This window comes from Phocoena phocoena, chromosome 18, assembly GCF_963924675.1.
Source record: "Phocoena phocoena chromosome 18, mPhoPho1.1, whole genome shotgun sequence".
NCBI lineage: Eukaryota > Metazoa > Chordata > Mammalia > Artiodactyla > Phocoenidae > Phocoena > Phocoena phocoena.
Window position 1 is genome coordinate 51,810,564 of NC_089236.1, and position 576,716 is coordinate 52,387,279.

The 576,716-nt window shown below is 38.1% G+C and overlaps 5 protein-coding genes, 2 non-coding genes and 2 pseudogenes across 8 annotated transcripts; 5 read left to right on the plus strand and 4 right to left on the minus strand.

Moving 5' to 3' along the window:
- Positions 1 to 22,697: 22,697 nt before the first annotated feature.
- On the minus strand, positions 22,698 to 23,678 carry KCTD12 (potassium channel tetramerization domain containing 12). The gene has a single exon (XM_065896256.1). It carries the CDS (start codon positions 23,676 to 23,678, stop codon positions 22,698 to 22,700), a length of 981 nt encoding a protein of 326 aa, XP_065752328.1.
- Positions 23,679 to 35,228: 11,550 nt separating this feature from the next.
- On the plus strand, positions 35,229 to 35,333 carry LOC136137902 (U6 spliceosomal RNA). Its single transcript, XR_010656762.1, has one exon. It is a non-coding gene; the product is annotated as a U6 spliceosomal RNA (small nuclear RNA).
- Positions 35,334 to 65,251: 29,918 nt separating this feature from the next.
- On the plus strand, positions 65,252 to 79,608 carry ACOD1 (aconitate decarboxylase 1). Its single transcript, XM_065895936.1, has 7 exons — positions 65,252 to 65,305; positions 66,490 to 66,637; positions 74,035 to 74,105; positions 75,096 to 75,257; positions 76,031 to 76,120; positions 77,547 to 77,752; positions 78,663 to 79,608. The coding sequence occupies exons 1-7, from the start codon at positions 65,252 to 65,254 to the stop codon at positions 79,606 to 79,608; spliced, it is 1,677 nt and encodes a 558-aa protein (XP_065752008.1).
- Positions 79,609 to 108,705: 29,097 nt separating this feature from the next.
- CLN5 (CLN5 intracellular trafficking protein) lies at positions 108,706 to 115,794 on the plus strand. Its single transcript, XM_065896176.1, has 4 exons — positions 108,706 to 108,878; positions 112,087 to 112,252; positions 112,799 to 113,024; positions 115,283 to 115,794. The coding sequence occupies exons 1-4, from the start codon at positions 108,706 to 108,708 to the stop codon at positions 115,792 to 115,794; spliced, it is 1,077 nt and encodes a 358-aa protein (XP_065752248.1).
- A 4,624-nt stretch (positions 115,795 to 120,418) lies between these two features.
- Positions 120,419 to 138,687, minus strand: FBXL3 (F-box and leucine rich repeat protein 3). Of its 2 annotated transcripts, XM_065896011.1 has the most exons (5): positions 138,668 to 138,687; positions 133,944 to 134,295; positions 130,948 to 131,070; positions 127,575 to 127,746; positions 120,419 to 121,062 (listed from the first exon to the last, which is right to left on the minus strand). In XM_065896011.1, the coding sequence occupies exons 2-5, from the start codon at positions 134,292 to 134,294 to the stop codon at positions 120,419 to 120,421; spliced, it is 1,290 nt and encodes a 429-aa protein (XP_065752083.1). In that variant the 5' UTR covers position 134,295; positions 138,668 to 138,687. The 2 variants fall into 2 exon arrangements, with proteins under 2 accessions (XP_065752083.1, XP_065752082.1); XM_065896010.1 differs by lacking the exon at positions 138,668 to 138,687 and having other exon boundaries at positions 134,088 to 134,294.
- An 11,826-nt stretch (positions 138,688 to 150,513) lies between these two features.
- MYCBP2 (MYC binding protein 2) lies at positions 150,514 to 422,969 on the minus strand. Its single transcript, XM_065896124.1, has 83 exons — positions 422,407 to 422,969; positions 389,095 to 389,170; positions 380,560 to 380,775; positions 373,074 to 373,227; positions 370,225 to 370,421; positions 364,070 to 364,312; positions 363,767 to 363,838; positions 362,260 to 362,356; positions 358,395 to 358,468; positions 358,117 to 358,255; positions 356,745 to 356,821; positions 355,673 to 355,877; positions 353,989 to 354,153; positions 351,522 to 351,680; positions 346,191 to 346,395; positions 334,952 to 335,097; positions 334,582 to 334,683; positions 323,309 to 323,416; positions 316,732 to 316,851; positions 315,081 to 315,162; positions 307,176 to 307,293; positions 301,380 to 301,584; positions 300,573 to 300,726; positions 296,356 to 296,528; positions 295,337 to 295,462; positions 295,122 to 295,249; positions 291,988 to 292,079; positions 289,858 to 289,992; positions 288,174 to 288,257; positions 286,665 to 286,761; positions 283,208 to 283,400; positions 282,404 to 282,678; positions 280,824 to 281,045; positions 276,968 to 277,159; positions 274,650 to 274,856; positions 273,647 to 273,778; positions 271,831 to 272,009; positions 269,018 to 269,160; positions 267,472 to 267,572; positions 266,558 to 266,776; positions 260,804 to 261,029; positions 259,726 to 259,844; positions 258,998 to 259,085; positions 256,607 to 256,656; positions 249,171 to 249,343; positions 247,560 to 247,704; positions 243,083 to 243,298; positions 237,982 to 238,037; positions 234,599 to 234,714; positions 232,461 to 232,558; positions 231,371 to 231,487; positions 230,495 to 230,635; positions 218,835 to 219,059; positions 217,848 to 217,980; positions 215,383 to 215,505; positions 195,993 to 197,636; positions 194,850 to 195,019; positions 193,843 to 194,087; positions 191,707 to 191,874; positions 189,503 to 189,660; positions 188,115 to 188,314; positions 187,130 to 187,279; positions 185,684 to 185,844; positions 184,465 to 184,621; positions 184,071 to 184,295; positions 181,938 to 182,003; positions 180,596 to 180,835; positions 180,179 to 180,277; positions 170,945 to 171,025; positions 169,623 to 169,889; positions 168,631 to 168,914; positions 166,318 to 166,414; positions 164,885 to 165,004; positions 163,143 to 163,244; positions 161,731 to 161,859; positions 161,234 to 161,366; positions 159,849 to 159,952; positions 158,871 to 159,059; positions 157,945 to 158,052; positions 156,619 to 156,828; positions 153,950 to 154,057; positions 152,892 to 153,057; positions 150,514 to 150,990 (listed from the first exon to the last, which is right to left on the minus strand). The coding sequence occupies exons 1-83, from the start codon at positions 422,706 to 422,708 to the stop codon at positions 150,875 to 150,877; spliced, it is 14,037 nt and encodes a 4,678-aa protein (XP_065752196.1). The 5' UTR covers positions 422,709 to 422,969; the 3' UTR covers positions 150,514 to 150,874.
- Positions 232,118 to 232,190, minus strand: TRNAG-GCC (transfer RNA glycine (anticodon GCC)). Its single transcript has one exon. It is a non-coding gene; the product is annotated as a tRNA-Gly (tRNA).
- Positions 326,230 to 326,594, plus strand: LOC136137771 (chromosome transmission fidelity protein 8 homolog pseudogene; annotated as a pseudogene).
- LOC136137855 (decreased expression in renal and prostate cancer protein pseudogene) lies at positions 326,602 to 328,235 on the plus strand (annotated as a pseudogene).
- Positions 422,970 to 576,716: the final 153,747 nt, after the last annotated feature.

The following is a 576,716-nucleotide window of genomic DNA, read 5'->3' on the forward strand; positions in this document are numbered from 1 at the left end:
AGGGGCAGGAGAGGATAAAGATGCAGAGGTAGAGAATGGACTTGAGGACACGGGAAGGGGGAATGGTAAGCTGAGACAAAGTGAGAGAGTGGCATGGATATATATACACTACCAATTGCAAAATAGATAGCTTGTGGGAAGCAGCTGCATAGCACAGGGAGATCAGCTTGGTACTCTGTGTACACCTAGAGGGATGGGATAGGGAGGGTGGGAGAGAGACGCAAGAGGGAGGAGATATGGGGATATATGTATATATATAGCTGATTCACTTTTTTATACAGCAGAAACTAGCACACCATTGTAAGGCAATTATACTCCAATAAAGATGTTAATTAAAAAAAAAAAGGAGTTCACCCATTTCCAACAGGAAGGTCCTTGGGAAAATAGAATCATTTATGTTTAACTGAGAATTTACTTAACAATTTTGTCATAATATTAAGTCTTCAAAGAAATGCTTGCTTACTGATATCTTCTGGTAAACACATAGGCACACATAGCATGATTAAAATTCTTTGCAAAACAAAGCCATTTCAGTTTTTCCAACCCTATTATAAAGTTTTGACTGTTCCCTTTAAGAAGTGCTTATTGTCACACAAGGGGGTCAATGATTAAAAAAGAATTATGTCTTTCTGGTTTTTTAATAGGAGAATTCATGAAGTGCTTTTACAAAGAACATTTTAAAAATCTCCAGCAGTTTGTTTCATTCATAGCTCCAGGACCTTTGGCTAAAACCAAAAACCCATTAGCTTTTCTGAAACATTTCACTGTGCATCACATCTTATGTATGAATAGGCTCCCCTAAGGGCCCACATTATCCTCAGTGACACCTGTATTACAGTGTCCCATAATTCATAAGCCGGCCCCAGTGCATCATGGTCATATCGCAGCAGAGGAAGCAAAGTCTGACAGTACTCTGCTATTGACTAAACAGGACAAGGACATCCTGGTTCTATTTTCTCCACTTCAGTCCAGAATCATAACAATCTGTAACTCATACCAATAACCATTCCATAGAGTATAATTCCAGTTCTAAGGTAGAACACTACTTTATACTGATAAAATACAGTGGGTCTATCCATCTTCATGGAAACTGGAAAGGAAAGTAAAATGCTGAAATGATAAACATTTAATATATAGCAGAGAATACTCTCTCTCTTTCCTGGAATAACAAATCTTCTGGGTTACTTGTTCACAAATGTTTTGCCCCATGTTTGGGGATTTCTTTAGCAGATCAACTAATCCTACAGCTCCTCTACCCTACTTGTCTCTGCTTGCCCAAATAGAAAGGACTCAGTAGAATGAATGGATCCTAAATAAGATACCAAATGAAAAATATCAAGAAAATTAACAATTTCTAGAAAAAATACACTGACATTGACATAGTAGAAAAAATAAGCTACCTGTCCAAAACCATGGGAGAGACTCTTATAGACTATATTAGTTTCCTATGACTGCTGTAACAAATTACCACAAATGTGGTGGTTTAAAACAACAGAAATTTATTCTCTCACAGTCCAGAGGCCAGGTGTCCAAAATCAGGTTCACTGGGCTGAAATTACAGTGTTGGCAGCTCCATACTCCCTACAGAGGCTCTGGAGGAGAATCCTTTCCTTGCCTCTTCCAGCTTCTGGTGGCTGCAGCATTCCTTGGCTTATGGCCCCATCACTCCAACCTCTGCCTCCACAGTCTCATGACCTCTTCCTCTTCTGTCTGTGTTCCAATCTCCCTCTGCCTCTCTAATAAACACACTTGTGATGGCATTGAAGAACCACCCATATAACCAAAAGTCCTGATCTCAAAAATCCTTAACTCTATCAACATCTGCAAAGACACTTTTTTCACAATTACAGGTTCCAGGAATTAGGAAGGAGATATCTCTTGTTTTCGGGGTGGTGGTGGTATTTTTCAGTCTATCACACAGACCAAGACCACAGTTCAAAAATTTAAACAAAATTTAGACAAAGAAAATGGTAAAACAAAACAAAACCCTGAGTTGTCCATAAGCCTCACACCATGTCCTTATGTCATGACTGTGTGATGTCAGGTGTTCAGAGTCATGTTCAGGCCTCAGTCACAATGATGTTTGTGGATTAATGGATTATCTGTCTTTAGGCAGCCACTGACCAATTAAGAAACCAATTTCTCTAACATTTGTCTAATAACAGAGATCATTGTAATGGGAGAAGGCAATATCCTTACCCGATACTAAAGTAGGACCAAACCTGTTCTCTGATTATCCTTTAAGGTTTTTGATCAAAGTGTTTTAGCTTAAAAGTTATCTGGAGACCAACAGGTTTTTTTAAACTGTTCACAGGATATTGTCACTGACACCGATAGTTTACAAATAGGGAGGAAGAGTTTATTTCAAAAACTGTCAGGTGAGGCTCTGGGAAAATATCAGGCCAGCTTCTGGGTCACTGGTGCTTAGCTTTCAGCTGCTAATGTATGTAAATAAGTCCATCCAGGGGCCCAGCTGTTGTATGTTGAAATGTACTGATGAAACTAAATTGGGATTTTAGAGAACACAAATCAAATTGCAAGCAAAATGACTGAAATACACCAGCCCTCCTTTGAACCCAAGAAAAATGACTAATGGGTAATAATACACAGTCCTGACAGGAATCATAAGCTAGGAAGGAAGTCGCATGTAAAATAATAATAAAGAATATTAAATTGCCACCAGGCCCTGCCAGAGACAAATGAAAATGGAACAGACTTCTCACCACCAGTCACTTATTCAATCCCTTTAAAAATGTCCCCAGAATCTACAGATAGAGAATGCTTTCACTCATATTCCGTTTCTACTAGAAATGAATGTTTTCTCAGATCTGGAAAAGGCAGATCAGGGATAACCTTCTGAAAAGGAGGCCCTTAGAGGTAACCTCCGGCCAGTTCATCATCCTTCCTTGGGCAACGAGGTAAGAAAACAGGCTGCCTTTATCAGCTACTGGTAGGGAAAATTATGAACTTTCTCCAAGATATCCATAGTTTGATGGCTTTTCATTTCTTCTCTTATAACATCATTCTTTTTTTTTTAAGTCTACATCTTTACTTTTTATAACATCATTCTTATATGTAGAATATGAAGTAATTTTTAATTGTCCACGTAACTTACATAATATTATTACTTTATTTATTTATTTTTGCGGTACGCGGGCCTCTCACCGTTGTGGCCTCTCCCGTTGCAGAGCACAGGCTCCGGACGCACAGGCTCCACGGCATGCAGGATCTTCCCAGACCGGGGCACGAACCCGCGCCCCCTGCATCGGCAGGCAGACTCTCAACCACTGCGCCACCAGGGAAGCCCCATAATATTATTTTTACTTTAAGTGATTTCTTTCCTTCACAAGGTAATTAGGGGACTCTGCAAGTTTAAACCCAAAGCTCAGTCACTAGTCACTGCTGCCTGCTCGCTCCTTATATCAAATTATAAGCAAAACCCAGCCTGAAGCTCCTGGCCCACGCACCTCAGCGACAGCCCACACAGACCCCTGCAAAGGACAGGTAGCAAAACACTGCAACACAGGACAAGCAGCCCCTAATCTTAGATGGCAGCTTATTTCAGAGTATTGTTCTAGTCAGTCGCCCTGTTTGCTCCTCCTTGACTTTACTGACCTGTTAGGACAGCAGTTCTCAGCCCTAGCTGCTCATTAGAAATATCTGGGAAATGTCTGTCAACATACCTGAAGTCCAGAACCCACCCTGGTCTGAGATGGGGCCAAGGCACCAGCATTTTTCTTAATTCTCTAGGTGACTCTAATGTGTAAAAGGTTTGAGAACCGTTGTTCCACCTCGCTAGCTTCTGTTCCTTTTTACCTTCCACTTCTTCCCAGACTTTCTTCCACACTTACCTACCCAGACCCACTATATTTACCCACTCCGTTTCATCTTTCTAGGGCCTCTTGACATTCCTTTTTGCTGTCTGTTGCTCTCCTCCAGACTCGATACACAGCCTGGCATGACTTTCCGATCAATTCTTTTCCAGGTCCTGGCTTCTCCTGGCTTTTCCCAATGGAACACCCACCAAGGTTACAAAAATACCTTAGCAAGGGTCTAACTACACACCCACCACTTCCCTCCTTCACTTAAGCCCAGCTCAAATCTGACAATCCACATAACCTTTTCTTCTTGGAACCCAGCAACATTCAACACCTTACTCTACATTTGGACAAAACGTCTTACCCTGGGCAGTCCCTTGTCCACCTAGCCATTCTCCTTTCTATCACAGGGCTTCTCAACTTCAGAACTATCACATGTAAGGGCAAATCATTCTTTGTTGTGGGAGGCTGCCCTGTATACTAACAGAATGTTTAGCAGCATCCCTGCTCTCTGCTCACTAGATGCCAGTAGCACTCTTCCCCCAACCTGTAAAACAAAAATGTCTCAAGACATTACCAAATGATCCCTGGTGAGGGGGAAGAACTGCCCCCCCATCCCAAATCCTATTGAGAACCACTGCTCTGTCTGTATGTCTAATCCCCCAAACTACTTCAGTAGAGTTGGTTCCTCTGCCATCTGGTATGTATTTCCTTCCCAGTTTCAATTTCACCCAAGTTTACAATCCATTACTCTGAAGCATCTACTTCCACATGAGTTGACAACCTTCAGCTTTGATTCAGCTTCCCAAATGATGCCAACTCCAAAGCAGCTAAAACAGATTCTCACATCTGTTACTCATCCTTAACCCTCCTGTTGCAGAGGAACAACTGTGACTTCTCCATTACATACCTTTGTTCCATAAAGACTGGCCTTATGCTATAAGCCCCTATAAACACTAATTTATATAACAATGAGAATATTAATAGACAGAACATAGACCAAACCCTTTCTTAACGTTAGAAATGCTAAGTTGGTTCCTGACTCTGAACACACTTACCTTCATTCCTCCCTTTGACTTGTGGAACAGGAATTATAATGTTCTTGCAAAGCCCTTTGAAATTCCAGATTGGGTGGAATTTCATTTCAATTCATTTTGAGTAAGAAATCTTAATTATTTGAGCTAATGGAGAGGAATGAAGCACCAAAAATAGAAAATCCATGAAATACAAATTTAAGCAATACTGACACAAACACATATTCTCAAATTTTCAGAAATTAAAAGGTTACTAAAAGTTATTAGACTGGTTTTATTGTGTGACTCATAAATCATCCAAATGGAGAATTGCTAATATGTTTGAGAATTACATTACTGGCATAACACAGCCAGAGAAGTGACCTTCCATAGTTCTTCATCACAATTGGACGTGATTTTAATGTCAACTTTTTTGGTAGGGTTAAATAAAAATTTTTACTTGCTTTATAGTTTTCTATATTTTATATTCTCTTTATGAAACCCATATTATTTTTACTGTGATAAACTATACATAAAATTAACCATTTTAAGTGTACAATTCTGTGGCATTACATGCATTCATTGTTGTGCAGCCATAACCACCATCCACCTCCAGAACTTTTTCATCTTCTCTGACAACAGTTTTCTTTTTTGTTTTTTTTTTTAACATCTTTATTGGAGTATAATTGCATTACGATGGTGTGTTAGTTTCTGCTCTATAACAAAGTGAATCAGTTATACATATACATATATCCCCATATCTCTTCCCTCTTGCATCTCCCTCCCACCCTCCCCATCCCACCGCTCTAGGTGGTCACAAAGCACTGAGCTTATCTCCCTGTGCTATGCCGCTGCTTCCCACTAGCTATGTATACTGACAACAGTTTTTAAGAGATACTCCCTCCCTTCTGTCTACTAATAATCTGCTAAATGTCATTTTAAGTTAATTTCCTGTAGCTCTTATTGAAATAAATGTAAAGTCTACCAAAACAGTAGTTCAAAAAGTTGTTTTGAAGGACAGCATTTATATAGGTTTGTAAATTCAACTTTCTTATACAAAAAGAGAATTCTTGTCTTTCATAATCACGCTTCAAACATTCTCACTACTCAGTGTCTGACTAATCCTGTCCATCCTCCATCTTCCTGTCAACAGCCTACACAGACTTAACATGTGCAAGCCCCAAAGGTTCTTTTCACCTGTTAGATCCAGAAACTAAAATAAGAGTAGTGATTTTCCTCACTTATCCCCAAATTGATGCAAACCTAGAATGAAACTACATGATGATAAAAACATGAAGCTTTTTTGAGAATTCTTTGAAGACTCTGGGTAGAAGAAGACTATGCATTACAGGGGAGAAATATAACAACAATATAAGGAAGTTTCACTGTTGTGAAACTTTGTCATAGTCAGTTTGGGCTGCTGTAACAAAAATACCATAGACTGGCTAGCTTAAACAACAGACATTTGCTTCTCACAGTTCTGGAGGCTGAGAAGTCCAAGATCAAGGAGCTGGCAGATTTGTTGTCTGATGAGGGGCTGCTTTCTGGTTCTAGACACCTGTCTTCTCATGTATCTTCACATGGTGGGAGAAATGAGGGGGTCTCTCTGGGGTCTCTTTTTTTTAACTTTTTATTTTATATTGGAGTATAGTTGATTAACAATGCTGTGTTAGTTTCAGGTGTACAGCAAAGCAATTCAGTTATACATATACATGTATCTATTCTTTTCCAAATTCTTTTTTCCGGGGTCTCTTTTATAAGGACAGTAACCTCATTCATAACGGCTCCATCCTCATGACCTAATCACATCCCAAAATCCCCACCATCAAACACCATCACATTGGGGGTTGGGATTTCAACATATGAATTTTGGGAGGACATAAACATTCAGTCCTTAGCACTGTTGTTTTTTCTTGCTCACGTTTTAAAAGAAACCCTCTCAGATCCCGTGGATAAAACTTTGACCTTACAGCTGTGTTTCTGACATAAACTCAGGGAGAGAATTTATACTTTGAATACACATGGTTCTGAGCAGAGAAAAAAAAAACATATCTGCTATTTTAAGGTCAGAGCATCATTGTACAGGTCATTTATTTTTTAAAAGTCCTTGAAACTGTCATTTAAAAAACCCACAACTCTCACCAGCTGAACATTTGGAACCGTATACTCTAGCATTTCAGGGAAGTCAAATTTCTTTCCTACAACTCTTAAGAGGCACCTCTTGAAACTTTCCAGTTAAGATTTTCAAAACTGTGTGACAAATAACAGCCCTAGGGGAAGGCCCATAATATGGCTGTCAGTGAACTTAACTTCCATCATAAAATGGAAATGTTGTCAAGTATTTTGGGCTTTGGAGCAGCTGCCACCTAATAACTATTCAGAAACAAATGCCCAAATCAGTTCAGGTCTCATCATAAACTCTGACTTTCAATTCAAAGAGAAGGACAGTCATTTTTATGTATTTATTTATGAAAACTACAGTTAGAAATTTCTCAAAAAAACACATATATAGGTATACAGAGGGATAATTGATTCTTGGTAGTGTTACCAAAAAAGTAAAGGGCAATTTTAAGTTAGTTCTTTTACTCCTTAATACCTAAATTAACATAAACATTCATTCATTTATTCAACAAATTTTTACTGAAGATCTATTATGTGCTAGGCAGCATGGAGCCCTGAAACAAAAATAAAGAAATAAATGCTTTTTTTCCCCTCCTACGAATGGGCAGATAGAGGTCAAAGGTAAGTGAATATTAAGACCACGCCATAAAGTAGAAGCAAGCAACCCAAGTCACCAGGAAATCTAAAATCCTAGTTTCATTTCCCTTACATTTCTCTCACTCTAACCTGTGACTTTTATTCAATGCTTTCCAAAGAAGAAAGATAAAGGCTAAATAAGAAAATACTTCTACTCCCCTTTCCTTTTTTATACAGAAATGAGGGCTTGCTCTTACCTTGGATTCTTTCTCACCCACTCAGAAAGTAACAGAATGAATTAATGAGGAATAATTTGTAAATAATTTGGGAAATTGATGTCAGCTACTATAACAAAAGAGAAGCCCAAAATTTTAGAATCTGCCATTACTGTGCTTTTCCACTTTGAAAAACCAGGTGGGTGGGAAGAGGGGGGCAACACGCACAGGTTATCATTCTTAGTAGCTATTAAATGTATCAATATTTTTTAAATTGTAGGGGGGAAGTGCAAACATGCAAAGTGTGTAAGGCCTAACATGGCTAAGTTTTCTGTGATTTTTGGTAGTTCCAGAGGTAAAGGCCCTTTAACTGACCTGTTCACCATTTTGCTCTCTGTTGTTGAAGGTAAGGAAAACACACCTGAAAGGATATGCCTGTGTCTCAAATATATTAGGGGCTCAATTAATGATTGCTGAAAGCTGAACAGATGAGTTGCTATTTCAGCATTCTTTTTTTTTTTTTTTTTTTTTTTAATTTTTATTTATTTATTTTTGTGGTACGCGGGCCTTTCACTGTTGTGGCCTCTCCCGTTGCGGAGCACAGGCTCCGGACGCACAGGCTCAGCGGCCATGGCTCACGGGCCCAGCCGCTCCGCGGCATGCGGGATCCTCCCGGACCGGAGCACGAACCCGCGTCCCCCGCATCGGCAGGCGGACTCTCAACCACTGCACCACCAGGGAAGCCCCTATTTCAGCATTCTTGATGCATTACAGCAGGTGCTTGATAAACTACCTACTAAATAAATAATTTATTATGTCTCTCTCAACACTCCCTAATATGTCTCTTGATGATGAGATCTAGGGATGAGCAGAAAAAAAGAGCTTCTCATTCCAACACGGTGTTCCCAATATTATTGCAACCGAATCTCATGTAAAATTGCATGACCTGAGAGGTTTGAAGGGAGAAGAAAGGTGAACAAAACCTTAGCCCACCCCTGCAGCCAGGTGCTCTGCATGTGACTTAATGTACATAAACCTTACCCCATAAACAGCTACCTAAGCAGTTTCTAATTTGCTATGCCCACCAAACACATCCCCCACAGAGCCTCAAGTGGTCTTCGCAAAAAGGAATCCTCTGATTATTCCACACTTGCTTAAAACTCTTCATCCCTAATAACTAATGTCCAAATCCTTCAACATGGTATGTGAGGCTCTCATTGCCTCTTCAGCTGTTTTTTGTTTGGTTGGTGGGCTTTTTCAGTTTTTTTTTGGCTGTGGGTTTTTTGGGGGGGGGTGGGGAGCTTTTTTTCCCATGAGTTTCTGGTTCTTACTATCTCCAGGTCTTTCCTCATTAAGTTGGCCTCTGCTTAGAAGGCACCTCCACTTCCTCTTCTTTACCTTTAAGCCTCAGTTCTGGCATCTCCTCCTCTAGCAAGTCTATGGCAGGAGTTAGATATCCCCCTTTCTCACTCCTATAACTACTCAGACTATCCCAGCACTGCACTTCCTACTTATTTTGTCATTATTCATTCAGCCCCCTTACTAATTCTCAGTGCTTACTCATTTGTGTATCTATATCAGACTGGCACAGTCCCGCACATAGTAGGTACTCAAGAGATTTTGAATGAATGAGTGACTGAGTGGTTGTACATGGAGAAATGTTGCAGGAGCCAAGTTAAGAGCTAATGGCTTAAAGTGGCCCTTGAAACCTCTTTTTTACTCAGCCCCATAGGCCACTCTTATCTGTGAGTAGAAGGAGAGGTGATTTCTGGCTCCAAAGAAGCATTGGCCTTGAAACTTATTTTGTGAAGAGAGTAAAGCAGAGAACTTGAGAGACTAATATTTCCCTAAACTATCCATCAACTACAAGCCCAGCAGATACCAGCAGTTTTCAACCCCATCACCACCACCCCCATCACCAAGTTCTTTTTTTTTTTACGTGTTGTTGTTTTTTATTTACTTTCTCATATAATTTTTTTTTTTCACATCTCCACTGGAGTATAACTGCTCTACCATGGCGTGCTAGCCCCTTGCCTACAACAAAGCGAATGAGTTATACACATACACGTGCTCCCACATCTCTGCCCTCCCGCGTCCCCCTCCCTCCCACCCCCCCACCCCACCCCACCCCACCCCTCCACCACCAAGTTCTTAACCACAAAGGAAGGTGAACTCCTCCCTGGAATTCTACAAGTTCAGTATCTCTTTAATGTTTAGGACTTTTGTCTTTTAAATTCATGTAAATTTCCAGTGAAACGACTTAATTCCCCAACTCATACATCCACACCTCAATTAGCTAAACTGATGTTCCAGGAAGGTGTCCCATATTCACTTTATAGCTTCCCATCCTTTTCCAACTCCCCCAAGAAGTGCCTCGTTAAGAAATATGGGATACGTTGTAGTTCCTCTTCCGCACTACATTCTTACAAACCAAGCATCAGCCATAATTAACGAAAAAAAAACTAGAATAAAAACAGAGTGGGGGGGCTTCCCTGGTGGCGCAGTGGTTGAGAGTCCGCCTGCCAATGCAGGGGACACAGGTTCGTGCCCCGGTCCAGGAAGATCCCACATGCCACGGAGCGGCTGGGCCCATGAGCCATGGCCGCTGAGCCTGCGCATCCGGAGCCTGTGCTCTGCAAACAGAGAGGCCACAACAGTGAGAGGCCCACGTACAAAAAAACAAAAAAACAAAAAACAGAGAGGGGAGGACCTTCAGAAATAGAAAAAAGGGGGAGACTGGTTCAAGACGGCGGAGTAGAAGGACGTGTGCTCACTCCCTCTTGTGAGAGCACCGGAATCACAACTAACCGCTGAAATATCATTGATAGGAAGACACTGGAGCTCACCAAAAAAGATACCCCACATCCAAAGACAAAGGAGAAGCCACAATGAGATGGTAGGAGGGGCACAATCACAGTAAAATCAAATCCCATAACTGCTGGGTGGGTGACTCACAGACTGGAGGAAACTTATACCACAGAAGTCCACCCACTGGAGTGAAGGTTCTGAGCCCCATGTCAGGCTTCCCAACCTGGGGGTCCGGCAAGGCAAGGAGGAATTCCTAGAGAATCAGACTTTGAAGGCAGGCGGGATTTGATTACAGGACTTCCCACAGGACTGGGGTAAAGAGAGACTCCACTCCTGGAGGGCACACACAAAATAATGTGCACATCAGGACCCAGAGGAAGGAGCAGTGACCCCACAGGAGACTGAACCAGACCTACCTGCTAGTGTTGGAGGGTCTGCTGCAGAGGCGGGGGGAAGCTGGGGCTCACTGTGAGGACAAGGACACTGGCAGCAGAAGTTCTGGGAAGTTCTCCTTGGAGAGAGCACGCCCAGACTCTGCCATTAGACCAGACTACCAAAGAGCCCGGGTAGGCTCCAATGTTGGCTCGCCTCAGGCCAAACAACAAACAGGGAGGGAACCCAGCCCCACCCATCAGCAAACAAGCAGATTAAAGCTTTACTGAGCTCAGCACACCAGAGCAACAGCCAGCTCTACCCACCACTAGACCCTCCCATCAGGAAACTTGCACAAGCCTCTTAGATAGCCTCATCCACCAGAGGGCAGCCAGCAGAAGCAAGAAGAACTACAGTCCTGCAGCCTGAGAAACAAAAACCACATTCACAGAAAGACAGACAAGATGAAAAGGCAGAGGGCTATGTACCAGATAAAGGAACAAGATAAAACCCCAGAAAAACAACTAAATGAAGTGGAGATAGGCAACCTTCCAGAAAAAGAATTCAGAATAATGATAGTGAAGATGATCCAGGACCTCAGAAAAAGAATGGAGGCAAAGATAAAGAAGATACAAGAAATGTTTAACAAAGACCAAGGAGAATTAAAGAACAAACAAACGGAGAGAACAATACAATAACTGAAATGAAAAATACACTAAAAGGAATCAATAGCAGAATAACTGAGGCAGAAGAACAGATAAGTGACCTGGAAGACAGAATGGCAGAATTCACTGCTGTGGAACAGAACAAAGAAAAAAGAATGAAAAGAAATGAAGACAGCCTAAGAGACCTCTGGGACAACATTAAACACAACAACATTCGCATTATAGATATTCCAGAAGAAGAAGAAGAGAGAGAAGGGACCCGAGAATATATTTGAAGAGATTATAGTCAAAAACTTTGCCAACATGGGAAAGGAAATAGCCACCCAAGTCTAGGAAGCACAGAGAGTCCTATACAGGATAAATACAAGTAGAAACATGATGAGACACATAGTAAGCAAACTGGCAAAAATTAAAGACAAAGAAAAATTATTGAAAGCAGCAAGGAAAAAATGAAAAATAACATACAAAGGAATTCCCATAAGGTTAACAGCTGATTTCTCAGCAGAAACTCTACAAGCCAGAAGGGAATGGCATGACATATTAAAAGTGATGAAAGGGAAGAACCTACAACCAAGATTACTCTACCCCGCAAGATTTTCATTCAAATTTGATGGAGAAATCAAAAGCTTTACAGACAAGCAAAAGGTAAGAGAATTCAGCACCACCAAACCAGCTCTACAACATATGCTAAAGGAATTTCTCTAAGTGGGAAACACAAGGGAAGAAAAGGACCTACAAAAACAAACCCAAAACAATGAAGAAAATGGTAATAGGAACATACTTATCGATAATTACCTTAAATATGAATGGATTAAATGCTCCAACCAAAAGACACAGGCTCACTGAATGGACACCAAAACAAGATCCATATATATGCTGTCTACAGGAGACCCACTTCAGACCTAGGGACACATACAGACTGAAAGTGAGGAGGTGGAAAAAGATATTCCATGCAAATGGAAATCAAAAGAAAGCTGGAGTAGCAATACTCATATCAGATAAAATAGACTTGAAAATAAAGAATGTTACAAGAGACAAGGAAGGACACTACGTAACGATCAAGGGATCAATCCAAGAAGAAGATATAGCGATTATAAATATATATGCACCCAACATAGGAGCACCTCAATACATAAGGCAACTGCTAACAGCTATAAAAGAGGAAATCGACAGTAACACAATAACGGTAGGGGACTTTAACACCTCACTTACACCAATGGACAGATCATCCAAACAGAAAATTAATAATGAAACACAAGCTTTAAATGACATAATAGAGCAGATAGATTTAACTGATATTTATAGGACATTCCATCCCAAAACAGCAGACTACACTTTCTTCTCAAGTGCGCACAGAACATTCTCCAGGATAGATAATATCTTGGGTCACAAATCAAGCCTCAGTAAACTTAAGAAAACTGAAATCATATCAAGCATCTTTTCTGACCACAACACTATGAGATTAGAAATCAATTACAGGGAAAAAAACACAAACACATGGAGGCTAAACAATATGTTAATAAATAACCAAGAGATCACTGACGAAATCAAAGAGGAAATCAAAAAATACCTAGAGACAAATGAGAATGAAACATGACGATCCAAAACCTATGAGATGCAGCAAAAGCAGCTGTAATAAGGAAGTTTAGAACAATACAATCCTACCTCAAGAAACCACAAACATCTCAAATAAACAACCTAACCTTACACCTAAAGGAACTAGAGAAGGAAGAACAAACAAAACCCAAAGTTAGTAGAAGGAAAGAAATCATAAAGATCAGAGCAGAAATAATGAAACAGAAACAAAGTAGATAATAGCATCGATCAATAAAACTAAAAGCTGGTTCTTTGAGAAGGTAAACAAAATTGATAAACCATTAGCCAGACTCATCAGGAGGGAGAGGACTTAGATCAATAAAATTAGAAATGAAAAAAAAAAATACAACACCACAGACATAAAAAACATCCTAAGAGACTACTACAAGCAACTCTATGACAGTACAATGGACAACCTGGAAGAAACAGACAAATTCTTAGAAAGGTATAACCTTCCAAGACTGAACTAGGAAGAAATAGAAAGTATGAAGAGACCAATCACAAGTAATGAAATTGAAACTGTGATTAAAAATCTTCCAACAAACAAAAGTCCAGGACCAGATGGCTTCACAGGTGAATTCTATCAAACATTTAGAGAAGACCTAACACCCATCCTTCTCAAACTCTTCCAAAAAATTGCAGAGGAAAGAACACTCCCAAACTCATTCTATGAGGCCACCATAACCTGATACCAAAACCAGACAAAGATACCACAAAAAAGAGAAAATTACAGACCAATATCACTGATGAATACAGATGCAAAAATTCTCAAAAATATACTACCAAACAGAATCCAACAACACATTAAAAGGATCATACACCATGATCAAGTGGGATTTATCACAGGCATGCAGGGATTCTGCAACATACGCAAATCAAACAATGTGTTACACCGTATTAACAAACTGAAGAAGAAAAACCATATGATCATCTCAATAGATGCAGAAAAAGCTTTTGAAAAAATTCAACACCCATTTATGATAAAAACTCTCTAGAAAGTGGGCATACAGGGAACCTACCTCAACATAATAAAGGCCATATATGACAAAGCCACAGCAAACATCATTCTCAATGGTGAAAAACTGAAAGCATTTCCTTTAAGATCAGGAACAAGACAAGGATGTCCTCTCTCACCACTATTATTCAACATGGTTTTGGAAGTCCTAGCCATGGCAATCAGAGAAGAAAAAGAAAAAAAAGGAATACACACTGGAAAAGAAGAAGTAAAACTGTCAGTGTTTGCCGATGACATGATCTATACATAGAAAATCCTAAAGATGCTACCAGAAAACTACTAGAACTGATCAATGAATTTGGTAACGTTGCAGAATACAAAATTAATGCACAGATGTCTCTGGCATTCCTACACACCAACAATGAAAAATCAGAAAACGAAATGAAGGAAACCCTCCCATTTACCATTGCAACAAAAAGAATAAAATACCTAGGAATAAACATACCTAGGGAGCCAAAAGACCTGTATGCAGAAAACTATAAGACATTGCTGAAAGAAATTAAAGATGATACAAACAGAGGGAGAGATACACCATGTTCTCACATTGGAAGAATCAATATTGTGAAAATAACTATAGTACCCAAAGCAATCTACAGATTCAATGCAATCCCTATCAAATTACCAATGGCATTTTTTTACAGAAGTAGAACAAAGTATCTTAAATTTTGTATGGAGACACAAAAGACCCAGAATAGCCAAAGCCATCTTGAGGGAATAAAACGGAGCTGGAGCAATCAGACCCCCTGACTTCAGACTATACTACAAAGCTACAGTAATCAAGACAATATGGTATTGGCACAAAAACAGAAATATAGATCAATGGAACAGGATAGAAAGGCCAGAGATAAACCCACACACCTATGGTCAACTAATCTATGACAAAGGAGGCAAGGCTATACAATGGAGAAAAGACAGCCTCTTCAATAAGTGGTGCTGAGAAAACTGGACAGCTACATGTAAAAGAATGAAATTAGAACACTCCCTAACACCATACACAAAAATAAACTCAAAATGGAGTAGACACCTAATGTAAGACTGGACAATATAAAACTCTTAGAGGAAAACATAGGAAGAACATTCTTTGACATAAATCATGGCAAGATCTTTTTTGATCCACCTCCTAGAGTAATGGAAATAAAAACAAAAATAAACAAATGGGACCTAATGAAACTTACAAGCTTTTGCACAGCAAAGGAAACTATAAACAAGACAAGAAGACAACCCTCAGAATGGCAGAAAATATTTGCAAATGAATCAATGGGTGAGGATTAATCTCCCAAATATATAAACAGCTCATTCAGCTCAATATTAAAAAAACAAACAACCCAATTAAAAAATGGGCAGAAGACCTAAATAGACATTTCTCCAAAGAAGACATACAGATGGCCAAGAAGCACATGAAAAGCTGCTCAACAGCACTAATTATTAGAGAAATGCAAATCAAAAGTACAGTGAGGTACCACCTCATGCCGGTTAGAATGGGCATCACTAGAAAATCTACAAACAACAAATGCTGGAGAGGGTGTGGAGAAAAGGGAACCCTCTTGCCCTGTTGGTGGGAATGTAAATCAATACAGCCACTATGGAGAACAGTATGGAGGTTCCTTAAAAAACTAAAAATAGAATTACCATATGACCCAGCAATCCTACTACTGGGCATATATGCAGAGAAAACCATAATTCAAAAAGACACATGCACCCCAATGTTCATTGCAGCACTATTTACAATAGCCAGATCATGGAAGCAACCTAAATGCCCATTGACAAATGAATGGATAAAGAAGATGTGGTACATATATACAATGGAATATTACTCAGCCATAAAAAGGAAGGAAAGTGGTCATTTGCAGAGACGTGAATGGACCTAGGGACTGTCATACAGAGCAAAGTCAGTCAGAAAGAGAAAAAGAAATATCATATATTAACGCATGTATGTGGAATCTAGAAAAATGGTACAGATGAACCAGTTTGCAAGGCAGAAATTGAGACACAGATGAAAAGAACAAATGTATGGACACCAAGGCAGGAAAGCAGTTGGTGGGGGGATGAATTGGGAGATTGGGATTGACATATATACACTAACATGTATAAAATAGATAAGTAATAAGAACCTGCTATATAAAAATATATATTTTAAAAAAGAAATTTAAAAAAAGTGTGTGTGTTTTTAGTGTGTGTGTGTGAGGGGGGCTTGTCCTTAATATGAAAGCTATGCAGAACTTCACACTTGTATACCTAATGATTCTAGAGTTATTTCACACCACCATCATCCACATTCCCTTGAGAGCTTCCAATGAATCCTATTATTTCCATAGTTCTTAAAGAAGAAAAAAGTACCTCCAGGTGCTCTCTCTCTTGGCATCACTTCATCCAAAAAAGACTCAGATATATTTGCATTTATGTAAAAAGATATTCAATACAGCACTCTTTGAAGTAGAATTTTTTTTAAAAGCCTGGAAATTTAAACGCCCATCAAAAAAAGACTGGTAAAATAAATGACAGCACATCTAGACAATGGCATTTCATGCACAGTATCATGTAGCCATCAAATAAGATGAGGTAGATAGATCATTGTTACGTGTACGAGCATGTGTTGCAGGAGCTCCAGGATAAGTGGTTAAGAGAAGAAAGCAAGACAAGGAATAGGCATAAATTCTACTGAATACAAAAAAGAGGGGAATTAGTTATGTATTCATTCATTCATATATTCATTCATTTATATGTAATGTCTCTGTAAATGCACTAGTGATTATCCCTGGGAAAAACTAGGGGTTACTGGAGGGTGGAGATCTACTTTTTACGATACACACTCTTATATTGCTTAAATTTTTCACCATAAACTTTTCAAAAACTAAAACAAAAGCTATCTGGAGGAAGTAAAGGCAAAAGCAAAGAGGAAGGGCAAAGCCTGCCTCATTGCCCACCTGACTCACTGCTTCCTGGGCCACAGTCCAGCAGCCCGGGGCTGGTGTGATGGGCTCCAGCTTCTGTGATTTCTTAACGTCGGAGGCACTATGCTTTCTCTCGAGACAGGGGACATCAGTGACTGAGGATGGTTCAGGAAAGAGCCCCTATATCCGAAATGCAGAGCCTCTCCCCATATTCTTTAGAATTTTATCTTCATGCATTATACTTTTGATTAAGGCCCATCTCACAGCATCTATTTCCTTTTCCCCACAAACTTTAAGAGGTCATCTCTACCTACATCCCCCATGTTCAAAGTAATTCACATGTGTTGCCAAGACTGTGGTCAAAGAAAATGTTTGTGAAGGACTTTTACTCCACATTGAGGACCAAACCACCTTGACAACAGGGGTTTTTGACAATAAACTCTGGGGAAAGGGCCCATTCATTCCTGGCCCTCCTGGCCAATTACCCAGTGAGGAGTCCTTCTGATGCCATTAGCCCTACAACAATTTAGGAAGCATTCCCAGTGTTCAGAGAACCCCTGAAATGAAATTAGACCAGTGTCTGAGCCATACCAAAGAGCCAAGACGAATAATTAAAGGGTGAATGTTTTATTCTTTAGTGTTTAATAGAATACATCACAAGTCACATAATCAATGATTCATTACTTCACACACAGGGAGGAAAGCAATATTGAGGATTTCTGTTATACAACTGGTTGTGAACACAGAGAGAGAACCAAAATCTCTAGAGCATTTAGATGGCTGAAGAAATTCTCGCTTAAAGTTTGGGCATGTCTGAAAAAACTTCCTCAGTTTTTAAAATATAAAAGGATTTTTCTTTTTCTTGGCTTTCTGTTTCATTAGAAAGCCTGATAATTGTATAATGATTTTTTCCCTTTCTCCTTCAATTTTGAGAAAATGGCTCAGTGATATGTATCACTGAGCATATAATATTTTCAACAATTTCATAATCCCAGATAACTCTGAGGGAATCTTACATTGTTTCTCAGGTAAGAGTTTTTTAGATGGCCAGAAAAATTTAAATAATGCGTAATTTGCATCTTCAAAATTAACATCCACAATGGATGTTTTAACCTTTGTCATTAAATGTCACAAATGCTGTTTGAGTGGTCATAAATGAATTGTCATCATTTGTATTCAATATTAATAGCAAAATTCACCAGCCTATAAAGTCAGAAAGACAGTTGTATAATAGTTTACATTACAATTAATGTTCACGTACCTCAAAACACATTTAGAATTAAAAAAAGAAAAAAACCTTGGAAAAAAATCACAAAATGTATAAGGTGACAAGAATTCTTGGTCAACTAGTTCAGCTTCCTACCACACGAGCTTATACTCTAATGTAAATATACTGGTTGAATTTCTTCCATCTTAGTTTCAAGGGCCCCAGTAGAGAATAGAAATCTTCAAACATTAATACTTTTAGATGTTTATCATCCAAAACTGTGACAAAGAAAAGTTAACTTCAACATAGCATGTTTCTGGCTCTAGGAAAGCCTATTTTAGGTACTATAGCCACTGGAAACACAAGACTATTTTATTTATTTCTCAAGAGATAGATTTAGGTCATCTAAGAAAACTAATTCAGCTTTTAAATGAGTTATAATAAGGAAAAACAGAAAAAAATTCCAAAGGATTTACTCTGGTAGGTTTACAATAAAAATATTCAGTTTACAATTTTAGAAATTTAAGTCAACTGAGTAAAGTATTTATGATTTAGATTATAAAAGAAATTCTTAAGGAATTCAATGCCTCCAGTCAATACTGTTCTAAATGCCTGCACTATCATCTATCACTTTTCATGTGGAGTACAAAAATGTTTTTGAACATTAGATTAGAATTTACCATAATTTAAAAAGTAAAAAATTATCAAAGCCTCACCTTACATGGCTTTAATGTAATAATAACATTCCACGGAAAATTCCAATAAAAATTGGAATATGTTATGAGCATGCCAGTTGCCTATTTTGTCTGAGAACTCACAGATTATGCATTTCCCCAGAAAAGCAACAGGCTCCATATATATATGGATCTGGTTTGAAAGAGAAGACAATTTTGTCTAGTATTATAAATTATCACTTTGCTATCAATGCAAAAACCAAATAGAACACAAGAATAAAAATCATACTGAAAGGGAAAATATTTAAGTCCCACACATTCAAGGAATATTTTCCACAACACGTAATTTGAAAAACTAAAATGAACACGGTTCATAGTCTACATGTTTTAAAAAACAGACAATATGTCAAACACTTGGTGCAAAAGCACTGAACATGGTACCTGTTTTTTAACCACCACTGTCAACCATTCTTTTTTAAAAAGGTAAATTTGTTATTAAAATCTAATGTCACTCAGTTGTATTTATGAACCAAATGGTAATTAGAGCCATTACATATGTAAATGCATGCTACACTGAGTCAGAGTAATGCAGTCATAATTTCTGAATAATTTATGACACCCTCCCAGGTTACTGAATGTCTTTGGAGAGCTTACTCAAATGGACGCTCAATATCTCATCCAAGCTCACAGATGACAACCAACACTCCAGCCCACTTTGTAGACCACTAAGGGTCCTTCTGTGGCTCAGAACACACGGTGAATAAGGGACCCAAAAGTGTAGAGGCCAAGTCATCTTATCTCAGTTATAGTATCCACCCAATGTAAAAATGAGTTTCCTACCCAGCCTGTACTTTGGGCTAAGGTAGAATTTGTCATGTATCAACTTCCAACTTTAGAGGGGATAGTCATCATAGAAGAAAGGTTGGTTTACCATCTCTAACCATCCAATTCCCAGTCCTTCAGATAATGAAAGGGGTTAGGGAGTACTGCGGGGCAGCAAGGATGTGTGGAGGAGTGAGACGTGCGTGCACAAAGCTGTGAAACAGTTCAACTCAAAGTCTTACAAGATAAAACTTTTAAGACATGGGTGGCAGAGACAAAACTTGAGCAATTTCCCGTGACTCCTGGAGCTGAGCAGATTTAACAAGGCAAATCAGAAATCTCTGAGTCTTGCCATACGTCAGTGGCTTTGATCTGTCCCAAGATGTTCTCAATTATGTGCTTTTTGTTGTACAATCTAACAGAATACCACATAGGGTGCAGAAATCTCTGTGACACTTACTTTTGGCCAGTGAGTGACATTCCCAAATCATTTCAGGCTTGAAACAGGGGTAAGTTCTGATGTGTTACCTAGCCCGAGAATACACCCAACACATAAGCAAATGTGACTTCCTGAATGTTTCTGCTTCCCTTACAATTACGGTCTTTGTAATTGTAACGCTAACTTTACTTTTCTAAACAGGCACCTCCAACAAAAGACCTCAAATCTTTCTCTTCCCCAATTAAAAAAAAAAAAAAAAAAGAATTGGTGGATTAAAAATACAGGTACCGTGGTTTATGTAGACAGTTAATCGACATATTAGTATACAACTAATATCCAAGCAAAACGTATGGAGCAAACTCAGCTTTAAGTATTTTTTTCCTAACCCAATTTCCCCATAGACAAGGATATAAGAAACTCATTGAAACATGTTGCTTTAGTATATACACCATCTGAAGCAAGTTACTGGGGGTAAAGACAGGAACGCTTATAGCATTAGTAAATTAATTAAAAAACTAAGTGATTCATGTAAAATGTTTATATATGGTATATACAGATTGGATCACGTGAGTCTAAGAATAAAACTGTTCCAATTCTTAACATCTGTTATGGACATATAGTAAGATACAGTACAAGATTCATTTTTAAAAAGAAGAAAAAATAGCGCTAAACACTGAAAACGACTCTTACAAAATCTTTTAAAAACCTACTTCAAGAGAATGATGCTGAAACAAATGAAAAAGGACAGGCTTCTCCATCATCACAGAATATCCAAAGGAGCCTCACAGCATGAAAGACAAAGATTCATTTCCCTTCACTTACAGTGTAGATACGATATACAGTGGGGATTTATTCCATGTTAGTGTAAAGGTATAAGTATAAGGCAACCAGGTCTCCTTCTGTTTCAGTTGCATTTACGTGGAACACAATTTTATTGCTCAGCTCACTTTTAAGTACTTATTTGCCTTCATTTAAAAATATTCCACTTTACAGCTGTCTACAGATGGCAGCCCTTGGCGATTCTATTCTCTGCAGCTCTGTCATTCGAAAAGATTCCATCTTAACTTCAAACAACCTGCATCAAAGTGGCATTTTTCAGGTTTGCCCAGAAGTCAACATTGGCTGGGCTTGCAGACAGTTAGGATTTTTAATAAGAGAACTTAAGTCTAAGTAACCTAAATCAACATATTTTGTTCAAGGAAATAGATTTTAAAATCAGGACTTATAATCAACAAGAAAATAAAGTTCAAAAACTAAAACCCTACTGGGTAACTCTTTGGTTAGGTTATATAAGTATCAGCAAAACAGTTAGTTCAATAAACTGCCAGGTGAGAGGAGATCTGTGATTCACCTTTACAAAATGCTTTGCATGTTTTCGTGTGCTATTTTGTTAATGTGCATGTACTCAGACGGACGGTACAAACTTCCAACTTTCAAATAATAAATGAGTATATCCGCTCCTCCCTTCCCACCCCTCCTACCCTCCTTCCTCCCTACCCACCCCACCCCCCAAGGCTTAAGAGCTAAGGTCCTACTGACAGTCACTGCAATAATACAGGTTTTCTTAATACCCACGACGTGCATTACTACCCAGCTCCGTTTACAGTCACAGCCAGGTGACCTCCCGCAATGCTCGGCGACCTGAGCTGTCATTCTCTCTTTCCCCCTCTTGCCAGTAACGGGTGCCATGTCAAGCAGTCGAACCAAGGGCTTCTGGCGGTGAGCCCAGGAGAAAGGGTGCCTCTTCAGGCAGGAGCGGAACTTTCTACAAGTTTAAACCACAGGCGAAGACCTTTAAATCTGCACAGAAACCAAACGCTCCTTCATTATGCCATCACCATATTCTTCTCCTACTTCTACCTGTAACTTTTCAAAACTTTATTCATTTATAGTCCCCGAACGGCCTCCGCGGGATCCTAATTCCAGCTCTGGAGTCTTCCAATCAGCCTTCTAAAACTTCACCTTTAAAGAGGGTCAAAAGACTACGCAATAAATGACCTTTCAAAACTATTCCCACACACTGCTACCGATTCTCTCTCTTAAACCGCGAATGAGTCATCAGGGCTTGAGAAGATTTCAAGGAATCTTCTATACACTGGACAGGGTCCAGTTAGGTTCGGAACAATTCAGTCATTCCCAGGTACTAGGTGACTTTGTAGCCACACTGCCCCACTACATCCAGACTGAAGGACAATCCGGGGGAGGGGTGGTTTGAGGCCGGGGGGCAGAGGAAGCATGGGGTGGAGAGGTACGTCTGGGCGCTCTCTTTTAGTGGGGTCCAGAGAAGACGAAGAAGCCGAGAGGATCTGTGGCTGCAGGTACTAAAGTGAGGGGTCAGTGGGTCTACCGCAGGTGGGGAACAGGGGAATGGGAGAACGTGGGGTGGGAGGGGAAATCTATAGCCCTCTCCCCGGCAAGAAGCAGAGGGAATGGGCGCGCTGGAGTCGCAAGAGGGTGTGGGGAGTTCACTCCCTGCAGAAGACGTACTCGGTGTAGCTGGTCCAGATCTTGTCCTCGTTCTGATCGGTGCTGCTGGCGAAGGCGCAAGTGCCCGTGGAACTGCACGCCACCATGTGGAAGCCCGACTCGGACAGCTTGTCGAAGGCCTGCTCCAGGAAGTTGAACTTGAGGTAATAGCGCGAGGTGTAGCGCTCCGGAGGCCGGTCGGGGTCCCGGCTCTCGTTCAGGGTGTCCCCGAACACCTCCTTGGCCAGCGATGTCTTGCCGCACACGGTGATGCGCGCCACTCGCCGGAACTTGGCGTCCGCCTGCGCGTCCCGCCCGATGGTGTAGGAGCCGCGGTAGCCGATGGTGATGTAGCCCGAACGTCGGCTGCCGTCCAACGACTGGGACGGCGTGAGCAGCGGGCCGGCCGCGCCCCCCGACGGGCTGCGGCTAGCCACCTCCAGGGTGGGCGACGGCGCCCCAGCCGAGGCGCCCTCCTGCTGCTCAGGCTCCGCGTAGCCGAGCGGCAGCAGCTCGTCGCCCAGCGAGCCCTCCTTCTGCACCCCGCGCCGCGAGTGCGGCGGCGGCGGCCCGGGGCCGGGCTGCTGGGGCTCCCCGAGGCGGCGCACGAGCTCCGGCAGCTCGAAGTACTCGGCCTCGCGCTGCAGCCGGCTGCGCTCGGGGAAGTAGTCAGGCAGCACGAGCTGCAAGTCCCGCAGGTAATCCAAGATGTAGCGGAAGAGGAAGCCGTCTCGGTCTAGAAAGAAGCGGCCTTTGCTGTCCCGGGCCAGCTCCTGCGGCTGCTGCTGCGTGAACATGCGCCAGAGCAACGAGTCGGGAACCGACACCACCGTGCAGCGCCGGGTCACATACACCTGGCCCCCCACGTTCAGCTCCACGATGTCGGGAAAGAGCGGCGGCTCAGCCGAGGACGACGAGGAGCCGCTGCCGCCGCCACCACCCCCGTTGGGTAGTCCACGAGTGCTGTCCGCCAGAGCCATGGCCAAGAGGTGGCCGGGCTAGGGCAGTGGCCGAGAGCCGGGCCGCGCGCCGGATCAGCCGCCGCCGCCTTTCTCGGACGCTCGTTCAGCCCTGCGCCCCGGCCCGCCGCTGCTACCGAGAGCCGCGCGGAGCCGAGCGCACGATGCGAGCGCGCCTCTGTGCGCCCCCGCGAGCCCCGCTGCACTCCTCCCGCCTCGCCCGCGCGCTTCAGGGGAGTGCCGGGTGGCGACCAGCGCGCTGCTTAAGTAGAGCCCGGCGCCGCGGCGCGCAGAAGGCGGGGGCGGCTGCGGAGCGGCGGAGCCTCGCTCCCAGGGCGGGAGGGGGTGGTGGGGCGGGGAATCGATTTGCATCTGAAACGCTGACGCCGCGGCCCGCTGCTGGCTCCACCCCGGCTCGCGCGCCGCCGGGACACCCCGACTTCCCTACCGCCTCCTCGCCCGGCGCTCTAGCCCCTTCCCGCTCCTGCCCAACTTTCTTCCTCTTCCAAAGCGGACAGAACCTGGGCTCGGCCGCTTCGGAAGACGAACCTTCTTTGGAGGGGCAGTCACTGCGCCTCCTCTCCTCCTAACTGCAGCCGGAGACTGTGGAAGGAGCACGTGAACTTTCCGGCTCCCCCCACCCGGGGAGTGGAAGGGCCTGGCTGCCCCCGAAGACCAGCCGCTTTAAACACGCGGCTCGTCTCGTTGCTGAAAGTTCTAGAGAGAGCCCAAAAAATCTGGAGAGGCGGTGGGGCCGCCCCGGCCTGGAGGCAGCTAGATTTTGTTCGCGCGTACGAGTAGCCTCGTAAAGACCCTAGAAACAAAAAGCTAACCTCGGTATCCTGCTGTAGAACGCTCTCCCATAGTTTATTTTCTGGGTAAAATGGCAAACTCATTAGTTGGGAGACCTCAAAATAGGAGGAAATGGCAAAAGGGGAACTTGGGTGAGTTCAAGGAGTGACTTCGGGGCGTGTTCCCCTCCCGGTGGCGGACGCGACCTTCCCCCACCCCCGCTTTTTGGCCAAGCTGAAGGGGCATGTACTGTGAGGCCTAAGGGAAAAAGCTACGTGTCCGCGGCCCTATCAGCCCCGGGTGAATCGCGCTGTGGAACTCGGAGGGTTTGAAGATCAAATATAATTTAGAAAACCTACCTTTCAAACCCTGCGTCTTTATCCTCCCAAAGGTCCAGGCGCACCCGCTCTCCCGCGGGCCTGGGTCACTCTGTTCAGCCCTTTCCGAGTACCCTCTAGCCTCAGGGTCTTTGTACACTTGAAGGCCCGCTCTAGATCCCTTCCGGTCCTCTTCCTTCGCACTCGTATTCGCCCTTCACAATGCAGCACCCAGGTCTCCGCCGCCGCGAAAGCTTCCCTGACTTCCCAGGTGGGTGGGGCTTCGGACGGCCCCTTCCACGTGCCCTAACGCCCAACACATTCTGACATTACGCGTCTGTGAGTGATTATCTAATCTCTGACTTTGGTAAATAGCTTCCTGATGGATACGTTGAAGAGAGGGTAGTGAAGAATGTTTAGCAATCATCAAGTCAATGGTTATTTGTTGTGCACCAGCTATTCATTCGGCCGCGCCGGGTAGAAAAACAATGTAAGACGGAATAGGCTCCACAGAGCTTTCCGTGTAGCCCGGTAGGCAAGGGTCAGAAGTCTGAGCAGTTATCAGATCGGTTTGAAGTACAGACTGTCAATCAGTATAAATCAGGCGAGATCTTTGTTCTTGATAATAATGTTTCACCTTTTGTGTAACTACCCCATGAGCTTTACAGTCTCCTCGTGGATGTGTGTCATTGGTACTTTGAAATGTTTATGTCTGCTGAACAGTCATCCATGTCAGTGTACTGAAATAAGATCTAGTGAGACCAGCTCACTTAACTGCAAGTACAGACTGTGATACTGAATATATTTGACCACTCTTTTTTTGTTTGTTCTTTGGTATAAACAATAGCTGACACAAAAGTTCCAAGTTCCAAAGCTGAATTTCTAGGCAGCTGGGCTACTACTTGTAATATCGGTGTCAAAGCCCTAAAGAAACCAGTCTCTTTTTCTGTAAATCCAAGAAAAGCCTTTTTCATATCAATTCCATACATATTTTTGTATCATTACTTTGTTCATCATATCAGCAAATCCTGTCAGTTCTGCCTTCAGAATTCTTCCAGGCTATTAACATGTTTCACCACCTCCCTGCCATCACCCGGGACCAAGCCACCCATCACCTCTTGCATTGGCCTCCTAACTGCTTCCACCTTTGCCTCCTAGTCTTTTATCACCAGAACGAAAAGAGAGATCCTATTATAACCTAAGTCAGATCATGTCACTGTGACCAAAGCCCCTCACTGGCTTCCCATCTCACCAAAAGTAAAAACCAAAGTACTTTCATTGCTTACAATACTCTACAAGATTGGAGCTGTCCCACCGGAACCTCTCAGACCCGTCCCCTGCCACTCTCCCAGGAGCTCCATGCTTTAACCACATTACCCCCACTCCCTACTGTTTGCTCAGGGCCTTTGCACTCCCTGCTCCCTGTGCTGAAAGACTCACTTCCCCTCCCCCTCTTATCTTCCTCATCTTGTTCAGGTGTCTCCCTTCTCACCTTCTTCAGGCCTCTGCAGCAAGACCTTCCCTTGATCACCCTATTTAATATAGCACAGCTCCGCCCAAGCAGCATCCATTTCCCTGCTTTAATTGTTTACTGTTTGTTTCCCTGCATTAGAATATAAAGTCCAAGAGAGCATAGATTTGGGTTTGCTTGATTCATCACCACATCCCCAGTGCCTAGAACAGAACTGTCATATAATAGACATTGGATAAATATCTGTTTCCCACTTGTTTATTCCACCAATATTTATTAAAGGTCTACTACTATATGTTCTAGGCAACATGTTAAAAAAAAATAATCTCTGCTTTCTTGGAGCTTCCAGGCTTGTGAGGGAGACAGATAATAAATATATAGATGAGTAAATCTACTTCAGGTAGAGATAAATGCCATGAAGAAAATAAAATTATGAAATGAGACAGAGGGACTGAGTACAGGGATACTAGTTTATATAGACTGGCTGGGAGCCTCTCCACGAAAGTGGCATTTGAGCTGAATAATAAGCAAGAAAGCCATGAGACGTTCTGGAGGAAGAACATTCCAGGCAGAGGGCAAAGCAAGTGAAAGGAGTCTGGGTTAGGAATGATTTTGGTACATCTCACAGTAGAAGTTTGTCTATTGTATCATCTGCTTGTATCTCCAGAGTGCCCTTGAAGAGATCAGCACAAGCTCAAATGTGAGCCATACTGCAGGCCTAGACACTACCTTCATTCTCCATCACTTAACATATTCACCCTCCATAGGCTGGTCTACTGCAGGAAGCCATCAGGATTTCCTTACAGAAGTCTCAGTTGTGCGTGAGAGGAATAATAATGAATGAAACAGGTGATGTAAGACTGAAGGAATAATTTTCTGCTTAATTTTGTATGTTCTATTTCCTGCCTACTGGATAGTGTCATGAAATTCAAGAGGAAATAAAATAGGGAACTTTAATGCTGGGACTTAAAGGCCTGAGTGTTTATAGAGGAAGGGAGGGGCCATAACTCTCTAGCTTCTTCAATAGGTTAAATATGCTTCATTGTCAGAGGATAAGGGAGGATTTGGGAAGCCACTAGCTCTGTGTCTCATCTCAATCCAGCTTCTAGTGATGGATACGTTGATGGTCATTGTTTCTTTTCAAGTGACTGTGTATGTACTTTCCTACATAACAGACAGCTGTCCTTTTATCCTAAAGCGTAGGGTATTGGAAACATCTCTGGACCTACATTCTCATCTGATTTGTGTCTCTTCCCCCACCTATTGCCTTCCAATCAGCTTCCCACCCTACCTCCACTGCACGTAGTAAGTATTCTGAACACCAAAGATTTAAGAAAGAAATGAGGAAGATTACGAGAAATATAAAGTTAAAAGGGGGGGAAGAACTGGGGTGAAATGAAGTGAGTGCCTCTGAGGATTGAATAAATTTAATATATGTGAAAACGGTCTGTAAGCTGTAAAACACCATTCAAGTGTCAGAATCAGTATTTTCTACTGTCTATCATGCTTGACAAGTCTCCTCAGTAAATACTGAATGAATAAATGAATGGCAGAAACATTAAAATGAATGCTGTGAGGAAAGGGGAGAAGAGACAGAATCAGAAATTGTCCCAAACAAGTGTTTAGCTCATTCATCATCCTCGCAATATGTGTGCATCTTATCTGTATGCAGGCTTTAAAAATCATTGACTTTTTGCATTCAGGGGGAGAAAAGAATTAGATACAGAGAGATTAAATAACATTAAGCTTAAATGAACCAGGGGATAAAATGATCTTAATGAAGATCTGGTAAAAGATATGCCAATAACTAATCTTTAAAAAAGAGTGAAAATGTTATGTGAGGGACATTGCCAAAATACTAGGTCTAGAAAGTAAATTCCAACATCACTATTATATGATTTTTATACCTAAGAGAACCAGAGAAACAAAAATTAATAATGTTGGAAATTTTTATTTCCATATCCTTATAAACAGTATCTGAAGCTTTTCCAGGAAACAGGTAATAATATGATAGCAAGCGTTTATATAGCACTTACTATGTGCCAGCCCAGTTAATAGAACTATACGAGTATTAGCACGTTTAATCTTCACGATAACTCCATGGGGTTGGTACTGTTATTACCTGATTTTTAGAAGAGCAAATGAGTGGTGGAGCTGGGATTTGAACCCAGGCGGTCTAACTTTAAAATTTGTGCTTTTAAATACTGTGTGTGTGTGTGTGTAACTATGTATATAAAAACACTTCTATGAATGCTTTATATGTAGGAAAGAAATAGGTTCTATGATTTCCCCCACTTTACAGATGATGAGCCCAAGGCAAAGAGAGGTTAGGTAATGGGACCAAGATAATGCAGCCATTTAGCCCTGCTAAGCACAAGAATGGTGTTCTAACGTCCATGGACTTATGATCTACAGGACTGGCAACCAGAAACTCAAAGTAGCTACTGTGAAAGAATTAGGATTAGGAAGGAGTTAAATCCTTGGCTCTCATTTCTCCTTCTATCGATGGCACAATCCTGCCTCCTTAGAATCTCCAAGGACATACTAAGCCCACAGACAGAATGGACACATTGTTGTCCTACTCTTCACCCGAGTCCTACACACAATAAATATATGATTTTACTTCTGGCTCTCTAAAATACCATGATGGTTTACAAAGCACCAGGTTTGTGGTATGTTTACTCAGTTTTATTCTGATCTCATTTACTGTGGACTAGGATAAAGTGAGTCCATGGAAACTGTTGAGACCTAGGTTCTAGTATTCAAAAGCAAGTAGTATCTACTGGTCTTCTGGAGCTTGTAAAATTGAACAAATGTATTCTACTCTGGCCTTAGATGTCACACTGAGCACAAAAATAACTGGCCCTCATGCACATGGGTGATTCTGGAATTTCTGACAGAGGCTAATTATTAACATCACTGATGTTTCATGTGAATCTGAGGGTTTTGGTTTCAAATTGTGATATTAAACCTAGAGGTTAATTATAAATGAGTTATCACATTGTATTCTAGTGCTTCACTGTTTCGAGGGCTTTCACATTGTCAGGTTCACTTGATGATCACAACTTTGGAGGATGTTATTCAACAGTGTCACAAATGAAGAAAGAATCTCAGAAAGGTTAGTGACTGACATTGCCTCTCAGGTAGCACCAGAATGCAAATGGTGCCTTTCAGGTAGCTGGGATGCAGTGCTGGGATGCAAATGGATGCTTCCTGACTCCTCATTCAGTGCTCTTCAAACTCCTTAGCAGCCCTATCAAATCTGCTCCATTAATGCCCCCAATGAGGGCTGGCACTCAGAATAATCACCTTGGGGACTCTAGGCTTATTTGAGAGATGTCAGAATCACCCACCACTTTTGGCATATCTGTTCAGGAATTTTCTTCAGGGCTAGTTTACACAAGAATATTATTTCATTAATTTACACCTATGCCAAATTTTGGGTTGATCGCTTTTTACAAGGCTGTAATACAGGGCACCACACTGCAGGACACACCCACATGCCTGAGAATAATTAGGACAAAGCCAGTTTTCATGAGTGTGAAACTAAAGTAATGATTGTCAGACAATCAGTAAAGACTAGACTATCACCTTTTGACATTGGGTTTTATTTAAAGATCTCATCCCTGGAATTCCCTAATCAGCTGAATGGCATTGAGTTTAGGTTACTCAGAAAGAAGAAAGGCTGATTCAACTTCAAAGATTTTAATATGTGGTTCCAGAAAGTCTGCATATTTCACTGTGTGTACATATGTAACTATGTATATAAACATTTTCACATAATGGGCAACTACTTATGTAATTGTAAGATCATTTGTTTGATATAATTAAGGGGGGGGAAAACACCTTTCCCCAGTTTGCTTTCCAGAAATATGCATAATATTTCACAGTAGGGAAATGGCCTCAAACTGTGCTAAACTTTAAATTTATATTACGTAATAGGATTTGTTTTTAGAAAATAGGTTTCTTTTCTTACAGTAAAGTATAGATGAGTAAATCATACACATTGGAGTTGGATGAACCTACGTTCTTCTTCTGGCCTTGTTACTTAAAATCTGAGATACTGGGTGAAGTTATTTAAATATTCTGAACTTTAGATCTTTATCTTATAATGGAGCAAAAACACCTGTTTCACCAGACTCCTGTGAAGTTAAATGAGATGATATAAAGCATTTCATTTCACACTGTCCAGCACATAACGGACACATCATAAACATAAGTTTCTGCCTCTACCCTCCCACTCCCCCGTTTCCATTGACTTCTGTAACCCAAACAGTTTCTTGTTGAGTGTGCTTTCCTTGCTCTCCTCCAAGCTTTATTTCTTTTTCTTGGATGACATCTCTTCAGTAGTATCTTTAGTGGACCAGGGTCAATAGCATTTCATCTGCAGTTCCTCACTCTTCCCAGGAGTCAGTCATTTCTCACAAATTTGCTCTTTGGTTGGAAGATGTAATCAAAATCTAGATAGCTTGGGACTCTCCATTTCAGAGCTTATTTCTCATCCTAGTCTTTGCATCTCAAGTGACAGTTACTAACATAGCTTAGTTTTATCTCTAACTAAAAACTCAGCCTGCCATTGGCAACACCTGGGAGAGAAAGTCTAGGTAGAAATGGGCAGAGGTCCTTGTAAGGAGGGGCCTAAGAAACTCCAGATGTCCTCAGAATCCTAAGAGAGTGACTTCCTTCAGGAACTGATGAAGATCCAAGACTAAAGAGGGCAGAGCAGCAAGAATGCCATCCCCAAGGGCAACTGTGGTGGTTCCCCATATCTCCCAGGCTGTGAGGAGGCACAGGAGGAAGACACAAATGCAGACTGCATCACTGTGGCAGATATTACTGGAAGAAATATCAACAGCGCAGGGGACGTTTAGTTCCTCCTTATGTTGTATTCAACATCCCTTCAAGTATTTATGAAGTGGCTGCTATGTGCCTGATCTTCCTGGAAGTCATGGATGGTCCATGATTTATGAGAAAGTATGAAATATCAAAGTGAGTGGCCAGTAATGGTAGGAGCCATCAGGAGTTCCACATGTCACATATGCAGATCATAGGGAGGGAAGTTACCTTCCTTGTCACTCAGTATTCTCTAAAGAAGCAGAACCGGGCTTCCCTGGTGGTGCAGTGGTTGGGAGTCCGCCTGCCGATGCAGGGGACGCGGGTTCGTGCCCCAGTCCGGGAGGATCCCACATGCCGCAGAGCGGCTGGGCCTGTGAGCCATGGCCGCTGAGCCTGTGCATCCGGAGCCTGTGCTCCACAATGGGAGAGGCCACAACAATGAGAGGCCCGCGTACCGCAAAAAAAAAAAAATAATAATAATAATAAAAAAAGAAACAGAACAAATAGGATAGATGTCTGTATATATAGTTGTATCTATATCTATGAAATGATAGATATACAGAGAGAGAGGTTGATTGATTTTAAAGAATTGTCTCACATAATTGTGGAGGCTGGTAAGTCTGATGTCTGTAGGGCAAACCAGTTGGCTGCAAATTCAGGCAAGAGTTGAAGTTGCAGTCTTAAGTCTAAAATCTGTAGGGCAGGCAGGGAAGATGGAAACTCAGGCAGGATCTCTACGCTACGTTGACGTGGAATTCCTTCTTCTCTGAGAAACATCAGTTTTTTGTTCTTATGGCCTTCAGTTGACTGGATGAGGCCCACCTGCATTATCAAGGATAATCCACTTAAAGCTAACTAATTTGTAAGTGTTAATCGTGTCTTCAAAATACCATTGCAGCAACATCTAGACTAGTGTTTGACCAGACAGCTGGGCACCATAATCTAGCTAAGCTGACACATAACATTAACCATCATAATTTCCAAGCAGTGTTTTATTGGAAGTGAAACTGAGCTTCTTTTGAGGAAAGATGCCTGTTCATCAGCAAGAAGCCACAGCTTCATAAGCTATAAAAAACTGATACTATACTCATGTTTAGTGTAAGAGCATCTGTGGTTTAGTCTTCTTAGTCCCCCTGTACTTAGGATTAAGTTTCAGACAGACTTGTGGAGTCCAAGCTGTTTTTAACAGAGGAACTATAGTAGTTCCACTCTCAGCTTTATTAGTTTGGGAGTGGAGGAGACCCTCTACTGTATTTATAGTACCATGAGTAGAGATAAACTAGGTTTTTTGGATACACTGCATAAGGTACATAAATGCTCAATCATTGATGAAGATATTCTCTATTATTTATTAATCTATTATGTATCATTTATTATGCCTCTATTCAAAAAGCATGAAGCGATCACAGAGGAAGGAAGCATTTTGTAACTAAACTGACAATGCCCAAATTCCCTCAGAAAATCACTTTTCCCACCCCCTACAGATCTTTCTATGTCTTCCATCTATATGAACAGCATGTCAAAGGGTTGACCTTTCCTACTCATGAATGAGACAATCAAATGTTCTGCTTTCCAAGAAGAGAGAAAAGATGGTTCCCAGAAAATAGAGACAAGAAAACTTAACATTCCTCCCCATAAAAATTCCATAATGGATGATTAAATAGACTGTTTTTGACCTTTTGAGAGAGGGGGGGGGAGAGAGAGAGGGAGAGAAAGAGAGAGCGAGCGAGAATTGCCTTCTGGAGACAATATGAGCTCACCCTGAGTAAGTCAGGTCAAACAAAATACTTTCCCTTCTCGGACAGCATTATTAATCTCATGAACTGTAGTAATACTGTGGACACAGTATATTATATTTTTGCAAGGATTTCCCAGCTCATTCATGATATCTTTTTGGACAATGAGAAATGTAAGCTAGATAATAGTTTCAATTAGATGGACACATTGTTGATAAGACAGGTCTATTCAAAGATTGTTGATGAATGGAACAATGGCAAACTGAAGAGAAAAGCTAGAAATAAGATTTTGTTTTAGCACTTTTCTACTGAACTTTTAATTTATCAACAACTAAGTTAATCAAAGCTAAATGAATCGGGCTTCCCTGGTGGCGCAGTGGTTGAGAGTCTGCCTGCCGATGCAGGGGACGTGGGTTCGTGCCCCGGTCCGGGAAGATCCCACATGCCGCGGACCGGCTGGGCCCGTGGGCCATGGCCGCTGAGCCTGTGCGTCCGGAGCCTGTGCTCCGCAATGGGAGAGGCCACAACAGTGAGAGGCCCGCGTACCTCAAAACACAAACAAACAAACAAAAACTAAATGAATCAAAATAAAAAGTTAAGTGCGTATGTGGGAATCATGCTAAAAAGTATTTATAGATGACATGGATCTTGGTGGGCTAACCAATCCAACAAATAGGGAACTGACAATCATTCACGTGGGTTTCAGTAACAAAGAGAAACAAACAAGAGAGGATATAATAAGGATAAATGTAAAGTTATGCAGCTGATTAAGATATAGCTTAGCAGAACTTCATGTGAAAAATTATCTGGGACTCTGCATCAGCTGCAAGTTCAAGAAGCCAATAAGATGGCATGGCTGTAACACACACATGCACACACACCCAAATACAATAGCTTTTAAAAGTTGGAAAGGACCTTAGAAATTATTCAAGTCAAATCTCCCATGTTTCAGAGAAAAGCTGAGCATGCAATAATAAAAACACATTTACTGATAGTAAAACCACATCTGGTATTTATGTATGTTTTATTGTAGACATCGTACTCTTTAAAGTTACTTTATTGTGTTCTTGATTTGCATGTCTCTAATGATTAGTGATGTTGAGCACCTTTTCATATATTTCTTGTCCATCTGGATGTCTTCTTTGTAGAAATATCTATTCAATTCCTTTGCCCATTTTTTAGTTGGGTTACTTGTTTTTCTGCTCTTGAGGTAAAGGAGTTCCTCATATATTTTGGATATTAACCTCTTATCAGATATATGGTTTGCAAATATGTTCTCCATTTCTGTTGGTTGCCTTTTCATTTTGTTGACTCTTTCCTTTGCTGTGCAATAGTTTTTTACTTTGATGTAGTCCCATTTGTCTATTTTTGCTTTTATTGCCTAAATAAATTGCCTAAATCTATTCATCGACAGATAAATAGATTAAGAAAAGGTGGTATATATACATACAATGGAATATTATTCGGCCTTAAAAAAAGAAGGAAATCATGCCATTTGGGGGACAACATGGATGAGTCTGGAGGACACTAGGCTAAGCGAAATAAGCCAGACACAGAAGGACAAATACTACAGAATATCACTTATATAAGGAATCTAAAATAGTCAAACTCAAGGAAGCAGAGAGCAGAATATGGTCGCCAGGGGCTGGGAGAAGAGAGGAACAGGGAGGTATTAGTCAAATGACACAATATTTCAGTTGACAGAATGATGAAATGATGAATATGTCCCAGAGAACTACAGCACGTCATAGTGCCTATAGTTCACAACACTGTACTGTATACTTAAAATTTTGCTACAACGGTAGGTCTTATGTTAAGTGTTCTTATCACAAATGATAATAACAATAAGTAAAGAAAAAGAGTTACTTTAATAGCCATGAATGTATTTTCATAGAGTGTAAGCAAGGTTGTGAGGAACCTGAAAACCACCATATAACAAATATAAAATGTCAAGAGGTTTTTTTGTGTGTTTTTTTTTTAGCCTAGAATATAGTAGAATACCATAGAAGGGAGTACTATTAGAGGCAGCATGGCAGCTGTATTCTTTACAAAGTGAAAGGGCGAAACTAGAGCCTACAGATAGAAGTTCTTAAAAGGAAAAGTTCAGGTTTAGCTTAAGGAAAGCTTTTTGAACAACTAGTGCCACCCATTGATGGGAAAGGCCACTTCAACAAGAGCTGGTTTCCCATTCCTACCATAGATCTAAGCTATAGACCCACCAAAGACAGGCAACAGAGAAGGGATTCATGATTTGAGTTAAGAAGCTGTACTAAGTGATCTCTATTCCTTTCTATTTCTAAGATTCTACAATTTCAGAGCACAACAGGTGCTGTTTCTAACTTTGTCTCCCATTTTCAGGGACCTATACTTTCTATTCAATTTTTCTTTACACTTAAAATTTTCTAAGAAATAAATTCTAGGGCTCACTTCGGCAGCACATATACTAAAAATTAGAATACAGAGAAGATTAGCATGGCCCCTGAACAAAGATGACACGCAAATTCGTGAAGCATTCCATGTCTGAGGGGGATTAGCAGATACAGATTACTACATATAAAACAGATAAACAACAAGGTCCTGTTGTATAACACAGGGAACTATATTCAATATCCTGTAATGAACCATAATGGAAAAGAATATATGTGTGTGTGTGTATCTGAATCACTTTGCTGTCCACCAGAAACTAACACAACATTGTAAATCAACTACACTTCAATTTAAAAAAACGCATTCCCTTTACCCCAGCAATTTCACTTCTAGAAACCCAGCTTGAAGAAATATTGGCCCATGTGCAAAAGATATACATACAATGATAGTTGTTGTAGCTTGGCTTGTAATAGCAAAACCACAAGGAGTTGGGGAATTCATAAATGTACATCAATAGGAGAACGGCTAAATAAATTATGGAACAACAGAAAAAAAAGAAATAAAGTCTATTAATTTTTTTAGATGAAGCAGTCAAAAGTTCATCAGCCCTCTGATTATTTACCCTTGGTCTATGCCCCAAAAGGGTCTACCACCCTGCATTCATAATTGTTTACAAATATCTCATCCATAGAGATACTAAAAATAGAAACAGCTTTCATTTATCTCAGGAATAGTTCCAATGAGTGACACTGTCATAATCTGGAATTTTAACTTAACCTTACCCAATTTAATACAAAACCAGGTGTCCTTAATATATATCCCAAGGACAGTGGGATAGTTTTTCCACGGTTAAGAATTTTATACATATTTGGATTATCTGATCCCTTTTCCTGAAACAGTCTTCATCACCCTTCTGACTCTTCTAGCCATCTAACTAGAAGTTACACTGACCCATCCTATGCCACCTAAGTATTCAGGGATGCTGTTTGGGGCAGTGGAAGTAGCTGTTGAGTGCCTATCACACATAAAGCACTGTGTTGAGTTCTGGGTCTACAGCTCTGTCTAAGGCAGGCAGAATTCCTATCCTCAACAGAGAATTCAGACAGAGAACAAACTAATTTTACAATAAATAAAAAACTCAATGTTTATTACATTCATAACGTGCACTCAATAAATATTGGTTGAATGAATGAATGAACTCAACTGATGAAGAAAATAACTTGGACTTAATTAAAATTTTCCTTTATACCACCTAGAGTTTACTAAGAAAAAAAGAAATCAAATAATGTATGCATATTCAACCTCCTTAAAACTGAACATCTTTTAAAAACATTGGAATAACCACTTACTTGATAAGTTTCAAATAAGCTGTATTTTTTATTTAATATTTTTCCTGAGTTATACAGCAATTTTAACCAACCAAATGATTATCCCTGAATGCTTTGTCAGAGCACTTTAGGAAAGCTAAATATATACTAATATGTGTTAGGTATTTAAATATTCTGATCAAACCTTCAGATACTCAATCCGAGAAGTAGTGAGTAACTCTTTTTTTTTTTTTCTGCCCTACCAGCAGGTTAAGGCAATAACAATGCACCCTGTACAGCACCATCAAAAGGCATATGTTTTCTTCCTCCAGCTACTCAGGTGAAGCTAAGAGTTGGATTTACCCAGGGAGAGAGTTGAAGGTGTAGTCAAGGGAGTGATTAAAATGATGGAATGAATCCAACCTGTGCAAGGAGGAAAATGAGGTCACGAGTAGGGCCTGCTAAAAATAGCACTAAAAGACATGGGATTACTCTTCAATATTCTTTTCTCCTCAAAAGAGGAGTTCAGGGAGCCACCAGAGCATATAATGGGGTTTCCAACCAAGAGGGGATAAAGGGAAGATGGTTCCCCACCTCTCGCCTTTGCAGTCTCTCATTATCTCTTTAGCCTCCTTTTTACACATCACGTGTCTGAAGCCCGCAGCTCGAGTCCGTGAGAGCAGAGCCTTTCCAGCTTCTCCTGGATTCATCAATATTTCCTTCACTTAAATTCTCTTTCGACCTTCAAATTTAACCTTTGTTGGTGACTTGCACTCTTGCTTGTATGAAAGAGGTTGAATTGCTAGATTTGATCACTATGTTGTTTCTCTTTACTTGTCTGGCTGAAAACTTGATCCCATTACAGTCAATGGGAGGAGATCTCACCACTCCTGACCTTGGCACGTGCTGGTGGTGGCGGAGAGGAAGGCAGACAACACCTGGCAGCTCAGCTGTCCCAGAGGTGCCGTCCAACACTTTCACATCAATCTCTTTGGCCAAAACTTAGTCATATGGCCTCATCCAGGGCAGTGACATAACAGGGGTGGGCAGGTGGGAGCACCTGAAGGACTGTCAGGCGATGGGACAGCAGGCCACCAGCAGGGCCAGCAACACATCTGTCCAGTCAGTGAAACATTTTCATCCACTTAGTCTCAAGATGTGTTAGAGTCACCAAAAGGCCCTTATATTCATATTTTGTTGTTATGCCCAAATAAAAGATGATCTCGTGAGCTGTCACTGTGCCACTTTTCTGTTTACAAATCTGACTCCTTCTCCTCCTTACCAGCCCCACTTCACCCTAATCTTTAAGCCTCCACAAAATAGAGGCCATTTTACTTCATTTTTGTACCTGAAATATATGAGCTCGCCCACTAAAAGTTTGTTCAATGAATAAATGAATGAATGAGACAGTGAATGAACAACTAAACGGGATGGGTGAATCGGAGGGAAGAAGAGAATAAATATGTTCCAAGCATCGAATTGGCCGGGTTGGCTCGTTCTAATTTTTAGATCACAGTGTATTTAGCTTCTAATTATTTCCTGCCTCGTACTTTTTTATCCATTGGGGAGAGAAATTTTTAAAATTTCAATATTTAGAATTGGTGTATTTAAAATCAGATGCCTTGATAAAATGTATGACCCTTTTCTCGAAAGGGCCTAGTAGACATAAATATGAGGGTGGTTTATGTCCTCTTTATCTTCAAAAATGTTCACTGTGCATTCACAGGCAGAGGGTGGGAGAGATGCTTCCAAGAAAGTTAAACAAAAAGTTATCTTCTAGCTCAAAATATTTAGCAGGACACTATAAACAGATGCTATACATTTCCCTCTTTCATGGATGTACAGTATATCAATAATAATACCTTTGGTTGATTAATAATACATAATTCATAGCTCAGAATTTTCTATTTTTAATCATCTCACATGTAAAAGTGTTTAGATACTACAATATATCACCTTTTCAGGGAGAAGTCATGGGTAAGTCAACTATCTTTTTAAACCCTGTAGCTTCCTTCCATTAAGAAGAATTAACAGCAACTAGAGGTATTGATCGTCTTTAGTTTTCTGACACCTGGTGTGGGATGATACTACAGAAAGCAGAAATAAACTTCACTGTCTACGGTGCTGAGTGCTCAAATGGTTATGACGATAAGTAAGTATTCGAGGTAAAGCTGTATCTTGGGTTCAAACAGTAGCCAGGAGATAGAGAAGTTTGTTGCTTTTGCATGCACAACATTCTTTTGAGACTAGATTCATATGTGATGGAGGAAGAGTAGCACCTAGTGGTAAAAAGTATCAGCTGCACCCACCGGGGAGCTGACTGCAAGTCTTCCAGGAAGTATTTCAGCCACATTTTAAAAAAACACATTTCAGGCATCTTAAATGCTGGTATCTTTAATTCCCAAGATGGTGTTCGTCATGTATGTCAGTTACAGATTTGAGTCAACTTAATGTGTTTGAATATTTTCAAATAAACTGTATAGATGATCAATATATCCAAGAATTTAGAAAAAGACCCTAAACTTTTCACAGATACCCAAAGCATATATAGTAAAATGTACAGGTTAAAATAGTATATTTCTTAGATGATCTGAAAGTTTATTTAATTATTACTTATGTAAGTCTACTAACATATTTGAGCGAAAGAGTGCTGCTTCCTTAAGCAAGAAGTTGTATTTCAGTGCGATTATTTCGAGAACTTGGAGGTACCTGTAAATAGCTACTCTGAAATTCTCTTTTCTTCCAGGGATGGATATTGTAAACATAATACAGTATTTCACACACTTTGGACACACAATAAATTAATAATTGAACACTTAAAAACTTATATAGTGGAAACTAGTTTTAATTATATAGCTTATAGTTTGGTTGATGATGATAGTGGTAAGGAGAAATAATTGGAAAAACTATGAATAAGCATTTGTGCATACTTCAATTCCTAAATTAAATGGAAACTCAACTAAAATTTTATTCCCTTGGTGGGAGTGTAATCATATGAATGTGTCATCTGTCCTTGAGACCCTGACATAAAAACAAAGAATTGAGAAATTCAAATCACACCTATGTTTTTTTTAAGATGCTCACTCTGTATCTTTTCTTTTTTAAATTAATTAATTAATTTTTATTTTTGGCCGTGTTGGGTCTTCCTTGCTCCCACGGACTTTCTCTAGCTGCGGCGAAGAGGGGCTACTCTTTGCTGCAGTGTGTGGGCGTCTCATTGCGGTGGCTTCTCTTGTTGTGGAGCACGCGGGCTTCAGTAGTTGCAGCACACAGGCTCAGTAGTTGTGGCACATGGGCTTAGCTGCTCCGCAGCACATGGGATCTTGCTGGACCAGGGCTCGAACCCGTGTCCCCTGCACTGGCAGGCAGATTCTTAACCACTGTGCCACTAGGGAAGTCCCACCTATTTTGTTTTTATTCCCCAAACTACTTTTTCTAGTAGCAGACATCACACAGGCGTGCACACACACACAGGCCAGGCCAATCATCATACCCCACCCCTTGGCCTTTGGGAGTTATTCCAAGATTGTCCAATCAAAGTGCAGCTTCCAGAAGTGATGTCTTGAACCACAGCAGGCAGAGAAGTCCACTCCTTCCCTTTTAATGGGCAGCTGTAAGAGGTGATGCTCCAGCCATAAGAAACTTAGCAAAGCAGAGAATGAAGTCAAATAGAGAGGAGAGGAGAGGAGAAAGACCCCTTAGGACAGGAGTCTCTTGTTGTGGTTGCTGATGTCCGTGGCTCCTCTTTCCTGTTCCTGCTTCTCTCCCCCAGTTTCCCTTCCCATAAATCTCTTTGAGACAAAATTTACTTTGAGATAAGTTTCTGCAACATAAAGAGAACTGACTTATACTGCATTTTAAAAATAAGGCACAGGGCTTCCCTGGTGGCGCAGTGGTTGAGAGTCTGCCTGCTGATGCAGGGGACGCGGGTTGGTGCCCCAGTCCGGGAGGATCCCACATGCCGTGGAGTGGCTGGGCCCGTGAGCCATAGCCACTGAGCCTGCGCGTCCGGAGCCTGTGCTCCGCAACGGGAGAGAACACAGCAGTGAGAGGCCTGCGTACCGCAAAAATAAATAAAATAAGGCATAACTATGGAAAAGAGTATAGAGGTTCCTATAAAAACTAAAAATAGAGGGGCTTCCCTGGTGGCGCAGTGGTTGAGAGTCCGCCTGCCGATGCAGGGGACGTGGGTTCGTGCCCCGGTCCGGGAGGATCCCACGTGCTGCGGAGCGGCTGGGCCCGTGAGCCATGGCCACTGAGCCTGCGCGTCCGGAGCCTGTGCTCTGCAACGGGAGAGGCCACGGCAGAAAGAGGCCTGCGTACCACACACACACACACACACACACACCCACACACACACACAAAACTAAAAATAGAGCTACCATATGGTCCAGCAATCCCTCTCCTGGGCATTTATCCAGAAAATACTAAAACTCTAATTCAAAACGATACATGCACCCCAGTGATCATTGTAGCACTATTTACAATAGCCAGAACACAGAAGCAAAATAAACAATATCTCAAATAAACAACCTAACCTTACACCTAAAGCAATTAGAGAAAGAAGAAAGAAAAAAACCCCAAACTTAGCAGAAGGAAAGAAAACATAAAGACCAGATCAGAAATAAATGAAAAAGAAAGGAAGGAAATGATAGCAAGGATCAATAAAACTAAAAGCTGGTTCTTCGAGAAGATAAACAAAATTGATAAACCATTAGCAAGATTCATCAAGAAAAAGAGGGAGAGGACTCAAATCAATAAAATTAGAAATGAAAAAGGAGATGTTACAATGGACACCACAGAAATACAAAGCATCATAAGAGACTACTACAAGCAACTCTATTCCAATAAAATGGACAACCTGGAAGAAATGGACACATTCTTAGAAAAGCACAACCTTCTGAGACTGAACCAGGAAGAAATAGAAAATATGAACAGACCAATCACCAGTAATGAAATTGCAACTGTGGTTAAAATCTTCCAACAAAGAAAAGTCCGGGGCCAGATGGCTTCAGAGGTGAATTCTATCAAACAGTTAGAGAAGAGCTAACACCTATACTTCTCAAACTCTTCCAAAAAATTGCAGAAGAAGGAACACTCCCAAATTCATTCTACAAGGCCACCCTCACCCTGATACTAAAACCAAACAAAGATACTACAAAAAAAGAAAATTACAGATCAATATCACTGATGAATATAGATGCAAAAATCCTCAACAAAATACTAGCAAACAGAATCCAGCAGCACATTAAAAGGATCATACACCATGATCAAGTGGGGTTTATCCCAGGAATGCAAGGATTCTTCAGTATACACAAATCAATCAATGTGATTCACCATATTAACAAACTGAAGGATAAAAACCATATGATCATCTCAATAGATGCAGAAAAAGCTTTCAACAAAACGGAACACCCATTTATGATAAAAAATTTATGAGTGTAGGCATAGAGGGAACTTACCTTAACATAAGAAAGGCCATATATGACAAACCCACAGCCAACATCGTTCTCAATGGTGAAAAACTGAAACCATTTCCACTAAGATTAGGAACAAGACAAGGTTGCCCACTCTCACCATTATTATTCAACATAGTTTTGGAAGTTTTAGCCACAGCAGTCAGAGAAGAAAAAGAAATAAAAGGAATCCAAATCAGAAAAGATGAAGTAAAATTGTCACTATTTGCAGATGACATGATACTATACATAGAGAATCCTAAAGATGTTACCAGAAAACTGCTAGAGCTAATCAATGAATTTGGTAAAGTAGCAGGATAAAAAAATTAATGCACAAAAAGCTCTTGCATTCCTATACACTAATGATGAAAAATCTGAAAGAGAAATTAAGGAAACACTCTCATTTACCATTGCAACAAAAAGAATAAAATACCTGGGAATAAATCTACCTAAGGAGACAAAAGACCTGTATGCAGAAAACTATAAGACACTGATGAAAGAAATTAAAGGTGATGCAAACAGATGGAGAGATATGTACCATGTTCTTGGACAGGAAGAATCAACATTGTGAAAAGCACTGTACTACAGAAAGCAATCTACTGATTCAATGCAATCCCTATCAAATTACCAATAGCATTTTTCACAGAACTAGAATAAAAAATTTCACAATTTGTATGGAAACACAAAAGACCCCGAATAGACAAAGCAATCTTGAGAAAGAAAAGCAGAGCTGGAGGAATCAGGCTCCCTGACTTCAGACTATACTACAAAGCTACAGTAATCAAGACAGTATGGTATTGGCACAAAAACAGGAATATAGATCAATGGAACAGTATAGAAATCCCAGAGATAAACCCACACACATATGGTCACCTTATCTTTGATAAAGGGGGCAAGAATATACAATGGAGAAAAGACAGCCTCTTCAATAAGTGGTGCAGGGAATACTGGACAGCTATATGTAAAAGAATGAAATTAAAACACTCCCTAACACCATACACAGAAATTTACTCAAAATGGACTAAAGACCTAAATGTAAGGCCAGACAGTATCAAACTCTTAGAGGAAAACATAGGCAGAACACTCCATGACATAAATCACATCAAGATCCTTTTTGACCCACCTCCTAGAGAAATGGAAATAAAAACAAAAATAAACAAATGGGACCTAATGAAACGTAAAAGCTTTTACACAGCAAAGGAAACCATAAACAAGACGAAAAGACATGCCTCAGAATGAGAGAAAAATATTTGCAAACGAAGCAACTGACAAAGGATTAATCTCCAAAATACACAAGCAGTGCATGCAGCTCAGTATCAAAAAAACAAACAATGCAATCCAAAAGTGGGCAGAAGACCTAAATAGACATTTCTCCAGAGAAGATATACAGATTGCTAACAAACACATGAAAGGATGCTCAACATCACTAATCATTAGAGAAATGCAAATCAAAACTACAATGAGGTATCACCTCACACCACTCAGAATGGCCATCATCAGAAAATCTACAAACAATAAATGCTGGAGAGGGTGTGGAGAAAAGGGACGCCTCTGGCACTGTTGGTGGGAATGTAAATTGATATAGCCACTATGGAGAACAGTATGGAGGTTCCTTAAAAACTAAAAATAGAACTATCATACGACCCAGCAGTCCCACTATTGGGCATATACCCTGAGAAAACCATAATTCAAAAAGAGTCATGTACCACAATGTCCATTGCAGCACTATTTACAATAGTCAGGACATGGAAGCAACCTAAGTGTCCATCAACAGATGAATGGATAAAGAAGATGTGGCACATATATACCATGGAATATTACTCAACCATGAAAAGAAACAAAATTGATTTATTTGTAGTGAGGTGGATGAACCTAGAGTCTGTCATACAGAGTGAAGTAAGTCAGAAAGAGAAAAACAAATACCGTATGCTAACACATATATATGGAATCTAAAAAAAAAAGGTTCTGAAGAACCTAGGGGCAGGACAGGAATAAAGACACAGACGTAGAGAATGGACTTGAGGACAAGGGGAGGGGGAAGGGTAAGCTGGGACAAAGTGAGAGAGTGGCATTGACATATATACACTACCAAATGTAAAATAGATAGCTAGTGGGAAGCAGCCACATACCACAAGGAGATCTGCTCGGTGCTCTGTGACCACCTAGAAGGGTGGGATAAGGAGGATGGGAGGGAGACGCAAGAGGGAGGGGATATGGGGATATATGTATATGTATAGCTGATTCACTCTGTTATACAGCAGAAACTAACACAACAATGTAAAGCAATTATACTCCAATAAAGATGTTAAAAAAAAAAGAAGAGAACTGACTCATACTGCATTGTAAAAATAAGGCATAACTGTGTAGAACAGTATGGAGGTTCCTTTAAAAACAAAATATAGAGCTACCATATGATCCAGCAATCTCACTCCTGGGCATATATCCAGAAAGGACTAAAACTCTAATTCAAAAAGATATATGTAGCCCAATGTTCATTGTAGCACTATTTACAATAGCCAGGACATGGAAGCAACATAAATGTTCATCAACAGAGGAATGGATAAAGAAGATGTGGTAAATATATACAATGGAATATTACTCAGCCATAAAAAAGAACAAAATTATGCCATTTGTAGCAACATGGATGGACCTAGAGATTATCATACTAAGTGAAGTAAGTCAGACAAAGACAGACAAATATCATATGATATCACTCATATGTGGAATCTAATTTTTAAAAATGATACAAAGGATCTTATTAACAAAACAGAAACAGACTCACAGATTTCAGAAACAAAGTTCTGGTTACCAAAGGGGAAACATGGGTGGGAAGGATAAATTAGGAGCTTAGGATTAACATACATACACTGCTATATATAAAATAGATAACCAACACAAGGACCTACTGTATAGCATAGGGAACTCTATTCAATATTCTATAATAACGTGTATGGGTAAAGAATCTGAAAAAGGATGAATATATGTATACGTATAACTGAATCACTTTGCTATACACCTGAAACTAACACAACATTGTAAATCAACTATACTCCAATAAAATTTTTAAATTAATTAATTAATTGAAAAACAGTTGAATGGATAAAGAAGATATTATATATGTACATACACATATATACATACACATACATAGAGTGGAATATTACTCAGCTCCCATGTTCATATTACACTGTATGGCATATTGCTCAGCCATAAAAGAGAATGAAATAATGCCATTTGAAGCAACATGGATAGGCCTAGAGATTATCATACTAAGTGAAGTAAAGTCAGACAGAGAAAGATAAATATCCTATGATATCACTTATATGTAGAATCTAAAAAAAGAGATGCAAATGAACTTATTTACAAAACAGAAACAGAGTCACAGACATAGAAAATAAACTTACAGCTACCAAAGGGGAAAGGGCAGGAGGTGGAAAAATTTGGAGTTAGATACACACTACTATATATAAAATAAACAACAAGGATTTACTGTATAGTGCAGGGAACTATATTCACTATCTTGTAATAATCTATAACGGAAGAGAATCTGAAAAAGAATATACGTACATATTTGTATAACTGAGTCACTCTGCTGTACAACTGAAACTAACACAATGTTGTAAATAAACATACTTCTATTTTTAAAATAATAAACAAATAATAAATAACGAAATGAAAATAAGTCATAGCTCTGATCATGTTACTACCTTGGTCAGAAAGTCTCCATGTTCTCCAGTGCTTGAAAAATAATCCCCAAGCCCATTTGGATTTGTGACTTGGCTCTAATCTACCTTCCTATCCTCACCCCACTCAATCTAGTGAAACTGAATTATTCTTTTTTCTTCAAAATACCTACTACTCTACTTTATTCATTCTGTCCCATGAAAATGATTTTCTACGTCCAGCCACCCAGTTTCCACCTTCTAAAACTGTATTCATTTTTCAAGGTCAACCACAAATGATTGATCTTCCATAAGTCCTTCCTCATTGCTCAATGAATCAGTTAAATTTAGGTTAAGATGCCTAATGAAAATCTAAAATCACAATGGCTTAAAGAAGGAAGAAATTTAATTCTTGCTCATGTAAAAGAAACCTGGAGGTAGGCATCCCTGGGCTGTTACAGTAACAACATGGACATCAATGTATTAGTGTTCTATGCTGCATAAGAAATTAGCCCAAACTTAAAAGCTTTAAACAACACACATTGATTATCTCACAATTTCCATGGGTCAGGAGTCTGGTTATATCTTAGCTGGGGCTGTTCTCACAAGACTGAAATCAAGGTGTTGGCTTGGCTGCATTCTCTTCTGAAAACAAGGGGAAAATCCCTTTGGTTTTTGGCAGAATTTATTGCCTTGTAGCTGTAAAATTCCTGGAGCATTACTTCTACAAGGCCAGCAACAAAGGAAAAGTCTCTCTGCTGGTTGTGGTCTCTGAATGCAGGGAAGGCATAGGCCTTCTTTTAAAGGGCTCACATGATTAGGTCAGGCCTACCTGGAATAATCTCCCTTTTGACAAATTAAAAGACAACCGATGAGGGACCTTAATTACATGTGCAAAATTCCTTCACCCTTGCCATACAATGTAATATAAACATGGGAGCAATATCCCATCTCCCTTGCCATATTCGACTGATTAGAAGAAGCAAATCCTGGGTTTCATCCTAACTCAATGAAAGGGCATTACACTTTCATTGAGGGTGTGACTCATTGGTGGTCACCTTAGTGTGTGTCCACACAATCAAGGACCCAGGTCCTCTATTTTTCCTGGTCTACCCTATCACTAGCTTCCATCCTCAAATTCCCCTCATGGTTCAAAAAGCATGCTAGATCTCTAATCACCACATTCACCTAACGCACTTTAGAGAGGAGGAAAGAAATAGAACAAGGAGTATTCCTTCCTGCAGTCAGCTTGACTCCGGCAGAGAACAGGCCAGTTGCGCAAAAGTAGAGGAGGTGGAGCCTGGTGGCTCTGCCTCAAAACTCCTGTTCCTTCCAGGATTTCTCAAAATGGTCTTCTGTGGCTCATAAGAGATTTGCCCTTCCAGACACCACCTAAAGCCTAAGTCAGTAAATGATTCTGGCACAGATGCTCCCAAGATTACAATTTGAGAAACTCTGACCTTTTAAACAAACTGAGCTTGAGATTGTTTTAATACTACAGAGTAAAACAATGCTTTAATGGTAGGATTTAGGTTATTGAATATATAAGACCAATGTTTTTTAACTTAACACAGAAATTAGTGGGAAAGGCAAGAAGAAAAAGCATCAGAGACAAACCAGTGAGGTTGGGTGGGGCTGTTTGTGGGCTCCAGCGAAGTGCAGCCCTGAAAGGAAATACACGAGGTACAAAGTAATGAGAATCTGAAGCCCCGAAATGCAGATTAAAAAGGCTTACTTCATGAGAAAAAGAATGCCCTGAGGTGGAAAAACCAATCTTGGAAAATTGTGAATAAGGCCTCATAAAACCAAATGCAAAGGAGACTCAAAGAATAAATTACAGCAAAAAAAGTTTTTTTAAGCACACAGAATTTTTTAATGTATTATTCAGCACCCCCCCCCCCCCCCACACACACACAAGGTTTTCTACTTTGCAATAGTAACCTTCAGTGTCAGCAGAGATCTTTCTAAGCAGATGTTCTTTCTCCTTTAGTGGCCAAATTGTAAAACTGACATCCAACAGTTTGCCCTGGGCTGGGATGCTGAGTCTGCACCCCGTCCAGCTACTACCCTCCCAGCTTTTCTTCCTCGTTCCATCTTTCTCTTGCTGCCCCAGCTGGTGATCCCCTGCCCTTGTGCCCCATTTGCTATTCTCTGTTTTCTGTAATCTCCGACGTTCCTTCTCTACTGACTTCTTGTCTGGCCATAAATATATACCCTGTCTCCTTTCATAAAAGATACCCTCAAGTGCCCCTGTATCCCCCTCTATTTCGCTTCACAGTGGAGCCCCACCAAACAATCATATGCAAACTGTCATCTCCACTCTTCCACTCCCACTCTCTTCACCACTGTACACTGTTCCTGCCCCCATTAATGAGCTGAAAATGACAAAGATCCCCAGAGGCCTCCTCATTGCCAAATCTAATTTCTTTTCAATCCTCAGCTTCCCGCAAACTCTCTGTGACACGTGACTCTGTTGATCACTCCGTGTCTTTGAAACTTTCTCCTCCTTTGGGTTCTGAGAAAACACTCTTAATTCGCTGCCTTCCTTATATTCCTGCTCAGATTCTTCTGCTGGTTAAATGCTGGTATTACCCAGGGCTCTGCACTCACGCTCGTCCAAACTGCGGTGTCCAGACCAGCAGCCAGAGTCCCTGCTAGAAATGCAAATCTAGTTGCCAGATAGAATACAGGACACCCAGTCGAACTGGAATTTCAGATAAGCAATGAATAAATTTTATGATAAAAAAATTCAGGATAAGTAAGTTCCATGCAATCTTTGGGATATACTTATCCTTTAAAATTTTGTTATTTACCTGAAATTCAAATTTAGTCGGGATATTGTATTTTTATTTGCTAAATCCTGCCATCCTGAATGCAAAATACTGGCCCCTCTTGCAGTCCTATTGAAATTCTAGGTTGGGGGTCCATAATCCATGTTTTTTTCTTTTGCGGTACGCGGGCCTCTCACTGTTGTGGCCTCTGCCGTTTCAGAGCACAGGCTCTGGACGCGCAGGCTCAGCGGCCATGGCTCACGGGCCCAGCCGCTCTGCTTTGCGGCATGTGGGATCTTCCCGGACCGGGGCACGAACCCGTGTCCCCTGCATCGGCAGGCAGACCCTCAACCACTGCGCCACCAGGGAAGCCCCATAATCCATGTTTTAACAAGCCCTCCAGGTGATTCTTTTTTTTTTAACATCTTTATTGGAGTATAATTGCTTTACAATGGTGTGTTAGTTTCTGCTGTATAACAAAGTGAATCAGCTATACATATATATACATCCCCATATCCCCTCCCTCTTGTGTCTCCCTCCCACCCTCCCTATCCCACCCCTCTAGGTGGTCACAAAGCACCGAGCTGATCTCCCTGTGCCATGCAGCTGCTCTTTAAAGTTAGAGGGGCCAGGCTCTACATCACACCCTCAAGTGACCTCATCTGCTCCCATGACGCTTATCATAAGTATGGGATGTTCTCAAACTGCTAGCTGACGTGGGTTCTCCTGAATTGGATTTAACCGCTTGACCCACCCTTATACGGAGAACCAGGAGGAATGCAAGAAAAAATTTATCACATTCTTGACTTTAGAGCAATTTTGACCTGCATGGTGCGAGACAGAAAGATTTGGGGGCAGACATAATGAGGGAGCATTTGTTTTTTCTGCTACTACCTGCATAGAGTTACGAAAAAATATTTTTAAAAAAAGAAAAAATATTTAGTCATTGGAAGCAGGTTTCCTGCACCCACTCCCACCTCCTCAGTCAAGGGAAGACGACAGAGGGCTCCATGTGAGTTTGGGGATCTGAGAGTAGAGAAGCCATTGCCCTGCGATCTACCTGTGGTTCCTCTAAGCCACCACGGAGAGGGAGAGGAGAGATGGAAGTGTGGGAAACGATGGGAGATGGGCTTGGGCAGCGCCACAGTCCTCGTGAGCCCAGAAGGAAAGGGAGGTAGATGGGACCTTGAGAGCTGGTGGTCTCCAAAGGGTCCCATAGACATGACAAGGGCACTTAGCCCCAGACGGCAGCGTGGCCTATGCCACAGAGGCCAGGTGGATTAGGGACACCCCAGCAGGTGCAGTCTGAAGGGGTGGCCATTCCCAAGAGCAGCTGAGTCTGCACATCAACGCATGTCAGCACAAGACGGCCACAGACAAGATCCTGCTCTCACCACACTGCGGCTCTCGGCAGCTTCAGCTGCTAAAGGCAGTGTGTATGAGAAATCACTGACACGACTGAGTTGACCTGGAAAAGACTAGATTAAGTGCCCATTAGGCATTTAATATACATTAATATACATTGTGAAATGATTACCACAATCACGTTAATAACACATCTGTCACCTCACATAGTTATTTGTGTGTGTGTATGGTAAGAACACTTAAGATCTACTCTTAGCAAATTTCACGTATACAGTATGGTGTTGTTAACGACAGTCACCTTGACGTACATTAGAACTCCAGAAATTATTCATCTTGGAACTGCAGGTTTGTATCATTTGACCAGCATCTCCCCATTTCTTCCACCCAATCCCCCACCCTTGGCAACCACCATTCTACTCTCTGCTTCTATAAGTAGTTTATAATATACAATGGGGTATGATTCAGTCATTAAAATAAGATGGAAATCCTGGTATTTGTGACAACATGGATGAATTTGGAGGACATTGTGCTAAGTGAATAAGCCAGACAGAGAAATACCATATGATCTCACTTAAGAAGTCTAACTCTTAGAACCAACTCATTTTAACAAATGAATGCAAGTAGAAAAGAAGGGATGCCCTCAGGAACCTCTGATCTGCAGAAAGACTCAGACAGTGAATTGGGCTTCACAGTTGCCTGTCTTTCCCTCCAGAATAGGCTTTAAGGACTTTAAGGACCTCTGAAATTTTGGAGGAAAAAGTAGCCTTACATACAAATAGCACCGTGCAAACACTGGTAGATCGCAAGATCAAATTGACTGAAAGCAATGCTTTCCTGCTACTCACTGCAGCTTATCAAGCACCCCACGAGGTGCATAGAACTGTGTCAGATACAATCCAGCTTGTAACCATTTTAACTCTGGGCGTTACTGATGAAACAAGGAATACTGAAAGAGCTGGATTCCAATTAACCTTACCAATAATTGTGGTATCATTCTTGGCGTGTCACTATTTTATGGAAATAAAAATCTCAACAGTGAAAGAAGGTTACTAAAAGTAGGAGCAGTGATTATAAGCCTCCAATACTTACGTAACTTTAGAATGAAAACATCAAGAAAGGGAAAGGGAAAATCATGCAAGCAAATGAGATACGTTCCATAGAATAATGAAAGACAGGGACTTTTTAAAATGCTGAATGCAAGAAAATGTCACAAGCAAGAGAATGCTTATCATCACGCGGTAAATGTGTTCTATACTTCATGCACATGGCTTTTCTGAGTCTACGAGAGGTTTTAACTTAAGCTTGCGCTGTGCTGACCAGAAAATGAGTGACTTAACTAGCTGCTGCCCAGGCACAGGGCTAGGAAAGCAATTTGCCACAATAGGGGGCACCGCCTCCCCGGGTTTCTCAGTCAGCGTCACCTGGCTGCCCCAGAGCTCTCCCCAGGGGGCCTTGTGATCCGTGGTCCTGCTGCAAGCTTCCTCCCGCTCACCCGCTGCCACTCCCCTTGGGCCACCCTGGGCCCAGCCGTGCCAAAGTGCCCACCTCGCCGTGAAAGTCCCCTCTGCCAGCAATCCCCTTTTCCCTTTTGCTCTACTAGCAAGTGTCTCCTCATCCTTTTCCCTAAGGCCTTAATGAATTATCACCTTGCCTGTGACAGTCTCTTGGGTCTTCCGAGCCGAATCTGTAATCCCTACTTCAGTGGTTCCTCAGCGCTCTATCCATGCCCTCTGTTTTACTGCACTAACACTCTATATTCATCCACTTATTTCTTCAACAAATATTTATTGAGCATCTGACGTGGATCAGACATTGTTATCTATCCCTGGAGATGGAGAGATGAATGGTCCCCTGTCAAGAAGCTGGCAAACTAGACAGGGGACAGGAGCATACTTACAGGATGGTACACGGAGGCTGGACCAGGATTTGCAGCAGTGGGAGAGGTGGTGTTAGGGAAACACAGAGGGGGCACAGTTATTGAGCCTGCGGTGGCGTGCTTGGGGAAGTCAAGAGACTTCACAAGAGGAAAGGGTACCTGAGATGGGCAGTGGAGGAGCAATCAACAGCTTGAAGGGAGGAAAAGGCATCCTGGGCACAGGGGACACTGGGAAGTCCAGTGAGTGAGTTGTGTGTGCATGGAGTTGGGTAGAACACATAAACTGCTGGGTATTTGGGGAAACTCTGAGAGACTGATAAGAGAGAAGGTTGGAGAGAGGAATAGAGATCAGAACATTCACATCCTTTTAGGGTGCTTAGATTTTATCCAGGTGGCAAATTAGGAATCACCCTGGTAGCATCATGAAAGTACACATCCATACGCTGCAGCCCCAGAGGTGATGACATAGCAGGTCCGGGCAAGGGCCAGAAATCTTCCATTTTAACAAACTCTCGCGTGGCTCTGATACATCTTACCCAAGAACCACATTTTTAAGAAACACTTCTGTAAATGATGGGAAGCCTTTGAGGGATTTCCACAAACAAATAACAAAGAGTTGTATTTTAGAGAGAACACTCTTTGGGTTTAAAGGAGGATACATTGAAGAGGACGATACTGGAAGCAGAGAGACCACTTAGGAGGCCTTCTCCGCTGTCAAAGTAAGAACCGATAAGGGCTCCAACCAGAGCAACTGTCAAGGGGAAAATGAAAGTCCCCAAACTTGGTGATTATATAGACTGGAGGACGAGGGGGAAACCCCAGGTGACTCCTACTTCTCCAACGTGGATGGGCCCAGTGAGATCTGGAGCACACAGGAGAAGTCACTGAGGTACAGTTGACACACAAAAACCTGCACATATTTTATGTATGTAATTTGATGAGTTTGGACATATGCATACACACATGAAACTATCACCCCGATCAAGGTAACAGAAATATTCAGCACCTCCAAAAGTCTCCTTGTACCCTTTCGTGTGTGTGCGTGAAGAACATCTGACATGACATCTTCGCTCAACCAATTTTTAAGTGCACGCTACAGTTTTGTTAACTAGAGGCACATCGCTAGGCTCAGGTGGGCCAGAGACCACAGGCCAGAAGGAGCAGGGGTGTCTCCACTGAAGCCAGTTTAGACAGATGATGACAACGCCGCCCTGACAGCTGACACCTGGTGTCTCCTACCCAATCCCTTGAGACAGCGCCACCCCACCTCCCCACACGGTACAGGAAGATGAGGGAGGGGGACATCCTGGCACCCACTGAGATTTAACTTCTGACATGCAGCAGAATAAAGATTCAGTGAGAAAAGATATTCAGTTATAGAAATTTTACAGAAGATACGCTCCTTAAACACCTGTGTTTATGGATGGAGATGCATGCCTGCCCCAGAAATCATGAGAAACTCCGACAAACGTCCTGCTGAAATCACAGAGTACTGTGCTAGTGTCTATGGTGTCACCTGGCCCACACAGGGTGACAGTTTTCCATGAAGGAAGTGATAGGACTATGTGGCAGGCCTTCTCCCAAACCCAGCGCTGATCTACACCAAATGCCCACCACCCTTCCATTTAATGAGCCAGGAATGGCCTGTCAGGTCCTTATTTGGCTGAAGCAGTCCATAATCAAAGGCCCTTAAAATGTTCAGACACAAATAATCTTTTACAGGATATGTTTTACGGTGCTAAATGCTGGTCTCTTAAATAGCTAATGAAGTATTTAAGGAAATTTAATGTTCCTTTTTGAAGAAAATATCGATCCTTCCCACAGTCCCATGGGACTGACGGATGACAGAGGACAGAAATCAGGCTCTTGAACTTCTACAACACGTTGGCATTTCTGCCTCCTTATGGCCTCTAAATTGAATGGATAGATGGATTCTTCTTGCCAACAACACAGAACATAATTTAAGGTTAGGTTTGGGTTGAAAAATCCCAAACACCCACCACTTCGAAAACAACCCCTTCCATAGGCTCATGTGAGGCCGCTGATATATATTAGAGTTCCAAGGGTCGTCTAACGACATACGCTTCCTTGTCCCTCTTCCAGCAGTGCCGTTCCCTCCCCCACCCACCCTGCCATGGGTTAGACAGCACAAAGCAATCAATCTGGCTTATATTACCTAACTCCCTGCAGAAATGCCTTCCCTTAATTAAGATTTTTGTTTTCAGTTTTTGTAGATAGTTTATACCAGGAATCTCCATTTAAACAATGTTCCCGTGACTTCTGCAAGGCCAAATTTAGAGTTATTGCCTATTAAGTTGTGAAATGCCTCTCATATGAAGACCCAGTTGATAAATTGCTTCTCTTTTTTTTTTTTTTTTTTTTTTTTACTGGTACGCGGGCCTCTCACTGCTGTGGCCTCTCCCGTTGCGGAGCACAGGCTCCGGAGGCGCAGGCTCAGCGGCCACGGCTCACGAGCCCAGCCGCTCCGCAGCATGTGGGATCTTCCCGGACCGGGGCACGAACCCGTGTCCCCTGCATCGGCAGGCGGACTCTCAACTACTGTGCCACCAGGGAAGTCCGATAAATTGCTTCTTGATTCAGGGCAGGAAAAAGTTCATTTCCTCAAAGATCTAGCCTGCATCCTGCTGTCAAACAATAAGAACTGTATTACCCAACTATCTCCCTTTTTGCCTTAGCTCCAGAAAGTAGAAATAATTATTGTGCCCTACTGCGGCAACTGGTTTATCTCACGGCCCTATGACATTGATTCCTCTGCTATATTAATGTGTCTCTTGTCTAAGTTCTACATTGTGTTTGATTTTGCAAACAGCTTCAGGCTTTTCTGGAAATAGGTGGGGTATCATTTTAAAGAAATGCATGTTAATTTTACCAAGAATTGGTTTCCTTCAAAACTTTTACTTTTACGTTTTCTGTTTGATTAATTTTTGTCACTTCTCTTAGAACCTAAGTTCCCTGAGGGGAAAGACCACACCGAATAAGCTCACTGTTGCATCTTCAGTGCCTGGCTTCGTGCCTGAGGACCGATGGTATCTGTGTCAGTCAAGATAGACCAAGTTGTGCTGCAGTAACAAACAGCCTGAAAACCCCAGTGGCTTAAAAGAACAAAGGGCTTTTTCTTGCTCACGCTATATATCCATCATAGAGGTTGGCTATATATAGCCCAGTCTACCTCGTATCTGCTAGAAGATTGCCATGGCAGAGAGAAAAGAGATATGACAAACCACAAATCACTTCCTAGCACTTCTGCTTCCCTAGCCAAACCCCAGTCACATGGCCTGGAAGGGGGTGTGCACCCCTCCCAGGGAGGGGCACTACAAGGAGGGAACCGAATACTTGGTGACCCGTAATACCATCTGTTTATAACACTACCCTAGGAGCTGAGTCACCTGGACTTACAAATTACATGCTCTTAAATTAGTTAGGTGCTCTTTTAATTACTTCTTCCCATGTATCTTTAACCCTTGGTACATTTGAAATTGTTTGTGTTATAATAACCTGACTTGGTTATACTTTGGTCAAATATAATTTATCATGCATAACATCTCCCTCCTATTAATAGCTCAGAAAGCCTGGAGACTTTTAACTTTTAACAGCATGTTAACTTTCCCAACACCAATATAATATCAGAGAACTTAGTTGACTGTTTCAGAACCTATGTCCTAATTTCCATCTTCTGTGATAGGGCAGACCAGATAACCTGAAACCCTTTCACTTCAAAACATCTGAAAATCCTGGACAAAACGTAACAAACATTCTCTTCAAGGCGTGCCTGGACTTGGAAGAAAATAAGACAACTCCAAGGGGCCGAAACTGAAACTGAAAACTGCAGCAGGAATCCAGAGAACCAAGAGTGCAGCCGTCAAGTGGGTTGACTCAACCCAGGGCTGAAGTTTCCAAGGCTTCATGGAAGCAGGAGACCCACCCCCATCACGTTGGGGAGTTACCACTGAGACCCCGTATAAAGCTAGACTTCCCAAAGGACCTCAGCCTCATAAAAGGTACACCCAGGGCTGCCAGATTTAGCAAGAAAATACAAGACATCCAGTTAAACTGGTGTTGTAGATGAACAACAACTAAACATTTAAAACAAGCATGTCCTGTGCAGTAATTGTGATACACTTCTACTAGAAAAGTATTTGTTGTTTACCTGAAATTCAGATTTAACTGGGAGCTCTATGTTTCACCTGGTCACCCTAGGTACACGAGAAAAATTACTCAGCAGTATAGGAAGTCAACGAGAATACATGTGCATCTCCATATGGGCTCTCAGTTGGGGGCAGTGGGGAGAGTATCCTCCCAAGAATTAAGTCATAGGCCTGCCCTTAACGTGGATTTATGATTCAACATTTTTTTTTTTTTTTTTTTTTGCGGTATGCAGGTCTCTCACTGTTGTGGCCTCTCCTGTTGCGGAGCACAGGCTCCGGACGCGCAGGCTCAGTGGCCATGGCTCACGGGCCCAGCCGCTCTGCGGCATGTGGGATCTTCGCGGACCGGGGCACGAACCTGTGTCCCCTGCATCGGCAGGTGGACTCTCAACCACTGCACCACCAGGGAAGCCCATGATTCAACTTTTTATCCTACCTTCATGACCCTCACCTACCAGGCCAGAAATTAGTATAAGAAATGTTCAGACCATGATACCCCAGGATTCCCAATACAAGCAAATACAAACCCACTCTGGGTGGGGAGGGGTCACACCCTCAACTCAGGCCACTGTGGAAGTTCACAGACTAAGCCTCACTAAAGATAAGCTCACAACCCCAAATTACAAAACACAGGTGGGAGTGGGAGTGCTTGTGTAGCAAGCAAGGTAGGCTTTTTCACTTGCCAGCTAGAAAAGTCCAGGGCACAAAGTCTTGGAGACATATCCAGAGTGAGGGTCCTTCAAAGCTGAGTTCTTCCCTGTGTTCCCTTAGGTCGGGCAAATCACAGTATCTATGACTTCAGAATATGATTCTCATCTGGCCATCCATCACTACTGCTGAGAATAACAAAGCAAAACCAAAAAAAGCCAGTTCTAGTGACAAGCAGGTTCAGTATTCTTTAATCCATTCAGCATAGACCTTCAGTGCTTTTAGTTCGCTTTTATCATAAGAACTGCTTGTTAACTAAAACTCGAGAAAAGTTCAAGCAATCTGCTTTTATAGGCTTGGCTCCAATGCTTCACTTCCCTGAAATCCCAATAGGCTGATCAACTGTCCCAATTTGCCTGAGACTTTCTGGTTTTAGCACTGGAAAAAAAAAACAAGACAGCTGGTCACAGGAAGCATTCTTCATCCTAATTAAAGGCAAATTAAGTAAATCTGTGAAGGTATTCCTCTTTATCCTCCTACCAGCAACATTCAGGCAACATAAGCTAATAATTATTTCTTCTGGAGGTAGGTTATGCAGAGTGTAACTGCAGTGTACATGTATTAACATGCATACAAACATACTCACTCTTAAGCCTCCTTGAGCTTCGGTTTTCTCATCTGTAAAATACAAATCACTGTAGAACCCAAAGGTTTTGGCAAGGATTAATGAGATCATGTAGAACATATAGATAAAGCACTTAGCTTAATTCCTGGCACACAGTAAGCACCCAAGAAAGACAGCTACTTTGAGTATTAAGTTTCAGATTGTTGTAGCACTTAGATTTTATACTTCAGAAACATTTTAAATGCTTCCATTTCCCGCACTTTTTGGTTTGAAGTAGTAGCTTTGCTGATATTGCTTGATTGTTCTCACCCAGCTTGTCAGAATCTATTGACAGATGCAAGTTATTTTCTCTTACTGTGTTGGAGACTTATCTGATTGTTCATCCTTTGACTTCCAAAATCCAAAAATCTTTATCAAGACAGGGAAAATAACAGTAATCTCAGTAACTATTTTCTTCATGTTTTAAAGAACTTGGACTTCCCTGGTGGTGCAGTGGTTAACAATCCGCCTGCCAATGCAGGAGACACGGGTTTGAGCCCTGGTCCGGGAAGATCCCACATGCCGCAGAGCAACTAAGCTGGTGCACCACAACTACTGAGCCTGAGCTCTAGAGCCCGCGAGCCACAACTACTGAGCCCTCATGCCACAACTACTGAAGCCCTCGAGCCTAAAGCCCATGCTCCGCAACAAGAGAGACCACTGCAATGAGAAGCCCATGCACTGCAACGAAGAGTAGCCCCCGCTCGCCACAGCTAGAGAAAGCCTGCGTGCAGCAATGTAGACCCAACGCAGCCAAAAATAATTAAATAAATTTATTTTTTAAAAAAAAGAGCTCGATGTTTATCTTGTCTGCCTGTCTTTTTTTCCAAAATATAAAAGAAACAGTGAAAATAGCTTTCCCTTTTCCCCACCTCTTAACCTCAGTGACCCAAAATTAGCAGTTTTCACTTCTGACTGACTGATTTTCAAAGTATTCGAACTCTAAATAACCTTTAAGTGGAGTGTATATTTTATGCCATTGTTTTACTGATAGAAAAGGAGCTAAAAATCTCTTTCCCCCACCCCCCAGCATGAGGCTGCATTGAGCATGCGCATATTAACAGTCTTTTAAATTGCTGTCACTTTGAACACATCATCCTGCCTCTGGTAGAAAGACATGACGCTGAGCCATTTGGAGCTTGGAACGACTTGTGATAGATTAGTCCCAAATCACCCATATAATCTTATTTGGTCTTTTTTGTGGCCAGAATATAGTTTAATGTGGTAACTCTTTTGGATATTGCTGTCAAATAAGGTTTATCTTTGTTTGACATTAAAAGTCCCAGAAGGAATCAAGACAGGTGACCTAAACCAGTGCCTCGTTCAGACTGTAATGTGCGTACATAGCACATTTTGAGAAACTTGTTAAACACAGATTCTGAGTCTAGAGGTTTGAGCTATGGCCTGCAATTCTACGTTTCTAGTAAGCTCCCAGGTGATGCCGATCTGTGGCCCACACAGCAGCAGCCCAGGTCTAAGGCAGTGGCTCTCAGAGTGTGGTCATGGGACCAGCAGCATGGGCATCGCCTGGGAACTTGTCAGAAATGCCAATTCTCTGGTCCCATCCTAGACTAGAAAAAGTCTGGGTTTGAGAAAGCCCTCCAGGTGACTCTGACAAACAGAAAGTTTGAAAACCACTGCTCTAAACAAGTAATCTCCTTGCCTAAAGGGACCAGGTATTGCATTGTTTCCCATAAGGAAGGGAACCGAGGCTGTCTAGGGGCTGAGACAACCAGGACAGACAAGCCAGTGCTCAGTTAGCTGCAGGAAAGGAGTTTGTAACGGATCTGCCTACGTTGGCGAGTGGGCTTTGGGGAGACAGGCCCTGCCAGGGACTGGCTGAAGCCTCATCAAGTGGGTGCATTCTCTGCATGCAAATATCCGGGGTTGCTGGGGGGCACTGCTGCAAGCTTTCAACATCAGGGAAGCCTGACACGGGTTAACCGAGCAGCGGTGGATCATCTGACAGTAGGAATAGGCATGTGCTTAAGGTATCTGCTAAGCAGGGACACCAAAAGGATGAGAAAAAATTTTTTGAAAGAATTTGACATTTCCAAAAAAAGAGCATCAAAGTAGACCCAATGGGAAAATCACATTATTCGCCTCCTTGAAACTCATTTTACTGTTTGGCGTGGCTTAGTGTAGTCTCTGGAGCCAGACTATCTGTCTCAAAGTCCTGGCTGTACCATGTACCAGCTGTGTTGTCCTGGGCTGGTTACTTGTCTCTCGCTGCCTCAGTTGCCTCATCTATAAAATGGGGATAATGATGTTTTGTGGAAATTAAACATTACTTTAATACAGCATATGTAAAACTTTTAGAATAGTGCATGATATACAGTAAGTGCTTCATCAATATTAAATTTTTATTATAAGTTGGGGAAAGAGCAGAAGGGCCCTACATTGTTTTTTTCAATGCTTGGGGTCTTCAAAGAATTCATTTGTTCCCCAGTGGAGCCTGACGCAGCTTGTAAGAAATCAGACAAAAGTCAGAAATGCAAGGAGACAGAGACAGCATCTGGAGGGTTCTGTGGGTCCTGGGGAAAGACCCAGCAAAAGCAGGGTAGAATCAGAGGAACAGTGGGGCTCTGCACAAAGTCAGGCGTGTTTCAGGAACAGAACAAGCCTGAAATCCTGGAGTATAAGCCAGGACATCTGTGAGTGCTGACCACCCATGAGGGGGTAACAGCAGCAGTAAGCCCCAGAACTTTAGGCTGGACCACTACTGGCTCACACCTTGGCTGCAAACAGAATCACCTGGGAGCCTTAAAAATTACTGATGCGTGGGGCTCCCCCCAGGAGTCTGGTTCATTGGTCTGGGCATCAGATTTCTGAAATCTCCCTAAGTGAGTTTATTAAATAGCCAGGGTTGAGCATCTTACACTCCTTTACACTTGTCAGCATTGATCCTGGAAGTTGCGATGGGCCCAAACATAGGTAAATGAGAAACAAAATGGCTAGAAACACACAATCCCTGTGTATTTATCTCCTCCTTCTCTCCTTCATAGTTATGCTCTGGGCTTACCTCCTTCCCCAGCCGCTGCTAGTCTATATAGTGCCTTTTGTGATTCAGAAAAATGTTTCCCTTCTTTAAGACACTGTGTTAATAATTGAGAAGGGTCTGAGGTGTCAGACCTACATGCAAGCTAACATGTTAGCCAGCCAGTTTCATGTATGGTGGCAGAAGACCATCCATGAAACTCCTGGGCCAGAGACAAAGGACTTTATTACTCACAGAAATAGCTGTAGCCAGAGTATCTGCTTTTTCTTGCACCAATTCCCCAAGCTCCTTTTCTCACAACAATGCACAGAGGGCCAGGTGACATCTGCACATGCGTGGGTTTTGTTACAGGAGAAGACCCCTGAACTTAGGGAACCTAAATCTTTTATAATGACCAGTAAGCCTGCCTACCCTTTACTCCAGAGAGGTAATATTTCTACTTTCCATGGCTGTTTGCTCCATACATCCTTGAAAAGACAATCCGGAATAAACAGTCTGTGCCTCTGCTAGCAAAATGTGAAGATACATGTGAGACCCATGAGGAACTATCTCCCAGCACACTTTCACTGTCAGAAAAATTGTTATAATATACTGATTTTATTAGAATTAAAAAATGTTATGTCCTCTCTTCTGCAATTATCGTAATAAATATGCAAAACTACAAATGCCTATGGTGTGAATGGAGCCCTCTTATGTATGGCATCATTGAACAGTTCACAACCTGCACAACTGTACCCTGGGGCATTGTATCTCAGCTCTTATTTTTTTAATCTCACTCTCCTACTCTATCCTTAGTGGTCCTTATGCAACCTTGCATTTAGACTTATTTTTTCAGTCATCTCATTCCTAATCATTTTCTTTCTTCCACCCCAACTTTCCACTAATTATTTACCTTAAGACTTTGAGATTTTCAGACATGATTAGTCTCATACACTCATGGGTCTAATCCTTATTATTAGCACATTGGAGCAACATAAAGTGCCCCCCCCAGACTGGGACTGATTCTACAGATTACCACTCGAAGTTACACTAGCAAAATCCGCATATAATGACTGAGTTCTACACAAATGACCTGTGCTAAGGAAGGGAGGAAAGGAGAGATTTCTAAGAGTTATGACAGGAACTCAGGATACGAGGATACTTCAGGGACACATGATACTCCAAAGTAAGCTGCCAATTTCGCAGTTACGAGAACTCAGTTTTAACTTCTTATTAGAACTACACGGTGGCTAAACAATGTGCCGTCACGTATCTGTGTGTTGCAGCAACAGGAAGATGATCAATATGGGATTTCAAAAGAGGAACAAAGTAAAAAAAGCAAACAGAGGCAAGATCTTACATTTGATGAAGACCAAAGAGAAGTATCCATCGTGTGGAACAGGGATGTCTAGCTTTTCCAAAGTCTTGGTAAATGTCCCTCAAATTTCTGCCACTGCTTACTCCAGTTTCACACTCAGCAAGCAACATCCCATTACTCATCTGACGTCCCAGCCACAGTGCCATAGGGAAGGACCCTACACAGTGAATACATCCAGCCTTGCAATGTAAAGGAACATCCAAAGTGTAAAATGATACACTGGCCTACTGGTCCATGCCTCAGCCTCCCGTGAGGGGTGAGATCCCTCACCAGAGGAGCTCAGCACTCAGGGCTGGATCCAGCTCACTCACCCACGTAACCCCATGGAGATATTTTTCCCAGAGGGACCTGCTGGAGTGGCCAGCTTGCCTCTCTAAACTCTCCCTCTTTACTCCCTGATGGTAACCGGTCCCACTGTCAGCTTTCATCCTTCCCCCAGGTGAGTTCCCGAACTGAAACTGGTCCCTGACATTCCAGAAGTCCATGGATGCAGAGCAATTCCAGAGCCTTTCAGGAAAGCCCCACTGTCCATTGTGGGATATACAGGTGGAATGTCACTCCCAACACTAAAATGCGATTTCTCAGCTGGTCAAAAAACAGAACAAGGTAGGGACTTGGAACCACCATACTCACCTAGGGTCCAGATGTATGCACTCCCTCACACATTCATTCACATAGCACCCAGAATGGCGCAGAGACTGCTGATAGGTACTGGAGCCTAACTTTGGTGGGTGCCTTGCTCCAAATTGCAAAGCTACTTCCTTTCATGAAGAGATGAGAAGTGTGTTTTTCCTCTGGATAAAGTCAATTAGCCAACAGTCACCTCAATTACCAGGTAAATTTAGAATGAAGTATGTATGACAAAAGGTGCTATCAAGTCCTCTGACTTGAGGACTAGTTATTGTTTATCTCGAGAACATGTATGCAATGCATAGTGTCTGCTTGGCTATAGAAGGGGGTGAGATTCTTTTCTGTCTTTGCAGTCTCTTTGGGGATTGCCTGTGATGGGCATCACATTCTGGTTTAATGCTTATTCAATAATTAAAGTGTTTTCTTTCTCTGTTACCTCTGTGGAGCAGATTTCAGGGTTGAGAGAAGATTTTGATTTTAATTACATCTTCCCACCATCTTATTATTCTGTTGCAGGAAAATAGGATGAGAGAGGATGGTCATGTCCCAGGTCTCGGGTGAGTCCCTGGGATGGGGCCACCAAGTGAGGGTACTTGGCTTTGTGCCATAGTAAAGGGAAAGCAAGTTTCTTCAGGTAGATACACACTACATAGACAGAGTTTGGTCCATCTCAGAAGGAGAGAGGCAGCCCCAAAATATGGGGTGGTTAGTTTTTATGGGCTGGGTAATTTCATAGGCTAACGAGTAGGTGGATTATTCCAGCTATTTTGGGAAAGGGGTGGTGATTTCCAGGAATTGGGCCACTGCTCACTTTTTGGCCTTTTATGGTCAGCCTTGGTACTGTCGTGGCACCTGTGGGTGTGTTGTTTAGCACATGCTAATGTATCACAACGAGTGTATAATGAGGCTCAAGGTCTGCTGGAAGTCAAATCTTGGGCCATCTTGGGCCAAATCGGTTCTGACCAGTTTTTGTTTTATCCTCAGCAGTAATGGTTGTGCCCAGCCCCCTTCCCTCCTGTCTCACTTCCACATCCACAGTCCTTAGCGCAGTGTTCTCCCACATACAGAAGATTCTTGTTGATTTTGACCATTCCTTTTCCCATTTTTCACACATCTGAGACCAAGATAGATTTTTTTTTTTTTTACTTGCTGGAAAAAAGAATAACACTGATTCAAGGAATGAAACCAGTCAGAAATCTTAAAAATCTTTGCAAACTAGATTCTGTTATGTTTGTTAAACTGCAGAAAAAGAAGAATGTTCTCTGTGAATTATAGAGGGAGGAAGGAAAGGAGCAGGGCTAAGTAGAAATTTCAGAAGGCAGAACCCAAGTAGTCATATGGAAAATACCAAGTCTCAGAAAAATCAGAAGACGCCACATTAATTTTAAGTGTTTTTCTAAAATTTTGAGGAAATACTAAGATGTTGAAATGCATGGCTAATTCTGTATACTTTGAATGAATCATGACAGACATTTCAACTGACAGGAATTTTTCTCTTATTGAAACATGACAACAGTGAGTTTTACCTATTAGTTTTCATGCTGTTGCTACCCAGAGACTGTGTTTCATTGTGTAGTAAATGAAGAGGGTATAGAGCTCACCCAGCATGTCAACAGACAAGGCTGATGTGTTTGGGGCGTAAAATGAAAAACCCAGGAATGTCTGATTGCATTGTGCTGTAAGTTAGTACCATGTCTTCACAGATCAAAGACTAAAAGGCTAACAACATAAAGGTAATTTATGGAGAGCAAAGTAAGAATCTGGCTAAATGTATCTAGCAGAGAATCTGCTGGACGCATGTGTCTGGGCACCAGGGAGGTGGGAGATTTCATGGGGCAAGGACAGCAGTTCTTCCACGGCCTGGACAGGCAGCTCTTAGCGCCCGCTCCTCTGCTACTGACCAAGTGAACATTGCTAACTTAACTTCTTGGGGACCCTGATACAGAAAAGGGCTTAAATGGAAGACCCTATGGAATTCCAACTGGCATTCTGATTAACTCTCTGCTCTCAAATACTTTGGGTTAGTGTGAGTGAGCCCCCAAGACTCAAGTCAGTCATGGGTGCACTGATAAAAAAAAGACCTGCAAAACTGATAACCAGTCCTGTGAATGTGCTCACGTACCAAGGTGGGTCCATAGCTGATGTCTCCATGGGGCCCAGCCCCAGCTGTCACTTGATGTCTCTTTGTTCTCTCTCTTTCTCTCTGTCTCTCCCCCTGCTCTAATTTCATGAAGCAAGTTTTAGAACTCTATCAACCATAAGGAAAATATGCAAATGGAGGACAAGGGGATAAAATCACTGAGACATCAGCAAAATATCCTGCTTAATGGCCTATGCTGAACTGAATGGGGGCAGTCAAAGCCACATGTAAGACAAGAAAAGAATATGAAAAGTAGACAATGACAATTATTGGAAGAAGATCATCACACCTGAGAAGACAAGCCAAATGTACGGCACACCCATGGTCCCCCTCTGATGACTAAGTGACCACACAGGTCCCACAAGACCCCAGCACCCCTGCCATGACTGACTGGCCAAGCAGCAGACACTGACCTAAGGAGAGAAATCTAGAGACTACCAGTGGTCTGGTGGTGGTTTGATCCAAAATTTCTACCAAAGTCAGATGGCATTGAGTAAACGTGAAGTTCTCTCTGTAGGTTCTGTGGTCTGCAGATTTTTTTTTCTTTTTGTGAGTTAAAACTGTAATATGCAAGCATGGCTGACCATGTTAGCCCTCATATATATATATATATTTTTTGCGATACGTGGGCCTTTCACTGTTGCGGCCTCTCCCGTTGCGGAGCACAGGCTCCGGACGCGCAGGCTCAGCAGCCATGGCTCATGGGCCCAGCCACTCCGCGGCATGTGGGATCTTCCCGGACCGGGGCACGAACCCGTGTCCCCTGCATCAGCAGGTGGACTCTCAACCACTGCGCCACCAGGGAAGCCCAGCCCTCATATTTTTGTATCCTGACCAGTACCCCTCACCTTAGCTAAGTTTGAGAACTACCTTAAGATCTGGCCAGGGAGGCCCCATGGTCTCCAAGCCCAGGAGTCATCATTCTAGATCAGGGGACTGAAGGGATGGAAGAGCATCCACCATAGACAGAGTGATGCTGCAGTCAAGAGACATGTCCCAACACTGGTGAGCTGTCTGACTCATGTGGGACTCATCATGAATAAACAGGAGGAAAACCAGCAGCCTGAAAGACAGGTACCAGATGAAGAAGTATTGTGAGTGACCCCAGAAGAAACAGGAAAAAAAGATTATTTTTTTAAATTTTAAAGTAATTTTCTCGAGAAGATTAACTTACAGTAGCCATAAAATAAGAAAATGATGCTATGTAAAATGTTAATCAGAGAACAATAAGAGTTCTTATAAAATAAAATTTAAAAAAAATTATTGCCAAACTAAGAAACTCATTAAAAGAGCTGAATAGCAGAAGGGCACAAATGAAGACTAAATTAGTGATTGGAAGACCAGGCCATGCAGTCCTATCAGAACATTAGACAGAAGTGTAAAAATATGGAAATTACAAGAATCAAGTGGAGATATGTAGGATAAAGGCAAGAGAAACAATATCTACCTAATACATGTTCAGAAGGAGAACAGACAGGGAACTGGGTCAAGAAAACAACAGAAGAAAATTTCCTGGAGCTGAAGAAAGACTTGATCATCTGACAAAGAGTCTCCGGTGGTAAATGGGAATATCAAAAGGAAATAACTAGACTTTTGCTGCTGAAATGCTTAACCACATTTCTTTTGAGGTCCACAACAATTCTAGCTTCAAAAGTGGAGGAAGTACTTAGAATCTATTCTGCCTGGTAAATGTGCATACACAATTTCCGAAGGAATAGTTTTTAAATGTCTGCCAGATTTCTTCAGATAAGGCATCCATCCATTTTATTCTTCTTTTTGCCAACATCTGATGCAGAGCAATACAGCCTGTGGATAATCATTCAGCATTTACGAGTTAACTAAGAAATATTAACAAGCTATTTTGTGCTTATGAGAAAAGCTACAAACAATACTTTTCTTTGAGGTAGAGTGCTTTAGAGGATAAATTATAACCACCCTCAGCTTCCACAAATGGAAAAATGTTTTCACAAAAAATTATGCTGAGTCAATTATATTGAAGCGATGATTTTACAGCCACACATTCCTTTGCTATTTTAAAGTCCTCACTTCATAGGAACCTAATTCCTTCCTGAGCACTTTCAAAATTCGATCCAAAATTTAATAAGTTGGTAAAAAGTTCACATACACACACAGAGAGAGAACATATAAAGAACATATACACAAGGTAACCATTGACTCTGTGAGACATTCTCTTAAATATTGCTTTAGAACATTCTCTCTTGATGTCTTACTGAAGTTTTCACGTTAAAATTTGGTTTTATCTTATTGTCTAGGGCCTGGGGAAAATGGAACCAGAACAATGGCAGATAGATAATGGCGTAAGGCTTGGAGATTTTGATGGCTGTTATCACTGTGGTGCTGTTTTAAGGAAATTAAATACACTTTACCCCAAAGTTTTCTCCTTTACAAAACGTTCTTATGGTAAGTATGTTTCAATATCCCAAAGGAACTAACAAAGAACTAATCAGGGGAAGGGACCCTGGTTGCTACCACTGTGCTTTCTGATAAAACATAAGCGTTCCCCAGAAATGAAACTTAGTAATTACAATCTGGAGATTGACTCATCAGACTACACAGGAAGGGCAAGGCAGAAAAAGGAAAACCGAAATTCAAATATGAGAAATCAGCTATTCTGGGCAAAGTTGACTGTATTAAATGGTTTTTCCTTTTTAGAAATAGTCTAAATTCATTTGTTGTTTCAAATATTCCTGATTTACTCTGATAGCTCATGTTCACAAGCCATCCCGAATAGATGGACCTGCTGTTGTCAAGAGAAACAGAAAGATCTGTTCATTGTATTCTACTTGCTGGCAGACCAGCACTCCACAGTAGTATAAAACCACAGACATTATAAAGAATACCTTCCTGACACATTTCCACTGGGAATAAAGAAGGATTAAATTTCATTCATGTGTTAGTATGATTGACTTATAGAAAGCATTGGGTTTCCATTAATTCATTCAACAAAAATTTATTGAGCACCTATTATGTGTGAGACTCTGGATGTAGTGATCAATGGGGTATATCAGTTCCCTTCCTAAACAGAACTTCCCTATCTAATAAGGAATATAAAGAGGGAAACTTTGTGCCCTATAGGTACATGCAGGTGAGCGTGCTGACCTAAACTTGGCATGTTTTGGAGGCCTCCTAGATGTAACCTCTACACTTAGGTAGGGGTTTCTCAACTTCGATACCATCAACATTTTGGACCAATTAATTTGTTGTTGTAGGGGGCTGTTCTCCACATCATAGGATGTTTAGCAGCATCCTTGGGCCCTACCCACTAGATGCCACAACTTGGTGAATGTCTCCAGACATTGCCAAATGTCCCTTGGGGAACAACTCATCTCTGGCTAAGAACCACTGACTTAGATGGAAGATGAGGAGAAGAAAGTTGTGGGGTGAGGGGAGAAGAAAGGAATATGATGTGGGGAGAAGACACAAGAAGTGGGAGGGAACCACTGGTACAAAGGTCCCTAAGGCATGAAGATCTTGGCCCCTTGGGTGCCCCAATGTGAGAATGAAGAGAGAACTCAGGTCTGATCCTAAGGTCCCGTGCAAGGCATATTAACAGGTTGGAGTTTGTATTGTCTATTACTGTGTAACAAATTACCCTCAAGACGTTTCCTCTTAAAAGAACAAACCTTTATCATCTTAACAGTTTCCGAGGGTCAGGATTCCTGGAGCAGCTTAGCTGGGAGGCATAGCTTTGGGTCTCTCAGGAGGTTGCAGTTAAGTTGCCAGCCAGGCTCTGAAGACTGGGCTTGCTATGGAAAGATGCTCACCCAAACCCACCATTAGCAGGAGGCTTCAGTTCCGCCCCACGTGGGCCTTCATGGGGCTGCTCTCTACACTGCTTCCCCTCCAGACAGTGATGGAAGATCAAATTTGCTTTTAAAAATAATCTGGCTTCTACTTAGAGCTAGGAGCAAGGAGGCAAACTGGAAGCCATCAATTGTTTTTGATTAGAGAGGTGCCGGTCAATCTACAATTTATCATTTAAGCCCCTAGATAGTTAGAAAGTGATTCTAATTACAGAGGGCTTTTAGTCTTTAAATTGGTCACAGTTCCATAAAAGCACAAAGTAATTAAGCAAGCAAATAATTGAACTAAAGCGTCTTCGAATTCAATATTGACAAAAAGTGAGAGCCCAGAGACGCTACATGACAGCACTTCCATCAAAGCTCATCAGAGTTGATGAAGCTCATCATCACTTTATAAAGTTTTTCCATGGTGAGACGGTTGAAGCCAGCATAGCCCATTCTTCACTTTCATGTAGAAGTGGTCTTAGGAGTCTCTAAATATCTAAGTAAGCTGAAAACTCTAGAACTCCCAACTGAGATAATTCTTAGAGAGTTCTATTTTGAGTGTTTTTCAAACTAGATGTCTGTTTCCTTTCAACTCAATGAGATTACTCTTAACACCAATTTATGTAAACTATCTAGCAATAAATCACAAAATCTTATAGTACGATTGTTCTTACTTGCTGGAGTCTATCCAAATGGCCTCAAATACCCAACTTGCTCCCTATTCCCAAATATTCATTTTACTTTTGGATACAGAAATTCACCCGTCCACTGGAACCTGGGTTTGGAGTCCACTGATCTAAAACAGATTGTCTGAAATGGTACCCTGTTGCCCACAACCAATGTCGGTGCCAATACTGAGCCTGGCTCTGGGTTTCCCCAATCTGGACCATGGTTGGGAAGCCCGCCTCAGGCCACAGTTGGCTTAAGAAGAGAATCCAAACATCCCCCAGTGTCATCCTTTCAAGTCCCTCTTTCTTGTATCATTCAACTGGGTACAATCAGACCCCCTTCTTTTGACTTTTCTATTACTTAGGATAACCAAAAAGTACCTCCACCCCCAGTCTGCTGCCGGTCACTTCTCCCTCTGACTGGTACCCCCAGCCTTCTTTATGCACAAACAACTGCCCTGCCTTCACTCCCCAAAGCATGGCTGACACTAGGTTGTAGTATGTAACAAACTTTCCTGAGGATGACAAACAATTATTATATTGTAAAGAAAAAGTTCAAAGTAGATATCTGATTCCACTGCTCCTGATTCTGTCTGCCTAAGTCCTTCCACATGGGGGTCCCCACTGACCACCTCCCCACCTCCAGCCTCACCCCTCACCTGTGTGTAGTTCTGACTTATAACCAGGGTATCACCCCCAACAATCCACGGGGATTCCCACTGACCCTACCCTTGACCCTGTCTCCAGAGCCCCAGACTCTTTCTTCACAGGCTCCAACCAAGAGAAGCAAACCACCTAACCTCTTCTCCTAGAGGTACTGTCTGACCACAAGAAAGACAGCCTTTTGCATTTTTATGCAGGGCCATTTAGTTTCTTTTTGTCTCAAACTCTCCCTTCTGTAACAGGATGGGGGTAGAGCCACAAGGCTCCTGGAGACTTCCTCTAAAATTAAAATACAATCCCCCCTCAAAGAAGAATTCCGCCACTACACCTGGAACAAGCTCAAATTTTAAATAACCTGATTGTTGGTACCCACTGTAAGTACAAACCAGTTGGCCAGGACTAGACAGCCCAAGGGCAATCACAATTCCCTAGAGGACCAGAGCTGCATTCAGACTAGCCAACCCACAGTGACTGATTATAAACAAAAAGGCTTGGACAAGCTGTGTTGAAGCCCACTTGGGCAACAGCAGGGCAGCAGGCAATAGATCCCAGAAGCCCGGCAGAGGACCAGCAATCACAGATCTGCATATACTGAAAAAATGCAGTTCAGGAACAAATCAAGGAACTCCTGAGAAGAAGTGTGATTAATGCCCAATGCCCTTCTAAGTTCTTAATCGTAAGCTACCAGGAACTTCTGGTACTTTTGTCCCTTGACAATGGTGACTAGCAGATGTGAAATGGAAGGGAAAAATGAGAGTGTACCTTAAAAACCGTACATGCCGTATTTTACTTAACCAAGCCACTATTGGGGGGGCATTTGATTTTTTCCAATTTTTAATATTGTAAGTAAGTCTATGAATTTTATTTTATTTCATTTGCTAATTTTTCCCCATAAATCCATGTCTATATCCTTAGGATAAATTTTTAGAAGTAGAATACCTAGATAAAAGAGTGTGAATATTTTTCTGATTTTCACATATGGCGTCTAGGCACAAGATGCAAGCCTAGTTTTTTTGTTTTTGTTTTTTTAATTTATTTATTTTATTTACTTTATTTTTGGCTGTGTTGGGTCTTTGTTGCTGCACGCCGGCTTTCTCTAGCTGCGGTAAGCGGGGGCTACTCTTCGTTGCGGTGTGCAGGCTTCTCATCGGGGTGGCTTCTCTTGTTGTGGAGCACAGGCTCTAGGTGCACAGGCTTCAGTAGTTGTGGCTCGCGGGTTCTAGAGCACAGGCTCAGTAGTTGTGGCGCTCGAGCTTAGCTGCTCCGCGTCATGTGGGAATCTTCCTGGACCAGGGCTTAGAACCTATGTCCCCTGCATTGGCAGGCGGATTCTTAACCACTGCACCACCAGGGAAGCCCACAAGATGCAAGCCTAGTTTTTCCATCAATGTACTTTTCTTATATCTGTGAGGAATCATATGATCATCGCTCCTGTGCTTCTTAGGTTTATTTACTTAGTTTACTGGTAAGTTAAACAACTCATGGCAGAGGAAGTTGAAGTAAGTTTAGCTGGGAGGTGTTGAAATGGTGGAAATTTTCAAGTTAGAAGAAAGTGAAAGAGAGTGAGCTTGAGAGAAGAGAGGAGTATAAAGACAGACAGCAACGAAATTTCTCCCCAATTCACTCCTGAGACAGACCTCCTCTTTAGAACAACACGATGCTCAAGGTATCGTTTCCTTTTATGTGGCTTATTTAAATGGGTTTTTCTAGCTTTCCTTTTCTTCTCGATTTCCTCAGTTGCCCTCTCCTTTAAAGAGCTACCTGCTTCTACTTTAAAAATGTGATCTTAATATTTCTCATAGCCTCTGGGTGGTCTAACTAACTGCATCTTGTTTTTTATCAATGTTTTACCAAGAATAGACACAATTCTCCGGTATAAAATCAGGAAGAAAATGAATCATTATAAGTTCATAGGATTTCAACCTTCTCGTTTGGCATGTATCCATTATGGCATTGTCAGATTGCCTTTCTAATTATCTGTCTACTGTCCTTCGTGCCCTGGGGAAGAGCAGCCTTTCGTGGCGGGAGCCATAGCATCTCGGTTTGGTATTCTAGAGTACTTAGCACAGGGCAGACACATACCAGGAACTCCTGAAATATTTATTAAATAACTGCATAGTTCACCTTAATTTATACATTCATCATAGTATTTTACTAAGAACAGATGTAAATGCCAGGAGAAAATCAAGAAGACCAAAAAGATATTTTAGAAATAGATGGGCACAAGGCTAAAGACAACTGAGCAGCTGCCTGCTTATTTCCTACTGTTCCCTTCCTCAGGGGCCAGAAGGAGGCCGTTTGCTCCTTGGCACATGGGGTGGTGTTCAGGACTTTTCAGGGGGTCCATTGAGGCCCTACTTTCAGAAGTCACTAGCACCGTGGGATCGTGTGGATGGATGCCCCAATCACCTCTCGCGCTCCATGGTGGCGCCCTGCAAATACATGCTCCCCAGGCATACACGTTGCCCCAGAAGGCACTCCCAGGTCAGATCTAACCCTGAAGAGATGAACAGTCCATCATTAATTGCCTCCACTGTGGGAACTGTGGGGATGGAAAGAGAGGTCAAAAACAGGTAGCTTTGTTTGTAAGAAAGGATCCAACCAGTGCTTGAATCTCTGTTTTAGTTGGCAAATCATCAAGCCAGTTCTTTTCCCTCCTTCCCTTCTCTGTCCCTAAAATGTTTACCCAGATTTCTAGCCACATGAAAATCCAAGTTACGGTTATTCTCCACCCTAACCTGAAACTTGAATCCCACACCCCTTTCTCTGTTCCAGCCACCTCCTCTCCTGCTTCCTCCCACGTCAGCCTCCTCTCATTGTTCTAGCAAAGCTTCACAGACATAAAAAGCAACCCATTGGGGGCTTCCCTGGTGGCGCAGTGGTTGGGAGTCCGCCTGCCGATGCAGGGGGCGTGGGTTCGTGCCCCGGTCCGGGAGGATCCCACGTGCCGCGGAGCAGCTGGGCCCGTGAGCCGTGGCCGCTGGGCCTGTGCGTCCAGAGCCTGTGCTCCGCAGCGGGAGAGGCCACAGCGGTGAGAGGCCCGCGTACCGCAAAAAAAAAAAAAAAAAAAAGCAACCCATTGTTTCACAAATGGCAAGGTTTCCCTGGCTTGACAGCCTAGGGGTTGAAAATACAGGACAAGTCGAGAAGTCGGTGGCCAGGTTGAAGGACTTTCAGCTGGGAACTGGTTCTATCTTTGCACCTCTGCTCTTGCACTGAGCTTAGCGTCAGAGAGCCCCAGACACCCCAGATCCTCTATCCAACAAGCCCCCACCCCCATCCTATAGCTCACGTTTTAAAATGAGTTATCTGATGTTCACAGAGACAAAGAAGTTGTATAATGACGCAGTAATCAGAGCAGGGAAGGGAAGCGACCTAACATTTACTAAGTGGTACCAAGTGCTAGGCATATAGTGAAACTGAAAGGATGTTTTTAACTATGTAACAGACATGCTCTTTATCTGGTTTGTGGGTAGAAACATAAGGTCTTCTCGACTAGGATGCCCACACGCACTTCACATTCAACAAGTTCACCATGAGCCCAGCATCGTTGCCCAGAAGTCTGCTCCTCTTCCTGTGTTCCCTCTCACGGCAAATGGCACTGCCGCTTCCCCATCCAGAACCTGTGGCGTCGGTCTCTTACCTGCCCTGTCTACCCCTCCCCATCCATTCTCTACATGAGTACCTACAGAGATCTTTGCAAAACACAGTTCTGATCACGCCTCTTCCTCTCTTAAGACAGCACTACTATGGCTCCCTGATGATGTCACAGTCTTTAGCATAATATCACTTTCACCATTCGGCCCTGGCCTGCAAATCCATTCTCCCTGTCATCTCTGCCCCTTGCGGGCAGCCCTGCGGCTGGAGTTTGCCCAGTTCACGGCACCGCCCCGCACCAACACCCCCAAGCCCCAGCCCATGCTGCTACCTCTGCCTTTAACCTCCATCTTCATTCTCAGCACCTTCACCTGGCTGACTCCCAGAAGTTTTCATAAGCAGCTCAGGTATCTACTGCTCCAGCAAGTCTCCACCAACAGAAAGAGCAGGCAGTGCTTCTCGAGTGTAATTTTAAAGTTTCCAGTAGCCATATTGTAAAAAAGTAAGAAGAAACTGATGGGGCTTCCCTGGGGCTTCCCTGGTGGTGCAGTGGTTTAGAGTCTGCCTGCTGATGCAGGGGACACGGGTTCGTGCCCCGGTCCGGGAAGATCCCACATGCCGCGGAGTGGCTGGGCCCGTGAGCCATGGCCGCTGAGCCTGCGTGTCCGGAGCCTGTGCTCCACAGCGGGAGAGGCTGCAACAGTGAGAGGCCCGCGTACCGCAAAAAAAAAAAAGAAGAAACTGATGAAATGAATTTTAATCATATATTTTATTTAACCAATGTACCCCAAATATTATCAATTTCAGCATGTAATTAATATTTTAAAATTATTAATGAAATGCTTTATATTCCTTTGTTTTCCTACTAAGTCTTCAAAACCCAGTGTTTATTCTCCTCTGATGACACGTCTCAGTTTGGACTAGTCACATGTAGCGCTCCATCACCAGATGTGGAGAGTAGCTACCACATTGGACATGACAGCACTACAGCTATCTTAGGAATCACTTAGGAATCACCTAGAGAGCTTAATGGAAACCTAGAACCCTGTACTAAGCTTCCAAATGTTCTGGTTCTGAGAAGGGTCTAATTCTGGAGGTGTGGGATGGAGAACCAGAAATGTTCATTCTCAGCAAGAAATCCAGGTTTCTGATGTATGTGTTCCTCAGGAAATGGGGGCTTAAGAGCTAGATGCATCGATTTTGGAGTTAGACCTACAGGGGTTTGTGTCCAGACTAACTAAGTTACAGCTGTGTGACTTGGGGACTTCACCTTTCTGGGTCTTGGTCTCCTCACCTGCAGAAAGAAACTCACGATACATACCTAGAGACCAGTGAGTATTAAGTAGACACTGCATTAAAAACATTCAGCTCAACACCTGGCACGTGTCTACCAGCGCCAGCTCCTACCTGTCTGAATGCACCCCACGCCCAGGTGTGCCCACATGGTGGGCGAGACATCCCTCCCCTGCTCCCCCTCTGAGCCTCTGCGTGCCTCCACCAGAGCCCACCACCCAAGCACACATTATCTGCTTGCTACTCTGTGTCCTCCACTGGACTGAGGACAGAAACTGGCTATCGCTCATTTCCACATCCCTCTGCCTCACACATGTGTTCAGTACACATCATTTTTTTTTTTTTTTAAGTTTTGGGACGGATTTGTGACTTATTTGTTGCATGACCTTGGTCAGTTAATTTTAATTAATTTATTTTTTTATCTTTGCTGTGTTGCGTCTTCATTTCTGTTCGAGGGCTTTCTCTAGTTGTGGCAAGCGGGGGCCACTCTTCATCGCGGTGCGCAGGCCTCTCACTATGGCGGCCTCTCTTGTTGCAGAGCACAGGCTCCAGACGTGCAGGCTCAGTAGTTGTGGCTCACAGGACTAGTTGCTCCGTGGCATGTGGGATCCTCCCAGACCAGGGCTCGAGCCCGTGTCCCCTGCATTAGCAGGCAGATTCTCAACTACTGCACCACCAGGGAAGCCCAGGACACATCATTTTTTAGGAACTAAACTTAATTTAATCAACTGCGTTTCCTATAGTGGAGTATAAAGTCTTTGCGTAAAAGTACCTCCAGTTCTCACGTAGAAAGGAAGTGTGTGAATACAGAGTGAGTGAAGCATTGTTCTAACACTCTTCCCTTTAAAGTCTGTCACAGAAAGCTTTGCCAAAGTGATCCACGGCTTGAAAGTGGGACACCTGACAGATCGTGTTATCCAGAGGAGCAAGAGGATGATTCTGGATACCCTGGGTGTTGGGTTCCTGGGAACCAGTACAGAAGTGTTCCAAAAAGCCAGGGAATACAGTAAAGTAAGAAGCTCAATGTCTACTTTGGAGCTAAAGCCAAGTGTGCACATGCGCCTTTTTGTGAGATGTACCCCGAAGCGCGCCCAGGGACGTGCGTTTGTTTTCTACTGCCCTACTCTTCATTTTAGAGATAGTGCTTGGTGTATATAGCATTGTTGTATATAGTTTTATGCTTTTCTATGCTTTATTACCTGAGTCTTAATATTCACCCACATCCTTTACTAAGTCACTATCTTAAGACCAGTCTTAATCTTAAGGCTAGCAAAATCTCAAAGTTGATTACTAGTCTGACTGAAAGCACATTTTTACCTGAGAGTCTTAGCAGCCATAGCCCCAGCCCATTTGTTCATGCAAAGACTTCAAGATTCTCTGGAGAAAAGCCTGGGCCAGCACCCTGAGCAGAGAGTAGGTGATTACATGAGAGAGGTAGCATCCACTCTCCAAAGAACATGCTTGGTCTATAGACGATGAGTCCACCTTTCCTAGTATTTATCCTCAGGGAGTAAATAAGAGTAAATTCAGACTTCATTCCTTGGTGCACTATGGATCACAGTCTGGGACTGAGCAACAGCTTCTCCTCTCCCTTCCACAGAAAAAGTTATATATTCTTCTACAAGGAAGAAAGAAATCCAATGACTAGGGCTTCAGTCTAGCACAAAGGGCTCAATAAGAAGTATTAAAGTAACACCTCCAAACATGAAGAACAACTCTTGAAATGGTGACTTGGCATGTTGGGTTCACACTCTGTATCACTGATTGATACTCTTTTGTTTCAGATCTATAGTTCCAATGTATCCAGCACTGTTTGGGGCCAGCCAGACTTCAGGCTACCACCGACATATGCTGCTTTCGTTAACGGTGTGGCTGTAAGGAGATTTCCATGTCTTTGTAACTGTTCAACAATCAGAACAACTTCAGGGCCAGAAAACATCTCAGAAATTGCCCAGTTTCCATATCTTACTGATGAGATCACTGAAGTTCAGAGAGGTGAAGTGGCCTGCCCTCTCTCCTTGTAGTAATTTCAGTTTTCACGTTTTTACAGTGAATTGATGCTTTTCAAACAAATTGTGAAGTAGAGGAAATAAGAAGGAAGTATTCAGATAAAAATGCCCCTAAGGTATCTCAACTCTAAACTAAATATCCAGACTCAGTTCCTTGTCAGTTCTTTCTGTGGTGGGCAGTATCAGCTTCTATCCAGTAACCAGCCTTTCATTCATTCATTCATTCAACAGATACTTATTGAGAAAGGAACAATGGCCATAAGGTGTCTACATTTTCTGAAGCGAAAATCAGCACTTCTCATCTGACAATTTTTATGCTTTTTCTGTGTGTCACGGGCAGTCTAAAAGATATAATTCAGACATGAATCTGTTGGGATTTCTGAGATATTTTTATGGTTTATGGGACAGTAGATCAGAATATTGAAAGTCAAACCTAATGGTGCATCCCGAAGTAAGCATCCAGTAAGTAAGCAGTGGGAAAGGCACCAGCCACAACTAGCAGACAAAAACCTATCTTTAAATGAACTTCTGGTTATTACTATTTCGTATAAGGAAAAACCAAATGATTTTAAAATATAGCTTAATAGTTAAACTGGGTTCAAGAGTTCTTGCAACTTCTCCATAAGTTTGAAATTATTTATAATAAAAGCGTTCAAAAAATATGGTCTGATGTGGAATAAATGACATTAAACTTTTCATGTGACTTGTTTGAAAGGTGGAAGAGGGAGGGAGGGAGGAACAGCCACCTAATTCTACAGTTTTGTTTGTAAGGTAGATAAAGATCTTTCCAAGGGCTGTGGCACCTGAGTAAGAGCCAAGCTCCCTGCGGTTCACTAGCTGCTCCCCAAGGTTGCACCTGATCTGGACAGAGGACAGCCTGTCTAGTGCCAAGTCATGTGATTAAGAATCGCAGCCAGGGCTTCCCTGGTGGCGCAGTGGTTGAGAGTCCGCCTGCCGATGCAGGGGACACGGGTTCGTGCCCCGGTCCGGGTGGGTCCCACATGCCGCGGAGCGGCTGGGCCCATGAGCCATGGCCGCTGAGCCTGTGCGTCCGGAGCCTGTGCTCCGCAGCGGGAGAGGCCACAACAGTGAGAGGCCCGCGTACCGCAAAAAAAAAAAAAAAAAAAAAGAATCGCAGCCAGTTCATAGGTTTAATTTTCAGAGAATCAGATCTAAAAATCTCACATCAAACAAGGTTATTATTGAACTAAACCCTGACTGGTCCAAAAGTCATTGCATTCGTGGAAATACATTTAGGTTTTGGTTGTTGTTTATGTGTCTGTTCATATAGGTTCACTCAGTGGATTTTGATGACACGTGGTACCCTGCCACCCACCCTTCTGGAGCTGTCCTTCCTGTCCTCATGGCTTTGTCAGAAGCCCTGCCTCCAAGTCCAAAGTGTTCTGGCCTTGACCTGCTGCTGGCTTTCAACGTTGGTATTGAAGTGCAAGGCCGATTAATGCATTTCTCCAAGGAAGCCAAGGACATACCAAAGAGGTATGGAGAAACTGTGGCTCATCGTGAGGCGGCCACATTCCCCTTCATCTGTTAGTCGTTATCTCTGTAGATCTTTCTGGCATAGAGGTTGGCTCAGTTGAAGATGTTGATGTTAGTGCTGGCAGATAAGTCAACCCAACCAGTCACATATCAAACTGTACATCCATATACAAAGGTGTGACCTCAGAAGTATGAGTGAAAAGTCTCCTCTGGGTTTAGAGAGCCTATCAAGCAACGAGAACCATGCACTAAATTGGAGCCTCTCACCCCAGGATGATCATGTCATTCTGGCCTCTGTGGGTCCTGAATATCCCTCATCTCATCTCAAAGCAGAGTCTACTTTGGTATTTGCTAGGGTCCTTCAGACTAATGGGAACATTCAGAATATCCTAAACCCGACTGCTCAATCCACAGATCAAAACTGGTCAAACGCTGACTGTATCATATGGTTCAATCGAATATTTATTTTGCCCCTTGGTCCAGCCTGCTGGGGGAGGAATAAATCGGAATACTGAGTGAACTTTCACAGTTTCTACAAGGCCCTCAATTGCTACAGTTATTTACATAGGCTTTCGGCACTCAACAACTTTTGCCTTTTGGCCATAATTGCAAAAGTACCATTTATAAATAATTTACTGCCGGGCACTGTTGTAATCATGCGAATTCGTTCAAAACTCACAAAACCCTATGAAGTAGATACTATTATTATGACCGTTTTATATAAGAGAAAACAGATACAGAGAAGTCGAATAACTTTTCCAAAACTCACACAGCTAATAAGGGGAAGAGCTGAGATTTGAACCTAGGCATTAGGGCTGCTCCATTAGCTAAGCTCCTGACCACTGTGCTATACTGCCCCCTGGGGGCTGAGGTTTGTAAGTCTCCAACTCTTGTGTTTTTTGTTTTCCAGATTCCATCCCCCCTCAGTGGTGGGAACTTTGGGTAGTGCTGCTGCGGCATCTATGTTTTTGGGGCTCAGCATGACAGAGTGCCAAGAGGCCCTGGCTATTGCTGTTTCTCATGCTGGGGCACCCATGGCGAATGCCGCCACTCAGACCAAGCCTCTTCACGTCGGCAATGCCGCCAGGCATGGGCTAGAAGCTGCTTTTCTGGCAATGCTGGGTCTCCAGGGAAACAAACAGGTCTTGGACATGGAGTCAGGGTTTGGGGCCTTCTATGCCAACTATGCCCCCCAAATCCTTCCAGACGTAGATTCACACACTTGGCTGCTGGACCAGCAGGATGTGGCCTTCAAGCTTTTCCCTGCCCATTTGGCCACACACTGGGTGGCAGACGCAGCTGCATCTGTGAGAAAACAGCTTGTAAGAGACAGAGCCCTGCTTCCCACTGACCACATGGAGAGAATTGTGCTTAGAATTCCAGATGTCCAGTATGTGAACAGGCCCTTCCCAGACTCAGAGCATGAGGCCCGACACTCCTTCCAGTATGTGGCCTGCGCCATGCTGCTGGATGGTGCCATCACTGTCTCATCATTCCACAAACACCAGGTCAACAGGCCTCGGGTAAGAGAGTTGCTTGGTAAGGTAGAGCTGGAGCACCCTCAGGACAACCTACCAAATTTCAACACCCTCTACTGCGAGATAAGTGTTGCCCTCAAGGATGGAGCCATCTTCACAGGGCGCTCTGATACCTTCTACGGTCACTGGAGGAAGCCTCTGAGCCAGAAAGACCTACAGGAAAAGTTCAGAGCCAATGCCTGCAGGATGCTGTCCTGCCACACTGTAGAAAGGCTTATAGAGATAGTAGAAAACCTAGAAGACCTGGAAGACTGCTCTGTGTTAACCACACTTCTGAAAGAACCCTCTCCACCAGAAATAGTTTCAAAATCTCTCTAGCATTTAACAGTTCCATCATGCAATCTCTCCTGAGGCTTAACAACATCTAAATGACTTTATATTGGGGAAAATTCAATGCTTTGCTTTACAGAGCAAGGGTCTGTTCTTGGTCTGCCTAGGAATAAATGCAGCATGCTGAAGAGAGTCCAGACACAGAACTGGATATACATGGAAGAAGTCTTGTCCTGTAAATTTTGCAAGACAGTTCTAGTTACCTATAGCAAGATAATGGTGCAAGAAACACAGAGAAATTTATTTTATAAGCATTCATAAGGCTGAAATTCAGGTCACCTGTGATTTGCTTAATCTTTTCAGAGGAGTTATTTATGAACTTCAAGAGCCTCAAGGCTTGAGAGGGATTTGAACTTCTGCATACAACTTGCTGACAGAAGAAGGGCTCTGGTCTGTTGTGCCACCAATGGACTTCTTACACTATGGCTTATCAGAAGCCCTTCACAATGGAGGGGATGCCACTGGGTTTAAAATAAGGTCTTCATGGGTTCAAATCCTACCTCTGCCATTGACTAGATGTGACCCTGGCCATGGTTCTGGATAACCCTCTACTTAAGTTTCTCTATCTTTAAAGCATAAATTAAAAATAGTCTAAAAAATAAAGCAGTTTGGCTCTAGAAGTCATGCTCTTAATCACTATAATATATAACCTTTAATTACAAAAAAATTTTTGAGACAAATATCATGGATGTAGAGTCTGAGATGTAATAAAGAATGACAGGGCTTCCCTGGTGGCGCAGTGGTTGGGAGTCCGCCTGCCGATGCAGGGGACACGGGTTCGTGCCCCGGTGTGGGAGGGTCCCACGTGCCGCGGAGCGGCTGGGCCCGTGGGCCATGGCCGCTGGGCCTGCGCGTCCGGAGCCTGTTGCTCCGCGACGGGAGAGGCCACAGCGGTGAGAGGCCCGCGTACCGCAAAAAAAAAAAAAAAAAAAGAATGACAGCCAAAACATAGTATATATGTGGGTAGTCAGATATATATTAAACTGTATAAAGTAATAAAAATGTCTTGTGGGGTTAAAAACTGCAACATTAGTATCAAATACATATTATATATATATATATATATATATATATATATATGCAGGGAGTTATTATAGTTAATGTATTCTAAATTCCTCATGTTGTTTAAGAAAAGGGCAACACTATTAACTCTAGACTTTGATTTGTAAGTATGTATGTTGACATTTCTAGGGTGACTATTATAAAACAGCAGTGGAACGTATCACTTCAGGTTAATAGAGAGAGAAATATGGAATTAGGAAAAAAAATAATCCAAAGAAAGGTAAGAAAGGAGGGGGAAAAGAAATATAGAAAAGGCAGGACAGAAAGCACAATATAAAATGATAGGAGGGACTTCCCTGGTTGCTCAGTGGTTAAGAATCCACCTGCCAATGCACGGGACATGGGTTCGACCCCTGGTCCGGAAATATCCCACATGCCGCAGAACAACTAAGCCCATGCACCGCGGCTGCTGAGCCTGTGCTCTAGAGCCTGCGAGCCACGACTACTGAGCCTATGTGTCACAACTACTGAGGCCCACGCGCCTAGAGCCCGTGCTCCACAAGAGAATCCACTGCAATGAGAAGCCTGCACACTGCAATGAAGAGTGGGCCCCACTTGCCACAACTAGAGGGAGCCCGCGCGCAGCAACAAAGACCGAACACAGCCAAAAAATAATAAATTAATTAAATAAATAAATTTATTTAAAAATAAATAAATTTTAAAAATGATAGGAAAAATCCAAATATATGTATAATTATGAAGTGAGTAAATGAACTAAATGCTCCAGTTAAAAAATACAAAGACTATGAACACATTTTAAAATGTTTGTTTTATTAACACCTACTGTACGTATCACTAATTCATCCATTTTACATTTTATGAGTTTTAGTAAATGTATAGAGTTGTGCAAATATCACTGAAATCCAGTTTTAGAATACTTCTATCACTTCCAAACATTCCTCAGGCCTGTCTGCAATCAATTCCCAATCTCCAGCCCTCAGCAGCCAATGATCTGCTTTCTATCTCTATAGTTTTGTCTTTTCCAACATTTCATATAAATGGAATCATACAATATATCGTCTTATGTGTCTGGCTCTTTCACTTAGCATAATAGTTTTAAGATTTTTCCACATATGTATCAGTACTTTATTCCCTTTCATTGCCAAGTAGCATTCCATTGTATGGATATATCACATTTGTTTATCCATTAATTAGTTAAAGAGCGGCTGGATTGTTTCCAGTTTGGGGCTATTATGAATAATGCTTCTATGAACACACACAAACATGTCTTTCCATGGACGTATCTTTCCATTTCTCTCGGGTTGATTCCTAGGAATGGGAATGCTGAGTCATTTGGTAAGTACATGTTTAACTTTAGTAAAACCTGTTTTCTATAAAGTAGTTCTATCATGTTACATTTCCACCAGCAATGTACAATGGTTCCAGTTTCTCCTTATCCTCACCAACCTTTGGAATTATCAGTCTTTATAATTTTAGCCAGTCAAGTGTGTGTATAATGGTATCTCATTGTGGTTTTAATTTGCATTTCCCTAATGACTAACTCTTGCCCATTTTTGCCTATTATTATAATTAGGTTGTCTTCTTATTGAGTTGTATGAGTTCATTTTATATTCTGGCCATAAGTTCTTGAACAGATATCTCTTTTGCAAATATTTTCTCCTAGTCTGTGGCTTGTCTTACTGTGATTTAATGGTCTCTCTCTCTCTTTTTTTTTTTTTTTTTTTTGCAGTACGCGGGCCTCTCACCGTCGTGGCCTCTCCCGTTGCGGAGCACAGGCTCCGGACGCGCAGGGTCAGCGGCCATGGCTCACGGGCCCAGCTGCTCTGCGGCATGTGGGATCTTCCCGGACCGGGGCACAAACCTGTGTCCCCTGCCTCGGCAGGTGGACTCTCAACCACTGCACCACCAGGGAAGCCCTAATGGTCTCTTTTGAAGAACAGAAGTTTTAAATTTTGTTCAAGTCCATTTTGCTATTTTTTAAAAAAAATTTTTGTTCCTACTTCTGGTGTTATTAGAAGGCTTTTTTTTTTTTTTTTTGGTCGTGCCATGTAGCATGTGGGATATTAGCCTCCCAACCAGGGATTGAACCCACACCTGCTGTATTGGAAGATTGGAGATTTAACCACTGGACAGCCAGGGAAGTCCCTAGAAGGCATTTTTAAAATCCAGTTATACACTTTATTCAAGACACACAAGGATGTAGAAAGGTTGAAAGTAAAAAATATAGGGGAAATGTGGATGGAATATTAACAAAAGAAAGCTAGAATAAATTAATATTAAGCAAAAAAGAATTATTAGAAAAGAGATAATAATGATAAATTCAAGTCACCAGGTAACTAAAATAATTCTAAACTTCATACATCTAAATACTATTAAACTGCAAGGAGAAACAGATAAATCCAACACTATACTGAGAGAATTTTAACATTTCTCTCTTAGTAATTTATATTTCAAGGAAACCAAAAATAAATAGACTATATAAGATTTAAACACAATCAACATGTCTTATCTAATGGACATATAGAGGACTCTGTACTCAAAAACTACAGAATTCACAATATTTAAAAAATCTCACAGAACATTTACAAAAATTGACCATATACTTAGGCATAAAGCAAGTCTCAGCTTTTCAAAGCACTGGATCATCCAGATCATTTTCTCTAATCACAGTGTAATCAAGTTAAAAATCAAAATTAAAAAGACAATTAGAAAAGCCTGAAGTGTTTAGTAATAAACATTCCTCTAAATAACTCTTGGGTCACAAAAGAAATTACAGAGAAAATTATAAAACATTTAGAACTAACCAATAACAAAAATACCACATATCAAAATATATAGAATGTAGCAGAAGCACTACTTAGAAATGGGTAGAATTTTTTACTGCTGGCTCTGTATTACATGGATTATATTGTTCCATAGGACACATCATGGTAACACTTATAAATTTGAACAAGGTTGATAAAAGAGGAGATAGAAGAGTTGGTTTCTACCATGACCTTGAGATTAAATTTAATTATCCTATCTTGATACATTTCAGAAGTTTCTAGGGTCAAGATCTGAGGGCCATTAATAATATCCTCAGATAACCCCTGTTATAAACAAGACAACAAACCCCAAATGGAGTTATGCTAAGCCCATATCCACCAAATCGAGACTAACTGAATTACACTTTTGGCTCTTCCAAAAATGGAATCTTGAACCAGCAAATCAGGAATCTCTGATCAGCACTAGTTAGGTAATCTGCCTGATAGACCCCTGCCATCCCCTAAGGAAAGGAACCTTGCAATAACCAATTTGTTGTTTGTTTCTTTGTTTTGCCTAGTGTAACTTCCTTGTTTCCACTCCCTTCTGCCTATAAAAGTCTTTCATTTTGCACAGCTCTTTAGATCCCCTTTCTACCTGCTAGATTGGGTACTGCATGATTCAAATCGATTTGTGCTCAACTAAACTCTTAAAAAAAAATCTTAATAAGACTCAGTTTAACTTGTAACACCCCCAAAGCTTGCTTCGGACCAACAGCAGGTATTGGGGAAGACAGTCTCTCCTGAGGGGGACAACAGCACTCAAGGTGACCTTGATATTGGCTATTATGCCCACTGAGTTAACTGAAGGCAGGAGAAAATATGGGGGGCTATGGGTCTGTAGAGAGAGCTCAAGGGTCCTCTTCACTGACAACCCTGCACACCATCCACCCCCATCTTACCACATACAAATGATAGAGGAGAGAGAGAAAGAGAGAGATTGGCTCCCCACATTCTTTTCTAGATGATTCCTTTCAAAAAGCTAGGGCTACAGTGCTGGTGGAGACTTTGGATGGAATGAGAGAGTTAAAGCTGAGCTAGCGTCTCTTCCTTCCACGAGGCTGGGGAGCAAGGACAGCTTGTAAGCTATTCTATCCTGAGAAAGCCCAAGATGGGACTCCGGGAGCTCTGATCTGATGTCTAGGCATTGTGGCAAATGCTTGTTTCTTCCCTTCCTTTCCCTTGGGTACAGCAATGAAGGATGCAGCTCAGCCCACTGTTAGTGTGATAGGCCCTGTGTGTAGGCAAATGAGTCCTCCACATGGATCAGGCCAGACAGCCAGGGAGAAAATCCACCATGAGACTGAGACAAAGGCTCTAGCTCATAGAGAGAGGTTTATTCCAGCTCCCTCTCTGTATTTCTGCATCCTCAGCACATACTCATGACCTTGAGCCAAAGTGCCTCAGTCCCCAGGCATACCTTTGCCCACTCTGGGGACCCCTGGTGCTCTAGCATATATCTGGGGGATCCCCAAGACCAGGCACATATTCGGGTGCATGCCAAAAGAACTCATGGGGCTCTGCATATAGCTGTGCTCATGGTTAAGATTTACTATAGTGAAAGGATACAGGATCCACAAGAGAATAAGATACAGGCAGAGTCTGGAGAAACCCCTGCATAGGCTTTCAACGCTCCCTCCCTCCAGGTTGAGGAGGGAGGTGAATGTGTTCCTTTCTCCAGGAGAGAAAAGTTCAGTAAAATGTGTTCAATGCAAACACATGAGAGAATGCTCAACATCATAAATCATTAGAGAAATGCAAATCAAAACTACGATGAGATATCATCTCACACTAGTGAGAATGGCCATCAACAAAAAATCTAGAAACAATACATGCTGGAGAGGGTGTGGAGAAAAGGGAACCCTCTTGCACTGCTGATAGGAATGTGAATTGATACAGCCACTATGGAGAACAGTATGGAGATTCCTTAAAAAACTGCAAATAGAACTACCATATGACCCAGCAATCCCACTACTGGGCATATACCCTGAGAAAACCATAATTCAAAAAGAGTCATGTACCAAAATGTTCATCGCAGCTCTATTTACAATAGCCAGGAGATGGAAACCACCTAAGTGTCCATCATCGGATGAATTGATAAAGAAGATGTGGCACATATATACAATGGAATATTACTCAGCCATAAAAAGAAACGAAATTGAGTTATTTGTAGTGAGGTGGATGGACCTAGAGTCTGTCATACAGAGTGAAGTAAGTCAGAAAGAGAAAAAGAAATACCGTATGCTAACACATATATATGGAATTTAAGTAAAAAAGAAAAAATGTCATGAAGAACCTAGGGGTAAGACAGGAATAAAGACACAGACCTACTAGAGGATGGACTTGAGGATATGGGGAGGGGGAAGGGTAAGCTGTGACAAAGTGAGAGAGTGGCATGGACATATATACACTACCAAACGTAAAATAGATAGCTAGTGGGAAGCAGCCGCATAGCACAGGGAGATCAGCTCGGTGCTTTGTGACCACCTAAAGGGGTAGGATAGGGAGGGTGGGAGGGAGGGAGACACAAGAGGGAAGAGACATGGGAACATATGTATATGTATAACTGATTCACTTTGTTATAAAGCAGAAACTAACACACCATTGTAAAGCAATTATACTCAAATGAAGATGTAAAAAAAAAAAAAATGTGTTCAATGTTCCTGCCCTGGGAAGAGACTTACCACCCAAGGTTTTTATAAGCAGCTGGTCAGGAAGGCACCCTCTGCCCAGCAACAATGATAATTCCAAACTCCAAGAAGGAAAGCAGGCGTTCAGCATAGTTCATATTGTCTGCACCGTCTAGGCAAAGTGGATCATTTTTATCAGTTAGGGAGTGGGTCAAGTGCCAAGTTCCCAGATGCCAGCCAAGTACCAACCCTGTAAAGAGGTCCTAATTAAGATAGTAGCCTCCAGCCTGCTATGTTCTCTCTTTTCTGCACATTTTGTCCCATCCTGAAATGCCTTCCATTCCTGAACCCTGTGGCTTTGTAGGGTAGAATAATGATACAGAAAAACTGGACATTGCCTCCACTTGAAGAACTGTCTCTGCCCTGTAGCACTTGAGGTCTATAAACGGTGTGTTTTATCATTGCATTAACTAAAACTGATATCTCCAGTAGGCTTAGAGCTGCCACAGACCAAAGAGCTGTAATCATTTTAACCCAGGCATTTAAAATGAGAATGTGAGTTTAAAGGGAATTTTTATATGTTATAACAAATTTACTTTGAAGTCCTATCTAAAAACTATCTCAGACAGACAGATAAGTCCCGTACGAAAACTGGGACCGCCTTAAGGTCTGTGATAGTTTATGTAGGGGAACCTCTTTGGGGATGTGAAGTAAATGGTGGGTGTCCATTCAATTCAACAAATGTGTACTGAACGCTTAATATGTGCCAGAGGATGTTCTTGGCGCAGGTGATTAGAGCAGTGAACAAAATAGCAGTGAACAAAAACCCCTTACAACCATGAGCTTACAACCTAGAGTGAGTACAGAGACAAGCAACAGGACAAAGAAAGTGCTCTGTATCTCTTCTGGGCCAGCTGTGCTTCCTTCATTCCTCCCCTGGTGGGAATGTGAGTTTCTGGAGCCTGAGCTGGGTTCAGGGACCAGGGAGCCCAATGCATGTGAGTGAATAGCCCCAGTTCTTCCTGGGAGAATATAGTCTGTGACAACAAAGGAACTGTAGGGGTGTATCTTCCTTGTCAATTCTGGCAGGACTGCCCTGCATGGAGCAAAGCTACAGGGAACTGAAGGAAGGAGGAAACATCACGACCAGACGCACTGTTTTCCTTCCAGGAGAGCTGCACACGTGTGTGCGGGCACCCACCATGGTGTGGGGTCTCTTCCCACCACTGAAATCTATCTGCAGCACTGCAGTTTTTATTATGCACTAGTGAAATTGCCCTATTATTCCTCTCTTCTCCTACCCTACGTTTTACAAAGTAGCTTAGTGATAGTTCACAGAAAGTGACCATTCAAAAGGCATCCAAAGCAGGTGTTTCAGAAGCCACTACTCTGGCTCCTGATGAAACCCTGCCCAGCAGCTGACAGCTGCACAGCACATTAAAAGAATGTATGATGCTTCAAGTGTCATGGCTTTATCTGAATCAGACAGAACAGAATAAATACCTTCAGAGAAATAATGAAAATTTGTCTAGTCGCCAAGTTCAGTTGCTAATGCAGATATCTACACTCAGATATCGTTGTCTCACTTAAAAAATTCTCCCTGCTCTTTGTAGGAGTTAATTCTAAAATCAAGTCAACCCACTCCAGTTACGGCTGGTGCCCACATAGAAGCCAACCTGGTGGTTCAGTAAAAAGCCTTTGCAATGGCCCAATGACCAACTGTTTAAAACACGGCATAAAAGTATTGCTTCCGACTTTAACAAATGAAAAATAAAAATGACAAGGTGCTTGTCTAGAAACCACGGATATCTGGATAATTCAATGACAGTTATTTCATCGTTGAGTCACGATCCCATTGAAAGCACCTATCAAGTGGTAAAATGTATAATTCAATTGGTTGGAGCTCAACTATTTTTACTTGAACAATTTCTTCCAAAGACTGTGAAGTATCACTTTTCAAATACATTATAAAGCGCTCCCCACATCATCTTCCCCATTCCATCACGATTTTCACGCGAGGGGCCATGCCACGAAGGCACATGTCTGCACCATCTCACTGGTAGTATCCTGGCAGGATTCCCTCACATCCCCATAGCTGTGTTTGCATCTAGGCTTCTGGGTGGCAGTGGCTGGGTCTGCATCAGCAAACCTATCAGAAGAGGAGCTCTAACTGAGGGGGAGAAAATGTTTCTTAGGCACCTGACAGCATGACTGTGAAGAGAGTTAAAATTATCAGCTCACACCAGCCTCTCAAACACTACAATATTTGGAACAAAAGCTCACAAGCACTGTGCACATAAGAAATCTGTTCCAACATGAGGCTTCATTGAAATACCCAGTTAGTAAGAGAAAGGAAGGCTATATGGACTAGGGTCAAGAGGAAATAATTCAAGTAAGCACAATTGGATCCATGTAGCTGAATGACATCATACAAGAGAACTGCTACATTGAAACTGTTTCCTTACAGACTAAGCCAGAGTATTTTGTAAGAATACATCTTCTCAATGGTTCAATGCCACCTGGTCTTATCACTTTAAACCACAGCCCCTTGCCATGGCCGCCCCGACCTCAAGGCCAATCGCCAAATCCTGTAGCCCCATCATGAAAGATACTTTGTTAAGCTACTAGAAAAGCAGTCACACATATTCATCTGGAAGAAGGGAAACAGGAGAGTGCTTACGTGATGGGAAGCTTTTCATCCTTTTCTTCTCCATCCACAATATTATCCTGACCCACTGTGACTTCACAAGCAGGAAGGTTTCAGCTGCCAGCACAGGGAAAGGCAGCACCAGCTCGTGGGCTTCTTAGTGCAGCGGAAGGGTTGAAATGTCCTTTACAGAACTGTTGACAATGCAGCTCTGGGTCACCCCCAAACCACCTGCAAAGACAGGGGGCCTGGGATTATTTGAGGCAGAACCTATGATCAATTAATTTTTAAGCAAAGAATTAAGGCATATAAGAGCAATAACACGTGAATCAAATGGCAGAAGAGCATTTCTTTAAAGTCTTCTGGAGTTGGTAATGACTTTGATTAATTCATTAACTTAGTTTTTAAAAAAATATTTATTTATGTATTTATTTGGCTGCACCGGGTCTCAGTTGCGGCATGCAGGATCTTCGTTGCAGCATGCAAACTCTTAGTTGTGGCATGTGGGATCTAGTTCCCTGACCAGGGATCGAAGCCGGGCCGCCTGCATTGGGAGCCCAGAGTCTTAGCCACTGGACCACGAGGGAGGTCCCTCATTAACTTGGTTTTAAAGTCAGGATAGCAATCTATATTTGTCAAAGTGGCTCAGAGATGTTTTTGTAAAAGTTGGTGCAAAATGCTAGAACACAGACCTAATCATTAGGGCTTCAGTGTAGCCCTTGTAGCAGGTGGACTTTATAGACAGACATAAAGGGTTTATATTAACCTAATAATAATAAAAATAATAAACATTTTGCATCAACAGTAGGAAATTCTGAATCGCAAGCCGGAATACCCATCATGATGCTAATTTTTGCTAAATATTTCAAGTTTGGTACAAAGTAGAACTATATATATTTTTAAAGCATTTGAGATAATTTCATTTCTCCTAAAAACAAAAACCTCTTTTTATGTGCTAGAATAAAAGAGTTTTTTAAAAACAGCAGTAATTTTTTTATTGATTTACAAGTAATACTGTCTTAGATGTGAACACACTAATTTTAGCATCAGACCTGCCAGGCAGTAATCTTTATAAAGTTGTCTTAGGGCAAACCTATTTGCAATGGAAGAAAAGAATAAATTGTCAAAACACCAGCAGCTCAAATACGATAATTTCCCTCACCCTCCCTGGGGTTTTGTAAATAGATATTTAAATTTGTTTATACATAATAAACTTGGTGTACACATAATGTGTAGCAAGTCTCCAAAGATGGCGTCCCAGTATCCATGCCTCCCAATGTTCATGCCCTTTTATAGTCTCCCCTCCTTGAATCTGGTCTCACTTTTAATCAATAGAATGTAGCAGAAATGATGCTGAGGAACTCCTGTGGTTTGATAGTAAGAGGAAAGCCTGGTTCTCTTGGAATGTTTGTTCTGAGCGATGCCAGCTCTCACATGAGCAACTTAAGCACCTGAGGTCTATGGGTTATAAGGAAGCCCAAGACTCCCACGTGGCCACACGCCAGCCAATCCCAGCTCAGGCACCAGACATGGGAGTGAAGACACCATTGTGGTGTTTTGCAGCCTCAGCTACTACCCGACTGCACCTGCGTGAGAGATCTTAAGCAAACCCAGCTAAGCCCAGTCAACCTACAGAAACAGGAAAGATGATAAATTACTGTTTAATCCACTAACTTTTGGTGCTGTTTTTTACACAGCAATAGATATCTGGAATACTGTAAAGGAGCAGTAAGCAACCAATTTAGATAGATAAGTATACAAATATTAGGGTTAGGAGCAACACACTCCTAATCTAAAACAATGACCCCCAGTTCTCACTGTGGGACATCTCCAAATTGCCTCCCAAAATATCAAGAATATTGTGAAGGTTTAAAATAATCTTAGGGGCTTCCCTGGTGGCGCAGTGGTTGAGTCCGCCTGCCGATGCAGGGCACGCAGGTTCATGCCCCGGTCCAAGAAGATCCCACATGCTGCGGAGCAGCTGGGCCCGTGAGCCATGGCCGCTGAGCCTGCGCGTCCGGAGCCTGTGCTCTGCAACGGGAGTGGCCACAACAGTGAGAGGCCCACGTACCGCAAAAGAATAAAAAAATAAAATAAAATAATCTTAAAACTGATTTTAGCTGTTGAGTTTGAAAAAGAAATATATAACAGATAGCTCCTTATGAAGGGGACTCAATTAAAAGAAATCAAAAATATCTAAGACAGTTATAGTTGTAAATCAATCTTTTATTTTAAAAGATGGAGTCACCTATTTATAATGATTCCTGCACAGAAAAGGTCCAGAAACAGACAGTCCTCCACTGTGATTCCCAGAGCCCAAATGTGGGCCGCACTCCACGTGCCACCTGTCACCTAGGAGCTGAATCAGGATTGCAGTGTACCAAGATCTCCAGGTGATTCATATACTCATTAGGTATAGATTTGGTGGCTCCCAAACTTGCTTGCATATAAAAATCATCCGGGAATCTTAATTCCAAAATCCAGGCCCTAAGGCCACAGGCCTTGATGGTTTTGAAGCCCACCAGGTAAGTTCAGGTGCAGCCATGCCTGAGAACCACTGGCCACTCTAGGTAGAGCACTGGTTCTCAAACTCAGCCACATAGTAGAATCACCTGGGGAGCAGCAAAAACCACTAATGTCTGTTTCTACCCTCAGAGTCCTATGTAACTGGTCTCAGGTGTTACCTGGGCATTGGGAGGTTTTAAAAATTCTCCAAGTGTTTCTCATGTGCTGCAGACCCAGAGCCTGGAACAGAGGTTCAAAATGGTAGCTGAGCCTGCACCACTCTTTCAGGAAGACAGTTTGGAAGTCAGGGAGCATTAATAAAAATGAACAGTTGGCCTCACAGTTTTCAGCTCACTCACCAGGTATCCTGACTGCATCAAGCTTGCTGAAGTTCAGGTCTGCCAAGTCTTGTGCATCCCCATGGGCCCTCCTGGCACTTTCCTCCGGCATATTTCTCTTTCTCTTCTGTTGGGCTCTCTTCCAAGTGATTAATAACATGCATCTGCTCAACATTAGGAGCAAATATCTTCACCTTCAAAAACAGAAATAAAAACAAATGATGTCATTACCTCGATGAAAACAAGCAAGCAAATCAATCTCAGATCCTAAACCAGAAAGGAAAGTCAGAAAACTACTAAGTAATTCTGTGTGTCTTCACGGCCAACACCAACTGCAAATATTACAGGTCAACTGCAAGGGAGAAATTGCAGGGGATTTCTAGAGGAAAAAAAAAATAGAGCTATAAATCAGCTTCCAGAAAGGAAGCCGAACAGAAAGAGGTTGGTTGCCTGTATTGTGTGTGAGTGTGTGTGTGTAGTTAAAGCATATATATATGCTTTTTTTTTAATTAATTAACTTATTTTTGGCTGTGTTGGGTCTTCGTTTCTGTGCAAGGGCTTTCTCCAGTTGCGGCGAGCAGAGGCCACTCTTCATCACGGTGCACGGGTCTCTCACTGTCACGGCCTCTCCCTTTGTGGAGCACAGGCTCCGGACGCGCAGGCTCAGTAGTTGTGGCTCACGGGCTTAGTTGCTCCGCGGCATGTGGGATCTTCCCAGACCAGGGCTTGAACCCGTGTCCCCTGCATTGGCAGGCAGACTCTCAACCACTGCGCCACCAGGGAAGCCCTACGCTTTTTAAACAGATGGATGAAAATATCCAATTTGACAGACAGGAACACATAGGGCTGCAAAACATGGGAGAATTGATTAAATCAGCCCTTGAAATATTTCCAAAGCAGTGATTCTAAACCCTGGCTGCATATTAGAATCCCCTGGGGTGTTTGAGGCCAAATAGACCACTTACATGGGAATCTTTGGGAGTAAAGCACTAACCTGGGCAATGGTATGTCTTAAACCTCCCCAGGTGATTCCATCATTTGCCAGGTTGGCAATCCAGGATCTAAAGCAAGTAAGATATAAAACTCACAACCTCAGGGCTCTGAGTTAAAATCCCAGGGCTTTTAATACCAAGAGCCCAAAGCAGATTTGGAAGCTCTCACTTGCCCCACTTCTATGCATCTAGCCTCACCGAACTCTGGATTAACACCCACCCTGGCCTGCCATCAGAAACGCTTGGATGGGGAGGGAATCACTGCAGTTCCCTTGCCCCCAGCCCTTAAATCCTGCAGGGGCACTGATGTGGGGAGACATGAGAATTTGGAGGTTCAGGGCAGGCACCTGTATACTGGGGGACAGCCTTTGAGTCATACCTTCTTCATGGCCTTCTTCTCTACTCTCAGGCTTGAGGTCCAGTTCTTCTGGAGGTGGACAGGTCTGGTCTGAGTCAAATGTCCCCTGACTCTGAGAAGGCATCACTAGGGCTAGAAAGCATAAGGTCATGAGTCTCAGCCTTCCGTTACTAAACTTTGTATTTGATTAAAATTTATATTAATATTCTAAACATGCTCTCTGCTCCATAGTTTTGTTTTTACAAAATTGAGTAATATCTCCTATCTTTGATATATGTGAGAGAGATTCTAAACACATATATATCCCATTATTTGTGAAAAGACTTAGAACATTCTGAAGGGAAAGACAGATGCAAACAAACATGAACTGTTTTTTTTGTGTGTGTGTGTGTGTGTGTGTGTGTGTGTGTGTGTGTGTGTGTGTGGTACACGGGCCTCTCACTGTTGTGGCCTCTCCCGTTGCGGAGCACAGGCTCCGGACACGCAGGCTCAGCGGCCATGGCTCACGGGCCCAGCCGCTCTGCGGCATGTGGGACCTTCCCGGACCGGGGCACGAACCCGCGTCCCCTGCATCGGCAGGCAGACTCTCAACCACTGCACCACCAGGGAAGCCCTGAACTGGTTTTTAAACCAATAATTCTGGAAACAGATTGGTCTGCAGTTGCTTCATAGAATTAATTGGATCCCCCAGCCCAAGGTGGAGGTGAAGGTCAAACATACTTTCACCACTAGGGTGTCCCTTGGACCCTTTAACAAAGTGTTGCATTGTAATCAAGAGTAAACAAGTCCTCGGGCTTCCCTGGTGGCGCAGTGGTTGAGAGTCCGCCTGCTGATGCAGGGGACATGGGTTCGTGCCCCAGTCTGGGAAGATCCCACATGCCACGGAGCGGCTAGGCCCGTGAGCCATGGCCGCTGAGCCTGCGCGTCCAGAGCCTGTGCTCCGCAACAGGAGAGGCCACAACAGTGAGAGGCCCACGTACCGCAAAAAAAATAAAAATAAAAGAAAAACAGTAAACAAGTCCCCAAAACCAAACAACCCAATCCAAAAATGGGAAGAAGACCTAAGTAGACATTTCTCCAAAGCAGACATGCAGATGGCCAAATGGCACATGGAAAGATGTTTGACATCACTAATTATTAGAGAAATGCAAATCAAAACTACAATGGGGTATCACCTCCCACCAGTCAGAATGGCCATCATTTAAAAGTCTACAGAGAAAACTTCAAAATAGAGGAGTAAGACGTGGAGACCACCTTCCTCCCCACAGCTACATCAAAAATACATCTAAATGTGGAACAGCTCCTACAGAACACCTACTGAACGCTGGCAGAAGACCTCAGACCTCCCAAAAGGCAAGAAACTCCCTCACGTACCTGCATAGGGCAAAAGAAAAAAGGAAAAACAGAGACAAAAGAATAGGGACGGGGCCTGCACCAGTGGGAGGGAGCTGTGAAGGAGAAAAGGTTTCCACACACTAGGAAGCCCCTTCGCAGGCGGAGACTGCAGGTGGCGGAGCGGGAAGCTTCGGAGCCACGGAGGACAGCACAACAACAGGGGTGTAGAGGGCAAAGCACAGAGATTCCCGCACAGAAGATCGGTGCCGACCAGCACTCACCAGCCCGAGAGGCTTGTTTGCTCACCCGCGGGGCCGGGCTGGTGGGGGGCGGTGCTGGGAGCTGAGGCTCGGGCTTCGGAGGTCAGATCCCAGGGAGAGGACTGGCGGCGTGAACACAGCCTGAAGGGGGCTAGTACGCCACAGCTAGCCGGGAGGGAGTCCAGGAAAAAGTCTGGAACTGCCTAAGAGGCAAGAGACCATTGTTTTGGAGTGCGCAAGGAGAGGGGATTCAGAGCACTGCCGCGAGCCATGGCTATCAGCGCAGACAACAGAGACGGGCATGAGACGCTAAGGCTGCTGCTGCAGCCACCAAGAAGCCTGTGTGAAACACAGGTCACTATCCACACTTCCCCTTCCGGGAGCCTGTGCAGCCCGCCACTGCCAGGGTCCCATGATCCAGGAACAACTTCCCGGGAGAACACACGGCGCGCCTTAGGCTGGTGCGACGTCATGCCGACCTCTGCAGCTACAGGCTCGCCCCGCATTCCGTACCCCTCCCTCCCCCTGGCCTGAGTGAGCCAGAGCCCCCGAAGCAGCTGCTCCTTTAACCCCGTCCTGTCTGCTTGAAAAACAGACGCCCTCAGGCGACCTACAAACAGACGCAGGGTCAAATACAAAGCTGAACCCCAGGAGCTGTGAGAACAAAGAAGAGAAAGGGAAATCTCTCCCAGCAGCGTCAGAAGCAGCGGATTAAAGCTCCACAATCAACTTGATGTACCTGCATCTGTGGAATACCTGAGTAGACAACGAATCATCCCAAAATTGAAGCAGTGGACTTTGGGAGCAACTGTAGACTTGGGGTTTGCTTTCTGCCTCTAATGTTTTCCTGGTTTTATGTTTATCTTAGTATAGTAGTTAGAGCTTATTCACATTGGTAGATTTGTTTATTGATCTGGTTGCTCTCTTCCTTTTTTTTTATATACATATATATATTTTTCTTTTTCTCCCTTTGTGCGTGTGTATGTGTATGCTTCCTTGTGTGATTTTGTCTGTACAGCTTTGCTTTTACCATTTGTCCTGGGGTTCTGTCTGTCCGTGTTTCTTGTTTGTTTTTAGTATAATTCTTAGCACTTTTTATCATTGGTGGATTTGTTTTGGTTTGGTTGCTGTCTTTCTTTTATTTCTTATTACTTTCTTATTGTTAATTATTTTCTTATTTTTTAATGTAATTATTTTATTTTTTTCTTTCTTTCTTTCTTTTTCCTCCCTTTTCTTCTGAGCCATGTGGCTGACACAGCCTTGGTGCTCCAGCTGGGTGTCAGGCCTGAGCCTCTGAGGTGGGAGAGCCGGGTTCAGGACATTGGTCCACCAGAAACCTCCCAGCTCCACATAAAATCAAATGGCGAAAGCTCTCCCAGAGATCTCCATATCAACACTAAGACCCAGCTCCACTCAACAACCAGCAAGCTACAGTGCTGGACACCCTATGGCAAACAACTAGCAAGACAGGACAACAACCCCACCCATTAGCAGAGACGCTGCCTAAGACAATAATAAGTTCACAGACACCCAAAAACACAGCACTAGACACGGTACTGCCCACCAAAAAGACAAGATTCAGCCTCATCCAGCAGAACACAGGCACCAGTCCCCTCCATCAGGAAGCCTACACAACGCACTGAACCAACCTTACCCACTGGGGGCAGATACCAAAAACAACGGCAACTATGAACCTGCAACCTGCAGAAAGGAGACTCCAAACACAGTAAGTTTAACAAAATGAGAAGACAGAGAAGTACACAGCAGACGAAGGAGCATGGTAAAAACCCACCAGACCAAATAAATGAAGAGGAAACAGTGGGTCTACCTGAAAAAGAATTCAGAGTAATGATAGTAAAGATGATCCAACATCTTGGAAATAGAATAGAGAAAATACAAGAAATGTTTAACAAGGAACTAGAAGAACTAAAGAGCAAACAAACAATGATGAACAACACAATAAATGAAATTAAAAATTCTCTAGGGCTTCCCTGGTGGCGCAGTGGTTGAGAGTCCGCCTGCCAATGCAGGGGACATGGGTTCATGACCCGGTCCGGGAGGATCCCACATGCTGTGGAGCAGCTAGGCCCGTGAGCCATGGCCGCTGAGCCTGTGCGTCCAGAGCCTGTGCTCCACAACGGGAGAGGCCATAACAGTGAGAGGCCCGCATACCATAAAAAAAAAAAAAATTCTCTAGAAGGAATCAATAGCAGAATAACTGAGGCAGAGGAACGGATAAGTGACTTGGAAAATAAAATAGTGGAAATGACTACTACAGAGCAGAATAAAGAAAAAAGAATGAAAAGAATTGACGACAGTCTAAGAGCCCTCTGGGACAACATTAAATGCACCAACATTCGAATTATAGGGGTCCCAGAAGAAGAAGAGAAAAAGAAAGGGTCTGAGAAAATATATGAAGAGATTATAGTTGAAAACTTCCCTAATATGGGAAAGGAAATTGTCAATCAAGTCCAGGAAGCACAGAGAGTCCCATACAGGATAAATCCAAGGAAAAACACACCAAAACACATATTAATCAAACTATCAAAAATTAAATACAGAGAAAAAAAATTAAAAGCAGCAAGGGAAAAGCAACAAATAACATACAAGGGAATCTCCATAAGGTTAACAGCTGATATTTCAGCAGAAACTCTGCAAGCCAGAAGGGAGTGGCAGGACATATTTAAAGTGATGAGAAAGAAAAACCTACAACCAAGATTACTCTAACCAGTAAGAATCTCATTCATATTCGATGGAGAACTTAAAACCTTTACAGACAAGCAAAACCTAAGAGAATTCAGCACCACCAAACCAGCTTTACAACAAATACTAAAGGAACATCTCTAGGCAGGAAACACAGGAGAAAGAAAAGACCTACAATAACAAACGCAAAACTAAGAAATTAAGAAAATGGTAATAGGAACACACATATCGATAACCACCTTATATGTAAATGGATTAAATGCTCTAACCAAAAGGCACAGACTGGCTGAATGGATACAAAAGGAAGACCCATATATATGCTGTCTACAAGAGACCCACTTCAGATTTATGGACACATATAGACTGAAAGTGAGGGGATGGAAAAAGATATTCCATGCAAATGGAAATCAAAAGAAAGCTGGAGTAGCAATTTTCATATCAGACAAAATAGACTTTAAAATAAAGACTATTACAAGACACAAAGAAGGACACTACATAATGATCAAGGGATCAATCCAAGAAGAAGATATAACAATTGCAAATATTTACACACCCAACATAGAAGCACCTCAGTACTTAAGGCAAATGCTAACAGCCATAAAAGGGGAAATCGACAGTAACACAATCGTAGTAGGGGACTTTAACACCCCACTTTCACCAATGGAAAGATCATCCAAAATGAAAATAAATAAGGAAACACAAGCTTTAAATGATACATTAAACAGATGGACTTAATTGATATTTATAGGACATACAATCCAAAAACAACAGAATACACTTTGTTGTCAAGTGCTCATGGAACATTCTCCAGGATAGATCATATCTTGGGTCACAAATCAAGCCTTGGTAAATTTAAGAACATTGAAATTGTATCAAGTATCTTTTCCGACCACAACACTATGAGACTAGGTATCAATTATAGGAAAAAATCTGTAAAAAACACAAACACATGGAGGCTAAACAATACACTACTAAATAACCAAGAGATCACTGAGGAAATCAAGAAATACCTAGAAACAAATAATGAAAACAGGGTGACCCAAAACCTATGGGATGCAGCAAAAGCAGTTTAAGAGGGAAGTTTATAGCAATACAATCCTACCTCAAGAAACAAGAAACATCTCAAATAAACAACCTAACCTTACACCTAAAGCAATTAGAGAAAGAACAAAAACCCCCCAAAATTAGCAGAAGGAGAGAAATCATAAAGATCAGATCAGAAATAAACGAAAAGGAAATGAAGGAAACAATAGCAAAGATCAATAAAACTGAAAGCTGGTTCTTTGAGAAGATAACCAAAACTGATAAACCATTAGCCAGACTCATCAAGAAAAAAAGGGAGAAAACTCAAATCAATAGAATTAGATATGAAAAAGTAGAAGTAACAATTGACACTGCAGAAATACAAAAGATCATGAGAGATTACCATATGATAATCTCAATAGATGCAGAAAAAGCTTTTGACAAAATTCAACACCCATTTATGATAAAAACTCTCCAGAAAGTAGGCATAGAGGGAACTTACCTCAACATAATAAAGGCCATATATGACAAACCCACAGCCAACATCATTCTCAATGGTGAAAAACTGAAACCATTTCCTCTAAGATCAGGAACAAGACAAGGTTGCCCACTCTCACCACTATTATTCAACAGAGTTTTGGAAGTTTTAGCCACAGCAGTCAGAGAAGAAAAAGAAATAAAAGGAATCCAAATCAGAAAAGAAGAAGTAAAACTGTCACTGTTTCCAGATGACATGATACTATACATAGAGAATTCCAAAGACGCTACCAGGAAACTACTAGAGCTATGAATTTGGTAAAGTAGCAGGATACAAAGTTAATGCACACCAATCTCTTGCATTCCTATACACTAATGATGAAAAATCTGAAAGAGAAATTAAGGAAACACCCCCATTTACCTCTGCAACAACAACAAAAAAATACCTAGGATTGAACCTATCAAAGGAGACAAAAGACCTGTATGCAGAAAACTATAAGACACTGATGAAAGAAATTAAACATGATACAAACAGATGGAGAGATATACCATGTTCTTGGATTGGAAGAATCAACATTGTGAAAATGACTCTACTACCCAAAGCAATCCACAGATTCAATGCAATCCCTATCAAACTACCAATGGCATTTTCACAGAACTAGAACAAAAATTTCACAATGTGTATGGAAACACAAAAGAACCCAAATAGCCAAAGCAATTGTGAGAAAAAAAACCGGAGCTGGCGGAATCAGGCTCCCTGACTTCAGACTCTACTACAAAGCTACAGTAATCAAGACAGTATGGTACTGGACAAAAACAGAAATATACATCAATGGAACAGGATAGAAAGCCCAAAGATAAACCCACACACATATGGTCACCGTATTTTTGATACAGGGGGCAAGAATATACAATGGAGAAAAGACAGTCTCTTCAATAAGTGGTGCTGGGAAAACTGGAGAGCTACATGTAAAAGAATGAAATTAGAACACTCCCTAACTCCATACACAAAAATAAACTCGAAATGGATTAAAGACCTAAATGTAAGACCAGACACTATAAAACTCTTAGAGGAAAATATAGGCAGAACACTCTATGACATAAATCACAGCAAGATCCTTTTTGACCCACCTCCTAGAGAAATAGAAATAAAACCATAAAGCAACAAATGGGACCTAATGCAACTTAGAAGCTTTTGCACAGCAAAGGAAACCGTAAACAAGATGAAGAAACAACCCTCAGGATGGGAGAAAATATTTGCAAACGAAGCAAGTGACAAAGGATTAATCTCCAATATATACAAGCAGCGCATGCAGCTCAACATCAAAAAAACAAACAGCCCAATCCAAAAATGGGCAGAAGTCCTAAATAGACATTTCTCCAAAGAAGATATACAGATTGCCAACAAACACATGAAAGGATGCTCAACATCACTAATTACTAGATAAATGCAAATCAAAACTACAATGAGGTATCACCTCACACCAGTCAGAATGGCCATCATCTAAAAATCTACAAACAATAAATTCTGGAGATGGTGTAGAGAAGAGGGAACCCTCTTGCACTGTTGGTGGGAATGTAAATTAATACAGCCACTATGGAGAACAGTATGGAGGTTCCTTAAAAAACTAAAAATAGAGCTGCCATATGACCCAGCAATCCCACTACTGGGCGTATACCCTGAGAAAACCATAATTCAAAAAGAGTCATGTACCAAAATGTTCATTGCAGCTCTATTTACAATAGCCAGGACATGGAAGCAACCTAAGTGTCCATTGACAGATGAATGATAAAGAAGATGTGGCACATGTATACAATGGAATATACTCAGCCATAAAAAGAAATGAAGCTGAATTATTTGTATTGAGGTGGATGGAACTAGAGACTGTCATACAGCGTGAAGTAAGTCAGAAAGAGAAAAACAAATACCGTGTACTAACACATATATATGGAATCTAAAAAAAAAAAAAAGGTTCTGAAGAACATAGGGGCAGGACAGGAATAAAGACGCAGACGTAGAAAATGGACTTGAGACATGGGGAAGGGGAAGAGGAAGCTGGGATGAAGTGAGAGAATGGCATGGACATACATACACTACCAAATATAAAAAAGACAGCTACTGGGAAGCAGCCACATAGCACAGGGAGATCAACTCTGTGCTCTGTGTCCACCTAGAGAGGTGGGATAAGGAGGGTGTAGGGTGGGAGGGAGACACAAAAGGGAGGGGATATGGGGATATATGTATACACATAGCTGATTCACTTTGTTATACAGCAGAAACTAACACACCATTGTAAAGCAATTATACTGCAATAAAGATGTTAAAAAAAAAAAAGCCTGCAAACAACATGCTAGAGAGGGTGTAGAGAAAAGGAACCCTCCTACACTGGTGGTGAGAATGTAAGTTGGTACAGCTACTGTGGAAAACAGTATGAAGCTTCCTCAGAAAACTAAAAATAGAATTACCATATGATCCAGCAACCCACTCCTGTTCATATATCTGCACAAAACTATAATTCAAAAAGGTATATGCACCCCTGTGTTTATAGCAGCACTTTTCACAATAGCCAAACCATGGAAACAACCTAAATGTCCATCAATAGTTGAATGGATAAAGAAGATGTGGTACACACATGCAATGGAATACTACTCAGCTACAAAAAAAGAACAAAATAATGCCATTTGTGGCAACATGGGTGCAACTAGAGATTATCATACTAAGTGAAGTCATAAAGAAAAAGACAAATTCCATATGATATCACTTATATGTGGAATCTAAAATGACACAAATGAACCTGTCTATGAAGCAGAAACAGAATCATGGACATAGAAAACAGACTGGTGGTTGCCAAGGGGGGAGGTTTGGGGAAGGGATGGAGTGGGAGTTTGGGGTTAGCAGATGTGAGCTTTTATATATAGGATGGATAAACAACAAGGTTCTACTGTATAGCACAGAGAACTATATGAAATATCCTATGATAAACCATAATGGAAAAGAATATTTTTTAAGAAGAATGTATATATATGTATAACAGAATCACTTTGCTATACAGTAATAATTGACACAACACTGTAAATCAACTATACTTCAGTAAAAAACAAGTAAACAAGTCCCTCTACTTCTGAGGAACTTCACCTCAAGGACAGACACCTGGGTTCATTAAACAACAGCAACAACCCAGAGCTGGTAGGATGTTGCCCTACACCCTCTAGGAAGTCAATAACACCCTGTTGAACAAATGAATGAGTAACAGCCACATGAATTTTAATACCCTTCAAGGTAAATAGGTGCTAGGTTTAAATGGTTTCTTTTCCTAAGTTTTAGAAGCAAGAGACCTGTTTTCTAAAAGGAGGAGCTTTGTCACTACCTAGTAATGACTTTAAGCAAGTCATTTTTCCTCCTGGGGAAACTCAGTGAGTTCCTCATGAATAGACATGTTCTCTGACTTCAAACTTCAAGTCTTGCAGTCAAAAAAATGAATGGGTAGCATATCTTAAGCTATTATTTAAAAGAATGGTGTAGCCACTGTGGAAATCAGTATGGTGGGTCCTCAAAAAGTTAAACATAGGATTACCATATGATCCAATGGTTCCACATATAGGTATGTACCCCAAAGAATTAAAAGAAGGTACTCAGCAGGTACTTGTACACCAATGTCCATAGCAGCATTATTCACTATAGCCAAAAGATAAAAACAACCCAAATGTCTTGGATAGGTGAACAGATCAATAAATGTGATATACGCATACAGTGGAATATTATTCATCATTAAAAAGGAATGAAATTCTGATACACACTACAACCTGGATGAGCCTTGAAGACATTATGCTAAGTGAAATAAGCCAGCCACAAAAGGACAAATATTGTATGATTCCATTTACATGAGGTACCTAGAGTAGTCCAATCCATGGAGACAGAAAGTAGAGTAGAGGTTAGCAGAGGCTGGGAGAGGGGGTAATGGGGAATGATTGTTCAATGGTAAGATTCCGCACCCAACTCCAGCCTGTCCAGGTTTTCTCCACCTGAACCGACAAGCAATTCTCATAACACCTGCTGGGTGTCCTACAATTCAACTCAATTCTGACACCATCTACCTGGAGATAGCGTCAGATCCCACAGGGTAAGGACTCACCCTACAACACTGCCCCAACTTCAGACACTAGTCTCAAGTCCAGGTTGTCACCTGTGCTTCTGACCAACAAGCTATAGATCAGAGACTCCAATGACCGCCCCCGCCCCCGCTTGGATTTGATTAATGTGCTAGAGCAGCTCACAGAACTCGGAGAAACATTTTACTTCCTAGATGACCAGTTTATTATAAAAAGATATAACTCAGGAACAGCCAGACAGAAGAGAAGCGTAGGGCAAGGTATGGGAAAGCCCTCTCTGAACCTTCCAATCTTCCCAAATTGCCACGTGTTCACCAACCCAGAAGCTCTCCCAACCCTGTCCTTCTGGGTATTTAAGGAGGTGTCATTTATAGGCATGATTGATTAAATCACTGGTCATTGACAATTGAGTCAACTTCCAGCCCTTCTCCTCTAACGTGGACATCAGGGGATGTGGGACAGGAAGTTCCAATCCTCTAATCATCTGATTCGTTCCCCTGGCAACCAGCCCCCTTAGGTGCATCCAAAAGTCACCTTATAAACCTAACAAAAGACAACTTTAAAGTTCACTTCCCTTAGGAAATTCCTTGGGTTTTAGGTGCTTTGAGCCAGAAACCGGAGGATGACCATATGTATATTTATAAAAAACCACAGTATCAAAAACGGGTACAGAGTTTCAGTTTGCCATGATGAAAATGTTCTGGAAATGGACAGTGGTATGGTGGCACAGAATTGTGGATGTACTTAATGGCACTGAATTGCACACTTAAAAATGCTTAAGATGGGGCTTCCCTGGTGGCGCAGAGGTTGAGAGTCTGCCTGCCGATACAGGGGACACGGGTTCGTGCCCCGATCCGGGAAGATCCCACATGCCGCGGAGCGGCTGGGCCCGTGAGCCATGGCCGCTGAGCCTGCGCGTCCGGAGCCTGTGCTCCGCAACGGGAGAGGCCAGAACAGTGAGAGGCCCGCGTACTGCAAAAAAAAAAAAAAAAAAAAAATTACAAAGAAAAAGAAAAAAACAAAAAACCTTAATAATCATGTATTTCTGCTCACTGAATGGTAGGCACTGCTTCCTTTTGCTTGATATACATGAAAGCAAAGAGATGTTTTTGTTCTGAAGCTGGCTTTCTTGACAATATTAGCAAACTGTTCACAACAGAAGTAAAAATATATGCAATAAATAACTAGAAGATTGTAAAGATTGTTTAAAAGATTTAATGTAACAAGTAAAAGAGTATAAATCCAGAATTTCTTGACTTAGGATTAGGGTAGAGGGTTAACAATAGCTCCACAGTTGTTTTAAAATATCACATATTAAGTATGTGACACTAATTCCTTCAAGTGGATATAATGTGTAACTTTATTAAATTCACACTAAATTATACTGTTATCTTTGACCTAAAATAAGTTATGCTGTAGGTAAGTGAAATGCCAATAAAAATCTGAAAATAGGGCCTATATATTGCTATATAGTTGATTGTATTTGTTTAAGCCAGTTAAGCACCTGTAAAACACGCACGTGTACCCAAGTTTCATAGCTTTTGGGGGAGGGGGGGCTGTTAATGATTTGATTAACATCAAGATACTATTAACCTCTTGCATTAAAATTAGTACAGGAAATTAGTGTGCCTAGGGCAAGGGCTCTTAACCTTCCTTCATGTTCCATGGATCTCTTTGGCAGCCTGGTTAAACCCCTTCTCAGACTAATGTTTTTTAGTAAGTAAAATAATATTAACACTGGATTTACAATATTGACAGTGCATTATAAGTGTCAATGAAGAAACTAATCAACAGTCTAAGAAAGAAATGGAAAATCTCATTCAAGTCAAACTGAGGATTATAACCCAGGAGACAGTTTCTCAGAGAGCTCTGAGAACGGTTCCAAAGAGTGAAGAGGGGAGGTCAGTGTATATGTGATTCTGGGGAGGCCGGTATGTGCAATCAAGCACACACTTGGCAGAAGTTTGTTGCTAGTCACGAGGAACAGATATCTTAGTTAATGGGGTTTTTTTTAAATGTTTTTCTAAGTATGGGAAGATGTAAGAATCCAGGTTCATAAAATTTTTTCTTCTGAACATATCTGACTCTTTGAAGGCCAGTTCTGTCAGTTTTCCCAGAGCACAGAGTGCCTTATCCTGTCTTCACCCTTAATTCCTTTTAGAGTGTATTGTAGGTCAGGGACTGCTGTGGCTAACAAAATGATTCTTGTAGAACTGGATGGTGGGCAACATTCTTTGTTTTCCAATCCCTTCCCTTACAGTCTTTATTTCAGCCAAGGTCTGGGAGGCATTTCGTGACCAGTTTGTCCCAAGGTGCTAGGAATGCTCACCCTCAGGTTAGGCGAGGATTTCCTTGGTAGGCCACTCGGTGTGTTCTTACTAAACTAGGCCCTGTTAACCATAGGTGAAAACTTCTGTACCACCTGTTCTATTAGTCTGTTATGGTCCAGGACATGGTCCCCTCTTGTTGCTTCTTCCCATATCTACAGTTACATTATTACAATCATTGATCTTACGGAACTGTATATTTGGCCAATCATTTCAAGTCGCATAATCATCATTAACTTTATCTGAGGCTCATCACACATTTGGTAATGCAAGAAACAATAATCTTGTAAAAGAGGCAGAATATTTACTAACATAGCCAGTAACATTAATAGGTCTTACGTAAGTATTTAAGCTAAGAACTTCCATTAGGTGCGGCCCAGGATCTCCCCAGGTCCTCTGACCAGTCTGTTCCGCACCAATCCCTATCTTTAAGGGAAATGATATATTGGCATTGTACATAAAGTTCATTAAAGATGTCTGCCCATACAAGGCCAGTGGTGAGTCATCGTGACCTCTTACAGGACTGAGAAAGGAATGATATCTTCTAAGGAGTTACAACATGGCTGGTGCCAGAAGCAGAAAAATTGATCCTTATGTTGAGCAGGTATTTCTGCCACCGGAGAGGTCTCGTTAACACATAATGCAGATGTACAGTGCACACCAGAGGGGAGCGAGGAAGCCCAGATGGAGAGAGAAAATATTTACGTTTAAATTTTTCTTGTCTTGCCTTAAAATATGAATTTTTATTTCATCATAAGTGAGAAAGTAAAATTAGCTCGGACTGTAAAAATCTGCCCTGCCATCCAGGAGCCTGGAATAAAAGGCTGATAAAATCAGTTGCAAAATTAACATAAAACAATATTTCTCCCCAAACAGAGCTGTAAAGTGTCATAACCACCTCCTTGCTTTCTGACTCACTGAGAAAATTTGTTCTCTAAAGTTAAAGACTTAGAGAGTTTTTGCTGTTGGAAATTACATCAGTAAGAATGAAATATCTCACCTTTACCTGGAGATTCTCAGCCCCTTGACACAGATAAGCAGCTTCAATTTACAACCTTGACAACCCAGGTGCAAAGCTCGCAATAAGGGGTTTCTAGACACAAAACTTCCATCTCTATTTAAACTTCATAGTATCCAAGGAAATAGGACCCCAGGTCCACTTTGTCATCTAAGCTACGCATTGACTCTGTGTGTTGGCACACAGCCTCGCTTTGAGCCTACCAAAATACTGCTCACTGAAATTTCACTTAAACTCCACCCTACCTCAGAATCCTATAACTCCGTATTTTCCTTTGCTTGGGGAGATGCCACGCAGTTCCTCTGTGCGCAACCTCCCACGATGCAATGGTTAATAAACCTGATTTTACTAGACTACAGTATTGTTCCACTATTGTGGTCTTAGGCTAATTGGAAAAGCCTGCAAAATAAACCAATTGGATTAAAATTCAGTCTATTTGTTGGGTCCTCAAAGTTTAAAAACGTCGGACTAGAGAGAAGTAGCAAGTATGATGAGGGATCAGGCAACAATAGTCTGGAAGCATTCTTAGCCTGGGGTGCTAGGGTCATAGCCAAGAAGAACAGAAGGCAGACCAGAGCAGAGCAGATGGGAGCTACCGAGAGACTGAGTCAGGGCTAATATGAGGAAACGCTTTGCTAACCATTAGAGCTCCTTGCACACAGAGTGAAGAGACTGCACACCCAAGAGGGGAGATCCCCACCACTAACCAAGGTAGATCTGAAGCTTGGTTTTGTAGCTCTGGGAAATCCTGAGGATAGAAAGTTCCACTGTGGCCCTCTAGCGTCTGGTCTCCTTATTTGTAAAATCTATAATGTTTCTTCCGAGAGCTGCTCCTTTTAGCTTTAAGCCATGCTCAAGTGCGGGCCCACTCAGAATCCTACAGATGCCCTTCAGATCAAGCAGTACCCGTCTGCTGTCACCGCTAGGATGAGTTTCCTGTCATCTTGGGTGGGTCTTTGGAGAAGCCAGCTTAGGTTTGGTGATTTTGAACTGGGTGGTGGTAGACGGAGGAGGGCTAGGGTTGGAGCCATCTAAATGCTTAGGTAAGCGAGGGTTAAAATGAAGCCCTGCCTGAACCTCCCCAGAATCCCCAACCTGCTGTAGCAAGTGGGCAAAGGCGTGTGTGCGTAGAGGGGAACAATTCCCATCGACCCTCAGAAGGCCTGGCAGGCGTGGGGAAGCCAATGACGCTCCCACCTCTCACCGTGCCCTCACCGCCGACCCCCCGCCCACCGGGTCACAACAGTCCCCTCTGGCCACTGCAGTCACCCTGCTCATTCCAACATACTTACAAATACTATGCTGGTTCACTCATGTTGTGGGTGACGTGAAAGCGTTGGAAAGCCCTGGTCTGAGTCCTGCAGGCCGCCCTCTTGTGAAACGAGTGACTGTAAGTGACCATAAGTGACTATAAATGATTATGTGTCTTTAATACACTATTTATTTATTTATTTTTGGCCGCATTGGGTCTTCGTTGCTGTGTGCGGGCTCTGTCTAGTTGCTGTGAGTGGGGGCTTACTTTTCCTTGCAGCGCTCGGTCTTCTCATTGCGGTGGCTTCTCTTGTTGTGGAGCACGGGCTCTAGGCGCGCGGGCTTCAGTAGTTGTGACACGCGGGCTCAGTAGTTGTGGCTCGCGGGTTCTAGAGTGCAGGCTCAGTAGTTGTGGCCCACGGGCTTAGCTGCTCTGCAGCATGTGGGATCTTCCCGGACCCGGGCTCGAACCCTTGTTCCCTGCATTGGCAGGCGGATTCTTAACCGCTGCGCCACCAGGGAAGTCCATAATGCACTATTTATAGACATACGTCAACCTCTGTCTATGAGAGCAGGGCAGGCCATGAGTGCCTCATCAGAAACAGGGCAGCTAATCCCATTGTTTTCTTCAGGTGGTTGAAGGGTCAAAGAAGACAGAGTAATGCAGACTCTCCTTCGCAACTGAAGCGGTAGATCCAACAAGGATGAACATTGACGGGGGGAGGTGGGTGGATGTGAGCTACTTGTTAGTGTGGCCACTGTCATCACCGGCTTAGTCAGGTGAGGGCCAGTCACTCCCCCATTATTGTCTTCCTCAGTGCACTCACCTCCCCCATATATTCTCCTTCACTCAAATGTCTGTCGTCTCCTAGTCTGGGCCCTGAGGGATGAGGTAAGAGTTCGGTGCTAGAGAATCCAAAAGAGACCAAAGCTGGACTTTCTGTTTGCTTGCTTGTGGTGACTGTAGTTGGGGGGACGTCAGCAGAAGCTCCAAAGAAGCGGTGACCTTTAAACTGAGACGTGAGGCCGAAAGAACTCGGCATTAAGAGTCAGAGAAAAAGAAGGCCCACGGCCTGTTTGGGCTGCTCGGGGGAACTGGACCAAAGCGCCTTCCGGGTCGGCCAAGTCCAGAAGCCGCCCGCGCTCTGGACGGGCGCGCCAGGCGCGCCGGACGCGCCGGACAGGAGGCGGAGCCGCCGTCGAGGGCGTGGCTCTGCGCATGCTCTGCTCGCCGGCCCTCCGCCGTCGCGGGGCGCGGGAGGCGCCGCAAGCAGCGGGAACCGCTTCATGGCGCAGGCGGGGAGAGCTGGTCCGGGGGCCTGGGGGCGGCGGTGCGCGGGCGGGGATGTGGCTCCGGTCTGCGCGCCTTGGCGCTGGGCCTCCGCGCTGCTCTGGCTGGCGGCGGCGGCAGCGGCGGCGGCGAGCGGCCCCTCCCGGCGCCAGTGGCCGGTGCCTTACAAGTGAGTGCGCTGGCGCGGCGGGGAGGGCCCTCGCGCGCGCGTCCGAAGTTCGCGGGTCAAAGGCGGGGGGGCGGGGAGGGGATTGTGTCCCGGTCGCGCAGTTGTGCGGGGGCGGCGCTCGGTGACCCTGAGGGCGCGGCGTTGAATGAAGTAAGAGAGCTGTTGAGTCGCGGCTGTTTGCTGCGCGCCGCCCTGGGGTCACCTCCTCCCGGGACCCTTGAGCCAGTTACGAGGTGACCTAGACTCAGGGCTGCCCCGAATCGTGGATGAAAAGGGAGTAATGTTATTTCGTCGCGTGACTGTCGGATACAAGTCGCTGACACTTTGAATGGTTTGGGGAGACCTTTAATATCGCATTTATTACCGTGCCATGCCCTGTCATTTAGTTATCTTGAGTGCATAACATTTGCACGTCAAGTGTCCAGTTTACCCAGCTTGCCTGGGTTTGCCTGGGACTTCCCGTTTTTAGCACTAGAAGTCCGGCGACCCAGGAATCCGCTCGGCCCCTTGGTTGGCGACCTCGTTTGTCCACTGTCTTCAGCCTGGAGGTAGGACGCTGGGCATAAGCTGAGGACACGGAGACTGCAGATATGCGAAGCATATTTGAGCCTTTGAGCTAGAAGAGTATTTACATGGCCTAATTGTCAGAGATGGCTAAGCAGAGAGAAAGAAAGAAACCATGGTGTCAACATCAGGCAGGGGAAGGGCCAGCAACTTTTGAAAATGCACAACTATTCTGGATGACGAAATAGTGAGTTGGGAGACAGGATAACCTAGGGGTCGCGAGTGAGTTCTGGGCTCCCACCACTGCGGATCAAGTCAGGCTCCACCATCACTAGCTGTGTGATCTTGGGAAAGTTGCTCAGTATCTCAGTGTCCACATGTCCTGAGTCAAAAATTAGGAACAGTAGTTACTTCAGGTTTGTTGGGGGGATTAAATCTAGTAAATGCTAGCCAGCTATTTTCAAACCTGAATACAGTATTGGTGTATTCTGCTCACTAAATGGCTCGCAGTACTTCCTTGTTTTGCTTGATATACATGAAAAGAGAAATTTGAGTTTGAAGCTGGTTTTCTTGAAAGTGTTAATAAAATGTTCAAAAGAAGTAAAAATTTAATATTTAATAAAACGAGGAAGAGATTGGAAATCCAAAACTACTTGATTTAAGGACAAGATATTGACCATGACTTCTTATGTTTCTTTAAAAGTTTGAAGTGTTAAGTACATGCCTTCATCTAATCCCCATCATAAAATTTTAACTTTATTAAGTTCACACTTAAATCATACTTTTGAAATTACCTTTGACCTAAAATAGATTTTGCTGTGGGTAAGTGAAACCTATATGTAGTTGCCCATTTGCTTAAACCAGGTAAGCACCTATAAAACAGTTAAGTATATCCAAGACTCATAAGCTTTTAGGAGGGGTTGTCAATATTTTTGTCTAAATAAAGATTTTTTTTTTGGCTGTACCGCAGGGCTTGCGGGAACTTAGTTCCCTGACCAGGGATTGAACCCAGGCCAAGGCAGTGCAAGCACCGAATCCTAACCACTAGACCACCAGGGAACTCCCTAAATCAAGATTTTAACTCTTTAAATTAGAATAGACATTTTTGTTGATGTGTTAGGATTGTAAAACAATAGATTGGGCTAGAACCTGAGGGAATCTAGGATTTTTAGAGGATAGATAGAGGCAGCTACTTTCATCTTTCTCTCCAGTGAAAGGTGTGTAGTGAGTGTCTGCTGATCTGAAATCACCACAGTCCCTCCTCCCCAGTCCTACTGCCGTGGCCTTCTCAGGCTGCTTCCTTGCTTGTTGTATTATTGCTGTGACCTCCTCACTGCCCTCTCAGCCTTAATTTGGCCTTTCTCCCCACCCTTTTCTAATTCATAAAGTGAGGCTTATTTAGAGCAAATTCAGTTATATCACATCTGCTACTTCAGATCCTTTAACTGATCTCCCTCCCGGGCTCAGCCCTCCCCAGCTGTGGCACTCTAGAGGGTGCCCTTCACATTGTCCAGACATACCTCTCGTTTTATTGCACTACTCAGATACTGCATTTTTTACCAACTGAAGATTTGTGGCAACCTTGTGTGGTCAGATGGTAGTTAGCATTTTTTAGCAGTAAAGTATTTTTTAATTGAGGTACATACAATATGTTGGGGGTTTTAAGACATAATACCATTGCACGCTGAATAGACCACGTATGATGTAAACATAACTTTTATATGCACTGGGAAACTAAAAAGCTCGGATGACTCCCTTCCCTTTACAGCGTCATCCGACGTATTGTGGTGGTCTGGAAGCGACCCACGCTGTCTCCGAGGTGCACCTGAATTAGGGCGAAGTGACAGTCCCTGCCTCCCTCTCCTCTCCTCTCACCGCTGCTGCCTTGAAGCCTGAACTCCAGTCTTCCTTACCCACTTGAGACTCTTCCAGCGTGTCATGCTTGTCTTAGAGTATTTAGTGTTTTGTTTCCTTTTCCGTACTGACTTCCTAAAGTATTTTAAAAACCTAGGCTAGGCCTTCATCTCTTCCTTTGCCTCCTTACCCCCAGGCATCCCGCAGCAGGTAAAAATGATTTCTCCCTCTTTTGCACCCTCAGGCCTTTGTGTATTTCTTTGTAAGCATTCACCATGCTGCGCTTCATCACTTGTTTAATGTCTTACCAGCCCTCACCCAGAGCTCCTTGAGGGAGGAACAGCATTTTAACTTTTGTTTCCCTCCTTTCTAGTATAGTCGTAGATCCTCAATAATATTGGTTGAAGGGGATGTCGGCTAATCCTCAAGAAAATAGAAAATGTATTCTATTTAATTATGATTATCTTTGAATAATCTTAACATACGGATTGTTTGGGAAGTTCAATATCATTTGAAAGCTATTCCTTTATTCAGTAAATATCTGTCTACTGAATAAGGTGTGGAGCTATAAACATTTTCACGTGTGGTCCCTGTCTTCAGAATTCTCACAATGGGAGCGGGGAACCAGGAAGCATGCAATTATCAGTGCTTTCAATGTATCATTTGCTATTAAAGACATCATTGGAGTTTGTTCACAGGATAACATATAAAATGTGTATTTATACACTATGGCTGAGCTTTGGGTGTTTTTTCTAAAAATGTGATTGACAGTGAAATTAAAATCTGGATTCTACGATGTGCGAGAACCAAATTCCTATTAGAATCTAAGTTGATGATTTTTTTTTGTTAGACGCTTTTCCTTCCGTCCAGAACCAGATCCTTACTGTCAAGCTAAATACACTTTCTGTCCCACTGGCTCCCCTGTCCCAGTGATGAAGGATGATGATGTCATTGAAGTCTTTCGTTTACAAGCCCCAGTGTGGGAATTTAAATATGGAGACCTCCTGGGACACTTGGTAAGGCTGCATCTTGATCTTGTAGCTGGTTAATTAAGTGATTTGATTAAGTGGATTTGATGGAATAATCTCTATTCAGTCACTAGTTTTAGATTACGTTTATTTGTGTTCCTCTTAGCGAATTTTAAATAAGTAGTCCAAAAAAATAATCAAGTTTTATGATCCTGACAATAATCAATGCAATTGCTTTAATCCATTTTAATATTATGGATCCAAATGCAATTCCTGTACCCAGATCCTGGAAAGAAAGAAAGGAGGCCCCGAGCAAGGGGCAAGGCAGGTGGGAATCACTTCTTCACATCCAATTCCTACTGTGCACACTTTTCCTAGGTTAGCTCACCATTTGAGCCTCTCATCACCTGAGAGGTACACAGACTTCCTTCCTGTCTCTGGGGCATGGAGGCTGCTCAACGTGAGAATAGCAACAGGGAAGGGGAATAACTGGTCTGCTCTATATGCAGCTGTGGTATCGCACTTTCTCCCATCTGGCTCCTGAACCAGCGGTTACGTCACAGATGCTTTGATACATGTATGATCTTTACACAGAAAATTATGCACGACGCCATTGGATTCAGGAGTACTTTAACTGAAAAGAACTACACAATGGAATGGTATGAACTTTTCCAGCTTGGAAACTGCACATTTCCCCATCTCCGACCTGAAATGAATGCCCCTTTCTGGTGTAATCAAGGAGCTGCCTGCTTTTTTGAAGGAATTGATGATATTCACTGGAAGGAAAACGGGACGTTAGTTCTGGTAGCAACCATATCAGGTAAGTTTCAAAACTATGGCAGCATTTGATGATTGCATCAATATCCAAAAATGACAGAAATTACTTTCGTTGAGGCCTCTCAGTAACGGTCTGCTCTTCAGAGGTCAACTTATAAAATACACTTCTGGAATCAGTAACCTTTGATCCAAACTATTACTCATGCAAAACTTCACCTTATTTACAGATTATCTTTTCTATTTTCACAATAAAAATAAATGATATAAAGCTGTACAATTAAATTGGACTTTCTAAATAAAATAATAGAGGTAAATCTCTATTTTAGAGGTGACCACCAGTTTGTTCTCTGTATCCGTGGGTCTGTTTCTGTTTTGTTTGTTCATTTGTTTTATTTTTCAGATTCTACATACCATATGAAATCATATGGTAATTTGCCTTTCTCTGTCTGACTTACTAAACATAATATCCTCTAGGTCCATCCATGTTGTCACAAATGGCAAGATTTCATTCTTTTTTATGGCTGAATAATATTCCATTGTATGTACATGCCACATTTTCCTTATTCCTTCATCCCTCGATGGAAACTTGGGTCATTTCCATGTCTTGGCTATTGTAAATAATGCTGCAGGAAACTTAGGGGTGCTTATATCTTTTCAAGTTAGTGTTTTTTCTTCCTTTGGATAAATGCCCAGGAGTGGAATTGCTGGATCATATGGTAGTTCTATGTTTAATTTTTTGAGGAACCTCCATACTGTTCTCCATAGTGGCTGCACCAATTTACATTCCCATCAGTAGTGCACGAGGGTTCCCTTTTCTCCACACCCTCACCAACACTTGTTATTTGGTGTCTTTTTGATGATGGCCCTTCTGACAGGTGTGAGGTAATATCTCATTGTGGTTTTGATTTGCAGAATTGGTGTCTTTTAAAGGTAATCTGGGAATCTTTTAACTATTTATCATGCTGTTTTCTGTATTTCTTCCTATTTTCTAGTTGATGTGCCCCAAACCATCCAACAATATAAAAGTCCATTCTCTTTTAGCAATGCTCATTGTGGTAAATAGCTATCCTTCTTTCATTCCAGGCCAGTTCACATCTCTCCTTTGTCCATTTCCACCTACCTCATTATCTACAAAACCTTCCTTCTGACATCAAAGTATGATCATATGAACAAGTGATCACTATTTTCTGTAGAAGAGTTGCAATATGTTGGTACTTAAATCTTTTAAGTTATCCATCTGCCTTGTGATTAATCCTGTTCTTTGACCTTTTTTCACATTACAGAATAGGGTTTTGAAGCATTCTTATCTCTTCATTACAAGCAGTGGCTTTTCAAAGTTGAAGAACACTATGAACAGTATCCCCAGCTCTAAGAAAACAGGATTTATATTATTTCACCATTTTAATACCATAAAATTGATAAAAGCAGCTACTCTGTTCATTCTGTAGGGCTTTAAATATTGATTTTATGCACTCAAGCTGGAGTAACCTAAGAAAGATTCACACACAGTGACAAAGTGAAATGTTGGGGCCATGCTGTTTTAGGCCCAGGTGTGGTTGCAACCATGCAGAGTATTTTGTTAACATTTGGAGAGAGCCCTCTGGTCTGGTACAGGGTGGTAAGAGAGAGTGTTAGCCATCCTGGAGTCTGTATAATCCATGAACTTGGTCAAAAACGTTTCCAGTTTAGTTGATTCACTGGGAGAATTTGTGTAGTGGGTAGAAAGGTTGTAAGCAGTAGCCACAAGTACAGGGAGCAAAGGGAGATACCAGATATTCAGGGTGAATGGGGCACGGTGCTTCCTTCTCAAGTAGCTGTTCCTCAGGCAGCCATCCATACCTTGCTTTGCACAGAAAAGCTTCGTGTTTCACCTTCCTCAGTTCTTCTTACACTATCTTTGCCTCATTCACTTTTTCCTCTTCCACAATTTTTCCCTTGCTTCTTTTTTCTCTTTTGCCTCTGAATCCAAGATTTGTTGAGTGGAGTAGAGAAAGAGGGCTTTCCCACATGTACAATTTAGCTTTTGACTGTAGCTTAAATGATTATAGAATTTGTATGTAAGACTCCTCTTTATACACCTATTATATCTAATGTTTAGTTCAGAAATACCTTGTGCCTTGAAAAATGGAACAGTAATTGGCTGAGCTTGGATTCCTTTTGTGAGATGCAGGTTTGGAAATTCAAAAACTGTTGTTTAATCATGTAGTCATGGCCTTGATCTGGTTAGAGCATTTTACTTAAAACTAACATGATTAGCTTTGATGTTCACAGTGTTGTTTTTTTTTGTTTGTTTTTAACTAGGAGACATATTTAACAAAATGGCAAAGTGGGTAAAACAGGACAATGAAACAGGGATTTATTATGAGACATGGACTGTCCAAGCCAGCCCAGAAAAAGGGGCAGAGACATGGTTTGAATCCTACGACTGTTCCAAATTTGTGTTAAGGACATATAAGAAGTTGGCTGAACTTGGAGCAGACTTCAAGAAGATAGAAACCAACTATACAAGAATATTTCTTTACAGTGGAGAACCTACTTACTTGGGAAATGAAACATCTGTTTTTGGGCCAACAGGAGACAAGACTCTTGCTTTAGCCATAAAAAGATTTTATTGTCCTTTCAAACCACATTTGTCAACTAAAGAGTTTCTTTTGAGTCTCTTGCAAATTTTTGATGCTGTGATTATACACAGACAGTTCTATTTGTTTTATAATTTTGAATATTGGTTTTTACCTATGAAATTCCCTTTTATTAAAATAACATATGAAGAAATCCCTTTACCTAACAGAAACAGAACACTCTCTGGTTTATAAAACCTTAATTCTACTGCTTTTTTTTTCTACTAGCACATCAGTTTTTCAGGGAGTGGTTTTACATGTGTGGATTTCTTAGGCCTTTCTTCCTTGGGACAGAAAGGTAAAATACACATGGGCAGAATTGCTGCATAATAATATCTCGGGAATTTTTTTGGAAAGAAGCTGAAAACTCTTATTGTGTTGGCCAAAGTGAACCCATTAGGTGATCTTGATTTCAATCTCCAAGTCTTTGTTAATATGGAGAATTATATCATATCATCAGATATACAGGATCTTTGGACTCAGAATGTGAAATTGTGGATATGGTGTGCCAAAACTAAAAATACTGTCAGTGACATTGTCATGGTGGGAGCTACTTTTTGCAGATATAGTAATTACACTTTCTCATTTAGGTACTCTCTGGTAGTTCTGACTTTACAGCCTTTGTAACTTCTAGAGCCAGTCCTAGTAGTTTGATTTTGTTCTATTCACTTAACCTTATAGAGTAATTTGGACACCACAGCTGGAGTGGTCATGCTTCCAGATGTGGTAAAATCAGTGATAAAGAGCACAAGTTTCTGGCTAGCATTTTAGAACTAGCCAGTGACTGGTATTTTGTGATTTAAGCAACTTATCATTTCCAAACCTTAGTTTCCTTATCGCGAAAATGATTCATCTGTCATGATTGTTGTAAAGACTGAAGCCATGTATAGTTTGGCCTAGTAAGGTCACAGTAACTGGTAACTATGACGATTAATCAGAGAACAAACTGCCATCATTGATCTTGCCTAATGTGGTTTGCATGCCAGCCTTTCCTGGCTTTGTAATAATCACCCAGACTCTCAGCGGGCAGCGTAGTGCTTCTGCGGTTCTTCACACATATGGAACATGGAAGTATCTGACTGCAGGTACATCTGGGTGAACGGGCACCCTTTAACTAACTCCTTCACTGCTTCACACAGTCCCTCCGCCGCCCACTAGAGCTGCCAGCAGTGGAAGAAGGTACACTTCCCAGAGAGAGGGCACGTTTTGTCAAGGATCGCCAAGTAGCCGTGCTTCCATTAGGGCCATCAAACAAGGTCTCAACGTCCTTTAAGTGTCTGATAACTGAACACCTTGTTTCTATTCATGGAAAAAATACCTACCAGTCAGGAAAATGATGAGGCAGAGATCAGAGAAAACAGTCTGTATTTAATATGTAAATGTACCAATTCTATTCAGTTTCTGCCCACATTTGAGTGCTTCCTAAGAGGTTAGTACACTGAGTTCTCATAAAAAGCCTAAGCGTAGGTACTCTTTACGTGACTCAAATGAGGAAACTGAGACTTAGAAAGGTTATGTGACCTTTCCACAGCTACCCACCTAGTGGTAATGGAGCCTCATTTTGAACCAGGTTCTGCTGACTGACTGGGATGCACCATCAAGCAGGTTTTTCAGCGCTGCTCAAAGTGTGGTCCTCAGACCAGTGCCTGGACCATAAGTTACTAACACCGTATGTTCTGGTCTGTGAGGAGGAACTCTTAAAGCAACTTGTTTGACTAATTTTGTTTCTGTTGAATCCAATAAAAACAAAAAACAAAAAAACGGGGGCTTGTACTTTGCTTTTATTTTGTCTAGGAATTTATCATTGTCTTCAAAACCATAGGCACTAAAACGCAGTCTAAAAATAAAAACCCAGCCCTTCAGCACAGATAGCATAAGCAGCACTGCATCATTATGACACCTGTGCACAGAGGATGTCTCACCCTCGAGCACAGGGAGAAGTGGCTTTCACTGCCTACAGTTTTGCCTTGTCTACTCATGCTAATAGCGCCAAACATTCCTGATTACTTTAACCTCTTTAACCTGCTAGTTGTCTTCAGAATATGTCACAAGAAAACTTGGATCTTTGCACTGGCACCATCTAGCGGCTAAAATCAGGCAATGTCAGCCTCTATGGATTCAGGAAAATTGCTCTGGAAAAAGTGCTTTGGATTTCCAGAACTACATTGGGGTAACAAGCAGAAACTCCTATGCCAAGTTTGTATTAACTGTAAATCACAGAACTTGGTTCCATGGCAACAACAAATGAGGACATCCGTACATGGGACTTGAATATTAAAGCAAGAATCTACTAGTTACATTAAAAAGCGTTCATGATTTTCCACTGTTGCTAATGATGTGAAGAAATTCTGAGAATTTGACATATAGACTCAGGATACTATAACAGCGTGTAGCATTCATGTAAGTAAGTACTTCTTAAGAATTTATCAAACCTATCTATACTTACAAGTTGAAGTAGGGCTTTGAAGCAGGGATGATTCAGGAAAAAGCTTTTAAAATGGTAGCTGGAAAAACCAAAACACAAGCCAGGCAGGAATCTGCCAATTAAATTTTGTTAATAAAATAGCCCAGTTTAAGATTACCAAGGTAAACTGAAGTTATTTTATGGAAACCGGAGATGAAAATAATTTCAATAGTTTAAAAACTATTCTTGATTGTATGGGTTTATATAAAGGTCTTTCTCTCTAAAAATGCTAGCTGGTTTCAAGGATCCTGACTAAGAATTCTATTCCTAAACAATCTTGTTTTTTAAATTCTTATTCTAAATGCCTAATCTTGTACCTCAAAAAAGCCACTCTACCATAAATATTTAATATTAAACATTACATCCATCAGATATGGATTTGAAACTAAAACTATAAATCTGTAAGTTTAACTTGCTTTAAAATCAAATAAGTACATTTGTTAGGGTAGTTTTAAAAAATAATACAACAGCATTAATAACTATCTTTATTCTAAAATTGATAAAAGCATTTAACATATACTTTAAAGTATAAACAAGTGCTATGCATTTTGCTTAAGAAGTGACTTAAAGTTTTTCAAGCATTATATAATTCTATTTGTACAGAAAGTAAATTTCCAAATAAAGCTTTGGTTAGTAGAACTGATGACATACTGTGAAATCCATTTTCCAAAGCTGCTCAAAGAAAAAAGCTTCATCCACTAACACAGGTATTTCTTGTACAAAGTTTTTCACTGTTTAGTAAGAGGGAGGAATATTACAATAATTGCTTTTGATTTCCATGTCTGGACCAGCCTTTTTTCTTCTCATTTATATGCGCTCAGAATACCATCACTTTTGAAAGCATAAATTATGCAGAAAATCACCTTTTTACTTGATTCTTAGGAAGGTAATCTATTTTAAAAATAGATCCGTAAGACTGTTAGCTTCCATATCTACCAAGATGCTTTCTAAGTTTCAAGCACTAATACATCCCACTGGGGGTAAATCACTTCTAATTTCCCTTAGGAGGGTAATATCTACTAGCACTAGTGCTCAGAATCAAGTTTATAATAATATCTAAAAAAAACTAAATATAGCCCCAAACAATATTTTTACAGTTTCTACAATGTATGGATTACTTTTATTCATATGAAAGTAATAAAAATGCTGCCTAACTTAAATAATATAAAATATCAGTTTAACCAAATTAACTATCACAAAACTGCAGACATTTTTCTATTAAAATTTTCCAGTCCACTGAGCAATATTTACTCAAAAATATGATTATGAACTTAAATATATGCTCTTTTAAATTTACTATTTATGCTGAACTGTACATTGGTGCTTTTATGATTTTTGAAAATTCTACTTACATAACTATATAATTCCAAAATGTAAAAATAAGCCATCACTAAAATTCACTGGAGATGAATATTCTTTCATGGAAACAATTTATAAACATTTTAAAGTTCTACCTTTAATTATTTCAATTTGGCTTTTTAAAATAGATAAACTTCTCATTTCAATTATTGTGTAATACTTCAAAACTAAGTTTAAACAAAGATAAACCCAAGAAGAACTAGTAAAAGCATTCCTTACTTTACATATGATGCCCCAAGTGCCACATACATAGTAATGTATCACAGAAAAGAATTTATATAGTTTAGTAGATTACAGAGCAATCCTAAAAGTTTATACAAAGCTAAACACTGCCTCCCTTTTATTCCACTCATTTTCTTTTAATTTGATCTTGGCTCTATTTATTATTATCTTTCTACAATAACCACTGTGTGACATTTATCAGTTTTTCTAAGTGTTCCAATTAATTGTATATACTTCTTTCAACAGCTTTGTAACATTTTAGAACATTCAACCAAACTTTTTCATTAGATACAATATATCCTACATTTTTCTCACAAAATGCTCACTTTCCTGAGCTATATTAAACACCTTATAACAGGTGTATGTATAACTGAAGACCCTAAAATGTCAAGTTTACATTTTTAAAAAATGCATAGAGAACATAACATTTTGGAAAACCTATTAGTACCCACTTATTAGATATTACAATATATATGTTTTGTTTCCTTCAGACTGTAAAATGTTTAATCTTGACTACTTTCAGATCTGAATCACTTTTCTAATTTTTTGAGATTTAACTGCTATTAGGCTAAAGAAATAGATGAAGTTTTCTGACCAAAACTGGTCCATGAGTCTTCCAAAAAACAATCCTAATATACTCAATGAAAGATATCAAATTTCTGTGCCACAAAATAGTAGAATTATATCAGACCTACAGGAAATAAACTTTTATTATAATACAATATGCTTAAAATTAAGGTGCTATTATTCATCATGCCCTATGTCATCTGGTCTTTACCAAGTGGGCATCATGTCTGGAAACCACACTCTACCAAGATGCTTAGACACTTCCCAGTGAATCTGCTCCAAACTATACTTTTGGTCAGGAATTAATACTTCTTCCATAATGGATAACTGAGACAGGCGGCCACCACACATCTTCACAAACTCAACAAAGGCACTGCATGAGACTTCGCATTCCCCTAGTCCAATAGCCGACAGATTTTTGCAACGTTCTGCAATGCGAATTAACTCTTCATCAAGTGGCCGTAATCCATTAGCACACACTACTAGCTCAACTAGTCTAGGACATGTCATTCCCACACGGCCAAGCACATCTTTGCTTACTGATCTCCCAAAGTAAAGATGGGTGGCAGGTATTTCATACCGAAAGAACGGATCAAATTCCTCTTCATATAAAAAAAAATACATTACTAAGTTCACTTTGGGTGAATGTCTGATGAAAGCATCCCAGCTGCTCTTCTGAATAGCATGGAAGTGTGTCTGTCCAGGATTCTCACTGACCACGTCAATGCGCAAATGTTCTAATCGAACGTGTTTTTCAGAAGATAGAGCAAGCAGCAACTCATCGCTTAGCAAGTGGTAATTCAGGGCCAGTTCACGTAAGCCATGACACCGATCTGCCACACAAAGGACACCTTGGAAGAAAGAAGACCCAATTACTTATAAAGTTTTCTACGAGTCCACCATCTCCAAGAATTTGATCAAGTACATGGCCTACAATAAAGTTTTACCACATTTCATTACCACAGAGCTATACAATTTAAAATCTAGTTGTACTGACTGAACCAGCAGGAAGTCACACACATTTAAAAATCTATTACCAATTCTGTCCGTAAGAAAATGAGACCAATTCTAAATCTGATACCTTAAAAGAAATGAAGCTCACTTACCAACTCAGAAAAATCTTAAATTATTCACTATCATTTAAAAATATACCATGACTAAATAAGACTTATCCCAGTAATGCACAGTGTCATATTTTTTTTAAAAACTGATGACTAACACTAAGTTTATAGGTTAAGCAAGAAAAATCACATGATCATTGTGACAGGCTAAAAGACATTTTTTTGAAATTCAAAATCTTAATGAAAAAAATACGGTAAAACCAGATAAAATGAGATTTATGAAACTAAATTAGACATTTGAAAAATTTTTTAAAAAGACTTCCATCAAATGAACAAAAAGTTTAACTTAACTGCTAATAATAATGTAACAAGCCTGTCAAATTTCTAAGAAGAAAATACCGAGATATCAACTAGATAGATGAATCAAAAGATAACTGCTCAATTCACATTAATGGAAATATACATTATGACTTTTAAAGCTCTAACATTCTCAGAAAGCAATTCCTTATATGGTTCCTTATACTTCGGGCACTATGCTTCAAAAACTGCCCAAAACCCCTAGCACAGGAGCAGGTTTTACCAAAGGTCAGTATCTGATCTCTGAAGTGGTCTAGTGTAAGAACTCTGCCGCAAAGAGACACACCCTGATACTACTTGATAAATGACCCACTCAAACCATTTCTTTCCTGTGTTTAGAAACAAGGATAGGAACAACAAAACAGACAACATATTATCTACTATTTATTGTACAAGTATGATATGTTAGGTTCTAGATATGTTATCCCACAAATACTCAAAAAAAATCTAGAAAAATAAGTGTCTTTTTTAGTTTGAAGTTGAGTCAGCTATCTAAAGATAGCAAAGCTGGAATTCAAACACAGACTGAGCGACTCTTAAGTGCATGTGTTCACCTCCTGCCTAAGAAGTAACAAGACGGAGGTCACCAATAAGCCAAAGCTTTATACAGCTGTGGGAGGAGAATACAGGCAACAGAGTCAACGACGTGATAAACTGAATCACCAGTATAAGAGAGTCACCAGAAGAGGGAGTAAAAGACATCTGTGCTTCACTATTCAGCCACTGCAAAACTTCTGTCCTCCACAAGGTATGGATATACCTTGAAATAAACCCTGATCATCCAAGGTAACCTGGACACATCTCTGTTCTTCGCAATCTCATAAAGCCTGATATAAAAAGAAAATAAACACATGGGAAATGGTAACCAAAGACGCAAATAAAAGAAACTTTGAGGTATCATTTAATGACTACTAAAACAGTTGTGGCAGGCATAATTCTAACAGCTGTCCTCAAGATTCCATGCCCTAACCTCCAGAACCTGTGAATGTGATAAGATGATCACTCCCGTGATTTTTGTTATGCTATAGGACAGCACAGTTAGCTTTAAAGTAAGATTAGCCAGGCGATCCTAATCTAATCACATGAGCCCTATAAACACAGTTTTCTCTGGCTGGTTGCAGAAGAGGAAGTCAGATTCAGAGCTTCTCTAGCTAAACAGAGAAGCCTGCTGAGCCATGCCTCTAGCTCTGACCTACAGAACTGGGATGCTAACAAATGGGTGATGCTTAAAGCTGCTCAATTTGTAGCTGTTGGTTATGCAGCAATAGAAAACACACAGTTACAAGTGCTTAAATACTTAACACGAAATAGTGACAAAGATAAAACTGGTCAACTAGTACAACTCAATAATACAAAGACAAGTAACCTAATTGAAACATAGGCAAAGGATCTGAATAGACATCTCTCCAAGGAAGATATACACGTGATCAATAAGCACATGAAAAGACATCTGAGTCATCAAGAAAATACAAATCAAAACCACAAGATACCAGTTTACATTCACTAGGATGGCTACAATCAAAAAGAGAAATAAGTGTTGATGAGGATGTGAAAAAGTCGGGAGCCCTCGTACACTGCTAGTGGAAATGTAAAATGATGCAGCTGCTTTGGAAAACAGTCTAGCAGTTCCTCAAATGGTTAAACAGAGTTACTATATGATTCAGCAATTCTAATTCTTGTTATACACCCAAGAGAAATTAAAGTGTCCACACAAAAACTTGCATATACATTTTCATAGCATTATTCATAATAGTCAAAAGGTAGAAACCACCCAAATATCCATCAACTGATCAACAGAAAAATGTGGTATTATCCATAAATGCAATATTATTTGGCAATAAGAAGAAAAGAAATACTGATACATGCTACAACATGGATGAACCTTGAAAACATCATACTAAGTGAAAGAAGCCAGTCACAAAGGACCACATATGGTTCCATTTACATGAAATGTCCAAAATAGGTACATCTATAGAGACAGAAAGTAGATTAGTGATTGCGTAGGGCTGGTTGGAATGAGGGTTTTGGGGAGTGACAGCTAAGAGGTACTTTTGGGGATAGTAGAAGTTTTTTAAAATTCACTGTAGTGATGGATGCACTACTCTGTCAATACACTAAAAGTCAATACATTGTAAACTGTATGATATATGAATTACATCTCAATAAAGCTGTTATAAAACTGGTACAGAAATCCATTGGTGGTTGTGTATACTTATACAACTCATGTTGGAAAAAAACACAGCAAGAAGCATTAAAAAAATCTAAACCCTTTGACCTAGCTCTTCCACTTCTAAATAATTTGTCCAAAAGAAGAAATTAACAGAAGCAAACTATATGCTAAAATAGTTCATTTTTTAAATCACAGCAAATAGTAGAAACAAGTTAAGTGATCAACTGTAAAAGAACTATGAGGCAAATGTTGGCCTATCAACAAGACAGAAAACTAAGTAGCTAAATGTTCATTAGTTCAGCTGATAATTAACGAGTGTCTTATATGTTAACAACTGGTGCTAGGATGGTAAAGAGTCAACAGAAACAAGACATCCTTATCCTAACAGAAGCCAGCAGATAATTAAACAAGAATGCTCTGGGAGTCACAGCAAGGAAATCAGGGAAGAATTTCCAGAACTAACACAGACCTACAGAATTTAGAAGGATCAAGCTAGGGCAAAAGGCGAGTAAAGAAGGAAAGAGAATAGCATTTCTGTGCGAATACTCAGACATGGACGAAAACACAAGCACTGTAAGAAATGAAGGGAGCTCAACATACAGTATGTAAGTAAGAGAATATCTTAAAGGCCGAAATCCAATAGACAGGCAAGGACCAGATCATATGGGACCTTGTTAGCCTCAGTAAGGAGTTTGGATCTTACCTAAAGTATAGTGAGAAGTTTTGAAGGAAACTGGAGGGAAAAAAATCAGATGTATATGTTAGAAAGATTACTCTGGCTATACCATGGAAATCAAATTTACAAAGAGCAAGGCTGCAAGTTAGGAAATCAGTTAAGAGGGTACTCACAAAGCCTACAGGGCTAGATTAGAGTGGACATGAAGAAAGGTAGAGTGTATTAGTTCCAGCTGCTTAACAGAATACCACAGACTGGGTGGCTTAAACAATAAACATTTATTTCTCACAGTTCTGGAGGCTGGAAGTCCAAGATCAGGTGCCAGCAAGGTTGGGTTCTGGTGAGGGCCAGAACTCTTTCTGGCTTCTTGCTGTGTCTTCACATGGCAGAAAGAGAGATCAGATCATCTTTCCTATCCCTTCTTAGAAGGGCACTAATCCCATTTATGAGGATTTCTTCCTTATGACCTAAATACCTCCCAACCCTCTTTCAAACACTGGGGAGTAGGGCTTCAACATGTGAACTGGGGCAGTGGGTGAGGGGTGGAGGAGAACAACACAAACATTCAGTAAATAGCACAGAGATTCAAAGCATGTATCAGTGATGGAATCACTAGACCTCAGTGACTAAAGGGATGTAGAAAGTAAGGGGGTAGAAGAAATCAAGGGTATCTGTTCGGTCCCTGACAACCAAACGAGCAGTACCATTCACTGAGACAGTAAAAAGGGAGAAGCAAAGAGATTTCAATAGGGGGAAAAGGAAGTTCATTAATCTGACGTACCAGTGAGACATTCTAGAGGCGCTAGGCCATCAGCAGCTCAACACATAGCTCTGGAGTTCCAGAAACACTAAAAGTAGGAGGTGTTAACATATAGAACATAACTGAAGCCACTGATGAAGCTGACACAGCCCAGAGTTTACAGAATAAAATAAAGGGCCCAGTACGGAACACAGTGAAACACCAAAATTTAAGGAATGAAAAGAGAAACTAGCAAAGGAAACACAGTAGGAACTATCAGAGAGGAAGGAGGAAAATCAAGTCACTAGTGTCAAATGGTGCTTAGAGGTCCAGTAATAGACAATTATAAGGACTATATGAAATGGGAAACATTTTTTGATGAAAATTGAACTGAAAAACTGTTCAGTGAAGAAAAAGGCATAGAAAATTGCCCTTAATTACAACTTAGAGAAAGAAACTATCTAAATATACAAAATATGGATAGAAAAAAATACACAAGTGTTAAATTTTAAATTAAATCCTGTGTTTATACTCTTAAATTAAAAAGTATTACAAAAAACACGCACACACAAAAAAAAACACACACACACACACAAAAAAAAAAGTATTACAGGTGCTCTTTCTCTCTCCTTCCCAACAACTAATCCAAATGCCATTAAAGCTCAGTAAGACCAAGCAAGCTTATACTATATTATGAGCATTGATCTGTATATTTAATAAAAATAAATGAGCATGAGATGTACCAGGATAAAGAGAATAAAGAGCTCAGTTTCACAGAGAAACCAGAGACCCAAAGGTTCTCGTACAGTGTGGTAAGTGCTACAAGCTATGCTGAGAGTGCTATGGAAACAGCAAGTGGGGCTTCTAAACCAGACGGGAGGAGGAAGAAACTGGAACAGCTGAACTAAGTTTTTTTTTTTTTTGCGGTACGTGGGCCTTTCACTGTTGTGGCCTCTCCCGTTGCGGAGCACAGGCTCCGGACGCACAGGCCCAGCGGCCATGGCTCACGGACCCAGCCGCTCTGCAGCATGTGCGATCTTCCCGGACCGGGGCACGAACCCGTGTCCCCTGCAATGGCAGGCGGACTCTCAACCACTGCGCCACCAGGGAAGCCCTGAACTAAATTTTGAAGGCTGGACTGGAGTTAGCCAGGTGAAGAAGTAAAAAAACATTTTTTTATAGAGGCATTCTCCAAGGTACAGTGTACTGGCCACACACACATACAAAGAACTGTTGTTACATAGGGCTCAAATAAAAGCTACACATGAGTAAAAAGCAAACAAGATTAAAGAGAGAGGTGGGGGTCAGGATACAAAGATCTTTGTACACTATGAAGTATGGACTGTACTCTCACAGGAACCTATATACGGTAGACAGTAAAATGTGACCACGGTCACATAAGGAGCTGCCAATGCCCGATCGTCTTAACTTCTATTTTATTTAGATTATCACCTTCAATGATAATCTAGAAGCGGCAGAAAAAGATAGGAAAACACTGCAACAGACCTCACCATTCCCATCACTAGACCCTCCGTGTGGGAGACATGGGAGGATAGAAAGTAATCTCCATCCAAGAGGGAATCATTTTCTAGGGGGAAGGCCAGGCTTTAGTTATGGCAAAAAGGTGGGAGGTGTTCTGTAAAGAGATCAAAACAGGTTTCCCAAAGTAACACAGCAAAATGGTTGGGAGAGATGTCAACAGTTGGAGGGCAAGTCAGGAATGAAGCATCAGACTAACACAAAGTGTAGGTTTGTAACTGCTTTATAATACAAACCATTTGGAATTTAAATGCTCTCAAAGTGAATAATCTAGTAATGCTTAGTCTATACAAGAAAAGCTGGGAAGAGCATTAATAATGCTGCTCCTCCATTTGATGCACTCGGCTCTAAAACTCAACTTAGGAAAAGGACTATTTTGCAAAATGTAAGGCGATAACTTCAGCACAACCCCTCTCCCTCCACATAGCGAGACAAAAAGCAACTGTGAGATTTCCATGATTCAAAACCTACCCTGTTAGCTCAACCACAATTAGAGAAAATTCTACTTTACCTAAAGGGCCATCTCAGGCTGACCTCGCAGTGTCCTTTCCTTTTATTTTTTTAATTTATCCATTTTCTAGCACAGGTTGGACACAAATTGCCAAATATAAAGATTAGAAAATAAGTTGAAAGTAAGTGTCTACACTAGGAATGCTACAGAATTTATGCTACTGTATTATAACAATAAAAATATTTTTATTCAATAGAGAGGAAATAATCATATGAACTCACCTTCAAGGTTAATGATCATAATTCTCCTTAATCTGATAAACACATCAATACATTTTACTAAAATATTATCTGGCAAAAGCCACACATACCTGCTGGAGAGACGTGAGGACAGCTGCTCATTTTTAGCAACTTGAGCGTATCACTGTTGTTGGCCACTAGTACTTTGAGGGATGGATCATCTACTGGGGTGTCATCTATCTTAAGGGAGGACAAGGACTTGGAGTTTACAAACACAACCGTCAGTGCAGAGATAAAGTGAGACTGAAAAACAAAAAAATTAAAACACTGTTTCAATTTTTACAAATGAGAACTGAGGGGTTTTCATATAATACACACATAGTTCATCTGAACCCTAATATATTTCACAACTGTTTTGGGGTAGCAGCCCCTCACTCTGTTGTGGGAATATGGTAAAAAAGAGAGGTGACTTCCCACCATCTTTGAGAACGACCTTTTTACGTGGGGGAAAAAAGATTTCAAACCTCAGGATGGGTGTCTCTGAATCATAACAGTCACTGGTAAGTAAAAAGAGGAACTCTGGAACCCAGAATGAGAATACCTCTCAGACACTTCACCTTATCTGGAAATCCTACTCCAGTGTATTATAACACTGAACTGCATTCTTTTTTGGTGATAGTAATGACCACTAAAATAGTTAATAACTATTAGCAAAATCATCAAAAATTAAAACAACAGTCAATCAACTTAGAAGCTATGAAAGACTTATTTGGAATATGGAAGCTCATACAAAATTTGATTCTAAAATAATAAAAATCATAACTAAAAAAAATTCCAAACTTAAAACTCCTTTAGGGACTTCCCTGGTGCTCCAGTGGCTAAGACTATGTGCTCCCAATGCAGGGGGCCCAGGTTTGATCCCGGGTCAGGGAACTAGATCCCACATGCCACAACTAAGAGTTTGCATGTTGCAAATGAAGATCCTGTGTGCCGCAGCTAAGGGCTGGAGCAGCCAAATAAATAAATATTAAAAAAAAAAACTCCTTTAAATTTGCTAAATTATCTACAATTATCTACATATATAATATTCTGTTGGACACAGAATCTGACCTAAAGACCACTGTAGGAAACCATTTCCTAACCATTGTAGGAAACAGGAATTAAAGCACAAAGTATGGGTCTCTGGATCAGAGCTAATAAGCCATAACCAATGGACTCACTACAGCAGTGAAAGGGAGGGATGAGGGCAGGCTAGTAGCCAAGAAAGTACAACGAAACATTATCTTCTTGGTCACATTCCCTAAATTACTTTTTTCCTACTGTGATTAAATACTTAAATTTTGATTAAGTATCTGTTTAACAACTTAAATGTTAACATCTTTCTCCTAGTATTTCCATATTAAATTCAACTATATCTGTATTAGTATATGCATGACTCTATCACTGACTTCTTTTTCCCATTTCCCTCAGAGTTAGCTCTGGTCAAATACAGTTGTTTCACGTTCTCTTCAGTTCTCCCAGGATTTCCAAGATATAGCAATATAGGCTTTCAATATTCTACGAAAGCCATAATAAGAAAAGAAAGAAAAACAGCATAAACATCCTAGGCCCATTTAATAAGGAAGGAAGAGTCCCAGATGCACCCATAGTTCCCAAAACCAAAATGACTGCATGTAAGTATAATACTAGTACTAGCTATGCATAGTGATCATCCTGAGTAATAAAAAAAGAAGGAAGTTATGTTCAACATACCTTTTACTATGGTATCTTTTACATACTGTATGTGTACTTGTATTTTAACTACAATATGTACACAGAAAAATCAATTCAAAATAATTCATTTCCCATATGAAGCTGGAACAAGGCACTACTATAGCACATAACTCAGTGCTTCTTAGAGGGCCATGAACCATCTTAATCAGAACCACCTGGACTGCTCTTAGGAAAAGGAAATTTGGAAGGATACCCAAAACTTAGAAGTTCCTCAGATGAGTCTCATGCATATTAAGTTTGAGAACCACAGTGACTGAACTCCTATACTTAGAACCTTAAAATGTTGACATGAACAGACTCTTGCTGACTTCCCTCATGTTACACATGAGGAGAACAATTTATCTCAAATGTACATATTTAATGAACCTTTTAAAAAATTAAGACTTTGGAATCAACTGGTGATACATTTGTTACCGATATTCCATTGAACAGCCTGGGTTATAATATAAATTCAATTTATTAATACAGACGTACCTCAGAGATAGTGCAGGAATTGGTTCCAGACTACCACAATAAAGCGACTGTTACAATAAAGCTAGTCACACAAGTTTTCTAGTTTCCCAGTTCATATAAAAGTAATGTTTACACTACACTGTAGTCTATTAAGTATGCAATAGCATTATATTTAAAAACACAATGTATATACATTAAAAAATACTTTATTGCTAAAATATGCTAATCATCACCTGAGGCTTCAGCAAGCTGTCGTCTTTTTGCAATAGTAACGTCAAAGATCACTGATCACAGATCACCATAACAAGTAAAACAATAATGAAAAAGTCTGAAATACTGCAAGAATTACCAAAATGTGACATAGAGACATGAAGTGAGCAAATGCTGTTGGAAAAATGGTGCCAAGTGACTTGCCTGACACCCCACAAACCTTCAATTTGTAAAAAATGCATTATTTGTGAAGTGCTGCAATAAAGTGAAGTGCAATAAAAGGAGGTACATTTCTTTCTGAATCATCCTAGTAAATTAAACGATTAGGTGTTTAAAGGGGTGTCTATATTTTAGTTTGTGGCGTATTCTGATAAAATCTTACAGATTACTGCTGGATACTAACCTAACTGAACATGAGCTAACATACACAGGGATTTTATCAGCTGCCTTTCTAAAAATGCACACTTCTTATTTTTCTATTTTAAGAGAATAGTTATTAGAGAAAGAGACTATCTTGAATTACATGCAGGATCATGTCAGAACATATATATGAATATAAAATTTATATAAATATAAATTTCACCAAAAAAAAAGTTTTCTTTAAGTAAAGTCTGTAAATTAATCTAAGCTGTACTTATACTAACTCTGCTCAAGAACAAATCTTTACACACTTACCAGAAGACTTTCTAAGCGAGCTCTACCTGCTCTTAATACTGGCACTGTCTACTTTTCTTTGATTATAATCTCACCAATCTGCTCTGAAAGTCCAAAATGGAGCATCTGTATGTCTCTTTTTTTCTAATACGCTTATTTCTCAGTTTTACTTAGTCTCTTTCAGTGCTTCCTATAGAATACTCTGCAAATTCACTCACTCTTTAACATTACCCATAAAGAAACACAAAGTTTTTAAAAAAGGAAAAGTGCTCTAAAAAAAAATCTTAATACTTAACATTCTAAATAGTAACTGGTTTTCCACTTTACATACCACTTTTCTTACATTCTCATTATCAGTACAAGAAATGGGTAGGATTTCTCAGTAAAAGCTAATAAAACAAAACCAGCAGATACCTTTGGTAAATCCATAAAGCTTGGCCGAGCAGTTGAAATAAGTCCAAGTGTTTTTAAAGAGCAATTCACAAGTTGTGATAATATATCACAAGCTGCTTCAGCTGATTCTTTGCTGCTGTCCACCTGGGAAAAGAAAACATCCTTTACACATGAATATGGTCGCATTTCTCCGTGCATATTTTAACTTTACAAAAGCAAGAAATAGTTATTAGTTTACTGCACTATAATTTAAAGAATTAATATTTATCCTTTCAATCATCTACCCTCACATACAATGTCAAGCTTCTCTGAATCTCCCTGAAAAATTGTAAGGGCAACTGTCAAGACTTAACTTTCACTATGATAAAATATCTATTTAATGTTAAAAAGACATGGCTTTTAAGTTGACTTACTGCAAACAGACTATATAACCTAATGGAAATATGAACTTACAATCTTTGAAAAATAATTATATATTTGGCAGTGGATCAGATCATACATGTAAATACAGTGGCTATGATACAAATGCTTCAAAACCAACTGAATGAGTATTTACTCAGAAGGTTCCAGTGAATCACAACCTGGGATTTACCATTAATGTTATTAATTGAAAGATGAATGTGAAGTGCAATGAGGGTGTCCAACTAGTCAAGCATGAAAATCTGAACCAAACGAGAAGTGGCTGCTCCCATGCACTCTTTTGCATAGACATTTCCTGGGGGAAGGGAAATATGGCCCAAAAACTCCTTAAGGATATAAGAAGGAGCTCTTCTATCAAAAAGGAAGCTGTTCCCTGGGCTAAAAAGCATCTTAGAGTAGTTAAAAGTAATATTCCTTTAAAAGTAATATTCCTTTAATTTCCAGATTGACGTAAATTACCGTAACCCAAAAATGTCCTGAAGAGCTCATTGTAAAACTGATATACCAGTTTACATTACACAGTTTCAGAACTATTTTCAATCCCACCCTTTGGCTACGTTTCTGTACACCAGCGGTTCTTTTGAGAACTGCTCTGGTTCTGGACCAGCAGCATCAGCTGGGAACTTGCTAGAAATGCACATTCTCACGCCCAATCCAGACTATCCGAATCAGTAACGGAGTGCTGGAACCCAGCAATCTTTGTCTTAGTGAGCACTCCAGGCATTTCTGATGCACATAAAATCTGAGAACCATTGTTCTACATTAATAACTCTGACTATAAGACTCTGGCCTATGGTCAGTGAAGAATTAAACACAAATAGTATCAGGAGAGCTCAGAAGAATCCTGGGATGTGGCTCTTTCTACAAATCAGAAATTTCCTCAGAAAAATAAACAATCCCTAATAAAAATGTTTAAGCTTATAGGACAAATGATTTTGTGAAGGTTACACATGTTGGATACAGCTGAATTGTGTCACAGGTTAACACTGACCCAGCCAATCCACTGGATGGAACTGGTCTTTAGACCTAGGAGATTAATGTATTATACTCATCTTTTTATAGGATTTACCATTATAACACTTTTAGACAACTCAAAGATGACTGAAACCGAGGGGAAGGCTCTTCAGGTTTCCTCATGGGCAGGCGGAGAGGGACAACACATAAGGAGTTCCTGGATTTTTGTTTGTTCTATCCTCCCACTATTCCCCGACCCTTGTCCTCAGTTAGGTTGCAACATAACATCCAGGACATCCAATTAAATAAGTATTAAGTATGTCCCAAATAATGCCAGGGATACTTACACTAAAAATTATCCACTGATTTTCTGAAATTCAAATTTAACTAGGCATCCCCTATTTTTATTTGCTAAATCTAGCAATCCTACACTTGGTGGCCTAAGTGCCTTTGTGCATTTTTCTGGAAAGACAGCCGTAATACACCCAACCATTCCCAACACCAGGTCTCTCTCCTCTTGTGACACATATGGGAGAATAAACAGGTAATCCCCATTTTAAAAGGAATGACAGGGCTTCACTGGTGGCGCAGTGGTTGAGAGTCCACCTGCCATTGCAGGGGACATGGGTTCGTGCCCCGGTCCGGGAAGATCGCACATGCTGCAGAGCGGCTGGGTCCGTGAGCCATGGCCGCTGGGCCTGCGCGTCCGGAGCCTGTGCTCCGCAACGGGAGAGGCCACAGCAGTGAGAGGCCCGCGTACCGCAGAAAAAAAAAAAAAAAAAAAAAAAAGGAATGACAGTCTTGGAAGCAGACAAGACTTTAGTTTTGGCAAGGGATCTCTGGGTTAAGAACCATTGCTATATATGGGCTAAAGTGACCTGTTTAACAACAGCTGCATATGGCAAATCAGGTATTCATGTGTTACTTTTCAACAATAATTATCAGGTGTATTAAGGATTTAGTGAACATACCCACATTTCATTATTCAACCCCAAAACAAAACACTACAAGCCTCTGTATTCATACAAACCACTGTGATTCCTTAAACTATTCTGGACATCTCAAAAAGCCACCCCTCTTCATTTATCTCATCACTACCTAATTTCCAGTATGTCCCTGCTGGCAATGAAAAGAAACAAACAGTTCTCTCTGGCATTCTTCCATGTACCTTTTTCTATTTCTCTCTAAAATATACTCATCCAAACCTTTTACACAGAGTTTCTGTATCTCTTTTTTCTTTAAAAACTCCATATCACAAAGCCATCAATAAGCAAAACTCAGTCCTATTAAATAAAAATAACAATTAAGTTTTAGTGAAAATTTCCACATCTTTTATTTATTTTACTGTATTATTTCTTTGGTTCAAATCTGTTCACAATAATTCAATGTGACAGCTTTGGTATATGATTATGTTTATTTAATGGTTGCTCCCACTCTTTTAAGAAATTAGTAACATTTATAATAAAATGGAATAATTTAGCTCAATATAGTTATTTATGATAGCCTCTAAGGTACACGATTACTCTAAATCTTTCAGCACTTTCCCTAAAAAGGCAATAGTTTAAAGACATGAGAAGATGTATTGGTTTAGGACACAAAAGCCACTAAATATGCTTTACTTTTAAAAGGATTTAAAGTATTACCTTGAAGCTGACATATTGTAGATGGTTTGAATGTCTTTTAATAATCTGTTTGATCAGCTCTGGGTGTGTTGCTTTCAAATAAGATGTAGCTGGCTGATTCAGTTCAAATTCAAAACATCTCCACAAGTCAGGCAGGTGAAATACCTGGTTCCAGTTGCGGCAAACTTGTGAAGCATGAGCCCGGTCAAGAAGAGGCAGATACTTAAACACTTGGAGAATAATGTCCTGAAGGAGATTACCCCAATCGCAAGTCTGAGAACGCTCATTTGTAGTCCTCAGTTTCTTGGATTTCTCTGCAGTACCTTCTTCTGATGAATTATGGTCACTATCTCTTCCTCCTCCTCGTTTCATCCTATTCAGAAAAAATGCATCTTTTTTTTATACTTTTCAATAGAAATAAATCCAAAATTCATTCTTCCGTCACTGAGATGTGTACACATGTGCTTACAAATACCAACAGAAACATGCAGGAAGAACTGGATCAGGAATTCAAGGAGAAGAATGTCAAAACAAAATATAATGAAAAACGCCAGCAGAGACCAACTGTCGTTTTACAAACTTATGTCTTTGGTAGGTGCTTTTAAACATTTGTACTGTACTACCTGGGGGGAGAAGTTGATCATAATTTTGAAGCTAAACCAAGAATTTATATTTCAAAAGTTGCAGTCAACTAGAAGGAATATAAAGAGAACCTACAGTGACACTTTCTCAAGATTTCTTAAAAGTCATCTAAGGGTACCTACTATATTTGAATTCCTGAGTCCCAGGAACCTCCAGAGAAGACCTGAATTAAGTAATCAACAGATCTCTCCACACTGGGTAGCCCGTGATATGTGTTACTGCCAGACCCAATCTCTGCTTAAAATGAGCAAACTCATCCCCACTGTGCGTATTTGGTCTGGAATGTGGCTGCTTCTTCCAAAACATCACTTGCTGTTGCAATGTTTTATCCAAGTTGTATTTTCGAATGAGAGTTAAGTGTTTATTCTACCTGTTTGTACGACCTTCATTCCATTTGATTTTTTGAAAGTAGTTTTGTTGTTGTTGTGTAAAATAGTACGGTTAAAGAGAATGGGTTCTGGAATCAAGCTCCCTGGTTTAATTCCTGGCTCTGCCTCTCACTGGTTATGTGGCCTTGAACAAATTACTTGACTTGCCTGTGCTTCAGTTTGTGAAATGGGAATAACAGAAATACACAGGGTTCTTGTTAGGAATTAAACAGTTATTAGGGCTTTTGAAAGGAGATATCGATGATTGCTGAACTCAGGTATAGGAAAGCAGTCTAGTTATTAAAGACATTAAAGTGCAACACAAGAAGAAACGGAGGTTACCAACCAGAGGGCAAAGAATGATCCTAGATTTGTTTTAAAATGAAGTGTGTATGAGAGAGAATGAGAACGCAAGCTTATGTATGAGAAACATACACTGGAAGTAGATTACCACATTAATATAGTAACTATAATAGTGAGATTATATAATAATAGTGGGACAATAATAGTGGTGGGATTACAGGTGATTTTTTTTTTTTGCCAGTATGCTTCCCTGTATTTTACACGTTTCTTTTAATGTCAGTGAATTAAACTGTAATCAGATAAAAGGTCTCGTTTTATTTGGAAAAATAAATATTGCAGGCTCTAACTAAATGGGGGTAACTGCAGACCACTCACTGGTATCCCTATTTAGTTTAGAGCCTGCAATACTTTTGTCTCTAGAGAGCAGTTCTGGCAGGGTATGGTTTGGATTTAGAGTCACAACTTTTTCACAAAGGATGGCTTGTAGCTCTAGCTCCCTTCTTCTGGCGCATCAGTATGTAAGAATTCTGACTCCTGTGTGGGACAAATGTACACAAGCGTGGCTCTTAACCAAATATGTCTCTGCAGACTCTCTCTCTAGTAGCTAGCTAAAATTGTGAAGGAGGATTAGGGGCTGGAGGAAAATGGCAGAGGACCCTGGCTTTCATGCCATTAAAATCAGCCCAGGAGGTCTTAGTACATGTGCAGTAAACCACCTATTCCTCATTACTCCTACTTCCAACTCTAAGTAAATTAAATTATGTATATAATATTGTGCAGGGGGAGAGGAAGGGAGAAAACGGAATGACAGAGGTGATAGCAAGAGGGTAGTTTTATAGAAGACTAAAACTTACATCTGAATCTAAGAATACATTTTTAAAATGTGTTTAGAGACAAGGCAGTATAATCTACAATGTCATATTTAATATTAAAAAAAAAGTCTCTCCTAGGAATAATTCTCACTAGAGGTTGAGATAACAGTGTCATTATGACCCATTTTTCTGCTTTAACTTATCCTGAAGGCTTACTTTAGTTTTAGCATATAAAATCTGGGTCAAAGAACAAAGAGTTTGCTACTCAGGGCTTACAATTTCTCTTCTGACTACCTAAAACTACTCAGAATTTTGAGAAACAGATTAAAAACATAATGAAGTTATCTTTATAATTTCTACTCCTTATTAAAGAATGCTGATCTATTTCTGGAGAAAAGTCTTCTAAAACCAGAACTATTCAACTTAAAGACAGAATGATTCGGGCTTCACTGGTGGCGCAGTGGTTGAGAGTCCGCCTGCCGATGCATGGACACGGGTTTGTGCCCAGGTCCGGGAGGATCCCACATGCCGCAGAGCGGCTGGGCCCTTGAGCCATGGCCGCTGAGTCTGCGCATCCGGAGCCTGTGCTCCGCAATGGGAGAGGCCACAACAGTGAGAGGCCCGTGTACCGCAAAAATAAAAAGAAGACAGAATGATTCATTTTATTTTAAAGTATATGGCCATATAAACAAAAATGACAGCCTTTTTTACACAATTATCTTTGCTGATCCTAACAAATACCTTCTTTTGTCTGTTGCAGTCTTGTTTTAAATAAAGTATATTTCAATACCTTTCCAAATTGAGGGGAGAAAAAAGTTGACATATTAAAAAGAAGTATGCAACATTGAGGAAAAGTATCTCTTGGTCTAGATATATAACACTATATGATCACCAAAGTATATTTTAAGCACTTACTAGTCTATGACTAGCTGAACTAGTCTGTAAATTGTCATATATGACTGTAATATGTCAGAATTACAGTATTAAGCAACAGAAAAATAGTAAGACCAAATGCCAATATAAATGTCTCTGTATTATCCTCATGTATGCATAAAAATGTGAGCTCATAGTGGGCACCTAAGAAAAAATTTTAATGTCTAATTTTTTTCCACGATGATCTCATTTATTCATGCAAAAATTTACACTGCTTTCAAAAGTATTTTATTAAATCTATTTACACATGAAGCTCTGTTATACAGAAAGTTAAACAATTCTGAGCATCCACCAGTCTGCAAAGAATTTACTTCAATGGATTATCTTATCTCCTACTTTTAGTCAAAGTGAAAATACCTCTCACACTTGAACCAGGGGTGCAGAGGAGAAGCTGGATGATCAACATCTCTTAGATTTTGTAGAGCACCCGAACTAGGCCTCTTCATGCCTCCGGCAGTTCAGTTCAAACTGTAACTTTTCCAGGCCCCAAATAATCGATGCAACTTAGGCCCCTAAAAGCATCTGGTGAGGGACTTATACTGCTACTGAGCATCAAAAAGCAAACTAATGAGGAAAGACTCCAGCCTCGTTGAGCAGCACAGGGAATTATGCAATTTACTCTTCACATTTCCATACACTCTGAAAGCAGCAGTCCACTTGAACATCAGTTGAAGAGCAGCAGAAGAAAATACTTAGCCGCGTGCCCCTCGTTGTATTTTTAGTACATTGCACTGGTAGTAATTTTAAAAGCCCAGTTGTAGTTAGCTCTAAAAAGCCTGTTTTGGGCAACACATTTCCTTTCCATTTATGTTCTTCTTTGACTAATATCACAATTAATATGCATTCTTTGGCTGGAACACAAGACTAAAACAGCGCAAAGAGCTTAACTCAGGACTAGATGGTATCAGAGAGTGTGGTGGTGCGATCATTTGTAGATACTAGAAGTTGATGGCGTGCTTATAAAGATTTCAGGAGTAGAAGGAAGACGACTCTAATTAAAAGATCTGGGCCGTTCCATTGGACATGATCAGCAACAAAATAGCTCATCTCTTAGCCTGGAGATACAGGCCAATCATTTAACAGGCTGTGTTCCCGACCCCTGCACGCAACCCCATCTGAAAGGGGTGCTCTTGCTCAAAGCAGGCGCGAAGCTGCTCATCACAAGTTGACCAACTTTTCCACGTGGCTACGAGCGGCCCGGGCGTCCCCTCCTCCCGCGCCACCTCCACGGATTGGCTTTCCCTGACATTTCTGCTGCGCCCTACCCCGGGCAGTCTGTTTTGACATCTTAATGCCCCTCATTTCTCAAGCTACAAGCACGGCCTTAGCCGACACCGGGAAGAGCCGGACAGAGTGCAAGCTCAACGGTGTCGGTCACCAGCCCCCGCCGAGGGTTAACAAAGCCGGGCGACAGGCTCGGAGGTGTCGCGGGGAGACTGCTGCAGGCCGCCGCCGCGCACGCACCACGCCTTGTTGACTTGTTTTGAAGCAGGCTCTGCGGGGAAATGCCCCGGGGCAGGATCCGCTGTCCGGCCGCCGCGCCGCGCCGCGCCCCGCCCCGCGCTCCCGAGGAGCGGCGCGAGCGCACCCGGGGCCCCGCGCCCCCCGGCCCGCCCAGCCGCCCGCCCACGTCGGCGACCCTCCCTGGCCCCGCCTACGCCCCGGGGCTCGGGCCCTCGGCAGTTACCTGCTGCCGGGGGCGGCTTCCCCCACACTCCACCCCGGGCTCCGCGGGCGGCCTGGCTCGCGGCTCTCACATGAGGCCCCGCGCCTTGCGCTCCCGCCGCCGCGGCGCCCCGCGCTCCACCCGCATCCGAAGCGCTGGTCCCGGGGCGGGCGCCAACGCGGCTCCGCCTTTGCGGCTCTGGCTGCCCAGGGAGAAGCCGCCCTTCTCAGTCCCGCGCCGTCCGCGTCCTTCTCCCAGGTCTCTCGTCGCCGCGCGAGAGACGCCTTCAGCGAGCCGCAGCCACCGTGTAGGTCCTCTACGCCGCGGGCCAGACACTGAGTCCAAAATGGCGCCCGCGCTGGCGGCCGCCCGCTTCCCCCGGCGCGTCTCCGCTGGGGGAGGCGGGCGCGTCTCCGCCGGGGGGGGGCGGGCGCGTCTCCGCCGCGGCGCGTCCGCGGAGGGCGAGGCTGGGGGCGGGAGGAGGCCGCGCCCATGCGGGAGCGCGCGCCGCCCCGCGCGGCTGCGGACCTCAGTCACCTGGTTCAGGCTGGAGTGTCTGCCGGTTTCCTCCCGGATACGTGACTGCGGCTTTTCGGGGTTTTTCGTCTTGAAACCGAAGGTGGGAGGGCTGGAGCCAGCTAGATGCCTAACAGACTCTCTGCTGTGGAAACTGGAAGTTTAGGGAGGTGGAGCAGCGAGAAGAAAGAAGGGCGAGTCTCTGGAGCCGGCTGTAACCCAGCAACTGGCTCGGGCCGAAGGATAAACAGTAGCTGCTGCAGCGGACACACCTCCGCGCGCGAGGCGGGAACTCCGATGGCCACACCTGCGCCGCGTAACCCGAGGGGGTAAAATACAGCTTGTAATAATACACACCATATAGACCATGACAGGTATAGCATAATAATATTCATCATGTATGCATAAGGTGTCTTTTAAAACTGCGGGGAATTAAAGCCGAATGGTGACAGTGTTAACTCTGGGATTACAGGTGATTTTTTAAAAATCGCCTTTATGAAGTAGACTCCTGAAATTTGTAAGTTGCTTTCTGAAACACAATGAGGAAAGTGTAAGGGAGTAGATGGCTATTTAAAAGAAAACTCTGGTGAAGCCTTTTGTAAGTGGAGGCATCTTTTTAACTGCTACCTGGTTAGCTTGTTTTAAAAGTTTGGATTTTGGGGATGCTGGGTTTTCTTAAAGTTAGAACTGTCCTTAGGTGCAAAATCATAACTTGAATCATGCACCTTCCCTCCCTCAAAAATAAAAAGAAAGTAATTTTTCATCCAAACATAGATGTCTTTTCAAGGATCTGACCCATGTGTAAGAGACTAGAAGGCAGTGAAGCCCAGGCAGCCCTCCACAAAACTGAGCTAGGAAGCCATGTGTAAGATGACAGCAAGATTCAGCGCGGGAAGATGCCACTGTTCTTTGTTAGGGCCTGGCTCTCAGATCATCAGGTCACAAGGAACAAAGTCTCTAGCAACATAATAATGTGTACCTGCACTGCAACATTTTTTAGGTTCCTCCGCGACTGGCTGCTGAAGGACAATAGGAAGACAGGCTGTGATAATTATAAGAGGAAGAAAAAACAAGTCAAATACAAGCCCATTTATTGAAAGCTAGGTTAACAGAATAAATGATCAGCAAAACACATTAAACCAAATCAGCAAACATAACTAGTATATATTACATCACATTAAAATTTTCACACTCTAATTGTAGTCCCCTTTTAATTCCTCATTACAGTCTATCCTCTCCCTAAAGAAGGCAAGCATGGGATCTTAGCACACCTTGCCTATCTAACGCTTCCTTTTCTTTCCTGTTTTTGTTATTGAAAGATTTTATTTTACATTTTTGAAAAAAGCATCATGTGCTTATTTTAAAATCATTCTATACCTATTTAAGTCTACCACTTGTGTTAGTCAATATCAGTCTGGAGGGAAGGGAGAGGGTGGCGGTGGAGTAGTGTGGTCCAATAGCGAAGAATATTTTGTTACCAACCCTGTTGGACGGGGTTGCCAGAATTGCCAGTGCAGAGATTAAGAAAATTTTTCTTGTATGATAGTGAAAATACCATATATATCAGTATTTGTGAAAAACATCTATGCTAACTCTTAGAGTGAAATTCATAATTTTAAATAGTTACTCAGAAACAAGTACAATTCAACAAAAGCCAAACATTTAGCTCAATAAATCACGAAAAAGCAACAGAAAAAATCCAAAGCATCAAGGATAGTATAATGTTGTTTACAAGATGGCTACCACCTATTCTTCCCTTGTGTGTGGTCAAATGCTGCTTCTCACATTAAGAGATGAAGTCCAGGGAATTCCCTGTCTGTCCGGTGGTTAGGACTCTGTGTTTACACTGCAGAGGGTGTGGGTTCGATCCCTGGTTGGGGAACTAAGATCCTGCAAGCCACATGGCACGGCCAAAAAAAAAAAAGGAGAGATGAAGTCCAGTTCCCTTGCCCTTGAACCTGGGCTTGCCCTGGTGATTTGTTTCACCAGTAGCATGAGGCAGAAGTGACATTTTAAAACTTCTGAGGCTAGGTCTTAAGAAACCTTACAGCTTTGATTTGGGTCTCTTGGGATGCTTACTCTTCAGACAGTGTGCCAGAAGAACCAGTCACCATACCAGAAGAAAACAAAGCATCACAGTGCAATGCTCAGTGAACTCCAAGAGACAATAATAAATACCCGTTTCAGTCCAGTAAAGCGTTAAGTGGTTTGTCATGCAGTAGTAGATGACTGGAAGAGAATTAAATAATAAAGACAAGGACAGGAATCAACAAAATAGGGAAAAAAAAAAGAGAAGATTATCAAAAACAAAAGCTGGTTCAAATAAAAGTGAATAAAGTAGATACAACTCTAGTCAGATTGATTAGGAAAAAGAGTTGCAAATTAACAAAATACAAAAATTTTTTGAAGGGGGAACAAATATAGCCACCGTAGGTATTTAAAACAATAAAAGTATGTTGTAAATAATTATTAGCTAATAAAATTGAAAGCCTAGATAAAACAAGTAAAGTCCTAGAAAAATACAAAATGCCAAAATTGGCAGGAAGAAGTAGAGAATTTGAATAGATCAATAAACATTGATGTAATTGGCAAAGCCCTTTCCTCCCAAATAACCCTAGACCCGGAGGGAGTTATAACTGAGCCCTACCAGACTCCCAAGTAAGTTAATCCTTTCTTCTACAAGTTGTTTGAGAAAAAGGTTGAAGAAGAAAAGCTGCCCAGGTCATTTTATGAAGCTAGTATAATCATCGCTCCCAAACCAAATATGGAAAAGAAAGGAAAACCGAAGCCCCATTTCTCTTCTGAAAATAGGTGCAAAAATTCAAAAAGAAATATTAGGTAATCAAATTCAACAATGTACTACCAAACCCAAAAAATAAACAAAACCGGGACAAAACAGTGACAATAACACTCTGGAGCCCCCTTGACCTCTTTTTCCTTTATCACAGCACGTTATCACCTCCTAGCATATTACATATTGTATGTCTGTTATGTAATGTCCCAACTCGGATATAATAAGCACCATGAAAACATGAGTCTTAGTTGGGTTTGTTTGCAGATCCTAGGCTCCCGGAACAGTTCCTGGCTCGGTAAGTGTTTCTCTGAAGCGTGAAAGAACATGACAGGATGGGGCTTCTGTTTGTATTACATGGTGTGGTGTCCCGGATTTGAGCCATGTTGCAACTAAAATAAATCCGTCGTGGGGAGTAGATGGGCAGATAGATGTTGCAGGAGAGGGAGAATCCTAAAAGGTAAATGGGGATAAGCGAGTTTGATTATGGACCAGAGGCTCCAAATCGTACAAGGAACCCTGTGCTTTTGTGATTCACCAGTGTCACAAGTCACACAAGGAACGGGGAGCCCCCTCACAGAAAACAGGAAATCTGTTAATAGAACAGGAGAAAGGAACTCTATTGTGGTCCTCCTTTCTCCTCCACTGTCTACAAGGTGCTTGGTGTAACAGAGGAGGAAAGGGACAAGGTCTGTGTCCTTCTATAGCTGTCTAAAGGGATAACATCCACCAATGAAACAGAAAACACTTGTACAGCAATGTGTTAATAAGTTCCTAATCAGGTAGTATACAAGAGTGCTGAGGGCACGAGATGCAGAGTAGAATAGGGATAGATGGGCGGAGCTCATTCATTGATCAAGGTCAGTTTTGAATCAAATCTCGAAGAAAATAATGGAATTAAAGAGAAGAGAGGCAGGCAGTCTATCCAACTGGCAAGGGAAGCACAAGGCCAGGATTTGGTAAGATGATAGAATCATAATTAGAAGGTCATTGTGTTCAACTACTGCCCAAGACTGAAATCTGTAGTGAACACTTAGTTGTCGCCTAGTAGCTCTTTTGGGGAGAAGCCCCTCCCCATCTGCTTGGTTTTAGTAGTGGTTTCCTGTAGCACGTGAACCTAGGCCCCATCCATAGTTGATTGGTCCAGAAATGGACACGTCATTCAAGTTAAGACAGTCCTTCCCGCTGGGAATTTGGAATTAATACGGAAGGAAAGAGAGTATTCCCTTCCTTGGGTGTTTGGACTGGGAACATACAGACACAAGGGTTATAGGTGGTCACTTTCTACCACATGGTCTGGAAAGCAGAGAGGCGTGGTCTGCAGTGAGAAGGAAGGAGAGCAAGATGGATGCAGAGAGAAGACCTAGAGGAGAGACGAAACCACAGCCCGAGCGCTGGTCCTACCCTGTTCTCAAGACCCGGCGGTATCCCAGCGATTGCCTTTTTTCTGGCTTGCTGAAGTTACTCTGCATTTGCTTTCTTTTGCTTGCAACCAAAACTCCTTACCAGTGCGAATTTGACCTGGAAAGGCTCCTCCTTAGTTCTTCAATGTTTCCTTTTAACTGAAGGGCGATCATGGAATTTGTTCCCTCTGTGTCCTGTGTCTGGGAGTGGGGCTAGGGGTGGCATCTCTCCATAGCTGCTGTTAACCAAGCATGAGTCTGCCGAGTAACACAGGGGTGGTGGCTGAGGGTACGCTTCTCTCGGATGGAGTTCTAGGAAGATGAGTGGGCCTGATGACTGCCTCTTTTTGCAGGATTTCCTGCCTTCCATGTGGGCAGCTCAGCCACAGATCTTATATGAGAAAGATGCATGGAGTTCTCTTCTGAGGTCAGGTAGCTCTCCGAGGAGCAGTTGAGTTGGGGAGGGACAGAACCTTTAGCATTAACGTAGTCATCCCTTTGAATCACACAAGGGAAGGGCCTTGTAGATGTATGGTTTTATAAGGAGGATGCTCACAGGTTCTTTCCCACTCTTTGACCTCTTTTTCTCCTTGCCCAATTCCTCTCCTTTCTCTGAAGCTCTTTCCTTTCAGGTCCCCCAGTTTGGCGTTTCCCCACAAGAGGAGGAACTCGCATCTCCTCAGGCCTTTCTGGGGTCCTGCAAACTTGAGAGCTGTAAGTCTCCACTGCTCAGTCGAAGCTGCTCCAGAGTGGGATGGAGAAGGTCTGGCACCTGGGTCGGGGGCTTAGGTTTTGATCCTTGTTCTGCCTTTAGTGGATATGCAAGCATGGACAAGTTACTGCATTTCTTTGTGCTTCAGTTTCCTCATCTGTAAAATGGAATAATAATAATGTTATTATTTTATATCTACCACAGAGTTGCCATTAGAATTGAATGAGTTAATGGGACGTGAAGCACGTACGTCAGTCGCAGGCACATAGTCAACGCCCAGTGAGTGTTAGCTACGTTGCTCTTATTATCACCACTCCAACTCCGCATATGAGGACACTCACGCCTCTGTGGCGTCTTACCTCAGCAACCCCACTTCTCTCCTCTGAGTTACGCCAGCATACCTCTCCCTCTCAGGCATATTAGCCCAATGAAACTACTTCATTTTAGGCTGTCTCTTGGAATTTTAACTCTATCTAGGGCTAGACTGTAGACTCCTCAAAGGAAAGAAGTCTGTTTTAAGAACCTGTGACAAGAACCTTTATCAACTCTTCCTGAGACTTCTCCAAGGGCAGTGTCTTTCAGACCACCTAACCTGCTTCTTGTGTTACCTTCCTAAAGCCCCTGTCTCTTTCTCAAAAAAATCCAAAGATGCGTGATAAAATCCAAACAGTTGAGAAGGAGATTCTAGGCCAGGATAGTTCATTTAGAAATATATGCAATCCATATACATATAACTTAAAATTTCTAGACTCCACATTTTAAAAAAGCTAAAAAGGAATAGGTGAAATTAATTTTAATATTAAATATTTTATTTAACTCAGTATATCCAAAATATCACCAGTTCAATATGTAAGCAATTTAAAAAATTATTGAGATATCTTAAATACTTTGTCTTTTGATACCAAGTCTTTACAAAGCCTTGGGCTAGTTATTTAACCTCTGTGAGACTGGAATTGCCCCATCTGCAAAGGGAAAATAAGAGTTAATAGGTTTGTGGGAAGATGAAAATGTCATAATGCATGTGAAGCCCATTGTGTTTGTTTCTTATTACCTCAGACTTAGTGGCTTGAAATAACACAACTTTATTATTGCACAGTTCAGGGGGTCAGAAGTCCAAATGGGCTCCAATCAAGGTGATGGCAGAGCTGCGTTCCTTCTGGAGGCTCTGCGTGAAAATGTTTCCTTGTCTTTTCCAGCTTCTAGAGGCTGCCTGCATTCCCTGGTTCCTGGCCCCTTCCTCCGTCTTCAAAGCCAACAGTGTAGGGTCTTCAAGTCTCTATCTCTGAGCTCTGCTTCTGTCACCACATCTCCTTCCGTGACTTTGACCTTCTTGCCTCCTGTTTCCCATGTTAGGACTCTTGTGATCCCATCGAGCCCACCAGGTTAATCCAGGAAAATCTCCCCATCTCAAAGTCTGTACCCTTAATTACATCTGCAAAGTCCCTTTCACCATATAAGGTGACATAATTACACCCGCTGGGGATTAGGATGTGGCCATATTTGGGGGGCTGTTATTCTGCCTACCATACCCAGGCATTACACAGAGATTGGCCACTGGAAGCCCTCAACAAATGCTCTCTCTTGTTTTTAGAAAACTTTGATTATAGTTCTTAATAACATTGTGTTACTTACATGGTTCCGTATTTGTGTTCTGTGGCCGTCTCATCCCTAGCACCTGGCCCAGTGCTGCATGTATTTACTAACTTGTACAGTTCACTTATCAGGCAGCTTCTTTGTGTAACTCATGCTTACTAAGCAAGTGGGAACACAGTTCCCATCCTTGTGAGCATGTACTGTCAAGTGGAAATACAACAGGTGCTCAACTATTTATTAAATGAATTGATGAAGCAAAACAGCTTACTTCCACTTTGGAGGAACACACCAACACCTTAGTTTTCACCACACTCTCTTCCTGGAATACCTTTTTCACTTGTGCCTCTCAAAACTTATCCGTCCTGCAAGACTGGGCTGAAATACCAGCTTTGTTCTTTTTGAGGAAATGGACCTTGTAAGTCCTAACCGAACATGTTTCTTGTCCTGCTTTGTTAACTAAGTTGATGGCCTTCTCTCTAGAGACTATGTAAGACTATGTAACCATAGTTTATACAGTCACTTACTGGACACTCTCCTCTAACCTCGGCTTTGATTTTGTTTCATAATTTTTCTTCACTGTAACTCCCTCCAGTACTTCTTTTATAGCCTATGCATTTTTTTTCTTAGCTCCCTTATGTCGCTTGTGAAATGAAGCAGCCGTTAAGTCAGTCATTTAAAACGTATTATCCTGTTTCACTCAGCCAAGTCCTCTATGCCAAGATAAAGTTAGAAGTGCAAGAAATCTGTTGGGAGTGGTGCCTCTGAAAGATCCAGGTGTGAGGGGGCAGGAGTGGGCGAGGGAGCGTTCAGACTGCCACGCAGGTTTGGCATCTACCCCAGGACAGGGGGAAGGAGTGCCGGGCAGGAAAAGGCTCTGACTGCAGCACAGCTCCAAGGAACCTCTCTTGGCTGGGCTAGCCTGAGTCCTGGTGTACAGATGGCCCACAAAGGAGCGCTTCTTTGGGCAGACACGGCCAGGCCCTGGTACCCTGTCATGCTCTGTCACTGGCCAGGGCTGCAGGGGAAGAGTGTGGCTTTGGATCAAATGCCGTGGCAGATCCCCTAGGTGGGGCAGGTGCAGGCTGGCAGCTGACCCCTTGCCCACACCCGCCATGAAGGAGGTGGGCGCCGGGTCCCTCTGGATCTACCCTGCACAGTCCTTGAGGCAAAGTCTGTCTTGTTCCCTTGGCAATCTTGCCCATATTACCGGTGTCCAGTTTCTGTTTCATGAGTTACTTCTTTTCATAGGACCAGTTGGCAATGTAATAGTAATAGCATGATGGGGTAGGAAGAACTTGGGTTTGAGACACAGAAAGACCTGGATTCACATCGCAGGTTTTTTCCAGCCAAATCTGTATTAGATCAGCTGGCATCTAATGCAAGTTCTTTAACTTCTTTAAGCAGCTGAAATGAGATTAAAGTCATCTGCTGAAATGAGATTAATAACTGTTTTACCTACTCAGTTGTCTGCCTAGCAGCTCTTTTGGGGGAAGCAACAGAGTTGCTAGGAGGATTAAATAAAATGCTTATAATTCAGTGGCAGCTGTTGAGGAGGCGTTGAATAAATGTTCTTCTCTTCTTTACTCTTCACTTTCAAATAATGCTTTACGTGGGATAAAGCACTTTTGTAAATGCTTTCTCAACTGATTTAGATTAGGTATTATTACTTCCAAGAAGTTGTGACCGAAAGGAATTAGTGGCTGACTCAAGGTCACACAGCCAAAACCGAGGCAGAATCAGGGCTTGAACCCAAGTCCCCAGGCTTCTGTTTCAGCACCGTTTATGTACTGTTGGCAGTTTTCAGGAAAACAAGAGGCGGTGTTCCATCTGTCAGAAACACGTGTGGCTAGGTGCTGGTGGAATTCAGTGACAAAGTGGCCAGGGAGAAATGCTGGGCTGAAAAATCTGAAAAAGAAGGTGAATAAGTAATCGTTGTATATGAGAAGTTAATAGTGAACTGTGTATATTTTTCAAATATGCTTACTGATGGAGGTTTTAGACCTAAACACACTGGCCAGAAAACTGCCTAAGAAAAATGGCTTTTTCCAGGCCCGAAAATATAACAGGAAAAGTTTGTTTCCAGATTCCCCAGCACCTGCTCTCATGATCCTGCTTTCTGTTTCCTGCCTGGTATCCTGCACAGCATTTGAAACCTTTGTGCACAGTATGCGTGAGCCCAACGTATGCCAAAGCCATCTGCCTTCTGTGCTTTGTCAGAACGTATTTATTCATAAAATGCTCTTCTGGTTTTGAGATGCTTGGAATACGACTAAAAATAGCTTCCTCATAAACGAAGATAAGCTGGAGTCATTGTGAGAATATTTTAGGACTTTGTTTTTATCCCTATTACCAGCGTATTAATTTGAGACGGCTCATGACTGTCAAGCAATCTCCATAGTTTCCCTTTCTTTTTCCTTCCCATTTACACGCTGCAGCCTACATTTCTCAAGTGCCCATGATGCCTCCTATCTGCATGGCATTCTCAAGGTTAGTTTCATTACTGTGGCCGATGAATTTAAGTCAGATATGTTCACAACGGCCTCATCACATCTGGTTTTCTGGGGTAAACCTATGAACTGCTTCTGTCTCTGACCTACTTTGTGTTTTTGGGAAACACTGAAAGCCAATCCTGAACCTGTGCCCTCAGTGTTCTCCCACAGGCTTGGGCATGAAATGAGATTACTGTGAAAGGCAGAGCTTTGCGAGCAGGTGCTGAGAGGTAGAAGCTGGGGCTGAGGAGTTGTCTGGGAGCAGTGTCACCATCCCTTCCTGATGCCTGTTGCCCAACATCCTCATGGTAGAATGATCGTTTTGAAGAAAACAACTGCGTTGCCCTGAAGGTTCTGGAACCTCTTTTGAACGTGGGTAGAGAATCCCAGCTAGCCCTTTGTCAGAAAATGTGTGTGTGTTCGGTGGGTGGTAGGCAGGATATAAACAAGCGGGTGCCTTTAGGACCCTTTTCTGTTTCTTCCTGAATCATAAATCCAAAGTATTCTGGAGATTGAAATTGAACTAGCCCTGCCTGCAACCCTTTCAGCTTGACTTGGGACCACCCAGAAGTGCCCTCAGTAACAACAAATCACTCTCCTCGCTTTTGAATCCATTGGGCAGTTAAAAATTGCTTGTAATTCTGGGGCATTGTCATAATAAGGAAGGAAGTTTGCATAATGTCCTTCTCTTGAGAGATTTTAAGAGAAAGTGTTATCATTACTTTTTCAGTGACGGTTCAGATGTGTCTTATTTAGATGGAGAGGGATCTCTGTACTGTTTCCAAGTCCTTTCTTGCTCAGGAAGGCCCTGTGCCTGTACATACAGTGGATCCACAAATTATATCGTGAAGAGATCAGTCTTTGTGATCTTCAGATTTTTTTGTGTTTTTGCAGTAAGCTCACCAACACAAGGAAAGTTGGACTATTCACACTGTTCTATCATATTCTAGAATTTTCTACACACATACCTTTTTCCTCCTGCCTTTCTCTACATCTCCACGCTTGAAATGCTACTTATTTTTCAAGGGGAAGCTTAAGGGGCCTCTTAGCTAACCGCCCCCCCTCCCAACAACAATAACAAAAACAAAAAACCACTAATAACCATCTTTCCTAAACCCTGAAGCATTTGGTGTAGACATTTTTATGCAATTTATTAGAAGATTCTCTAAATAGTTATCTGTGCTCAGGCTAGATCTTTTCTTTATATTTTAAGTTCCTTCAAGGCAAAGATTATTTTAAATTTCTCACAAATGCTTAGCAAAGTCATTAAAATAATGGTTACTGGGGCTTCCCTGGTGGCGCAGTGGTTGAGAGTCCACCTGCCAATGCAGGGGACACGGGTTCATGCCCCGGTCCGGGAAGATCCCACATGCCGCGTAGCGGCTGGGCCTGTGAGCCATGGCCGCTGAGCCTGCGCGTCCGGAACCTGTGCTCCGCAACGGGAGAGGCCACAACAGTGAGAGGCCCGCGTACCGAAAAAAAAAAAAAATAATAATGGTTATTGACAAATGATCTATTTTCAATAGTGGGAATTTAGAACAAAACTGATCAGAACTTTTGATCAGTCTGCCTCATGAAATAAATATAATCTGATTTATGACTCATCATAAGTCAACAGTGCGTCAATTTCATGAGTTAACTGTAAAAAACATCTACTAAAACACACAGTCTATAATAGATAAAGAAAAGACTAGTGATTCTGTTGATTGTTATACACGTTGAAAAAGGTGCTGGTTAATAAGGTGGAGGTTGTTGAATTTCCTAAATATTTTCTTTTACCTTTCGCATATGTCTGTTTATGAATATCTATCTATCCATCTCTCCAGTGTTAAGATTCCAACGTTGTGCTTCATTACTACTCTTATTTTCCCTAACAAACAGTTTTGAAGGTTATGATTGTGCTATGTTAGTAAATTTCTTTCCAAGGAAAATTGGACGGAGTTTTAGACCTTAGGTATTTAAATTTTGTTTCTCAAGCCAACACCTTACACACTTGTTAGACTTTATCACTGTATAAAAATGTACAGTGGTTTATTGACATGTACATTCCAATATGTTTACAGCTGCAAGATAATGAGGCACACTCAGTATTGCACTTCATTAAAATTTCAGGCTCAAACTTAACCTAGAAGTTTAAATGAAACTGCATTTGTAATTTAGTAATTCTTATACAGGACAAACATTGATATCTTTATATACAGTGTGATACTTATTACATTTATATGCCGTCCTAACACATTTTTTTTTTTTTAAATAACAGTCTAGGAAATAAACCAGAATATTCCTCTTTTTATCCCCACCCGTGATGCAATTGTACAGGATTACAAAAAGGCAGTATACAATAAACAATGATAATTTTTCTCTTTTGCTTGAAAGCCAGCATCATTCTTAGTCCATGGGCATGGCAATTCTTTGATATCAATTATCTATAAATGTCCAATGCTTCACAGGCCAATGACGATAATGGCCACATGCAAACACCTCACAAGTTTCATGTCTTGGTTCAAAAGAAGATAAACTGAAATAATAGGGAAACTTTCCATAGCAAGAATTATGTACATGGTATTTGGCATCCTTCTTGCACTGTGAATGGTTCATTTTCATGGATGTAAAAATGGTCCCGTCTTTATCCTGAGCAGAGTTTAAACTTCACCACATCCGCCTGGGTCCGCCTGGGGGGATGAAGGTAACTTTTCTCTCTGTAGACAAAGGAATCTGAGTGTTCTAAAAAGTGTGAGCATTTCTGCACACTCCACAACCCAGGGCAAACTCTTCTCCAGTGGGTGGATGCACAACATGGAGAGGACATTCAGTTCCTTCTAATTGTTTGCCTTTGGGACCTGTATAAATTTTGAAGGAGGCAAAAAAATATAATTAAAACACACACACCCATACAAACCTAATGTAAATATTAATCACCTGTAAGTTACTTAGAGAAATAATGTGACTGTAGTTATGCAAATATAAAATTAAAAAATTATTTTCTTCTAACCACAAAAACAAAAACATTCACTATAAAAAATTCAACGTACCACATACATGCAGCAGGAAGGGACAGGGTCCCTATCCCAGGCCAGAAGGATTATCTCCTTCAACTTCTTAATCTGGACTCTTGTCCTCATCCATATAACACCGCCCCCTTTTTGCTCCCTTCCTTCGCTGGCCTCCGGCTCACCACCCTCCTCCTGCTCGTCCTGGCTCACGCCTCTATTCTGGCCATTTTCCTAAACACTCTAGCCTCATGTTATTCTCATCATGCTTCTTTAAAGCTTCTTGAAAAGTCCTAAAGTACTTCTACTGTAAAGGAAGTGGAGGAAGAATAGTACAACAAATTTTACTTGAGATGAGCAAATAGAAAAGAGTAGCCGTACTTAAAAAAAAAAAAAACCTATGTATCTTAGTATCCTTTTGAATAGATAATATACATTACACAGTTTAAAAATCAAAATGTTAAAAAAAATTACATACAAAAAGAAGTCACCTTCCCCCCATTTTTATCCCATTTTTCCCTGTTTTCCCCAATAGTTAATCAGTTTTATTAGTTTCTTGTCAATCTCCCCAGTGGTTTTTTTAAATGCATATGAGTATATATTCTTATTTCCCCCTTTCTTACAAAAGGTGGCATACTACACACACTGTTCAGTAACTTGAGTTTTCATTTAACAGCATCTGCTATAGACCTTTCCATATTAGTACACAGAAACTCCATCCTCAGTCACCTTCCTTTTTAATAGTGTGTAGTACTGAGTGTTTAACCAACCTCTTACTGGATACTTGCATTGTTTACAAACTTGTATTATTATAAACAATGATGCAATGAATAACCTTCATATCTGCTCTTTTTTATTTTTCTCACATATGTGGGTATATCCCCGGAAGTGGGATTGTTGAAGGGTAGGTATATTGGCAATTTTGAGAGGCACCACAGGGTTCTGCCATTTGCACCCTGGTAAGCAATGGATGAGACTGTGTGTTTCCCAGCTTAACAACGTTGTACACTGTGGTGTACGTGCTCTTGCATGTATTTCCACTCGTTTCAGATCTGTCTCTTCTGTGGTCACATTCACCTCTCCTTCCACTCTTCTCACTTCTGTTAAGCCTGGTGTGCCACCCCACTGTGACCACCAGCCTCCTGACCTCTTCCAATTTTGTCTCTTTTTGGTTCCATATTCGCTTTTTCTCAGCCTGACCTCCATAGACAATCGTCTCTCCTGTATTCTCAGTGGCTTCTTTAATTCCCTCGGCTTTCTGATGCTCACTATGCTGCCCATTCCCAGCCATTCTAGATCAAATCACTTGTCCATTTTATGGTGCTGGTTCCAGGCTTCTTAAAAAATATCATAGCTGCTCACAATAAAGGCAGATGTGTGACCAAAAAAAAAAAAAAAAAAAAAAATCACGAAATCCTTTTAAATGGTTTTATTATCAATTTATAATTTCAAACTTCTCAGGGCCCTTTAGTGCTGAGCAGCTATCCTTCTACTAATCCTTAGGTGACTCCCTTCTCAGTCCCCACACAATTGCTTCTTACAGCTTTGAGCCCCTCGTTCATGATGGTCATCTTACTTTTTACTCCACTCGGAAAGTCAGACGCTTACAAGGGCCGAGGAATTCCCTTTGTTTCTTTAGGATAGTTTGAACTGGGTTTCTGCCACTTGAAACAAAGTGTTCTCATGTGATCATTAAACAAAACGAGATACCATATACATTATAACCATATTTATGAATATTAAAAGCATACCTGCAGGACAGTGTGGTAGTTCTTCCTTAGGAATGCTGGTCATTCTCTGAAAATCGTCATGACAAGCATTACAGAAATGTGTTGTTCCAAAGCAGAAGAAGACTGCCACTGAGCAGCAGTAGCGGCACTTATATTCCAAAAAGTCCGTGCCATGTTTCGGACACATCTACAGCAAAAGAAAATAAACACAAGATTAGGCCAAGTCTATTTCAACGACACCTAAGAAAACCATACACTTAACTCAGTGATTCATATTTTGAGAGTACACACAGCTCTCAAAACTGACTGAAAAACTGATGATACACACATTAAAATATTGAATAAATGTGTGGCTTGGCCCAAAAGGTTTGGGCGAAGCCCCAAATTTAAATCCCAGCTCCATAATAACCAATATTATTTAATAAGCTAGCCATTTAATTTCCTTGTGAATGTTTCTTGGTCAGCCAAATTGAAAAATTAATAATATTTCTTCTATCTCTCAATCTCATAGATGTATTATTAAGATTTCACTGAAGACGGGAAACCCTAAAAGTGTGACTGCAGGTTTAAGAAAATGAAGTAAGTAAATTTATTACTTGTTGAAATATGGTGATTATCTTATGGGAGACAAAATTATAAAATGCAAATACCATCCAAAAGAAATAATATATACAAAATGATCTGGAAAATTATACACTGCCCTACAAACATCAGAAAGCACTGGGGAAAAAAAAATGTACTATACTATCCCCATCATATTCGTTATATTATTATTATTATTATTATTATTTTTTTTTTTTTTTTTTTTTTTTGCGGTACGCGGGCCTCTCACTGCTGTGGCCTCTCCCGCTGCGGAGCACAGACTCCGGACGCACAGGCTCAGCGGCCATGGCTCACGGGCCCAGCCGCTCCGCGGCACGCGGGATCCTCCCGGACCGGGGCACGAACCCGCATCCCCTGCATCGGCAGGCAGACTCTCAACCACTGCGCCACCAGGGAAGCCCCTATATATTATTATTTTAAAAACATAGAAGCTTAACATTTCTAAACTGTCCTTTCTAATAAAATGTTCTGCCCACCTGAGCCCTGGACACATCAGAACAGGCACCGCAAATGAGCTCTCTGGGATCATAATCATCTCCCTGTCCAGCCTCAGCATCGCAACGAGCTTCACCACCGAAATATGCCTAAGGAGGGAATGCATTCAGATCACAGCAGGAAACAGAAAACTCTGCCATAGGAGGTTCAGTGTGGGTGCAACGGAAGTGAGATCGAGAGGTCTCAGGAAATACTATTGTCTATTGACATTCCCTTGTAATGCCAAGTGGATACCCATATTGCTGCCTGTAAGAAATAGATCAGGGTATGAAATAAAGCTACTTCAGTTCTGGAATGCATTCATACTTACAGTAGAAAGTTCAGACATTGTACTGTCAAAGCAAAATAACAAAAGAATGTATAATATTCCAAATAAATTATCAAGAATAGGATATTAAGTAGTAAAGAGAAGCTATGATTTTCCAGGGCCAAGTTTGAATAGCTTTTCTCTTTTTGAAATATGAAATAACATATTCCCTTCTACTATTCTAAATAAATGCCTAAAATAAATATTAGTATAAAATTATAATCCTAAAAAAAAATTATAATCCTGAGGCTAATGGGAAAGAAAAAAAAATCAATTTTGATCATATAAAAATGTTTAAAAAGGAAAGGCAAATTTGGATATTCTGTTCAGGACATTGCTCATACTTACAGAGCTGCACTACATGGAGGGACTCAACAGTATCTAATACAGATACTTGAATATATGAAGTTATCATCATGGGTAATTCCTCTCTATTTGCTCTGGGCACAAAATAAATTAGACCAATCATAACTGGGGCATTCTGCATATATAACATGTCTCATAGACAAAAAAACTATATCCATAATTGGGTATAAATAAGATGAGTCAATAGAAACCTATTATTTGTACTGGAAAAACAAGATGAAAGACAGGCTTCATTGATAAAGAGGCTATAAATGGTCATCCACCAGCTAAATCAGGCCTCAGAAGTATTTCATTTGTCCTGGGAGCCTATTCCAGCTGTTTTACTTTTCTAGATTCCCTGCGTGGCTTCCTGGACATCTGACTGTCATCTGTGTGGTAGCGCAGTATTCATTTATGAGGTTCAGTACATTAAACACACAGAAGAAATAGTATTTTATTATTTGTAACAATTCAAGTTTCACAAATGTACACCATTGGTCTTTCCTTGGGTGTGTGTATTTGTCTGCCTTTCTGGCTACCATCTATCTACTTAGCCTTCCATTCATTATCTGTATTTTCTTTCTGTTACTTCGGGAGACTATGCATCTTTCATATATTGATTCCTTCATTTATTCATTCTCCAATTAACTTAGTGTCTAATAAGTGCCAAGTACTAGAGATAGAGAACTTAAGAAACATAGTCTTTGTCCTCATGGAACTTATCAAGGGGGACAGAGACACGTGAACCAGTCACCGTTAATGCAGAATAATGAGCGCTTAGACGGACGTATGCGAGATGTCAAAATGGCGTGGCGGTGGTGGGGAGGTCGGGGCACGCTGCAGAGGAAGCGAAACCGGAGCCGAATCCGGAAGTGTGATTGCACAGATCTGGCCGTGCCTATGAGTGTGTGCGTGTGCGTGGGTGGCAAGCGAGAGTAAGATGCAGAGTAGGAGGCAGAGAAGAGCATTCCATGGACAGAAGAGCCCGGGCGACGGCGTGGAGGTGTGGGTGAGTGAGCCAACACGGCCCAGTTTGGGGCACTGCAAGTTCCGTGTTCCGTTGCACGGGGCACAAGTGGTGGCATGCTGGGAGATGAGACTAGAGAGGTGGAGGGGCCACAGGATTAGAAGCTGAACAGTGACACGATCAGATCTGGGATCTAGAAATGTTCATCTGCTAGTGGAATTGTAAGTGTAAAGCATGGAATTGGAGAGGTGAGGGGCTCCACACAAGAAGCCCAGTAAGAAGGCTACTAATAATTACCAAAGAAAATGATTAGGGTTGCTAAAGATATAATAATAGAAAGAAAAAATAACTCAAGAGAGATCTGGAGGTAGAACTGACTTTGTTCATTTGTTAATACAGACTGGAGATTGAGAGAGTCAGAAGTATCTGTGAGAAATCTAAATGTCTGGTAGACAGTTGGGTATTTGTATCCAAATCTCAAAAATTTTGGAGGGTCGGAACAATACAGGTGGTAGGCAAAGGCATGGGTATACAGGTCACCAGAGGTGAGGAGTTATGATCAGGCAAGAATGGAGGGCTGGGGAACAGATATGTAAGGAGTAGATGCATAAAAAGGAGCTCTGTGAGGGGGGTAAGGACAAGTGACCAGAAAGGAAGGAAGATACCAAAGAGAGTCTTGTCCTGGGAGCCAAGGAGGTAAGAATTTTAAGAAGGGAATGGTCAAAAGAGTTAAGTAAAAGAAGTTTATTCCAGAGCCAACTGGGTTTGGAAAACAAGAGGGGATTGCTGATGGGAAACAGCTTGTGTAGTGAAACACCTCATGTTTGTTTTGGAAATAGTCTGTATATGTTAAAAAAAAAAAAGTGCCCCAAAACAAATTAAGGAAATAAATTCTACCTGAAGCACAGCACCACACTTTCTCATTTTTAACTTTAGACTTAAAACGTAAGAATAATTAGACATCACTATACTATTCAACTTCTTAATCACACAGGTAATCTTAATAATTCGTAATATGATTAACAGCATACCTTTCTGCATTTGTAGCAGACATAATATGCATATCTATTCATGGCATAGCCAGCGGGGTCATTATAAAATCTCACACCAGGGGTTGTGATAGCTTCGCTCTTATGCAGACCTTCATATTCCAATCTCATTAGGGCTTTTCTTCTGACATCCTCATAGAGCTCTTTTATAGGATCAAGCAGGTCTTTTAACACAATATGATTTATTTTGTTCTGCAATTTTGAAAAATGAACATTCTTTAACAGAATCATTTATTTATTAATTCAACAAACACTTAGTATTCACCTAAGTGCCAAGCACCGTGCTAGGACAGGAGATAACCAAACATTTCCTAAATAAAATGCCATTTAAAAATAATCCTGTAAAGTCCTCACAAGCCTATAGTTTCCCAAGAGCAGGGAAAGTGGCGGCAAGTGGGACACAGGACACGAAAATTCCATTTGATTAGCTTCATGTTCCTGAGTATGAAATATATCTCCTGCTGCCTTAGCTGTTCTGGGAATAAAGGGTTACCCTGCTGCCACAAATATCCCTCTGTGTGTGTTTTTGGTTCCTTGGGGGTGGGGCAGAACGTTAGATAATAGAAATGAACAAGTAGTATTTTCTATATCGCTCTCATCTATCATTTCCTGAATGTGACTTTTCTTTGTGGCAACAAATGAGAAGGGGGAGAAAATCCTATCATCTTTTTGAATATTGCTCAGTCTAAGCAATGACTGTGCTAAGTCCATGTTATACCCTAAACACCAGTCTGGCAGTACATTCTTAAACAAAAGTTTTTTGTTAAAACATCATTAGCTTGCCAAAATAACCTGCTGCTTTGGTTCCTATCTTTGCAGGGACGTGTCAAAATGTCAAGAATTTTCTCCTTATTTTACCTGAGCTCTAAAGAATCTGTCCTAATGGCACTTTAAAAAGTTCAGGTTTCACTCTTTCACGGCAGGTATCAGTACCTACAAGCACCACAGGCTCATTCTTCTTTTTGGTAGTCACCCACTGACAAGTCACATGGACTGAACTCTCAGCGGGTCTGAAAGCAATGATGCGTGCCCTTCAATGCATGATGATATCTAAATGAATTTTCTGATGCGATAGTTTAATTTAATCAGCTTTTAATGGACAATTAATGTCTTGAAATGTAGTATAATAGAAAGATCTTATTCTCAGGTACTACCTGGGTGAAGAGAGCAGAAACTGATGGGGGCTGGTGGTTAAACGTAGACTAAGAAGGACACTGAGAGATGCTGCCATGTTTATTTTGAAAGATGAAAGATGAAGACAAAGATGAAAATTAATAGAAAGCAGATAATTTCCGATTCTTTCCATACCTTGCAAATGGGACAAGATATAAATCCAAATGTTATCCTTGGACCAAGCCATCTGTTTTCCAAAACTCGTCGACAGCACTGTAAGTGGAATATGTGACTACAATCCAGCTTAAATAAAGAAAAGAGAAGGATATAAGCAAACGTAATAACAATGAACACGAGTAACTGGCAGATTAGTCAATGTAAGGTGCTACTTAGGGCAGGTAAGAGAAAAATCTAGAAATTCAGTACACTGAAACTTCGGCACTTCTCTATTATTCATGTGACATTATGAATGAGATCTTCAGCTTCTCCCAATTTTTACCATTCATGTATTAATGCCACCTTATAGAGAGTAAGCTGGGCTAGGGAGAAATGTGAAATTATTCAATTTTGTGTCTCACAGGAAGAAAAGGAAACTACTGATTTAAAGATTTAAAATTTATTTTTGAGAATACTTATTGTCTTGGAATCACAAGAACTGGAAATATAAACAAACAACCAGTAAATGTTAAAAAAAACTTATTTAGCAAATTGTAACTTCTATAATATTACTAACATTATAGATATATGTATATATATTATATATAGAGGTATGTATCATGCATAGATCAATTACATAATGCTACAAAAGGCCATGCTGGATTCTGGAAATTAAGAAGAGAGAAGCTACTGGGTAATCTAATTATTTTTTTTCTCCCTTATGAACATTTTATACTTTCAATTATTATATAGGCTTACACAAATCACAGATTAAAGCTCACTGCACAAAATGGAGACAGAACATAAAGAGACAGCATTTGCTCTGTAATAAACTGGGGGATATTAGTGGGATATTTTCTCCCAATGGTGTAAGAAAGATTCAGTCGTTTGTTTATTTGACATGTATATTTATATTTCCTATTGAAAAATCTAGGCACACTTAACACGTTAAAAGCGGAGACAACCTGAATGGCCGGTGCTGCGGAGAGCGCTTCTGTGAAACAGATCATGCACATGTCGTCAGCGTCCTGCTTCAGGGTTACGGCATTTTTATCACAGCCGTGTAGACAGGGCAGACAGCGCTCTTCGTTTTTAACACCTCCGCATGGATGGCCACAAGGATGTGTCTTGCTACAGGCTATCTTAGCATATTCCTGTTAAAGATGAATTACAACGGCACAGAAAATATCAAAAAAGGCACACATCCTGGTAATTACATCCATTATATTAATTTTCCAAGGTACTTTTCCCCGGGAAATAGATATAAGGCTAAGTAACCACAAAGTAGTTATTTTTATTCTTTGTTTGCATATAACTTAGTATTATTAACAAAGTCTAATGTGATTTAAAAAAATTTCACTCCACATTAAAGGGAATGCTGATTAAAAAGTGAGCTGCGATTTTAATCTATTTGTTATCATGCATAGCCATGAAGCAAAAGAAATTCCTGACATATAATCATCCAATCACCACCTACCTCTCACCAAACTGGGTATTAAAAAAAAATACAGGTATCCTTCACTATCAGGACACTATCCAATTTCTTGTTAACTAAATTGAGGAATCAAAAATATTTGGATAGCATGGAATGTGTACAGATGTTCATGCATAAACAACTTTTAAGGAAACAAGTGAATAAAATGTGTAACAAGCAAAGGAAAGGCAGCCCACAGATTTTTATCTGCTTCTAGCACAGAAGTAAATGTTAAATATATATGATGGTGGTAGCTGGGAAATACACACAAGAGACTGATTTGGGTTTGAGAGCTTTAACTGATCCATTCTCCAGCTTTGATAAAGCATTTAACTCTTGACATGGGTAATACACTAATTTAGAAAACAAAAGTGATGCTGAGCTCAGAGTCCTATTTATATGAAGTGAAGGTGTCATGAGGGAACATGTGCTACTCCTTACATGATGGCCTAACTAACTATACACGCACCTGGCAATCTGCATCAGAACAAACACTGCCAACAGCAGACAACTCTGTTCCACTCCTGGAACCACAGAAACGGCATGCTTCCGAGCTACTTGTGGTGGGTTTACCTAGGTTCAAGCAGAAAAGGAAAGTCCTCCTTAAGTGTATGTTTTCTACATATTTTAATATAACTAACTGAAAAAAACAAATCAAGCAAGCAGGGATATGTATCAGCTGCTATCACTGAGAAATCAGCCCGGCAGTTTTGCAGCTGAAGGGTTGTAAGCTGCCCTAATTATAAAGTAAATAATCACACACAAAAAAGGATAAGAGACTAAAGAGCTACCTGAAGCCAAATAAATTATTAACTGATTTATTTAGACTTCTTCAGTACACAGAAACCGACTAGGCTTCTAGTCAAGACAGCAGGTCGAGCAGCTATGGTAAGCCCCCTCATTACAAAAGCACAATGTCAGACAAAATATAACAACAAAAATTAAATAAAGGTACATAGAAGAAAGGGAAATCATTAGGTACCTTTCCCAATGACAACATTACAAGGTATAGGAGAAAACCTATCAGCAGAGAATATGAAACGTGAATAACAGAAGAATTCCCACCCAGGGAACTAAAGATAATAGAAACATTTGAGAAGGAATTTAAATATGTTTGAAATAGTTAAAGGAGGAATGGAATCAATAAAACAAAGAACAAAAGGAAAAAGAACAAGATTTGAAAAACACAGACCAAGCTCATTTTAAAACACAGGTACAAAATTCTAAATATGATAAGTGAACTTAGCAATATTTACAGAAAATGTTTTTTAAAAAGGATAGTTCAGGTCATAAATACAATGATGGTTCAAACACTAGAACATTCATTAATGTAATATGGTATGGAGGGAAAATAGGAGAAAAAAAAATCAGCTGTGAGAAAAGAAAAGACCATGCTCTTGCAGCATGAAAAGTTATTCGTATTTAAATTTGTCAGATTTACATCTAACACCAAAATCAGAAATTTGTGTCAGATAAACGGCAGACTACAGAGGTGCTGAAAATCGAGAATCTGTAAGATTCAATGTACCTTTAAGCTGGGAATACACCAGACTTTAGAAAAAAAATCAAAATGAAAAATGCATATTTTGGAGATAAAACGACTTGCCCAAGGTCACACAGCTAGTTCATGGCAAACCAACTTTCCCGACTTTTAATCTAATGTTCTACAATAGAACACTGAACACTGTCTAGTAAATATAAAAATACAGTGATCAATGATCTCATCATCACTTAATAGAAAACACTCAAAATTATTCACATTAAATAATTAAATTAAACATCTAGTTTAATCGTAATCAGCAGGGATGGTTCAATCTATTTGTCAGGAAATGATTCACTCTTAAATCCTTTTACCTGTGTGTTCTCGGAATTCCACCATTGCCTTCATGGTTTTAGAATCTGCTAGTGCCATCAACCAAAACAATTTGGTTCTACCACAACCTTCATGAAGGTCAACCTTTATAGCTTCTTCTTCTTCTTTGAAGACCTATTGTATCAGTAAAGAAAAGGGGAAAATATATCACTCTGAAAGAAGTATAAATTTTAATTATTCAATAATGAAAACGGCTTTTATTTATTAAGCAGTCTAAGAAATTCCAGATATTTCTAGTCTTCTCTTTAATCTTCACAACAGCCCCATTTTTATAAGTGTGGAAACCAAGTCTCAGAGGTTAAACAACATGCTTGATTTACACAGCTGGTAAATGAGACAGCTGGGAACTCCACCAGGGTCTTTGATTCCAAGGTTCATTTTTCTCCCATTACGCCAAGTCTCCTTCCCACATTTATTTCTTACTGAATATATTTTATGTTACAGATACTATTCTGCATGTAAATGCAGAAATTTTCACCTGTCTTTGATGAGTTTTGGTTCGCCGATGAAGATGAAGGAATCTGTCACAGTCAGTACATAAGTTTCCACATACGTTGCACAAAATGATTGCTGCAGTTTCACCGTCATCATGGTTATCACACATAGGCTAGAACAGGACATTTCCATACGTTACAAAAGATTAACAAGAAAGTCTTAAATACTCATACAAATTGAATGTGATTTACTTACAACAGGAACAGACTGTTACTCTGAACTCAAATAAGAATTTAAAATCTGAACATTAAACAGAATTATGGCAAGTGTACTTAACTGTAAAAGCCCTCGGGCTTCCCTGGTGGTGGCGCAGTGGTTAAGAGCCCGCCTGCCAATGCAGTGGACACGGGTTCGAGCCCTGGTCTGGGGAGATCCCGCATGCCGCAGAGCAACTAAGCCCGTGTGCCACAACTACTGAAGCCCGCACACCTAGAGCCCGTGCTCCGCAACAAGAGAAGCCACCGCAGTGAGAAGCCTGCGCACCGCAACGAAGACCCAATGCAGCCAAAAATAAATAAATAAATAAAATTTATACATGTTAAAAAAAAGGCCTCAAAATCCCCAAATCAATGATTAAATGCGCTGTGGGCATTCAATGATTAACAAAATAAACATGTATACTTTTCTTAGCGACTTAAGAAAATTTCTCCCATTATATTCAAACATTCTGTATGCTAAATTAATAAATAATGCATTTTTGAAACTTGGATGTTAAAAAGAAAATGCTGAAAGGGCCTGTATAAAGTTTTTCCTTCCAGTGAAGCAAGGGATACTTATCAAACCCACTTTAAGTACATCTGTGAATAAATGGTATATCATGTTGTTCTCTTACTAATTTATTTCCTTCTTATCATAAAACCGATTACATTTTAGTACAAAATCTAGATATAGAATCAGAGTCTGGCTAAAACCAAACTTTGATATGATGGAAACATGACTCAGAGAAGAAGGGAACAGTTTTTTAATGTAATTAAATCCCCTAATATACTATGAAGAGAGAACCCTAAGTGAAATAGACTTGTGAGATGAACTTGGGCAGTGTGACACAATTTTTCAAGAGTTCCACTAACTGTGTATTTTGACACGTGAAGTCCTTTTTTTTTTTTTTTTTTTTTGCGGTACGCGGGCATCTCTCACTGTTGCAGCCTCTCCCGTTGCGGAGCACAGGCTCCGGACGCGCAGGCTCAGCGGCCATGGCCCAGGGGCCCAGCCGCTCCGCGGCATGTGGGATCTTCCCGGACCGGGGCACGAACCCGCGTCCCCTGCATCGGCAGGCGGACTCTCAACTATCGTGCCACGAGGGAAGCCCCTAGAGTCCTTTTTTTTTTAAAGCTAAACCAAAGCTTACTGTAAAGAAAAACAAGCTAAATTTTTATAAAATAACTCTGATCTTACCATTTGTTTTTGTTGTCCATCCTTTCCCATCCACCTCCCTGAGGAGAGGCGATCCACGTGGTCCTGGTCGAGAACACACAGCGACGCCAGAGCAAGCCAGAGCTGCCAAAGGGAAAGGCTGTTACACTACAGAGCGTGGGGTTACGCCTTACAGAGCACCCACCGCCACAGCTCAGTGAAGGCTAGCTGGACTTGAAAAGACGTAGATCCCCAGTGGCACTCAAGTCTTCCTGGTGTGGTACCAGGTACCCACGCCCTCTACTGTGTGTGCCATGCACAGAGTAGGCACTCAAACACATACTGAGTAAATGACTGTTGCTCTGATGAACCATTCTGTTGTCTACCTGACACATAAAATTAACCTTTATTATTCTGATATGTAAACAACATATCAATACAAAAATTTACATATTTAATATATCAATGCCTTCTACACATTTTCCAACTAATATCTGCCTGAGGCATTACATTCCAAGGAAATCGCTATGCCTCTAACAGTCTAGCTCTATGCTGGGTACACTTTGTCAGAAATAAGTAAACGTCTTACAAGCGTTAGAAAATTGCCCTCAAAAATACTTTAAAACTTTCTGAGGCTTAAAGAGCAAGCTTCATTTTTACACAGAATAACATATTTCTTCATTACTGAAAAACAGAAAATAATACTTAACTGTCTCAACTCTGAGAAGTGCATGTGAGCATCACTGGACATGAAGAATAAGGGGGAAATAAAATAGGAAAAGAGAAGCCAGAAGAAAAAGTTATGCAAGGAGAAAGGGGAGAGCCAACTGAAGAACGAGTGCAGCGTATACGTGGTGGGAAAGGGTGACTGTCAGAGCTGTGCTTCAGAGGCACAGTCACTGGCAACATGGCATAAACTGGCTTTTTCTGCCCAAGGGAGAATCCTCAGATTTCTGAGGATTAACTTAAGCAATTTCTACCAGCTTTGACTTCTTCCTAACGCTGTCACAACTGCCCTGCTTCAAGGAAATCTCAGATCTCTTTTGGAAGTATATGGGACATAAAATTTGGTAGATTAAAATTTACAATAGACTGCATCTCATCTGAAGGATGCAATCTCACTTCCTAAGGGATTCTGCCCCATTGTGCCCTGGGCACACACATTCTGCTTTTGAAAAGTAAGGCCTACACATTCAGTAAGCAGGCTACAGGACTCTATTTTAGGACAACTGAGTTATTACAGAAGGAGTAGGCAGGGGCCTTGCCTTTAAAGGACCTTCAGTCTATCACACCGTCATGCTGACACTAAAATTAACAGTAAACACATCATCAGAAAGACAGTACACTTACTTATAGGTAATTTAGCTTTTTTTAATGAGTATATCCTTAGCTCCCTAAATAATAACAAAAACAAGTGATAAAGAACACATAACAGTGAACATTAAAAATTACCAGGCTTAGCTTATAATTCAAAAAAGCCCTTCATACTTTTTCAATAAATACAATATTTGGTAAGAAAAAAGAGTGAGGTGGGTAGGGGAGGGATGGATTGGTAGTTTGAGATTAGCAGATACAAACTATTATACATATATATATAGATAGATAGATAGATAACTGAATCACTTTGCTGTACAATAGGAATTAACACATTATAAATCAACTATACTTCAATAAAATAAATTTTTTAGAGAAGTAAATTAAGCTGGCTTATTGATTTAAATTTGTTCAAATCTATTACTGAAAAAGAACATGCAACAATATAGACCAAATGAAAGGAAACCTACCCTAGTTGTTGCAATACATCTCACTGGAGATCTAAATTCTTCCTCCATCTTGGTCAAGGCAATGATGGTTTCTGCAATGGCATTTTTTGTCACTCGGGACCATGCTTCTGACAAATGACCCTAATGAGCAGGACAGAATAATTTAATAAACAACCAGAGAGGTATAATCAAAGGAGCAGATTCTGTTCTCTGAACATCTCTCACCAAAAAGGAAAATTTATTTGCTCGTGGAATTTTAGATCAAGGGGCATACTTTAATATAAAAATCCTTCACAACTATATGAACAATTCAACTTCTACTTACTATTTTGATGATTCAAAAGAAAAGTAAATAAAAATTTAAGTTCTCAATACTCTTCTCTTACAGTTCAAGGGCATTTCATCTTACATGTAGATAAAAACATAACAAATACTAGGTTGTCTATGACTGAGAAATTCTGATCATGAAACCCTGTTATATGACACGGAGCTCATACAGCTAAGCTAAGTGCTTTAGAAGAGTATTACTGGAACCTGAGAGCATAAATGGGTTTAAATTACAACTACCTTAATTTGCTAATGTGATTTTTACTGAACACCAACATGTTACTCCTAGAGAGTTTCAGTGTTCCTAAACATCTTTCATAAATATTTTCATCCAATGAAAAGCCTATTTACTCAGAAAGCCTATTTGAGAAAGGAAAAAATTCTCCATTTCTCTGATTGAGGAAATGTCCAAACTGTTGGGAAAAGTGACAGAACTTCATATTTCCCCAGAATATCCTCACTCGTCTCATATCCACACGCTATCAATCTTTAAAGGGACAGTTCACATTCCAATTCCTCCTCTTCCAAGATGCTTGCCGTCTACTCTACCTCTCAGGAACCTATCATCCACAGTGTCCTGCCCTCCTCGGGCTGAACTCCTGGAAATACAATGGAATGTGAGGAAACTAACATGGAGCAACCAGTGAGAGCCAGGCACTCTGAGAAGTAATTCCCTTTCCTCCGCACTCCGGGATCTCCCTGCAAAAGCAACACCTAAAGACAGCAGTACAGGACATTCATAAACTGTGAGGACTAAAAGACAGCGAGAAACCTTTGCTCTAAAAAACCCTTTTTTTCCTTTAGGCTCTTGGGATCAGGCTGTTTTTTTAGGGTTCAAAGAGTATACTTTTTTTTTTTTAAGTTTTAAAGTCTTAGAAGACTTATGTGATAATTCTCAAGTAAATTAATTGGGAAGCTTGAAATGAACATAGTTTACACAAAGGGCAAATTTATCACCAGCTGGAAAGACAGATGGTGAGATAGTGAACCTACTAAATGGACCTTGTAAGCAAAGCAAAATAACATGAATGTTCTCTCAATTCAGCAGAATGATTATGCTACTCGTTTTGTTAATCAGGTTCCTACTGTACTTCACTGACATAATGATCAGGAGGATGGGAACTTACTGCCGCCATATCCTTAACGAGTTTAATGATGATCTCTGAGATCTGGGTAGGAGTTGAGCCCTTCATCCACCAGTGACTCTCACCTCGTCGGATGTAACTACAAGAAAAGTCAGCGTTTGTAAACCAATCAGCGAGAGTTACAAATGAATAAGAAGAAAACTGTTATTTCAGCATGCAGCATTTTAATTTTTAAAATGATTCAACCAGTCAGGACATTTTAAAAGAAAATTAATGACAACATTATTCAACCTCTTCAACCCCAAGGGAGTAGCTATTCTGATATGTGTTCCCTTTCAAATATTTCACTGTTTACATATTATTTTTGTATGCATCTTTTAGAACAGTACTATTCAAACTAAATCAATAGAACACAAACTATTTGTTACCAGTCCACATAAAGATAAGAGCTTGCACCAGAACATGTCAACTATATCACTGAGCATACAGCAAGTCCCCTACATACAAGCCTTCAAGTGACAAACTCTGAAAGGTGCAAACGTGCATCTGGTTCCAGCAAGGAACCAGAACCTGTGCCATCAGCATCAAGCGTGAGTGACATTGCAGCTTGCCCTCCGTCTCCTGTTGCTGACGATCCTTCAGCTCTACCACCTCCCACCTCCTCTCCCTCCTCCTGTCGGTAACTCTTCTTGTCTGTTCCCTCGATGCCAGCCCCTGTAGGCCTGACAGCTGTTGTACTATACTACTGTACTTTTCAGGGTACTGTACCCAGTAAGATTAAAAATGTTTTTTTGTGTGTGTTTGTTTGATTTTTATGTATTATTTGTGTGAAAAGTATTGTAAACCTATTACAGTACAGTACTATATAGACAACTGTGTTAGTTGGGTACCTAGGCTAACTTTGTTGGACTTAACGAACAAACTGGACTTGCAAACGCGCTCTTGGGATGGAACTCATTTGTACGTAGGGGACTTCCTGTACTACTGTGTAGTTCAGTTCACATTTTTTTCCCCTAGGAAGACTATCCAGATGAAGGAAGCAATATACTTATTTACATTCTAGTGCTATTTGCTTAATGTTATGAATTGGCTCTTTGACTAGCATTATTCCAGATGTCTCTAATCTTCTGCTGTTACACACAATTCTATAACAAACAGCCCTGTATATATATCCTTCTGCACATGTATGAACATGTTTGAGAGAAACAGTTCTACAGAAGTAGAATTGGTAGGTCAAAGGATATGCAATATAGCGGTATAAATATAAATATGTTTATATATATAATATATAAATTTATATATATTTTATATATATTATATATATAAACATTTAAATACATATATAATATATATATTTATATATATAAATATATATATAAGTAAATATATATATTTATATAAATATAAATATAGCGATATGTTATCAAACTGACATCCAAAAAGGTTATGGCAATTTACATTAGATGTCATAAAAACTGTCTATTTCTTCATAATTATGCCAATGCAAAGATATTTTACTATTGTTTTAATCTACATTTCTCTGAATACCAGTGAGGTATCTTTTCATTTACTTATTGGCATTTGTAACTTTTCTTCTCTGAAGTGACTACTCTTGGCATTTATTTTTGTATCAGTTGTTTGTCTTTTGTTTTCATTGATTTATAGCCATTCTTCTAATATTATGACTAATAATTCATTGCCTACTATATAAGTGTTAAATATTTTTTTCCAAGTCAGTTGTTTGTATTTTAAAAGTATTGTCTATCAATTAATTTTCACTTTTATGTAGCCAAATCTCTGAGTCTTTTCCCCTGTTACTTTTGGGTTCTGTGTTTTATTTAAGGACGTCTTCCCAAATTGAAGATTACAAAAATATTCTTCTATAATTTGTCCTACTAGAGTGTAAAAACAAAAATATACAAACCTTTAATTGATCTCATTTATTTTGTAATGGTGTGAGGGCCTACAGTTTGGTTTTTTTTTTTCTTTTGTATTTGGGAAGTACTCTAACATCATATACTCAGCAGATCTTCCTTTCCCCACTAATTTTTTTTTTTAATTAAAAAAAGTTTTTGGCTGTGCTGCAGATCTTAGTTCCCAGACCAGGGATAGAGCCCACTTCCCATGCATTGGAAGGCGGAGTCTTAAACCACTGGACTACCTGGGAAGTCCCTCCTCCCTAATTTGAAAAGACACTTTTATTATACACAGCATTCTCTTTCATACATGGGCCAGTCATTTATGGCTCCTATTTCTGGTAAATAAGCAAATAAGAGGGAATTTGAAAGGTCTGAATTCTTCAAACAGTAGCTTACTCTGTTCTATTTTTGTACCAAAACATATGCAATGACCAACCTGGAATTGAAAATCATTGGAAGGGTAACTGTTGTAACTCCTTTGCCCACGGAGGTACCAGCTGTTCCTGTGATGGTGGTTCCTTTGGCTTTTAGCTGTACTGTGAGTGCTTTGGCAATGCATCCTAGAAACATGTCCAAGATACCTAGCTTATTCCAATCTCCTTTCTCTGTTGAATGAATAATATCGCTGATATCTGCTGGGGGGAGGGATTTCACTCCTATAATGCTGGCCAGACGATTAGGGGTGACTTCAGGCAAAACTCGTCTTAGTAAGGAGGTCACCTGGTACGAAAAATAAAAGAATCCTATTTAAAGATTTGGGATCGACATGTACACACTGCTATATTTAAAACAGATAACCAACAAGAACCTACTGTACAGCACAGGGAACTCTCCTCAATACTCTATAATCATCTAAATGGGAAAAGAACTTGAAAAAGAATAGAGAACGTATATATGTATAACTGAATCACTTTGCTGTATACCTGAAACTAACACAACATTGTTAATCAACTATACACCAATATAAAATAAAAATTAAAAATAAAAAGATCGGTGTTTTAAAGTTTTCATCTTTTTCAATGAGTCTAGCTGCCGTTCTATGACTTCAAAAGCTTTGAGAAGGACAGAGAAATGATTTAAACATGATTTAATTTCTCAAGTGGTAACTACCACTCCAGGGCAGCAAGAAAAAAAACCGCCTCTTACTTGGTCATTATATACATTATATACCTCATGAATAAGATATTCAGTAGAGAATACTCTTTTATCACAATAACACATTACTAAAATGGAACATATTTTGTTCTTCCATATTCTCATTACAATGAGTCAAAAAGAAAAAACATGGGGTTAAAATACAATCCAAAAACCAAAACATAACAACAAAAAATAACCAAACAAAAACCCCTGATTCTCTTTGCTAGAGTAATTTTTAACACTGTTTCAAGTAACAAAATAAGCCTACAGGTAAGTGGTGTGATCAGTCACCTGTCTCTGGACGCGTGGAGAGGCGGTGTGGAGCAGTGAAAAGAGGTCCTGGAGCAGAGTCAGCTGCTGGGCCAGATACTGCCGGCCCACGTTGGAGCCACTCAAGGCTAACACCATGGAGAGCAGCTCAAAGCAGTAGGCATCGGAGGAGGCATCTTCATCGTTGGGCTGCGAATTGGCATTTTCTTTGCTTGATATGGCATGTTCCCATTCTTCACGAACTCTGGTGGCTTCCATGCGAATAGCCTGGACGATGTGAGCACACACCTATTTGAGGGCAACATAAAGAAAATGTAAAAACATTATTTGTAAGGCCTAGTTAAAACCAAAACAAAACAAGAATACTAGTTGATAATTTAATACTCTTCCTCCCAGTTAATTCTCCATCATACCATTCTCTTAACTCATCTTAAAAACAATTAAGGAAAACTAGGCAAACCATGATTAAAAATCTGAGTATTTAAACCAACTAGTATAGAAACAAATTATATACTAGTTACCAATTCCCCTGCCTGTGGTTTAAGACATGAAATGAAAACAAATCACCATATTTAATCACTTCTAAGGCACATTTCCCCCCACACGCTAACATTTCTATTCATAGTGTGCTTTATAATTGATGCAATTCATAACTTAATTGGTGGCAAATTTTTTTAGCGATACATAAAATAACAGCACATTTTACAACTGGTAGCTTCTAAGATTCAATAAAATGCTGTTAAAAAGATAAAGCACACATAAATTTATGCGATTTATTTAAAAGATTTAATGGTGTTGAAAGTTAAAATAATGGCCAATTTAAAACCTAATTCAAAAGTCAATATTTTATTTGACTTCTGAAGGGCTAATTTTGTTATGTAGGCACCCCTAAACGAACCCCCATTATATGAATGATCTAGGGCTACTCCCCCATCTCCTGATAGTTAAAAATATTAACACTGGTTTAGTTAACATTATAATTGCTCAGCAAAATAATTTTTAAAAAATCAACCAACAAACAAAAAAACGGGGGGGGAAGGAACACAGGAAATGCAAATGAAATCTGATATAGCTGGGTACTTGACACCAAAATGAAACAAGCTACCTGAAAATGAGAAAAAAAAAGAGCATCAAGGTAAGAAAGTTAACATTCATAACAAAATCTTTAAAGTGATGCAGGTATGCCAATATGCTCCTTTCTCTCTAGAAAAAGGCAGACACATTCTGCAGGACCTATGAAAGAGTCAGCATAGAAAAGCCTCCATAAAGTTTGGAAAATGCTTTACACCCTAAAAACAAACAAACAAAAATTGATGAAGACAATGAAATGGCTGTTAACCAACCTGTTTTTGTAGGTTAGTCAGTTTACTCCTGCTGAATATGATTCCAACCATATGTTCTTTCAGGTCAGCATCTGAAGTTGCCTTTATACAGCAAAAAGGAAAAAAAGGAAGCGGGCTCTTTCAATAAAATATGTATATTTGACATTTTGAAGCATCTTGAGAAACAATTATGCAGGTATTTTTACAAGGTGAATTTATTCCAAATGGAGATCTGTAATACTAGGACAAAGCATAAAAAGCTTGAAGAAATCACTGTTGGCTAAGGTGGCTATAAAAAGTGCAAAATTTCTGAATTTAAGAAATCCAGAGAAGTATACTTCATGGATTTCTTTAATCTAGTCAATCTGTGTCAGTTTGATTGAATCTATTTCTCAACTCTGAACATTATTAGTTCATATTCTACATTTGGTTATTAGAAGAGCAACTCAGGAAAATGACATCTGGTTAAAAGGAAAGTGTCTTAAGAAAACTCTCTGATGACGGTGACCTTAAATCAAGCTACTCCAACACCAACAGTAAACAAAGAAGCATCTCATAAGAAGAAAAATGAAGGTTGACGTTTTATAGTGCTTAGCATGTGTATGGCACTCTCTCAAGTGGTGGATAAATATGCAAACACATAAATACACAATCTTATTTAATCCTCACAAAAACCCCATATAAGGTAAGATCTGATGTTTTGCCTGTTTTACAGGTAAGAAAACGGAGGCAAACCACCCTTGTATTAGAATTAAAAATAACTCTTGGTTTCACTTTTCTGAGGATAGAGAAAGCCACAAGAGAATATCACTCCCACCTTAACAATGAGAAAAGCTGATAATCTACAAAACCATAACTTTTTGGGTGCCCATCAGAGAGCTGAGATGGGCAACCAGGTAAACTAAAGTCTAAAAAGACAAATCCAAATAGTCGGACACTTCAAAATTCTTTCTGTACCTGACAGAACAAGAAAATGGGCAAAGAAACAGAAATCAGCAAGGTTCTTACAGACCTGAACAAAACTATCAGCCAACTGAATTAATCAATATTTATAGAACCCTTCACAGAACAACAGCAGAGTTCATATTCTTTTCCAGTGTACATGGACATTCACTAAACTATACCATACTATGAGTCAGAATTCAGGTCTTAACAGTTCTAAAAGGGATGAAATTATACAAAATTTATATATATTTTTACCATGATAGAAATAAACTAGAAATCAATAATACAAAGCTATCAGGAAAGCTCCCAAATATTTAGAAATTAATTACCCAGGGGTCAAGGAAGAAATCAAAATAGAAGTCAGAAAATATTTTAAATTTAATGAAATGAAAAAAACAATGCACCCAAATGTGTGACACTAAAGCAGTGCTTAGAAGATTACAGCATTACTTATATGAGAAAAGAAAGGTCTCGAGTCATCATATTAGGACCTTAGGAAACCAGAAAAAGAACGAATCGAATCCAGAGCAAACAGATGGAAAGATATAATAAAAGAAGATACATCACTATAGAGTCTAAGGATAATAAGAGTATATTATGAACAACTTATGCCAATAAATTCAGCAACTTAGATGAAATGGGCAAATTACTTGGAAGACACAACTACCAAACCTCACTCAAGAAGAATGGGTAACTGCAATATCCCTGTGTCTACCAAGGAGAGTAAATTTGTAGAATAATTTTTTTTTTTTGCTACTTAAAATACTAGTAGATTTTACATTAACAAATGAATTCCTTTTAGATAGGATGGCCTTTTAACTTCTTTCATAATTCATTTTGCTTTTTTGACATACCATACTATTCATTCATTTAAAGTGTACAGTTCAATGGTTTATATATTATACATGCACAAATCAGTGCAACCATCACCACAGTCAATTTTAGAGCATTTTCATCACCCCCCAAAAAAACACTGTGCCATTCAGCTATCACGCCTCTAGTTAATCTTCTTTTTTATTAAAGAAAAATAAACTGCATATAAGCAAATACAGCATATCCATTAACATACATAGCAATATATGGATTATTTTACTTAATAAAAGAAAATGAAAAAAGAAAAATACATAAGAAATCCATTCTGATAAAAATTCTCAGCAAACTAGAAACAGAAGGAACCTCCTCAAACTGATTAAGAGCAGTTACAAAAAAACTACGGTGAAAGACTGAATACTTTCTTTTTACGATCTAGAAAAGGAAGACTAATCTCACTACTTTTATTCAACATGGTAGTGAAGGTCTTAGCCAGTGCAGTAACATAAGATTGGAAAGGAAGAAGTAAAACTGACTTTCTTTGAAGATTACATGATTATCTATAAAGAAAATCCCAAAGATACCACAAAAAAGCTTCCAGAACCAATAAGTGAATTTAAGGGGACCAGAAGATATAGGTTTAATACCAAAAGTCAACTGTATCTTTATACACTAGAAATGAATAACTGGAAAGTGAAATTAAAAATATCATTTACAATAGCATCAAAACCATGAAATGTTTAGGGATCAATTTAATAAAATGTGTAAGACAGGTACACAGAACTGAACTATAAAATACAGCTGGCAGAAATTAAAGAAGATCTAAATAAATGGACAGACCTAAATAAATATCATATTCATGGACAGGAAGACTCAATATTAAGATGTCAATTCTCCCCAAACCGACTTAGCACTTTGGTGCAATTCCAATCAATATTCCAGTAGGTTTCTTTTTATTTATTTATTTGTTGGGGAGGAAGAAACTGACAATTTGCTTTTAAGCTTTCTATGGAAATGGAAAGGACCTGGAATAGCCAAAACAACTTTGAAAAAGACTTGGTTGGAATCTTGTCTCATGATTCTCTATAAAGCTACAGTAATCAAGACAGCCTGATCCTGGTGTAAGAATATATGTGTAGATTAATGAAACAGAATAGGGTTCTTTTCATCAAATGGTAGTAGAAGAAGAGAACATCTACATGCCAAAAAAATGAACCTCAACCGTTAGCTCATACTGTATAGAAAAACTTGAAATGTATATAGTTCTAAATAAAAGAACTAAAGTTCTAAGGTTTCTAGAAGAAAACAGGAGAAAATCTTTGTGACCGTAATTAGATAAGATATAAAAATCATGAGTCATTTAAAAAAATAGATAAATTGGACTTTATCAAAATTAAAAACTACCTCAGAACAGAATAAAGAAAAAAAAATGAAGAGAATTGAGGACAGTCTCAGAGACCTCTGGACAACATTAAACACACAAACTTTTGAATTATAGGGGTCCCAGAAGAAAACAGAAAGGGACTGAGAAAATATCTGAAGAGATTATAGTTGAAAACTTCCCTAATATGGGAAAGGAAATTGTCAATCAAGTCCAGGAAGCGCAGAGAGTCCCACAGAGGATAAATCCAAGGAGAAATACGCCAAGACACATATTAATCAAACTATCAAAAATTAAATACAAAGAAAAAAATACTGAAAGCAGAAAGGGAAAAGCAACAAATAACATACAAGGGAATCCCCATAAGCTTAACAGCTGATCTTTCAGCAGAAACTCTGCAAGCCAGAAGGGAGTGGCAGGACAGATTTAAAGTGATGAAAGGGAAAAACCTACAACCAAGATTATTCTCCCCAGCAAGGATCTCATTCACATTTGATGGAGAAATTAAAACCTTTATAGACAAGCAAAAGCTAAGAGAATTCAGCACCACCAAACCAGCTTTACAACAAACGCTAAAGGAACTTCTCTGGGCAGGAAACACAAGAGAAGGAAAAGACCTACAATAACAAACACAAAACAATTAAGAAAATGGTAATAGGAACATACATATCGATAACTACCTTAAATGTAAATGGATTAAGTGCTCCAACCAAAACATACAGACTGGCTGAATGGATACAAAAACAAGACCCGTATATATGCTGTCGACAAGAGACCCACTTCAGGCCCAGGGACACATACAGACTGAAAGTGAGGGGATGGAAAAAGATATTCTCCATGCAAATGGAAATCAAAAGAAAGTTGGAGTAGCAATTCTCATATCAGACAAAATAGACTTTAAAATAAAGACTATTACAAGAGACAAAGAAGGACACTACACAACGATCAAGGGATCAATCCAAGACGAAGATGTAGCAATTGTAAATATTTAGGCATCCAACATAGGAGCACCTCAATACATAAGGCAAATGCTAACGGCCATAAAAGGGGAAATCGACAGTAACACAATCATAACACCCCACTTTCACCAACGGACATATCACCCAAACTGAAAATAAATAAGGAAACACAAGCTTTAAATGATACATTAAACAAGAAGGACTTAATTGATACTTATAGGATATTTCATCCAAAAACAACAGAATACACTTTCTTCTCAAGTGCTCATGGACACTCTCCAGGATAGATCATATCTTGGGTCACAAATCAAGCCTTGGTAAATTTAAGAAAATTGAAATCGTATCAAGTATCTTTACTGACCACAACACTATGAAACCAGATATCAGTTACAGGAAAAAAATCGGTAAAAAATACAAACACATGGAGGCTAAACAACATGCTACTAAATAACCAAAAGATCACTGAAGAAATCAAAGAGGAAATCAAAAAATACCTAGAAACAAATGACAATGAAAACATGACGACCCAAAACCTATGGGATGTAGCAAAAGCAGTTTAAGAGGGAAGTTTATAGCAATACAATCCTACCTCAAGAAACAAGAAACATCTCAAATAAACAACCTAACCTTACACCTAAAGCAATTAGAGAAAGAAGAACAAAAATCCCCCAAAATTAGCAGAAGGAGAGAAATCATAAAGATCAGATCAGAAATAAACGAAAAGGAAATGAAGGAAACGATAGCAAAGATCAATAAAACTAAAAGCTGGTTCTTTGAGAAGATAACCAAAACTGATAAACCATTAGCCAGACTCATCAAGAAAAAAAGGGAGAAAATTCAAATCAATAGAATTAGAAATGAAAAAGGAGAAGTTACGACAGACACCGCAGAAATACAAAGGATCATGAGAGATTACTCAAAGCAACTATATGCTAATAAAATGGACAACTTGGAAGAAATGGACAAATTCTTAGAAAAGTACAACCTTCCAAGACTGAACCAGGAAGAAATAGAAAATATAAACAGACCAATCACAAGCACTGAAATTGAAACTGTGATTAAAAGTCTTCCAACAAACAAAAGCCCGGGACCAGATGGCTTCTTCACAGGTGAATTCTATCAAACATGTAGAGAAGAGCTAACATCTACCCTTCTCAAACTCTTCCAAAATATAGCAGAGGGAGGAACACTCCCAAACTCATTCTACGCAGCCACCATCACCCTGATACCAAAACCGGACAAAGATGTCACAAAAATAGAAAACTACAGGCCAACATCTCTGATGAACATAGATGCAAAAATCCTCAACAAAATACTAGCAAACAGAACCCAAAAGCACCTTAAAAGGATCACACATTATGACCAAGTGGGGTTCATCCCAGGGATGCAAGGATTCTGCAATATATGCAAATCAATCAATGTGTTGCACCATATCAACCAGCTGAAGGATAAAACCATATGATCATCTCAATAGATGCAGAGAAAGCTTCTGACAAAATTCAACACCCATTTATGATAAAAACTCTCCAGAAAGTAGGCATAGAGGGAATTTACCTCAACATAATAAAGGCCATATATGACAAACCCACAGCCAACATCGTTCTCGATGGTGAAAAACTAAAACCGTTTCCACTAAGATCAGGAACAAGACAAGGTCACCCACTCTCACCACTATTATTCAACAGAGTTTTGGAAGTTTTAGCTACAGCAATCAGAGACAAAAAAGAAATAAAAGGAATCCAAATCGGAAAAGAAGTAAAACTGTCACTATTTGCAGATGACATGACACTATACATAGAGAATCCTAAAGATGCTACCAGAAAACTACTAGAGCTAATCAATGCATTTGGTAAAGTAACAGGATACAAAATTAATGCACAGAATTATCTTGCATTCCTATACACTAACAATGAAAAATCTGAAAGAGAAATTAAGGAAACACTCCCATTTACCACTGCAACAAAAAGAATGAAAATACCTAGGAATAAACCTATCTAAGGAGACAAAAGACTTGCATGCAGAAAACCATAAGACACTGATGAAAGAAATTAAAGAGGATACAAACAGATGGAGAGATATACCATGTTCTTGGACTGGAAGAATCAACATTGTGAAAATGACTAAACTACCCAAAGCAATCCACAGATTCAATGCAATCCCTATCAAACTACCAACGGAATTTTTCACAGAACTAGAACAAAAAATTTCACAATTTGAATGGAAACACAAAAGACCCGGAATAGCCAAAGCAGTCTTGAGAAAGAAAGACGGAGCTGGACATCAGGCTCCCAGACTTCAGACTATACTACAAAGCCACTACAGAAATCAAGACAGTATGGTACTGGCACAAAAACAGAAATATAGATCAATGGAAGAGGACAGAAAGCCCAGAGGTAAACTCACGCACATATGGTCACCTTATCTTTGATAAAGGAGGCAAGAATATAAAATAGAGAAAAGACAGCCTCTTCAATAAGTGGTGCTGGGAAAACTGGACAGCTACAGATAGAAGAATGAAATTAGAACACTCCCTATCACCATACACAAAAATACACTCAAAATGGATTAAAGACGTAAATGCCAGACACTATAAAACTCTTTGAGGAAAACAGGCAGAACAGTCTTAGGACATAAATCACAGCAAGATCCTTGTTGACCCACCTCCTAGAGAAATGGAAATAGAAACAAAAATAACAAATGGGACCTAATGAAACTTAAAAGCTTTTGCACAGCAAAGCAAACCATAAACAAGATGAAACGAGGGCCCTTAGAATGGGAGCGAATATTTGCAAACAAAGCAACTGACAAAGGATTAATCTCCAAAATTTAAAAGCAGCTCATGCAGGTCAATATAAAAAAAAAAACCCAAAAAACCAAACATCCCAGTCCAGAAGACCTAAATAGACATTTCTCCGAAGAAGATATAGATTGCCAGCAAACACATGAAACTGAGTTATTTGTAGTGAGGCGGATGGACCCAGAGACTGTCATACAGAGGGAAGTCAGTCATAAAGAGAAAAACAAATACTGTACGCTAACACATATATATGGAATCTAAAAAAAAAAAAAAGAAGGGTTCTTAAGAACCTAGGGGCAGGACAAGAATAAAGACAGAGAGAATGGACTTGAGGACATGGGGAGGGGGAAGGTTAAGCTGAGACGAAGTGAGAGAGTGGCATGGACATATATACACTACCAAATATAAAACAGATAGCTAGTGGGAAGCAGCTGCATAGCGTAGGGAGATCAGCTCGGTGCTTTGTGACCACCTAGAGGGGTGGGATAGGGAGGGTGGGAGGGAGATGCAAGAGGGAGGAGATATATGTATATGTATAGCTGATTCACTTCGTTATAAAGCAGAAACTAACACACCATCGTAAAGCAATTATACTCCAATAAAGATGTTGAAAAAAAGACCATATTTAAAAAATAATAAAAAAATAAAAACGCTACTTTCTACAGGGTTCTATTAAATAACACCTGGGAAAAGGCAACATTATAGGGGCAGAAAATATCTCAGTGGTTGCCAGGGGCTAGGAATGAGATGAGGGGATTGAATGCAAAGGAACAACGGGGAAATTCTGGGAGAGATGTGTTTTAAAACTTGCTTGTAATGATTTCACCACTGTATACATCGGTCAAAATTTGAAACGACGCAGTTTAAAAAGATCAATTTTTTGTAAGTTAAATTTACTTCAAAAACCTGACTTATAAAATGATTCCCTTAAATGTTACGTTATCTCACCGCCATCAAACCACTAGCATAACCTTTCCTATTCAATCTTAATGCCTCAGCATACACTCTCCTAGAGTTAGGCCAGCCTCATCAAGGCGCCCTTGCTCTCATCCTATTAATCTGACTTTCATCCATTCTCTTTCGGGTCTAACACAAAGTCTAATATCCCCCAAGAAGCCTTCTCTGACCACTCCAGGGCACAAACAATAACCTCAATGTACTCTGAAATCCTGATATGCAACTGACGTGCAATTTTTCACACATTTAATAAGTAGATTATATACTGTAGAGTATTCCTGTTGATCTGTTTTTGGGAGGGAGGGGATGGACTGTTCACATCTAAGAACAGAAGGTAAGCTTTCTGAGGGCTTGTTACCAGCTCGTAAGGTTATTTAGCAAAGAACTGACATCTGTTAAGATTCAGCTGATTTAATGAGTAGTTACTCAGTCTTGCAGTCGTGCAAATATCTCCTAAAGATGCTGAAAAAAATCACCAGAGTTTATGAAATCCCATTTTTTTTTTTTTTTTTACAGAACCCAAACAGAAAAATGTGGATGATTTAGATGCTACTGTATCAGAAGGCACAGGGTTAGCCTAGGTAAGTCCTTGAAATTATCTTTCAAAGGGCTGTCAAGTTGATTATTTACAGCATCTAAAGACACAAGAATATGAAGACTAGTCAGGGTTGACCTCTCTTTTGGAAAATGGATGAGGTTGTCCTCTTAGATATAGTGCTTTAGTTTAGACCAAATAAGTTAGGCAAATGAATTTTAGAAGAAATTTCAAGAACAGTATAAAGAACAGGTTATTCCAATAAAAGTTTACTGAACACACGTGTGTTTATGCCATGGTGGATATAAAGACAAACCAGACATGTACTTGGTCTTTAAGAAGGTATAATTAAGTAGAAGATATAAAACATGTATACAAATAAACCTAACGAGAGAAACCAAGAAGAGACACAGAAATTACTATGAAGCTTAGCAGAGGACATACTACTTTGTGTCTTCTCCGCAACCTTCTTTATGATTTCCCCTGAACAATCATAAAGGAGGCTCATGGAGAAGACAGTACTTTTGAGCTGAACCGTGAAGGATAGAGAAGATGGCGGAAGGCGCACAGCACAGTCAATGATGAAGCTGATTTTACAAGTGCCAACATTTAAACACAACAGCCCAAGGTTTAGAGCAAATTTTGTTGTTACTTAAAATACCAGCTAGATCATACATGAACAAAAAGTGAATATCTTCTGGTAGTTCCTTCATCTTCTTTCTAAGTAAAGTAAAAACTATTAAGTTTAGTTTTAGTTAAAGATACAGAAACTAGTATCCCATATACATTAAAATACACAGCAGTACATGGATTATTTCAGTGAACAAAAGTAACAAAGTGAAATAAGTATTTTTAGAATATAAATAAATACATTGTATACTTTTTCTTCTCCTTCAGGTGATGACAATAGTGCTTTTTCCTCTTGTTCTGGTGTGGGTTCAGCGTCTCCAGAGATGAGCTTTCCAAATACCTGGTGGAGAAGAGAAGGAGGTGAGAACAACTCAATGGCAGAACCTCCTCTGAGAAGGCTAGAGAGGAGTCAGTAGCTGGCTCTGTGGGCTTTATGCTACTAGGCTATTCCTACTGCACACCTCTACTCTTCAGGAGGTGAATGCAAAGTGAAATACAAGAATTCAGGGCTATGAGAAGAAAAAAAGGGGCCACGTTGGTAGCCAGCAATCTCTAACAAGCTTTCCAAAATATTCTGTTAACCTCTTGATATTACTGTTGAAGTAGTATATTATTTCAACTTATCCTGTGCTAGAAAATGTGTAGTAGGGACACTCACCTGTGATGTGATAAGTCTGAACACTCGTAGAGTCTCAGCTTCACAGTTCCTTTGCTGGGCCACACTGGCTGAAATCTGGCCAGCAATTTTTGTGCTTTCGCCATCCTTCCAGCCCAGAACCTTAACTTGTCGAACTCTCAGTGTATTTTCTGGGCCCTTTAATTCAATTTTGATGATGTGATTATCCCCTCCTGGAAGCTCACTTGTTACCCAACCAATGTGCCTGGAATCCAGATCGACCTAGGAGAGCAGAAAAGGGATAGAAACCTGATACAGGTGTACTACTATTTTACCACTGTCCTAGACTTTGCATTAATAACGGCAAGCTCAAATAACAAATAATTGTAGCCACAGAAAAGCTTATTAGATTAGTTCACACTGATTATCTTATTTAAACCTTGTGAGGATAATACAATACTATAGCAGCTACAGATGAAAAAAGTGAGGTTAATTAACACAGATGGCAGACGTCTAGTAAGTGATGGAGTTGAGAATTAAAATGCAGGTCTGCTTACTGTATGGCTTCCGAGCACAAGTTACGTAAGTGAAACCACTGCAAACAATTGACACGACTGTACCTACACTGACTGTAAGTAGAAATACTCACATGATCAAGCAATGAAGTCCTGTTTTGTGCATCTTCACATGAAAGCACATTTAAAGCAAGGATTTTTGCTGTGCAGTTACTTAATATATTTTACTTTTGAAGAAAAATTATATAATATGTAAATTCACATTGGTCATTACTTATTTCAGTATATTTCATTGAGAATACAACTTTTTTTCAAGGATTAAATTTCAGTGTACTGTAAAATGGTTTTTGACACTATTCACTCACAAGTAAGTGAGTTTATACAGAATCTCAGTCACATGCCCAAATAGAACTTAACTTGTTTCTAGAGTTGGTTTGTAAATTGACTTTCAACCTGGATATAGTCACAGTGTTGTAACTGAAAGATTTTCAAGCTACAAGACAACAACCTACATTTCAACCTGAAGTGTGGGTGAACCAAGGTGACAGTTGTGAAGCGGATCTATGATGAATTTTAAGGCACCCTGAGTCGCCGCAGGGGAGCAGGAGTCAGGGTGGAGGGCTATAGCACGGTGTACCTGCTCATCACTAGAGAGATTTAGGGAAATAATGGGTAAGATGTTTAGAACAGAGATGGTTGTAACTATTCCTATACATGGACCATTTGCCAATTGAGTGTTTTGTAAATAGACGATTTCCTATAATACTTGTACTTGGGTGGCATGCCAAAATTAGAACTCAACAGTGGATACTGAGAAGAAGAAATTTCTCCTTGGGCAGTAAAACATTTAATGACAAAGTTTTAATTACCTGCTTTATTCTGCACAAATCTTCTACTGCTTTGCCAGTTAAGAAGGTCATCGAGGTAACTTTATTCTAAAATAAACAATTCAAAAGAGTTACTATGCCATGTTCCTGGCTCCAGAACTGACAGTGATTTCTTACAGCCTATCAATGTAACACCTCTGCCTGTCTTTTATGGTCCTTCCGAACTGACTTCATTCCATCTGCCCAACCAACAACAGTTCCTACAACTCCACTCTTTTCTTATTCTCACAAACTCCATCTTGAATCTCACATTTCAGCCCTTCTCTATGGGCTCTGAGAGAGGAGGTTGGCATTCCCTCTTTTCATCCAAAGTCTAATCATTTAAATTCTATCTTTATCATGAAGCCTTTCAGCAACTTGCCTTGCTACTCATGTGCCATTTTTATCACATTGTTCTCATTGTTTCCAGCTGTAAAAAGGAGGAAGACAGGTAGCTTAGGCAACAAATACTTGTGAGTAACATGATGGACCCAGACGGCCTTAGGGACTTGGAGAAGGATATATGAGAGGGATGGGTTCTACCCCCTCGAGATCCTTGTCAAACTAGGGAAGGAACATTAACACACAAAGTAAAATATCAAAAGAAATTCAATACCTTTAAGTACTGAAAAGAGTCACACTGGTACTAGAGCCAGAGACCTTAAGTTTGAGTAAGTTTTATGCCAAGCACATCAAGAAAGAGACTGATCTACTAATTCCTTGGAGAGCTGCATACTTTTAAGTGCTATAGGCTGATGCAATTCGAATCAACAAGTGCTGTGTTTAAGGCAGTGTGGTGGGCAGGCTGCGGGGACACAGAGGTATGTAAGTCTTAATGATGCATATAAATTAGAGGAGGTTTCCTAAAAGAAAAGCTGATGTCAGCATACATACTGGGGCTTTAAAAAATGAATATTATCATGATTATCTCTCATAAAAGACAAAAATGTCAAATTGAGTGCAACCATTGTTTTGAGGGAAAGTGTGTCCTAGCTTACAACATGCATCAAAGATAGCACTGCACTGAGCAGTGAGTTCCTGACAGAAAAATGTTTTGATTTGTTATACTTGACTTTCAAGTAAGATAAAGTAGTTGTACCAACTGGACTGTTGGGTCTCAAGAGGAGGTAAGCTAGTGATATACTAGCTAAGCCTTTATTCCTTATTCAATCTGAGCTGATGGACAGAAGTTGGGGTGACCGTGGATGGCAAGGAGTGCTCTGACTGCACACTGAACTTCTGTGGCTGGCGTTCTCCGTACAGGAGACCCAAACCCATCACTTTGGCTGTCCCTGGGAAAGGAGATACACAAATGGGATCAGAGAAGCTTGGCAATGGCCCAAGGGGACTTATTAATACTATATCTGCTAGCAAGCCACTTCCATTCAGAGGGAAAAAAATCCCAAGAAGTATTCTTCCCCAGGAATGGGGTAAAAGCGTGGGAGTCTGGTAGTTGGTGCTACTTTTTTCTCGGCTCTGAACACTCAAGTAAATAGGATGCTTTTTCCTCTTCAGTGCTTTTTGTAGAAGAGTGCTCGATTCAGTGGAAACATGTAGACAAGCTAGAGCTAGGGAGAACATAAAGTATGATTACTTAGGTTAGTCCAGGAACCTCCCCTAATTCCCTCATGATGGCCGGGGGGTGAGGATTAAAAACTGAAAGCTAATTACACTATCGGTCAAAGTGTATTAAGTGCCATCAGAGTAGTATAAAAAAGAACCCAGAGGAGAGAAAGAGTAATTTTTATAGATGAGGTACTGGGAGAGGATTTGTCTATCGGGTCTTAGATTTGGGAAGGATATGAAAAGCAGAGTTTAAGGAGAGGACTTCCAGGCCAAGGAAATAGCCTGAACAGGGGGCATGGAGGTAAACAATCAGGGAATGGATATTTATATTGCTTAGCTATAGCCATGGTATATTTGTAATCAGACCTTTTCTTAGAATTGGTATTCTACAGTGCTCCCAGTCATATTCATCTGTTTTTAGACTTAAGATTTATTTTAGAACTATAAAAATATAGTTTGGTTGGTGAATTCCAGATGAAAATCTCTTTGCTAAAACTCAGAAATGAGACTGCATGATAAATAAAGGTCTGAAAAGAACTAACGAACCACAAATTAAGTTTCCTTTCTTACCCCAAGATCTCGGGAATTGTCCACATGAACAGATACATAGCGGGCATTGATTCCTTTCACACAGTTGATGGTGACGTTCTTGGTTTTGTTTTTATCCTCATCTCCTGATTCCCAGAAGGTTTCTGTGGAACCATCTGTCAAACTGCCAATCATGGCAGGTCGGCTAGAAGTTTTTATGTCAACAATGCTGGTTAAGTCCTTTAAGCACATTACAATGCATAATTCCTACCAGAAACAAATACACGTAATTATAACACTCAAATGGACATCTCGCATGATAATAAAACGAACAGACATGAGATAAGAAATAGCAGCAAGAATCCAATTATTTAGAAGTAATTTTCAGTTTCTCCTTCAATACATCGTTGAGTATTAACAATGCTAAATGACTGACCTGACTCATGGCCTCAAAGCCAGACTGTATGCTGATGCTGAAACTCTCTTCACTGTCTCCATCATCTGATTTTGACAAAATATTGTTAATGTGATGAAAGACGTTGCTCTGATGGAGGAACTGGTGATCAGATTGCTTGAATTTCAGACTCCAGCATCTAAAAAGGCATAAGTAATACATTAAAAAATTCTTTTTTGGGAACCTCTAAGGGATTCCTGGGAAAAAAGCACTCTGTAGCTAATATTTCAAGAAATCTTAAGGCTCTAGGTACAAAAAATACAAATTTTAAAAATTCAAGAAACAAAATTATTTCTACTGGCTTTTATTCATTCCTTTTTTTTTTTTTTTTGAGAAATAAAGGTCATTTCTTTCGAACAATATAAATTCTAAGGAAAGTTCACACATTTTCAAACTGGATACATGAAGGTCAAGGCTACAGAAGCAAAAAAGGTAACAAATCAGCTTTGTAGACAAGTGTTACCCCAACTATAAGAGCCTCTTAAATGTATTAGTGTTACAATTCCATACTAATCCATCATAGTATAACACACTTTGTACTTCAAAAATCTTGTGAGGAGGAAACAAAATCTCCTCTCTGCTGGTCTTATCGTTAGGCACGTGGGTAGCCAAAATCACTCCTTCAACCTATTTCTTATAAAAATCAGTGGAGGATTTATTTATATGTGTAGTCTAGTACACGGCTCTAATGACAAGGTCCACAATGTAAAAGTAATGTTGAATCTCAGCAGGTCTGGACTTAAAAGGAGGCGATGCTCTTCAATGTAGTTTTAGGATTGGCTGCATATGACTAGGCTCTATTTCTCTTGATATTCTTTTCAATTCAAAATCCTATTTTGATTTCTGTTTTTGAGATTTCATTCCCTCTCCCTTTTTGTGACATTTAAGACTGTACTGTTGAGTAGCACTGAGACACGTGACTTCGGGTAGAAGAGAGGGAAAAGTGAGGAGGACTGTTACAGACTGTGATAATTTAGAGGACTAAGTAGTATATTATCCACATTTTACAGAGGGGCCAACAGGCACGAACTAAGAAGAAGGACAATTCTAAATTATGACAGTCATGAGGGGGGCACCATTCACATAATGCAGGTATTCTTTCTATCTTACTATTTAAAGAGGTCTTTCAAGCATTTTGTGCTTTGACTACTCCACAAAATCCCTTTTCCAGGGTACCAACAATACTTAGATATAAGATTACCTCAGGGCCATTTGCTGTAACGAACTGCCGCTGGGGAGAGACATCATAAGATCAGAGATCGTTTGAAGTAAGCGGTGAAATGTATGTGGTAAAGGATGGGCAGCTTCCCCTGCAATCACTATATCTGAGAGTGGATGTTCACATACTCTTGTATCTTTCTCCTAAGACAGAAATTGAAAGCAAGTTGATCAATTTGTCTGCTGGAAGGAATTCTCCCCCCACACAAAAAATGTATACTTTAAGGATATTCATGTAACAGAAATGTAAACAAAATCAAACCATACCCAAGGCATCCGTTAAGATTAACTAATTATGTTTGTATTATTTTAAAGGAAAAAATGATAGGGTCACCTATAAATAAAATCACCAGACAAATAAATGCCACATATGAGTATCAATTCCAGTGTACTCACTAGTCTACTAGCAGAAATGAGCCGTTCCCTTCAGTTGAGCCTCACCCAAATTGCTGACCTACAGAGCTGTAAGCCAATAAGCAAGCGTTTTCAGCCACTGGGTTTTGGGGCGGTTTGTTACACAGGAATAGACAGCTCTCGTGAATGCGTGATAATCTCACGTTGTAATTGTGGTTTTTTTTCTGTTTTTACTTGCAGCTCTGTTGATTTTTACTTCTTTAAAGGCTATACTATTAACTACAAACCTACATTAACTACACAGAGCTACTCTTATCATTTTGTAGAAAGCCTCTTTATCCCTATTAATAATTATGTCTTGAAGTCTGTTTTTTTCTGATGTTCAACTAGCTAAGTTTGGTTGGTATTTACCCAGTATATCTTTTTCTACTTTTAATCTTCCTCTATCCTTATGTTTTAGATGTGATGCTTATAAACAGTATCTAGCTTTTGTTTTTTTCTGCCTATTCTGACAGTCTTTTAAATGGAGGATTTAGTCCTCTACTTTTTTATTCTAGAAATAGAAATGAGGCCCACAAGTCACAGCTACAGAGGTGGAAATGGGGCTGGAATCCAGGCTTCCAGGGTCCAAGTTCAATGCTTTTCCATGATACAGCCTGCCTCCTATAAAATACAAGTCCCTTCTAGCCAGAGGTTTTTGAATTTCATGTCCCTACACAGTATCATTTTCACTCTCTGTACCGTACAGTAATGTTGTAAAGGAGACTGATCTTCTCTGTAATAATGTTGCCCTGTTTATCTGTCTTATACTGCACTGTGACAGTGTTTATCTTGCAGTTGATTGCTTCGAGACAGTGATGGCTAGGGAGAAATCAGAATTGACTGACAGCGTTTTTGGAGACAGAAGACTTTCACTCAGCATAGTTAATATGTTGCTCATAGCACTGAAATTTTATTCCTGCCTTTAGGTTATATAATCTGTGAATGACCTCATGAAAATTACTGCACTATCTGAAAGTAGCTCTACTCTTCTATAAAAATATGGACAATTAAAAAAACCAAGAACCTCACTTACTTGTTCTGCATTTTCTTTGTTTGTTTTATTTTCCTCATCCTCTTCTTCTTCTGGTTCCACTGGAGCAGGAGTCAGTGACGCCACAAAATGCCACAGAATATCATGGAGAGAAGTTGTTTGGATGACATTACACAGAAGCCAGTTGAAAGCCTGAATAAATGATGGTTAAATAAGTCCAAGATAAAAAGAAAATACACGAGTGAACATAGCAGGACTTTTCTTATTCGGAAACAAAGAACCTTCCTGGACTAAGTCTTTTAAGGAAAGATACTAGGAAGTCTGATCTTCATTTCACTGCAAGTACACTGAACTTACACAGTCGATAATTTTGGGCCTAATTAGAAAATTAATAATAATAGGGAAAATAATACCTATGAAATGCAATACCAAAATACTTTTTATTTCAAAAATTTGTCTTCATATTAATTTACCCATGCACATTTTTTTTCCAACTTGCATTCAGGATCAACACAGGATGTTTCTTAAGTCCTACACAAGCTACCATTTACTTAAATATACTCATACTGCTCCCACTGATGAAATGGCAGGTTACCTCCTACCCATGATAAAGAAAAACATTTATTACATACAAGTCTATGATATATAGCAATCCATTTCCAGAGACTCAAATAAGTTATTACTGTTAAATTTACAACTCACAAGCGCACTTTTCATCCCCTTTGCAGGATTATTCTAACTGAAAAGACGCTGTGATTACAAAAAGCTTTTTAAAAAAGATATTATCAGGATTCAAATAATGAAGCAATGAAGAAATAAAGTTTTTTAGAGCACTTAACTATGAAACTCTAAATTCATTTCTATTCATAAACTTGAGTTTAATTTTGTTGCGAACATGATATTTTCTACTCACTGAAGCCTCTTAATTTGTCACAATTTCTGTCTGGTAGAAAAGTTCATCATTAAATAGAATCATCACATGAACTGTATGATGAATGAATCAATAATCCTATTAATGTATTCTTACCTCCATAGCAAAAACTCGACAAGCAGATTTCCTTAAGGCCTGTTTCATTGCTATTTCAAGACCTTCCAGATCATGATGCTGTATAACAAAGGCTAAAACTGGCCACTGGAAATTTCGTTCTCCTTTGGAAAGAGAGCTGTGGGCTGAGATTAGCCGGGAAAGCTCAGGAGATGGATGTCTCAAGAGGGAAGAACCAACTTCTATTTAAAGGAAAAAAAAAAGAAAATTATTAACTTTTATAGGTAATACATATGATTAACGTATTTAAGGTGATATTAATGAATAGTATCTAGCTTATTCATTTTAGAGTCTTTGCAGTTTTTTTGTTTTTATTTTTGCAGGTCTGAATCTAAAGTCCATGCTTTCTAAAGCACTAAACACAAAGTGATTTATTTTCTCCCTAAATGGAATCTACATCTTATCCCCATCATTTTCTACAGGACTGCTTTATAACAAATGTTACTTCAATAAGAGCTCAAAAATACTTGTTGAATGAACCTATAAATCATTAATATTTGATTTATTAATAATATTTTCCTTGAAGATCTTCAATAAGATACATAATTATGTACCTATAAATATTAGGTCAGATCTTCATTTAGTAAGTGGTCGGCCTGATAAATCATTAACACATTATCCTTTTTTTCCTCTTTATTCTTGAGACAGAATCAATCAGCCCTAGTTTGAGGCTGTTGATACCAATTGGTCCAGATTATCTAACATTTTTACTGATTAAGAGCTAGCCATATCCCCAGTTTTATTATCTATTGGAGTGGTAGTAGCTACAGGAGTTATAAGCTTCTATTGCGAGTGGGAAGATCACTGTGAAAGTGTTAAGTCATTGAAACTGCTGGTTCACTGAAGCTTAGAGGAAGGGAGAGTGGTAGCAATATTTGGCTTAGATATCTAACAAGTAATGTACTTTAAAGGTCAATTTATTCTTAAATAACACTGGATGATCTCTGGGTGTCTCTTCCAACTGAGATGTGAAATTTAGAGAGGCACATTTATGGCTAAGTCACATAAAAGGAATGTCTACCACAATTTAAAATTAATCCATTCCTCTGCCTTCAAAAATTAGATTTTAGGGCTTCCCTGGTGGCGCAGTGGTTGAGAGTCTGCCTGCCGATGCAGGGGACGCGGGTTCGTGCCCCGGTCCAGGAAGATCCCACATGCCGCGGAGCGGCTAGGCCTGTAAGCCATGGTCGCTGAGTCTGCGCGTCCGGAGCCTGTGCTCCGCAACAGGAGAGGCCACAATAGTGAGAGGCCCGCGTACCGCAAAATAAATAAATAAAAAAAAATAATAAATTAAAAAAAATAGATTTTAAAAAATATCTACAAATAAAACCATTTGGATCACTCAATCTTCTTTTTTATTTTATACTTACCAGTGTCTCCACTGTTAACTCTTCTTCTAGGAATGGCTTTAACTCGTGCAGGTAAAATGGAGTGTTGTTTATCATATTCAGAAGCAACAACTGAGTATGATCTTTGGAAGACAGTTCTCTTGGCAAGATCAGTATCAGTTATGGGACTGGTTTCCAAACTGCAGATAGAACAAGATGACAGATAAAAACTCAAGAGAAAAAGTGAATGATGTGACAACTATATTTATTTAGTTTTTAACAGTGTGGTCAAATACGGGAACCTGTATTTCATGTGGAAGAATACAAATTCAAAGCCAACTTGACAATCCCTCTCTAAATCATAATTTGATCTTTCCAAATGTAGCCACATTTTGACTGATTTCAGAACTGCATCTTAAAACTTTTAGTTTTCTTAAATCTACTTTGCATTTCAAATGAAAAAGAAGAAAAGGCTTCAAATGTTCTTAGCTCCTTTCAGAATCTAAAGTACCGTGGCGGACGACGTGTGTCATGATATTCAGGAAAATCAGGCAGATATATTCATAACAGCACTTAATAGAAAGAAAATGGATATGTACATACAGAGACCTAATAAAATGGAAAGTGAAAGGACGCAATTTTCCTTTGGCGCTGAGTGTTCTGTGAGGTTCCTCATTCTTTGGGGGTGCTGCCCAAAGCCCTATCCAGAGCATGGCTGCACCAAAGTGTACTGAGAGGTGACAAACTGAATTCCAGTGTCAGTTATATTATGCTTACATCCATATGAGAACTCAATGGTTTTCATGCGGGCTTTAGGAAACCAACACTTTTCTATGTACTATAGCAGCATTAAAAAACACTTGAAAAAGTATTAAGATGGTTATATAATTTCCTTTATTGAGACACTTTATAAGAAAGAGAAATACCTTTCTTTACTTTCTAAGGCAAATTTATAAACTATTCTTTTCATGTATTCTTTTCTCTGTCACCTCATTCCATACTGGGCTATTTTCGCTCTCACCCCGAGTTCTAGAGTTGTTTCTTTTCCATCATTCAAGCCAGGTTTAAAATCCTATGTCCCTCAGTAAAGCTTATATACTTTCTAGTAAGTGGCTAACGCCCTGGCCATTTTCTTTCCTCACTGCTGAAGTGTGTGCACATTCTTGTTTGAACAGATGATAAATGTTGTACATAACTAACTGGGGTAAAGGTGCCTGGATGTCAGTTTCCGCTGTTTGGCTCCAGAATGACCAGAATATAGGGATATGTTAATTTAATTCACTTTATATATGGTGTTACTATAAAGCACAAGACATTTTTTCTGCTTTTAGAGGAAGTTTTATCTATCAACGTAAAATATTGTTGTACAACCTAAAAAATAATGACTTGTTCTCATAAAATTGATCAAGCTTGTGAAGAAACTGAAGCAACACAAGAAAACCCAAAGGTTTCCTTTCTACTCACATCATGTTCACAGTTACTCATGCCTGAACTCTTGATGCTATCCTAAACTGATCCTTTTCATTATCCAGTCACTCAACAAGTCACACTGATTTTTCCTCCAAAATATTTCCTTTACCCATCTGTCTTTAACAACCATTGCCAACACAATCCGGTTCCACACACACAGCTGAAATCTTTGATTGAAATGTTCAGCTTCTCAGTTGACACTGTGAGACTATTTCTGCATTTGTACCATGTCATTCCTCCTCTAAAAACTCTCAGTGGTACCTTGCTTCCTTCTGCATTATATATATATATATATATATATATATATATATATATATGCGCTTCTCTTTAGTTTTCAAGAAGCCCTTTACTCTGATACTACAAGGGGGTAGGGTGGGGCCGGGGGGGAGCAGTGCAGGTAATAATCCAAGAAGCTCAAGATCTACTTTCAGTGCTACTTCTCCCATGAAACCTTCTCTAAGTACGGCCTCAAAGTGACCTTTCTCTAGTCTGATTTACTACAGCATTAAATGATATAATACACAATGGAAATGGAATCCTTTATTACTTCACTAGTTGATCTTTTCTCTCCAACCGGATCTGCCTCTGCTGTCAAGGACCTTACCTGATTCTTGAATGCATGCTTTTTCTTACTGCTCTAACAGTTAGCAGAGTTGACACAACTTCCTTCCCGAGATGGAGGTATGTGTGAAAGAACTTCTAGAGCATTCTCTTCTAGCTTACAGTCTTTCTTCCACCAAACACTGGACTCAACAGAAAGACAATAACTCAAGTACCTGGGTGGCATGGACTTCATGTTGCTCTCTGGCTCTTCAAATACATTAGGACTCGCATCAGGAGTTACTGATATGTACGGGGCAGGTACAGATGTTGAACGCAGGTATCTCATCTCATCCTGGAATAGGTTGTCATCTTGATAACCCACAAAATTTTCATGATGATGCCTGCATTAAATTAAACCCAATAACTTAAAAAGTATGATGGCAATACAGATAACTTTCTATTTTTAATCTCCTTCATAAAAGTAAAAGCAACTCATTAAGTCTGTAACTGAGGATTAAAGTATTAAAAGAGTTGTAGATGTAAGCCAAAGGAGATACACATAGATATTCCTGGTACCATAAACATTTCAAATCCAAAATTGAATTTATTTTCTTTCCTTTTTAGAACTTTTCCATCTTCTAGCTTTAGTGAGTGATCCCACCAGCTATCCAGATGCCTTACACTGAAGTATCTCGGTGTCACAGCAGGCTCAGCCCTCGACCACGACCAGTCACTTAGGCCTGTGGATACCAGGTTCCCTCTCACTATTCCCCTTCTTGTTCCCCATCATCACTGCCTTGCTTCAGGCTCATGACATTTCTTGCGTGGACCACTAGAGCACAGGCGGTGACCGTTTTTTTTTTTTTTTAAGAGTGAAATTTGAAAAAGATTAGATATATGAAATGTTCCATGGGTTAGAGGGATATCTATTCCCCATAGGGCTAAAAATATAAAATCCATAATTAGAGTATGCCAGCATTTTTTACATGTTTTACCATTTGATTCTATCCTTTTCAAACTGGAACAGAGAGGTACTAGCCTAAGTACAGTAAACAGGTGACTGAAGCTGAAGGCTTGCTGTACTCGGCATTCCTGATGATTTCCCCTGCAGTCCCAAATGTACTTAGTCTCACATTTTCATTTTTGTTTCCCACTCGTTTTACTGAATAATAAGTACAAAAACAAACAAACAAACTACATAACTCTGCTTCTCAAAATGGAACTGTTGGTTGGTAAGCCACGGCAGCAGGCAATTTCTAGGAATCTTCATTTGTCAGCTGATGAAAAAAATCTGAATTTGGCCTATGAAAGGCTGTTTTAGAGTATCAGTGTACAATGCATGAACATATGGGTTGCACCAGCAAAGCCCAATATAGGAAAAACAGTACACTGTTAACAGGCTTCTCTCCATCTTCACTTAAGCCCTTTGATCCGGTTTCCACATTAGCAGCAGAGTGATCTTCCAACTGCAAACCAGTTCACGCATTTCCCTGTTTAAAATTCTTCTTTATCCACTGTTTCCTCTATGGGATAAAATCCAACCTTAGCATGGGCTACAGAGCCACGCATTACCTGGTCTTGGGAAACAACACTTCATATATTTCTCCTGGTAACCAATACTTTAATAAGCCTGTATTCCTTAAATGGGTAATGCTATTTCATTTGTGTCCTCACATATGTGGTTTATGTCAGGAATTGCTTTCCTCTCATTTCCTGCTTGATTGATTTCTAGTTATCCTTCAAGACTGCTAAAATATCAGATCCTCTGGGAAACCTTTCTTTATTTCCTTGGCAAGATTCAGGTACTCTCTACCTTTTATGCTATGACAGTATTCTATACACACTTCTATCATAAGTACTCCTCACGTAACATTTTAAATGTTTCCTTTACATATCTGTCTCCACCAGAGTGTGAACACACGAAGTCAGGATTTTATTATATTCATCTTAGTGTAACACAAAGCTGGTACTCAGCTAACCAACATTTAAACGCTAACAGAATAATTTGAAAAATGAAAGATTTTGGATAGCAAATATCGGTTTATTTCCATTTTAGCATTTCCCGCTATTAACTCACTGACGTCTGCCTACCAAAGAGTAAAAGATAGCTGAAGTCTTACTAAGACATACTGTGCATTAATAATAAGACAGATCAACATAGTATTTACATATTTTTTCAAATACCTACTACTCTAAAGTTTATACCTCTACCAGTCCTATTTCTGAGTTAAGGCAACTCAGAAAATAAATTCCTGGAGGTCACTTTACTGTATACAATACGTACTGTAGTGTGGAAATTCAGGGCATGATATTAAACAGTAGCTGTTAATCCAAAGTGATTTAAAAAAACAACAGCCGAGTTATATTACCTAGCTAATGTCTGCAGGTAGAGACAAGGCATTTTAACTGGAAGATCCTCAGAAATGCCCTCTTTCACGCTGGGAAGTTGAGACTGGAATGGCTTTGTAGGATGGTAACACAGAATGCTTGGTTCGGCCGCGCTGCTCAGGGACAGCAGGAAGAGGGCGTTGGCTTTAATCACTTGGTGAGCTTCCATAGTGGGCAAGGCACGAGGCGTCTTGACTTGCATTGGCTTCCTCCTAGATTGTTTGACCTGGAAAGGAAATTTGTACGGATCTTTTCCTACTTCTACTCAAATTTTAAATTTCTTAACCTAAATATTTCGAGTTTCCAATAAAAATTATTCAATACTGTAGAACTGCTTTAAAAGAATAATAGTGATTCCCAAAAACAACATTCACTTCATGCTTCTCCTGAACTTTTATTAAAACTAATAGCAAACTACATTTTTCTCTTTCCTTGGGAAAGTTAAAAAACCTAAGTAGTAAAATCTAAATGTAGTTATCTAAATAAAAGAGTAAATAATCTGTGTGTGCGTGCGTGTGTGTGTATATTTGGCAAATATTTTTAGCTAGGTGTGTCACTAGTGTGAATGATCCTGACTTTCCATGAGTCCTCAACATAATTAAGGATTAAGAAAAAGAGAGAGGAGATAAAGAGTAGAAAAAGAAGAGGAAAAAGAGAAAGAGAGAGTTAAGAGAGATAAAGGTGAAGAGGGAAAGCTATATACATGTGTAGAATAGCAGACAAATTAATAATAAAAAATTACGCAGTAAACATCTGTCCATAAGGTATGTATGCTACAGGAGGGTTGTTTTGTGTTATCCCAAGATATAATTTGTTTTTGTAATTAAAAACAGCTGACCTGGTACATAAATGTATATATTATTCCTGTTATGAAGGCTGATCTTTAATATCGATTATGTGGAGTTGTCTGATAATATGATCATAAAAAGAGATTTTTATAAGGTTTATCCTTATCACTAATAGCACAGCCAGAACAAAATAAAAATACCTTCTCCCTTGCAGCAGCCTGTTTTTCACGGAGGTATTTTTCTCTACAGCGATCACACACCAGGTACCACGTGCTTCCCCCTATGCCACCATCACCACAGTTACCAGCCCATCCTCCACAAAAATGCCCAATGCTATTGTAACCTTGTCCACCAGCATACCGGCCACAACCTTGAAGTAAGAACATAAATAAAAATTTAACACTTTAAGTGTCCTTAGTAGTTTGCTCCTTGCCACCTGTACATAAATGACGGCTTTTCCTTCTCAAAGTAAGCAAAATACTGAAGCAAATATCTAACCGCCACCTGGGCTGTTAATTACATCAGCCAAATTGCAGGTGTAACCGAAAGTAATCAAGTAAATGATGCCTAAAATACTGACGATACTCTATACAGGCAGATGAGAAGAACTGTTAAGATATGGGTACATTTAGATTTATTTAAGTATGCTAAAAAAAATTGGAGAAGACAGGTATTGGGTATAAAACACTCTGTGAGAATAATGTATTTTACAAATCATGTATTTTACAAAAGGTTACAGTGTAATATGTCGGAAGAGAAAAACATTTACCCAAATCCATAATAAGTGAATTTTGGAATATTGTTACAGAAATCGTTACATTTACCTAAAACAAAACTGTCTTCTGATGAAACAGTTAATATCTCTTCCACAGGAAAATGCCCAAAGAAATCCGTATAATCTAATTGAATTTGCAATTCTGAACAGGAAAACAATACAATCAAAGGAGACCTAATGTTGCAGTCTTTCCTGTGTGTATGGACATGTCCTTATTTCTATTGTGTGAAAGGACACGTCCTTATTTCTATTGTGTGAGACACCTTAACAGCGTCCTTTGGGTAACACATAAAATATTTAAAAAGTTAACAGTATCTTAGAATGTGACACATTAAAATGAAATAGTACTAGATTGCCTTACCACCATACTATTAGATTTCTTTACCTATTTTTCATGAACCCTATACTGTATTGATAAAGCACTTTAAAAATTACATTGTAAGACACTATAAATTCTGGGCAAACGTTTTCCTGTACTTTAACATAATTCATGGAACAGCTTAAGTCAAAGTGACCTAATTTGTTTTTCTACACAAAGTACTTACATATATTCAATAACATCGCTTACCTGGGTGAGCCTGTCTCATGTGGTATGTCACTGGGTATGGATGTGACTCTCCACAGAGCTCACAGATGGTGTCTTTCTCTGGTCCTCCTACCGCCAGCTGGGCCATTTCACCAAACAAATTACCTCTGGGCCGAACTTCTGTCTTTTCCTTTTTCTTTTTTTCTTTTTTGGCCTTTTTGTTCTCTTTCTCACACTCTTTCTTTTTAAGGACTGCACAAGAACCAGGACTTGGAAAAATCATATTCTGGGAAGCTGCTTTGATAGTAGCCAAAGAGATGTCTTCCCAAAAAGCCACTAAATGTTGCAGAGTCAGGGGAAGAGGAGACTTAGACTTCATTGGGTGATGCATGGACATTTCAAAAGTGGCCTCAGTTTTCCCGTCTTCACATTTTTCATGCAGAGGAGGTTCCTTAAGCATAGACAATACCTTATTTTTGTTGATACTACCCATTTTAGATATATCTGGTCCGTGAGGTGCAATATTAAACATATTCAGTGCAGATGATATTTCCAATGAGTGTCTATTTTTTAATTTGGTTTCCTTTTCTTCTGAAGGCTGCTGGCTGCTTAAACTACTTCTTATAGGAGCATGTTCTTTGGAAAGTTCAGGATTAAATTTTAAGAAAGAAGAACAAGCCATTGCATCGTGTACTATGCCTTCGTGCCACAGGAAAGAGGCAAAGACGGCTCTGGCACACTCAGCCACGGAAGGGGACATGGCTTGCTTGGCTGGCTCTAAAGGTTTGGCTCCATCTCCTTTGAAGAGGAAGCTAGATTTTTCCTTCTTGGGCCTGGTGTGCCTATTAGCACATTTCCGACTTGTTTTGGGGGATGCTCTCGTTTCCTGTTCATCTTTCAGTGGTGCTTTTCCTATGCTGAAATGAACTTTATTCGGACCTTCATCCACACTCTTAAACTCACTGCTTTCATCACAGGTGCTGTCTGTTAGGCTATTTGTTTTTAAAGTACTTGAAGTGCAGACTTCAACCACCTCACTGTGGAGGTTTTCTTGTACCACGTGGGGAGAAGGAGCTCTATTTTCGGATCCAGGGGAGTCTTTAGAATCCTTTGGTACTGGTTTTGGTTTCGGTGATGTTGATCGTCCCCTTAATGGCTCTGTGAGGGGCATTTTCTTCTTGCGGAGGGTATCTGGATCAAGGGTGTAAGAGTCCGATTTGGAACGTTCCCGAGGAGGATCAAGTCTCGTCTTAACAGGAGCAGCGCTTTTCTGAGGTAGACTTTTATCATGAGGCGAGGAGGAACGTGTAGAGCTAGCACTGGATGCGCCAGACCTGCTGGCTGGGAGGGTCTTTGGCTTAGGAGATGATGACCGAGAACCTGGTCCTGGGGATTCGGCTCTGAAGCTAGAAGACATCTTCCCGTCAGATTTTAGTGTCTGCAAGGTGTTATGGTTGGGGGATAATGACCTACTGTGAGAATCTGACCTCAACTTTGCAGCGTCGGATTTCAACATGAGAGATTCACTAGCCGACAGCCCTTCCGTACCCCTCTGCTTCTTCTGGTCAGCGGTAGTCCGGCTCATACGTCCATCGGGTTTCAGTGTTCTGCTGTGTTTGGAGGACAGTTCTGATTTTCCTGATGTACAGACGGGTCTAGAAGATGTTGAGATAGTCCCTCGGTCACCTGTATGGTCCGTTTCATAGTGAAACTTGTTAATATAATTATAACTTACTGATGATTTATCCACTAAACAATGAAATTAAAAACATAGCTAAAAAAATTTGTATTGCTTGTCACAGACAAAAGTACTTCAAGAATAAAGAAAAAAGGGGGAATTCTCGTCAAATTTCGATTACATCATTTTATAATCCTAATATTCTAATGTTTGGATTAGAATCATTTATAATTAATGTATGAATGCCCTAAAGCTATTATTTAATTACAGGTAATGCAGGCAGTCTGTTATCTGTAAAGAGGTTATGTTCTAAAAGCTTATTTAGTTCGTAAGTTTAGCTGGTTAGAACTCAGAGCTTGAAGAAGAAAAATGGTGGGATCCTCAGAATTAGAATTACAAGTCTGAATTCTGGGGCCTTTCAACAAGGAGTCAGGAGAGTAACAGAAACAAAAAGGAAAAAAAGAAAAATAATCTCGCTCTTTCCTAGGCAAAGCATTAGATGTTTCTACATGAGCACCACTTGTTTTTGGCATCCTGGCCCTCATTCAGTGTCTCTCCTTCCTACTACTTCATGCTTTCCTTTGAGGCACTAGAGCCAGGTCGTCTTTGCTGTCAGTCCGCGGTACAACCTTCAAGATTATCTTTCCTCCCTAAAATCAAAACTTCTACCCTCAGTGCAAGTGATACTAGTTCATTGGTTAGGAGGAGAGCAACCTGATTGAAGTGATTCAAGTGACATGAAAAACGGAAAATCCATAAACCTTGCTAGAAGCATTTATATTTTTTGAAAAAGGATACTTAGTAAATTGAGATGACTCTGGTTACACTGTAGTTCTTTCTTTTTCCTTTTTACAGGGATATGAACAAATGTGGATAAAGTAGAAACGTGTTTTGGGGCTTGCTTGCAATGTGTGTCTGTAGAGTCGCAGCCTAGTTACCTATACGTCAAGAGAGCTTTGCCATGGCATCTGCCTCCTCACGGAAGGCCTGCAAGGGCTGGCATTTTCACTCATTACTACACTCCACTGATGTCATGTCAAGAATGGGTCAGCATAGTAAGTGTTTTTGTTAAATGAGCAAACAAATTCCTATTTTCTTAGTTTCTTTCCCTTCTGCTAGTCACAAATCTTCAGATTCTCTGAAAACTCACTTTTTACTTTTATGGCTCCCACGGCCACAGGGCAGAGGCGACAGCAGCCATTGTTGTGTGAGGGTCACATTTTATAAACCAATGTACTGTATTTGGTAGAATCAAGCATCAGCTTAGTCCTGGCCACTAATTTGGAGTGACTGATGTCTGGCGCACTAGCTTTCGTTATTACTCTGACAGCTGGAAATGCCTTCATCATCACGTTTATTTCATGAGCTGAAACATACATAATGCTGAATCTAGACAAATGAGCAGTAAATCTTTAATATTTGGCACCCCTCTCTCTACAAGATTAATTCGTGAATTGAAAGAGGTTTGCTTTGTAATTCATGATGCACAATTCCTCATAAAGGAAATCTCCACTGTGACTGGCTAAACAATTGAATCTTCCAAATATCAGGAACACCACCTGTCATACACTAGCAAAAATGTCTGTTATATAGAGAGGGCCAGAGAGTATGGGCAGCTGTGTACCTTATCTCTATGCTTCAAGTAATGGTGAATATTTTTTTAAGATCTGTAAGTGGTGACAGCTGAATACCTGTTGGAGTCTAGGCACACAAATAATGCCAAATTATTTCTTCCCAAGATGTCAGATTACAGTTAAATCCTGCCGAAAAAATTTACTTTTCCAAAATATATTTCATATATTTTAAAAAAACAAATACGTCAAGTTAGTTAAGTGTGGTAAACCCACATACTAACTAACTGATGTTCATCTCCTTCATTTGGGTTTCAAAAGTTTTGAGGTGTGCAGTAAGTATTACTAAAAATGGTCATGTGGCTGCTTTAAGTATCAATAAATATCAACACAATATGTTAAAAAGCTTTAGATCGTAAAAACTTTCACATTCATCACTTTTGTTTAACGTTTATCATATGTAAGTTTAAGCAATAATGGACACTTTTTTAATCTCAAAAGATTCTAAAGAAAAAATAATACAGGACAGGATAAAAATGTAGCACATTCAAACAGATTAGTAAAAATATTAAATATTAGGTATTCATTAATAACCTGCATATTTTTATGCCAAAATTATAAATAAAAGGTTATATAATACCACCCTATAATATAATCATAATATAATACTACTGTAATATGATATGCCATGGTATATACTATATATCAGGTTACACAAGACTATATACTACAGAGATCAGGTTCTATAATTATACTACAATATTATACAGTATCACTGTCAACTGTACAAAGGAGAAATGTAAAACTGTTTTACTCATTTCTAGGAATACAAGATTTTAAAAGTTTAATTAAACATTACACTAAGACAAAAATATGTGACTAGGTATCTACAGTATTTTATAACACCAGAGCATATTTTAAAATCGTCTGGCATTTTATCAATTGTCAATAGTTTAAACATTTCTAAGTTTAAAGTATTAAAACTAAGCAGCTAAGAAAATACTACAAGGAAGACTCATGCCAGACAGGACAGCCCTGAAAAGGTAAGGTAAACTAAAGGATTTAATTATCAAACTGTTTCTCATAAAAAAACTAAAACAGGAAAGTGATTTTTACATTACCTAACAGAAAAAATGAGTTGAAGACTAACCTGTCACGTGAGATACTATATTCTTATAGATCACAATGTGCTTTACGGCTTACACATGTACCACCTCGCTCTGGTAATAATGGTGTTACAATTCCCCAAAGGCATTTAGTTCTACGTACTTATTTTATTTAATATCTCATATAGGTTTGAAATTAAGCAAAAGTTCTATTTAACCTACATATAGTAAACAGGCATATCAATTAGGATAATCAATACAATATTGAACAGATACATCACAAATTACCCCAAAATATCAAATTTTAAATAAAATTATAAACTTTAATCTTAAATGGAATGAGATGAAAATGACTGAGGTGAACTAAAACTTCTTTCTTGAAACCTCCTAGGTTTATTAAGAATGGCCCATCCGTGAAGGCACGCATACCCACCCTTCAGTTTGTGAGACAGAGATGAGAGAGCAGAGGCAGGCCCAGCTACACCATAATTTTTGTAAATGCGCTCACGAGAAGCAAGGTTGCGAGATGGAGATTCTACAGTGGAAAACATTGGCAAAGAAGCAGCACAGATTCAATGGAAAAAAAATTTAGCAGAGAACACAAGCAGAAACAAAGCATTTCAAATGGTATGCGCGACTACTAACTTATTAAAAAGTTTATATTCTGCTAAATTTTCCAGCAAGTTTATTATTTCTTTAAAATTAAAAACTGAATACAAAGGTCAAATTAATTAATTTAGACTAATAACGACAGCGCCAAATGTGTTAGCCTAAAAGTTAAATAACATTCATAGCACTGATAAATCAAATTTGAGCATTTCTTTTCAGACTAATATTTCTTTAACTCAGTTTTCTTTAATTTGGTGCTCACTTACTTATAAATGAAAGTTTATAAGTAATTTTTTTTTGTAAATAGTGGGAGATAAAGAGATGTTACTTACAGTTTAACCTATTGTCACCTGTTTTTCTGTATGGACACATGACTATAATTTTTCCAGTATGTATCTCAGAATGGACCCAACTTGACATTTATGGTCAACTACTTTTCTGAGTCCATCCTCAGTAAAAAATGTTAGTGCTAATCCCAATATTTGGTGTTTGTTTTGTCGATCTTATTACTGAGATACCAAATTCTGTTTATAAAAAGTCTCACAACACAAAGCAAAAAAGATTTACAAGTCACTGAAAATGTTAGACACATTAATGATTCACCATGCAGAAAATGAAGTACTTAAAATTAAAAAAAAATTATCTTTCTTCAAAAAATTAACAGAACCTTTAAAGTGGTCTTTCAAAAGCAGTATGCTAAAAAAAAAATCTCTATCTAAATCTGAAAATAAATCCACTATTTAAAATTTTAACTCATGGCAATGAAAATAAATGTAATCAAGTGAGCTGAAATAAATTCAGGTAATAAGGAGACAACTTTCTTAACATTATTGAAATTAAAAAAATGAATACAACACACAGTTTTCTCAAAACAGAAAAAGTAATAGTTGACTGATTCATTATTATGGCCAAGATTAAAGATGAACTATTCATAAAACCAAGAATCCTTCCATATAAGGTACTGAGTATGTATTATGTGTCAGACATTGTCCTAGGAATTGAGCATAAGATGATGAACAGAAATGAAGTCCCTACTCTCATGGAACTTATCTTCCAGTAAAAGGAGAGAGACAATGAACAAATACATCCTAGATGGAGCGGTGATAAACCTGAGAGTAATAAGCACGCAGATTTTGGGCAATACTCCATGCCTGGATAAGACAACTTAGGTAGCAAGGCCTAGAAGAGACCAAACCCCTGGGACATTCCTAGGAATACAGAATAGAGGAGGATGTAGAAAAGAGATTGGACATGAAGAGCTGAGGTAGGAGATATCCAGCAGGCAAAGGAAGAAGGTGTTTCAAGGAAAAGAGAAAGATCAATCCTGTCAAACACTGCCAACAGAGCAAGTAAAATGAAATCTTAGAACTGACAGTTGAACTTAGCAAAACAAAAGTCAAAAACTGAATAGAGCAATTTCTGTGGATAAGGACAACTGCAAACACCCCCTGTAGTTGGTTCAAGAGAGAATGGTAGGAGTGGATGGAGGGATGGAGACACATGCCAACAAGTCATGTTCCTCTAAGTTAAAGAAATGTTAAAATTTTAATATTTTTGAGCATTCTTCTTTTTAAAGTGTGTAAAACTCAAAGGCACCAGGAACTGCAAAATGAGGTCTTATGCTATTTCAATCTCATATAATACTTACTCTGCAACTCTCACTGAAAATGTCAGTTAGGAGAGTGCCAGGTTTTGATTGGAATTCAAGGACGACTCAAACTGCCAATGTAAGGATACAGTCTCGTAGCTTGGTCGCTAAAATCTGTGAAGACTGGGTTTAGCAGGAGGACACAGGAGCAGGAAATCAGATACTATCTTAATTACAAGCACCCGTAACATAAATGTACAAAACTACATGGACACTTATTAGATAAGATGTTAAGAGGTTTAAGGACAAACTCCTGGAAAAAGTTTTGAAGCCAAATCATCCTTTAAAGTCTTTCCAATATGTTACAAAACCTAAAGAGACTGGAGTCCTAGGTATGATTCAGAGTGAATAAGATGAAAGAAACATCTTTTGAAAGTCTACAAAAGGTTACTGTTAAATGCCTAAGTACAGTAAGCTGTGATTTCACACAACACTTGTTCTAGACATTTAATTTTCACAAGCTCATGTTTAAAATACTTTGAAATAGTTAACTTTTAAAAAGATTTATATCTTTCAATTTAAAAAGGGAAGTAATCCTTAAGAGATACTTTGCTATCTATGCACAGAAGAAAAAACTGATCAACTTTTAGACATCTGATGAAGATTAATCATGCTCCTTTTTACCTCGCTTTGTAGATAAAACAATCAATTATTAAATTAATGTCTGTAGAATTTTGATTTTTTTGTCATAATATAGTTAACTAAGGAGAATAATGTTTAAAACAATATAAAAAGCTGGAATTTTTCCTCCAGTACTCATTTGAAGTCAACGTTGTTTGTTTGGTATAAAGTATCCCCTTATTAACAAAACGGTTCTTTACATGTCATTTATTCTTTGTTTTCTTTGTTTTAAATCCCGAGTATCAAGTTCCCTGGGGTACTTCATTCATTCTCTGGTCATAGAAACTCTGAGCTCATCGTAAGTTGTATTTAAAAAAATTGTTCCCTAGGCTAATGATAATAATAAAACAGTATAACTTTTCTTTTTAATAAGGAAAGCATTCTCATTTCAGTTGGACAAAGACAAATTGTGGTTTTGCTGTATCAGGACCTTGACCTTGTTATTGGGACAATACACTGGAAGAATCAAGGCACCTGTCACCATCTGGTGGCAGTACACAAAACTGCAGTTCTGAGATTTAGAAAGGGGCGTATACTCTTTCAGGTTTGAGTCAACAACGAAGTAATGATCTTCTTCATCCATTCATCTGTTGATGGCACTTAGGTTGCTTCCATACCTTGGCAATTGTAAACAATGCTGCTATGAACACTGGAGTGCGTGTATCTTTTCGAGTAAGTGTTTTCATTTTCTTCGGATTATACCCAGTGAATTTGCATTTAAAGCTGTCAGTCCTGGCAGCTGCTGGCTAGAGGACGTAATTATCATCACTATCACCTTATTCTAAATCCTCCAAAACATCAATAGACAGACGTGGGAATAATACCTACACTTAATTGTACTTATTTCTTATCTGCATGTTGTTTGGTTGCTCACATCTTTTGGCCAGGGTGAAGGTATAATTTATATATCGTCTCCTCACTAACCAATAAACTAGTTTTTTATATTTTTAAAAATAAATAGTTTTAAAATAAGTAATTTCCAGAATATCTGAATTATAAGTTAAGCTTAACCATTTACTGCCTGTTTTAAGAGTCTATTTGTCAAAATATCTGTAGTACTATTCAGAGACGAATGCAAATGTACAATTACCAGGGTTTAAATTGAGTGAAGAAAGTCAGAAACACTGTTCCTGTCATTCTACTGTAAACTTGACAAAATGTTATTATCATTGTTTGTGAAGGATCTATAGAATTAGGTTTCTTTCTATATCTTAAAAAATATATACACACATAAATGTAGATATGTATAAGCACTAACAGAATGTGGAATCCTACTAAATGTATCAGAAGAAAAAGAGCTTAAGACACAGAATAGGAACTAAAATTTACTTATATAAATGTTAGTATACTACATGAATTATAAAAGAATGACAGCTAGAACAAAATTTCCAACTGAAGGCTAAAATAGAAATAAGCTTTTCACTAGAACATAACATTCATCCATATGATACAAATGCAGAAAGGAAGATGGATGAAAATCTGTAAAGATGTATTTTCAAACTGTCAGTCAACAATGCCATCTTCAGTTACAGAAATGCTAAGTATGTTTCCCACATTCGAATTATATTACAGCTTACTGGAGGCTAAGTTACCCAACTGAACTCATTTTTTCTTAAAATCTGCTTTTTATTCTGTGTATTGGCATTAGGTAAGCATATAACCTTTCAAAACAAAGACAGAAAAATGGACGCCATTCTAGACTGGCTCCTTCAACTGTGATTAGCAAGTCCTGTACAATTTTATTGCCTACGTGTTTCTAAACTTGTCCCTTCTTCTATACGTCCACTGTAATTTACCTTAGTATAAGCCCTACTCAAGCTCTTCTCTGGAATCCCTGCCTCTAACGCTCTCCCTTTCTCCAGAACCTTTTTCATAATATTTTTAGTTATCTTTCACAAATGTAAGACTGAGCATATCATTCTTCTTGTTTAAAATTCTGCAGAAGTATATATGCCTTCATCTGCTCCCTCCATTTTACTCACTTTACTCACAGGACAAAGTCTAAACTACTAAGAGTGGCTTATAAGACCCTTCATGATGTGGCCCCACCCTCTCTAGTGTAAGAAACCGCCACTAGGACACTAACACTCTAAGCTACAAACGCGTGAAGTTTCTCAAGTGAATCATGTTTCCTAACATAATCAAATGAGTTGATTCATTTGAAGTGGTTAAAATGGTGCCTGTTATGTGGTAAATGACTGCCATGTGTTAGCGATTACCATTTCATATCTTCTCTTTCCTCAAACCACCAACACTTTCCCCATGCTAACTCTGAGCTGATGATGGCTTCCTATTTTACTGAGAAAACAAACAAAACAAAAAACAAATGGACAACATTCTCAAGCTGCTAACACTAAACATTCTTTCCTCTCCTGTTATGGTGGATCACCTATTTCTGCTCCTACTTGGCCAACCTTTCCCCTTTGCGCTACATCCCATCCCCTCTGCCACGGATGAATACTGTTCCAGCAATCCTCCCCTCTCTCCTGCACTGGCAATTTTTCTTTCTATTGGATCATTCTCATTAAAAAACAACCCTGATGTTACCTTGTCCCCATTAAAAACCAAACCAAACAAAAATCTCTCCAGATCTCACATCCTCTGCCCTGGTTTCACTTTATGTATCTTCCTTCCCTTTACAGTAAAACTTGACAAATTTATCTATAATAACTGTCTCCAATTTCTCTTCCCCCCTTTCTCTTGAACCCACTCTAATGGAGCTTTGGCATCTCATCCGACTAGAGTTGCTCTCATCAAGATCATCAGTGACCTCCACGTTGCTAAATCCAATGGTCCCTTCTCAATCCTCACTTTACCTGACCCATCAGCAACATCCGATACAGCTTGTCACTATTTCCTTGAAATACTTTCTTCACTTGGCTTCCAGAAACACCATACTGACTCGGTTTTCCTCCTATTTCTATGGCCATTTGTCAGTCTCTTTTGCTGACTTCTCCTCCTCTCTCCCATGTCTAAACCCTGAAGTGCCCCAGCGCTCAGTCTTTAGGCATCTTCTCTTTTCTCCCTATACCTACTTTCCTGCTGCTTTAATCCACCCTTAGGGCAACTCTCAAATTATTCTGCTATAAGCCAGTGAACTCCCAACTTATATGTCCTGCCCAGACAGTTCCCATGAACTCCAGGGTCTTACATCGATCTCAACTTGATATCTCCACTGGACTTAAAAGGAACCTCAAACTTAACATATCTGATCATTTGCAAACACAGTGACAATTATCCCTATCCCTGTACCATGCCCCTTTGCAGCAACTCTAATCAAGAAGTGAAGTCTATTTCTCCATCCTTGAACATAGGTGTCCTGCTTTGACCAACAGAGTATGGCATATGTGATGCTGTGTCAGTGTCAAGCCTAAGCCTCAAAAGACTGTGCATGCTTTTGTTTTCGCAGAATCCTGCAATGTCCATGCAAACAAACCCAGGTTAGCCCACTGAATGACAAGAGATATTTGGCCTAGTCACCCTTTTCATGCCAGCCAATCCCCAAGGAAAAAATACCTGGCTGACCTACAGATGCATGAAGGATCCCAGGCAAGATCACAACAACTACCCAGCTGAACCCAGCCTACTCTGCTAACCCACACAATTGTGAGCGAAAGAGTGCTTATTTTAAGTTATTACGTTTTGGGGTGGTTTGTTATGCAACAGTAGCTTACCAATATAATGTCCAAAATTAAGCCTTTGTTATTGCCCTCTGGACCCAGTTCTCCTACAGTCCCCATATTAAATGGAAATTACATTCTTCCAAATGCCTAGGCAAAAATCTTAGATTTGCCCTCCACTATTTTGGTATTCTCATTGCTTATTCAATCTTCAGGCAAATCCTGTCGATTCCCCTTCAAAATATATCCAATATTCCATGATTTAATACCATCTCTTAGGCTACTACTCTGGTAAAGCCACCATCATATCTCACCTGGATTACTATGAAAGCCTCCCAAACTGGACTCTTTGCATGACCAGTACTTAGAAGAGTGCCTGACATGTAGATGGTGGTCAGTAAATATTTTTGAGTCAATGGATCCCCAAAACTTAGCTCATGCTATTCTTAGAGAGGAAAGACACCTGTAACCTCCTTCCCCACCCCCACTGCTGCCTGATAAATTCCTATGAGTCCTTCAACACTCTGATTAGGGGCCATCTCTTTATCTAATGCCTTCTCTAACCTTTCCTAGCTGAGTCAGCAGCTTCTTCTCCTATGTTTCCAATGCATCCTGTGAATAGTGCTCCTGCAGACTTAAAATAATACCATCATTTTTTTCAACATGGCTGCCTTCCTCAGTATTCCAAAAGCCCTTCAAGATCAGTGATAATATCTTCTTTACGTTATTGCTCCCTATAGCCTAGCATAGACTAGATATTTAACAAACGCAGGTAAATAAATGATGGAAGAATAAATGACCCATCTGAAGAAAAATGGTAATAAAGGGTGGAATAAATTTAGTAGCCAGTAAGGAGATGGGAGCAAAGGGAGAGAGAGACAAAAGGTCAGATCTGGTCAGGAGAAAGCAAACAGATGCACTCGGGCACACTGTCTTATAAACAACACCAGCGTTCTCTGTGGTCTAAATTCCTAGGATGAAGTGAGGACTGATGAAGAGGGAAAGGAACATGGGTTGAAGCTTTCCTACCACAGAGAAGATGGAGACACTGAGTCAAGATAAATTCTGGCCCGTGACTGAAATGACAAGGATTTGTAGGGATGCTAGAGATGTTAGAGCCCAAACTGAAATAAATATATTGGCCATTGGGACAGACGCTATCGGTTCAAGTATGAAAAGTTTTACTGCACTTGACTATTTGATTTTACGAAATCTTTGTTGATATCATCCTTTAATTTTCCTTAAGAAAAATTATAAAGAGGAAAAGGGTATGAGAAATCAGCTTAGTGTCACAAAACTAACTGGAGGGAGCACAGAGATTAAAACACAGGTCTCTTTCCCAAGTCAAGGGCTCCATCCATGCCACAGCTCACACCAGGCAAGCAAATAAGTAGACAGATTCTGGGCTGGGATTATAATCCAGGATAAAAATGAAGTCTAAGTCTTAGAAAAAAACCTGGCTTTTATACTGATATTCATACTAACGTCTGAATGTAGTGTTACCATATGAAGAATTAATCTCAAAGCGAATAATGAAGTTAAGCTGTGAAAATGTACTGAGGAGTAGCTAGGAAACCTCATTTGTGCCTTTCCTGCAACTCACTCCACAGAGAATAGACTGCTCTCCCTGAGACTGTGATTTCCTCCACTTTTCCTTGGAGCATGAGAGATGTTAAATGTTTGCATCAAAAGGCAATATCAATATCAACAGATAACGTTTATTAGGCACCTCATTTTATGGATGAGGTAAAAAGGGCTCAGATGCATCAAGTAACTTAACTAAATAAGTGGCTGGAAAGGAAATCTGAGCTTAAGGCTTTCCATCACTACATCTTTATAAGCTAAGTAAGTAAACACAGTGCTTTAGTATATGTTAGTATTCTTGAACACAAACCAATATGCATGCAGATACTCAGGTGGACTCTTTTGTCACATTTAGCAAAAGTTTTGTCTCACTTGAGAATGTGATTACGGGTATAACAGAAAAACTCGTTGCAAAGTAACCTAGAGCTGTCATATCTGGGCTTGAAAGTATGACATACTTTGATATATATATTATATGTTTACATATTTAAAATCTCTGGGAGAATCGTAAACTGTCTTAATGTTCTATTTACCATTTTTTTCTACAAAAAAAATAAAAGCAAATTATTTAGCTCCCTGGACAGTAGCTAGAAAATGTTTATATTAAACAGTCACGTGAAATACAGTTTTTCAGCTGGAGGATCTTTTGTAAAATTCCATCAGTATAAACTCAGAATTATTAGATATCACATCATCACATTATAGTTAAATTTAATTACTACTGAAGTATTCTTCCTCTATTTTGAAGATGTACTCTGAGTAAGGACAGGAATATCAACCATAAGATAACAAGAAACACATGATCTTAAACTCATAGCTTACACTGAAGAAATGATCATCTTAGGCATTTCCAGTCAATAAATGCTCCCTGAATGCTTATGATGTATAAGATATTGTCAGAGGATATGGGACAAATAAAATGATGCTTTCAAAAGAAATGAGGAAAAGATAATGAAAATACAGAATGTAATATTCTTAAAAGAAAGCGGGCACCTATATCATTCCCCACCTCAGTCCACTAGAAACTTACTGCCAAATGGCTTACCAATTCTAAAACCTACATAAATACTTTTGAAATAAAAAAGTAAATTATGGAACAGTAAAGGAAAAGTTTATATACACATCTCTCTTCTCTCTCATGCCTTTGCACACATATAAATATGGTTAAGACAAGGAAACTGTGTGACTTTTATTTCTATAATTATTCTATTTCACTAGAATAACAGGTGAAGTAATTTCTATGTATATATGTATGTGTGCATGTATAAAATAATTTTGCAACTTAAAAAAATTACCAAATGAATTTAATGTGCCAGATTATTTTCATTTCCAAAGATTAATTTTAAAAAAACCCTATGCTTCAGGGGAAAAAAAAAAAACTAAAGAAATACTGATTAATAATGCTCATAAAGTTGACATGTGGAGCAGTTTATGTATGTCCCTACTTTATGTATGTCATCTACTTAGCTGGGAACTTGAGTTACAGTATTTAGGAAACCTTTTCCTTTTAAACCATGCTACATTCTTAAACTATGAAGGGGAAAATAACCAATCCAAACCAAGCTAATACTCTGGAGGCTAGAACCAAATGGAAACAGAAATGTAAAAACTATATACTAAAGAACAAATTTTTACATTATTTATTAGTAGGCAAAGCTAGATATTTAAAAACATGGCCTCCTTTGTAGTCAGGAGAACTGGGCTCATGTTCTGACTCTACCATTTACTATGTATATTTCTAGGGCATATCATTTATCCTCTTTAAGCCTCCGTTTCCTTAACTGTAAAATGGAGACATTATCTCAAATGAGGATGTACTAAAGTGCTCCACAGTAGTAAGTACATAGTCGACTTATCAGAATAAGCAAGAACTAGTAAATACAGTCTTCTATGCATAATATTTTATACAATATTTTAGAATCACAAAAGTATAAGACAAAAATGATTCTCATTTTACTAATTAGTAAAGGGAAGTTCAGTATAAATAAGCCATCTTCTAAAGCAAGATGAAATGCTAGTGTGATGGACGGCAGTGAAATTCAGGAAAGAATATCTTACTCAGGTAGTTTTAACTCTGCCATATTTAATCTTCCTATGATGTACTTACTACAATTCTAATATATCTACAAAACATTAAACTATTTTTAGATTCCATACTTGTTTTTAGTTGTGCTAAAGATTAAGCCTTCTGGTTTCTGGAACTGGGTAGTCAAACTTCAGTGATATTCTGCTGAGAATAAGAAGTCTGTATCATTGGAGTACATGCAAATAATGATTCAGAAAACTGGTAATTCTGAGACATTTCTAGGCCATGATTTCAAATTTGCTCCAAGATGGTGGTAAAGGAAGTGGTGGTACTGATAACACTTAGACACAATATGAACAAAATTATATTGACACAATGTCAGTTAGAAACCTATTATCCTTTAAAAGAGGCAAATCTGATTTTCTTATGGTCTTTACATTTTCTTTTACAATATTTTATTAAGTAATTTGGTAAAATAAAAACACTAATAAAAATACTTTTTTTTAGAGAAGTTTTCAAGAAGACTTGCAATAACCCTTTAGGTAGAACAAAACGGTTCTTATTCCTTAGTTCTCTTGTCTGCTGCCACTATGACATTATCAGGGTAATTTCTCTTTTACAATTTTATTTTTCATATGATTTTCTGCCCGGTTATGATGTTTTTTTCCCTTTTATTTCCTTGTCCTTACCTTTAAAGCTTCCTGCAACCTGGGTACGTCTAAATGTAAAGTGTCTGTCACTCCATTAAATGGGTAAACTAAGTCTTCACTTCTCTTTCATTCTTCTATAATGCTTATCAAGGAGGAAAAAACTATTTCACACACATGACACTATTATGTTTCCTTGAAATTCTTCTTTTAAGAGACATTAAAGTGAATATTACACACGAATAGAGATGATTAGCTAGAAATTGATACTTATATTTACAAACTAATTTCATTAATTGAACTTGCCTAACGTATAGTGCAAACCTAAAAAGTATACTCTTGTATACTCTTTTCCGAAGACAGGTAATAATATCATAATGAATAACATCATTTGCTAACTATACACTACACTGGTTCCTAATAAAAACTAAACCAGCTGGCATTCTCTTAAGTAATCCTAATAATAGCTATAAAAGTATTTTTGTAGAAAAATAACTTAGATCTAAGTGTGGATGTATTTTACTAAAGTAAAGCGAAGAGGTCATGCATTTGAATTCAAACAAATGGGTGTACAAGCTGAGACTTCCAAAAACTCTCTCAATTCAGTGAGTGCGTTTATACACTGTATAGCCAACATGTGAACTGAAGGCCAAGAAGAGCATATTGTTGTCATACTAGGAGGTTTGAGAAGTTTATGGGGAAGCCTCAGGAGCTTCTTAAGAAAAAAGAAGACCCAGGTACATGTAATTTGTTTTGGGTCTGTTTTCCAGATCAGTATGAATTACTATCATGGATAAAGGGCTAGAACAATCCTAGAAGGCAGAACTGGAATCAACTGATTGGCTTAACTTATTAAGAACAAGAACAAGAACAAGAACAGCAAAAAGCAAGAGAAGAAACAACACTGTGAGAACATTTGGAAACCTAAGCTGCTATACATTTCACAGACACCAAATTCACTTAAAAGAAACAAACAAACCTGCCCAGTACAGCCTCTCCTCCACCCACTGGTAGAGTGAAATAGGTCCATTCTCTTGGGGCATCTCTAAGTAACAAAAATCCGGTGTAAAACAATGAAAGTTATCCTTATAACTGACGCTTACCATAGTCGTGCATATTATAAAAATTTTTTTTAAATCAATGTTTTCTTAATATATTTTATAGTATGATTTGCTTATTCTGGAATTAGAATAGAAAATATAAAAGTCATATTTTAATAACTACACTTAATAAAAAAATGTGATTAAAAACAAATGTCTTAGCTGCAGAATGTCGTAGGTCAGAATAGCTTAAGTGCTTCAAAAATGTGGGAAGGGATAACGTCCTCATTAAATAAAACCAGTTAGGTGAGTTGATAAATAATTAGTAACTGATAAACAACTCAGAACAAAGCTTCAGAAATGGTTTGATGAGGCAGGTAAGGCTGACAAGACTTACTCTGAAGCTGAGGCTGCTGGAAGGAAAGGGGCTGTCCGAACACAAATGGGCTGTGGACTAGGGAAGAGGGAGGTTTTGCAGCTTGATCAAAGATGGAAGGAGCTGGGAGATTGGGCCGTGACTGAATGGAATTCAATATGGCACTCAGTTGGTCACCTGCAGTGGGCAAAACAGTCAAAACTACAACTTGTTATTAATTAACATCCAAAATGGCAAAGTAAATGGTGCTTTATGACATTCAGATAAAGTTAAACACTAAATAAAACAATGCCAATTCAGAACTGTTGTGGAAGTTGGTGACTGTTATTCTCAAATTAGGGACCGAATGTTGTATGCTGTTTTAATAATGGAAGCACCCCAACAAATTTTATATAATGGCCCACTTACAAAAACAAATCCATTTAAATTCATATACAAACATCTAGCAGCAGCAGGAGAGAATACAGAGTCTATGAGGTAAGTATGATAAGTTGATTCAATACCATACAAGTATAAAGGAAGATCTAAGTCGATGATGTCTTCTGTGCAGTACCTGACATTGACTATTATCACCCTGCCTCATACGCAGTACACTTCGTGCAGAACATATGCAAATAATATGAATAGTTCAATGTAGGACTGAAGGGAGGCAAAGTATATGTTATTAATTTAGTAATACATTTATATTACAGTTATAAATTAATATTTTCTTTTTTAAAGTTGTTATTGCCAGAGAAATTATACATTTTTAAAAGCATGAACTCTTTTGCTCGGATAGGCAATGTAAAAATTTATAAAAGACCTATAAGAAAAAAAGGTATATGAGGTACCTTATTTGAATAGTATCTCAGACATGAATTCCGATATTTTCTTCAAAATTAAATACAAAGGACATTAACAGAAAAATACTTTTAAAAATAAGAAATGATATATTGGATGGATGATAGCTCCCTATTTATGAGAATATAAATATTAAATAGTTTAAATGATGCTGAAGAAGAAGGGTTGGGGGGGAACCATATGGAGACTAGCTGATGCAGAAACTGGAAAACAGTACCTTTCCAGGAATATTTTCTAGATATAATAAAGTTTCATAAATAAAATTTTAAATGAAACACCAACAAGAAACAGATTAATATGGAGAACTGTGCACATAAGCTACATCTCTTCACTTAAAAAAATTAATGCTGCGGATTAGAAAAGGATTTTAGAGGTGATGAAGAATTTTATAAAATTGTTTTAAGGAAAAAGAATTTTTGCAAAAAACAATTGTTTGGTGTTGGATAGCATAAAGAGTTAAAGAAAATGGGAACTACAATTAAAGGTAAGATAATAAATAAAGGTTAGATATATTTAATCGGATGAAAGTTTCTTAATATTTCTTCACTCCATCTAAATATTTTAAAAGCCTATTAAGAAGTACATGCTATTTTTGAACAATATTAGCAATATCACTTTAAAAAAGTAATACATTATTTCTAATTAATAACAAATGTTCTCAGCAATGTTTGTCTCTATTGAAAGTTGGTTTTTATTCTTATGATGTTTTAACAAATTCTGTTTTAAAGACTGATTTAATGTGACAGCCACCAGTACAATTTAGACATTTTAGAGACTGAAAGCGTACAATTTGAATTAAACATGGCTTTAAAACAGATTACTATACAAGTATATAGTGGTAAGTAAACACTGAGATTTTAATTTAAGGACTGGGAGCGGCAGAAGGAAAGGGACATGAAGAAAACACCACAAAGCATTTACCCTACTTAAGCATGAAGGTCTAGTTTAAGTTAGTTGAAATCTGAGCTACCGGAAATGAGCAAGCAGATAGTACCCAAGCCTGTAGGATAGAGCAACCCGATGCAGGAGGAAGAGCCAAAAAGAAATCTTGTAGCTAAGGCTTCCTTCTTAATAAAAATACTTTGTGGAAAGTAATAAAGGTATCAAACAGAAAGTGGTTTTATTTTAAATTGAATATTTCCTCTATACTGATGTAATTCTGTATCTTGTTGACTATTTCATTATTTCACTTGCTCTGCAAGTCAGGTATTAAAACAACTGTATTTGTGTCTGGAAATCAAATCTCATGAATTAGTTTAAATAACATTTTAAAGTAAAAGTATTTCCATGTAGGCTATCTTCTCCTTCCTACCCATTGTCCAGCTATATGCTACCTTCTGACAATATCGTCGATTTTGAAGCTAAGAGTTAGGAGCAGGTTCATAAGAAAGCATGTCAATGTGTCCAAATTTACATACAAATGGAATTTCGGATGAAATTCGAGCATAAATTACTCCAAAATAATTATTATTTGGCCTGTCCATGATGCTGGTCTCTTCTATTAATGCAACCGAAACAAGTTGTATACATTTTATATCCATATGGCTTAGGGGTTTTGTTTTTCTTTTTACAATTTGTTGGTTTCATTATACATACCAAACCCAAAGCTATCAATTCATGTCATTCGAAATTAACTAAGATAACTTGATTAGACATTGAAAACCACACATGTTTAATAAAGCTGATGTGCAATATTACTTAAAAATATTACTTAAAATATTTTGATTTTAAATGGATCATTTTGGAAAGTTCGGTTTTGCTCATTAACATTTAATAATAACTGGATGATAAAAGTTCTTCTACTGGATATAGTGACACAGAATCTTTATGATGTGAATTCAAAAGGAGTGTCTACAAAATAAGAACAGGTAAGCAAGAACTATAAACTTAAGCTAAAATGGATAAAACCAATACTGTAAAAAGAACACTGTCATAAACATTTTGACTGTTAGTTTTCTAGGAACAAACTTAAAGTTTTGTGTGTGAACAGTAATAAAAATGGTTATAGGAGAAGGTAATAAAAATATTACAGTTAGGTAAGTAAAAGACTCACTTAAAACACCTACCTTTATTATTTCCGAGTCCATAATCAAATCCTTGGGCACTGCAACTTGCCCCTTTATTAAAAGCTTGTACTGAGAAAGGGCTTGGAGGAGGAGTTTGAGAATTTTGATCCAGAAGAACTTGTTCTACAATAAAAAGAACATCTATAAAATTAGTTTCTTATGTGCTATTCTCCATTTATAAAGAGAGAAAATTGCAAGAAAGATTTTTCTGGTGGTTAAATTTTAAAATAACCTCACATTTAGATTTGATAATAGATCTACCAATTAGGTCACTGACACCAACAAAGTAAAGTATATGACAAAATCTTTTGTTTTCATCAATCAAAATCACTATAATATTTAGACACGGGATATGCTCTTGTGGAGTCAATTTGCTTTTATTGTGCTATTAACATTTGCTATTATTGCTTTTTTTTGCTTTTATTGTGCCATATATATATATATATATATATATATATATATATGGCAAAAAATCATTAAGTGATCACAGAGAAATTTAAACTTCTCTCACACCTCTTTTCGGGTTGCGTATATATCTTAGTAGAAACGATATCCTAATTTAAGAAGCATTTTATCTAAAAAGAACCTTCTACCTTCTAAGTATATGGGAATACAACTGCTAACCTTACCGTCTGATAGCTTTGTTATTTCTTCACTTAGCTTTCATATAGAACTTATAAAGTATCTTCACTTTGTAAATGAGAAAACCAAGGCACAGAGATATTAGGTAATTTGGACAACTGAAAAGTTAAGAGCTGGCATCTGTACCCTGGCAGTCCAGTCCCAGAGTCTACTCTTACACATTATGCTCATTGCTAGTTAAAATGATTACTAAGCTAGAAAGACCCTGACAGTCACTTAAACCATTCTCAGATTATTTAGTTATGTCTTATATAAAGCTGATCTCGCTTTAGGTTATTATCATTTATATCTGAATATCCCTATATAATGAAAATGTTTAAGAATTTATGAATACGTAATAATTATATATGTAGCAAGTATACTGTAAATGGGAAAGTTGTTTTGTAAAATGTCTGATTTACATGAAATGAAGACTTTTGCTTTTCAAAACATAATGAAGAATAGTTCTACCATCTCAGGATATTATTTTATGATGACATCATCTTTGACTAAGAAAAACTGGTCTGTAAAGACAAGGGAGGAAGTAGGTTCTCAAATTGGGTTCAGTGGATTACTGATGCAGTGTGGTGTAATGAGCACAGCATTTGAAATATGAATGAAGGTTCTGGCTCAAGTCTTTCACCTGCCCTGTTTCCAGTGGTATGACCATAGGCAAGTCATTTTAAATTCTATGAGCTTAGAAATGTAAAATGAAGATTATATAACTAATCTCAAAGGCTTGCTGTGGGGAAAAAGGGGAGAATGTTTAATGTACCATGTTAATATATCTAAACGTACTCTGTCATTCACACAAGTTCCAAACCTTTCTTGAATCTATTTATATACTATGGTCATATTACCTCTTGGATAATGGTTATTTTAACTTTATACTCTTTTGGATAAAGAAGCATATTCATTTAATTGTCTGACCCTCTCCTATAAATTCTGGGGTTTGGTAGAAAAGTCTATGTTTGGTTTATCCACTCATTGTGATGTCCTAACTAATACTTCTGTGACTCAACCTGTATAGTTAGAAAACTTAGTGAGCAACCAGTATGTGCGAAAACTGCTTTAGAACTAGGAATACAAAGATAAAAAACCTCTGCCTGTCCACAAGGGACTCACAATCTGGGTACGAAGAAATAAAAATTAACTTCAATATAGTATCAGTTTTGTTCTAGTGGTGAATTCAGTTCTTTAGGATGAGAGGTAACTCTTCACTCTGTGAGAATCAGTTAAAGCTTCACCTAAGTGATGACATGGTCTGAACAAGATTTCGCCACCAGGAGAATGAAGAGAAGAGGATAAAAAGGAAAATCTTTTATTAAAGGAGATCATTGTTGAAAAACGGTAAAATAAAGTTTAAAGCTGAAACTCTAACAACAAAATAGGAATCCCCCAGAAGAAGCTAAGCATATATTCAATGCTCCTTTCCTGAGACAGAATTCAATAGAATGAAATTGCCTGGGAGAAGTACTACAATCAGTGGTTTGAAAACTGAACTTCCATTTAGTGGTAGAAAGAGTAAAAGGTTTAGTCCCGAACTGGCACAGAAGAATTATCATTTAAATTCGTATTAATGAAATAAAAAGTATGTTTTACAAAGACCAATTCATATGTTTCACATTTCCTTCTAATTCTCTTCTTTTATGTGTATTCATTTAGTACCTATGTATTTTACATAGGAATTTTAACAATTGCAAGATTTTTAAACCTTTAGTTTTGATTTTACTTAAAAAGTAAACACACAAAAAAGCTCTTTACAACAAAAGAAATACAGTACAGTTTAAACTTCTGCACTGCAAAGGTAAATCGGAATAAATCACAAATTTAAGCCAACTTGCCATCTTCATGTCGGAGGTACTGGTTTCCGCCTCTGTCTCTAGCTAAGGACCATGCCTCTCCTTCATCACTCTCACAGAACTCTACCATGCTGTTCTTATCCAGCTGCACCCATGTACCTTCAGAATTGGTTACCTAGTACATAACAAAAAGCATGATTGATTGGCTTGATTCTTTCAGGGCATTCAGGCTGAAAACCAGCAAAAAGTTTAAGTGAGTAATTATTCCAATAAATCTCTATCATCAAATTAGTTTCTGAAATTAAGACCACAGCCTGAGGTAAGACAGAAATCAATAAACAGTCTTGTAAAATAATGCTCACTGATGACGTCAGTAAAAATATTTTTTTAAGGCACAGGATAATCCCTTAATAATTTTAAATGCTACCCCAAAACACACGGCTCTTTGTTTGGCACCTGAAATGTCCTAACACAGCATACTCTCTATTATTTAGGTTGGTAGTGCCTAAAATGCAACTTGAAAATAACCCTGACGCTGAGAAATAGCATGACACACTACATCTTTAAGCTCATCAGCTGAGGCAAATGCCACAGTTGACTAAAGAGTAATGTTATTTGCTCAGGACTTCAGTGACACCCATATATGGGAACGAAGAAATGAAACCCTTTGAAAATAACACATCTCCAAACTGATTCATAGCAAATATTTCAAAGTGCTGTTCATCCATGACAGTACAGTACACATTTGCAATAGTGAAAAGATATTTGCAAATACTGAACATTTATATATACAATACAAATCACTTTGTTATATAAATATTGTTTTCACAAGGATAATTATGAGAATAAAATTATTAAAAAAGAAGCACAGAAAAATTGCATTAGTATTTTCAATACAGGTAAAGATAAAGAACATTAACATTTAAAGACCTGGGATGGAAATGGCAACCTTTGGAAGAAAGAGATGCTTTGGTTGTATTATATTAAAAACAAATATCTTAGAAGTCATGAAGCTACAAGAATCCATACCTCTCCCACTGCTTTGACTTTGTTTCCCAGAACTAACATTCCAATTGGGATACCTCTAAGGTTAGGGCAGCTTCTGATGTTGTGACCGGAAGGTCCCGTCTTCACTACCTTGTACACGCCTGGCCCTCCTCGCAAGAACGGCATATCCTGCTCTTGCATTGTTGCTTCCTGTGGGCAGCAGGAGTTTATGTCTTTGAAAAAGTCATCAGTACTAGTTTTAGGTTCCTGAAAATTTGAATAGGAAAACAAAGTAAACAAAATACAATCTATTATCACTTTCAACATCCTTCTTAATTGCTTTTACAGCAAGTCCATAATGCATCAATTAAGAAAAAGAACACGTATCCAAAGATAGCTCAAGGGTTGGTTAATACTACTATTAAAGAATCTTTCAGTTATTCACTTCTGAACAATATTTAAAATAGAGCTGAAGAGAAGAAAAGATAGCAGGAGAGGAACTGAACCTCTAGCTTCTGTCCACCATAATTTGAGAAACACAGTAGTACTTGATTTTACTTTTATCTTTTAGTGAAATATTTAACAGTAGGATAAACAAAAATAATTTACTATATGAACCACAACTGAATAATTTTGAATCATTATTACTGCATTACTGCCTGTCGGTGTGGGTTAAAAAGTCTAAACCTTCATTTCCTTGTACTTTTGTTTATAACTATTAATAGAGAAAATAGGTATGAAGATTCTGGAGACTCATCTATAAACAGAGATAACAATGATGAAAAAATGTGCATGAAATATAGCTACATGTTAATATTTACTAGTTATGAATGAAATAAGAATGCTTATAGAATTTTAACAACTCACACTTTCTTAATACAGTACAAATAAAAATGCCTTGTTAGATTTGCTAGACCATTGTTAAACAGTGATATACTAATGCTTTTAACAGAAAAAGATGATTATATTTTAGTAGAGCGGAGAGATTAACATTAAAGATGTGGTTTTATATAAATATAATACATTTGGATATAAAAGAGTCACTTCTAAAATGAAAGAAAGGAACATGCCCTAAATTTCCTGTTGAATCTGAATGCTGTGATGAAATTACTTCCTACGTGAATGCAATAAAGAGAAATAATAACCTTCCCATATTTGCTCTTTTTCCCAATTAAATGTAAAGGAAAGTACTACACTGGAAATTCTTCCACTGTCATTATTACTTCTTTAAAACAGACTTCAACTGCATTTTTAAATACAGCAATATAGACTCTACAAATTGCTTTATTCAAATACAGTAAAAGATCATAATGGGACACTTATTCACACATTAGGTTAAAATTAACTTAATATTTAGTTATGTTATAAATAGGATAAAAATGAAAAAACCCACTAACATATTATGCAAGATAAAATATTACTGAATAGCTCTATCCCTATGAGTAGTCTCATTCCAAAAGAAATGTCCATTACATAGTGGAAAATTAAAAATAAAGTCATAAGGTTAAAAAAATGTGGATTCAAGAATTCTCCGTACCTGTGACTTTAATTTAATATATGGTTGGTCAGAAAAAATTTTAAATCCATTATTAACCTTCACATAATATCTTATAAATTTCATTGTGGTGATGAATAATCATTGATTTTTACTTACACAAATACGTACTACGGACAGTATTTATTTACATTTACTATAATTACTGTACCGTATTTGTCCAACATTCCTTATTTATATATTGGCAATTTAATGGAAAGGAGAATTTTAAGTACCTGAAAAATTTAGATTTACAATCTAAAATAAAATATGCATTTTATATACCCATGCATGCATATTTGTAAAAATTTATATATGTGTACAACTATATGAATACAAAGAAAGCACTCAAAATAAAAATGGAGAGTAAGGTCTAAACTTTAAATTGTGCTGTTTTACTCATGAGATTTTCAGTAAATATTTAAAAATGTCATTGTGAATGATCAATTTTAGCAAATACATGATGTTATTTCATAGATGGAAGAGTCAAATTAGTCATCTGTACAAATGATCTTTTAAAAATTACATGGCATGATGTAAAAACTAAACAAGTATTCACAGATTTAGTGAAAAAACAATTTCACTGGTCTTTAATGTTACATCTCGAGCATTTAATTAAGTTATAACAATATTTCCAATTTGACCACTCAGGGTAACAGTGAGAGAAAAGTCTTGGCAAACACTAATAATAATTATAATAGTTGCAAGTTATTCACTGAAAGGCAATATAGGAGAACTGTCCTAAAATATTTAATACTTTATTGATTAGTTAAAGAAACTATATAAATTAATAAATGCACAGCAAAGTCTATCCTTTTTCTTAATACTAAACAGTATAAAAAGAACTGATAGACCTAAAGTCACAGAACTGTGTCTGTTATTCTCAAGAAATCCTAAAATGCATGTTTTATTCTATACAGAAATTTAAGACCTGGGCACCAGCACATGAAATTGATGAACTGCAATGTTAATTTTTGCTCCCTGCAATCCCACCCCAGCATTCAAAAGGCCACTGTGCAAGGCTAGGAAAAAAACAGAAGAGCCATAGGGTTGGAACGCTCCCACCTAAATAAGTAAGTTCTGAAAAAGCTAGACCTGTATATAATTGTTGGAGAAGCTAGTCATAAAGTCAGATATACCAAATTTGAAGTCAAGTAAAAGTTGAACTTACACTAGTAATACAGTCTTTGGCAGAATTAGAGGGGAAAGGTTTATGGGGAAACTCAATTGCAGAACTCTGTATAGATCGATTTTTGTAAAAAGAAATTTTTTTAAATTAATCTTAAGTAAAGGCTTCAAAGATACAATGTAAAATTTGTTATACAAGCTGAAATACCTGAATAATGTATGACTGTTCCTTACAGTTAACTCACCTGGGGGAAAAAAGCTTTGGAAGTCCATGAAAATACGTCCAAATCCCTGACTCCTTGGCTAGCATTAAAGATATTCTGAGCAACAAAGTTTAAGAAAGAAAAATATCAACAAAGAAAGGGAACAGGATATCATCTGCAGAAGATGCGTTCACAGCAACAACAATGTTCTATACTCTAGCACCAGCACTGGAATATTATTTCACTAAAGGGAAACTGAAGCCACCTGAGTAAACCACACAGCAAAGAAATTCCAATACATAAGTTTTTGTCAAAAGCTCTCCATGGATATAGTGTGTCATGCCATTTACTACAATTAAGAGCCAGACATTGATTTAAACCTTAAGACAGTCAGTGCAAGAAGGACACCTTCAAACTCCTTTAAATGATGATGTGTCTATTCCAGTACAAGCCAGATTTCTTTTATGACAGAAGACAGTCTGCTGTTTTATAAAGAAAATGTGACTAACAGAGATTGTATAGATAGAGCAAATATTATTATGAATAATAATGGCATGTAGTATATGTGAATTCGTTATCTCTGTTTAAAGTACAAAAAAAGTCAAAAAGAAAAAAAAAATCGAAGTCATTTTTCAATTCTGCTCTCTTCTATAAATGAGAAAACAGTCACTTGGAAATGTTACTGAAAGCTGTTAGCAAATTTGTTAAGAAAAGCATAGAGAAAAAGCATACAATCTGAACTTTTATCAAAAGGCAGACCTAGTTTTCTCCATCTCAAAGCTTAGGAAATGCACAGAGCATTTAGGATCTCTGCTTTAGAGTCTAAAAATATTTTGTTACAGAACAACCAATTCACAGCAACATGGTCCCAGAAAAATCAACATTTTCACAAAATGTTTTCATAAAAATTAAAATGATATACATTTACATAGACATATCATCCTATTGAACATATTTATTTGATCGGAAATTAAAATCGTTCCAGAAACCAGCAATTACACAATTTTACTGCTTATATAAATACAAAAAAGAGGACATTCAAAATGTTAATGGAAGTTGTCATTATCCAAGACTTCAGCACAAAAGAAACAACACAATTCCCAACCAACTGTAAGCCATTTTAGATAATGAGAATTTATTTAATATTCTCCAGTTCTGTATTTTCCTCATGTATGTACATGTAGGGACAGATGTAGATACAGACCCATATACATACATATATGCTAATACAGAAATATAAAACATATAAAAGCCAGAAAAAAAATGAGCTTCTATTAGTGTGCCTACAGGTAAATGCAAAACAAAAGAAAAAAACAAAAAACCAAAGCCCCCTTCACATTTAAAAATAGACAGCAGGCAGGGGCACTTTCTCTTTAGGTGAAGTGGAAACATGTTGCAAAGTATTTTGAAATGCTATTTTGGGGGGAAAAAGATGTCCTTACTGGTTCGTCCAAGTATGTAAGAATTTGTGGAGTATTTGCTCAATGGTTTTTCTCCTTTGCAGAGAATAGCGGTGCAAACCTTTTGACATAAAACAATATTAATATTTTTTAGCATATTCTATTTTTTAGCATAAATTTTTCGAGCATCAAAAGCAATGTGAAAAGCGTTGTAAAAAGCAATGCAGATGAGTTAGGAATAAAGAAGCAATGTGGTGACTGACAACTTTAAAGCTTGTATCTCTCTTTTATTTTTATTTTTTAAAAATTTCTGCTGTGCTATGCAGCTTGTGGGATCTTAGTTCCCCGACCAGGGACTGAACCCGCACCCTTGACAGTGAGAGCGCGGAGTCCTAACCACTGGACTGCCAAGGAATTCCCTCTCTTTTATTTCAATGTGCAAACTCAAGGGTCTCCTCAGTCTGAGGACATGAGTTAACATATACAATGATACCTTAAAGTGATGTAACTGCTAACCATGGTAACAAATTGCCAATAAAATCAATTTTGTACATGTTAATTATATGTGGATTCAATTTGACTCTTTTTTGCTTTTGTTCTGCATTTGTAGAAAATTCTTTCTACACTGGTTTACTATAAGATTATTTTTAAAATGTGTTATCCTAATAAGATTGCATTTATCAAGTATCAGAAAAGCACCAGACAGAAAACTGGAGTTTAAAATTAAAATGTACTTGCATAGTTTTCTTTCAAAAATTTAGGAAAGTTTAGTCTAATGACACGAACATTCATGAAAATATTAATCTCTCCAAAGTCTCAATTTCTCACTATTAAAATATATAAATTAGCTTTCATATTGTATAATTTTATAGAATAATATGAACACCACTATATATGTATGTAAAAGTGTGTGTATATATATACACACACATATACAAATACACACATATCTACAATAATCTAAATCATTTTATTCTCAAAGACTATTGTGAAGGCAAAAAAGTTCTGTCAAGAAAATTAGAAACTGAAGCATGCTAAAAACCTAACTAAATTGATGAGCACCAAATTGCAACTCTAAGACAATAATCTTTCAAGGCAGAGAAGAGACCAAATAAGCGAATAATTTTAATGGAGAAATACATGACCAAACATGCCAAATGCTCACGCAAAAGAAAAAAAAGGAAAAAAAAAAGATAGTAATTGTTTCATTGTGCTGGATGATCACAGAGTTAAAAATTGCCAATTTTAAAGTGAAAAAGATAAAATATCTCAGAGAAATTAAACACAGCATATATACAAACAATTATAGTGTTATTTTAATAGAGGCTTAAATGGAATTTAAGCCTTAATTCCATTCTGTTTAGGAAACTTAAACATCAAGCTAAAGTATGAAACGAAGCTTTTGATAACCACCTAAGGACAGCATATTTACTAATGGTGTATTAAGTAAATACTTAGTATTTAGTAGGACTGAAAAACAGGTTATGCATACATATACACACAAATTTATTAACGAGACAAAATCAAGAAATTTGGGGTATATTAAAGCTGTGACTATCAGGCATCATTAGGTATCCCGAAAGAATGAAACTGACATAAAATGCAAGAAACATTTGCTAATTTTACCAATTACCCTGAGTAACGTTATAAGAGAGAATACCAAATGATATTTTTCCTTCATCTCTCCCCCAAATCTTCAGAGCCCCCAAATTCAGAAAAATCAGCCTACTTTCTATATGTGAACACTAAGTAGGTGGAAAGTGGTTTGTTTAATTGCACGGCGTGTTCGTAGACTCAAGTTGCTTCTGCAAGAATTTGGATAATATGGGCATTATAAAGATATCTTTGAATACTTCTAATGAGGTATCATCTACTTTCCTTGATATAAACTTTCTCTACCACTCAACCTCATTCACAATGTTAAAAGGCCTCATTTTTGACAAAGAATCCAAAGAACTGGGCCTATAAGTTTCAGATCAGTAATATCTCCTACTTTAGAAGCAAACTTGCTTCCAAAAAATTTAGGCTCTATTATAGGCAGTCAAATGTCTCCCAGGTCATGTGCATAACTGATTTTCTCTCTCTTTTTAAACATATTTTCCTTGGTTATCTGAAACATTCTATTGGCTTCCATTTGTAGTTTCCAAATCTTAAGAATTTTAATTTAAAATCAGCCTTCCCCAGGTATACCTTCAACATACATCACGATATTCATCCTCATTCAGCCATTAAGGTTATTAGTATTCATACTTATTTAATTGTGGAGTTCTAGCCAAAGTAATATGATTCTTATAGCTAGATTTACTTTATCCTTTTATAACTATTTATCCTCATGGCTCCACTAGATTAAGGTAGACTAAACATAAAAAAATAGGCTTTGGAATCACATCACCTGGAGTTCCAGAGCTAGCTCCACCACTTACTACTTATGATCTTGGGAGAATAGCTCTCTTCTGTCACTGGAAAAATGAGAATGATAAAAACTTAACATCGAAGGGGCACAATGAAAATTAAATGAGAGAATTAAGATATGGAGCATAAGAGGGTCAGAAATTATTTTAAGCAGTATGATCCTGCCAAATGCCAAGAACTAAAATTTAGTATTTAACAAATGTTGAAAGCCTACCACAAGCAAAATGTAATATTTAACACTCTGGAAGAAAAAATATAAGAAGGGATTCTAAATGAGCCCCAACCCTTGAGCAGCTTAACAGAAATAAGAGGTATATAAATACAAATGGGCTAAAGGCCAAAAAAAATCCAAACTAAACATTATGGGTAGTTGGAGAAAGACATTTATAAGCCTTTTCCGCTTTTACAGACAAAGTGCTACATGAGAAAGGAGAGAAAAAGCTAATTTCCCCAGTACTTATATGCTTTTTACCCTCAATTCTTGCTTCACACGTATCGACCATTTTTTAGTCCCCATACATAGCATGCGTCCATAACTTTGGACATCTGACTCTCTAATGTGAAATTACTTTACTTTGTCCTGGCAATTTTTCTTTAAGATTTCCTCAAATGTCACCTCCTAAGTAAAGTCACTCTATAACTTAACACAATGCAACTTAATTATCTGAATATTGTATGTCTATCCCATTACATAGTGAGTACCCCAAGATCAAGAACTGCACTTACTTATTTTGTATCCCTCCCCTTTGCCTCTCCACCCAACACCTATTTCCCAGCTTAGTATCTGGTACATAATAAGGACTCAATAAATATATGCTGAGTGAACAATTAATGAACTGATAACTACAGCATTATTGGGATGTACAGGGATGAGAAACGTTGACAGAAACTTTTGAGCCTGGCCAATTAGGAAAATATTAGAAAAGTTAGAAAAAAAAATGGAAGCAAAAGCATTTTAGACAAATGAAACAACGTGAGGAAAGACTCTAAGATGTAAAATTAAACAGTGTGTTCTAAAAGGGGCAACAAGTTCTAAGAGACCGTGAGCACCTCACAAAAAAGAATCTGCACTCTTCATATTTATCCCTATTCTTCCCACTGATGTAAAAAATATTTTTTGATTTAAAAATATTCTAAAAAAGACATAGTCATAATATGGATGTCTAATGCTATTTAATCTCTAAACTAGAGCATTACTAAAGTACTAAAACACAGTTAAAGTCATATTTGAACTAAGTTAGGATGTGATTATTTCTTAGTAAAGTAATGATGTTTAAATAGAACTACTGCTAGGTAGGCCAAAATTTAGCTAAAGTACTTATCTACAATGAAAATGATAGTTCTACAGTATGAGTAAATAAATAAGACAGTGCAACAAAAATCATTCTAAAGCTCATTCTAAATATGACTATTTATGGTAATCTTTAAAAAAAAAATAGTTCATCAAATATTTAGTCAGCGTTCAATTTCCAATCCCTACCCCCATTCTCTCCAACAGTCTGTTTGAGTCAGGCTCCAAATAGGGTACACGCACTCATGTGAATACAAAATTGTTGTAACTAGAAAAGGCTGAAGAGGTTGATGTTAAGGGCTGCTCAAGGCAACTTTTTGGTATTTTTGCATCTCTTTAAGTTAGTGGCATTAGTCCTCGATAATTTCTAATTTTATTTCCAATCTCCTAGCTTTCTTTTTTTAATTGAGTAGTGTTTCACAATGGTTAGCCATAATTTATAGTTGATCTACTCACAAACGAACTGAAGTATAAAAAGGGAGAATAGGTGGCCAGCATTCTTCTAGTAGTAAATGAAGTAAGAGATGTAAAGGGAAGAAGCAGCAAGATGCGTTTGTTTAGCTCTATTAGTTCCTTGAGGAGATGAGATGGAATCATTATTCCCTCTATGTCCTATCATGCTCTGCCCTGTAGAATAAGGTACTCATTAAAAACTTATTGACTATATGAGAGGCCTGTCCTGGTCCTTAAAATCAAAACCTTGGAAAACTAGCCTGTTCTTGCCTATGCCAGGCTCTGACTCCGTGGGTCCTCATATAACACCCTCATTGAAGCAACTTTATACCAGATCTATTTGAAGCCCTAGGCCAGTTGTTACACATCCCCTCTGTCCTCTTTGGTCACCACATAAAATATAAACCCTTATGTCATCTACCTGTTCTCTTTTTATACCAAAACTACTCTAGGCTTCTTCCTGATCCAACATCTACTTATTCCCATTTGTCCCATGACTTTATATTGTATCTAATGGGACTTTTCTTCCATTCGTACACAAACTCTCTTTCAAACCTTGCAGGTCACAGTGTTGCCATCACTGGTATGTCTTCGTGTCGATGTGGATATCATCCAACTGCCTAGCCTTTTAGTTCTTAGACTTGGGCAGTTCCAATGACCTTTACTTCCAACATACTTCAGCTGCCCTCTCACAGCCACACTAATGAGCCATTTCATTCAATAAAATGCTCTAAGTATGAAATCAAATTCAAATATGCTATGTTATCACAAAAATTGCCTATCTCCTTCCAGCTCTTCAAGTATAGCACACTCACTATATTGTTCTATTTTATTAAGTCCTCCAGTCCCCTGGACCATCCATTTGTCCTTTCACATTTCCACCTTAGGCTGGATCCCACAGTTGGTGATCTCAATTGCTCTTTCATCAGCATCTGAAATTCCCTTTTGTCCCTATTTTCCTGTCATAGCAGCTCAGGAAATTCCAGCCAATGCTATCATCTGTTTTCCTGGCTCCTTTAATGCTGGATACTTAGGGCCATGGGAGAGGAAGGGTATCTAGAATGGATCTATCCAGTGGTCCCACTGGGTCCTTAGTGGCCCAATAATCCCCAAGCAAGTAATTTTTTGTCAGATCCTGCTCCTATTTCTCTCAAACATTACTCCAAATCTTTATGGCATTTTAAAATTCTCTAGCTTAACTCAATTGTTTCAGTCTCAACAGATGACTTTTCTCCCTTCTATATGGAAATCACGGTCTCCTTCAACCTCTTCCCTTCCTCCCTCAACCCTAAAAACTTACCCACTGCCATACATACCCCCTCCTCCTTCACAGAAACAACTCTCCAATGTGCCCTCAATTCTATTTTCTCCTCCTCTTTCAGCCTTCAGATTTCTTATCTACATCTTTAATGTCTCCCTTTTCTACTGGCATCTTTCCTTTAATTTGTAAGGATCTCAAGTCACTACCATCCTTGAAATAAAGGAACCAGAAAAACTTCAGCCTTCTTAATGATACCAGATACTCTGAGTTACTTAACATTAAAAGAGAACTCATGTCATTCTTCAACATAAAGACAAGCTAGAAAATACCAAAAACTACTTCATTTTACTTTCTATCTCCAATATTCTTCATCTAGATTTTTCAAATAAGTCGGTGATAATCTCCTCATTCAATACCAGTGAAAAGCCATCAATGAGTATTTGTACGGCTCACTCCATTTAGCGTTCCCTCTTACCTTTATTATGTCCTCTCTCTCTGACCTCAAGACTGCCTACTAAAAACTGTCTCTTGGCTAGAGTTTAAAAGCATCAAATAACAGAACAGCAGTGGTCCAAAATGAAGCCATGGGATTCAGAACTTCAACACACAGCACACTTCTTGCTCTTCCTTTCTACCTTTGTTTATTCTCTTGTTCTATCTGTGTGAATATCTTCCTCTTCCAAAACCACCTCCTCAAATGAGCAAACAAAGGAATTAGGAAGAAAATTTTGAAGTGGGGAAGGTAGTAAAGATAATATAATCTAATATAATGCCTTATTAGGGCCTTAAAATACACAAAACTCTAAATTGGTCAAAATTTTAAAAATATGCTGTTAATGACATAAACAAAATGGCTATTATAATTATCTCATTTAAAATATCATTTTCGTAATCCTGAAGAACATTTGGTTACCATAATGAGAGGTGGGTTCAAACCATTTAAGGCCAACTTTCGAGCCACAGATGAAAAAAAAATCAAAAAAGCAGTAGACCAACACTCTCCAAACTTTCTTTATCACGCATCTATTTGTAAAAGGTATATAGACAGATACATCTCTCCCCACTGTACTATTATAAAACATATACAAAGGAAGAGAGAAAAGAATGAAATCAATAAATTTAAATAGAAGTTCTGTTATTTTCTTTCCCAAAGAATCATCTTGTATACACCCCTTTGGAGAACATTACTCTGAACTATTAAGGAGAAAAACAAACAATATATTAAATGATTTGATATAAAGACCTAGTTTTATATACTGATTTTTAAGAAATTCAACTGTTTAAAACACTAAGGTTTTTTCAAAATAGAAATTTACCTGTTCTATTCATTAGCAGTGTCACAAGGAATACATTTGATGGAAATGAAAAAGAAAAAAATCATATATTTCTCTTTAAGTTATAAAAAGAGCTGTGGGTTCCTATCATATTTAGTGATATAGAAAACTTTTGAACACTCTAAGTATTCTACTGCACTGTCAAAGAGGCTCAGTGAATTCTCTCAGACACTAAGATTTAACTTCAACGAGAACACTACAGCACCACAAGTCTAAAAATCCACCTTATTTTAACACAGCAGTATCACATGCCAAGAAAGAAAAGATTCAAACTTAAGCAACACAGAATTACAAAATGCCAACATAAAAAAAATACATTATACATATTTCTGAAATGGATAGTAACACTGAATTCTTAAATTTTAGTTTGGAATTCATTCCAAACAGTAGTGTGAATAAGAAAGGGGAAAAAAAAAATGTAACCGCTCTCTTTCCCTACCTCTGTGTAAGGAATTCAGCAGGCCTAGTTTTAATTTACTACTTCCTGCTTGTGATGGATCATAGTAAGTAGTAAGGTCCTTAGCCTTGCCAAATTCCCTCTTTATTACACAGAAGCTCTCAGAATTCAAGCACTTAAAGTTATTTAGTTGTGGTTTACCTCAGAACTGAGAAGCCTTAATTAAAGAAAGCCCTGTAATGAGGACAGAGTATACCTAGAAAGCTTTTTAAAACCGCCTTTTACTTACGTCAACAGGGACCAGAAGACTCTTCCCAAGATGCTGATTAAAAGAGAGGCACCAGGCTTCAGTGTAACCATTCATGTTAGGAACATACTTCTTTATCGTCTCATCATTCAGCCTCAGCCACACACCATCATCATTGTGGATCTACGGAATACACGCAACACAAACAAGCCACGCCCTCCTGTAACTCCTATGAGGGTAGCAAGGTCTGAAAGGCTACAAAGCAGGCAAATAATGCTGGACATGGAGATTAAGCATCTAGTTTTTGCAGAAGGTAAGAATGGGAGAACCTTTAAGGAAAAAACCAGCAGGGAATGCCAAGCAACATGATAATTCACATGGTGAGATTGTAAAAAAACAATGTCACTTAGGAGTAAAAAGCACACCAAAAAATCACACTTTAAGATAAATATTTCAAACATAAAATCAGATGTTTCCCAAAAGAACTTAAGACTTTCTTTCCCTCAGTTTAGATTTTCATAATTGGAAGTTACTTGACTGTATTATTAGAAAAATGTACTGTCCAAAGTTAAGGCAATATAATAAACACATTCAAAAACAAACCACATTTTAAAAATTCAAGAAAAACTGTACTCATTTTCATTGAAACCTTGTACAGGCTCTGACTACCATGTTAACTGAATTCCTTTTATGCTAAAAATATAATTTTAGTTACTTTTTTATTGATAAAGAAAAATGAATGCAATGTTTGAAACTCAATGAACAACAGAATTTTGAAATTCTGTGAAATGATTTCCCAAACACTACCCAAACTGCTTAAAACACATTCTAACAAACAATTTAGTAAACTTACACTGTGCAAACAATGCAAAAACTTTCTGTCCAAAATTTATTACCAAGTGTTTCCTTACAAATTACCTCATCAATGAAAGTGATGGTTCCATTGACCTTCACTATGCCTATCTGCTCACTCTGAAGGGAAGGGTGGCTACGGATACGGAGCCCTGCACTGTCCTTGGCCACAAATCTTCGAACCTGAGAAAGGCAAAGACAGACAGGTGATACAGGGGAAATCACAGAACAGAGACCTTATAAGTAAGTGGTAAGAGAGAAAATTAAGCAGAATTGAAAGTATAATTCTGGGAAAGTTTCCAAAATTATCTGTAGCTGGTTTCCCTGTGCAAATAACAGTGGTTAATTTATAAAAACAACAAGAGAAAACATTTATAAAAACAACATTTAAAAAAAAGTTTTTTTCAAAATGTGTAAAAATTATTGAAAAAAAAAATTATTAATATACGTTTATAATTTCTTTTCTAAACTTTGAAGACATGATAAAAAGGAGAAAAGAGCCATTTTTTTCCTTTCAGGAAGGTATATAAATTCCATTATCCACGTTTCATTTTTAATAAGTAGTTTACTAAAATTCCTATAGTGTTTACTCTTTAGATGTTAGGAAATGAATTTTTTCTTTTAACAGCACAAGATACGTTAACCTTGTCAACTTTATACACTCAATTTCGGTAGACGTTTTGTGAATTGTAAACTTTTGTTTTTAAAGGGTAGCTCTTATTTATTCATTTGGCTCCACCAAGTCTTAGTTGCGGCACACGGGATCTTTCGTTGCGGCACACGGGATCTTTAGTTGCAGCATGCAGGATCTAGTTCCCTGACCAGGGATCGAAACTGGGCCCCCTGCATTGGCAGTGCAGAGTCTTAACCACTGGACCACCAGGGAAGTCCCAATTGTAAACTTTCAATAACGGAAAATACACAAGACCTATAAATTACTATAGCATTATACAAAGAAACCAAAAAGTACAGGTTCTACAATTGAGAAATGATTAGAATTACCATGAACTATTGTTCAAGTTCATTTAGGAATACTTAGAATTCGAATACTGAAATAAAGTGAACTATGAGGTGTTTGATGGCTACCTTGAAGCATCAATGAAGAAAATTAATAAATCTCAGACCAGTTCATGCTCTGATTTCATTCTACCCTAACCTTATTTGGTTGAGGCTCAGTCTTTGGTTTGACCAGCTGAGTTCCTGGCGGTATCATCCCTTTCGGCGGGTCTTTTACTTTTACTTCGAGGCCAGCATCTGTAAGAAAAGGAAGGGAACTGTAACACTTGAGAACACAAGGGAGGGAGGACCCTTAAACCTAACTTAATATACATTCACAGGCTATTTTAAACAATTAAAACAAATATCTGAATTCTGTCCTCTTAAGGTGATTAATATTTAATAGCTAAGAGAGAAATATCTGAAAAATGACCTTAAGATTCCAAAGGGGTGTCTCAGGGGTTCAAGGAAAAGAGGAGGGGCTATGGAATATGTAAAATAATACTGAAAAACTCAAAATAATCAACAAGAAACCCTTGTGTGATCAAACGTTATCTCATAACACCCAATCGGAACACTACTCGTCATCTATACCAATCATCTCATGAGAAACAGGCAGCACAGCATGGCGTCTAAGAGCTGGGCTTCTCATGTTAGACTCGGCTGTTCCCACATCTGCCACCAACCGTTTGACTCTCTGTGCCTCATTTTTTTAATCTATAAAATAGGGATGAGAATAGCACCTATCTCACTGAGATCCTGTGAGAATGAAATGATTTTAAAAAATATATAAAATATGTAAGGTGTGTATAAAAATTTTTAGATATATATTAAATGCTATTATCATCCTCCTTATTCTAATGAATTATTATCTGTCCTTGACTGCAGTCAAGCAAGATCCTAGTCTACTAACAGTTTGGTCACCTCTGGAGAAAGCTAAGAAGGCGGGGAACAAAATGAATGATTCTAAGTAACTATGAATCTTTTTCTTCAGTGTCTTTCCAGAAAATAAATGTAAGTGGATTTTTCTTATCTACTTTGTATCAGTTTCCTTTACCCGCTATTAGCCAAGAAGAAACCATTCTTGACTATCTCCACTTTTGAACTGCTGTAATGTGTGCCCCTTGCACGTCACTACTTATATTCTACTTCATGTGATTTTGTCTGGCTGTTTTATCTTACAATCATCAGTAAGTTCTCAACACTTGCCAGGAACTATCTTACCTAGAACAATGTTTTGCCCAGAACCAGTGAAAGTTTGCTGAACTAAAGGCTTTAAAGATATGCTGAAATAAAAGAGTGCAGCAAAGGCTGCCACTGAATGTCTCTAGGATGGTATAGATGAATCTAACATATCTGATCCTATAGCTACATTAATGTATATTCTATACATCTATGGTTACAACAATGTAAAGTACCTCTTTATCTTCACTGTAAAAACAAACTACTGAAAGTTTCCCAAAGGGTATCTTGGTGGAATGTTAATCAGTATTACTTTTATCTCTAACCTGTCTCCTCTTCCCTACATGTAAGGTTCTCAAGATAAGGATTAAACAAATTTAGAGAGGATTCTTAATTTCAAGACTTCTTAGAATCCCAAATATGATAATATGAATTGTATTAATGTCTAAGATGAGACTACAATATATTGGGCTTTCTAAATCTGCCTGATCATAGGAATCCTTTTGCTTGAGGAGCATTAGGAAAGATAGTGTTATAAGGAATTCATATTGATAAACACTTATTAGAGCTTTGTTGTCCTACTATTGTCCTATTATACAGATAGTTTAAAAATAAAGAAAAGAGAAAGATTAACGCCCAAAGGAAAAGCAGTATATTTTTCAAAGTTAGTGGTAGGTAAAAAAAAATTCACCCTTTCGGCAAGTATTTATTGAGCAGCCATCATACGCCAGGCACTGAGCCAGACTGGGAGATCCAAAGATGAAAGAGGTGTCTGCTCACAGCCAGGAAGGGAAGACAGACATACCACGGGGTAGGGAGATGAGGCATGAATATGGTTATAACACAGCATGGAGGAGATCGAACCTGACCAGCCACATCAGGGAATGCAGGGAAGGAATCATGAGGGCTACAATGACCCATAAATTATTACAACATTTTAAGACCTTAACAATGCACGAATTAAGTACTCATTATAAAGGAGGACATGAAGCCCCCTAAAAGTTATGAAATCTGTCCATGTCTGTGATACATGTTAAAGGACAAACTAGAACAGAAAGAGGATTTTGATTCTAGTTCTTTGCACTAAGTAACTCACAACTTAAAAAAAAAAAATACCTATTTCAATGCCATCGATTGTAACATGAATGGTGTAGAGTCCAATAGCCCCCGGAGTCCAATTTGCACAGTAAGTGCCATCGTTATTGACCCGAATCAGCATATTCTCACTGGGTCTGAAAGGAAATAAGATGGGTACTGCAACATTTACTTTTGGTTAAACAGCTGACATCATCATTAACATGTATCAGCAAACATAAAATTTCTGATTGTATTATCACAATGAATAGCAATCCTACTATCATAGCACGTTTTCCTATTCTCCATGATTGAATTTACTTTTTCCTCCTCACCTAAAACCTCTAGCACCAGTCTTCCTCACTCTCAGCTGATCATGACCTCATCACTTTCTTCAGTGAAAAACAGAAGCAATCAGATACAACCTCAAAGTTGCAATCAGATTAAACCTATTTTCCTCTACCTTCTGTTACAATGGAAGGAGTGTCCTGGGTCTTGTCCAAAGCCAGCCACTCCATTTGTGCTGTGAATCTCATTCCGTCAGCACTTCTGTGATGCGATTATCTTGCTGTCTCTCATTCATCGTCAATTTCTCCCACTTTTTCTGGATCATTTCTATTTCTCTTTCCTTTCTATACAAACAAACTCAGAATCCTCCATCTTAAACACCTCCCCTTGATATTACAGCCTTCCCTAATATGGTCTCATATCTTTTTTCCCATTTACAGCAAAACTTACCTAAAGAATTACCTACAATCACTCTCCATTCCCTCATTTCCAATTCTCTTCCAAAGCTTATTACCCTCACTAGGCTTTTGCTCCCAACACTTCATTGCAATTGATCATGTGACAGTCACCAATGACCACCACGTCCCCAAATCCAATCATTGCTTCTTCATCCTCAGCAATCTCTCAGTAGCATTTGATAACAACTGACAACTCCTCCTTTCTTGAAAAATCTTTTTTTTTTTGCTTCTGCAACATTTTTCTGGTTTTTCTTGTACCTCACTGGCCATTCTTTCTCAGTGTTTTGTTGGCTCTCCCTTTCCTGAGCACCCTTTAACTTATGGAATGCCCCAGGATTTGGGTCTAGATCTTCTTTTTTCTTTCAGTGTCATCTCTCTAGTTGACCAGTCATCCATTCCTCAGTTTTAAATACCATATGTATAAAGATGACTCAAACATTTATTTCTCCCCTGAATTTCGAACTGGTATTTCCCGCTGCCCTGGAAATATCCCCACTTGCATAACTAAGAGGCATCTTGACATCTCAATTTTAATATACCCAAAGAAGAATTATTATTTCCTCCTAATCCCAGCACCCAGCAAAACAAAACACTCTTGCTCATTTCTCAGACTTTTTGATCCTCATAAAAATCATGATACCAGGGGTCAGTAACATTTTCTGTAATGGTATTTTAGTCTACTGCGCCAAGCAGTCTTTGTCACAACTTTTTAACTCTGTCACTGTAGTGTAAAAACAGCCACAGATGATACATAGGCTCATGAGCAAGGCTGTGCTCTAATATGACTTTACAAAGACATGCCTGGTTGGGTCGGCCGGCCAATCTTGGCAAACCCCTCTTCTGCTGGATAATCTATCCTGCTGCTGAAGCTGAAGAAACTTACATTCACTCTTGGATCTTCTCTTTCCTTCACCTCCCATTTCATTGTAGCAGCAGGCTGTTGGCTTCACCTTCTAAGTATATCCCGAATCCATCCACCCCCTCTTCACTTCCACCGCTAAGGCCCTTCCACCGCCAGTCCAAGCCACCTTAGAGTCTCTAACTCACCTCTCTATTCCCACTCTTGCTCCCCTGAAATTCATTCTCCAGAGAGCAGCCACAGTGATCTTTTTAAAACTATAAATCAGATTATATCACTCTCCTGCTAAAAGCCCTCCAAATAAATTTCTTACAAGAAAACTCAAACTTAACACAGCCTACCAGTCCCTATGTAATATGGTCATCGCCTGGTTCTCTGATCTCATCTTCCACCATTTTCTTTCCTGCTCACTATTCTCCAGCCCCACTTTCTGTTCCTCAAAGACATCAAGCTCCATCTAAGCCAGATTTTCTCTTCCCCAAACCTTTACACAACCAACTACCATCTAGCTCTCCACTCAAATAACGCCTCCTCAAACAGCCCTCCCCTGCCATCCAATACTTTGGTGACCTATCCCATCCCCATCACTCTCTATCAAATACCCTTATTTATTATTACTATGTAGTTTACTTATTTATAGTTTGTTTCTCCACAGAAATGTATCTGCCATGAGAACCAGCACCGTCTCTATCTTGTTCATAGAAATATCCCAGTGCCTTCCACAGAGTGGATGCCTAATAGTATTTGCTGAAAGAATAAATGCATTCACTTTGACAAGAGACTTTTAAAATTGAGTTTAAAATGCCCAAAGCATAGAAAAACCTATTTATTGGCAAATGGCCAATTTGTTCTTATTTAACATGCTATACCTACAGAGTCCATATTTAGTTTACAAAAATCATATGCTTCCACTGAATGGACATTTTGTAACTAAAACTAAGCCAGAGACAAAATGCTACTTCCCTATTCCTAGACAAAGATACATTCTCAAAACTTCGCTATTTTGACAGAACACTTTCTAGATTGTGCATTAAAACTCTCCTTTGCATACGTACCAGAGTAAAGTCATAGTAACCTGTTAATGTCTAATAAGTCATTGATATATGATAAATACAAGTACTTATGCTGTTTCAGATTCACTTCAGAGCTTTTTCTAAATTCTATGGAGGTGGTCTGTCTAAAGTACAATCCATCTAATAAGTTTTTCCAAGCAACTGTTTTAAAAAGTACTTCTCCTAACAAGCAACTAAAATAGTAAGCCAAAAACTCTGTTTCAGAAAATCTGCTTCAATCTGGAGTTAAAAGAATTACCCAGGGGCTTAAAAATAAAGGACTTCATAACTGAAAATACAAATACAACATATACTGAAATCGCTCTGCCACTCATTAGGTGAAGGAGAGAGGGAAACAAAAAGAGAAAAAACAAACTAACTAATGTTTTACAAGCCAATTTATATACTTTTAGCTATTAGTTATTTCTTTATTACCTTAGTATTACGTAACATATTGGCAGTACTATAGTTCAATATAAATACATTCTACCTGTGAATCTACACATTATAAAACCTGTTGTAAATCTCTACCAGGGGATATGGGGATATATGTATACACATAGCTGATTCACTTTGTTACAGAGCAGAAATTAACACAACATTGTAAAGCAATTACACTCCAATAAGGATGTTAAAAAAAAAATCTCTACCAGAAATTTTTAAATCCTATATTTATTTATAGAAAATAAGGTTGGAACGCAGGGTGATCTTAGTTATAAGCAGTTGGCAACACATGTTTTGGCTACGCTTTGAGAAAATGATCCTCACCTCTTAGGAGTCGGTGATGCAAAACGCAGTTCTTCAAATGAGTAATTTTCATAAACCTTTAAGAAAGAGATGAGCAAGAATCACAAAATCATTAGAAACATTCTTAACTAATGCACTGATAGAACATTCAATAAGTGGTGCTGAGACAACTGGTTATCCATACAGGAGAAAAAGAAAAAACTCAATTACCTACATCACACCATTTACAAAAATAAATTCTAGGTGTGTTAAAGACATAGATGTAACAAATAAAACATCAACAAATTCAGAAGAAGAAAAAGATAATATGTTTTGAGCACATTAAAATTTTAAATTTCTCCAAAACAATGACACTATAAAGAAATGGCAAAGTTAAGCCTTCACCTGGGAGAAGGGGATTCGTAATTCACTTAACCTTAACGGGATATGAATCCATAATATATACAGAACAAATCAACACAAAAGACAGAAACAACACAAAAGAAAAGTGAGTAAAGGCAAGTCACTGAAGAGGGAAATCTGAAAGGCCAATAAACATTTGAAAAGTTATTCAACTAGACTGCGGATCAAGAAAATGCAAATTAAAACAACAAAATGATCCTATCCCAGTCATCAAGTTGTGCTGGTAAGAACCAAATGCTGGTGAGAACATGAAGTACCTAGCATTTTGATACATTGCTCATGGGCATATAAATTTTGGCAATATTTAATATAGCTGAAGACAGGTATGTCCTACTAACCAGCAGTTCCACTTCTAGATATATATCTTAGAAAAACTCTCGCTCATGTGCAAAAGAGGACATATACGAGGATGTTTATTTCAATACAATTTACAGTAGTGAAAAAAACTAGAAACAACCTAAATGCCCATCAGAAGAGGACTGAACAAATTATGGAACAGTAATACACTGGAATACTTCAAAGCAGATAAACTGAATGCACTACAGCTACATGACTAAACCTTAAAAACAATGTTGGACAAACACTGGCAAAGTGATGGGTACATATGGTACCATTTTTATAAATTTCTGAAAAATACACAAAATTCTAAATACTATATTCCTTATAGATTAATTTGTACTCAGTAAAATACAAAAAAATGTATCTGGGGAAGAAGAACCATTAATTACCTTCAGGACAGTGGTTACCTCTAGGGAAGGGATGGGAATGGGTCCAGGGAGAAGGGTTTACAGAGGGTTGCAATTGTACTGTTAACAATCTGTTTCTTAACAGAAATAACAAAAAGATCTGAAAGAGTTTGGTGAAATGTAAAGATAAAAATGGGTTGTAGGTACATGAAACTTGTCGCATTATTTCCAATACTTTTACATTCCTGCAGCAATTCCAAATTAACCTTTCAAGGTTCAGGTAAAGTTCTCCAATTGTTCATTCATTTCTAACTACTACTATACTTACAGCAAAGAGAAGCACACCCACACCACTCACAAGCCCCCTTCCTTCGCCCCACCCTCGCTATTTTCATGAAAGTGATTTAGAAATGACCTAGCTTCTGTCACCTACTAAAAAGTTCCAAGTGAGGAAAATGCAATTTCAGGGTAAGTCTAACAAGATTACAACGGTGTTAATAGCAGGAAAACGCAAGTTTCCAGATTCACAGTACAATGGGTTTTCTACTCCAACAATTTCCCTCAAATACATATTATTCTATTTAACAACGAAAGGATAGATCATATCTCACTTTTACATACTCCACCATATTTAGTTCACTACTGGGTAGCACACGGTATCTGTGAATGGCTGATATAAGAGAATCCCCTTTCCTGGAACGTGAATTAATATCTCAAAGAGACAGTTTGGAAATGGTATTCTGTAACTGCCTTAACCTGGGCCTCTCAGAACATTCCTGAAATACTGAATTCAGTTCTGGTAACTAGATTTTCAAAAGAAATTACACAAACCTAAGTATGTTCATAGGAAACTAAAAGAATAATTAGGGAGGTAAGGAGTTCAGAAACTAAATCTCTTAAAAAAAAGTTGAAATGAATGAGAATATTTAGCTTCAAATTCTTTAATCGTGGACAACGCATCCAAAACTCTAGCTTTTCAGTTCCTTTATTTCTTCAACCTCAATAATCTCAACTTCAACTTTGTTTCAGCCACTCGTACCAAAAGTCACAGACCTGTGATGTTACTCAGAACTGTTCAATCTCTGATACCAAAATAAAATGGCCTGCTCCATTCTCTGCCTCCATAACTCCTACCATATCTATTCTTAGATTTCTAGTCCTTCTCACCTCCTTAAATTTCTCTCTCTGAATCCACTTTTATTTTCCCTTCCAAACCAGCTGGGTTCCGCTGTCTTTTCTTTAACCACCATATGCTCAACTTCCTTCTCAGTCACTGCTCTTTTGTTGAACTATCTGGCACAAGGTCCATGCCGACTCAATCCAAATGATTATCTTATTCGAGTTCATAAGACTCACGCTGCACTGTTCACACAGGATCTTCAATTCAACTGATTCTCCAAGGATGTCTGATAAGTCTTTTCTGATCAGTTTCTCTCCATTCTCTACAATGACTATTTCATTTTTTCCCTTTGTTTCAAAATCTTGCCCCTAAGACTAATCACTCCCATCTCCAATCTAAAACATATAATCGCTGCCATAAATAATTCTTTCCTGCACAACCTACAAATTTATTAGCAATTGTATTAATTCTTTTCTTCTCCCTCTCCTGGTACAGTGAAAGATGCAATACTCCTCCTATGTACAGCCAATCCCTCCACCTGAGCAACAGATACTATTATTATCTCTTGGAGTATCTACACTGTTCCCTTCTTCTCAATTGTCTCCTCTTCAGTATTAAAACATGTCTTTCTATATTCAGTCTCAGACTGTAAAGCCTTCACTCAATCCCATTTCCTCTGTTCCTTTTTATAACCAAACACCTTGAAAGACTTATCTACATTCGTTTTGTCTTTAGCTATCTTCACTTCTTCTTCATCTACAAATTAGTCAACTGACTATGCCTCTAAAGCTGCTCCTGCCAAGATCACTGATCACTGCTAGATCCTTTTCAGGACTTCACTCTGCAGCCTAACATTGTTAACCCATCTTAAACAGCTTTCTGTGACTTTCAGGACATGGCATAAGGTAGTTGGGGGAAGTACGAAAATCAAATCTGGAATCAGACTCTCCGTCATTGTGTGCCCTTGGGCAAGTTATTCAACCTCTCTGTGCTTCAGTTTCCACATGTGTAACATGGGAATAAGAAATAGCCATTTATAGGGTTGTTATGAGGATGAAATGAGTTGCCATATGCAACATGGGGGGAAAAGTGGCAAAGGTAAGAGCTGGTGTCCTACTTTGTACTAGCCCTTTGGCTAGTATTCTTGCCAATGTTGTTGTTTCCATTTTCATTTCTTTCTTTTTTTTTAATTTATCTGTCTTGTAAATCAATATTTCTCAAAGTATAGCTTTTGAACCTGAATCATTCTGCATATTTGTTTTATACGTGAATTTTGGAACCTCTTTTCAGACCTACTGAATCTAAATCTTTGGATGGTAGGAAAATCTCCGTTCTAAATAAGTGCTCCACGGGGTTTCCCTGGCAGCGCAGTGGTTAAGAATCTGCCTGCCAATGCCGGGGACGTGGGTTCGAGCCCTGGTGTGGGAAGACCCCACATGCCGCGGAGCAACTAAGCCCGTGCACCACAACTACTGAGTCTGTGCTCTAGAGCCCACGAGTCACAACTACTGAGCCCACGTGCCACAACTACTGAAGCCCACATGCCTAGAGCTCGTGCTCCGCAACAAGAGAAGCCACCGCAATGAGAAGCCCACGCATCACAATGAAGAGGAGCCCTGGCTCGCTGCAACTAGAGAAAGCCCGCGCGCAGCAATGAAGCAATTATTTATAAAAATAAATAAATAAATTTATTTTTAAAAGAAAAATAAATAAATAAGAGCTCCAGATGATTCTGATGTGGACAAATGTTTGAGAATCACTGATATTGATGTTCCTCAGGACGCGGTCCTGGAACTTCCTTCTCCTCTCGCCACGTTAGATAGAGATCATCTGCTTCCATAATTTCATGAGTAATACAAGTACTGATGATTCTCCAATTCTTTTCTTGAGGTAAGACTGTGATCACTTCAGGTTTGTAGTTCCAACTTCTTTTTATATATCCTCACATGGATATTTCAGAGATATCTAAAACTCATCACATCAAAAGCTGGACCTGTTATCTTCCTCAACCAAAATCTGCCCCTTCTCCAACATTATCAATCTCACTACTCAAGCTCAAAGTGTGAACTCCATTTTTTATTTCCTACCTTTCTCTTTACCCCATATCCATTAGCCACTAAGTCTTAATCTATCCTAAATATCTCTTGAATCTACCCTAATTGACAACTCTCTAGTCCAAGGGATCAGTATATCTCACCAGATTAAGTCAACAGTCTCCTAAAGAGACTTAAACCAAACCATGTCTCTTGATTATCCTCCCAACTACATTCTCCATATTCCACCATGATCTTTATAAAACACAAATCTAATCATGCCATTCCTCCAACTGAAAGCCTTCAATGGCTCACCACTGCTCTCTGAAAATAGCATAATTCCTATCTTCTATTTCAAGTAACAACCATCTTGATAATTTAGACTAACATTGCCTCTAAAGATAACTAAAAAAGCTGGACAAAAAAAAATTTTTTTTAAAAATCTGTCTAAAGGCACCAAAGAGGTAAAAAGCCTAAAGAAGTAAGAAACCCAAAGAGATGAGCCTGGCATTTGGAAGAACCCAAAGTTAAAGGGGACCTAGGTAAACTCTGAATCCCTGAAGGGCTATGTCCTAGGAGTACTGGTAAATTGAAAATAGACAAGTACGTTTGCAGGAAATGAAATCCAGTTTCCAAACATCTCAATCTCTGATTGAATTAACTTGATCTACAACTGGAAACCTCTCTAGACTTCTGCCAAAAACAAATGAAAACCCTCTTTGTAGGAAAAGAACATTATCCTTAAAAAAACATTGCAAGTTTGACATCTATCAACAACTCTCTAGACCTGTGATTTGTATCTGAGTTTGAATCACTGAAATGTCTGTTAAATGAATGAATGGTGAAAAAATAAAATTTTTCTGATAAGTAAAACAAATTACCTTCATCATTGTTATGGCAATATATCGAGCCTCCTTCACTATCATTGGTTCATATGAAACATCCAACTTTGGTGATGCCAGCCCACCAAAAGTCATGTCAGTATTAGAAGGTACAGTTGTTACTGCAGGACTGCCAGGAATCCTTTGAGGTTTCTTTACTTGCTCTTGTTGTAAAGATGTTTTTTTCTGAGAAACAGGAACGGCTTTCACTTCCACCTAACCATGATATTATAAAAACCAAATGTTATTATTATATAACTGTCCATAACACATCAAAAGAAGCAATTTACACAATTGTAAACTCACAATCCTATACATTTTGTTACCACTAGTCCCTCTTGGGCATTCCTTTCAAAGATTATTTAACATTGCCAGAATGATCAAGATGGTTCCACCTCAGTAGGGATACTGAACACAGTGTAAAGGAGAGGCCTTGTTTTTGGGAATAAATAATCAAAAATATCAAAACACAAAATAAAAACAAAGGCAGCCATTAATAAAGTCCAGGAAAGGATAGTCAAACGAATCTACATTCTTGCAGGGACTAACATTAAATTATTTTATCCGGTAATTCAGGTATAAATACTTGCCAGCAATCTTCACATATTTTAAAGCACTGATCTCAATTTTAGCCATACTGTTTTGCAGAAGAAAAAGTACTCCATTGATAGGTATCTTAGAAATTAACAGCTAATAAAACAAATCTTATACCTAAAACTTAAAGATGTTTATTTACTCTGCAAAAAGAGTACTATTAGATAGTTTTGTCACCAACACAAACTATTAGAGCTAAGCAACCTATCGATAATTAAACTTTCCAACTCAGCTTCTTCAACAATAATATGGGGATATCTTTTATCTATACTTTACTGTAGAGATGCGAAGAACAGACTTCCTAAGGCATTTTAAAACACTGAAAGTATAAATTGTCTCATAAACAATATTCAGAAATACTTTCCAGAAATTATAACAAAACATTTTATTGTTATTTATTTGTTTATGCATTGGCAAAATACACTCAATCCCTAGGCAACCACAAAGTTACAAACAATTTAAATACCACTTTAGCTCTTTATCATTCTGAGAGTCACCCAAAATTTCTTCTGTTCTTTTCAGACACTACTTTTGTGGTTGGCAAGAACAGGTAATTCAACATCAAGCTCTTCACAGAAATAGAAAGGATTGCATAAAAGAAAGTGACAATATTACTTAAGTAATTGAGAGAAATGTGTAATGTCTTTACGTGTATTATTCTTATTAATGCCATTCTACGGAGCCAGCAGTTTGAGACTCTCAGTGTCTATATATAAAGTTAAGTGTAGCTAGCAAATACATTCCATTAAATAACCACAATCTTTAGTTGCGGTTATGAGAAATCAGTATTTGCGTTGATATAATGCTCTGAAAATATTAAAAACCCATCTTACATTTAAAACACAGAAGTTTAAAGATACATGGTAAAATTCTTCAGCTCATATACATTGCCACCATTAAAAGCTTTAAACTTAAATGTAATAAAAAGGAAAAAAAAGCAAACGCTTCCAAATTCTAAGACGTTTGATTTTAAATTATAGCCACTATTTTTATACGTACTATTTTGATTTAATCTTTCTTTAAACTATATTTACCCTAAGTAAATTAACAGCAGAAGTACATCTGCCTATGTTCTACGAACCTTGAAGTAAATCACTGAATAATTTCATACTCTAGGAGTACTGAGATATAAAATGATAACCATTCTGCTTTCTTTCATAAACTGTGCTTCTTTGTAAAATTTGTTATTCTTTTATTTCCGACACAATTTTCTCTTTTCATTAAATAAGATTTCCTTGGAATAATCACTTTATAAGTTAAAAAAAAAACCCAATAACACTTGCTGCTTTAAAAAGGATTCTGGATCTCACTGAAATATTACCTGCAAACCAACTTCTTTGTTCCAAATAATTGGTTATTACTACATAAGGATACTTCAATAGTTTTTGAGAAGTCTAAAATGCTCCTAAAACTTCATGTGCTATCAGGCTGAAAACAAAACAGATTGAACTAATTTTGTTTTCAGCTAATATGATAACGCGATATAATAAATTAAACATCAAGAGGTATGCAAATCACTTTTCCTAAATAGTATTTACTGGAGTTTCCTAGATACGGTTTCTAAATTAGACATAAATCTGATATGAACTTGAGCATAATGAGTAAGAGATTTAGGGCTTCTCGCCCTCAAGAAGCAAAATAGGTAGGAAAAAAAGAGGAAGTAAAGAAAGACAGATCGTGTGGCTAAAAAAAGAACCCAAAGGGCTTCCCTGGTGGCGCAGTGGTTGAGAGTCCGCCTGCCGATGCAGGGGACATGGGTTCGTGCCCCGGTCTGGGAGGATCCCACATGCCGCGGAGCGGCTGGGCCCGTGAGCCATGGCTGCTGAGCCTGTGCGTCCGGAGCCTGTGCTCCGCAACGGGAGAGGCCACAACAGTGAGAGGACTGCGTACCACAAAAAAAAAAAGAACCCAAAGAGGAGAACGAAAGATAAAGCATAAAGTCTGACTCTGAAATGTAAGATGTAAACAACCCAGGTACTAGAATGGAGTAAGAGACAACAAAGCAAGGTGGAAACACAGGAAAATACAGCTGAAGATACACTATAGGCATAACAGTATGAACATTAAAAAGAAATGAAATGTTATGCCTACCTGGAAAATGGTAACTACAACATAGTCACATGAATAAGGAACTTACTGTGGGCTCAAAGACTGGATTTAACAACTCACTACATACACTTAAGTGAGAAATTCATCAGTGAATACACAAACCCCTCAATATATTAATGTATATTGTATTGTGATCAAAACTCTGTCCTTGAGTGGAGTGATTTTTTGTATCACTTTCAGAATTACTTTTTTCTCTGTTCAGTTTTTTTCTTATAATCTGTGATGCTTTTTGCATTCTAAAGAGTAATTCTTAGCAGGCCTGAAATCACTTTGATGGGGTGTGATCTTCCTTTAAAAAGTAAGATATAAGGGAAAATATAAGAGTGCAGCATACTGTATGAATGTGTATTATGTATATTGTATGTAACTAAGAGTACATACTCTTCCACCCTATATATGTACGTTTGGGTCGTAATGCAAATCCTTGCTGGGGGTCATGGCCAAAACTTTGAAAGCCACTGGTGAAGAGCCTGATTTTTGTTGAGTATCAGGGTCAAATACTTTTCCATACAGTTTTACTTACTGGTCTTAAGACATGTGAACTATATGTCTCTTGTCTTTTTTTACTATGAGTCAAGTTAGAGGCTCCAGTGGCACTGTGCTTCTTCATGGTACAAATCAAGTAGTTGAAATAGTTCTGGGACTTCCCTGGTGCAGTGGTGCAGTGGTTAAGAATCTGCCTGCCAATGCAGGGGACACGGGTTCGAGCCCTGGTCTGGGAAGATCCCACATGCTGCAGAGCAGCTAAGCCCGTGTGCCACAACTACTGAAGCCCAAGCACTAGAGCCCGTGCTCTGAAACAAGAGAAACCACTGTGATGAGAAGCTCGTGCACTGCTGTGAAGAGTAGCCCCCGCCTGCTGCAACTAGAGAAAGCCCGCGTGCAGCAACGAAGACCCAATGCAGCCATAAATAAATAAATTTATTTATTTTTAAAAAAAAGAAGAAAAAAAGAAATGGTCCACATCAAAAAAGTCTTAAAAAAAAAAAGTAATATTGAGGTAAAATCAGCTGCTCTGTGAGTAAAAAAGATTTTGTGGCTTAATCAACTCTAAGTTCCAAACAACCAAATCACTTTGTAATACAACTTTGGGGGGCAGGGGCAGCTAGGGATTGCCTATACAAATTTTCGTTCAATATTGACTATTTTTAGAAATATAATAAAAGTTTAAAATAAGATATTTAATTAATAGATTATATCACAAAGGACTTAATATCATGCATTACAATATGCTCTGAAATGTTATTATTAATTCATGTTTCAGGGAAAAGGTATCCAAAGAACTATATCCTTCAATATAGCACATGACTAGCTCCAATCCTCACTCTTTTACAATCCAAATTTATGTATAAGTATCAATATTATATTTTAAAGCTTGTTTCAACAGTACCAAATGCAAAATGTCTTTGAGTCTTTTAAAAGATAGGTACAAGATTTTTAAATGTATTCTTTCATTGATTTATTCAGTCACTTATGTATTAATGGCCTTCCCTCTGTGTGCTTAGCACTCTTTGTACGGACACTTTCTTATCCTTCCTTGGAATCACCACAGCACCTAGCAAAATGTAAAAAAACAAACCAAAAAATAGACACCTTGGAAAGTTGAGTACTGATTAATATAAACAAGCCATTTAAGCAATTTTTTGGCTTCCTTCATTACGTATATCTAAAGAGCGTACTGCATATGGTCTCTAAGCACTTGCCATTTCTAAAATTTTATTAGTTACAACAGTCAGTACATAGTTGTCTACTAATACAATCCCAATATAATTACCTTCATGTTGGGAACGTGTACCACATCCCCATACTGGTCTTTTGTTTGAACAGTGATGGTGGTAGGCCAACCACAACGAATATCATCCTTATTCAGAATCAAAGATGTTTTCTGAGGATCAGCATAGGAATCTGGCTGAAGCCACCTAGCAGTAATGAAAAAAACAAGTAAACAAAAAACCAAACATTCATCAACATCTTCAATGATTAACATGAAACTAAGCCAAATGAATAAAACTTGTATCAAACAAAACGCTAAAATGGTATCTTCATTTCTGATTCAGTGATAATGACCACAAGTGTATCCCTTGGAAATAGTTAATGACAAATTCATTAAAAAATATGCTGAAGCATATAAGATTTCTGATGATTACAAATAAAATAGAAATAATTGTAAAATCAGGAAATTTGAAATTTTAACTATAGCTGAGTTAAAATAAGAAAATGAATTTAGGTTGCATATACTTTGAAGTCCCAAATACACTCTTTAAGGGAGGCCTGCTGAATTTGCCAACCTGAAAACCTGGAAAAGAGCAGGGTGTCTGTCAAAGCAGGGACAGAAGTGACATTCTGCTTGCTGGAGAGCAAGCAGGTTAAAAGATATGTTGTCTATCTTCTCTCTTTTTTTTTTAACATCTTTATTGGAGTATAACTGCTTTACAGTGGTGTGTTAGTTTCTGCTGTATAACAAAGTGAATCAGCTATACGTATACATACATCCCCATATCCCCTCCCTCTTGCGTCTCCCTCCCACCCTCCCTATCCCACCCCTCTAGGTGGTCACAAAGCACCGAGCTGATCTCCCTGTGCTATGCGGCTGCTTCCCTTTACACAATTTCTTAACTAGCTTCCCTTACTACCCTCTCTTCCATGTAAATTTGGCCTATTTTCTGTACTCTGTGATATCCATGCCTGAATTCATGATCATCATATCCATGATCTACATTCAAGTTGTCCTGTGAGATGAGTAATGAGTAATTCTGCCATGTGTTACATAAAAAGTCCAGAAAGATAGCACGGAGGCTGACTTAAAAGATTTTCTAAAAAAGAAAAAAAGATTTTTCTATTCTTCTCCAATCACCATTTTGGTTTTTAGAAACTAAAGAGTAATCTCTGTAGTTTTAAAATTAAAGCCAGAAAGAAGTCAGATTTCTATATTTACTAGTAAAATCACAAGTCAGCATATTTGTTCTTTTCATCTTCACAAAAAAGCAGACAGCAACAAAATAAATGAGAACTCCATAACCTCAAATGATTTAATTTAAATTCTAAATTTATATTTGTATTAATTGTAGACTTGGAAAAAAACTCAAATTAAAATAAATATAGTGATAAACTTAGGAGGTTAGTACAGATATTAAATACTACCATCAAGTACACAGACTTCTCAATTTTACCAGGTGTTCTACATATTTTTAACAACTATTATATATTTTTAAAATACTTTGAAATATTAACTACCATTTTATACTTCGGCAAGTCCAAAACACATAAACTAGATTATCTTAGGCAGCACTGTCACATCCTAACGATTCCCCTCTCATTTCTCTTCAGAAATGAAGACTGAGGCAAGCCCTGAAAGGAAGTCATTGTAGTACTTAATATACATTACCTCGCAAGCCTTCCACCACTTGATCCTGGGACACAAGCAATAAAATCATCCAGAAAGGACTGTTCGTTGCTTTGGATTTGAAGTGGTAAGTTTCCTTCTAGTGCTTCCAATATAGTTGGTGAATGAGAAAGCGCTAAACCCTTTCCAAGAATACCAGAATGGGTTTTGCACACCTGTTGGGTAAAACAGAACACTTGTATATTTTATTTTTTAAATTTATTTTATATATATATATTCTTGTATCATATAACAGACTTTTTTTTCGAATTTTATTTTTTATACAGCAGGTTCTTATTAGTTATCTATTTTATACATGCTAGTGTATATACATCGATCCCAATCTCCCAATTCATACCACCACCACCTCCCCACAACCCCGCTTTCCTCGCTTTGGTGTCCATATGTTTCTTCTGTGTCTCTAATTCTGCCTTGCAGGCTGGTTCATCTGTACCATTATTCTAGATTCCACATATATGTGTTAATACACGATATTTGTTTTTCTCTTTCTGACTTACTTCACTCTGTATGACAGTCTCTAGGTCCATCCATGTCTCTACAAACGATCCAATTTCATTCCTTTTTATGGCTAATACTCCACTGTATATAAGTACCACATTTTCTTTATCCATTCATCTGTCAATGGGCATTTAGGTTGCTTCCATGACCTGGCTATTGTAAATAGTGCTGCAATGAACATTGGGGTGCATGTGTCTTTTTGAATTATGGTTTTCTCTGCGTATATGCCCAGTAGTGGGATTGCTGGGTCATATGGTACTTCTATTTTTAGTTTTTTAAGGAACCTCCATACTGTTCTCCATAGTGGCTGTATCAATTTACATTCCCACCAACAGTGCAAGAGAGTTCCCTTTTCTCCATACCCGAGAGCATTTGCTGTTTGTAGATTGTCTGATGATGCCCACTCTAACCGGTGTGAGGTGATACCTCACTGTAGTTTTGATTTGCATTTCTCTAATAATTAGTGATGTTGAGCAGCTTTTCATGTGACTCTTGGTCATCTGTATGTCTTCTTTGGAGAAATGTCTGTTTAGGTCTTCTGCCTGTTTTTGGATTGGGTTTTTTTTTTTTTTAATATTGAGCTGTATGAGCTGTTTATGTATTTTGGAGATTAATCCTTTGTCTGTTGATTCGTTTGCAAATATTTTCTCCCATTCTAAGGGTTGTCTTTTCATCTTGTTTATAGTTTCCTTTGCTGTGCAAGAGCTTTTAAGTTTCATTAGGTCCCATTTGTTTATTTTTGTTTTTATTTCCATTACTCTAGGAGGTGGGCCTAAAGAGATCTTCCTGTGATTTATGGCAAAGAGTGTTCTTCTTATGGTCTTATATTTAATTCTTTAATCCATCTTTAGTTTATTTTTGTGTATGGTGTTAGGGAGTGTTCGAATTTCATTCTTTTACATGTAGCCGTCCAGTTTTCCCAGCACCACTTATTGAAGTGACTGTCTTTTCTCCATTGTATATCCTTGCCTCCTTTGTCAAGATTAGTTGGCCATAGATGTGTGGGTTTATCTCTGGGCTTTCTATCCTGCTCCATTGATCTAGATTTCTGTTTTTTGTGCCAGTACCATACTGTCTTGATTACTGCAGCTTTGTAGTATAGTCTGAAGTCAGGGAGTCTGATTCCTACAGCTGAGTTTTTTTCCCTCAAGATTGCTTTGGCTATTCAGGGTATTTTGTGTCTCCATACAAATTTGAAGATTTTTTTGTTCTAGTTCTGTAAAAAATGTCATTGGTAATTTGACACGGATTGCACTGAACCTGTAGATTGCTTTGGGTAATATAGTCATTTTCACAATGTTGATTCTTCCAATCCAAGAACATGGTATATCTCTCCATCTGTTTGTGTCACCTTTGATTTCTTTCATCAGTATCTTGTAGTTTTCTGAGCACAGGTCTTTTACTTCCTTAGGTATGTTTATTCCTAGGTATTTAATTCTTTTTGTTGCAATGGTGAATGGGATTGTTTCCTTAATTTCTCTTTCTGATCTTTTGTTCTTAGTGTATAGGAATGCAAGAGAATTCTGTGCACTAATTTTGTATCCTGGAACTTTACCAAATTCATTGATTAGCTCTAGTAGTTTTCTGGTGGCATCTTTAGGATTCTCTATGTACAGTATCATGTCATCTGCAAACAGTGACAGTTTTGCTTCTTTTATTCCAGTTTATATTCCTTTCATTTATTTTTCTTCTCTGATTGCCATGGCTAGGACTTCCAAAACTATGTTGAATAATAGTGGCGACAGTGGACATCCTTGTCTTGTTCCTGATCTTAGAGGAAATGTTTTCAGTTTTTCACCATTGAGAATGATGGTTGCTGTAGGTTGGCTGTATATGGCCTTTATTATGTTGAGGTAGCTTCCCTCTATGCCCATTTTCTGCAGTTTTCATCATAAATCGGTGTTGAATTTTGTCAAAAGATTTTTCTGCATCTATTGAGATGATCATATGGTTTTTATCCTTCAGTTTGTGACTATGGTGTATCACATTGATTGATTTGCGCATATTGAAGAATCCTTGCATCGCTGAGATAAATCCCACTTGATCATGGTGTATGATCCTTTTAATGTGTTGTCAGATTCTATCTGCTAGTATTTTGTTGAGGTTTTTTGCATCTGTATTCATCAGTGATATTGGTCTGTTATTTTCTTTTTTTGAAGTATCTTTGTCTGGTTTTGGTATCAGGGTGATGGTAGAATGAGTTCGGGAGTACTCCTTCCTCTGAAATTTTTTGGAAGAGTTTGAGAAGGATGGCTGTTAGTTCTTCTCTAAATGTTTGATGGAATTCACCTGTGAAGCCACCTGGTCCTGGACTTTTGTTGGTAGTAAAATTTTTAATCCCAGTTTCAATTTCATTACTTGTGATTGGTCTGTTCATACTTTCTATTTCTTCCTGGTTCATTCTTGGAAATTTATACTTTTCTAAGAAATTGTCCATTTCTTCCAGGTTGTCCATTTTATTGGCATAGAGTTGCCTGTAGTAGTCTCTTATGATGCTTTGTATTCCTGTGGTGTCCGCTGTGACTTCTCCTTTTTCACTTCTAATTTTATTGATTTGAGTCCTCTCCCTCTTTTTCTTATTGAGTGTGGCTAAAGGTTTATCAGTTTTGTTTACCTTCTCAAAGAACCAGCTTTTAGTTTTATTGATCTTTGCTACTGTTTTCTTTGTTTCTATTTCATTTATTGCTGCTCTGATCTTTATGATTTCTTTCCTTCTACTAACTTTGGGTTTTGTTTGCTCTTCTTTCCCTAGTTCCTTTAGGTATAGGTTAGATTTTTTATTTGAGATTTTTCTTGTTTCTTGAGGTAGAACTGTATTGCTATAAACTTCCCTCTTAGACCTGCTTCTGCTGCATCCCATAGGTTTTGGATCATCATGTTTTCGTTGTCATTTGATTTCTTCAGTGATCTCTTGGTTATTTAGTAATGTATTGTTTAGCCTCCATGTGTTTGTGTTTTTTACGTTTTTCTTCCCTGTAACTGATTTCTAATCTCATAGTGTTGTGGTCGCAAAAGATGGTTGATAGGATTTCAATTTTATTAAATTTACCAAGGCTTGATTTGTGACCCAAGATGTAACCTGTCCTGGAGAATGTTCTGTGTGCCCTTGAGAAGAAAGTGTAACCTGTTGTTTTCGGATGGAATGTCCTGTAAGTATCAATTAAATCTATCTGGTTTATTGGGTCATTTAAAGCTTGAGTTTTATTAATTTTCTGCCTGGATGATCTGTCCATTGGTGTAAGTGTGCTGTTAGAGTCCCCACTATTACTGTGTTACTGTCGTTTTCCTCTTTTACAGCTGTTAGCATTTGCATTATGTACTGAGGTGCTCCTATGTTGGGTGCATATGTATTTATAATTGTTATATCTTCTTCTTGGATTGATCCCTTGATCATTATGTAGTGTCCTTCCTTGTCTCTTGTAACATTCTTTATTTTAAAGTCTATTTTATCTGATATGAGCATTGCTCCTTCAGCTTTCTTTTGATTTCCATTTGCATGGAATATCTTTTTCCATCCCCTTTCAGTCTGTATGTGTCCCTAGGTCTGAGGAGGGTCTCTTGTAGACAGCATATACATGGGTCTTGTTTTTGTATCCATTCAGCGAGCCTGTGTCTTTTGTTTAGAGCATTTAATCCACTCATATTTAAGGTAATTATTGATATATATGTTCCTATGACCATTTTCTTAATTGCTTTGGGTTTGTTTTTGTAGTTCCTTTCCTTCTCTTGTGCTTCCTTCTCTTAAACTTCCCACTTAGAGAAGTTCCTGTAGCATTTGTTGTAGAGCTGGTTTCGTGGTGCTGAATTCTCTTAGCTTTTGCTCGTCTGTAAAGCTTTTGATTTCTCCATTGAATCTGAATGAGATCCTTGCTGGACAGAGTAATCTTGGTTGTGGGTTCTTCCCTTTCATCACTTTAAATGTATCGTGTCACTCCCTTCTGTCTTGTAGAGTTTCTGCTGAGAAATCAGCTGTTAACCTTATGGGATAACCTTATGGGAGTTCCCTTGTATGTTATTTGTTGTTTTTTTCCTTATTGCCTTTAATAATTTTTCTTTGTCTTTAATATTTGTCAGTTTGATTACTGTGTTTCTCAGCATGCTCCTCCTTGGGTTTATCCTACCTGGGACTCTCTGTGCTTCCTGGACTTGGGTGGCTATTTCCTTTACTATGTTAGGGAAGCTTTCAACTATAATCTCTTCAAATATTTTCTCAGGTCCTTTCTCTCTCCTCCTTCTGGGACCCCTATAATGCGAATGCTGGTGCATTTAATGTTGTCTCAGAGGTCTCTTAGGCTGTCTTCATTTCTTTTCATTCTTTTTTCTTTATTTTGTGCCGTGACAGTCAATTCCACCATTCTGTCTTCCAGGTCACTTATCTGTTCTTCTGACTCAGTTATTCTGCTACTGATTCCTTCTAGTGTAGTTTTCATTTCAGTTATTGTATTGTTCATCTCCATTTGTTTGTTCTTTAATTCTTCTGGGTCTTTGTTAAACATTTCTTGCATCTTTTCGATCTTTGCCTCCATTCTTTTTCCGAGGTGCTCGATCATCTTCACTATCATTATTCTGAATTCTTTTTCTGGAAGGTTTCCTATCTCCACTTCATTTAGTTGTTTTTCTGGGGTTTCATCTTGTTCCTTCATCTGGTACATAGCCCTCTGCCTTTACATTTTGTCTACCTTTCTGTGAATGTGGTTTTCATTCCACAGGTGCAGGACTGTAGTTCTTCTTGATTCCGCTGTCTTCCCTCTGGTGGATAAGGCTATCTGAAATTTGTATATTTTAAAATATAAAACTTTAATTTCATGAATTTTTTTGTATTTGCACCCAATTTTAGATAGGCCTTTCTGGGGAAATAATTTTCTTCCCATGCCCCAGTGCTCCTTTAGCCTATAAAGTAGAAAACTTTCAGGAGGGAAAAACTTGGGATATTATTTCCAGTGTCTTTCTTCCCACAAAAAAGAAGTGATTTATCAGAGATCTGCATGCTAGATGCAATGGTGCATCTCCTCCCATTCCAGCTTTCTACATGTGCCACATCCCTCTTTGTCAGGGCCAGGGCTCCCTTTCAAAGACAGCTGTAAAGGTCTCCCTCTTTTTGTGTCTCCATTACTGGTAGCTATCCTGGGTACGTTGTGTTTGTTCTCTTGGGCAGGTGGGTACCAAGGTCTTGACTTGGGCAAAAAGTAGATGGAAGTCTGACTGTGGCTGCACATACACTGCATTAGCCTGTGTAAGCCTTATTAAAGTTAAGAAAAAAAGGCAGATAAAACTGAAATTTTAGTTCTCACCTATATGAGAAGCAAGCCTTATATTTTGGAAAGACTTGCTTTAAGGGCTAAAACTCTAGAAAATTTTTAATGACCATATAATAAATTTCAAAACATAATAGTTTTCATAGAGAAGGATTATATTTCCATTTCTATCAATTTCTACCACAAGTAACTTGTGCATTCTATAAGCCACGCAATTTCAAAGTCGTAATCTTTAAAGTCAAACAGACTTGAGGTCAGATCCGGACTCTGGACAAGCTATTGCTGTGTGCTCTCGAGCTAACAAGTTACTGACCATTCCTGAATCAGTGAAATGTATAAACTGGTGATCAAATGATATCTCTTTCGTGGTTATTATAAAATTTAAATTAAATAACACATTTAAATGCCCACCATCTGCCTAACAAGCAGTAGGTGTTACACCATCACAGTGACAACCCTACATGCCAAAACGGTGGGTAATTTGGGAAATCACTTTTCTCTTTACAGGGGTACGATAAAGACCTCTTTATATCTGGCCTAAATGACATTCTATAAGCCGTAATAATCCCTGTAATGATAATATGAGGTACTTGATGGTTTTCCTTAGCTAGAATGTTATCTGACACATAGTATGTTTATTAAATATTTTTTAAATTAATTTTTATTTTTTGTATCTTAAGATACAGAGATTTAACTTTTTTAAAAGAAAAAAAAAACAAAAGCTGGTGGATTTTTAAGACACAGACATTTCTTAACATTATTGAGGACACCATGACTCCCTATGGTTAGAGCACAGTGATCAAGATCATGGACTTTGTCACCAAACTGCTAGAGGTCAAATTCTAGCCCAGCTGCTTACTAGCTCTGTGATTCTGGGCCAGGTACTTAAGTTCTCTGTGCCTCAGTTCCCTTACCTGTAAATAAGAGTCTCTAATTCATAGGGTTGCTGTGAGGACTAAGTTAAAAATATGAAAAGTGTTTGGAATAGTAAGTGATAAAGATAAGATCAAATAAATGTTTGTTTTTATTATTACTGCTGTGATCAATTCATTTCAGAAAATAAATAAAATATAAACCACTAACTCTAAGTATTGATATTAGAAGACCTGGATATTAGACTTTATCTCCCAGTTAGCTGAATTCTTAGATAAATCACAAAACGTCTCTGAACTGAAGTTATTATAATTGTAAGATACAAGAGAAAATACTGACCTCAAAGTGTAATTGCAGAAATAGACAAATAACGTCAAAGACATGGTAAACTATAACATGCTCTACAGATGTTATTTAAATTACTATTACTAACAGCTTTTTCCCCCTTTTTCTAACTGGTCAATAAAACTTCTTTCAAGATCCAATTTAAATGTCCAACGCTGGGCAAAGCCTTCCCCTGGACCCTTGGCACTTGGTAGCTCTTCTTCCTCCAGCAGGGCTTTCGCCTTACTCCAGAGTTAACACCCACCACACAGTACAACAGGGGCTCATGTGGTGGGTCTCTCCAATCAAGGGGAGAAATTATGAGTTATTTATCTCTATAACTGCCAATTATGGAATGAAATACTTCATGAATGAGTGCTATGTTCAAGAAAAATAAGGTTGATCTGAGTGAAAATTCTGCTTAAAATTAATGTACAAAGTTTACCCTTACAATTATCAGGACAATACCTGTAATGCAGCCTCTTCAAGAATTTCAAGGTCTTCTTCTAATTCATTACCTGTTGTGTAAATGAAAAGGTTTACTAAAATATATTCATCCTTAGTTTATCTTTCTAGTCTTCTGTATTCATGACATCTTTCCCACAAAGTTGATATTCCAAATTGAAGAGAACTATTATCATTCTGGATAAATCTCAGTGGTTTAAATTTTCAAATGCTATTTTCAGTGTGAATATAAGCTGTAATTCTCAAGACAATACTCAAAAAGCAACCATCAAGGGATTTTCAAAAGATATATACTATATTTATGTACACAAATGTGTATTTTTGACTTTAGCGTATTTACTTTTAGACCAAAAAAAAAAACAAAAGAAAAATAAGGGAACTGAATTTTCAGAATCTGAGCCTTTCTAATTTGGTTATATTGTAGAAGAGCTTTACCTTTAGTAAACAACAGTTACTTAGAGGAAAATGTAAGATAGTGACTGTATTCTCTAGCCATTTTCTCCTTTACTGCTTTATGTAGAATATATTTTATTTATTGAATTTTCTTTGATAGTTTAATTAATTCATAAAATATTAATACTAAAGTAATACATATTCAAAGCGAAATATTCAAAGTATGCAGAAGTGTAGAATGAAAAATTCTGCTACCACTCCCTTCCAAAGATAAAGAGTGTCAACAGTTTCTCACGTATTGTTCTAGAAATTTTGTGTGCAAATAATGTGTATGTACATATGTGTCAACGTACACACATGTGTACATTGTGGGTACATACACATATATTTATATACTTACAATATAATGTTCACAAAAATGGGACCCTCTGCTGCAGCTTGCTATTCTTAATTAATATAACTTGGACATCTTCCTTGGCCAGGACATAGAGGTCTACTTTTTTGTTGCTGCTTTTTAACAGGCTGCATACATTCCTACTGTATGGACTTACCATTGCTTATTGAACCAGTTCCCAAATGACAGGCATTTTGGTTGCTTCTAGGTTTTATAATCACAAATAGTGCTATATTAATCTATCTTACAACATACCTTTTTTGAGTATTTGTGCAAGTATGCATAAAAAATTGCTACATCAAAAGCTACATGCATGTAAAATTTGAATAGCTGTTGACACATCTCCTTCAAAGAGGCTATGCCATTTTCCCTCATATGAATAGAACACAGATGTCTCATTGTCTCATTTCCTCATCATGTGTCAACACGAAGCAGGAACAAGGGAACAGAGAAGGGTGGAAGGGAGCAGGAAGAGGAGAAGGATTAGATAGGGAAGAAAGGAGTAAAGAAAGAGAAGGGAAGAAAGAAAGAATAAAGTGGGAAGGGTAGCCCCAGAGGGAGGAGATACAGATGCACTTTTGGAGGTGAGAATTGGGGAAATACAATAATAATGCCTTTTATTCCCAACTACTGTAAAAATAAAATGTTTGACCATGGATAAACATCATAGAATTAGTAAATATTTTAAGCCTTATTTTCAACTTTACAACTCTGATAATAAATCAACTCATGTATCACACAATTCCGTATCCTAGAAATAGGTACTCTTTGGCCATTGCCTCATTTCTCTGTTGTGCATCACATGAAAACTCTTCTAAAGAGCCATCTACGTTCAACCTGACTCCCCCTCCTGACTTTCCATTCTCTCACCCCGCTCTAAAAGTCCTTATACTTCTCTCCTTTTACTGATATATGTATTTCTTCTTGAGTATATAAATAGCCAACAAGTTTAACCCAATGACAAATTTTAATTGCTTTCTCAGTTTCATTAAAAAATCCCACCAATATCCACTCTTCTGAGGTTTTACATCTACCTCATTGGCTGCTGCTTCAGTCTTTTCTGCAGCCTCTTCCTCCTGTTCCATCGGTCTTTGAAATTTTGACAAGTTCCAGCTTTGACCCTTGGCTATTTTCTCTTTCTCATTTGCATTCTCTTCCTAGCTCATCTTTCATATGGTTCTTTCATACGGTCTTTAAATGCCAACTACGTCCAAATGACATTTCTATTGACTTGTCCCCTGAGCTCCAGACAATAAGCATCCAATCGCCTATTTGATATGTCCACTAGGATTTCTGAGAGATATCTCAAGCTTTTGGTTTAATACTCTATTTCCAGTGCTTAACCCAGGGCCTGGCATATAGCATGTATGTACATAAGAAAGTGCTTGTATGCATATATGTGTGTGAATAAAAAAACTAGAGAGATACTCTTCAGTCTCCATTTAAAAAACCCAAACAACCAGTATATTAAGCAGTTGCTCATGAATGTATGTGACTACTGAATTCATTTTGCTAATCTGTTTTCAGAATGTTCTGTGATGAACATATTCTATTCTTAAAATTTTTTTTAAATCATAAACAAACACCGAGTACTTGACCACACTTACCAATAGGAAGTGCTAGATCCTTTTTCATCAAAGCTGCTGCACAAACCCCACCAAGATTGGCTAGTTCTTTTTCCAACTGAATGACTCCCTGGAGAATTGCAAAAACAAAATCAGATGCTTTTAAAAATGTTTGCAAGATGAAATTTTTGAAAGATGATGTGGATTATCAAAAAAAATGTGACTTGCATTCAAGTGTAATGTTTGAAACTAAAAGGAAGCATATGTTAGGAGCTAATGGTTAATTAAGAGTGTAAGAGATTTAATATTATGTCTCATGCTGGTTGTAAGTTTCAGACCTACAGGTTCATTGTCCAAAGAATTTTTCATTCATTACTTTGAAGGAACATGATCAGTCTTTCACCTTGACTTTTTTTTTATTGTATGATTTGAAACATTTAGAAGAGATACTAAGTTAGTCCCATGGTGAAATTAGGTTCTATAATTTACTTAGAAAGGTATAGCTACCAGAGCAGGTTTGGAACAGGCACAACTATACTAAGTCTTTAAAGGCTGGGTCATGTTGCACAGACTCCATTCTCTTCACATATTAAAAGTAGCAAAACCAGACCACTGCACAAAATTAAACTACAGAGTATTTTAAATTATACACTCTAGCTTAAAATAAATTTCAGACTTCTTGAATACAGAGAGCAAACACAATTTAAGTCAACAGCAGCCCTTAGAAACACAATCTTCCTTAACAGAATGAGAAGATAATTCATTCTCACCTCATCAGGTCCAGGGCTAAACTCATATCCAATTGCAAAACATTTGAAACCATAGAAAGAAGCTTTGTCATCTTTCACATAATCTGATGCAGTCTCCAGTGAAAAAAGGGCCTCATTTCCTAAGAAAAAAGCTAACATTGAGTTCAAAATCTGAAACAACTTTATCAAAATTTCCTTACTTTTATCTATCTCAAGATAGGTAGCAATACAAATCAGGTACTAAAAAAACCAAGTCCGTTTTGGGGTCCCTATATCTACTTGAACAAAGCTGTGCTTAAAAACGACAGTATAAACAATAGAACCATGCCAGTTGTTTGTTTTCTTTATGATCTAATTCTCCTTAATCACATGTTCTAAGTTAAGTTACACACAAGTGATAATTGTCAATTATCCGTCAATTACTAAGGTGACCTAGGTTAGCCTCTTCTGTTTCAGAGTGAGCAGTCCTCTCTAGGCTAAAATCTGGCTTTGTCTGATTTCTCCACAAACAAACAAGGCAGGTCAGACTAGAAGAAAGAAGTTTCTAAATTCAAATTGGGTATTAGTTTGAGAGATCACAAGAGTAGTTATGGTTAATTGGTTAAAAAAAAACAACAGACTGTAATAGCAAAAGTGCCTCCACCCACCCGGCCACATACACCCTCAAGCTCGAAAACAATAACTTCACATAACTCAGTGTGGGTTCGGTGATTCACCAGTTCTCTTGAAAGGAAGAAGTCCTTGGTAACTTCTCAAATTTTAGCACTTACTAGGAAAATAAAATACCTGATCGACTTTTTCTATAGTTTGGCCCCAACTATACAGACAGCCACTCCTCAGTATTAACTCTCTGCTTTTGTCAAGCTAATCTCTTCTCACAAGATCGTCAAAACATTCTCTTTCCTAAAACTTGGTCATGTTATGCCCCATGCCCAGAGTCTTCTTTACTACCCAACTGTAATCCAGATACAGAGCAGGTCTTGAAGAAATTCTTCTAAAAATTAAATAAACATTTTCAATGATGTATCCTTACTAAACATAATTATCATAAATGCATATAGTTTACCATATAAAACAAAAAAGAAAAAAAATAACTTACCTGGCAACACTAAAACCATGGTAGGCCACCCAGAGGATCCTGAAAATTTCTTTAATTCTATCCAGGAATTAAGATTTTCATGAACAGATGTCAATTTTGGTCCATATCCTGAATTCTGAACAGTTCTGACAGGAATCAACAAGCGGAGAACATCTTCTGACTGTGCAGTACCACACTGAGGGTCAAACTCGACTGTCATCCACCGTACACACTCTGGGAATGCCACCTGAGGTCAACAGGCAAAAAGTCACTCGGACAAGATGAATCAGATTTTAGCGTTTTGTCTAGTTTAGAAACAGGACATCATACTGTAAAGATGATGCCTTCAACATACTGTAAAATAAGTTTTAAGTAAGGAATTAAATGATCAGAAATCAAGGTATTAATGGTCAGTATCAATTGTCTCGACTCCTCACTTGAAAATTGCTTTCTATCTAATATTTGCATTAATGTTTTTAAGTACACACTGATATCATTAGAAAAACACTTACAAAGCTGCTTAATTTCCATAAACATTCAGCTATCTGACTTTCCTGTGGAAGAGTTTATATAATAAATTTTCCACTTCAGTCAGTATGCATTTAAGGAATGTAAGTCAGTAACTCACAATATAATTTGATAGGTAAAATATAAGGATACATTGATGGAAATTAATAAATCATTAACATGTAAGGTTTTAGTCACTTTTAGGTTATCTACCATTCATAGTATCCATTACAAGTGTTTCTTTTCATTAACAAAAAAACTTTGTAACTTCATATATTATGAGAATAAATATAAATACACACACACTTATACACTTGATAAAAGCCTAGATTTTTATATTTTCCTAGCCTGAAATTTTACTGTATATATGAGATTATGATGGCACATAATTATATATATTTTTAAGGCCACTTTTAAGCTTCTGTCACCATTATGGTAGAAGGAATGCTGTAATGGTAGTCAAATTACAGTTAAGTAGGACCATGTCAAGTAGTAAACTATGAACTGGTTGTAGGACATGATATAAACCTTAAGGAATTTCCTAAATATTATATTAATCTAAAAAAAATTACCTCGGAAGATGGCAAATATTTTTAGTAGAGGATTTTTTACAATCTCTATTTAAATAAAAAGCTAAACTTTATTCATAATAACATAAACATAAATTAAAACTAAACTGAGACACCATTTTCCCACCATTCCTTCCATTATATTGGCAAAAGGCCCAAAATTTAACAACAAATTCTTTTGGGGAGGCTGAGAGAAAACAAGCATTCTCATACATTGTTGGTGGGACACAAAAAGATATAACTTCTGTGACTTCCCTCGTGGCGCAGTGTGTGGGACTCCACACTCCCAGTGCAGGGGGCCCAGGGTTCGATCCCTGGTCAGGGAGCTGGATCCAGCATGCATGCTGCAACTAGGAGTTTGCATGCCACAACTAAGGAGCCTGCCTGCTGCAACTAGGACCCCGAGCAACCAAATAAATAAACAAAATATTAAAAAAAAAAAAGAGACATATGTAGGTCCCTTCTATGGAAGGGAACTGTCAACATCTAGCAAAGCTACATATGCATTCACCCTCTGAATCAGCAATCCCAGATCTATTGAGCACAAGGCTCCTCATTCTATATTTGTTTAACTCAGCCATCCCACTTCTAGGAGTTTACTTTGAAGAAATGCTTCTAACAATACGGAAACAAAAAAACAAACAAAAAACTCTAAACACAGGCACAAAGTTATTCATTGCAAAAAAATGAAAACACCCCAGATGCTCACACACATAAGATTGGCTGAATAAACTATGAGAGATCTTTACAGTGGAGAACTATGAGGCTGTAAAAAAGGAATGAGGATGGTCTCTGTAAATGGATATGGAGAGATTTCTATACACAGTGTTAAATTTAAAAAGCAAAGTACGAAGTAGTATACATAGTGTGTTACCTTTTAAAAATAAAGATGGAAAATAATACTACAACTAAATCAATCTATCTATCGTTCTGATTTTTTCCAAAAAAGAATGCAGGAAGGATACACCAGGATACTTACTGGAGTAAGTGAGAAGCAGAGAAGGAAAAAGACTTATAATTCTGTGTATGTTATTTTGTATAATTTTATTTCTGGAGGCATATTAATATTTCACGTATTTTTAAAGTAAAATTAAATCAACTGGGATAGGAATAAGACTCATAAAAATTAAGTACAAATAAAAAAATAAGCCTAACTTTACATTAAACTGATCATTTACCCACTTACACATATACATAAAATGAACTACCCCAAGCAACTTCTGAATGAAGTACTTTGATTATCCTAATGTCAGTGGGATTAACAAAAGACAAAATTTTTGCAAAGAAACTGTTAATTTTATATAGTATTCAATATTTTTATTATTCACAGTGGCATACGTAAATGAAAAGGGTATAAAGAAAAGACCTCAGTGGTGTTGACTAGAACTAAGAAGAGTGCTCAAAATCTGATGAAAACACAGAAAAAGGACACAGAATCCAGCTTGAACAGATTTTCCCAGGACAAATCAATTAAAATTTGAGCATCAAACTGAATGACAGCAAAGGATTATAACACTGAGCAAAAAAGAGAATCTTTGAGTCCATATTGATATAAACACATAAAATAAATAGATAAATAAATTTTTAAAGGGAAAGGGATGGGAAAATTCTCCTTTACAACAGAACACCAGCTGGGAGGAATAATAGAATTAGAAAGCCACCGTCTTTATAGTAATGAATGATTTGGGTAAGAATAACCAATGGATACTAAAATTTGTTGAAAGACCGTATTTTTTTTTTTTTTTTTTTTTTTTCCGGTACACGGGCCTCTTACTGTTGTGGCCTCTCCCGTTGCTCCGGACGCGCAGGCTCAGCGGCCATGGCTCACGGGCCCAGCCACTCCGCGGCATGTGGGTTCCTCCCGGACCAGGGCACGAACCCACGTCCCCTGCATCGGCAGGCGGACTCCCAACCACTGCGCCACCAGGGAAGCCCGAGACAGTATTTTTTACACAGTCTCTAACCCATAGATATCTACCCAGAGACACTTTCAAAGGGAAAAAAAGATTTTTTTTGGTGGAGCTATCAACTTAATCAAGTGACTAAGTACTTCCTGATGGGATGCACTGAGGAGAACAGGACATCGCTTACGTGGTGTTGCCACCCAAAACGCACAACGTGAATCTAATCATTAAAAAACAATCAATTACATCTAAATTAAAAGGATATTTTTACAAAACCACTGATTGTGTTCTTCAAAAATGCCAATGTCATAAAAGATGAAGGAAGACTGAGGAACTACTGTAGATTAAAAGAGATCAAAGAGGCCTAACAACTAAATGCAATATTTGAACCCGATAGGGTCCTGGTCGGGGTTTAAAAAGATTCTGTGAACACCATTGTTGGGAAAAAAGGCAAAATGTTTAGCTTACAACATGATATACTACTACTCTTTATTGTGGTAATAACCCTGTTCCAATGTTAAATTTCCTAAATTCGATTGGTACATTAGGGTTATACAGAAAACTTAACTGTTCTTAGGAACAAGGTGAGGGGTCATGATGTTTGCAACCTGCTCTTAAATGGTCTGACAATAATAAATATAGATAAATAAAACAATCATGGCAAAATGTTAACTAATGAAGCCAAGTGAAGGGCATATGGGGGTGTTCACTGCACAAATCTTATTACTTTTTTATACAGGTTTGAAATTCTTCAAAATAAAAAGTTGAAAAACATGAGGAATGAATACACACACACACACATCTGCATCTGTATTTGTGTGTCTATGCTTACAGTAAAAGAAATAATGGAAGGCTAAACTGTAAAATTATAATAATATGAAATGTTACCTGAGAAGAAGACATGACAGGGAAGAAGGGAGCAGAATGAGGGGACAGAGATAAAAGCTAGATTTCTTTGAATACACTTTGTTTTACAGATTTGACTTAAAACTATGTAACTGAACTATTATCAAACAAAACTTAAAAAGCAATTCCTAAAAATCTAGAATAAAATAAAATAAATGATCCAATTAGCAGCATAATCACAGAGAGAGGGATTATTCCAATTTACTTTAAAACACAGTAGTTGACCATACCCACTTACTTTGAAAACATGGTCATTTCTCTGTACTTCCTAGTTGGGAATATGCCCAAAAGACAAAACACACACACACACACACACACACACACACACACACACACACACACACAAAGAGTGAATGAATAATTAAGTGATTTTCTAATTCTAACATTCCCAGTGCCATCGAGAACAGGAACTTTTGGTTTATGAGAAAGGAGATTCAGATGTAACATCCTGTGGTCCTTATTTTGAATGAGTATCAACAGTACAAACTCATGAGGTATTTTATCTTTAAAAAAATATGTATACACATAGACATGTCTGTTCATAAATACACCCACATACATAAATATATATACAAATAATATATGCCTGTGTATATAAATACGTGTGTGTTTACGTGTGAGTGTATGTACTAGTTCTATACACTATAAATATCTAGAAACAGTGACAACCCAGGAGAAATGAGCATTCCCAGTGCCATATTTTGGCTTTTAAAGACTCATTACCATTTAAAGGAATCACAGCACTTTGAAAAAATGGTGGGTTTCAGATTTGAGGCGAGAAATGTGTAAGCTCTTATAACGTCTTATACCAGAGCCTGTTAACATCTTATAACATCTTACACCAGTGAGTGAGCATGTTATGAATGACTACAAGGGGTGTGTCTAAAGGACTCAGGAGTCAAGCTGAAGAGGATCCTATCAAAAAAACACATGATCCAGTTTCTTAAATAAAATTCAAGGAAACAAAAAAGAGAGAGATGGAGGGGGATCAACAGATTAAAAGAGACTTAAGAGACATAACCAATCACAATGTATGAATCTTATTTGGATTCTAATTCAAACAGCTTAAAATGTGCACATTTGATAACCTAAAGGAATTATTCGTTCTTTTAAGTGTGATAATAACATGGTTATTTTTTACAGGCCCTTACATTTTGAGATACATAATGAAAAATCCATGAATGTGAAAGGGACAAAGAGGGTGAGGAATAAATGAAAGAGGTCTGACCAAGAGTTGATAACAGCTGAATCTGGGATGATGGAGAAAAGGGGTAAACTGTACTAGGCTGACCTTTCATATGTTTACCATATTCTACAATAAAAAGCTGAATATTTTACAAGCACATAAAACTTAAACTTATAATTAATTTAAGTGGACAAATTTTCTTGCTCTCCCTTAATTTAAGTGATACAATTTAGAAAGCAAGGAATAGGATTTTGGATACTCTATAATAACAACATTATACTTATAAATATTTTATACGTACATTTTAACATTATGTATAGTATTTTAAATCCTACACTGGGTATGTAAATTTTTAGAGCTCAGTCTGTGGTACAAATAATATCAGTTCAAAAAAAGTGGTTTTTAAATTTTAATGCTGATATCCACTATTACAATATATAACTGGCAGTTGAGCATTACACATGCCCTGTACTTACAAAAAGGTACGAGAACAACTTTCCTAAGCCCTATAAAACTATACTCTTTAACAGTAAAGACTGTCTTAAACCCTGGTGTGTATTTGACAGTGTCTAACCACCTGCTGATTCTCTTTATTTACATATAGAAGTTATACTTGAACAGAGACCAAGTATCCTTTGAGATATCAGTATAGAACATCAAATCAAGTTTTAAGTTTAAACTATCCCTAGGAACTGGTGCCCACCTTGTAGTGCATCACACATGCAGGCTTATAAGGGTGCTCGCTCTCTATGACAGCATAGTGATTAGAGGTTGTACAGGCAGAGAGGCCTTGTTCAGGCTGGTTTCCTGTGGTGCTATCTGTTGACTGATTAGGATTGAATGCAGGGGGTGCATACTTCTGATTCAGAATGGCAACTGAAGGAAGCAACTGTTGGACAAGGCCAAAGACTTCTACAGCCACCTAGTATAAAAAAAAAATGATTAAATGAGATAAGTGTGAAAGTTGCTTTAAAAAGATTAATTACTATAATTGTTGGTTATACTTATTAATCGGAATTTCTATTTAGAGTTTCTTCTAGCTAAGTTTTCATTCAAAGAGAAATCTGTTCTATGGAAAGAAAAAAAAAGACTTATCTTAAATTTATCTTAGATGTTACATATAGTCTAGTCCATATTTGTAAACCCTTCTGCCTTTTTGGGACCTGCAGTAAACTAGGTTTTACTCAAATTTAATTATGCCAAAGAATCAGTAGTTTATAATTTCTTCCATGTCTTGAATATTTCACAATTTTACAACACTCCTATCCTTTAACATTGTTATTTTTATTCAAAATGGAGATTTGGCATCGACATTATAACTTTTAAAGATCTCAGTGAATTTAAGCTTTCCTTACATATCATATTCTAAAATATATTTCCTATTCCCAAGTTCTTCAAATGTAAAGCCAATTAAGTAAGCATGGTAATCCAGTAAACAATACTAAGATCAGAGAATTAGTTATTTAACTAATAACTTCTACCATTTACATGTCTACCTGCTTGTTACCTGTAACCCAGATGCCTCAAATATTGAAGTATTTTTAAAGGAAAGATATAAAGTCTAAATAAAATTATAGTTACAAAAAAGATTCAAAGTTAGAGAATTAAATCACACACCTTGGGAATAGCAGCAGCTACTGGTCCTATGTAGGCTATAATAAGGGGAAGCAGCATGGAAAACAGACTGGAAGAGCTAAGCAGTTCTGGAATGTCATCAGCTAAAAAAGGCATTAAAACTATAGTTAGAAGGTAACTTCATTGTAATGTATATATGCTGTACTAAGCCTGTATTCTAGTAAAATTATACTTGACATTGATTGAGTGCTTATAAAGGACCTGGCACTACTCTGAGGGCTTTACATACATTATCTCAATTAATCCTTACAATAAGGTACTTTTATTATCGCCCCTTTTAGAAGTGGAAACCAAGGCACACGGTGTTTAAGTATATTATCCAAAATCATACACCTGTAAAATGACAGAGCCAGAATTAGAACTTAGGGTAACGGTCATGATTTTAAACCACTAATCTTGGTGCAACACATAGCTATATTTCTGTCATTAGGCAAACCACATAATCTTTGTGTGCAGGTTACTCATCTGTAAGACAGGATAACAATACTTCCCTCACTGGATATTGTGATGATCCAGTGAGTTAATACATGTAAAATGCTTAGAACAATGCCTGCACATATTAAGTACTCCAAAACTGTTTGCTGTTATTAGCTATATTGCCTTCTATTTTTTCCAAGGAAAAAGCACTTCGCTGATGAACATTTTAATTATTTCTCCATGAACATGGTGCTGGGAAGATAAGTTGAATCTACGTTATGAAGACCTTTATATTGAAGGCCAATTACTTCCAAATACTTGTTTCTAGATCTGCTGTTGCATCAGAGTAGGCTGGGCAATAGTTTCTTAGTTCAGCCTAAACCCCTAGTTTGGATGGACCAAATATTCTTTATTTTCAGCAAGCTTCTCAGGTGATTCTGATGTGCAACTACATTTAGGAACAAATGTTATAGCTAACAGTAATGTTTTTGTAAATGTAACTCTGCTGCCAGTGTGGAAGATGACTAGATAACTAGATGGGGAGTTGGGGAAAGGTGGCAGGGAGATTATTAGGATGTTTTCAACCCATGAAAAAGAGGACATGTGCTTGAACCATGGCAACTTGAACTGTGGGAGAACAGATAGAGAGGAGAATACAAACTGGAGAACTTCCAGTGGAAGAATTTACAGAACTCAAATGAGACAAGTGAATCTGGGGAGATGTTTGGGATTACCCAGACCTTTGGATGAATGGTGATACTATTGCTAGAAATAGAACACAGAGAAAGAAAAACAGGTCTAAAGGAGAAAACGAAATGTTTTTTTGACTACTGAAAGAAGCAAAGACTCAGTTTAACCAAGAGTTTTTCTCTTAATGGGCTAACTAAGAAAACTACAGTGTAAAATCATTACTTCTGAACATTCTAAAAAATTCTGCATTGGTGTATGGAGTATGGCTGATCCCAAATTAATGTACGTATATGTGTAGATCTATAATGAATAAAACCTTCTGGGATTCTACAAGATGGTTCTTCTTCAGTAGCTCTCTGCACAAGCTGGGGAATAAAGAATCTAAAATATGACTATTAAGGAAGTAAAAGAGAAGTCTTACCATCCACGGCAAGAGCTCTGTGCAAGAGGTCTTTTGCAGCTCGAACAACAGTGCTTACCACAGAGAGAGCTCTGCTACAATTTTTATCTTCTTCATTGGCTTTACTCAGAAGTTGAGATTGTAAATCTCCATCGAATTCACTCCTATAACATAAGTAACACATGAGATCATTTTCCATGGTGGGTAAAACACGATCTAACTCTAGGAATCATATCTGGATCACAGCTCATTTAAGTTAAAAAAGTTCCAGTTAAAAAAAGTAAATATAGAGCTATATAGTTTTAAGGAGTAATAGGGCTTCAAAGAAAAATAAAGCCAGATAAGGGCACAAAGTTATTTTAAATAAGATCATGATGGAACTGCTATTTAAACAAGGGCCTGAATTGTGTTAAAAAAGATCTGAGCTGAGAGAAGAGTATTCAGGCAAAAAGAACAGTAAGATAAAAGTTCAGACAGGAACAAGATGGGTGAGTTCAAGGAATAGAATGAAGACAGAATGAAGACAGAACCCCTCTTGTGAGTTCCTTGAACTGGAATGAAAGGAGAAAGAGTGTGTGCGACTAGAATGAAAGGGGAGAGAGTGAAGGGTGACAGGTGGGCAAGGTAAATAGGAGTCAGATCACATGAGGTTTAAACACCACAGTAAAGACTTTACATTTTATCCTGGAACAGGAAGGGGAAGCTATGAGGGGAATGTGAGCAAGGGCAGAACTTGATATGATTTACATTTCTCTAAGGTCACTCTGGCTGTGCGGTGGAGGACAGACTGTAAGAGAGCAGCAGTGAAAGGAGGGAGACTTGTTTGGAAGCTATTTCCTCTAAGATCCAGTTCTCCAGGTAGCTACCCAGGTTGGCGTGATGGTTTGGGCTAGACTGTTAATTATGGGAGCGGTAGAAAAGGTCAGATGTAGGACATTTAAAAAGTACGGCTGCCAAGACTTACTGACGTAAAGTATGAGGGAAAGAGGGATGTCAAGAATGCCCCCAAGGTGTTTGCTGTACCTGTACCTGTGGGTGGGGAGGAGGACTGTGGACGAGTACCACTAAGACGTATATTAGCCAACCATAAAGAGGACGTGTGTGTGGTACAGTGGTTAAAGGTAGGTCATCTGGAGTCCAATTTCCTGCCAGGACCATAATTTACCATAATTTACTATGAGTGAGACTTCAGGCAGGTTGTGGAGCCGCTCCAGGCCTCAGGTTCCCTCATCTGTAAAGGAGGGATAGGAAACTGCCCACCTCACAGGGGTTCCTGTGAGGACTGACTGAGCTAAGACAAGGAATGCCCTCAGAGCACTGCGTGGTATAAAGGAAGTGCTCAGTACATAGGAACTCTCATCACCATCTCCACTACTATCACTCAGATGAAGATATCAGAGGGACCTGGATATTCATTCCAGGGCTCAGAGGAGATGGAAGCTAGAGATATAAACTTGGGAGCCATCAGAGTAGCATGGTTTTAATGGTCAAGTGATTTTAATCTTTTAAAATTTAATTAATTAAAATTTAAAGCTGGGCTTCCCTGGTGGCGCAGTGGTTGAGAGTCCGCCTGCCGATGCAGGGGACACGGGTTCGTGCCCCGGTCTGGGAAGATCCCACATGCCGTGGAGCGGCTGGGCCCGTGAGCCACGACCACTGAGCCCGCGCGTCCGGAGCCTGTGCTCCGCAATGGGAGTGGCCACAACAGTGAGAGGCCCGCGTACCACAAAAAAAAAAAAAAAAAATTAAAGCTGAAGATATTTAAACCTTGGTGGAAAATATCAAAAACACTGTATTTTGTGTAAGATATAAAGTCTGGACAGCAGATGCTTTTAAGGGGCTCTCTAGCTTTTCGAAACATATAACTCTTCTTTTGTGTCTGATATGGCTTCCAATCTACTTTTTGAGAAAGCAAATAATGTACTGTTTACTGTGGGGCTGTGTAACAGAAAAGGTTTTTCATTAGGGTAAAAAGATTAGAAAGCTTTTGTATCTCAGCAGCAACATGCCACTATGTAGCTATTTAATGCCTACTATTTCTATTCTATTTTACATGGAGAAAGAAAGCAGATCATCTACATCTAGGGAAAAACATTTTGTGCCTAGGCAGTGTCCTCTTGACTGTTTATGAAGGAAACGGAGGAAGCAGTAAGCCTCTGAAAGTGATATGCAACTTCAGTGATTTGATGTCAAGTCAGGTTGAGGACCAATGTGGTGAATGGTACTCACTACTACCTACGATTCCAGCTAAGTTGCTAAAAGAAAAATTCAGACCTCAGTGAGAAATGTATACTTAAAAGCATTTTTTTAACTCAAAATTGTTGTAATTCTTTGTTTTCCACTGTTTACCTAAGGAATGGCTTTAGTTAAAAATATTAGAAACACATCATTATATATTCTAGGGATCCAAGGACTAGATTCACAGACACCAAAATATTTTGCAGACTGGATAACCGGTTCAAGGTAACAACAATACTTTGGTAGAGATGATTTGATCATTAACTTTTGGTATTTAAAAAAAATGAATAAATTCCATTAAAATTAGAAAATGCAGACCACAAAACTATAAGAGTGACAACAAACACATATGCCCAAGCACATATGCCCAGTATATAAACATTTCAATGATATTAAAGAAATGACAAAGAACATTTTAAAGTAAACATTGAATTTACATATGAAAATGAGATCTTTTTATACAAATTAGCAAGTGCAGTGAAGATACGCTGTATAATACAGTTATCACTGCCCGTTTAGCGTTTTGTACCTGGGTAGTAAATTGCACATGTTCTACCACTGCAGAATAGCTCCCTGATCTCTATACACACACCTACCTGTAGTAGAGGATCTGTGGAATCTGTCCTCTGGTTTGATTTGTGCCATTACTACTCAAGCTGCACGTGCTGAATGTAAACGTCACGCCATCAGGGCACTGAACCGTGGTCATTCCTCCATCTCCGTTTGCTGTGCGGCTTCCATAGTTCCTCAAGCGCACAGCATATTTAACATTTTCCTTCATGATAAAGATGTAAGGCATATTTATATTTATTCATAATATACAGAGGATATATAAAACGAGCTCTAGCAGCAAACTGGGCAAATACAGTTGAGCCTTGAGCATCAGAGGTTTCAACTGCCTGGGTTTACTTACACGGGATTTTTTCCAACAGTAGATATTACGGTACTACCCGACCCGAGGTTGGATGAATCCACACATGTGGAACCAGTATAGGGAGGTATAAAAAGGGCTGACTATAAGGTATACTTGGATTTTCCACTGTGAGGAGGGTCAGCACCCCTAACCCCCACGTTGTTCCGGGGTCAACTGTATAATGAATCTATTATATTTATAGACAATTTGGTTAAATGAGTTTTTTTAACGAATCAAACAGGGTGATAACTAACACTTATTGATGTTTATTATTTAACAGAAACTGTCCTGAGTACTTTCTGTAATTTACTTTAATTAAATTAATACTTAAAATGACCTCATAAGGTAAGTGCCATTATTATCCCTATTTTACAGATGAGGACTCTGCAGCACAGAGAAGTTAAGTAACTTGCCCAAAGTCACACAGCTAGTAAGTGATGAAACTAGGATTTAAATACAGGCAGTGGGGCTCTAGTTCTTGCCTCTAGTTCTTAATCAGACTGTAAAAAATATTACCCATAATAAAAGATTTTAAATACATGAATTAATATTTTCCTTTGATGAGTTTAACTTTTGAAACAGTTTTAAATATGGGAAATAATAATGGTGAATCCATTATATTTTTATTTTAAGAGAGACATTCAGAGACAGAAGTAGACAGGCAGACAGACATGGAAAAAAAATATCTGTAAGAAAAAGTTCTCCAAAACAAGATTCACTGTATATAGAAAACGTGAGACATAGATACTGGCGCCTAATGATCCGTGACATAAACTTCATAATGATGGGTTTCTTTTTGTTTGTTTTTTGGTATCATTTATGCTTTTGATGAAGTAACTGATGAACTTACCTCATCCAAAGTTCTGCTGTATAATAAAAATTATTATAGTTGGATTCAGAAATACTCTATTAATTATTACTTTAATGTTAAGTAAAATTTGTTTTGCTAAATAGTTATTTTCTGCGAGACAGTCAAGTTATATAAAATAATAATAACTTTAATAGTTATTTAATACAATCTGTTAAGACCACTGGCTCTTTACATGAGTTTTGGCACAACAGGAGAAGAAAAACAGGAACTAATATTTATTGAGTTTCTAATATATTGTGCTAGACATTGAGGCAAGTATCTTATTCCATTCCTTAGTTTAATCTAAACAACACTACAATGGAGGTATTATCCTTCCCAAATCAGCCTCAGTACAAATCAGCCTCAGAGTGGGCAAATGATGACATATCCAATGTCTTAGAGCTAATATTTGGAAGAGCAGGTATCTGAAGCTAGGTTTGTTTGACTCCAGAACCTATGGATACTTTCCACTATACCAGACTTGAAGAGATCTTTTGCAAAGATAGAATATAATACAGTACAGTATCAGGAATACAGTTGGTACTCTAGAAACATTTAAAGGACCACATATAGGAATACTTTTCACTATTTTTAAGTAAACTCATAATAATACATCCTAGTTACAAAAGAAAGATACTGTTAAAATTACCTTTAAAGGAACAACTTTGTCAAGTCTGATTTCAGCTATATCACTGGGTGAATCATCTGTTGTATAAGTTCCTTTGACTAATTCTAGAGATGTCCATCTGTGAGAATGAGTGGAATCCCCTGCATGTTCACTCTAATTAAAACAAAACAAAACCCACATGCTCTTAATTTCATTAAATGAACAATTTTGACTTATCAATGATTGTTTTTAAGAGTTTATTTCCTTGCATATAAAATTATCCATTAGCATGTATCCATACGTACTAAAGAAAACATTTTTGGTCCTCTAGAACTATTCATTTTTATCTGATTTCCTGAGACATCTACAAATTATATCATATAAATAGGCTTTTTCATCTGTCTTAAAATGATTCCCCCTTCTTCATAAGGATGCTATATCTAATTATAGAGCCTAGTGAAGTAAGGAAATAATTCAAATTAATTGCTCAAAAGAAGCAAAATACAGATACAATGTTATTTACCAGCAAATGATTTATATGCTACCTGTCTGTCTCATTTTAATAAAACTTTGTAAAACTCAGGTACTTAAAAAAAATTTATAGTGGATACAGCAAGATACTGCTAATTCAGTCAGCACCGCTATCTTTACCAAGAATCATCCACTGGCACTCTGACAAAATTGCTTAATCACTGATACGGGTAATAATACCAGTCTGAATATTGTTCTTGTTTTCTGAAATACTACAATAGCAAAAATAATTACTCAAGATTTATAGTCAGAGGCTTAGCTATATAATTTCTAGGTTTTTCATTTAAAATCCTCCCAGGAAGTGCAAAAAACATGAGACAAGAGAGGTCCAAAATGGCACATGAGCAATCATGTAGAATCGCTCCCTTTCAATTTCTCTAACGTTGTCCATCTATGACTAATCTGCTAAGCCCTCAAGGATGTGGACCACTGTACTGTACTGTACATTATAATGATGATATGTCCTGACACACAACCCACACAGCAAGAGGAACACTGTAAGAGTGGTACTCACATCATCAACCAACACCTCTAATTCATATTCATGAATTCCACCTCCTCCATAGACAGAAAAACCAACCACAACTATTCCAGGTTTGTCTACTGAAAAACAGATTGCATCTGGGGACCCATTCCCAGTGTTCCAACTTCTCCCCTGACTTGTCTTTGTGAATCGGTTAGCACTGGCTTTAACGGAGTGGAGAGAATTAAGCCCATCAACCTGTGAACAACGAAAGCAACTACATCAGTAGTCTGGACCTGAGCGTTACTAATATACCTTTAACAAAACTATCCAAAGGTTTCTAGGAAGTTCAGTGAAATAACCTACCTTTAACAAGAGGGTTTAAACCTTCCTAAAGGTACATTCCAATAAGAGATTAACGAAGAATAAAATCAGATTTTATTACTCTACATTCACAAATCAGTATCATGTGACAGTATATTTTTTTAGTCATATTAAACTATACTTTTCACTTAATTTATGTCAGAACTATAAACTTGTAAGTTATCACAGTCATAACATATGCATGAATTATCATTCACTTTGCAAAGAGATACCAAAAATTTCATCAATATTTTACAGACCAATAGTTTTCAAACTATGCTACACATAGAACACTAGGAATCCTGGACAGATGGATATTCAAGGCAGGCAGACTCAAGGTCCCCCTCTTCAGTCAGACCACCCTTCCTCTTATTTGTGAGTTTTCAAGCTAAGACGTCATTGCAGAAAATGTTCTGTGCCTTAAGTCTGAATATCGCTAATGTATACTATGATAACTTGGCAGTCAATATGTGAAAATACACACACACACACACACACACACTTGTACAACATCATTAATTACAGACTTTGATTAGAGAGGATCAGAGCACTTATTTTGGTTTGAAACTATCTTTTTAATTATAGAGCCTGCTTCTTATCTAAGTTGGCTGCAGAAGTCTGAAAGACCTACAAGGGTTAAAAATTGAAGCTTATGATTCTAGCAAGAATGACAAACTCCTCTGAGGAAAAAAAAATGTGGATATCTAAGACAGGACCTTTAGAAACTCCCAAGGTTGTATATTAGGCACTTGCAATTTTGGGCATTCCTTTTCATTAGAAAAGTAAGTTCACAGGGTATTACTACACAGCAAATTTCTGACGGGGACTGAGGCCTTATAAACTTTCTCCTCCACGGCCTAGTACAAGAGGGAAGCATATTATAGACTGAATGAATAAGTGAAAAAGAAAATTAAAATGTTCTGACCAGGGCTTCACCTCCTAGGCCAGGGTGAGATACTAAAACCTGTTCAGGTATGTGTAATCATTTAGGAATCCTAAAGGCTAAACTCTCACTATGAATCAGTAATGAGTGTAGACTGAATGGATTAATTGAGAATAGATTCTGAAATAAATCTGTTTAAGTAAGTAAAAGCAAAGACTAGGAATTATAGAAGTAAAATAGACGTTCCTTTGCAAGAAACGAGAGACCTGGGGTCAATCAGTACATCCTGGTTATTAAACATTCATTTGAATGATATAAGATATTTCACATTATGACATGATTTTCAAAACCAATCTACCACCTACTTTTTCAGGAAAAAAATAGAAACATTCACCAAATTCAGTCAAAACATTTAGATAAATTATAAAACAGAGTGAGCAGGGCAGTGAACTGGTGAAAAATAATTACTTTACAAAAATGTAAAGGCACTTTAAAATGTTTCAAAGTGGTTTCCTCAAACATATTAATATTTGATCCTTTTAAAACTCTGTAATAACGGCTGTACAACAATGTGGATGTACTTGATGCCACTGAACTATACACATAAACATGATTAGAATGATAAATTTTTTGTTACCTAATTTACTACAATTAAAGAAAAACCTTTGTGATATAAGTGAGATAAAAATTATTATTCCCATTTTACATATGTGTTTGTCTAGGGTCAATCAAGTTGGCAGAGCTAAGGTTTGAACCTCTTTACCTTTTCCGTACCGCATATTCATTAGTAGTCCTACTTCTACTTCTCATTACCCAGCAGTGAAAACTAGTTTTGCTTTTACTGGGGCATGGTGGTGGGTTGTGCAATGGGGCAGTTGAGGGGAAAATGTATGCTTTGTATTACTGCAACATCCTGGGTAAACTGGTGAGAGAGAGGAAGCAAAGAAGAGCAGAGAAGAGTATAAGGAAGGGAGAGAAAAAAAACAAAACCCCCAAAACAGCCTAGCTTCAATGTTTTTTCTTAAAAAAAATTAGTTTCTACAAAGCCAAAATATATGAAAAAAGAAACAATGTGGAGAGTTTAAACATGTGCTCATTATCCAATATCAAAATATAACATTACTTCAGATCCCAGGGCTGATGCTGTCAGTTCGCTGACAATACTGGCCAGTAATCCACAAGTGTTGGAGACCAGGTGGGAGGAGAAGAGCTCGTTTTCTCTCCTCAGGCTGTTCCTGACTGGGAGCACGACAATAACCAGCATTTTCTCCAGAACTTCACGGAAGCTTGTCATCCCTGAGATATTCTCTTCATTCTATGATACATGAAAATAAAACGTTCTAAGATATTGCTTTATTTTCCTTCACATGAGTACTCAATTGCAAAATCTTGTCTTTCTAGATGACACCTTTAAAATTCAGACTTGAGTCTATGTCTATGTATCTATCCAGTTGTATGTGGAGTCACTATATCTACTTTTCCCATAGAAGTTCTTTGTTAAGTTATCAGTCCCTGGGCATCATAAAAGTACCACACATTTACAAGGTATCTGTGTTTTTATTAACCTAGGGTCATTTTCACCTACCTTCTTATTTAAGAATCATATATGACAGAAAAAAACTCCTCCTATTTAAAAAGCTATTTCTATAGGACAAAATTCCAAACTGAGATAATTATTTCTGGTATGAAATAATTTAATGATTTCTGATTTAAAGACAAAGCAACTGAGAAATAGTCTATACAAATCTGTTTTCTAATAAAATTCTTTCTGTACATGCATGTAACAAAAATATGGAGTTGTTCAATAAATACTTCTGTGCAGCTTTACAATTCCTATTGTACTTGATTTCAGAAGTGAAGATAAGAAATTCCAACCTCTACCAATGAAAAACTTTCAAAATAAGGAATTACAGAGTCGCATTAAAGACCAGTGGGAAAATACTTTTTTTTCCAGAAAAAAAAAGGGGAAAAGATGAATAATTTAATTGATATCCAGCATGAACACTCTTTATCTCTTTTACCATCCTCAATATCTTTTAGCTCACTGTGAACAGAGAACAAGATGCATTCAGTTTCATCAGAGGGCCAGTCGTGACCAATGACCCTTTCAGCTGTCCTGTGGACTAGGGAATCAAACAATTTGAGATCTAGTTCCAGTTTTTTCATAGTGCCTCAACCTCATCTGTAAATTCCAGCTTTTTCACAGTGCCTCAACCTCATCTGTAAAATCGGGGAACCATTTGCTATGAGTACGTTATCAAAAAACACTTTGTTGCCCCTGAGCAAGCAAGTTTTTCCATAATACTTACATTCCATATTGTATTACAAGATATCGCAGGTTCAACAGATTTCATAAAGTCATAAAAATCTCGAGGTGGAAAACGGTCTTAAATCACTCTCCCCGAGACAAACCAAATATGTAAATGAGTGTACTTTCAATCCATTAGAAAAAATTAAGTAACTTTTCAGTTAAAATCATCATGAGCATTATTATGAATCACTCTCAACAATGTGTACAATTTCTCATATTTTCTTAATGTCCAATCTTAGGCTGAAAATACAAAGTTACTTAGAGATAATCTTCAATTTTTAAGTTATTTCTATTATCTTTGAATAAAATTTCCATAACATTTAGGTCAGTATCCTATGTAATTCGTCTTCCTGGCTTTAAAATAATCAATTCTTGATTCTGTTAAAATTACAATTCTTCTATCCTTTACATCACTTTCATTCTCCAAAAACTTTACTTTTTGGAACATCTCATAAAATTAGCTTTGGATGAAACTTAATCCCCAACTGTACTCTATAATCAGTAATCTAGAAGGGCTTTCTTTGGGGGGTGGGGCATAGGGGGGTGTGTGGAGTGCATTTATCCAGTTACGTCCACTTAAGTTTCTAACTAGTAATTAAAAGATTAATACGAGAAGCTTCCCATAAAATCTTAAACATGAAATCAAGAGTGCCAATATGTTTTAGTTAAAAGGCCAAAAAAAAAAATATGTATATATATATTAGCACATTACTGCCACTAAAATTTTAGCAAAAGGAACTCTTATTCACTAGTGGTGGGGAATGCAAGCTGACATTAGCTTTCTGGAGGGCATTTTGGCAATTTTAGCGAAGTCTTAAAGTGTTCTCCTTTGACTTAAGAATTTTCCACTCCTGAAGATTTATTCTGGAAAAATCACTTTGTATACACATAAAAATATAGTCAATGATATTTTCAGCTGCATTGTTTAAAATACTGAAATATTGGGAAAATCTAAAAATATATATAGAGAAAGGATTGGTTGACTATATTATGCTACATCCAAATGGTAGAATTCTATATTATCCACTAAAAAGAGGGTAGAAGAATATATAATAACCAGCATATATCTTCACAGAATATTAATACAGACATGCAAATATGCAATTATTAATTTTAATAATTACCAAATGTTAGCAGTTCTCAAAAAAAATTTTTTTTAATATTTTGAACTTTTACTATATTTTTAAGGAAAACACTGCAACACTAAAGGGAATTTAAAAAGAAAAACAGATTATCCATAGCTTTATCACCTAAATATTATTTTTACTTCCAGTATTCTTTCAAAATATGCAGGTATTTGCATACATATTTTACATAGTTTGTCATCATAGTGTGTGTATATATATATATATACACTTTGGTTTCTGACTTTTTATTTTAAAAACTTAAAAACATCTGCTTTGATATTAAATGTAAATGTAGTTATTTTTCATGGCTGATAGAACCATATTCTATCAAGTTGATATATCCAAATTCAACTATTTCACTTAAACAAGGTTAGTAGGTTGCCTCACAGTCTCACCAGTACAGGAGCTTTATAAGAGAAAGAATTTATTTCTCCTAATTTTTTACAAATATATTGATACCTTGATAGAACTTTCACCCACATTTAATTACTAGTAAGGCTGAAAATTTTCCCATGCTGCCTTACTCTCTAAATTCCCTCTTATATTTACTTTTATTATGTCTACTGGGATACTATAAAGGTATTATATTAACTGCAAATTTTCTTCCCATTCTGCTATTGTCCTGTTTTTTGTTTCTGTATGTCACTGAAATTTTTCTCATAATTTTTCTGTTTCTTCAGTCAACAGAAAATTGCTACTGTACACTAATTGGGATAACTGTTCTATTTTCTACTCTTTTTTTTTTTTGCTTTAATTTTAAAGATTACTTCTCATCAAACGTGTTAGTAATTATATATGGTTTTCATGTATATTTAATTTTTCTTGATAATGCTTTCTAATAAACCAGAAGCACTTATTAAACAATGTTTCCTATGACTACTGTTTTATAATACTTATCTTAACATACCAAAATGTTATAGAAAAAGATGTTTTTAAAATTATTTATTTCCCTAAAATTCTATCTTGGCAATCTAAAATACTATATTAGAATATAAAAGTTTGCTTATAGTATCTGCAATTTTTTAAATTGTTCAGGAAAAAACAAACATACAGGAATTTATCTCATAACTCTATCAAGTTCTTTATGGGTTAGGGATCATTTAAAATGAAAAACTAGAGAAAAAAGATTGCTCATTTACAGGTAAACAGAGAAATTTTTTTTTCTTAATTTTTTTTTTTTTTTTTTTTTTTTTTTTTTATGCGTTACGCGGGCCTCTCACTGTTGCGGCCTCTCCCGTTGCGGAGGACAGGCTCCGGACGCGCAGGCTCAGCGGCCATGGCTCACGGGCCCAGCCGCTCCGCGGCACGTGGGATCCTCCCAGACCGGGGCACGAACCCGTGTCCCCTGCATCGGCAGGCGGACTCTCAACCACTGCGCCACCAGGGAAGCCCTTTTTTTCTTAATTTTAACTCTTCTCGTAAAACTCATAATTATTTGGTAAATATACATACTGATACAGAAGAATAAGCACCAAGCTAGGTTTGTCTCCATTTACAGTTTTATTGCTTCAACATAAAAGATATTTCAGAAAAAGACCGACCTGGCTGAGTTTTTCCATGTGTGCTACCAGAAGGGGAAAACGGTGAACCAGTGTTGAGTCATTCTCTGTGCTAACTTGTTTAACAATTGATCGTAGCAGTACTTCTCCATCATATGCAATAGGGAAGATAGAAGTCAGCTTAACAGAAGTGTGACACAGAGCTGACATCACAGCTGCAAGGAGCCGGCTACTTGATGTCTTGAAGTTTGCCTCTTGAATATCCTTTTAAAAACAAAAATATACACCCCACTAAAGAAATACTGCATCAATATAATCCAAGTTTTTTGATATATAAAAGATAAACAACCTTTTAGTGATCGTTCCTATTTCATTCCTGATAATGGTATTTTGTGTTTTTTCCTTCTCTCTTATCTCTCAATCAGACTTCCTAGGAGTTTTAAAATTTTTGTTTTATTTTCAAAGGACCAACTTTTGACTTTGCTAATATTCTCTATTTTCTATTTCATTGATTTTGACTCTTGATTATTTTGATCCTTTCCTTATTACTTTCTTCTTACATTGGGTTTGATTTGCTCTTCTTCTGGCTTCTTAAGGTAGAAATTTAGATCACTGATTTTAAACTTTTCTTCTTTGCTAGTAGTATAAGCATTAAAAAAAATTTTTTTTTCTCTACGCAACACATTGGCTACTTCTCATAAATTCCGATATATTTTTATCTTCAGTGTGAAAAACTTCTAATTTCCTTTGGAATTCTTCTTTGATTCACTGGTTACTCAGAAGTGTTGTCTATTTTCCAAATATTTGGTGTTTTCCTTGATATATTTTGCATTTAATTTTTAATTTACTTCTATTGTGGTCTGAAAACACTTTCTTTAAGATTTTAATCTTGTGAAATTTACTAAGACTTATTTTATGACCTGGCATGTAATATACCTTTGTGAACATAATATGTATACTTGAAACAAAAACGTATACTCAACTTGCACATTCTATTCCATAAATGTCAGTTAGGCCAAAGTGGTGGATAGTGTTGTTCAAATCTTCTGTATTCCAACTGATATTTTTTGTCTAGTTGTTCTATTAATTACTGAAAGAGTTCTACGTTCTATTAATTACTGATAGTCACCAACTATCAATGTGAATTTGTCTACTTCTCCCTTTAGTTCTGCCAGTATTTTGCTCAGGGTTTTGGAAACTGATTTGGGACATACACATTCATGAGGGTTGCACTTTCCTCATGAGCAAATGAATGATGTTAGCATGCAAATTCATTTGCAGCTCTCTCTCCTGACTGTTTTGGAGATATGGGAGTGGCAGGGGCTACCATGAACTGTCCTTGCTCTCACTTACAGATTCAAAGAACAACCCAGCAGCTATACAATGTGCCTGCCAATTTTATAATTAAGAAATGATAAAGCAAACAGAAAAACAGTTTTTTTAACTTTAATTATTTAAATCACATATACCAAACTGATTTCTTAATTTACCTTTTATACAAGTTAAAAAGATCGAGGTAACTGAAATATATTTTCTTGAAAAGTATTAAGTAGCATAACATATTTTCTTTCTTTTTTTTTTTTTAACATATTTTCAACTGACATTTTACAAACTGAAATTACCTGATCCAAACAATTCAGTAGATCACAAAGGCAAGCCCACTGTAAGGCAGGAGTCGGGTAGAAAGAATGAAAACAGGCAGTAAAGGTATTATGACACTCCTGAAGGACAGCTTCTAGGAGACTCAAGGGTTGACTGAGATATCCTTGGGGATCATTATCCAACTTCACCATGCAGTGATCAACTCCTTCTGACAAAATTTTTCTTAGCAAAGTTCTGGTTTTTCCAATACATTCTGCTAATTTGCTAGTTTCTTCTACAACAGCTTTTCCTGCAGCTTTAAGAGAACAAAGCAGATTGCTAATTAAATAGAATAATAAATATGTATGAAAACATTCAATACAATTCAAGTAATTTCCTATATGGCTAAAAATCATAAGTATTAATAACCTAGAAATGAAACAATATAGAGATTATGTGTGGTCCAAAATTATTTCTTTTTAAATAGGACTCTTAAATGGGGAAAAAAACAAAAAAAACCCTGCACAGGTTTCAGCGCATTTAAGTCCAAATCAGTCATTCAAAATATTTATATCTGACAGAATCTGTTTATAACAACAACTTATTAGAGTATTTAACTTTAGTCTAACATGACTTTTTGTTATCATAATGACATGTAATCTATTATATTCTTTATAAGTAAATATATAAGCATCACAGCAAGCCAAGTTTCTCCCCTCAATTCAGAAGCGAGCAGGATAAATAAAGGCAGCTGGGGATCTTAAACTTTTGGTAATCCCTATATAAACCTTCTCAATGTCTCAAAACATTTTCTCCTCAAAAGTCATTTAAAAAATGTATCATACCTGACACTGGGTAAATTTCACAGGTATAGACACGCAATAACCTCAGACAACAGGTACCCACAAAGCGTAGTCTTTCTAAATCTAGAAGTGTGGCTGTAAACTGGAATCCTTTTAATCCTCTTAGTTCTTCAACTCCTAAGACTAAGGTGGTCCAGCTCCAGTGAAGAATACTCAACAATGACTCAAAACATTCCTAATCCAGAATATGAAAAAATAGATAACAATTAGTTTAAATGGTACCATACGTTGAATCAAATGGAAAGATGACATTCAACTTGAAAAGTTTACCTTGAAGTTTGTACTGAGTTTTGGTAGCCCAAATAATAGACATTCTATTAGTTCATTCATTACATTACCATTAGGAATATCTTTGACAATAAAAGGTGAAGTAGTTAGGCATCTATAAAAACAACATTCTTCAATATTTACCTATTTAAAAATACATTTTTAAGTTAAAGAAGTTAAAAAACTTTTTAAGTTGCTACCAACCTATCTAGTTTATCATATAAATAAAGAAAAACACTTATAAACACTTATAAACATGTTTACTTGAAAGAAAAATTAAACTCTATATTGTCAATGTAGTATTATGTATATAAACTAAAAGTATTTTAAGCATTTTAATAATCTTTGAATATAATAAAGTATTCCAGTATTAGATATCAGTGACAATATCAAATAAGTTATTTTTTGTCTACATATTAAATTTTACAATACAAACTACAGCCAAATCTTGATAAACAAGTTAAGAGAAGTTTAAAATTGACTAGAAAATACAAAAACACACTTATTTGGATCTTTAAAAATTCTAGAATATGAGTTTAGGGTGGTGAGCATCCCTTGCTATTCTAGTTGGCCTGTGGGTTTTATCATGCTTATGATGACAGATACTTGATGAATCTCAAAGTAAAGCACTTATTCCCTCATCTCCACCAAATATCAGTCCTCTGGTATGGCAAAACCAAGAATAAAGGTTTGTACTTTAACACTGTAAAGAAATGATTGAGTAAGTTTCTTATACAAAGATTACAATTACCTAATGACCACAAAATCACTTAGACATAAATATAAAAGAATTACTAGACACAGATAAAAGAGATCACTGAAAAAGACATAACAGAGGCAAAGATACTTATTTGGATCAAAATACACCAAACTGATCTTAATACTAAAAGGATGCCAAGGTACCAAGGAGCCAAATCTCTTAAGAGCCTCTTATTCAAAGCACACCCTCTGTTGGAAGATGAATTTGACATGATATATCAAAATTTAAATGAGCCCACCTCCAGTAGAAATATTCACAGAAGTACGCAAGTATCAAAGACACATATGTACAGATATGGATATACAGTCGGTCCTCTGTATTCACAGGTTTTGCATCTGCAGATTCAACCAACCAGGGATCGAAAATATTCAGAAAAGAAAAAGTTCCAGAAAGTTCCAAAAAGCAAAACTTGAATCACTGCCAGCTATTTACATAGCACTTACATTGTATTAGGTATTATATGTAAGCTGGAGATGATTTAAAGTACACAGGAGGATGAGTGTAGGTTATATGCAAGCACTGTGCTATTTTATATAATGGACTTGAGCATCCAGGAATTTTGGTATCTGTGGGGGGGGTACTGGAACCAATTCCCCCTCAAATACCAAGGGACAACTGTAATAGTGAAAAATGAGAAACAAACAGTCCTCTGGTAGGAATAGAACTGGATAAATTAGAGTACACCATTCTACGGAATACTAAGCAAACATTAAAAAAATTCAGATAGAGCCAAATGTATTAACATGGAATATATCCGTAGCGTATTTGATGAAATTTTTATCATTAATCCAGAGAAAACCATAATTCGAAAAGATATATGTACCCCAATGTTCACAGCAGCCCTAGTGCTGCTATTACAGATGAACGGATAAATAAGGAATGTAATACAATGGAATTGAATGGAGTATTACTCAGCCATAAAAAAGAATGAAATAATGCCATTTGCAGCAACATGGATGGACCTAGAGATTACATACTAACTGAAGTAAGTCAGACAGAGAAAGACAAATATCATGATATTGCTTATATGTGGAATCTAAAAAAAAAAATGATACAAATGAACTTATATACAAAACAGAAACAGACCCATAGACATAGAAAACAAACTTATGGTTACCAAAAGGGAAAAGGGGAGAGGGATAAATTAGGAGTTTGGGATTAGCATATACACACTACTATACATAAAATAGATAACCAACAGAGACCTACTGTGTAGCACAGGGAATATACTCAATATTTTGTAATAACCTATAAGGGAAAAGAATCTTAAAAAAAAAAAAAAAAAAAATATATATATATATATATATATATATATATATATATAAAACTGAATCACTGCTCTACATCTGAAACTAACACAGCATTGTAAATCAACTACAATTGAATAAAAAAATAAATAAAAGAAAAATCATGTCATTTGTGAAGTGTTTTACTACCACTTTTAAAAAAAAAGAAATTTTTAAAAAGTAATAGGCAGAACTTTAAGTATGATCAAAAACAAACAAGAAGACTATACAGCATACAGTAAACAGAGACTAATAAATTTGTTTATGTACAAAAAATAGTCTGGAAGAATATACATCCGAATGGAAACAGCAGTTATATATGGTGATAAAAGGGTGATGGGAAAAGAACTCCAATATAATTTTAGTATAGTTTTAACCCTATTCCCACCAGGGACGTGTATTAATTTTGTGGTTTAAAAAAAAAGAAACTAAGAAAAAAAGGGAAAAAAAGCCTTCTCCCTATGCATTTTACTAACATGACAGACTACCAGCTACATTAATAAATCATATTCATATAGGGCCTTACAAATTAAATAGAATTTTTATATCCCTGAACTCAGAAATTCATAATGATGCTATGATATAGTTGAGATAACCTTCCTAAGAGTCCTCAACTAACAAATGAAAGAGCAAGAACTCAGACTTCCTGAGCTGAAACACCATGGTGTTTCAATTACATCTTATTGGCTTTCCATTCTACACTGGTAACCCCAATGGCATCATGTCTTGAAATGTACGAAGGGGATGGTCAGGTAATTCAACAAAGTCCTTTGTTAGATATATGACCCTTCTACTTAATTCTTTAGCATTAAAGTAACATTCTTGGTTAATATCACTCAACTTTTCCTTCACTTTCTAACTCCTTCAGCATATGTGTTCATACATAATTTATAAGAAAATTCACCATGTATTTCAGAAATAGCAAGGTATGTTAAAATCAGTCAACATCTCTATTTTCCATTATTTAATGTGACTATTCTTTGGCCTGGGATGTCAAAGCTAATATAAACAAATCTGAATTATAAAGCTATGCTAAGATAAACTCTTAGAAAAGTGGCTAAATGCTAAACATCAAAACAAAACTCAGCACTGGACAGAAAAGCTGAAATTTTAAAAAATGGCTTACCACTGAGACAGTTCTTGCAAAAGATCTCTTTAAAATATGTACAGGTTCACTGGTTTGCTGTTTGCCTTTTGAAGCACTGCCGTCACTGGTTGGAAGTCTGAAGGTAGCATACACACATAAATTTATGTTGGAAAGTCCACCGACATTTTTATTCTCAAATATACATTTTTGCAATGGCAAAACAAATTAAACAGTTAAGCATTTTTGTTAGGAAAAATCCCAATATGGGGCTTTTTACAAACATTTTCCAATGCTAAGCAAAATTTTTAGCACATAAGTACCTCATCTTCTAAATCTCACCTTTGTAAGACTGGGTAGTAGAAACTCTCTTCTCTTACTAGACAACGTTATGTAACTTATGTTCTCTAGTAATGTTACTATTAAATGTTACCATTAAAGAGTTACTCAACCACTGTACCCACGAGTAGTCCAAGCAACTTGCTATGTTCATAATGCTACATATTACAAATACTGACTATAGCAGATTGCATAAAAACAAACAAAAATGTCCTCTTGGAAAAAGTGAGGTTATACCACCTAGATTCTTAAAGTTATTAGTATAAAAGATATAGAAGACAGAGAATCACTGTTCTAAAGGTACTGCCTTTGATTTTTACTATTTAAAGTAAGAATGCCAGTTTTTACTGAGGGTTTATATCTATTTAAATTCTTTAATCTAAAAATTATTGCAGTAGGGCTTCCCTGGTGGCGCAGTGGTTGGGAGTCCGCCTGCCAATGCAGGGGACACAGGTTCGTGCCCCAGTCCGGGAAGATCCCACATGCCGCGGAGCGGCTGGGCCCGTGAGCCATGGCCGCTGAGCCTGCGCGTCCAGAGCCTGTGCTCCGCAGCGGGAGAGGCCACAGCAGTGGGAGGCCCGCATACCGCAAAAAAAATAATAAAATTTAAAAAAATAAAAATTATTGCAGTAATCACCTAGATATAGATGGGCACACACATAGGCATTGTTCCCATATATGTCTCAATTACCATGAAGTAATTAAAATTCTTAATGTTAAAATATAATAGTATTATCATATGAGCAAGCTGTTGTTTGATATTTTAATTAAAGGTGGAAATTTTTCAGCAGCAAGGGATTTTCCAATTCATTCCATCACAAGATGAACAAGAAATATAAAACTGTAGAACGAATCAACCAGGCCTACATGTAAAATCCCCACCTGACACTCAGATTTCATTTCTCTAAGACAAATTTTATTATTTTAAAGTTTAAAACATTCTGAAATTGGTAAGAAAATCAAGGTTTAAAAAATAAGTTATTAAAATACTGTTATAGGCATAATACAGATAATCTGAGTCATTAGAGATATTTTATTAAAATTAACTTGAGGTAAAGAAATGTTTAAAAATATACAAAACATAAATTGTTTGTATTAAATGTAGCTAAATGCTTCGAATAATTTCTCCCTTATTGTGCCATATATTTTACAGTGATCCTAGCTCATTATATTAAAAGAATAAACCATGTTGATTATAAATACGCTAAATACCTGTATAATAATTGAGGTATCTGACCAGCGTTAACATCTGTACCATTATTTGATTTCTTTGAACTCTTAAATTGGAAAACAACCCTAAGAAGAGAAAAAATAACAATATAACCAAAGACAACACTATTCAAGATTCATGGAAGGAAATGAAAAGTTTAACAATCATGCTTTCAAATCTTACATTACTGAAGAGAGATTCATTCTTTAAGGCCAAAAATACACTTTAAAAGACATTTCTGATTTTAATTCTAGCTCTGAATGCCTTAATGGGTTAAATGAAAGAGTTGAACCTGATTGGGAGCTCCTAGGTGAGTAGCTGCTCTGCTCCCTCCCTCCTGGTTAAAGCTCAACTTTAACCAGAACAATAAGCTTTTAACAAAATATTTCAACTTACAGTTTAAAATCTGCTTAAATAGATATAACATAAACTTTATCTTCAAAATGCTATGATATTCCAAGGTTGAATGAACTGTATATGGGAATCATACAGTCCAGGACCAAAGCACTCTCCCCAGTTCTACCATACAATCTTAGAGTAAGCTGAAAAGGATATGTTACAACAATAGACTTAATTTATCTTCAGCACTCTACTCGAACATTCAGGAACACAGAATTCACCTCATAAATTAGTCTGCTCTTTTTCTGGTCAGCTCTCTTATGAGCTGAATGAAACTATATGAAATACATGATTACATAACTTCTACCCATTTCGAACAGTTTATGCTCAGGAATAATAAAGAATAAATTGAATTTCTCTTATAAATGATGGTCCTTTCACATCAATCAGAGTACAGAGTATAGAGAAGGCTGGACTTAGGGTCAAGAAACTCCAGGTCCAGATCTGGTTCTGCCACACAGTAGCCATACAGTTTGACGCAAATCGTTTCACCTTTTGTCTCTCTATTTCCGAGTGTAAAAACGGGGCTAATAACCACTTCACAAAGCTACTGAGGGCATCAAACAAGATAATATAAACGAAAGTATTTTATAAACTGGGAAGTGCTCTATACCTGAAATTTAAACGGTAAATTTCCCTTTACATTTTATTAAAACTGTAGCATCTCATATCATTAAGGCTTTGCAATTTATAAAGTATTTTCATAAGCACTGTCAAATTTTATGGCATGTATATATTTCTTTTTCATGGTTTCCAAACTCCCTATCCTTGTCATTTTCCTCTGTATAATTTCTAATTTTGCAAACAAGCTTTTAAACAAGGTAACATCCAGAAATACACACAAATGCCAACTGACAAGAGCAAAGAATAGCAGTTCTATTATCTCCACATTCTGTCTTACCTTAATTTGGCATGCGATTATACGAATTTAATTTTTAGCAGGTCATATTATGCTCTAGACCTACAAAGATTTTTTACTCTACTAAAAGACCTCTGAGGGCTTCCCTGGTGGTGCAGTGGTTGAGAGTACGCCTGCCAATGCAGGGAACACGGGTTCATGCCCCGGTCCGGGAAGATCCCACATGCCGTGGAGCGGCTGGGCCCATGAGCCATGGGCACTGAGCCTGCGCGTCCAGAGCCTGTGCTCCACAACGGGAGAGGCCGCAACAGTGAGAGGCCCGCGTACCGCAAAAAAATTAAAAACTAAAAAGACCTCTGAGCTTTCAAAACAATATTCCACTAACAAAAAAGGGAGTTGCTTAAGGAATACTTAAACATTCTGCTTACCCATCATCTGTGGTAATAGAAGCTTGTCCATGAGATCCACAGTCACTGCTGGGTCCTGACACTCGAGCCCAGGCTACATACCACCAGCCAGCTTGCAGGAGGACTGGTTCATCAAACATCATTGCATATTTTTCTCTAAGAAGAAAATTTATGTGTCAAAGACAATGCCTTTGTACTTCTCTGTTACATACATTTATTTTTTTAAATCCTTTATAAACAAAACATGAAATACACTGTATTATTATAAGATTCTTGTCAAACAACATTAAAAACCCTCCATTTTAAAAAGTCTGGACAAGAACACAAATAATGGTTACTGGTGCTACAGTGATGGCATTATATTTCTTCCTCCTCATCCTGAGTTCTAAAACTTGCTTAAATATTATAAAGTTTTCATACTAAAATAAGACAATTTTTTTTAACTGTTGTTAAAAAAAACATGCCAGCTTTGTTGGAAAACTTTGAACTTTAAGGTTCATGTATTCAGTTAAAGTCTTTCGAGAGCTCTGGAGTCAGATGGTCTGAGTTCAAGGCCTGACTTTGTAACTCGCTAGCTGGGTGACCTTGGGGAAGTTACTACTACATCGTCTTTGTGACTTAAGTTTTGTCATCTGAAAATAGGAATAAAAACAATATCTAGCTCATAGGATAGGACTGTTCTGGGAATTGAGTTTAGACAAATTGTTTGGAACTGAGCCTGTCACACAGTAACTACACAAAAAGTTTATTAAATTAGCAGGAGAGAAAACACATGTATACAAATAAGGGCATCTGATAAAGATATACCCAAGTTACAAAGTTCTAGGTAATAGCGTGGAAGGAGTGCATATTGGTTGTAGCTGGGACAGAGAGAAGAATAAAGATATTGAGGAAGGGGAAGACTGTCATGAACAGATCGGCAGGGGTCTGAGAGTACAAAACAGGGTCTGGAAATGGCATGGTGTCCAGTTAGGCTAAAGCACTGAGACAGATAGAGAAAAGTAGTAGGTGGAAAGTTTAAAAAGACTCTGTGAAAGACTGTGAAAGGCCTTTAACACCAGCCTTAGGAATCTGGGCTTCATTAGGAGGCAAATGAAGAATATCTAGATGATTCTCTATACATAAAACCATACACTGTATTTCTGACTCACAATCATATGCTCAAAAAAGTGATAACAATGGCATCTTAAGTCTTTGTTAAAAATTAATTAATCAATTAACTTTCCTGACATTTCCCTAATCTTCATTTGTGTGTAACATTAAGAAGGTACTGAAATAGTATCTCCTGATACTGGTTAATGCCTAAAGTGAAGAAACAGTCAAAATTTTCTTTAGGTTTACTATTTTGTTCTCAAAAAGTATTTGTCTGTTAAAAGTAAACTCAATGCCTTACTACCATCTTCAGAAAATATACATTTTCATTAACCAAAAGCTTATGAATGCCACAGAAGGTTTTCTTAATGTAGTTATTTATCATTGGGAAAGACAGTATACTACCATTATCATGAAGTCCAAATCCGTTCTTTTTCTCATCATAATATTCCCTGATTCAAATCACTAACTTGTCATAACAGTCTTGAGATAATTCTTAAGTTTACACAGAGAAGACTGATAAAATCTAAGTCTCTTTATTATCTAATGAACCTTCATAAATAAACATCCTGATTCTGGTTACCTCCTGAGAGGTTTCAGTAAAGCTGGCCACCTCTCCAAGCATGTTATAATCAAGCAAATACTATAGGCTTGGTGTCAGAGCATACAGGTGATTTGAAGTACGACCCACTATGACTATTTGACACAGTATACATAACGCTACCGGTAGTAAATAATTGTACTGCATCACTAGAACACTAGCATATTTGGTGTTCTCTAAGTGATGCATGAAAATATGTGTGCAAAATATGTGTATATTTCCATCTTCAATGTAGAAACAGTCAATTTATCTTGTGAAATACAAATATGAAGGATACTATTAGTTTTAATGTAGCATTATTAAAAGTAACAGGTATATTACCTAGGATATAATTTAGTTTCTTAAGCATCTGATCACAGATTATTTAAAACCTTCTCTTTAAGTTGCGTTATTCACTTATAATAAATATGCCATGTTAAGTATGAAAGGATTACACTGAATACTGAAGAAATCTTTACCTAGCAGCACAGTCATAAGCCAACACATCAGTCTCTGCAAGAAGGTCTCCATCAGTTTCATGATCTCCTCCATCAGGACCTAACTCAAACAGCTGGGGAGAGGAGAAAAACATATTGTGCCCAGTCACTCAGTCATGCAGACCTGCTGAATAATATGTTTATAATTTCATGTCTCCAGTAGATGCTGGACACTACAGAATGTAAGAGTACCTGCTTTTAAAAAAATGTTATTCAGTGAAATGTACAAATCTATACATCGAAATTAAGAAACACATGTCTTATGGTCTGTACTAACCTCAGTTTTCCTTATTTTATATATTTGCCTACTTAAAGCAAACGCTCCAAAAATGTTCTGTACCAGATATAAACATCTGAAGGTGAGAGAGCTCTAAGTTCTAAGTGAGCTTCCAAATGTAGTAGAATTTTGCTTCAACACATAACTAGCTGTGAGATCCTAGGACCCAGTTTCCTCATCCATTAAAGGGAGATGGACACTAGCAGCGTCTACTTCATTGTAATTGTGAGAATTAAATGAAACGATGTTTGTGGAACACTTAGAAAAATACCCAGCGGAAAAAAAAAAAGGCTAGAAAAATATTAGCTGAGGAATAATAAAAGGAAAGGATCCTTAAGAAAACAGGTAACAAAAAATAGCTCAAATGGCATGCGAAAAGGAGATAGAAAGAGTGAGGGGGAAAAAAACAGTTATAAAAAAGGGAGAGGACTGCAGAGTACAGGAAAAGAATAAAAGAGAAGATATCAAATAGGAAAAGTTATGAAATTAAGTGAAAATAAATGAGAATTATGAGGAAGGGATCTTTTTTTAAAAAAAATGGACTAATACATATTTTTAAAACCCTTATTTCTCTTGATGATTATAGTAGGTGAACTACAAGAAAGGTGAGTAAAAGACTAAAAAGGAAGAGATGGGGATATTAAAACTTACTGGACAATTACTCTGTTAGAGGTCTCCATTTTTCAAGTATATATGCTAATAGTTTAAAAGATCTGTCTCCACCTCAGATCCTAGTCTGCGCCTGGGATGCCCCAGGGCAGCTCGATCTCACCAGTTGTAAAGTGACTCATGTCTCCTCCCTCCTGCCTCCCCTCCTCTGATTAATGGCACTATCATTCACCTACTCACTCAGATTAAAAAACCTGGGATAATCCTTTTTTCCAAATCTCTCCACCAGCACTGTATCTCTCCTATTGCTGGTACCAAAGCTTGTCAGTGCAACCAGTGTTAGCAGTGTTACTAGCTAGAAGAGTTCAATATGAACTAATTAGTTCTTCTCTCCATTCTCTCCTTGCTCTAACCCATATTCCACAAAGTTAAGGGTTTTTGCTTTTCTTGAATAACCCACAGCAGTCTTTTTAAAATGAGTATCTGATTAGAATACTTCCTTAATCTAAAAGTCTTCAATGGTTTCTCTTCTCCTTCTTTGTAGCATGATATAAAGGTCCTTAAATGATTTGCCCCTAACTTGGCTCCCCTGTTTATGTTCAACAAATAATTTTGAACACATACTGTGTGCCAGGCAGGGTTCTAAGAACCGGGCATACAGGGGTGAACAATGCAAACAAAAAAAAGGGGCGGGGGGGGCTACTGGAAGTAAGTCTGTGGTAAGGGAGAGGATTTACAGTTTTAAATAGGCTCACCAAGGAGTCACGATCTTAAGGTAAAGAGGAAGTGAGCCTTGCAGGTACCGGAGTGAAGAGCTGCCGTCAGAGGGAGTAAGTAGCAAGTGTGAAGGTCCTGAGGTCTGACTATGCCTGGTATGTCTGAGGAACAAGGGCCGGTCAGTATGGCTAGGTTAGAGTGAAGCAACTAGTATAACATAAGGTCAGAGTCAGAGTGGTGATGCAAGTCAGTTCTGATGTTGTTTTTCAGGCCCTTGTAAGCCCTCTGGTTTTTATTCTAATACTATTAGAATCACTCTGCTATGTTGAGAACAGACTGAAGGGAGCAAGGACAGAAGCAGATACAAATTGGGAGGCTACTGTAAGGCTCCAAGCAGCTGTGGTTTGGACCAACTTGGTACCAGGGGCAGTTTTTAGAAGTGGTTAGATCCTGGATTTATTTTCAAAGTGCAGCCAACAATATTTGCTGTGAGAGTGGATGTGGGGTGTGAAAGAAAGAGGGAAGAAGGCAAGGATGACTCCAAGATTTTTGGCCTAAGCAACTGGAAGAATGAAGTTAACTCTATTCTAAGTCAGTTAACTGGGATGGGGAAGGACAAGAGAACAGCAGGTTTAGAGAGATGGTCAGAAGCCTAGTTTTGAGTATGTTACATCCCAAATACCTGTTAGCTATCCACATGGAGATGCAGAGTAGGCAGCTGTATATATATCTTTGGAGGTCTATTAAGTGTGAGAACGATAAGAGAAAAAATACTTAAAGCCGTAAGGCTGGATCACGGAGGGGGTGAGTAGACTTTAAAAAGATGTCCAAGACTGAGTTCCAGCACTGCAGCGTTTAGAGGTCGGGAAGATGATGAGTGGCCGGCAGGAGACTAAGAAGAGCGGCCAGGGAGATGGGAGGAAAATGAAGTGTGGTGTCCTGGGAGCCACGTGAAGAAACCATATCGAAGAAGAGCTCGACTGGATTAAATTCTGTAGACTGGTTAAGGAAGATAAGGACTGAGACTCCAGTAGTACTTAACTGAGAATTTTTTAAGAAGCCTGCTATTGAAATTAAGGCATAAACTCTAGTCGTCTCTCTCACTTTAAAGAGCAAAATCGGATAATGTGACAACAGAAAATTCAAGCTATTAGTAAATTTTCAAAGACTGAGCACATCCTTTGTTTAGTATAACTGTTGCCCTTTCTGAGATGAATAGTGCAGTAAACTTAGGACTTTTGATTGTTTTTTGACTCTCTACCAGATGGAATCCATCCCCTTACTCACTTCATCCCTGGTCCCCACGCCTGTGGTGATGATGTCTGTTTACACAGTATTTGGCAGTAAAAATGCTAAAAACTTTTTAAAGCTACATCCAAATGCCCCTGCATCTTATCATTAAAACGGCTACAAGAAAGTAGGCACATGCAAAGGTGCCTTCTATAAAATAATAAACTAAGTCAAAATACTTATCTTCAAACACAAAAGGCAACAGTGAGAATGAACTGCTTACCTTAATTTTAGCGGTATATTCTCCTCTACCTCCAAACAGACCAAGACCACCAAGTAAAATGTCTGTGTCAGCACTAAAACGTATAGCTTCTACTGAGTGAGCAGAGTAACCCCAGCCCCCTCCATGACCTAAAAGATGCAAATGATAACTTATGCTTTAAAATATCCACGTATTTCATTTATAAGACAATATTTCCTAAACATAAATATACATACTTTCAAACCTGTTTACTACACTATAATCTTCTTTGGAATAAACCTTCATTACTGCTTGAGTCTCCTCCTCTGTACTGGCAACACCCATCTTTAAATCTTGCATAGTTGCCAAGGTATCAAGACAACCTAAAAGCAAACAAACAAAAATTCAACTCCTTGAAATTAAAACTTCCCCGAGTACTTATAGTATGAGATGCTGGAGGGGATAAATTAAAACAATAAATTCTGAATTGTGCTCTACAAATTTATTCCAAGCTTTAACATTTCATGGAAGATACTTTTACAACCAATAAAAATTACCCTCTGCCTGGGTAATTACCATATTTAAACATAAGCTATATGACAATGTTTCACACAAAACTCTCTCTTTGAAAAGTTGGAATCGCTTAATCTTTGAGTCCCTACAAGGTTCTTCCTTTTATCAAACTCTCTGAATCACTTTAGATTGATTCTTAAAGTACTATTTGAGGAAGACACAGTAGCCTGAGATAACCTTAATCAGTGCTAGTTTTGGATGTTTACAATGGCTACCAGATGTTGTAAAAGTGCTAGATCTCAAATTAATTAATTAGAAGTGAAGTTGATGTGCTGTGGAAAACTATTATGTAAGAAGAAACAAGTGGTAACTATAAAATTCATATATTTTATAGAATTTATTTTAAATAATGTATAAAAATTAAATATTATAATTATACATTTGAATATTTAACCTACATCACTAAAGTTTATATATTCAAGTTAAGCAAAAACATTACTTTACAAGACACATATTAGGAAAATTATATTCAGGGCTGCTTTATATTTGGGCATATATGAATCGTTCAGGGTGTTGGTGTAAGTCTGATGTACTGTTTTCTGTAGGGTAAACCTCTTAAAGTTAGAGGATTTAACTTATTTTGCACCTAGCGCATTACTGTTTAACAAACATGACAGAATGATATACAAATTTAAATACTCTTAAAAAAAAATCCTCAGCACACATTAATGAAAATTAGCTGATCATCAAATACCAACCCTACCTAGAATGTGCAAAGCTGCATGAGACCGGGTGGTGAGAGCCCTTGATCCCGTTGGTAAGGCAAGTTCAGGACTTAGGATACTACATCGGGACTGCATGTCTGCTGCAGAGGGAAGTCGGGCATCAGCAACCACTGCATTGTAACACCATAGTTCTCTAGTGTTTGGTCGAAACCTTTCAAGAAAGAGAATAATTACAGTATAATAAAACCTGTGAAGTATAATTGACAATAAAAAGAGAATAATACGGCCAGCTTTAAACAGGACAAAACATAGCTCATGACTTTCCATATCTGAGCTAAAGATATAAATAAAGTGATTATGTCACTATAAATGAAATAATTTGAACAAAACAGTAATATAGATCACATTTCATGAATAACAGAGCAACAGTATACTTAAAAGTATAATGTGTACTTACAAATGTAAAGCTTTTGTACAGCAAAAACTCCATAAAAAAGTGTATAGACAAAAGATAAGTCAAAAGAAAATACATGAAACAAACATATGAGACAAAACTGCAATATCCACAACCTAGAAGAGCTCCCGCAAGCCAGTAAGAGATAATCAATCCCATATCGAAAGTGGGCAAAGCACATGGAATGCTGTTCTTAGGAAGGAAGCACAAACAGAATGTATGCAGATGCTGAATCTTACTAATAAACAGTAAAGCAGTCACAAAAACCGTGAGGGACCCACAATGCCCTCCTGCCACTATCTCATTCCTTTTATCTCTTTCATAACAAAATTCTCAAAAAGCAGTTTCCACTTCTTTACCTCTTTTATCCTATAAATTCTTTTCGGAAGAGTTGTTTTTATCAACTATCGAGTACACACAAAAGAAAAGTAACAAAATATTTTCAAAATAAAGTATGAAGAATAATGACACAATATATACTAGTAAAAAGAACACTACCATTATCTATTAAGTACTCTGTGTCTCCCTCCCAACTCAATTCCTTTCCTTTTCCTTTCAAAGGTAACGATTATCTTGAATTTCAAAAGTTTATTATTTTCTGGCTTTTCTTTATGATTTTTCAAATGTTTGTATCAAAATAGTATATTATTTAAGTCTGGTCTTCTCAATCAATTGCACTTGATGATCCAAATTTACTAAATATAAAAGCACTTATATCCAGCAATCCCACTTTGGGTACATATCCAAAAGAACTGAAAGCAGGATCTTGAAGAGATATTTGCACACCCATGTTCATAGCAGCATTATCCACAATAGCCAAGAGGTGGAAGCAACCCAAACATCCTTCGATGGATGAAGGGATAAAGAAAATGTGGTAGAAACATACAATGAAATACCATTCAGCTTAAAAAAAAAAAGAATGAACCTTGAAGACATTATGCTAAGTGAAACAAGCTAGTCACAAAATGACAAACTATGTATGATTTCACTTATATATATATATATCTAAAGTAGGCAAATGCAAAGGAACAGAAAGTAGAATGGTGGTTGCCAGGAGTGAGAGGGAGGGAGAAATGAGCTGTTCTTTGCATAAGTTTAAGTTTTACAAAATGAAAATGTTCTGGAGAGATGCTGTTCAACAATGTGACCATATTTAATGCTACGGAATTGTACACTTAAAAATGGTTAAGATGTTAAATTTTATGTTATTTCTACCACAATTTAAAAAATTTAAATTATTTTTAAAAAACACTTAAAAATAATACTTCACACAGAATAAATTCTATGAAAATAGCTGCTATAATTAGTAGCATTAATATTATTGGTTTACTGCTTTTTAATTTAATCTATCAATCTAAGTGATACTTGTAGTCTTATTTATATAAAAAACAAAATACATGCATTTTAAAAGGTATCAAACAGGGCTTCCCTGGTGGCACAGTGGTTGAGAGTCCGCCTGCCAATGCAGGGGACACGGGTTCGTGCCCCGGTCCGGGAAGATCCCACATGCCGCGGAGCGACTAGGCCCGTGAGCCATGGCTGCTGAGCCTGCGCGTCCGGAGCCTGTGCTCCGCAACGGGGGAGAGGCCACAACAGTGAGAGGCCCGCATACCGCAAAAAAAAAAAAAAAAAAAAAAAAGGTATCAAACAATATAAACCAAACCTAATACTTGTGACCCATAGCGAAGGTTAGTGGGATTTGGTACAGGGGAAGAAAAAGATTTGGAGAAGGACCACATCATTTTTCCTGTTTGTATTTTTGCTTTGCTTTTTAAAAAATAACACAGATTCATGTGTTAGTTTTGTAAATTTTGACATGGGAAATAAAATTGCTATTAACATTTACCTGCTCTTTTCAAATGTTAAAAGTTTCTAATTGTTCAGGAGAAGTTATTGTTAAGAATACAAAAGGAGGCAGACTCAGGCCGTCACAGTAAGCTAATACTGAATCTGCAATGTCTGTGATAGCTGTAAAATGCACATACCCTACTGAAAAACACAAAGGACACAAAGCAGCCAGAAGTCAGGATAAAGGAACAAACTCTCCACCTTCCAGCTGTTTTACTCAAACACAGGAGGAGACTGTCCTTCATCTTTTAATCTCTGTTTTAGAATAAAGGGTAAATGATCAAGGACCTGGCAAGCATTTGAGATCATCTGTCCCTACTGCTACCACATGTGAAAAAGGCAAGGTTCAAGTAATCAGATACCGCACTTTGGAGTTCTGTTAAGACCCCAGGGAAATGATTCTAATGTTAGAATCTACTTCTACTGTTCTCTCTAATTTAGAGAATGCATTTCTAATTTAGTAAATGTATCCAGAAACTAATTCCATACTGCCAGTTTTTACTTTATTTTGTTAATGCAAATTTACTTCATTTAAAAATAAAACATGTAAGGATCATAGAAAATCAAATATCAACTTAAACCTAGGTCCAAACCAGAGCTTGCTCTTTGGTAACTAAGTCTCTTGTACATTGACTTCCAATCAGTAAATAGTTGAGGATAATTCTATTTTTACATCATTTGTTTCTCTATCCCCTCCATTCCACTGTGACCACTCTAATTCTGGTTCTCAGTATCTCATATCTTCATAAGAATCACTCTAAGACTACTCACCTCTAGTCTCTTGTCATCTAATCTACCCTGTATATTGCTGCTACGGAGATCTAAAAGCACTACCCAACTCAATTCTGGCCTCCAAGTCTTCCCACAAAATGCCCAAGTGAGATAGCAAGCTTGTGAGCAACCTGGGAAACACTATAATTCCTTCACTAGGAATCAGGCCTCAGGACTGATAGAAAACATGGCCTTTTAAGACTTGGATGGCTGGTAGAAATGAAAGCAGGAATGGGCAGAATAAAGAAGACAGAGGAAGTCTTCCCCCTCCTCACTCATGCCACTTCAACCTTTCAACTTACCTGGATTCCTACTAAGGCTGGCCAAATAAACAACGCAAGGGGGAAAAAATGGTTAAGTCCTGTGATGAGCCACTCTGGTAAGGGCAGTATACACCCCCTATTAGCATTCAAAGCTACAAATCTGAGGATAAATCTTTCCTTTACTCATTATGTATATAAAGCACCATAATAAATTTTAAACAAGTTACAATATAATTTCTTGAATCGCCTGTGTACCTGTATCCATCTCTACATTTTTATAATTTCCAGAGTTTGATAACCCTGTATATTTCTCTACCAATATGGGGATTTTGTTACATACATTCCTAAAGGGCAAGCTCATTGATCATATTTATTCTGTATTGTCTTCGGCATAATTTCTTCTACATAGCTGGTAATGATTAGATATTTACGGGACCAGGAAATAGAGTGAATTCTATACAATACAGACAAGAATGCTGACAGACTAAAAATAATTAACAAGAGAACTCTTGAGAGTAAAATTTCTTATTATAATGAGAGTAGCAAAGCCTTCTACAGCACCTACTATGCGCCTCTACCCTAAGTTCTCATAACAGCCTATAAGGTACCATTATTATACCTATTTTATAAATGACAAAAGTAAGGCACACAGAGTCAAAGTAACTTGTCCACAGAAAGCAACGTGTGCAGCTGGGATAAACCTAGGCAGTCTGGCTCAGAATTCATGCTTTGAACCACTACACTAAAGGTAGCAAGAGTGAAGGTCCCCAAGAGTCACTGTGATAGAAGTGTAGTTAACAGTTAAATAGGAGAGTTCTCATCTATGAAAAGTCTGCCTATACATGACTTTTATATTCCACAAAAGCACAATTTGATCCAAACTTATTTATTACTCTATTTTATAAACAGAGAAGCTTACCTCCAAATGACATCATACACAGGATCAAGACACACACCAAATCCTTGCAGATCCTCTTGTTCAGAGTCATTAAACGTTTTACAACTCCCATCCACTTTATTTATCAGAAGACACTTAAATGGAGGAGGTTCTGATATAGAAGCAGGTACCAAGCCTTAGGAAAAAGTATTTATATATTTTAAAGACGCATTACCTTTTTATATTCCCCCAACTTACAAGATAAGCATTTCCTATAAGATAAGTATTATTACTATCTCCATTTTACAGAAGAAGACACTGAGACTGAGGGATTTAAGTAACTAAAAACCTTTAAGTAGCAGAATTTGGACTAAAACCTCAGGCTGTCTAAGTCCACAACACATGCCCTTAATTTCTACACAATACTACTCTATTATATAATTATTCATGATATCATGGACACAAGTATAAATTGACACCTTGGTCTTGATGAAACGTCAAAGTTTGACTTATGTAACCTTCCATAAAACTAATTTCCATCATTTACTTGACAAGAACCAACACAGAAAAATTCCTCTTTCCAATACACTGTATAGGATTTATACCACTACAATTTAGCTCGTATTTCCACCACTCTCTAGCTTATAAGTACTTTGGTTTCTACTTTCCTAATTATTTCATTCTTCCAGCACATAGATACATATAAACATAAGACACTTAGAAGCTTCTTTTAAACTACTTCAAACAGAAGAAAACAAAAAGCTACAGGACTACATCTCATAAAAGGGAAAGATGACCGTTTACTATCAAGGCTATTTTGGAGGGGCATTTGCTTGTTTGGGGTATTACCTATGATGTGTTTACTGGCAAAAATTTCTGATGTAGCGAGCACATGAGAATTAATAAGTGCTTCATCAATTCGTAAGAAAGTCTGGTCCCCACTTGCACCTATCCAGGTAGCTTTTCTTCCATATTTTGATCCAATGTTAGGCATGGGAGCTGGTTTTGCATTCCAATATGGCACATCCAAAATTGGTCTACCCAGTTGTCCTTTCTAAAAGATTAAATAAATCGTATTAACAATAATACTGGATAAACAATTTATAATATTTTATAAAGTTAAGGAAACAGTAGACAAAAATAGCTCTGTGAGACATTATTCTTCATCAGTTGTTAGCCATATTTTTTAATAAATGAAATTCATATGAAATTTGGACCAAACATTTACAAAGGAGTATAATAATTTCTGTTATTCTTAGGAATTCTCCCCCTAATAAACCACATAATACATGATTAAAAAAATAATAATACAGCTGAAATATTTCTCCATGTAAGAAATCTCCCTGAAATACTGTGATTGTCTTTACCAACATTTAAATGAAAAGTATAATAAATACACAATATGTTAAAAAATTGGTAATACAAATTGTTCATTTAAAAAATCACTTTGCTACTTTAAGTTGACGGTACCGTAAAATGTCACTCTCGAACTCACAGAGTCTAAAAATATTTGGGTAAAAGGCCAAAATAATGAATACTGCCACTGTGAATACAATTAGGAAATTACATATTTTTCACATGATCATGTGTTAGTAAGTTATTTCATTTATTTTTCAAGATAGACAGCAGAATCATTATGATGTCTTAAATAAGTAACTGTGAACTCACTTAAAAAGTATGGCTGTCTCTAGGTACCTGTTTGGTAAGAGTAATAGGAAGTTTCTCACTACTAAGCGAGTAGCTGTAAAAGAATGTTAATGTTGGATTGGGAAATATTCACCCACCCGTGGCTCAGGAGCTCTCTCTCTCTCTCCTAGCATTCCCCTTCCACAACCCCCTGGAAGGCAGACAATGCTGCACCACGGCAGCCAGGGTTCACTACAAGTAACGGGAACGGGAAATCACAGCAAAACACCCAGAGCATAAGGGAGCCAGGAACACTGCAAACAAACACAGCCACAAACTGACTGTAAAAGCAATGGAACATCAATCCCTGGGTTGAACCAATGGAGGGAAAAGTGGCAAGCACAGGATCAGAGAAGTAGCCAAGAAATTTCAATGTTTATCTCAGCTTCTTTCAAGATCCTTATGTTTTGACAAAACAACAACAACAGCATAAAAATGTGTACGTCATATTGAGGGGTATTATTATGCTTTTGGAGGAAAAGAAACTAATTATATTTTTCATTGACTACTGAAGTAAATATCTATTCCCCTATCAACCAACTAATGTGAAGAAAAGCAGTCTAAAAATATGACAGCTGCCTGGACAGGCCCCATGGGATTCAGAACGTGGTTATAAATAAGCCACATTTAAATACACAGAGGTTCACAGCTACGGCTTCTGGGACTAGAGGACAATGATGATTGTCTGATTCTAAACATTACCATTCACATTCCCTCCAAAACAACAAAATCCACACAGAGCGGGCTTCTCTGGTAGCGCAGTGGTTAAGAATCTGCCTGCCAATGCAGGGGATATGGGTTCGAGCCCTGGTCCGGGAAGATCCCACATGCCGCGGAGCAACTAAGCCCATGCGCCACAACTACTGAGCCTGCGCTCTAGAGTCCGCAAGCCACAACTACTGAGCCCTCGTGCCACAACTACTGAAGCCCACGTGCCTAGAGCCCGTGCTCCACGACGAGAAGCCACCGCAGTGAGAAGCCCGCGCACCGCAACGAAGAGCAGCCCCCGCTCGCCGCAGCTAGAGAAAACCCCTGCGCAGCAATGAAGACCCAACTCAGCCAAAATTAAATAAATAAATAAATAAATAAATAAATAAATAAATAAATAATCCACACAGAGCAAAGAAAACCACACATGACTCAAGCCTTCAGCAGTATCAGGAAAAAAATGGACCTCAGGACTTTTAAGGTGCCTGAAACCAGACGGTGGAGGTAAGGTGCCGGGCACAGAAGGGGAGGCTCAAGAAGGGAACAGAGGGAAGAACTGGCGAAATCATCCCCCAAGGGAAAACCTGAACCTCTGCGTGAAAATGCCAGATAACAGGCAAGGGCTTGAAGGTTCACAGTGCCAGCCACAGGAAAAAGGCTTCAAAGCACGCAGGATGATTGCTCACCCATCAGGCTGACACAGATTAAAAGGTATGAGGGACAAACACATGCTGCTGGCAAGGCTGTGGAGAAACAGCCACTCTCGGACACTGCTGGTGAGAATGCAAAATAGAGGGGAATCGTTACTACCTCACGAAACTACACAGGCATTAGCCTTCAACCCAGCAACCTTACTTCGAAAAATTTACCTCAAAGGCACACCTCTAACAATATTCATTGCTATTGTTGCAAAATATTAGAAAATACTTCTTATTCCAAGCACAAGAAATTGATTTAATAAACTACAAGATATATACACAAGTGTACTATGCAGATGTAAAATACGAATTGGGAAGATCGCTATGAACTGATGAGGAATGATTTCTAGGAGATACAGTAAAGTGTAAAGACAAAGTACCGAAGAGCATATATAAAATGCTACATTTTGAAAAACAAAGATGGGGAAATAATTATATATATGTATATATATATACATACCATATTTATACCTATATCAATGCAGATATAGATAGACGGTGTGTGTGGTTATTTACGTATTAATCTTTAAAAAAATAAACACAGGAAGGAGAAACTGGAAAACAATGAACTTCATAACCTACAAGCACGGCGTGAAGGGGTGGGAAGTAGGGATGCCAGAGATGGGGGAGGGAACGACACTTGGGTGAGTATACCATTTTTGTGTAACTTAACTTTTGGAAACATGTTAAGGTTCTACACATTCAAAAAATAAAACTCCATCTAAGGATGTGGGAGGAGGGACCCTTAAACTTAAAAGCAAACTGAAACAGCGCACTGGACCACAACCACTCTCCTTGGAAGTCTGAGAGCTCCAAGTCAGCAGGACATGGTAGGGGTCAGCAGTTAAACCAATGTCTTCCTACAAAGGGCCAGGAAGACTGTTACAAGAGGGAAAAGAAGAACCCCACTCAGTGACAGTCCTTTAATTCGTCCCCTTTCTGCCCTACCTTTGGCATTCCTCTTGAGCCTCATTCATTGTTCAAGGCCAAAGTTATCTCCATGCTGAAAGGTCATCCCTCTTTCTCCCCCACCCGAGATCAGATCTTACTCACTTTACGGAGATGAACCCCTGTCCCAGGGCAGGGTGAGACAAAGTGTAACCAGTAAAAGGGCCCGTTTTCAGGAACAAGGGAAGGAAGGTGATCCTTGGCTGTTGTCACCCTTTACAAAGAATCTGCTAGTTCTACCTATTTTTATCCATATTAAATAAAATTTAAAGACAAAGAAAACTAAAACAAATGAACCCAACTCTATTCCAAAGGAATAACATAATCCCACTGAAAGGGGGTGGGAAGAAAGAATCCAAGTAACTTATGAACACAGTATCTGAATCTATACTTTCGGTCTTGGGGTAGGACACAGGCGAGAGGGGGCGAGAGCGGGGGAGAGGGGGGCAGAAGCAAGAGTGATAAACAAATCCTGAACTCTTTTTAGGGCGTTTGTTTTTATAGTAGTGTGGGCAAAGCAAATATAAAACTATTTTAGACATAGTTTAGGACTGAGTGAATGAGAAATAAATGTATTGATATTGTTGGGATCCAGGATTCTTAATGTGGAAGAAGGGACATAAACATGGAATGAGACAAGGTAAGAAAGAACCCTATGGGAATGGGCTGGAATTAAGAGGTATCGGTGCGGACTTACTATTTCTAAAATATACGTATGTATGTATATATGCACACAGATGTGTACTGGGGATGCAATGAATACACCCAGTGCTCAGCTGGTGTCTAGTACTATTCCCCACTAAAAACAACCTAGGTTTTTTATAGAAATAGCTGATTCTAGGACTCATACAGATAAGCCTGGAACAACTTGTTATGCCAGGAAGTAAGGAAGTACTCAAAAAAACAAAGAGGCATGTCACCAGAACACAGAAGTCAGTGTGAAGGGACTCCCACTGGTGAAATCTGAGACAATATAAGCACCCAAATAATTAAGTACAGTAATGACGAAAAAAGAGAAATGTGTCTACACCAATAATAAGTAGACAGGTAAACAAACAAATATTAAACGGGCTCTTGCTTAGAGTAAAACGCAAAGGGCTGACAGGTAAATGTGAGGAGGTGCTGGGGTTGGAAAAATCATCATTTCTGCAGCCATTATAGTAAAGACTAGCTCAGGCAAGAACAATCAACAGATGCGAAATCTAGAAATTCTGATGAGAAGCAGGTATCTTAAAACTTAACAGTGTCAACCCAAAGACTGCTTATTAGTTTCAAGTGAAAAACTTCTAACTCTGCGGCAGTGAAATCAAACAAAATTTTACAGGTGATCAAAATTTACATCACCAGTGAAGGGCAGGTGGGCATTTTGTGCCTCCAAATGTGATTCCCTGAGAAGGACATGATGTCACTTACATGGTATTTTAGTCTGGAATGCACAACCTGAATCTAAACATGAGGAAATATTAGAGAAACAAAAATAAGGAAACTTTTGTTAAAAAAAAGAAGTACCATATTCTTCAAAAATGTCAATGTCATAATAAACAAAGAAAAGGAGCGAAAATGTTACAGATTAAAGGAGACTAAAGAGACATGAGAAATAAATACAAGGCCTGATCCTAGACTGGAGGGGAAAAATGCCAAAAAAGAATTACCGGATCAACTGACAAAACACAAACTATTTAAGGAGTAAAGGATCATAATGTGTGCAAGTTATTCTTAAAGGACAAGAAAAAAAAAGTTTTATACACACATGCATACAGAGTACGTGAGAGAATGAGAGCATGAATGTACAAATGATAAAGCAAACGGATCAAAATGTTACCAACAGGTGAATCTGATTCAAGAATATATGGGCGCTCTATGTACTATTTTTATTTTTGGGAACCTTTCTGTAAGCTTAAAATCCTTTCCAAGTAAGAGATTTTTTTTAAGTTCACATTTACATTTTAAAAAAATCAAGAGTTGCAAATTACATCCCAGAGACTTAGTTTAGAGGGTTCTGAATAGTTACCCACATCACAGATGGTACAGGTTTATTAGCACAGTCTTATTAAGCTTTTCCTTGAGCTCTACTATGCCCAAACTATACAAAATTCTCGAGCATCTTCACTCTTTTCAAGCTTTGGCAAAAAAGAGAAAGAGCAAAACAGACAGGCAAACAGACAGAGAGAGACACAGAGAGGGAGAGGAAAAAGTAAACTATAACTCTAAACAAATCTACCAAGAGAACCAGGCCTTTAAAAAGTTCTAAAATAAAAATAATTCTACATGTTAAGAAAAATGATTCTTTACAAACTGTTGGGAAATAAGTTTTCAGTGACAGAATTAGCTCTACTGAATGCTTAACAGATTCTGACCTGGAATAAACATGTCCAGTATTCTAACACAGTTAAATTTAATAAATTCTAATGCTACACTACAAAAGAAAATCATTTCAAAGCAAAGTCTGTTAGGTTTTGTGTATGTTGGATGTGGAGACAGGAAATATGCATATGCAATAATTATAATACAAGAATTTCACTGAGACCAGAAAAAATAGCTAACGTAGACAAATTGCAAGGCAACGGTACAATGCAATATTATTAATGCTTAAAAAATTTCTTACAGAAAAACTTCCAAATGTGAAGACCTGTCCATCCATTAAAAGTACTGCCGTGTGGTTGCTGCCTGCAGTAACTTGTGTGCTAGGGCCTGGCAATGCTTGAACAAGAGTGGGACATCCCCTAGGTTAAAAAAAAAAAAAAAAAAAATTAAGTCAATTTCTTACAAGACCCAACTGAAATAAAAAACAATAAACAATGCAATAAAAAATAGAAGAGATAAAAGGCACTAATAAGAATATTCAGCAAACACTTACTTAGGTACTATATGCCTGTCTCTATCCTATGCGTTAGGTACACAAAGATGAAAAAGACATAATCACTGACTTTAAGGAGATTATTAAAAAGATTTCTTGAGTTTACTACCCTAACTATGGACACATAATTTTTATTTTTTCTGAAAGACTGGTGCTACCTTTGTTTTAAAAGAAAAAAAAATGTTACCTTATATAGTGAATGGCAAGTTAGAGAGCTCCATAAATATTTGTCAGATGAAATAAAAATCATGTGCTGATTTAGCAGGAATTCAATCCAAGAACCATATGAAACAATTAAATTTATGTCTTATTTTCTTTTTTCCACTGAACTGTCAATTATTTTTATGTCTTCTTTTCTACCATGTTTTCACTGAACGGTAATTTTAGATTTTAACATATACAGTAGTTAATGAATTAGAATACAGTATCATGAGAGGCACCGCAGCAGTGGCTACAAGCTCAGGCTCTAGATGTAGACTGCCTGCATGTGAATCCTGGCTCCACCACGTAGTAGCAATGTACCATGACTTTGAACAAGTTACTCGTCCTTTTTGTATTTCAGTTTTCTCTTCTATTACATGGAGATAATATTAAACAGTATTTACCCCATAGGGTTCCTATGAACAATAAAGAAGCTCACATATGTCAAGGGCTTGGATCAGTGTCTGGTACACAGTTAACAATTAATAAATGGTAACTATTATGATAAATAGTATCCCCGTATTCATCGTACCTATCCTTGTAACCATCCCTATATCACTTTATTTACCACTTTCAGTAATCATCATCTATAATGAGAATAATCACACTACAGAAAGAGCCCACACATAATAGGAGAGCTCTGTTTTTGAGACAATGTAGTTATAATACTTTAAATTTTTTTAAATTACATATATTTTTAAATGATTATTCAGGCTGCAATGAAAAATGAACTGGGAAGAGGCAAGACTAGCAGCTGGAAAACTAGTTAAGAAGATGTCACAATAATCTGGGTGAGTTATGGTGGAGGCCTGAAATAGGAACAGTGTGGACGGAAAGAAATGAATGGATTTGACAGCTCTGTAAGGAACAGAACTGACTAGACTCCGGCAATGACTGACATAGGGCAATGAAGGTTTTTTGCTTAAGTAACAAGGTAGATGGTGGTAACATTCACTTAAGCTATGAGAATGAATGACAGCTAGGAAGACGAAGAGAGAAAAGATAGTTTTCATTGTAAGTCTCTCTAACATTTAGGTACGGACAGAGGAAAAAGAAGAGCTCATAAAATCTAGGACATAACAAAGAATGAACTCTGGAAAAATGTGGTATGAAGACAGTCATTTCAAGAATAGGGAAATAATGTACATGCTGAATGCTCTAGAGACAGATACAAATGACCACCTGATTTTGCAAGAAGGAAGTCTCTTTGGTGGAGTAGGCACAACACTATGTAGCAAAGGAAGAGTTAACAGTGGGGTCAGAAACTAATGCAAAACCCCTTCAAAAACCTCAGCACAAAAGGGAAAAAGGAGAACCAACAGCTAGAGGGAAAATGGAACTGAAGGGGAAGCTCTGTCCTTTTTAAGAATTTGCAGAAGTTTAAAAGAGTGAGTAAAGATAAGGACATATGGTTCAGAGGGGAGACAAGAAACAGAACTGGATCCCTATGAAAAAGGCAGAGGTTTCACAGCATAGACAAGAACAGGCCCCTCTTTCAGTGTAACATGAAAAAGGAGGAAAGAAGTAGTAATGGACGCAGGCAGGTTGGCAGAGTTGCTGGACTGAAGAATTTCCCGCCTAATGTTTTTATTTTTGCTGTGATGTGAACAGAGGTCAAGTGCTGAGAGGAAGAGGAAATGGGTGAGGAGAGAATTTAAAGATTACGGAAAGGGAACGGTGGTGAATGGAAAAAATAAAAACCTAGACCAGAAGTTTTTAACCCAGATCCAAATGGGTTAGGAAGTCTGAAAGTGAACTTCAGGAGATCTGTGAATCTTCTAAATCTGGAAGCCAACTTTTAAGTGTATATTCTTATGTCTGTTTTTCTGAAGAGACAGCCTATGTCTTTCATCACATTCTCAAAATCAAACAGTTCAAAACTACAAACCAGGAGGATCACTGCCTATTGTAGAAGGATTGGTCCAATCTACAAATCATAACAATCTGTATAAGTATGGTGATTTATCTTCTTCCGGAAGCCTAAGTTAGACATAGAAAATATAGGTAGACCGATTCACGCTTGAAGTTTTGCCATGCCTTAGCATCAAGACCCAAGAGGGTGAGAAAACTGAGGATAATGGTAAGAGTACAGGTGAAGAGAATGAATGACAGTCTCTAACGTGGGTCGGAAAAAAACTGAAACAGGTGATAGACACTAAGAAAGTAGAGGGCTGTAGAGAATGAAGTACTGATAAAGACCAAGTAAAGTAATGCTAAGTAACAGAAGAAGAAATGGTCATCAGATCATGGGTTGTTTAAACTTAAAAATTCAGAGTTGGAGCTATGCTAGATCCATAATGGGTCCTGGGAATGACCACCATGAATGTGGAAGTAAAGTTCACTAGATCTAACTCACGGTGTCAAGGTAACTGTATTGTATGGGACCATTCATGAGTGTGTGACAAGACTCAGACTGGGAAAACACTGTGAGCCAGATACTAAATTTTCAGTGAATGAAAGGCAGTGACTAAAACACAGGTAGGTAGTAACCCAAGGGGAGGAGAGCAGAATGGCCCTGCCTCAAAAGAGTAGTTTCTACTTGAGGATACAATAATATGGCTAGGAACAGCAGTGAAAGTTAAGTGGTTCTCAAATCTGAGGTACTGGGAGTTTTGGCAATAAACAATTACCAGGTCAAAGGGCTGTATGGCAAACTAATGTCCTCACAGAAATGTCCAGTTCGATTCAAACAAAGGATTCAAACAAAGGATTAAACTGCAGACAAGTAAACAGTACCTAAAACTGTTTACTTGTCTGCAGTTTACAAAGCATTTTCAAATAAAATGTACCACTGGTTATCAAGATAACTCTATGGGTAGATCTGAAGCCCTTTAAAAAGAATTTTCCCAGAGTTAGTGGCAATTCTTCTAATAAACTCTTTTCATGATACCAGAGCCCATTTATTAAATTATTTGGTAAACACAGGAAGAACAGAAAACAAAAATTATATGTGTATGTGTATGCATGCCAGGCATTTTACAGACACTATATTAATTCTTTAACAATGCTATGGGACATTTAAACTAAGGCTTAGTAAATTATAGTCACATAGCTGGTAAGAGATGAATCAAAGATATGAACCTTGTCTAAATGGTTCCAGACACCATGACCGTGTAGCATATTAATGCAGAAGGAGGATATAGCAAGAAAAAGATGAAACTCAGAAACATTATAAGAATTATCCAAATTCTACTGAAAAAAGGAGAATAAAAGCGTCTAAACGCTATAGTTCCTTTCCCAACATCCAGGTTTAAGTTTACTGAAAAGAGTTAAAAGAATTTGGAATTCAGAGATTTAGGAGCATACTGAAGAAAATAAACGAAAAAGAGGGTTGGTAGACTCATGTCATGAGTGAATGTATTACAGCCCTCAGAAGCTTTTTGACATTCACTTTTAAAAGCAGCAACAGTAACAGCCAACATTTACTGAGCATTCACTACAGGCTAGGCCCTGTGCTAAGTAAACAACACCTATCATCTCACTGAACAACAACCTTCTGAGAGAAAGATACTTATTCCCATTCAAAAGGAAGAAATTGAGACACAGGAAAGTTAAGTAATGTGGTCAAGGTCGCATGGGCACCAAGTGATATAATGAGACTCAGTCATCCTGGCAAGACACCGCATTAAATAAAGAGAGTACCAATAACATGTTTCTACCTTTAGCACGGGCACATTACGATATTTATCTTACATTAATCACACAGTATTAATGTGTGCTACACAATAAATTTCAGTTAAAAGTGCTTGATTACTAGAAACTTAAAAAAAAATACCTTCCAACTTTATTTCAACTAAATATCTATAAATGTTTTGCTTCGTGGTAGTTAGTTAATATGTATGCTATTGAGGCTTTGTTCCTCTGGGGACTGTTCCTCCATACACATGATCAATTCCTTTTGGAATTCCTAACAGTTCCTGACTCCTGCCTTCCAAGTCCCAGACAGATCCAGACAAACAGGGTAACCGGAGTGTTCACGGCACAGACGGTTCTGGCTGGTTTCCATTTAATCCACTAGGCACAGTGTGTAGGCGTTATTTCACTGCATTACCCAGCCTGGAGCTCCCCACCCCCATGGAATCAGCCTTCCAGTTACAACTCAATCAATGGAACCAGGAGTGAAAATTCACATGCTGGAAAAGAACAACTTTGGGCGGTTCAAAGAAATCCCACCAGAGTTTAATCTCCTTAAAAAACCCTAATTATTTAATTTTCAACATTGGAAGCTATCCCACTTCATGAAGATATATTCTAAACTATTAAAAATACTTAGCATATTGCCATGATACTGTCACCTGAGTGAGTCACTGCAAGTCAAGGTATGATGCCCCCTGGCTGACCATCAGGACCAGGAGGCAATGCTTTTAGGTAATAGCAGCCTCTTCACTTAAAAGCTGCCTTGAGATCCTTCCCGTTCTTCAGCCGTTACACCTCAACGTGGGGTGGCAGGACTTGTGCTTACGCTGTTCGTTCTTCACACTGTGCAGGCACCTTAGGGCTGTGATTTGATGATAGATATGATTTCCACTATTTCCCTCCCACTCAGTCAAGACCAGGAAGCACATACATTTGCTAAATCTTTTCTGTGGAGTGATATACAAGTACAGAGTCTGATTTGTGAGAAAGTGGCCCCCTTGCGGCACACGTGACTGATGCTCCATCATGTCTAACTGTAATGCACCTTTCCCAGGTTATGTCATGACCCACAAAATAATCTCCAGCTAAATAACAACAGCAATAATGGTGATGATGATGATAATAATAAATTCTCTTCTGTGTCACGAGTCTTCCATGAGAAACAGAACAAAGTTTCCAAATTCTTCTCCATGCATATTACAAGCCCTGTCTCAGTCTCTGCATATGAGTGATGTTGTTCAATTGCGACGCAAAGTCCCTGCTGCCTTCTAATACCTGTGACAGTAATCACTCAACCCTGCAAAGTACCTGCTGCCTTCTAATACCTGTGACAGTAATCACTCAACCCTGCAAAGTACCTGCTGCCTTCTAATACCTGTGACAGTAATCACTCAACCCTGCAAAGTACCTGCTGCCTTCTAATACCTGTGACAGTAATCGCTCAACCCTGCAAAGTACTTGCTGCCTTCTAATACCTGTGACAGTAATTGCTCAACCCTGCAAAGCCACTGATATTCTGAAATTTCCAATGTCCGATATACAAATGCCATACCTGGTGACATCTGATACAGTAATCTGTCAAAGACCTTTTGCTCTCTTTCCAAGCACAATAGTTGTCCTTAGGATTGTGATAGTTTTATAAACGTGTTAACAAGTGTCAAACGTATGTTGCACTTGTGTTTTTAGTGAGAAGTTCAACTCAATGGTGTCTCAAATCATCTCTTTTCATCAATAACAACGGTCATCGAAGTAAATAAGGACATTCCTTTCACCTTCATTTTCTGTGCGCTGCAAATGGACCTGACCCTGCCTTTTAGGGATGGATGGCGTTTCTTAATCCCGGATGCACAGCAGACTGTGGAGAGCTTTTAGGAAAGAACTGATGCTGGCATCCTATCCAACCCTTGCTGCCTCCATCTCCCATCCCCAATGCCCATCTCCCAACACACCTCGTAAAAAGTCTAGATTTAGGGTCCAGGCATGGCATTTTTCAAGTTCCCCAAGTAATTCTACTGTGCAGGCAGGATTAAGAATCACTGGTCTTTACCATGTAAATGGCATCATCCCTGCCACAGTAATGAAGTGATTTCAGAATAAAGTGAAAATTATGGATTTTATTTAATGACTGGAGTGATTCACTATATGTGAATGAGAAACCATATAGTTCCAATTGCTTCTGGCAGGTATCTTGTGACTATAGGAAGAATCAGGCAAGAATAGAGAGACAAAAAGAAAGGAGGTTCTGAAGTAAACTGAATTGGTGAGTCAAGTCTAGCCTGAAGCTGCCCTATATATCCCCAGACTTATAAATAAACCTGGTTTCAGTGGTGGGGCAGCCACACACGTAGACCACTCAGATCTTGAAGACCACCTGCTGCAGGGAACATAAATGACTAACAGCCTCAGATGCTGTTCCTTTGGGTCCACGAGGCCATTCTTCCCCTGGGAAGCTACCAGCCTGGGACTGAGCACTGTGAAGGTATGCGTGCTGGCCCATCCTGCCCAATTTGGGACTCTGCCAAAGGCAACCTTGGCTTGAGGACACCCCACTGGCCTGGCTAAAACTCAATCAGAACTGCACTGTAACCTAACTCTTCCTACCCCATTCTTCCTCCTTCTTTCCTTTCACAGGGGTCAGATCTACATCGGGCCTATTCCTACTCTTTTCCCTTTTATCTTTCACAGCAGTTTTCTACCAATAGACCCTTTGCACATCTAATCGTATCTTAGCATCTTCTTCTTGGAAGACCTGAGCTAACAAAGATGGGTTTTTCTATACTTTTGACCAAAAGCACTCTCACTGTATTAAGCAGAAATGGAATCAGCTGCTGTAATGAAAGCCAAGTAACAGGGAATTAAACCAGACAGAAGTTTATTTCTCTTTCAGGTAAGCACCCAATTATAAGGAGCTGATGTGGCACTTCCATGGTGTCGGGGACCCAGACTATTTCTATCTTGTGGCTCTGCCATTCTCAATACATAGTTTCCAACTTATGATCGCTATGATGACTTTTCCAGCTCCTGCCACCAGGCATGGACTCCAGGCAGCAAGCTGGGAGGGAAGAGGGAGAAATGGAAGGGTATCCCCCTTCCCTTTCACAGCATGATCCCAAAGCTGCACATATCACTTTAGTTTACTCGGCCATATCTTGCTGCAATGGAGGCGGGAAAATGAAGTCTCTGGCTTCATGGTCATGTCACCAACTAAAACTCTATTACCAAATGAAGAATGGATATTAAAAGAATGGATATTAAAAGAATGGATATTAAAAATGTCTAGTAGTCTCTACCACAATTAGTTCTTCACTATTCTGGATAAGTCAAAACAGTTTCTCTGAGTGACCATTAGATTTTGTTTGAAAATTATGGAAAAGCTTCAATGACTTCATGTTAATATTAGACCAAAATTTAAAAACGATAACATCAAGGAATATGAATAAATCTATTGCTGATCTGTTAAAATGCCATTTGGGGATAGTCACTGTCTTATCCATTGCCATGAACAGCCTTTAAAAAGATATTAATTCTTAAGAATGCAGTAAGATCTCATGATAATCATAATCACTCTTACATTTTAAATGTATAAAATGTAAATCAATTTTTCTCCCGAAACTACAAAATCATCTATCCCCACAAAAGCACTCAACCACAAAATCAAGAATAACCAATAATTTATGGGCCACAGTTTGCAAAACAGTGGTATAAATGCTTTTTCAAGTGTAGAAATATATACTTAGAAAGAAAAAAGGAAAGAAAGGAAAGAAGAAAGAGGAAAAAAAAACACACTCAGCATCTTCACACAAAAAGTTAAAGTACCTGGAATTGACATCTCCATGTCCGAGCTGCCCATGCTGCCCGTACCCAAATGTGTAGACATCGCCATTCTCCATTAAAACCACTGAAACCAAAATCCAGAGCTTTATTTTTTCATTGTATGCATTTCATATTTCTATCACAACTATACTGAAGGCAGTGCAATTTTCACTGTTTAAAATTAGTAGAGCCATTAAAAGTAGGCAAGTGAAGCATCGACAAATTTATATTTAATGAGAAATAAATATAATTTCAGTTCTGTAAAATATTTTTGTAGGTTATAAAAATGTATAATGTTTTCATAATGTACACTTTAAAATTCTTACAAATGCCATTTAATAACATTAATATTTAATAAAACATTGGTTTGGGTCAACTGTAAAGTCTTTTTATAATGAGTAACTACATACAAAATGTTCACTCATATCTAGGATAATTATATAGGTAGATGGGTTTGAGCTCTGCACAGATACGTACAACATCAATATGTCTGTCAGAACTTTAGTATTTGTCAATGTCTTATCAAATAAGGAAATATATTGAGTATCAAACAAAAGAATGTAACATTTTTTATGTTTAGGTTGAAGAGTACAACCTAAGCTATATAATCCAAATGTTAATTATTTACTAGGAACTGAAATTTCTACTTTTTAAAAAAATACAGAAATTTGTTGATGCACATCTCTCACTGAACAGTAACAAAGTTTGTGACCAGATTATAAAAATCACAGAATTGTAGAGTTCAAAGGGACTTCAGGGATTATTTTACCTTCAGGAATTTCATGAACTGAATTATAAAATAAGTCCATCAGAAGACAGATTAGAAGTCAGATCTCTACATGTACCACAATGTTCATTGCAGCACTATTTACAATAGCCAGGACATGGAAGCAACCTAAGTGTCCATCGACAGATAAATGGATAAAGAAGATGAGGCACATATATACAATGGAATATTACTCAGCCATAAAAAGAAACAAAATTGAACTATTTGTAGTGAGGTGGATGGACCTAGAGTCTGTCATACAGAGTGAAGTACGTCAGAAAGGGGAAAAACAAATACTGTATGCTAACACATATATATGGAATCTAAAAAAAAAAAAGAATGGTTCTGATGAACCTAGGGGCAGGACAGGAATAAAGCTGCAGATGTAGAGAATGGACTTGAGGACACGGGGAGGGGTACGGGTAAGCTGGGATGAAGTGAGAGAGTAGCACTGACATATATACACTACCAAATGTAAAATAGCTAGTGGGAAGCAGCCACATAGTACAGGGAGATCAGCTCGCTGCTTTGTGATCACCTAGAGAGGTGGTATAGGGAGGGTGAGAGGGAGACACAAGAGGGAGGGGATATGGGGATATATGTATACATATAGCTGATTCACTTTGCTATCCAGCAGAAACTAACATAACATTGTAAAGCTATTATACTCCAATAAAGATGTTAAAAAAAAAAGAGAAGTCAGATCTCTAGACAATCATTTTATAGCTTAAAAGAGATTCTGTAATAAATACTTTCATAGATTTGAGAGATACTGTCACACTATAGCTTTTAAACACAGTTAACAGACTACATGTGTCAAAACTAAACAAATAGGTTATTTAGCACAATTGTAAAAATGCAGTTATACCCTAAAGTTCCAGCCGCTACCTGAATGGTGAAATCCACAGCTGACTTGTACTGCCCGGAGCTCACAGTCAAATCGCACAGAGCCTGGAGGATATGTTGTGATTTTACTTGCATCCTTTTCTCCTCGTTCTCCACTTCCATCTGTAAGTGTTATAATTTGTAATTAAGCCATTATTCATCTTCAAAATAAAATTTAAAATCAGTTTACTATGGAAAAACAAGAGAAAATGTTAAAAGGAACAAGCAAGAAGAATCTGTAGCTGTTAGAAGTGATAGATCAAGAATCTACCTGCAAAGAAGCAATTTTGAAAAGATATACTATATACTTCTGTTTGCAAATATCACTAAATCAGTAAAAACACAGATAAGGTCTGGTTACAGATAAAGCCTATTAATCTAATCAGTTATGTAACGTAAATGGGTCATTAAGTTATAGAAATAACAAAATTCTAAATGTAATAGTTTATATGGGAAAATTTAGTTTACATAAAAATAACTGCATGCAAAGTCATTTAACAATTGTTTTAAACTTAGTGATATTGTTAGTGCTAGCCATTTAAAAAAAATTTCTAGCTGACTCGCAAATGACTTAGATTTCCCAAACACATCTAGAAAGGCTACTCTGTCCGCCAGTATTGCTAAAACTCAATTGAACTTTAAAAAATTTCTAAAGACCAAATAGCTTTACTCAATGTATTGCAGTTCAATGGTTTCCTGTCGTTCATTTTGTCTGTCCCACCTTGACCCTCAGCCAGTCTGCTCTGTGCTCTTCTTCTGGCCCCCAAACACAACTCTGAACCAAACCCTCTGCTTTTATTCCTTCTTTCCTCCTCCCTTCTTTTCATAATTTCCTACCATAAGCTTGCTTTAAGGCCCTCCCTCCAACCCTGGTTTCTACATTTGACTTTGAATATTCTGCCATTTTAACCATAAAATTTTAAAAACACATTCCAGAATTTAACAACTTTGCTTTGGAATGTGTAAATAAGAAAGGCAACTTACTTTTCCTAGTCTAATACTATACATCAACTAAAATACGACCTCTATGTCATCAAGATTCAAATTCCTTACACATGGAATAAATGTAAATCTGGATGGAATTTCAGGTCAGCTAGTCTAAGCTAACTGCTTTGTGATATAGTAAATCTAAACAAGTGTGTATAATATGCAGATACACATGTGGATCTACAGACACACATTTTTTTAAAATTCTGTATTTTCATTACCCATTTTAGAATACTAAGCAGAATAACATCAAATCATTTCATGTTCACATTATCCTTTCCTTTTCTATCTAATATTTCTAACCTTTAGTACTATCCAGGTAAGACAAAATTGGCCTAAATTATGAGTTCCATTTCTATAACTAAATGACTCTAGCATTTCAAAAAGTTTTAAACTCTTTACAACATTAGGACAGTAAAACCTCACTAATTCGGAATAACACAGAATGGGATGGCCTATATTACTTACTGAAAAGGTCTTAATTATAGAATGTTTAAGTAAAAGTTCAGTTTTATTACCTTCAAGCAGTACAGATTATGGATTAAACTAAATGCTATTGATACAATAAATAAAATGTGGTTACCTATATTATAATTCAAAATAGGCCTATATTACATAAAAAATGTACCATAAACATAAAAGTCCTTTAACATACAAGAATTAATTGCTGGACCCAGAGGCTGAAGGCACGTTGAAGGAATCCTTCATTTCTTGAGCCCTTGGTTTGAAAAGCTAGTGATTTTAGACAGGTTTCCCCTTATAAGTATGACCCTGAAAATTCAGAGGAAGAAGTTATTTTGAATTTTTTACTCAAAAAAGATCACAAATACTGTATCTGAAGTACCATAAATTTTGAATTAGTGAGAGGTTTTACTATAAAAGGAAAAAGAATATGATTCTTCTCTTGCTAAATTATCTAATGTGGGTTTGCCAAATTAAATCTGCAAGAATGGATGGGCTAAAAAAAAAAATCACAACATTTAGTTTTACTCCATCCAAAATGCAATATACTCTTAGTTCAAAGACTCCTCATCTTGGAAAGGCAGTGAAATGGTTAAGTATAAACAAGGGCCTACCCATAAAGGAATAAGTATCTTCCAAAGACTATTTAAATAAGATGACAGATATATAAAAATTTTACAGCTTTATCTCAATTGGTAAAAATATCTAATTATTAAAACCAAATCTGATTTAATACAGAAAACAAATCGTGTTCATTTGATTGTGCCAGACCTAACTAAATTCAATGCTACACCTTAATTTCAGTTTATATAAATGTATTGATGCCTAGTTAAAGCTTTTACCTTTGAATCTGGCATTCTGCCCTCTCCCTCGAATCAGAGATTAAATATAGATACAAAGCCCACAATAGAGACAAAGCATCAGGGAAGGAGGAAAAAAAAGCCTAGTAATTTACTGATTAAAATCATAGTGATTAAAAGAGTACTAGCTATTATTTAGAGGTAAAAAATAATACTAGAAACATTTTGTTCAAGTGCATCTAAACAAACCTTTATCTATATAATTTTTCATTTATTATAGATGGTGAAAATATTGTTATTATAAGAAAAAAACAGGGATAAGGTTCTTGATCACTAGTAGCAGCAGTGACAGAATTTTTTAAATATACATCTGTATCTGGAATTTTATGTCAGTTCAAAAAATTAAGTACAATTCTAGTAATCTAGAAATTTACAAAAGTTTATCAAAGAAAAAAGATACCTAATAAATAGTCAAGAATCTAGTGTAAATTCAAGAACTAGCAAGTGAAATTCAGCAAGATAAATTCTCCTCAAGCTCATTAGTAAAATGTCAATGAGCAGCAATAAAATTAATCTCACATTTTTAGGAAAGTTAGGCTTAAATATTCTTATAATTGGCCATTTAGGTATATCTGCATTTTTCCCTAATATGAGTATGATATTGAAACTGTGATAGCTATAAAGTTTTGACAGATACGTAACTAAAGTATTATATGTATATATACAATTATTTATGCATATTTGTGTACACACACAGAGAAAAGAGGATTCAGTAACTAAAGGACTCTAACTTTTAATTTTTATTTAAATCTATACTTTTTGGGTAATCTTATAAGCATGCATATCACTGAACGTATCACAGAACACAGTGAGTACTTTGAACGAAATCATGAAAATAAAACAGCAAAGCAGTAGTAATTACAATTTGCTAAACACCTCTGTGCTAAACACTGAAAATTTAAATAGCACAGTGGATAGTGCTTTTGGGCACTGGAGCCTAAGAGACTTGGATTGGAATCCTGGCTCTACTATTTGCTAGTTTTATGATAACTGGACACTGGATCTTTTTGAGTTTTAGTTTTTTCCCATCTATAAGATAGGAATAATGGTATATTACCTCACAAGATACTTATGAGAACTAAGTGCAATAATGTATGAAAAGTGTTCAGTCAATATTCACTATTGTTGCTCTCCTTAATCAATACAATAATCTGATGATAAGGCTATTGTTATTCCATTTTGCAGTTGGGAAAACCAAGGCTTTAGAGGGGTTAAGTAGCCAGCCCAAAGTAATAAATGGTAGAGCAGTTTTAGAAATTGATCAAAAATAAGGCTCACACATTTTACCACCACCAAACGGCTGACATCTTAAATTTTTTGTAAAAATAAATTAATTACACATTTAACAAATCTCAAATTTTGTACCTTTAAGATAATTCTAAAAGAGGATTCAAGGAATTCAATTCAAAGAATTCAAGCTAGTATTCATGGAGAATTTTTATTTGCAAAGTATATACATACACACACACACACACACACACACACACACACACACACACATCTTAATTTAATCTTCATATCAACATATTCAGTTAGGAATTATCATTCCTATTTTTAAAAGAAGGAAACTGAAACCAAAGAGATTAAGAAATTTATGAACGGCCACACAGTTCTAATAAATGAAAAATAGGATTAAAACTGAGGCCTAATTGCAAAGGCTGTATTTCCATTACACCACAGTTTCTTTACAGAAAGCAGGTGTAAAATACACACAGATGTTTTTGACTGCGCTTTCAGATTTTCACATCAGTCACTTTAAGACTATCTCCAGAATAATTCAAATGTTCCTAACTAAGAGTAGTACATTAGAATCTTTTTTTTCTATGTAAGGCACTGAATAGTTGAAACAAATGTTAATTCAGATAACTGTTTAAAATACAGTCTACATTAAATTCTTTAAATACTATAGTTATATGGATTATATGTTATACATAATTGATTCCGTCTTATACACTATTTTGCCTCTGGTCAAAATTTGCCTGTATAGGATAGATTCCGTGACCTTCTCTGAATTCTTTCCAATCAGCCAGAAGCTTTCCAACTTTCCATTTTAGAACTCACTCCTGTTAACAATAAATCCACAGTTCTTACCCTCCACACACCCCTACAAAAAAGTCATAGTCTAGAAAATTTAAATCATTACTATCCTACAATGTGTACAACCAACATAATTAAATGTAAGATAGAACACAGCAATTAATACAGTGAATTTGTCAGTGCAAGATAAACACGGTAATACAAAAGAGAAAAAAAATGTACGTAGGAAAAATAATTTATTAAAAGACTATGACTATATGCAGCAGGAGTAAAAGCAGTGACTGGCAAGGGGATTAAATGACAGCAACAGTGAATGCAAAGGGAGTCACGCAAAGTGAATCTGTGGATGTACAGTGAGTGGTAAGTTAATACTCTAGATAAGATGGGACCCCATCTGATAAAGTATTACTTACACTTTAAATTCATTTTGGTGGTAAAGAGATGAAACTATTCCACTCTATAAAACCATACAATCTGATGATTAAAAGAAAAATGGCCTTATACTGTAATACTACAAAGTAAGTCCTTCCAAAGAGGTTACCCTGTGGCAGACAAGATGGAAGTAAGGCTCGCTATTGTTGAGTAATTTCTATAGCTAATCAGTGTGACATCGTAAAAAGTCTGTTTTAAATTTGGAAACTTGGTTTTCTTTAGCATTTCATTTTAAAATTCTGGAAAAAAACAAAGATGACTGTCTATAAGATACTAACATGGAGCTGAAAAAGTTTTAAAACTGTTTATTGAAATGTGAATAGTTAACCTCCGGTAAAGTATTGGAAGAACTCCACTTTCAAATAATTGGCAAGAAAAAGACACTTGATAAAATCTGTTCTAATACTGGCATAGTAGAAAATGTGAGATCAGAGATTCTAGCAATAACCAAAATAATTTACATAGCACACACCAAATATTATTTCTTAGATTTAAATATTAATGGCATTGTTAGAGCACCCAGTAAATAAAGCAATCACAAATTTTACTATGGTTAATCACATTAGACTTAAAATATTCTCAATTTTTATTTCTGCAGAATATAACTTGAGTAGTGCTCTATTTGTGTTTTTACTAAAAACAGGGGTTTTTGTCTGTTTTGTTTTGCATTTTTGCTTTGAGTGACAAACTGATGGATTGAAACAGGCAAAGAAAAATAAAGTTGATTATAATATATGGCATATGAAAGTTTAAAAATAAAATTAGTCTGTAACAGGGCTTCCCTGGTGGCGCAGTGGTTGGGAGTCCGCCTGCCGATGCAGGGGACGCGGGTTCGTGCCCCGGTCCGGGAGGATCCCACGTGCCGCGGAGCGGCTGGGCCCGTGAGCCATGGCCGCTGAGGCTGCGCGTCCGGAGCCTGTGCTCCGCAAGGGCAGGGGCCACAGCAGTGAGAGGCCCGCATGCCGCAAAAAAAAAAAAAAAAAAAAAAAAAAAAAAAAATTAGTCTGTAACAGTTTTGCAGCCCCAAAAAACGATAAAACATTAGTAAGATTAATTTGCATGGAATATGTGATTTTAAAATCTTCTATTTTGCAGCTTTTATTTCAGGCATTTAAGAAAATAGTAAGTCTCAGTTGTACTACTCAAAGAGTGCTTGGTTCCCATGCCAGGATTCAAGGCAGAATTTATACATAAATTTATAAGTTCTCTGCATTAAATTCTTTCCTGATCTTAGTTGACCCATAATCTGTGGTTTAAGGAAAAATAATCTTACTTTAGGAATATATCAAATATCAAATAAATCATGTGTATTGTGAATATAAACTTTTATATTAAAACAGTGGAAGCGCTGTAGCAGTCAACTCATTATTACTTTATACACTGAATTTAGCAATTCTGTTAATTCTAAAGCAAATAAACAGAACTAAAAAAAGAGAAAAGGACTGCAAAATGCCAGATGGCAGTGATCTAAGAGCAGATAATAAAGTATATAAAATAGAGAGCAATAATTATTTTTTCCACCTTCCCTTAACTTTAGGAAATTTGAAAAGAAATGGAAAAGAAAAAGATATACTGTAAAATGTCTTCTTTTTATTAAAGTTAACCAAAAAAATACAATAAAATAAGATTGACACTTATTGACAAACAGTACACTTTCAGCATGTTCTTTCTCCTCAGGCTATATAATAATGATAGAAGCAAAGTAGAAGAATTAGGTTTGTGCATTTTCCCAGAGACAAAATTCAAATAAGTGGAAGAAATTGGGAAAGTATCCCACCTAGTTGATAAGGAAGACCAAATACCTTTGTGCTTGTCCCGTTTATGCTTTAGCTGTGCTGGATGGGATCTGAGTCTGGCTAGAGCCTGTTCTCGATGGTTCATAAAAATAGGACCAGCAAATACAAGGGGGCCTGAGGAGAAACATTTTGTATGTGCATAGAAAAGCTCACAAAATGAAAACACTACAATGAACAAAAATAATTCAAACTAAAAAGCATGGAAATTAAAGTTTTGGACATGATACTTTTCTCCCAAATCCCCCCCGTTAACCTCCCACTCCCAATCACAACCTACTCATCATTCTACACACAAGTTTTATTATCTTAAATATAGTTAATAAAGTAAAAATTCTGATCTTTTATACTTATAAAATTATTAGGTAGTTACTAATAGTCTCAAATAGATAATCAGAGAGTTCAAATAGAATAAATCAAATTATCTTACAAATCTTTTAATATCATATATATTCAAACTTGGTAAACCACACATCCATTAAAAACAAATATCTTTCCTTTTAAAATACCAAACACCAACAAAGTTTTAAATTAATGATTAAATTTTAACAAGGTCTTCAAGATTTAATATCCACATCAATCCTGATACAAAACCAAGATGTTACTGACAACTACATTCTGTCATAGAGGTAAGAAAACAAGGTGGTCAAAAACAAAAAATTCCTATGATCTGAGATATACATATTTATATACATACACATTTATATACACACATATACATATATACATACATACAACATACACACACACATACATGTACATATATAAAATCACTGCTTTATAAAGACAGAATTGTATAAGCTATATTTGATTTGATTTACTAAAAAAGATAAATCTAACTTTATGATTTTAACCACATACACAAAATCAGACACAAGGATAAGCTGAATTTCATACTGATGATGAAGAGGGGACTCCAAACCCAGTAACAGTTTTAGAACATTAACGGTTCTCTCATAAAACAATTTCTTGCTGAAGCTCCTCTATGTACGTATACATATATACATAAATATACACTGACACAGATTACAGTCATTTCTACTTATACAGTATTTAAGAAAAATTCTGTAGCCAAATTAATTTCAATAAAATTTAAAAACTGTTTTCCCCATTACTGTTTAGCTTGAAAAGAAAACTTTAAATTATGCCTTAAATTTTTAGTTCTTTTCTTATAGAACAGCACCACAGCTTCCTTGAGTTTTAGCAATATCAAAAATGCTTACAAATTTCAAAACACTAAATTTGACAGTTAAGAAGTTACAGTATTTGAAAAGGAAATTGACAGTATATATGCACTGAACATTTTTAATTAAATTTCTGTGATTCTCTATACATCTTCAGCTTAACTAATTTTTCTAACAATGCAACAAAATGAAACTACTGCTCTGTAATAAAATTTGACAAATGTCATATTAAATACCAAAGTACCCTGCATTAAACATTAAAAAATGGGTAGAAAAAAATATTTAAATTATGTCTCTAGATATAGAAAAAAACACAAGCAGCATCAATTCTATGAAAAACCAACAATAACATATTCTATGATTACTACAGGTAGAAATATGCTAATTTAATGTTAATAGAAGAATTAAATATTATTTTCCAGTAATGCAGTATCAATCATTTTCAAACTAAGATTATATAAACTAAGCTTCATCTTTAAAATATAATAAAATGAGATACATTTCAAATATGAACACATGTCATTTCTTCAACATGCCCTATTTTTCAACTGATTTACTAAAGCAGATAACATAAATCACTCTAAAAAGCATAAGACACTTTCCAACTATACAAAAGAATTGTAAATATTAAAATAACAATAATATTAAGCTGTATTACCATTTTCTAATTTCTGTGGTCTGCCTGAGATATTATGTCTTTCCATAAAAATATTATACCCATAATATTCAGAGTAATTTAGCTTCTCATAAATTCAATCTTTTCAGAGTCGTTTCTATACATAAATACAGAAGGCCCACTGGCAATCACACATAGAAAGTACATCACTCGAGCTCAACTTAAGTTACCATTTATAATATCAAGTTACCAGGTTCTAAAATACTCTTGTATCCCATGGACTAAAATAATTTTTCTTACATAGTTAAGTCACTCATTTATTCACCAAACATTTTTGATTATCTTTAATGTAACAGATGCTAGGTATCATAGATGCAATGACAAAGACACAGATCTCATTCAAATTCAGTCTACCAGGGAAGACAGAATAAAAACAAAGAATTGCAATATGTTCTAATAAATACTATAAAGTAAATCTATACACATCATATCCTGAAGGATGAAAAGTGATCAAATCAACTTGAGTGAATCAAAGAGGTTTCAAAGAGGGACTTCCCTGGTGGTGCAGTGGTTAAGAATCTGCCTGCCAGTGCAGGGGACACGGATTCGAGCCCGGGTCCAGGAAGATCCCACATGCCGTGGAGCAACTAAGCCCGTGCACCACAACTACGGAGCCTGTGCTCTGAAGCCTGCGAGCCACAACTGCTGAGCCCGCAGGCCAGAACTACTGAAGCCTGTGCGCCTAGAGCCTGTCCTCTGCAACGAGAAGCCACCGCAATGCACCACAATGAAGAGTAGCCCCCGCTCGCCACAACTAGCGAAAGCCTGCGCACAGCAAAGAAGACCCAACGCAGCCAAAAAAAAAAAAAGAGACATTTCAAAAAATGAGAAAAAGTTTGCCAAGAGAAAGAAGAGAAGAGAGGGCATTCCAGGTAAAAGGAATAGGATTTATAAAAGCATGAAGACATAAACAACATTACTGCATGGTCATTAAAAACACACACGAGTGCTCACGGCGGCGATGGCAACAGCGGCAGGAGGATTGGTTGTCACCCGTTGGCTGTGCGGCGCTGCGCTCGGCGGCGGCCATTGCAGCTTATTTTCAGTTGCTTTCTGAAGACGCAAAGCTCATGGTGCAGATAGTTATTTCCAGTGCTGGGGCTGGAGGCCTGGCAGAATGGGTGCTGATGGAGCTACAGGGGGAGATCAAGGCTCGCTACAGCACTGGGTTAGCTGGAAACCTCCTGGGAGACCTGCACCACTGAGGGAATCCCTGTGCTGATCGTGGGGCATCATATCCTGTATGGGAAAATCATCCACCTGGAGAAACCCTTTGCCGTCCTTGTTAAACACACTCCCGGGGGGGGAGCAAGACTGTGATGATCTTGGCTGTGAGAATGGCACCCCGTACCTGGTGACAGCACTCATCAAAAACAAGATCCTTTTCAAAACTCGCCCCAAGCCCATTATCACTAACGTCCCCAAGAAAGTATGAAAGAACCCCAGATTTTCCTAGAGAGCAGCCAACTCCTTGGACTCATGCTCCGCTGCCACCTCGAGGACAGATGGACAGTTCCCTGGGACCACAAGGGGGTCCTGTTTTAAACACAGGCCACCCACTGGGTACAAACTCAGATCCCTTCCTTATGGCAACAGGTTCTCTTGGTGGAAATTTGGCCCCATTTCCAAGGAACCCACCTCCTTTTCCAACTTCATCAGGTTCACTGGCTTCAAATCCAGCACCTTTCCCTGCTGGTGCTCGTGACCCAAGCATGGCTTCTTCTCCAAGAGGGATGAATCCCACTGGCACAGGTGCAGTTTCCTTCCCAAGGCCGGGTGGTCTCTTGGGCCCAAGCCCAGGGTCAGCTCTAAATCCTAGAGCAGGGGCTCTTCCAGGCCCAGGGCCTGTCTAACCCAAGGTTAGGGAGTCTCCCAGGGCCAGGTCCTATGTCCAACCCAAGGCCAGATGGTGTTCTGGGAACAGGTCCTGACTCCAGAAGTGGTGGCCCCATGGGCCCTGGATCTGGACCCAACCTGAGAACAGGTGTCCTGTTGGCGTCTGGGAATGGTCCTCCCAATCCTAGACATGTTGGCCTGGGCCCCGGACCAAGTCCCAATCTGAGATCAGGCTTTGTAGGTACAAACCCTGCCCCAAGGTACGTTTCCAGGCCTTGGCCTTGGGCCCAACCCAAGATCAAGTGGCCTGGGTCCAGGCCTTGGGCCTAATCCAAGGGCAGGTGGCCTGGGCCCAAGCCCTAATTTGGACACCAGAGCATGTGGCCTCTTGGGCACAGGGTCTGGTCTTAAGAATGGTTGGACCTCAAAGCCCAGATCTTGCCCCCATTCTAAGAGCAGCTGGTCTTTTAGGAGCAAATTCAGCTTCTTTCTCATACGCTTCTGGAAACGTGGGCACAAGCCCATCTTCCATGGCCAGCACACCTGGCCCCACAGGCCCAAACTCGGGTCCTGGCTCTTGGGGAACTGGCCTTCCAGGGCCAATTCCATCCCCCATGTCGAGGGCTCCTGGCCCCACTGGCCCTAATTCAGCTCATTTTTCAAGGCCCGCTGGCCCCATGGGAGTAAATGCTAATCCTTTTCCAAGGGGGACAGGTTCAGGGGGATTGAACCCAGCTGCTTTCTCTCAGTATTCTAACACATTGGCTTCAAACCCAGTTAACTTCCAGAGGTCTGCTGGCCTCCAGGGCTCAAGTCTGGCAATTTTCCCAAGAGCCTCTGGGCCACTAGGCTCCAACCCAGCTACCTTCCCAGGGGCCAGTGGTTTACAGGGTCAAAGCCCAGCTACCTTCCCAGGGGCCAGTGGTTTACAGGGTCCAAGCCCAGCTACCTTCCCAAGGTCTACTGGCCCATCAGGCCCTGGTCAGGTTAATTCCCCCAGGTCAGCTCCCTAGGCTCTTCACCAGCAGGCCCTGTGGGTATCAACCCAGCTCCTTTCGCAAAGTCAACTGGGACCCTGGGTCTAAACCCAGCTTCCTTTCCAAGGATGAATGGCCCTGCAAGCAAGACTTTGGTCCCATTTCCTAGAGTGGGAAGCCTCCCTGGAACAAACCCAGCTGCTTTCCCCAGACCAGGGGCTCCAATGGCTGCAATGTACCCAAATGGAATGTTACCCCCTTAGGCACCATTTCCTCTCCAGGACCACCTTGGTTTCCAGACACTGTGGTTCTGAGCAGGGGCTGTGTTTTGGGTGAAAGGGTAGATATGGAGCTACAGTCTGAAGTACACAGCTGGGGTTCAAGTTCAAATGAGCCTTTTTCCCCCCCTCTGTGTCTTTCTTGACTGAAGGTAAAATGTTATCTGTGGGACATGGACTTCGGCAGGTGGGAATGATCCCCAGCCTTCCAGAAGCCTGCTGTGCTTCTGTCCCACAGCTTTCTGCCCCTTGTTTCTTACTAGTTCCTTGTGGACTTTTCCTCAGGGATACATTGGCCTGCAGGTCTCAATTCATATGCGGTCCCCTGCTCACCATTGGAGAATCAGCTCACTGCTCTCTAGAAATGTTGCGTTGGTGAGTGGACCACACTTCAGCAGCACTGACCTGGCCACCCTCTACTGCCATACCTTCCCCTGGGGGCTGGAACACAGAACAAGGAAGTACAACCACTTCAGAGAGCCACCAAATACAATTTCTGCTTGCCTGACTGGGCCTGCAGCCCCCTTCTCCTGGGACTTACTTAGAGGAAGCCAGGATCAAGGCTCCACTGCTCATCCCACTCCCTCTCCACTGGTACTCCCAATCAAAGAACCTCAAAATTAAACTGATGTGGATGGGGTTATGTGAATTGGGGTGGGTGTGGGGGGAATGAAGGGGAGAAATCAGTGTGCTTCGTTCAGCCCGATGTGAAAGGACGGTTGGTGTTTTCCTGCAGTATATCTTTTCTTACTGTTTCTTTAATAAATGGGATGAGAGGGAAAAAAAAAAAAACCACACACACATAGCTGAAATGGATGGAGTATAAGGTTATGAGGCAGAAAGTAGTGGGAAATGAGTTTGGAGATGAATATACAAAAGAGATAATTAATGTCTTTTGATACCATTACACTTCATTGTAGAGGCGATGAGAAGTCCATGAAATGTTTTCAGTTAGTCAACAAGCACATATTAACTACTGACCAATTTCAGGCACCATGCAAGGTTCTAGGAACACATGGATAAACAAGACCCCATCTCTGATTCAAGAAGCTCACAGTCTAATGGTTGAGGGAAAGTTTACATAAAACTCAAGAAGAAATTATGACGGTGTGCTATGACAAAACTTAGCACACTGGAGGGGCAGCTGGCAAAGCTTGAGGGTGGGAAAGTATGGAGTTACTTTCAGAAAGTTACTGGTGATACATTTCAAGAACCTAAAAATTATTATTATCCTTTGGCCCAGTAAATTATACAAACAGAAATCTGTCCTAAGGAAAACTGAAATATTTTTTAAAAGATTTCAGCTCAAAGGTGTTATTATAACCTTATTAATTGTAATGAAAAATTAAAACAATCCAAAAAGAAGAACAGTTAATAAAAAACTATGGTATATTTTCTCACTGGAATAATATTCAGCCATTAAAACAAGATTTATAAAGAAAAAGTACTTCTGTGCTATTTAAATTAGCAAGCACATAACATCGCTCACCGTTTTGCAAAAATTGAAAATAATACCTAATAAAGGTGGTGCTACAGGAAAACACCACTCTCATACGTTAGTCTTAGGAAGATAAATTCCTATAACATGTTTTAAAAATTTGAAATATCTGTTAAAATTTAAAACATACACACTCTCTGGCCCAAATATGCTATTTCTGGGAAGCTCTATTATATAAACAAAAATTCCACTACATATGGCTACAAGTTTAAGAATATATTATTATAGCAAAATCCACAAAACCCTGAAAATAACCTTAATGACCATGAACAAAATAATGGCTGAAAAAACTGTGGTACAGACATATTATGAAATGTTATGTAGCTATTAAATAGAATGTGATAGATCCATATTCACTAGTATGTGTTCATGTTGTACTGTAAAATGGGAAAAAGGTGTTGCAAACAACTGTATATTTAATACAATATCCCTTCTGTAAATAAACATATACCTACACGCTCACATATGTATAGATATCTGCACATGATTATATTTTAATGGAGTAAGATACAGAAATATACCTGTTAGACTAAACCTCATTTGCTTGGTAAAAGAGAATGGGAGGGCAAGGAAAAAACTGCTAGAAAGTTTTTTAAAACGTACATAACATTAAGCAAATATATGAAATATAAGGTTCAGTCAGTGATGGACTTCCTGGTGGAGCAGTGGTTAAGTATCCGACTGCCAATGCAGGGGACATGGGTTTGAGCCCTGGTCCAAGAAGATCCCACATGCCGCGGAGCAACTAAGCCCGTGCACCACAACTACTGAGCCTGTGCTCTAGAGCCCGCGAGTCACAACTACTGAAGCCGCGCACCTAGAGGCCGTGCTCCAAACAAGAGAAGCGAAGTCACCACAATGAGAAGCCTACACACTGCAACAAAGAATAGCTCCCACTCGCCACAACTAGCGAAAGCCTGCATGCAGCAATGAAGACCCAACACAGCCAATAAATAAATAAATAAATAAACTTATATATTAAAAAAAAGATTCAGTCAGTGATATAACTGGAAATGTATAAAACTCAATTAGAAGATACCGATGAAATAAATAAAAGTAATAATTTAATTAAAGGATAGGCTTGTGGAAAACCTTTAACCTAAATTCCTGTATTAGTTCAATATGGTATTGCAATAAGGCACAAAAAACTTACAATATAATTATTAAGGGGAAAAAACAGTACACCAATATATATCACAGTATGAAATGATGTAAAATGTCTAAACAAAAAAGTATGCATAGAAAACCTTTAAGAAAGTATACCAAAATTCTATAGTGGTTATCTTTGGATGAGAATTACATTGGTATTTTTTCTTACTTATGTTTTCCATGTGCTTCATATAATATTTTAATTTAAAAGGAGACTTTAAGGTAGTATTGGAAGATCAGCTACTACTGGATTTGACATGTCAAATCAAGAAAACTTAATGGTTTCTGAGGCTTAAAAATCAATAGCAATAACTTCTCAATCACTTTGAAACTGGAGAGACTATAATAAACTTGTTTTTACATTCTAATTTGTGACTATGGGAAACTGATTTGTTTCTATCAAAATAGAATCATTTTATTCTACAGAAGATGTAGGGGGTTTTATTAATAATAATCAAAATTTTGTGATGAGCATCCCAATGTTGCGAAAAAAGCAATCAAGTAGAGGCCAGAGCTGGAAAAGAATCAAATCCAAAGAGAAGAGAAGTTTACTAAACAGCCCACCACCACCACTAGCATCCTCATCATCACCATCGCCATCATCACCATTTACACAGGGCTTAGTATAGGTCAGGCATTTGCATGCAAGTCACTTAATCCTCATCCCCACTTAACATAGGTACAGTTGTAATCTTCATTTTAAAGGTAGGGAAACTGAGGTTCAGAGTGGTTATGCTCCAAGTAAAACTTAAGAAGCCAGGATATGAACCAAAGTCTAACTTCAGAACCCATATATTCAACCACCATGCTATATAGCTATGCTAACTATATAACTTATTATCCAAATGAGACTCTCTACCGAGAGCAAAAGGGGGCACTGTAAGAAATACGTCCGAACAGTAGGCATAAAATGGGACTGTCCCAGGCAAACCAGGACGTACCTCACCCCATCGACAGCTCACAATCATGGAATTTTGATTTGACATTTAGGGGAAAAAGAAAGAAGGAAAAATAGGCAACATTATTTGAGCTTAGTTTTCCTTAAAACAGAGCGCTGAGAAGGAATATAAAGATAAGAACACTGATACAATCACAGAAGGAATATAAAGATAAGAACACTGATACAATCACCCAGGAGTTCTGATGACTTAAAGAGTTCTACTTAAAAATCCCACTGAACAAGCACTCCACTTGTAAAGTTAATACAAGTCTCAGAGAACTTATATATCAATCAACTGTCTAATCTAAAAAACAAACTAAAAATGATCACAAACACCACTGAAATAAAATCTGTAAATGAATACTATTGGTACCTAAGAATATATATGTAAGAAAAGTATTATCTGGAAGACTAATAACATAAAAAAATTAAAGTTCCGACTTTATCAAAAAGTAGTAACCACACTACTTTCGGGGGTTTCAACAGCAACAGAAGAATTTGTGTCATAAACAGCAGCTGAACTATATCAATAGGCCTGAGGTTGATGAGCAAGGCTTTTGATACACGAGCTAGGTCCTAAAATTTTGATCAACTTTAAAACAAATAACACAAACTTGGTAAATAGGATGGTAGATAAATCAAGTAAAATAATTTAACTTAACCTAATACTGAAAGGCTGAAATTTCAACACAGGTAAATTTCAACAATAAGCATAATTACCAACAGACTGCTAACTGTTAGTTATCTAAAAAACACCAAGCAGAAGCCAAGGGGGGTGGGTGTGTGTGTGTGTGTGTGTGTGTGGAGAAAAGACAAATATGTATGTGTGGCAGTTGGAACACTAAAAATTTGACATTCCTGTTCCTCATGAGGACAAAACGAGACTAACAATCCTCGCTAGCATGGTGCCAAACAAGAGCCCTAGAACACTGTGCGTGTGACTCAAATCTGTATCGAGGACCCTCAGGCAGATATGCTGAAGCACGAGGCCCAGGTCACTCTGATGTAGAAGGCCCATGTAACAAACTCAGAACATCACTGCCCTAGAGCAGCAGTTCTCACACTTCAGCACCCTCAGAGCCGCTGGGAAAGCTTGTTAAAGCACAGATACAATAATCTAATTTCCATAAATATTTAAATAATGGAGTTTTTTTAAACTCTTAAAGGGTTAGAGTTTATGTTTTAAAGGTCTATGATACATTTTAAAATAAAAGCCAAAAGAATATTCTGCTATCACAAAGTTTTGTTGAATAACCAGTACATCATCAATGTTCGTTTACTTCTGATATACAGAAATATATACTATACCTAGAGAAGAATAGCTTTTTATAGAGGGAGAGAAAAAAATAAGATATATAGCATTAGGCAAGTAATTAAATGTCATCACAAGGATTTGCTATACTTTGGTTGAAACATAGGAAATTGCTGTTTTTTGTAGGTCATTTCATATGATTCAACCTAATATTTCAAAAAAAAAAAAACAGGTAGTAAAAGTATCACTAGTGATTAACCTTAAGCAAATCATACTATTAATACAAAAGGAATTATCACTTAATTAAGACCCAGAACTTAAATTTTACCCTATTCTCTACATAACATTTAATATGCAATTTTCTCATACATTTATATAATATAAATAAGAGTAGATACATTAATCTCATTAAAATATCATTTAAAGGCAATGATTTTATGTAAACAAAGCCAAACTAACAGCAAACATTCACTGTATCAATTCCTCAACATTGCTTATTAGACACTATAAAGAACAATCTTCAAGCTCTAAGCAGATGTCTTATGACCTAAGTTTAATAAAAACAGAATTACCATGTGTGCTATATATTTTATATTCAATACTTATTCCATTTTATATTAAAAAAAGGAATGCCTAAAAAAGTCTGTAATGATGGTTAAATGAGTAATAGGTTTTATCTCCTGTATCAAATACCATGCCATTTTAATAAGTATTAAAATATACAATATCACTAAATATTTTGAATCAAATTTCGCCTAGCAGAGGAATAAAATTACAGACCTTTGTAACAATCTGTCTTAATCTACAAAGAAAAGATTCTATTGGGCAAGAATAACTTTAGTAATACTTATATTTATCTCTGCTTGTTGGATATATACTAAAATACTATAATCACTGTTAAATGTAGTTTTTAGGCTAAGAAATGGTCATAAACAATGAGGAAAAGATAGATAATAAATCTATCTTTGCAATTAAAACCTGCAGACCCTCCAACTTACCCTTCTTGTACATAACCAGAATAAGCTTTTTCCAGAAAGATACATAAAAGCATAATTATGCACTAAATTGGAAGGAAGAGCAGTGAGACTATGCCCAAATGATAATAATTGTAAATGAGTAAGAAATCAGAACTTAAAATACTAAACTAATTTGGTGTTCAGAGTTAAGTAGATGAGTCAAAATATGGGTGAAGGACAGTTCTTCAAATTTGTATTTTTTTAAAGATTGCTATTGCTAATAGTTTTTGATGCTTGGCATATGGCACAATTCTTAACATGGTTGACCTATGCCATAAACACACTACCGAATTAAATGCATGTTATTAGCACAATTGTAATACCCTGAATATTTTCATAATACTTTCATGAGTTACTAGAATGTTACTAATTTTAATTTCTTACCAAATCAGCCTATTCTGTAAACTTTTAACTGGTCTCAGTATAGGGTAAGAAAATGTATTTTCATATACATTTTCTCTGCAGCTACATCTTACCTCTTCCTTCATCTAATCTGTGTCTCCTGATTACACGCTGCCGTTTTTCTTCTTGTCGTAACTGAAGGTGTTCTTCAATGTTAACCCCGGGTACTGGGACAGCTAGATGATTGACAGTCAGTCAGTCAATTAGTTTTATAATAGATATGACAGAACTATATGAAATTCAAGAAAGTAAAAGCTAGCAAAAACACTGTCTAAAACACAAATGATTTTTACCACAAGGATCTTAGCAAAAAATAGAAAAAGCATCTCATCCCTTAATCAATGACACAGCCAGTTACCAAACACGGAGTACTGCATAATCAACTATTACCTTAATTTTTAACACATATCTAAAAGGAATTATTTAGACTATCAGAAATACTACCTAACAGAAGGTCTAAAGGTATCATCTCCTTCACTGCATCAAGAATCCCTCTTTGTCTTGCCTCTTGACCATCCAATTCTCTTGCACAAGCCTTGCAACATCCACATACAGCACAGCCAGATTCTCCAGAACCACAACCACAGATCCTAAAAATAAACAAATAAATTATTAACTGAAATCCTTCTCTTTCCTTAAAACTCCGTAACATCTTTTCCGCACTTTTAAGATTAACTTAAATGAATCAGCAATGAAATCACCCCTTCAGATCAGGATTTGTCAATTTTAAAGAAAAGGTATGAAGAGATGAATAATTAAAAGGTATGAATAGATATTACACACTCCTGATAGGCATAATTGGTATATTTCTACAGAAAATACAAATGGATTCTGCTATCTTCAAAGCCATTATTAATAACGTCTTTTAAAAGGTTTCACAATTAGCGAGGCACCAGCAGCTTTAGTATTAAGAGGTTAGCAAACAAACAACATGGCTATCTCCCAGATAAGGGAGATGTGGGCAGCCTTCAATGAGTGAGCCCAGCTTGCCAGCTTCATGAATTCTGTCTCCTTACCCCTCCCTCTCCTTTACATGTCATCATCTCCCATTCTCTTTCACTGCATCCAATTACCTGTTATTTTTCCTCTTCTTTGTCCTTTTCCTATCATTTGTGAACTAAGCATATGGCCTTTGATTATAACATAAAAGAAAACAAGAACACTCCCAGGAGCTGGCTAGAGGGTCGGTGAACACTAATTTCTTAGTCACATATCCTGCCGAAGTCCTAGCTTTAAAATTATTTGGTTGGATCAGTCCTGAAAAACTTGTGACAGCCTCACTGAGCCTCTCCCTGGTTATCCAGATTTGTGGAGACACAAGACAAAGGATCTACCTGGCAACAGTTTTGAAACACATAGCTAGGTGCCCTGTGAAACTCCTGGCTTTTAAAAGCCAGTATTAGTGACAATTTGGAAGATCACTTACTACAACAGTAACAAACTGATAAAATAATAGGCCCTACTGACTTGGCCATGGGCACTATTTTAAAAATAATGTTTAATTCTAAATTTATTCTAAGATATGTAGTCACAGTTTTATGATATTTAAGTCATCTGTAATAGTGCTTAGTGTCCTCCAATATTTATTCCTAAGTGGACTTTATTTGTGTGTTTATTTCTGCTTCACTAATAAAGAAATTACTGTACTTGGTTAGATTCTATCCATTTAAATCTGTAAATAATTATTGGAAACTGATAGTATATCTCTGGGGAAAAAAGAATTAACTTCAGAAAGGACCAAAGACTTTAGAAATTCACTTATGACATTTATCAATGGCTTAGGTTCAGAGATTGGGAACACTTAATTTTAAATGGAAATAGTTTAGGAAAGATCCAAAAAGATAAATTTCAACTCCAATGTTGTTTTTAAAAAAAATCACAGAATCTTTCTTTAATCCAAATTAAACTTTAAGATAAACAAGTCAGGGGCTTAAATACACTAAACAGAGCCAAATATATAGCTTTCTAGAAGAAATACTATCCTTTGATAAAGAGAACCAAAATATTTTTCAACAGGCTAAAAATGCAAAGAAAATTTATTGTTAAAAAATCATAATATTCCACAGCCTAAAAGAAAAGGCCTATTATATATGATCTATTTAACTATGTTAGGTCAAGTATAAACCCAGAAATATACTCATAGGAAATCCAGACATTATTTGGGAAGAAGCACCTGAATACTAACGAGGTGTCAAATAGGGAAGCCAGAGAGGAGGAGGTGGCTGTTCTCACTCAGGGTTTTTTTCACAATATTCCCCCTACTTCCCAAAGTCGGCTAATTATCATAAATAATCTGATCTTACAAAGATCAGATCTATCATAATACAAAGATGTATGATAATTAATTTGATCTCCCAAAGGATACCCCATTATATTAGCTATAAACGGCAACACAAAAATAGGACTTGAAATTCTCTCCAAGATTCTAGGGGAAAACCTGCATTCTGATTCTGCCAAACTCACATATTAACTTTAAAGTGATAATAACATAGAACCCTGGGGGGAAAAAAGTAGTCCAACAAGAATGAAAAGGGTAATATAACAGGAATAATGCAACTTTAGAAGTGACAGCTCCTCGAACTCCTAAAATTGCGAATAATTTATCAATTCAAAAGAAAATTATATACCCCTAATTGAGTATTCTATATGATTTTGATAATTCCACACCAAAAAAATTCATGTTCAACACAAATAAATAGATCTTTGGCATTAAAGCAGTCTTACGAAAAGACTACAAATGAAGGCACAGACCCAAGCATTAAGGAAATTTATGACCTGTTTTAAAATAATGGCTTAAGTCAGACAGAGACAAATATCATATGATATCGCTTATATGTAGAATCTAAAAAAAGGCTACAAATGAATTTATCTACAAAATATCAATAAAAATAGAGTTAAGATGTAGAAAATAAACTTATGGATACTGGGGGGTAACAAGGGGAGGAGGGATAAATTGGAAGATTGGGATTGACACACACACACTACTGTATATAAAACAGATAACTAATAAGAACCTACTGTATATGTATAGCACAGGGAACTCTACTCAATACTCTGTAATGGCCTGTATGGGAAAAGAATCTAAAAAAGAGTGGATATATGTGTATGTATAACTGATTCACTTTGTTATACACCTGAAACTAACACAACATTGTAAATCAACTATATCCCAACAAAATTCAAAACAAAAACAGAATCTGAATAAATGGAAAGACACATCCTGTTACTGAGTGGGAATATTTAATACCATAAAAATCAATTCTTCTAAAACTAATAGATAAATTAAATGCAATTTAAATTATATTTTTAAATTAAATACTAAGAATAGTCCCCCAAACAATTAAAAAAGACAGACGCTGAGAGTAGCTAATCTTACTAAATGTTAAAATACCATACAAAACATAAACCACATAATATTAGCATAAGACTAGATCAGTAGGTCAAGGAAATAATGGAAGGCCCAGAAAATAGATTCTGATATATAAGGGAATATAATAAATGATAAATCTGGTAGCCATTTCACACGTAATGACTGTACAACTGGCTACTGGTAAGAAAATACAGTTAGATGTCTAGCCCACATCAGAACAATAATCATCCATTGGCTTTAAAATTTATTAATGTAAAAAGAAATAAAACAGTCTTTTTGAAGAATATTTAAGATATCATATAATCATCTAGAAACTGAGACCTTTCTAGTCTAGATAGAAAATTCAAAAATTTCAAAGAAATACGTATTTGCTTCTTAAAAATGTTAAGTGCTTTTGTGTAACAGAATATAACCTAATTTAGTTATATGATCATAAGTAAATTGGGAAACACTATTTGTAGAGAAGACAGAAAACAGTTAATATGAAGAATATTCAGAGAACATCTTCCAATTTTTAAGGATAAAAACAATACAGGCAAAGGTTTTTAAGAGAAAACTCACAGAAGAGTATAATTAAATATCCAGGAAAAATGTGAGTCATGGAAATATATATGAAGATAATGATGAGATATCACTTCACGTTCACTGAGTTGACAGAAATTAAAGAATTATGTGATCTGCTGCTGGAAGTATTTCAAAAGAAACTGCCTTTTACTGCTGTTAGTGAAAACAGAAACCCTTCATTTTTTAAAAACATTAACCATCATAAACAAAACAAAAACCAATAGTTTTTAAACAAGCAGTAACAGTCCTGGAAATACACTCCATAGAAATAGATTCACCAATACATAAAAACATAATATATGTACAAGTACATTTTTTTGTGAAATAAAAACTTAAGTAATAAAATGAACTGAGGAACTTGAGGAAAAAAATTAAAATAAGAGAGAACTTCAAGATGTCAGAGGAGTAAGACATGGAGATCACCTTCCTCCCCACAAAAACATCAGAAATACATCTACATGTGGAACAACTCCTACAGAACACCTACTGAATGCTGGCAGAAGACCTCAAACCTCCCAAAAGGCAAGAAACTCCCCACGTACCTGGATAGGGCAAAAGAAAAAGAAAAAAACAGAGACAAAAGAATAGGGATGGGACCTGCACCAGTGGGAGGGAGCTGTGAAGGAGGAAAGGTTTCCACACACTAGGAAGCCCCTTCGTGGGCGGAGACTGCGGGTGGCGGAGGGGGGAAGCTTCGGAGCCGTGGAGGGGGGTAAGCTTCGGAGCCACGGAGGAGAGCACAGTAACAGGGGTGCGGAGGGCAAAGCGGAGAGATTCCCGCACAGAGGATCGGTGTCAACCAGCACTCACCGAGAGGCTTCTCTGCTCACCTGGGTGTGGGCTGGGAGCTGAGGCTCGGACTTCGGAGGTTGGATCCCAGGGAGAGGACTGGGGTTGGCAGAGTGAACACAGCCTGAAGGGGGGTTAGTGCACCACGGACAACCGGGAAGGAGCCCGGGAAAAAGTCTGGAGCTGCCGAAGAGGCAAGAAGCCATTGTTTTGGGGTGCACGAGGAGAGGGCATTCAGAGAACCACCTAAACAAGCTGCAGAGATGGGCGCGAAGTGTGGCTATCAGCGCGGACACCACAGACAGGCATGAAACGCTAAGGCTGCTGCTGCAGCCACCAAGAAGCCTGTGTGCAAGCACGGGTCAATGTCCACACCTCTCCTCCAGGGAGCCTGTGCAGCCCGCCACTGCCAGGGTCCCGTGATCCAGGGACAACTTCCCCGGGAGAACACACGGCGCGCCTCAGGCTGGTGAAACTTCACGCCGGCCTCTGCCACTGCAGGCTTGCCCCGCATCCGTACCCCTCCCTCCCCCCGGCCTGAGTGAGCCAGAGCCCCCTAATCAGCTGCTCCTTTAACGCTGTCCTGTCTGAGCAAAGAACAGTGGCCCTCAGGCGACCTACACGCACAGGCGGGGCCAAATCCAAAGCTGAAACCCTGGAGCTGCAGGAACAAGGAAGAGAAAGGGATATCTCTCCCAAGAGCCTCAGGAGCAGCGGATGAAATCTCCACAATCAACTTGACATATGTACCCTGCATCTGTGGAATACCTGAAGAGACAACGAATCATCCCAAAACTGAGGCAGTGGACTTTGGGAGAAATGATATATATATTTTTTTTCCTTTTTCTCTTTTTGTGAGTGTGTATCCTTAGGCTTCTTTGTGTGACTTTGTCTGTATAGCTTTGCTTTTACCATTTGTCCTAGGGTTCTGTCTGTCCTGTTTTTTTGTTTTTAGTATAGTTTTTAGCACTTGTTATCATTGGTGGATTTGTTTTTTGGTTTGGCTGCTCTCTTCTTTCTTTTTCTTTTTGATTTTTTTATTACTTTTTAATTTTTTTATTTTTAATAATTATTTTTTATTTTAACAACTTTATTTTACTTTATTACCATTATCTTTTCTTTCTTTCTTTCTTTTCTTCTCCCTTTCCTTCTGAGCCATATGGCTAACAGGGCCTTGGTGCTCTCTGCCCGGGTTTTAGGCCTGTGCATCTCAGGTGGGAGAGCCGAGTTCAGAACACCGGTCCACCAGAGACCACCCAGCTCCACATAATATCACTCAGCCAAAGCTCTCCCAGAGATCTCTGTCTCAATGCTAAACCCAGCTCCACTCAACAACCAGCAAGCTACAGTGCTGGACACCCTATGACAAACAACTAGCAGGACTGAAACACAAACCCACCCATTACTACACAGGCTGCCTAAAATCATAATAACGTCACAGACATCCCAAAACACATGACCAGACGTGGCCCTGCCTACCAGAAAGACAAGATCTAGCCTCATCCGCCAGAACACAGGCACTAGTCCCTTCCACCAGGAAGCCTACAAAACCCACTTAACCAATCTTAGCCACCGGGGGCAGACACCAAAAACAAAGAGGAACTACGAACGTGCAGCCTGAGAAAAGGAGACCCCAAACACAGTAAGTTAAGAAAAGTGAGAAGACACAGAAACACAAAGCAGATGAAGAAGCAAGGTAAAAACCCACCAGACCTAACAAATGAAGAGGAAATAGGCAGGCTTCCTGAAAAAGAATTCGGAGTAATGACAGTAGAGATGATCCAAAATCTTGGAAATAGAATGGAGAAAACAGAAGAAACGTTTAACAAGGACCTAGAAGAACTAAAGTGCAAACAAACAATGATGAGTAACACAATAAATGAAACTAAAAATTCTCTAGAATGAATCAATAGCAGAATAACTGAGGCACAAGAATGGATAAGTGACCTGGAAGATAAAATAGTGGAAATAACAACTGCAGAGCAGAGTAAAGAAAAAAGATTGAAAAGAATTGAGGACAGTCTTAGAGACCTCTGGGACAACATTACATGCACCAACATTTGAATTATGGGGGTCTCAGAATAAGAAGAGAAAAAGAGAGGGACTGAGAAAATATTTGAAGAGATTATAGTTGAAAACTTCCCTAATACGGAAAAGGAAATAGTTACTCAAGTCCAGGAAGCACAGAGAGTCCCATACAGGATAAATCAAGGGAGAAACACATCAAAACACACATTACTCAAACTATCAAAAAGTAAATACAAAGAAAAAGTATTAAAAGCAGCAAGTGAAAAACAACAAATAACATACAAGGGAATCCCCATAAAGTTAACAACTGATCTTTCAGCAGAAACTCTGCAAGCCAGAAAGGAGTGGCAGGACATATTTAAAGTGACAAAAGGGAAAAACCTATAACCAAGATTACTCTTCTCAGCTAGGATCTCATTCAGATTCAACAGAGAAATTAACACCTTTACAGACAAGCAAAAGCTAAGAGAATTCAGCACCACCAAACCAGCTTTACAACAAATGCTAAAGGAACTTCTCTAGGAAGGAAGAGAAGGAAAAGACCTACAATAACAAACCCAAAACAATTAAGAAAATCGTAATAGGAACATACATATTGACAATAACCTTAAATGTAAATGGATTAAATGCCCCAACGAAAAGACACAGACTGGATGAATGGATACAAAAACAAGACTCGTATATATGCTGTCTACAAGAGACCCACTTCAGACCTAGGGACATATACAGACTGAAAGTGAGAGGATGGAAAAAGATACTCTCCATGCAGATGTAAACCAAAAGAAAGCTGGAGTAACAATTCTCATATCAGACAAGATAGACTTTAAAATAAAGACTACTATAAGAGACAAAGAAGGACACTACAGAATGATCAAGGGATCAATCGTAAATATTTATGCCCCCAACATAGGAGCACCTCAATACATAAGGCAAATGCTAACAGCCATAAAAGGGGAAATCTACAGTAACACATTCATAGGAGGGGACTTTAACACCCCCCTTTCACCAATGGACAGATCATCCAAAATAAAAATAAATAAGGAAACACAACCTTTAAATGATACATTAAACAAGATGGACTTAATATATATTTATAGGACATTCCATCCAAAAACAACAGAATACACTTTCTTCTCAAGTGCTCATGGAACATTCTCCAGGATAGATCATAGCATGGGTCACAAATCAAGCCTTGGTAAATTTAAGAAAATTGAAATCGTATCAACTATCTTTTCTGAACACAACTTTATGAGACTAGATATCAATCACGGGGAAAAAATCTGAAATAATACAAACACATGGAGGCTAAACAATACACTACTTAATAACCAAGAGATTACTGAAGAAATTAAAAAATACCTAGAAACAAATGACAATGAAAACACAACAACCCAAGACCTATGGGATGCAGCAAAAGCAGTTCTAAGAGGGAAGCTTATAGCAATACAATCCTACCTCAAGAAACAAGAAACATCCCACATAAACAACCTAACCTTACACCTAAAGCAATTAGAGAAAGAAGAACAAAAAAACCCCCAAAGTTAGCAGAAGGCAAGAAATCTTAAAGATCAGATTAGAAATGAAGGAAACGATAGCAAAGATCAAAAAAACTAATAGCTGGTTCTTTGAGAAGATAAACAAAATTGATACACCATTAGCCAGACTCATCAACAAAAAAAGGGAGAAGACTCAATAGAACTAGAAATGAAAAAGGAGAAGTAACAACTGACACTGCAGAAATACAAAAGATCATGAGAGATTACTACAAGCACCTTTATGTCAATAAAATGGACAACTTGGAAGAAATGGACAAATTCTTAGAAAAACACAATATTCTGAGACTGAACCAGGAAGAAAGAGAAAACACAAACAGACCATCACAAGCACTGAAATTGAGACTGATTAAAAATCTTCCAACAAACAAAAGCCCAGGACCAGATGGCTTCACAGGTGGATTCTATCAAACATTTAGAGAAGAGCTAACAGCTATCCTTCTCAAACTCTTCCAAAAGATAGCAGAGGGAGGAACACTCCCAAACTCATTCTGCAAGGCCACCATCACCCTGATACCAAAACCAAAGATGTCACAAAGGAAGAAAACTATAGCTCAATATCACTGATGAACATAGATGCAAAAATCCTCAGCAAAGTACTAGCAAACAGAATCCAACAGCACATTAAAAGCATCATACACCTTGATCAAGTGTGGTTTACTCCAGGAATGCAAGGATTCTTCAATATACGCAAATCAATCAATGTGATACACCATATATAACAAATTGAAGGATAAAAACCATATGATTATTTCAGTAGATGCAGAAAAAGCTTTTGACAAAATTCAACACACGTTTATGATAAAAACCCTCCAGAAAGTAGGCATAGAAGGAACTTACTGCAACATAATAAAGGCCATATATGACAAACCCTCAGCCAACATCATTCTCAATGGTGAAAAACTGAGACCATTTCCACTAAGATCAGGAACAAGACAAGGTTGCCCAATCTCACCACTCTTATTCAACATAGTTTTGGAAGTTTTAGCCACAGCAATCAGAGAAGGAAAAGAAATAAAAGGAATCCAAAATGGAAAAGAGGAAGTAAAGCCGTGACTTTACACATAAACACTACACTGTTTGCAGATGACATGACACTATTCGTAGAGAATCCTAAAGACACTACCAGAAAACTACTAGAGCTAATCAATGAATTTGATAAAGTAGCAGGATACAAAATTAATGCACAGAAAACTCTTGTATTCCTATACACTAATGATGAAAAATCTGAAAGAGAAATGAAGGAAACACTCCCATTTACCACTGCAACAAAAAGAATAAAATACCTAGGAATAAACCTACCTAAGGAGACAAAAGACCTGTATGCAGAAAACTATAAGACACTGATGAAAGAAATTAAAGACGATAGAAACAGATGGAGAGATATACCATGTTCCTGGATTGAAAGAATCAACATTGTGAAAATGACTCTACTACCCAAAGCAATCTACAAATTCAATGCAATCCCTATCAAATTACCAATGGCATTTTTCACAGAACCAGAACAAAAATGTTCACAATTTGTATGGAAACACAAAAGACCTCGAATAGCCAAAGTAATCTTGAGAAAGAAAAACGGAGCTGGAGGAATCAGGCTCCCTTACTTCCGACTATACCTCTAAGTTACAGTAATCAAGACAGTATGGTACTGGCACAAAAACAGAAATATAGATCAATGGAACAGGATGGAAAGCACAGAGATCAACCCACACACACATGGTCACCTTAGTTTTGATAAAGGAGGCAAGAATGTACAATAGAGAAAAGACAGTCTCTTCAATAAGTGGTGCTGCAAAAACTGGTGCGCTACATGTATAAGTATGAGATTAGATCACTCCCTAACACCATACACAAAAATAAACTCAAAATGCATTAAAGACTTAAATGTAAGGCCAGACACTATAAAACTCTTAGAGGAAAACATAGGCAGAACACTCTATGACATAAATCACAGCAAGATCCTTGTTGACCCACCTCCTAGAGAAATGGAAATAAAAACAAAAATAAACAAATGGGACCTAATGAAACCTAAAAGCTTTTGCACAGCAAAAGAAACCATAAACAAGACGAAAAGACAACCCTCAGAATGGGAGAAAATATTTGCAAATGAAGCAGCTGACAAAGGATTAATCTCCAAAATTTACAAGCAGCTCATGTAGCTCAATGTCAAAAAACCAATCCAAAAATGGGCAGAAGACCTAAATAGACATTTTTCCAAAGAAGATATACAGATTGCCAACAAACACATGAAAGAATGCTCAACATCACTAATCATTAGAGAAATGCAATTCAAAACTACAATGAGGTATCACCTCACACCAGTCAGAATGGCCATCATCAAAACATCTACAAACAATAAGTGTTGGAGAGGGTGTGGAGAAAAGGGAACCCTCTTGCACTGTTGGTGGGAATGTAAATTGGTACAGCCATTATGGAGAACAGTTATGGAGGTTCCTTAAAAAATTAAAAATAGAACTACCATATGACCCAGCAATCCCACTACTGGGTCTGTACCCTGAGAAAACCATAATTCCAAAAGAGTCATGTACCACAATGTTCACTGCAGCTCTATTTACAATAGCCAGGACATGGAAGCAACCTAAATGTCCATCGACAGATGAATGGATAAAGAAGATGTGGCACATATATACAATGGAATATTACTCACTCATAAAAAAAACTGAAAATGAGTTATTTGTAGTGAGGTGGATGGACCTAGAGTCTGTCATACAGAGTGAAGTAAGTCAGAAAGAGAAAAACAAATACAATATGCTAACACATATATATGGAATCTAAAAAAAAAAAAAAAAAACAGGTTCTGATGAACCTAGGGGCAGGACAGGAATAAAGCTGCAGATGTAGAGAATGGACTTGAGGATACGGGGAGGGGGAAGGGTAAGCTGGGACGAAGTGAGAGAGTAGCACTGACATATATATACTACCAAACGTAAAATAGTGGGAAGCAGCTGCATAGCACAGGGAGATCAGCTTGGTGCTTTGCGACCACCTAGAGGGGTGGGATGGGGGGTTGGGATAGGGAGGGTGGGAGGGAGACACAAGAGGGAGGAGATATGGGGATTTATGTATATGTATAGCTGATTCACTTTGTTATAAAGCAGAAACTAATACATGATTTTAAAGCAGTTATACTCCAATAAAGATGTTAAAAAATAAAGTAAAAGGTTTAAAGAAATCAAATGAAAGAAAAGCACAATAAAATAACACTGAAGTAAATTATAGAATTATAAGAATTATAATTATATGCCAGTGTGCCTTTAAGAACAACACAACAGAATGAACTCCAGAATAACTTTGAAAAGGAATGTGTTTTGCGTAATTTCTACTATTATTTTACCTTGAGTATTAATCATTCTCTTACCCTCCAGGGACTCTGTCCGGACGTCCACTACTGACACAGCTGGCTCCATAACCGGTACAGTCTCCACACACGGTGCACACCATGCACTGCTCCAGCTTCCACTTATGCATGCCTGGAGGACACATCATGGACTTCTCGTCTTTATCATCTAGCTCTTCTTCCAGGTCCTCATCCATTGCTGTTGCCATATTTTCAACTCCAAACCCTATTTGAAAGATCAGTTTATAATTTTCATCTAGATTATTCCCATGTCTAAAAAACTGGTAATTTTATTTCCCAATTTAAAAAATGTAGAACACATACTAATCCCAATGGATATACACAGGAATGATAAAATATTAGAGGAACAAAAATAAAATTTAATTTAGGGACCACTAATAAATGCTCTCTCCATTTCCTTTCTGCAAAAAGATATATCTAGGGCTTCCCTGGTGGCGCAGTGGTTGAGAGTCCACCTGCCGATGCAGGGGACGCGGGTTCGTGCCCCGGTCTGGGAAGATCCCAGATCCCACATACCGCGGAGCGGCTGGGCCCATGAGCCATGGCCGCTGAGCCTACGCGTCCGGAGCCTGTGCTCCGCAACGGGAGAGGCCACAACAGTGAGAGGCCCGCGTACCGCAAAAAAAAAAAAAAAAAAAAAGAGGCAGTGATGGCAGGAGTATCTCGTAGCTGTTACTTTCTGTCACTCGTACGTCTAATTTTTTCTGATTTTAGTCCCTACTTTCCATCCTCACTGCCAATACTTTTGTTCAACAGACCAAAGAAAGTCTCCTAACCACATTCTAAAAGCCAAGAGTTCGTCCACTCTAGAACATCCTCTCATTGTTGGAAATTAGCTTTTTTTTTAAAAATAAATTAATTTATTATTTATTTTTGGCTGCGTTGAGTCTTCATTGCTGCATGCAGGATTTCTCTAGTTGCGGTGAGCAGAGGCTACTCTTTGTGGCGGTGTGCGGGCTTCTCATTGCGGTGGCTTCTCTTGTTGCAGAGCACAGGCCCTAGAGCGCAGGCTCAGTAGTTGTGCGCACAGGCTTAGTTGCTCCGTGGAATGTGGGAGCTTCCTGGACGAGGACTTGAACCCATGTCCCCTGCATTGGCAGCTGGATTCTTAACCACTGCGCCACCAGGGAAGCCCGGAAATCAGCTTCTTAAAGTATGCATTTGATCCTATGACTTCACAATTTACAAACCTCCCATGACTTTCAAAGGTCTTCAAAAGAACAAAACTTCTTAGCAAGATACAGTGAGTCACAACATGGCTCCCGATTTTCTCCAACCTCATTTCCTCCATGCAAACTGTATTCCAGCTGAACCTAAATTCCCTCTGCTTTATAAACATCCTGTGTCCTTTCACATGCTCAGGGCCTTTGCTCATTCCTGCTCCACCTGTATCTCTCTGCCTCATTCATCAGATGTCTCTTCCTATCTCATCTACCAGAGAAACTCCTTTTCAGCCTTCAAAAACTCAACTTGGAGGTCATTTCCTATGAAAGCACTTACAGTTTTTTCCAGGGTAAGTGATTATCTCTTCAAAGCCTGTTTATACCTCAATTACAACTTATTTAATTGTGTTATAATTCACTCAACTATTTTTTTTTTGATTGAACACCACCTATGCCCCAGGCATTCCTTTATGTCAGAGTCAGCAAACTTTTTTGTAAAGGGCTAGGTTGTAAATAATTTAGGCTTTGGGGGTCACATAAGTCTATGTCACATTTTTTAAAAAATAACCCTTTATAAATATAATATACATTCTTAGCTTGAAGGGCCATACAGAAACAGGCCACAGAGAAGATAAGGCATCAGATTATGGTTTGCAGATCTCTGCTCTAGGCACTGAGGACTATGATAATGAGCAATTATAAAGCTTGCAAGCTAGTAAGAAAAATTGACATTAATCAAATAACCATACTGCAAGGTATAAACATACAACTGTGACAGAATTATGAAGAACATATAGTGCTACAAGTCCATAAAATCAAAGAGTAAATCTGTGGGAATCAAGTAATTATTTTTTATGTTTGTCTTTCATAGCAGATCTAGATCCTCAAAGACAAGGTTCTATCTTACTCACTTCATCACTTATTCTTAGTCAACCTTATTCTCTGACCACTTACACTTATAACAGACTCAGTACAAATGAACTCATAGGAGACATAATCTTTTTTATTTTTGCCAATTCTAATCTGTGGACAGGTTGAGAAATTAGATGACCAAGTATTGGATAACTATGTCAAGAGTTAGAATAAAGAAATCCTTAAGAAGGCATAAGTCATATTTTTAACAACAACAATAGCTAAACCACATCGAGCATTTACTTGTAACTGGCTCTATATGTATTACTCATTTAATCATCCCAACAGTACTATAACTATCATGCTCAAATTAATCTCTAAATTCAAAGCAATCCCAATCACAGTGACAAGTAAAAAAACTGATTCTAATTCACATGGAAAATAAAGGCCCCAACCTGACTACATAAAGCAAAAATTTGTAAGGAAAGACAATGAAGAACCTGTCAAAATTTTTAAATTATATATAACGAATGAAACCATAAATAAATGTAAAAGATAAGCCACAGGTTGGTCAAAGACATTTGCAAGGCATACAATACAATATACAAAAAATTCCTACAAATCAATAGGAAAAAAGGCAAGCAAACAAGAAAAGTTTGAAGAGAATCTAACTCACTATTAATAGTTGAGGGAATGCAAATTACAAAAAAGACTCAGTAATTCTACTCCTAGTTAAATACCCAAAAAAAGGGCACTCATATTTTCACCAACATTTACTAGAATGTTCACAGCAACACTAACACAAGCCAAACTAGAAACTACCCCAATGTCCATAATACTAGAAAAGATTTAAAAACTGTGGTATAGTCACACAATTTAATACTATACAACAATGAGAATGAACAATATATAATAACTAGCTGGCAACAATACGGATGAATCTCATAAAGCTGAATGAAAAGAAACTAGACACGAAAGAACTCATACTACATGATTCCATTTACATAAAGTACAAATGTATGCAAAACTAATTTATAGTGTTAAGTGCAGAGCTAGATAGTAACTGGGGAGGCACATAAGTGGGGGCTTCCTGGGATGCTGGTAATATTCCTGATCTTGGTGCTGATTACATGAATGTGTTGTTCATTTTGTGACAATTCATCAAGATGTGCACTTACGCTATGTGTACTTTTCTGCAGGTATGTTGTACTTCAATATAACAAAAAATTACAATGAAAAACCATGTCATAGCCATCAAAATGACAAAAATCAGTCTGTCAATACTATTAGTGGGATATGGAAAATCAGACTTTCCTTCTAAGAATATCCACTGGTACAACCTCTTTCAAGAAAAATCTAGCAAAGCTGAAATCTACAACACTAGAGAAAAGTCTCGCACACTTCTGCCAGGAAACATGAATAAAGGAGGTTTTAAAATTATTTATAATAGTGAAAAACTGGAAATAACTCATCTATCAGCAGGAGAATGGATAAACTGTGATATGTTAGTCACACGGTTTATTACACAGCAGTTAACATGAGTCATCTAGATTTATATGTGCCAGTGTCACTTTATTTCAAACACAATGGTGAGATTAAAAAAAAAATTTACAGAAAAATATAAATAGATTAGCACTTATAAAAATCATCTTTTTATGTGTAAAGTATGAGCATATAATATACAAAATATATAAAAACAAGTACAAATACAGGAACATAACCGAAAGGATATTAATCAAAATCATGATCATGACTAATTCTGGAGAGAGATGGAGTACAATAATAAGTCTTAGAAGGGGAACGTGGGCCACTTGAATCTTATCTATATATTTTTTTTACTGAAAAATGGTAAGACATAGTGGTAGATACACAATTTTTTTACACTGCAATATTATTTTCTGTACTTTTCCTGTTTTCTTTTTAAAAACATCTTTTAAAAATCCTTTATTTCTTTGCAACTCTGCAATCTGTATTCATTATGTGTCTTACGGCTACCAGTTTGCTTTCTAATGCATTACTTACTAACAGAGTGGGTGTGATTTATAAGTAAAAACAACTTTTAACAATTTCATTTTGGTTATTACAAAATTTACCTTAAGAATCCAGAACATAGGTGTAAACATAGTTTCAGGATAATAAAGAACAGTTTTATTCAGTTCAGAACTCTTATAAAATATAATTTAATCTATATTTATACTATATATAGAAAACTAAGCTGCTTCCCTCCTTTATGCCTAGTAGGTGTTATCCAAATTCATGGCTTATGAGTTCAGCAAGAAGAAAAAAAATTTCCATTTTGGAGTAATTCATTTCATTTTGTTCTTCCCTCTTCTTTAAAATCAATATGCTCTAACAGACTTGCTCTTTTAAAAATTAAAGTATTTTAAATACACACAAATATAAATAAGGTGAAGAAAAAAATAGAGGGCTCCTGATATACAGATGAGCCTGCCATCAAGAAGTCCCCCAAAAGACTAAACTTGTTTTTGTTAATTTATACAAATATTAATCCTCAAACCCATTCATGCTTTAAACACAGTTTAGTGCTTAATTCTAATAATACGTCTCTATTTCCTATTCTCCATCCATACAAAATTAAAAAGAGAAAACCTGAAATTGGAGTGAAGGGTATAGGACAACACTGACAGCAGCTAGAAGTAAAACCTGAGAGTAAGAATGAGGTAGACACAGCTATAACCAAAAAACAAACAAACAAACAAAAAACCCACAACAAACATGGCAAAGGATTAACCCCTCTCATCCTTCTTCAACAGCCTGAATGTTGGGGCAAAGGATACAGTATATAAGGTGCATCTACAATTTCACTCTTGATAAAAGGTCAAGTATTCTTACAGATCACTCTTAGTTGTCAAGAACTGGTTAAATTACAGGTAGTACATGCTGTTAAACAGGAAGATAATATTTGCAGATAGACTGCTGCCAAAAATTGTTATAACTAAAACACGGGGTATGAAAGGACCGAATAACAAAGAATTTCAAAAATGCACTTTTCTGAGACAATTCAACCACTAAAGATGCTAAATCAAAGAAGTGCTATTACATTTCATATAAAATTAAGAAAAAAATACAAGTAAGCAAGCTCATTTGCTCAGAAATTAGAAGTCTAAAGTATATTGATTATTCCAGTGAGTGATAGACTGACAAATAAATAAGAAATTTAGTAGTTTTCATAATTTTTAAGTATGAAATCAAAAAGCCACTTGTTTTTTAAAGAGTAAGATTCTTCACCACGGTGTTCTGAAAAACTATTGAAAAAAACAACACAAAATTTAATATCCACACATTAAACACCTACCTTTCCCACCTTGGTTCATGGCACCAGTGTCTCGTCCACATTGTCCTTTATTATTCACACCAAATGTCCAAACTTCTCCATTCTTCATTAAAACACAAGTATGAGCTTTGCCCATAGCTACCTGAGTTACAAAATGGCCCTTCAAATCTGTTACCAAACCTACAGGAAAGATACAAACTTGGTAAGAAAACAACAAAAGAAGCCTTTCTGGGCCTACTAAATCATCAGTAACATAAAAGGACCACTTCAACACAGAACTTTTCATTTCTGGGATAAAATAATCCACCAAAATGGGAACTAGTAGCCAAAAGATGGGCAGGGTATCAGTAAATTAATTTTATAATTTTTTAATGAAGCTTCAAAATCTTAAAATGTTATCATCTAGACTTGGGACAAATCTTTACTCTGGCATTTAGCTCAAGCCTGCTACTCCTGAATGCTTGCTCTAAGTGGCAGCACCTCTCAACAATTCTCAGAAGGGTCACTAGATTTCAAACTTTCCTGACCCAAGAACAAAGGAACCTTTGAATCATGTACTTTACTTGCTTTGACCTGCCTCAGCAAAACAGAGTAAAATACTCACCAGAGTATTCTGAAATAACATTGTTTTTGTAGAAACCTGCGAGATTTTCCAAAGCAGTATTTTTCGATCATTTTTAATCTACAATGCTTTCTTCCACAATCCAACGTACAGGTAGTTCCTAAATTTCACTTATTCACATATTGCATTCATTATAGTTGCCATATCCAAGTGCCACTCATATTATCTTAATATTTTTTGCGTCAATTTTAAATCTGACTAAAGCATTTTAACCTTATTCAGTAGTAATAACAGTAAAAATCAAAGACTGTTGAGTATTTATAACATACACTAAAATATAAACATTTTTAAAAAGTTGAAGTATTTGTTTTATTTAAATCACAAATAATATAATTCTCATACCACACTTTGGCAGAACTATTCTATATTATTAGTTCAGATACCACTTCCTTAAGGTGACCTTCCCTTTCACCCTATACTAACTTAAGTCTTTTGGTTAAGCATACCTCAAAAACTCCCATTGTTAGTATTTAGCATACTTGAAAAAGATATGTATATACAGAAATAGTATTTACTATTATTAACAGTATTAGCTGACATGTCTTGAGCCCTTATATGTGCCAGGCTCTGTTCTAAGCATTTCATAAGCATTATCTCCTATAACCTTATAAGAACCATAGGAAGCAGGTATTATCATTAGCTCCCTTTTACAGGTGGAAAAAAAAAATGAAAAGTTAAGAAAAGCTCTGAAAAGTTACATAATTTAAACTAGTTAGCCAAATAAAAAGTGGCCATGCCAGGGTCTGAGTCTATATCCATAACCATTAGACCACAGATCTCTAACACTTAAGTTCTGTAATGTCCAACTGTCTCTCAGAGCCTCAAAGGGAAAGGGATCATGTCTGTCTGGTCCACCAATCCCTGACATATTGTTAGTTCTCAAAAACTATATGCTGAATAAACGCACAAGTTTCCATAAGCCTTAGCCAAGAGGTTTTTAGCAAGCAATAGTTACATTGAATATTATTTTTAAACTATACATGAGCCCACTTCCAAATTTTGATTCACTCTGACAGGTCAGGCCAATTGAGACTCTAGATATTACCACATTAAACCATCTCATAAGTCACCTGAGCACAGTTCAAATTAATAATGGACAGTTATAAACGTTTGATATATGTCATTTCCCCCGCATGAGACAATCACCTAAGCCTCTAATCAGAAACTTCGTTAATTCTGAATTCCTTTTTACAGAGAAATGTATAGGCTTTTACATATTTACTTCATATAAAATCCTTCCAAGTGGGTTGCCACAATCATTATACTCATTTCTAAATGCTAGAAAGAAAATATGACAAGTTTTTGAGATTACAGTTTATAAATATAAAACCCTTTATTTGGCTAGTTCTATCCCTCATATCCACTACTTGTAGTTATCAGTCACTCAGTCACTTAACAAGTAATTCCTGAGACCTGACCATGCACCAGACACTGTGCTGGGCACTGGGGATATAATAGTAAATAAGAGAGAGATAGCTTTTCTCTAACTACCTAACAATAGGAGGAGATAAATAATCCATCAGTTATAAATTCGCTAAGTTATGAAAATCATGTCCCCAGGGTACCACCAGGAACATGTCACATGAGCGTCTAACCGAGCCTAGGGAGAGCTTTCCAGAGAAAGTAACAGCTAAGGTAGAGCTGCCCTAGTCAAGCCCCATGATGAGCTCTGCAGGAAACTAGTGACACTGTTCCCAGCAATAAGGCAGGAAGGAAGAACAAAACACTGTACTTAGAAAGAAATGTGAAAAATGTAGAGAAAGCGTGCTACAAATGTTAATTTTCTAGATATATCTTTTTAATACATAAAGTCTAGTATAGGACTTTCTGTGCATAAAAGTGAAACGGTGTTTAAGGTTAACTTACTTGAACTATCAGAGTAGATGGCATCTTTTCCAAACATGTATAGCTCTCCATCTTTAGAAATAACAGAACTACTTCCATTATTGCAGGCTGTATACACCACAATCTTCCCTTCCATCTTAATTATCTTTTTAGGTTTATAAGGTTTTGATTGCCGTCTGCTCTTAGCTTAAAAAAAAAATTAATTTAAGGCATCTATGTACAAATAAAAATAATGATTTGTATATAAAGCCCAAGGAAAAACATATCATCTTCACTTATCATACACTTTATTTAATTATTTTCACAAAGGCCTGGGCTTCCCAACATGTCAATTAAATGAGTCAATCTGAAAGCCTCATCTCATTAAATGTCTATTAGGCTGTTGCTATCAGATCCTCTTCTTTGTAGTACACTGAAATTCCCAATAAGAAACCAATTTTCTACCAAACTTCTGGAGAGCCCAATCTCTAGATTAGCACTTATATTATCAATACCATTCCATTATCATATATATATATATTATATTTATATAAAATATAAATATATAAAGTTATATATATATATAAATATATATATAATTTTTTTAAACCCCTTTACTCTCAAACTCTATTGCACATGTATTCCTCCAATAGATCCTGGAAAGAAAAATCAGTTCCTCATTCATTCAACACATATTTATTAAGCAGCTACACCTAGTCAGAGATTGAAAGGAAATATGCATATGGAGGGAGAGCAAACAAATTTAAACGTAGATGATTTAAGCAGCCTCTGCTCTCAAAAACTAAATCCCTGAATTGAGCAAAAGATGGGAAATGCCAATCTTTTGTTCCCTTAGTCAATCCCAGTTTTTGCATGCCCTTCTGATTAAAAACATATTGCTGTGTTGGGTACAATTCTGGGATTAAAATACCACTATAACTTTTCTTATAACATGATCTATATACTTATATACAACAACTAAGTTATCTGGTGCTTAAGCAAAGGAAGAATGATGTCCTCCAAACGCTAGAAGGAAAAACTGGCTGGGCTGAAGTTTCTGAGGTATGGTAATACACTTCATGGTTATTTGAAGGGATTTTTTTCAGGATAACATTTATTTACACATGATTTCTACATTAGATGTTGACTTCAAACCTAATCCTCATAAGATGCTACCCCAACTACTACAACGTACAATGTACAAGAGAAGTTCCAAAAACAGAAAAATGACCCTTTGAGGAAAACTGAACAGAAGCATAGGAAAGCTAAGAGATAAACAATAAAAATCCTTTAATTTTTCATTGCTTAGGAATTTTATCACAATGAAATAACACCAAGAACAGTGTTTCATAACTGACACTATTATACAATTTATATAAGGTTTACCTCATTGTGAAATACATACTCTTTGCAAAATTTCCAATATATTACTTCTAAAATATTCTTTCTAAAATAATATATTGGAATAAATTTTTAAAAATAACACCAATTGACAAAACAGATAAATAGCCATGTATGTAATGCATAAGGCATATAAAAATTCATGAATATGAACTCTAGTATGAAATCAGCAATCATAGTTCTTTAATGAACAGTACACCGCAACCATTAACTGAATATTCCTCAATATAAAATCTTCTATTAACTTGGGAAGGTTAGTGCTGTTGAAATCGATATATCTTATGTTAATAAATTCCACAGTATTTTTACTGAATAGTCCACTCACTTGACTCTCCATCTTCTCCTTTACTAGCAGATCCTGTAAAGAATATGCTTCCATCTTCTGCAACTAACAGGGCATGAGAGCCATCATGTCCAACTGAGAAGTGCACAATCTTTGGGGATTTCGTAATTGGTAGCTCAACCCATTTTCCTGCTGAAGGACCCCCTTGTTTGATTCCGAGACTCTGGTATTTGCCAGTGTAATATATCTTAACACATTAAAAAAAAAAAAAAGGAATTATAGTGCCTTTTGAAGTAGTGCACCAGGTTTCACATGAGAGAAAAAAACCTCCATACTTTATTGAAAATAAAAATAACAAGAACTCAAACTCTTTCTTTACTACTATTCAACTTCTGAGAGCTGAACAGGAGAGAAATAGGCATATTTTTCCAAAAATATACAGTTCACAAGTTTTTTCATATCTACTCAGGATACTTATCATCTTTCATAAGTATCCTGAATAGGTATGAATAAATACATGCCATAAACCTACTCCAAACATACAACAGAAGGAAATTCATAAAACTGTCAATTCATTTTTCCCAGTGAAAAAAGGCTTACGTACAAATATACTGTATATGCCTCATAATTTTAATTTTCAGCATTCTTTTAATTACCTTACTTTATCCTCACACCCACCAGATAAGAAAAAAATCTTCCATCTCTATAAATAGATCTCTACAATCTATAACTTAATTGTACATGCTCCTACTTTCCCCACCTCGTAGTCTATATGTGTCTGCACATTAACAAAAATTGGCAAGGGATAACCTATTCAAAATAAACCCAAATGTGAATTCACCCCAGCTCAAAAAATTACACAAAGAGCTCCATAATTAAAGTAAATATCTGTAAAAAGGTTAAATTTTATAAAGTTTATGAAGTTTTATACTCAAATGTTACAATTTTCTTTTATATTATTTCAACATAAAATTTTACTATATAAAAAAATTTTAATCAAACTTTAAAATACGATTATGTTTAAACATGTGAACTACGTAAGCTAATCAACTGATTATACCAACTATCTCTTAAAGCAGATAATGTAATTTTTAATCCTAAAAGAATAATTTACCTTTCCATTTGCTGTTTTCATTAGTGCAAACTCTCGTCCTGCACCAAGAATTGCTGACTCCTCATCAAATCCAGTACCTGATAATACAACAAGACTTAATAAATACTGTTACATTTTTAATATGAATAATTTCAAGCAAAAAATAAATAAATAAATAAAAATAATTTCAAGCACAACTCGTGTTAGTTTGAGTGATGAAAAAGTCAATTCAATTAGTATCACTCAAAAACAAGGATGACAGGGTATGTCATATGCCTCAATTTAAAACAATATTAACAGTAGCCACATTACTCCAAGGAAAGATAAAGTCACCATAAGCTCCTTAATTTGTTTCAAATTAGTGCCAAATTATTTTTTTAATGTTAAAAAAATTGTTTAAATCAATGTCAGCCATATTTCTTGAATTAATGAATGAACTAATTTTCATTGGGCATCTATTAGCTATCAGGCATTATAGAATGCATGAGCCTTTTCCTATTTGATCCTCACAGCTATACTGCTTGGCTTATAAATAAGCAAATATATAAAGCTTGGTGAAGTAAGTCCTGACATGAAGTGTCTGGGCTTGAACAATGCCATTCAGATATCTGAATTAAGGTATTTCAGATTCCCTGTTCCAAGCTTTTTTCTATAGGAGAACATTTCACGTAGCTAATCCATGAATTTGAATACATATGTGTGCGCATACACACAAAAACCCTTATGTACATTTTCAAACTGTGAAACTATGAGTAAATAATCATATATAGCACATTTTATGAGTTTGTCCAATTATACAAACTACTAATGAGCTTATGGGATTTTGAAACCCAAAAACTGTGAGTTCAATACAATATTTTTCTCTGGAAAAACAAAAATACTACACAAATGCAAAGTAAATCACTAATGAAGTTTAATAAATTTAATAACAGTCAAAAAATTTGGGTCTTGCAAGGAATCCCACAAGTTAATAAATGGAATTATTAAACCAGGAACAGTACGGCAAACCAAAATTGAGACCCTCATGGAAACTAGTAATCCTAACTACTACTATGACACTGCAAGAGTAAGTATACTAAGTCCAAGAAATATTCTGTGGACGGCTGCATTTCTGTATCCAAATGAAAGATTCTTAAATCAAACGTTAGGCCAATTACCATTTTCACAATCCACGGGACCATTCTATGACTATCCTGAAAGCCTGTTCAAATAAAAATCAAAGGCTTCAAGTTACTCCTAGTTATTTGTACATATCAATTCGTTAAGTGTGCTTCATAGTAACAGACAGCAAAATAGCTACCTAATATAAGCTACAATGTTGAAAACACAATGTTAGTTTTCTAAAGAATCTGAAAATTAAAATGTAGGAGAAAGGTTTTTTTGACCATCTTACTTATAATATGCAAGTCCTTTTCCAGATCAAATAGTGAGATACCACAGGCATGCAAGCATTTTCTGGCCAGCTTAAGTTGTAATTCTTGTTGTAGCACAGGCTCAGTGCTTGTGGCAAATATTCTGACAACAAAGCCATCCTAAGAGAAATAAAACATCCACAGTATTTTGTTACATGAATTGATCTTCTAAGGCTCTACTTTCCATCTAATAAAAATCAAATAATTTACGAGAAAAAGATTCCATTTATACCAGCTTCTCATGACTCAGAATACTTACATCTCTGGAAGCAGCTATCTGATTAATATATTCTCCATCAGTGAATAAAATATTTTGACCTTCAGTGTGACAATCTGTGCAAGAGGAAGAAACAGCAATTACATTACAATATAAACACCTCACAAAGTGACTTTACTCCTCTGTTGAAGTCAGAATGAGAGTTCTCCACACAATAAAGGTAATTTAAACTCAAAGGGAGACTGTGCTTTTTAATAAAGAGTTACAAATTAGCAGAAACTAAACAATCCAACTAATAATACGCATTACATTTTGTGCTTACATTTATAAATCTTCCATAATCAAGGACCTGAGAGCCCACCTAATTTCAAAATGAACTAGTATTAGATACAGTCTGATAATAAACATGCACCACAATGAACAAACTATAATGTGGTTATAATCAATTCAATACAATCCATGCGAGGTAGGCAACACTCTACCTTCAGACATACATCACAGTCATTAGTGTCACATAAAAATACAGATAGACCTAAAGCTTCTGCATTTGAGGTCTATGGTGTCCAACTACAGATATCCCTTGCTTTATAATATAGAACTGGCTGTACCGTTTCCACTTAGGTTTAATGCTTATTCCCAGTATTTATTAGCATTTAGCATGCTATACACTTTTTAAATGTTCACCCTTCATAGAACAAATCTATGGTTATGTGTTTCTTTTTGTCTGAAAGTTTTCATATATTTTGGCTGAAATGCCATATTTCATCAATACTGTATATACCTCTGTGGAACAGTGCACTATACTTTGATCAAAATAATGCACAAGTGTAACTGCAACAAGGGATACCAGTATTACAGAAGGACCGGTGGGACAGTGTGTTAGTGATTGCTACTAAATAACATGAAACTACAAGCAACTCAATATCTAAGTATAAACTGTATCCTTTTGGAAAAACAAATGTTCAGCAAGCAAGTATAAAAGCACACACATTTCCCAAAATAACTGCAGAGAACTAGGATGAATCTCTCCATTAATTACAATACCAAAAAATAATATTTCATTTCTATTTGCACCTGAATCAGCAAAACATAAAATTCTGGTTTTGGAATGCAGGAATGGAGCCCACCCAAATAAGCTGAGTTACTCTATATCTTTGCCCAGGAGCTTCATACTAGCATACTTCCTTATTATAAATAGGCAAAACACAGGCAGACCCTTACCAAATAGAGAATTCAGTGATCACAAACTGGAAATAGAAACTGGGAGACAAGGCCCACTGGTAGCCCAAGAGACTTGGTAATCAAAGAGAGGAGAAATCGAAAGAAAGAGTTCCTAGTCCACTGTACAGAATACAAAGAGGCGCAAGAAAGATGCTTCTCAAGCTCTAAGCTGTAAGATTTTAAACTAAAAAGCAAAGAAGAAAAACTCATTATAATTTCAGATAAACGCAGGGGTGAGGAGTGAAGCGGCGCAAGAAGAGTAGCAAAAACCCTCATGATCTGAGGCAACCTGTCACTAGACACGAAGAGTAAACCACACAGGGATACAATATAAAAGGTATGCCAACACATCAAGGCTAAATGACAACAGGGGAAAAAAAAGTATGTTTTCAGCTCATCAGTGCTGGGTTGAAAATAACTTATTTATAAACTAGTCTGTAAGACAAGTTGGAACATGAGGCTCAAGGAATTACCAGATTTCTGTCAATCGTAAACGTGGTATTCATTACCATCTATAAACCTGACAGTTCACTTCTGCTCCTTCTTGATGGGAAAGCTACAGAGCAGAGTTGCCCCTAGCTAGGGAAAAAAGGACTATTAAAGAAACTGCCTCCCAGGTCAAAGAAAAGGAAAAATGACAACAGGCTTCTTCAGGCTTGAAGGCAAGTCTTCCTGCTGCGTGACTTCAAAAAGATTTTTCTCTTTATCCTTTCTGTATCCTTCATGTAACGTTATAAAACAGCATCTTCGGGAAAATATCAAGATACACAACATGGGACTATCTCCCCCAGTCTGGTTCCTTCTTCACCATGAATATGGTACATATTTGTGAAACACAGAAAGCCACATTTGTATTGTTAAAAGGTGCATTTCATATGTTAAATGAAGTAGAGGGATATAAACTGAAACATTAACAAGTCATTTTTTACCATGATGGAATAAATAAAAGGGCTGTAAGTAGACCATTTTCAAATGGTCTTTCTCAGTCACAATCTCTGTTGAATGATCAGGGTTTTTCAGAAGTAAACCCTTTACATTAGTATTCATCTGTTGGGCAGGGAGTCACGGAAGGATTAACAATTTTTCTTCCAAGACATCCTAAAACGACCTGCACAAAGACAGAGCGATAGGGATGCCCATTGCAGTGAAATTTATTATACATTGCAAAAAATTAGATGGGACCTCCATTTCAAATATTAATCAATGGAATATATTTTATAACATTAAAATGATGTTACAGAAGACTAGTTAATGGCCTGGAAATATATTCAGAATATTAAGTGAAAGGGGTAGCTTAAAAAAGCAATATGTAGCATACAATCACTTATGTACAAGTATGTACATAATATACACAGGAAAAAGACAGGAAGGATATTCACTGATATGTTGGTAGTGTTTATAGATGGGAAGTGGGGTTACAATTAATTTTTATTTTGTTTTGCTTATATAATAGTTGTACAATAAATATGATTACTTTTAATATATGGGGTACATGTTATTATTTCAAAATATTTTTATTATTATTATTATCATAATCATCAGCATCATCGTTAGGACCAGAGACATGGCCTGGGACTTGTGATGATTAAAAAACAAACAAATAAACAAACAAACAAATAAAACCCTGTAGACATATCTGAAAACAGACAGTTATTTACAAAATGGCTTTAATAAGTTATCTGTTTTCCAAAGTAGCTTTATTTATGAAACACACATGAAATGTGACATTTACCTTAACATGGCATCGGGTACACTAATTTAGATATATGTAGACAAAGTAATATTCAAGTAAATGTTTGATGAAGTTATAAAAATATCTTAAAAATTAACAAGCAGCCAGGGAGCAATTATCCTTTTCAATGTGTTCTTCAGAAGTTCTCAGTCATTTTCAGATGGCCACGTGCCTCGAAGTAATATTGCTGCTTACCATGAAATTGTTGGTAGACACATTAAACATTCAAGATTTTAGTATAAACAAGCTCCTTTAGAATGTATTAAAGATACAAGCAAATTCAAATACCTTACAATGGAGAATATACTATGCATTTGCCCGGTGTTCCATAAAATTTAAGATTCACTGCCTAAGAACTTAGACAGCACAGTGATCTGAAGGATAAATACATATGTACAACCTCAAAATTAAAGCAAAATGAATTCTGTCCAAAATGGCTTATCAGAGTATTATTAAAAAGTATAAATGATAGAATTTTAAATATTCCTGACCCACCCTAAAATCTGTCTCTGAAAACACTTTAAAATAAAGAGGAAAACCCAAAGTACACTGTTGGTAAAGTCAAAATAAACAGAAGGTTCTTTACATCAAGGTTATTTGAGAGCCAGAGTCGTGGATTTATTGGGAGCAACAAAGCAACATCTCCCCACCAATTGAGGAGTTGAAGCAGTCATGGTGGGGTACGGGTCGGGGGGGGCGGTCGGGCTACAGAATGTGGGCAAGAATTTGAAAACAAGTATTAAAACACTTCATACTATATTTATGGTATCTGTTTTTCTCAGATGCATTAATTTTATATAGACTATAAAATGCTTTGCATGTTAAGATTTCTTTAACCCATTTGTAAGCAAGCACTATTCCTTGCTAACCATTCTTTATATGTCTCAGTGGCCTAACATGCACATCTCTTAAAATCACCTGTGAAGAAAACAGATGACTAGCTGAGTAACATACCTGGTAACATTACAGTACCATCCTGTTCCAGTGTTTCAGGGCTTATTCTTATGGCTGTCATGCTGTGGTTATTCATATCTCTATACAATAAATAACCCTGATAACAACAAAAAATTTTGCTATGTTATATGTTAAAATATTTTTTCATTAACCACTTAGTAGAAAAAGTAGCCATAGAGGTCTGTATTACAGTTTTTTGAGGTACAATAATACATCAATATTGATGTCTAAAATACACTAAAGATTTAAAACAGAAGAACCTGAGTATATTGATACTTTAATAAGAGGAGGTATTATACACCACTGAGTATCAATTTAACCTATTAATTCTCAGATACACCACACAAGACAGTAAAAACATTTTGGTTATTTTGGTCAAAATTATCATATCACTTGCCAAGTAAATAATAGAAATGACTTCTGTTTCCTTCACAAATATTTAGGTTAATATTTAAAAATCAGTAGTGGTTTTAGATAGAATGGTATGTCATTGAACATATTTCTGTAAATGTATTTCCCATGTTATTATTTGTTAGATAAAATACAGCAGTGGCAAATAAAAATGTGATATTTTAAACCAGGTTATGTTTTAACAGACAATTACTGAGTAATTAACTTGATATTTAAAATTTAATTTCAGAATCTCCCCAAAAGTTGAGTAAGATTATTTTTCATGCAACAATAATTTTTTTAATTTTCAGAATGCTTTCAAATATCTTTTTTCATCTGATGCTGACAACAAACTTTGAGCTAGGCAAGACAGGAGTGCAGGGACATCTTTATTCTATATTCTGCCACAAGGAAACTTGGGCTTCACTTCTCAGGAAAGGATAGTATAGAAGTAAACACTTCTGGCCCTCTGACCATCATTCGTTTGCTTCATCGTTCGTTTGCTTCATGCATCCAACTGCTGACACCCTCTGGCCGTGTCAGTCAGGTGATGAGATCACAGCATTAAGAGAGCAATATGGGCCTAGCTCTTTTCTCTCATTGGTGATACTCTGCATGATCCTCCATGCACGCAGCTATCTACTGGGCAGGCCACACACTGTTCCCTGGAGTGTACTGATCTAGACTTAGAATGAAGGAATTTGTGGTAAAAAGCTCTAATTTGGCTTTGGGTCACAGTTACATTCCTAATTCAGATTTGTAAATGATAAAGGTGGTCTCTGATTCTTAACTAGAGGCTCTCTTAAACAAGAACTCCAACAGAAGACATACTTGTTCCCATTTTACAGCTAAATCACACAGGATCAAATAAATTAGCTGAGTTGTCCACAGACACACAGCTAGTAAGAAGCAGGGCCAGACCTAAAAGTAAATCTCTCATGAATTCTAAGTCAATGTTCTTTATACTACACCATACCACTGTTACAGTCATATTATTAAAAAATATGCTCTTATCTGTTTAAATAGAAGTGATATTATTTATTGATTAAACAAATATGGACCACATATTTTAAAAGATAAGAAAGAAAAGTTTGGTTTATTGTGGATATTCTCCTACCTGAGCATACCCTAACCAAGACTTTTTTTCTTTTCTGTTTCTGATGCGAGATGTAGAATTATATATATGGCCCTGTGAAACAACAAAAGTTAGTTCTATCAACAATTTGTAATTAATAATCAGTGAAAAATAACATAAATGGATGAATGACATTTAATATGTATGTTCCATTTTGATTTTCAAAGAAATAATATTACATCAAAATTAGATGGTGCTCTAAAAATAAAGCAAGAAGCAAACAGAACACAATTCAGTATTAGACATGACTTCCACTATGATTAAGAGCTGTAAGGAATCACCTACCCTCACTGTTCCACTGTATCCAGAGCCTATTTTGTATAATCCGTCTTTGCATAACAGATAAAGAAAAAATCCATCATTCTGAAGTAGACATTGATCATCTTCATCAACAGATATTTCTTTTAATGGCCACTTGTGCATTAAAGCTGCTTTCTTAATGCCATTGCTAAACCAGTCCTGAATTTGAATTTTTCCCACCAACACTGCCTGTACACTTCTCTGTAGTGAATTTAGTATCATTGGCACCTAGTCAAGAGAAGAAAAACACAAAAAGACATTTTTAAATGTCTCAAACACAAAACAGACAAGATAAAGATACTTTATTAATATATCATCATTTATAAGAAAAAAATTATTCAGAATGATCATGTTTAGCTTGTCAGCAAAAAGTACCAACTAGAAAATCTATAAGAAACAATTCTCAAGCAAGACAAAATAAAAATGTAAATCCAAAGAATATTAATTTGTATTGGTGACCAAAAACACTGAAATATGCATCTTTCTCCAAAACACCAGGCAATCAGTACTACGTATGATTTTAAGTTTCATAAAATAAAACATACTAGATTAGTAAAAAGTATGAATACTGATATACATTTTTTGTATTAGAGTGCACTCAAGCCAAAATGATATCTTTGGTATGATATGTATATCCATTAATATACTTCATGATAATGAAGTGCAAAATTAAGCATAAGAGAAATACGGCTGCTTCTACAGATGAAACAAAATTTCCAGTATTTCTCTTCTACTTTGCTTCTTTATTACGCTTAATACCCATTAACATCAACAATTTTCCATGATACAAAAATTTAACTGTATGAATTGTGTATTCATTCAGCATTCATTTAACCAATATTTATCAAGTATCTATTGTTTGTTGTAAATGAGTCCTCAAGTTACCAGCATGGGACCAATACTCGGCCACCAGAGAAAACTCCCTGGCTCCTCATTTTTTGCCTCTCTTTCACTGCCCAAGGATGGCTGCCATACATCTGACTACAGGGCAAGACCCTGGGGCACTGTACTAGCCCCAGTTCTCCAGCTGCACTGTCCAATATAGCAGCCACTAGCCACATGTGACTACTGAGCTCCTGAAATGGGTTTGGTGTGACTTAAGATGTGCTGGAAATATAAAATACACACTGGATTTTGAAAACTTAGTATTAAAAACAAGAGTATAAATTTTCTTAATAATTTTATATTGATTACATGTTGAAATTATTTTCTGGATATATTGAGAAAAATCCATTATTAAAATTAACTTCATCTGTTTCTATCTTTTTAATGTGGCTAATAGAAACACTTAAATTACATATGTGGGTTATATTATATTACTATTGGACAGCACTGTTCTAGAGGGTAGAGATTTCAGAGGGATAACTAACCCACTGTTCACAGGTATGTTCTCTTCCCCTTCGAGTTCTAAGGCCTCTGACCCAATCAAAATATGGAACTCTTACTTTTATAAAACTTTTATTTACGTATATGGTTGGATACTACAAATTCTCTTCCTAGAACAAACTACGTTAAACTTAAAACTATTTTATCTAGAATCAATATCCTTATATAATATGTCAAAGCTTCACTTTCAGTTTTTCTGTTTTTGTTTCAGATACTTTCTATTGGGTCTATTATGAAAGATGATGCTCCTCCTCTCTTCCCAAATCCTCAGAACTGAGCTGTACAATAATTTCTGGTTAAACCAGTAGTCAGAGGTCATTTCACTATGTCTGTGTGATCATGGTTCAGAACTGAGCCAACTGCATTACATACTACATTTCCCTTATATAATTTTTCTTTTTCTTCATCGAATCAACAATTGCCCTATTTTTGCGTTTGCTAAGTTTTTTCTATACCTACCCCTAAGTGCTCCTCATACTCCTCTCAATAGAGTCAAACACATCATTTCTACTTTTTCCCCTTGGCAACATCCCTCAAGAGGCCCTACTCCAGTCTAGACTAAGGACAAGGTCAGGCACAGAGGTTAAAAATGTTCCATGCCTTGCATGTTCAAAAGCATCTTTATCTTCCCTCAAACATGACTGACAATTGAGCTAGATATAGTGACATCATTTTCGCTCAGAACTTTGAAGGCACTGTTTGTTATTTTCTATGCCAATGTTGCTTTTGAGCAGTCCAATGGCATTCTGCCTAATCTTTGGTATATAACCTATCCTTGCACTCTGGAACATTATTTTCCCTTTATGGTCTGTTATGATTTTGCAACGTTATACCTGGTGTGAGTCTTTTGCCATTCATTGTGTTGGGCACTGAGGGTGTGTTCTGTCAATCTGAAAATAAGTATCTTTGGTGGATGGGAATTTTCCTTATAAAGCTTAGGTAATTTCCTCCTCTCTGCTTGAATACCTATTAGATATTGGATTTTCTGGAAGGATGCTCTAATTTTACTTTATGTCACCTATTTTCTTTCTCTCTCTTTTTTCTATTGTCTGGGGACCTCTTTAATCTGAACTTCTAACCCTTCTACTGATTTTCATGCTGCTATCTTATTTTTTTTTAACTTGTAAAAACTCTTTGCTCTGAGTTTTTTTTTAAATACTGCTGTTTAATGTAAATAATCATTTTCACATCCCTCTTCAAAATACTAATTACAGTTTTCTTAGAGCTTTTCTGTTCCCTATACTCTTTTCATCAACGTTTCTTTTATTATTATTATTACTATTTTTACTTATTTGGGGGATTCTGTCTTTCATGTTAGTCTAGTGATACTTGGCTGTGCACTTAGTTTTAAAGAGTAAGCGACTAAAAATCTGATAGGAAGCTGCTATAAATGGACAGGGTGTGAAAGATAGTGAGCTCACCTCAGAATGATCATACTAAGTTTAGCAGTTTCATTGGAGGATCTCCCAGACACCCCCCTGCCCCGCCAAATGTCCACATCTATACGTCTTTTCTCACTTTTTCTCCAAAGAAGGATCTGCCAGTCTTTTTCCTAGAAGCTATAAGCCTCACCCCCAGTGTACTGGGAACTCAGTGAGGATTAAGAAATTTCATCATCGGGCCTTCCCTGGTGGCGCAGTGGTTGAGAGTCCGCCTGCCGATGCAGGGGACACAGGTTCATGCCCCAGTCCGGGAAGATCCCACATGCCGTGGAGCGGCTAGGCCCATGAGCCACTGAGCCTGCGCTCCACAATGGGAGAGGCCACAACAGTGAGAGGCCCGCGTACCACAAAAAAAAAAAAAAAAGAAAAGAAAAGAAATTTCATCATCGATACAGAGACTTTCACTTAATCTCCATCTTCAGCCTGGCTCCTCAATTCCACTCTCAGCTGTGCCTGGTTTCCCCTGGCCTCTCTGGCTCAATTTCTTTAGACAGCAAACCTAACTCTTAGGGGTATGAGAGAAGGACAGCTGACTGGCTGGGAAGTGTAGAGGAAGGGCTCTGGGGTTCTCAAGCTTTCATTACACAGACTTCCAATCAATTTTTAGCTCTTCCCCTCACCACCACTTTCCAGGTATTTATTGCTTCCAATTCTAAATCCTATCTATAGTTTTATGTGAAAATCAACTTACTTTCTATGGGCACTAGCCTCTTGAGAAGCTTAAGTTTAAGCTCTCCCCAATATTTATCTTCTAAAAATGTGTCCCATTCTTAAAAGTTTATACTTTAAAAAAATCCTTTATTATAATCTTAGTGTAAACTGCAGGGATGGAGGGGAGAGCAGAAACTAAAGTGTCTTCAACATGGCTCTGTTTCTCTCATGCTTTCTAACAGGGTATTAAAGTTTTAAGAAAACCCAGTGCTACAATCAGAAGTCTCAGATATACCCCTTTTCCTATCCTATTGATTTTCTCTCACCGACACTGTGGCAGGACCTAGAGAATTTATTCTGATAAACCAGACTTCCTTAAACTGAGGATTCCAAGTCATTCACCAATTCTGGAAAATCTTAGCCATTATTTCAAATACTGCCTCTCCACAAATCTACCACTGCCTTGTGGAACGCAGGTTGTACTGATACTTTAGACTTTCTCATTCTCTATCCATGTTTCTTATTTTTCATATTTTGTCTCTCTGTGCCGCATTCTGAATAATTTTTTCCTCTTTATCTTTCAGTTCACTGCTCCTATCTTCAACTGTATTATCCACTGGTTAACTCATCCTCTAAGTTTCTAATTGTAAGTATTTGGTTTTTCATTTCCAGGAGTTCTATTTGGTTCATTTTCTGACCTGATTACTTTTTATATCCTTATTCCTTAATAATACTTTTGATACTTAATAATAATACTTTAACTATACTGAATATGTATACACATATATTTTATACTCTATATCAAATAATTTCAATATATATAGACTTGGCAAGATTGATTCCGCTATATTTCTTTCTACTAACTCTCAATGACAGAGCCTTTTTTCTATGTCCTTTTTGTTTGTGAGTTCAGATACAGCAGAGGTGTGTTTGTGGGAGGCCTCTGAAGTAGGAGGTTCATCCCTCCAGAACGGATTTTAGTCTCCTTCAATAAGGCACCTTACAGTACAACTACGAGCCCTACCTTACTTTAAACTCTCAGCTTAAGCTTGTTGGAACAAGATAAGTAATATGCATTTGGATCCCAAAATAATTTGAGATGTTACAGTTATACATTTTCAGACTTTTCTCCCCCCAGTCATAGCCTGGCCAAGAGAGTTTTGTGAAATGAAGTAGGTAGGTGGAATGGGGCCAAATCATGAAGGACACTATGTGCCATGTTAAGATAACAGGTTTTAATATGGCGTTTGGCCTGGAGTTGGGTATGTAGCGACGGGGCAGGTCTACAGAGAACCTCGGCTGTGGGTTCAGGGGATCAAGAGTTTTGGGCAGTGTAGTGCTTGAGCATAATATTGCAGTCAGACAGATACGCGTTCAAGCCCTGTCTCCGCCATCTGGCAGCTCGCTACGCTATAACTACACTAAACTTCTTCCAGCCTTCAGTATTCTACTCTTACTCTTATTTTCATGCTTTAGCACATGGATACCAAGAACATTCTCTCTCTACACCACCAATACCAACACCTCCTCCCTCTGCACTGGCTAGTCTCAACTCGCTGTTTAGATCTCATGTCATAGCCTCTGGAATAAATCTACATAAAAATAAATCACTGGATTCTAATAGGTACATGTGTTTATGGTCACTATACTTTTAAAATTTGGCATTGATATTTGAATGTTTGTGTTTATTCTATTAAAATTTTGTAAGTATTTTTATATTTTAAGCATATATTTAAACTAAAATTTTGCTGAACCCTCAAAGCACAGCTGCAGAATAATTCGGAAATCACTGAATTAGAGGACTTCAAAATAAGTAAGGACCATAAAAACGGAAAAGAGGACTTCAGGCAGGACAAAAAGAGGGAAAAGAATAAGAATAGAAACCTAGAGTAAGGAGACTGCTCGTATTTGACAAGGAAAGTTCAAAATCACTGAGTAAGTCACAGAAAATAGCCCATTTACCCCTTTTGCTATCTTTGGCCCACTAATACCGGGACTGAGGCATCCCTTCCATGTGTTCTGGAGGTCATCCAAGGGGCCAGAGAAAAGCACATAACAGAGACTTAAAACTGTAACTTCTCACTCAATTTCCAGAACAGTCCAAAAGAATTAAATCAAGTTTGCCTATAAGTAGGGTTATATTTCCCACTACTAACAAGGATGAGGAGCGTATCCCACAACTGCATACTAAAAGTTCAAAATGCTATACGTGAAGCTGAAGTAGTTCAGAAACAAATCAATTCATGAAAAACTATAATCAACCAATCAAAAATACAGTAAAAATGATATATCCTTTTCTTTCAATACAGAAAAGATATTTAGAAACTATGAAGGAATTCCATACTTGAAAATTCAGGGCAAGATGGGAGGCGGGGGAAGGCAGAGAGTAAGGCAATGCAATGAAAACGGAGGCTGTAATGCTGACACAAAGACCAGGTTAAAGATTTAAGCTTTTGCCAAATTTCACTTTATTACCTTTAATGTCACAGAGTTAAACACATGTAGCTTAGCTCAAATAGCTTAGATTATTTATATATCAACCTTGAACACATCAAACCACTATACTGAGTGAGAAAAAGCAGACATTGCTTTGACAGAAACTGAGGTGAAATTGCAACTTGGCATCCTATCAATTTCTAAGCAGCTAGAGATATGAAATACCTGAATAGTTTGGCAAGCATGGCTGCCATTGTTGGTGAGGATAGCAGAGATGGCCTGAAGTGTCCTTCCTGTTTCTCCCCAAGAAGCCACCAGACTAAAGAGACAAGCACAGGAAAGTGCTGTCAGAGACTGTCCTGTGCTGTCATTCATTCCAGTACTTCGAACAGTGATTTCCAGAAGGAGCTGGAAGAGAGACTCTGTGGATAAAATAGAACTCAATTATATTCATTTAACACACAGAACATTATATGGTATCTGTTTGTTTATACCTTGCCTCATTATAAAAAAATATTTAAGGCAGTTACAACACTTACTTTGCATTAGTTCCTTTCCAGTTACCCTTTCCCCCCAAAAGTTAGAATATTTATATAAAAACGACCTTGGAGAATATTTAGTGAACTCCTTACTTTTGTAAATGAAAAAATGGAATCTATCTAAAATCATTTATAATCATTACATTTGTAATCATACATGTGTCCAACTGTCTGATGCTAAATTCCATAATAACAGCAACAATGTTTATATTGATCACCCCTATATTATACACTCTTAGCACAGAACATAGAAGGCACTTTACATTTAAGTGAATAATTGAGAACATATATTCTAATCTTAAACTGAACGGAAAGATAGATAAAAGGGAAGGATTTTTTTAAAAACACTGGACAATTTGTAAATCAAATCCATCTGCAAAGAGAAGTCTGATGGGGCTTCCCTGGTGGCACAGTGGTTGAGAGTCCGCCTGCCGATGCAGGGGACACGGGTTCGTGCCCCAGTTTGGGAAGATCCCACATGCCGCGGAGCGGCTGGGCCCGTCAGCCATGGCCACTGAGTCTGCGCGTCTGGAGCCTGTGCTCCGCAACGGGACATGCCACAATAGTGAGAGGCCCGCGTACAGCAAAAAAAAAAAAAAAAAAAAAAAGAGAAGTCTGATGTATAATAATCATCAAGCTATCCCAACAATAAAAGAGATACAAATATACATATATTTCTATGAGTAACATGAAAAAAAGCAATGTGGAAAAAGTGTAACTAATGTGCCTATGATATTAAATCAAAGGAAAAAAGAAACAGATTTCAATACAAATTTCGATTTAAAGAACCAAATTATTACTTACACCTTTGTGCCAATTAAACAAAATAAAAAGTATGAAGTGCTGATAAACGCCTGAACAGAAAAGTAAGTCAAAGCAGTGAAGAGATCAGAAAGGTAAGCATTGGAAGGACAGAAGAGAGACCAAAGACAGTATAGCAGCATTTGAAACTGTTAGTAAGAAAATAAAAACAAATTAATCAGGAGACCTAAGTTTTGACAAAAAGAAGACGATTAAGCTAAAGCACATATTATAATTTTAAAACCCAGTATTAAGAAGAAGATCTATTTTGAAAAGAATAAAGGAGAGGGAGTATTTATGTATAAACTGAATATAAGAGAAAGTATACAACAAATGATAGAAGACAACAAAATGGCAGAAGATCTAGGAGGAAAGCAAGGATTAGCATGTTGTTCAAAGTAAGATATAGGATATACTGTTTTAGTGGATATATTAAATACTTCAATTATTTGCTAGTTTACAAACCAGAGCTAAGGTTAACTAGCAAAATAGTCTTAAATAAAATTAATTAAATCTTCAATAAAATGCCATGAAGTCAAGTAGTACATCATAATAGTAATCGATCACTGGTGCTACAGTGACAATAAACAAGGTGCCTGCTTTGTAACATATGCAGCTTTATTTGGTAGTAGTATTTCATAACATGGTGAATTGGGGGGCTGTTGTTGTTTTTAAAAATCCTCAGCTTATTTTCATGGCCAGTACTCCCCCCACCAACTAAAACAAAGCAGTAACAAAACAAATGGAACACAAAAACTAATCACAATACATGACCAAAAAAATAACAATCTGACATGTAAATTAAAACCATGTAATTAGGTTCTCACATGTGGGTCTAACATAATCCGAATAGCCAAGTAGAGGAAAAGGACGAAACTCTAATCCAGACCAGCAGTGTGAGCATCAGCATTACCCAGAAACTTACTCCAAATGCGAATTCTCAGGTCCCATCCCAAATCTACTGAATCAGATACTCCACACTTAGGGCCCACATATATGACTCAAACAAGCTAATGCTTGAGATTTAGAAAACTCTAGACTCTTTGAAGGTCCACAGCTAGCATCAGAGAAAAGCAATTAGCCTTCAAAATTTAGCTTCCATCTGTATTTCTCTTCCTTAAGAGTCCCCGTCCTGCTTACAGGATTATGTGTTGAGCCTAGGTCACGCGCATGAAAGGCAGCCATTCATAAAATTCAAATGCACTTTACAAAAAGCAAACATTTTTACTTAATGGAAGTTGCTACTAATTCAAAAGCTTTATCTTTAACAAAAATAAATTTTTATTTATCATGAACGCAAAAGAAATGTCCTCTCTGTTTAGAAACTAATTGTGTTGTTTTGGGTTGGTAGTATTTGTTCCCTCTTTTCCTACTTTTTTAACTCTCCAAAGTAACATGTAAAGTTAGACAAAGTCAATGTTAGCTATTTTGGCCAAAGGTTTATTAAGAATGATTTAAGTTCATAGTGACTATAAGGCTTGAGGATTATTTCTGGGTTCCAAGAATTTATATTTTGCTTTTCCCCATCATAATAATCAGGAAATGACTGTGCATGAACTATAACTCTTAAATCATAACTCCAGGGGAACACAGCAAAGTAACTTAAAATTTATACCCCTGCTGTTTCAGCACCATAAACAAACAGAGACTGAATTACAGGCTGCTGTATGTGCTCCATAAGAGAAGCTCTTTACATTTAAAGGCTTCATTCAATGTGCCTAACTAAGCTCTTACCTAGGACCTCGGGTGGCTCTGACTGGAGGCCTTCTGGCTGCTGACCCTGAAGCACGTTAAGCAGGGCTTGGAGACTCCTGAGGCACAGGGATGGATGAGAAAATCGCGTCTCCTTGATCAATTCAAAAACTTCACAGAGTCCAACCTCAATGATCTATTTAAGATGAAAATAAAAATTATACTTTATAGCATGTGAGCTAATAACACTTCTCAGGCAGTAAAATCGGTACAGCTTATTTCCACAGCACATGAGTAATGGTACAATATTTTAAAGGCAAAAAAGTCATCACATAAAAAAGAGTAAAACCCAGTGTGTTTAATTTCAAGATTTAGAAAATCATCTGATAACACAGAAGGTTAAAAAATAGTGGCACTCCCAACACAGCCATAAATAAATAAATAAAAGGAAACTGTCAAACTGTTAAAATATATATATATGTAGTGGCACTACTTAAAAAGTAGTTTCAGGATAATGAAGCCATAATAAAACATCATGAAAATGGTTTAACAGTGAACTAGGTACTAGACTGCATTCACTCAGAAAAAAATAAACTATTAATTTACAAAGTTCATTTGGCTGTTCTCAAGTCAAAACTGGCACTCTTCTGTTACGTTGATTGTTACTTATGACCAGAAAAGAAGGCAATATAGTACATATGGTGAAAAGATTAAAAAAGGAACTTTTCTTCTTAGCCTTTCCTATATGGTACAATCACCATATTATTATTTGTAGATGGTGTCCCTTATTCTTGTAGGATTACTTTAATTATCTTATTCCTCATCAGGACCAAGAAAAATATAACTCAGTATCTAGCAAAAGACAGATAAATCTGTAACTAAAGACTGAGACAGCAAATGTGATGAACTGGTATAAGGAAATACTTTCAGAGGGCTGACAGAACAATAGACAATGCAATTCCATTTCTCAGTCAATGTCAACATTTTGAAAAGGAAATGTGTAAGATCTTCTCAAGAAGTGTTAAATTATTTGGAGAAGAAGTAAGTAACAGAAAAAGTTAAAACTAGATTAATTAGTAGAAATGCATCAAAGCATTATTAATTCTATTGAGCAAAACAGAAGATATTCTCTCTGCTGAGATCTGTACATTAATTCATATATTACATAAACATTTTAAGTACTTATTTTGTACAACTTGCTACAGGAGATACGAGATATATTATACTAGACCTTGTTCTCTACGAGTTTGTAATCTAACAGAGTAAATGAATCTTATATATAATGCTTATCCAGTCCAGACCTCTTTTATAGCACTTATTATGTTATAGTGTGACTATTTTTGTTTCCATTTTGCCAACTAAACTGGGATCTCCTTGTGGACACAGAGTATATCTTAACTAATATCTCCCATGACTATCCCACTGCCTGCACATGATAGGCAGACAACAAATATTTATTTACTCTCTCAGCTGTGTGCTAAAAACCACTGCAACTTGTCCGACAAGGGTTAAATCAACTGCAGGCAAGTCAGTTGCAGTTCTGATTACTATCTGCAAGGTTTCTGAAGAATACAGATATGACTGAGAAGTCAAAATAACTAATAGGACTGTCTTCAGAGAAGTTATCTAAAATCCTAGAATACTTGATTATAGCTAAGATTACAGAAGTGCTTGTATAGAGTTTCAATTAATTAAATGGAAATGAAAACTTGCCATTTCATATAGTTTATTTTCCTGAAACAGACTAGAAAATAAAAACGTGCTGTCCAAGATTTCCATCTGTTTATGTCCATACAGGAAACAAATCTGAAGTCAAAGATCTCCCGAGTACAATACAAAAGTAGGGCTCTATTCTCAGGCCAGTAGGAGATTACTCTATCCATCAGTCTTGAAGATTGCTTACTCTACCACTACCAATCATGACTTTTCACAATTCAAAGAATTCTTCACGGATGACATTTTTGGCTAGGGTTTCTTTTTGTAAGTAGATTCCTATAGCAACAGAGAAAGTATTGAACCTTTGCAAGAACAGTAAGGCTACTTACTGAACATATTCCCGAGCTGTCTCTCTAATAAGTTTAAGGTATGATAACAAATGTATGAGAACAGGTAACTCAGGTGGGCTGCCCAGGAGCAGAGCACTAAATGGCTTTCGTGAAAAACACTCATAAAACGTTAGTCAAAACGATCAAGACAAGGAATTACCCGTCTGTCTAGGTTAACCACTGTGATTCTCGCTTATCATCTGTATCTTAGTTCGGTGTGGATTTTTTTTTTAATAAGGGGGAAAACTAATTCATTTCCAGAACTGTGATATGTATTCAATATACAACAAAATAAAAATCAATCTCAAGTTTTCCAATCATATTTAGCTTTGAATCATTGAGCAAAGGAGCACAACACGTTGTGAATTAAGACTTTTTTCTGAGGTTTGGCTGAGAGTATTTTACTATATGTACAAACTTTGAAATTGCACTTTACACTTTGAAGCCTGTCTTATAGTCACTGAGAACACACTATATGTCCTCCCTCAATATTAGGAAGGAAGAGTATAAGGACAAAAAAATATGTAGTACTGCAAATACAATATGATTTCATTTGTGCAGAAATAAATATATTTTTAATGTGCATATACAAAAATGTTTACAGTGGGTATTTTTGGTTAATAGGATTTTAGAAATAACTTCTAATGTAAAATTTTCTTTTCCTTTTTATAAAAATGTTCTCCATTTTTTCAAATTATCTACATTGATTATGCACTGCCTTTATAAATAGCAAAATAAATGATTAATAAGTCTGACTGCTAAATAGAACAGTTCATTATAATAAGATAACACACTAAGCACTCAATACGTGCCACGATAAACTATAACTAACCACCAAACACACGGTCTTCCACTTCTCTTCATAAAATAGTCTTTTGTAAATTTACTGAATGTTATCTTTACTGTTACTTTCAAACAATTAAATCCTGAAAGCTCTCTGTTATACTTGAAGGAACACAAAACCCAAATAATTAACTTGGTACAGCTAGTCCAATGTCCCTGTTGAGAAAAGTGAGGCAAAAACATATTTGGCCAAAAAAAAGAGAAAAAAGTCTTCTGAGGTTTTATTTTTCTCTCCTCAAATCACGTGTTTCCAAAGGTGGCATTATTATTTCACGAACAAACAATAACATAAGCGTTTAGATACATCATATTTAGATTTAATATTAATAAATTCTTTGCCATTAGAAATTATATCTTCTATTAAAAACTCCTAGAATCAGTTCTAAGACTTACAGAAAACATTTGAACAAGCTCAAAAGGAAACCAAAAGTAGATTTACATATTACAACAGAGTGAAGTATACTGTCTGTAAAATTTTCTTCTCTAAAGTAAATATTTGGTAGCGACATCATTTACAAAGAATAAAAATCTAGAGAGGAGTGAGAGAAGGGAGGAAGAAGAGGCAACAGCAACAGACGCAGTAGAGGAGGAAGGCACGGGGGCGGGAAGAGGAGAAGAATTCTGCTCCTCAGAAGATCCAGGTGTGAAATGTCTAACCTCCTAGCCTCTAACGCACAAATTTATCTACGACTTCTACCACCTTCTTCCCTTCTCTTCACACCCAGAGGAAAAAGTGCTCTTACAACTTTTCAAAGCTAATTTAGTTTTTAAACAATGTTCTTGATCCCACCTACTGTTCCATCTCTAACAGAATTTTGTGTCAACTTCTGTCACCACACTAAGTCCCAAAACTGTATGCCTAGCTGGGACCTTTCTTTTGAACTTCAATCTTACATAGTGAGCAACGGACATCTCACAGCCCCTTCACACTCAATACGGCCAGAACTAAACTTAATCATCGTTCCAACAAAGCACTGTTTCTCCTCCAGTTCTTTCTCTTTAAGTAAATAGCATCACCACCTAGAAACTTCAGAAATATTTTTACATTCTACCTTCTCTTTCAGACTTCATAACCAACTAATTAAGAATTCCTAAAAAAAAAAAAAAAGAATTCCTGACAATTCCACTTCCTTAATATTTCTTTTATGCCAAACACTGCTACTACCCTAGCTGCATCCCCCATGAACACTTCAGACGACTGCAATAACTGGCTCACTGGCCCCTCTGCTCTAGTCTCCCCAGCCTCTAGTGGATCTGCCTTTCCAGCACCCGAGTAACTTTAATAAAATACAAGTCTGATCATAGTCTTTTGCTAAAAATCTTTCATGTTTCCAAGTTACCAGACAAAATCTGAAAATGGCTGCATGACACTTAAGGCCCATGATCCCGTTCTCTACTCTTGCCCTATTCAGCCAGTCCACTCTAGCCAAAGCTGACCACTTGTGCTTTTGTAACAATGCCATTCTCCCTGCCTGCGGGTGCATCTTCAGTCAGTGCTACGTCCTTACTCCACCGGGCTCCACTATACCTTGCACACCCCTATCAATCCTTAGGGCACTGGACATGCCTGCTAGACATAACTTTCTTTACGGTGGGGATTGTTTCTCATCATTTTGTTCTCAGGGCCTAATAGAATGCCTGCTACAAACTGAATTTACTGAATTAAGAAGTATATAAATGAATCTGTGTACATCTACATCTTTTAACAAAATATGAGGCATGACTAGCCTCAAATAAGTTTGGATGGGAAATATGAATCCTAATATTCATATTAGGATTTTAATATTACTATTAAAAAATTATGCAGCTATGAAATTTGGAGCGCTTTAGAAGATCTGGAAATCAGATCGTGAAAGACAGTTTGAGCTGGGTAAAAACTGTTTTTGGTAAGAAAGGTATACTTTTAAGCGGGTGGGGGTACTAAAGTACTATTTTAAATGATTACTGACCTGCAAAAAACAAAAAGCAAAAAAATCTGACAATCAAGGTCTACATCAGAGTCAAAAACAATTTAACTAACTTTTAAAAGTCAAGAAGGGAAAACACAGAATTGTATCAAAATGATACCTTGACAACAAATAAAAACTGTCTTCATTATGTGAAATAAAAAAGAAGCAGGAGACAAAGAAACATCCGCAAGAAAAAGGAAAGTGACAGCCACACATTCAGGAGGAGCAATAGAGAAACAACAAAGAAAAGGGAGGAACTGACATGAAAGAGCATCTGGAGCAGAGGCACAGAAATGGTCAAAAGGAAAAGAAAAAGTCCACATTTCTCACCTGCTCTCACACTCCCATCACCTCAAACCCTAAAGGCTTCATCTCTTCTGTGCCCTGCAAACTGCTGCCTAAGACCTGAAAGTTTCACTCCCTGCCCTGCCCCCACCCATGGCATTCTGACTACCTCTGCATAAAGGCATCCCATTGCTCCTTCTTCTCTGATCTCACTGATTGTCTAGAGGTTTCATTTCCTTGGATATGAAGTATTTCTTAATAAACTGATGAGTTCCCTGAAAACTAATGAAATTCATTTGGACCTACACATTTTCCTGTTTGCACCTGATACTTACAACTACAGCTATCATTTATTGAGCACACGTGCATTTATTAAAGCTTTGAATCCTCACTACTACCTATGAGATAGGCATTATCCCCATTTCACAGATAACAAAACTGAGGCAGAGAGCGGTCAAACGACTTTTGCAGCATCACACAGCTAGTATTTTTAATGGCAAGTTTGAACTCAGGCAGTTTTACTCTACTTCCCATATTCATCACTATACCCTGTTTCCTGACAGGTCAGTACTTGATGGAAAACTCAATATTAATTACTTGAGCTATTTGCTTTTCTTCTACTTTTCTTGTAAAGATCCCTTTTTGACTCTGCATCTTTTAACTCTGTTAATCATGCTGAAAAGTCACTGTCTTAAGAATGCCTGATATTTTATTTCTTTAATACTCATTCATCCTGATGTTTTAAAACAGCCTAAGAATCAGTTGTTCTTGATTGTGCAGTACCTTTTAAATTGAGTATAGTTTATTATTCAAAATCTGCATACCTGTGTGAAAGGTTTCTCTGGGTCTTTATTTTCCTTCCTAATGTTGAACCTAAGCTGAGTGATTACTATAGTACAGTGGGACTCACCCACACACAGAATGGAATTCTTATAACAAAAGTATACTTGATTCCTTCATATCCCCATATCCTAACTTAACAATGTATTTTTCCTCAACCTCCCCTAATTAAGCATAAGAAATCAGAAATTAGAGACCATGCTCTTTACCTGGAGAAACTTATATGGAAAAGATGAGCCTGTTTGTTTTTAGTTGAAGAAAGAAGCTAGTAGAGAAGGTACAGTTAAGGACACTGGAGAGAAAACGAGTAAGGGGAAAAGGGTCCCAAGAGGAGATAAGGACATTTGAAGGTGGCTGATTAAGAGGCTGAGGAACTTCACAAAACCTCTACTACTCTATTAAACAGGAAGCAAGTCAACTGCTGAGAATAAGGTGAGAAGAACCTGACAGTAATGATAAAGGACAGTGGTGAACTTATGAAGAGCCACCATGAAATGTACAAAATAAACAGATCAGGAACACAGCCTCTATCTGGCTTCTATTTCCAAGTAGTAAAGTAAGTATTTACAAGATATCTTATGTATGCATATAAAGAAGTTTTCAAGGCACAATTTTAAGGTATCCATTTAGTAAAAAGACAATATACACGAATCACTTATGATAAAGGAAAACATTTCAAAATGTCTGTATTTAGAAAAAAAACAAATGCATAAATCATTTATAATAAAGGTAACATTTTAAAATATGTTTATATTTTTACCCATTTTTTTGTTAGAAATACTAACTACACATACTATATAGAAAAATACATATGTAAAGTAACGTTATAGTCTTAAAATATACCAATGCTTAAATAGAACAGAGTACCTTAAGAACAGTTTGTTCTACTTCAATACATGTTTCCATAACACCAATTAGATTATATGCCTCTGGTAAATATGGGAGTGATATCAGAACAATGCAGAATTGGTTCATATGTAATTTTTTTCCTAGGCAAAGGGAGCCAGGATAGCAAGAGTACAATTAACCTTATGCAGAAAAGGCAAAAGCTCTCAGCTCAGCTGCTGCACAATCAGGAGCACTTCTAGCTCTATTTCAAGAAAAATTAAAATGTATACCTGTATCCAGAGGGAGGGATGTGTCCCCAGCTTTTCGTGGCTCTTGGCTTGTAGCAATTTGCACTTCCTCTTGTGCCCACCTTAATAGCAGCTCACTGGCTCAGAGTTCCACTTCCATCTGCAATGGCTCAGTGCCCACAAGGCACCATTTCCCCTGTACTGCTTTTGTACATTTTTAACAGCCCCTGTAACAGACTCCAAGCCACTGAACTCCCTTCCTATGCTTTCCAAGTACTCCCCACTGAGGTACCAATTGTTGACTTTGTTAGCACTCCAATTATAAAGTTGCATAAAGTTTTCCTGATCTAGCTCAAACCTATTTTTACCCATAGGCTCTGTTATTTTCAGTGTGCAATTTTATTAAAAGCAAGGCATTTTAGCAATGCAAACATATGTATTAAAGCCCAAACACGTAGGTTATGCATCAAAGTGGATCTTAGTGGCTTACCTTTGGAAGCTTGATAGGGGGCTCTTTGGATTCCTCCTCTTCATCACTATCTGATTCTCCACTCTGCACAGAGTTCTTAGATGCAGCTGCCAACGATGTTTCCTTTTTCTGCCATTCCAGAACGCAATGGCGTACATTGCAATAAATATTAAATGCCGAAGGATTGCTATGTAGCTTGATATCTGGTATGATTACTGTATTCTCCAAGTTTTCAGACTGAAATACAGGATATAATATTTCAATTTTATATTCCTTTCCATCATCATCAATTCTCATTTTTTTTTAAAATTAAATATTAGACAGGCTAGATGATTTGTAGGAGTCACATAGGTGATACAGCAATAACCAACCTGATAAGGGCTGGAAAGACACCAGCAAAAAACTCATCAGGACTACCCTTTTACCCCACAATAGGAAAAGAGCCAACAAAGCTCAACTGCTGGATTCAAAGGATATTCATCTGTTGCTTTTCTAAGGGACACCAGATGTACTGCAGAGTCTCAAAGGCCTACTACAAATATTGAATTACATTTTGATTTCTTTTAAAAGTAGATATAGGGCCTTAAACAGAAATTAGGACTAAAAAAAAAAAAACATCCCTCAACTTTAGTCAATTCTAATTTCATTCTCATTCAAATAATGGTAATGCTAAGAAAACTACAGATTATGGGCATATGCTTTCTGAAAGCTCTCTCTTACCTATCTGTCTTAATAAGTACTACAAATCACATGTTTGGTACTTTAATTGTTAAAATTAAATGCTCGGGAATTCCCTGGTGCCGCAGGGGTTAAGAATCCGCCTGCCAAGGCAGGGAACACGGGTTCAATCCCTGGTCCGGGAAGATCCCACATGCCGCGGAGCAATTAAGCCCGTGCGCCACAACTACTGAAGCCCACGTGCTGCAACTACTGAAGCCCGCACGCCTAGACCCCATGCTCAGCAATAAAAGAAGCCACCGCAATGAGAAGCTGTGCACTGCAAAGAAGAGTAGCCCCCACTCACCGCAGCTAGAGAAAGCCCGTGCACAGCAATGAAGACCCAACACAGCCAAACAAACAAAAACAACTAAATACTCAATTTGTATTTTGGTCCAGCATTTTATTCATCAGACTCCAACCACATTTTTGAGATCAACATTTACATCATAAATATACAGAACTAGTTTAAGATAGTCTACAAATGCAAATTCCAACAATTAGAGTATGTCCAACAAGTATCCAAGATAAATAAAATGACACTTTGAGTACCAAGAACATTTATTCTCAAAATTCTACCCTTCTTCCATAAATAATTAGGAAAAAAATGGAGTACTTCTTGTTAAATCAAAGTATACTAAAGTTAACTGACATATAACATGTAAATAGGTCTTCCAGAGATATTAAAAACAAATATTAATAATTCAACTCCAACAATACTCTTAAAAAGATGATACATCATGATCAACTCAAACAAGGATGTACAACACTGGAAAAGCAATCCAAAATCCACACCAACAAAAGTAAGAGAAAAAAAAAATAAGACACTGTAAATAAACATGGAAGAAGCATTTGACAAAAATCAAATACCCATTCATAACAAGAGCCTAAGTAAATTAGGAACAGAAGAGAATTCCAAAACTGGATTAAGGGTATGTATGAAAAACACACAGCTAACATAGTAAAAGACTGAATGCCTTCACCCTAGATTGCAAACAAGGGAAAGATATCTACTCTCAGCAATCAGACTCAACAATGTGCTAGATATGCTATCCAGTGCAGTAACCCAAGAAAAAGAAATAAAAGGTATAGTTAGAAAGAAGAAATTATCTCCTAGAAATCAAATGTGTTTATTTGTAGGAGACATAAAAAAGAATCTTAAGTCTGCAAAAAAGAGTCACTAGTAATAATGTGTGGATTTAGCAAAGTCACAGGGTACCAAATAAATCTATAAAAATGAATAATATATCTATATCCTAGGAGTAAACAATTAAAATATGTAGTTTTAAAACTAGTAGCAGTAAAGTTACAGACTGGGAGAAAATGTTTGCAAACCACGTATCTGACAAATGACTAGCATCCAGCATATATAAAGAATTCTCAAAACTCAGAGAGTAGAAAACAAACAAGCAAGCAGCCCAATTAGAAAATGGGCAAAAGACATGAACAGACATGTCACTGAAGAAGATATACAGAAGGCAGATAAGCACATGAAAAAAAGTTCAATATCATGAGCCATTAGGGAAATACAAATTAAAATAAAATGAGATTAGTACACACCTATCAGAAAGGCTAGAGTAAAAAATAGTGACATCAACAAATACTGGTGAAGATGTGGAGAAACTGGATCTCTCATACATTGCTGATGGGAATGTAAAATGATACAGAGACTAGAAAAAGTACAGCTTTTTCTTAGAAAATTAAACATGTATTTACAGTATAATCCAGCAGTTGCACTCTTAGGCATTTATACCAGAGGAATGAAAACTTATGTTTATACAAACACCAGCACGTGAATGTTCATAGAAGCTTTATTCAAAATAATCAAAACTGGAAACAACTCAGATGTTATTTAATGAATGAAGGGTTAAGCAAACTGTGGTATATCCATGCCATGGAACGCTTACTCAGCAATAAAAGGTGCAAGCTTGGTATATGCAACAACTTGGATGAATCTCAAGGAAATTATGCTAAGTGGAAAAGAACCAATCCCAAAAGGTTACATACTGCATGAGTCCATTTATATAACATTCTTGAAATGACAAATTACAGAGATGGAGAACAGATTTGTGGTTTGCAGAGGCTAGGGACAGGGTGAGGTTTGGAGGTGTCTTTGTTTATACAAAAGTAGTACAATGGTTCCTTACGATGAAACTGTTCTACACCTTCACTGTAGTAATGGTCACAGACACCCACACATGATAAAACTGCCTAAAACTAAATACACACAAACAAATGAGTGCATGTAAAACTGGTGAAATCTAAATAAGATCTGTAGGTTCTATCAATGTTGATTTCCTAGTAGTGATATTTACTATAGTTATGCTATACCTTACCAATGGGAGAAAATGGGTAAAGGGTACACAGGATCTCTCTATATTATTTCCTACAACTGTGTTCACATTACAATCTCAAAATTAAAACAAAATTTTTAAATAATAGCATTTACAATAACATCAAAAATATATAATTATTAGTTTAATTTAATAAAATTATGTACAATCTCTGTTCACTGAAAACCAAAATAATGTTGCTGAGAGAAATTAAAGAAGACAAATAAATGGAGAGAGAGACCATGTTCATCAATGAGAAGATTCCATTTCATTAAAATGGCAATTCTTCCCCAAACCTATATTCAGTGAAATCCCAATAAAAATTCCAGAGGCTTTCTAAAAATGGAAATTTACAAGTTGATTCTAAAATTTACATACAGAAACGTAAAGAACCTAAATTAACTATAGCAATATTTTTAAAAAGACCACAGTTAAAAACATATGACCTATTTCAAAACTACTGTAATGAAGACAGTACAGTACTGGTATAAAGGTAAACATATAGATTAATTAAACAAAATAAAATCCAGAAATAGGCTTAAACAAATACAGTCACCTGATATTTTACAAAGGTACCAGGATGATTCAATGGGAAAAGATGTCTTTTTAAGAAATGATACTGGATCGACTGAATACCAACATGTGGAAAAATGAACATCAACCTTTATCTCACATCATACACAAAAATTAACTTGAAATGGATCACAGACCTACATGTAACAGCTAAAACTATAAAATCTGTAGAAGAAAATATAGAAGAAAATCTATGCGACCTTGGGGTAGACAAAGACTTTGAACACGTGAATCATAAAAAAAATATCAATTCGTTAAATTTATAAAACTTAAAAACCTTTGCTCTTATAAAGCACTCTACAAAAACAAAAAAGGCAAACCATAGAAGAGGAGAAATTATTTGCAACACAGCTGACAAAGGACTTTGATCTAAAATGTAGAAAGTACCCTCAGAATTCAATAAGAAGACAATTATAAAAAGGGGAGACGAGTTGAAGAGATTTCACAATAAAAAGACATAATTGGTGAAAGGCACATCACATGATGATTATGATGCTCACAACATTAGTCATGAGAGAAAAGCACAGTAAAACACCAGTGAGATACCCCTATATACTTATCAGAATGACTAAAATTTCGTGTAACACTCTTATAGAGTGAAAAACAGTGATATCTTTTCAGGAGTATTTTTTTTTCCTAGCATGCAAACTTTGACCATGATTATTCCCTAGGAAATAATTTTAACTGCTTTAAAATCATTCATTTTCATCTATGATTCTAAATGCCCCTTTCTTTTACAAAAGAATAAAATTAATGTATTAATAAAAAAAGAATGACTAAAATTTGAAAAGCTAACAAGATCATGTGTTTGCAAAGATGTGAAGCAACTGGACTTCTCATACACTACTGGTGGAACAGTAAAATGGAATAATCACTTTGGAAACAGTTTTCAGTTTCTCAAAAAGCTAAACATTCATCTGCTACGCCACCTGCGAAGAACAGTTAACACTGAGTTAACACTGCTTACTCCTTGTATTTCTCCAAGGGAACCATCACTGCCCCCTGCCAGTACTTAGGAATGTGGTCTTTAGAGTTTCCTTTATATTAGGTATTGATGATTTTGTTACATACTCCTAGAGCAACCATACCCACTGGCTTGTCCGACTGCTTTGCAGAAACATGACTGACGATGTGAACCCAAGTTTCACTTGCTATGGCTGGCTGCATATCAGGATGTGTCTATGTGACCAGATCCCCATAAAAGCCTCAGATCCTGAGACTCAAACGGGCTTCCCTGGACAGAAATGTTCCACACATATTCCTGCAGTTCACCACCAGAGAGAAATCATGTCCTGTGTGCTCACACAAGGAAGGACCAGGAGGCCTAGGCCATTACTCCCTAACCACCAACACATTTATTTTTCCTGCTGTTTACTCTGTACTTTTTGTTGTAATAAATCTTAGCCATTAGTATAAACTGCTTTCGAGTCTTATGAGTCCTTCTGGCAAATCATCGAAGAAAACATCACTTAATCATCCCACTCCTAGGTATTTACCCTCCCCAAAAAACAAAAACTTATACCCACACAAAGACTAGTACACAAATTGTTCATAGCAGTTTTATTTGCAAGGGACAGAAACTGGAAACAACACCAAAATGTCCATCAACAGATGAACAGATTAACAAATTGGGATATATCCAAACAATGGGATACTAATCAGAAAAAAAAAAAGGAAAGACTATTAATATATACAACTACATCAACACAACTCAAAATCATTATGCTGAGGGAAAGAAGCCAGATACAAGAGTATACCCAGTACAATCTCATTTATATGAAATTCCAGAAAATGAAAAATAATCTATAATGACAGAAAGTATACCTGTGGTTGTGTACAGCTAGGGCTGTAAGGAGGGATGGAATGCAGCAGAGGATGAGGAAAGCCTTGGGGATGATGGAAAATTTCTAAACCTTGATTGTATCTTTCAAAACTCACTGAATTGTACACTTTATATCCCTGTCTCAGGTTCTACTATTAAGGAACCTGATCTAAGACAGATACATTTGGTAGGAGGATGCTGAGGAAGTTTCCTGTGTAATGGATTTGACTTCTCTTATAAGGCAGTGAAGTCATTTGCTGGAGAGCAGAATTTATCAGAAGTTTGAGGAGACTGGCAAAGGTCTGAAATAGCCACAGGAAAATTGGAAGAACTATCTGACCAGAAAAAACAAGAAGAGAGTCTGGCTATGGATGGTCCATTTGATACTGGTAATCATGAAACTGTACTGGTATCAATAAATTCTTGTTTAACTCCTTTTAGCAGTACATGGTACTCACCTGCAGGGAAAGAGGGAAAGATGGCTGGATTTGTACAGGACTGAGTTTTGTCAGATAAATCCAACAAATGTACATGAGAGAAAGGAAGATGTGGTAGGCAGAATAATGGCCTCCAAAAATATATACCCCCTAATCCCTAGAACCTGAGAATATGTCATCTTACATGGCAAAAGGGAGCCGGCAGATATGACTAAATTAAGAATTTTGAGATGGGGATTATTATGGATTATCTAGGTAGGCCCAAAGTAATCCCAAGGGTCCTTATAAATGGGAGAGGGTGGCAAGATGGAAGGAAGCACAACCCAAAGAATGCAGGCAGGCTCTAGAAGCCAGACAAGGCAAGGCAATGAATTCTCTTCTAGAGCCTCCAGGAAGAATATAGCCTTGCTGACACTTTGATTTTAGCCCAGTGAGATCCATTTTAGACTTCAGACTTCCAGAACCATAAGATAATTTATATTGTTTTAAGCGATAAAGTCTGTGTAATTTGTTACAGCAGCCATAAAGAACTAATACAGGAGATTAAGCAAGAATTTTTCTAAAAATACTGTAGCATCTATACTGGATAAGAAGGAAAGTAAATGAAGGAGATGGCTAATGGAGAAACAGAGGGGTCAATGACAGCAATAAAGAAGGAGATGAAGAAGTATAGCTAAATGGCATTTAAAAAATAACTTTTATAAAAAGAGAGTGGATAAAAAATACTCCAAAAACAGTAATAGAGGGCAAAGAGACCAACACCACCATTTTATAAGCAGTAAATGTTTCTTACTCCTCTTTGCATCCCAAATACCAAGCACAAGGCCTGCACAGAGTCAGTGTGCAATTAAAGTCTGAGGTGTAAATGAAGTTTTTTTATATCAGTCTTATCACAAGCTGCTCCTAAAAAAGCAGATATAAAACCTGAAGGCCAACAGAAGAAAGATGAATTATGAAGGGAGCAAAGCTAGTTAGAGACAGAACTGAAGTGGAAGAAAGAGCTTGACGTCCCATATCTTCCTGGATATCACATGCCACCACTTTTAGGAAAATCAACAAATGAAACCTTAAAAAGGGCTTTAAAAGATTTTCAATATTCCCATATTCCAACTCTGCACACAGCAACAAAAAGTGGAAAAGGGTTAGAAGTAGTAAATCTGAATGACTACTTACTTGTTAAAGGTTTTCATATACTAAGTATAGTAAGAATGCTTTCCACTTCCCTCTTCTGTCCCCAAAGCAGTAGTACGACATGATATACTGAACATATATTATTTATCTTCCACCCAGCAACATTTCCCTTAGGGCAACCACCCCTCCCATTCCACATAGCCTGCTAATCAGGGTGCTCACCTATAGTCCATCACAAGGTTACAAACATAACTCAGTCTAACCAATCAAAGTACCCCACCTTCCAGGTCAAAGTGAATGCTGCAGGTCAATCAAAAACCCTATCCAAGATTTTCTGCCACAACTAGTAGAAGAAATCGCCTTTTGCTTAAAGAAAATAAAGCTGGAGCTGCCAGCAGCCTTAGTCCTCAGCCACAGGCAATAAACCCACACTCAGAGGAAAGGAGAAGCAAGAAGATTTGATGACATTATTATAATCCCTGGGTCCAACTGATCAATTCCAAGCCTTATCCTTCTATTTTTGGTTCACTACTTTAAAGGAGATTTCTCTCAGTTACAAGAGCAAAAATACTCATTAAAAAGTGCAGGAAACAATTGTCTCTAGAACTTAAATATGATATACAACCCAAGCTAAGTGACTGTTTCTATAACCAAAAGTAGAGCTCTTCAGAAATCACAAGTATGATTGCTTTCTTCCTCCTGTCTAAGCTTCTTACTACTGTTCATTAGAAAAGAGATTCTTTTACAAAAAGCTGTATCTGGTCCCTGAAAATGTCTAAGAAAAAACTAGATGGATTTTATAGAGAAGATATCTGCATTGGGTAGAAGAACAGATCCTTGATCTCTAAGGTACCACCTAATTCAAATATTCTCTATTGCCTTTTCTTTGTACAGCCACCAACAATCTAAAGAAGCTCAGAACAGTCAAAAGTCTATAGATGCACCAAGATACTCTCTAATTCATAATGTATGCATAGGTATGAGACAAACCCAAATCCAAGTCCCAACTCACAAGCCAATTTTACTCAGTTTCCAGTACATGTAGTCAGAGTGAAAAAAGAGAAGAGAAATATATACCTTCCCCCAAAGGATTGATCAAAGAAAACAAGAATAAATAATTTTCAGCACCCGGATAATAACTTCCAGGTTGCTGGTCAAAAAAATGCCAAAAAGATGAAACTAAACAGGGTGACCAAATAATAAGGGGTTTTTAAAAATTACTTTAGCACACAGAAATAAAATGGTTTGCTAATTATACTCATACCTTATTTTTCTTATTGAGGTATAGTTGATGTACAATATTATACAAGTTTCAGGTGTACAACACAGTGATTCACAATTTTTAAAGGTTATATTCCACTTATAGTTATTATAAAATATTGGCTATATTCCCTATATTGTACTATGTATCTTTGCAGCTTGTTTATTTTACACATAGTAGTTTGTACCTCTTACCAAAATTAAAATTACCTTTTTAATTTTGGCATTTTTATTCAAATTAATAAAAAAGTCCTTACTCCCTATAAATTGCTAACAGTTTTACCTTGCTTCTTGTCTTCACTTTTGATTTGCTCTTCTGTTTTCTTTTCAACTTCTTCTTATTTAAAATTTTCTTATTCCTAAAAATGTAAAAAAAAAAGGAGAATAAAAGAATTATGGAAGTTCATATTTTAGAACATATAAAGCTATTAAAAATAGGTACTTCCAAAACAGATGAATAATTCTTGTATAAACTTTCTATGAAACAATATACTCTAGATGTACATATAAGATACTAACATACAATATAGCTATTGACATGACAGCAAAATACTGGATGGCTAAGAAATACACATTAAATTATTTTTTAAACGTGAATTCTGCAAATACTTTTATAAAATTGTAAAAAGCCATCAAATGAAATTTTTAAAACTTTATTCAAAAGTGGGGCTGCTAATAAATACCAGTTATGTTCCCTTCCCAGAAAAATGTGCTCTTTGTAGTAGTCAGGGCTACAGTGCAAAAAGGGTCAGGAGTCCATTTTTACTAAATTACTACAGGAAAACTCCAACTCATACACTTCTCATATCCAGCAGCCAGTTTTTCATAACATCACAGCCCTAAGACCAAATTATTCTTTAAGAAAAAGGAAGCCCCTGAATGACTTTGAGAAAAGTTTTTAATGTGGCTAAGAATTAATGGAAGAAACCCAAATCGAGGAAAATGTATTTTCATCTCATTTAATACTTTTTTATATCTACCATGCTGAAGTGCACACTGCTAGGTACGTAAGACATAAGATGGAAAGGACAGTTCTTTTCCTCAAGGAGCTCAGAGACCTGGATGAAAAGCATAGTTTAAGGATCCAGCAAAAGGATGCTACTGCTATAACAAAGACAAAAGGTGAAGCGGAGGAGGAGGAGGAAGAGGAAAAGGGAAGGATTTGCGGAGGAGGAGAAGGGAGAGACTCCAGATGTTACAGAGGTCAGGTCCTTAACACTTGGTAACTAATGTAGTGGAAGTTGTGACCAAATAAAAAAGTCGTAAGGCTAGGTCACTTGGAGGTAGGGATGTCATTCACAAAGCAGGGAAGTCAAGGGGAAGAATTAGTTTGCAGAAGGAAAAAATGAGTTCGATTTTGAAAATGTTTGACTTCAAGACACTAAAACGTCAACAAAATACACATGAACAAGCATATGAAAAATTTATCCTTGACACTATCTTCAGCTTCATACTTTAAACTAAAAAAATCACAAAATCTTATCAATTATATCTTGCAAGCAGTTCTTGAATCTATCTACATCACCTCTACTGCTGATATGCTAATAATGTAAGTAACCCCTACCTCCTGCCTGGACCACTGCGAAAGCTTCATAAAAAAGCTTCATTTCTGCACATCCACGTCTGCCCCTCTTCAATCCATTTTTCATATAAGCACTAAAGTCAACTTTTAAAAAACAAACGAATAGGTAATTCTCCCACTATAAACTCTATTAATATATTCTCAGTTCTCTTAGATAAAGACCAAAAGCACTGACGTGGTTTAAAAGATCCTCTACTAACATCTGACTTCCACCAGTCTCTCCCACCTCGTTTTGCATCCTTCTCCAACTTGTTCATCACATTCCAGCCACAAGGACTATTTATTCCATTGTTTGAACCTGCTAATAAGCTCCTTAGCAGCTTTTTCTAAGGGGCTTTTTCTCCCTCTTCCGAGAATTCTACCCCACATCTCTTGCTAACCCCTATTCATCTTTGAGGTCCCAGTATAAGTGTCACTTATTCAGGAGTATCCCAGACTAGTCTAGTTTCCCTAACATCCGTTCTCATTTCATCTTATACTTGTGTCTCATTGTGTAACCTACAACTGTATGTTTGGAATTACTTGTTTAATGCATCACTCACCAAGCTGTAAGCTCCAAGAGAGCAGAGGCCAAATCATTCTTGTTCACTGCTCCAGCCTCTGTGCTCAGAAAGGTACCTGAAACAAAGTACTCAACAGTACTTTGAGAGACAGAGAAAATGGGAGGAAGGAGAGAGGACAGGGAGAAGAGAAGGAAGTTCAGAGCTATAGCTACCAGCCTTACTTAGAGAGAAAAATAAGCAGAGGGGCAAGGATGGATCCATATCCACCAGAACACAGGCACCAGTCCCCTCCACCAGGAAGCCTACACAACCAACTGAACAAACTTTAGCCACTGCGGACAGACACCAAAAACAACGAGAACTACGAACCTGGAGCCTGCAAAAAGGAGACCCCAAACACAGTAAGATAAGCAAAATGAGAAGACAGAGAAACACACAGCAGATGAAGGAGCAAGATAAAAACCCACCAGACCTAACAAATAAAGAGGAAATAGGCAGTTTACCTGAAAAAGAATTCACAATAATGATAGTAAAGATGATCCAAAATCTTGGAAACAGAATAGATAAAATGCAAGAAACATTTAACAAGGACCTAGAAGAACTAAAGATGAAACAAGCAATGATGAACACCACAATAAATGAAATTGAAAATACTCTAGATGGGATCAATAGCAGAATAACTGAGGCAGAAGAACGGATAAGTGACCTGGAAGATAAAATAGTGGAAATGACTACTACAGAGCATAATAAAGAAAAAAGAATGAAAAGAATTGAGGACAGTCTCAGAGACCTGTGGGACAACATTAAACGCACCAACATTCGAATTATAGGTGTTCCAGAAGAAGAAGAGAAAAAGAAAGGGACTGAGAAAATATTTGAAGAGATTATAGTTGAAAACTTCCCTAATATAGGAAAGGAAATAGTTAATCAAGTCCAGGAAGCACAGAGAGTCCGATACAGGATAAATCCAAGGAGAAATACGCCAAGACACATATTAATCAAACTGTCAAAAATTAAATACAAAGAAAACGTATTAAAAGCAGCAAGGGAAAAACAACAAATAACACACAAGGGAATCCCCATAAGGTTAACAGCTGATCTTAAAGCAGAAACTCTGCAAGCCAGAAGGGACTGGCAGGACATACTTAAAGTGATGAAGGAGAAAAACCTGCAACCAAGATTACTCTACCCAGCAAGCATCTCATTCAGATTTGATGGAGAAATTAAAACCTTTACAGACAAGCAAAAGCTGAGAGAGTTCAGCACCACCAAACCAGCTTTACAACAAATGCTAAAGGAACTTCTCTAGGCAAGAAACACAAGAAAAGGAAAAGACCTACAATTACAAACCCAAAACAATTAAGAAAATGGGAATAGGAACATACATATCAATAATTACCTTAAATGTAAATGGATTAAATGCTCCCACCAAAAGACACAGACTGGCTGAATGGATACAAAAACAGGACCCATATATATGCTGTCTACAAGAGACCCACTTTAGACCTAGAGACACATACAGACTGAAAGTAAGGGAATGGAAAAAGATATTCCATGCAAATGGAAACCAAAAGAAAGCTGGAGTAGCAATTCTTATATCAGACAAAATAGACTTTAAAATAAAGACTATTATAAGAGAGAAAGAAGGACACTACATAATGAACAAGGGATCGATCTAAGAAGAAGATATAACAATTGTAAATATTTATGCACCCAACATAGGAGCACCTCAATACATAAGGCAAATACTAACAGCCATAAAAGGGGAAATCGACAGTAACACATTCATAGTAGGGGACTTTAACACCCCACTTTCACCCATGGACAGATCATCCAAAATGAAAATAAATAAGGAAACACAAGCTTTAAATGATACATTAAACAAGATGGACTTAATTGATATTTATAGGACACTCCATCCAAAAACAACAGAATACACATTTTTCTCAAGTGCTCATGGAACATTCTCCAGGATAGATCATATCTTGGGTCACAAATCAAGCCTTGGTAAATTTAAGAAAATGGAAATTGTATCAAGTATCTTTTCTGACCACAACGCTATGACACTAGATTATCAATTACAGGAAAAGATCTGTAAAAAATACAAACACATGGAGGCTAAACAATACACTACTTAATAACCAACCGATCACTGAAGAAATCAAAGAGGAAATCAAAAAACAGCTACAAACAAATGACAATGGAGACACGATGACCCACAACCTATGGGATGCAGCAAAAGCAGTTCTAAGAGGGAAGTTTATAGCAATACAATCCTACCTTAAGAAACAGGAAACATCTCGAATAAAACAACCTAACCTTGCACCTAAAGCAACTAGAGAAACAAAAAAACCCCAAAGTTAGCAGAAGGAAAGAAATCATAAAAACCAGGTCAGAAATAAATGAAAAAGAAATGAAGGGAACAACAGCAAAGATCAATGAAACAAAAAGCTGGTTCTTTGAGAAGATAAACAAAATTGATAAACCATTCGCCAGACTGAACAAGAAAAAAAGGAAGACTCAAATCAACAGAATTAGAAATGAAAAAGGAGAAGTAACAACTGACACTGCAGAAATACAAAAGATCATGAGAGAATACTACAAGCAACTCTATGCCAATAAAATGGACAACCTGGAAGAAATAGACAAATTCTTAGAAATGCAAAACCTGCCAAGACTGAATCAGGAAGAAATAGAAAATATGAACAGACCAATCACAAGCACTGAAATTGAAACTGTGATTAAAAAATCTTCCAACAAACAAAAGCCCAGGACCAGATGGCTTCACAGGCGAATTCTATCAAACATTTAGAGAAGAGCTAACACCTGTCCTTTTCAAACGCTTCCAAAATATAGCAGAGGGAGGAACACTCCCAAACTCATTCTACGAGGCCACCATCACCTTGATACCAAAACCAGACAAGGAGGTCACAAAGAAAGAAAACTACAGGCCAGTTATCACTGAACATAGATGCAAAATGAATATAGATGCATAGATGCAAAAATCCTCAACAAAATACTAGCAAACAGAATCCAACAGCACATTAAAAGGCTCATACACCATGATCAATTGGGGTTTATTCCAGGAATGCAAGGATCCTTCAATATACGCAAATCAATCAACGTGATACACCATATTAACAAACTGAAGGAGAAAAACCATATGATCATCTCAATAGATGCAGAGAAAGCTTTCGACAAAATTCAACACCCATTTATGATAAAAACCCTGCAGAAAGTAGGCATAGAGGAAACTTTCCTCAACATAATAAAGGTCATATATGAAAAACCCACAGCCAACATTGTCCTCAATGGTGAAAAACTGCAACCATTTCCACTAAGATCAGGAACAAGACAAGGTTGCCCACTCTCACCACTCTTATTCAACGTAGTTTTGGAAGTTTTAGCCACAACAATCATAGAAGAAAAGGAAATAAAAGGAATCCAAATCGGAAAAGGAGTAAAGCTGTCACTGTTTGCAGATGACATGATAGTATACATAGAGAATCCTAAAGATGCTACCAGAAAACTACTAGAGCTAATCAATGAATTTGGTAAAGTAGCAGGATACAAAATTAATGCACAGAAATCTCTGGCATTCCTTTACACTAATGATGAAAAATCTGAAAGTGAAATCAAGAAAACACTCCTATTTACCACTGCAACAAAAAGAAAATAAATCTGGGAATAAACCTACGTAAGGAGACAAAAGACCTGTATGCAGAAAATTATAAGACACTGATGAAAGAAATTAAAGATGATACAAATAGATGGAGAGATATACCATGTTCTTGGATTGGAAGAATCAACATTGTGAAAATGACTCTACTCCCCAAAGCAATCTACAGATTAAATGCAATCCCTATCAAACTACCACTGGCATTTTTCACAGAACTAGAACAAAAAATTTCACAATTTGTATGGAAACATAAAAGACCCAGAAGAGTCAAAGCAATCTTGAGAACAAAAAACAGAGCTGGAGGAATCAGGCTCCCTTACTTCAGACTATACTACAAAGCTAAAGTAATCAAGACAGTATGGTACTGGCACAAAAACAGAGAGATAGATCAATGGAACAGGATAGAAAGCCCAGAGATAAACCCATGCACATAGGGTCACCTTATCTTTGATAAAGGAGGCAAGAGTATACAATGGAGAAAAGACAGCCTCTTCAATAAGTGGTGCTGGAAAAACTGGACAGGTGCATGTAAAAGTATGAGATTAGATCACTCCCTAACAGCATACACAACAATAAGCTCAAAATGGATTAAAGACCTAAATGTAAGGCCAGAAACTATCAAACTCTTAGAGGAAAACATAGGCAGAACACTCCATGACATAAATCACAGCAAGATCCTTTTTGACCCACCTCCTAGAGAAATGGAAATAAAAACAAAAATAAACAAAGGGGACCTAATGAAACTTCAAAGCTTTTCCACAGCAAAGGAAACCGTAAACAAGACCAAAAGACAACCCTCAGAATGGGAGAAAATATTTGCAAATGAAGCAACTGACAAAGGATTAATCTCCAAAATTTACAAGCAGCTCATGCAGCTCAATAACAAAAAAAACAAACAACCCAATGCAAAAATGGCCAGAAGACCTAAATATACATTTCTCCAAAGAAGATATACAGACTGCCAACAAACACATGAAAGGATGCTCAGCATCATTAATCATTAGAGAAGTGCAAATCAAAACTACAATGAGATCTCATCTCACACCAGTCAGAATGGCCATCATCAAAAAATCTAGAAACAATAAATGCTGGAGAGGGTGTGGAGAAAAGTGAACACTCTTGCACTGCTGGTGGGAATGTGAATTGGTACAGCCACTAAGGAGAACAGTATGGAAGTTCCTTAAAAAACTACAAATAGAACTACCATATGACCCAGCAATCCCACTACTGGGCATATACCCTGAGAATACCATAATTCAAAAAGAGTCATGTACCAAAATGTTCATTGCAGCTCTATTTACAATAGCCGGGAGATGGAAACAACCTAATTGTCCATCATCGGATGAATGGATAAAGAAGATGTGGCACATATATACAATGGAATATTACTCAGCCATAAAAAGAAATGAAATTGAGCTGTTTGTAATGACGTGGATGGACCTAGAGTCTGTCATACAGAGTGAAGTTAGTCAGAAAGAGAAAGACAAATACCATATGCTAACACATATATATGGAATTTAAGAAAAAAAATGTCATGAAGAACCTAGGGGTAAGACAGGAATAAAGACACAGACCTACTAGAGAATGGACTTGAGGATATGGGGAGGGGGAAGGGTAAGATGTGAAAAGTGAGAGAGTGGCATGGACATATATACACTACCAAATGTAAAATAGATAGCTAGTGGGAAGCAGCTGCATAGCACAGGGATTTCAGCTCGGTGCTTTGTGACCACCTAGAGGGTTGGGATAGGGAGGGTGGGAGGGAGGAAGACACAAGGGGGAAGAGATATGGGAACATATGTATATGTATAAATGATTCACTTTGTTATAAAGCAGAAACGAACACACCATTGTAAAGCAATTATTCTTCAATAAAGATGTAAAATAAATAAATAAATAAATAAAATTAAATAAAATAAAGGATATCTAGCCAGAAATGTCCATTAAGGAATTATCCATGGGAGTATTTTACTCAGATTTTGGTGCAAAGGAGGTAATGAAAATCATGTATGTAGATGGGATTTCCCCAAGATAGCATGCTACAAAAGAAAAGAGAAAGAGAGTAATAGTATCAAATGCTACACATGAACAGATATACCTCCTCACATAATATATTCAACTATGAGCAAAAAATATTTATTTCAACATTTTCCCTTTCAGCACCTGCATCAGTGCCTGACACATCATGGATGTTCAAGAAATATCAGGTGAATAAACAAGTTGATGAAAAGCAATGAGTATTTTTCATGTGTGGTTTAGGAAACCAACTTTCCTTTATACTAAAAGTTTACTTAAGTGAAATCAGTTATTTGAGCAAAAGGAATATGTAAATGCTAAAAGGTTAGCCCTTTCTATACAATTTAGAAAAGCACGAAGGTTCATTCAAAACCAATCTTCCGAGAAACAGAATTTATAAATATAAATTAAGATGAATTTCCTGAAGCCTACTTATCACGGACTTAAATTTTCCAAAGCATATAACAATACTTTCGTCTGTTTTGTTTAACAGACCTTCTTAAAGTTCAAATGACTTTATACATATTCCTAAAATATTTCTTTTTATGCATTTGGCATTTAATTAGTTTAATTAAAATTAATTTAATTTGGCACAATTTTAATGAATCTGGACCCACCAAATCCTGCATACAGATCAACTGAAAAATCAGCTTTCCCCAAATCCCCACAAATTGATTTTACTGTGTTTTTTGTTGATTTGGCTGTTTTAGAAGTAGAGAGTTATCCAAAAGAGCTAGTAATAAGCTAAAAATTATATGTAGAAAATCTGTATTCAACATTAGAAAATAAAAATGCTATTTTTTAGTAATATAACATCCCACTATATGACTGCATTTCAAAACTAAGCTTAAATAAACTTTTCATGGTTTCTGAGGATGGAGAGATAAAAGAAAAACTCTAGAAACAAGTCTTACACATTAAAATTTCACCGTGGAATTTCTGATGATTTAGGACTTTAAATCCTAAATCAATAGGAGCTTAATGAAGAATGTCTGGAATTGGTCCTATAAGATTTTTAGTCTTCTCATAAAAAAAAACCTCATACCCATGAGATTTGAAAGAATTATGGGTGGTAATGAAAGGCAAAGGTTATTAACATGCTCTAAATATTTATTTTAAAATATTTACTTTAAAAATTCCAAAGAAGAAATTCTCTTAATAGCTACCACTGTTTAGTAAAACCAAATACTTCTGTAATAAGAACAAATGAATTTTGCAAGTTGTTCTGTGATATAGATCATTAGTTTCTATATCAACTTATTACTGAGTCTATTTTCTAACAAAACAAAAATTAGCCATAATTTAATTTAAAACTTCTCTGACTCTAAATCTGTCTCTTCATTTGCAAAATAAAGAGATAAAAGAGATTATCTCTGAGGTCCCTTCCAACTCTAAAATGCTAGTATTTAAATAACTCAAAATTCAAAGAACTTATGGAATAAGAGGGTTTCAGTCTTTTGTTCAATTTCCCTTAAAAATGAGAAATGAAAAATTCCTGAGTCTATGATCTAAGACAGGAATAGGCAAATTTATTTCTATAAAGGGACAGATAATAGATATTTTATACTTTGTGGGCCATAAGATCTCTGTTGCAATTACTCATCTGTTAGCATGAAAGCAGCCATAGACAACACAAAAATAGATGAATGTGGCTGTATTACAATCCGATTGTAATTTCTGGATATTGAAATTTGAATTTCATACAATTTTCATGTGTCACAAAATATTTTTCTCCTTTTATTTATATAGCTATTTATGTATGTATGTATTTTTAAAATGTAAGAACCATTCTTAGTTCACAGGCCATACAAAAAAGGGAACTGAGTCGGATTTGGTCTGTGGACCATAGTTTGTTGACCCTTGACATAGAGTATATTTTGATATACAGGCTCATATCAGAAGGGAAAAAAATTGTTATGCAACACAGATAAAAATATTCAGAATATCACTATGCTTATATCAATAAGCACCCTTAAAATTACCTGCCTTTCTTTCTGCCAAGAAAAACTCCTGACTTTCACTTTTATTTTACTAAAGTAAGATACCAGATAGAAGCAACCATTGTTTTTCCTTCAAAAACTAGACTAATATAGAAAGATCTGGAAGCAACTGAGGATTGGATGAAGTAAAAATCCAGAGATGGAAGAGCACTTCCAAGTTGAGCGGAGATCGCTGGCATTTTCTTGCATGAGGGCATTTGCAGAGTTTGGGTACAAGTGAGGATTGAGCTCACTAAAGGAAACCAAAAACTCGGGTGCTTTATAGATGTCTGCATGGGCTGGAATGACAGACTGGAATCTAGAAAAGCTCCGAATATGTGGCCAGGACATCTAATAGTACATCTGCTTAGTGGTGGGGCACTGAAGAAAGATAGGGAGGCTGGGCCAAAAGAGCAGGGTCGATTTCCCATAGTTGCCCAGTTTTAGAAGACAGAATCTCAGCAGATGGAGGAATCGACTTTATCTCTGATTTGGACTGAGGTAGCCAACACCTCACGCTATCTGTCTAGCACAATAAAGAACAAACCTTTCTGGAAGAAAATATCATCTGAAATAAATTAACTGTTCTTTTACACATAATGTTAGGCATAAAGTAAACATATTAAGAGACATCCAAAGAAGCAAAATAATGTGATAGACAGATAATCAAGAGAAAACCAGACAATCAGACAGACTCAAGATAACCCAGACTGACATTGGGAGGCAAGGACCTGACATAGATGCAAAGTTGAACAAAATGGATGAAATGATGTAATTTTCAACAAAAAAAAATTTCTTTAAAAGCCAAGTGTATTTCCTGGAACAGAAAAATCAATATCTGAAATTAAGAACTTGTCAAAAGACTCTAATAAGCAGAATAGACCAGAGGAAAACAGAATTCACTGACTTGCAGACAGGCCAAGAAAAAATATCCAAACTCTCCCACAGAGAAAATAATGTGATGAACAAAAAAGAGAGTATGAAACATGCAGGACACAGTCAAATCGTCTCATATTCATGCAATTGTAATCTCAGAAAGAGAGAGAAAATGAGAACGGAACAAAAGCAACAGGTGAGGAAATAATTGATGATAATTTTACAAAAGTAAGGAAAGAAGTCAACCCAGAGATTCAAGAAATTCAAGGAACTCTCAAGCAGGAAAATGCAAAGAAAACCACACCTAGGCACACCAGATGCTTGGCACAGTCAAATTGCTGAAACAAAGGATAGAAAGAAAATTTTAAAAGCAGCCAGAGAAGAAAAGATATATTTGAAGAAACAATAAGATTGATACCTTCTGTTCTTTGTGTTGAAAGTGCTGAGGGGTGGAGAATAGGGGGGATTAGCAACCTAGAATTATATATATCTATCAAATATATCCTTTCAAAATGAAGACAGGGCCTTCCCTGGCGGTCCAGTGGTTAAGACTTTGCCTTACAATGCAGGGGGTGAGGGTTTGATCCCTGGTCGGGGAGCTAAGATCCCACATGCCTCGCAGCCAAAAAACCAAAACATAAAAACAGAAGCAATATTGTAACAAATTCAATAAAGACTTTAAAAATGGTCCACATCAAAAAAAAAATTTTTTTTAATGAAGACAAAAATAGAGATAATTTTAGATCCACAAAAGTTGACACAATTCCTTGTCAATATACCAACACTACAAGAAATACCAAAGAAAGGTCTTCCTTTAAAAATTGCTATGTCAAAATTTTAAATGAAAGGACACAGACTAAAAGTAAAAGGACTGCAGAAGATATATCTTGTACACACTCACCGGCCTCCCAAAAAAAGCTGGTGTGGCTATATTAATATTTGACAAAGTAATTTTTAAGGCTAGAAGTGTTATTAGAGATAAGCAGAACATTTCATAATGCTGAAAGGGTCAATTCAATAGGAAGACACAAAAATCCTAAATGCGAATGAATCTAATAACAAAAGCATAGCTTCAACATATATAAAGCAAAACTGAGAGACGTAAAAAAAGAAAAGACAAATCCACAGTCAAAAAAATCAGATTTTAACATACTTCTATCTAACTGATACAACAAGTAGAGGACAAAACAGCATGAATGCAGGAAAATGTAAAAACATGATTAATCAACTTGATCTAACTGACGTACATAGAAAACTACATCCAACAACTGCAGAATACACATTCTTTTTTAAGGCAGATAGAATATTTACCAAAATAGATGATATGCTAGACAACAGACCAAGGCTCAACATGTTTCCAAGGACAATGATCAAAGAAAAATTAAACTATAAACCAACAACAGAAAAAAAACTAAGAAATTCTCAAATGTTTTAAAATCTAAAAAAACAGATTTCTAAATAACCTATGGGTCAAAGAGCTATAATAGAGACTTACAATGGAAATTAGAAAATATTTTCAATGGAATAAAAATTAAATATGACATATCAAAACTTGTGGCATGTCACTGAAGCAGTACTTTGAGGAAATATATAGCTTTCCGCATACAAATGCATACAATGAAAAAAGAAAGCTTGAAAGTAAATGATGTAGGCTTACAACTTTAGCTAGAAAGATGAGAGCAAATTCAATGTAAAGAATGTAGAAGGAGATGGGACTTCCCTGATGGTCCAGTGGCTAAGACTCCATGCTCCCAATGCAGGCGCCCAGGTTCAATCCCTGGTCAGGGAACTAGACCCCACATGCCGCAACTAAGAGTTTGCATGCCGCAAGTAGAGTCCACATGCTGCAACTAAAGATCCTGCATGCCGCAACTAAGGATCCCGCATGCCACAACTAAGACCCGGCACAGCCAAATAAATAAATAAATTTTAAAAATAAAAGTAGAAAGTAGAAAAATAAAAATAAGAGCAGATATCAATGAAACAGGAAGTACCCATTCAATAAAGGAAATCAAGGAGTCAAAACTGATTCTCTGAAAAGATTAATAAATCTAATAAACCTCTAGAAAGATTGGTCAGGAAAAAATAAAACCACAAGTTACCCATATGAGAAATAAATTAGAAAGGGGACATAATTACAGACACTGCCCATACATTTCACAACTTAAATAAAAGGACAAATTCCTTGTAAAAATATAACTTCTTGACACTAAACAAGGAAAAAACACAATATCTGAGTAGTCATATCTGTTAAAGAAATTGAATCCCTAGTCAAAACCTTCCCACAAAAAAAAAAAACCCTCTAGACTCAGATGGCTTTACCAGAGAATTCCTTCAAACACTTAAAAGAATTCACTGGTACAGTCTTTCAAACAATATCAGTCTTAGACAAACTCTTCCAGAGACTATAAAAAGAAGAAACATTTCCCAACTCATTTTGTGAGGTTAGCATAATTCTGATACCAAAGTCTGAAAAGGATATTTCAAAATAAGAAAATTTCAGGCCAGTATCTCCCATGAACATAGAAACAAAAATACTACATAGGCAAAAAGTAGAAACAATCGAAATGTTCATGAACTGATGAATGGATTAAACAACGTGTGGCACATCCATATAATAGAATATTATTCAGCCATAAAAAAGAATGCAGTAGACACATGCTACGATATGGATAAAACTTGAAAACATTATGCTAAGCGAAAGAAGCAAAGTCCACAAAAGATCACAGATGGTATGACTCCATTTATATAAATGTCCAGATAGGCAAATCCATAGAAACAGGAAGCTGATTACTGGTTGCTAGGGGCTGACGGAAAGGAGACGGAGAGTGACTACAAGAGGATATGGGATTTATTTGGGGAGTGAATAAAAATGTTCTGGTTGCACAAAGTTGTGAATATGTTAAAAATAATTGAATGATATACTTTGAAAAGGTCTATTTTATGGTATGTGAATTTCATATCTCAATACAAAAATTATGAAGAAAAAAAGCCATTGACCTAAAAATGATTTCAGTGTCCATCAACATATAAAAAGGATAATAGGGCTTCCCTGGTGGCGCAGTGGTTGGGAGTCCGCCTGCCGATGCAGGGGACACGGGTTCGTGCCCCGGTCTGGGAGGATCCCACATGCCGCGGAGCGGCTGGGCCCGTGAGCCATGGCCGCTGAGCCTGCGCGTCCGGAGCCTGTCCTCCGCAACGGGAGAGGCCACAACAGTGAGAGGCCCGCGTAACGCATTAAAAAAAAAAAAAAAAAAAAAAAAAAAAAAAAAAGGATAATAAATAAAATGCAAAATTTATTTTTTAAATGTTTCCCCTTATTCTGAATAAGAGGAATAAGCGGAAAAATATTATTATTTCAACAGAAGCAGAAATGTCATTTTATAAAACTCAACAATCATTTGTGATGAAATGCCTCATTAAGTAGGAAAAGAAGGGAAGCTACTTAATCTAATTAAGATTATCAACAAAAACCCTACAGCTAACATTATACTTAATTATACTTGATGATGAAAAATTAAATACTTCCACTAAGAATGGGAAAAAAACACAAGAACTTACATTGTCACCATTTCTATTTAATACTGCACAGGAAGTCAGTAAGTCAAGCAAAAGAAACAAAAGTCATAATGGTTGAAAAGGAAAAAGTAAAGCATTTTTATTTGTAGACAACATAACCATGTTTATAGGAAATGCAAAATAATCCACAAATAAAGAATTAATAAATAAATTATCAAGGTCAGTAAATAGAAGACCAATTTAAAAAAATCAATTAATTTGTAAAACACCATATGTAAACTGAAGTTTTTCTATAGAAGCCAGACATTTCTCCTGTGTAATTAATGTAATGATACTCTCACTGTGTTCATGCAACACTGAATAAATTAGGGAGGGATAGTAGTCTGATTACTAAGTAGAAAACTTTTATTTACTTAACCTAGGCTGATAATTAGTAATAAGAACAGAGATTTTAACAGTTCAAGTTGATCTGGGAGAGAGAGGCAAACAATTCCCTATATATCTTCAGTCCCTTCATTTTATTTGGAAGTCTTTAGGTTGGGGATAGGAATGGGAGGGTGTGGGAGTGGTAAGGACTATAAATGAAGTTACCTTGGCAGTGGGCAGAGCAGCATAAGAAAAAGAGAGTGGGGGAGAGACTGGGAGTAGAGAGTGAGGGGAGGAAAAGACTCTGAAAAGTTATGACTTTATTAGACCATGCCTCATGCAGATTTATAATCTAGGTACACAGAGCCTAGGTGGCCAAGCAAAACTCAAGCCATGGAGCAACTATAAAACTTTCTGAAGACAGTCCACTTATCCTAGGACTAAGAGAGCCACCAGAAGGGTAATGAGAGTTAGCAGTCAAACAACCAGGCACACAAAGATATAAGGCACCATGAGTGAGAACTAGCGGAAAAAGAAAACAGAAGGACAAACAGACTCCATATAAAAGCTTCGGACACAACTATGCTTACCAACTTTACAGAAAAAAAAAAAAAGACTAGCTTTAAAATATCTGCAGGGTATGGGGAATACAGCACATCTGAAAAAGAATCAAATCCCACTTCTAGACATGAAAACTATAACTGCAACTAAAGACTCAGTAGGTGACTTTACAGCATTAGACACGGTGAAGAGAGAATTTGAAGAGATCAGAAAAAATTACTAGAATTCAGAGAGAAAGATAAAAAGGGTGAAAATATGCCCCTGAGACCTCTTCCAAAACTTAAATCTCCTCCTTCAAGTCCCTCCATCCCAAAAGAGACAGCACTTACCGTATCCAAGTATACCCTTCCTACCATACACTGGACCCCAACTCATTCACCATCCTTGGGATTTTGCTCAACCACTTACACCCTTTCTTTGTTCACTCTTTAATCTCTGTCTTCTATGGCTTCTAACCCTAGAGGCCCACTGGCCTCCTCCAATTTAAAAAAAGAGTTTAAATATTCTCTATCCCTCCGCCCTCTTCATCACTAAACTTCTTGAGGAACAACTGTCTCAAACTTTTTCAATCCCCTACCATCAAGCTCCTACAAGTGTATGAGACTTCTCAACATCACAAACTTTCTTGTTGCCTACTGAATTCCTTACCTTCAGTCTTCATCCTTTATATTCTTCTACATATGAATACTATCAAACAGTCTACTTCTTTAAATACTCCCCACCCTCAGCTTCTAGAAGAACCTCTATTTTAGTGTTCCATCTCCCTTGATGATGATTCTTTCTCAGTCTTCTTTATTAGCTCCTTTTTCTTCCTTTTCCTGTCGCTTAAATCTTTAGCACATATATTACTTCTCATGAGAGTTATCTGTTCATAATTTATATTCATTTCTATATTGGTAACTTACATTGTTTTCAATAAGCTATAACAACCTTAATAATAGCTACTGGGAGTTCACAAGCATCATCAGAATGCTGGTCTAGAGCCAGTTATGTTCTCTGACAATAAAGGTACATCCACCATGAAAATCTACCACCTCTCAAGCCACTTCAAAATCCCACCCATTTAGCTCAGAGCACATAATCTAACCCTCTACTTAATTGCTGAAAGGGACGTCATTTAGAATGTACTACTTCCTTTACCTTCCTTTCACCCACCTCCATTAATTGTCCTCACTCTCTCTTTTTCGCTCATTATTCCTGCTCTTCTCCCTTAGCCTACCAGCTTACGAGGACAGAATTTAGAGACATACGGCATAGGTTCAAATGCAGGCTCTGTCATTTATTAGCTCTGTGATCTTGGAAAGGTTAATCAACTGCTCTGTGCCTCAGTCGGCTCACCTGTAAAATAGGACTTATCCCATTAGATTATGAGGCACTTACAGTTATGCTTACTATTAATAAGTGCTAAACAAATTTTATTCTTTTTATTACCATGCTAAAGTGTCTACTGTGGTTTGTGTTTCCCCAAAAGCAGACATGATTTAAGGATTCAAGAACAAGTAGTTGTTTGAGAGGTGATCCAGGAAAAACACTGATAGGGGAAATCAGAAGTGAAATAGGGAAGGGAAGGCAGTCAAGAAAGAGTGTATTATTAAGCCAGTTACCCTGATGGGCAACCAGAGTGTGATCCTACTGGAGAACTCTAATGGATGGTATAGAACACAGCTCAGTTATCCCAAAGAAGAGATGTGAAAACAAGGTATTTATCCACCACGTCCCCATCCATCAGTGGCTGAAAGCCTTTCTGACAGCATTAACTCCCTGGCATTTCTGGCTTGCCCTGCACACAGGCCAAGCATGTCTCTATGGCCAGTAAGAAAGTTCTCAGGCAGAAATTCATAAATGTAAGTAGACAATATCGAGATGAAAGCCAAAGAAATACGGCTAGGACACTAAGAACATCTGCTACAGTGTCTCTTATCCAAAAGACAGATTAATTCTTTGTCCCCTTCCTCAAGCTACCATCTTCCTTCTTTCCCTCTAAACACTAATTTCTAAATGCTGTACTCCCTTCTCCGTCTAACCTCAATTCACTTTCCCACTGAATGTGACTGTCTCAGCCTTCTGAAAAAAGGAGGTGGGAGTGAGAGTGTGATAGGTCATTATCATCTCTTAATGCCAACTTCAAGATGATGTCTCAGACTTCTGTTTAGCTGACCTATAGGAAAAGAGTCAGTATGTAAGTGCTCATGAGGAGCCTCTGAATATATTGTACATAATATATTTGAGACAGGATTGAGAGACTCCTAGCAGGAGACTTTTCAAAATACAGGTCAGGAGACCAAGAGAAAGGTTTTAGCTACAAACCACAGACCAAGAAGTCCAAAACAATTAGGTAATTACTGAAATCTGAGGACTGACTGAAGTAACCGACAAAGAAAATGTAGAGAGAAAGGTGTCAAAAATGGCCTCCTGAGAAACTAGCTCTTCCTCCCTCCCTTAATACCTAGAGGAAAGGCATTATTATTTCTGTATTTGACATCTAGTCACTTGCTATACCTGTCATTCTTTCATCATCTTTCTAACACCAAAATGTCTCTCAGATCTGTTCTATTTCATCTATTCCCATTGCCTTCTCTCAGGTTTTATTATCACTTGTCAGAACTACTACAATTGCTTCTTTAAAGGAACCCCTGCTTTGGGGATCTATGTCTTTTCATCCCTTATAGCACTGCTATAGACATTTTTATAAATTGAGAGTTTAACTCTATCACTTCTGTCGTCAAATAAAGCAATACAGGAACATAGTAATACAGTCCTAACATATCTTTCAGTCTCTTCTCCTACACCCTTATTCTAATTTGTCCAGTTCACCCACATTTTAGTTATTGCCAATATCTGTGTTTTACACTTCTTTGATTTTACCTCTATATTCACAACGTAGCTCCAGCAACTATTACTGTCTACACGTCAGGAGTCAGCAAACTATGGCCTGCAGTCCAAATCTAGCCTGCCACCTATTTTTGTAATACAATTATACTAGAACACAGTCATGCTCATTTGTTTAAATATTACCTATGGCTGCTTTCAAGCTGTAACAACAGAGTTGCAATAATTGCAAGGGAGACTAGAGAGCCTGCAAAGCCTAAAGTATTTACTATCTGGCCCATTACAGAACAAGTTTGCTGACCCTTCAAACATGGGACAACATCAAGCAGCCTCATGTGTGTATAAGTGGATTCCCAGAAGGAAATGAGAGAGACTAGGTTTGAAATAATATTGGAGGAAGTAAAGGCATAATGTGTGAAATTAAACAAAAATTATATCACACATATCTAAGGAGTTCAATGAACACCAAACACATGATAAACACACACTAAGAAAAAACATATTTAGGAAGAGCATGGTCAAATTGCTAAAAATCAAAAATAAAGAGAAAAATCTTAAAAGCAACCAGAGAAGGAATTTTGATTCCAGTATGGTGGCATAAACCAAATACTGTCTATCTTTCACACTGTTTACAACTATAAACTTTGGGCAAAATACAAAAAAAAAAAAAAAAGAAAGAAAAAAATTATTTGAGGACTCTGAAAAGGAAACAAAAGCATATTGTGGAGGGGAGTCAAACTTGGAAAAATGACCCACAGGATAGTGAGCTTCCCGGCTTGGCTATTTTCTTCTCCTTTCTCTAACAGCTTTGCTCTAAAGCCAGGAAGCAATCACTGCATACAGAGAGCAGCAACACAGAAGTTAAAACTCCAAGAGAAACCCTATCTTTCTGGCCACAGGAATTGGGGAAAGGGGCTCCTGCATGCTGGAGAATGTGGAGAAAATCCTGGAAGGGAGAAAGATTGGAGAAAGGGATTCTCTAATCCTGCCTATAAGCCCACGTATGTCTTAGGCTTGCTCTGGAGCTGCACAGGTATGAGACAAACCCATACCAACATAGCAAAGTCTCTGAGAATTAAAAACCACCACCCACAAAAGGCAAGACCAAATTTGCAATCTGAAGCTAAACGGGTTGAGAGTCGGCTAAAAGAAACAAAGATCAACACTCCAGAGAATTATGGTAAGACCCAGAGTTTTCAAAACAAACACTCATAATGTACAAGATACAATCCAAAATGTTAGCAATGCAAAAAGAAAATGTGATAAATTTCAAGGGAAGAAACAATTAACAGATGCCAACCGTGAAATGATCCACATGTTATAATTATCCAACAGTACCTTAAAGCAACTATTATAAATATGCTCCATGAAGTAAAGGCAAACACAGTTGAACTGAACAGGAAAAAATTCTCAGAAGACAAAGAGAAATTATTTAAAAAATGAGCCAAATGTAAATTAAAAACTAGGGCTTCCCTGGTGGCGCAGTGGTTGAGAGTCTGCCTGCCGATGCAGGGGACACGGGTTCGTGCCCCGGTCCGGGAAGATCCCACATGCCGTGGAGTGGCTGGCCCCCTGAGCCATGGCCATTGAGCCTGCGCGTCCGGAGCCTGTGCTCCGCAACGGGAGAGGCCACGACAGTGAGAGGCCCGCGTACCGCAAAAAAAAAAAAAAAAAAAAAAAAAAAACTGAACAATGCAGTATGTGAAATAAAATTCACCTGGATCAGCTCAATAAATGAATGAAGATGAGAGAGAAAAGAGTCTGTGAACTTGAAAATGGATCAATAAAAATTATCCAACCTGAAGAACAAAGAGGAAACAAATTGACAATAGAAAAAACAATCAGAGACTTGTGGGACAATCTCAAAAGTTTTGTCATTGGAATCTTAGCGGGGAAAAAGACAGAAACTAGAGCAGAATATTTTAAGAAACAATGGCAGAAAGCATCCCAAATTTGGTAAAAGACAAATTTATAGATTCAAGAAGCTGAGCATTTTGCAAAGAGGAGAAACTCAAAGAAAATAAAGACTAGATACAACAAATCTAACTGCTGAAAAACAAAAACAAAAAAATTCTTGAAAGCAGATAAAGAAAAATGACATACTACATAAAGGGAAATAAAATTTGAATTACCAAAGGTTTGTCATCAGAAATCATAATGGTGAAAAGACAGTGGAACAACATCATGAAAATGCTAAAAGGAAATAAGCTTTTACTCAGAAGTCTATGTTCCCCTAAAACATCCTTTAAAAATGAAAGCAAAATAAAGACATTCTCAGAGGAAGGAAAAAAAAAGAGAGTTTATCCCTAGTAGACTAGTTTATAAGAAATGCTAAAGTAAGTCCTTTAACCTGAAAGGAAATGTAGCATCTTCAGGAATGAAGGAAGAATAACAGAAATAATAAATATACAGGTAAACATATTTTTTTCCTTTAATTTCTTTAAAATAGGTATGACTGTTGACAGCAAAAATTATAATACTGCATAGTGAGGTTTTCAAAGTGTGCAGCCATAACATACATAAGAGCTGTAACATAAAGGAGGGAGTGGGATGTAGCAGAGGGGAAAAAAAATCATCTGTGTGTTTGTAAGGTTTCTCTATTTTAAGTGAAGCAGTACAATAGTAACTCTAAGTAGGTTGTGAAAGCGTAGGTTATCTATATTGTAATCCCTAGGGCATTAAAAATTAATACAAAAAGATATAGCCAAAAAGTCCAATAGCTACATTAAAACGGAATACTAAAGAATAATCTAAAGAGAAGGTAGAAAAGGAGTAAGAGAGGAATGAAAAACAAAGAGGGAAAGAGAAGACAATAAAATGGTAGACCTAAAGTCAACTATATCAATAATTAATTACATTAAATATTAATGGTCTAAACTCTCCAAATAAAAGGCAAAGATTGACAGAATAGAATTAAAAAAAAAAAAAAAAAAAGCAGGGCTTCCCTGGTGGCGCAGTAGTTGAGAGTCCGCCTGCCGATGCAGGGGACGCGGGTTCGTGCCCCGGTCCGGGAAGATCCCACATGCCGCGGAGCGGCTAGGCCCGTGAGCCATGGCCGCTGAGCCTGCGCGTCCGGAGCCTGTGCTCCGCAACAGGAGAGGCCACAACATTGAGAGGCCCGCGTAACGCAAAAAAAAAAAAAAAAGCAAAATCCCATGTGTACTGCCCAAAGGAGAGAAACTTTAAATATAAAAACATAGATAGGGCTTCCTTGGTGGTGCAGTGGTTGAGAGTCCGCCTGCCAATGCAGGGGACACGCATTCGTGCCCCGGTCCGGGAAGATCCCACATGCTGCGGAGTGGCTGGGCCCGTGAGCCATGGCCGCTGAGCCTGCGCATCCGGAGCCTGTGCTCCGCAATGGGAGAGGCCACAACAGTGAGAGGCCCGTGTATCGCAAAAAAAAAAAAAAAAAAAAAACATAGATAGATCAAAAGTAAATGGACAGAAATAAATTTACCAGGCAAACAGTAAGCCTAAGAAGTCTGAACAGGCTATTTTAATATCAGATAAAGTAATTTCAAGACAAAGAGTCTTACTGGAGATAAAGAAACATGTATCATAATGAAATAAAAGAATAATTTATCAGGAGGTTTTAACAGTTATACAAATACATGTACATAATAGCAAAGCCCCAAATATATGAAGCTAAAACTGACAAAATTACAGGGACAAAGACAAATCCACAGTTACAATGGGATATTTTTAATACCCCTTTTCAGCAACTGATAGAACTAGACAAAAAATGAGTGTAGACATAAAAGAGCCGAACAACACTATCAACCAACTTTAACTATATGACATTAATAGAACTCTACATGCAAAAATGGCAGAACACATATTCTTTTCAAGTGCACATGGTCTAATCACGAATGTAGACCATATCCTGGGAGATAATGCGTATCTCAATAAATTTTAAAAGACTGAAATTATACAAAACGTCCATTGGAAAGTAATAATAATATACATTAAAAAATCAAATATATGAGGGTTAAATAAAATAATTCTAAGCAAGGCATGAATCAAAGAGGAAATTACAAAGAAAATTAGAAAATATTTTAAGTTAAATGACAAAGAATATACTGAATATAAAAATTTGTGGGATACAACTAAAGAAGTGCTTAGATGAAAATCCATCACTTTAAATACCTATATTAGAAGACAAGAAAAATCTAAAATCAATGACCTAAGATTCCATCTTAAAAAACTAAAAAAGAAAAACCAGAGCAAAGTAAAAAAGAAGTAAATTATAATAAGAGGAAATTCAATGAAATAGAAAATAAACCAATATTAGAGAAAATCAGTAATGCCAAAAGTTGATTCTTTGAACTTATAAACAAAAATGACAAACTTCTAGCTAATCAAGGAAAAAAGAGAAAACACAAACATGAAGAATGAAAAAAGGATTATCCCCACAGACCCCCCCAGACATTAGAGAATAATAAAAAGAATGCTATGAACAACTTTATGCCAAAAATTTCAACAATTTAAATGAAAGGACAAATTTCTCAAAAAAAAAAAGTTACTGAAATTCACATGAGAAATAACAAAAAAATCTGAATATCCCTGTATCTATTAAAGAAAACGAATCTGTCAAAAGCCTCCCCCAAAGAAAATTCTAGGACCAGATGGTACCCCTAGTGAGTTCTGTCAAATATTGAAGAAGAAATAAGACCAATCTCATGCAAACTTTTTAAAAATACAGACAAGATTACTAACCAACTGGTTTTCTGAAACAAGGATAACTGTAATACCAAAACCTGACAAAGACATTACCAAAAAAAAGATTATAGACCAATATCCTTCATGAATATAAACCCCAAAATTCTTAACAAATAAAAGCAAATCAAAGTCAACAATACATCACATATGAGGTTTTATCCCATGAATGCAAGGTTGACTTACCATTCAAAATTAATTAATTTAATTTTTCCTTTTATTCTCTTAATATATGATATTGATAAATGCAGAAAAAGCATTTGACAAAATTCAATACACATTTATGATAAAAACCATAAGCAAAATAGGAATAGTAAAGAACTTCCTCAAATTGGCAAAGGCCATCAAAATATCTACAGCTAATAGTGAAAGACAAGAGACTACTTTGTCATTGTTTCTCCCTCACATTAGGAACAAGGAAGGATGCAACTTTCACCACTTCTATTCAACACTGAACAGAAGTAGAAAGGTTCTTGTCATTGGAATAAAGGTTGGGGGAGCACAGAGGTATCTGGAGATCAGAAAGAATGATGATATGATTTAACAGAACATCCCAGAGAATCTATAAAACAGTTAAAATTAATCCACAGCATTCACTACAGGTCACCTATTATACTACTAGCATTCACTTGCTTCAAATAAATTCTGGACAATGTTCCTGCAGAATTCTGGTTAGTCTCATTTCCTGGAGAAACTTTCCAGAGGAAGTAAAGTAGGACAAACTACAGCCTCCACCACTGGTTTCAGATGGTTTCAAGGTCAAAACTTATAGTCACAACCTCTTCTCTGCTAGTCATTCTGGATTCCCTTCATCTTTGGCTAGAATTTCTCCTGGTCCAGTTGGCTGATCCTGTGAGGTGGCCATCAGGCCTTTCTCATGTCCATTTACCATTCAAGTTGGAAAAGAAAGTACGAATAGACACCCAGTAGATCACCTGTGTGCCAAACTCCATGTTCCGTTGCATAACAGCAGCCCTACCTCCTTCAGATGATCAGGTACATTAGCCCTGTCAAAATGGTGACTCCTTATCTTGGAAAAGAAGCACCAAATCCCACCAGTAGCAGTGTCTTAAAGTATAACAGGACTCTTACAGTGTCTCTGTTGAAAATGTTTCCCTTCGGAGAACCAGGACCTTTTAACCCCCAGTGCTCAGAGCTACAGAGATGGGAAGCATAAAGTCCCCAGTGGATCACTGACAGTGATGCTAAGTGGAGGCATCCCAATTTCCATGTGTTCTTCCTACTAGGAACACTGAAGGATAGGACCTTACGCTCATCGTCAGTTGTGCCATCAAAAGACTGTCTTACGGGGGCTTCCCTGGTGGCGCAGTGGTTGAGAGTCCACCTGCCGATGCAGGGGACACAGGTTCGTGCCCCGGTCTGGGAGGATCCCACATGCCGCGGAGCGGCTGGGCCCGTGAGCCATGGCCGCTGAGCCTGCGTGTCCGGAGCCTGTGCTCCGCAACGGGAGAGGCCACAACAGTGAGAGGCCCGTGTACCGCAAAAAAAAAAAAAGACTGTCTTACTATCTATCAGGTCAGCAGCTTCTGGGCAGTTATGGTGCACAACAGGACAAATGGATCTGTGGGATTCATTTGCTATAAAGTGGGTCCCTTACTCTGAAATGATGTTATGTGGCACCCTGTGCTGATGGATCACTCTGTAAGCCCCCAAATATGGGCACTGATTGAGCCCCGGCAAGTTGCAAAGGGAAACTCATAACACAGAATATGCATCAAATCCAGTCAAAATGAATCACGGTCCTTTCCAAGGCACAAGGACTGGTTGGTATCCTTGAAGGAAAGTTAGTCTCTGCTATTGTCAGGCTAGACATTCATCAGTTCAGTTGCTAGATCAGCACTGATGAACATAAATCCATTACTGGGCCCTTGCATAGCCATCATCAGTAATTTTTCCATAACCCTTGTAGGCCAAATGGAATAACGTAACAGTAGAGCTTATTATGTAATGAGATCCAAATAATTAATAAGAATTTACATTCTAACAACTTAGTAGCCATTTGAAAAATTAATACACATAAAGAAAAATATTTATATCTCACCTTAACCACAATTACTTAATAATAGGACACTGCACATTCTGAGTACTGCACAACTTCTCAAACTTGTACAGATTAAACATGTCACCCTCCTCTTCTCTTCCACACTGATTTCTGTGCAGTGCTTTGTTGTATCACAGCAACAACCAAAAATTCAACTTTAAAAAGATATGACATCATCATGGGCTTCCTGGTGGCGCAGTGGTTGAGAGTCCGCCTGCCGATGCAGGGGACACGGGTTTGTGACCCGGTCCGGGAAGATCCCACATGCCGCGGAGCGGCTGGACCCGTGAGCCATGGCCGCTGAGCCTGCGCGTCCAGAGCCTGTGCTCAGCAATGGGAGAGGCCACAACAGTGAGAGGCCCGCGTACCACAAAAAAAAAAAGATATGACATCATCAAAAGGAGTGCAACAGGATCTAATGTAGAAACCGTGAACTACCTCAAGTTAGTAGTTTGTGACAGACATTTCTGTGTTTCCTTTAAAATTCTGAAATATCCCATGGTATTCTTGTGTGTCTGCTGGGGTGTTTGGGGGTGCCTCAGTGCAGTCTGGGAATCAATCTGTGTGTGCGCGCGTGCGTGCGTATATGTGCACCGCAGTCTCTCTCCTCCCTCAGCAGACCCAGCACCTCTCAGTAGGCTTTGTTGTGACTTAACTCTAGTTAGTTATTGGTTTGGTGATAGACAGCACGGGAGAGGAGAATAGATGGGGGTAGCAGGGGCAGCATAATCTTCAAGTAACTACCCTCTAGACAGGAGAAGAAGGTCACTTCTGTAGGCTCAGAGGGTTCAGAGGAATTTGGGGTTTCAAGGTTTTCCAGTGCATCAACTCAGACGTCCCATCTTAAAAGCCAGGGTCTCATTCCTTCCTAACCAGAGGACAGACACACTGGCTTAGCAGACTTGCTGAGAAATCAACCTGCCCTGGAGCTCTGCTACCCTTGAAATTAAATCTTGGGCCTAATCCTTAGTTTTTTCTTTCCTCCTACTGCAGAAGATGAGTTTCTTTACATGATACCAAAGAAAGAAATTACCTAACTTTCTCATTTTGCCCCAATTACCTTCAGGCTTTCATTGTCTTTCTCCAACCTATGTCACTCACCAAACAGCCATCTGACTACACCGTCCGTATAATTAATAACTTCCCTAAATGTCTCAAAAGCCTAAGATCCTGTACCCACAAATACTTTTTCTTCTACAGGAATGCCATTCCAATTTGCCACCACTGAAAGTTTTAACAGGTGCACAGCTACAGTGCATGCAAAGGGTTATCAGTATCAGTGCTCCATCTACACCAGTAGCGGGGTCCTTACTGCTAGCCAGCCAGCAGATAATCTAGCTCCAAAATTCCATTTTGAAGACTACTTCCTCAGACCACTGCTGATACCACAACTGTCTTGGAAGAAAAAAGGCTCTGAAATGAAGATCTGCACAATCGAAGTACTGGGGAATGCCCTCCAAATCAACGCCTGTGGGAGAGTAAAGGAAGTGAGACTAAACAGAGGAAGCAGTTGAATTGAAATGCAGTCACAGGAAGGCCTCAGCCAATCCATGGGGAGCTCTGGAGTTGCGATGGATCTTCAAAGTTGTCCTACCTTAGGGCAAAAGGGCCAGGCATTCACACCCCCACACAGAATAGGCATTGGATGCAGGCTGATCCTGAAGAAAATGCAAGACTTTGAGGAAAGCAGGTCTGTTGGCTCACAGCAATGCCTGGAGAGACTCAGTTGCAATCAGTTTTAGCTGCCAATATTCTCAGTGGCTAGGGGAACTTGTAACTGAATGGAAGGACATGGGTGATGAACTAGAGAAACCACCACACCACTGCTAAACTATTATACCAAATGGGCTAATGAGGGGAGAAAATGAATCATTTACCCTGCTTTCTTAGGAGGAACTAAGTTTACCACCAGTTGATAAGGGAAAACTCTTCTTTGCAGAAGAGCAACAGCTACTAAATTCTATTTTAACAGAAATATAAAAATCATCATTTTGAAGCCCCTAATGAAATTATTGACTCAGTCAAGGATTATCAAAAGATGCTAAAACCGTTAGGTGGAAGATATTCACAGTGTGCCAAAGTTATTACCCATGATTACCTGCCTAATGCAAATGGAAGAAGCATACATTTACAGAAAGGAGACCTAGTGGGTACCATCTCATCCAAGTAATTCAAGTAACTAGACTGAGCATTATTAAACAATGAGACAACCTGAAAACCTCTGGATGGGATGTAATGTGCAGTACTCAGCATTATATACAAAATATTCTTGCCAAAAAATGTTTAACCGAAACCTATTGAAGCTTTAAAGCCTAGCTTCCATTTACAGGAAATATGGGGATAGATGACATAAAGGGGAACAGTATCTGGGGTCCTGTCCTTAAGGAGCTAGTTTTATAAGACATTCTAGAAAAGGTAAAATATTAGTGACAGAAAACTGGTCTGTGATGGCCAGTGGCTAGGGGTAGGAAAAGGGCATTAACTAAAGAAACTTTTTAGAATGATGGAAATATTCTATACTTGACTGTGATGGTTCGGAGACTCTTCAAATGGACACTTAAAAAGGGTGAATTTTATTATATGTAAATTAAACCTTGATTAACCTGCCCCCTCCCCCCAAAACCTGAATATTTAATCTATTCTTGAATGAAAAAGTGAGACTATTCTGACGATTTTTTAAAATGCAAAACTATTTTTAAATTAACATTTTTAATTTCTTTTTTAGCCCAAAGGCAAGATCTTCTTTTATCTTGATCTAAGAAACGAATTCATTTCATATTTCTACTTGCTAATATGCCAACAGAGCAATTTTTGCCTTAAAATGTGTTTATATAGGATTCCATAGATGTAACAGCTATATGAAGCAAATTACTACCTATCCACAAATATACTGATTCGATCCTATATCACTTACTAAAACACTCCTACAATAATGCCTCTTCATAGCTCAAAACTATCAGTGTCTCCTGAATAAAATCTAACTCTTACCTGGCAGTTCAAGCTGCCATACCCTCTGACCAAAGCCTCCACTTCCAGACTGAATTCCCATTGTTCTCCCTCATAACACCTACATTCTAGCTCTAACAGAATTCTTACCATTACCTACACACAAACTGTGCTTTCTCACCTCTTGCTCATGCTTTTGTACCAGCTCAGAATGCCATCCCTTGGTCACAATAGGCTATGCTTTCTTAGTCATTTCATTTAACACTTTTGTAAGTACCTGCCTTTGTACCTTTCACACCCATCCAGACAATAAACTCAACGTAGAAACTGTCTTACAAATCTTTATAGTGCCAATGGTTAGCACCAAGTATTAATCCCGGAATCTTTGATGGATTAACCTCTTCTAACCGAAATTCCATGCATCTGAAGGATGGGCTCAAATAGCATTTCTAACAAGAAAGAGATAAAGAAGCTGAAGGAAGTGGGTTTAGCTTGGCGAAGAAAAGCCATTTCCCATTTTAACCACAGTCCCCTCTATTGTTTCCACTAACGCTGTTCTTCTACCACTTCAGCCCAGATACCCTGACTGTCTTTATCTCCCAGTCTATCAGTTCCCTCCTGGCATCACTTTCCTTTTTACCATATGTTCAATCTTTGTCACCAAAAACCTTCACTTTCTTTTTTTCTTAGACCTCCAGGCACACTTCAACCTTGAATCAACTAGCAGTTTTTTCATTTCTCTTCTGAGTGGAAAAGCTTACAACATCATGCTGACTGGAATTTTAAATATGTGATTTTAATAATAATAACAGTAGTAGTAGTAATAGTAATACCATGACCACCACCAACAGCAGCTAACACTTAATGAGCACTTAACAATGTTCAGACACAATGTCCTTTCAATAGCCCTATAAGGATACAAGTAAAGAAACAGACATGGAAATGCTAATTAACTTACCCATTTTAAGACAGAAAAAAGCAGAACTGAAATACTAAGATGGTCTGACTCCAGAGCAGATTTAGCCACCATGCTATGGTTCTTCCCAAATGCAATCAATGCTGTACTACCATTCCCACTAAGAACTGATCAAACATTCTTTTATTCATTTCCTAACAATCCCTTTCCTCAAGCAAATGTTCCAACTTTGACTGATTCATTCCTACAAAAATATATTTATTCAGTCACTGAATAAATGAAATAGTTATTCCCACATTCAACACAGTCATTGAGACCAAAACATAAAAGAATAAGACATGATCTCTGCCTTCTCTTTAAGTCCCCAAACTCCATCTGCCCCTTCACTCTCAGTAATCATTAATTAATATTTATTAGCACTTAATGTGCCAAGCACTTTACATATACAGATTCATTCAATCTACAATACAATCCTCATTATTATTATTCCCATTCTACATAGAAGAAAACTGAGGCATAAAGAAAAGCAAAACAAAACAAGTGGGACTACATCAAACTAAAAAGCTTCTGCACAGCAAAGGAAAGCAACAAAAATGAAAAGGCAACCTACCAAATGGGAGAAAATACTCGCAAACCATATACTACTGGTAAGGAGTCAGTATCTAAAATTAAGAACTCACACACCTCAATATCAAAAATCAACAAAAAACAAACAAAAGAACACAAACAATCCAATTCAGAAAATGGAAACAGGCTCTGAATAAACATTTTTCCAAAAAAAGATACATGAATGGCCAACAGGTACATGAAAAGATGCTCAACATCACTAATCACTAGGAAAATGCAAATCAAAACTACAATGAAATATCACTTTACACTGTTAGAATGACTATTATCAAAAAGACAAGAAATAAGAAGTACTGGCAAGGATATGGAGAAAAGGGAACTCTTACGCACTGTTGGTGGGAATGTAAATTGATGCAGCCACTACGGAAAACAATAGGGAGGATCTTCAAAAAATTAAAAATAGAACTACCATATGATCCAGCAATTTCACTTCTGAGAATATACTCAAAGGAAATGAAAACACTAACTTGAAAAGATATCTGCACCCCTATGCTCACTGCAGCATTATTTACAATACCCAAGAAGCCACCTAAATGTCCACTGATGGATGAATAAAGAAGGTGTGATATATATAATAAATGGGATATTATTCAGCCATAAAAAAGAGGGAAATCTTGCCATTTGCAACACCAAGAATGGATCTTGAGGGCATTATGGTAAGTGAAATAAGTCAGACAGAGAAAGACACATATACCATATGATCTCACTTATAAGTGAAATCTAAAAAAAAAAAAAAACAAAACACAAAACTGAACTTATAGATACAGAGGAGAGATTCATGTTTGCCAGACGCAGGGGGTGGGAGATGGGCAAAATGGGCAAAGGGAGTTGAAAGGTACAAAGAAAAACTTCCAGTTATAAAATAAATAAGTCATGCGGATGTAATGTACAGCATGGTGACTATAGTTAATAATACTAGACTGTATATTTGAAAGTTGCTAAGAGAGTAGATCTCAAAAGCTCTCACCTCAAGAAAAAAAAACTTTCAACTATGTGTGATGATGGATGTTAACTTGACTTTATGTGGTAGTCATTTCTCAAAATATGGAATGGTTATGTTGTACACCTACAACTGATAGAATGGTATATGCCAATTATATCTCAAAAATATTTTTTAAGCAAAAAACTGAGGTATAGGAGTTATGTAATGCACCCAAGGTCACACAGCTAAAAAGTGGCAAAGCCAGGATCTAAAACCAGTCCAGCTTCAGAATCCAGGCATTCACTGCAAGGCCATCAAAGTCACTGACACCATTAGGCTGCCATCCCTTAACTTCTCTACCTACACCTAAAACATAATCCACAGTAATTAATTTATTCAACACTGACTGATAACTCACTCGCCTTGTTTTCATTCCTTGAACACAACCTTGTTTCTGCGTCAGAGACTATATTTTCCTAGAACACCATTCCTCTAGTTCTGCCTTCCAATCATTATGACTCAACTTAAATGCCAACTCACAAAGAGACCCATCCTGACCACCCTACCTAAAATACACCCCCAGCCCCCGCCAACTACAAATCATCTATCACGTGCAACTGGGTTCATTTCCTTCCTGGTTACTTATCACTACCTGAAATGATCAGTTGCTTATTTCTCCCCATTGGAGTGGAAGTTCCAAACAGAGTAGAGACCTAGTCTATCCTGCTCACTGTTACAGCTTCAGCACCTAAAACAGTGCCTGGCACACAGTAGGCACTGGATATTTACAGAACAGATGCCAAAAATTGTGCTAGACACTGGGATTACCAAAACAAATAGGATACAGTTCTTAATAAACTCCTAGTCTTTAGATTTACCCTCCCCTTCTACATTAAAGGATGACTAGCTCCTAACGTTTTTTTTAGTGGCTAACCTCTCCACCTGTCATGTTAAACCTGTCCCCGAGATCTCCCTTAGACTTCTCACCATCATTTAGCCCCTCTCTAACTTCTTTAATTTCTCCTTCTCCACTTACTGAATGTTTCCCACCCACCCTCCCATACTCAAATATCCTTCCCTCAACCATCTCCCCATTACCCCAAAATATCCCATTGACTCCGCAGCCACATCTCTCTTCCACAGAATCTTGACCACTTCCTCAAAAGTCATCAGCGACCTGGAAAGTGTTCTCACTTTCTTCAACATCTATCCCTGTCGAGGACTTTCAATCCACTTTCTTAGGACCGGAGGTGCCACTGTCCCACAGTTCTCTTCTTAATTTTTTAAATCTTTTTTCAGCGTCCTTCACTGTCTCCTTTCTCTCACAGCTTTAAACTTGATTCTCACTAGAATTTCACCCTCTATTCTTGCTCCATTCTCTGTCTCTGAAACATTTCATCTTCTCCTCTAACTCAACTAGTGCCCCATACAAATAATTACATCATTCAGTCAGAACCGAAATCCCAGCTCCAATTTCCCCATTCATAGTTAATAAGAAATGTGACTGAATTCTTAAGCAAACCCTCAATAAAGAATAGCTGCAGGCCAAACTTAGAAAAAATAATGTGAAGTATAATAAACAATCATGTTCTGAACAAGCACTAGAAGGCAATATCACACAACTTAAGGCTCGTTTCCATTAGTACTTCTTGAAATACAGTACTTGAACTAATTCTTCACTAATTTTAATTGACAGCTTGTACAAAAAGTGACCAAAGACTAAAAATCATTCATAGACTTTATATATGTGGTTAATCTATATTAATTTTGTCTAAAACTGTTTATACAGTTCTAAATACACAGAAACTGTATTATTACACAAGTATAGTAGTACAGAGTTAAAACAGGGAACATACCAGTCACAAATTATTGCATAAGTCTGGAAACAACATACAAAATAAATTCAAATTCTTTGAGAGGAGTTTGTAAAGATGTACCTATGGTGCCATAATATACAGACTCACAGCTCCAAATTATACCTAATCATTAGAGCAAACAGTCTATTGAGATTTTTGTGCTATTTTCAAAAGCATCAGCAAGAAACAGACGTGCCATTGTGGCCTTCAGTTTACATAGCAAAGGGTAGTTAGTTACACACATTTATATCAGTATGATAAAACTATTCAAGTTCCAATCCTGTAAACAATTATACACACGAGAAGAGTGGTTTACCCAGAAAACGTGTGAAGAAAGCTCCATCTTTACAACTCTCTGCAGTGGATAAGAGCCACAGTACATACTGGTCAACCACAAATACCTGACTCACAGCCTAGCCCCTCTCATAATGAGAGAAAACGGCATCTGGTTATTACCGAACAAACTACATATTCAATAAATACAGTAAACTGTAACTTATTTGACAAAATCCTACTATGCTTTCCCTATGTATTGCAAGAAGGTGTGAGAAAAAAAAAGATGAAGCCAACTCCCAATTACCACTGCCAAAGGTAAGCTGGTGAAACAAGTCAGTCACCATCCTTCAAGGTATGTGGCATGTAAGAGCATGGAAAGGAAAACAACAGGAGAGCCTTAAGCAAAAAGACACCCACATTTTAAGAAAATGAAAGTGGTTTAACATCTCCTCCATCGCGGGAGCTGAAGGTGCACCAAGCCTAGGAAGAGATCTAGGAGCTACTCAAATTTTCCAGTTGGTGTCAGTTGATCACTACACCAGCTGTCATATTTTGAAGTTCTTCAGGTTTCCCCTTGTCCCCATAAACCACCCTCCTGCACTCTAAAGCCGAAAAGTGGCAGAGGAAATAGAACAGAAGATGAAGGGAAATGGCCGATGGGACAACAGAACACAAGCACTGCTGCAACCACATCTCTAGAGGACCAAAAGGTCCACTTATCAAAGTACAGCTCTAAAAATCTGTATCAGACAGCTTTCACAGCCACCTAAACCTCCAACTGCATCCCTTTCGCATAAATCTCTTAAATTGAAATCCCATGCCTTATCCTACAGGCTGATTATCTAAAACTCATCCTATATATATGACATTATCCTTAACGGATACCATCACCCCCCTCAGTGAAAGGCAGATTTTTTTTTAAGGTAGGCGGAGAGGTGAGGATGGAATGTCATGAAGGGGTGGGGGGAGGGGTTATGAGAAATACGTGCAAATACCATTGCGGCAGAGACACTGGGAACAACACTTCCCTCATCGCTCTTGCAAATTCTCTTGGTGCATTACCCTCTGCTCATCCCTCCTCCTTCAACAATACACATACACGTGTCATAACCGACCCGCACCACCACCATTTCTAGCATCACAAGCTCCCCTCCCACCCTCTCTTGCCCCCTACAAAGACAGTTACACACACTTAGAACAGAAACTGCCGCCACCGCACCCTCCTATCTCAATAAGTGATTCTACCACCTAGCATCAAGCGCTTGCTGAAAGACAGCTCAGTAAATACGTATGTAGACAGACAGACACACACACACGGGCGCACATGCAGCATGTGGCGCAACGAAGGGCACCCGGAGACGCACCTGGAGGCCGGGTGTCCAGCGCTGCTACCCCCCTGGTCCCTGTCACTGAGCGCAGCTGTGTAAATCCTCCGGTAGCGGTCGGCCAGCGCCCGGCCTGACAGCAGCAGCTGGTAGTGACCCCGGGAGTCCGCGGCCGGCAGCCCGAGCCCCAGCCCCGTGGCCGCCAAGGAGCCCTCGGAAACCGGCATGAACAGCGCCCCCGGCGCCGGGGAAGAAGAGATGGTGGCGGCAGGGAAGAATCCGTCCCCACCGGCCCCCGAAGAGGCGGCGGCGGGAGAGGCAGTCGCTGCGCACATCATCATCCTTGCAGCCGCCGCCGCCTCGTCCCCGCGGGACGGGCAGGCAGACACGCGCGCGCACACACAGCCCTTTTCCAACGACGACGGCTCCGGCGGCGGCCTCTCGCTCCGCAGCAGGGAGACTACAAAGACAGAGACCTCCTCCTCCTCCTTCTTTTCCTCCTCCCCCCCGCGCTGCCCTCACCACTACTGGGGCCGCTCATCTAACCTCGCCACCCCGGGAGTATGAGGAGGAGGCGGTGCCGCCGCTGCTGCCGCTGCCGCTGCCGCCGCCGCCGCCACCACCACCGCTGCCACCGCCTGAGCCACCCGCAATGGGAAGCTGCCGGCCGCACTGGGCATGCGCCCCTCCTCGCACATGCTCAGTCACTTCGGCCCCGCTCCCTCCCCACCCCCTCTCCGCTACCACTCCCTCTGCCTCAGGCCTCTGGGCGTGAGGCCTGAGAGTCGGGCCGGATCTGAAAGAAGGCCGCTTCTCCGGGTTTTACTAGCAACTTGAGGAAGAGTAAGGAAAGTGCTGGGGAGGCTGTCAGCTACAGCCAGTCGGCTTCAGGTACTGGGTTCCCTCCAGGTGGGAGAACTGGGACCTGAAAGATAGAGGCCCCCGTGCCCACCGCCAGAGGTTGACGGTACGCACTCCTGCTACCGTTCCCCAAAGTGTGTGCTGCCAGCGGAAGATGTACTGTGAATGGCGCTGGTTGAACTCAGAATTCTAGGCAGAGGAGCCCCGGCGAATTAGAAGTCCCTTTGGCGATCTTAGTTTGGAATTTTTATCATTAGGATTTAAGTCTGTTTAAAATAGTTTTTACTTACGAAAGACAGGGAGTAATTTAGCGCATTCTTTTTTTTTTTTTTCTGTGAAAGTAGAATTTCCAGGTATGAGAGTATTCACAAGTCAGAGGCATTCCAAAATTCTTGTTTGTAACGTTTATGTCAGCGCTAAATCTTAATGCAACAGTACTTTTCTTAAATATTCTTTTTTTTTTTTTTGACTCCACGCTCACCCTAAGAGGGCACTCTTATCTCTTCACAGTGGTCACTTCATGGCTTATCTTTTTACTCCCTGACTTACATTACTAAAGATAATTCTTGAATATGACCTGAAATTAGTTGTGACTGACTGTGTAACATCTGAAAATGCCATATCTATCAAAGATCTTATCACTGTTATGCTTAAAAATGTAATATTTGCTGAGTCCCCTGTTCCAAGCTATTCTACCAGCTCCTTCTAAGTAAATGCCGTAGAAATGTATGCGCCAGTGCACCCTGATTCCTATTAAGTTTTATCCTTTTGATTCTGAATTTGAAGAGTTTGCCCAATAGTCCTGGCAAAATCATTTTTAAGTCCTATCATCCCAGTGCTATATCCTTTATATACTTACTGGCTCTTAAGCCTCTTTAAATGTCCTGCTTTAGGGGAAAAAAAAAAATCAAGCCCTGTTTACTGTTTAGAGAAGTACAAACAAGGAGTGGGGAAGTAAATTAAACTAATTCTAGTTTTTGCGGGGAGAGAGTGCTGAAGGAGTGCATTTATCTGGGGCTCTGAATAATAAATGGATGTCATTTTTATTTTAAAAAGCTGTCTTTTTTGAAGACAAGGAAACTTGTTTCCCCAACTACCTTATAAGCTCCTTCAGAGCTTATTGTTTACCTTGGTGTCTTCCTCAGCCCCTGTCTAGAACCTCCTGTATGGTAGATAGCCAGTAAGTATTTGTTGGGCGAAATTCCTATCCTCATGCTTCAGCACAGTTACACACCTGTGTCGAAGAGAAACCGCCCCGCCCCCGCTCCCCCTCCCCCCTCCCCCAACTCCGGGAGGAGAGCCAATACACAGGTATGGAGGCCGCTAAAGGCTGGTGGAGTTAAAGGCCCGAACTCTTAGCAGCTCTAAGGGCTGTAGCTGTTGCAGGAGCCAGAGAGGCCCCCAAAAGGAGGAGGGGTTTGGATCCTGACTCTGATACTTGTATGTCTTTGGGCAAGTTTCATCCTCTGAAAAATGGTCAAAATAATACTTCTGTGGACTGTGGACTGTGGGAGGGCTTCAAGCGTCTAGGACAGCCACCTTGTCACACGGCTTTTCACAGATGGTTACACACAAAGCAAAACATGAGGACTGGAATGATGCTTGTGTCTGTTCCCCCATCACGTTCCCAACTCCTAGCGCAGACTCTTGCCCTAAACAGGAGGGAAGTAGATACTGGTTGAATGAATGAATATGTCAATGAATAAATGTTGCCGGCACAGAGAAACATTTCCAGCTCAGGCTTAGGTGGTGGCATGTGCAGTCATTGCCCGTTTAGAGTTTCTAGTGGACACTGACCTGGAGCACTTGTCTCCCCAAGTCCCCCCTTACCCAGTCCTGAATTCCCCTTTGGTTCTTTTGATACCCTTCAGTCCCAGACAGGCCCCTGCCCGAGCCTTCTGGGTACACACAAAACCCGGTAGCTGGATAAATTTCTAAGAAACCCGTTGTCATTGAGGGGCGCAACTAGGCGTGCGCAGAGTCGCACACATGCTCACTTAGGTATCCGAGGGTGGCGTTTCTCTTGCGGTTGGCAGCGTTTCCTTCCACGGCAGCGGTAGCGGCCGCTTTACTCTAAATTGTAGCCAATGCAGCGTTTTTTCTCCTCCTCCTCCTCTTCCTGCCTCCGCACTGTGCGCTCCCGGGTCACTGCGACTGCTACTCCTGCTTTGGCAGCTGGGCACCTTGGAAGGCTCCGTGGGGTGGCAGGGCATGGGGCGCAAGCCGGGAAGGAGAGGGCGCTTGGACTCACCCTTGATTCCACTGTCCAGGCGACTTGAAGGGGAGGGTGGTCCCCAAGGCAAGTCGCGAGGGTCACCTGAACCACCGCTGCAAACGGGAGAAGTGGATTTCTCGAAATGTTTAAAAGCAAGCGTCCCCTGCCGCCAATACTGCGCGCACTACTGCAGAATGCCTTGTGTTGGGCAGGGGGGCAGGAGGCTCTTATTATTCAGAGAAATGTGCAGAATGAAGAAATGTACAGAGGTCTTTGCTTTTGTTTTTCCGGCCACACTGAGCGCGGCTCCAGTACTTTCCGCGCTGCCATCTTAGCTTTATCTTCTGGCCGGGCTGGGTGTGTGTGCGCGTTCGTGTTGGGAGGGAGGGCAGTTGGCGTGGAGGAGAGTGGCGGGAGCATTGGGTGGGTTGGGTGTCAGAATTGGCTAGACAGGAGTTGAGGACACAGTCACCCTCAAATAATAACATTGAACTACGGCAAATCCTGACTTTGCCCATTTTATTAGTGAAACACATGCATAGTATTTTTTAGTCTTTGTGGTTGATATCATGCTCATTTCTCAAAAGCATCTCTCTTATCTATGACCATATAAGACCATGGCTTCATCTTTTATCCCTATGATCACAGATTTTGCCGCTCTTCTCCACTTGAAATTGCAAACCTGGGACTACAATTTTCTGAACTCTTATCAGATTTACATTTTTTCTACTCTATCTTTAAGTAGTTTTTTTTTTAAAGGAAGCCATCAGCACTGGTGTAGCAAATAACAGGCAGAAACCATAAAGTGTTTGTAAGAGGACAATGACTGATATTGTTAGTTTCATTTAAAAGGTTAATACTGTACTAATGCTACACAAGACTGTAAACACAGGAAGCATGTACATTATCAGAAACATCAAGACTGCTGAAAATGTGATCAAAGTCAAGAGTCTGAGTTTGTTTCCCGGATTTGTACAATAATGCATGTAAAAAACAAAATTGGTGGCCGAGAGCATCTTAAAACAAGCTTGGTCGCTGAGAACAATTTGGAAGGAAAAAAATGCTCCAGCTTCACTCTTCAGTAGCCGCTTTCTAAGGACCACAGGGTTCTGCTTTCTTGACAAATGTGATGTATTGCACTTTAAAATGAAATATATTTAAAACTGAACAGAAAATGTCAACATGGCAATTTAAATTCTTTTAAACAAAAATTACATATAGGATCACCTAGATACCTTGACCTCTTCCTTTAAACAACTATTTTCAGAGCCTTGGAAGAGTCAGTAATTTGTAGGCATGAAGAGTTAATGATTTTTCCTCTTTATTCATATTAGTTTTAAAAGATACAAATTTTATGTGCAAATTTTCCTACAAATAAAAATTTCAGATTCTAGGGGCCCTGAGTTAAATTTTTCTCCCTGAAAAATTATTCTAAAATATCTGTTAATGAGAATATTCTTTGAAGTATGTAAATTCAATAACATATACTTGAATGCAAATCACAGTTTTAAAAATCTCATTGTTGTGATGTGTTTTAGCCCAGAAGAAGCTTTCACAACTGATACAGAAAGTCATATAAAGTATAACTCTGGGTGCTTTGCGACCGCCTGGAGGGGTGGGATAGGGAGGTTGGGAGGGAGGGAGATGCAAGAGGGAAGAGATATGGGAACATATGTATACGTATAACTGATTCACTTTGTTATAAAGCAGGAGCCAACACACCATTGTAAAGCAATTATACCCCAATAAAGATGTTAAAAAAAAAAAAGTATAACTCTGAAAGAGAGAAGTGTAAGAACCACAGAATTTTAATCTTGAAAACTTCAATATAGTTTATAGGTTATTAGGTTGGTCTTTATTACTAAGGTTAAATAGTTTAATAATTAAATCATATTTCCTCAAACCCTAAAGGACTATTGAAATTTGTATATAGAATAGCAATTTTACAATGTCTAAGTTTCCTTGAAATATATTATTTTTAATAGGGTTCTTGGCTAATCCAGCTATCAGGATATATCTAAATGGCTCTAAACTGATTATACTAGGCATGCTCTTATTTTAAAGACATTTAGCCTCCCTCAGGCTAAGTTTTCTCATCAGTAAAATGAAGGTAATAATAGCACCTACTTCATTAGATTCTTTGAGAATTAAGTTAAATAATATGTATGAAACACTTGCTTAGCACATTTTCTGGCAGGCAATAATTATTATTATTATGTGTGGTGCTTTATTTGAGGTGTGTCCCAATCTTATGCTAGAAGAAGTAACAAAATAGTTATACAGTTTGAGTTTTATACACTTGGATTTAGAAGTTTGTTTTTTTTACAGTGTTCTCTCCACAAATACAGATTTACTATATCTTGATATGACAAGAATAGACTCTTAAGACTATTCATTTCCCTAAAATACCCTTGGATGATTTGTTACTTCAACAGAACATATTGCTTACTTTCATAAATTCAGTGAGTTTTTGGAATTTTAACTGATGGCTATATTTTTGACACGTAATAGTCAAAACATTATAGTTTCTTCTCAAGTGGCTGGTGACACTGGTACACTTCTAGGGTCAAATATTATAAATCATCCATGGCTCACATTCTCTGTTAATTTATCTGTAATTAACATCAAAATCTTAGTCCCACCTAGTTAAACTTCCTGTTTTGATCAGTATTTTTACTTTTATATTTTGAAAGTAAAAAGAAATTGATTCGCTAGTTCTTCATAAATCATTCTCTTAAAAATATTTTGCTCCTTCCTTATCATATCAGTTTTTTTTATATCTTTATTGGAGTATAATTGCTTTACAATGTTGCATTAGTTCCTGCTGTACAACAAAGCTATATGGATACATATATCGCCATATCCCCTCCCTCTTGAGCCTATCATGTCAGGTTTGTCCTCAGACTGGGCCAGAAGCTGTTTAAAAAGTTTTTAGAACATGTATTTCATGAAAAATAGTTCACGCTTTTCCTAAATTAATTTGTGGTGAGTAACGCTATTTTCTTAGTTCAGATCGAATAATCTTATCTGTATGATGTCAGATGTTGGGAACTATATTGTTTATGTGGTGGAGCAAAGACAACACTGCTTCCTGAGAAAAGATGTGGCTTCCCTGCAGGTACTCCTAAAGTCCATCTCCACATGCATGTGGGATGGCGTGCCAGTAATTTGCTTGTTTGCTCTTGAGTCCATTCCTTTCCATTTCCCTGTCCTGCTCTGTACAACAAGGGAATGAACCCCGCAAACTTCATTTTCCAGGCTCTGTTGCCAGCTAGCCTGTGCGATGAGATGGGTGATAGGAAAGTCGGAAGGAGGAGAAACTGTGCCTCTCCCATCCCCCACCCTCCCTGCTCTATTTTGGGCCGCATCTCCTCTGTGATTCCAGCTTCTCCTGGACAGCTTCTCCTTCCATGATCCAGCTCCAGCCAGGTACCCGCTGTTGCAGAAACTGTTCTCACTGGGCAGCCCCAGATCCTGGAATCTTGTAACAGTATCTCCTCCTTTGGGATCTCCAACCCTAGGGATTAAGAGTAGCTTCCTGCTGATATTAATCCTTGAGATATCTCTGTCCCTTCTTTGGCTTTTCAGCTCCTTCAGTACCCTTGCAGTTAGTTCCCCGTATTCAGTCCCCTCTCTTAAAGACCTCTCATGCACTTGTTTGTTTTCCTGATTGGACTTGGAGTGAGGCAGATAGTCTCCCATCCACATAATAGACCTGAATTGGCTCCTCAGCCAAATGATGGCATGTCATCATCTTTCATTTGGTCTTTAAAGCTTGTAGATCTGACCTCAATTAGCAAAACAGAAACCTACTTTGAAAACAGTATTGACTGACTCACTGCACCCATTCTAAATCCCCTTCGTCCATGCCTGCCTCTGCTCTAGAGACAGGAAATAATGAAGTATTCTCTCTGTGAGACTCCTACATCTTAGGTTGGCTTTGGGACACAATTCAGGCCAGCAGGATGAAGGGAAATCTTCTGGTACTGCTCTCTTGTCTTTCTCTCTTTCCACCTCAAAGGTGGTCGGAATGGCTGATGTCTGTAGCCATGAGATGAGAGGTATGAGATAAATGCCAATGACATCACTGACATCATCCTTGGCATTGTGGAACCATTGAACAAAGTTTCAAACTTATTTTTATGGTTGGGAGTGGAGCCCTTCCTTGCTTTTCAAGTCAAACATCAAGAGGTTCACTGAATTGTATTTTATGTCATTCCTTTTGCGTTTAATAATGATTTCTACAGGTGTGCCTCTCAGGTATCCTCCAGGTCTGAGGCACTTATTCCACCCAGCTGCTGGAAGTAGTGACTTGCTGGCTGATCACAGCTAAGCCCCTTCTCATAAGTTACTCTTGACCTCTTGACCTTAGAGAGCTGTCCAAGATTCCAAGGTTCCAGCCCCTCCCCAGGGGGATCCCGCATCCATTAATTGCTCAATGTGGTGTACAAAGACCTGGCCTTCTGACCATACTTCAGGATGACTCTGAGGAGCCATGCTGGCTCAGAACTCTGCATTAGCTAAGGCCTTCGTTCCAACTGCATTGCATCAATTTCTCTTTCTCACCTGCTTTCCTCACTCATTCATAGGCAGTATTGTTGAAAGGACTTATTGATAAACTTTCTTCACACAAGTCTCCATCTCTGAGTCTGTTTCCTAGGAAGCCTGACCTGTCAGTTGGTATGGATAGTGGTCCGAAGAAGCAGACTCTAAAATGGGATTTCGGAGGTGGATCATCCACTGGTTGGGTGGCAATGAGGACCCCATCTGTGGTGGACAGTTTCTAAGGTGATCCCATGATCTCTGTCTCCTAATATCCCTGCCCTTGTATAAATCTCTCCCCTTGTGTGTGTGTAGGACCTGAAAATTCCTTTCAACCAATAGAATATGGTACAGTGACAGGATGTACATGATTACATGTGTGTGACTAAGTTACATAATATTACAACTCCCATCTTGCTGAGACCCTCTCTTTTTTGCTGACTTTGAAGACTCAAGCTACCATGTTGTGAGCCACTGTATGGAGAGGTCCACATGGCAGGGGGCTGATGGTAGACTCTGGCCAACAGCCAGCAAGGACTGAGTCTTTCAGTCCAGCAGCCTATAAGGAGCCTAATTCTGCCAAAAACTGAATGTGGGAGTGGTTCCTTTCCCAGCTGAGTCTTAGATGAAACTGTAGCCCTAGCTGACACCTTGATTACAGGCTTGCAGAGGACAGAGCTAAGCCGTGATAATAATGTGTGCCATTTAAGCCACTAAGTTTGTGGTAATATGACACTGTAGAAAGACAATGAAATGCTGAGTTAGGGGTCCAGTGGTCTGAGGCATGCCAGATACCTCCTACAAAGTAAAGGGCAGGTTATCACATCTTGCACTTGCTACACAAGGGAGGGACAACACCTGCTAGGCTTCTCTGAGTTCTGCAGGTAAAATGTTTACTTGAGAATATTTAATGACACATTTCCTGAATGACACATATGGCTACCAGTTTTAAGTGGTGCCCAGAGCAGGAAAGGGTTCTGCATCATCTCTTAAGTGTGGGGCAAGCACTTGGAACATACAGCATGACAGAGTGTACGATATTAATGTATTAGTGGTGGGGAAAGATGCTGTGGAATGAATGGAAAGTTTCAATGGGAAAATCACAAAGAGAAATCCAAGGGTTCTGGAGCAAGGCCACATATGTGATCTTTAGAATTAAAAATCATAAACTATTGAAAAATAGCTCCTGGCACCCTATTTGAGCCAGGATAATGACAGAGCACCTCGCCGTGAGATGTCAGGTGGCTAGAACTGCCCATCAGGAGCTAGGTTTTGTCAGATCCACCAACTTATAAGGTCCAGTGGGCCCAGCAAAAACCTATGGTAAGATGGAGGTGATATACCCAGGACTGGGCATGAACAGGGCCAGAGAACAAGTAAGCTGCATGAGTGTGTGGCCAGATGTCATCAACCATTATTGCACTGGTACCTGCCTCTAAGCTCAGACATATGGCTGCATGGGACCGAGGGGTCCCTTATGATTGATGTAGAAGAGGAAAAAGGCTGAGCTTGGTTCAAGCATAGATGACTTGGTAAGTAAGTGCAAGTTGTCATGAACTGCTGCTATACTGTGATCTGATAGATAATGACGAGGCAAAATCCTCCCAGTGGTTCAGACTTCATGCATTGCACATAGTCATCCATTTTGCATATAAGGAGAAGTGGCCTGAAGTAAGAATATGTAAGGCTAATGGGTAGAATAGCCATGGTGCAGAGATGGAGGCTATGTGTGGTGGCAAGGATGGAGGTTACGCATGGAACTTACAGGGAGGGCTCTCCCTTAACAATGCTGGTCTAGCTGCTGCAGAATGTGCAATCTGCCAGCAAGATTAAGCACAATATTTCAAGGAAACCAACCAGCCACTTGCTGGATAGTTGATTACATTCTACCCTGGAAGGGTCAGTGATTCAACTTGCCTGGGACTGATGCATATTTTGGTATGGATTTACGCTCCCTGCCCTCACTGGCCAGTGCCATTATCTGAAGGCTTGCAGAGTTCTGTTTCACAGATATGGGATCCTGAAAAGATTGTCTCACACCAAGGTGCCCACTTTGTAGTAAATGGTATATGTGTGTGTTAGACTGAATAATGATGCACCTCCAAAATTGTCCACCTTATAATCCTCAAAACCTGTGAATACGTTACAGTACAAAGGGATGTTGCAGATGTGATTAAATTAAGGATCTTCAGATGAGAAGAGCATTCTGGATTATCCAGGTGGGACTAATAGAATCACAAGAGTTCTTATAAGGGGGAAGCAAGAGAGTCCCAGTGAGAGAAGGAAATGTGTCAGTGGAAGCAGAGTCAGAGAAGAGGTGATGGCAAAAGCAGAGAAGAGAGAGAAAAAGAAATTTGAAGATGCTATGCTGCTGGCTTTGATGGTGGAAGGAGGGCTGTGAGCCAAGAAATGCATATGACCTCTAGAAGCTGGAAAAGGAAAGGAAACAAATCCTTCCGCAGAGCCTCAAGAAGAAATAGAGCCCAGCTGACACCTTGATTTTTAGAACTTCTGTCCACCAAAAGTATAAGATAATAAATTTGGTTTGTTTTAACCCAGTACATTTGTTACAGCAGCAAAAGGAAACCAGTACACTATCCATTGGATCCACTTATCCTATCATATAAAATGCCACCCAGAACCTGCTGTTAATATCAATAGAATGATGGTGTGGTCTTTCGAAGGTGAAGTTGGGGCATAAGCTGCACCTAACGTACTTTAACAGCTATTGCATGGTGCTGTGTCCCCAGTAGATAGAATCTATGAGTTCAGGAACCCAGAGCAGAAGCAGTAGTGGGCCTACTCCCAGTAACCCCTTAGAGAATATATGCTTTCTGTCCTGCTTGGGCTCTGTAGCTCTAGAGCTTCTGGTTCCCAAAGATGTAATACTTCCACGAGAAGGCCCAGTAAGAGTCCCGTTGGACTTGGGTTGCTCTTAGTCATTTCAGGCTCCTTGGTCCAGGAGACTGGCAGACCAAGAAAGGAGTCCCTATGCTGGCAGGAGTAACTGACCCCTATCATCGGGAACAGATAGGGCTGCTGTTACACATGGGAGCAGGGAAGAGTATGTATAGGTGAGCCATGGGTGTGTCTCTTGGTACTCCTAACAAAGTTTTGATGTTAAATGAGCAAGTACAGTCCCCATGGCCCAAGAAGGGCATGGTGACTAGGACCTCAGGGATGAGTATGTGGGTGGTCCTACCAGGTGGTCCACCTAGACTAGCAGAGATTCTAGCTGAAGTTAAGACAGTCTAGGACAGATGTGGAGGAGGGTCATTATGAATTTCAGTTGTAGCATTGAGACCAGCAGTAACAAGGGCTGTGGCTCACCCCACTTATCTTCCAGTTTTAGGTTTCCACAGGAAAGAAAAAAAAAAAAAAAAAGACTATCCAGAATCCTGGATATGGGGTGAACTCTCTAGAGAAGCAAGTGAATCTGAGCAATGCTGCAGGTGGACTGTCTTAGATACTATAAGGTTCTTGCCCAGATTCATTGCCCCTTCGAGATTGAGTCATTTATTTCCCAGTGGTCAGAAGTGTTGGCGGCTGACAACTCACAGCTGCGCTCTTCTCTGAGAATTGGGCTCAGAAGTCAGCGGAGGGTTGCTGCCTGGACCATGGTTATGTTATGTCCCCTCCCTGAGGTGCAGTTTGCATCAAATGACTTAACATTGTGGTGGTACCGGGGTCTAGCCCAATTGCCTTAATTTGGGTACAACGCTAAGGGCATCTCAACTTTAGAGTTCTTTGTAGGTTTGGCTGAAGCATCTCTTTTTAACTGATCTCTGTTCAACTTCTCCCTTTACCTAATCCTGCTTCCCTCATTTCTTTACAGGTTTTGTTTCTTAGTGTACTCCGTAATAAACTTCTGCATGCAAGCTTTTATTTCAGAGCTGGTTTCCTGGGAAACTTAAACCAAGACAATTACTATGATTAGAAGACATAAAATGTGTCCTTGTATTTGCTTGAAATATGGATGACATTATTCATGACATCATGCCATGTTCCAAATCTGATTTTACAATTAAGTACTCATAAAAACAGGTTTTACTGTTCTTTTCCTTTTTATTAATAAAAGTTGCATAATTGATCACAATTCCTCTTACATTCGGCTACTGCAAAACAGTAAACATAGTATTTGCTGCAGTCCTTTCTCTCAAGTTCTGAAAAAAAAGCTGTAAAAAAGGTTTATAGTAAATGGAAGCAAAAATTCATCTTTATTTTAATAATGGCTAAGTGAGAGGACAGGCCTCAACGTAAAGCCAAAGAAGCTCTGTTCTCTGAACCCCAGATGTTAACAGTTTTAGCCACACACTCCCTTTAAAACTGGCAGGGCAGTCCTCATTATGCTGTTGGGAAGAGAGCGCGTGCTCCCTGAAGGCACCTCACTCCCAATTGGATGAAAAGAGGAAGGGGCCAAGCTATAAACACCTTTGTATTTCTGCTTCCTAACTCAACAGTGAGATAAGGCACTGCACCTCCCCCATTCATCGTTCATCTATCTTCTGTCATGGTTGCTCCTCCTGGTGATAGATGTAGCTGGGCACCAGGAACAAAGGATATTAGTTAGGCAGTTGTTGTAGTTCAGCATGACCCGCTGAGGGCCTCAACTAAGGCAGTCGGCACGGAGGGGAGAGGATCATTCAAGACGTAAGACCCATAGGAAAAAAGTGATCTAACGTGAAGGGCGAGGGAAATGGAGGATCCTAATGTCGCTCCCAAATTCTGTGTGGACAGTGGTGTCATTCATTGAAATGGAATCCAGGGAAAGAAGGCTGTTTCAGGATGGGAGATGAAAAGTGCTGTTTACCTTCTCTGTTTCTGGCTCTGAAGATAATTTGAGAGAATGTTTTTAGAGAGTGGGATCACTCCCCAACTTATACACATTCCTCTGCCATTGATTTTTGGCTTACCCCAACCTATTCTCTACACAGCTGTCATCTTTGAAAATTGTATCATATGCAATGAAATATTATCCAGCAATAGAAAGGAATACGTGCCACCACATGGATGAACCTTGAAAATACTATGCTAAACGAAAGAAGCCAGACAAAAAAGGCCACGTATTGTGTGGTTCCATTTATGTGTAGCATTCAGAATATGCAAAGCCATTGAAACAGAAAGTAGATTTGTGTTTGCCAGTGGCTGGGGAAGTGGGGGATGGAGAGGGACTGCTGGTGGGTATGGGATTTTTTTTTGGGGGGGTGGGGAATGTGATGAAATTGAATATACTAAAAGCTACTGAATTTTATACTTTAAAAGGTGGAATTTTATGGAATGTAAATTATTTTTTAATGAAACATTTTTAAAATCTGCTGAAAATCCGTCAGTGATTTTGTATTAGAGTAATTAAAGCTAGCTGCCCCAACAGGCAAACCTCGTGAACTGCTTGTTCTTTCTACCCCGAGAGCCATTCTCCTCCCTTCACTGACCTGCTTTTGCGCCTGGAGGCTAGGACCTGGGCTCCCTTGAGGCTGCATTCTGATTGGGCTTGGCCAGTGGGGATACCCTCTCAGGAGACTGAAGCACAGGAGAAGTGGAAGCCAGGATAGTTTTTTCCCCCCGGCTCTCCCCCTTCTTCTGGCAGTGGCTGTATCACGTCATGACTAGAGTTCCTGCTGGGCTCCTCCTCCTTGGCGCCAGCTCCCAGGGCTCTGATAACTCTTTTCCTCTCTGCCCCTTCAGTTCTAGGAATGAAACAGCTTCCTGCCTCCCGTGTTTCTTCCCTGACCCTGCCCACACCTCTGAAAGGATTTCCTTCATTAAAGTCTCTTCATTTGAACCATCTGGGGTGATTTGTTTTCTGACAGAATTCTGATCGATACTCCCCAAAACTTGATGGATTAGGACAGTGAAAGCTTACTCCTCACACACTTGATACAAGTCAGATAGCCCTCTTTCATCTTGGAGCTTTGCCATCTGGACCATGTGGCCTCCAGCACAAGGCAGGAAAAGAATGAATTGGAAGATCATAGGGGCTGCTATCAAGGACCAGCCCTGGAAGTGGCTTGCATCCATTCCACCCACATTCTTTGCTGAGAACAAGTCACAGGACCACAAGCTAACTGTGAGGGAGGCTGGGATTAGTGGTGTGGTGAACATGTGACATTATCTCTGGATAGAATTACAAAATCGCCTTCGGGTTTAAATGGACTCTTTAGCAGGACATAAAAAATACACCACCATCAGGGCCCAGCCCATCTTACTACCTTTATGACTGCTAGTGCCCCACGCTGTGCTTTGCACAAGCTGTTTCCTCTGCTTGAGTTTCTATTCTCCCTCTTCTCTACCTGGCTGCATTTCAAAACTCGGCTCAATAATTAACTCCTTCAGGAAACTTACCCTGACCCTTCCTAAGGCTGATTTAACTACCAGGTCTCTGTACTACCAGAGTGCCAGGAAAACAACTCCATCATAATGTTTATCATTTTGTGTTATTTCATTCATTTCTTGTCAGTTGAACTGTGACTCTCTTGAAGGCATGGATTGTATTTCATTTCTACCTTTTCCAGTATCTATCATGTAGTCACTATACAAATAATTATTTTAGTTAGTTATTCTTAGCAGAGTCAGCATCTAGAGAGCATTTTGAAAATTTGTAGAAGTGTCTTTGGTTGTCATAATAACCAGGACACTACTGACATTTCGGGCAGAGGCTAGAGGTAATGAACATCCTGCATTATACAGGACAGTCCCTCATAATAAAGAACCATTTTCTTTACTGCAACATTTTCAAATGTCCCACTAGATTTTCAAATAGATGAAAAATCTATTCATAGCAACCTAAGCCTAGAACCTCATTCAGCTTTATATATAAATGCTGTTTTAGTTACCTACTGCTGTATAGTAAACAACCCAAAACTTAGAGGCTTAAAACAATAGAAGTTTATTATTTCCTAAGATCTTATGGATGACTGCCTCAACCAGGCAGTTCTGTTCCAGGTGATGTTGACTCTTGCTGCAGTCAGCTGGGCTCACCTGAGCTTGAACATCCAAGATGGCTCACTCACACTGCTGGTCCATGGGTGGGAGTTGATCTGGAGCTGTCAGTTGGAGCACCTCAGACCTCCTTCATGTGGCCTCTTCACATGGCTTGGGCTCTCATAACATAGTAACTGGGTTCCAAAAGGCAGTAAGTGAAAGCTGCTGTTGCTTTTCAGGTTTGGGCTTAGAAGTCCCAGAAGAGCACTTGGGCTGCTTTCTATTGGGAAAGACCCGTCCAGACTTAAGGTGAGGACAAAGAAACTCTGCCTTTTGTGAGAAGCAGCTTGCCCATACAGGGAGGAGAAGAGCATTTAGGGCCATCTCCAGAGAGTAGCTACCTCAGACACTAAGAGACCGTTGTCTAGTTCTAAGAATTTTCCGGAAATATAGCAAAGGTTTAAACCAAGGGAAATTTAACCTTTCTTATGTTTGGAATTTTATTCATTATATTTGAGTCACCAATATAACACACCTGCATCAGTCTGTCTTTGTAGTTATCCCATTCATGGTGAGTCAACATTTAGATTCACGTGTCTGATTGCTTCTTTATATCTTCTAGTGAAATCTTACCAAAGTATTTATAAATATGTAGTATATACATGTATATATGTACTACATAGATGTAAACATATGTACATGTATTTCATTTTAGCTTAAGCGTATTTATTCAAGTATATTAAAATAATTATAAAATAGAAAGTATATTTAAATATATTTATATGTGCATTTTATTTATTAAATATATATATAAAACACCAAAATATTGATAGGATAGATAAATTTAAAATTTCATTTTAGTTTTCCTTTATTTAAAGGCATTTTTTTTTTAGTACATATGAAGATGAGTTATATTATTAATTTAATATCAGGGTAGTAAAGTAGTTGTTACACAATATTTACTATAAGGAAGAGGTTTGGTAATTGAGTTGAAAAATCACTGGTCTGTGTAAACTGAACTGATACTCTGGCATTTCCTTTTGGTTTCCATATTTGTCTTCTCCTTGATCTTAATTTTCTACTTTGATTTACATTTTGTTAACTGAAAATATGTACTCCAGACACAGATCAGCTCAAATCTCTGAGCAATAACATGGGGAATATAAATAAATGAATGACTAAATAGCTAGTTCTGTGTTTTCTCCAATTATTAAAATGTATAATTCTTATAGAATATATAGCACTTATCTTTTAAAATGACTTTCTCCCACAGAGATAATTCCGTTATTTTCTAGTTTGAACCAGGTTAGTAAGAATGTCTAGATATGTGTTATAGTAACACTCATATTTTACTGATGTACCTTACTATGAAAATTTTTAAAATTTGTCTACTACATAATCATGTTTTGGGAATAAAACTGAAATTTTATATAACTATTTTAAATTTGACATTGCAAAGTGCTTCACCTCATATTATGATCTCAAGAAAAAAAAATCATTAGACCTTTTAGTGAATCCAGCCTATGCACAAATGTATTTATCCCATAGCTTTCCTTAAAATACTGTACTTAGAATATATTCACCATTTGAATCTAAATTCTGTAGAGCTGTAAGTACTGATAATCTGTTCCTGTGACCTCTTACTGCTTATACAAGTGTAGTAATTCATTACTCTGCACTCAAGAGTTAGTTTTCTAATATTTTTACGTTTATACCAAAGTATATAAATGGGTCTTTGATTATTAAATCATCAGCATTTCCCATAATATGATTTTTAAAACAAGTAAACAAATTAAAAACCAGATAAATTCAGTTAAGCTCTGAAAAATGCTACTCTCCTGGTCTGGTCGGCAGAGGCTACCCTCCTGGCTCTTGGATAGACAAAACTTCGGGTTCTAGTAGACAAATACCATCCTCTTGATCTAGTAGGCAGGTCATAACCCTCCTGATCTGGTAGATGCTACTCTCCTGGACCGGTCAACACATGCTACTTTCTTATTTAATAGACAGATGCTACTTTCCTGGTCTAGTAGACAGATGTTGCCCTTCTGGTCTGGTAAGGCAGCAGAGAAACAAGGTCTCAAAACAGTCCTATAAATCATCATTCAGCTTCTGCTCAGGAAACAGTAAACGATTCTCTGTTCATTACCACTGGTGTAAGGTACAAATGGCCCCTGAGAAGTACATCACGGAAAGGATGTAAGAGACATAATTACTTAACTACTGTTGCTACAGTAGGCTCAGGTGAACACTATCATTTTCCTTCTTTATTTTAAGGAGGAACAAGAGAAATCTAGCTTCACATCAAGCTCTATCTACATGCTTTATAAAACTAAAGACTTGTGTGGGAACCCCATGAATATTTGACCACAGAGAGAAAATCCCCACTCTAAGCCAACCACTGTGTCTACTTCAGTTTTGATTTGGGGAACTAGGTCAGCCTCAATTCTAAAGTGGCAAGAGAAAAATGAGTATGACTCCTAAGTGCAAACAGTGACTGATTTAACGGTTAATTTTTTTAAAAAACTGGCAACATATACAGTATTAAAATGTATTACAAATTTTTTTTTGACATACTCATCTTCTTTGTCACCCTGTTTTCTTCCAACACAAATCATAGAGTCTTTCTTCAGTGGGTGAAAAGTTAACTTTACTTAATCTTTGCACCAAGGAAAGTATAACAAGAATACCACATAATAGTAAATTTTAGAAGTCAACCCACCACTATTGTTTATAATACAGGTGCACAGTCTATTTGGGTTAATATCATCGCTTACATTCTTTAATTTACTCTCATTTCAAAGTAATATAAGGTTCTAAAAGTGAACATTGGCCTGTCCTAAAGATGTTTACAGAATGCAAGAGAAAGCTATTTCTGTTGACAAGCAGAAGCATTGCCTCAAAGTATGTGTGTGTGTATGTGTGTGTGTGCCCAGTATCTTGCCCCATGATTCCATTTTCTAGCCACAAGCACAGAACTGAGCACAACCCCTAAATTTCTTTCTTTACTCGGACATCAAAGCATAAAATAGTACAAAGGAAAGAACAACTTCTTATTCTGCCCAAGAAAACTGCATCCCCCAATTTAAATTGTACCATGAGACACATTTAAAAATACTAAACACATTAGTTAGTAGTAGTAGTATTACAATTGCAGTGTTCAAAATAATGGGGTTATTTTATGAAATTTTCACTTATTAGAGTTATTACTTTTTCAGAGTTGTACAAATCTGATAACTATTGAATAAACTATTGTAAACTCTGTAAACCCCACTGCTCCGATTCCATACTTTATATAATCGGTGATAGGACATAACAGTTGTAGAATACCACAGTAACGGTTTGTCTTATATGAAATGAATTTATACCACGTGGGATCATAGTGTAACTATTAATAAATTTTAAAAGCCAGAATACTTCTGGGACCAATGTACTGTTTATTTGACTACTTTAATATGGCTAACATTCATAAGGAAAACAGCCCTAGTTCCTAAAGTGAAATAATTGGATTGGAAAGATAATATGTGAGAGGATGGGGCATAAAGATAACTAGAGGGTTAGCAGGATTTTGCAGAATCAGTGAGAACTTTCCATTCTTGTTCTTCCTCTTCCATTCTGCACAAAAATCATAACAATGTCATCCTATCCTTTATGAATATGATAAATTATTTCTGAAAAGGGACCTCAATAAGCTGATTCATTGTTACTGTTCCCTTCCCAAGAGAGTGAACTTGGAAGGCTGTGACATTTAAACTCTTATAACCAGCTCTGATGAAATGCATATTTACTTACAAATCTTCATGTATACACACATGCATGCATGCATGCATAAATACATAGCTTAGGAAGAATGAAAATAATCGGCTAAAATAAATTTTAAGTTGATATTTGGCTTTATTTATTACATGCCTCCAAATTTAGGATTTTCTAAATTGTACTTTATAGCTATCCTATTTTTTTAAATTCCACTTTTGTAGCACATGAGTGAATATTAATTTCTCATATTTGTATTAAACACAATTTCCAAAATATAATTTAAATAATAAAGCACCATAATATGATGGTAACGAGAACCATAGCATACTATGTGTTTGATCTTTTGTGTTTGTTTTTTATGTATTATTTGTGTGAAAAGTATTATAACCCTATTACAGTATAGTACTATATAGCTGATTGGTTAGTTGGGTACCTAGGCTAACTTAGTTGGACTTATGAACAAATTGGACTTACAAATGTGCTCTCTGAATGGAACTCGTTCGTATGTAGGGGACTTTTACTCTATATTTTAAATATTAATCCTTCATTCGTTGCAATAAAGGACTAATTGGTTGCAGTATTGCAAATATTCATGACTTGCCTATTAACTTTGAGATCTCATTGACAAAAAGAATATGTGTCATTTGCTGAATCCACTTGTAAGTCTTCTTTGCCTCAGAGGTTGCATAATATTATGTGGAATCTGGTACATTCTCAAAAGAACTTCTCCATCTAAGATTGTTGTGAGACTTGTTCATATGGCATCTGCTGCCAAGTTCCAGTAATACACATCTAGGCTGCACATAGAAATTTGTGTGGCTGTGAAATGTTATCACATTTCTGCTGCCAGCTTGCATTATTTCCTAGGAAATACTGATTGAGCATACAGCTCAACTGAGCGTCCACACACTGAGCAATACGGTTCATTTGTAACAGAATGGGGACTTTTCTTGTTGCCTGAGAATTAGGCTCAAGATTGCATAGCAGCCACAGAACTGGCTCTGAAATAACTGATGCCTGACATCCTTTCTCAGTCTACATAATAAGTCTGAGAGTCAAGATAATGAAAGGCAGTTGGGAATTGTCAGCCTGGTGGAAGTGGTGGGGAGGACAGGGACCAAGAGAAACTCTTCTAAAAATGGGGAATAACTGGCTAGAAGAAGAGACTGCAATCTCTTTCCTGGTAGACATCTGTCTCTGTTGGAAGAAATTCTTTCCATTCTTCATGAGTCTCTCACATATCTGCTTGTCTCACAAGTGAAGCATGGACTACACTTTGTTCTGCCCTATCTTTTCAAGAATGTTTATATAGCACACAGCCTTAGAAGTCAGGGATAGTGTTTCCCTCCGGAGCAAAGGGCAAGAATGCTTGCTGTCTAATATAATGAAGATGTCTCCTTCTGGAGCAAACGTCAGGCTCAACAAGTACCTGTCTTAAGAGATTTGGGTTCCCTAAACTCGAAATTCCTCTCCTGAAATACAACCCATTTCATATGCAGGTATCATCTGGCCCTCTTCATCACTCCCGGTGGGAATTGAGGCTTGGGGAAGAAGCACAAAATTAATGATACTGTGGCTACACTCTTGCTGTGAGTCATAAACTACAACTCTTCTCTGATGCAAGGGTCTTGTGTTTTCTACCAGCATCCTTGAAACTGGCAGGCTAAGTTGTTAGCTTGCAAGCAAGGTAAAGTCTCAGACTCTTCACTGTTCTTGACAATCTGCTTAGGCAGTGGATGTATATTGCTATTCCCTTGTGCTTATTTGAGCATAGGAAAAGGAAATCAGAGAAAGATGGCAAGACTGAAGAAGGAAATTTAATAGACCAGCTTCAGCATAACCACCACTGAATGGAGTGTACAAGTTATCTCTTGCCAAATAATGTCATACAACAAACAACAATGAAATTTTATTTAACAAATATTTATTTCACTCAAAAGTTTAAGATATTCAGCTGATTTGGGCTGAGTTCACTAATTTTCTGGGGGTTGATGATTCTTGAATAACCTAGGATGGCTTCAGCTAGGATGGCTTTGGCATTTCTGATCCTGGAATCAGTTGGTTGACACAAACATGGACTTCTCATGGTGAAGGCAACATGCAAAAGCATGGAAAGCCCAATCGTACCAATACTTTTCAAGTTCCTCCTTGTGCCACGTTTGCTAATTACCCATTGGCCAGAGAACAACCCAGAAACAGCATTGATTAAAGAAAATAAAATAATTTTGACACAAAGAAATCCCAAGGCAAGTCCCAATTCAAGGAATAAAGAAATAGACTCTATGACTTTAGTGAAAGAATCTGCAAGTTTATGTTAAAGGGTAAGGATAAATGGAGGGTAAATAACTGGGGCTCTGAGAAACCAGTGGATCAAAGAAGTTAAAAGGGAAATTTTAAAGTTTCTTGAGACAAACAAAAATGGAAACACAACTTACCAGAACTTAAGGGGTGCAGCAAAAGCAGTTCTAAGAGAGACGTTTAAAGCAGTAAAGACCTACATTAAGAAGTAAGAAAGATCCCAAATAAACAGCCTAACTCTATGCATTAAGGAACTAGAAAAAGAACAGACTAAGCCCAAAGTTAGCAGAAGGAAGAAAATAATAAAGATTAGAGCAGAAATAAATGAAGTAAAGAACAGAAAAACAGTAGAAAAGATGAACCAAACTAAGAGTTGGTTCTTTGAAAAGATAAAATTGACAAACCCTTAGCTGGACTAACCAAGGAAAGAAGAGAGAGGACCCGGGTTCAATCCCTGGTCAGGGAACTGAGATCCCGCAAGCAGTGCGGTACAGACAGAAAAAAAAAAAGAAAACTAACCCATAATCATAAAACCTGGAAATAATACCTGTTAGTATTTTGGTATATTTTCATTTAATATTTTTTCTCTATGTGTGCATATACTTCTAAAGATATTTTAAGATTATACTGTATATCCAGCATTCTATCTTACTTTTTTACTCAGAATTATGTTGTAGTAATTTTTGTATAATTAATAATTGAGAAATTCATTTTAATGACTACATACTAAGCAACATAGGAAAGTACCATGCATTATTTAATAATTCCCTTTTTGTTATTCCGTTGTTTCCATTCTTTTACCCTTATAAATAATGTTGAGTTGTACATCATTCTGTACAAAAATTTGTGATTATCACCATTTTTTTTTCTGTTGGGCTAGATTTCTAGAAGCAGACATCAGATGAACAGGTTTTCTTTTTAAAACTTTTACATACTGTACATCGCTTTCAAGAAAGATAATGTCAGTCTTAACTCCAAGAACTATTGTATTAGACCTGTGTCATAGTACTCTTGCTAGCATTAAAAAGTTACCAAGCTGATAGGCAAAATAAATGTATGACTGTTTTCGTCATTTGTGCTTACTAGAGTTCTATTTTTTAAGTGCATGTGTATATATATATATACACATACATATTTAAAGTGTTTATGTGTGTGTATATATATATATATATATATATATATATATACACACACACACACACACACACACACACACATATAAATTTTTTTGTACTTTATCTTCTGGGAACTGTTTGTTCTTTCCTTTTCTAACCACCACTGGCAATGCTTAAAAGTTTATTAAGTTCTAGTTTTCAGATTTGATTAAATAGTAATCAAGTTGTCTAATCGTATACGTGTTAACAGTTCAGAAATCCCATGTCTTCTGAAGGTAGGCTTCACGTATGAACCCCTATTTAGGCCGTTGAGATGGTTTAGCCTAGCAAATGAAAAGCATTAAGTTGGAGCCAGGGAAACAAAATTTACTTTTATCATTTAGTAGTTCTGTGATCTGTATCCATACTTAACTTCTCCGAGCCTCAGTTAACTCAGTTATAAAATGGAAAGGATGATTCTAGTCTTCTGAGGTTACTGTGAGAATTAGAAGATACATGAGATAATCCAGCACTTAACAGGTGTACAACATTCTATCATCGTTTAAAATCAGACCACGAGAGAGCATCTAGATACACAATGGAGAACTTATTAATGGGAAAGTATAATTACCTTATGCTTTAACAGTTTCATCCCATAATGTATTAGCTTTTCTGTTCTTGTTTTTTTTTTTAATGGTGGCTCTTATATTTCCTGCCATTATAGGTAAAACTCAAGTTAATATATAAAAACCCTCACTCTATAAACCACTTCCTTTTCTTATTTCCTCTTTAACAGTACTATAAACTTTGACTCAAATCTTTCTTCTCTTTTCTTTTTTTCTTGTTTTTTTAAAAAAAGCTTCTTGTTCTTAATCATTCAATGTTCTGCTAGGTTCACTCCATTTAGTAACTAAAATACTTTCTTCATCCTTGAGTGTTAGCTACTTTATTTATTTTTAATTATTTATTTATTTATTTTTGGCTGTGCTGGGTCTTTGTGCTGTGTACGGGCTTTCTCTAGTTGCGGCGAACAGGGGCTACTCTTCATTGCGATGTGTGGCCTTCTCATTGCAGTGGCTTCTCTTGTTGCAGAGCATGGGCTCTAGGTGCACGGGCTTCAGTAGTTGTGGCACAAGGGCTCAGGAGTTGTGGCTCACGGGCTCTAGAGTACAGGCTCAGTAGTTGTGGCGCACAGGCTTAGTTGCTCCGAGGCATGTGGGATCTTCCCAGACCAGGGCTCAAACCCATGTCCCCTACATTGGCAGGCGAATTCTTAACCACTGCACCACCAGCGAAGTCCTGAGTATTAGCTACTTTAATTATCAAATTCAAAGACTGTTAGTCTTCTGATTGGTATACGTGCTTTCCATTCAACTGGTCCTCAGGACAGAGAACTAAGTTTCATTTCTGTTTTACCAGCTCATTTCACAATAGCAATGAATTAAACTGAATGAAGTACCAGAACAGATTCTTCAAGGTGATGCTAGTTATAAAAGATATTTTGTATTTCATATTAAAAATCTATTTGGTTTTGTACAGAAAGAAATATTATATCCAAAATAATGCTGTATTTTAGAACTGGTCCCAACTGAAATAAGAGTGTATCCTCAGAAAGGTTAAGAATTGCATTAAGGATTTCTCCTTCTGATATTATATTGGTTTAATATCTCTGAAAGTATCTTCCTTTACAGAATTTTAAACTTCTGGACAGTATACACCTTGGAGGTGTTTCTGTTTTTGCAAATCGTAAGGGAATTCTCTAAGGGTAAACCACTAAAATCTGAAAATAAAACTGCAAATCTGGGGCTAGAGCTTTTGTGTATACTTGAATATTTCCATAATGAATCTTAAAAATATCAAGATAGTTGGGGAGGAGTTTGGAAGATAGGATGAAGAAGAAGAGCATATATGTAGATTTATTGATATTGCTAGTGTTCTAGATCTTGGGTGGTATATTTATGGGTATTTATTATATTATGTTTTATAACATATCTTTACTCAATATATTATTTAGAATTATTTTTTAATGAAACAACATTTAATTTGCCTTTCTGACAACTTTTTATTTTAAAGTATCAGATATGCAGAAATGGTGAAAGGATGATACAGAAAAGCATTCATATATCCCCAGTAAGTTCAACAATTTTTTTTTTTTTTTTTGCGGTATGCGGGCCTCTCACTGTGTGGCCTCTCCCGTTGCGGAGCCAGGCTCCGGACGCGCAGGCTCAGCGGCCATGGCTCACGGGCCCAGCCGCTCCACGGCATGTGGGATCTTCCCAAACCGGGGCACAAACCTGTGTCCCCTGCATCGGCAGGCGGACTCTCAACCACTGCACCACCAGGGAAGCCCCAAGCTCAATAATTTTTAACGTTACCAAATTTTTAAATATTTGTCTATATACATGTGTAAATTAATTTTCTTATGGAAATATTTGAAAGTCATTTGCAGACATATGAAACTTCCCTCCTTAATATACTTCATCATACAGCTTCCAAGAATGTTCTACTTTATCCCAATGCCATTATTACATGCAAGAAAATTTTTAATAATTTCATAACGTTATTTAATATCCACTCCATATTCAAATTCTTCCGATTGTCTCCAGATACTATATATATATATATATATATATATATATATATATATATGTTTGAATGTATTGAATTTGACATATTGAACTTGATGGTTGTCTCTTTTCTTTTCTTTTTTTATTATTATTTTTTTTTTTGCGGTACGTGGGCCTCTCACTGTTGTGGCCTCTCCCGTTGCGGAGCACAGGCTCCGGACGCGCAGGCTCAGTGGTCATGGCTCACGGGCCCAGCCGCTCTGTGGCATGTGGGATATTCCCAGACCGGGGCACGAACCCGTGTCCCCTGCATTGGCAGGTGGACTCTCAACCACTGCGCCACCAGGGAAGACCGATGGTTGTCTCTTTTAAACCAGAACAATTTTGACCATTTTTTTATGACATTGACTTTTTGAAGAGTCTAGGCCAATTGTCTTGTATAGTTTATTCTATACCCTGATTGTTTCTCATGATGTTATTTAACCTGTTCCCCTATTCACTTTATTTTATGTAGACTGAACTTTAGATCTGGATTTGATTAAAATCAGATTAAGCATATTTGTGAAGAATACTTCATTCACAACACAGTAATGTTGTGACTTCACATCTAACTAGGAGATATATAATGTCAGGTTGTCCCACTACTGACATTAAGTGTCATCATTAAATTCGGATTGTAACTGCCAGATCTTTATGTTGGAAAATTAATAAGTAATCTGAAAAGTGATACTTGGGCACTGTGGGGTTATCCTATTCTCCCAGCATTCTTCTACTCAGTGGTTTTAGCAGTCATTTATTTCAGAATCTTATTTTCTAATACTGTCATACTAATAGGAAATTTTTTCAGTACCCCCCCTTTATTTTTAAAGAATTGTATCAGGGTGCTAGATCTTTAGCCAATATAAATGGATTAAATTTAACATAATTATCATTTATTAGAACCACTCTATAGTTAGACTGACTTTGAAAGATTATTCTTTATTATAGTGGTATGGACTGAATTGTGTCACCCCAAAATTCGTATGTTGAAACCCTAACCGCCAAATGTGATGGTATTTGGAGATGGAGCCTTTGAAGATAATTAGGTGTAGATGAGGTCATGAAGGTGGGGACCCCATAATGGGATTAGCGCTTTTATGAAAAGAGATACCAGAGACCCTGTCTCTCTCCATCCCCATCATGTTAAGGTCTCAGAATGAAGATAGCCATCTGTAAGCCAGGAAGAGAACCCTTACTAGACACTGACCATACTGGCACCCTGATCTCAAATGTCCAGCCTCCAGGACTGTAAGAAAATAAATTTCTGTTGTTTAAGCCACCCAGTCTGTGACATTTTGCTATGGCGGCTTGAGAAGACTAATACATAGTTTTCTAAGTATTATAAAACCCTTTGTTTGTCCCACCCCGAGTCCTACCAAATTTCTTACATATTGCCAGACATTTTCTTAGGAAAACCGACCCTCTGCTCTGAATTACACAAGCTGAAAAACACTGATTAGCATATTTATTGCTGTTTCTTGTGTACTCATTACAGTGCAGACAAAGGTGATCTTAGCAAAGGATTCTCATGGTTGCCTTCCCCATGGAAGACTAATGGGGCCAACTTTTCACTATTATAAATAGTGAATGTTGTTGACTGTATATCTTTCTCCTTAAGGTAGGTTCTCCCCCCACCCTGGACCTTTATTGAGATATAATTGACATATTAACGTAGTCGACAATGTTTATTTTATACGCTTACACATTGCAAAGTGACTATAGCCATAGCACTAGCTAACATTTGCAACACATCACATAATTACCATTTCTTTTTTATGGTGAGAACATTTAAAATCTAGTCTCTTAGCAACTTTCAAGTGTGTAATACAATCACTGTGTTGTACCTTAGATCCCCAGAACTTATTCATCTTTAACTGGAAGTTTATACTCTTTGACCAACATCTCCCCTTTCCCCGACCCTCCAGCCCCTGGTAACTACCATCTAGACTCTGTTTATATGAGTTTGGCTTTTATAGATTCCACATATAAGTGAGATCATGTAGTATTTGTCTTTCTCTGTCTGACTTATTTCATTTAGCATAATGCCCTCAAGGTCCATCTATATTATCACAAAGAGCAAGATGTCCTTCTTTCTCATGACTGAATGATATTCCATTGTATGTATGTTCTTTGTCCCTTCATCCACTGATGGGCACTTAGGTTGTTCCCATATCTTGGGTATTGTGAATAATACTGTAATGAACATGGGGGTGCAGATATCTCTTTGAAATCCTGTTTTCATTTCTTTTAGATGTATACCCCAAAGTAAGATTGCTGGATCATATGGTAGTTCCATTTTTAATTTCTTGAGGAACTCTATACTGTTTTCTGTAGTGGTTGCACCATTAGTGTAAATTCTTAAAAGTAGAAAGCTTGGTCAATGTTATAAACCTTCTTAAGGCTTATGATCTGAATTTCTGGCTAGCTGTCTATAAAGATTGTACCAAGTTCCATTTACACAAGCTGTGTTTGCGAGTGTTCACTTAAATATCACACTCCTCAGTGCTGATCATTATAATTAAAACTCATTTCTGAATATTATAGGAAAATGTTTTATTTGTGTTTCTTTGATTATATTTTTTCATTTTAATTAAACTTTTTTTTTTTTTGGTAAATTGTTTTGGTCATGCCATTGCCAATTTCTCTACTGCAGTTTCAGCATTTTCTTGATCAATGTTGAATGACCATAAATCAGGTTATATTTTACTGCAGATTATTTTTTACAGTTTGACTTTTGAAGAAGGCTGTTTTACTAGGGATGCCATGGTCCTGCTAGCATTAGTAGGACACTGGGAAATGTGAAAACAGTGTTTCTCTGCATCTTATTTCCAGAAAGCTTATTTCTAGCACATATGTATGAGAATCAGACAGGCTAAGTGATTTAAAAATCAATGCCATTTATAAGTGGATATTTGATTTTAATAAATATTTCAGAAATAAATATTAATGTATTTACCAAGTATCCACAGCATAGCACTGAACATGAAGCAAATTTTAAAACCCTTCTTTCATTTTTACTCAATGATTATGTAGAAATTTTCTTATGGTATTTTTTATATGGTCATGCTTTCAACTACCAGAGTATATACATGGACATACTGTAGAAACTTTAAAATTATAAATATTCTAGGTCTGTTTTGAAATTGAAATTTTTGAACTGTAAAGATCCTTCTTTAAGCACATTTTCTTCCTTCTGCAAGTTTTCCTAACTTAAAACCTTTCCCTCCTTGTACACTTGGTCAAAGATGTGAAAACTAGTAATGTTCAACTCTGTTTACCAAATTGTGTTAAATGATATTGCTATATTGCATAGCCAAATGGCAACTTCTTTTTATTTTCTATAGTTAGTCCATCTTATGGTTACTCAACTAATGCTCAGTTCCACTTTGAGGAGCGAACACAGCCTATGGGCTGAGACATCTGAATCTCAGTTTTTGTCATCAGTGATATAATCTGATAAATTGTCATTACAGTGATATGCTCTGCAGAAATATAGGATTTTGTTTTTATCAGTTATACTTTGCTTTATTTTGCAGTTACTTTTATATTTGGCTAAATCTGCTCATCCTCCTTTCAGTATTGTAACTCTCAGAGGGCAGAGATATGTCTTCCTATATCACTCCATCCCTGCAAAGAATCTTGATGTGAATTTAAGTCATCCTGTTTTGTTTGTGTTAAAATTACTTGAAAATAACTATCAACTCTACCCTGTTTAAAAAAAATAAAACTCTATAATCCTGTGACAATATATACCCACATTTCATAATCCTTAGAGCTCTTCTAATTTCTAGTTTAAATCCTCCCTGCTGTAATTTCCATCTGCCACATGGGACTGAGAGTAATTGTTTTCTATCTTTTATGTAGGAAACCTTTTCGTACTCAAAAATGAGAGTCAGTCTCTCTTAAACATTCTAACCTTCAGGTCACATAAAATTCAACTTGTTAACTCACACTCCTTACTACCGAACTTTGAATTATATCTGTCCTTTGTAGCGGAATTTCTCAAAATTGCCACAGAGAACTTTACCAAAGTTCTAACTAATACATTGTTGTTTGCATAGTGTGAAATCATTTGTATGCTTGTGGCATCCAGAGGTCAAGGGAATCATGAAAACAATAGCAAACTTAGGACATGAAAGAAATTAGTGAAGACCAGATAACCACCCCTATCAGCCCTCTGGAAAAAGAATCAAGTACCAGAAGTTTTGTTTAATGTGGTATCTTTTCTGTTATTCATCCTGTGAGCCTAATAGAGGGAAATGTTTCTTCTTCCCTCCTAGTGTACTGATATAAGTAGCTAGGTAGTAACTGCCAATTCAAATTCCATGAAATAAATTGAGATTTTCTACCAGATTAGATTTGAGGGACAGAATTAGTCAATGGACTCTAGTTTGTGTATGTGAAGACACTGAAACTGATACACTGAACTGTGCGTTTAGAGTATGATCTTAATATTGACGTTGACACAAATATTGTCATTTCCTGGGACTATAGTATGATCACTTTCCACCTCTGTCTTCTATCCAATGGTGTGTGACCAAAAAACACAGAACAGCTGATTTACCTTTATGGCCTGTGAAATAGTGACCATGGTTTCATTAGTTCAAGCTCTACTACCCCAAAATAACTGACCGAAAAAAAGTCTGTTCTACACTCTTCCAGTATTTTCTCTCTCACATGGCAAAAGTGAATAAAAATTTACTTTGAGCATGTTGATTTTGCCACTTGACTTTCCTGTGCAGCAGCAAACCCTGTTTCCTCTTAGTCATGACCAGTCACTGTACCAAGTTCACCCAGGGGATATGAAGAGCTGGGCTCCACAGCTTCCAGCTCCAATGCCAATGACACTGCTAGGTATTCCCGGGTGCTGCTGCGGCCACTGAATACTGGTTGCTACCCCAGCTCCCCATGTGGCTCTTTGTCCTGCCCCTGACACTGCCAGATGAATCTACCACCTCCCTAGAACTTTATGTCACTAGCTCCAGATTGAAAATCCTGAAGAGTCTGATCCTGATAATTGGCTGAGCCTTGCTCACGTGCCATGTTCTAACTACCACACTTCCTGGGAAAGCAAGGATCCATCCTCTTTACTGAGAGGTAGACTCTGCCATCTATGAAGATTCAAAAGGTGGGGAAGTTCCCCAAATGTGAAAAAGGGATTCAGACAAATACACTACAAGTTGGGAAATGATCTGTATGTTCTGAGGTTGGAAAGCATGGAGAAAAAGTGGGGGAAAAACTCTGGACCCAGAACAAGGGGAACCCTGGAAATCAAATGAAGGTATTTAGACTTTATCTGTTAGGCAGAAGAAGTCACTGGAAATGCCTGCACAAAGGGATCAAAGTGGGCTTTAGGAATATTCATCTGCAGCAGTTAGCACAGAAGAACATTTGGAGAGAGGAGATTTTGGAGACAGAAACCGATGAGCAGTCCAGGGAGTTATCTGTATATAAAGCGATACATGCCTGATCTTGGATAGTGTCTGTAGCAATGCAAGTGAAAGAATAGGTGAGAGGATTGTAGAGATAAAATTCTAGAGCTCCCTAAAAGAACCCACTTCTTTCCAATTTTCTCAACAGCATAAATACCAACATCTTATTCAGAAGTATTCTATTCCAGGGACTTCCATGGCAGTCCAGTGGTTAAGACTCCACACTTCCACTGCAGGGGGCACAGTTTCGATCCCTGGTCAGGGAACTAAGATCCCACATGCTGCACTGTGTGGCCAAAAAAAAAAAAAAGTATTCCAATGTGGACTAAGTAGTTTGCCTAGGGTAGTAGTCCTCAGAGTATGGACAGCTCTGGTTCCTGAGACCCTTGCAGCAGTTCTGCAAGGTTAAAACTATTTTCATAGTAATACTAAGGTGTTATTTGCCTCTTCCACTATGGTAACATTTGCACTGATGGTACAAGAGAAATAGTGGCTAAAATGGCTGCTTAACAGGAATCAAGGCAGTGGCACTGAACTGTATCGGTAGTATATAGTCATCATTGTATCTGCATATTTGTGTCAAGCAAAAAAATAGTCATTCTCACTTAAGAATATCTTTGATAATGCAGTAAAATGTATTAATTTTATTAAATCTTGATTCTTAAGTACACAGTTTTTAATAATCAGTGTGATGAAATGGGAAGTACCTATAAAACACTTCTACATATCGAAATGCCTAGTTCTTCCAAGGAAAAAGTTTGCATGATTGCTTGAATTACAAGCCAAACCAGCCCGTCACACCCCCACTACCCTGTAGCACATCATTTTTACTTGAAAGAACAATTGACAGACAAACTATGATTTTGGGGGGCCTTAGCTATTTGGCAGATATTTTCTTGAAAGTGAATGAAATGAGTCTGTCACTTCAGGAAAACAAAGTGTATTTTTTGCCAGTGATAAAATTAGTATTTTGTAAAAGTTGTATCTGCCACCATGAACTTGACAGCTTCCTAACATCTAAAGATTTTTCTAATGAGATTGTTGGTTAAACTAATGGATGTGATTTTTAAAAATATTATGTCATGAACTGAGTCAACATTTGGAAGATCTGTATAACTCAATGAGCCAACAAGTGCCAAATGGCCAATGCAGGATGTTACAAAATCATGGGAAAGAAATCTATTCGAAGTGCAAGATAGACCAATAGATTTTAATGTAACAGAGAATAAAAACTTCACTGGTATGGTTTTAAATTCCATATTGCATCTAACCTCTTAAAAACTACCACTGCCCAGTTATCAATTGAACAATGTCTGTAATTATCTGAAAAGGCTATTAAAATACTCCTCCCTTTTCCAATCACACAGCTAAAACTGGATTTTCTTCATCTACTTCAACCACAACATATCATAGCCGATTAAATGTAGAATCAGACATGAGAATCCAGCTCTTTTCTATTTTAAGCCAGATACTAAGCAGATTTGCCAAAATGTGAAACAATACGACTCTTCTCATTTTCCAGTTTTGGAAAATATGTTATTTATGTTAACATACAAAGCATTTACTATTGCTCTTTTTTCATAGAAATAACACTTTCCTAAGTTTTATTGTTATTATTTTAAGTGACATCATTAGTCACCAGAGAATACAAATCAAAACCACTTCATATGTACTAGAATAACTATAATAATAATTTTTAAAAAGTAAGAAGTGTCAGTGAGAATGTAAAGGAACTGTGCCCCTCATACGTTGCTGGTAGGAATGTAAAATGGTATAGCCACTTTGGGAAACAGTTTGATAGTCCTCAGAAAGTTAACTGTAGAGCTACCCCATGACCCAGCAATTCCATTCCTAGGTATATACCTAATGGAATTGAAAACATATGTTCACAGAAAAGCTTGTACACAACTGTTCATAGCAAAATTGTTCATAATTCCAAAAAGTAGAAACAATCCAGGTGTCTATCAACTGATGAATGGATAAGCAGAATATATCCCCACAATGAAATATTATTCAGCCATAAAAAGGAATAAAGTACTGATTCATGCTGTTGATACATTATGGATGAACCTTGAAAACATTATGCTAAGGGAAAGAAGTTAGACACAAAAGGTCATATATTGTATGATTCCATTTATATGAAATGTCCAGAATAGGCAAATCCATAGATACAGAAAGTAGACTAGTGGTTGCCAGAGGCTAGGAGGAGGAGGGACTGGAGAGTGACAGGTAAGGAATAGTGGTGATATTGCACAACCTTGTAAATATACCAAGAAAAAAAGTGTAATGTTAGTGATTAAAGTTATCCCCATTGCAAAAATGTTTTGAGTAGTAGCCACAGAGACTAGAATGATATTGTTGAGCATAAGGAAAATCTCATTTTAGGGGTTAGAGATTCCCAAAATTTGTCCTAAGTACCAAGCTTAGTTTCCAGAGCTAACTCTAGATCCAATCAGCTAGGATTTTATTTTTTTTAATCCTAGCCTTGCATTTCAGCTTGGGAGTAATTTCTAAAAGTGTTAAATGCTTATTCATCTTGCATGTGGACTTTTGTTTGCTTTTTGTACAAGTTTTAACCAATAATGGGATATTTATTATTACTGAAAGACAAAAATTACTAAATTACTGAATATTACTGAATGACAAATAAAATAACAATACAAATTGTGAGACAACTGTCTATTGACAACATAGAAAATGGGGTCACTGAAAAGTGTTAATTATAGAAAAAACACTTCGCAATTTTTTTGTTTCATTGTATCATTTAAAATTGGTTTAATTTCCATTTTTGAAGATAAAAACTTTTCTCCTCCTCTTTCACTGAGAACAAATTGTAATTAACAGAAACACAACAGCTATTAGCATAACAATAACTTCCTTGGCATTAGAGAAGCTTGTTATTTGGTTTTCTTTAAGTGTGTCTCTGTAGGACACATCAATATTTTTATCTTGATATTTTGTGATCTTTCCATTATTTTCTGAAATCTGAATTTGAGTACATAATATACCATCATGTTTCTTGCCAGCATACCTATGAAAATCCGTCTTAAATTTTTACAGTTTGACCTCACCTCACTTTCCATTTGTACCAGCTGCCACTTCCTCCTATGCTTTAGCTAGAGGTTGGTCTTCTCCACAGTACCCAAATTAGCTATGGTCTTTAATGTTTGTCAAAAGTGAGTGCCACTCTTCTTCCTTTCCCTGGAATTCCCTTCACCTTCTTAGCCTGCCCAATTCTGTTCTTTGTGCTTTTCTTTGTGAAGACAGACCTGGCTCCACCACAAAGAAACCATCATTCCTAGCTTGTGTTCCCACCACACTCTACTGCCAACCTCAGGCCTGGTGTCCAGCAGTAGTTTTTCACACTGCATACACTCTAGGGTACTTATGCAGAGGTGCCTCAAAATTCTCCTCATGTGCCTGAAGATTTACCTCTCATTGTGGAGAGAAAAGAAAATAAACTCTGGAGTCAGACAGATCTTAGTTGGCATTTAAACCCCACCCCTCATTAGCAGGGTAACCTTGGTGACTCATTGAGTCTCCATGGGCTTTAGTTTCCCATTTGTAAAATTTGTTGAATAATACCAAGCTCATAGGGACATTGTGAAGATTAAATCAGACTCTGTATATATTGTGCCTGGCCCATTAATAAATGTTAACTCCTGAGTTCCCCTTTCAGCATGTAACATGTATAATTTTAACAATATGTTTACATTGCCCACTATGTTATACTAGCAGAGAGACAGACAGACAGACAGGCAGACAGACACAGCACAGTGTCCGGCCTAGACCAGGCACTCAATAAATCTTTGATGAATGAATGGATAGCTGTGATTTCTTTCCAGTTTTTTTTGGAAGTTGTGGCTTTGTGCCTGCCTTAAGTGAACAGTTCTGTATTCATCAGACATGTGTCCGATTCAAATGGAAAATTGGATGAGGTTGCAGCTATTTCACCTTCTCCATCATCTCCAACTTGTTTTGGATTCCAAATGGTCATACATTTTAGAATCCTTAAAAGAAATTTAAAATTAAAGATACTTCTTCTGAAACTAACAGAACATTGAAAGCAATTATACTCCAATAAAGATGTTAAAAAAAAAAGAAGAATCCGCCTGCCATTGCAGGGGACACAGGTTTGAGCCCTGGTCCCGGATGATCCCACATGCTGCAGAGCCACAAAGCCCTTCTGCCACAACTACTGAGCCTGTGCTCTAGAGCCCACGAGCCACAACTACTTAGCCCGTGCACCACAATGACCGAAGCCCATGCTTTTAGAGCTTGTGCTCCACAACAAGAGAAGATACTGCAGTGAGAAGCCCAACGAAGAGTAGCTCCGACTCACCGCAACTAGAGAAAGCCAGTGCACAGCAGTGATGACCCAACACAGCCAAAAATAAATAAATAAATAAGTAAATTTATAAAAAAAATAAAGTCTACATTGTCAGGAAGAGCAGTTAAGGTAATGATATACAAAAAAACGATGTATGCAAAAGTGGAAAACTGTGGTGTCAGATGTTCCTTTATTATAAAATTTTATAAATTGAAAAAAAAAGATACTGCTTCTCATGTTTGTACCCCTTTTATTTAGCTTTTCCTTCCATTTAGATTATATTGTTCCATGAAGTTCCAGAGCAGACTTTCCTCAGTTTCATCATAGTTAGTTTTCAAATAATTTTTCAGATAAAAAGGTATCTATTGAACATCTATAAGTACTTCTGTTTTCTCTCTTAAAATTAGCCAGGCTCAACGATGGCTTGTTAAGTAATTCGATCTCATAGGTATGCTTAGAGAGCAAAAAAAAGACAATCTTAATTATTGCTATGAAAAATCCATAAAGATAAATGGTTGGTAGTTGGATAATAGCTTTTTATTCAACAAAGGATGAGATATTTAATGGGAAAAGAGGGTTTTTCTTTCAATGCTGTATTAAAAGTTTTCATACATTCAAGTGTAGAGTTATTGTCTTAGAAGTTACAATAGTTATTGCAAGTTCTTTTCTTTTAGTAAATTTTATTAACCATGAAAAGATCTCTCTGGGCAATGCTTTTGATCCTGAACAAAGCTAGCCATATGTGTCTTTTATGAAATTTTTATACTGGAATGAAATAGTAAAAGCAAATATTAGGTAGCTTCTTCAAAAGTAATTATACGAACCAGGATACTATTGAAAAGTAACTCATTTTAATCATTTTAGAGGTTAAAGTTCAGAGAAGGATCTGGCTTTGCCTAGAATACTCAGAAAATGCTAAGCAGAGTCCATGTTTGAGTGGAGTCTTGAAGAATTAACAGGAGTTTGCACGACGAGGAAGTGAGGAAGACATTTTAGGCAGAGGGACTAGCCTTCACCAGCTGATGTTGGGTTTGGCTTTTATGCAACAGCCATACAAATGTTGAAAACAGCTATTATGATAACTGTCAGTCTTTGCTCTTTAGAGAAATGTACATGTTAAGACAATGGAAAGAATAGGCAATTTCTCTCTTTAGTCTCCTTTTCTCTCCTGGAACAGGTTGCCTAGTAAAATAGGCTGAGTAAAGTTCCAGGTTGCTACCAGAGTGTTTCTAAGGATGTTAGGTTACTGTCATTCCCCCCAAAAACATCTGTACTCTTCAACTTTCTTTTCCTACATTGTTTATAAAAATTATAAAAACTGCAACTCACACATACAACCTGCCTTAGGGAAGGTAACTGGTCTTTCCTGAAGCCAAATCTTCAATATTTTCTATGATCTACAACTTGTTGTCTATATTATCTTGTTCCCATTTATTCCAGTCTTTATCTTGGGGGAAGAATCCGTGTCTTGAACTTCTTTATATATATATATATTTTTTTTCTAGTTATTAGGCTTTTTTTAAATTGAGGTATAGTTGTTTTACAATGTTGTGTTAGTTTCTACTGTACAGTGAATTGGATTTCCCTGTGCTATACAGCAGGTTCTCATTAGTTATCTATTTTATACATATTAGTGTATATATGTCAGTCCCAATCTCCCAATTCATCCCACCCCTCTAGTTTTTCTATAAAACTTTAATATAGTGCTAGAATCTAGAGAGATCTATCTAGAAAGTTTGAGTTTCCTGAATACCTATTAGATTGCTTCTTGACTTGCCCATCATGGGGATGAGAGAAACTGCTGAAAAATATGTAAGGCTAATGAAACTGTAATTACAGTGGTGGAAGGGAATGTGTGTTGGATATTTCCCAATGCCCTTCTAGACCCTCTCTCTACCTACTCTGTCTGTTCCTTATGGATTGTATTAATTTTCTCCCTTGCCCTCTGGCTTCTACTGGGTTCAGACAATACGAGGCACTGGAAGGAAATCTGAAGGGCAGAAGGAGTGGAGTTAGGGTATTTATTCACCCAGCTCCTTCTCTGCAGGGCCTCATAGCTGCTTTCTTCTCCCTGAGTCTACAGCTTCTTCTGAGCATCCTTCTCCTGCACATACAGCTCCAACCTTCTTCAGGTTCCAGTAATTGCCTACTCCTTCGGATCTAGGGATGGTCATGTCTCCCAATTATTTAGCCTTGGAGTGCTTCACTTCCACTTGTTGATTTCCTTAACCCTGCCCACCCCTTCAAAGATCTCTCCATTAAACCCTCTCCTTACTAGTCTATATCCTGCTGGGATTGTTACTGATACAGGTGGTGGCATAACTTTCTGACTCACTCTGGAAATCACAATTTGCATTTTATTTGTTTTTATAGAGTGAAATGTTTTCCAGTTCAATGTGAATATTTATTTCTTAGAAACAAAAACAAAAACCCCCCAAAACACAGACATATAACCTTCTGAGATAGATGTTTGAGGAGACTGCATATAATTTTAAGCTATAACCTTCAGTGATTTGTGGAGCAAACCAGATTTCTTACTCAACACTGCACTTTTATAAGCTTGTTTATGTAACAAAGATGTTTCCTGCACAACGATTCAGTGATCCCTTATGAACCAGCCTTGTTCATTCTAACGCATTGTTTTGGGAGCTTAATTGACTCAGTCCTCCCATACAAGGTAAAATTGCTCAGGAACCCCTTTGACTATTAGGGTAGTTATCTAGATGACAGTGAATTAAATGTTTGTGTGAATAACAAATAATATTTACACTGACTCTACTTTTTTTCCCCAATAGTGAGCGAGTAATAAAAAAGATCACAATATTATTAGAAATGACAGAAATATTGACCTTTAGGTAATTCTTTTTAAAAAAATAAATTTATTTATTTATTTATGCCTGTGTTGGGTCTTTGTTGCTGTGCATGGGCTTTCTCTAGTTGCAGCGAATGGGAGCTACTCTTCATTGTGGTGCACGGCTTCTCATTGTGATGGCTTCTCTTGTTGCAGAGCACAGGCTCTAGGTGTGCAGGCTTCAGTAGTTGTGGCACATGGGCTCAGTAGTTGTGGCTCATGGGCTCTAGATCACAGGCTCAGTAGTTGTGGTGCACAGGCTTAGTTGCTCCATGGCATGTGGGATCCTCCCGGACCAGGGATTGAAACCGTGTCCCCTGCATTGGCAGAAGGACTCCCAACCACTGCGCCACCAGGGAAGTCCCTAGGTAATTCTTGATTTATGGAAGAATAAGGTAATTCTAAAATATTACCGCTGTTAAGGTTTTTTTCTTTTGAAGAAGAAACTTTCTCTTTCAGTTAAGGTCATTCATTCATTAGCTATTTTATATTATGTTCTATGACTTTTACACTCATGCTTCTGCAAATAAGAGAAATATTTAGTTGATAGAAATGTTATTCTGACAATAATCTTAATTCCTTTTTAAGGTTGTTTTGTAATTAGTACTAGGAAGTGTATACTTTTTGAAGCATATTGAAAAATAATTTCTCTAGGATCTTCTTTCTTCATTTTTCTCTTGGAGCCAATTTTTACCTGAGTTAATGAACAAATCCCTCAACATGTCTGGAAGCTATCATAGCATGAGCTCTAAAAAATAAAAGGTAAATGAATGAATGAGATTTTTCTATATAACTTTAAAAATAGTTTAATGAAGCAATATATAATTTATGCATTCATCTGTTCTTTCAGAATATATTTGAATGCCTTCTCTGTTTCAGACACTGGACTAGGCACTAAGGATACTCTGGGTAAAAGCCAACGTCATGGCAATATTTCTTGTAATCAGGGGTTATGTTCAAATATTTAACAACTCACACATCACAGTCCCATACAATCAGAAGCAAAGCCAGCAGTAAACAACAGATTCTGCTGGATCAGCAGTAAACACACTGCATCCCAGCTGAGTGTCTCCAAGACCTAACTCTTCTTGGTTTTATCCCTTGTAGCCTCTGGACCATTCACTGGGGATTTTCACTTGCTTCTCAGTTGAGACCAGGACAGCTGAGTCTCCCTTCCTTGCTCCGTGTCCTCTGTTCCTGGGATTCTGGACTGTACCAGGCCCTTTGACCTTCCACTGCTCCTTCAAGAACTTCGGCCCGTCAGTCCCAGGTGCCGATTTGAATTCTGAGTCTTGACTTTCTCAGCTTCTGGTGATCCCCTTGATTTTTTTGTTACACACTTGTTTCTGGGTTCCTGATTGTATTCTAATATATATTCTACTTTTTCCGTCTCCACCATCGTCTCCCTCCTTGGACCATTCACATGGCACTTCATCTCTGTTTTTCTTATGGTGTTTGTTTCTCTTGCTTATTTAAGTAAAGGTCTTAACACCCCTTCTAGATTTAAACTTTTTGATATAAGGGACCAAGTCTTATAGAAATGGAAATATACCAACGAGTGACATCTAATATTAAGGAATTATTGTTACTTTCTTCAGTATTATAATGCTATTATGATTATGGTTTTAAAATTCCTTACCTAATACAGATATACAGTGATATATTTATAAAGTGAAATATGATACCTGGCATTTATTTAAAAATACCCCAGGAAACAAGCTTTTGGGTATGGAGAAGGTAAAATAAGGATAATTAAAAACTAGTAATTATTAAAGTTGGGTGATGGGAACATTGAGGGGTCATTGTATTTTATCTCTACTTTTATGTGTTTGAAAATAAATATAGATAATATAAATTATATATAACTATAAATATAAAGAAATAAAATACACAATAAATATAATTAAAAGTCTATCTGAAAATATTTCTTTGTTAACAGAATTGACCCTGAAATTTCCCCTTCCCCTGCTCTAACATGATTGCTGGACAATATAAACATCTTCCCTATGTATCTAAAGGGGTTGTCACCTGGGGTGGCCACTTTGCTCAAAATAGTTTCCTTTTTTCTGGGAATGGATCAAAACACAGAAGCGGGCCTCTAGTGACCATGCCTGTACTGTGTGACACTGCCACTCCAGTCAAAGTTGATCGATCCAGGTGTAGGAGGACAGTTGACACAAGTTGGGCCAATTGTACCCTCTCTTCAGACAATTTGAAACTTATAGGAGAGAAGCACAGACTGGTCTGATTGGAGGCCTGCTCTATTAATGGCAGTGCCCAGAGATAAGGCCTCTTAACTCTTGCTCTGAGGTTTCCTACCTTGTTACCTTTGCACCTGCCTTCCTGTGGTTTTGTTGTTCACTCTTCCACTGATCTTGTGAAATGCCTCAGTATTCATCCAGTAAATCCCCCTCCCCATTTTTAAAATTTGTTATCCAGAGTTTGTTTGTTACTTAGAATTTAAAAAGTTTATCTCATATACCATTTGAATGAGATGAGCTCATTCACGTTACAAGGAATAGAATGTCTGAATGCAATGCAGTTCTGCACATGAAATATTATCATATATTACTATGCAGAGGATTTCCTGTCTTCTGTCTTACTTTCTCACCTCAACAAATAATTATTAAGTAATTATAATTACTTAATAATAATTAAGTACCTACTATGTGCCTACACTGTGACAAGTGCTGACTATTCAATGAGAAGAAAACAGAGTCCCTGCACTCAAGGAGTTTACAGTTTTATGGGGGAGACAGATATCTTCAAATAATGATACTAGCAGTTGTATTATTATAGAGATGAGTATCCAAAATGAAAGGAATGTGTCTCTAAGAAGGTGTAGAACAAGAGAACCTGATTAAGCATGGATGATGGGGGGTGGGGAGTGAACTTGAGTTGAGGGCTTATTGAGCAATTTATCATTATATGAGAGAGTAGTGGAATAGATATGGGAGTGTAAAATCATTCCTGAAACAATGACCTCCAGAATTCAGTCTAATCAACAAAACAGAAGGAAACAGAATCCCTACATTCAAAAAGATGTTTGTAACTGTCTGATTAATAATTAAGACTAAATTGCAATCGGTTTAATTTTCACCATTAGGGCAGTAGTTAAACTAACCAGTACAATCACTTTATTATAAGTACAAAAGCTCTCTCAGGTTTATTGGTCTGAATTGTGACACATGTATGTCCTTCCTAAGCCAGCTAACAGTAAGAGCCATGGTGGTAGGGTGGATGGCTTAGAGAATAATCATGATTCCTGACCCTCAGGCTAGAGAAAGGCCCAAGTCCCCTAAAGCACATGGCTGTTTTTTGAGCAATGAAGTTGGTAGAAAGAAATGGCTATTGCCTGAACAACTAACAATATGTGAGGCAGATAGGTCAGGTAACCTGGACAGGAAGGATTCTACAGAAGCTGTGGGGAGGAAATCTGATTGGACAGCGTTCAAGAGAGAATGGAAAGAAAACAATTAAAGCAGTAGATATCAACAGCTCGCTTGAGAAGTTTTGCTATAAAAGCTAGAAGAGAAACAAGGTAGTCGCTGGAGAGGGATATAGGGGCCAAGAGAGGTTTGTATGATTAGATGTAAGTATGTATGTATTTAAGATTGGAGAAATTACTGCATGTTTAATGTTGATGGGTATGAGCCTATGAAAAGGCAAAAATTGAGATGCAGAGGAGAGAGGAAAGAGTTGGAATGATATTGTTGGCTAAGAGAGAGGTGGAAGGCATGAATGAATGCACAGGTGGAAGGGTTGGTCTCGGGAGGAATATAATTCATCCACAGTAATAGCAGGCAAGGAAGAGTTCGTGGGACCAGATGCGGGTAGGTGTAGAGAGTGTGGGAGGCTTGTGTAGATTCTCTTCTGACTGCTTATGTAAAATCCCGGTATATAACGCAGATTAAAGAAATGAATAGGGGACTTCCCTGGTGGCAGAGTGGTTAAGAATCACTGGCCAATGCGGTGGACACGGGTTCAAGCCTGGGAGGCTTCCCAGGCCAATGCGGGGGACACAGGTTCAAGTCTGGGAAGATCCCACATGCTGCGGAGCAACTAAGCCTGTGCACCACAACTACTGAACCTGTGCTCTAGAGCCTGCCTCATTAGCCCAATTAGAGTCTCTGAAAAATTTTGCAGTTTATAGCTTACTAAACTTACTTGCCTAAGTAAGTTTTTTAGGTGGCAGAATATTTATTAACATCATAAAGGGCACTTGTGTTCCCCAGAATACAGTTTGCAAAATGCTGCTTAACCATCATAATGCTTGGAATTCCTTGAATGCTGCTCATGCCATTTATGACCGGAATAACAGTTTGTTTAGAAAAAGCCCCATCATCACAAAGATATACCAAGGCATTTATAAGAAGGAAGCCACAGAAGATAGGGATGACTTGTGAACTATTTCTGTGACTTAAACCTATGTCTATCTGCCCTCCAAGGCCTGTGATCTACTGTGTAATGAAGTTAGAAGCACAGTCTTTATACACAGTTTTCTTTATTTTGACTAATTTCAGTCTCAAAATTCTGTGTCATTTGCATTTTTGTCTTTGGGATAAAGATTTTTAGAATCAAGAGATATGTACAATAGTTCACGTGTGAAGTGATGCAGTGATATTTGAAAGAAACTGGTTCCATCAAGTAGACAGCATTTGGTAAGTTTAAGAGTGTCACGGGCTTCCCTGGTGGCGCAGTGGTTGAGAGTCCGCCTGCCGATGCAGGGGACGCGGGTTCGAGCCTTGTCCGGGAGGATCCCACATGCCGCGGAGCGGCTGGGCCCGTGAGCCATGGCCGCTGAGCCTGTGCGTTCGGAGCCTGTGCTCCGCAACGGGAGAGGCCACAACAGTGAGAGAGAGGCCCACATACTGGAAAAAAAAAAAAAAAAGTGTCACTTGTTAAGTTTTGTAGGATTTATTCAAAAGAGTGCCAATTATTTGAAAGAGCGACATACATTTAAATTAAGAAAATGAGAATCTTCCTTGGTGAGCAGAAATGACCTTTGCTGACACATGCTTGTGTGCTTATCTAGAGTAGAGAATGGATGAACTATTTGTATCGAGCACTCGTTACTTTGCCTCTTTCTCTAAGATGTCCGTAAATTGTGTCATTCATTCATTTATTCACTGACTTTTTCAGCTTCCTATTGAGACAATTTTTCACGTGTTTCTCGTGTTTCTGAACATCTTGTGAGCAAAGGTACTGAGATAGTCTTTAGTTCTGGATGATCTTTTCAAAGATGTTTGATAGCGAATAGAAGATAGAGATGGTATCTCCCTCTGGAGCAGAGGGCAAGTTCTTTTGCTGTCCAGTATAATAAAAATAATGTCTCTCTCTGAAGTAACTTTAGACAGGTTTTCTTGTCCATTTTTTATGATAAAAGATCGGAGTTTCTTAAGCCCAGAGTTTTTCAGCTGTGATGCAAATGCATTGCATGAGCAGCATCTACCTAAGCTGCTACATGTAACCCCCGTGGGACTTAAGAGGTAAGGAAGAACCTTACCTGATGGAAAACATTGGCTGAGCCCTGAGACCTTCCTTTTTTTAGGGTGTGTTTTTTAGGGTGTGTTGGTTCCTGGTGTCTGTTGTCTAAGCTCTCTCCAAGACAGTTTTCTGCTGCTGGGACCAGTCTCTCTTGAGGGCTAGGTAGAAATATGGCACTTTGGGCCATAAGAGATCACTCTGGACAAACAAAACCCAAGTTGATAGTGGCTTAAATAGTAACAAATTTCCGAGCGATGTGTCATTCAGTTTTCTCAGTATAAACAGTTATGTTTCCCTCAGGAATTTGGAACTGTTGGCTGTGCTCTTTCTAGAGGCAAATGTGGTTAAAATAGCCGCAGTCAGTCCAAGCTGGCAAGCCAGAGAAGTGGTGGCTAAGCCTCTTTGTACTCATAAATAGACTTATAAAAGTGGATATGCCATAAAATGCAATGGACATGGTGTGATCACATGAAAGTTTGTGGAGACTACAGTTCTTTCAGATTCTTAACTTTGGCGCAATTTATAATGCCCTTCTAAATGGTTGATCAGCTCTTCTCTTGAAGTTATTGGCAGGATCTACAAAACATAAAAATTTTTATTACCTTAAGGGAAACACTTACGAGCAGTTTAAGTAATTTAGAAGTGTTTAATGTCCTATGTTGCCCTTCAGCTTGATTATCCTTATCTTCAGTGGGGAATATGCTTCTGGATGTTGAACTTGGAATAAAAAAGGCAAACACAAGTGAGAAAAATCCCAAGCAAAGTGCAGGTCCCAGAACAGAACCAGGTTCAAAAGGAGGTGTGGAAAATGAAGGGCCAAGTTGGAGGGCAATCCAAGAGAAGCTGGTAGAAAGCGACGGCATCAGGAACTCTGGGCCACATTGGATTTCAGGAACATCTTGTTAAGAGGGAAGACCACCTGACTGGAAGTGCAGGAAAGCAAAAGAGAAGTTTAGCTTGATGACAGAGAGACTGGGAAAAGTGAACATGGATTATTCAAGCATATTGGCATCTCCGGGTAGGTCATATAACTATATAGCAAAACAAAGCACCAGACCATGAGTGTCTGACCAGACTATTTTAACAGAGCAAACTAGATGGAAAGGGAGCTACGAATAACCTGCTAAACTATCATCCAGTTGTTCTGGGCTCGGGTGGAACTATGCCTGATAAAGGCTGTGATGTAGGAGCAACTAGAATAAGAATGGGGCCATTTGTATCTCTTTCCTTTGGCTGGGGAACAAAGTTTCCCTGACTGGGAGAATCTTACCAGGCTTGTTTTGGTCAAGAGTCTCTCAACTAAATCCCGGGTGAGATTTAGTTAGTAGGGGTAGAACCAAAGCTAGATGAAGGCATTCAGAGAGGAGATTTGTACACACTACCAAACTGATGGGCCAGACGGCATCAGAAGTTCTGGGGTGGGGTCAGGGATAAGCAGTCCTCCTTTCCTTCATTCATTCAGTGTGCCAGGCTCTATGATAGATTTGGGGAATACAAAGGTGAAAAGGTATAATTTAGAGTCTTGTAGGTGAACTAGGCAAGCTGATTACAATCAAGTGTGGTCAGAACCACAAATAAAGATAAGCATAGGACTCTCCAGGAGCATACAAGGCAGTGGTACGGAGTACAGATTGTGAAAGATGGCTTTCTGGAGGAGGTGGTGATTGAGCTGTGTCAAAAAAGGCAAGTAGACCATAGGCAGGTAAAGGTGAGGATTGTTTTCAACTGAGGTTTGTGCAAATCCTGTAAATTGAAAGACAGCATGATGCCTTCAGGAACCTTCAATATTTCAGGGTAGCTGAGGCTGGAAAGCCATAAAGAGCACCTTGTGCATCATGATTTCTCTACAGAAGTGGAGGAACTCTAACATTCACTTTTAGGGCTCTCAGACCAGCTCCAATCATGGGTGACAGTGCTCTCTTAATTATCTTTGAGTCCTTCTCTAGGCAAGTGCAACCTTGCTGGGATTCCCTCTCATTAGAGAATAGAGTCTAACCTCTCTCTTCAAAGGCTGGGGGGTGGGGTGGAGAGGGAGAGAAGAAATGGCCTCTTTATTGCACATAGACCCACATGCTGAGATTCTAGTACTCTTCCCCCTTAAACCTTTGGAATGAAGTTATAGACCAGCATACCCAGGTCAACCCAGGGTGACTTCTTCCATAAACTCTCCCTCTAGCAGAGGGATATGGACCCATGCCGATCCAAACAAATAGCCGACTCTGGGGCATGCGCTTATGACAACCTTTGGGCCTTTTTTCCTGGGAGGAATTTTTTCCTTTAGGTCCTACAGTCCTTGGGATGAATTCATATTTAGCGTCTTCCTTTCTGTTTTAAAGATGTTACAGAAAATGTCATGTTTGTTTAGATATTATCTATGGTGATGGATTGTTGCTATGAATATTTGAGTTGCTATGAATGCTTGAAGAGGCAGAGTGTGTGTGTTAAAGTGAAAGTACTAGAATGCTGTGTTAGCCACAAGATTCTGATGGTTCCAGTGCTAGACTGCAAGTAATGAGTCTTGCCTTGTCCACCTCATGTGGTTATTTGAAAGATTAAATCACAGAAGGTATGTGAAAATGAAGTGTCACTAGGATGCTATACAAACATAAGATGTTATTAATTGACTTGCTCCTTGTCTAGCTTTCTGAAAAAAAAGCATTTACTGGTTATCTCATAACCAGAAATGAGTGACCATGGTATTAAAGACACTTTAATGAAATGTGGACAAATACATTTTTAAGAACTGATAAAATGTCATTTAGGACTGTGTTTTTTAATTAATTTTTTTTGAGTATAGTTGATTTACAATGTTGTGTTAGTCTCTGCTGTGAATCAGTTATACAAGACTGTTTTTTCATAGCATCTCAATGCATTGAATAACATTTAGGGTTCGTTCCTCTATCTTTATTTAGGACTCTGCTTGCAAACTGGCAGATATTTGATTCTGTAATTCAACATATTTTGCTGTAGGAACACTGAAATAGGTGGCAATTTTTTGAAAGATAATTGCTTTAAAAGAGAGGTTTAGCTTTGACTGAGAGAAAAGTATTGGTAATTTCCAAGGGTGCATTAAAAATGGGTGTGCAGAATTCAGACAGGAAGCAGTCCAGATCAGTAGGAGTGAGCAGAATGCCTGTTCTAATAGTTTAAATGTGCAAAGGGAGATGAGACATGAGGAAACACATGGAGGTGGAGAAAGATCTGCAAGATGCTCATTATCTTTCAACAAAGGGTGGTGCTCAATATACAAGTATTGCAGAAAGGGTACAGATCTTCCCTTTGGCAGCCATCCATGTCTAGGATTAAATATCTGCCCCAAGCTCCTCCTATCCAGTCATCCTCCCTGCTTGCCAGGGGCACATCTCCCTCTGTCACAAACCTCTGGAGGGAATCCCCTGGGTGTTTTTGTGGGCAGAAGGAGTATCACTCACAGTCACTCGCAAGGCAGTGGACATTGACTCGGGGCTTGGAAACATCCCAAGAAGAAATGGCAGAGACTTATTCTTTTTTTTTTCTTCTTTTTTCTGATTTTCCTGCCCTGATCAGAGAAGGAGTCATATTAGTGGCTGCAGAGGCAACCTGCTGCCACAGGAACTAGGTGCAGGGCAGGGTGTGGTTGCTTTGTCCTTCTGTGCTCAAGGAAGTACATTACTTACATTCAATGAAGAGGATTGACCTCAGATTTATCGAGTATCATTTCTCATAATATTTCTATAAGTAGGAGACCGCGAAATAAAATTAATCATTTCATTTACCAAAACTATATAAGTGGACCAGTGTCACACTAGTGTTTGAGAAGGAAACAAGGAAATTTTAAAGCCCTTGAATATTTAGTGTGGCCGGGAATTATATCATATTGATAATATGTTAATCTGATGTTTTCAATGAAGTCTTTCAAATTAGTGCTCACAAATCATCTAATTCTATTTATGGGGGGAATAACTTTGAATACCTTTACAATATATACACATCCACGCCCAAAATACTTTTTCAAATGAAAATTCATAAGTACATTATGAAAACTCTCTTTCAGTACATTAGTTATTAAGCTCTAGAACTAAAATGCTAAATTCATTGTTTTCTCAAAACAATATTAAGTTTCATGAATAAGGGACAGGAATCATGTCAATAGCAATAGATGATAGTAATGAAATGTCTGCTGCTTAATAATTTAGCAAGTGCAATGAATGAGTTTTAACTTTGTATTTTATGATGTTATAAAAGGAGGTCAGAAACTTTTTGAAAGTACTGCCTGTGTAATTTTGTACTTAGCAAATCCTGTTTTAAGGCTAGTGTGATAAACACATATGTGGAACAGATAGTTCTTGCTGAATGGGTGTGGTAAATCCTGCAGAGTAACTGGTTTTTTCTGTCCGCCCAGGGGCTTGTGTCTGCCTGTTTCTGGAAGGGTGAGTCTGAACCACAGCATGTTTGGGTATTCTTTTCTGCTGCAGAGTGGTTCTAAAGAGGCTAATCTGACATTAGAGCATATACAAAATGGAAAAGAAAAAACCTCACCAAAAAACCTGTCAAAACCCTGGGAAATTAGGATATGCATAGGATTTTAAATACATGCTCAGTAGGGGCTAGAGCAGACTGGCTTATGAAGCACATTCACAGACTTTGAGATCTACTGAGTACTTGTAGAATCAGAGAATGGACCATGTGAAGTTTCTTTTTCTTAAAAAAAGATTTTAAGTAAACTTTTAAAAATTGAAGTAGAACATTCATACTGAAAACTGCTCAGATCAAAAGTATATATTTATTGAGATGGATACTTAGATCAGTGAACTGTAGCCCTATGTTTCCTTAATGTCAGCATTTAAAGCTCTAAATTTCACCCTAGGCACAGTTTTAGTTGCATCTTACACATTTGATATTTCACATTTTCTGTTATAATTCAAAGTTTTTATTGTGAACTATTCTTTGACCAATAGGTTTTTTTTTAGAAGTGAATGGCTTTTCCCCCCAAACATTTGGACTTCTTCTAGTTACTTTTAATAGTTGATTTCCAGCCTCATTTCATAAGATTAATGATTTAAATTCTTTGAAATTTGTTGAGACTTGATTTATGGTCCAGCACGTGGTTAATTTTGGCAAATGGTTTATGCACACTTGAAAAAAACATGTATGCTATTATACATACCAGTCAAATGAGGCTCATTAATCATGTTTGTTAAAATCTTCTAAATCCTATGATTATTTTTTTTGCTTGTTCTTTGCTGAGAGTGATGCATTCAAGTCTTCAAATCTAATCGTGATTCATCCATTTTTCCTTTGGTTCTGTCAAATTTTGCTTCTTTTGAGGCTCTGTTATTAGAAATACACACATTTATAATCATTAAGTCAATTTAGTGGATTGACCCTTTTATCTTGATCATATATTTGCTACCTCTAGTAATGCCTTTTCCCCCCTGATATTAGTACAGCTCTAGCAACTTTTTTTTGTTATTGCATTGTATACATTTCTCCAATATTTTGTTTTTAATGCCTCCATGTCCTTATGTTTAAGGTGCGTCTCTTTTAAGGGTATATAATTGAGTTTAACTTTAAAGTCTAGTCTGATGGTCTCTCTCTCTCTTTTTTTAAATAAATTTATTTATTTTTGGCTGTGTTAGGTCTTTTTTTTTTTTTTTTTTTAACCTCTCACTGTTGTGGCCTCTCCCGTTGCGGAGCACAGGCTCCGGACACGCAGGCTCAGCGGCCATGGCTCACGGGCCCAGCCGCTCCGCGGCATGTGGGGTCTTCCTGGACCGGGGCACGAACCCGTGTGCCCTGCATCGGCAGGCAGACTCTCAACCACTGCGCCACCAGGGAAGCCCGATCTTGCCCCTTTAAGTGTTGCTCTTGAGTGCCTTCTAATAGCTGATTTCTTTTATAGGATTTGACCCAGCTTCTTGGTGAGATTGTTGGTCTGATACATAGTTGGGGGTGGATGTCCTCTAGATTCCTTTAAGTCAGGTTAAAGCTAGAATATGCAGATTCTCTTACCTGGAAATTCAGTCTGATCAGAACTCGTAGGTGGTTGTTCATCTCCCTAGAATGTGCCTTTACTAAGTTTTATTTCAGTGGGAAAATGGGTAAAGGACGCTCATTAATATAAAAGTTAATATAAAAGAAATAATATAAAAGTGGCCAGGAAATCTATAAACAAATGTTCAACCTCAACAAATATTAAGAAAATGGAAATTGAAACAATGAGATGATTTTCCTTCATCAGATTAAAAAAAATTATTTTCTTGCTGTTGGTGGGAATGTAAATCAACCCAATCTACATTAACAGTAATTATAACTGACATTTATTGAGAACTTCCTATGTGTGTCATGAGCTGTTTTATAGGAAGGAAAAAACTCTCTACACCAACTGAAGAAAAACTATTTTTTCCTACTCACTGCATTCACACAGAATACTTCTATGACCTGCTGTGTGGACTTTTTCCCCACACTAACCAATTCTCTGACACCAGCTAGGTGTCCTACAATTCAGTTAGTTCTGACACTATTAACCTGAAGTTAGCATTGGATGCCACAGGTTAAAGGCTCAGTCCCACAAGACTGCCCCCACTTCAGACATCAATAGCAAGTCCCAGGTTCTCACCTCTAGTTCTGACCAATTGGCTATAAACTGGAGGTTCCCATGACCCCCTCCTTGGGTTTGATAGTTTCTAGAATGGCTCACAGAACTCAGGGAAATACTTATTTACATTTACCAGTTTATAATGAAAGATGTAATAAAGGATGCAGATGAACACCCAGATAAAGAAATATATAGGTGAGTTCCGGATAGATCTCAAGTACAGGAGCTTCTGTCCCCATGGAGTTGGGGTGTACAAGCCTTCCCACACAAGATGTGTTCATCAGCCCGGAAGCTCTTCAGACCCTGTGCTTTAGGGATTTTTATGGAGGTTTCATTATGTAGACATGATGGATAATACACTCAGTTTTCAGCTCCTGTCCCCTTTCCAGAGAATGGAGAGTAGGACTAAAATTTCCAACTTTCTAATCATGTCGTGGCCCCATCCAGGAGCCCAACAGGAGTCACCTCATGAGAACAGAAGAAGCTTCTATTACCCAGGAAATTCCAGAGGATTTAGGAGCTCTGTGTCAGCCACTCCTTTCACTCAGGAAATTACAAGGATTGTAGGAGCTCTGTGTCAGGAAATGGGGTCAAACACCAAATATAAGTATATAAGTAGCAGGAACCAGGGACAGAGACCAATATATATATTTCTTATTATTTCACAGCTATTCTAAATACTTTATATGTTATTTATTCTCACAATAATGTTATCAAGTGAGTATGATTATTATTAATCCTATGTTCAGGAGACAAACTGACATTCTGAGTGCCCAAGATCACTCAGATTGTCAGTGACAGCACTGAAATTAGGACCCAAGGATCCTGACTGCAGTGTGCACACCCTTGCCCACTAATTTAGACTGCCTCTCAACCCTACTCCTAAAACGTTATTCTACTGACATGGTCACACAAATGTACAAAGAGACATGTACAAAAAGTTCCCTGTAATTTTGATTGTAATAGTTAAAAACTGGGAACAAATGAAATACTCATCTATCTGGGATTGTAGAAATAAAGTCATCCATGCAAAATATCCAAGCAACGGAATTATCTTAGTAAGAATAAGGTAGGTCTAAACTTACTGACATGGAAAAGTGTCCAAGATACAGTTTTAATGAAGAAAAGGTTAAAAAGCATTTTGGTAAAAAAAATTAAATATGTATATATATAGGTATATATGTAGATAGAAATGTCCATATTGGTATACACACCAAATTGTTAATAGTGGTTTCCTCTGTGAGTAAGATTTATGGGCGGTGGTGAGAGAGGACTTCTGCATTTTAAATTATACATGTCATATTATTTGTACTTTTACATATTGAATATGTGTTACTTTTTTATTTGTTAAAATATTTTTATTTTAAAAGATTTAAACATATACAGAAGTAGAAGATAGAATAATGAATCTCCATATATGTATACCATCTAGTACAGCCAACAATTATCAGGGTTTTTACCTTACTTACTGCATGTATTCCCCACCTCTTTTTACTTTGCTAAAATGCCTTACAGCAAATCTCAGACAGCATACCATTTCACTCCTAACTCAGTATGCGTCAATAAGAATTATAGAAATTTTATTTCACAACCACAGCACCATTATCATACCTCACAAATTGAAAATAATTTCTTGGTGTCATGTAACACCCAGGCCATAATCAAATTGTCCCAATTGTCTCAAAGATGTCTTTTTACAGTTGGTTTGTTTAAAACAGGATCCAAATTAGGTTCTCGCATTCTATTTAATTATTACATTGTTTTTGACTCCTTTAACTTGGAACATTGTCCCTCACTTATTTTTTTCACACCATTGACTTGTAATTTAGTAATTTTAAAAGAATTCAAACAGGGATTCCCACAGCTACTTAAGTCAGGTGGCAACCCATGTCACACATTAAATCCTATGGAAATAAGACATTTTAATCCTATTTGTATTTCTTCCTCCCATCATCCATCAATATTGTACTTCTCAATTAGCCAGTATTTGCTGAATGTCTAAGATGTCAAGCAAAAGACATTTTGAGAGAATAACAGTAGAGGAGAGGAGAAATACAAAAGGAAAAAAGACAAAGTCATCAAATTTTTAAGCTCATTAAACATAGCAACTGGACTAATTTTAAAGTTCTGATAGTTTTGCTTTATATTAGAAATTGGGTTAGTCAATATCATAGTTAAAATGGCCATAAATGTATTTTGTGTTAAATTTCACTTTAATGTTCTTTGGTAAATCACACTTTTTTCTTCTCTCTCTTCTTCTCTCTTCTTCTCAGTCTCTGTCTCTCTCCTTCTCTCTGTCTTTCTTCTCTAGATATAATCAGAAGTCATGGGTGTGGGTGCTGACGTTTTCTTTAATATTCTAGTGAATTTTAAGTACCTTGCCTTTGAAAAGATCAGAAAGTTTGAGAACTTTCAAAGAAGGCCAAGTCAGCATAATTACAATCTCAGGCAGAATTATTCAGGACAATTTAAAAGTATTCAATGCATAATAAATAAAACTGTGCCTCATTGTCAACAGCATTTGAGAGAGAATGCCAAGATGGAACAGTATTATTCTCCCTGATCCAAGGGGATCTAATTAGCACTAAGGTGGGGAAAATAGCAAATGAGAGCAGGAGCTCAATATTATTTCAGGGAAAATAACCTAATGGACAGATTGATCAGTTAATGGAAAATTCCCAAGAGAAATAATGCAATTGAAATACATAATTAAGAGGGCAGAGAACAGTGGAGGAGAAATAAATGTACTGTTTGTAGTTCTCTATGCAACCCTGCACAGATCAGCTCCTGTTTGGAACATTTTGTCTTTATTTTGGAAAGAGAAAAACTAGCATTGCTGTATTCTTAGTGAAGGAATATCTAGAAGGGAACAGAATCATGAAAACTAGGTTTTGTTTTCATGTTTCTTGTTGATGTTAGAGTATGCCTTTTAGAAATTCCCAGAGGAGGCTCACACTCTGTTATTCACTCACTTCAATACCATAAAATCTGCTTAATTATAATATTACTGTGATATTACAAAACTGCATTGAGCAGCACCATGCATTCAGTTTATAAGCCAGTTGAAAATAGTATACCATGTATTCAGTGCATTAGCAAGTTGAAAACAGTTGGAAAACTGAAGTCAAGTTGATGTCTGTTTATATTAAGAATATACTCCAGAAAGTTAAATCAGCATGTACTGATTTAACTTTGTTTCTTGATGGTAGAAATAAGTTTTTACAGCATCACTGTGCTTGCCGTAATTGATGTTGCCTAAGGAGAATGAGAAAAGTGAAACAAATTCTTTAAGAACTTTTTAGGAGTATGATCATCTAGGCTAGCCCAACTAATCTTAGTCTCAAAATAATAGGTTATTTTGTATTACCAAATTCAGAATATAATTTTACTATTGTACTTTCTTTTTATATTATTTGGTGGAAAATCTGAAATTGTAGAATAAGACTGAGACTCCTCAACAACTTCACCAAAGCCCTTTTAATTAAGCTTGGGCATGTTAACCAGAGCTACAGTACATAATAATGCATAATTCTTTCCCGTTAGTATTAACTGAATCAAATATTTTACTTTTAGTGAAAGAGACAAATTTAGAACTAAATAGTGATTTTGCTTTCCTAGGTTAGCAATATAGATGGGAATTATTCAATCTACTGTATCCAGCTTAACTTCCCTAGATCTTCATTTTACTTTCTGTTGTGTAGATATAGGCAGAGCATATTAGAATTTAAATCAAGTTCCAGAAGCAGGGTTAAGTGCATAAAAAATAATAGCATATTAATAAGAGTGAGGGTTATTGTGAAAAGTTACAAACTAATGATAGGGAAGTGCCTACCTAATTATAGTCACTATACTTGTACTACACCCACTCTCTGCATTTGTTTATTTAAACTTGCTAACCACAATCTAGGACACATCTAAGTGAATGATGCAAAACAATTTCTTATTTGAGAAATGATCACACAGGCAGTTAATCTTGATTCTGGAATTTGCCAAAAAAAAAGCCTGAAAATAGAATTTGAAGTCTATCACCAAGGTAATGAATCAACCTGAAACAGCCTACAGATGTCAAAAGAAAGTCTAGGGCTTCCCTGGTGGCGCAGTGGTTGAGAGTCCGCCTGCCGATGCAGGGGACACGGGTTTGTGCCCTGGTCTGGGAAGATCCCACATGCAGCAGAGCGGCTGGGCCCGTGAGCCATGGCCATTGAGCCTGTGCTCCGCAACGGGAGAGGCCACAACAGTGAGAGGCCCACATACCAAAAAAGAAAAAAAAAAGTCTATAAGGAAACAGCAGCCTTCATATTTGACAAGAATAAATTCAAATTAAAGATGATTTAGGCCTAGTGAACAGATAATTTGCTACACGGTGTTATATTTTCCCTATTTCTTTGTACCCAGACATGCAATTGCTTGATCTCTTTTGTGTCAGTGTCTGATTCATAGGGTGTTCACAAATCACAACCATAATGCAGTACTCTTTATTATTCCATGGGCTTAAAGCCATATTCCCTATAAATTCAGTGTAATTATTTCTGCAATTAGAGAGTTACATCTTATTCTTTAGCAATACTATGGTAAATTACGTTCATGATGCAATAGTAATGCTTGTTGATATCAAGATAATACTAAACTATGAGTCCCTTAAGACCTTATAATTGCTCTTGTATGCTTGGTATACATAGAAAGCCTGGCACATAGTACAGTGAACAGCCTGTAATATAGATTTGATAAAAGTGTTATCATCCTACTAAGTCAACAGATGTCTTTACCCACTGAATGGCTAGAATGCTAGGTACCTAATGGTGGTTTAACACCTCCAGAGGTTGCGGTTACTAGCAGGGCCTGCTGAAATACACTGTGTTCCATGCGTTTAAGCTAAAACTTCAGGGAAAGTGGACTCCTACTCCAGGATCCCTACATATAGTCCTTCTCAAATAAATTCAAGTCTTTCACGTTAAAGAGTACTAATTTAACATTTCCCTGCTTCAAAAAGAGTAGTGATTTAACTTTTTACTGTGTCACTGTGGTGCAAAATAAGACTATTAGTGACTTAAAGTATTGTAATTCCAAATATCCATTTATTTGCAGACTGTTTAGAAGGTAGGAAGTTGATACAAATGTTAGTACTCCTTACTGTTGGTGCCAAGTTTGAAGCTTCAAGTGATATTTCCCATTCGATAACCTGGGGAAAGTATTTTTCGTGTGTTCTGTTTTTACGAGCATTATTGAGGTATAATTGTCATACAATAAATTGCATGTATTTAAAGAGTAAAATGTGATGTTTTAGCTTATTTATACACCTCGGAAAATGTCACCACAATCATGATAGCAAACACACGCATCATACCCAGAAGGTTACTTGTGCCCCTCATAATACCTATCCTCTCTCCCCTTTCTCCTCAAGAAACCACTGATTTCTTTTCTGTCACTCTAGATTAGTTTGGATGTCTTAGAATTTAATGTAAAAGGAATTATGTAGTATGTACTCTTTTTTTGTCTGTCCTCTTTCACTCAGCGTAATTATTTTGAATTCACCTATGTTGTGTGTACCAGTAGTTCATTCATTGTTATACTGAGTAATATACCATTATATGGATTTACTACAATTTCTTTATTCATTAACCTGTTGATGGACATTTGAGTTGTTTCCAGTTTGGGCTATTACAGTAAAGCCACTGTGAACATTTTTATATAAATCTTTGTATGGACATGTACTTTCATTCCTCTAGGTAAATATTTAGGAGTGGGATGGTAGGATCATATGGTAAGTCTTTGTTCAGCTTTTCAAAACTTGCCAAACTGTTTTCCAATCCATTTTACATTCCTAATTACAGTTGGATAGGAGGTGTAGGTGTCCTGCCATCATTTGGGATGGTCACTCTTTTTTTTTTTAACTTCTTTATTGGAGTATAGTTGCTTTACAATCTTATGATAGTTTCTGCTGTATAACAAAGTGAATTAGCTATATGTATACATATATCCCCATATCCCCTCCCTCTTGTGTTTCCCTCCTACCCTCCTTATCCCACCCCTCTAGGTGGTCACAAAGCACCGAGTTGATCTTCCTGTGCTATGCAGCTGCTTCCCACTAGCTATCTATTTTACATTTGGTAGTGTATATATGTCAATGCTACGCTCTCGCTTCGTCCCAGCTTACCCTTCCCCCTCCCGCTGTCCTCAAGTGCATTTTCTACATCTGCATCTTTATTCCTGTGATGCCCCTAGGTTTATCAGAACCATTTTTTTTTAATTCCATATATATGTGTTAGCATACAGTATTTGTTTTTCTCTTTCTGACTTACTTCACTCTGTATGACAGACTCTAGGTCCATCCACCTCACTACAGATAACTCAATTTCATTTCTTCATATAGCTGAGTAAAATTCCATTGTATATATGTGCCACATCTTCTTTATCCATTCATCTGTTGATGGACACTTAGGTTGCTTCCATGTCCTGACTATTGTAAATAGTGCTGCAATGAACATTGAGGTACATATCTCTGAATTATGGTTTTCTCGGGGTATATGCCCAGTAATGGGATTGCTTGGTCATATGGTAGTTCTATTTTTAGTGTTTTAAGGGACCTCCATACTGTTCTCCACAGTGGCTGTATCAATTTACACTCCCACCAAAAGTGCAAGAGGGTTCCCTTTTCTCCACACCCTCTCCAGCATTTATTGTTTGTAGATTTTTTTGATGATGGCCATCCTGACCAGTGTGAGGTGATACGTCATTGTAGTTTTGATTTGCATTTCTCTAATGATTAGTGACGTTGAGCATCTTTTCATGTACTTGTTGGCCATCTGTGTATCTCTTTGGAGAAATGTCTATTTAGGTCTTCTGCCCATTTTTGGACTGGGTTGTTTTTTTTGATATTGATCTTCATGAGCTGCTTATATATTCTGGAGATTAATCCTTTGTCAGTTGCTTCATTTGCAAATATTTTCTCCCATTCTGAGGGTTGTCTTTTCAGCTTGTTTATGGTGTCCTTTGCTGTGCAAAAGCTTTTAAGTTTCATTATGTCCCATTTGTTTATTTTTGTTTTTATTTCCATTTCTCTAGGAGGTGGGTCAAAACGGATCTTGCTGTGATTTATGTCATAGAATGTTCTGCCTGTGTCTTCCTCTGAGAGTTTTATAGTGTCTGGCCTTACATTTAGGTCTTTAATCCATTTTGAGTTTATTTTTGTGTATGGTGTTAGGGAGTGTTCTAATTTCATTCTTTTCACGTCGCTGTCCAGTTTTCCCAGCACCACTTATTGAAGAGGCTGTCTTTTCTCCATTGTATAATCTTGCCTCCTTTATCAAAGATAAGGTGACCATATGTGCGTGGGTTTATCTCTGGGCTTTCTATCCTGTTGCATTGATCTATATTTCTGTTTTTGTGCCGGTACCATACTGTCTTCATTACCTTAGCTTTGTAGTATAGCTGAAGTCCAGGAGCCTGATTCCTCCAGCTCCATTTTTCTTTCTCAAGATTGCTTTGGCTATTCCGGGTCTTTTGTGTTTCCATGCACATTGTGAAATTTTTTGTTCTAGTTCTGTGAAAAATACCATTGGTAGTTTGAATCTGTAGATTGCTTTGGGTAGTATAGTCATTTTCAAAAAGTTGATTCTTAGAATCCAAGATCATGTATATCTCTCCATCTGTTTGTATCATCTTTAATTTATTTCATTAGTGTCTTATAGTTTTCTGCCTACAGATATTTTGTCTCCTTAGGTGGTTTTATTCCTAGGTATTTTATTCTTTTTGTTGCCATGTTAAATGGGAATGTTTCCTTAATTTCTCTTTCAAATTTTTTGTCGTTAGTGTATAGGAATGCAAGAGATTCTGTGCATTCATTTTGTACCCTGCTACTTTATTCATTGATTAGCTCTAGTAGTTTTCTTGTAGCATCTTTACAATTCTCTATGTATAGTATCATGTCATCTGCAAACAGTGACAGTTTTACTTCTTTTCCGATATGGATCCCTTTTATTTCTTTTTCTTCTCTGATTGCCGTGGCTAGGACTTCCAAAACTATGTGGAATAATAGTGGTGAGAGTGGGCAACCTTGTCTTGTTCCTCATCTTAGTGGAAATGGTTTCAGTTTTTCACCATTGAGAATGATGTTGGCTGTGGGTTTGTCATATATGGCCTTTATTATGTTGACATAGGTTCCCTCTATACTTACGTTCTGCAAGGGTTTTATCAGAAATGGGTGTCGAATATTGTCGAAAGCTTTTTCTGCATCTATTGAGATGATCATATGTTTTTATCTTTCAATTTGTTTATATGGTGTATCACATTGATTGATTTGCATATATTGAAGAATTCTTACATTCCTGGGATAAACCCCACTTGTTCATGGTGTCTGATCCTTTTAATGTGCTGTTGGATTCTGTTTGCTAGTACTTTGTTGAGGATTTTTGCATCTATGTTCATCAGTGATATTCGCCTGTAGTTTTCTTTCTTTGTGACAGCTTTGTCTGGTTTTGGAATCAGGGTGAATGGAGGCCTCATAGAATGAGTTTAGGAGTGTTCCTCCCTCTGCTGTATTTTGGAAGAGTTTGAGAAGGAGAGAAGGATAGGTGTTAGCTCTTTTCTACATGTTTGATAGAATTCATCTGTGAAGACATCTGGTCCTGGGCTTTTGTTTGTTGGAAAATTTTTAGTCAGTGTTTCAATTTCAGTGCTTGTGATGGTCTGTCTATACTTCTGTTTCTTCCTGGATCAGTCTCGAAAGGTTGTGCTTTTCTAAGAATTTGTCCATTTCTTCCAGGTTGTCCATTTTATGGGCATATAGTTGCTTGTAGTAATCTCTCATGATCCTTTATATTTCTGCAGTGTCAGTTTTTACTTCTCCTTTTTCATTTCTAATTCTGTTGATTTGAGTCTTCTCCCTTTTTTCTTGATGAGTCTGGCTAATGGTTTATCAATTTTATTTATCTTCTCAAAGAACCAAGTTTTAGTTTTATTGATCTTAGCTATTGTTTCCTTCATTTCTTTTTCATTTATTTCTGATCTGATCTTTATGATTTCTTTCCTTCTGCTAAATTTGGGGTTTTTGGTCTTCTTTCTCTAATTGCTTTAGGTGTAAGTTTAAGTTGTTTATTTGAGATTTTTCTTGTTTTTTGAGGTAGGATTGTATTGCTATAAACTTCCCTCCTCTTAGAACGGCTTTTGCTGAATCCCATAGCGTTTGGGGTCATCGTGTTTTCATTGTCATTTGTTTCTAGGTATTTTTTGATTTCCTCTTTGATTTCTTCAGTGATCTCTTGGCTATTTAGTAGCGTATTGTTTAGCCTCCATGTGTTTGTATTTTTTATAGGTATTTTCCTGTATTTGATATCTAGCCTCATAGTGTTGTGTTCAGAAAAGATACTTGATACCATTTCAATTTTCTTAAATTTACCAAGGTTTGAATTGTGACCCAATGTATGATCTATCCTGGAGAATGTTCCATGAGAACTTGAGGAGAAAGTGTATTCTGTTGTTTTTGGATGGAATATCCTAAAAATATCAATTAAGTCCAATTAAGTCCATCTTGTCTAATGTGTCATTTAAAATTTGTGTTTCCTTATTTATTTTCATTGTGGATGATCTGTACACTGTTAAAAATGGGATGTTAAAGTCCCCTACTATTATTGTGTTACTGTCGATTTCCCTTTTTATGGCTGTTAGCATTTGCCTTATGTATTGAGGTGCTCCTATGTTGTGTGCATAGATATTTATAATTGTTATATCTTCTTCTTGGATTGATCCTTTGATCATTATGTAGTTTCCTTCTTTGTCTCTTGTAATAGTCTTTATTTTAAAGTCTATTTTGTCTGATATGAGCATTGCTACTCCAGCTTTCTTTTGATTTCCATTTGCATAGAATATATTTTTGCATCCCATGAGTTTCAGTCTGTACGTGTCCCTAGGTCTGAAGTGGGTCTCTTGTAGACAGCATATATATGGGTCTTGTTTTTGTATCCATTCAACCAGTCTATGGGTTTGGGTTGGAGCATTTAAGCTGTTTACATTTAAGGTTATTATCGATATGTATGTCCCTATTACCCTTTTCTTAATTGTTTGGGGTTTGTTATTGTAGGTCTTTTCCTTCTCTTGTGTTTCCTGTCTAGAGAAGTTCCTTTAGCATTTGTTGTAAAGCTGGTTTGGTGGTGCTGAATTCTCTTAGCTTTTGCTTGTCTGTAAAGGTTTTAATTTTTCCATCGAATCTGAATGAGATCCTTGCTGGGGAGAGTAATCTTGGTTGTAGGTTTTTCCCTTTCATCACTTTAAGTATATCATGCCACTTCCTTCTGGCTTGCAGAGTTTCTGCTGAAAGATCAGCTGTTAACCTTATGGGGATTCCCTTGTATGTTATTTGTTGCTTTTCCCTTGCTGCTTTTAGTATTTTTTCTTTGTATTTAATTTTTGGTAGCTTGATTTATGTGTGTCTTGGCGTGTTTCTCCTTGGATTTATCCTGTATGGGACTCTCTGCACTTCCTGGACTTGACTGACTATTTCCTTTCCTATATTAGGGAAGTTTTCAACTATAATCTTTTCAAATATTTTCTCAGACCCTTTGTTTTTCTCTTCTTCTTTTGGTACCCCTATAATTCAAATGTTGATGCATTTATTATTGTCCCCAACGTCTCTGAGACTGTCCTCAATTCTTTTCATTCTTTATTCGGCTCTGCAGTAGTTATTTCCAGTATTTTATATTCCAGGTCACTTATCCGTTCTTCTGCCTCAGTTATTCTGCTATTGATTCCTTCTAGAGAATTTTAAATGTCATTTATTGTGTTGTTCATCATTGTTTGCTTGCCCTTTAGTTCTTCTAGGTCCTTGTTAAACGTTTCTTGTATTTTCTCCATTCTATTTCCAAGTTTTTGGATCATCTTTACTATCATTACTCTGAATTATTTTTCAGGTAGACTGCCTATTTCCTCTTCATTTGTTTGCTCTGGTGGGTTTTTACCTTGCTCCTTCATCTGCTGTGTATTTCTCTGTCTTCTCATTTTGTTTAACTTACTTTGTTTCAGCCTTCCTTTTTGCAGCCTGCAGATTCGTACTTCCCATTGCTTTTGGTGTCTATCCGCAATGAGTGAGGTTGGTTCAGCAGCTTGTGTAGGCTTCCTGGTGGAGGGGACTGGCACCTGTGTTCTGGTTTGTGGGGCTGGATCTTGTCTTTCTGGTGGGCAGGGCCGCAGCTGGCAGTGTGTTTTCGCGTGTCTGCGAACTTAGTATGATTTTTGGCAGCTTCTCTGCTAATGGGTGGGCTTGTGTTCCTGTCTTCCTAGTTGTTTGGCATGGGGCATCCAGCACTGGAGCTGCTGGCCGTTGGGTGGACCTGGGTCTTAATATTGTGACAGAGATCTCTGGGAGAGCTCTCGCCAATTGATATTACATGGTGTCGGGAGGTCTCTGGTGGTCCAATGTCCTGCACTCGGCTCTCCCACCTCAGAGGCTCAGGCCTGACACCAGGCTGGGGCACCAAGACCCTGTCAGCCACAAGGCAAGCCTCCACTTCCAGCTGGACCCAGTGCTGGTCCTTTTCCCACAGCTGAGTCGGTGAAGCAAAACTGGTCAAGAGGCGCTGTTCTCAGTCCAACTTTTCAGCTGTAGATGTATTTTTGATGTATTTGTGGGGAGGAAGGTGATCTCTATGTCTTACTCCTCCGCCATCTTGAAGGTTGCCCTGCAATAGGAGACTCCACTAAAGACGCCAACCTCTGCAAGAGCTAGAGTTGCAGAGACATTTTTTTCAGAGGATTTACAGCTTGCTTTTTTTTTCTTTTCTTTTGTGCTTCGTCTAGTTTCTCTTGTTCACAGGGTACTTCGTGCAGAGGCCTCGCACCTGGCACTTCAGATCAGAGTGCTTAGTGCGAAATGGCTGCATTGACACCTCAGCTTGGTGGGCCGGGCTGCGTGTGGAAGGGCTTCCCCTGACACTCGGTCAGTCTTTTTCATGTTAGCCACTCTAATAGTTGTGTAGTAGCATCTCATTGTAGTTTTAATTTGCATTTTCCTAATGACTAAAATTGTTGACTATTTTTTATATACTTATTTGCCATCCACGTATCTTCTTTGGTGAGGTGTCTCTTCAAATATTCTGACCATTTTAAAATAATTATATTAATTTTTATTACTGTTGAATTTTGAAAGTTTGGATTTTAATATTTTTTCCTAGTAGGTTTTTTTTCACTTAACCATGTCTTTTTAAGAGCAGAAGTTTTAAAATTTGACAAAGCCAATTTATCTTTTTTTGTTGTTGTCATTGATTGTGTTTTTAGTGACATAGCTAAGAAATCTTTGCCTAACCAAAGGTCACAAATAGTTTCTCCTATGTCTTTGCCTAGAAGTTCTATAGTTTTAGATTTTACATTTAGACCTTTGGTGCATTTTAAGTTAATTTGTATATATGGTTTGAGATATGGATTGAAGTTCAATTTTTTTGTATATTAACATCCATTTATTTCAGAACCATTTATTAAAAGACTGTCCTTTCTTATTGAATTGCCTGTGCACATCTGTTAAAAAATCAGCTGTCCATATATGTATGGATCTACTTTTGGAATCTCTATTTTGCCCTATTAATCTATTTATCTACCTTGTACTAATATCACTGTCTTAATTGTAGATTTATCATAAGTATTAAAATCAGGTAGTGTTAGTCCTCCAAGTTTGCTTTTCTTTTTCAAAGTTGTTTTGACTATTCTAAAGTCCTTTGCATTTCCATATAAATTTTAGAATCTTGTCAATTTCTATACAGAACCTCCTATTTTTGATTGGAACTGATTTGAATCTATAGATCACTCAGGAAAACAGACATCTTAACAACATTGACGTTTTCAACCTATGAACATGGTCTACCTCTCAATTTATTTAGGTCTTTCTTAATTTCTCTGAGCTATGTTCGATAGTTTTCAACATATCATGCATATCTTTTGTCAGAATTATCCCTAAGTATTTCACTTTTTTACGCAATTGTAAATGGTATTCTCATTTCAATTTTAATTTCTGATTGTTGCTGGTATATAGAAATAAGATAAATTTTTCTATGTCAATCTTGTATCTCACAACCTTGTGAAACTCACCTATTAGTTTTGGAAGCATTTTTTTGTAGATTCCATGGGATTTTCTACATAAATAATTATGTATGTCTTCTCTCAATAAAGACAGATTTTCTTTTCCAGTATTGAGGAGTTCACTTCTTTTTCTTGCCCTTTTGCACTGGCTAGAATCCCTAGTTTAGTGTTGAATAAAGTCCTGAATGCAGACACCCTTGCCTTGATCATGATCTTAGGGAGAAGGTGTTTGGTCTTTCATCACTAAGTATTATGTTAGCTTTAGGGGTTTTTTTGCATTATATATAACAATCATCTTGTGAGTCCATCTTTTAAGAGCATATTTATAAATAGATAAATATTCCTTGTGCTGATGTTCTAAATAATAGAGGCAAAGGGATTTTCCTAAATGATTGTGAAAAACTCACTTTACCTTCTACATTCTCAATTCAGCAGACCATTGTTAGCCTTTTATCTCACGCTGGGTATATAACAATAATTGAGGATGGCTGCCAACTTTTACAGTTCTTTCTGAGCACACTGGGAGCACCACTAGAGTGTAAGTGGTATTTTCCTCCTAGGATTCAAGCATGTCTGGCTGTCTGGTTGAGTGGGCCTGCAAGAGATCTATTTACATGAATACATGAAGCTTCCTGGGAAAGAACTCATGCTTAAGAAGGAAAAGTCAGGCAGGGAAGACTTGGCATAACAAATGCCTCAGGCATCAAAGGGAGCCTTGATTTTATGTGTAGCACCTTGTCAGACTCTCAGCCAGTGTCCCTGGTCCAGCTCCATAGAGGTCTTACAGAAAATAGGAGTTGAATATACAAGTGTCCACAACCTCACTCTAAGACATGAGGACACTAAGCATCTCTAATTTGGTCTCTAGACACAAAGTCAAAAAGTAAGAGGTGCATTTTCCTTTCTATGGAGGGAACACAGCATGGCTTTGGCACATATAATTTTCTAGAGAGCGTGCCACATTTAGCATCATGAGGGCTGGGTCCTGCAGATGCCGAGTCTCCATGCAGGTAGTAGAGGCCGAATGGATCTGCTCCTGGGGACTCCCAGGTAAAACTGGAGGGATTTTGAGTGAGTCTGGACATCCCAAAATTGTGGTTAGGGGACAAAGTCAGAAGAAATATAGGTTGTTGGTATCAGTGCACCTTAATTCTGTTCTCTAGGTGGGTGTTATATGGTGAAATATGGGCAACATATCTTGATTAGGTTAATTTAAAATACTTTTATTTTAATTTTGAGTCCAGTTTAATGAGATAAAAGAAAGAAAAAAGATGATAAAATCAACTACTAATCAACATATCTTTATAAAAAAGGCCTCTTGTTTGGCACAATAATTATTTTCCTGCTATTCTTGACTATTTTTAAACGATGAAAACTTTGCTGTGATTTCTAAGTGCTAATTAATTCTAAAACTCTCTCAGGTAGGTAAATGATAAAGAGTGCAGGGGACGTGATTTAGAAAGATATTGTCTACTTTAAGTTCTGTTGCTGTATAATGGATTATTTTTCTACTGCTATGCCTTTGTCATTTGTTTTTGAGAAATAAGACATAGCCAGTGACTTGAAAATGGTAAACTAAAGAGATTTTGTATTAGAACATACTATTACGGGTGATAGCCTGTAAATGCTATTATCCATTTCTTTGTGAACAGATGCAATCTAATTGTCATAAACAGTGCTGGCGGTGCTCCAAGCATGTGTCACCTGGGGCAGGCACTGATTTAGTGACACAGAACTCGACTTGCACAAATCTTCATTCTGGAGACTTTCACAGTGGCCTTTAGTGCCCAGAGCCAGTGAGAGTAACTAAAGAGGAAAATGGTGTATTAGATATATTTGGGTTGGCTAAGAGGGTACTCACTCCAGACACCACGATCCCATACAAAATAAGATTTTGCATTGTTTGAGGACAAGAATATTTCTAAAATGGGTATAGTATTATATCAAAATAACAATAAGTGTGTCATAGTCATACCTTCTTAGAACTTTCAGATACTATTTTCCCTAGGTGACTCTATTATTTTGATATCAACTGCCATTTCCTTAAAACAGGTTTTTTAAAAAAAATTTTCCTGATTTTTCAAAGTCTTAAGATTTTTAAAATTTCTACTGGCATCTTAATTTTCACTGTTGAAAAAGAAAAATCTCTCTTTCCTTCTAAGCTATTATTTTTCCTCTTATCATTTCTCTGTCATTCTCTTGAAAATATACTGTTTTTACTTGTGTTGTGGAAAAGAAATGGAAGGGACCTAGTCTGGAATTGAGACAACATGAAGTTCTGGCAAGTAGATAAGGGTCTAGGGAAGTATTTAGCAACTAAAATCCTTGGAATTGCATCTAAGAAAAGTAACGTGCTGCAATATTAAGAAAAAAAAACTTTCTAGCTCTTTTTAGCTTAATCGTAGGCTATACTAAACTATTAGATTACTCTTTCAGAAAGAGTTATCAAGAACTACGAAAGGCCCAAACTTTTACCCTTTCTGCCAGCTAACAAGCAAGCCTGCCACAGTTTGATGGAGTCTGGAAGAAAACACGGAAATCCTGGGCCTGAGAGTAACAAAAATACAGCACAGCAAATAGTCTGAGCATCAGCACATACTTGTCTTTGTTTCCTTTGCCTCCAAGTTCCATGTAGGCAACACAGATAGGCTCAGATGAATGCCTTCACGGAAGTGACTTGAGTTACAGGAGAGGAACCCTAAGCTTAGGGAACCTGAATTTTTTTTTATAATGGGCAACAAACATGCCTATAACCTTCAAGGCTGTTTGCTGTACTAAATCCTTGAAGCGATAGTTCAGAATGAATGACAGTACCTTGTTTCACAAGAGGTGTAGAATCATGGGAGACTCATGGAGAATTGTCTCCCAACAAGGTTATATATAGGACCTAGCTCTTTCCCAAAGCCAGGAGTTGACCAGAATTTGTGTCTTTCTGAAAGCAAAACTGAGACCAATACTCACTGGTGTGCTGACAGATGTTTAACAACTGGTTCTCTGAAAAGAAAAAAAGCCCTAATTTGTAGCATTTGCTGATTTCCATGGTGCAAACATTCCTACCATGGCTGATTTTAAACTACCAATAGGACCACTGAACATGGAGTTAGGAAGAGATGTACAGTAGCACGCATTTGTATAGTATTTCTACCATACGCGTATAATAGACGTAAATAATCGCAAGAGACTGGATAACACTAAAATTTAGTAAAATAATTAGGAAGTGATCAGTTTTGAGTATTTACCAACTTTCAATTTAATATAATATGTTTAATTGTAAGTTTATGTAATTTATTTTTAATAATAACCATCTTTAACAACTGGCCTGCAAAATTCCTGAAAATTGAACAATTGGCTTTTGCAAGCCAGTCTTAGCCGGCTCAGGCACCCCACAGTCGGGACTCCTCCCTGTCTAATTAATCAAGTTCCATTGGACATTCTTCAAAACCTAGTCTCTTCTGTGTTTGTTCTACTAGCTTATTTAAAAATCCTTTTTCTCATTTTATTTAAAGCTAAAATGATATTCATATAACCTGTTTATTTTTCAACACCATCTGGTTAACATAAATAAATCTGATCTACTGTATCCGAACTTAGAATATGTTAGAAATAACACAAATTAAATAACTTTGGGGGTTCTCTTTCGGTTGTTTTCATTACTATGGAGTGAGTGTGAGTAGAAAACCTATTTGACTTTTTCTTGGAATTTGATATTTTTAAACCATCTTTTTTCTGAGGATTATATAATGAGAATTACTTCTGTAAAGTCTGTCACGAATTCTTGGGAAATTTCATAGGCTTTAAGCTGGACCAAAAGCAGTGCTCTTGTGGATGGCTAAATCAGACTCATGCAAAAAACAGTAACTGAACACTTACGTGCCACATACCAGGCTAACTGAATTATTTCACTTTTTTTTTTTCATTTAGTAATTTAAAAAAACTATGTGGCTTCCCTGGTGGTGCAGTGGTTGAGAGTCCGCCTGCCGATGCAGGGGACATGGGTTCGTCCCCCGGTCCAGGAAGATCCCACATGCCGCGGAGCGGCTGGGCCCGTGAGCCATGGCCGCTGAGCCTGCGCGTCCGGAGCCTGTGCTCCGCAACGGGAGAGGCCACAGCAGTGAGAGGCCCGCGTACCGCAAAAAAACCCAAAAAACAACAAGAAGAAGAAAACTATGAAGTAGGTATTCATTTTGTTTTATGGATGGGGATGCTGAGGTTAGTCTTGGGTTCTTTATTTATATTTTGAGAAGGGAATGTGATTATCATGCACCCCTCTCTTCTCATGATCAGTATATAGTCATTAATTATCAAACATTTTGTGGCATTTTTAAGTAGGGAACCTTGCTTGACAAGACTGCCCTAAGGGCTCCAAGAGAGGAAAGAATATCTACATTCTGTTTGAATTGGTTATATATTTTTGGCCATAGTGATAATCCAGAATGAAACTGTGGGTCACACATTACTAAGATATGCAAGAACATTTCAAATGAAAGTAATCAAATAGTATGTTCATCAAACAGTAACTATAACTCAGTTTCAGGAAAAGTCACTGTCAATATCATTAAAAATGGTGCATGGAGCTATATAAATGCACTGACGAACTTTTTTTCAGGTGGTTTAAGCTCAGACTAACAAAAAATATCAAAGTTTTCATAGGTGATCATTTTATCTCAGTGAAATATCTTTTCTTTCAAGAAAGAAGAAAAAACCATCGCCAACTAATAAAGACTTTGGGTTAAGTACAGCTTCAGCGAGTTTTTCAAGAGAGAAAAATATTTTGACCACTTCATTTGATAAATCTAAAACAAATGAAAAAATCAGCGTTATTCACATCACTTGGTTTGTTGTACTACTGTCACCTTACCAAGGAGAAAATAAATTGCTCTCTTTCCACAAGTAATAAAAATGCTGCAATTGTATACCATAATTGCATAATATGAGTCTGGGTATAGCTTAGCAAGCTTTTGTTTAATTTGTGAGTGTATAGAAATCACCGTTTCAGTGGATTTATTTCGTGTCCATTTCATAACCACCATTTCAGTGGGTATATTTTTAATGATTAATTGTCATCTGGGGATAGCAATTTAAAAACTGTAGAAGACATTTAGTATCTCATGTACACAATTTAAATTCTCAAGATAGAGCCTGTTGCTTAGCTTATTTTGTTGGTCTATATTTATTGCTGGACAATCTGTTCCTTTGGGGAGATATCTACCTGAAGCTGGGGTGATGCGCTGGTATGGTAAGTTTCATAAGGTAGAGGGTGTGGATAGGGTAATTTCATTTAGAATGACCTAGGCAGATAGGCAGCATAAAGTAATTTTACCAAGGAAAGATTAGGCACCAGAAAATTATAAATGGTTTGAAAAATATGTATTTTTCTTTTTGTGTTTCTCTATTTTCTAATTTTTCTTTAATGATTATGTATGATTTGGGAAATAAGGAAATAATATCACTACAATGTGATTTTTACTTTTTCCTCTGTAGTTTTATAGTTTTGGTCTAATTCCATTTAGCAGAGAAATTTCAAATTCTAGCAATATGATATTGCTTTAGAAAAGATAAAATATACTGGCAAAAAAAAAAAAGAAAAGAAAGAAAGAGAGAGAGAGGAAGAGAAAGAGAGAAAATTTTAAATGTATTTGTTTTTTAACCAATCAGAGCCAGTACCAAGTACCATTTTGAGTTGTTTAGGTTTATAACAAGGCATATGCTGGGGCTGTTAGGGCTGGAGAGGTACAGAGAGGTATACTGTAAGACAAAGCCTCTGACTTCAAGTTCAGTTCTGTAAATCTTTATTGAGCATTTTAATGTAGAATAGGGATCCACAGGTGATAAGATACAATCACTGCCTTCTCAAAGAGCTAGCAATCCAGTTAATTATAGGAACAGGAAAATAAAATTAATAATGCAGGGAAATATATATGAAGGTTCCAGTGAATGACCTGAGAGTTCAGAGTAGTGGGAAATCAATTCAATGTGGGATAAATGAAAAAGACCTCATGAGAGGTGTGGAATTTGAATTGGTCTTATTGGATGAAGAAAGCTTGGGTAAATGGGGGTATGATAGAGGGCTTTGTTTGATTGGGGGAATCGCTGCAAAAGGTGTATAGGTAGGAGAGCACAAGGCATGTTCGGGAGTCATGAATAAATTTGTTTTGTGGGCTCATGGTGGAGAGTGGTGGCAGATAAGATTGGTTAAGTACGGATAAGATTTCACTGAAAGCTTTTCTAATATGCTTTCATAAAATGCTTTGGATGTACCTTTTTTTTTTTTTTTTAAGCTTCAAGTTCATTTACTATTTAGACTACTTTGGGGCTGACTAGCTAGCCGGTGTCTGATAAGGAGAATAATGTGTTGTCCTGCATCTGCTTCTCAGCCATGTCTTGCCTATGAACCCAAAGCCTTAGAATTCTCTGTAATGAATGAGAGCCCAAAGACCGTCTTAATTTAACTATGACTTTATTATGTTGTCCTGGCCTTCTGATGTGGAATTGTTATTGGGAGTTTCACTGTAAGCTAATAAATTAGCTTACAGAAAATTAATTTCCTAGAATAGGCCCCAAAGGAAGTGTTATACTGACATCCATTTCATACACTTGTTTATAAAGTTGATGCACATTGTATTATGCTAGTAATTAAAAAACATAAAACCAGTTTTACAGTTATTTTTAAACATTTTCCTATTTCTACCTATTCTCCTTGTTAATCCTCATCAACTTCTACCATTTTCAAAAGATGATTGTGGTGTTGTTGACAATAATTATTCAAAATAAATATTTTAAAAGCAGCATAATTGTGTTTGAACTTGTTCACACAACACAAATTATCCTGAGGAGATGGTCACTGGGTATGAGTGGGGTAGTGGAGAGAGAACACGGTCCATTAATGAAGCTAATGCTTTGGTCCGTTTCTGCCTATCCCAGTCCCATTCAGCTACGGATATAGAGGACCTTCCCTACACCAGGCTCCTCTCCTGCCCAGATTTTGAACTCATCCTGTCCAAGGCAACAATATATCACTGGAATCATACATACCTTATGATGGGATCTGGAGTGAATATAAATTGAGTAGCATATTCCTGTGAACCACCCCCTCAGCCTCTGTCCTCCTCTCCCTCCACTGTGTTCAACACAGTCTTAAGAAAAACTTCTTACCATGACTTCCTTTTCTGTACTCCAGTATCACCTTCGGAATGGCTGTTACGCTTCTAACTTCAGCCTCTTGTCTGTGACCCTATATTCTTCCTAAGCCTTGTCAACCCCTTTCCTGGGAATTCTTGCTAGAAGGCTGAGAAGGGCATAAGACTGGGTCAGAACCACAAAGCTGATATGGCTGTGGCTCTAAGGAGGGCCACCTGAGTATCCATATCAGATTAATTGACCTGGAGTTTGTTACCTTTCTTTGAGGTGTTTGAAATGTTACTTCCTTCTTAATTCTGAGGGGTGTATAAGGAAATATACATAAGAACACATCTAGTGTAGTAACAGTTTATTAAATTCTTAATGTGTAGACGAACAGGCAAGTATATGTTTAAGGACTTAGATGTGCATTTCCTTCTTTTCGTTTGTAACACAAGAGCTGTTATTAATCTGAAAGCATCTGAGACCTAATTAATTCACCATTTATATCTGCAAACTGTATGTCTTTCTTTATAGTGGTTTTTAAATATCTGATAACTATATCTTTAAACCTTAGAGTGACTATTATATTTTCAAATGAGTACTAACTTTTTATATAAATCAGATTGGACCAGGTGCCCACCTAGATCATACTATTCTAGAGAATATTTGATGCTTCATGTATTTCACCCACTAAGTCTACTGAACACCTACTATGTGCAAGTCAATATGCTATAAGGGATATAAAAATAAGTAAAGCATAGTCCTGGCCCTAGTGTGGAAGGATTAAGACAATGGCACATAGACAAGGGCACAGAACAGGGTAGCCAATACAGCCTGTAAAGGACAAGAAAGCAGTTTTAATAATAATGACATGATCTTAGTTTTTTATCCTTGGCTAAGATAAAGAATAATTATATATTCAAGATGCAAATTATTCCTGGCTTAATTATCTCTATCAATTTGAAGGAACAGACACTCAGGTGTGCAGACAGATGCCATACTCCGTTGGGAGCACTTAATCTATGTCTTTTTATTGGGGCAGAGGTAGGGAGGATTCACTGATTTAAAATGATGTTACATTCTTTAAGAACAAGGTAGCAGAAGACCTTTTCTTAAACTGTATTTCACTATGCATGACCTTTGCCTGAACGTTCTTCGTAGCTACAAAGACAGCCTAGCTGATGGCAAAATCCACATTTTTATGTCAACCTAATTTAGGGAACATTTCATCACTTAGCTTCACAGTGTGAAGAACATTAATAATTCAGTGGTTTGTATACATTTCCATTCATTCTCCTTGAGAAGATGTTTACACTGCAAAACAATGGTGCAGGGATGGCGGAGTTGGGAAGACCTGCCTCTTGGGTTGGAGACATGCTCTTGTGGTGTCTTTTTGCCACCCTGTCCCCATGCTTCCCCACAACCCCCAGCTCTTTTAGAATATCTGTGGCTTCAGCAACAGTGAACATTCAGTGGAGCTGAAGAAGTGGTAGGGTATATTAGTACCTTATGCCTTTAGCAACCCCTCATTGATACCCTTCATGCCATGTCTGTCTAGGTTGTTAAATAATTTTTTTAAAGTTTCTTTTCTATACTTTTCTATACTAAATTGTTTATCCTGGGTCAAAACAAAGATTTTTTTAAAATGTAGACTTTAAGGGAAGATTCCAGAGACTTGGTCCCTTGGGAATTACCCCTCAGTGAAAAAATTCTATTTCTTTTGGACTAGAGACCTGGCAATGGCAAAATGGACTGCCACTGTGAACCATTTATTCTGTCTCACTGGACAGAATAAATGGTTTCCTAATTGAAGCTATGTCATGACATGAACTGTAAAATGTGGTAGCAATAATTTACTCTCAGCCTAAAGAAAATTGTCTGCTCTTTTTTAAAGCTTTTTTTCCCCAACTAGACTGTGAGATAATGTTTAAAAAAGGAATACTCTTTGCAGTACTATTTACACATTAATTTAAGCTACATATTTTGCAATATTTTAAAAGAACTAATTAAAAAGCATTGTGTGTGTGCTTTTGAATAGCATCATTTTTATAAGTACATCATAGTTTCTTAAGCATAATTTCATTTATTGTGAATTGTAAGTTCATTTCTTATATCCTATAGCCCATAGACATTATATTAAAACGTGTATATATGTAACAACTACACACACACACACACACACACACACACACACACACACACACTTTGTTTATATTAACCACGAAAACATATGGAAAGTTAGTATAATAATAATTGTGGGATTTCAGAAATAATGGGCAAAATAATTATTCCAAATGATGTTAAGATATTTGGTAATCTAGTTAGATACCACACCTTTCACAAAAATACATTCCAGATAATTAAATGTATAGACACTAAAAAATACCTCAAACTAGAAGAATGCTAGAAGAAAAGGAATGAAATATAGGTTTATAATTGTGGGATGAGGAAGGGCTATCTCAGCATGTTGTAAACCTAGAAACCGTAAAGAAAATCAACATAATAAAAAATTTATTTGAAAAGATAAAAGTAAATGTAAAAGATAAGTGAGAGGTTGGGAGAAAAATATATGCAATGTATGTAAAGATAAAAGATTAATATCCAGATTGTCTTCTAACATTCTACTAATAAATATTAAAAAGACAATCAGCCAAATAGAAAATTGACAAAGAACTCAGAGTTCCTTTAATGAAAGAAGGGGTAGAAATGTCCAAAAACTTATGAAAAAATGACCCATTTCAATAATTATTAAATAAATGAAAATTAAACAATAACAAGATATCTTATTCACACACTTGACTGGCAACATTTCAACAGATTGATAACATGTGCCTTTAGTGAGGGAAAATGGACACTCTCATAATTGTATTGATGGGAGTCAATATAGGTATAGCTTTTTTTTTAAAAAACATCTTTATTGGAGTATAATTGCTTTACAATGGTGTGTTAGTTTCTGCTTTATAACAAAGTAAATCACTTATACATATACATATGTCCCCATATCTCTTCCCTCTTGCATCTCCCTCCCTCCCACCCTCCCTATCCCACCCCCTCTAGGTGGTCACAAAGCACCAAGCTGATCTCCTTGTGCTATGCAGCTGCTTCCCATTAGCTATCTATTTTACATTTGGTAGTGTATGTATGTCCATGCCATTCGCTCACTTTGTCCCAGCTTACCCTTCCCTCTCCCCATATCCTCAAGTCCATTCTCTACTAGGTCTGCATCTTTATTCCTGTTTTGCCCCTAGTTACTTCATGACCATTTTTATTTAGATTCCATATGTATGTGGTAGCATATGGTATTTGTTTTTCTCTTTCTGACTTACTTCACTCTGAATGATAGTCTCTATGTCCATCCACCTCACTACAAATAACTCAGTTTTGTTCCTTTTAATGGCTGAGTAATATTCCATTGTATATATGTACCACATCTTCTTTATCCATTCATCTGTTGATGGACTCTTAGGTGGCTTCCATGTCCTGGCTATTATAAATGGAGCTGCAATGGACATTTTGGTACATGACTCTTTTTGAATTATGGTTTTCTAAGGGTATATGCACAGTAGTGGAATTGCTACGTCATATGGTAGTTTTATTTTAAGTTTTTTAAGGAATCTCCATACTGTTCTCCATAGTGGCTGTATCAATTTACATTCCCAGCAACAGTGCAAGAGGGTTCCCTTTTCTCCACACTCTCTCCAGGATTTATTTTTTCTAGATTTTTTGATGATGGCCATTGTGACTGGTGTGAGATGATACCTCATTATAGTTTTGATTTGCATTTCTCTAATGATTAATGATGTTGAGAAATCTTTCATGTGTTTGTTGGCAAACTGTATATCTTCTTTGGAGAAATGTCTATATAGATCTTCTGCCCATTTTTGGACTGGGTTGTTTTTTTGATACTGAGCTGTATGAGCTGCTTGTGAATTTTGGAGATTAATCCTTTGTCAGCTGCTTCATTTGCAAATACTTTCTCCCATTCTGAGGGTTGTCTTTTGGTCTTGTTTATGGTTTCCTTTGCTGTGCAAAAGCTTTGAAGTTTCATTAGGTCACATTTGCTTATTTTTGTTTTTATGTCCATTACTCTAGGAGGTGGGTCAACAAGGATCTTGATGTGATTTATGGCATAGAGTATTCTGCCTATGTTTTCCTCTAAGAGGTTGATGGTGTCTGGGCTTACATTTAGGTCTTTAATCCATCTTGAGTTTATTTTTGTGTATGGTGTTAGGGAGAGTTCTAATTTCATTCTTTTACATGTAGCTGTCCAGTTTTCCCAGCACCACTTATTAAAGAGGCTGTCTTTTCTCCACTGTATATTCTTTCCTCCTTTATCAAAGATAAGGTGACCTATGTGCGTGGGTTTATCTCTGGGCTTTCTATCCTGTTCCATTGATCTATATTTCTGTTTTTGTGCCAGTACCATACTGTCTACATTACTGTAGCTTTGCAGTATAGTCTGAAGTCAGAGACCTGATTAGTCCAGCTCCATTTTTCTTTCTCAAGATTGCTTTGGCTATTCGAGGTGTTTTGAGTTTCCATACAAATTGTGAAATTTTTTGTTCTAGTTCTGTGAAAAATGCCAGTGGTAGTTTGATAGGGATTGCATTGAATCTGTACATTGCTTTGGGTAGTAGAGTCATTTTCACAATGTTGATTCTTCCAATCCAAGAACATGGTATATCTCTCCATCTATTTATATCATATTTGATTTCTTTCATCAGTGTCTCATAATTTTCTGCATACATCATTGTCCCCTTAGGTAGGTTATTCCTAGGTACTTTATTCCTTTTGTTGCAATGGTAAATGGGAGTGTTTTCTTAATTTCACTTTCAGATTTTTCATCATTAGTGTATAGGAATGCAAGAGATTTGTATGCATTAATTTTGTATCCTGCTACTTTACCAAATTCATTGATTAGCTCTAGTAGTTTTCTGGTAGCATCTTTAGGATTCTCTACTTATAGTACCATGTCATCTGCAACAGTGACAGCTTTACTTCTTCATTTCCAATTTGTATTCCTTTTATTTCTTTTTCTTCTCTGATTGCTATGGCTAAAACTTCCAAAACTATGTTGAATAATAGTAGTTAGAGTGGGCAACCTTGTCCTGTTCCTGATCTTAGTGGAAATTGTTTCAGTTTTTCACCATTGAGGATGATGTTGGCTGTGGGTTTGTCATATATGGCCTTTATTATGTTGAGGAAAGTTCCCTCTATGCCTACTTTCTGCAGGGTTTTTATCATAAATGGGTGTTGATTTTTGTCGAAAGCTTTCTCTGCATCTATTCAGATGATCATCTGGTTTTTCTCCTTCAATTTGTTAATATGGTATATCACATTGATTGATTTGCATATATTAAAGAATCCTTGCATTCCTGGGATAAACCCTGCTTGATCATAGTGTATGATCCTTTTAATGTACTGTTGGATTCTGTTTGCTAGTACTTTGTTGAGGATTTTTGCATCTATGTTTATCAGTGATATTGGCCTGTAGTTTTCTTTCTTTGTGACTTCTTGGTCTGGTTTTGGTATCAGGGTGATGGTGGCCTCATAGAATGAGTTTGGGAGTGTTCCTCCCTATGCTATATTTTGGAAGAGTTTGAGAAGGATAGGTGTTAGCTCTTCTCTAAATGTTTGATAGAATTCGCCTGTGAAGCCATCTGGTCCTGGGCTTTTGTTTTTGGAAGATTTTTAATCACAGTTTCAATTTCAGTGCTTGTGTTTGGTCTGTTCATATTTTCTATTTCTTCCTGGTTCAGTCTTGGAAGTTTGTGCATTTCAAAGAATTTGTCCATTTATTCCAGGTTGTCCATTTTATTGGCATACAGTTGTTGTAGTAATCTCTCATGACCCTTTGTATTTCTGCAGTGTCAGTTGTTACTTCTCCTTTTTCATTTCTAATTCTATTGATTTGAGTCTTCTCCCTTTTTTTCTTGATAAGTCTGGATAATGGTCTATCAGTTTTGTTTATCTTTCCAAATAACAAGCTTTTAGTTTTACTGATCTTTGCTCTCGTTTCTGTCATTTCTTTTTCATTTATTTCTGACCTGATCTTTATGATTTATTTCCTTCTGCTAACTTTGGGGTATTTTTGTTCTTCTTTCCCTAATTGCTTTAGGTGTAAGGTTAGGTTGTTTATTTGAGATGTTTCTTGTTTCTCAAGGTAGGATTGTATTGCTATAAACTTCCCTCTTAGAACTGCTTTTGCTGCATCCCATAGGTTTTGGGTCATTGTGTTTTCATTGTCATTTGTTTCTAGGTATTTTTTGATTTCCTCTTTGATTTCTTCAGCGATCTCTTGGTTATTAAGTAGTGTGTTGTTTAGCCTCCATGTGTTTGTATTTCTTACAGATTTTTTCCTGTAATTGATATCTAGGCTCATAGTGTTGTGGTCACAAAAGACACTTGATATGTTTTCAATTTTCTTAAATTTACCATGGCTTGATTTGTTACCCAAGATATGATCTATCCTGGATAATGTTCCATGAGCACTTCAGAAGAATGTGTATTCTGTTGTTTTTGGATGGAATGTCCTATAAATATCAGTTAAGTCTATCTTGTTTAATATATCATTTAAAGCTTGTGTTTCCTTATTTATTTTCATTTTGGATGATCTGTCCATTGGTGAAAGGGGTGTGTTAAAGTCCCCTACCATGATTGTGTTACTGTTGATTTCCCCTTTTATGGCGTTTAGTATTTACCTTATGTATTCAGGTGCTCATATGTTGGGTGCATAAATATTTACAATTGTTATATCTTCTTGGACTGATCCCTTGATCATTATGTAGTGACCTTCTTTGTCTCTTGTAATAGTCTTTGTTTTAAAGTCTATTTTGTCTGATATGAGAATTGCTACTCCAACTTACTTTTGATTTCCATTTGCATGGAATATCTTTTTCCATTCCCTCAGTTTCAGTCTGTATGTGTCCCTAGGTCTGAAGTGGGTCTCTTGTAGACAGCATATATACGGGTGTTTTTTTTGTATCCATTCAGCCAATCTATGTCTTTTGGTTGGACCATTTAATCCATTTACATTTAAGATAATTATCGATAGGTATGTTCCTATTACCATTTTCTTAATTGTTTTGGGTTTATTATTGTAGGTCTTTTCCTTCTCTTGTGTTTCTTGCCTAGAAAAGTTCCTTTAGCATTTGTTGTAAAGCTGGTTTGGTGGTGCTGAACTCTCTTAGCTTTTGCTTGTCTGTAAATGTTTTAATTTCTCCATCGAATCTCAGTGAGATCCTTGCTGGGTAGGGTAATCTTGGTTGTAGATTTTTCTCCTTTATCACTTTAAATAGGTCCTGCCACTCCCTTCTGGCTTGCAGAGTTTCTGCTGAAAGATCAGCTGTTAACCTTATGGGGATTCCCTTATGTGTTATTTGTTGTTTTTCCCTTGCTGCTTTTATTTGTTCTTTGTATTTAATTTTTGATAGTTTAATTAATATGTGCCTTGGCATGTTTCTCCTTGGATTTATCCTGTATGGCCTCCCTGTGCTTCCTGGACTTGATTAACTATTTCCTTTCCCATATTAGGAAAGTTTTCAACTATAATCTCTTCAAATATTTTCTCAGTCCCTTTCTTTTTCTCTTTTTCTTCTGGGACCTCTATAATTCGAATGTTGGTGGGTTTAATGTTGTCCCAGAGGTCTCTGAGACTGTTCTCAATTCTTTTCATTCTTTTCTCTTTATTCTGCTCTGCAGTAGATATGTCCACTATTTTATATTCCAGGTCACTTATCTGTTCTTCTGCCTCAGTTATTCTGCTATTGATTCCTTCTAGAGAATTTTAAATTTCATTTATTGTGTTGTTCATCAGTGTTCGTTTGCTCTTTAGTTCTTGTAGGTCCTTGTTAAATGTTCCTTGTATTTTCTCCATTCTATTTCTAAGATTTTGGATCATCTTTACTATCATTTTTCTGAATTCTTTTTCAGGTAGACTGCCTATTTCCTCTTCATTTGTTAGGTCTGGTGGGTTTTTACCTTGCTCTTTCATCTGCTGTGTGTTTCTCTGTCTTCTCATTTTGCTTACCTTACTGTGTTTGGGGTCTCCTTTTCCCAGGCTGCAGGTTTGTAGTTCCCTTTGTTTTTGCTGTCTGTCCCCAGTGGCTAAGGTTGGTTCAGTTGGTTGTGTAGGCTTCCTGGTGGAGGGGACTAGTGCCTGTGTTCTGGTGGATGAGGCTGGATCTTGTCTTTCTGGTAGTCAGTTCCATGTCTGGTGGTGTGTTTTGGGATGTCTGTGGCCTTATTATGATTTTAGGCAGCCTCTGTGCTACTGGGTGGAGTTGTGTTCCTGTCTTGCTAGTTGTTTGGCATAGGGTGTCCTGCACTGTAGCTTGCTGGTCATTGAATGGAGGTGGGTCGTGGCGTTGAGAGGGAGGTCTCTGGGAGATTTTTGCCATTTGATAATACGTGGATAATGGAGGTCTCTTGTGGACCAGTGTCCTGAACTTGGCTGTCCCACCTCAGTGGCACAGCCCTGACACCTGGCTGGAGCATCAAGAGACTGTCTTCCACATGGCTCATAATAAAAGGGAGAAAAAAGAAAGAAAGAAAGAAAGAAAGAAGATAAAATAAAATAAAATAAAATAAAGTAAAATAAAATAAATTTATTTTTAAAAATTATTAAGAAAAAAATTTTTAAGTAATAAAAAAAAAACAATGGACAGACAGAACCCTAGGACAAATAGTAAAAGCAAAGCTATACAGACAAAATCACACACAGAAGCATACAAATGCACACTCACAAAAAGACAAAAAGGTTAAATAAATATATATATATGTATCATTGTTCCCAAAGTCCACCTTCTCAGTTTTGGGATGATTCGTTGTCTATTCATGTATTCCACAGATGCAGGGTACATCAAGTTGATTGTGGAGATTTAATCCGCTGCTCCTGAGGCTGCTGGGAGAAATTTCCCTTTCTCTTCTTTGTTCACTCAGCTCCCGGGGTTCAGCTTTGGATTTGGACTCGTCTCTGCGTGTAGGTCGCCTGAGGGCCTCTGTTCTTTGCTCAGACAGGACGAGGTTAGAGGAGCAGCTGATTCGGGGGCTCTGGCTCAGTCAGGCCGGGGAGCGGGAGGGGTAAGGATGCGGGGCGAGCCTGTGGCAGCAGAGGCCGGCCTGACGTTGCACCAGCCTGAGGCGCGCCGTGCATTTTCCCCGGGAAGTTGTCCCTGGATCCCGGGACTCTGGCAGTGGCGGGCTGCACAGGCTCCCGGGAGGGCAGGTGTGGATAGTGACCTGTGCTAGCACACAGGCTTCTTGGTGGTGGCAACAGCAGCCTTAGCGTCTCATGCCCGTCTCCGGGGTCCGCGCTTTTAGCCGCGGCTTGCGCCCGTCTCTGGAGCTCCTTTAAGCAGTGGTCTTAATCCCCTCTCCTCACGCACCAGGAAACAAAGAGGCCAGAATAAATCTCTTGTCTCTTCGGCAGCTCCAGACTTTTCCCCAGACTCCCTCCCAGCTAGCTGTGGCGCACAAGCCCCCTTCAGGCAGTGTTCACGCTGCCAACCCCAGTCCTCTCCCTGGGATCCGACCTCCGAAGCCCGAGCCTCAGCTCCTAGCCCCGTCCGCCCCTGCAGGTGAGCGGACAAGCCTCTCGGGCTGGTGAGTGCCAGTCGGCACCGATCCTCTGTGTGGGAGTCTCTCCGCTTTGCCCTCCACACCCCTGTTGCTGTGCTCTCCTCCGTGGCTCCGAAGCTCCCCCTCTCCGGCACCCACAGTCTCCGCCCACGAAGGGGCTTCCTAGTGTGTGGAAACCTTTCCTCCTTCACAGCTCCCTCCCAGATGTGTAGGTTCCCTCCCTATTCTTTTGTCTCTGTTTTTTCTTTTTTCTTTTGCCCTACCCAGGTACGTGAGGGAGTTTCTTGCCTTTTGGGAGGTCTGAGGTCTTCTGTAGGAGTTGTTCCACATGTAGATGTAGGAGTTGTTCTGTAGGAGTTGTTCTGTAGGAGTTGTTCCACATGTAGGAGTTGTTCTGTAGGAAGTGTTCCACATGTGGATGTATTTCTGATGTATTTGCGGGGAGGAAGGTGATCTCCACGTGTTACTCTTCTGCCATCTTGAAGCTCCTCCATCAGATGTAGCTTTTTGTAAGCCAAATTAACATTAGCTATCAAAAGTAAAATATGCATGACATTTGACCTAGACATTTCACTAGAAATTCTACTTCTAGGGGTCTATCCTACAGAAGTACTAGCTTAATTATACACAAAATAAATGTCCATGGATGCTCATTCATTGCAGTGTTGTTTATTAGCCAAAAGCAAGCAGAATTCTCAATTAATAGGAAAATGTTTAAATCAATATAGAATATTCATGAAAGGAAATTCATATAGCAATTAAAAAGAAAGTTGTAGATTCATATGTATGGACTTGCAAAAATATTCACTATAAGTAAAACAAAAAGCACATTGCAAAACCATATTCATAACCTGATTCTATTTTCATTTGGGGAAAAAAATCAACAAAAAAATATATTCATATAAGCATAGAATAAAATCTGGAAGAATATAAAATGATCTCTTGATGGTGACTACAGAGCTGCATGCTAAAGAGAAAGGAGAGAAGGAAGGAGTTTCACTTATTTCACATACATTAAAAGATAACAGTGGGATTGTGAGTGATTTTCTTTTTTTATATTTCACATCTCTTCTATTACAGACATGTATTACATGTCTTACTTTTGTATTCAAAAACCAAATGTAACCCTGAAAAGATAATTCTTGAAGGATGGAATGAAAAGATGAGAGACCAGAGACAGGAAGATAATTTAGGAGACCTTAAAATGACCTTGGGAAGGACATGAGCAACTGGCCCAGTGCCGAGACAAAGGGGTTGAGAATGAAGGGCTGAGGTGAGACTCTGGGAGATGGAACTTGAGTGGAGAGGTGGGGTCTGGCTCACAGGTGAGTTATTATATATCTCGAACTCCCAGTCCGGAGCTCTTTCCTGGAGCCATGAAAGGTCCCATTAACCACCACACTGGTGCCACACTGAGACCTTCAAAGATCAGAACATGGGCATGGGCACACCCAGAGCACACTTACAGCAGATAAAACACCCAGGTTGTCTTGTTCCTAAGTAGCCAACCATTTCAGTTCTGATTTCCCACTTACATGTTTCCACATGAGACCAGATGAAAGCAGCACCGTCTTTGCCAAGGGCCCCTTGGGCTGTTCTCTGCAGCTCAGTGACCTGAAGGTTATGCATCATTACATCAGCCTCCCGTTCAGGGACTGGCAAGCAGCTCTCAGACTGTCTCCAGGGAAGCCAGCTTTCCTTCCTTCACTCTGCTTGATCCTGACGTTCGTTGTGTGTAGTCTGCTCAGCCTGTAGTAAAATCTTCTGGTTCCTTTTTACTACGTCACGCTCATAAACAGGAGACTTAACCCACCTGCAGTCTGCTCTGACCCCAGCATTGTCAGTTGCCCTACACAGTCATCGTGAACATTGTCTGTGGCCAAAGCATGTCTCACCTTTGAGTTATTTCAGGCCTCTGGCCATACCTTCCAATATGCATAAGTGACTGCTCAGCACAGAGTAAGCAATGTCACATGATGGAACCTAATTTCATGTGGGGAACCTCTCTGAAAGGCCTGCTTACTTGTTTGTTTACTCAGAAGCAGATGTTTAAACATCTGCTTAAATATTGTGAAATCTTTTCACCGACTGAACCTTTGGTTCTTGCAGCATAACGGGGAAAGCTCATGTTACAAGAGTAGAGGCAAATTGTATGTTGAAAAGGGGAATTTGGTAGAAAAGCTTTTCTAGCACTTCTATGAAAACAAGTACAATGTTAACAAAAGCTTTCATGTATTTGAATAGAAAATACCTTTGGTTTCTTTAAAGCTCATTAGTACACTATTACCTTGAATCTTTATTTATTTTATGGATATATTATATGGAGTGCTACATATAAAAATTTTACAGAAAATTTTGAATAAAATTTAAAATATATCTAAGAACTGAACCGGTATTGTAGAGAAAAAGCATTGTCCTTTTTTCTTCTCCAGTAAAAGGTTGGATAATCTTTCTGATTTTAAATTATTATATTTCCAGATCAACATCTCCAAGGAGCTGCATACTGACCTACGAACATGCAACAGCAGTCCTGCTGCTTTGCTTCTCTAATGCAATAGACAAACATCTAATCTGGTTACTTCACAGAGCTAATGTCTTATTTTGAATTTGAGTGATTTCTGTCTGATGTCACATGGAAGAAAATGTAATTTTTGCCCATCTTTTAGCAGCAGATAATTTGTTGATTTTGTTGCTCAATGGCTTATCTTTAGAAGGAATTTTGAAATTGCACCTTGAGACGTACCATTTTGCACATGAGATAGTTGAGACTATTTACTGGTAGCTTTCTTAGGCAGAAGCATATAACTAGATGAAAATTTAATCAGTTGTTTGTCCTCCCTGATCTCAATCACTGGTTTTAACGGAAGTATCTAGTTGCTTAGGCATCTTGGAGAGCAGTTTGGGAATGAAGAAATTATTTCTAATTCAATCTCTCTGTTACCTTTCTGGACTCAGTTTTTCCGGTACACACACATGCATACACACACACGCAAAATGAAATAACAGGGAAATTTCAATCCATTTTAAAGAAAAATAAAAAGCAAGGATGAAATATTATTAAAACTCTCTCTTTTTCTGTTTGAATAATATGCTACATCGAGGGTGAAGCTTAACTTGTAGCTTGAAGGTGGGTGACCTCCAATATGACAGTGCTTTATTGCAGGGGTCCCCAGCCCCCGGGCCATGGACCGGTACCTGTCTTTGGCCTGTTAGGAACTGGGACACACAGCAAGAGGTGAGTAGTGGGTGAGTGAGTGAAGCTTCATCTGAATTTACAGCCACTCCCCATCGCTCGCAGTACCGCCTGAGCTCTGCCTCTTGTCAGATCAGTGGTGGCATTAGATTCTCATAAGAGCTCAAACTGTACTGTGAACTGGCATGCGAGGGATCTAGGCTGTGCGCTTCTTATGAGAATCTAATGCCTGATGATCTGAAGTGGAGCTGAGGCGGTGATGCTCGCGCTGGGGAGCGGCTGCAAATACAGATTATCATTAGCAGAGAGGTTTGACTGCACAGAGACCATGATAAATCAATTGCTTGCAGACTCACATCAAAACCCTATCAGTGAGTGGCAAGTGACAATTAAGCTGCGTCTGGTGGCAGGCTTTATAGTGGCAAGTAAGTTGATGTATTTCAATTGTACAGATGCATCTGGTGGCAGGCTTTAAGTCAGAATCCCACACTTATTTTAGTCCACATGTGACCCGCGCATTATTTTATTTACCACTCCCGTCCGCACCTCTTTCCCACACTGCGCACTTGTCTCGGTCACAGTTTTGGTAATCCCACAAGCTAACCCTAGCGAAGATGAGTGTCTGCACTGAGAGCATCATTCTTAGTGGCTAACCACATTGCTAAAGCTAAGAAGCCCTTTACTGTTGGTGAAGAGTTGATCCTGCCTGCTGCTAAGGACATTTGTTGTGAACTTTCAGGAGAGGCTGCAGTTCAAAAGGTGGCACATGTTCCTCTTTCACATAGCACCATAACTAGACAAGTTGATGAAATAGCAGAGGATATTGAGGCACAATTATTAGAGAGGATTAATGTGTCACTGTGGTACGCAATCCAGGTTGACGAGTCTACCGATGTTGACAACAAGGCAACAATGCTTGTTTTTGTGTGATATATTTTTCAGGAGGATGTGCATGAGGATATGTTACGTGCACTTTTGTCGCCAACCAACACCACAGCTACAGAACTATTCAAGTCTTTGAATGATTCCATATCAGGAGAACCGAACTGGTCATTTTGTGTCGGTATATGCACAGACGGAGCGGCTACCATGACTGGACAGCTTTCTGATTTCACTGCTCGGGTCAAAGAGGTCGCTTCTGAATGTGAGTCTACGCACTGTGTCATCCATAGAGAAATGCTGGCTAGCCGAAAAATGACACCTGAACTTAACAGTGTTTTGCAGGATGTGATTAAAATTATCAACCACATTAAAGTACATGCCCTTAACTCACATCTGTTTGTGCAGCTCTGTGAGGAGATGGACACAGATCACACATGTCTTCTCTTATACACAGAAGTGAGATGGCTTTCTAAAGGCAGATCACTGGCCAGAGTTTTTAAGTTATGAGAGCTGCTCCAAAGACTTATTTTAGAAAAAGTCACCACCGGCAGCACATTTCAATGACACAGAATGGGTTGCAAAACTTGCTTACTTGGACTTCCCTGGTGGTGCGGTGGTTAAGAATCTGCCTGCCAATCCAGGCAACACAGGTTCGATCCTTGGTCCAGGAAGATCCCACATATCACAGAGCAACTAAGCCCGTATGCCACAACTACTGAGCTTGCACTCTAGAGCCCTCAAACCACAGCTACTGAGCCCGCAAGCCACAACTACTAAAGCCCTCGTGCCTAGAGCCTGTGCTCTGCAACAAGAGAAGCCATAGCAATGAGAAGCCCGCAGACCACAATGAAGGGTAGCCCCCGCTTGCCGCAACTAGAGAAAGCCTGCGTGCAGCAACCAAGACCTAATGCAGCCGAAAAAATTAAAATTAAAAAAAATAAGTAACGTGCTTACTTGTGTGACCTATTCAACCGGCTCAATGAACTAGCTGCATTCAAAGCCAAACTGGAATTATGGGGGCGACGAGTGAACACTGGGATATTTGACATTTCAAACATTTGCAGAGATTTTGAAAGGGACTGAGCCAGGGCCTTCTTTCTCCTAGCTGGTACATGATCACCTGTCTCAGCTTTCAAAGGAGTTTGAGTATTACTTCCCAACCACAAAAGACCCCGGAACTGGGAAGGAATGGATCCGCAACCCATTTCTGAATAAGCCAGGTGAAGCAACTTTGTCCATGCTAGAAGAGGATCAACTGCTTGAGATCACAAATGATGGTGGCCTTAAAAGTATGTGTGAGACAACTTCAAATCTCCATGTGTTCTGGATTAAAGTCAAGGTGGAATATCCTGAGATTGCCACAAAAGCACTGAAAAGCCTGCCTCCATTTCCAACATCCTGTCTTTGTGAAGCAGGGTTTTCTGCAGTGACAGCAACCAGAACAAGATTACGGAGTAGACTGGACCTAAGCAACACACTTCGGGTGTCACTGTCTCCCATCACCCCCAGATGGGACCATCTAGTTGCAGGAAAACAAGCTCAGGGCTCCCACTGATTCTGCATTATGGTGAGTTGTATAATTATTTCATTGTATATTATAATATATTATATAATGTATATTACAATGTATTATTATATATTATGATGTATTATTATTATAGCAGAAATAAAGTGCACAATAAATGTAATGCTCTTGAATCATCCCAAAACCATCCCCCCACCACTGGTCCTTGGAAAAATTGTCTTCCACGAAACCAGCTCCTGGTGCCCAAAAGTTTGGGGACCTAGGCTTTATTGTTCCTTCATGCAGATATCTGGTGGCCTTGAGTCCTAGGTCAGCTCTTCAGCACTCATAGAAGATCATCACTAGTTTCAGTTGATTTGAAAGCCTATTGATCTGCCCTTAGTTAGAAACATAACCTAGCCATACTCAGGTTTCTACTATAAAATGTTTAACCTTGAAGACCCTGCTTCTCAATCATTTTCAAAAACTGCATTCAGAAGAATAAAATTAATAATGTGAATATCTAATATTTAAAACTGTCTAAAGAATGATATCTACAGATATATGAATATCTAATATTCATAGGTATGCAATTGCCTGCAGGATATGCCATTTATCTCTCTTCATGGACACTGTAAGCCTCACCACTGGGGCAAGCCAGGCCATGAGAGAGTTGGATCTTGCCCCTCGTGAGTGCCTCACACTTGGGTGTTGGGATATCAGCCTACCTTTTGAGACCTAAAGTTCTATGATACTGCAAAGCTGCAAAAGTGTTTGGGCAACTTGGACTTCTGCCTGTATCTCTCAGCTTGCCTTAAGCAGATTCTGAGCAACTATGTTCAGGACTGATTGCCTATGTTCTTTTGGTTTTATGTTCTCTAGCTTCCCTTGTAATTGGCATACCAGGTCTCAGGAAGAATACCTATCCATTAGTAAATGTGCCACACTTGTCCCTGAAGTCAGTGATGAGGTGATGAGTAACAAGTTAGAAAAATGAATGAATGAATGAACGAATGACATTTTCTTATTTGGAGCTCACTAGAGAATGTGGTTTTTCCTGAAAAACTGTAGACTTCCTACCATGTGATAATGGAAATTACCTAGATTTCCCACATTATATACCTGATGTAGAGAGGAAAAAAGCAAATATTTGTGGTCTAAGCAGCTCAGATGATGCCTTTGGTAAAAATAATTAGGTAATAGCTTAAAATTTGCATTTGTTTTGTCTATAAAACCATGGTCTTCATCATGGGTCAAACTTTGGTTAGTGGTCAGGGGATATGTTGTTTTTAATAGGCTTTTAGTAGCATCCGTGGCCAAATTTGTTTTATTTTAGACATTCTTGAGTGAAATAAAGATGCCTTCCCCCACCCTAATTCCCAGACACCCAGTTCATTAACTATGAAATCTAATGAAAGTCATTCTCAGTTGGTTATAGAAAACGGTAGATATGCTGTAGATATGTTTACTGGCTTTTTGTAGTTAAGAGGACTAAAGGATATAGCTTCCAGTTATGCATGTGAAAGGGGAAATTGGTGATGTTTTTGCTTTGTCTGAATAGAGTGATTCCTTCAGCTCATTTTCTAAACCCTTCTGCGAGAAGAAGCTGGTTCTTCTGGGAAGACAGAACTGCCTACGGGCATATGTACCCATCTGTTCTTCTCTGCAAACATGCTTTGGTCTTTTCAACACACAGCCAGTGGGTGCTAGGGGTACCCAGTGCAGCTGGCCAAGCCAGGCATGTCTCAGCCAGGTAAGGGAGCATTTATAGTTAAATGTGTAATTATAAGAAAACAATTACAAAAAAGAGTTTTCCATAACAAAATTTCTCTGCCTCTGCTAATGGCTCACAGTCTTCTGCGGGCTCTATACTCTCAATGCTTCTTCTTATATTTTTTTAAGTTTTTTTTTTAAGTTTAAAATTTTTGGCTGCATCGGGTCTTCGTTGCTGCACACAGGCTTTCTCTAGTTGCGGCGAGCGGGGGCTACTCTTCATTGTGGTGCACGGGCTTCTCATTGTGGTTGCTTCTTTTGTTGCAGAACACGGGTTCTAGGCGCACGGGCTTCAGTAGTTGCGGCACTTGGGCTCAGTAGCTGTGGCGCATGGGCCTAGTTGCTCCGCAGCACGTGGGATCCTCCTGGACTAGGGATCGAACCCGCATCCCCTGCACTAGCAGGCGGGTGCCCAACCACTGTACTACCAGGGAAGTCCCTGAATGCTTCTTTATAAATGCTTTTCTTGGTCTTTGTCACACATGGTCAAAATAGCTTGTTTGTGTGCTGTTTGCATTGTAAAACTAATATCACACTCATATGTAGTTCTCGAATTCTTTTGTCAAAAATGTCAACTAACAACCATTCTTCCATTTTGGCTTTCTTGCCTCACTTATATTTCAACTCTTACTGGGAAAATATGCTTGAATTCCCAGAGTACCCACTACACAGGCAGCATCCAGGAGCTTGTAAGAAGACAGACTGGGACAGAAGGAAATTGATGTTCCTTCCTTTTTAATAAAGGGCTCCAAGACTTTCTTTTCCCTTAATAATCTCTCTCTTTTGGCTGTTTAGTCTAGGTTTTATAGGAACAATATGTGAATTCTAGTATTGAATTCTCATCTAACATTTTATTTTGACTAAAAATTGTAACGCTTATATGAAATTCACCACAGTGGGATTTTACTATGTGGGTAATGAGAACACACAGACTTAAAATCATAGAACTCAAGAGTCAGAGTGATTGAAGCAAACCCCTAATTCAATCCCTTCATTTTTCAGAGGAGGAAACTAAGGCTTAGAGCAGTTATATGAGCTGTTTATGGTTATTCATCTATTAAAGAGTTAAAACTGGGAAAAAAGGAACTTCCCTGACGGTCCAGTAGTTAAGACTTCACCTTCCAATGCAGGGGGTGCAGGTTTGATCCCTGGTCGGGGAGCTAAGATCCCACATGCCTCACGGCCAAAAAACCAAAACATAAAATAAAACAGAAGTGATATTATAACAAATTTAATAAAGACTTTCAAAAAAACTGGGAAAAGAACTCCTATTTGCTACTCTACCCAGTGATAGAGAATATTGAATTTTGTCTATTTATTCATATATATGTGTGTATATATATATAATAGAGACTGTTTTAAAAAGTTCTGGTGATGTTTGGTATACATGTTATACTTTAAGGGTTTCAAAGTTATTCAGATGCCCACTTTTTAGTAGGTTTAACATTCTCTAGGTCATAAGTATATGATTTAATTTTATATTTAATAAGAAACTTAAAACTCTATAGTTGGTAAATAAATACTGGTAAAAAGATCAAAGAGATTCATAAAGTATGTTCACTTCCTATGGCTATAAGGTGGGACTTAATGAGGAAGAGAATGGATCGGGGAAATTGTAACAAAACAAAACAAAGCAACAACAATAAAACCAAATTCACCATTTTTTTCCAAAACCAATATTGCTTTGGTTTTTACTTATTTGTATTTGTTTTATATTTGAATAACATCCCACCTAGAATACCTAATTGATCATTGTCTCTGAATTAATTATTAAACTTTATGCTTCCTACAAAGATACAATTATTATATAAAGATCTCTGAAATTTAATGGTGTCATTTCTCAGCAGCTCTATTAAAAGTGATAAAGCTACATCAAATAGTGTTTTAAAAATGATATCTCTGTACAGTTAAATGCTTTTTAGGACATTGACCTGGAATGATTGCCAGAATTCATGGTCCGAATGGAATTAATTTTCAAATTTAGCAGACACATGCTTTCCACGTCTCCATCCCACTAAATAAATTAAAAGTTAATTTACTGTGATAGAGAGCCTGATGGAAACTGAGAGTAATCTTTACTTCCATATGGTTAGATCACACCTGAGCTTGACATGTCTTTTTACACACTGGCCCTCAGCCTGCCCAGCTGTCTTTCCTGGTACTCACTTCATAGTAAGTTCCCTTCTCCCTTTCCTTTTCTGTGCAGTCCCTGAGGCTGTCTTGGCCTCTTCACTTACCTCTATTACAGCGTTACTAGCCCCAGAGCCTGCCCAAGTTTGTGGCAGGCTGACTATTGGTCCTCCAAAGATGTACACGCATAATTCCTAGGACCTATGAATATGTTACCTTACATGGTAAAAGAAACATAGCAGATATGATTAAATTAAAGATTTTGAGCTGGAGAGATTATAGTGGCTTATCTGGGTGGGCCCAATGTAATCACAAGAATTTTTATAAGAGGGAGGTAGGAGGACCAAAATCAGAAAAAGGAGATGTGATGGCAGAACCAGAGGTCAGAGAGATGCCCTTTGCACATGGAGAAAGGAGCCAGAAGCCTAAGAATGCAGACGGCAAAGGGAAGAAAACAGACCCTCTCCTACAGCCTCCATAAAGAACTGGTCCTGCCAACACCTTGATTTTAGACTTCTGCTTCTTGAACTGTAAGAGGATAAATTCATGTTGTTTTAAGCCACTATAGGAAACTAATATAATAATCACATATATTAAATCCCTCTCAAGATCATAACATGATAATAGGTATTATTCATTGCAAAAGATAATAATACCATTAAATCCTTTTCCTTAGTACTATATTTAAATAAATGTCTTTTTAAACGTGTATTTCTAAGCTTGTTTCAAAATATTTTTGTAGATAAATCTCATACCATTTCCATATTTTATAATTAATTAATAAATGTATTCACTGAGTTTATATTTATTAAATATGTACTGTCTGCAAAGGAGTGCATTGTAGAGGACATCAATATTTATGACATGGACTTTGATTCCAAAGAATTCATAAGGTTAATATCTAGGAGCTAGTACATATGCATAAATAACTGTTGCCCAAGGTGGCATACTATATTTGTTTTCCAGGGCTGCCATAACAAAGTACCATAGACTGGGCAGCTTAAGCAAAGAAATTATTCTTTTACAGTTCTGAAGACTAGAAGTCTGAGCTCAAGGTGTTGACCGAGTTTGTTTCTTCTGAGGCCACTTTCCTTGGCTTACAGATGGCAGCCTTCTACCTGTGTCTTCACATGGCCTTCCTTCTCTGCATGCCTGCATCCTAATCTGTTCTAATAGGGATTCCAGTCATATTGAATTAAGGCCACCCTAATGACTGCATTTTACCTTAATTAGCTAGCTCTTTAAAGACCCTGCCTCCAAATACAGCCATAATTTGAGGTGCTAGAGATTTGGACTTCAACATATGAATTTTTTTTTATTGACGCATAATTTACAATGTTGTATTAGTTTTCAAGTGTACAGCAAAGTGATTCTGCTTTATATATATATATATATATATATATATATATATTATTTTCCAGATTCTTTTCCATTGTAGGTTATTGCAAGATATTGAGTATAGTTCCCTGTGCTATACAGTAAGTCCTTGTTGATTATCTATTTTATATATAGTAGTGTGCATTTGTTAATCCCAAACTCCTAACTTACCCCTACATACACACTGTTATCCCTTTGGTAACCATAAGTTTGTTTTCTATATCCGTGAGTCTATTTTTGTTTTGTAAATAAGTTCATTTGTATCATTTTCTTATAAGTTCATTTGTATCATTTTCTTAGATTTCACATATAGGTGATATCATATGATATTTGTCTTTCTGTGTCTGACTTACTTGACTTAATATGATAATCTCTGGGTTCATCCATGTTGCTGCAAATGGCATTATTTCATTCTTTTTTAATGGCTGAGTAATATTCCATTATATATATATATACACACATACATACACCATATCTTCTTTATCCATTAATCTGTTGATGGATATTTAGATTGTTTCCATGTCTTGGCTATTGTAAATAATGCTGCTGTGAACATTGGGGTGCAAGTATCTTTTCAAATTAGAGTTTTCTCCAAATATATGCCCAGGAGTGGAATTGCTGGATCAAATGGTAACTCTATTTTTAGTTTTTTAAGGAACCTCCATACTGTTCTCAGTAGTGGCTGCACCAATTTACATTCCCACCAATAGTGTAGGAGTGTTCCCTTTTCTCCACACCCTCTCCAGAATTTATTGTTTGTAGACTTTTTGATGATGGCTATTCTGAGCAGTGTGAGGTGATACCTCATTGTAGTTTTGATTTGCATTTCTCTAATAATTAGGGATATTGAGCATCTTTTCATGTGCCTATTGGCCATCTGCATCAACATGAATTTTGAGGGAACATAATTCAGCCCACAACACATACTAAAGGTCATAAAAGAGATGCAAATAAATTGCTCTGGGAAAATTCAGAGCAGAGTGAGATAGTCCAGATACTGCAAATGAAATTCACTTAAAAATCAAATGATTAGCAAAGATCTCCTTGCCATGTATGATTACTTTTAAGACTGAGCCATCCCTCCCAGAGCACACAGAGGCAAATGGAGCAATCCTGATGAAGTAATATGGAAATGGTAAATAAAATTATAGAACATGTATGTGTCCTTTCATGAAAACACTCATAATTGTGCAGTTCTTGAATTCCATTCCCAGGCAACAAACAAAGCCAGCAGCTAGCAATGATGAATCGGCCCTTTAGAAGTAAACAAATTCTGTTGTGCTCTTAGGAACTATTGTGCCTAGGCTTACACATACGAATGCATCTTCGCTGAGGCAAAAACAAGCCAACAAACAAACAAAAACAAAAATCCACAACAAAACATTTTGAAAAGCTTATTGTTCTCATAAGAGAACATGTTCCAGCAAAAAGAGGATGACATATTAACATGGTAGGTGAGTAAAGCACGCTATGTTCCTTGGAGTCCTAACTGATATGTTCCAAAGAAAAGGCCCACACCAAAGTTAAGGTATAGTCAGCTGCAGCCAAGATGTAATCCTGTTATGAAAGCAGACAATGTTCATAGCAATATTTTCATTGCCTTATCAGCGAGCAAAAATGCTCAGGAACTCACTGGAGCTGGTGATTTAATCAACCTAATTTGACCCATCATTATTCTAGTGCTGCATATGGAAAAATGTGGACACGGGACAGGGAAGGTCCCTGGTAAGGGAGATAAGATGTGCACACAAGATAACTCACTCATTAGAAGGTCATAATACATGATAAAACACTATGTAGAGAGTCTGAAGGAAAAATAGATATGAGCACCTTTGAATTTCTGGGCATAGAAAAAAAAATGAAGAAATTTCACTTTTAGGTTATTCATTTGCATAAATATTTGCTAATTTTGTACCTTAAACTTTTCTGTACCTTATACATCACTGTACTCTATTATTTCAGACAAATTGTGTACTAGAAATTTTGAAAACAATTTAGTTCTCAAATCCCAAATAATAGTAAGAGTGGGGCAAAATGAACGCAAAGAAATACAGTGGGAGAATGGGAAGATGCTTAGTAATGACAGTTAAAATGCTGTTTTTTCTAATATAGTTCTGTTTCCGTTGTAAAGCACCTAAATTCAGTTGTCTAAAGAGTGTTTGCTAGCAGCACATGAATTGATTTAATGATAGCGTACAATTTTTAGTAGGAGTTACTGGAAGTTTTCTAAGGATGTTGATTCATCTCAAATCACATTGTTTTCCAGATGGAGTCTGTTGGGTTTTGACAAAAACCCCATGGCTAATTGCAGGTAGGAAATAGCTATATGCGATAACTATTTCATTGATGGTGTTGGGTATTTTTTGTGTTTTTTTTTTTTTTTTTGGTACGCGGGCCTCTCCCATTGCGGAGCACAGGCTCCGGACGCGCAGGCTCAGCGGCCATGGCTCACGGGCTCAGCCGCTCCGTGGCATGTGGGATCTTCCCGGACCGGGTCACGAACCTGTGTCCCCTGCATCGGCAGGCGGACTGTCAACCACTGCGCCACCAGGGAAGCCCTGTAGTGTTGGTTTTTGTCTTAGATCCAGTACAGCAATGTGCTTCTTAGCAGCACACTTCCTGTAGTCAAGGAGACGTTGTCACACACTTAGAGGAAGAGATGGAAATGGATATCTAGGGCTATCCTGCAGGTAATGAGAGGATACTTGCCTAGAAGTAACTGTTCTCTATTTTAATTAAATTCAAAGCAATTTAAATCACAACTTAAATGATTGAGATTGGAAAACAAAATTTTTTTACAGTAAAGATACCTAAACTTGGTTAGAGATATTATAGTTGGAGAATGATTCACCTGAGTCTTAAGGCCCAAATTATTGTTTTTAAGGGGTTAGAGTCAATTCTAAGACTCTATGCCAGAGAGGTGGGGAAGCTTTCTGAAGGAGGTCTTAAGGAAAGTCGAAAAATGTGAAAAAAAGTAAAGAAAAGCCTGAAGGGCAAATTTTCTTGTTGCCTTACCCATATATCTCAGTAATAACATAAAAGTACCCAGCTAATGTTTGTGGATTTGCCCTGCTCTGCCCCAAGCCAACAGAAGAGCATGTAAAACAGCAACAAAATGACCTTGTGCTTTCACCTAATTGCAGAGAAGCTTCAAGGAAAGTACTCAGCTTTTTCATACTGCAGTGCAGGGGTTGGCAAAATACAGCCTGTGAGCCAAGTCTGGCCTGCTGCCTGTTTTTGTATGGCCTGCGAGATAAGAACGTTTTCTATAGACAAACATTTGCGATTTATTTGATGACAGGCACACTAATTTTGACCCCCAACTCAGCAGTCATTACCAAAATAATTCTATTCATCTCGAAGACCTGTATTACAAAAAATTATACTCTATTATGATTATTATATTTTATATATATATATATATATATATTTTTTTTTTTTGGTCACTCCACACGGCTCACAGCACCTTAGATCCCTCGACCAGGGACCGAACCTTGGGCCCTCGGCAGTGGAAGCGCAGTCCTAACCGCTGGACCGCCAGGGAATTCCCATACTTTGAATTCTGAATAAAAATTTTTATAAGTTTGTTTTCTCACTTACGTAATTTATATATAATATCCTTTGTGACCTCTTGACTTACAAAGTCTAAACTATTTACTGTCTGAGACTTTGCACAAAATGTTTGCCAACTCCTGTTCTAGTGAAGGAAATAGATGAATTGTTTAATTGTAGCAGTTTCTGACATCTCAGATCTTCCATAGCTACTCAGAAAATAATTGGTAACATTTGTCACCCCATCCTATTTAAATACAAGATGTACTTGACTTTTCATCAATTGCTTTATTTTTAGTGAACATAGCCCTGAGAAATTCTTTTTTTTCATATGATATTGAAGGAGATAACTTTGAGGTATTCAGCTGGTGGATGGCTTCTCTCACATGTATCTTCTTGGTGGGGATGGCTGGAAGGCTGGGCTCATTTGGGAGAATTCACCACAGCACGCACCTATGTCCTCTACAGCATGGTAGTCTCAGGATAGTTGACTTTAGATAGATGGCAAGGTTCAGAAAAGCTTGGGTGGAAGTTTCAAGTCTTCTTATGATCAATCCTAGAAGTCCCAGAATGTCACTTCTATCATCTTCTATTGGTCAAGAAAGTCACAAAGACAAGCCCAGATTCAAGACAAAGAGATGTCTTCTATTTTTGGCTTGTTAAATTTTTTTAAATTACTGTTTATTTAAATCACCAATGGGTACTGAAAATTATCAACTTTTTTTCTGAATCTACTATAACATTCTTTTTCTTCTTTGGTCTGTAATACAGTAAATTACATTTATTGGTTTTCAAATGTGAAACCACCTTTGAATTCCTAGGGAAAAAACCCATCTTGGTCATGATGTATAATACTTTTTATATATTGGTTACTATTTTATAATACCTTATTTAAACTTTTACATATGTGTTTCTGAGAGAGATTCACCTGTAATTTTCTTTCTTACAACGTCCTTGTCAGGTTTTTGCATAAAAGTTATGATGGCTTCATAGATGAGTTGCTACTTGTTCCCCCTTTTATTGATTCCCTGGAATAGTCTGTATAAGCTTGGTGCTATTTCTTTCTTAACTTCACTTGTTAGGCTGTTTGAACCTGGAGGTGTTTTTGTCTTTTGTTTTCTTGGAAGGGTTCTTAATTTTGGGTTCAATTTCTTTAATACATATAGGACTCTATTCTATTTCTTCTTGAATCAGTTTTGGTATATTGTGTTTTTGTAGGATTTGACCACTTCATGTAAATTTTCAAATTCATTGACAAAAGTTCTTAGTAATATCCTCTTATTATCTTATTAATGACTCTAGTATTTGTACTGATGTCCCCGTTTTCATTCCTGTAGTGACTATTTGTGACTTTTTTTCTCATTTTCTTAATTAGCTGTGCTAGAGGTTCACAAATTTTATTTTTTTCAAAGAACTGTTTGACTTTAAAAAAATTTTTATTAATCTCTGTCTTTAAAATATTTCCCCTTTTTATTTGTTTATTTTTTGTTATTTTTCTAAATTCTTGACATTGATATAGGTATCACTGACTTTAGTCTTTTTTTTCTAAATATGTATTTAGGCTATAAAATTTCCTCTAATAATTGCTTTAATGCATTTCACATATTTTTGATACATTTCATTTTAATTATCATGTAGTTTAAAATATTATCTAATACTTACTGTGATTTCTTCTTTGACCCACTAGTTATTTAGAAGTTTTAGAGATAATAAATAGTTTAGGGTTTAATAGTTTTTATTTTTTTATTCATTTCTTGCTTAATTCCACTGTAGTCAGAGAACATTACTGTGGTTTGCTATATGGCCCAGCATAGCGTCAATTTTGCATGTTTGATGTGCACATCAAAAACATGTATATTTTTATTTGTTGAATCCAATGCTTTAAATATGTCAATTAGGTCAAATTTATTGTGTTGTTCAAATCTCCTCTGTCTCTATTAATACTTTCCCACAATTATTCTATTAGTAACTAAGAGAGTTGTGTTTAAGTATCACACTCTGTGGATTTGTTTTATTCTCCTTTTAGTTCTGAAAATTTTTGTTTCTATATTTTGAAGCTATGTTATTTGATACATACAAATTTAGCTTTTTTATATATTTCTTGTCAGTGGTCACTTTTAACAGTAGGAGCACTCTATCTCTAGGAATGCTTCTTGCCTTGAGGCCTATTTGTCTAATTATCATAGCTATTACAGTTTTTTTTTTATTGTTTTGTTTGTGATAACTTTCCCATTCTTTTAGTTTCAATATTTTTATGTCCTTATACTTAAGTTATAGCTCTTATTTGAAAAAATCCACTCTGTCCTTTAATTAAAATATTTAGTCAATTTAACTGTAATGCAAGTAGTGGCATATTTGAGCTTAAATTTACTACATTAGTGTTGTTTTCTCATTTTCTCCCTGATCTAGCTTCCTTTTCCTCTCTCTCTTTTTCTTTTTTTTTGTTGACAAGAAATTACAATTCATTCACTCTTTTATTCATTCATTAATCAGCATTCTGTTCTCCTTCAGCTATTAGCTGTGTGCACGTTCTTTTTCATTCTTTTCATAGTTACTCTAGAGGTTATAACATGCATCCTTGACATATTAGAACCTAATTTTTTTTTTTTTGGCAAATGCTGTTATGTATTTAGGCCCCAGAAAATATTTTTAAATTATTCAATATTAACTTAGATTTATCAACAAATTTCCCCTTTTTATGACTTTTTATTCTTCCCTGAATTTTCATACTTTTAATCTGGGATTATTTTTCTTATGCCTGAAGAACTTCCTTCAGTACTTCTTTTAGTGTGGTTTACTGGAAATTAAATCTTTAATTTTTTGTTTGTCTGAAAATGAATTTTGGGGTAACTTATAAAGAACATTTTCCTTGAAAAACAGAATTTTCTTTCAGTACTTTAAAGATGTCATTTGTGATGATTAATTTTATATGTCAATTTGCCTGGGCCATGAGATGCCCAGACATGGTCAAACATTATTTTGAGTGTGTATTGGGAGGATGATTCTGCAGGTCATTTGTTCTTGGGTAGACTTCCCTTCTTATCTTCAGAACATTGGCATCTTCTTGTACTCTCTTCCCAGTACCATGGAAAACAACTTGCTTTGCTTCCAGTGGAAGGGTCCTTGTTTCAGGTACTGCTCTTTTTGTTTTTAATGGAATTAATCCCTTTATTTTCAGAATGAATTGCTAGGTCTGGATCTTTTTTTTTTTTTAAAGTAGAGTAAAACTGCTTTAATGTGTGTATAGGACGTTTTAATAATTTTGATAATTGCCATTATATTTTTTGAAAATGAAACTTTGTTCTTGAATAGAATCAAACTTGGCAAGATTTTCTTAACAATTTGGCTGCAATATTATGCTACTGGCATATGTATTTTGTCACTAGCTTTCACAAGCAAAGAGTAGGTATAGATTTAAAGCAAATCTATATTTTATTTCAATAATCTGAAAAATTCATATATTATTCTGTGAAATGCTTGAGACACTGTAAGTCTTACCTGACTAATGTCTAAGTAGCTAAGCAGTTGGAAGACCAAATTATATAATAGTAAATAAAATGAAAACCACTTATCACTAAACAATATCACTGAGCAGGTCAAATGTGTCTTTTGTAATTCAGAATATTTTGGTTAATTAAAAAATTTTAAATTAAATAAATGTATTTAGTATTATGCAGGTCTTTGGGAGAAAGTGGGTCATGCCTGCATTACTTTACAGCATAAAGAAAGCATAAATATATCTTATTGGGAAGTCAGGACTTACTTGAAAATGTTTTGAACATTGTTGGTCTTTTAGACTAAAAAAGTCTCTGTCGGCGTAACAAAGACTCACAAAGACTAAGAACTGTCTTAGCAGCAGATAACTCCTTAATAGTTGGCCACATTTTAGCCATAAGAATGAAGATATCTTTGTCAAAATCATATATTAATTTGTCAACAGTGCCTATCTTCATAAAGCCTAGGTGGAAATTGTTCTTTCAAGATTCATCATGTTTTCCAATTCAAAAACCTCCCATAGCCAAAATGGCACTGAGATCTGAAATATCAAATTCTTGCCTTCAGTGCTTTGTCTGATTTGCCAATTGCTCCATGAACCCTGGCAAATTTCAACAAGTCAAGTTGATGACTTCCTTAAATTTCTGATTCCAGTCCCATTAATTTACATGGATGAAAAGTGCATTGTGAAGATGAAAAATTTATTTTCACTAGACTTATGGAAATCATTACCAGTTATTGCTCTGTATAATTTTATTAAAAGTAAAATTGAAAAAAAATTAAGAATTTTGTGGGGTAACTGTAAATTATGTGAGTGCTAGTTTTTCCTAAAGTTGCCCTTTACTAATTTTATTTTTGACAATTTCCATCACCAAATCTATAGTACAACATTCTTTTCCTACATTTCAAAACAAATTTAAAAAAATAAGGAATACTATGGAAAAATAATGGTTAACAATTATTATTTAGCATAGGAAGTCAAATGGTTGAAAAAAATTGAAGGTTTAAAACGATGATTTTGTAAATGGCAAGTCATGATTAATGTCTCCAAAATTTGTTTTAAAATTTATACTTTAAGTTGACATAAAATTGTATCTTTATCAATGAAGTTCTTTTTGGTTTCAAAGTAACTTTTGGTTTTCTAGTATAAATTTTTTATTGTACATATTTTGGTTTTCTAGTGTGTAGCTTCTCTTTTCCTTTCTGATAAAATTCACTTACATTTTTCACTTTAAGATTAATTTTTTTTCACTCCACATTTCTCTTCCATGTTGTCTAATACCAGCCACACCTATTATTATCCTTTTCATTTCATTCGTGACTCCTTCTTTTATTCCCTCTAACCCTCTGTCTTGGAGCTTCTGTTGTGTATTTATCTGTGATTGCAGCAGGCTTTTTGCAATAATAATCAGGCCTTCCAGGGATTCACCCAAGATTTATTGAGCATCTAGTATGTGCCAATCAGTGTGCTATATTTTGGAGATAAGATAAAGATAGTCCCTCTGAGCTTTTAAGGTTAGGGATTATGTCTTTTTCATCCTGTATCCCTAGTGCTTGACACATGCCTGACCCATAGCAGCCTTCCATAAAATTGTTATTGAAAGTAACCCCAAAGCCCATCTGCTCTGTGAAGTATTCCATCTATATTAACTGTTTCCTCTTAGTTCCAATAATGTTTGTTCAAATTTTGGGGACAATTCCATGTAGCAATCAGTAAAATATGGGGGAGCAAATATTGTTCTTAGGTTTCCAAATACATTCACTACTATGGCAATAATTGCCTGAATACCAGGAACACACACTGTGCAGACGTTGCTTCAAGTACTTCATTGCTGCATTGAGCCGGGTTGTAATGCACATTTGGGTGAGTTGCTGGCCTTCTGGTTAGATGTCTGCTATAGATAAAGCAATCTGTGCAGTGCTAACTTCATGAGGCTGCACCTTAATTATACATTCTGTTTTGTGACCCAGGGACCAAAAAGTTGACGAATGTAAAATGTAAGATGAAATTAGGTTGTGTATTTTAAAAACGTACAGTATAATCATTTGTATTCATTACTGCAAATGAAGAGAATAACAAGTAGTAAGACATGTAAAATCAAGACATTTGTGAAATCAATTGGACTTTTATTTCTGAATAAAATAACACAAAAATATTTTTAAACTTCAGAAATGCATTCCAGAAAAATCTTAATCGCTATTTCCTTATCCTTCTTCTGTGGGTAATCAAAATGACATATTCACATTCAATCATTCAATTATTCACTGCCTGACCTTGCAGACTTGGCTTAATATAATTTCTTTTCAGCTAGACTAGTTCCTAGAACTGTGAAACTACTGGATTTATGATTGAAAGAGTCAATTTGTGTATTGTATGGCATTGGGTCAACATGTCCTTCTAAAATCTCATTCTTTGTTTTGCCCAGTTTTCTTGTGAAAAGTGAATTGCTGACTAATTTTAACACCCCCCCTTTTTTTCCAGATAATGTGTGAGTTAGTCTTCATGCTTTGCAGAATTTTGCCTTTTTCAAGATCAGACTTGTTCAATGCCATTTCCTTCCTTCCTTCCATTTGTTTCCTTTGTGAAGAAATTACCCCTTTCAGGAGCAAAGGAGTTGATAAAAGATAACTCTCACAATCAAGTCTGTTTTAGGTTTACCAAAAGAGGGTATGAAAGGAGTCCATCTCCAAGGGGAGGCTTAAGTGACTGAGAAGAGAAAGGAAGAAAAAATAAATCTAGCAACCCAAAGAACAAAAATGTGGAATTTGAAATAAAAAATATACATACCTATACATTCCTGACATATTTAATCATAATTTTGACCAAAGTTCACTGTCCATAAGATTTCATGTAAGTTCAATATATTGTTCAGTTAATTTTGACTTTCATCGAAACTAAATTTTGTCAATCATCTTTTGTTAAAATGTTTTAGAACCAAACCCACAACACAATTACGTCTCCAGAAATGCCGTTACATTTTCTAAAGGAACATCAATCTACTTAGAAGTGTGAGATCCATATTTTTAAGCTTGTGTTACATAGATGCTCTTTTTCTACAGGCAGCATGATGTAGTGGAAAGAATACGAGATTCTGGAATTAGAAAAACTGGGCATGAGTCCCAGACTCGCCACTACCAGCTGTGTGACCTTGGGTAAGTCATTTAATCCATCTGAGGCTTGTTTTTCTTGCCTATCAAATTAAAAATAAAAGATACCAACCTTTTAGGTTGGCTGTGCAGATCAAATGTGTGAAAGTGCTTTATAAGTCATAAAGCATAATGCAAAGGCTAGTTATTTTATTTCAGATTAATTCAAATATTGCTCTAAATTGGTATGTCCCCTAACAAAACCAATGACTGCTAACGCCGGTTGTATCCCCGGTTCTATCCTAAATGTTTTCTCTTCTTTGGAGAAAATTTTTAATTAGCAAATTGTCCATGGGTTTAAAAATCTTTTTTAAAAGAATTATTATATACTTGAATCATTCAATTAGAAAAAATATATAAGCCTCCTTTAAGAGAACCCCTCTGAGACCGAATCATTTTACCCTTACCTAAAGTTTGGTTCTATCCCCACATTCTGAAACCAAACCTATCTTCCTTCAGAGAAGCCCCTTTAGGCTGTGGATTATATAAGTGAGAAAAATGTTTAAATGAGAGCACAGACACACAGGGACAGCTTACTCATTAGACAAAGTGGGCACGGTGCCAAGGGTCCACTCTACTTTTAAAGGTCAATGAAAATGTTTTACTCTCTTTTGAAACTGGCAGAAAGAAAAATGAACTTTTAGGTCAAAGAAAATGTTTTAGTATACAATATTAATATATTCATCCTTATACCAATGAGTCAAATATAACTTTTAACATTTGTTGTAGCCCTGGGTAACCTCAGATGAATTCTTCGAGGAGTCCAGGTATCTGTAGTTCAAGGCACACCAGGGCACTGCTCCAACCAAGGTGACGTTGCCAGGAATCACAGATGTGGAGCGATTAGTTCTATCCTGGGAAGTAGGGAAGGCTTCACAGAGCTGATATTTAAATCAGCCTTTTGAAGATAAATATGTTCTCTACAGGTGAAGACAATAGGAAGGGCATTTCTAGGAGAAAAAGTAACATGAACCAAGGGCTGTGGAGACAGAGTGTTGGAACTTAGCAGTAGTCAGTAACCAATGATAGCTTCTTCAATATAAAATCATGGGGAAAAAGCCTGTTACTTATACTGCTAAATCTTACTCAAGTTGTTCTTGTCCAGTATCTTGCATCAAAATATTTTAGAGCTAAACCACAAATTACATGAACATCTGTAGAAATACCTAATGAGTAAGCAGTTGGTTGTTCAAAGAGCTAATGAGGTTAGAAAGAATTACTAGGGATATTGTGTCAGAAATAAGGCAAAGTATTTTATGTAGCAGTTATTCTTTGATTGCAAGCAATAGCAACTGATGCTATCTAATTCAAACATAAGAGAAACAAAAGGAGGAAGGAGGAAAGGTTCCTGCTTCTACAAACACATATGATATTCATTTTGAAGTCTGAGTGGTTTCTCCTTTCCCTACAGCTGAACCGAGTAATCTCCACCTGCAGGTTCTATTTAACCCCAGAGACCACTGGATGAATCCCATCCTTTGTCAGTACCTCTAGGTCAATACTTGGGTTATCCAGCACCAAATATGCAAGTATCTGATCTGTGCTCAGCCTTTTTTTTTTTTTTTTTTGCGGTATGCGGGCCTCTCACTGTTGTGGCCTCTCCCGTTGCGGAGCACAGGCTCCGGACGCGCAGGCTCAGCGGCCATGGCCCACGGGCCCAGCCGCTCCGCGGCATGTGGGATCCTCCCAGACCGGGGCACGAACCCGTGTCCCCTGCATTGGCAGGCGGACTCTCAACCACTGCGCCACCAGGGAAGCCCTCACCCTTTTTAGTAACACTTGTGCCTTGCTACAAGACTGATATGGGTTATGAGGTTAGCAAACTGTGCTCTATCCTATTCCTCAAAACAAGTCCTCACATTAGAGCCTGTTCTGTGGTCCTCTTTCCTCTTCGATCTCTCTCTACGCCTCACCTCCAAGGACCTATGAGCAGGGCTGTTATTTATGCCCTACACAATGCATTTGACTGGTAATTTATACTGGTGTCTGTTCTTACCTATTGAGGCATCCTTCTGCTGGGTCATGATGTCTGTCCTGACTAGTTTGTACTTATATGTACCAGTGGTTAGATATGTTCATGTCATTCCTGCCCATAATCTACATTTAATTTGACATCTGATAGCATCATTGGAATTGCATTATGAAGATAGTAAATGTAGATATTTTGTGTGGTAAAACATTACCTCTCCTCTTCCTTTAAGGATCAGTCTAGAATTATTTGTCCACCAGAAAATGTTATTTTCAGAATTGGACTGTTTCTGTTACTTAAAAGGTCAGTCATGCATGACTCTAATCAGAACTGTTGACTGATTAGACTTTCAATATATGTTTGCCAAATATGTTCAGAGGCCAGATAATAGGGACAAAGGGATGAATTGGCCATGGACTGTGTCTGCAAGGAACTCACTATGTAGGGCTTCTATTCATGAATCCGCCACTTATTACTTTATTCAGAACCATTCAGCTTATATTTGTTAAATTTAAAATTATGGTAGATTTCTTATTGACTTTTTAAAATGTATATGATTAATTCGATTTAGAAATATGTTTGAGAATATCACAATTCACTTGAAAGGTAATTGGATAGACCCTTGGAAAAATCCGTTCAAGTAATCTCTCAAATGCTCATTTATCCATCCATCCATCCATCCATGCGTCCATCCATCCATCCATCCAGTCATCTGACAGCTTGTTGGATTCATCTATCTTCTAGGAAATGTGCTTACAAATACAAAACAATTCCCAAGAAGCTTACAGACTAGTGCAGAAATAGATACACAAATAAACAATTACAATGCCATTGTGAGGATAATTTCACATGTGGATGATCTCATACAAGTTCCAGGCAGTGTGTAGTGAAAATGATCCTAGATTCTAGAGGGACTGTAGATTGGGGTTTGAATTCTGGCTCTGCTCTTGTTTGTTTGTTTGTTTTTGAATTTTATTTCATTTATTTTTTATACAGCAGGTTCTTATTAGTCATCAGTTTTATACACATCAGTGTATATATGTCAGTCCCAATCTCCCAATTCATCGTACCACCACCACCACCACCCCGCCACTTTCCCCCCTTGGTGTCCATACGTTTGTGTGTAACCTAGAAAAATGGTACAGATGAACCAGTTTGCAGGGCAGAAATAGAGACACAGATGTAGGGAAACAAAAGTATGGCTCTGCTCTTGTTAAAGCTATGGCTTTGAGTGACTTAATTAACATCTTTATGTCTCAGCCTCCTCATCTATTATATATGCATAATGTCATTTGTCTGACACACAATGGGTGCCCACCATGTTAGTTACCTTATATCTCCCCCTCTTTCCTGTCATTCATCTCTAAACTTTGGTTTCTTTATCTCAAAAAGGAGAGGGTTTATGATTTAGGAATGATCCCCTAAATCTTGAAAGAAGTGTGTTCATTACTTATGGTCAAATACACAGTATGTTTTGTAGATACAGTAAAGCTTTATGAATAGCTCTGATTAGTGTCTAACACACCCTGCTCTTTCTCACCTTCAGGACCTGGTACCTCCTGTACCTGCAGATCTCTTTCTCCTCTGTGCTTACCCAGCTAACTCCTGCTCATCCTTCAGGTCTCAGCCTAGAAGTCACTTCCCCCAAAATGATTTCCACAGGTGATCTCCAGGGGGCTGATCTGTGAATTTCTCTGGATTCTATTCATCCTGTCAAAATAGCCATGACAATACAGCAATCCCCTACTCACACATAAATGCCAAAATTTGAGAGCTCTAATCGTCTAATGTGTTTCCCTTAAAAAAGTCAGTGATAATGACTCTTCCAGTAGACCCTTCTGGGAGCAACTTTATGGTTTACTGCAGAGAAAGAGAATCTATTTATATTTCATCCTCTCAATGCAAAATGTGGATACAAATTATTAATGGCTAACATGTATAAATCATTCAGTACCTGCCAGGCACAATGCCAGGCACCCTATATGCATTATTTTATTTATTTCTCATATTGACTTTAAGGAACAGGTTCATGAGTAAAATAGGTTTACAGATGAAGAAACAGTGACTTAAGGAGGTTAAACAAATTGCTTACCATTACACAAATTACTATTTCCTAAATGTTAAGACATATAGGTTGTAAAAATAAAACAAAGCAAGGCCAAGAAAGCCCCAAACACCAAAAACTCAAAACAAAAGCCAAAATACTATTGGTTTAACAATAGCTTTTCAGGGAGAGAAGGAAATATGGCCTTATATACACACAGTAATTCTAAGATGATCCTAATGTCAGATGCATTCGAATTGAGGAGTGTCAGAGGCAAGTTTGAACTCAGAACTGTATGGTTTCAGAACCAATACTTTTACTATTATTCTTTGCTCTTACAATTCAGAAAATCAGTCCTCAGCTACCAAGATACTTGAGAAAGCCTCATGAGGTAAATAAAAATTTTATTGAAAATTGTGAAAATAGGAAAAATATAAAACCAAAGGAAAATATAAAAAATCTCTCCCATCCACAATTTACAAAGAGCTCATGGGTCTTAATATCATCAAAACAAACAACCCAATCAAAAAATGGGCAGAAGACCTAAATTTCTCCAAAGGAGATAAATAGATGGCCAAGAGGCACATGAAAAGATATTCAACATTGCTAATTATTAGAGAAATGCAAATCAAAACTACAATGAGATATCATCTCACACAAGTCAAAATAGCTATCATCAAAAAATCCACAAACAACAAAGGCTGGAGAGGGTGTGGAGAGAAGGGAACCCTCCTACACTGTTGGTGGGAAAGTAAATTGGTATAGCCGCTATGGAGAACAGTATGGAGGTTCCTTAAAAAACTAAAAATAGAGCTACCATGTGATCCTGCAATCCCACTCCTGGGCACATATCTGGAGAAAAACATGGTCCAAAAGTATACATGCACCCCAATGTTCATTGCAGCACTGTTTACAGTAACAAAGACATAGGAGCAACCTAAATGTCTATCAACAGAGGAATGTATAAAGAAGATGTGGTACGTATATACAATGGAATATTACTCAGCCATTAAAAAGAATGAAATAATGCCATTTGTATCAACATGGATGGACCTAGAGATTGTGATACTGAGTGAAGTAAGTCAGACAGAGAAAGAGAAATATCATATGGTATTTCTTATATGCAGGATCTAAAAAGAAATGATACAAATGAAATTATTTACAAAACAGAAACAGACTACTGGTGAGGGGAAGGGATAGTTAGGGAGTTCGGGATTGACATGTACACACTGCTATATTTAAAATGGATAACCAACAAGGGCCTACTGTATAACACAGGGAACTCTGCTCAATATTATGTAACAACCTAAATGGGAAAATAATTTGAAAAAGAATAGATACATGTATATGTATAACTGAATCACTTTGCTGTACACCTGAAACTATCACAACATTGTTAATCAACTATACTCCAACATAGAATAAAAAGTAAAAAAAAAAATCCCTCCCAAAATCAAAACAAAATACCACTCATTAAATTGAAACTTGCCAGCAACATTAGATTTATAAACTTTAAAATAAATGCATAAAATATAGAATCCAGTCACTTTATATGATTTATCTCATTTAATCTTCTTAACAATTCTATATTATTATAATCTATACTTAACAAGTGAGGAACTGAGGCACAGAACATGCCCAGTTCATACACTAATAAAGGATGGAGTTTGTATTGGACCTAGAGAGTCCACAGATTGTGAACTGGTAGGAAGTTCTGTAGTTTCCCAGATCACAAGGATGCAGTAATTTTTTCTGAATGATTGGAGAAAATTAGTCAAGAGAAATGTTTGCTGTTGAAGCAAGGTTTTTAACATGGGGGAATCTGGTTTGCTGTGGAAATGAGCTATTCCCTTCCATATTCCCTGTTTTCTGCCACATGTTATTTTGCCAGCTTCAGTTTTGATAGTCATGGTAATTTTAGGAACATAATCCCACAAAAGCCTAAAAGGAACTATGCATTGTAATCTTTGGGTACTTGTCTCCATGTACCTAGACTAAAAGCTCCTTGTGGTCAGGTGCTATGGTTTGTTCCTCGGTATATCAGTGTCTGAAAGAGCTAAGGGACTGTTGAATGAATGAACAGCATACGAAATTGAGAGTTAAAGAAAATGCGTATCATGAAGAATGTGGTCTTTCCACCAGATGACAACCAGGCTCTACAGGGCCTTTTACAAATTAGAAAGAGTGCTCCCTCTGGCTGGGTAAATTAGAAAAAGGCATTCACTGGGTAGATGTGTTCTTTCTGACTTGCCACCCCCCATCCCCCTCACAGAGAACCTCCCCTGGAGAGCCATGGAGTCTAGCTAGGCAAACAGAGCTTAGATTTCCAAACTCATTTGCCCCCGCCTTGGTCATGTGTGTTTAAGCAGTGCACAAAATATACAACTGTATGGGATGCTCTAGTTTATCTCATCTTCTCTTTGATTTTTTTGGGGGGGAAGGGCAAGCATCCTTTTGTATTTCTTAATTGAGAAAAGACTAGTCTGCCTAGTTTGAAAAGATGTAAAATGATTACATTCTATTGATTTATACCTTATTAAACATCCACGTCATTATTTTTCAAGGAAAGTGCATTAGGTAGATTAGTTCCTTCCCTTCTAATATTGTAATCTATAAATAATTTTAATAAGATATTTTGAGATTTTGAAAACCAAAAACATTGAGCCCTGAACCTGGATATTTTAGTAATGGAACATTCAATGAATTTTCTGCTTTTCTTGTGCATTCTTCTTATTTTGTGTTAGATGAGCCACTAGAAAAAAGAAAAATTAGCTAAGGCCAGAGTCTAAAAATCTTAAAATCATTTTTTTTCTCTTCCAGACACATATACACAGCTTTTCTGTGCTAGGTAGGATTTAGGGGCAACCTGAGTCCTAGCAAGAAAAACAGGAATTCTGCTGGAATCAGTGGCTCTCTAAACAGCTCCAGTTAATTGCAAGTGATCATCATGGTGATAGTTCCTCAAGAGGAATTTATTAAAGCCAAAGTCTTAAAACTCCATTTCATCTCACTTAGACATACGCACACTCCGAAAATTAAGGAATTACAACCAACATTCCTTTCTTGACCAAAGGAAAGGCCAATTAAAGCCCTTTTGGCCTTGATTATAGCTCTGCTATAGCATGCCTTTTAAGAATGATATTTGTATTTACTTTTAATAAGGACTACAGAATCATTCTTCAGTTTTAGACATTGTGAGGGGAAGAAAATGTTTCAATTCAGTTTGCAAGTCTTCAGGTTAGAATATTGATTTCCTGTCCCCAAATACATTTAGAAATGTGATCTCTGTGGATGGATCTTAGTATCAATTGTTGTCCTTTTAATCATCATTTTCTCCTTTAAGTTTCTCATTCATTAAGCTGAAGCAACAAAGTGGGAAAAATCTTGATAATGATGAAGAGAACTTCACCACCTCTGAGGGTGATTCACTCTTGTGCGGGTGGTGTCTGGATAGAAGTAGGCTCTGCTTTCCCCATTGGTAAGCAGGGCAGAGCCAACTCTGTCAGGAGAACCCTTGTGAGCATTAGGAAAAAACATAGATAAGTGTTTGGAAGAAAAGCTAATCCTGGTGTTAGGATTGCTACTGCCTACCAATATTGGTTACCCCCTGCTTTAATAGAAACATTCATTTGTAGCACATTTAAAATGATGTGGCTTCCTGACGTCAAAGCACTTTCTTTTCTGGTTCATGTTGGTTTTACCATTGGCTTTACCACTAAGAAAGTGCACACCCTAGAATGGCCTCTAAGTGAGCCAGCAGGCCTGGAAAACAGAGGGTTTGGATTAGCTGGAACACAGTTTTGAATGGTAAAGCGCAAGGATTTTAGAGACATGACTTTGAATCCCATCTTGCATCTTACTGAATGAGCTTGGGCAAAGTGTTTAACCTCTAAAAGGCTTTGTTTCCTTCCTTTGCAATGGCCACTACCTTCAACGATTCTTGTAGGACTAAGTTAGATAATACAGGTAAAGCACTTAGCACAGTACCTGGCACTTAGTTCTTAGTAAGTGACAGCTTTTCCTGCAGTTGACGTATGATCCTGGAGAATCTCTTTGGGTCTGAAATTTCCTTCTCAGAGGTTGAATTATAAGTCCTAGGAATAGCTAAAATAAAATAAAATTTTGGAGACTTTTGAATTTGTGCAAAATAAAATATATTGCCAAGAGTAGCTACCAAATTAGTGGTAATATGCCTTGAATTGTTTCCAATGAACTTGACTACATATATACTATAAATAAAAATAATAATGATAAAGCTCATAAAGATAATAACATTAAAGATTTCTATTTGTTCAATGCAAACTTTATTTTCCAGGGACTTTAAATATACAATTTTAAGTACTTATAACAATGACACAAATTAAGTATCATTTTTCATATTTTATAGATAAATCAGAGGCTCAGAGAGATTAAAGAATATCTCAAAGGCTGCACAACTAGTAAACAGAAGACCTGGAATTCAAAACCAGGTTTGTTTTACTCCAGAGCCTTTGTTCTTTCTACTACACCTGCTGTATGCTCAGAGAATATGCCAAAAGGTCTGGGAAATTTGTCCTTTCAATTACAGGGAGCGATAATCAGAAGGTGGTTTTGTCTCCTTAGTGAATACTAAATATTTTGCTGCCAATTTCACAATCTCTGAGGGAAATCTACATTATCTTCTTTGCTAGAATCCAGAATCCCTTTAGCTGATTAAATTATTTCCATTGATGTGGATTTCAATTCAGTCTAATGGCAACAAGGCCCCCTTTTGACAAAGGATGTGCTGTTGTTAGGGGTTTTTCTGAGATGCAATTCTTTCATAATGTTTTCAGTCAGATGAATCTGAGGACAGCATTATTCATATCTGTCCAGTCCATGGTGGATAAAAATTCTATTGTAGGGAATAGTTTTGCTTCTAGTGGATCTTATCATGAGATTTGAAAAATGATGTAAAAGAAAGAAGAATCAATACAGAGAGAACAGATCACAGTGTTAGGAGGACAGATTGAAGATGAATAAGACATAGACTGCTTATAAGGAAGAGACAGAGCTAGCAATAAGATTAAAGGTACCAGGAGAGAGAAATATGTGCAACATAGTAGGGGCAACAAGGAGGGTAATGGTCCCACTTATGGAATTCAGGAAATTCTTCAAAGAGTTAAAAAGCACTTAACTGAGTGTTGAACAGTGAATGTGTGCTTCCAAATGATGGAGGAGAAGAAAGGAGTGTGCAGACAAGTTAAAGCTCATATGTCAAAGTAAAGTGTCAGGCATCTTGGAAATAGATCAATAGAAATCATCCAAGAGGGACAAAAAACAGAAAATAAACAAAATGTAGACCTACGTCCAACCGTATCAGCAATTACTTTAAATGTTAATGAACTAAACGTGTGCTGTTTAATATGGCTGCCACTGCCATATGTGGCTATTTAATCTTAAATTAATTAAATTAAATTAAATATAATTAAAAATTCAGTTTCTCAGTGTATTAGCCAGATCTTAAGTGCTCAATAGCTACACGTGGATAGTGGCTACCATATTATATACTACAGAGGTAGAGCATTTCCAGAAAGTTCTACTAGACAATGTTGGAAACAGAGAAGGTCAAAATGAATTTTAAAAAATTACATTTTGGGCTTCCCTGGTGGTGCAGTGGTTGGGAGTCCACCTGCCGATGCAGGGGACGCCGGTTCATGCCCCGGTCCGGGAGGATCCCACGTGCCGCGGAGCGGCTGGGCCCGTGAGCCATGGCCGCTGAGCCTGCGCGTCCGGAGCCTGTGCTCTGCAGCGGGAGAGGCCACATCAGTGAGAGGCCCGCGTACCAAAAAAAAAAAAAAAAGTACATCTTGTCTACAAGAGATACTATTCATTTATTTATTTATATTGAAATATAGTTGATTTACAATGCAGCATTTTCTGCTGTACAGCAAAATGATTCAGTTGTACATATACAAACATTCTTATATATATATATTCTTTTATATATATAAATATTCGTTTCCATTATGGTTTATCACAGGATATTGAATATAGTTCCCTGTGCTATACAGTAGGACCTTGTTGTTTATCCATTCTGTATATACTAGTTTGCATCTGCTAAATCCAAACTCTCACTCCATCCCTCCGCCTTGGCAGCCACAAGTCTGTTTTCTATGTCTGTGAGCCTGTTTCTGTTTCATGGTTAAGTTCATTTGTATCAGATTGTAGATTCCACCTGTAAATGATATCATATGTTTGTCTTTCTCTTTCTGACTTACTTCACTTAATCTGATAATCTCTAGGTCCATTCATGTTGCTGCAAATGGCATTATTTCATTCTTTTTATATGGCTGAGTAGTATTCCATTGTATATATGTACCACATCTTCTTTATCCATTCATCTGTCATTGGATATTTAGGTTGTTTACATGTCTTGGCTATTGTGAATAGTGCTGCTATGAACATAAGGGTGCATGTATCTTTTTGAATTATAGTTTTGTCTGGATATATGCCCAGGAGTGGTATTGCTGGATCATATGGCAACTCTCTTTTTAGTTTTTTGAAGAACCTCCATACTGTTTTCCATAGTGGCTGCACCAGCTTATATCGCCACCAACAGTGTAGGAGGGTTCCTTTTTCTTCACACCCTCTCCAGCATTTGTTATTTGTAGACTTTTTAATGATGGTCATTCCAACCAGTATGAGGTGGTATCTCATTGTAGTTATGATTTGCATTTTACAAGATACAAAAATATATACTAAATGTAAAGATACAAAAATATATACTGTACAAGTGTCGGATAAACATTCTTCAAGATGAAGAGCTTTATTAGAGACACATGGGAATATTTCATAATGATAAAGGGATCAATTCATCAGGAAAACGTAACAGTCATAAATGTTTATATGCCTATGTGTTTCTTCTCTTGAAACCAACTTATTCTCTTATTCTCTGACACCAACTATGTGTCCTACAGTTCAAGTCAATCGTTTCAGTTCTGATGCTAACTACTCAGACTTGGTCCAAACCATACAAGTTAAGGGCTGAATCCTAGAAGACTGCCCCCACTTTAGACACCAGCCACAAATGGAGTTCCCAGGAGACTTATACTTCTGCCAGACTGATCACAAATTTAAAGGTTCTCATGACCCTCCCTCAGAATCAATAATTTGCTAAAATGAATCACAGAACTCAGGAAAGCACTTTACTTACAATTACTGGTTTATTATAAAGACTACAACTCAGAACAGGCAAATGGAAGACATGTATAGGGCAAGGTATAGGGGGAAGGGGTGCAGAGCATCCCTGTTCATTCTGAGTACATCACCCTCTGAGCACATTAGTGCGTTCACCAGCCCAGGAGCTCCCCAAACCTGGTCTTTTAGTTGTTTTTTTTTTTTAATGAAAGTTTTATTATGTAGATGCCATTCATTAAATCGCTGGTTTATTGATGACTGAACTCAATCTCCAGTTGTCTCCTCTCCCTGAGGTCTAATTCCTCTAATCATTTGGTTTTTCTGGTGGTGCACCCCCATCCTAAAACTACATACGGCCCTCCCATGAGTTATCTCATTAGCATACAAAAGACAGTAAATTCCAGGGGTTCTAGGAGCTCTGAGCTAGGAACCAGGGACAAAAACCAAATATTTCTTTTTTATTATACCACAATGGTTAATAACTGTGTCTGCAAATACATGAAGCAAAATTAACAGAATTAATGGGAGAAATTGACAATTCCCATCATATTTTGAGTTTTAAATATTCCTTTCTCATTAATTCATAGACAAGACAAAGGAATCAGTAGGGACCTAGATAAAATGAGCAACACTATCAACCATCATAATCTAACTGATATTTATAGGACGCTACACCCAACACCTGCAAAATACATAGTCTTTAAAAATGTATATGATACTTACACTATGCTAGGCAATGAAATAAGCCTCAATAAATTTGAAAGGATTAAAATTGTTGACCTAAAACAAATAGACTGCCAGTTATTTCTACAGCAAAAATGGGTTTCCTTGGGATCGATAAAGAATGTCACTTCAGGGTCTGCAATCATGGTGAGCCATGGTGCAATTCCCCGAACAGCAAGGGAAGGAGACATCTTTTATAGAGGGGAAAAGGAAGTTATGAGAAGACTACAGTAAACAAAGAGTCCGTTGGAGGAACTGAGAGTTCAAAGCATAGTGGCTTTTCACTGGCTAAATTGTGACAGTCTCTCATTGGCTGAGCTTCTGCCAGGTAAGAAGAGGAATCCTTCCTTCTTCCTGTTGGGGTTTGCTGTCCTCATAGGGTGTGAGGGCTCCCCCTTCTGGCCTCACGACTGTATTTTAATTGAGGTTTCTGTTTATTAATTTTAACAAAAAGAGTATGATTTCGAACCACAACAATTAAATTAAGAATCAATAATGACATGTCAAGGAAAATCCCAGATTTTTGGTATTTTGGACTTCTAAATAACTTACGGACCAAAAAAGTAATAAGAGAAATTAGGAAATATTTCAAACTGAATGATAACAAAATGACAATGTATCAAAATGTGTGGAATGCAGCAAAGGCAGCACTTAACAGAGAAATTTAAATTTTCTTTGAGGATATTTATTGGTACATTATTTATAATAACAAAAAATAGCAGTAATCACTAATAGTCCACTAACAGTTGGTGGTTAATAAATTATAGTAGATCCATACAGAGAAATACTGTGAAGTGAAATGAGTAAAGCTCTGTAAATATGAATATGGCAAGATCTTCAAGAAACATCATAAAAGTAGAGTGCAGAAGAGTATTTAGAGTTTTTCTTTTAGTTATGGAGTAGGAATGGATTTTTTTGTTCGTTTGTTGGTTTTTTACATCTTTATTGGAGTATAATTGCTTTACAATGCTGTGTTAATTTCTGCTGAATAACAAAGTGAATCAGCTCTATGTATACATATATCCCCATATCTCCTCCCTCTTGCGTCTCCCTCCCACCCTCCCTATCCCACCCCTCTAGGTGGTCACAAAGCACCGAGCTGACCTCCCTGTGCTATGCAGCTGCTTCCCACTCATTATCTATTTTACGTTTGGTAGTGTATATATGTCAATGCTACTCTCTCACTTCGTCCCAGCTTCCCCCTGCTGTGTCCTCAAGTCCATTCTCTACATCTGCGTCTTTATTCCCATCCTGCCCCTAGGTTCATCAGAACCATTATTTTTTTTTTATTCTATATATATGTGTTAGCATACAGTATTTGTTTTTCTCTTCTTGACTTACTCCACTCTGTATGACAGACTCTAGGTCCATCCACCTCACTACAAATAAATCAATTTCATTTCTTTTTATGGCTGAGTAATATTCCATTGTATATATGTGCCACATCTTTATCCATTCAAATGTCGATGGACACTTAGGTTGCTTCCATGTCCTGGCTATTGTAAATAGTGCTGCAATGAACATTGTGGTACATGTTTCTTTTTGAATTACGGTTTTCTCAGGGTATATGCTCAGTAGTGGGATCGCTGGGTCATATGGTAGTGCTATTTTTAGTTTTTTAAGGAACCTCCATACTGTTATCCATAGTGGCTGTATCAATTTACATTCCCACCAATAGTGCAAGAGGGTTCCCTTTTCTCCACACCCTCTCCAGCATTTATTGTTTGTAGATTTTTTGATGATGACTATTCTGACCAGTGTGAGGTGATACCTCATTGTAATTTTGATTTGCATTTCTCTAATGATTAGTGATGTTGAGCATCCTTTCATGTGTTTGTTGGCAATCTGTGTATCTTCTTTGGAGAAATGTCTATTTAGGTCTTCTGCCCATTTTTGGATTGGATTGTTTGCTTTTTTGGTATTGAGCTACATGAGCTGCTTGCATATTTTGGAGATTAATCCTTTGTCAGTTGCTTCGTTTGCAAATATTTTCTCCCATTCTGAGGGTTGTCTTTTTGTCTTGTTTATGGTTTCCTTTGCTGTGCAAAAGCTTTTAAGTCTCATTAGGTCCCATTTGTTTATTTTTGTTTTTATTTCCACTACTCTAGGAGGTAGGTCAGAAAGGATCTTGCTGTGATTTATGTCATAGAGTGTTGAGAAATTTAAGTTTTTAAATGTTTATTTTAGGGAAGAAGAAAGGTCTAAAATCAATGATCTAAAGTTCCATCTTAAGAAGGTTGGAAATGGAAAGCAAAGCAATGTAAAGTGAAAATACATAGGAGGAAAGAAATAGCAAAGATAAGAGCAGAAATCAATGAAATTGAAAAAGAAAAACAGTATAGAAATTTAACAAAGGCAAAGTTCAGAGGGAAAGAAGCTAAGTGGTCTGGGGATGCCAACTGTGAGGATGAGGGGTCTGAGAGGGGAGATTGCCCCACAATGTTATCAAGTGTTCGTAGAATCACCCGGTCATGTGAGGGGTCTTGCTGACACCGTCGTTTTGCCTGAGTACAAATTGTGTTGGGAAGCAGATATTATTTTTAACAACATTTTGAAATTTAAAATATTAGCATCATCTTATGTTCAAAATGAAGGCAGTACCTGCCACTTTCCTGTGCTTCCAGTTTCTGCCATTCAGCACGGTTGACAAGAACCTCTTTATTTCTCACACCATTGCCTTTGCTTTTTGGAAGCAATATACAAACCTATGGAGATTTCATTCAAGACACAGTGCCTGTAAGGGCTGGGTCTCCAGGAGAACAACCTCTGGAAGAGAGAGCTACCTGTTCTTGCTTCAGTTTAACAGGTTGTTGAAATTTGCAAATGCTATGTGCATTTGTAAGAATGTAAGTTACAATTTAGTTTATAGGAAATGGTTATTCAATCGATAAATTTTTGCTGTTAATTTCCATTTGAATTTGGATTTTTTGTTTACTTTTGTTTCTTAAATGACATTCATAAAGCAATAAAAGCTTCAATAGGTTATGCATAAGCAGTAGCATTTTATTCTTATGCTATTTGACCATAACATTCTTTTGCTCCATTGTGCCTTTCCTTTCTTTCTTTTTTTTTCTCCATGCAAGTAGAATAAGAAAAAAATACATAGTTTAAATGAGAGGTGTGGCCTCTAATGGAAACTAGAAAATAGAGGAGAACTTTATCATAGAGCAATTTGTGTTGTATACAGATTTGGCCACACCATAAGTCAAATATTATCCTCTGAAAATAACTATATTCAATTAAAAATTCTAATCTAAGATGGTATTTATTCAATCCATAAATACCAACATTATCTAAAGACTTCACTTTGTAGGGGGTGGGAAGGTAAAGCAGAAAGAACATGCGTTTGAGTTCGACAAACCTGATTTCAAGTACTAGCTGTGCCACCTAGTATTTCTGTAATCTTGATTATGTCCCTTAACGGGTTTGAATGTCAGTATTCTTACTTCACAACTTTGCAGTGTGCTTTCGAGGAGGTAATGTATGGAAAGTGCCTGGAACACAGGGGGTCCTCTGTTTTCTTACCTCTTTGACCCACATTATATACCTGTACTGCTAAGAAATTGTAGCTTTCTGCATTTTCAGAGAGCAAGTATGGCAGAGTGGAACGAGCAGGGCCTGTGAAGTTGCACAAAAGCATCCTTATTCTCCTTTGTCACTCCTTGACCACAAGCGACTTTAAGCAGATTATTTAACCTCGTTGAGTTTCTGTTTCCCCATATATTAAAAGAAAAAGAAGACTGCATCTGCAGACACATGAAAATTAAATGAGTTAGGATCTGTAAACATCTAGCATTGTGCTTGGCATAATAAATGCTCAATTAAGAGTAGCTTCAGCTATACTATTTTTGTGCTATTAAGATTTTTTATTGCTTTTTTTTAAAGGCACTTTCTATTTTAAAGATCAAAGCCCTTAGGATTACAATCAGCAATGCTAGAGCTCAGATCAATTTCTGGGTCAGATACTGGTTATTTAAGGTGCTCTCTGCCTCTGTTTATGGGGACTAGAGAAGATATCTCATTGTTCCACATGCTGCAGAGTAGAAAGATGCTCATGGGCTCAGTGGAGGTTATTTTTTATGGCTCCAAGAACCGAATCTTTATGATTGATGCTTGCTGTTTTTAAGATTTTTTTTAAAGTTCCCTCCAAAAAATTCATCTCTCAGATTATTGATTTCTACTGAACTTGCCTACTTTTCAGGGCAACATAGTATATGATCAGGGAGGTAAAGAGCAGTATTTATTTGATTAAAATTTCTTCAGTTTGATTTTCTTGTTGCTAGTGGCAACCAACAAAAGAATAGATCTAAAATGACAGGCAACAACCACAATGATTAGAGTCTGTGTTTTTATCTTTCCCCAGCTGTAATTTTATAATAGCCTCTCTAGTGCTTGTGGTCATAAAAATGATTACTATATACACCACTTTAGACATATTGACAAACCACCCACCTAAACAACCCTATTGCAGTAATGAACATTTTCCCAGGGCTTGGAGAATCGACTTCAGGCCACGTGTGCTCTTGCTACCCTAACAGCTATAAGGAAGATGGTACTGTGTATTTTACAGAAATTATTTTCCAAAGTGAATTTTCTATTAACTGGTATATCTTAGATCAGCATAACATTATGTGTAGCAGCAGAATTTATACAGTTTATATCTTTTTGAAAACAGTATCACTTCCTATACACATACACACACATACACACACATATGCACACACACACATGCAAACTGTATGTAATCTATTTACGAATTTGATGGTTCTGGTATAGATATATACTAAAGCCTCTAAAGGAAACTAAAAATACACCCTTGGCCGAGCTGTTCATTGTCGTGGTCCTTTGCCCTTGAAGCACCATTGTCCTTGGAGCACCACATTCATAATACAGTTAAATTCTATTAGATTACTTTCCAAGGACAAAAGAACATCATTGTAAGAAGGAAAATAATTTTACAGAAGCATGACCCACCTTTGGGATGTTTGTTGGATATTCCAAAATTGAACCTGGTATACAGGAACACACTAGAACTGCATGTGACGTAGTAATAAGGTTCACTCTCTTCCTCTCTCATCTTGTTCATTTGCCAGCCAATTGAACCTTTTAGTGCAGGGTTTGATCTCTGCATGCTGTGATGCTATTTGTCTGACTCCTGGAGTGTTATATTCACATGGACAGGACTTCCTGAGGGGTGGCCATTATCAAACTTACAATAAGACTTCAGCTGGATGAGAAGCCTTTTTGATGAATATCATGTGTGCTAAGCTGCATTTCTTGAGGCTAAGGAAATGTTTCCATACACCCCATGTTAAAGGGTAGGATTTCTTAGGAGGAATACCTTAGGCTGCTAACAGCACAGTTGGGGATGGAGCTGGGGAGCAAAATATTTTGTAGTCAGCTGGGAAGTAATGGAGCCAGTACTCCCAATGAGGGAAGGCTCATAGCAGCCAGATTTGATACTGGAAGCCAGTGCAGGGAGAGCGTCTCTCAGTTGAGCAAGGTAAGAGGGCAGGGAAACCAAGGCGAGGCTTAAGAGGATCAAACATATTTTGTCCACTTCATGAAACTTCTTTGGGCTGGCACGCAAACCATCTTCTAATTTAAAAAAAAAAAAAAGTGCTGTTAAAAAAGTTTAGTCTAGCCAAAGTCACGAGATTCAAGAAGCAGTTCCCCATTTACTTTTCTTCAAATCTGTACAACACTGCAACTTTCCGCTCATCTCCTTGCTTAAAATTGCCACAGGCCTGAAGGCCTGACCTTCCCGGCTCTGAGTTGGAGTTGGCTCTGAGTGAGCGTTGCCAGGGCCCAGGTTGGTAAACTAAAGAAGAAATGACTAAACTGTTAACCAAATGCTTAACTCTGCTAGTCTCCATCAGCATTCAAACCGGAAACGGATTAGAGCGCTCCTATTCTCTAGGGCTCCCTGTGGATATATTATTTATTAAACCAGAAGACAAGTTTGTCTCTGGGAAGAAGAATTTGGCTCCAGCCCCGACCATCAGGCATTCATTCATTTATTAAGCATGTACACTCTGTAGCACTCTCCATTGCACTGGGGTATCCTGTGAATGTAGCAAACCAGCTACACTGAGGGCATGTGAGAATATGTTCTCTAAATTCAGTCATTCCCATCCATGATGTTCAATAAAATTCATTCACTTTTCTTACATTCATTTAAAATACTTTCCATTTTCTTTGTTCTTGGAGCATCCATTTTCACTGTATTGCCTGGGTTTTCTCAACTTGTTTCAACCCCTTGGGGGTGATGGAAACTCTAGAGCTAAAGGCAGAGGATTCCCTTGAGGACTTGGTAGACTGTGGAACTTGATCCATTTTTTTTTTCTTTTAAATAGAGTATGCAAAATGCTCTTTAAAATAACTTGGCTCCATTGGCACAAGCTGGGAAGTAAGTAAATCCTGGCTTCAAATAATTTAGATTCTTGAGAATATAAAAACCTGACAAAATGAAATAGTAATTTATCAAATTAAAGCTGTATCTCCCTGGGAAACTGATGTCACAGATACTTAAAGGTTGGAGGGTATTTGTAGGCAGAGGAATTTTTGAAGCTCTATGTCAGCAGGGACTGTATTTTTCTTATTACTCTTTCACATGGCACAAAATCGGCGCTGAACAAATATGTTGAATGAATGAATGGATGGATTTTTATTTTGTATTGCTCTCTCTCTTTCTCTCTAGATCCTACTTCTCTAGGGCCTATATTTATTTACGAAGCAAATACTTATTAAGAGCCAGCTTCACTTTATAAGTGCCACTGGCACTTATTAAGTGCCAGTGTTAGGTGCTATGGTAGGGTAAGAGTATAGAAAAATGAATAAAACTTGAGGCATGTCCCCAAAGAGATCTCAGTCCACTATTGCAATGCTTAGATCTATTGAGCAATGCCGTTTATCTGTACCCCTTTTTCATCTCATTCCTGTTAAATTTTAAAAATTTAATTTGTTTTATTTTATATTGGAGTATACTTGATTTACAATGTTGTGTTAGTTTCAGGTGTATAGCAAAGTGATTCAATTATACATATATCCATTCTTTTTCAGATTCTTTTCCCCTATAGGTTATTACAGACTATTGAGTAGAGTACCCTGTGCTATACAATAGGTCCTTGTTGATTATCTATTTTATTTATAGCAGTGTGTATGTGTTAATCCGAAACTCCTAATTTATCCCTCCCCTCAACCTTTCCCCTTTGGTAACCATAACTTTGTTTTCAAAGTCTGCGAGTCTGTTTTGTTAAATAAATTCAATTTTTAGATCCCACAAATTTTTTTTTAACTTTTTTTTCAGTTTTAAAAATTTTAATTACTTACTGGGCTTCCTAACATTTCTCCTCTCAGTAGCCCTTTTCTTCAAAATGCCATAGGCTTTGAATTTTGAGCACACCTAGTGTTTTTGTGAACTTGCTAACTTAGATTTACTTCTTTCCTTCCTTCCCTCCCTCCCTCCCTTCCTTCCTTCCACATTGATTTCCTCTAGGTATAACTTGTGCACTAATCCTTTCAACATTTTTATTATGGTGTGATTATCAAGTGTTTGGGCGAGAGTTTTGAGGACTTAATGACCTTGCATTAGGTTCTTACTGTTGCTGTAACAAATGACCACAAATTTAGTGACTTAAAACTATATAATTTTATTATTTACATTTCTGGAGGTGAGAAGTATGGAATGGGCCTCTTGGGGCTAAAATCAAGGTCTCATCAGGGCTGTGTTCCTTTTAGAAACTCTGGGAGAGAACTCTTCCTTTTGCCTTTTCCTACTTCTAGAGGCTGCCTGCATTCCTTCAATGGTGGCTCTTCCATCTTCAAAGCCAACGATGGCCAATCAAGTCTTTCTCATGCTCATCACTCTGACTTTGTTTCCCTCACCATATCTCCTTTTCTTGACTTAAACTCTTGCTTCCCTCTTTCACTTATAAGCACACTTGTGATTACATTGGACTCACCTGGATAATCCAGGATTATCTCCCCAGCTCAAGATCCTTAATATAATCACATTTTCTAAATCTCTTTTGCCATGTTAGACAATATATTCACCGACCCCAGTATGAAGACACGGATATAATTGAAGGGGTCATTCTTCTGCTTACCACACATCTAATGGGCTCTTAAAAAATAAGGTTCTTTATCCTTTTTGGTTGAAAGCATAGCTGCATCTAACCCAGATTCTGACTGTAAGTCTTGGCCCAAGTGCTTGGCATATCTTCTCTGCCTTAAGTCCAGTAGAAGAACACCTGATGTAATACTTTTGTGGACGAGTATATTACATTATAGACCAGAATGAATTCTTTATGTGTATGTAGGTAGGTAATATACACTTTAGGGTGCTAAAAATGAGCTTGACTCTGGAAAAAGTCACTTTATATTTTGGCACTTTTGTACTTGTTTCACACAACTGTATGATTTTAGTAATGATGTATGAGTGCTATTTTGTGTACTGTAATACTTTCCAACTTTTGTCCCTATGTCTTTGTACCTCTTTTTCTTTTTCCCAGGGAAAGTAGAGGAACATTTTATAATATTCTCTTTGGAATAGAAGATACAGATTTTAATCACTGAGATGATGTAATCACCATTATTCTGTTGAATTTTAGACCAGAATGATTTATAAGCTGTAGTAAATCATCAGTAAACATCATTTAGTCTGCCAGTCCCTGGGTGTTCATAGGAATAAAATGTTACTTCTGTCCTTGAGGAAACCATAGTTTACAAGAAAGAGAGCACACACAGAAGAGAGACTTAGCAATCTATGAGGTCAAGACTCCCATCAGAAAATTAAATAAGGGTGACCCAAGTTTTGTTAGCAGATGACATTCAGACTTTAAACATACAAGCAAAGATATTTCCTCAGGAGCTGGAGGTAAATGTCACTTTCTTAAATTCATATTTGGAACAGAGGAGGTTGACAGCTATAATACATGTCAAAATAAAATTTCTAATTTGAAAGAAGTTTTAATTGCTTACATATTTCTTCTTAATGTCATATTAAATTGGTGCTATTAATGAATGGAACATTAAAACTGTATTTAATGAGGTATTTCAGAGATTAGAAAAGAAGTAAAAACAATTGAAATATGTTTTTTTGACTTGGGGGATTTTTGTTTATAAAATACCTTTGAGTGTATATATCCCAAAAGAGTGTGGAAGACATAGGTCAGTGGGGAAAGAAAAAAATCAATGGAAGACATAGGTCAGTGGGGAAAGAAAAAGATCAAAGTTCTCACTCTTGATGAAGAGAGATGACAGGCAGGTCCATAACAATTAATCATGGTATGAAAATAATGTAAGTGATTAAATCTCAGAGATACATAGACAGTTACCTATAGTTGTAAGGTGCTAATTACATTAAGACTTAGTTATTGGGGAAGAGGGAAGAGTAAGAGACTTAAGAGTGCTTCTTGAGTGACTGCTAAGAAATTCCCATTTTAAGAAAAATTCTCCTTTAAACATATGTTGTAATCATGAACAATTTTGTTGGAGTTGATTCAGGTAGCTTTAGTCTGGTCCTTCAGTAGAAGATATGATTAGATTTGTGACAAGGCTTTGTGATCATCTCTTGCTTTTGTCTACCCCACACAAGTTGACTTAGATTGTAGCTATGGGAAAACTCTTATCATTCGATCAATATAGAATTGCTATTTCTTCACCTCAGAGGATTAAAAATTACTCTGTGTGTATATGATTGAGGTTGGGTTGGGATTCTAATGGCTGGAGCCAGGGCAGAATTGAGGATATTTGAGAACCACTACCTTGGGTCATGAGACCTGCATCCACTTGCTGCTCTTAACCAAGCCATGCTTTATTCCACTTGAAAGTGTGCATGGTGGTTTTGGGTGGACAATAAAATGTAATTACGGTAATTCCAATCTTGTTGGGAAATGGTCAGCCTTTAAAATTGTATCCATATGACACCAAAATAACTGCCTATTTGCTTTTTACTCGCCTGGATTTGTTATTTTGGCTACATAAAGTCTCGGTAGTCAAATCCATGTTGAAAATTAGCCAACATTAAAGGCTGAAAAGAACTTTAAGGAAAATTTAAGCCAAACTTTTCATCTTGGAAATGACTATTGTGATGAACTGAAGAGACCATGGAATACTGTTCTGTGTCTGCGAGTCCTGCTGGAGCCCTGTAGTGACAAACAGAAGCAGGAAGAATGATTGGCTGGCATAAATAAATCTTTGATTTGCTTAAGACATGAATGTCTGAACTACATGAACCCAGTAATACCAAATACCATTCTTTAGGAAAAGCAGTAGGCTAAGTCATTTGAAATTTGGATAATAGACTATTGCTTGGACAAGCTAAGTCAAAAGTTTTATCCCTAAAAGAAAATTGGGGGGTTAATGTGATTTCCAAGCAAGAAACAATTTTTTGCTTTTAAAAATAACCTCAAAAAATAGCCTCATTTGTTAAGTTGATTTTTTTCATTCCAGAAACTTATTTCTAAGGCAATGTCTTATGTTTACTATTATATGTGTCTCAAAGAATTAAAGGCCATGAAGGACAGTAAGACTGAGAACATATGGCTGACATGAAGAGGGCAGCTGAGGCAGTACAGAAGTCCTACTTGCAAGAAAGTTGTTTTGGCCTAAAATTTCCAAATTAGTTGTTTTATTTACTAGATTATTGTTCATGTTCCTCTTTGTTTTGACTGGGTCCACTCACAGGATGGTAGAACTGGAGAGGCTAAAACTCTGACCAGTGATTTATTGAGGCCAGTCTATAAACTCAATGAATGGCAGGAGCCTGGGACTATTAGTACCTATGCCAGGCAAGGTGAACATTATCTTTGCTGTAGCTAAATCCTATGAACTCTGGTTGTATCTCATTATACTTGTTAATATACAGCCACACTTAGACATCAGATTTTCATTGGAAGTGATTGTATAGTCATAGATTCTTAATTAAATTGGAGCTTTTATGTGTATGGTGTCAAAATTTAGTGCATAATACTATCCATTGTTCAGAGAAAATTGACATGTTAGAAAGCAAAAGTGAATGCTAAATTAGCAGTGTTGTTGTAAATTTAAAACATGCTGTTTTAAGTGTCATAAGGAGTTAGTGCAAGAGTTTTGTATAAGTGTTTTGTTTTTGCTTTTTAAAAGGGACCTGGGGTAATTGATTTGCTTCAGTAACCTGTGTTTAACCTGTGTTTTTCCGTATACTTATCTCCCCCTCTGCTTAGTTCTGCATCCTTTCAGTACTTCTACACTTCAGGTGGGCTTGTTGATATACTGCTTCTTATGTGTTTCTATGTTAGCAGTAATTAGATTGGAGCTGGGATTTTGCAAGATATTTAGTTTCTCCTTTTCATTTAATTGTTTTTGAAAATTAGGATAATAATATTTGCCTTGCAGATTTATTTAATGATGTACATAAATGTATGTAAAGTTTCTACTGCTCAATAAGTCCTCAGGAAACTAAGTAGAATGTATGTTCATCCAGGGAAATGTCTGTGGTTTCTCTTTGTTTCGCTTTAGGGTGGATATTCAAGAAATGTTGCCAAATAAGAACTACTCAGATGCAAACACAAGAGCAAATGCTGAAACTGGCTTATAAATGCAAGCCAGCTGGCTGCTCTAGACAAAGTCTTAGGAAGAAAGCTTTCTTCATCTAATTCATAAATTGAATTGCCAGGCTTAACTGGCTTTTTAAAAAAAAATTTTTTTTGAACTCTGCATTGCTGTATAACTGTGACAACATTAAGAAGAGCGTATAAGAGTAAAATAAGGGGGTGACAGTTCACAAAGCAGTGTTATAACCATCTCTGTGGAAGAGCCTAGAGATGGTTCCATGTAGGAAGCCATCTGTCTGGATGGTGTGACCTCAGGCTAGCACAGTTGATAAGCAGGAAAGGGAAACCCTTTACCTGAGGTAGGAGATAGCTGGTGTCTGCTAGTGGAGTAAAATTGAAGCTTTGTTTTCTCCCAGACACTCCAAGGACAAAGCTAGTGGCAGAAGCTGAGCTCTGCTGGAATAAAGAGATAATATGACCACTCCTGAGGTCAAGGAAACTTCCCCGACTTCACAGAATGACTCTTTGGAGGTCAAAGCGGGAGGGTGCCACCCCATAATAGGTGATGCCAAGACCCCCCCGGGGCCTCTGCGGTGGAATCCATCTTAGCAAAAACTTGCGCACGCATGTTGGAGAGGTTCCTAGGGCAGGTCAGTTGTGAAAAAAGAAGATTAATTGGCCAAAGGTAATCAAAGACCTGGAAGAATTGTCCTATATAAGTGATTTAAATCACCTCTTTACTGCACTCCTCCTCATTAGGGGGGACGTCCACATCCTTTCTCTCCGGGTGTGTATCTCTGCCTTGCTTCAGTCTCAAATAAACAAGCTGTTTCTCTGTGTGCTCTTCCACTTGTTGTGCTGTGTCTCTAATAATAATAAACTTCGTACCTGTTTTTACAGGTTTTGCCTCCTTGAAATATTTCTTGCTTTCAAACGGGGCCAAGAGCCAGGGCCATTTTGCTTCTAGCCTCTAGCCCCTGGTGGTCTAGCGGCTAGGATTCCTGGGTTTCATCCAGGCTACCCAGGTCCAATTCCTGGGCAGGGAACTAAGATCTCTCTTCAGGACTGCTCACTGCTGTGTCTCCGAGATCATACATACCCAACTTGGCAGATGTGTGTGTGTGTGTGACGAATATATTCTATATTTATGACTCTCTCCCTCCAAGTATATATATACACATAAATTCAGCATTTATTTCCACACTTTTATGCTCTCCCTTGTATCACAGGACTGGAAGCCTGAGAATATTATTTCCCAGACTCCTTTGCTTTTGCTGTTGTGGGTGTAATTTATATTGTCAATGAAATGAACTCATGCAAGATTTCAAAGGCTGAATCGAGGCTTAGTGAGTCCATATATGAAAAACATAAAAATTCCTTTGTGATATAAATAATAATTTCCCGAATTTATTGATTTTATAAATTTGGAAGTATGAAAAGTTGCTTTCCACCCCCATGCCCCGACTTAAAACAAAAAATACCTGTTTGTTCAGCATTTGCTGCAAAGATTGAATCCTTTGTTAGACAAAAAAGTACGACTTTTCTTTCCCTTTAGCTTGCTTTTTATGTGACATTGTTTGAGAGACAGAGCACAGTATTTTTAAACAGATGACAAAATGTCAGCTTTGAGTGGCACAAATTTAGAAGCAACAGTGGAGTGTTGTATTACGATTTCTTTGTAGTATGAAAAAACTCCAGAGTTATTTCTCTGTGCCTTCATGATAAAATCACACTGAGAGGCAACATTAGGACACTGATTGGGAGGAAGGGCGAGCGTGAGGAGGGCAGGACTGTAATTTTCATCTAAGGAAACAGCACTAGACTTGCGAGAAGGGAATTGCATGTATTACTGAGCAGTGTGATGGTTCTCCCAGATGAATAGTTCATCTCCAAGAAGCATTCGATCAGGTGAGCTCTCAACAAGATCTGGCCTTTGATAACCACATCCACTTTAATAGCAGTTCCTGAGATGAAAGGTTTGGATACCTTCAACTTCATGGCACTCAATCTCTGCAGCCTGAAAATATGAAATGATAACTTCCTAGTGTGCTGCCTTGAAAACCATCAAAGTATGCTAGAATCATCCTTTTAGACATAAAAGGAGACATAGGTTGTTACTAATTAACTCATCTCCCTTGTTATTCCTAAAATGATTTAAGGCAACGGGCTATATGATATAATGGGAAAATACTCCCTCTTGGCCTGATGTAAAATGACGAATTGTCCAAGATAATCTCTAGGTGTCTTCCATATTACACCTTTTATGAGAAAATTTGGGGAGTCATTCATTTAAAACTTCATTGCAAGGGACCATATTAAAGTGAAGTCTTAATAATAAACCTCCCAATGTGGGGTTTAGGATAGACATAAATTCATCCTATAATCTACTTGGTTTTTGGACTGTTTTGATTCTGAAGCTTACATGTATCCACAGAGCTGATGTCAACCCAATTCCCTGGAAAATTGGAAGACAAGGATTTTTTTCTCTGTTCTTGTTACTATCTTGGTGAATTTGGCAAATGATTGTCTTTTCAGTGGCACAAATTTAGTAACAATAGGAGGATGTTTCATTACAATCTCTATATCACATGAATTCTAAAACTGTTTGGTGATCTGGAGGGATGTTGGTTAAGAGGATAGTATACTTTTCATCTAATGAAACAACCCTTAACTTGAGGGAAGGTGATTGTAGGATTACTGAATAACTGAATAGGTTTTCACTTGAAGCATAGGGTGTCAGTGTTCTCTTGTTGAGAAATTTTTCTAGCCAATATTTTACAAGAAATGTTTCCTTTTACAAGACATGTTTTTAAAAAAGTGTTTAAACAGCATAATTCACAATAGCCAAAAAATGGAAGCAACCCAAGTGCCCATAGACGGATAAATGGTTGAAGGAAATGTGGTATGTACATACAGTGGACTATTAGCCTTAGAAAGGAACGGAATTCTGACACATGCTATGACATAGATGAATGTTGAGGGTATTATGCTAGGTGGAATAAGCCAGTCACAAAAGGACAAATATTGTATGATTCCACTTGTATGAGGTACCTAGAATAGTTCAGTTCCAGAGATGTAAAGTAGAATAGTGATTGCTAGGGGCTGGGGGAGTGGGGGATGGGAGTTAGTGTTTAATGGGTATAGAGTTTCAGTTTGGGAAGATAAAAAAGTTCTGGGGATGGATAAAGGTGATGGTTGCATAACAACATGAATGTACTTTAAAGTCACAGAACTATGCACTTAAAAATAGTTAAAATGGCAACTTTTATGTTATGTATATTTTATCACAATTTAAGAAATAAATTTAAAAAGAAAAAAAGAGTTTAAAATGACACTAGCTGCATCTCCATGTTTATCCCTTTTCCTAGTTTAAGAGGGGTATAAGTTACACTTCTCTAAAGTTCTCTGTCTCTACTGATTTAAGGCTGAATAAAATGTCACCAGCAGTTCTTTTGCCTCTTTTAATATGTACCTCTTGGTAGGCCACCAGCTCTGAGACATATCTATGTGGCTCTGACTTCAGATAAAATAAAGTTGCATCTAGCATTTATTTTACAATTACAAATATGGAAGGAAAATTAAGAAAAATAATGTTGTTGTCTTAGAAAATTGCTTTTTTGGAGATAGTGTACATGACGGTTAACATTAAAGATGTGATATTATCATGTCTTTTTACTATTGAACATATTTAAAATGTACATTTGGGCATCAAGTTAAAGATATTTATAAAATACTTTCTTATTTGCGAAAGTGAACCCCACCTATTGGTGATATTCTTCTTGTTCCCTTATGAATATTTGACTGGATCTTACTGTTCTTTTATTTTTTTTTTGAAGTAGGCTAATAGAAGGCTTTTTAAAAGTAGGCTAATAGGCTAAAGTAGCCTACTTACTTAAAGTAGGCTAGTGATGCCTTCAAAGGTTGTTTATTTTCTGACATAATAACTATATGGTATAACTATCGTAAATACCTTTATGTGTCAAAGATTCATGCCAGTAACACTATAGTGAGAATGATTTTTCCATTTTTTAAAGTAGAGACACAGTAATTTATCAGGTGTTTTAAAATCCAGATTTTCATCCAAAAACTTGCCTGAGATTTATTTTAGAAGAGTTGTTTTCCCTCACAGGATGGTGGTAAAAGGCAAGAAGGCGTGACTCCAAGAACCTAGACATATTTTGACAGACTATTAAGCATCTTGAATTTCCCCCCTTAATTAGTCCATTTTTATTATGAGTCTATTGTTAAGTGGTATTTTTTGGTTTCTTGTGGGGTTTTTTTGCGGTACGCGGGCCTCTCACTGCTGTGGCCTCTCCCGTTGTGGAGCACAGGCTCCAGACGCGCAGGCTCAGTGGCCATGGCTCACGGGCCCAGCCGCTCCGCGGCATGTGGGACCTTACCGGACCGGGGCACGAACCCGTGTCCCCTGCATCGGCAGGCGGACTCTCAACCACTGCGCCACCAGGGAAGCCCTATTGTTAAGTTTTGACAGAAAAATTTCATAAATACTTAATTATTTTATGGATAGAGTAATTTAAAATAAAACAGTCATTACAAAGAATAATCAATAACGTGTAGCATTGTGTTGAATTTAAAGGTGAAAGCATTTATAATGCAAGCACAAACACACTTGAAAGTTTCAGGAAAGTTATTAGCATAGAAGGCGAATAAGCCATGATCGGGGGAAAGGGCAGGGATGGATGAGGCAGAACTTTTATTGTTTTTTTAATTAAAAAATTTTTAAGTTTGTTTTTTAAATTTTTATTGGAGTATAGTTGATTTATAATGTTGTGTTAATTTCAGGTTGTACAGCCATTTCTCAGCCATAAAAAAAGAACGAAATAACGCCATTTGCAGCAACATGGATGGACCTGGAGATTATCATACTGAGTGAAGTAGGTCAGACAGAGAAAGACAAATAGTGTATGATATCACTTATATGTGGAATCTAAAAAAGGGGAACAAATGAACTTATTTACAAAACAGAAATAGAGTTACAGATGTAGAAAATAAATTTATGGTTACCAGGGGGTAAAGGGAGGGAGGGATAAATTGGGAGATTGGGATTGACATATATACACTACTATATATAAAATAGATAACTAGTAAGGACCTACTGCATAGCACAGGGAACTCTACTCAATACTCTGTAATGGCCTATATGAGAAAAGAATCTAAAAAAGAATGGTTATATGTATATGCAGAACTTTTATTGTTAAATGCTTCTCAGGCTGCATTGATCCTGGCTTTGGACAGATTCCTTAATTATTTTTTCCTCCCAAATCATCTGTTGCAAAATGGAGAGTTTCAAGTGCTCCCAGGAGGTGGTTAGTTCAGTGAGAGTGAATTTCATGGTGGAAAGTCCGTGTAACTGGAGTCCACTGAGAGTCAGTTATTTCCTTGTGAGTGGTTTGAATTTATTTTGGGTTGGTCTGAGTAAATGTCAAGTGTTTTATCACATGGGTAAAGTGAGCTTTTCTGTGGCACCTCTTATGAAAGCCAGAAATCATGGCAGGGATGGGGCAACTCCTCAATCCTTTATGGGCAATTCACAAATCCAAACTCTTCTGAAAACTCAAAGACTTTGTTTTCATAGCTTCACTGGTGATAAATTTGGACCTGACTTGATGTGGGGCTATTTGTAGTTTTAACTGGTTCTACTTATTATAAATATTTGTACATTTAGCTGTGGAAATATTAGTGTTTGATTACAGTTGCTACCCCAGATCCTGCCGGGATTCTTCCATAATGTAGTATGTGTACCATGTTACTCCAAAAATCAGAACATTTCTGAATTCCCAGACACTTCTGGTTCAAAGGCTTTAAAAAAAGGGATTTAGATCTATACTACTATAAACATTTTTATTACTACTACTAATGATAATCTTTTATTAAATAAATATTTATTGTATGCACATTATGTTCCAAGCACTGTGCTAAGTGCAGGATATATAATAGCAAGGAAAACATATATAGTCCCTGATGTCTAGTTGAGGAGACAATCACATGTACAGCCATATAATTACAGATACATATATATGTATGTGTACATTTATATATAATTATATCAGATATATAATTACATATATGTAAGTTTACATATATAAAAATATAAATATATAATTACATACAATATTGTATATATTAATATTAAATGTATTAATTTATATTATAGATAATTATAGGTAACTATTATAGATAATCACATGTACAGCTAAATAATTACCAGTTGTGCTAAATAGAGTTCAGGAAAAACTGGGAGAAGTTATAGTTTAGATTGGTGAATCAAGAAAATATCTGAATGGAAATCTGCATGGTTACTCAGAGGAGGCAAGTAAAGGGGATGGGAAAAACATTCTATCCAAAAGAAACAAGTTGTGCAAAGTTGCAGGGGTAGGAAACATCTTGGCCAATGTAAAGGGTGGAAGAATACCATGTACTTGGTGCATGGCAAGGGATGAGAAACTGAGATGAGATGAAGCTTTAGAAGTAGGCAGAGGCTGGATTATTTGAATGGGCCATGGAAAAGACAAATTTTATTCTATTTGCTGGTGAGTGATACGATCAAATTTAATTTTAAAATGATCATTCTAGGATATCATAGGAATTCTCAGAATGAATTGAAGATGCACAAAATTTTAAGGAAAAAAAATTCAGATGACAGATGTTGGAGGTAAGACCAGTATAAAGGAAGTAGAGGTGAAGAGAGAAAGAGTCAAAATTTCATTTGGAGAGAAGATTGGCAGGGCTTAGTAATGAATTGGCCATTACTTGGTTGAGGAAGAGACTTGCTCTTTTCTGAGTGAATGGAGGTCTCATCTGCCAAGATGGAGAAGACCGGAAGAGGGGTGTGTTGGCTACGACTGCGGTGAGGGGAGGGCAAGAGTTCTGTTTTGGACATGTTAAGTTCGTGATGTCTGGAGGATATCCAAGTGGACATGTCAAGGGGACATTTGGCTACACAGATCTGGAGCTGAGATCTTTATTTGGAGGCTATTCGTTTGGAAGTTGGAATATAGATAGATTTAAAACATACGAATGGATACAAATATTTAAAGAATGAAGATAGAGAAGAAGGTCAAATGCTGATCTTCTGCACTGTTGAGGAACTTCCACATTTAAAAATCAGGTAGAAGAGGAAAAGCGAGCAATGGGGAGTGAAAAAGAGTGGCCTAACCATTGGGAGACGAGCTTGGTGAGTGTGACGTCAAAAAAGCTGGGAGAAAAGAGGTTTCAAGAAGCAAACGCTTAAGAATTGTGAATGCTGCAAAGCGGTAGTAGGGAAGGGTCTAAACAAGCTCCTTGTTTGTGACAGCAAGGGGTTATTGGTGGTCTCAGCAAGAGCGCTTATGTAACTGGATTGTGGTGGGCCAACCAGTGATGGGGTGGGGATTTCTTTTCAGAAACAGAAACAAAATGACAGAGATAGAGGCAGGGACAGAGATGATTTAGAAGATGGAGCTATGGGAGCTTGAGATGGTAGATCTTAATTGGGAATTTATGATGACCACTTAAGCAAATAGTAAAAAAAGGTTTGGCTTGAGCTGGAGAGTCTGGAGATGGTGATGGCTTCAGGCATGGAATGACCCACATCAGGGGTCGGCAAACTCTGGCCCTCAGGACAAATCTGTTCTTGTAAATGCACATTACTGGAACACAACCACAGACATTAAAAAAAAAAAAGAAGAAGAAGAAGAAGATGGAGCTATGAGTGCACGTTTGAAGAAGTAAAGCAGATGCAGAAGATGTCTGGGAGAGGAGAAATCCAAGGAATTGAGGCTGCTACTTATTCTGTATAAGGGTACTAATGGTTTTATACACTTCAATCCATTTTAATTCTCACAACACCACTAGGAATAAGTATCACAATTGTAACAACTTGTTACATTCCTAATGGCTAGAAAGTCTAATAAGAATGGTCCCAGGCTACATTCCAAATGGCTAGGAAGTCTACTAAGAATGGTCCCAGGCTTAGTCATATCTATTAGAAATATCCTCGAGTACAAAGTAAAGTGAGATGCTCCTCTGCTGCTCCCTTTGCTTGCCTTGCAGTCACTGCCAAGTTTGCTCTCAGCAGGGCTCACACAGTCTCATCCTCATTTCCACCTGGTCCTCTGCCCTGTCCCTCAGTCCTGACTTTATGTCACTGTGCTACTTTACTTACCTTAGTTAAGTTCTCTTTGTATTGTATTTTCCCATTCTTGGGAAGCACCCATAAGACCAACAAAAGCTAATATTGATCACTTTTCACAGCACATCTTGGATTTATTCACTTAATTATTAAGTGACTACTGTGTGCTAGGTACTATACTATTGATATATAGTGGTGAACAAGCAGACATGGAGATTATGTTCTAATATATATGTATGGATGGGGGGCGCAAATGGCTGGCAAGTGAACCAATACTTTAAAAAAAAAAGATAATTTTGGGTAATGATGAATTCTATGAAAAAATAAATCGGGGCATTGTAATAGAGAACTGAATGTTTCCTTTAGATTGGAAAGTCAGGAAAGTTCTCAATATTATGCTAAAAGACCCGTCTCTACTGAAGGTGGGGATGGAAGCAAAGAGAGCCCGCCTTGCCCCACGGGATGAAACGAGAAGAGTCTAAGTGAAACGGTGCACCTCAGACTGGAACTTGAACCTACGTGCGGGGACTCAACACAGCGAAACCCCAGATTGGGACTTGAACCCAGGGTCTTTTAATTAGAATCATTCACCTGGTGTCTGGATTACTGAGGTTCAGATTCTTTGTGTCTCAGCACAGAAGGAATCCAGCGAGAGGCAAAATGGTAGGCAAGAAGTAGATTTATTAATGTAGAACGCTTGTGAGGAATACAAGTGGGCAGGCGAGGGGCCTCTGTCCCGAGAACTAGCGGGCTCTGTTCTTATAATCGGAGGAAAGTGGGGAGGGGGGAAAAGACCACCTTCTTCCTCATTCTTTGAGTAGACATCAGGCTTATATCACTAGCTCCTCCTTCGCATCATGCAGGAGAGTGTTTGACCCTATGAGTCAAACTAAGACTGTCACGATGCTTATTCAAATCAGCAGAAGGGTGGTAACATATACTAAAATATGTTAAATCATCTCAGGTTTCAGTATAATGAGGATCTCCTACTTTGGAATGTTACCTTTCCCTTATGTTCCTGTCCTTGGTTCTAAGGATCATTATCTTGCTGGACTTGACCAGCAGGATGCAGGCCTCATTTTTTTTCACTTCATGACCTGGGGCATATCTCGTGCTTTTATTGATGGCTTTATAGTTAAGTAAGCCTGCTTCCTTCCATGATGTTCCAATAGCTTTCTTGAGCGATCATTAACTTACAGTGGTCTCCGCAAGTTCCCTAAGTTTCCTTCTCTATCTATAATATCCTAGTGGGACTTCTGAAACCACCTGTGCAGCTATCCTACTCTATACCTAGCAAAAGGAGTGAAGGGGAAAGGAACCTGGTACAGGTCCTACCCCCATTTCAGAGATAAAGATCCAGAGGGCAGAGTTACCTAGGCTACTCAAGCACATTTGACTCAAAAGGGATGACATTAAGATTCCAGCCTCTTGCTAGTTATTCTTTGAACAAAAGCACTAGTTCTAGGCCTACTGTAGTCTCTTGGAAGCCTTGGACAAAGTAATCTACCTGGCTCTGCAAATGAGGCTATTACTAGCCCTCTTATCTTAGAACTAAGTGATGTATGTACAAAGGCACTGTGAATGGTTTGAAGACAGTGGGCGATATCAAATCAAAATTTTCATGACCCTACCATGTCATCATTGTGAAATGTCATTTTTTTAGATAGTTAGGTTTAAAAGCCTGCCAAAGTTCACGTAGTCCCTCCCTTCTTTTCAAGGAAGGAACGTGCCTAAATTTTCCCAGGAAGATGGGAACTCCCTTCAGAGAAATAGATTGCTCAACCTTGTTTGGTGGCAGCCAACTCCAGAGAATCACAAAAATTAGGGCAGGATTTTTTTTTCATGTCTTACCAAAAGTACTGTATAGAAATTCAAGGCTCTGCGCAATGGTCTGTGCTTCACTGTGGCAGGAAAGGATCCAGAAATTGCTATTGCTTGATTGGTGTGACAGTCCCCTCAAGATTCTGACAAGATACCTGGGGTGTACCTTGACCTGTAACTATGGAGCAGGGCTTGGGAAAGTATGGGGAGGTACTTCTCCTGATTAGTCTTTCAGCTTGTATCCAGTTTAGGGGACTATAATTGACAAAACCAGGAAATAGACTATCTATTTTAAAAGAAAGCTAACGGAACGAAATGACAATTAAATGGTTAGAAAATAAGATTTATGAGGGAAAATTGAAGAAGATGGGGAGTGATGATGAGAAGGCTGAAGGGATCAGATCCAAGACTGGTGCTCGTTCCTATTTTCTCCTCATTCCTGAGCAGGACCTCAAGGTCCCTTTGAAAATCCTCTGGAATGTCTCAAGGAATCTCTCCAAGCCCTGCTTCCTACTCCCATCCTGAACCTACTTCTTCTCGTCTTCCTCCTCCCTTTCTCCCCCATTTCTTCATACCTGGTTTGTTTCTCCCTACCCAAGCCTTTTGTTAATTTTTTTTATTAAGCTGTGCATCTTCTGGGTCTCCACCCTTTTTTTAAGAACTATTTACCACTCCCATCTAGTGATTAACCAAAGGAAGACTTCCTGTTGGTTTCTGGCACGTAGCTTTGCTTACCAAATGTTTTTTTGAATTGAGTATTCACAGTAGCTTTGCCAGGGCTATCTTAAGTTAGTCTGGAACTTTGTGAATGAGTGACAGAAAAAGGGAGAAAACAGTAGGTCTCTGTATTCACACCAGTTGTTAGCAGCTTGGTATCCCATTTCAGCTCACGCTGATGAAGATCTATAGAAGAACATTAACTTTCTCAGACTGGTGTATTAGTTGGGACAGGCCAACTGCTCTAATACAGAACTTTAAAGTTTCAAACTTTCAAATATGGATTAGAAATCCAAAATAAAGTTTACTTGTCACACATATTACAGCCTTCACCTGGTTGGCTGGCTCTACTGGGCAGCTTTACTCCAAGCAGCAGTGTAGGCTCTGGATCCTTTTCTTTATTCTTAGACTTCTCCATTCAATGGGTGCAAGGGGGGAAAAGAGAGAATATTGTGTGTGTGAGCCCTGGAATACATATATATTACTACCCATACACTGTTCATTCTATTCATATTACATTGACCAACACCCAGTCGCAGGGCTACATCCAGTGGCGAAGCCGGCTATGACATGTTGCCCAAAAGTGTGCTTGGGAAGAAAGAAAAATTCATTTGGTGAACAACTAACTAGTTGTTGGCACAGATGCTGTGAGTGATTCTGTTTCTATTAATTACAAACAGCTCTAACTAAAAGCTAAGAAAAAGTACTGCAGCCTCAAAGGGTACATACAAAGTCCTCAAAGATTCTTTCAGTTGGGAAACCATTACACTTTGACATATTGAGTTATGGAAATGGAGTTAAATATATGAACGTATATTGAAGGTTATAATATACATGGTTGACATAACAGAATTGTAACTCTGCCAATATATTCCATTTTCCCATGGCAAAACAATGATCAGTATTTTAGTGTACACTGAAGACAGCTCAGTCACACTTTGCCACGTTTGCAGGGTGTTTGACCCCTTCCCATTTGCCTCATTTTTCATATTTTTAAAAGACGAAAAGCTCCTGTGTTTTATCTGCTTACATGTGTGATCATGAAAGAACGAATGAACAAATGAAAGAGCGAGGAAGAGGGAAGAGAGAATTTTCCTTGTATACTAAACGGGAAAATCAGGCTTAGTGTATAAACATCCCTGCACTTATTTCATATGACCATTTCCTGTGCCATTTTGTTAAACAATTGATCCCATTAAATTTTGAGGTTTTCCTGCCAACTCTGAAAAACAGGCAGAATTTTATTTCAGTGTTTGTTTTCGCACTGGTTTAATAATTTTTCTTTTCTTTTAGTTACACCAGATTATCCCTACGTCTATTAGCCTTCAGTCCCAATACAGGAGTGCTATGCGCTTCTGGGTAGAGTACATATTAAAAACAATGAAAGTGCAAGCAATTTCACAAACACAATAACCTGGAGGAGGTTTGGGAAGAAAAGCAGAGCCTGGAGAGAATAAGTAGAAATATAGCTACAAACCAGATAAAAGATCAAAGAGTCCAACTTTTTCCTAAAACATCCAACTTTATAAAACTATGCTCATGGGAGCTACATGGCCCATTCCAGTGGCATTACTGAGTGTGAAGGTGGAAGAGACAGGAAGGGCTTCAGAGCAGAACAACAAGTGGTCTGCACTAGCCCTGGCAGATTAGGTTTTGAAAATTCTGTATATATTCAAGAAACTAGAGCTTACTATCTTTCCATATAGTCATTCTGCCCTTCCTTCCTCTTGTAGAGAGTATCTCCAATATGAGAGATGCTGTGCTAGACATGACCCGGGCCATACATCCTATGGAAGAGTATCACTTAATATTGTCCAGCAGCTCAAGAACCAGGAGGTTGACTATCATTGGTGCAGAGGTTGAATAAGTCATGCTTCAAGATGCCATAGCCTGAGGCAGCACCAACACCTGTGAACAAGGTGGAGACCATCTCTGGAAGCTCTGGGTCTTGCCTCTGGATGGAGGTTTACATTGCACTGGAAGCGAAGTGCCCAGGGAATTGTGTTGGGTGAGTCCCATCCCTTGCTTACCTTCTGTCTTTGCAGTCTCATTCATCGGGTCAACATTCATTGAATTTACAGACGTGCAAGACAGTCTGGACAATTGAGCAGTGCGTGAGACGCCACTTGGCGTTTTAAGACTTTACAGTAGCTATAAGATGCACAGGGCCATCTGAAAGATACAGTTAGAAACTACAGGGCTGTATATCTCTCCTGATGAGATTAAAGAAGCTTCAGAGAGGAATCTCTAGAATCTATTCCACTGCATTTTAACTGGGTGCCCCAAGTCTCAAACTTGCAGGCACTTTAGGATCCGAACTTTCACCCTTACATATGACTAATTTATTTTACAGCCTGCCCTGAAATTTACATAGTGTAGGCTATATTCTTTGCCTGCAGTAGAACCTGATGTACAAAACCCCTTTGGTGCTCAGAACCCTTGTAGCTTATGAAAGCCTCTTCAGTAATCTTAGGAATCACTACTCCAGATTCCCCTGTCTCTTACAGTAAGTAGAATGACTCCAGTGATTCCAAGTGGCCACATATTTAAGGCATGCCTGATTCTACTGCTCCCTTGCAAATCTGCTCTGCAGAAGGAAAAGGAAAGGCAAACCCAAGGTCACATAGATAGAGAGGAGTTTAGAATAAAATATGGTCAGAAGAACCATTGTAAGATGGTTTACATTAGACCAAATGATTTACTTTTCTTTGCATTCATATGACAAATACATATTTCCTGACAAAAATATAAGTAAATATGTTCAATATATGAATTGCCGCTATGTTTTAGACAAATGGTTAGAGAAACTGTCTTAGACCTACTATCACACTTATTCCTTTTTACTGCCAACAAGTTAGGATTAGTCATCTCACCCTGAAGGAACAAGGATGAGGTTATTTCCCATTGTCTCAGCTTGAAGTGCCTTTTCCCCCCAAGGAGCCAGGGTGCTGTTCAGGGAAGTCCCAACAGCGGCTGGCTGAGCTCTGCTTGAGGAAATCAAATGTGTTCTGTCCTTATTCATTACATTCATGCCTAGAATCCCTAAAGATAGTTTAGTTATTTTTAACCTTTGCAAACTATATTTTATAACCACAGTTCCATGGTCAATCGAACAGAAGCTGATTTGGGAAAAGCCTCTTGCATGAGATAGCACGGTATACAGATTTTTTTTTCTACTTTAAAATGGCTAAGAGAAAAATTATAGACTGGAAGTAAAGGAAAATATTCTATGCTGAGGAACTTAAAATACTTTTTATCTGTAACGTCTAGGATTCTACATAATGCTTAGAATTAATTCCTGTTCATACCCTCCCCACTCCTAGCCCAGTTCTCCTTTTGGAAAGATTTTTAAAGAATAAGAACTGAGTGCTTCAGTGTCTGTCACCATTTTATCTGCATTTTCACAAGCATTTTAGCAATTTTGTGAGTCATTTTTTCCTCACCTCCCACAAATAGTGTGGGCTAAATGGAGCTATAGGATTTTTTTTTTTTTTAAGTAATAATTCTGACTTCGGAATCTAAAAAGACATCGCTTACATTAAAAACACACATAGATAGCAAATGATCCACCAGTACAGCTGCCTCTGATTGTTCCATAAGGCTGATGCCAGTGACTTCTGTTTTGGTGTGTTATCCTTGATCTCTTGCTGTTTTGGAAGCAGTGTTAAATCAGAGCGTATTGGGGGACTGACCTCATTGCATCATATGTGCTGATTCACTGTCCTACAACTGTTGTCCCTAAGGCACAGGGCAGACTTCGAACTGTCGTCACACTGCCATGGAAATGTGTGCCAGTAAAAATCCTTGCAGGCTTGTGTGATATTTTTACTGCTGTTTCCCATTAATGTTACATTAATGCAATCAAGGAGACACTTTGTTCTCTCCCCCACCCCTGCTAAACAATCAAATGCTTTTAAAATCCTGCAAAACAGCTTTCATTTTAAGGTTCTGATCCAGGGACTTGCCTTGCTACATTACCCAGTGTTTTTACTGTCCCCTAGTGGCTGTTTTGAATATATTTCAAAAAGAGAATTTGTCTTGCTTCTTTACAGCGTCTCAGATAAAAACCTGTGTGCTGGGAGCTGTCCTTGAAAAATGCGATGCTTTCCTCTTTGAAAAGAACAAAAGAATAAAGGATGAATTTTAATCTCTATTTTGCCTTACCTTTGCTGCAGTTTGAAAACCCCAAACCTCTGAAGTGTTAAGTAAATTAACCCATGTCTGTGCAGCTTCCATCAGTGAATGCGATAGTTTAAGAATAGTCATTCTTTGGCGAACAAACTGCTTTTGTCTGTGCCACTCAGTTTAAGGGAAAACTACTTTTGGAATCCTATCCAAGCTCTTCATACTCTAAATGATTTCTGCTGTCCCTCTAATTATCAGCCAGGATGCTTATGTGTAATCACCAGCTTTCAGTAATTTAAGTAGGTAGTTTTTCAGCCAACTATTTTTATTCAAAATGGGACAAAAGCTAAAATTGCATGTTGAATTTTATCCAGAAGCTGTCTTCTTTTAGTTCATGCCAACTAATGCAGAGCAATTGTTCATTTTCTTATGACATGTCAGAAGCACATTTTTACTTTATGAATCTAACCAACAATCCAATGCGAAGTCTACAATTTATGTATCAGTTCAGTTGCTTACCAGAACCAGCAGGCAGGGCATTTTAAGATTTAATTCAGTGTACCGAATCGTCAAACGCAACCACACCCAAGCTCTGTTATTTTTCAGAGAGTTTAAATATTAGCTTTTCACTGTCCATTTGAATTTCAACGAGGATCATCTTGGTAGTTACATTTTTCACCAATTATAATAAAGATCATTTTGAATAATTTGTCAACATGAATAACACTACTACTTACTATTTATGTGAGGACCCTAAAAGTCTTTGGTCTAAACTTTCTTTTATACTTTTGTGTACAAAGTGGACTCATTTCTTAATCTCGAAAAGAACTGAATCAGACAGAATCCAGATGCCTTAAGAAAAAAAAATTCTCTTGTTTCAAACTTTCTTTTTTGGTCCAATAATGTTTGCCCTCTGGGCCAGCAAAAGAGGTCATTCTGAAAAGTCCCGAAGCAATTGCAAAATTGAGAAGCGAGGTTAAAGGTCTTCTGTTCTGTGAAATTTGCTATATTTTGCCAAGTCTCTGGTTTTGTATTGAAAAAGTTTCAGAGAAAGCGGTGTTTTCCTTTGTCTGGGTCCTTGTTCAGAGCACGTCTATGAAGTGGGTAATTGCTATTAGCAAATGCAAATAGAAACAGTTGCCTCAATGCAGTTCAGTGGTCCTTTTGCCAGTTCCCAGGAGGCCCCTCTACCCACTTCCCTACTGTGGTTTTTCCAAGTCTTCATCCCTCTCTTCAAATCCTCCCCCGAACTCCCTACTCACCATCAGCAGGTTACCTTGGCTGTTACCTCACAGAGGAAATAGACTCTATTTACAGTAACTCCTTCAAGTCCCTTCCACTGAACAAAGACGCCTACCTCTGCAGTCTCAGGAGTGAGGCTGGGGAGAGGGGCAAGGAGACTCCCCTGGTTTTCCAAGACCCATCCCTCCACCTTGCTCCTGTCTCTTCGGGGCTCTTGCTCCGTCCTGGTCTCTTCTCTCTCATGTATCTTCACTCTCCTACTCGTCACTGACTCGATTCTCTCAGCATATAAACCTGACACGATCTCTCCCAGAGTATTTACTTAGGGTCCATGAGAGTCCAAGCGACAGCTCCCAGCTCCCTCCTGAACAGAGAGGCCACAGGTGGCTCCTGTGACAGAAGCTGCCATGCCTTCAGTTCTGTGGCCCTGCCACCCTGGCCTCAGGGGACTGCATTATGATGGGGGCTATAGCCAAAGGCAGCTCTGATGTGAGAGCCAAAACTACATGGTGTCTGTGTCCTGTTTGAATTCCTGTTTGCAAGCGATAGAAAATGATTCTGCCTAATTTAACCTCAGCAGGATGTCCATGACTCACCTATCTATAGGGGCCTAGAGGACCTGGGTTAGAAAAGAGGCAAAAGCCAAGGTGCTCTGAAGAGCTCTGCTGTGAGGAGGACAGCAAGTTACCCGGGAAGAGCAGTGTGTTCACTCAGTAGCTTCTGCTGCTGCTCCTTTGTGGGGGTGGTGTGCAGCTGTGCCTACATTTTTCTGACTGGTTTAGGCCGAGGACAGGCTTGCTCCTGGCCTAACCGTGCTGGGTGGAGAGAGGGTGCATTGGCTCATTGGCTACCATTTGGGAAGTGGGTTCCATCCCTACAGCTACACGCGGTAAGAGATTTCCCCCAAAAGGAGATTGGATTGCTCCCAGGAGTCTGGTGCTGGACAGCCAAAACCAACAACTGGGGACTATAGATGGTTCTCCAACACAGTTGTTACCGAGTCCAAGCTTGAATTGCTCACTGCATAACAGGCCAGTAAACTGAGAGACGATGTCATTGGGGCAAAAGGACTAGGACTTTATTTGGAAAATAAAGACTGAGAAGATGGTGGACTAGTGTCCCAAAGAACCGTCTTACTCGAGTTGGGATTCAGGCTTCTTTTATACTAAAAGGAGTGGGAGTGTGGCTGTTTGCTACAAACTTCTTGGTGCCGGAATCCTTTGTTCTTGCAGCTGTCCACGTAGGTCTGGTCACAGTGTTTCTATAAACCTCCAACAAGACAAATGCTATTTCTCTGTTCTGCGATTTTTTTCTCTCTCTATGAATGGAAAAGTGTTATACCTTTAAGGGTCAGAGCCCTGAAAATGGGCTACGCTGTATATTTCAGGCTAGAGGCAACATTCTTTTACAAAGGTGCAGAGCCAGCTAAGCACAGGAAACAGAGCACAGAGGTTACAGCTAAAGGAATAGATCCAATATGGAGTCACATTTGTTCTTTTCTGTTACACAATGACATGCTCTCCTGAAGAGCATGAATAGGAGACACACATAACAGAGAAGCAGAAAGTAGTAGAAAGAGAGAAGCAATAGCAGAGAGAAGCAAAGATGAGATAGACTCGAAGAGCTGGTTGGGCATAGAGAAGCCGTATCATGAAAATGGTAGACTCACGAGAGTAGATGGGATAGATTGGTGTCCACTCTCAGGAGGTGGTGAGACAACTGGTGACCATAGGTCCTGGGTTTCTTGGGACACTGGAACTGGCTTGATTCTGGAAAAGCATGTAGTGTTTCCTAGCTCTTAGGCTTTGGAGTCAGAGAATCATGGGTGTCCCTGAGATTCAAATCCCAGCTTCACCACTGGGTGACCTTGGACATGTTTTTTAACCACTGTATCCTCACTTTCCTCATTGGTAAAATTGTACCTACGTCATTTAGTTGAAATAACAATAAAATGACAATTCATATAATGACAATGCATAGGCTTAGCATAGTTCATGGTACATTATATATTAGCTGTTGTTATTACTATTTTATATCCCCCATGATTTTTCAAATGCAATTCTATTCCTATATCTTCATAGGAAATTCCAACTTACCTTTCAAGATCCAGCTCAGATGTTACCTTCTCTGCAAATCCATCCATGAATTTTCCCCTTGCCCCACGTGGAACTAATAATTCAGGTCAACACTTATTGTATGGCTTCTATATGCAAGATATAGTATTTTTCTAGATGCTAGAAATATCAAAGATGTCAAAGACGTAGTCTGGTTGCTCAACATCCTATAATCTAAAGGGAGAAACAAAGAAGTAAACACACAATTTTAATATTGATACATTCCAGTAAAACCATGGTAGCACTTTGCTTTGCATTTTCTTCCACCTAAATCATATGTCTATTGCAGCAATTTTGCCATTGTAATCTAGTTATTTGCATGTCTACCTCTCTTAGTAGGCTATGTACTTTTTAAGCTCAAGAATATATCTTTTTCATCTTTTTATCCCTAGAATATTAGGCACTCAATATGTTTGTTGAATAAAGTATGATTCCATTATGTTTTCACCAAAAAACTTAATTATTGATTTTCAGAGATGTCATTCCCAATGCGTAATTACTATTTAAGAGTAAAAGTTTTATTCTGAAATTCCACAAGTTACTTCCTTACCAAAAATGAAGGTTCAATCACACTGTTCAATGTATCACTTCTAATCTGGTTGAAATTTGAATGAGGGGAGGGAAATGTGTCTGGGGATTACTAGGTTGAAGCTTGGGATAAAGCACACATTCCAAGATAAAGCTCCGGGTTCGGGGAGCCATGAGGGGGAGAAGTAGGGCCAGAGGAGCAGGTGAGACAGAGATGGAGCTGGAGAGACATATGATGGGTGGGAGTAGTCCAGGGAGGAGGAGGGGGGAAGGGGAGGACACTCGGAGGCATCCACCATGTGTGAGGGGGAAGAGAGTCCAGGGTGACTGGAGCAGAACAAAGGACAGAGCGGAGGCTAGAAAGGCAATGAGGATGAGGGAGAAAGATTTTGATAACTTATTTATTTGGGGAGTCTTGTGAAACATTGGTACATCTAACAGATGCTTGGCGAAGGTTGGATGAATTATGTAATTGTAACGAGGAGGGATGAATGGGAGTGTCAGAATAGTAGTCGCTGGTGTCAGGTGGGAGAGTCATCATCCCAGCTCCAGGTGAGGCAGGATGAGTGGAATAGACAAGGGACAAGGACCCAAGAAGTAGGGCTCAATCCGAATTGTGTCATCCCTTGCCTATGTGAGACCCATACCAAAAATACGTGTGGCTCCTCCAGTCACTCATGGGATCATGCATTCACCCATTTAAAATGTCACTTTCTCTGCTTTTGACTGGTTGGATCCATTTTGTCAATGGCAATTTCTTTCATCTCTGGGTCTCTGGGTCTTTTTAAGTACAATTTGTGTTCATGGCCAAACATTGTTTGAAAACATAATAAAGCATTATGAGAATGCCAAATAACCAGATTATTTTTTGCTTATGTGACTTAGACTTGGCAATTTTACAATTTTGTTTTATCATCTTTGGCTGATTACCTTGATTAATCAAGCCAAACGGAAACAGAGCCCATTTTAGGTGGGAGCAGAACATGGGCGAGTGGACTTTGCCAAGGAGAGCTGACAATCTTTTAGAGCTGGAAATAACATTGCTCAATTTCTTCATTTTGCAAATGTGGAAACTGAACTTAAAGAGGCCAAATGACTTGCCAAGGCCATGATGTGGGAATAGCAATAGGAAGCCATATTTCCTCCCCTTAGTTAAATCATTATAGAATCATTGATATCTGGTAGAGACAGTTGAAAAACTCTAGCACTGGGTAAGTGGAGGAGGAATTTTTTAAAACTTTAAATCAGATTTTATTTACCTGTTCTTCATGTATAATCTCCATTCCAAGCAATATAGGGCTTATTTTGAGGATCAGTGAGGAATTTGAGGAGGACAATGAAATGATCAGATTTATACTTTAGGAAGTTATTCTAGCAGGAGTATTCTACAGTACTATAAGTGACTTAAAACACTGTATCTATAAAAACCTTTTCACTGTTTTTTTTTAAATTAATTCAAGCCAGTTCTTTTGGCATGATTCACATTTTGGACGTGTACCAGAAATATATTACCTTTTCTACTATCATATTATTTCCAGATATGGCCATATGTTTCTCCTTGAGTTGACTTGATTTAGATAGTTGAAACTTTTGAGTTGCTTATAATAGTGATGACCTGTTTGGTATAATTCATGCTCAGTGCTCTTTTAGAGCCCTATATAATATGTACTAATTAATGTACCTGTCACTTTGTAGTCATCAGAGGAGGCTCTCTAGGAATCTCCTTCAAAGTTAGAGTGTGATATACCCTGTACTTACATAGTCTTTGACTTACTGCTATAGAATGAAACATTGCTATTTTGATTTATGAGGTCTGGGATATTAGTTTATTTATTAACTGTGTATGTGTGGGTAAAGCTGTGGGAATAACAGTGGGACAGTGGAATAACAGTGTGGGACAGTTTGGTAGCAAAAAATCACAAGCTCAAAGTTCTTAATTCTCAGCTCAAGGCACCACTGAAAACCAGTCACTTTCTAAAGTAGCGCTAAATGAATAATCTCTGTCAGCCACAGTTGAAATGTGCACTCAAAGATTTAGCCTCCAAGTTGTTTACATCAATTTTATAACCTTCCCTTTTCTCTTATGCAGAAATTCCACCTTCAACTAATATAGGAGACTAAGCAGAGGTCCCAGCATTGGGTGGAGACCTGTGAGAGGAGCTGGGTTGCTCAGCATTCAAACCGTTAATGCCACTGCAAATCCATTCTGACCCCACCAGTGTGAGCACGCCCCAGGGGCTTTTGAAAAGACAACCTAAAAGAATTGCAAGATTTTATTCACTTATATTTGCAAAAAACTGGCTGATACACATAGGACTGAATTCAGAGGACTGTTAACCAAGGATGGAGGCACGCGATTTCGATGAAGCAGAATGTTTCACAGTTTGTGCATGCACCTACGTGCAATTCTATATTCAGCTGGCAGTGATTAAAGTTACTTTAGTTTAGTGATAAAATTTGGGCTCATAGGTAGCCTAGACATTCCTGATATAATATAAATAAGAAGAAATTAAGACTTAGAGATGGGAGTGAGTTTCCTGTGTGCAATCCATTCCCATAACTCCCAACTGTGGCCCCAAGTCCTTTCCATGGAGCCATGTGTTGAGAAATTCATCCAAGCCTTTAAGAAAATCACTATAGAGGCTGTTCTTTGTGGATGTAGAATGCAGTGAGAGGAGACACATTTGAAATGAGCTCTCTGATTTTACTTTGATACCAGAATCCCAGAGTGGCAGAAGCCATGTAGCAGCCATGGAGGCAGCTGGGGTTTGGATAGCTGGGGGAGGAAGGAGAGGCTGAGTCAATGTGGTAATCAGGGTGGTCCTATCCCTAGAGATCTCGTATTTGCTAAACACTCATGGGCATTCTAAAAATGAACTATACGTACAGCACACCGAGGGAGTATTTGATTTGTATAGTAATACCTACATCAACTAAATACCCAACACTCTAGGTACAGTAATCAGAGGTCCAACTTGAACTACCACATAAGAAAGTGTTGGCCTTTTTACCCAATTTCCAAACTTAAATTCTCGGTACTGAAAGGAAGGCTACATAGTCTTGAAAAAGAATTCACTTTTTCAAGTGTGTATCTCTTCCAGCGTCTTCTGCAAAGGGACCTTCAGCTATTGGGATGACTGGACTTTGGGAAAGGGAAATGCCTAGACCTTTCAGGTTTAGCACAACAGTTGCTCTGAGCAACTAGTTCCTGAGGGTCCAGAACCCTGCTGTGACCTATCGGTCAGTGTGAGGGTTTATGGGGATCAGGTAATAAATGGAGTTTTGAGCTGAATCTACATCAGTAGAACCTGGACTCATCTCTGTTACTTTGCTCTGTTCCTGATTTTATGATTGGAATGAAAACCCTCAGCAACTACAAAATCCCTTTGTTGACCCTGACACATGGAAAAAAGGTTATTATGATAAAAAGAGACCAGTGGAAGCCCCTGGAATTCTTCCTAATGGTTTTCAAAAAATACTTAATTCACCCATTAAACAATTTGTACTGATTGCCTACTCTATGTCAGACACTATGCGGTGGTCATTTATTAGTGAACAAAACAAACAAAAATTTCTGCCTTGATGCAGTAAAAGTCCTGGAGGAAGAACACAAATTAATAAGTGAAATATATGGTATGTCAGGTAGTGCCATGGAAAAAATAAATTGGGTTTGGGGTCAGGGGGAGGGATTGCTTCATTTCTCACACAGCCAATTAGGGTTAGAATTGAGGGATTGGGGGCTATTGTGGAGGTCCTGGACCTCCTGAGGTGACCAGTGTAAACACAGATTGAGAGAATAATGAAATAATACATGATACAAAATGCAAAAAATAATAAATAAAAAAACCAATTTCACATGGTGGAAGGAATCACAAAATCACCAGCAGGGACTTGAAAGATGCAAGGTGATGATTCCCTATCCCATGTCCATGTTAAATGTGTCATTGTGGCAGATGCAGGTGGCAGATTGGTGTTGGAGGAAAAAGTATGTTTCTCTAACAGGATTTAAGCTAAGAATGCAACATAGCGAATCGAGCTCATCGTGGGTGGTCAGTCAATACCATGTTATATCTTTGAGTTATCATCCTACTTGATGATACTTGATGAACGTTTGCATTGATACATTTGATATTAATCTTTTTTTAACATCTTTTATTGGAGTATAATTGCTTTACAGTGGTGTGTTATTTTCTGCTTTATAAGAGTTAAAGTGTTTAGCAGCTCAGCTGGTCTCCATGGAGTGGTGCTAGAGAGTCAAGTATAATATTTGACAGTGTTTGAATACTATCAGCCATAGCTTGATTGATTGTTATATTGTTTCATGAATGGCTTCCTTTTCCACTGTTTTATCATCATTAATCAGTGGGGTAACCTGCTGGGTGTTGCTGTCTAAGCTGAAATTAAAATCTGTTTGTTCAGGATGGTTTCATGGAAGCTTAGAGAAGAATGATTTATGCAGAGGCTTATCTTTCAGCACATTCGTTTTCAGAACCCACTCAGTTTGATTATATAGAGTGAAGCTTTTGTCCTTGAGCTGGGTAACTTTGGAGTTGATTCCAAACATTAAAGTACAAAGAGAAGATTTCCTCCTCTTTAATGTAGTTCTTTGCTAACAACATTAAGAAAAATAATGTCAGTTCACTTTTCTGCAGAGTATGACTTGGCTGACTTAAATTATCTGTGCTAGTTTTATTTTTGTTATAAAAAGTTTTTTCTTCTGTTATAAAATAAATATATTTATTATAAAAAATCTGGAAAATTCAGAAAAGTGGGAAGGAAATGTACTCATTTTCTATCGAAAATTTAATTGCATGACAATTTACCACAGGCTTAGTAGCTTGAAACAACATACATTTATTATCTCACAGTTTCTGTGGGTCAGAAGTCTGGGCACAGCTCAGCTGGGTCCTCTGCTCAGAAGCTGCCTTCATGGTGTAACTAGGGACTGTAGTCTCATCTGAGGTTTATAGTATGATACCAACCCAAGTGGTTGTTGGCCAAAATTCATTTCCTGCAGCTGTAGAACTCATTATAGCTTACTTCTTTAAGCCCCAGGAGTTCCTCCTTTCAGGGAAGATCTGGGCCAGCTTTCAAAGGGCTAACCTGATTAGGCCAGGCCCACCCAGGCTCATCTTCCTTTTGATGAACTCAACTCACTGGTAAGGGGCTTTGATTATCACTGCAAAATCTCTTCACCTTTGCCATATGATGTAACTTAATCATGAGTGAGGTATCCCATCATATTCACAGGTCCAGCTAACACTCAAGGGGAGACGACTAAAATCACGGGTCATCTTAGAATTCTGCCAACCACAGCAAAAATATTCAAACAATCTATAATTACAAACTCAAAATTTTAAGGTATTTCTTTCCTGTGTTTTTTTTTGTGTGTGTGTAGAGTGTTCTTTACATAAGTGGTATTAAATTTTGCATAACATTTTTCTAAGCTTTACATTATTGAAAGTTTCAAATACACACAAAAGTATAATAAAAAGAAGACTAAATTCCTATGAACCCATCACCCAGCTTCAACATTATCATCATTCTGCAGTGCATAACATTTTGAAGCTTACTCCTTTATCATTAGTATTATCGTTATAGCAATTTTCTCGATTTAGTGAAAAATCTTCAAAACATCATTCATCTGTTTATGGAGTTAGCATATTTATGGAGTTAGAATCATTCATCATTCATCTATTTATGGAGTTAGCATAACATCTATTTATGGATTATATACTAGGGTAGACTACTAAACAAAAGAGATAAGGCCCTGCCTTCAAAGAGCTTATTGTCAAAAAGTATCTTGCCGGGAAAAAGGCAATTTCAATATAGTATGACGTGTATAACTTGTAGTATGAACTGAGATTGCTAAGGGAGGGATAGATACCAAACCCAGTATTGAAGAGTCATAGGAGGTTTCCTAAAGGAGAAATATATGGCATATCATATGCCATATATATTACTCTAAAATTTTTTTGTTGGTTGTTTCCTTATCTGGAGCTTAAGCTTCATGTATCCATGGATTTTTGTCTGTTTCTTTTTTTTTTTTTGCTGCTGTACGTGCAGTGTCTAGATGGTTGTCTGGCACATGGTAGGCAATCAAAAAATATTTGAAGGATAAGTAAGAAACACAGTAATTAGACAAAGGAGAGGAAGCCATAGGGACAGGGGACTGGAGTGCCAGAGATGGTGTTTTCTGAAAAGTACAGAGTATGAGCAAAATTCTAGAGACAGGAGAGCAGAGCTATTATTCTTATTATTAACATTAGCATTTTTCCTCCGTACAGAATGAATGTCCTATAATTAATTAGTCCCCATTGTTGATTATTTAGTTTAAAATTTCTATTATACAACTATGCATACTTTTGCTTATAAATCTTATACTTCTTAAGTATTATTTAAATAGACTGGAGTTCAGAAGTGGAATGACTGGGACAATAATATGAACATTTTAGAGACTTTTGATGAGTGTATCTGAACCAGGGTTCAGTGAGAGAACAGAACCACAGAGAATAGTAAAAATGATTTATAATAAGAAATTATAAGGCTTACAGAATTTGCGGGGAGAGTCTACGTTGAGCGTCCAGGAATAATTCTCAATTCCACACTCAGAACCAGGCTAGCGAGGGGACTGATGCCTCTTCTAGGAATGGCCAGGAAGCTACCACAATTGCCATATGCAAAACCACACTGCGTCAGCTGAAACCCAAGCCAGCAAATGGATGCCCCATATTTGACACCCGTAAAAGAAGTGAAGGAACACTAGCAATTCTCTTCATGCTGTCACTGTAAACCCAAATGCCTCCACATCTATGCTTGCCAAAAGAAATGCGGAAGCAACCTAAATGTCCATTGAAAGATGAATGGATAAAGAAGATGTGGTGCATATATACAATGGAATATTACTCAGCCATAAAAAAGCATGAAATAACGCCATCTACAGCAACATGGATGGACCTCGTGATTATCATACCAAGCAAAAGAAAGACAAATACCATATGCTATCACTTGTACATGGAATCTAAAAAAAGGAAAGATACAAAAGAACTTATTTACAAAAGAGAAATAGACCCACAGACATAGAAAACAAACTTATGGTTACCAAAGAGAAAGCAGGGGGAGGGATAAACTAGGAGGTTGGGATTAACATATACACACTGCTATATACAAAATAGCTAACCAACAAGGACCTATTGTATAGCATAAGGAATTATACTCAATATTTTGTAATAACCTATAAGGGAAAAGAATCTGAAAAAGAATATATATATATATATATATATATATGTATAACTGAATCACTGTGCTGTACACCTGAAACTAACACAACATTGTAAGTCAATTATACTTAAATCAAAATAACAAAAATGCCAAAGCAGCCAAGGATGGCCACTGCCTCATGTCTGCTTTCCAAATCTTACCAACGGTGTAGACTTGTACCAACTTAAATCATATTAGAATCACAGCTATAAGGGAATATGGAAAATGAATTTTCAGTTTTCCAGCTTTGGCAGTTTAGCAGGTTACGAAGCCATTTTAGTGAAGGAGGTAGGAGTGGCTGCTGAGCAACAATCCACCACACCCACCAAAGTACAGGTCGTCAAATTGCTTCTAAAAGAATTACACAGGTGGTGGTCCTGTCAGGAAGCGACCCGATATGGGAAAGTGCTGGTTTCACAGCACTGTACCCATAGTTGTGTATGGTCTCCTAAAAGCCTCTGTACGAGGTAGAGTTTTGGATGAACTATAGTAGTTCCATACTGCTTTTGGCATCGTTTGATTACTCATGAGGTTGATCACTTTCCCAAACATTTGATAACGAGTACTGTTTTGTTTTTTGAAGTGCCTAGTCATCTCTTTACCATGAATCTATTAGGTTCTCAAAATACTTTTCCTAGTGAATTTGCATATGTACAGGCATACCTCAGAGATATTGAGTCTATTAAGTGTGCAATATCGTTGTCTAAAGAAACTCATGTATATACCTTAATGTAAAAATACTTTATTGCTAAAAAATACTAAACATCGTCTGAGCCTTCAGCAAGTTGTAATCTTTTTGCTGGTAGAGGATCTTGCCTCGATGCTGATGGCTGCGGATGATCAGGGTGGTGGTTACTGAAGGTTGGGGTGTCTGCGGCAATTTCTTGAAATAAGACAGCAATGAACTATACACATCGATTGACTCTTTCATGTACAATCTCTCTGTCACATGCAATGCTGTTTGATAGCAGTTTACCCACAGTAGAACTTTTTTCAATATTGGAGTCAATCCTCTCAAACCCTGCCACTGCCTTATCAACTAAGTTTATGTAATATTCTAAATCCTTTGTTGTCATTTCAACAGTCTTCACAGCATCTTCACAAGAAGTAGATTTCATCACAAGAAACCACTTTCTTGGGGCTTCCCTGGTGGCGCAGTGGTTGAGAGTCTGCCTGCCGATGCAGGGGACACGGGTTCGTGACCCAGTCTGGGAAGATCCCACATGCCGCGGAGCGGCTGGGCCCATGAGCCATGGCTGCTGAGCCTGCCCGTCCGGAGCCTGTGCTCCACAACGGGAGAGGCCACAACAGTGAGAGGCCCGTGTACCGCAAAAAAAAAAAAAAAAAAAACAAAAACCACTTTCTTTGCTCATCCATAGGAAGTTCTCCTCAGCCATTAAAATTTTATCTGCGAATAAGATCATCTATACACATTTTTTCAGATTCCATATATATGTGTTAATAGTGACCTAAATGGGAAGGAAATCCAAAAAAGAGGGGATATATGTATACGTATGGCTGATTCACTTTGCTGTACAGTAGAAACTAACACAACATTGTAAAGCAACTATACTCAAATTTTAAAAAAAATTTTTAAGTAAAAGGAAATTAAAAAAAAAGTTTTATCAGCGATGGCAGCAATTTAGTCCCATCTTGAGGCTCCACTTCTAATTCTAGTTCTGCTATTTCCACCACATCTGCAGTTACTTCCTCCACTGAAGTCTTGAGCCCCTCAAAGTCATCCATGAGAGTTGGACTCAACTTCTTCCAAACTCCCGTAAATGTGGATATTTTGACCTCTTTCCATGAATCATGAAATGTTCTTCATGGCATCTAGAATGGTGAATCCTTTCCAGGAGCTTTTCAATTTATTTTGCCTAGATCCATCAGAGAAATCACTATATATTGCAGCCGTAGCCTTATGAAATGTATTTCTTAAATAATAAGACTTGAAAGTAAAAATTACTCCTTGATCCTTGGGCTACAGAATGGATGTTGTGTTAGTAGACATGAAAACAACATTAATCTCATTGTACATCTCCATCAGAGCTCTTGGGTGACCAGGGGCCTTGTCAATGAGCAGTAGTATTTTGAAAGGAATCTTTTCTTCTGAGTAGTCGTTCTCAACAGTGGGGTTAAAATATTCAATAAACCATGTTGAAAACAGATGTGCTGTCATCCAGACTTTATTGTTCCATTTATAGAGCACAAGCAGAGTAGATTTAGCATAAATCTAAGGGCCTTAGGATTTTCGGAGTGGGAAATGAGCATTGGCTTCAACTTCAAGTCATCAGCTGCATTAGTCCCTAACAAGAGAGTCAGCCTGTCCTTGGAAGCTTTGAAGCCAGGCGCTGACTTCTCCCCTCTAGCTGTGAAAGTCCTAGATGGCATATTCTTCCAATAGAAGAGTATTTCATCTACATTGAAAATCTGTCATTAATTATCTTCATTAATTATCTTCATTAGTTATATTAGCTAGCACTTCTGGATAACTCGCTGCAGCTTCTACACCAGCCCTTGCTGCTTCATCTTGCAATTTGATGTTATGAAGATGGCTTCTTTCCTTAAACCTCATGAACCAACCTTTGCTGGCTTCAAATTTCCTCCTGCAGCTTCCTCATCTCTTTCAGTCTACATAGATCTGAACACTTAGGGCCTTGCGCTGGATTAGGCTTTGGCTTAAGGGAATGTTGTGGCTGGTTTGACCTTCTACCCAGGCCATTAAAACTCTCTCTGTATCAGCAATAGGCTGTTTCTTATCATTTGTGTGTTCACTGGAGTAGCACATTTAATTTCCTTCAAGAACTTTTCTTTTGCTTTCACAACTTGGCTAACTGACATAAAAGGCCTAGCTTTTGTCCTATTTTGACTTCTGACATGCCTTCCCCACTAAGCTTAATCATCTAGCTTTTTTTCTTTTTAATTTTTTAAAAATAAATTTATTTATTTACTTTTGGCTGCCTTGGGTCTTTGTTGCTGCATGCAGCCCTTCTCTAGTTGCAGCGAGGGGGGGCTACTCTGTTGTGGTGTGTGGGCTTCTCATTGCAGTGGCTTCTCTTGCTGCAGAGCACGGGCTGTAGGCTCATGGGCTTCGGTAGTTGCGGCATGAGGGCTCAGTAGTTGTGGCTCGCAGGCTCAGTAGTTGTGGCACAAGGGCTTAGTTGCTCCACAGCATGTGGGATCTTCCCGGACCAGGGCTCGAACCCATGTCCCCTGCATTGGCAGGCGGATTCTTAACCACTGCGCCACCAGGGAAGCCCAATCATCTAGCTTTTGATTTAAAGTGAGTGACATGCAACTCTTCCTTTCACTTGAACACTTAGAGGCCACGGTAGGGTTATCAATTGCCCTCATTTCAATGTTGTTTTGTCTCAGGGAATAGGGATGCCTGAGGAGAGGGAGAGAGATGGGGAATGGCTGGTCGATGGAGCAGTCAGAACACACATTTATCGATTAAGTTTGCCGTCTTTTATGGTTGCAGTTCGTGGTGCCCTCCGAACAGTTAGAATGGTAACATCAAAGATCACTGATCACAGATCACCACACAACTATAATAATAATAAAAAAGTTTGAAATACTGCAAGAATTACCAAAGAGTGAGCAAATGCTGTTGGAAAAATGGCACCAATATACTTGCTTTACACAGGTTCTCTTTACCTCAAACAAGAAATACACAGTAGTATAAATTTTAGTACCTTTAGGTACTATATTTACAAAGTACTGAAACGAGTCCTATTATTTTATTTAGGAACGTCTCATTTACAAGGAACAGATGCACTAAGCTGTCCTATGTAAGGACATAATCAGGGATTTCTTGGGAATCTGAGAAGAGGAGTAAAATATAGCTGGGAGCTGGATGCCTCTTGTGCATCACAGGCTCTCTCTCCACCCGTTTCCGCGTCTTTGTCTCTTGTGACTTTCTGCTTCTCTTTGCATGTGTGTTGCCATTTGTTATCTTCTCTCTGTCTGTACACTAAGCTGCCTTTATGTGAAATCAAATTTGGCTGCAAGGCCACATGGCCTGGGTTTCAGTCTTGCTCTCCCAGCTAGTCTCACTAGTATGTGATCTTGGACAAGTTTCTTAATTCCTGTGAGCCCTGGTATTCTCATCAGTAAAATGGTGGTGGTGGGGAATTGTTAACCACAGTAATAACTTCATAGGGTAAATAAACTAAGAGTATGGAACACATAGTTAGTACCATATAAATGGTGGCTCTTATTATTTATTCATTTGATTTTCATTTCCTCAGAACTTCAGCTTGCCAGTGAACCATCATGGCTGTCCTGATGCTTTCTACAAGATAGCTCTGACCCTGCTGCTAACTCAGTCCCACATTCTCAAGGGAGGAATCTCTTTGGCTCGGTTCATCTTTTAAAGTGGGGCCACATTGGCATTGGTTCCTAGCAGGCCAGTGGATTGGCTGCCTTTCAGACAAATGCCTTGTTCTGGTCCAATCCCATGTACAGGGGATGGGGGTGGAATCCATGTACACAATATGGCTGCTGTCTCTCACCCGGTATGGTCAATCAGTTTTCCAGTTTCCAACAGAAGAGAGGGTGGGCAATGGACACCATAAAACTTGCATTGGCCAAAGATGTAAGTGAATGTGTTTATGGAAATATTGCTTGAATTTTTAGTGAGCTTTTAGAAATTGAATCGTGACTTTCATTGACTCTATAATCTTAAAGATATAACTCATGGACTTCACCTTACCATTATAACATAGACCCTTTAATTCTAGCAAAGGCATGACACCACAGTGTTACAGAAGGAGCGTAAAATTTGGAGTCAGGAGATCTGAGTGAGTTCTGGTTCCTGCCCTCACCCACTGGTTAGTCCTGGGAAATGCATGATATCTCCCTGAGCATCACTTTCTTCATCTGCAAACAGGGACCAAAAAATCTACATCACAGAATGTAAAATATCAATTATTGTTATAAATATACCACTTTACAAGGAGTAGCTTCTGTTGATAATGCCTTTCTGAAAGACTCAGCATCAGAACTCAAAAATATAAAGTATGTCATGATCACAATAGATAAAAAATCTTTTTTAATGTCTGTATTTGTCAGATTCAAAAGGCTAGAAGCACAGAGAAAAAAAATCAGTGGTAGAGTGAAGAAAATAATGAAATATAAATAATATGGAAGAATAGCAGCTCAATACTAAGCAGGAAATAATAAAATTCCAGAAGTTTCC

Coding starts and splice junctions, on each gene's coding strand:
- KCTD12 (XM_065896256.1), bottom strand. CDS start 23,678: ATGGCTCTGGCGGACAGCACTCGTGGACTACCCAACGGGGGTGGTGGC.
- ACOD1 (XM_065895936.1), top strand. CDS start 65,252: ATGAATAAACAGGAGGAAAACCAGCAGCCTGAAAGACAGGTACCAGAT. Junction 66,638..74,034: donor CTTTACAAAACGTTCTTATG/GTAAGTATGTTT, acceptor GGTTCTGAGAAG/GGTCTAATTCTGGAGGTGTG. Junction 76,121..77,546: donor CTTTCGTTAACGGTGTGGCT/GTAAGGAGATTT, acceptor CTGTTCATATAG/GTTCACTCAGTGGATTTTGA.
- CLN5 (XM_065896176.1), top strand. CDS start 108,706: ATGGCGCAGGCGGGGAGAGCTGGTCCGGGGGCCTGGGGGCGGCGGTGC. Junction 108,879..112,086: donor CAGTGGCCGGTGCCTTACAA/GTGAGTGCGCTG, acceptor TTTTTTTGTTAG/ACGCTTTTCCTTCCGTCCAG. Junction 113,025..115,282: donor TCTGGTAGCAACCATATCAG/GTAAGTTTCAAA, acceptor GTTTTTAACTAG/GAGACATATTTAACAAAATG.
- FBXL3 (XM_065896011.1), bottom strand. CDS start 134,294: ATGAAACGAGGAGGAGGAAGAGATAGTGACCATAATTCATCAGAAGAA. Junction 131,071..133,943: donor TACAATATGTCAGCTTCAAG/GTAATACTTTAA, acceptor TTCTTTTCCCAG/GTGGACAGCAGCAAAGAATC. Junction 121,063..127,574: donor TCCTCACGTCTCTCCAGCAG/GTATGTGTGGCT, acceptor CTTTCTTCCAAG/GTGTCCTTTGTGTGGCAGAT.
- MYCBP2 (XM_065896124.1), bottom strand. CDS start 422,708: ATGATGATGTGCGCAGCGACTGCCTCTCCCGCCGCCGCCTCTTCGGGG. Junction 282,679..283,207: donor TGAAATTTACCCAGTGTCAG/GTATGATACATT, acceptor GTTCTCTTAAAG/CTGCAGGAAAAGCTGTTGTA. Junction 277,160..280,823: donor ACATGGAAAAACTCAGCCAG/GTCGGTCTTTTT, acceptor CATGTATCATAG/AATGAAGAGAATATCTCAGG.